The sequence below is a fragment of the Callithrix jacchus genome, chromosome 16, assembly GCF_049354715.1.
Source record: "Callithrix jacchus isolate 240 chromosome 16, calJac240_pri, whole genome shotgun sequence".
NCBI lineage: Eukaryota > Metazoa > Chordata > Mammalia > Primates > Cebidae > Callithrix > Callithrix jacchus.
This window is the reverse complement of record NC_133517.1, coordinates 79297433-79747872: the sequence shown is the minus strand read 5'-3', so window position 1 is coordinate 79747872 and position 450440 is coordinate 79297433. Positions and strand designations below refer to the sequence as shown.

Genomic DNA, 450440 nt, shown 5'->3' with positions numbered 1-450440 from the left:
GAGAAACTGAAAAGTGTCTCTCAAAATTCTATGGTTTTGGTTAGAAATCTAAAGACTAGAAATGCGTTTAGCCCTCTTTATTTCTTCTTCCAGCTATTTTTGAGACAGAAGAAAGGCAAGAAGACTTCAAAGTTTAACTTACGCAGGACCAAGACAGTATCCATTTTGCTCCTCACCTTAAGCCCGGAGCCTAGTATAGAACCTGAAAAATAAGTGCTTCTCTGATTGAATGATGGCAGACAGTGAATAAATGGCTACTTAGATTACATAAAAGAGGATGAGTTTGTTTACCAGTTTAACTATGGTTTAAGTTTTTAAAGTAGAAAGGCAGAACACAAATGGGGTAAAAACTGCAACTCCAGATTTCAGTGAAGACAGAGTTTAAAGAGTACCTCAGTCATTTGATAAGTTTTAATCAATAATACAAAGAGAATTGTATTCTGGCATACTAAAGAAACTCACAGCCAGGCATGGTGGCTCATGCCTGTAATTCCAGCACTTTGGGAGGCTGAGGCAGGTGGATCATGAGGACAGAAGTTTGAGACCAGCCTGGCCAGCATGGTGAAACCCCATCTGTACTAAAAATACAAAAAAATTAGCTGGCCACAGTGGTGCACACCTGTAATCTCAGCTACTTGGAAGGCTGAGGCAGGAGAATTGTTTGAACCCAGGAAGGAGAGGTTTCAGTGAGCTGAGCTTATGCTATTGCCCTCCAGCCTGGGTGACAGAGCAAGACTCCATCTCAAAAAAAAAAACAAAAAGAAAAATTAAAAAGAAACTCACAGATATAATATCAGCACAACTGCTAACATTCAAGGAATTCTGAAAAATGAAAGAGGCTTCAACAGTATAGAGATAGAAAAATATTACTCAGAATATTAGAAGTGGGGAAAGTAAGTTGGATATTAGAAATGACAAATAGATACGTTTGATGTTCAACCATACCAAATTAACAATTAGCTGTTTTCTGAACATTTAGAAAAGATAGTGATGATTATAAGGAACCAAGAGTAAAGACCCCCAAAGAATTCTGACATTAGCTTGAAAGTATATGTGTAGCATTATTAATGAATATTCTTAAAATAACTATAAGGAGAAATTAAATATATGAGATCTGTTTTAAAACGTGTTTTAAGCAATAATAATGAAACCCATATGGTAAAATTTCAGAATTAAGAAACTCAATTCAGGGAACAGGATAATTTAATATATGATTTAAATGGAAGAAGGAAACACCATACGATATATGGGGTTAAGATAACAGTAACAAGGGAAACTTACATACATACATTTTAGTAAATTCCAAGAATCTTAAATTTAATTAGTCAGATAAATCTGGAAGATGCAGATTAAACATTTATGCCATTAAGAAGAGAAGGTCACTTTGGAGAGTTCGAGTAATTAAATATACATTTCATATAATAAATATTTATTAAACAACTACTCTGTGGCAGGTACTATTCTAGGTATTAGGGAATCACTGGTGAATAGGATATCCAGGGTTTGTGCTGCCAAGAAGCCTATATTCTAGAAGGAAAAGACAGGCAATAACAGGTAAATGGATAAGGAAAGAAAATAATTCTGGAAAGTGATAACATGTTAGAGAAGCCATCATAAAATGTACATAAAATAAAAAAGAAATATAACCAAATAAGAAAGTATTCGCATCAAAAATGACAGAACAGAAAAATTCCTTAATAACCTCAGAAACATACCTATATTTTTAGAAACTACCCTTAGGATTCCAATAACTATGTGATCAACTCTCAAACAAACAAAATTTACACAAGAGAAAATACAAATAGGAAACAAATGTCTGGAAAAATGTTCCAACTAACATGTAATCAAGAAATGCAAATTTAAGCAACTTTTTAACATCTGCTAAGTTTAAAAAAAAAGTTTGAAAAAATAAAAACCAGACTTACAGGAAGAATGACAACATAAACATAATCTCCACTCTCCCCCAGGAAAATGACTGAAATTACCAAAGTCGGGGGAAGATGGGGTGGGAATAGGACATCTGCAGTGAACCAGGAATGGTGCCAACCACATGTGAAGCACAAAATGAGGAATTTCTGCCAGCTTCAGTAACAACTGTGAAAAGAAATAACTACCTTTCCTCCACGGCAGTTGCAGGAAGGGAGAGATGGAAACTGGCAAAACTCAAAAGCGGGTCACAAGCAGATGGGAGACAGCCATATGCGAAGTCCCTTTCCCCATGCTTGGGGACAATCCACAGCTCTGACAGCAAAGAGAAGATAAAGCACTGAGCCACCCCTAGCCATTTTTCCCGTATTTGGCAACTTACTAGTGGGTCTAGTCAGTTGAATATGGGCTTAGTATGGGGTGTGAGGTGGAATTTCTGTAAGGTCTAGGTATCCTGTGGGAGAGATGAGGATTGATCAAATATAAATAACAGAAGGAAAGGAAGGTGTTTGGGAGAATACACTTGTAGCTACATCAATCAGGAAGCCCATAGGCCAAAGGGTTTTTTCTCATAAATGAATTACTTCTCACAGTGTTTCTTTGCCCTAAGCCTAAGGCTCAATACAGGTCTGGAGAGACCTTTCCCCAAGGGACTGGATATACCCCCAGCTCAGTGAGGCTACCCCTTCTGCAGAAGTTTCAACAGAGGAAAATTATGCCAACTACCCAGGTTTTCAATGCCCATGGCTCAAGAAGCATTTCTATCACTTTTTTAGGTTTGATAAAGACATATTTGCTCATATGATGTTGCCTCATCCAACCCTCCACTTACTTTCTATGGGGAGGAGCCCAGTTGCACCGAAATAACTAGAGAAGAAAGTTTACTTACTTGGATTATTTAGGAACAAGCAGCAAGCTTGAATAGAACTTCCCACATTCAGAAATGAATAAGGAGAAAAGTATCAGTATGGATCTAAAAAGGCAACACAAAGTAAGAGGGGACCGTTTAAGCATGCAGGCTCTAGAATCAGAATCCCAGCTCTACCATTTACCAGCCATGCAACTTTAGGCAAGATAATTAACCTTTCTATGCCTCATTTACAAAATAAGGGTCATCATCACCAAGACTAAATCAGTATGTAAAATACTTTCCTAAATATCCAGCACATGGTAAATGTTAGGTATTGCTATCATTGTCCCTATTTTATTATGTCTAAGCAAAAAAAAAAAAAATGCAATTAATAAAAACAATAAACTGTGGATACATCATTAATGCTTTTTTTTAAATGAAGTATTTCTGGCTCTGCTTCCAGATAGATATACTTTCTGCCTCCTTAGCATTTAGGCAGGAGATTAACTTGTTTTGATCACTCAAATGGGAATAGAAGTCATATGTATCACTTCTGGGAGCCAAATCACCTGAGGTCAGGAGTTGAAGACCAGCCTGACCAACGTGGTGAAACTGTCTTTACTAAAAATCCAGAAACTAAAATTAGCTGGGTGTGGTGGAGTGCACCTGTGGTTCCAGCTACCCAGGAGGCTGAGGCAGGAGAATTGCTTGAATCCAGGAGGCAGAGGTTGTAGTGAGCCAAGATCACACCATTACACTCCAGCCTGGGCAACAAAAGTAAAGCTCTGTCTCAAAAAAAAAAAACTGTTGTGAATTCATTATGTGATTTCTTTCTCAATCATAGCAACCCTCTGCATGGTGGCAGCCCCATCAGCTTGTACACTGAAGTAAAGATAACTTGGAGCAGAGCCCCAAACAAAAGCTATAGCATGTATAAGGAAAAAAAGCTTTCTTATACTAAGCCACTAAGAAGTCAAGATTAGGGCCGGGCGCAGTGGCTCATGCCTGTAATCCCAGCACTTTGGGAGGCCAACGTGGGTGGATCACGAGGTCAAGAGATCGAGACCATTCTGGTCAACATGGTGAAACCCCGTCTCTACTAAAAATACAAAAAATTAGCTGGGCATGGTGGTGTGTGCCTGTAATCCCAGCTACTCAGGAGGCTGAGGCAGGAGAATTGCCTGAACCCAGGAGGCGGAGGTTGCGGTGAGCCGAGATCGCGCCATTGCACTCCAGCCTGGGTAACAAGAGTGAAACTCCATCTCAATAAATAAATAAATAAATAAGTAAGTAAGTCAAGATTACTTGCTACTGCAGCACACTGTAGCCTATACTGACCAATACTGAAATGAAAGTTAAAAAAAAACTTTTTGAAAATGATAAAATAGGTAGATAAAACAACAGTTGAAACATGACAAGTTGAGAAATCCAAATGATATTAACAGTGAGGCTGCAAAGTCAAAGCAAAACAATCAGGAAATAATTGTGGCAAAAGCCTGGGCAGAACGAAGGATCAGGTACCACCATGTTGAAGTTAGGACCCACCTCAGAGTTTAGAAAGAATCATAGAGTTGTGTAGCCCAAAAATTGCTACAAAAATGTTTATTGTAGTATTTCTTTGAGTAATTAAAAAAAGAAACTGAAGGAAACCTAACATCTAAGAATAGAGAATTTGTTCAATAAATCTGCACAAATCTTTGTACCTTTATAGCATTGCTGTCCGGCAGATCTTTCCACACTAATGGAAATGTTCTATGCCTGTGTTGTGTTATACAGTACAGTAGCCACTAATCCCATATGGCTGTTGAGCATTTGAAATGTGGCTGGCATGACTGAGGAAACGGAATTTTTAATGGTATTTAATTTGATTTAATTTTAATTAATTTTAATAATAGCCACATTGGTTGGTCACTTCCAAATTGAACAGCCCATATGTATTTTTTTTTTTCTTCAACTTTTGTTTTAAGTTCTGGGGTACATGTGCAGGACGTGCAGGTTTGTTACACAGGTAAACGTGTACCATGGTGGTTTGCTGCATAGATCAACCCATGACATAGGTAGATACTAACCCTAGCAACCATTAGATATTTTTCCTGATGCTCTCCCTCCCTTGCACCGCCCTGACAGGCCCCAGTGTGTTTTGTTACCCACAATGTGTCCATGTGTTCTCATTGTTCTGCTGCCACTTATAAGTGAGAACATGCGGTGTTTGGCTTTCTGCTCCTGCATTGCTTTGCAGAGGATAACAGAACAGCCCATATTTAAAATGATGGCATAGATCTGTATTTGTTAGTGATAAAAATGTTCATAATTTATTGCTAAAATAGTTTAGAGAGCAGTTAAAATTAACTTCTTTGTGTGTGTATTTGTCCACACACATATTAACTGAGAACTCCACACCAAAATGTCATCATTGGGTACTGGATAATGGCAATGTGAATGATTCTTGCTTTCCTCTTTAAATCTTTCTGTACTGTCTATGGTTTTTGAATAAGATTGTAATACTCTTACCTACAAAAAGGTAAAGCTACTTTCCTTTCTTTTTTTCTTTTTGAGACAGAGTATCCCTCTGTCACCCAGACTGGAGGGCAGGGGTATGAGCATAGCTCACTGTAACCTCAAACTCCTGGGTTCAAGTGATCCTCCCACATCAGCCTCCCAAACAGCTGGGACTACAGGCACATGCCACCATGCCTGGCTCATTTTTTTACTTTTTATTTTTTGATTCCCTATGTTGCCCAGGATGGTCTCAAACTCCTGAGCTCAAGTGATCCTCTCAGCTTGGCCTCCCAAAGCACTGGGATTACAGGCCTGAGACACTGAGCCTGTCCCCCTATTTTCGTTTAAAAAAATAAAATTATTAAAAGCTAATGCTTGTGATGCTGCAGGAAAACTGCTGATGTTATTGCAACTTGATATGATTATTTTGAAAAATATTAAAGAGATTTCCACCTCAAGAATGCATTTTAAAATAACTGTCAAAAGACGGAAAAAGATTTACTCAAAAATCCTGTCCCTAGGGAATAATTATTTCAAATTATTTCAGAACAAATTAATTACTATCTTAAAATTTGTCTGCAGATTATAACAGAAAGTGAAAAGGGAAAAATGTTAAAAGCTGATTTAAGATGGTAGAAAGTTATCTGTTTTCATTTTCCTTTAATATTTTAATACTATTCTCAATAAATTAATCTCTGTACAAGAGCCAGTCAGTACGTCAGAAGAATAAGCAGCACTAAACACCAAAACATAATTCCCTGGCTCTCAGTGACTCAGCACAATTGAGGTTTAGCTGTTTTCACAACATATTCTGATGCAGGGAAGCCAATGCCCTGAACAGTCATCTTCTGAATGGTAACTCTTTTCATCCCTTGGCCTCCAGAGTCATCATGAAAGAGAGGAGAGAGCATGGAGGATTGTGTAGGGAGTTTGATGACCAGGTCTCAAACTGGCTTCTGTCAGGTCTGTTCACATTTCATAAACCAGCCCAGACTAAACTGCAAGGAATGTTGCAAAACATAATCTTTCTCTATGCCCAAGAAGAAGAATGGTATCTGGGAGCATTCTAGACAGTCTCTGCAAAATTTGTCATATCAAACCAAATTCATTTGCTTTCTTGATAAGTTTATTAAGGAGGTTGATGGATGCTGCTATTGGAAGGCCCAATAGTATGTTTTGGAATTTAAAAAATACAAATGGCCAACAGGTATATGAAAGCATGTTCGACATCACTTGCCATCAGGGAAATGCAAATCAAACCACTATGAGATATTATCTCATCCTTGTTAGGATGGCCATTATTTAAAACTAAAAGACAACAAGAGTTGTCAAGGGTGTGGGTAAACTGGAATCTTTGTGTACTGTTGGTGGGAATGTAAAATGGTGTAGCCATTCGGAACTCAGTATAGAAGTTCTTCAAAAAATTAAAAATAGAATGATCTTAAGATCCAGCAATTCTACGTCTGCATATTTGTCTAAAGGAATTGAAATCCGGATCTTACAGAGATATTTGCACCCCCATGTTCATTGCAACATTACTCACAATAGCCAAGACGTGAAAACAACCTAATTATTAATCAAACAGCTGAACAGATAAAGAAAATGTGACATGATATCCACATGTATTCTTCAGCCTTAGAAAAAGAAGGAAATCCTGTCATTTGTGCAATACGGATGAAACTTGTCAGCATTGTGTTAAGTGAAATAAGCTAGTCATGGAACAGCAAACATGACATGATTCCACTTACATGAGGTACCCAAAATAGTAAGACATACAGAAGGAGAAAATGGAATGGTGGGTTCTAGGGTCTTCAAGAAGAGGGAAATGGGGAATTGCTCAATAGGTATAAAGTTTCAGTTACGTAAAGTTCTAAAGATCTGCTGTATAACATTATGCTTATAGTTAACAATATTGTACTACATGCTTCAAAAATTGCTGTGTTCTTATCACAATAAAATTTTTAAAAATTCCTTCATATCACTCTTATTCAGCATTGTACTGGAAGTCCTAGCTAGTGCAATGAGACACTAAAAACCACAGATAATCACAAGCAAAACACAATAATGACGTAAGTTCCTACCACTCAGAATCAACCGCTTTTAACATTTTGTCATGTAACATTTTTGCTATAATATCTTATTGCATTGTACATATCACTCTGCACATTGCTTTTGTCATCCATGTGTTTTAAGAGCCAGTGTTCCTACTTAGCATTCCAGTTCATTTCTTTTACTTACAGTGATATAGTTTGACATATAAGTATACCACATGTATCTATTTACCTGTTACTGTATATTGTGGTTATTCCCTTTTTTCTCTATAACCATCTTGCAAGAAACATCCTTCAGCATGTCTTTTTATACAGATGTGAAATAATATATGCCTAGAAGGGAAATTGCAAGATCAAAAACACTCATTTTTTGAATACTGTAAACATGTATAACTTGTATACATGAATGAAAATATAAAACACATGTATATCAAATTTGTGGATGACACAAACTCAGAAGGGAGAGATGATACGATAGATGACAAAAATCAGTGTTTAAACTTTTCGTAAGTGAGAATACTGGCCCATAACTAAGAAGATAGAATTTAAGAAAGATAAAAATGAAATCTTGCATTTAGTTGAAAGAATTAAATGCCCATTGGAAAAAGGCAGAGATACTACTTGACAGCAATTTATTTGAAAAATGTCTGAGATGTTAGTTGGCCTATTCTTTGCTGTGAGCTAACAGTGTGACACTATTTAGACCCCAAAAGTGTAGAGACAGTCCCTGATTTATGATAGTTCTACTTAATTTTTCAACTTTATGATGGTGCAAATGCAAGACACATTCAGAGGAAAGCATACTTTGAGTGCCCATAGAACCACTGTCTTTCCTTTCCAGTAAAATATTCAATAATTTACATAAGATATTCAACATGTTATTAAAAATAGACTTTGTTAGATGATTTTGCCCAGGTGTATGCTAATATAAGTGTTCTAAGAATGTTAGGTTAGGCTAAGCCAAGATGTTTGGAAGGTCAGCTGTGTTAAATACATATTCTCCTTACAATACTTTCAACTTATAATAGGTTTATCAGGACATAACCCCTCCATAAGTTGAGAAGCATCTGCATTTATACAGCTATATTCATAGAATAAAGTTTTGGAGGGTCTCAACTTTAACCTTAATTTCATTCTACCAAGTCATAACTCTATAGTGTTCAAATGAAGCCAACTCATACTAACATAAGGAAAAAGAGACAGCAGTCATTTCACATACTACACTGCAGAGAAGATGGGCTTGGAGTAAGTCTAGAACTAAAACCAGAGCCCCAACTGCTACTGCAGCTCATCCCTTTTACTGCCTTTCATCAATGTACCTCTCTGCCTACTGTATTTATTCTCTAAGCCACCACCCACATGAAGCTGGCCATGGCCTAAAGAAGATCTAGATCAGGGGTGCAATCTTTTGGCCTCCCTAGGCCACACTAGAAGAAAGATTGCCTTTGGCCACACATAAAATACAATAACACTCATGATAGCTGATGAGCTAAAAATAAAGAAAAAAATCACCAAAAGATCTCATAATATGTTAAGAAAGTTTACAAATTTGTGTTGGGCCACATTCCAAGCTGTCCTGGGCTGTGGATTGGACAAGCTTGACCTAGATAATGCTTGTCTGCAGCTTTGATTCAGGAACTCCCAGGAGGGGTCTCTGCTTGGCCCAGCATGGGTCTTGTGTCAACTTTGACAAATCAGGATGGCAGCCCACTTCAGAATCAATGGTTGGAACAGGAGAGGCACAACCTATAGATAGCCTCAGGAGGATTCTAGTTGACCAGGAAGCCCAGTTTGAATCTTCCAAAGCTACTGTCCTTCATCTTGTAGTCATTGGGTATGCGGTCTCTGCAGACATGCTAAACACTTAACTTGCTTTTCTCAGAACCTTCTCCTGATTCTGTTACTTGTAGGCTGTGTGGTCAACGCCACATAAACAGTGAGTCCTTGATATTTAAGAGACAAACCCCAATACATACTTTATTCAGTATGTGACTTTTTTTCCTCCTGGGTTTTATATTTTTAAGATTCAAATAGTTACTTACTAATCACAGCAGGTATCAATAAATGTACTCCCATCAGCTGAATGGGGCCCTTGTAATGACTGCAGCAGGTATAATCAGTATGCCTGCCTAAACTGTGAGTCTGGATCATCACCAAACTTGACAGTTCCTGAGCTCTGACTGTGTGCAACACTAACCATATGGATGTACACTAAGGGATTTAAAACCTCACAGAGCCAACAAACTACAAACAACTGGAGAAGATGGATCACATGCAGGGGAAAGACTTAAACAGCTGTGGTTTCTGAGTAGTAGGCCCTGATTACTCTCACATCTTAAGAGGGGGCCACAATAGAATCCAGACAAGAAAAAGATCTTTAAAAGAAGTGAGAGTTACAATAGGACATAAAGGAGGAAAAGGAATTTGGCTAAAAAGAAAAAGAAAAAGAGACCAAGGACACAGACTCACACGGACTCACATTTGGAGTATTTTGCTGGACACTTTATATCAGGGGTCTGAAACCAGATCCAGAGGCAGAATCACACGGAAAACTGAAAAGATCAGGATCTTGGGTCCCAACTTCAGAGATTTTCATCCAATTCATCTGAATGGAGTTTTGTGATTTATACTTTTAATAATAATTGTAGCTGATAATCTATAGCACTTACTATGTGGCAGACCCTTCATCTGAGTGTTTCATGGATAATATTAACTCTCTAAATCCACATTTTTAACTGATGAGTTAGGAATTGTTATTATCATCCTTAATCATGTGAAAACTGAAACCCAAAGAAGCAAAGAAACTTGACTAAGATCATGCGGTGCTGGGAATGGAACCCATGTAGTCAGGCTTCAGAATCTGCTAATCACTTGTTCTGCAAATTATTTAAAAAAAATAAAATAATGACTATGAAACTTGTGGGCAATTGTGATAAATTCAGCGTTGAAACCACTGCATTATAAAATATTAGAAAATTATCATGTACTGAGCAGTACTTCAGGATAGAGACTCTTATTCAAAGCCTGGCACATAGTAGATACAGAATATTGCTGGATATCTTCCAAGCAGAAGGAGTCCTTAGAAGCAAGATTTTGTTTAGGGAAATCTGTTGGGCCTCTACAGCAGAAAGAAAGTAAGGCAAACTGAATGACTCATATAATGTTTTCTGTTCCCATTATAAGAAAGTGCCAAGAATCAGAGCAAGAGATGCATCATTCTGACCCTACCCCTAATGCTCTGCTCGGCCCCTTAAATCTGTGCCTACTTATGCCCACACACTACCTTAGATATTTGGAGAAATAAGACTCTCAACTCTTTCAGCTCATCCTTTTCCTCAGTTCCATTCTTTTTTTTTTTTTTTTTTTTTCCTGAGACAGAGTCTCACTCCATTGCCCCAGTTGGAGTGCAGTGGCATGATTTAGCTCACTGCAATCTCTGCCTTCCGGGTTCAAGTGATTCTCCTGCCTCAGCCTCCTGAGTAGCTGGGATTACAGGCACATGCCATCAGGCCTGGCTAATTTTGTATTTTTAGTAGAGATGGTGTTTCACCATGTTGGTCAGGCCGGTCTCGAACTCACCTCAAGTGATCCACCTGCCTCGGCTTCCCAAAGTGCTGGGATTACAGGCATGAGCCACTGCACCTGGCCAGTTCCATCCTCTTTAGAAACATCATGGATTATTAAAAGGATATCAAACTCCAAGCACTTGATTTCTCTGCATATTTAAAGTGAAAATAAATGGCTTGTACATAAAAAATACTTTTGGATGGATGGATGGGAGAATGAAATAAAAAGATTGAATAGATATCCAATGGTAGACTACTATCCTTGTCTCCTATGGGTCTGTCAGGACTAGCTCTCCTGCTGGTAACATGCAATATAATTAAGTGCACTGTCTTTGGATTAGGAGGCTTAGGTTCAGTCATCCTTCTACCACTTACTAGCTGTGTGATCTTGGACAAGTGACTTGTCCTCTCCAAACTTCTGTGCATTCTTTTATAAACTATAAATAATAATAGCACTTAAACTAGGGGTAATAACAGCATCTACCTACAAGGTGTTGAGAAATAATGTACATGCTAAATACAATGTTCAACACATAAAAATGCTCAATTAATGGCAATTATTTCACAGGAAATGATATCAATTTTGGTGGCTTGAAACTTTCTTTCTAATATCTTTTGGGGTAAAACTTGACAGGCATTTTTTTTTTCAAAAGGCAAGGCTTTGATGAACATGAGAGGCAAATGGCAGATTTTATTTAGATGGCAAGGAAGAAAGGAAGTGAGAGAGGGAGGAAATATAAAGATAAGCTTTCTTCTTCTGAAAAGCACATGCCATTTTTTTTTTTTTTTAACAAAATAGGGTCTTTCTCTATCATCCAGGGTGGAGTGCAGTGGTGTGATCATAGCTCAGTATAACCTCAAGATCCTGGGCTCAAGTGAGCCTCCTGCTTTGGCCTCCCAAAGTGCTGGAATTACAAGTATGAGTCACCACACTGGGTCATAACATTTCTTTATACTCACGTGACTCCAAAGTTTTAGCTAACTGTGATTAAGTTATCCCAATTATAATTCTTAGACTGGAAAGGAAACACAGTCAACTTCTGAGAAAATGGTTTGACTCTCTGGAGAGTCTGGGTGGTGTAAATGGCTCATGTTCTGAAGAGGGAACATTTCAAGCTTGTGAGTTAAGGTCACCTCAGCCAAAGAGCTCAGATAATATGATGTAGCCTCAGAGCTTAGTTTATTTCTGGACATTCAGATTGTTTATTTATTTAAGTATTTATTTCAGTGCATCAGAATCCCTGTAGTACATCAGAATCAATGAATTGAGCTAAAATGAAAATAAAAAAATTTTAGTGCATTGGAATATGTATAGCACTTTGAAGTTAGACAGACCCTAATTTGAATCCCAGCTCTAACATTTAATAGTTGCATACCCTAGGCAAATTGTTGACACCTGAACACTTCAGTATCTTTTTGTGTAAAGGGGAGATGATGCTGTGACCTTTAACATCCACATATTGGGCTGGTTAAAGAAGGTCATGTATATAAAGCACTCTATTCAGACCTGGCATGTAGTAAGCATTCTGTAAATATTGGCTATCCTTATGTGTCACTGATATTATTATTATTTCATAATATTTCTTGTTCACTTAATGAAGTACACGATTCTCTTGGGCATGAATACAAGCTCCACCTGGCCTATGACTGGAATGGGGAGAGCCCTAGGTTCTGCTTTGTTTTGCACAGAGCCCACCCAAGTAAACATAAGCTTCACATCTTTCTCTCCTTTTTAATTTTTCTTTTATTCCACGCCCTATGAATAGATTATTTTCTTTCTCTTTGCCAAAATGCCTTCAGGCCTCCTCTCCTCCCTTCATGCAAAAGTCCTTAAAACCTCCACTTTTCCCCAGTAATATTTTTCTCCAACTAACTGGAAGTGGAGAAAGATTTTCCTCTTAGCCTAGCACTGATTTTTGACTTGTAATTCCATTTCAACAAAACCACTTGCACTAAAGCTTACACAAAATGTAAATAATTCATTAGAAGTATATATTTCCTTAATGCTTATATACTTGCAATGTATCTGCAGAGTCTATATCAATCAAGGAAATAACAGGACTCCCAGTCACCAAGGTGAATGGAAAATTTTCCTCTTTAAATAGGTAAAAGTTTAAGGTGCATGCAAATTAATCTTGGAAATACAGAATGCTAACACAGCAGGGGAATTTAACATGTATATATTCTAACACTCTCTATAAATGTGGAAAATAAGTCCCAGAGCATTGTAACATGGCCATAGCAGGCCTTGCAGCATTCCAGAATTTAAAAGGCTAAATGCATAGAAGGGAAAAAAAATAGAAATTGTAAAGGCAGGTACATAGTGGTTAAAACCTACGGTGCAGTTACCATAATCATCATCATCATCATCATAATGACAATCAATGGTAATGGCAACAATTTGGAAACTATGATCTTGGCACTAAGCAGAGGCCTTTTATCTTTATCTAGAAAGATGAGCATGAGTAAGAACACTACATAAGACTGACTAATTCAGACTTTGAGAATTGTGCCAGTGTTGGATGGCTGTGAGGTGTCTTGTCTGACCATAGGGCTAGACCATACTGCTACGAGAGAAGGTGGAATTTCTTCAGAAGGGAGCAGACATTGCCACTGTGGAGCATCCCGGGCATTGTTTGAAAGGAAATATCTGCACTCCAGTTAGAGTTCCTAAGCCAAGGCAAAGGAGAATCTCCTGTTCTACTCTAGCACCAAAAACCAATTTTGTTTTTACTCCAAGAATGGATCTAAATTCCTCCCTGTGTGGTAGGAACCTACCCTGGACTCCCTGGGAGCAGGGCAGGTATACGGCTCATTGAGGGATGCCAAATAAAAAATCTTGTGCCATGTGTAAGTTGTCCTCTGTGTTGTATTTCAGTTCCATGCCCCTGGACCTTCAAGATGCCGATCTGCAATTGTGCCAGAGGATGTTAGGGAGGCAAATATGCCCCCGCTTGGGAGAAAACCACCTGAGCAGAGTATGTCTTTTCATTCAAGGCCAAAGGAGAGGAAGCAGAAGACACATTTCCCAGTATCTCATTGTTCCTTCTGCCAGGAAGGAACAATCTGAGTATCACATAGAAGTGGTACTCAAATGTTTGTCATCTCTCCCTCAAAGCCAGTCTAGTCCTCAAATAGAGTAAAGCCATCACCATCTCACTGCTTTCTCCATCAAGACCAAGAAGGAAGATACAAGCTGGGAACCGGATTTGAATATTTCTTGACACTGGAGATGGGCAGGGTGATGTGATCTCTGGTGCGTTTCTTCACCAAGCAAGGGTGCTGGTAGCCTGGGCTTCCCAGGCCCAGATTTCAAACCTGTGTCAGCTGTGGCTACAGACAGAGTGCCCAGAGCTGTTGGGTACAACTTAGGTATGGAAACATCAGTTATTGCCACACCTGCTGCAGAAGGGCTCGGAAGAGCACTGTGAGTGGGGCTGAGGAATCTGGAGAAGAAAGTCTATAAGCATAATACAGTTTAGTTTACAGAGAGCTTGCCACCACATAAGGATTTGGGCATAACCCATGAAAAGAGCCCTGTGTGAGTAGAAGGGGTATGTCCATGTCTCTCTAGGAGACAAACAAGCAATATCCATTAGAATCCAGAGGCTAAAAATTGTGATGTTCTAGGCCGAAGCTAGACAGAGTGGAGAATTGGCTGGACTTGCCAATGAAGTACAGGCAGTTGAAGAAGAAGAAAGAAGAAAAGAAGAAAAGAAAGGAAACTCTAGGCCCAAATTGATTTACTGATGAAGTCTACCAAATATTTAGGGAAGAATTTAAACCAACTCTACATTGCTCACCAACTCCTTCTAGGGGGACAGCATTATTCTGATAAAGCCTGACAAAGACATTTCAAGGAAAACAAACAAAAAACTATAGATCCATATTCCTCCTGAAAATAGATCCAAAAATGCTTTAGAATGTTTAGCAACAAAATGTTATGGTCCAACAGGGCTTTGATCCAAAGAAGCCCAGGAGAAGGAGAAAATTCAGGAAAGAGGCATCAAAAGGACATGTGGGGAACTCAGCCCAAAGAATGTTTGAAGTAGATAATGGATGGCATTGCCTGGAAAAATTGCCTGAGTGTCTGATCCTAGGGGCCAGTGTTTCCCCTAAGGGTTCCTACAGCTGAGTTGATGAAGAATCTTAGGTTGGGACACCTAGCAGCAAAAGCTGAGACAGAGATTCCAGTGTGTATAATTTATGGAGGGACCACTGTCCAGAAAAAAACAGCTAAGGGAATGAGGAAAGAATAAGGAAGGAAGAGAAACACGGCAAGGATATGGACCCAAACAAAGTCTGCTGTTGAGCTGACACACAGGGTGCTCTGGAGTATAAATTGCGCTACAAAATCATCTCACCTGGAGCATCATTTGCACCCCGCATCAGTTCGTCATTGGATACCTCTGGGGAATAGGTGTCAGCTCCTAGGATCCCTGAATGAGGCAGATCCAAGTTAGCAGTCAGCCAAGGATGCAGAAGTCTGCAGGTGGATGCTGTTGGCCGCAGCACTCACTGCACCTGGAGCAATGGGAGTAGCAGTTGTTAAGGGGTTTAGAGTGTGGCACCAACAGCATCTACCACAGAGGACTTCATAACAGCCACTCTCCTCCCCCAGGACAGTTGGGGTCTGAAGTAGGCAATGATCGTGGAGGTAGTTAGGGGAGGAAGTACTCAGGAACTATTTAGATGGTAGAATTGGGAGGGACACAGCTAATTGCATGTGGGAGGCAGTGGGGAGGGACAGTGTTTAGTTGATGGACATAAGAAGTATAGGATCAGCTGGGCAGGGTGGCTCAAGCCTGTAATCCCAGCACTTTGGGAGGCCGAGGCGGGTGGATCATGAGGTCAAGAGATTGAGACCATCCTGGTCAAAATGGTGAAACCCCATCTCTACTAAAGATACAAAAAATTAGCCAGGCATGGTGGCGTGTGCCTGTAATCCCAGCTACTCAGGAGACTGAGGCAGGAGAATTGCCTGAACCCAGGAGGCGGAGGTTGCGGTGAGCCAAGATCACATCATTGCACTCCAGCCTGCGTAACAAGAGCAAAACTCCATCTCAAAAAAAAAAAAAAAAGAAGTATAGGATCATGCTCATGCCCTGGGGAACTGGAGGAATGGTGGGGCCTTGTCAAAGGTAAGAAATGAGGAAAAGAGCAGGATGTGGAAAGGAACGTAAATTCAGTCTCAGGTGTTTTCATTTTGGAAAGGGAATCAACAGCTTATAATTAGCATAGCTAGAGCTCCATAGCGCCAGAGAGAGGGGAAGAAAGCAAGCCAAGTAGTCTAGTCTTGGCCTTCCCCCTTCCTACTCTGGAGCACTTGTGCAGTCTTGATTTGATTTTTACAAATGCAGACTGAGGCAAGGACAAATGCATACTGAAAGATGATTTCAGGGACCAGGTGCGGTGGCTCATGCCTGCAATCCCAAAACTTTGGAAGGCTAAGGCAGGGGGGATCACTTAAGGTCAGGAGTTCAAGACCAGCCTGACCAACATGGTGAAATCCCATCTCCACTAAAAATATATAAATTAGGTTGGCTTTGTGGCAGGCACTTGCAAATTCCAACTACTTGGGAGGATGAGGCAGGAGAATTGCTTGAAACCCGGGTTTTAGTGACCCAATATTTTGCCGCTGCACTCCAGCCTGGGCAACAGAGCAAGGCTCTGTCTCAAAAAAAAAATGTTCTCAGGAAGGGCAGCTGGGGATAGTGAAAATGAAAGAAAGAGCCACCAAGGGTATATTCATGAATAGAGGATCTCTGAAGACCACAGGGGCATGATCTGTTGGAAACCCTCTGACTGTCCACGTATCTCACATGTTTCCCACTGAGGGATAAGAAGCTATTTTTCCACCATGACTGGAAGCTCACTGGTTGAAGGTATAAGAAACCCCTCAATGCCATGCTACCTTGAAGACCGGCTGAGAGCCTGCATAGAGGCTGCAGAAGAAAACCAGTGGGTAGCGAAGCACTCGCACCTCAGCTGAGCCACACAACCTAGAGCAAGGTATGCATGGCTTCTACCTCACTTGCTTCACTCTGTTTCAGACTGAATTTCCACATAGGATTTTTTTTCCACATTGTTTTTAAGAGAAAATCTCCTGTCTAGTAAAACAGGCTGGTCAGTAGTCCTAAAATCCAGAGTCCTCCGCAGAAGGCACCTTTGAACGAGCAGCTACTGCCTCCTCTGGTCTCACCTCCAGTTCTCCATGTCAAATTAACAGTGTACTCTGGGGACATCCCTTCCATTATCTAGTCTTGGTGAAAAGGGACAATGGTAGAAGCAGGGTAATCTCTGCCATATCGATTTTCTGTGTGAGTTTCTTTGTGCCTCCAGGGAGACACCACTGCTTTCAGTGCCTATTAGCAGTTGTGTCTTTTAACCTCCCGGTCAGGCTGGCAGTGTGAGTCCAACAGAGGCTCCGGCTCCAATTACTTCGCCGGTACATGGCCTGGCTGAACTGGAGGTTGCAGCTTCACATGCTGGAAATTGCACTTTCCACCTACACAGAGACAAGCAAAGAGGGGCATTCAATAAAGCCCCAGCTACAGCTTGGCATGACAGGGAGGCAGAAAGAACCTATACACCAATTAGCCAGGCAGCTGTGGCCATCAATCATGGGTGACCTGGGCACCCAGCATGTGTGTCCATCCTGGACTCTACCATAGAAATCACACTGAAAACTTGTATCCAGAGGAGGATTGAGACAGCCAATGCTACCTGTGGCAAAAACTGTCATTCCAGAATGTACTTCAATCCCATAATCTGGAGAGGAAGGCCCACACGACCCGCATAATATGAAAAGAGTGCAGTTATTTCTTATAAGATTATAATTTCTTATAAGAAATAACTCACATTTCTTATAAGTGTACAATTATTTCTTATATGAAATAATTCTATGCTTGCATGCATTTCTCAGAAGTTTTTTGCAAAGACTGCTACCTTCTGAGCAAAATTAGACATAGAAATGACAATAACACATATTGGGTATTTATCACCTTCTTAAGAGATGCATGCATAGCCATTTTACTGTGGTTGAGACAGGGGTCTCTTTCAATATTTAACATTTCCTTTAGGTCGGCCTAATGCCCAAAGGGAAGCTGTAATAATCTGCCACTTTTGTGTTTGGTAAAAAAATTTTACAATGACAATTTAGTTCAGTACTTACTGTCGTCCTTATTACATTCTTTGTACAACAGGTAATATCCCTGTTAATTTGAGAATTACTGTTAACCTGAACCTTTCCCACTGTTTTCAGTGCTTTCTCTTGAACGCCAGGAACACACCCAAACACACATTTTCTAGACCAGTATTTTAGCCCTTCTACTGTGAATACTCATTAAGGGTGGTGTGACATAGTGCTTCAGGGCACAGCTCTGGAGCCAGCCTGCCTAGGTTTGATTCCTGCTCTGCCATTTATTGGCGGTGCAACATTGAGCAATTTATTTAACCTGTCTGAACCTCAGTTTCACCATCTCTTAGATAAGGACAATAGTGTCTACTGAATAGGGTGTCACAAGAGCACTTAGAACCATGCTTGGCACAAATGCTGAGGCTGCATAATGCTCAGCTGTTTATTTCCTGCTTCTCTGGTCATAGCTGTTATTGTAAAAGTGCCCTTCCAGGAGTTTGAGACCAGCCGGGGCAACATAGACAGACCCCACCTCTACAAAAACATTTTTTTTTTTTTTAATTAGCCCAGTGCAGTGGTGTGTGCCTGCAGTCCTAGCTACTTAGGAGACTGAGGCAGGAGGATTGTTTGAGTCCAGGAATGTGAAGTTACAATGAGCTAAGATCATTCCAGTGCACTCCAGCCTGCGCAACAGAGCAAGATTCTGTCTCTTAAATTGCTTTTAAGTGCCCTTGCGTTTTGTTAAGACCTCAGAAGCTGTTCCATGTGTGGGTGGTACCGTGTTGTTGGAGCATGGGGGGCAGTGAGGAGAGTTAAGATTTCTGGGAGACCAGAAGAAGGGCTGGAATGTGCTTCAAAGTTCAGTTGAGCATGGTGGCACACACCTGTAGTTTCAGCTACTTGGGAGGCTGAGGTGGGATCAAGGAGGATCACTTGAGCCCAGGAGTTTGAAGCTGCAGTGAGCTATGATTGTGCCACTCCACACCAGCCTGGTGTCATACTGAGACCTCAACTCTAAAAAGTACAGGTTTATAGCAATCCATAATAACGGAGGCTCAAAACACATGCCAACGAAGCAAATGAACCGTCACTCTGGGGAGAGAAGTGCAGTGTCAGCAGGTGGCTGCAAAGGTGGTGAGCATGATCCTGAACCAGGGAGGTTAGGCAGGGTCCTGGCCCAGCTAAGACTTCTTTTTGGAAAAGAACATGGAGTCTGACAAGTTGTCTCATTAAGAAGAGTCTGCACTTTCCTCATTCTCCCCTAGCCAGATGGAGTCACACCCATTTAGCCCAGCTGCTCTGAGGCCCTGTTCTCCAAGAAGGGCTTGGTCAAACATTGGCTCTTGGATCCAGGGAAGACAAACCAGTTATTTCAGTGCCTGGACACTTCTCCTTTTCTGACTCCACATCTCCAAAAGGAAGTCCACTGTTAAGCCTTGAAAATAGCTGATTGTGAGAAGGAGCTTATCACAGACCTGCAGACTAAGAAAACACTTTAGAGAAAGAACATTTGGAAGGTTCATAAAATGCTGAAAAAAGAGCCCCCATTTTGGGGTACCTTCAGGGCTTTCGCATTTTTTTGGCCAGTGAGTTGTTTTTTTGCACATGAAACCTTACATGGGGGCCAAGGTATAAAACCAAGTGCAGGGCAGCCCTGTTGAATGGGAGTCTATAAGACGCTTCCACCTCCAAGGAGCAGGCTTTGGAGGAAACCAGTCTAGAGCACGTGGGACAAACAGAGGAAGCAGGGGTGACCCTCCCCGGAGCCCTCTCTTGGATGCATGCCCTGCATTTTTGCAAGCTCTCTTTCCCTTTTCTGACACTTTCCTGTCATTTCACCTGAAAAGCCACTACAAGTACTGAAGCTGGACCAGAGGATAAAGATCTTGAAGAAAACTGAGCCTGATGCCTAATATGGGATTGAGGAATAGAATAGAAAGGGGGAAAATACAGTGAGGAAGCGAAAATAACATCGTTAGCTGAGAAATGACAGGATAAACATATCAAGGCAGCCACAACACTTTAAACGTTTCCGAAGAAGAGAGTAAGCAGTGGCTCTTGCTAAAGGAAGCAAACGCTGTCACAGCTGAGCTCTCTGCACCGTAGTGCACCTAGGAAGCCTGGCTCTTGAAAAGCTCCTGCCTGCATGTGCCAGATAGCCCCTGGTTAAGGAGGCTTGTGCCTCCATATACCCTTCACAAACTGGCCACCCCATCCTAATAGGCTACAAGATTCCTCAGACCACAGATTCTACACTGCTTTGGAGTCCCGCTACTTTAGCCAGCCAGGTAAGGAGCAGTTTCATTGTCCTGCCCTTATTGTGAAGAAGCATGAGACCAAGGAAAATCTGCATATATGAAAACTGAGGAATCCAGAAAGATGCCACAGGATTCTCTCCACATGGGGTAAAAGAAAAAAACCTCTCTGTCATTTTACAGAAAGTCTCCCCTAGGAGAAGAGATAAAGGTCATTATCAGGACTCGCTTTGAAAAACTCTGATGCAGGTTATACTCAAACCACTTAGGGGCATTATCTAGGTACCAGTGCCAGTGTACTGCCAAGCTGCAGAGTCACTGCTTTAGAAGTTGTTATGGAGGCGAAGAGAGAGAGAGAGAGAGAGAGAGAGAGAGAGAGAGAGAGAGAGAGAGAGAGAGAGTCCAAAACTTGGAAAGAAGAAAGAGGACTGCATGTTATTTTTAGTGTAATATTGTCACATCATTTTCCAGGCCCACCCAAAGATTATTTAACTACCTAGAGGAATATAATGCCTCTGTTTGACTTTTTTCTTTCTATTGATTAGAACTTGGACACTGTTCAAAGTTAACCTGTACATTTGTCTCCAGTATACATGCAAATGATTTCTGTCTAGTAATAAAAGCCCCTAAGGTTATAGTTATATCCCCCTATATGACATTATGCCGCTTTGTATCTTATCTGGAAGTCTATCTCTAATTTGGCAAAGCTCAGCTAACATTCTTTTTTATTGTCTGTCAATACCTGGTTCCTGTATTTTTCTTTAAATTAGCTTTACCATAAAGAAAATGTGGCATATATACACCATGGAATACTATGCAACCATAAAAAAGAATGAGTTCATATCCTCTGCAGGACATGGATGAAACTAGAAATCATCATTTTCAGCAAACTGACACAAGAACAGAAAACCAAACACCACATGTTCTCACTCATAAGTGAGTGTTGAACAATGAGAACACATGGACACAGGGAGGGGAACATCACACACTGGGGCCTGGCGGGTGGGGGACTAGGGGAGGAATAGCAGCGGGTGGGGGGATTGGGGAGGGATAGCATTAGGAGAAACACCTAATGTAGATGACGGGGTGATAGATGCAGCAAACCACCACCATGGCACGTGTATACCTATGTAACAAACATGCACGATCTGTACATGTACCCCAGTACTTAAAGTATAACAAATTTAAAAAAAATAAAAAATAAACTGAATACATTTTGACAAGAATTCACTGTATTATATATGAAAGTGTTTTTTTTTCAACTTTTTGAAAATTTTCCTTTGAAAGTAGGCAACCACTTTTATATTCTCCATCAATGCTTTTAACTTGCTCCAATGCCTGCGTTTTGTAAAAAACTTATCCAACCAGCTCCCCAATGCTGGAAATTCCCATATTGGTAACTCATTGCTGAGTTAATTCTGCCATATCATCATGCCTTACATGAGAGGTGAACCAGATCATCCAGCCAGTCACTCATCTCTGACTGTGTGGGAATAGAACCATGGTGAGATATGTTTTGAAGAAATAGCAAGAGTTGAGTAAAGCAATACTATGTATGGTAGGATGGCGAGGAGAATAATCTAGGAAGGGCGAGAGCAAATATGACAGCTCTGCGGATAGAGGGGGAGAAGCAGAGTGCCCAACTGGAAAGGAGGTGATGGACACAAAGAAAATTAACTGTCTTCTTCAAAATGTTGAACAGGGGTTAGCCTGTTCCTGTTATATAAAGATGAATGAATGAGGGAGTAAGATAGGTTTAATTGGTTAGAGACTGGATCAAATATGCTCTATTGGTCTCATCTTTCAAACGTGCCTAACCTATTGAAGCTGCATTACAGGCAGCTTCGGGAGGAGTGACTGCCACCCAGAGTCCCGCTACTTTAGCCACCATGTTCAGGGTCCAAAGCTGGACCTCATGATCACTGACCATGTCTTTTCCTTTGACCATGACTTTTCCCTTGACCATGACCTTGACAAAGTCATTTGCAGCCTGGTTCAAAGGAATCACTTCATCCACTTGAAAATTCACTGGCTTCCCTGATCATTATCCTACTTAATGACCATATGCTGTAATTTACTGTGGAAAGTCACCCTACTTTCTTCTTTGCTATAGTCAGGAGACCATATTTCCTGTTACATTAGCTTCTGAGAGACTCGAGTGAGCAAGCACATTACAGATCTGAAGTCAGAGATGCATCCCATTCCCATCCCTGGCATGGGTCACACACCAGGCTAAAGTCAGCATTTTTCAGATAGTTCATCAGCAATACTAGGAGACCTCTCCAGCAAGGTCACTATACCGCAAAAGCAATCATGTGTGTGAGTGCCCCCAGCCAGACTGAGCTAATTCAACATGAAGTCATCAGAGATAAGAAAAAGCCACCAGAGTAATGAAAATATACACATCAGGTACTTTACCCAAGAGGAAGAGGAAGTTTACTGGGAAGTGAAGGGAGTGTTCCAAAATGATAAGAAAAGTGAACTACAGAATAAAATGAAGTTTTTATTAGAAGTTAAGACAGATAATAGAACAACTTTTTTCTACTATAAAAGGAATGAGAGGGCATGAATCCTAAGGACTCATCGGGATTTTGCCAAGATAGGAAGAGTAGTCACTTGCCAGGAGTTGGACATTACAGAAAAGATGGAAGAATGTGTGTTTTCAGTGCTCACCAGGGAGGAAGATGCACTATATGCCAAGGCAGAAGTGCTTTCCTTGAAGAAAACACAGTCATGACAATCACTGGGGCAAAAACATCTCCAGGAGGAAGAGGATTTGGAAGTCCATTTGAAAATACTCAAGCCAGGAATTTCCAGCATTCCTGAAAAGAAGAGAAGTGCTGAGCATATGGGGCAATGAGAACAACTTCCATTTTTTAGAGTCTCAATTCTTAAAAGTCAGGGACCAGGCACTGTCCCTGGGAACAAACCTTCTCATAATGACGGTAGTGTTTCATTGGCAGAGCTGAATGTCAACGCAGGGTATAAGTTCTCTTTCTTACTGCCAACTTCCATCATTTCTCTCCCTATTACCTGCTCCTTATGGGAGTCAAGTTGGGTTGAACATTTGTTCTTAGACCAAGGAGAACTAGTCAGAAAGCTGGGAATAAAAGCTCCTGCCAAAAGCCCATGTTCTAAACTGCTATACCCAGCTTAGCACCAAGCAGAAATTTCCTGTTTAGTCTGACCCTATTAGGCCCTAAAACTCTATTTTAGTGATTGATGTTGAGAAAACTCATTTGCCATTGGGAAAATATCATATTATATCTCTACCTGACACCATATAGAAAAATATTACAAGTAGATTTTTTAACCATAAAAATATTAGAAGAAAATATGATCAAACATTGGAGACTATTCTTCTACCTATGGACTAAGTCTCAGCAAGAATGATGCAAAAAGTGAAGCTGTAGATCCTGTGTATGCCTGCCTGGTTCAGGTACCCTGGGTCTTTTTTTCTCCGGGGAGTGTGATATGCCAGTTTCTGCAGGTACTGCCACAAAAGGCTCTCTGGAGGTCTATCCTTTGGCAACTTATGCATCCTTGGCTGGAAGTCTCTGTGAGCTCTTTCCCCTAGCCTCGTGAAGTTAAAGATAGACCTAATCGAAAACCACATCCTTGCTTCTTCCCCTTTCATCCTAATTGTCTCACTTATAGTTTTCTTGAAACTGAATCCCAATTCTCTTATTTCCTGTGCAGTTTTCAAGAAAAACTAATAAATCTCTTGGCAGGCAGATTACTTGAGCACAGGAGTTTGAGACTAGCCTGGGCAACATGGCAAAACCCCATGTCTATATAAAAAGAAAAAAATACAAGAAATTAGCCAGGCATGGTGGTACGTACCAGTAGTATCAGCTACTTGGGAGGCTGAGGTGGGAAAATCACCTGAGCCTGAGAAGTCAAGGCTGCAGTGAGCCATGATCATGCCACCGCATTCCAGCCTGGGTGACAGAGTGAGTCCTTGTCTCAAAACAAAACAAAATCAACAAGCAAACAAACAGACATCTCTGCTTCAGTGTCTGTGTCCAGGAAACTCAACTCTGATACCTAACTAAATAAAAATGTAAATAATTATTATGTGGAAATATAAATACATGAAAAAAGTTATTTCTATATGTATGCAGGTATATATGTATAAATATATTTCGATGTTGTGAATTATGTCTTCCCCAAAATTCATATGTTGAAGTCTTAGTCCCAGTACCTGGTTTTGTGACTATATTTGGAGATAGGGCCTTTAAAAAATAATTAAGTTAAAATAATGTCCTTCATGTAGGCCCTAATCCCATTTGAGTGGCTGATGTCCTTATAAGAAGGGGAAATTAGAGAGAGATATCAGGCACCAGAACACAGAGGGAAGAGCAATGATCACAGTGAGAAGGGGACCATTTACACACCAACAAGAGGGACTCTAGGAGAAACCAAAGTTGTTGACACAGTGATCTTGGACTTCTAGCATCCAAAACTGTGAGAAGATAAATTTCTGATGTATGAAATTCTGAGGCCAGGTGTGGTGGCTCAAGCCTGTCATTCTAGGACTTTGGGAAGCCGAATGAGTGGATCACTTGAGGTCAGGAGTTCCAGACCAACCTGACCAACGTGGTGAAACCCCATCTCTACTAAAAATACAAACATTAGCTGAGCATGGTGGCGGGTGCCTGTAATCCCAGCTACTCCAGAGGCTGAGGCAGGAGAATTGCTTGAATTCAGGAGGCAGAAGTTAAAGTGAGCTGTGAAGGCGCCACTGTACTCCAGCCTGGGCAACAGAGTGAGACTCCATCTTAAAAAAGTAAAATAGAATAAAATGCCCATTCTATGGAACTTTGTTATGATAGCCTGAGCAAACTAATACAATTCATATAGAAATCTATAGATATCATTATCTCTCTCTCTCCCTCTTTGACACACACACACACACACACACACACACACACACATGACAACACATTCAAAACATTATCAAGATATGCAAAGAGCAACCATAAATCTTCAAAAAATAAAATAGAAAAAATGAACAAGTGATTCGACTGGATAATTCAGAAAAAAATAAATCAAATGCCAATAAATACCTGAGAAGATGTTCAGTTTCACTGTGTTCTTCTTTTAGGTGGCATCTGCTCGAGTGGCCAAGCCCTATCTCCCTATCACTCCTCTGTGTGGTATTGTCCAATCCAGCTCTCCTGCATCAGCAAGCCCACACCAAGTGCCTGGACAGTTCTGCGTACAAGGTAAGCACTAAATAACCACCGGTGACAATGTAATAGTGTTCTGAGGTACACAGAAAACCATTTTTAGGGTAATTCAATTCAAGAAGCTAACATAATGGTTTTGAAAAATCATAAAAGAGGAAGAACAACTAGCTCTAGTAAGTAAGAGAGAAAACTGTTCATCACAAGTAATGAAAGAAATGCAAATCGAAAGGCAATGGGGTTACTTTTTGCAAGTTTGCATAATATATATAACCAAATGCTAGAAAGCTTTGCTACTTCGGATGCAATAAAATATATTTTTGGTTTGCTGATGGCATTGTCAGTTGGCAAATACAATTTGGCAATGCATCGCTGGCCATAAACCCTAAAGAGAAAGTAAAAATATAAACAACACCATGTGAAAGACATGCTACAAGATTGTAGAAAGAAAGTCTACAATCATACTACTTATGATAACAAAAAATTAGAAATACCCCAAATGTCCAACAATAAAGGAATCTCACAGAAATTTCAGGACATTCACTCAAGGGAATAATAAGCAGACACCAAAAATGGCAAATATAAAGACCAAATACAAATATAAAAGTTAGCATAAATGCAAAAATGAAGATATAAAATTACATATGCACAATCATTATAGCTATACAAACACATGCAAATAAAGAAAGACAAGAATGAATACAGGAAAAATTGTGTTGTTAGGACTTTTATTCCTTTTCCTCTATTTCAAACTTTCTAAATTTTTATACTGTGCATTTCTTGAAAAACTAAAGTTTTGTTCAGGAAAACAAGACATTCACATGCATCTGGATAAATGAAGTACAAACAATGCTGGCTCCTTTTAAAAAGTAAATTGTAATATCAGAATCCCAAAATAAAGACTTAAATATTAATAATAGCCATTGACACTTCCTGAAATCTTACTAAGTGCCAATCATGTGCTCTGTGCATTCTATGAACCATCCCATTTAGTCTTCTAATAAGCCAATGAGGTAGATATGATTATCTTTCCTGACTTAACTTATGAGAAGACGAGACCTAGAGAAGAGGTGTAATCTAAGTGCATACAAGCTCTGCAGTTAGCCAACAGTTGTCAAAAGGTGGCTAGCTATCCCCAAAATCATGCACACCTCCTCTTTTACCATGCAGAATTATTGCTGAGAAAGCTGCTGAGCCAGAGACATTTCCCATGCTGCCCACTCCTTCCGTCCCCATCTTCTCTTTTGCATCCAGATGGAGCCGCCTTCTTGCAGCCTGTCCTTAGCAGGGCACACACTGCTCTATGGAGGAGACTCAGGTCTATAAATCAGTCAGAAGCCTGAAATTAACATCATTATCAGAAATAATTACCCTTTTTAAAAAAATGTGTTGAAACATGGCAATACCATTCTTTACCAATTCAACTGCCAGCATTGAAAATATGTTACTTTGGAGAATTGAAGAGAGTGCCAGGAAATGGGTGATTTTCTAACTTGCTGGTGAAGAGTAAGTTGATGATTCTACCTTTCTTTGGGACAATTTATTAATATGTATCAAGACTTCAAGAACTTTAGGATTCTGTAAGACTTTTGAGCCAGGAGTTCTTTTGGAAATGATCTTAATGAAATAATAAGTGATATGAGTAAAGATATATAGCAATTGTATTGTTTCATCTCAGAAATTTGCATGATAGAGATTGGATAAACCACTTAAATATCTAGTATAGGGAAGTAGAAAAATTATACTTTGACTACACAATGAGTTACTACATAGCTATTTTAAATTATGTTGCAAGAGAATATTTAATACCAGGGAATGATTATGATGCATTATACAGTGTGATTCCATTCTTATTGCGTTTATAAAAGCACAGCTATATCAGGCATGAATGTGCTCTTTCTGTGCAGGTGCAAGAACTATCACATTTCTTTTTCCTAATTCAAATGAAATCTGACTTAGAACCCCCATTCTATGTGGCTGAAAGAGGCTTATTAAAGACAGTTGGGGCTCTTTCTCCCCACACCACACCCCGCACACACACACATCTTCCTGTAGATCTTCTGACTATCCCAGTGCTTCTGTGGTACCAAGAAATAAAAGAGATGCATGCCATCAGGCCATGGTTTTTGCCTCTGCTGCCATAATGCCTCAAAATATACCCGGTGTTGACAAGGGCTACAGTTCTGGAAGGGAGTTGGGAAGAGAAACGCCTTTCATAGCACTGGGCTTGTCATGGGCTTGACTACAGGAGGCTTCTGCCATTGTTCTCAAAGCAGTTGGGTTGGTGTTCTGTCCTCAAGGATGCATCAGAGGTTTTGCCACTGTTGCGGTGTGGGGAGGGGGTGCAGGTCTTACTCTTAGGGGACCTGCCATCATTCTCTCTTCTCAACCTCCCTGGATACTTCACCTCTTTTCTAGGATCACTTTACTTTTTTTTTTTTTTAGTATTTTTGGAGATGGAGTCATGCTCTGTCCCCCAGGCTAGAGTACAATGGCACAATCTCAGCTCACTGCAACCTCTGCCTCCCAGGTTCAAGCGATTCTCCTGCTTCAGCCTCCCAAGTAGCTGGAATTACAGGCATGTGCCACCAAGCCTGGATACTTTTTGTATTTTTAGTAGAGACGGGGTTTCACCATGTTGGCCAGGCTCCTGACCCCAGGTGATCCGCCTGTCTTGGCCTCTTAAAGTGCTGGAATTACAGGCGTGAGCCACTGTGCCCAGCCCACTTTACTTTTATATTTAAACGCCAGTTAATCTCTCTCCTCTTCTTGTAGGACAATTCTGCCTTAATTCTGTGACTAATCTAATTTTCCAGACTAAGGCCTTGGCTGATTATTTCTTTGATGACCCCAAGACCCAAATAAACTGTCAGTCTCCATCCTTCAAATCCAATCCACATACATTTGCCCACTTCCACTCAGAGGCACAAACATACACACTTACAGATAAGCTTAAACCTTAGAATTTAAAGGCATGAGTGGCTTTTTAATTTTTTTTCCCAGAGGTATGTGCCTGTGTTGAGAGAAGAGGCTAGAAATGGAAAGGGTGAAATGAGAGAAGTAGGGAAATTAATCATCGTTTTATTCTCTCTCACCTAAGCAGTGAAAACAAGTCAACAAACCTGCCACATATGTCTCATTTCAAACCTCTTTCCATCTGGGCACCTATCCAGACATTAAAATTCATATCTTCCTTTAAGAAATCTCCATCACAAAGCCATCATTACCCTTGGCTCCAGCATATAGACAAGTCTTACATGTGTGATCAGCGGTACCCTGGAGGGAGATAGGAAGTGGGGGAGAAACTAAAAGGGGAATAAACAGAAAGTGTTCAGCAACATTTTCCCCCATGCTGAGTTCAACTGATTCAGGAACACCTCGTGTACATTACCAAATCCAGAAATTATTTAACACAGATGCATTGAAGGAGTTCTTACCTTTTTGTCTGTTTCGCAAGTTGCCCTTCATCACCCTGAAATCATGACCAGGTTTTTTCATAGAAAAAGGCAACACCTGCAGCCGCTTGGCCAAGGTCTCAGCTCATCTTCTAGTCATTGGCTCCAGGTTCAGGTGCTGCTTCCTCCCTCGCTTCTGCATGTCCTTAGTTTACAAAGCAGATTCTACCCACAGGGAGCTCAAGGAGGAACATTTCCTTCATATTCCGCTCATCCAAAAACAGCCTTTGGATTGGTGGCTGTAACCAATATAGCACAGTATTCAAGCCATTCTATACCAAATTCACATTGTTCTGGTCCCACCACTAATAGGTTGTGGTGTTCCTAAGGGCTATGTTTTTAATTAACTCAATATTTATTGATTTCTACTATATGCCAATCTTTACACTTTTCTTTGTCTTTGTAATACCAGGTCTTGGTCATTAAAAGCATACAATAAGTGTTTCTTTTTCAATAAATGAATATTTCCCCACCTAGAAAGTGAGCTCTATGAGGTCAGGAACTTGTGCCTGACACCTCCTGAGTGCTTAAAAATTCTTTGTTGAAATGTATTCATTGATTAATGAATAAATAAAATAATCAACACTTATCCAAAAACTTTGTAGCTAACAGTAGTTGGAAGTAATACATCTGTACAATGAAAATGTTTTGACTTTTGCAGTTAGACCTGGATTCAAATTCTAGGTTTATCGTTCCAGTTTTGGTGTCCCCATATACAGAAGTAAACAGCATTTATCTGATTGAATAATGAGGATTTAATGAGTTATTAAACATCAAATACTTGGCATATTTAATAAATATGAAGTGCCTGGCTTTTCTAATGGGTCAAAAAAATGCTAGTTCCTCACCTTTATCTCCTGTTTCTGAATCTTGGCTCATTAAAATGAAAATGATAATGGCTATTTCATCATGATGCTGTGAAAAATAAATTGCTGTGGACAGTTTCTGAAACAGTGCTTGCAAAGATTATCTCTATTTTTCTTATATTTCCCCTAATTTCATCATGTAGCTACTGTGTAAAGCTGGAAGAAAGAAGTGGATTAGCCATTCTTGAGAGTCTCAGGGCAGGTGTTTCTTAGTTTAACCCTTCAACAGCTCCCTGGGAGAAGAGGTTGTAACTACACTGGTTGTGTCCTGTAATGTGTACCTTTCTTTTTCTCCAGTCTAGAAATCCCTGGGATTTAATACAAGGATGCTCAAAATAAGACTGCATTCCCTAGCCCCTCTTGCCATTAGCTTTGGCTGTGTGACAGTTCTAGCTGATGGATTATGAACAGTAGTGATGGATGCACTTCTAAGTCCTGCCTTTATAGAGGAGGAATGTGTGTCTCTTTCCCACTTCCTGAATCTGAAACTCAGACATGGTGGTTAATCATCTTAGACAATGTGGACAAGGGCACTAACCTCTGGAAAGCAGACAAGATAATAGTAGCTTAGTTCTTCCTGCTGCCATAACAATGTCTCAGGAATTTGACAGGAATTGGAGCAGGAATGTCTCAGTCTATTACTATTAGTAATATTTGGTATTGCTGCTTTACCCCAGACAAGGTAATTAATAAACAACAAAAATGTATTTCTCATGGTTCTGGAGGCAGGGAAGTCCAATATCAAGGTGCAAACAGGTCCAGTGTCTGGTGAAATCTCTCTATTTGCTTCATGGGTGACATCTTCATCTTGCAGCCTCACGTGGTAAAAGAGGTAAGGGAAGCTCATTCTAGCCTCTTTTATAAAAGCACTAATTCATGAGGATGGAGCCCTCAGGACTTAATCATTTCCCAAAGTCCTGACCATTTAATACTATCACCTGGAGTACTGGGTTCCAACATATGAATTTTGGTGGAATTTTGGCAGTATACCAACATTCAGATCATAGCAGTAACCTAACTCCCTGAACCATGGAGAAATCATGTGAGCCCCAGAATGCTTATGTTCAGCTATCTGAGAGAGAAAGAAATGTTTCTCTTGCTTAAACTACAGCTATTTGAGTCTTTGCTGTTTCAGATGAAACTAAGTCTGATCTAATACAGAGGTATTAGGAGATCTTTAGATATCCCGGCACCATTAATGACAAATCCTTACCTTAGGCACTTTTTTAGCCTCCCGCATAGGGCTCCCAACCACCAGACAAGGCTGATCTGCTTGGTGGGTGCTGCCTGCTCACTCTCTTACTGGCTCGTCTACCCAGAGATTTAAAGTTCCTACCGAGGCAACCAACCAGAATCCAATCTAGCCTTGAAAGCCCCTTCCACAGCCAACCTTGTCAATGAAGCTTTCCCTGCTGAATGATAGCTCTCTGGGATCTCTCCCTTGTCTGAGCTCCATAGCAGCTGACTACACCATCTGTCATTTGGTTCCAACCCCATTCTGTTTTCTAGCCTGTGGGTTTTCATCCTGTGTGTTCTATGTCCTTCCTCTTTATATTAACAACAACTTCATTAAGAACAAGATCCATGTTTTAGGCATTTTTATCAGATGTTTGTATCTTTATCTGATTTTGGAAGTCATTTCTTAACCATGAAGCATCATACTCTATACTCTTAATGTAGACTTTAGGGATTGGTTTCTACATCTTCCTAAATTGTGATGTCCTCAAAAGCAAAAAACTGTGTCACAATAATCTCTGTGTTCACAGCACCTGATTGATGCAAGTAACGCAATTCATGCTTATAGATTGATGGATACGTGAATCTTAGCAGCCCCTAACATCTAGAATAATGTCTTGTATTAATGCCTAGATGCCTGTATAAACTAATTACTTAATTGGTAATTGTAGGTGTTGCTAAGGAAAGAAGCTGTGAAAGGAAAATAAATCCTGGGCCCTCCCAAATCACTAAGCTCAAGGGAAAAGTCATGCTGGGAACCGTTCAGGACAAACCTGCCTTCCATTCTATTCAAAGTCACCCCTCGGCTCCCTGAAATAAATATGTATCTATCTGATTGCCTCCTTTGGAGAGGCAAATCAGAAACTCAAAGGAATGCAGCCATTTGTCTCTTACCTACCTATGACTTCCCACCTTTGCTGCGAGTTGTCCCGCCTTTTATGGAATTAACCAATATTCATCTTACATCTGTTGATTGATGTCTCATGTCTTCCTAAAATGTATAAAACCAAATTATGCTCTGACCACCCTGGACACATGTTCTCTTGAGGCTGTGTCATGGGCGTGCATCCTTAGCTTTGGCAAAATAAACTTTCTAAATTAACTGACACCTGCCTCAGATATTCAGGGTTCACAGAGCTTTTTGATCTTTGGATTTGGTACTTACATTACCTAAAACATTTTCATCTGTAGGCAATAGAGGCTTGACAAACTGACCTAGGCAAAAAGGAATTTTAGTTTCATATAATAGGAAAGTCAAATGAGTACCTTCAGGTATTACTGGATATGGACATTCAAAAAAAGTCATCAGGGTCCTGTTTCTTTCTCTCTCCATATCTTAGACATGTCTCTCTATAGTTCCTCTCTGTGATAGCTGCCACTAGCCCAAGACTTAGCATAGCAAACTCAGTAGCCCAACAAAAAACATGTTCCCTAATATTTGTGTAAGAAGTGTATCAGGAAGTATTTTGATTGCTTGACCCAGCCTGGACATGTGTCTATCCTGAATCACTATGGCCAAGAATTTGGGGTATTTTACTAGACACATCTAGATCACATGGTCACCTGTGAGGCTACAGGAGAGGGTTAGCTGGGATAGCCCCAGAATAGAGAAGGGTTATGTTCCAGATGAAGTGGGACAAACCAACCTATGCCCATCACTGTTCTGTAGCTGATACCTCTCTCTAGACTCAGTCAGTTCAAGGGTATTGCTTGGGATCCACACAATTCTAGATTTCTTCTTGGCCTGGTGTGGTGGCTCATGCCTGTAATCCTAGCACTTTGGGAGGCTGAGGCAGGCAGATTGCCTGAGCTCAGGAGTTCAAGACCACCCTGGGCAACATGGTGAAAACCCCATCTGCACTAAAATGCAAAAATTTAGCCAGGCGTGGTGGTGGGCACCTGTAATCCCAGCTACTTGGAAGGCTGAGGCAGGAGAATCGCTTGAACCCAGAAGGCAGAGGTTGCAGTGAGCCAATATCATGCCATTGCACATCAGCCTGGGTGACAGAGCGAGACTCCATCTCCAAATAAACAAACTAATTAATTAATTAATTAGATTTTTTCTTACTGTTTTCTTGCCACTGTTTTTATCCTACAGTCACCTCAATGCATTTCTTCAGTGTCTCCCCTTGGCTCCACCTCTTCCAGCACTGCCAAAGTATAATTGATAGTTTAGCAGGCAGAAAGGGAGTGGGCATCCCAGGATTAGGGAAGCTGCTTTACCTTCTGCCTAATTCAAACCTAGGGTCAGAGGTAACTGGAGCAAGTCCCTGGTGATACTACACAAGAGGATTCTGCTTATAGGCCTTCCTTTTTGACGGGAAAGAAATTCATGCTGACCTTATTAATTGGCTCCACCAGCCTGTGAAGAAAACACTTGGGTAGTTACTCTAATCAAGTCTTTGTTTTTTTTTAATTGAGATCAGAGTTATTCTCCAAAGTCTTCAAAAGGCACTGGATTCCTCTAGCCACTGAAAAGATGGGTTCCTTGAACAATACAAAAATCTAAAAGTCTCTGTTTGCCAAATTTGCCAGTACTTGATGAATGTAGTTTTTTTTTCCCAGTAGGAGAAAAGCTTCTCAAGGTTGTACACTGAGAGGTTCAAAATAAATTCTAGACATAATGCAGCCCTAGAGTCACCTACCCCTTTCCAGATCCTTGCCTCCTCCTACCAAGCTACACAAGAGCTTCTCTGAAGTCTCAACCCAGGCCAGACTTTGTGCAAGACTTCCTAAAGCACTTTGGCCTGCCCGAGCATTCGTGAGGTCAGTGTCTTCTTCTGCTTTTCTTTCTAGCACTTACTAGTATATATTTAACACTCCCACGATCTCATTTGTTAATAATATGGACTTAGAACTTTACAGTTTGCGAATAACTTTTTTCAAGCATTATTGTGGATAAATTTCACCACAGCATGGAGAGTCGAAGAGTATTATGTAATAGCTTAAAGTCACATGGCTAGTTAAGTGGTAGGGCCACGTCTCAAATTTATATCCTCTCATTGCAAATTTCCTAACTTTTTGTCCCATAACATACTATCTCTAATTATATCCTGTTGGATGGTCTTGACACCCAATAAGTCTGCAACCTTGAAGAGAGGAGGCAGGTTTTTGTTTTGTTTTGTTTGCCTCTGACTTCTACCTGTAGAAAGCCTAGCATAGCTCTGTGTATGGGAGTCGTATTCCAAAATACTTTGTTGACTGAAGGAAAAAGCCCTTGGCTGCTGTGTTCCTGTGAACTGAGTTGTCTTGGGAATTCAGCTTTGCAGGCAGGGTCTTATTATCAACTCTAAGAAAGGGAGGCCATGCCTTCACTAGCATCTGGAGGATGTGCAAAGTGAAGCCTTCCTGTGATAGTAGTGAGAACTGATCATTCACATATCCATTCATTCAACCAATACTATTTTCTGTCTTCTATGTACCAGAGTGATAAGTGCTGACTGTACATTGGTAGACACCCAACCCAGAAAAGCTTTCACCTCTTGGAGGGTCTCGGACTCTAATAGGAATCATCTAATGATGATGTCTTTATTTTTCTCACCTGTATTCATTTTCTGTTGATGAATAACACATGACTACAAATTTTGCAGCCTAAAACAATACCAACTTATTAACTCACTGTGAAGACGTACCTGGGTTATCTGCTAAAGTTCTCACAAAGCCGAAATAAAAGGTCAGCCAGGTGGAGTCTGTATCTGAAGTTTCTGAGGGAGAATGTCCCTCATGGCTCATTCTGATTGGAGACAGTCCTGTTCCTTGTGGTTCTAAGATAAAGGTCCCTGTTTCCTGCTGGCTGTCAGTTGGGGCTTTCTCACAGACTACCCTTAGGTCTTTTCCATGGGGTCATCTCCATCTTTAAGTCTCAGACTTCCCCTTTTCCTATTAGCTGGAGAAAGCTCTGCTCTTAAAGGATTCATGTCATTAGCCCAGGCCCACACAGATAGTCTCCCTTGCTTAGTCAGTCTCACCATATAACATCACCTACTCACTGAGTAATAGGTCATGATACCACAGGTTCCACCCACACTCAGAGGGGAGAAGATTATACAAGACATGGATCACTGGGGTCACCTTAGAATCTACCTGCACACCACCTCTGCCCAATTTCAGTCATTCATCACTTCACATGGGCATTTGCCACAATCAAACAAGTGTTTTCTTCCCTGTCCTGTCTCATCCATGTTGAATCAGAGGCTGCAACACTATACCTTTGCATATGCCAGTTTCTCTTCTTGGAATGTTTTCCCTGACACTTATCCTCCAACAAAAATCCGCCTTAAACTTAATCCTCCTTAGGGCTCAAAGTTTACACCCTCTCACGGGCTTCTCAGGACCCAGCCACCCATCAGAGTTAAATAATCTCTTCCCTGTGTTTTTAATGAGACTATCCATCTCATCACACCAGAATCTAATCCAGACTATTATTCTCTTAGACACCACACTGTGAGGTCTCTGACATCAGAGTTTGTGTTTCATTCATCTGTGGTTTCCCAGGGCCTCCTACAGATCTTGGCACAGAGTAAGTGCTTGGAAAGTGTTTGTTAAATTGAATTGACCTCAACTTTCTAGCCTCTATTCTGCGGATTCACAATGGGAAGAGCAGCACAGATCTGAAGTCTAGTTTGGGGCATAGCATAAAGTAGAACATCTGTAATTTTTACCTCTCAGCATGAATTATTTGGTGATGGATTATTGAATCCTAATATGCCATTATGAAACCACCACACCCCACTTTCCGTCCAAGTAATCAACATGGGATTTCCTGACTATCCCATCAAAGAATAGACTCACCTATGACTCAGGCTTTGCTAATAGGAGGCACCGTGATTGATTCCAAGATGGGCACCTGATGCAATTCAGCTGATGGCATGCCTTTCAGGCTCTTATGCCCTTTGGAAAAGCAGTGTTCTCTTTCCATTGGGCTTGTGGACTGGTAGAATAATAGCTTGGAGCAACTAGTGGCTTTCTCTGCCACCCTCTAAAGGGAACCTCATAATGAACCAACACAGAAAAATACAGAACTAAGGGATAACAATAGAGAAACACTGAGTCCTGAAGACATCATGAGCCACTGGACTGAGCCGGGCCCAAAGCTTGTCATCTTTTAAACCAGCCAATAAATGAAATCTCTTTTTACTTACATTTCCACTGACACACTTTCCCATTTATTGATTAGAGTTGGGTTTTTGTTACTTGCAACCAAAAACAAAAAGATAAACAAAACAAAAAACACAAGACAGGAATCTCTGATTATGGGGAAAAATCCAGAAATAACTCCTTCTTATCTCATTATTAGTCTTCATGAAAACTGAAAAAATTAGGTCATTGGAAGCACCATTGCTTCCAACCTTTTCAATGTTAACTTGCAGAATCCTTTTTACTTTGCACTGAAACGCAGAGACCAAGGATTTGGGGACTGATACTGTAATGAGTAATAGGACAGAGAGTAACTATTGTTCATTACCTCCAGAAGCAGCAACCTAAGTCTTGCAGCCAAGTTTTTCTGTGGGACCCCAGGTGTGCAATTTGCAAGCAAATGACAATCAACATGACTATTGATTGCTTTGACCAGCTAATTATGAGTCTGTAATTTCCTGGGCCCTAGGATTTCTCTCCTATTTCCTATATTGGAACTTCCCCTTGGATCTCATTTGTTTGCCCTCATATCATCCCTAGAGAGGAACTTCTCTCATCAGCCTTCCCCACCTCCTTCTCCATTCTGCTGGCCTCCCAATAGCTGTGTCACCAGATTTCAAAGAGGCTTTCAGCTTATCGCATAATCAGCTCTTCCTCTGAGACGTCCCCCACCCTCATCATTACCTCAGGGTGTTGGAACTTTGCTGTAAGCTGCTGACAGATCATTAAAGATTCCAGCTGTTCCTGGTCCATAACAACCCTTTCAACTGGATATCCTTCCAGGAACAGCTGCAAAAGCTCCAGAAAGGAAGGGAGGAGACACATTTAGCATGATAACAAATCAGTAGGGAGTGACCAGTTTACCCAGAAAGGCTGTGATGCAGATGTGTCCTTCCAGCAAGTCTCCCCACCCTCCAGGACAGAGACAAATTCATGCTGCCTCTGTGTGAAAACTCTTCATAACCAAAAGAATGAAATCAAGAATGACAACCCACCCCTGCTCCCTGGAGAGAGGCCTGGACAGAATTCTTGCTTTCTCCATCATGATTCACAAAATGATCTGTCAGTGGTTGCAAGAAGAAATTTATCTTGCATACACATACATGTAAGAAGTCCTCACAGCAAATGAACAACATGGAAGAAGTAGCTGACATCGATCACATGCAGAGCACTTGGCAAAGGGTCCAACATATGTCTGCAGGCTGGGTGGGGTGGCTAATGCCTGTAATCCCAGCACTTTGGGAGGCCGAGGTGGGTAGATCACCTGAGGTCAAAAGTTCAAGACCAGCCTGGCCATCATGGTGAAATCATCTCTGCTATAAATACAAAAAAAAATTAGCTGAGTGTGGTAGCGCATGCCTGTAGTCCAAGCTACTCAGGAGGTTGAGGCAGAAGAATCACTTGAACCTGGGAGGTGGAGGTTTCAGTGAGTCAAGATTGTGCCACTACGCTCCAGCCTGGGCAGCAGAGCAAGACTCCAACTCAAAAACAAAAAACAAAAGCAAACCCCAAAAATCCAGTTATGTTTGCTTATCAATCTTCAAAAACAAATCATTTATTGATAAGGAAACCAAGGCACAAAAAGATTGAATAACTTGCCCAAGTTTGCACAACTCAGAAGTAGTGGAGCTGGGATTTGAACTTAAGTCTATCTGACTCAAGCCTATGCCATCAACTCTAACCCCATTCCCATATAAGTCCCATTCAATTACTTAATTGGTACAGAGTCTGGGATTTAGTGGGCACCAGTAAAGTTTGGTTTAATTAAGGCAAATTCATGCCACTATTCTTATATACATAATGCTTTCTTTTCTTTTTCTTTTTCTTTTTTTTTTTTTTTAATTTTTTATTGGATTTTAGGTTTTGGGGTACATGAGCAGAGCATGCAAGACAGTTGCGTAGGTACACACATGGCAGTGTGCTTTGCTTTTCTTCTCCCCTTCACCCACATTTGGCATTTCTCCCCAGGCTATCCCTCCCCACCTCCCCCTCCCACTGGCCTTCCCCTTTTCCCCCCAATAGACCCCAGTGTTTAGTACTCCCCTTTCTGTGTCCATGTGTTCTCATTTTTCATCACCCACCTATGAGTGAGAATATGCAGTGTTTCATTTTCTGTTCTTGTGTCAGTTTGCTGAGGATGATGTTCTCCAGATTCATCCATGTCCCTACAAACGACACAAACTCATCATTTCTGATTGCTGCATAATATTCCATGGTGTATATGTGCCACATTTTTCCAATCCAGTCTATTATCAATGGGCATTTGGGTTGATTCCAGGTCTTTGCTATTGTAAACAGTGCTGCAATGAACATTCGTGTACATGTGTCCTTATAGTAGAACGATTTATAGTCTTTTGGATATATACCCAGTAATGGGATTGCTGGGTCAAATGGAATTTCTATTTCTAAGGCCTTGAGGAATCGCCACACTGTCTTCCACAATGGTTGAACTAATTTACACTCCCACCAACAGTGTAGAAGTGTTCCTTTTTCTCCACATCCTCTCCAGCATCTGTTGTCTCCAGATTTTTTAATGATCGCCATTCTAACTGGCGTGAGATGGTATCTCAATGTGGTTTTGATTTGCATCTCTCTGATGACCAGTGACGATGAGCATTTTTTCATATGATTGTTGGCCTTATATATGTCTTCTTTCTTAAAGTATCTGTTCATATCCTTTCCCACTTTTGAATGGGCTTTTTGTTTTTTTCCTGTAAATCTGTTTGAGTTCTTTGTAAATTCTGGATATCAGCCCTTTGTCAGATGGGTAGACTGCAAAAATTTTTTCCCATTCTGTTGGTTGCCGATCCACTCTAGTGACTGTTTCTTTTGCCGTGCAGAAGCTGTGGAGTTCGATTAGGTCCCATTTGTCTATTTTGGCTTTTGTTGCCAATGCTTTTGGTGTTTTGTTCATGAAGTCCTTGCCTACTCCTATGTCCTGGATAGTTTTGCCTAGATTTCCTTCTAGGGTTTTTATGGTGCCAGGTCTTATGTTTAAGTCTTTAATCCATCTGGAGTTAATTTTAGTGTAAGGTGTCAGGAGGGGGTCCGGTTTCTGCTTTCTGCACATGGCTAGCCAGTTTTCCCAACACCATTTGTTAAACATGGAATCCTTTCCCCATTGCTTGTTTTTGTCAGGTTTATCAAAGATTGTATAGTTGTATGTATGTTGTGTTGCCTCCGGTGCCTCTGTTTTGTTCCATTGGTCTATATCTCTGTTTTGGTACCAGTACCATGCTGTTTTGATTACTGTAGCCTTGTAGTATAGTTTGAAATCCGGTAGTGTGATGCCGCCCGCTGTGTTCTTTTTGCTTAGAATTGACTTGGCTATGTGGGCTCTCTTTTGGTTCCATATGAAGTTCATGGTGGTTTTTTCCAGTTCTGTGAAGAAAGTCAAAGGTAGCTTGATGGGGATAGCGTTGATTCTGCAAATTACTTTGGGCAGTATAGCCATTTTCACAATATTAATTCTTCCTAACCATGAACATGGAATGTTTCTCCATCTGTTTGTGTCCTCTCTGATTTCATTGAGCAGTGGTTTGTAGGTTCTCCTTGAAGAGGTCCCTTACGTTCCTTGTGAGTTGTATTCCAAGGTATTTTATTCTTTTTGTAGCAATTGCGAATGGCAGTTCGTTCTTGATTTGGCTTTCTTTAAGTCTGTTATTGGTGTAGAGGAATGCTTGTGATTTTTGCACATTGATTTTATATCCTGAGACTTTGCTGAAGTTGCTTATCAGTTTCAGGAGTTTTTGGGCTGAGGCAATGGGGTCTTCTAGGTATACTATCATGTCGTCTGCAAATAGAGACAATTTGGCTTCCACCTTTCCTATTTGAAAGCCCTTTATTTCTTTTTCTTGCCTGATTGCTGTGGCTAGAACTTCCAGTACTATGTTGAATAGGACTGGTGAAAGAGGGCATCCTTGTCTAGTGCCAGATTTCAAAGGGAATGCTTCCAGTTTTTGCCCATTCAGTATGATATTGGCTGTTGGTTTGTCATAAATAGCTTTTATTACTTTGAGATACGTTCCATCGATACCGAGTTTATTGAGGGTTTTTAGCATAAAGGGCTGTTGAATTTTGTCAAATGTCTTCTCTGCGTCAATTGAGATAATCATGTGGTTTTTGTTTTTGGTTCTGTTTATGTGGTGAATTACGTTGATAGACTTGCGTATGTTGAACCAGCCTTGCATCCCTGGGATGAATCCTACTTGATCATGATGAATAAGTTTTTTGATTTGCTGTTGCAATCGGCTTGCCAATATTTTATTGAAGATTTTTGCATCTATGTTCATCATGAATATTGGCCTGAAGTTTTCTTTTCTCGTTGGGTCTCTGCCGGGTTTTGGTATCAGAATTATGTTGGTCTTATAAAATGATTTGGGAAGGATTCCCTCTTTTTGGATTGTTTGAAATAGTTTTAGAAGGAATGGTACCAGCTCCTCCTTGTGTGTCTGGTAGAATTCGGCTGTGAACCCGTCTGGACCTGGGCTTTTTTTGTGAGGTAGGCTCTTAATTGCTGCCTCAACTTCAGACCTTGTTATTGGTCTATTCATAGTTTCAGCTTCCTCCTGGTTTAGGCTTGGGAGGACACAGGAGTCCAGGAATTTATCCATTTCTTCCATGTTTACTAGTTTATGTGCATAGAGTTGTTTGTAATATTCTCTGATGATGGTCTGAATTTCTGTGGAATCTGTGGTGATTTCCCCTTTATCATTTTTTATTGCATCTATTTGGTTGTTCTCTCTTTTATTTTTAATCCATCTGGCTAGTGGTCTATTTTATTGATCTTTTCAAAAAACCAGCTCTTGGATTTATTGATTTTTTACAGGGTTTTTCGTGTCTCAATCTCCTTCAGCTCAGCTCTGATCTTAGTTATTTCTTGTCTTCTGCTGGGTTTTGAGTATTTTTGATCTTGCTCCTCTAGCTCTTTCAATTTTGATGATAGGGTGTCAATTTTGGATCTCTCCATTCTCCTCATATGGGCACTTATTGCTATATACTTTCCTCTAGAGACTGCTTTAAATGTGTCCCAGAGGTTCTGGCACGTTGTGTCTTCGTTCTCATTGGTTTTGAAGAACTTCTTTATTTCTGCCTTCATTTCATTGTTTACCCAGTCAACATTCAAGAGCCAGTTGTTCAGTTTCCATGAAGCTGTGCGGTTCTGGGTTGGTTTCTGAATTCTGAGTTCTAACTTGATTGCACTATGGTCTGAGAGGCTGTTTGTTATGATTTCAGTTGTTTTGCATTTGTTGAGCAGTGCTTTACTTCCAATTATGTGGTCAATTTTAGAGTAGGTGTGATGTGGTGCTGAGAAGAATGTGTATTCTGTGGATTTGGGGTGGAGAGTTCTGTAAATGTCTATCAGGTTTGCTTGCTCCAGGTCTGAGTTCAAGCCCTGGATATCCTTGTTGATTTTTTGTCTGGTAGATCTGTCTAGTATTGACAGTGGAGTGTTAAAGTCTCCCACTATTATTGTGTGGGAGTCTAAGTCCTTTTGTAAGTCGTTAAGAACTTGCCTTATGTATCTGGGTGCTCCTGCATTGGGTCCATATAGGTTTAGGATCATTAGCTCTTCTTGTTGTATTGATCCTTTTACCATTATGTAATGGCCTTCTTTGTCTCTTTTGATCTTTGTTGCTTTAAAGTCTATTTTATCAGAGATGAGAATTGCAACTCCTGCTTTTTTTTGCTTTCCGTTTGCTTGGTAAATCTTCCTCCATCCCTTTATTTTGAGCCTTTGTGTATCCTTGCATGTGAGTTGGGTTTCCTGGATACAGCACACTGATGGGTTTTGGATTTTTATCCAATTTGCCAGTCTGTGTCTTTTGATTGGTGCATTTAGTCCATTTACATTTAGGGTTAATATTGTTATGTGTGAATTTGATACTGCCATTTTGATGCTAAGTGGCTGTTTTGCCTGTTAGTTGTTGTAGATTCTTCATTATGTTGATGCTCTTTAGCATTCAGTGTGATTTTGGAATGGCTGGTACTGGTTGATCCTTTCTATGTGTAGTGCCTCTTTCAGGAGCTCTTGTAAAGCAGGCCTGGTGGTGACAAAATCTCTGAGTACTTGCTTGTTCGCAAAGGATTTTATTTTTCCTTCACTTCTGAAGCTCAGTTTGGCTGGATATGAAATTCTGGGTTGAAAGTTCTTTTCTTTAAGAATGTTGAATATTGGCCCCCACTCTCTTCTGGCTTGTAGTGTTTCTGCCGAGAGATCTGTTGTGAGTCTGATGGGCTTCCCTTTGTGGGTGACCCGACCTTTCTCTCTGGCTGCCCTTAGTATTCTCTCCTTTATTTCAACCCTGTTGAATCTAACGATTATGTGCCTTGGGGTTGCTCTTCTTGCGGAATATCTTTGTGGTGTTCTCTGTATTTCCTGCAATTGAGTGTTGGCCTGTCTTGCTAGGTGGGGGAAGTTTTCCTGGATGATGTCCTGAAGAGTATTTTCCAGCTTGGATTCATTCTCTTCGTCCCCTTCTGGTACACCTATCAAACGTAGATTAGGTCTTTTCACATAGTCCCACATTTCTTGGAGACTTTGTTCATTCCTTTTTGCACTTTTTTCTCTAATCTTGGTTTCTCATTTTATTTCATTGAGTTGGTCTTTGACTTCAGATATTCTTTCTTCTGCTTGGTCAATTCGGCTATTGAAACTTGTGCATGCTTCGCGAAGTTCTCGTATTGTGTTTTTCAGCTCCTTTAATTCATTCATATTCCTCTCTAAGTTATCCATTCTTGTTATCATTTCCTCAAATCTTTTTTCAAATCTTTTTTCAAGGTTCTTAGGTTCTTTGCATTGATTTAATACATGATCTTTTAGCTCACAAAAGTTTCTCATTATCCACCTTCTGAAGTCTAATTCCGTCATTTTGTCACAGTCATTCTCCGTCCAGCTTTGTTCCCTTGTTGGGGAGGAGTTTTGGTCCTTTCTAGGAGGTGAGGTGTTCTGGTTTCGGGTGTTTTCCTCCTTTTTGCGCTGGTTTCTTCTCATCTTTGTGGATTTGTCCGCTGGTTGTCTGCGTAGTTGCTGACTTTTCGATTGGGTCTCTGAGTGGACACCCAGAATGTTGATGATGAAGTATTTCTGTTGCTTGGTTTTCCTTCTACCCGTCTAGCCCCTTCGCTGTACGACTGCTGAGGTTCACTCCAGACCCTGCTTGTCTGGGGTGCACCTCTAGCTGCTGTGGCACAGCGAGGGATGCTACCAGTTTCTTTTTCTGCTATCTTTGTCCCAGGATGATGCCTGCCTAATGTCAGTCTTTTGGATATAGAGGGGTCAGGGAGCTGCTTGAGGAGACAGTTTGTACTTTATAGGGGCTTAATTGCTGAGCTGTGAGCTCTGTTGTTCATTCAGGGCTGTTAGGCTGCTATGTTTGATTCTGCTGCAACAGAGCTCATTTAAAAAACCCTTTTTTTTCTCAAATGCTCTGTGTTGAGGGGTTTGGGCTTTATTTTTGGATGTCCGTTGAGGTCCTGCCCAGCTAGGATGCAGACTAGCCACTGTTTGCCTGCCGAGGCTCCGTCCTGCTGTCCTGAGGCTCGCCCTGGCTCCGCTGTTCTGCCGTTCTCCTCCACGCCCTGCGGCAGAGTCTCTCTGTTGTAGCGGGTTGCCTTGGCAATGGCTGGCTGCATCAGCAATGGGCGTGTATCTCAGTTGGGGCGGGTTGCCTCGGTAATGGTGGACGCCCCTCCCCCACAGAGCGTCTCGGGCCGTCTGCACGGGGCTTGTTTGAAATCGCGGTTTTGTTCGTCCCACTGGGCCACCCCTAACGCTCTGTCCCTGCAATCCCCTGGGCTGGCCTACTGTCCAAGTCTCGCTCAGTCTCAAGTCCAGCCCTCTCACGTCTCCGGTTGCCGGTTCAACAGGGCACCCGGACAAGCACGCCCTGTGGGGAGCGCTGGGCAGGGCCGGTCGCCGCCACCCCGGCTGCCGGCTTCACCAGGCGGAGGTTCTGCTTGGCGTCCCGCTTCTCCTCTTCACTTGGGAATTTCCCCCTTCTGTGGGCAACAAAGATCAGTCTGGAAATGCAGCTCAGACTCACCTCTCCACAGACACGAGAGCTCCAATCCTGGGTTGTTCTCACAGCGCCATCATGAGTCCCCCCCATACTTTTTTTTCTGAAACGCACTTTATCCCAACCACTTTATCTACCTGGAAAACATTTAATGATTGTGCAAGATTTATCTTACTTCTCATGTACAGTATACAAAGACTTTACAAGAAAGCCCCCTTCTGTCATTCAGTGGACAGTCTTAGTCATTCCCTCCACATTGTCTCTATTATTATCTATGGGGCACAATTCTGTATGTATCAAAGACTTTGGCTATCTCCCTACCCCATGAGAGCTAAACATTACCTCGAATTCTCTCTTTTCATGGCTTCAGGAAATGCTCCCTCAGTATTTCTGCTAATTCCCAAGAGTTTTGCATCTCCTTCTCTGGTCTATCTCTCAAACCCCAGTTTCCTCTATTATTGCTTTTGTCTATCCCTACACCATTTTGAAATAAAATTTAACACCTTCTTTAATTTCTATAATACATCAATATCAATTTTTCATGAGCCTCATAATTTGGGAGGGAAGGCAGCAAAAGGAGTCAAGCAGTGTAGCACTCTGCTTTCTACCATCTTGCCTGCTCCTACCCTTACCCCCTCCCCACTCCTCTTATAAGCAATATAATTCCTCAAATTCTTCACACAGTGTATAAAGATTTTCCCCCAAATCCTGGTACCAGCTAACATCAAGGCCTTGAAAGGAAAGAACCACAAGGGATGAGAGTGTAGGAGAAGGGATGGGGACTCAAATCATACCCAAATCGCTCATGTATTTAACAATTATTTATTGAGTATCCTCTATCTTAGGACACAGAGATGACAAAAAACAAGATGTGTATTGTTATGAAGGTTACATCCTAGTAGAAGGAACACAAAGCCAGTGAATAAACATGGTGCTTTCCAACTGCGATCATGTGAAAGTAACCTGTGGGGTGGTGGATGGTGACTAATGGGGGTAGAGTGGCCAGGCATAGCCTGACCTTGGTGGTGATATTTCAGCTGAGAGTTGGAGAGGTGAAAAATCAGCCATGCCATGAGCTTGACAAGGGTTATAAACTGAGAACTATCAGGGCCAAAGCTCTGAGACAGCAACAAGTTTTTGGGCCTTCTAGAACAAACAAAAGTTGGAAAGTAGCCATAAAATATGAAGACAGAGACAGATAGTGGCAGAACACATAAAGGGTTTTTTCTTAACTTCACTGGAAATCTATGGGATATTTTTCATATGAGTGACCCAATCTAATCACCAAAGCACTGTTTTCCAAACAAAATAAGCAATTCTTCCTATCTATTCATATATGTATTTTCCTTACCAAACTATGAGTTCCTTGAAGCCAGGAACTATGCCTAAATGGATAGGCATTAAACAAGCTGTCTTATAAAAAATGATGAAATGACCTAGACGTAGTTTTATGTTTTGCATTTTTCTCATTTCACATTTTACAAATGAATAAAAAATGCTTGAACGAATGAATAACTTATTATTAAAAATATATGTGTAACATGCATTTTAATATTTAAATGTACATATACAGCAAAGTGGACAGAAATAAAAGAAGTAAACAGATATGCAATCATCATCTAAGGCTTAAAGAAAGGTCACAAGGAAAATTAAAAATTATTTAGACTGAATGGCAATGAGAATACTGCATGTCAAAACTTGCAATATAAAGCAAAAACAACACATATATTAAAACAAAAGGTTTAAAATTTATGTTCTAAACTTTCATTTTAAGAGGCCAAGAAGTAAAATTAAATCTAACATAAGTAGAAAAAAGGAAATAATAATAAAAGTAGTTATCAATGAGCTAGAAAACAGAAAAGCAATTAAAAGAATCAACAAAGGCAAAAATAAACCCCACGTTTTAAAAATAGTAACAAACCGTTAAACCCCAAACAACACTGATCAAGAAAAAAAAGGTAGAAGACATAATATCAGGGAGAAAAAAAGTGAGCCATGATTGCAACTTCTGTAGAAATTGTAAAGATAATGCAATAAATATATCCTACAAAATCCTCTTATCCAGGATATGGAACTATGTGAAGAATTACTACAAATTAACAAAAAGAAAAACAACTAATCCAACTTTTTTAAAAGGTGAAAATCTTAAAAGGTAATTCATTTAAGAGAATATACAAATTAAATTAACAAGTAAATGTATTAGTCACCAAGAAAAGGAAAAGTAAAGGCAAAAAACAGCAATTACTTTTGTACCAACCTAATACCACACCTTATAAGAATGACTAAAATTTTAAAAACTTAACAAAAAATCAAGTTTGGGTGAAGATGAAGAACAACTAGAATTGGCAAACTGCTTTCTAGCAGTGGGTTTTCTAACCCACGAATTCTTACCTGTTTAAAACTGTTTATTAGTATCTATTAAAGCAAATATAAGTGTCTCTGTAACTCGTCAATTCCAATCCTGTGTGCTCTCAATTCCAATCCTCCAAAGGTGTGCTTATGTATAACCATTGCAGGTATGAGAATTTTCACAGCAGCTCTATCAGCATCTCCCCAAACCAGAAATGCCAAGAACAGGATGGATGAATCTCACAGAGAGTATTAGACAAAAGAAGTAGACACAATCAGGCTCACGCTGTATGAGTCTGTTTCTCTGAAATTTAAAATCACAAAAATAACCCATAGTGCTAGAGATGTTCTTCCAGGTGGTGTGTATTGGTAGTAAGAGTCATGAACAAGCCTTCTGGGGCACTGGAAATGTTCTATGTCTTGATCTGCGTAATAATCCCATAGGTGTGCATAGATCTAAGAGTTTATTGAATTATAGGCCTAATATCTGTTTACTTCACTGTTTGTGAATTAGGCCTCAGTTAAAAGGTACAAAACAAAAGTTATGTATTATTTAAACATTCCTTAAATGAACAAAAACAAGTTATTCACTAAAGCAAAATCATGCTAAGCATGGTGGCTCATGCCTGCAATCCCAACACGTTGGGAGGCCAAGGAGGGTGGATCGCTTGAGCCCAGGAGTTCAAGACCAGCCTGAGCAACATGGTGAAATCCTATCTCTACCAAAAATACAAAAATTAGCCAGGTGTGGTGGCATGCATCTGTAGTCTCAGCTACTTGGGAGACCAAGACAGGAGAATGACTTGAGCTGTGGAGGTTGAGACTGCACTGAGCCATGATCATGCCACTGTACTCCAGCCTGGGCAGCAGAGTGAGACCCTGCCTCAAAAAAAAAAAAAAAAAAAAAAAAAGTCATGTAAGTCATATAATAATAACATGGCTGTTTTCTTCCCACAGGCAACGTGCTCCCCCAGCACAAAACTACCCAAAATTCATAATTATACTCTTACTTCTTGGAGCCTAATAGACATTCAGTATGTAATTGTTGACTTTACAGAATTATAGTAATGGAAGGGCATACGTGTATCCTGTTTCTCCTTTTAGAGAGCTCTCTCTACCTCATCTGATGGTGCAGTCCAGATGGTATATCTCTAGGAATTCATTGTTTCCACTGTGTTGGGCCAATAAATTATGCCAGCTACCACATAGAGATGTTCAAGCTTCTGAAAGTACCAACCTCACGTGCGCTTAGGAGCTGGCAGATACCTGGGAATGCTGAGATGTAACAATATCCAATAATGTAGGTGGCCTCAGTGAATGCTTGAGAAGTTACCAAATATAAATAGAATTCAAAACAGTAAGACAATAGTGGAGCAAGAGTGAGGTGACTTTAAGAACTTAAAAATGAGGTTAGTCTCTGAAGATAAAAATCTGTCCCTAAAATATGACCTGAGCCATCTACCAATGACCAATCGGTTCTTAGAGTTTGGGGAAATAATCAAAGTAGTTAGGGAATAGTCTCAAGGAGGCACTGATGATACTAACCTACCTCAAACTGCATACACATAGCATCAACTTGGCACATCAGGGTGAGCTAACTTATTAGAGAAAAACAAATTGATTTTTGGTAACTTGGCCAGAGCTGACACTTTATCAACTACATTGACTCTTATTGGAAGAAAAGATGTGTAAGCATGGCGGAAATGATGGGCATGCCATCCACAAAAGACCATTCTAAAGGGAAACAGTGTATCAGCATTTATCGACCCTATCTTGACTTTGGATCAGAAAGCAGAAATATTCTGGTTAATAGAAAAAGTTGACTGTTGAGGGATAAGTGGAGTTTTCTGTATCATTCTTGCCTAGCTACAATCGCTTTGGGTTAGAACTACCTCCCTTTGCTCTGATCTCTTTGCTCAGATATGTTCTGGGAAATGTACAGAGCCCTTATTTAATTTCCCGTGGGGAGCCAGATATGAGGAAGGAATGTGACCCTGAACATCAAGGTCTGGCTTCTCATAATGGTTATTAAGTAACATTTGTTAGTCATTCTGAGCAGTCACTTACTGATCTATATTACTCAGGCTAGGCCCAAAGTGCTGTTTCGAAAACCCTAAATCTCAGTGGCTTAACCCAATATAAGTTTAGTGTTTTCCCTCACTTATGGTCATGCACGAGTCTTGGGTGGGAATGAACAAGGAGACTCTAATCCACACATTCAGTGAGGAACCGAAGCCTCTCATATTCCTGATGCCATCATCCCCCAGGTCCTCAGAGATCTCTTACTTCAATTTGTAGATTAACAAAGAGAGCAAGAATTGCACATAGAAGGTTTGTTGGGCCAGTCTGAAAGTGACACAGAACGCATATTCACATTCCAATGGCGGGAACTCATCTAACTGCAAGGGAAACCGAGAAATACTTTCTGAGTACTCAGACAGGCAAGCATAGAAATTGTCATGGCCTAATAATCTCTGCCTCTTGTACTAAGTGTTTTATATTAATTATATTATGTATTCCTTATCATATTTCTTAACCAGTAGTAGAATCAGAGTATCGTTAATCTTTCAGGCGAGGAAACAGAAGCATAGCTGGGATAAGTAACTCACTTAAGAACAGGGAACTAATTGTATTGAGCCAAAGCCAGGTTAGAACACGTTTCTGGAGTTCCTGCTTTTAACCACTAAGATAAACTATATTTATGTGGCAAATTAATATGAATATATTAGCCTTCAGATTTATAAGTTTCAAACCATTTACAAAACTGAGAGATTGAACTGGAAGACTCGATTCTAGAGCACAATAACCCTCCAAGGCACTTCCTCCTCTGAGGCCATGACGAGTGTCCAGCCAAGCCCACTAAATAGCAGTACATCCTGTCTGGACAAACTAAACCAAATAAGGAGATGAGTTAAGAGTAAATGAGCACTTATCACCAAGCCAAGCGGAATTCTTCAAATCTTACATGAATTGATCTTTTAAATCCCTACCACAACTTGATGAAATAGGTACTTTTATGAAGATATTCCAATACAGAGAGATTAAGACACTTGCCCAAGACCACACAGTCAAAAAGGCCCAAGGGGAGCATTAGATCCAAGGCAACTTCAGTTCTAGAATATGTGCTCTGGGCCATTACGTTAAAGAAAAGTCCAACAAAGATGGCATCGACTCTGTTGGTACACTGTTTTCATCCACAGTGATTCCCATAATCACCCACATAGAATGAAAACTTGATGTAACTCATGTATCACTTCCTCTTCTGAGGAGGACATGGCACGTCTTCACACAAAAAGGCACACAGAAAGTAGTTATGAAACTGAAATGATTTAAATTGTGTTAAATTGAACATTGTGACACAGTACCCGTTTTCCTTTCATCTATATCCATAAAATTAAAGATAGCTAAGTACTTTATATAAATTATCTCATTTAACCCTCGTAAAACTCACCAAGGATGTAGTTTTACCTCCATTTAACAGGTCATAATACCAGGTTTTATCATAAAGAAACAAAGTCTGATAATATCTGACTTATATGTGAGAATAAACTTCCTGGTAACGCTTTTATAATGATTTCTGAACATCTCTCTAAATGATGAGAAATATCCTACTCTGGCATTCCAAGAATATAGGCAGTTGAAAATTCGGGACTTCACTTTCACATTTCTATCTTTTTTACTTCCAGGGAAGTCACTTCCGTGAAGCACTGGTGTGAACAACAGTCACAAGTGGGAAGAGCAATGGAACGAGGAGGAGGAGGAGGAGGAGGAGGAATGAAATGGTCCTATAATTTTAGAAAGAGTGTGAAAAAAAAAGAAGTTAGACTTCTAGGTTCTATTTCTGGCGCTGCTTCTGTTTTCAAGCCAGCCAGTCATCTTTCTACCATTTCCTCCATTAATTGCCAAAGTTAGGAAAGAATATAGACTGAGTATAAAGCACCTTGTCATGCTTGGATGAGAGATCCTGTATTATGACCAGTGCAAAACCAGAATTGATCATGTTGTGAAATCCACAGTGTTGTAATATATTGGTTTCAAGCTTTGCAGGAATACTTTTACTCTGAATTCATAAGGTCAGAGAAGGGAAAATTGCATTTTAAGGTGGGAACGCCAAAGATGGATGTAGCACATTGAAAACAGGCAATGGTTTTGGGCAAAGCCAGCCCTACAGCAGCTTGTAATGGTAATGAAGTTTGTGATCCATCACATGCTCTTTTCTTCCTGCCTTTTTTCTTCCTCATTAAATAACCCACTTTCCTAAGTACCAGTTTTTATATATTATCTTTATGATTATGATTATTTGTATGTGTGTAAGGAGCACAGTGCAATTTTATTACATGGATATATTGTGCAGTGGTGAAGTCTTAGTTGTTAGTATATCACCCAAATAATGTACATTGTACTCCATTAATTATTTATCACCCACCCTCTGCTTCCCCCACCCTTCTGAGTCTCCAATGTCTATCATTCCACACTCTATGTCCATGTGTACACATTATATAGCTCCCACTTATAAGTAAGACTATGTGGTATTTGTCTTTCTGTCTCAGTTGTTTTACTTAAGATAATGGCTTCCAGTTCCCTCCATGTTTCTGCAAAAGACATGATGATTTCATTTTTTATGGCCAAATGGTATTCTATTGTGTCTATATAACACATCCAATCATTCACTAATGAACACTTAGATTGATTGCATATCTTTGGTATTGTGAATAGTGCTGTGGTAAACAAATGACGACTGTAGGTTTCTTCTTGACATAACGATTTCTTGTCATTTGGGTATATAACTAGCAGTGAGATTGCAGGATAGAGGGGTAATTCTATTTGTGATTATTTGAGAAATCTCCATCCTGTCTCCATAGAGGTTGTGCAAATTTGCATTCTCAACAACAGTGTATAAGTGTTCTCTCTTCTCATCCTCCCCAATGTCTGTTATTTTTAGTCTTTTCAATAATAACCATTCTGACTGCTGTAAGGTGATATCTGATTGTGGTTTTAATTTGCATTTATCTGATGATTAGTGATGCTGAGCATTTTTTGATATGCTTGTTGGCCATTTTTATGTCTTCTTTTAAAAAGTGTCTATTCATGTTCTTCCCCACTTTTTAAGGGGATTATTTGGGGTTTTTCTTATTGTTGTTGAGATCTTTGTAAATTCTGAACATGACCCCCTATCAGATGCATGGTTTGCAAATATCTTTGCCCATTCTGTAGGTTGCCTACAGAATGTTGTTCACTCTGTAGATTATTTCTTTTGCTATGCAGAAGCTTTTCAGTTTAATCAAGTCCCATTTGTCATATTTGTTTTCATAGCATTTGCTTTTGAGGTCTTAGTCATTGAATTCTTTGCCTAGACTAATGTCCAGAAGAGCCTAGGTGTTCTAGTATTTTTGTAGTTTCAGGTCTTATGATTAAGTTTTTTATCTCTCTTGAGTTGATTCTTGTATATGGTGAGTGATAGGTTATCCCTCTTAAGAATATTGCGTATTTGAGGGAAAAAAATTCCAAAAAAGAAAGAAACTGTGTGTACAGCATTGTGGCCCATTAACTGTCCTTCCAATTTGATATTCACATAAATATCCTCCTGTTGGAGGAGGATGATGAAGGAGAAGCAGCATTGAAGAATGATGAGGTTCTTCTCAACATTGTGAAGTATTCTTAATCAATGTAGGACAGTTGTTGTTGCATTTAAATGACTAGTGCTTTCCCAATAGCCATTCTAAATTACTAGCAATACTCGTAATAGCCATCCTAAATTGCATAGGTTGTGGTAGCTTTCAACCTTAGCACTAAAATTTCATGAGACATATTGCAAGTTTTTGTGGAGAAGAGTATGATCATGGTAACATGCTTAATGTGAGCCTGGGTCCATATGGTCTTGATCCAGGGATGTAGTTTTGACTGTTGGCCATTTATTTGTCACAGAGTTCTAAGAATATCACATATCTCTTGAACTGCTCCTTTCTCCAACTTAAATGGTCCAGGGCCATGTCAATACTGATGTCAACGCCAAGCATAAATTACTTGTGATCCATAAACAAATCTTTACGATGCCAAAGCAGTATCCTTCAGAAGCAGGAAGATATCTCTTTTTCACAATCTCTGTCATATATTATCCCACATTTTCCCCAAACAGGACTTTCTTCTCATGTCTTACTGGTGGAAATGGGTCCTTCAACCTCTATGAGACTCTTTCCATAGGGCATTAGTATGAATTCGCTGATTTGTGTTCAGATACTCTGATGTTCTCCTCATGCCTTTCAGCCCTCTTCCCTTTCATGAACAGAGGCACATCAGTTCCTTTTCAAAAGAAGTCCTCTTGCTCTGACATAAAGCACCTCAGATAAATAGAAGGCTAAAGACTATTGTCTCTACCACTTCATAGATATGCCCAGGCATCCTGAATTTCTTTTATGCTCACATGAGACCTCCCTCCTTCATCCTATTCACAAAATTACAGATGACAGGCTCATATGGCTCAGCATCACAATGTCTTCCCAATCCTGTTTCATTAATTTCTAACTAATTACACTAAAATAACAATCTTCAAAAAGTGCCTATGGTTAAGAACCTCTTTTAAAGTAACTTAATGTTTCTTTCTCTCTTTCCTCCACATGCAATAAGTCTCTACTTTTAAAATGTATGTATGTGACTCTCTTAAGAGCTAAATCGCCTCTATTAGGAATTTTACTACTGTGCTACTACATCTCAAATCTCTTAATGGTCTCCTAGTGATTTTGAGAAGTATCATGCAGAAAACCTCTGCATTTTCACTCCACTTTGAAACTGGTCATGTCTTGGGAACGAACTCATTCTACTGATCACATAGCAAAGAGGAAAAACATAATTTTTAGTTTAAAACATGAGCAGTTGTGTCAAACATCTTTGTGTTTTGGTAAATTCATCATTAGAGATGGAGCTTAAACCCTTTGTCTTGTTAAGTCACAAAAAAATTCTTGGGCTAAATAAACCACCCAGTGTCAGGTTCATGCTGTTTCTATAATCTCATTATTTCTGGTTCCTCAATAAAACCAGGGTACCAGTTATTCTAATTTCAAAGTGCCTCCCCACACTCTCACACACAAAACCTTAGTTAAGAAATAAGAAGCATATTCTCATTCAGGCACACATGAGGAAGTTAGTTGTTTTGGTTCATTATTTATAAATAATGCAACAAGCCCCTGAAATTTTTGTGGGTTTCAAATGGTCCTGCAAATTGATTTCGACTCTGCATGTTAGAATCATCATTGCCTGTTGTATCTCTTTGATTATTTAGGGAAAAAAAGTGTTGAAATATATACTCACAGATTATTTAGGGAATTAGGTGTAATGAACGTGGGTTAACTTTAGTGCTTCATAGCAGTATGGGAGCTATACAGGTACCAGCAAAGGCTGGGAGCCTCCTAAAAGCTGGAATGCTGCAAATAGATCTCATCACCTTCAAATTCTGACCACTTTATTTTTCACATGTATTCATTAACAGATATTATTGAGTATTTAAAATGTGCCAAATTCTGCATACATCTAACAGTAACAACAATAAAAATAAAAAATTGTGGTCCTTCCTTCGAAGCTCAAAAGCTACTGGAGACACTGATTTATAAAGAGATCATAACATTAAAGATGTAAAGAATGCAGATACAAAGTACAATGGGAAGTTGCCATATTAATAGATTAAAGAGAAAATTCTTAGGATCCTCTTCATAGGTGGTAATAAGTGATGTGATGGCATTCAATCACCTGGCCATAAAGGAGAAACCTTACATCTCCTCACTAGCAGAAGAGCTTGTTTTCTTCCAGTAAGGCAGGCATAGGACAATGAGTGCTTATCCCCTTGTAACATCAACTACTGATTTACTCTCTTCCCGGGACAGAGGGAATAGCAAAGCTAATTGGTCAATTGCCATTCATTGAGCCTTGCCAAGGTAACTTCTTGCTCCTTTAGATATCTGAGTTCCCAGGCAGAAATGGTTCTTCGTTCTTCTCCACTTTTTGTTTCAGCATGGGAAAGGACTCACCACCATACAGAATCTCTCTCTACCTCTCTGTCTCTACATCTCTCATTTTCTCCCTTTTTCTCTCTCGTTTTTTTCTCCATCTCCCTCTCCATTTCTATCTCTATCTCAATCACTATATTGTAACAGATACTGAGTGTGTGAATCAGCCCCAAGATTCTAGGTGGATAAGTTTTTCCAAGAAGATTAATCACAAGTCCTGCAGCACTACCATTTGACCCAGAAATCCCATTACTGGGTATATACCCAAAGAAATATAAATTGTTCTACCATAAAGATACATGCACATGTTCATTGCAGCACTATTTACAATAACAAAGACATGGAATCAGCCTAAATGCACATCAATGGTAGACTGGATTTTTAAAATGTGGTACATATACACCATGGAATACTATGCAGCCATAAAAAAGAACAAAATTATATCCTTTTAAGCAACATGGATGGAGCTAGAGGCCATCATGCTTAGCAAACTAATATGAAACAGAAAACAAAATACTGCATGTGGGAACTAAATGATGAGAACACATGGACACAAAGAACTACAAACACTGGGGCTTACTTGAGGGTGGAGGATGAGAGAAGGGAAAGGATCAGAAAAAATAGCTTATAGGTACTAGGCTTGACAGCTGGGTGATAAAATAATCTGTACATTAACCTTCCAAGACACGAGTTTACCACAAACTTCCAGAAGTACCCCTGAACCTAAAATAAAAGTTTTTTGTTTTTTTTTAAAATCAGGAGTTCTGGATTGTGAGGGATGATCAACTCTTGTTCAGCAATATTAAGTGGACATTCTGGTCTTATTTGATTGGTTATCCACAGATTCCTTCTCCATGGTTTAGAACCCAGAGGAAAAGAGGGAAAAGTCTTTTGGTTGGAGCCCATCTGCCTCCAACCCCCCATGCTGGCTCACTATGCCAGGCGTCTCTCCTGAGTCTTTCTGGACACTAATTATCTGGCCACCTTTAACACCAGATTTTAACTATTGCTGGTGTCATTCACTCATTCACTCACTTTTTCATTCAACAAATACTAGAGCACTCACTTCAGGTCTAGCTCTCTAAAATGTCCTACCAATTTAGCAGGAAACAAAACAGATACGGTATCTGCCCTCGAGAACTTATAGCCTAGTTTGGGCAATAGATAGTAAGTAAATAATAACGTGTATGTTTATGACCGCACTTTTGATCCATGCTGTGAAAGAAAAGTTGAGTGATCAATAGATCATGAGCAGACAATTTCAAACCATGAGATTAGGGAAGGCCTTCTTTGAAAAAGTCACATGTACAGTGAGGTATGAATTACCCAGATTGGCACTAAGAAAAATAAAGACCTCGAATCAGGAAAGAATTTGAGTAAGAGAGAAAGAGGAAATGAACTGAAGAGCTGTATCATAGAGGGTCTTTCAGGTGTTTTGAACTTGATCTTAAAAGCAATAGAAAATTATTGAAGAACATTAAGTAGGAAAGAGACATGATCAGTTCTGTGATTTCCAAAGTTCACCCTAGTTGCCACATAGTGAATGGTTTGCAGAGGGGCTGCCAAGAGACCAGTTAAGAGGCCTCTGCTGGGCCTTTTGCAGGAGCAATGGATAGAGAAAAGAGACAGATTCAGGTTACAGTTTGGAGTTAGAATGCACAGCTCTAAGTAATTGAAGAGCTGCAGACGATAAGGGAAAGGAAACTGATGAGGATAATTTCTGAGTCTCTGGCTTGAGCAACTGCATATATGGAGGTGTCCCTTTTTTTGAGATGGGAAATTCTGCAGAAGAAACGCATTCAGGAACCTGGAGGAGGATCAGGAACTCCCTTCTAGACAAGTTGAGATTTAGGAGATATATACAGAAGCTGCTAGCCGTCCAGTTGGATTTTTGAGTCTGTAGCGCGTGCATGCATGCACACACACACACACACACACACGAGATGACTGAGATCAAAATATAAATTTAGAATTTGTCAACATACAGATGATATTTAAAGCCCTGAGTATGAGGTGATCCCCTAGGGAGAAGAATAAAATGAAAGGAGAGAAGAAAGAGATTGAGAGAACGTGATGTGGTTCCTGCTATAATTAGCTACTGTTAACTGTCACTAGGAAGAGCTTGTCTTTGAGCACACAAAGAATAATGGGCAGATTTACTTTCAATTAACATGATAGGATTAGGATGTCAGGAATGTTTCCCATGATTTTTCCAAGCTGCTCCAGTAGTTGGTATCTCCTCCCCTCTCCCAATCCCAAAATTCATTCGCAAAGGTATAGCACTTTGGGATATAAGAAGCCTTGTTAAGTGAAAGTAGAGGAATACTCTTTTGGATGTGTGTTATTTACTTCTAAGTATTAGGTTTTCTCCCCCCAAGAGTGTCATCTGCGAATTTGCAGTGTTCGTATTCTCACCAGCTCTGTTAGCCCTGTTAACCAAGTGAAATCTCCACATGAGAGGCCAGAGGGTAGCTATCAAATCCTAACATTCAGACACTTTACGGAAATTCATTGAGCAGATTACAAAAGGAAGAGCCAAATGCCAAAAAACATTCTCCCCACATCAGTCCCCAGGTTGACATTTAGGCAACAGCCTCTGGGTCTATGAAGTTTGCTGAGATTGTTCAGAAATCTAGCCAAGGTGACTAAAAACTTTAATTCAAGAGCCAGTGCGTCTTTGCCACGTAGTGCTTCATGCATACCGACTTTAGCATGTACCCCTTCCTGTTCTTTTTGTTCTCTTTTCTTTTCTCCATGATTTTGTGGTTTGTTTGTTTATTTTGTTTTTTGCTTTTTTTCAGACTGAGTTTTGCTCTTGTTGCCCAAACTGGAGTGCAATGGCACGAACTTGGCTTACCACAACCTCCACCTCTCAGGTTCAAGTGATTCTCCTGCCTCAGCCTCTTGAGTAGGTGGGATTATAGGCATGCACCACTATGCCCGGCATATTTTGTATTTTTAGCAGAGATGAGGTTTCTCCATGTTGGTCAGGCTGGGTCTCAAACTCTAGACCTCAGGTGATCCTCCCGCCTCGGCCTCCCAAAGTGCTGGGATTCCAGACATGAGCCACCGCATGCAGCTGTGATTTTTATACATGATGTCCAGCTCACCATGAAAAATGTCACATATTCGTCTCACACTTGAGACAGCTGGTGCCATAGAGCCCCCATCGAGGGGAAAAAAACAGAATAAGACCAATTTCAACTTTTCCTACAGTGCTTTGAAAATATTACCTCACTTTTAAGTCAAATTTGGATGTAATAATGAAAAGCATTTCATGGCACAGAATTGTTATTTAGCTAAATGTGCTAAGTCAATTCACTCAAGGTTATAGTATAACCATCCATTTCTTATTTGCTTTTTTCTTTTATATTTGATGACCCCTCTCAAGATAGGAGTTGGTAGAAAAATACAGCCAACTTTCTGCTGTTCATGGGGCTAGCATTCAGGGAGTGTTCTATGAACGTGGTTCTAAAACTTTAATAGCTGTGAGAATCACCTGGAGCATTTGTTAAGCTAGTTTTATGCTCCCCTTCTGATTCAGAAGATTCAGAGTAGGCCCATGAACTTGCATTTCTAACATGTCCACAGGTGATGCTGATGCTGCTGGCCCTACAGCCATATTTTGAGAACCAATTTGAACTTGATCTCCCAGAGGTGCCCGTGGAAATGAGCCCCAGTTGCTCACAGTGGTAACCTAACCAGTAACTCACTCTTTCTTCACTTCTTTCCCTTCCTTGTTTGATGTTCCTATTCCTCTAGCAAGTGTTTTCTGGGATCACCTCCCTAATAAACTATTTGCAGTCAAATCTCAGGCTCAGTGACCATTTCTGAGATTAATTCAAACCAAGATAAAGACAGGGCCACAGAGCAAATATGCTAAAAGGAAAGCAGTGGGAAACGTCTCAGCAGGAGGCTGCTTGTGCTGCTGTGCAGAGCACTGCGGCAGCCTCAGGGCTCCTGGAAGTTTCAGCGGTATGCTCTCTGCAAGCCTCACTCCAGACTCAGTCTCAGGCCAGAGCATAGGATGGACTAAGCCTTGGACTAATGCCTGCTTTTTTGGCTTGCCTAAATGCCCAAGTCCAAAATCTTGACATAGTCTTGGATTTCTCACTCTCTGTTTCCCTTTCTCATTCATCCCATTTTGCCACTTCAGCCTCTTTACTTCAAAGACATTTTCGCATCTACGTTTGCTATGTTCAGTTCAGGTCCTTCCACATGCTTTTTTCCTTGGCAAACAAGAGACAAGTGACTGATATCTTTGTCCTTAGTCTGGTCTCTTTTCTTTGTTTTTTGAACAGAGTCTCGCTCGCTCTGTCGCCCAAGCTGGAGAGCAGCGGTGCGATCTCCACTCACTGCAAGGTGCGTGCCACCACGTCCAGATAATTTTTGTATTTTTAGTAGAGACAGAGTTTCACAATGTTGGCCAGGCTGATCTCAAACTCCTTACCTCAGGTGATACACCCACCTTGGCCTCCCCAAATGCTGAGATTACAGGGATGAGCCACCACACCTGGTCCCCCTTCCAACACCCTTAATACTTATGCTAGTATAAACTTTCTAGAATGAAAACATAACCAGTCCCTGAAAACCGACTGGTGGTTCCTCAGATAAAGGCCAAGATCAAAGAAGCCTTCTATCACCAAATCCCTGCTTAGTTCTCCAGTCTAATCTCTCATTTCTTCCAAGCATACACTCTACACTTAAGCCACATCAATTTACTCTCATTTTCCTGTACAGATGCTCTCTTTCACCTCCATATTTCTGCCGACATGCCTGAAATTCACTTATTCAACAACTATTATATTGAACTCCGAATCTGTGCCAGATACTGTTCTACATGGTAGCTATATAGCTGAGAACAAGCATGATAAAAATTCTGCCCTCAGGGAACCTCCCTTCTCACAGGTTGAGATAGACCTATACAAAATCAATAAGAAGAATGTCAGATAGTGACATGTGCCAAGGAGAAAGAAGATACGGTGTGATAGAGCAAGAAGTTCAATTTTAAATAGTATGTGATGGGGGCCCTCAATTAAAAGGAAGACATTTGACCAAAATCCTCCTGGAGAGAGGCAGTGAGTCTTGCAGATATCTGAGAGAGGTTATTTCTGCAGAGGGGACAGCAAGGCTGAAAACCCATCCTTGGTCTCCTTTTCCTGCCTGGATTCCCTTATCTAATTCATTTTCCATATTGGGTCTCTCCTGCTACCTGGAGCCTTGCCTAACGCCCATTGTGCATTCTCAACTAAATATCCCATCTCAGTGCTCTAAGAACATCCAGCCATGTGCTTATTACTGCATTTAAAATATTGTTGGTAATAAATTGCAGTTAACATGTGTAACATACTCACTTAAAGCCAGGCATTGTGCTGGTGGTTCACTTGGATGACCTGCTTTCAACACTCATCGTCACTATAAGAAGTTGTGTATTTATATGATCTCATATTATTATCTCATCGGTCTCTCTCCTTTACAACAGAGAAGAAATTGACACACAGAGAAATTAAGTAACTTTTTAAAGATTACCAACAATTCTAGACTGGGCTTTTGGGTAACAGGAACAATGTATCTCTCATATGTGTGCACTTCACAGTGGTCTGGCTCTCAAAAAGGGTCACCACTAGCTCAATGCTTCTAATAGACCTTAGCATATCCATATAGTAAAATGGAACTTCTCTCTGTAAGTATCTTACTAAATCATGATCACATGAATTTATACATGTCTGATGAGTATGTTTGTGATGATATAACTTAAAAGTGAAATTTATTTGATGAGACTCTGAGATCACCACACAAAGAAAGACTGGCCTCTTTTAGAGAAGCTGGTATGAAAATGCAACCCAAAGCTGTTTAGCTGCCAATTGGGAGAGACCTGCTCTATAAATTAAGAACACATGGACTGAGGGAAACAATAGTAGTTTCGATTATAAGCTCCAAATGGAAAGTCATTTGGACAGATGTTCAGAATCACAGATGCTGATGTGTCATCAAGCCGCTTCCCACATGAGCAACTCCACGCTGCTCTCCAGGTGAGTGGCAAGTCTCCGGGTGAGTAGCTCCAGGGAGTGATCTATATAATAATGGTCAACAATTCTTCCAAGCAACTCCATGTGGGCCTGTAAGTGTCTAATATTTCTGAAGTTCTGCCAACTAATCTTACCATTCCTCAGCTCCAGAATTGTACTACCTGTTTTTCTAGCCTAGTGTTTCCCAAGGGGCAATGGTTTTGCCCTTTGGGGGACATTCAGCAATATCTGGAGATGTTTTCGGTTGTCACACCTGGTGGGGTAAGATGCTGCTGTTGTCTAGTGGGTAGAGGCCACGGATGCTACTAAACATCCTGAACTGTACGAGACAGTCTCCCACAACAGAGAGTTATCCAGTCCAAATGTCAACAGTGCCACAGGCCTGTCTTGTTGCCTTTTATAAACCATAGTTGCTCCCTTTGGTTCCCACCCAATGACGTGTCAAGAGTATAAGCACTGTCTTTGCTGTCGTTTATTGGGGAGAATCATTGTTGCATTACGCGCATTTCCTGATGTTGAATTGGGATGAATCATTGCAGCAAAAATGATTCTCAGGTTGCTGCTTCAGCCTGGCATGCCCTTCATATCCTATCCATGGGGTGAACACCAATTCCTCTTTAAAGCTCGGAAGTGCCACTTTCTTTTCTTTCTTTTTTTTTTTTTTTGAGACAGAGTTTTGCTCTTGTTACCCAGGCTGGAGTGCAATGGCGCGATCTTGGCTCACCGCAACCTCCGCCTCCTGGGTTCAAGCAATTCTCCTGCCTCAGTCTCCCGAGTAGCTGGAATTACAGGCACACGCCACCATGCCCAGCTAATTTTTTTGTATTTTTTAGTAGAGATGGGGTTTCACCATGTTGACCAGGATGGTCTCGATCTCTTGCCCTCGTGATACACCCGCCTCGGCCTCCCAAAGTGCTGGGATTACAGGCTTGAGCCACCACGCCCAGCCAAGTGCCACTTTCAATATGAAGACTTCTCTAACACCCCACGGGGAGAAATAATCACCTTTTTCTTTGCACCCCAACCATATCCCATACATAATTCCAGCATAGAAACCATAACACTTCATTGTCATTATTGTTACAAGCCTGTCTTCTTCACAACCTCCCCATTAGCCCTTCACTGGAGCTCAGGGACCATGTATGTCTTACTATTTTTAGTTTCCAATGCCCATAGCACAGTATCTAGCCCTTAGTAGACACTTAATGCATGTATTTGGAAAGAATGTATTTTCAGAGGAAAATCTGGTTCTAGCAGTTGTTCTACATTCAACTACTCTAATTTTTACCATAAATGTAACTTCCTTCTCCAGTTTCCAAATAGAATAAAAGTCAAACAAATTACATGGCCCATCCCTTTGCCCTCAGCCTCATGGCCCACATTACTAATATTCAAGTTCAGAAGACATTTTTCTAAAGCCCCAAAACAGCAATATGAAGTCCTAGTGATGGTGGGAAAGGATGATAAAAATAGGCTGCTTAAAAATCAAGCACTTTTGCACAGAAAAAAAAAGGAGTGGCAAACAGCCACTGGCACCTTCCTGTGAGTAACAGAAGTTTCTATTTTAAAAGAAAGGCAGTCAGATAACAAGCAACTTTATCACAATGCTGCTTTCCCAGATTTCTTGGCCAAGGCAACACATCAGTCTGGATCAGTCTCTTGGCGTTCCATGATGGACCGCTCTCCAATGATGATTCATAGCAGCCATGTGAGGAATGGAGACTTTCACACGAACTTACCCCTTAAGAAAAAAAAAACCAGCTATGGCTGATAACCGCAGATATCGGCCAGTAAATGCAGCTTTGTCAAGCCTGCCTGCAGCACTCAACTTCTTTCTTTGGTAAATGGCAAGGTAAGTGATGAGGTTGCAAAAGGCCTGGCCTCTCAGTGGCTCTCCATTGTTTTACTCTCAGGTAGCCAGGATGTACGTTTCTCTCTTGGTTCAGATGTTCAAGTCTCCAAAAAGTTTCTTGAACACAGTGGAGAAACTGGGTTTTTCACTCTACTCCTTGTCTTCTTTCTTCACTCTTAAACTTTCTTCAGTTTTGAGTGATCTATGTGGCATTTGGATGGCTTTCTTGTTGGGAATTTTAAAAAATAGCTCCCCTTACATCATTTTGACTTCCAGGTATTAAATAGTTGAAATGTCTAAGTGTGTTTGTGTTTTCATTCAGTTAACATTTCTATCACCATCTGCTCCTGATAGGCTTCAAGAAAACAATGCTGAACATTCAAGAGTAAAACAACCAGTTCATCGGAAGGAAACAGAAGGTATGAGTGCTCCCTGTAGCCTAAACTGAGTTGATTATCGTTCTTGGGCACAATATTGGCTTCAAGTTTTCCTGAAGGTAAGCCAGGAAAAAGAACAGATTGCAAGTGTGTGCATGTCAACACTGAGGAATTCGGATATTGAAAAGCGGTGGGGGGCAGGCCCCCACATCTCTTTCCTGAGAGAGGCTCAGGAGCAGGGAAAGCCACCTCCTGTCCCTCCTGAGAGTGGGCGGTCCCACCCTACACAGAGTCTTGGCAAGAGGAGGAAGTCACCGTGGGACTTCCCAATGATAATGGCAACATGTCTCTGGACTTCTGTGTGAGTGATATTCTCAAGGACACAGATCCGGGAGAGAAGGTCTAGGACCCAAAATGAGAGCCTCCTACATAGGACCTAAAAGCAGGGTGCTTTTTAGGTCTGTGATGCCTGACTTTTAAAAAGTAGTCCCACCATAGAATTTTTAAAATTCAGTTGGTTCTTTTAAAATAGTGAAGCCAGGCAGATCTCAAACTCCTGATCTCAAACCCTGTCTCTACTAAAAATACAAAAAAATAAGCTAGCCATGGTGACAGGCACCATTGCACTCCATCCTGAGTGACAAGAGTGAAACTCCGTCTCAAAATAAATAAATAAATAAAACAGGAACGCCTTAACAATCCATTGCTGTTACAAGTATCTGCCACTTTTATTAAGCACTTTTCATTCAATCCTCACAATAACACAGTAAGAATAATAAGGACACTTATTAAGAGCTTCCAGGTACCAGACACTGTTCCGTGCTCTTCACATACTTCACTTACATACTTTAATACATTAAATTAGCTCAACAGCTCCATGGAATATGTGCTGTGATCTCAGTTTTGCAGGTCAAAAAGTTGAGGCACAGAGTTATTTAATAATGTCACCATCACAGAAGTCCTGACTGGGGAGGTCCAGTATGAACCTAGAGTTCTGTCTCCTAGCTCATGCCTTTATTTTTTTAAATAACGGTTTTAAATTAATTAATTAATTATTTTTTTAGACAGAATCTTGCTCTGTTGCTAGGCTACAGTGTAGTGGTGTGATCTTGGCTCACTGCAACCTCTGCCTCCTGGGTTCAAGCAATTCCCATGCCTCAGCCTCCCAAGTAGCTGGGACTATAGGTGCACACCACCACACCCAGCTAAATTTTTTTGTATTTTAGCAAAGACGGGGTTTTACCATGTTGGGCAGGGTGGTCTCAATCTCCTGACCTCATGATCTGCCTGCCTCGGCCTCCCAAAGTGCTGGGATTATAGGCATGAGCCACTGTGCCCAGCCAGTAACAGCTTCATTGAGACATAATTCATATATGCTATAATTTATTTTTTGAAGTGTACAATTCTATGACTCTTTAGTATGTTCAGAGTTGTGCAGCGATCACCACTATGAATTTTAGAGCATTTTCATCACCCCCAAAAGAAACCCTCCACGCATTACCAATCACTCCCATACTCCTTCATTAGACCTAGGCAACCACTAACCTACTTTCTGTCTCTATAGATTTGCCTCTTCTGGACGTTTTCTCTAAACGGGGTCATATAATATGTGGTTTTTTTATGACTGACTTCTTTCACTTAGCATAATGTTTTCAAGGTTCACCTGTGTTGTAACATGTTTTAGTACTTCATTACTTTTTACTGTCAGATAGGTCACAGCTTAACTGCTACACCGTGCTCCTCTCTGAGACTGGTATTATTATTCTCATTTTACACATGAGAAAACAGAGGCTCTGTGAAATAAAATAAATGACCTAAAGTCACATGGATTGCCAAAGGTGGATCTGGCATCTGCTGACCCCAAAGTCATGCCTCAAAACCCTGCCCAGTTGCCTCCGCAGCATGTCCTTCCCGAGAGAAGTTATCTGTGCCAGGGAATTTAGTCTCATGTGTCCTGGTAATTTTCTTCTTTCTTCCACGACAGGTGATAAAGAAATGACTGAGAAAATGGACTTCAGAATTAAGCTCAGGCCCAAGCCTGTGTGACTTGAGACAAATCATTTAACCTTTCTATACCTCGATTTCCTCATTTGTAAAAGAAGAAGAATGACATCCACATACTAGAGTTTGGAGACACTGATTGTAAATAGTGTGGTCCAGTGCCAGGCACACAGCAAGGGCTCAGTGAATCCTAATTCAATCAATTAGAACACTGTTCTGTGGGAGCATAGGCACTGAAGCAAGTCTAGGACAAAGAAGGAGGTTCAGATGCAGGAGGAAGGAAACATGTCTCTGGACTTCTGTTCAAATGACATGCTCAAGGGCACAGATCCAAGAGAGAAGGTCCAAGAAGGAGGAAAGAGAGAGAGCAATAAAACTGTGTTGCAGGAGAATGTTGTGGTGTTTTCATGCCTGTATCGTTAAGAGAAATCAGTAACATGGAACATTTGCAAGCAGTTGATCCACAAGAAGACATCTGGAGAGGGCCCCAAGGGAGAGCTGCTTGATTCTCCCCTCCCTTCAGTTCAGCTGGGGGTGCCTCGCTTGTTTTCACCCCTAAATCATTTGATTCCAAAGAATTAAAAAACTTTTGAATTGGGGGTGGAGATTCAGTTTTTATTCTCTGGGAAGCCAAAATAAGCTAAAACAGTAACCTCAACACAAGCATGCCAATTACATATTCAACCAAATTTATTTCTGCATTCCACTTCATACTGTTAGAGAAGATAAGTACAAGGTTCAGGATACATGGTAGGTTTCTGAGTTTTTAAATGGAATCATTTATAATTAATTAAAATGTTCTTTCTCCAAAGTAATGCAAGCCTATTTTCAAGATCCTACTAGCAGGCCCTGTAGAAAATGCAGACATACAACAAGGGATGTGGAAAAGACAGCAATTAAAATATGCTTTTTTAAAAAAGAGAGAAGAAAGAGGCAGGCCAATTAATGTTACATGCTGTATAAAAGGGCAAGTTGTTTCAATCACCAAATGAATTTATTTATTTATTTTTTTGCCTGCAAATAAAGCCTTGTATTCACTTATTCAGGTAATGTGCACCTATTGGTAACATACTGATTCCACTGCAGGTTTCAGAGAATTCATTCTTTGGCAATAACATTTTTTAAAAAATAGTTGTTTATGCAAGGGGAACGGGGGAGAGGAGCTGATTTGAGGACATTTTTAGAAGGTTCTGTTCATGCTCAAGAAGACTGTATGTATTAGACCAAAAACATTGATCTACCCAGACCTGGACTCTGCACATTAATCTGAAAATGTTTGTATTTTGGAAAGTGGAGGGTGAGGGAAGAAGCACATTAGTGAAGGCTGCTTGGCACTAACCTGGGCTATTTAAAGATCATGCATGCACTGATTCAAAGAATAATTTATAAGCATCTATTACAATAAAGACTAGAAGCTGGAGAATTTTCATTGTAGTAGACCTCGCTTTGATGGCCACTAATAAACCATGCATGCCAGCATCCATGACTGGTATCATGCCTTCCCCCACAGCCTGCCCAATGGATGTGGGTTTGCCCATGGGACTGGCTTTGACCAATGGGACATTAGTAAATATGATGTAAAGAGAAGTTTGTCTTCTTGGAAAACTTGTTGTAGGAACAAACACTCTTAAATCCTGGACTCCATGCTATGAGAAGCCCAAATTAACCACATGGGGAAGATTGAGGCCCTGGCTGAGAGCCTCAGCTGAGTTCTCTACCAACAGCCAACGTCAACTTGCCTGCCATCTTAGAAGAATATCCTCCAGCCCTTTCGAGCCTCCCCTCATGGGCTATACTAGCCAATGCTACATTGAGAGAGATGAGCTGATTCTGCTAAACCCTGTTAAAATTCCAGAGCAATGAATAGAAGAATAAATGTTGTTTTGAGCCGTCATTTAGTTTTGCAGCTTTAGAGAGCCAAAATCGTGGTCTGAGCATAGCACCAAGCACAGATGTGAAGGTAAGTGCTCTTCCAGCCCAACATACACCTTCCTGAACCATCAAGAAGAAGAGAGCCTGCCTCTGACCTACACGGAGAGTTTGAGAAGGCTGGCTCATGCCTTGATACTTCTAACAATACTCTCTTTAATATCAACAGCAAAAGTATCATTTATTCTGCTCTCTCTAAGTGCCAGAGACTGCCAAGAGCTATCAATGTATACATATGGAGCATATCATTTTGTTCATATGTAAAGTCTCTGAGAAAAGAAATATCTCTAGATGAAGGATGAGGAAAATGAGACTTCATGAAGTTAAATAATTTGCCCAAGAGTTTCCAGGAGATGTTCCAGTAATAAAATTAAGATTCTAACCAGTCTTTTATTGCTAAAGCCAGCTTTCACTCAGAATACGCCTCCTTCACACTAGGAAGGCATTGCTGACCCACTTCCATAGCCTGGGTCTCGCATTCTTTTACCAGCAGAGGGGTAACTACTAAGGGATTCTACTAATCTGAACACACTCTTTAGCCATTATCTTCCCAAGCATACTTTTTCTTCGTAGATGTCAAACATCAGGCGACTTCTCCCTTCTAAGAGGGAAATAAAAAGGAACCCATTGTCAGCAACATCTCACACCTCATAGGAGTTCTCATCTCTGTTTCATCTCCAGTCACGAGCCACCAACCTCAGCTTCATTAAAGAGCTTAAATCACCAATGGGGAAACACCCACCCATGGGCTGATCTGTCACAGCCATACTCCTTGATATTCTCTTGGGAAATATGCACACAGGACATACACACACCGGGGACAGGGCCAGGAAAAGAAAGAGTTGTTACTGGTTTGAATTTTGTACCCCAGATGTTTGTACATGACCGTATTGTATAATAATAATTTTTATTTGCACTAAGAAACCAAAAAAAAAAAAAATGCTGTGACTTGCTTTATTTACTGCGGCTGTCTGGAACCAAACCTGCAATATCCATGAGGTTTGCCCGTATGTTTCAAATGTTAATAATCACAATTACAAAGGGAGAAAAGAGGGAAAGACAGGAAGAGGCAGGGAATGAAGATGAGTTTTATGGAGGAGAAAGACAGGAGTTCTGTGGTTGCAATCTACTGTTAACACTCCTTGTCAATACAGCATAGCTCCCACTAACAATAGTTATTCATTTTTAAGACTATTTGCCCTGCTAAATAGTGAGCTCATTGACAAAAAAGCTCCTGTCTTAGGTAAAGTTGCAACTCCATCTTACACAACACTGACATATACATTTTTAGAATGATGGAGACCGAATGAATTATTTTTCTCAATTTCTATGGTTTTCCCAGTTCCTGGCATCTTGGCCCTGTGTCCAAACTCCTTCTCCCACTGTTTCAGCTTCTGTGGGCCATAAATCATGATATGACAGGAAGATATTGAGAAAATTGTATTTGGCCAAGATGCAGAGTCCTAGAGTCTTGAATTATGCCCTCCCATGGACTCCCTTTTCAAGGATCCAAGAACATATATGCAGAGAAGAGCAGTAAAAAACATAGTTATTGCATGAGAATTTAGCTCCAGTGAACAAAGCTGGATGAGGTGAAGGCTCTGCCCAGGGTAAAAGCAGACCTAAGCAGGCCTTGCTTCTTTTCCTTCTGGATTCATAGCCATGACGAGGGAAAGTGAGTCCACAGAGAATCCCACCAAGGTCAAGCAAGCCAGAGAGCATTTGCCCCTTTAGCTGGTCTAGTGGGAACTGCAGGGCATCCTTAGAGCAGAGCAACTGTCAAGCAGGTGCAGCATGGAGCCTATTTCTGCACCTGTCATGAGGAAGAAAGAGAGGAGAAGAAAGAACACTCCAAGAGATGCTAAAGGACTCCAGAGAAAATGATGCCAATTGAGATCCAGGGTCGATGCCTCTTACTTGTTACCAAAGATGTTCAAACCTCTAGCATTGTGGCACAGTAAATGGCCTTGACCTTAATCCATTATAAGCATTTATCCTTGAGGATAAAATTTGGAGTTGGGCATAGAAGAGGAGCTTCCCTAAGAGGCCAGGATAGCTCTGAAGCCATGGATATTGATGATTTGCTTTTCCTGGGACCTGCTACCTTACTTTGAGCTGGCAGCACTTTTACCTTACTGTTTCTTGTTTTTCTACCACATGTTTCGTCCAGTCTCTCTTGACCTTGCACTCAGTGTACATGCCTGATCTCTCATGAGTTCTCTGTGTTCGATCTTGGGAAAAGATAACAGGAATTTTCTTCCAATGAATTCTGGAATCTTCTTTCTCTTCATGTTTTCCTTGCTGGAAGCTGCACACACATACACACACAACACACATACATCTCTTTGCCTTCAGAGGGTTAATACGATTTTGTATCTCAGAGCATGATGCTCTCTTGGGCTGTACCTTTTTGTGATATTTTTGAAATCAATTTCAAGTACCCTTGATATCCATTGAGAGTTTTATAAAATCTAAGCCCTTTGGGGAAGAGTCAGAGGGCCTCTCTTTACATCTCACACCCCTCACCCTTTCAATCCCTTGGGTAAGGAGAGATATCTAAAAGGTTGAGCTGCAGTCTTTACTGTGAGAACCTCCCTCCAAAACTGCTTCCACTGCTGACAGCTCACAAGACAGAGTTTGAGTTAATACCCAGTGTTAAACAAAGTCAAAACTCAAATACATCAATCGCCTCATTAAAAGTGCATTTCAAAGGAGGACATAGCCAACTGGATGGCAATTCTGAGCAACACTTGCCTTGGCAGGTATCTGATGAAGACATCGGGTATCTCCATCGCGCTTCCAAAGTCCTAAGCAGGCAGCTTGGAAAGCAGTCTTGGATGGAGAGAGATGACTCCAGTTTCAGGAGGCAGAGCTGAAGGAGGAGAAAGTAGACCACCTGCAGGTAGCACAACCCTACTTCATACTTCCCTCATGCCTCACTCACACTAGCACACTGATCTTGCCTATTATAGGGCGCAGCCCTACTGGGTGTTGTGGGTATTCTCTATGGGTGCAGAGATGAGAGACTGTAGAAATAAAGACATAAGACACGAGATCCAGAGAAAGAGAGCGTGGGCCCAGGGGTCCACTACCACCTACTACGTGGAGTCTGGTAGTGGTCCTGAATGCCTCGACAATCTGACTTTTATTGGGTACAAAACAGGGGAGAAGGGTCACATGTCTAAGAAACAAAGGGCCAGGGGCTTGCAAGTAGTTGAACAAGGGGCCCAGGACTTGCAAATAGCTAAAGCAGGGGGCAGTGAGATGCGTCAGCACTTTATGCTTGCCAAGTAAGAACAAAGGCTTCAAGAATTATGCTACTTCTTACTATCTTCAAAAGAGGAACCAGGTGCAGAAGTAAGGAGTGAAGGCAGATACACACTGTGGACAATATAGCACAGTACCACATAGAGACAGTTAAGTCCCCAGTGAGCTGCGGGTTGGGCTGACAGGTATCAGTCTTTTCACAAAAGCCACGGGGTAGTGGAGTGTTCTCCAGCTCGCTGTCCCTTTCCAAGGTCTGCTGAGTAGCGGTTGCTTCCCCAAGCACTGGCTCTATGGCAGAGATTTTAGACGCCCTCCAGCAACCCTTATGTGGGTGTGACAGAGGGCTGGGTTTCCGTGTTCAACAGGTTATCTCTGCTGATTGCCACCAGTCAATGGACAGGTATTAATGCTCTTGCCTCATGGCCACAGTCCATAGTGTCCTTATCAGTCCCTGGCCACAGCAACCTGAAGTTCCTAGATAATTATGCATAAAGTACAAGAAGGCTTTAATCAAGGTTTAATATTCAATAATACTAATATCTAATCACTCACGACACTCATTCCTAACTAGATTCTTCTTTCTACTTTCTATTTATTAGACAGGTACTGGCTGAGGCTTCTGTCTCCTCCTTCAGCACTTTTGAGACTTTCCTCCCACACCTACGACTTTCACTGAACTACATCAAGATCCTTATGCCGTGGTGAGAAAACAAATATCCATTGCATGCTCATGCTCACTGGGTCACCTTTGCTTTTGAATTTTGAAGTCTAGATTCCCTCTTGGTGTCCTTTAGGTTACCAGTACACTTATCCCTTCCAAATCAGGGCATAGTTGCAACTAAGCAATTAACAGAAGACTGGGGAGCAGTGGGACTAGAAGGTAATGGTGTCATTGGAGTGTCTAGGCTTCTGCCCATCCAGACCTCTCCAGTGTTTTGTCGTCCATCGATTCTCTTATCAGATCTTTTTTGGGAATGCCCACATCCTGGGTCACTAAGGAACACCTGAAGCAGAGGATAAGTGAATGCCTTTCTCAAGGCCCAGGGTAGGACATTGGTGGTCTTGATTTGCTCCATCAACCCCACCTCCCAGATTTACGTTTGAACTATTCAATCCTGGTGCTCACGTGAAGGAACAGGCTACTGGAGTGTGAAACAAGAAAATGCACCTTCTCTTTCCTAAAGCAAAGCAATCTAGCTTGATCACAAAGCTTGTCATGACACTGAAACACGTTGGAATAAACCAGGGCAGAGATGAGAATCATAATGAAGCTTCTGAGATATTGTAAAGTGCTCTTGAAAGGAAGTGGCGCCTCTTGAGAATTGTCCTATAAAGTATATACCTGTCACTATAGCATGCCCAAGTCGCTGACCTTAAGCCAATTACCACGTGTAGATCTGCTGCAACCAGAGAAGGTCACAGATATTCGATTCTGTAAAAAGCAGCTTTTAAAAATAAAATTCAATTCTTGGCATGTGTTGCAATACTTTCCCTGTTCCAAACATAATACTGAAGCCACCCACAGGACCGCTGTCTTAGCTGAATACGGTAAGGAAACAAGCCTTCTCGTGAAAGGCCCACATGAAGGGTATCCAAGCCAGGGTCAGGTAACAATGCAAACAGACTGCAAATGTTCCTCTTCTAGCACCACTGGACATACTGCAGCTGACTAAGCCAGAAAAGTCTGTCCAGCTTTCTCAAAGTGCTGCTCATAAAGACAATTTCATAGACTACGGGACAGATGTTCGCTGGTACTCAGAACTTCCAACTCTGGGGAAGGCCCTGCCCAGGTTTGCCTGTGAACCCAATCTCTATAAAACAGAGTGATGTCAACTGAGAAAAAGACCTCTCATACAATGTCCATGTAATCCAGAGTATCTGCTTTTTGAAATAATTTACTGATTTTTTTCCATATATAGTTTTTTTTTGTTTTTGTTTTTGTTTTTGTTTTTGTTTTTGTTTGAGACAGGGTTTTATTGTCTAGAATCTCAAGTTACTCAGGTTGGAATTCAGTGGCATGATCATGGTTCACTGCAGCTTCAACTTCCCAGGCCCACACAATCCTTCTACCTCAATCTCCCAAATAGCTGGGACCACAGGCATGCACCACCATGCTCAGCAAACTTTTTTTATTTTTTGTAAGGATGAGTTCTCACTACGTTGTACAGGCTCATCTCAAACTCCTAGGCTTAAACGATCCTCCCACCTCAGCCTCCCAAAGTGCTGGGACTATATTGAGGCACAATGTTCAGTCCTATAATTCTTCTTGTCATAGCTAGATCATTACTTACAGGAGGGCACAGACTATGCAGCTCTAGACAGCAACTTTGAGCCATTAGAACCGACTGCTTCCCTCCAAATTTACCACATACTTGGGTTCAAAAAAATGGAATCATATTTCAATGTTTTACATTATTCATGCCATAGTCCTGAACTAGTCACTCTAATTCATCTCATTTCTTGCTTTCTGCACTATTTTTCCTGGCTTTTAACCTTCTAATCTGTCTTCTGACAGATGATTTCTCCTTGCTTCTTGAATTAGGTCCTGAACCTGAGACCTTCTTCAGTAGCGGGTAAAAGAACTGGCTTTGAAGCCAGTTTTCCTAAATTCAAATCATGATACTGTCATTTATTCACAGTATGATACTGGACAAGTTTTTAAATTTTCTAAACCTTAATTTTCTTAACTGTAATGTGGTGCTCATAATAACACTTACCTCTTGGTCTGCAGTCCAATGTTCCTGGCCCGGCACAGTGGCTCATGCCTATAATCCCAGCGTTTTGGGAGGCTAAGGCGGGAGATCAACTGAGGGTAGGAGTTCAAGACCAGCCTGGCCAAAATGGTGAAACCCCGTCTCTACTAAAAATAAAAAAAAAAATTAGCTGGGCATGGTAGGGCACATCTGTAGTCCCAGCTACTGGGGAGGCTGAGGTAGGAGAGTAGCTTGAACCCAGGAGGTGGAGGTCGCAGTGAGCCGAGATTGTGCCACTGCACTTTAGCCTGACTGACAGAGCAAGACTCCCTCTCAATAAATAAATAAATAAATAAAAATAATAGCACCTGCCTCTTGCAATTGTTGAGAAGATCAAGTGGTTTATATCAAAACAATTAGAACAACAGCCCAGCACAGCTGAATTGCTTAATAAATGCTAGCAGCTGTGAGGTGTTTTTCTGCCACCTCCATAGCCATGTCGACCCTTTAGTCAACCTGGGAAAATACTCAATACAGCTCATCTCCCAGCTACTTTACACCTGATAACCCATGCCAAGTTCACTCCAGCACACAGAGAAGAAAGCATTTTCTGTTCGCTCTAACACAGACCAAAGCATTATGGTAAGAGCTAAGATTTTCTTATGCAGTGATCAATTTCATATTGGATCCAGCTTATTTATATGGAGCTCCACAGAGATTTAGTTAAATTAAACACAAAAGATTTTTTTTTTTTTGTCAAAGAAACACTTGCTTTGCTCTTCACTACATAGGTAAAACTCACTAATGAACCACAACATGTCTTACATATCTATTCCTAATCTCCATGCTTGAGTGGTCACCAAGAAAGTATTGTTCGTTCAATACATAGCATTTATTTGCCATGGGCCCTGCTTTTAACTGATTAATATCTGATTGTTAAGAGAAGACTAACACATAAGATATTATCAAAGAACAATTGAAGGTATGTAATTAAGCACTGAACCAAGTCAATGGTGCCAATTATTAATTCAGTAGTTCTGGAAGGGACATGTCAGGTAATGGGTCATAGTAACTTACTTATTCACTCAGCAAACACTACTGAGCTCTATCTAAGTGCCAGTTTCTGTGCTAGGCTCTGAACATAGGTGAAGGATATTGGGATCGTTCTTCTCTGCAATCTTCCATTCTTTCCTACAGTCCTGCATGGTATAACCATCATGCAGCTGGGTCATTCATTCTTTTGAACCAGCATGGTAAATTCATTCAACTTGCCAGTGAGTGGTTCCCAAATGGCCATTGAGGTTGAGAAGAGTTGGCTTGAAGCTTCTGGGAAAGTTCCCCTTGGTCTGGAGAAACTATCCCCGGAAGACATTATGCCTTCTCCCTTGGTTGATGCCAAGGATGGATGTGAAGTCCATAACTACTGCTTACATCTTGCCACCAGCTTGAAAATAGAGAAGCAAAGGCCAAAAGAACTATAGGAAAACAGAGTCAGTGCCATCAGATTACATCAAGTCATCCTACTTCTGGGCTTGCTGTTATAGAATCCAATACCTTTCCTTATTGTTCACATTAGCTTAGGTTTTCCTTTTTTTTTCCTGTTATTTGCTGTCATCCACACTCTAACTTATAGAACACATGAAGAAGACAAATGAAATATAATCAGCCCTCAAGATGTGCACAGACTAGTGTTGACAAACATGTAATCATGCAGCATTGCAATTTGTTAGTTAAGTACAACAGAGTAACAGTTCAGGAATAAAAGTACAGCAAAGGAAGGAGGAGTTGGCAAGATCTAAGAGAGGTAGCTTTACCAACTTTAATTAGTCCTTGAAGGGCCGTCAGTGAATAATGATAAAACAGCGATTAATTGGTAATACCCCAGCTCATTACTGCAAAAATTGGCTTAATTTCTATTTCCTTGTCAATTTCAGTTGTTATTAGTAATGTCTTAAGATAGAGAAAGGAGAATCTCATCCTAAATTATAAGCTAAAGAATATGCTCCTTTCGTTTGATTCCTGTTTCTGGATTCAGTCTGGAAGTGTCTGTCTTAAACGGTTTTTTTTGTTTTGTTTTTGTTTGCTTGTTTGAGAATCTCTCTCTGTTGTCCAGGCTGGAATATAGTATCACGATCACGGCTCACTGAAACCTCTGTCTCCTGGGCTCAAGCAATTCTTGTGCCTCAGCCTCCGAGAAGCTGGGATTATAGGTGCCTGCCACCACGCCCAGCTAATTTTTTTTTGTATTTTTAGTAGAGATGGGGTTACACCATGTTGCCCAGGCTGGTCTCGAACTCCTGATCTCAAGTGATCCACCTGCCTCAACCTCAGATTACAGGAGTGAGCCACTGCACCTAAAGGCTATTTTTTAATCTCTAAAGATGAAACTGGCTTCAGAATTATAGAAAATCAGAACACTTTACCCAGTGTGCATAAGTTTTGATAATTATGTGCAAGTAAGTTAAAAAAAAACATTTTTTTCTGTTTGATATCAGTAGATGATTGAAATTATATTTTTATCTATCTTTCTCTGCAGAAAGAGATTTTTTTCTGACAGCTAAAAAGATCCAGATATTAATTGATTAGACTTGTGATTATCTATTTTACATAAGACTTGGGCTTCATTGTATAACAATCATATTGAAGATTTTCAAATTAAATTTGGGAAACAATGTTAAAGCCTTGCTAAGATTGTGGTTAGAAGAAGCCATAGTATAGAAGCTTTATTTAGTTGAGCTTCAGATACTCAAATTAATTTCTAGCATTTTCAAATATTTATAAATAAAATCATTGCTCATGGCAATGTTTCTGTGGTGAGCCTGCCTGAGGAAGTTTCTCAGGAGACCACTCAGGTCCCCAGAGCTGGTTACCAGCTCCCTTCATGCTGGCTGGTGTGCTAGGAAATAAATTTACAGATATTAAAACCTAGATTTTAGAATCCGACTGACGTGTTCAAATCCTGGTTCTGTGCCTTATTAGCTGTGTTATTTTGAGCAAGTTACTTAATCTCCCTATGTCACTGTGTAAAATAAAGCCAACCTAAGATTATTTTGAGAATTAAATAAAATAATGTAGTCAAGTTTCTTAAAAGAGTGTCTGACGTTCATTGTCTTTTAACACATTTATTGAACTAGAGACATAGAGCAGACAAAAGTAACCCCCACAAGGCTTCTATAACAAATGCCAGACAAATAATATCCAAATAGCCAGTATTATTTTTAATAATATCTGTTTATTTCTCAGGACATAACCATTATGAAATGCTCAGAGAGAAAAATCAAAAAATGATCATAAATTCCTACGTTGCCTCCTGCCTCCCAGCCCATCTCCATTCCATCATGTCACGCTTTGGGAATGCATCTTCTTCTCCACTTCACCTGCTGCCATGCCAGTCCAGGACTATTATGCAAATCATAGTCCTTTTTTTGAACTTCTTATGCCTGTCTTGGTCATCCATTCTTCTAACATGCATTCTGCACATGCTGGTTGCTGATTTTATACATTAACATCATTGATTTTATTTGCCCCACACCATCAAATGGCAAATCATTCCACACAAAATTACTCTCAACTCTTCCCATGTTTCTTGAGCGGAGTGCTGCCTTACCTCTTCCTAGCATCATGCACCCTGCATAGCACTATATGCTACACACCCTGGCCTTCTTTATGCTTCCTCAGCAAACCAAAAGCATTGCTCTCACTCTTCTCCCTCCTCTATCTTCACAGAGCTGGCCCCTTGTCATGATTCAACAGTCAGCTCAAATGGACTCCTTTAGGTTGTTCTTGACTTCTGCCGTCAGTCTCAAAATAACACCCTATTTTGCTGTCTTCATATTATGAAATGAGTTTGTCTACTTATTTATCGTTCTACTACTTCTATAGCTTTCTAGAAAGTAAGCTGCTATAAAGGCACGTACCTCATCTACCCTGTCAGCTTCTAGATCCCTTGTACCTTAAACGAGCACGTGGCACATACTAAGTATACAATGAATATTTGTTGAGTAATATCATAGTGAGACTCCAAATGCTGCTTCAGTTTATTAACAAGTTCCCAAGTCATTTAATTCCTACTGAGGAGAGTTTAGGCCCTTACAGTTATGAGTTCAAAGAACCGAGACCCAGAAAGGTGATGACTCTTACAGAATTAGTTAGTGTTAGAGCCTACACACAATCCCGGGGCTTCTAAGATCTAGACAAGCACCTTGCCATAACATTGGTTTGCTAGGCATAACTCCTCTGACCCTCTAGATTCTCCAGAAGAAAGCAATGAAGTCTGAAATCACGTCAATCATTTTCAATGGAATTAAGACCTGGACTGGGCGGAGAAGGAGAACCATGCTACTGAAACCAAATAAAGATGGGACAAGGGCAAAGAAGGCACTAGAGTACAGAATACCACAAACATAAAAATTAATTCCTTATCACTGTGAAGGGAAGGACCTCAGATTCTGAGCTGCAAGTTGTCAACATTGAAAACATGTATAGAACACTGTTCTGATTAATAGAATTACAGAATCTCAGCATGGAAATATATCAACTCTTCTTGGATGCTTTACACCATTTACAGTATGTCTGCCTAGAAGTCATCCACCTCACATTAAGTATCTCCAGTTAGGAAGAATACATTGAATCCCAAGGAAGCTCATTCTGTCTTTCAACAGCTCTGATTATAATCCTAGTTTAATGAGACATTTAATTTATGTCTCATTAAACTGGGCTAAAAGCCACTCCTAGGTATTTTATTGATTCTAGTTTTGCCATGTTGGGTTATCTAAAGGCAGCTATCATGTCACCCCCAAGTTTTCCTTTGTTCAGGTTTTTCTAATACTTTTCCTATGGAATGATCTTTCATTGACAAAAGGTTCATTTTTGCTGATCTTTCCCTCTCTGCATGGTTAGATACATCAACATTCCTTATGAAGTTGGTCTTCAGGTATAGGGCGAGAGTTTAGAAGCCAAAACTTTCCTTGCACTGGAAGTTATATTTATATAATATAACTAAAGCTATTAGTCTATATGAGTGCTCACAACCACCCCCAACCCACCTCCAGCCCATTAAAAATAACCCTCCATGGACTTCCAGGCTCCCACTCCTTCCCAGTCCTACTAAGGAAGGATTTTTGTTTGCTAAGAGAGAAGCTAAGTTGACCTACATAATAAAGTGATAAGGGGGTAAAGAGAAGAGAGATCAAAAACATGTTGTAGCCTGGTTATCAAGGAAGAGTTTTTTTGGAGCTGAAGTTTATAAGAAGGAAACACTAGAGCAACTGCAGGGTGTAAGGGAATTGGAGAGAAAAAGAAAAGGAGGAATTATGCAGCACCAAGGTGGCTTAGTAATGGGATTCTCTTAGATGTTCTCCAAGAAATGCAAACAGGAATTTTCCGTTGCTTTTAACCACCTTTAGTTGTTAGACTATGTTCCCTTGAATGTGACAAACCACTTTGTGACCACAGGGATCACTGAATTTATAGTTATGTACATTAAAAATTAATTCCATAATAATAACGACTTGTGTTTACAATGATTTCACTCTGTACCACGAACTGTACTGAGGACTTTATATTTATTACCTCATTTAATTCTTAGAGCAACCCTTTGTGATACATGCTATCCCATTTTTCAGATGAGGAGACTCTAAAACATAGAGGTAAAAGAAATTGTTTACAGCTAAGTAATGGGATAGTGCTCAGACCCATGTCTGTCTAACTCTAAATCCCATACATTATGTCTTATGGTAACCCTTGAGCAGAATGGCCTTGGTGCTTGTCCAGAAAGAAAGAGAAACAGCCAGAGGTATGAGCCTGGAATCCAGGGAGACCATACTACCTAAAGCTTGTCTCAAGGCTGACAGTCCAGCACTGAGATCATTGAGATCAGAAACAAAATAAAAGTGATATTAAGGTTTCTGGAACATTCCTTAGAAAAAGATCCAACTTTCAAAAACTTCAATCTACGGTATTGATTGCACAGTTTTAGCCCATGGGTATTTTTTTTTCCTTCTTGAACACATCAATTCAGAAACCTTAAAGAACAAAACTGCTTTCACAAAAATGTAATTGATAAAACTATTTCCTAGCTGACTTTTTATGGTTTCAGCTAAAATGCAAGCTAAACTGAATTCCATAATGAACCATACTTCATAATAATTGTAGTCTATTTGTATGCAAATAACTGAACGACGTCTCTCAATTTCAGACTCTGGCTGTAAGCTTACATCAGTTTTGGGTAGATTCTAATTATGAATCTGATATAATAGGTATTGAATTAATGAGAATCTCTGATGCCAGTTTTGAGAGTTAACACTCATTATTCACTATTTGAACCTTTAAAATGGAGTATCTTTATGATAAAATGTATTGGGTGGTATCATTATTTAGTAACTATTTGATCTGAAATGGTTATTTAATTTCTCCCAAACCACAGTGCCAGAAAAATGAGAATAATAATGATTCCCTGATAGGATTATTGGATAATTAAGTAAGAAAATGTATACAAAGTACTTAGGAAAATATTTGGGGATCCATAAATTACAGTTTTTTCTATACTCTGTTGCTACATCACTCTGAAGGTCCCTCCAAGTGGCGAAAACTTAATAACTCCCTCATAAGGAATTGCCTTGCTACAGATGTCCTAGGAAAGGTTTTCTCCATGATTACAGCCCAACTTTAATGTGAAGACAGAGACAATCTCTAATAAGAACTGAGGAAGCAGGAATCAAACTCATAGAACAGGGCCAAGTAGACAAATACATAAGGTCTGCTCTGGGTCAACAACTCGTCCACCTAGAATCACATAACACCCTCTGGCATGAATGGTGCCCACCCTGCCTTGGATTTCTGAGGACAAGGGCCATAGGAGGAAGGCAACATTCCTTACAGGAGATGTTTATTTTCCCATTAATAAAGGGAAATTACTGTGTTGGTTGGAAGCCCAGATTTTAAAATTACTCCCATGGCTGTATCTAAGACCAATTCAATGTTTTAAAACTCAAATTTGTTTGGCATAATGAAGTTGAGGCTGTCAGATCTTGTGACATGGCCAGTCATAAAATGTTCCCTGGAAACAGAATAGGGCATACTGGGGGGAGTGGGAAGAGAAAAATCATAATCATTTATGTTCAGAGGGGCATAGTAAATGCCTGGGACAAACCCAGCTTCTGAGAACAGAAAAAAAATTCATCCAAATGGGTGGAAGATGTTTATCTTAGTTGTTGACAGTATAGTGTGATTAAAGGACACCAGGCTTTAGAATTGGACAAACAGATCTTGGCTCAAATCCGGGATCTGCCCTTTATTCTCTGCGCGACACTGGGTAAGTTACTGAACTTGCCAAGACTCAGTTTCTTCATCTGTGAAATGAGGATCATATTAATTTTGTTATGGGGGCTAGGATAATGCAAGTAAAGCACTTGGCTCAATGCCTCATGGGTTATAAATGCTCAAAAAATGCTAGCTGTTGTTATTGTCATTTTATTGTTGTTGTCTGTTAGTAGCTATTATATGCTAGTTGATCCACTTATTTTGTCCCTTATCCTCCAGGATACAACACCCTGTCATGTTACTATTAGCATCCCCATCTCATAGAGGAGAAAACGGACTCATATGTTCAATACCACATAGCTAAGAGAAAGCAGAGCTGAAATTAGAACTTAGGTCTGGCTGATTTCAAAGCCAGTGTTATCTCCATTGCTTCTATCACCACTGTGGAAATGAAAAGCTTCACTTGTAAGATGTGGGCTGTAATCTGAGAAAGGCTTTGATATGGGAAAGTATGCAATGACAGGACCTCCTGACAGGTGAGTATGTAGAATCCAGGGGAATACTCATTTCAGAGATCTGGATGAACAGGGGGTTCAGGGGCATCAGCAAGGTCAGTCCCAAGGGTGGATTCAAGGGCTCAAGGTTAACAAGGCCAGACTCAGAACAGAGTTGTCTCAGACACCAAGGCAGGTGGTTCCGGGTTACCCAGAAGCCCACTAGAGTTCTTAAAACCCCTGTTGGCAGAGGGAAGAACTAGGTTCAGGGTATAGGGTGGCACCAGCTGAGCTGTAGGTGGGTCTCAAGTAGATCCAGATGTGAGGAGGAACAGAGGGGAAGCAGAAAATCAGGCAAGTCCTGACATCAGCGACAACCAGTCGATTGGCACTTTTTTTTTTTAACTTTGCAAACAGTTTCCCTGAAATTGTGCAGACACAGTCTTAAACCTGTCAATTCTGGAGGCTCCAGATTTATATATGAACACTGCACTGTCATTCTCCAAGTGCAAAACTACAAAATGCAATGTTTCTTTCTCTTTATAGCTGTCCATTCTTCCATGACCTTGAGTTTAATGACAGCTGCTTCTCTAGCTTTTCCAATTATTAGGGACCTTCTACATGAGCACTGGCAATTCTGGAAATTAGGCAACCCTCCCTGGCCTATGACTTGCACCTGTGACCCATGACAGAGGCAGAGTTCATCTATTGCAGAGTCAGCACAGATGGAAAAATAGGTAAAGTCACTGCCTTATCTATGTCTGTGGCAGACATTGTTAATCAATCACAGCACTCTTTGTAATTTGGCCTAGAAAATCCTCACAATTATGTTCCAAATAATCACTATTAATGGATTAGATTTTGCACATGATAAAACTTACTGACCAGTGAAGCCTAGTGGTTTACCTTTCAATAAATCATTGAATTAAAAATAAAGCTAATAATGGCAGTTTTAAATTGACTTCCTGATTAATTGTACAAATAAATGCCTAAGTACATTGGAATCTGGACAGAATAAGAAAAGCAAAAACAAATTAAAAAACTCCTCATTATAGAAGGAATGAGGAACCCTGATTTCTCCTATTAGCTTTCTGATTTAATTCAGCTATGTGAGCTTCTAATATGTGCCAAGCTGTTTTCTAAGAACTTTATATGTTATCTTATTTAATACTCATAAAAGATTAAATAGATATTTTCATTGATTTTTTTAAAGGTGAATACAATATTAAAGAGGTCAAATAACTTCATAAAGATCATGCAAGGTCATCAGAGGTGGCAGTAAGATTTAAATCCAGTCCACCTAATTTTGCAACCAGTACCTTTAACCTCTACATTTTATACTGTCTAACCAGAATATAAAGGCCAAAAAGAAAAAGCAAAAGCTAAGTTGGCAAACAATGGGTATGCCCTAGATTCAGAATATGCTTAAGGTGGTGAGAGTTGCTAAGACAGCAGCAGTTCTTTCCAGGCTTCACATCAGTCTGCCCTTTTGGGGACCAAAGAGAATCAGAAACCACGGTGGTGCAGGACAATCATGCTCCACGATCCCAATGGATTGGGAAATCGAAAATTTCCCTTTGGGAAATTCTGTTACAGCAGTTAACTAGGACATGAAAAAAAGACTGCATGGACACATGCCCCATGATTCTCTCTACTCTATCAGGTTCACTGACTTCACAGAATCTGTCTTCTCTCTAAGGCCACATGCATATCCCCAACAGATGCCCTTGCCATGCACAGGAGGATGAACTATGAGAGTCAATGTCAACCCATCAATTACAATGTAGGAATCAATCCTAAAGACCTTGTCATTTCTGAAGTCTGTTGTAGCCACCACCTCTCGTTTTCTTGGCTTCTGAGTAGTCCAAGGGAGTTGGGAGCTGGAGGACCCCACTCCTGTTCAAATAGCAATTAAATGCCTCAAATCTTCTCTTGCAGAAAGAAAACTGTGGCCACTCTAGCATGAGCTTCCTCAACTCGTCTCCATTTCTGTTTTTCTCTATGATCACTTTTTCTTCCTTTTTTGTGCTTTCAGAAGAGAAGCACCTCCTTATTGACCAGTGCTGCTGCTGCTGTTGCTTCTGGTGTTGTCTTCTGCAGTTTCCCTGGGACATTGCTCCATTGATTCTCTCCTCTCTATCTTAAAGAAAAGACAGATAACCCAGGCAGTCAAAATTTTCCTCTAGCCTGTGAAACATTCCTTCCATTGAGCCTGCTACCCTACTAGTGCCTGATCTTTCTGTTCTCACTCTCCAGCAACATTCTTGCAAGAGTAATGTGCACCCCCCAGCCTCTACTTAATCACGACCCCTCACTCTATTACCCCCGGAGTAGCACATCTGTCACCACAACTCCAAGAGAAATGACTTCTTTTTGGTCAACCACATGGATTTTTTTTTTGATAGTGCAGTGAAGACTTTCATTTATAAATGGCAGAAACTAAGTCACCCTGTTCAGGACCAAAGGTGGAAGGGAGTGTTTGTTTACTGCTTCATGTTCCCAAACCTTGAAAAGGGCAGGAATGGACCTGGCCAGAACATCCTCAGGATGCTCTGTGATTGCCCATCTGTCTCTCATTTCTATTGTTGTGTGCCAACAGGGAAATGGAGCTATGGACCATTCTGGTCTCACATTTTTCATTGTGTTCTCCAGTTTGTTGGGAAAATCCAGAGAAAGAAATAAATTGGCCTGCCTTGATTCGTATGACCACTTCTTGACCCATTCACTGTGGCCACAGGAAAGCCATGGCAATTGGATCAGCCTAGGTCCTGCCTCTATAAGGCTGGCTAGAAATGGGCAGCATCTGGTACTAGAAGCAGCTGGGGAACCACATATATGCTTGCTGGGGAAATTATAAACTGTACAGCCACCATGATTTGTATCTACTAAACAGGCTTATGTGTACAGTTGAGGAGTGCAGAATAAAACAATAGATTGTGGAATGGTGGTCATCATCAAAATCACACAGTTATGAAGGCTGAGCAAAAATATTAAGATACGTTTGCAATTCTAGCAAGACATGCATTTAAGATCTTGTGTCAAGTAGCTCTAATGTGTCTATGGAGCCTGAGCTCTCTGACTTGAAGGGACACTCTAGTAGGACCAGATGTCCCAAAATATGAGCTCCACCTGCCTGCTGGTTTTTTGCCTCTGAAAAGCCCTTTTAGTTTCAAATGTTCACAATTCAAGTGTAAGCCCCCATGAGAAGGCTGCCATCATAGTTACAAATTAACAGTCCTGGAAAGAGTAGGTAACAAACAAATCTGAACAGAAAGACCCTGTAACAACAGAACAAGAAAACCCTGGGGAATTTTGGGACAGTGGAAAAAGGAAATAGAGCTGCAGGAACAAGAAGTCTTCCCCAGCGTGAATTTAGCAGACAGTAACATCATATGTCAGGAGAGTGCTTTGTCATCTTCTACACATTATTATCCCCCTCAACAGAAGAAAACAGTGAGGACAAGAAAGATTTGTTGAGGACTTGTCCTGTGTCAGGTGTACTAACTACTGCCCAAGATTTAGCTCAATCCCATCGTACAGATGAGAAAACTAAAGCTCTAAGAACCTGAAGAACCTGACCACATTTACACAGCTACATAGTGGCAGGTTTGGAATTCTCACTCAGGTCTATTTACCTGGCTCCAAAGGACTGCAGATGGGGGAGTGAATAAATAGGATAATTTGTTTCAGAAACTAGGTTTTTTGGTTTCCCAGACAGTGCTCTTTCTGAGAAGTACACCACCCTTCTTATTTATACCATAATGTTGAACAAAGCATTTCCTCAAGAGCAATGTCCTTTTCTCTTTTACATCTGGGAGGTGGGCAGGATATGGGTGATTTTCCTTACTCAACAGCTAAAGGGACCAAGTCTCTGATGATAAACTTAGCCCAGTCAGGATGTCATTCTAAACCCAGCAGGGCTGGGAGCCCTGCAGGCACTTTGCTTTTGGTGTCGGTAATCACCTTCCCCCCAGTTCAGCCAATCCTGCAACCAGAGCCAGGCTGGCTGTGTTTGAATGAGCTCATCTCTCCTGGTTTTTTAGCTTCAATTCCTCATGACCGTTTTACATTCTGAGCCTTGCTCTTGTTTTCAGTCTTTCATAAAGAAACGTTGTTACATTAGAATTGAGTGACTGCCTGCCTCATTCCTCAACTCGAATTGTATTTTTACATTATCAAGTAAATTAAAAGCCATACATTAGGGAAACTCATTTAAAATTCTGTTTAGCACACATTTGCAGAACTTTTGCTGATTCAATGATGCCTCACTAACCAATCAGGGTTAACTCAGCATTTTGCTGTGGGGAATACTTTAGGACCAGCTGAATTGACAGCATCCAATTGGTACTTTCTCAAGTTTCAAGGCTATCTCTAGCCCTCCTCACCTGAGCCTGGGAACAACGAGGAGCTGAGCCCAGGAAGACAAAGTGACCTGTGAAGCCCAGGAAGGCATGTGACCATGACTTCACACATCAAGGAGAAGAGAGAGATGGCCCATTCTCAGTAATGGCAACACCTCTGGCAGAATCACCACTATTATGGTAACTACCAATAGCCACAGCTGGCTTCCTGGGCACGCTACCTGTGCAGTCATGAAAGGCCCTGTGATGAAAAGGGCCCCGTGCTTAGTTTAATTCCCTGTTATTGCCATCTTGAAATACTTGATCATTTTTTAGCAAGAGTCTCTCATTTTCATTTTGTAGTACACATTACACAGTCAATTTTGTTGACAGCTGTCATTTAGTGAACATTTTTCTCTAAGTTACACCTGGAGCTTCTCTTGAATCAACTAATACTCATAATATGCAGTTATTCAACAAATATTGAGCCACTTATTAGGAAACAGGTAGTGTGCTAGGCCCCAGAGATACTAGAATAAATAAGAGAGGCGTGGTCTCTGACTTCATGGAACCTACATTCAAACAGTATAATTACAAATAAATCAAAATTGTAATAACTGCTCTCAAGGGAAAAAGAACAATAAAAGACCAAGGTAAATATATTAGAAAGGATTCATTTAAAATAAAGTGATAAAGAAGGGCCTTGCTGAGAGCCTAAGAGGGAACAATTCTTGTACCCATTGTACAGATAAAGAAACTGAATCTCGATAGGTCAGGTGACTTAGCCAAAGTCAGAGAGCCAGACAGTGGCAGTGGCAAGCTCTGAAATCAAGTCTTTCTGACCCACAGGCCAGTGTTTTAGAACAAATCTTTTCAAACTTCAAATAATAGCAATCATTGAGGACTGCATTAAACTATAGTTTCTGATTCTTGGATGGTGCTGATACTGCTGGGCCCAGAACCCCACTCTGAGTACAAGGCCCTAACCCTTGTGTTAGTGGACATGGTTGGGTGGCTGCAGACAGAAGTCCTGGGCACTAAACCCTGGAAAAGTGGTTCTTGCCATCAGAAGTGGTAGGACTCAGTCCCAGAGGAGCAGAGTGGGACCTCAAGTGCTGCAACTCCTCAGGGATTTCAGGAATCTGCAAAAAACCTGGTGAAAGGAATGAAAAGATCACCCTAACCATTTTGACCAAGAACTTGGAAGAGGGCTGACCTACAAGAGGAGGAGATTCCTCCCCCTCTACAGATCCAAAGGCCTAGGTATATCTCCTTGAGTGCTAAGAAATATTTCTTTCTTAAGTCCAACTACAATCTCCCTTATTGTATCTTAAGCTCATTTTCTTTCACGAATTTCTTTATAAAGAAAAAAGACAAGCAGTTAGTGTTTCCACATATTGAAGTTAGTCTCAAGCGATCTCTTACGTTTCTAAGTCCAAATCTAAATACCTCACTGCATTTTATTTTTGTCTTCATAAGAGTATGGGAGTCATTTTTTAAACTCTCTACAATATTTTTTTCTGATTCTTCTGCAGTTTTTATGAGCCAAATATGACATTATGAGATCTGACTAATTCATAGCAAAAATAACCACTTCCCAGCCCTCATAGAACACACTCCTTTTTCTCCCCACAATGTATTAAACTTATGGTCAACTATGAATGCCAGGTCTCTTTCTATTGTTTATGTATGTGTTGAGTCTCTGTTCTCTGTGTTTGTCTTTTCTATTAATTACTGAAACTGTGGTGATTAACACAGTAGCTGGCACATAGTAGATGATTAATAAATATCAGTGAAATAAATGTATAAATAATCTTGAACTAGTTTTTGCTGAAATATAACCTGTTTTTAAAGTGTATTCCTGTGCTCAAATCATTAGGAACCTCCCTGAAGGGGGAAGTGTCCTCACTTAGAGCAAAGACATGGGTGTAGAATTGCCTAGAGGCAACTAATAAATGTTTTTCATGAGTGATGGTGAACCAAAGAGCAGAATCTGTAATTTTTGGGATGATATAGGGAAAAGAAGAACTGGGAAAAACTACTGGACTGGAAATCAACCAGCCAAGCTTCTAGCATTGGCCATATCCCAAATTAGCTGTGTGACCTTGAGGAATTCATTAGACTTCTCTGGGCCTAAGGTATGATGGGTGGAATGAGACAGTCTCAAAGCTTCTCTTTAGCACTAACAATCTGTGGATCCATATGAACACTTGTATCAGGGTTTAGAAAATAGAAACCAGTTGCCAAAAGAAAAGATTTGTTTAGAAATGCAAGTATCTGGCAGAGAGGATCCCTTGGACAAAAACAGCTCTTGCTTTCTCCTTTGGAGTTGTACTTCCTACCTTGTGGTTTATTGCAATGGTCTTTAATGAATGCAGTTTTCTCTGAGACCCCTTTCTGTTTTTCATGCCTAGATCTGTGTGGTGTCTTATCACACCATTTGGCTCCGAGAATGCCCGTGTTTGATTGCGAAGTTCACGGCACTCCTAGTGGTGTGTTTGATCTGCCCTCGGAACTCCCATTGACTTTGTGTACTCATCGCCTGATTTAATCTGCACAACTGTTCAACACAAAGATGGATAATTAAACATTCTATGGATTTCAGTCTCATTCTCCAAGATGTAACGGGTTTCCTGGCAGCACTGTCTGCCTGCATCCCTTGGAGCTTCCTGATAGCTCTCCTTTCATAACCTACAGATAAATTACTCTTCTTCCCCAGAAACAGAGCCACTCTCTCTTTCCTAAGAGCATCTACTTCATTTGTACCTGGGCCCTGGTTGGAATATTTCAGGTAATTTCAGCTCCAGGAGGGCAACACTGCAATATCAGTTGGCCTCCATTTACCTCTGTTCCTTCCTGCCTGCCCTCTACTGAGGGGGTCTTTTTGCCAGGAAATTTTGTTTTTGTTTGTTTCCAATCCAATACACAAGCTTCCCACAGGTACCTAATGTGCCATCTGCATTTTAGCAAATATTATCTCCTCATTCAGCCTGAATCAAGGGCTTTTATCTTAGCATCTGGAATTTGTAGGTGTGCTGCATACATTGGCAGAGCTAACCATGAGTAGAAACAAAACAGCATCTGTGAAATGGGATAATATAGGGACAGAGGCCAAGGAATTTTGGAGTAAGCAAACAAGAAAACTCCAGCTGTACTAAAGAGAAAGTGAATCAAAGCAACATATATAGTGTATTTTAGACCTACTACGTGCCTAGTAATGTGCTGGATGCTTTTAATAATCCCAACTACTCATCTCAATAACTCCATGTAGTATTAGTTTCAACTTAAAGATAGAAAAAGTAAGGCTAGGAGAGGGAAAAATAAAACGTGCTCAAAGTGAAGCAACTAATAAGTGGGTTCAAATCTAGGCTTTCTTTTTTTCAATTTGTATAAATGTATGGGGTAGAACTGTAATTTTACCTTGATAGACCTTGAGTTCCATCCACGTTGCTGAAAAAGATATGATTTTAATTTCCCATGGCTGAATAGCATTCCACTGTGTGTATGTTACACATATTCTTCATCCAGTCTTTCACTGATGGGCTCTTAGGGGGATTCCATATTTTTGCTATTGTCAATAGTGCTGTGATAAACTTATGGGCGAAGGTATCTTTTTTATATAATGATTTATTTTCCTTTTAAACTGAGGCCTTCTTAACTTTAAAATTGATGTTCTTTTTCATCAAACTGCTATGAGAAGGAAGAGTAAATGAGAGGACAAGTGCAGGAGAGGAGAGGGAGATACAGGAATGGAAAGGATGCAGGGACATTCACAACTGTCTCAAGTGGCACTCAGAGTGTCTCATCAAAGCCAGTGATCTGTCATCAACACAAGAAACCATATACACATTACAATTTGGTCCCAGCACAATAGTCAATACATATAACTCTCTTCTGAGTCTTTCGTCATCAGGCTTTTTATTGGGGAATTCTCCAAGTGTGCACAAGTGTCCACATATCCACATGACCTACTTCATAGTCCATGTTTGGGGCGCAGACCACCCACTCTTAGTTTCTAGGCTTGCCGACCCATGTATACGCACTGTGACCTCTGACTGTAAACAAGCGTGCTAAAAATGGATAGCCTACAAAAACAACATCATCGTTTTATTATTACCTCTCATGGTTCAAAGGAATAACTAGGCTCAGCTGGACAGTTCTTGCTGAGGGTCTCACATGACCCACAGCCAGACAGTGGCCTATACTGAAGACATCCCCAAGGCTTCTTCATTTGCATGTGTGGTGGTTGGTTCTGTCATTTAATGGCTCACTCATGGCCTCTCCATGTGACTGTAGCTTTCTCATAGCACAAGGCTGGGTTCCTAGAGAAGCAGCTTGAGAGACCTTCTAGAAGCTGGGTCTACTTTTAGGACCTGGCTTTGGATGTCTCACAGCATCGCTTTGCCATACCCATAGTTCTCTCTAGTTTCAAGGGGAGGGAACATAGATCTCATTTCTTGATGAAAGGAGTGTCACTGTCACATAGTAAGAGGAGTGTGTGCAATGGATCTTATCCTGACTATCTTGGAAACTATTTTGCCAGAATCCTCCCATTTCATTTCTCTCCCATATGTGACATATAGTCATCTTTTCTCCCAAGACCACCATATCTCATACCACTACAGCATCATCTCAAAGTCAGGATCTCATGCACTAGGTAAGATTTGCTGTGAGTGAGGTTCCTGGGATACCTCTCCTTTATTACTATTTTTTTTATCGGAAGATGTATAAACTAAAGAGACAAGTTATACGCCCCCTAAAGACATGACTTTCTAAATATTCACTCTGTATTGGGCCCTGAATCTGGCATTTAGATGAGTTACTTAATTCTCAACAGTCCTGAGAAGTAAGTAATATTATCCCTAATTCCAGACATACCAAAGTAGGTACCCAAGATCTTGTAGCTACTGAGAGTCTTTGGCTCCCCCAATGAAGCAAGTTGAACACACATTATGCAAGACAAATTATAAACACCTTACCATGCAGTTAACTTGTATTCAGTAGTGTTAATTTATATTCAGTAGTAATTCTGAAACTGTCCACAGACCACAAGGAGTCCCCGAAGTATTCTCAGGAAACCCAAGAGGTTTAAATTGTTTTCATAATAATATTAGGACTTTACATGCCCTTTTCACTTGACATTTGCACTGATTGTGCAAAAATATGGGAGTTAAAAGGAACCAGACCTCCTCAAATAAGTAGCAGAGCCAGGGACTGGAGCAAAGTGGATACAAAGATGAGCCAACAACAATTTCTTAGGCCAGAAAGTAAGAAAGTGGTCAAGAAAAAAAATAATGATTGGGGCACATCACAGACATAGGAGACAGCTTGGAAGGCTCCTCCTGGCCAGCTCTGGGACAGTTTTAAGTCCAAAATAATTATGTACTGGGAAATATTATAAACAATTGAAAAAACAGAAATTCATGAGCTTAGACCAATAAAACATAGATAAATAGATAACAGATAAATCATAGAAGAAAAAAGTACTCTTGCTTATAGTAGAATGCTAAGGCTAATTGGCACATATGGAGAGGATGCTGAAACTGAAGAATCATCATTTTGCTATCTCCATAGTTGTGATCTCCAAAGATTGGATCAGACAAGAATCATCAATAAATGCTAAATCTAGAAGGAGATTTTTATGAGACGCTGAGTTTGCAGAGTCTTGAAGTGTCTCACCACACACGACTTATTGTAGCAAAAGAGAAAAATAAATTAAAAATTAAAAGTGTAGAAAATTAAAGAGTGGAAAACTCAAACCACGCCTTGACTAATAATCACAATTAACGTTACCAGTGAAAGGCATATGGTGATCATGTGCCTTCACATGTGGGTTCTGGGAAAGGCACTCATGCAGTATTCTGGCATCGGATGCATAATCTGAACCTAATCACAATGTAACATGAGAAAAACACAAAATGAAGGATGGTCTAATTTTTTCTAAGTGGATACATGGAGGAAGGTGGCCTCTACTCTTAAAAAAGTGTCATAAAATTAAAAAAAAGATTGTAGAAATGTTTTAGATTAAAGGAGACTAAAAAGACAAGAGAACTAAATGCAATACTACCTGATACTGGATCTTGTACCTGTAAATTATCACATTAGGTCAACAGACAAAACTGGAATACAGACAATAAAAATGTTATCAATGTAACTTTATGAAGCTGATGATTCTACTGTGGTTATTAAGGAGAGAATTCCTCCTCTTAGCAAACAAACATTGAAATATTTAAGGGTAAATGTCAATGATGTATGTAACTTAACCTCAAATGATTCAGGGGAAAAAAAGAGGTGGGGAAAGAGGGTAAATGATAAGGCAAAAGGAGAAAAATATTAAACTGGTAAATCAATATAAAGAGTATCTGAATGTTCCTTGAATTATTTTTATTTTTGAAAATTGTTAAGTTAAATTTGTCTTCAAATAGAAAAATTTAAATAACAAAAGTGATGGTGGAACAAAGAACTGGTGTTTTGCACAAATTGAGGCAGCGCCCTCAAATGGTAGTAGGTATTGTGGTGTGTTCTTCACCACCACATACTCACAAGTAAAAGGAAGGAAGGAAGGAAAGAAGGAAGGAAGGAAGGAAGAAAGGAAGGAAGGAAGGAAGGAAGGAGAGAAGGAAGGAGAGAAGGAAGGAGAGAAGGAAGGAAGGAAAGAAGGAAGGAAAGAAGGAAGGAAGGGGAGAGGGAGGGAGGGAAAGGAAAAGTCTGCTTTAATGTTTAAATGTTGTTGATGAAACAATAAGAATTATTAATTTTATTGTGCCCTGACTTCATGTCATTTTAATACTGGGAAGTCTCAAATATTGGGAAATGGGAAGTATACATACAGCACTCCTGCTGTGTGCTGAAGTGTGATGTTGTCTCAAGGAAAAGCAGGAAGGTATGAACGTGCTTGAGGGCTGAGCTGCAGTAGCTGCTTTTGTCCATGGAATTCCATTTTGAGTTGAAAGGGTAGTTGGCAGGAAAACTACGGTTATTCAGACAAATGATGGTTATCAAGCAGACATCCCCTCACATATGAAGGAAATGAGCCTGTCACTTCGAGGAAAACAACTGACAAGATTTTTTGCTAATAATAAATTTTGAGGTTTCATGTGAAAATTAGAAAACTTAGTATCTGCCACTATGAGTTTGATAGCTTCCTAATATTGAAATATGTTTCTGATGAGACTGGTGATGATATTAAGTACTATGATTTTGTATATTGTAAATGAAATGGGTTGACATTTGGAAGATCTGCATTACTCAGTGAACCAATATTTTCTGAATGACCAATGAGTTATGATATAAGATTGCACCTGTGAAAGCCCCATTCAAAGTGCAAGAAATACTAAGGGATTTTAATGTAACTGGGTATAAAAAGTTTATTAACAAGGTTTCACATTTTTAAGAAACTACTACTTATGGAATTTTGGTATAGCATCAGAAAAGAATCTCCACAATTACCTGAAAGGCTACTAAAATATTCCTTCCCTTTTCTACCACACATCTGTGTGAGTCAACCTTTTTTCATATACTTTAACCAAAATAAAATATCACAGCAAGTAAATGCAAGAGCAGATCTGAGAATTTCTGTTTTCTATTAAGCCAGACATTAAGAGATTTGCAAAAACATTAAACAACTTTGCTCTTTCCACTAATGTTTTTACTTTGGAAAATATAGTGATTTTCATTATTAAAATATGTCATTTATGTTCATATGAATGAGTAATACTGTTGTTACTTGTAGATGAATTAATAAATATATTCAAAACTGTTAATTTTTAGTATTTAACTTAGTATCTACAAAAGAAAAGCTCTTTAGGATCTTCAATAATTAAGAATATAAAGAGATCCTGAGATCATTCTGTGTTTCTAATGGAAAGGGTAGTAAAACCAGGTGCCTGTGCTCCCATTATGGCAGCTGAAGCTGTGCTGAAATGCTGCCTCCACAGGTGCTTGCATTAACCACACAGTACAGTCAAAGGCAGGCACATAACCTAAGCTTGGCAAATTGGACTTTCTCTTCTGGCATTTTAGTTATTGAATGAAATGAAACTACAGTAGAAGATATAGTATATGTTCATTTGTTCTAGTTTTAGAGACCATATGGAGATTCCTGGTTCCTCTCTGTTCCAAGCCCGGTTTCTTCAGCCTTCCTTTCATTCTAGCAAGACGATGCATTTCTCCATTCTCATCATCCATCTTACCTCCAGATTTTAGCCACTATAGAATTCTGTTGCTTACTATCAAAAAATATTAATAATACATTAATCTCTTGCCATACCCTAGAAATTACTTCTCCTTGAATTTCCTTCATGCAGCAATTCTGCTCTGTACCTTGAGTATCTCATGTCCTGATTCTGAAAGCTTTTTGTTCTGCCTGTGGGTGATGCCCAAGAGTTATAGTCTACTCATTCTAGTCAATCCATTAATGGCTGGAATTCAGGCTTAAAACAACTCACGTTGGGGAGAAACATTGCTTCTAAGACAATTTCTGTTTCTCATGGATAAATTCCACTTTGTCTGGAGGAGACTAGGACATTTCCTGTTTAGTCAATTAAAGTCCATTTTGTTTACTTGTTTTTAAGTAGGTGACAATATTTAGAGATCTAATAGGCCCTGTAGAAATAATTTTTTGTGTTTTCTTTTCATGATTATTGTTATACTATAAATGAAGAATCAAAGGGAACCCCTTGTGATAAAAATACCAGATTTGGAATCAGAAACCCAGAATTGTATTTTCTGCTTATGTATATAGCTGTAACTTCTTAACTCATCTAAAGATATGTCCTTGAGCAAGGACAAGATGACTAGATGATCTTGTCAGGCTCTTCCAGTTTTAGAGTTATATAATTTAAAGTTCAGCAAAGCTTCACCAACTATCACTTCCTACTCTATCCCTCCTTAGACAAGAATTGACGCCTACCTTTCCTGAGCAGTGCTGTTGGCAGGTAACAGCACAGGCTCTGGATGCAAGTAGACAGGTGCTCAAACCTGGGCTAAGTGACCTCACCTCTCAGAATGCTGTTTTTCTCATCTGAAAAATGGGAATGATCATATTAAGGTATTGCTCTGTGGATTAATGAGGTAATGTGGATAACACATTTAGCCCAAAGCCTGTAATAGAACAAATGCTTGGTGAAAGCAAGCCACAATGCTATTATAGCTATAGCTGAACACACTTTTCACAGATTATAGTCATCCCGCCACTAAATACATTTTTGCAGACAGCTTGCTATTTCTTCTTCTGTAATTCTAAATGTGTTTTACCTACAACTCAGTAGGAGTTAGGCTAAATTTATCACTTTGCATGGAATCAGCAAAAACAGTAATAGGGTATACTGTCAGTGAGTAATGGCATATATTTGTAAAGGATCAGTGTTTCCTGCAAAGGAGAGGTAGGATTCAGCAACCCATCTAGAAGAGCTCCTTTGCTGCTGAAATTGAATCTGTATGCTGCTCTTCGGTGCATTACTTCACTATGAGGTGACTCAGGAGATAAAACAACAGAGCACTGTGGGCAAATAGCTCACATTCAGAAGAAACTGCCTCTCAGGACTTGTTTTTCTGGTGCCCTGCTATTTCCCGATTATGGCCTGCATTGTGTTCACCCCAAACCCACATGTTAAAGGTCTTTAGTATGATTCCCTAATCCAATATGGTGTCCCTGGGAGAAGAAGAAATTTGGATACTGACATGCATGAGCAGAGGGAAATTATGTAAAATCACAGAAAAAAGATGATCATCAGAAGCCAAGGAGAGAAGCCTCAGAATAAACCAACGTGGCTGACACTTGGATTTGGGACTTCCACCCTGAAGAGCTGTAAGAAAATAAATTTCTGTTGTTTAAGCCACCCAGTTTGTGGTTTCTTTTATGGCAGCTTGGGCAAATTCATATATTCTCCAAGACCTAAAAAAGTGTCTGGCACACAGTAGGTATTCAGTAAATACTTGTTGGATAAATACAAGAAGAAATGGAGCAGCTGGTAGCTGACACCCAGTTTTAATGAAAGCAAGTCTCAGATCACATCCAGTACACAACAGTCATTTATTGACAGGTGGCTGAAGACAGTCACATGAGCATGTCTGGAAGCTCAGAGGACTCTCAGTTCTCTGTCCTTTTTGAAACTTGGAAGATGCTTTACACAAAAGGCCAGTGGGGCAAAGGCAAAAATATTCCAGCAGCAGAATTTGCCTAGCATCCATTGGAGTCAGGACTAGGGCCATTTAGGAATCAAGAACAAAAATAAAGAAGCAGCTGCTTCTCATCTCTGAAGCCGAAGATGCAAATTATATAGCTATGTCACTGAGTCCTGGCTAACACAGAAACCTCTCAACCTGTTTAGAAGAATCCATGACCATTAGTGGAAATATTAATACAATATCAGAGAGGTAATCTTCGATGATCCTCAAGCAGCACTGTTCAACTTATAAAATTCCATCTTTTACAAATTTCTCAATTCCTGTTCATTTTTCTCTGAGGTTATTGTGGTGAAGCAATCTGCTTAAGGTCTCAAATTAGTCAGTATCTGTAACAATTAAGCTGATTTCAGAGACAAATAATAGCAGTAACAATTCAAACAGCTGTAAACAATTAGGAAATTTACTGACTCACATAACTGCAAGTCCAGGAGTGGTACATAATTCAAGATTTTTTTTATCTAGAAGCTCCACAGTGTGCTCCAGAGCTCAGATTCCCTCTGACTCACATTCACAGTTTTAGTATTACCCTAAAAACAGCTCCTTTAATGGTCATAGAACGGAGCCTTTTTCTTTTACACTAAGTAAAGGAGATGGTTTGACTCTGTCCCCACCTAAATCTCATCTTGAATTGTAGCTCCTATAATTCCCAGGTGTCATGGGAGAGACCCAGTGAGAAGTAATTGAATCATGGGGGGTGGGTCTTTCCCATGCTGTTCTCGTGATAGTGAACAAGTCTCACGAGATCTGATGGTTTTATAAAGGGGAGTTCCCTAGCGCAGGCGCTCTTTCCTGCTACCATGCGAGGTGTGGCTTTTCTTTTCCTTCGCCCTCCATGGTGATTGTGAGGCCTCTCCAGCCATGTGAAACTGTGAGTCCATTAAACTTCTTTCTTTTGTTAATTACCCAGTCTCAGGTATGCCTTTATCAGCAGTGTGAGAACAGACTAATACAGTAGATAAAGAGGATAACTTAAAGAAGACGTCCCTGAAGGGTAAGCAAAAACTTTCTCAGAATTCCCCAGCCAGATCCCTTATCATTTGTCAGTCGTCCAGTTTGGATTCACATGTCCATCCATGAACCAGTCATTGCCAAAGCAGGGAGAAGATTCTCTTAAGTCAATCAGGCACACCAGTGAACCACAAAAAAATAAAAAGGCTCCCTTAAGGAGAAGGCAAAATGTATGTGAGACAGGAAATCAGCGTTGTCCACCTTGGTGGTTCAACTGAAACACGAACCAGGTCCTTCCCATCTACCATGTTACTTCTTTTCTGAAAAATCTTTACAACTTATAAGTAATTGAGGAAATAGTCACATTGTTAAATAGCTGTTTTTCTTACAAAAGGACGGTAAGTTTTCCTTAAATGGTGAACTTCTTACCAGTAATTAAAAGAGGCTACAATATGGAAAGTTCTGATTTTCCTATGACTTTCAATAATAAGACATTAAGCCATGCCTTCCTGTATGAAAATCGTCTCTTCCCTCCTTCCAAATTTCAGTGCATTAAATGTAATTGGGGCTACTCCAGGCAACTAAAAACTGCTGCTTTATTACAAACAGTATTTTGCTGCTCGTTAAAGTAGATACATTACACTTAATAAAATCTCAGTAAGTTATAAGCAAGTATTCTCAGGAGGAAGTCATCATCACTGCCAACCTGGTGCTTTCAGCGGTGGAGCATCCCCAGGGGTTAGGTGGAGGAGTGCTGGGGAAGCTGGAGCTCCTACCTACAGATGTCTTGGCACTAGAGGCTGCTTTATCTGAGCCTAGCCCTCCAGGCAATTGATCCTGATCCTTTGGCTCAGAGAATCATTATCGTTTTTAGCTTTTGCAGCAGGAGAGCAATCGAGACAAATGAAGAAATTAGAACCGTACTCAGGCTTCACCAAGTCTTGCGGCAGAGCCCAAAAGAGCCCACTGGGAACATTCCATAGAGACTCCCGCAGTGCTTTGGCATTGACTATGTCAGGTTACACTAGAAAGTGTGGGCTTCCATAGGGCAGAAGAATGTGGCCCTGAAGAAGGGGTGAAGCTTCCCCCAAAGATAAAGCGTGCTATAAGGGATCCCAAATCTAATCAAGAACCTAAATCCCAACTCCATCCTTTTAAGGAAGTTTCTCCCCCCAATCTTTTATTTTGTTAATGTTTTCACCATCTGTCAGTTACGTCTGACTTCTCCTTTATCCCCCATTTCTGATCAGCTGTCAAGACCTGTCAGTTCTATCTCCTTGACTCCTCTTCTTTCTGCCTCTTCCTCTCTATTTTATTTGCTGTTAGCCTAATTCAGACCCTCGTTGACTCTTGTTGGCTTATTAACATGGCTTCATCACTGGCCTACCCATCTCCCACCCCTCTGCTGTCCAATCACTCTATTGATTGCTGAATTGATTTTCATAAAGCACAGCTCCAATTCTGTCACTTCCCTGCTTACTGAAAAACTTAAAAGTCCACTTCGATTTCAAAATCTTCGGTGTTCTGATATACTCAGCCTTCTTCTAACTCTCCATTGAATATTCTCATTCACACAAGGCTTCTCAAGATTCCCCAAATATACCCCCACAATTCCCTCTCTGATTCCTAGCCAAGAATCACTCTGCACCTGGAATCCCTCAAATCTCCAGTTCCACCTACCATTTATCCTCTCAGATCAGGGCTTGGAGTACATACCAGTTGTGATCTATCCATCTTCTGAAAATCCAGTATTACCTTTCTGCTCTTGCACTAACATATCTATTTTTCAGGTATAAACCATAGTTTTCCCACTGTATTCAACTCATTTTATCCATGAATTACACAAATATTTATTGAGTGGGATATTATTGCTGCTACAGGTACTAGAGAAAACATAACGGATGTACAAAACAGACCAAAATCCCTGCTATCTTAGAGCTTACATTTTATTAGAGGAGAAAACAGTAAGATTAAGAAGAAAAATCTATATTAGGTAATGGTGAGTGTAAGCAAGGAAAGATAAAGCTAAGAAAAAGGAAGTGTTAGCACAAGGGGTTAGACATTTGAGATGCAGTGGTCATAAAATCACCCATTGAAAAGACGACTTCAAGTGAAACTCTGAAAGAAGTGAAGGAGCCAACCATACTGATATCTTGAGGTTCAAGAGTACTCAAGGCAAGGGAAACAAAATGTGAAGGCCTTGGAGCAGAAGCTTGCCTGGTGTGCTCAAAGAACAGGAATGGGACCAGCATGAAATGAACAAAGGATGAGTACAGAGTGTCCCTGGATGTAAAGGTTGTGATTAAGGACAATGATGGACATGGAGTAGAATATCCCCCAAAGCAGACATCTATTGAAATATCGAACATTTTAAATGTATTTCTGCACTTTTATGTTGATATGGTTTGGATTCATGTTCCTGCCCAAATCTCATTTCAAATTGTAATCCCCAGTGTTGGACAAGAGGCCTGGTGGAGGTAACTGGATCATGGAAGACCAACTTCCCCCTTGCTGTTCTTGTGATAGTGGGTGAGTTTTCATGAAATCTGGTTGTTTAAAAGTATGTAGCACCTGCCACATCTCTCTCTTAGGACTTTTGAGTTAATGCTGAAGTGAGTTAAAACTTTGGGAAACTGTGGAGAAGGGATGTTTGTAGTTTGTAAAACAATGTGAGAAGGACATGAGATCTGGGAGTATATGGGGCAAAATGATGTGGTTTGGATTTGTGTTCCTCCCCGAATCTCATGTCAAATTGTAATTCCCAGTGTTGGACGAGGGGCCTGTGGGAGGTCATTGAATCATGGGGGTAGACTTCCCCCTTTGCAGTTCTCAGGATAATGAGTTACCATGAGAACTGGTTGTTTAAAAGTATGTAGCACCTCCCCCTTGTTTCTCTTCCTCTTGCTCCAGAAATGTAAGATGTTACTCTTAACCTTCTGCCATGATTGTAAATTTCTAAAGCCTCCCTAGCCATGCTTCCTATACAGCCTGAGAAACTGTTAGCCAATTAAACCTCTATTCTTTATGAATTAGCCAGTCTCCGGTAGTTCTTTATAACAATGCAAGAATGGACTAATACATAGTTACAGAGTCATTTTTTTTCTCCTTAAGAATTATTTCTTCTTTTCATGTGAGCTTAATAGAAATTGGCTTTCACAGTGTTAAAACTGTCTACGTCATCTTCACTTGTGAAAGGTAATTTTTCAGGGTAAAGCATTCTATGTTGACATCATTTTGCTTTTAGAAATGTAAACATTCTTTCCATTGTTTTTTGTCTTCTATGTTTCCTGTTCAGAAATTAGCTGACTATCAACTAAAACAAAGTTTACAGTTTGATCCTTGTTGAGTTGGTTGTTTTTCAGATTTTCCTGTTCTTGATTTTTGGCAGGCTTATTTGGAAGCATTTACATGTGCTTTTCTTTGTATTTGTTTTGCTTGGGATTCATATTGATTTCTGTATGTATGGTTTGATACCATTAATCAATTTGGAGAAATTCTCCATAATTTTCTATTCATATATTATTTGTCCAATTTTCCTTTTTTCTTATAAATCTACAATTCTATATATGTTTAGTTTTTTTGCCTCATAAATTATGTTATGTGCTTTCTTTCTTTCCTTCCTTTCTTCTCTTTCTCTCTCTCCTTTCCTTCCTTCCATGTTTTCTTTCTTCCTTTCTTCTTTCTTTCCTTTTCTCTCTTCTTCTTTCCTTTTTTTTTTTTTTTTAAATTTCTCTCTATGCTTAATCTGGACTTTTCTACTGTTTTAGATTTTCCAGTTTACTAAGAATCTCTTCACCTATGCTTAATCTGTTGCAGTTTCCATTTAAGTCTTTTTTTTTCTTCTCTCTGTTTTATGTTTATTGACTTCCCTAGTTTTTTTTTCTTTTCTTTTTTTTACTTTAAGTTCTGGGGTATATGTGCAGATCTTGCAGGATTGTTACATAGGTATACAGTTGCCATAGTGGTTTGCTGCTTCCATTCCCCCATCACCTACATTAGATATTTCTCCTAATGTTATCCCTCCCCAATATCCCCACCCCCTGCTATCCCTCCCCTAGCCCCCACCCCGCAACAGACTCCAATGTGTGATGTTCCCCTCCCTGTGTCCATGTGTTCTCATTGTTAAACACCCACTTCTGAGTGAGAACATGCAGTGTTTGGTTTTCTGTTCTTGTGTCAGTTAGCTGAGAATAATCGTTTCCAGATTCATCCATGTCCCTGCAAAGGACATGAACTCATCGTTTTTTATGGCTGCAAACTATTCCATGGTGTATGCGTGCCACATTTATCCATTCTATCTTTGATGGGCATTTGGGTTGGTTCTAAGTCTTTGCTATTGTAAATAGTTCCACAATGAACATACATGTGCATGTGTCTTTATAATAAATCAATTTATAATCTTTGGATCAATTTATATACCCAGTAATACTATTTCTGCGTCAAATGGTATTTCTATTTATAGATCCTTGAGGAATTGCCACACTGTCTTCCACAATTGTTGAACTAATTTACACTCCCACCAACAGTGTAAAAACCTTCCTATTTCTCCACATCCTCTCCAACATCTGTCTCCAGATTTTTTTAAATATCTTTTTTTGAGACAGAGTTTCATTGTGTTGCCAGGTGCCAAGCTGGAGTGCCATGGCACAATCTCGGCTCACTGCAACCTCTGCCTCCCAGTTTCAAGCAATTCTCCTGCCTCAGCCTCCTGAGTAGCTGGGACTACAGGTGCACACCGCCACGCCCAGCTAATTTTTGTATTTTTTTTAGTAGAGACGGGGTTTCACCATAGTCTTGATCTCCTGACTTCGTGATCCACCCACCTCAGCCTCCCAAAGTACTGGGATTACAGGCGTTAGCCACCGTGCCTGGGTGATTGCCATTCTAACTGGCATGAGATGGTATCTCAATGTGGTTTTGATTTGCATTTCTCTAATGACAAGTGATGATGAGCACTTTTTCATATATTTTTTGGCCACATAAATGGCTTCTTTTGAAAAATGTCTGTTAATATCTTTCACTTTTTGATGTTTTTTTTTTTTCTTACATATCTGTTTTAGTTCTTTGTAGATTCTGGATATTAGCCCTTTGTCAGATGGGTAGCTTACAAAAAAAATTTTCCCATTCTGTTTATTGCTGGTGCACTCTAATGATTGTTCTTTTTGCTGTGCAGAAGCTCTTAAGTTTTATTAGATCCCATTTGTCTATTTTTGCTTTCATTGCCATTGCTTCTGGTGTTTTAATTATGAAGACCTTACCTACGCTTATGTCCTGAATAGTATTTCCTGGGTTTTCTTCTAGGGTTTTTATGGTGTTAGGTCTTATGTTTAAATCTTTAATACATCTGGAGTTGATTTTTGTGTAAGGTGTAAGGAAGGGGTCCTGTTTTAGCTTTCTGCACATGACTAGCCAGTTTTTCCAACACCATTTATTAAACAGGGAATCCTTTCCCTATTGCTTGTTTTTGTCTGGTTTGTCAAAGATCAGGTGGTTGTAGATGTGTGGCATTGCCTCTGAGGCCTCAGTTCTGTTCCATTGGTCTATATCTCTGTTTTGGTATCAGTACTATGCTGTTTTGATTACTGTAGCCTTATAGAATTGTGTGCAGTCAGGTAGCGTGATGCCTCCTGCTTTGTTCTTTTTGCTTAGGATTGTCTTGGCTATGTAGGCTCTTTTTTGGTTCCAAGTGACATTTAAAGTAGTTTTTTCTAATTCTGTGAAGAAAGTCAATTGATAGATAGCATTGAGTCTATAACTTACTTTGCGCAGTTTGGCCACTTTCATGATATTAGTTGTTCCTAACCATGAGTGTGGAATGTTTTTCCATCTGTTTGTGTCTTCTCTTATTTCCTTGAGCAGTGGTTTGTAGTTCTCCTTGAAGAGGTCCTTTGTGTTCTTTGTTAGTTGTATTCCTAGGTATTTTGTTCTCTTTGTAGCAATTGTGAATGGCAGTTCTTTCTTGATTTGGCTCTCTTTAAGTCTGTTGCTGATGTATAGGAATGCTTGTGATTTTTGCACATTGATTTTGCATCCTGAGACTTTGCTGAAGTTGCTTATCATCTTAAGGAGATTTTGGGTTGTGACAATGGGGTCTTCTAAATATACAATCATGTTGTCTGCACATAGAGACAACTTGACTTCCTCTTTTCCTAATTCAATACCCTTTATTTTTTTTTCTTGCCTTATTGCTCTGGCTAGAACTTCCAATACTATGTTGAATAGGAATGATGAGAAAGGGCACCCTTGTCTAGTGCCAGTTATCAAAAGGAATGCTTCCAGTTTTTGCCCATTCAGTACGATATTGGCTGTGGGTTTGTCATAAATAGCTTTTATTATTTTGAGATATGTTCCATTGATACCTAGTTTATTAAGAGTTTTAGCATATAGGGCTATTGAATTTTGTCAAAGGCCTTCTCTGCATCTGTTGAGATAATTGTGTGGTTTTTGTCTTTGGTTCTGTTTATATGATGGATTATATTTACAGATTTGCATATGTTGAACCAGGCTTGCATCTCCAGGACGAAGCCTACTTGATCATGATGGATAAGCTTTTTGATGTGCTGTTGCATTCAGTTTGCCAGTATTTTATTGAAGATTGTTGCGTCGATGTTCGTCATGGATATTGGCCTGAAATTTTCTTTTTTAGTTGTGTCTCTGTCAGGTTTGCTATCAGGATGATGTTGGTCTCATAAAATGAGTGAGGAAGGATTCCCTCTTTTTGTATTGTTTGGAATAATTTCAGAAGGAGTGATACCAGTTCCTCTTTGTACTTTTGGTAGAATTTGGCTGTGAGCCCATCTGGACCTGGACTTTGGTTGGTTGGTAGGCTATTAATTGCTACCTCTACTTCAGACCTTGTTATTGGTCTATTGAGGAATTCACCTTCTTCCTGGTTTAGTCTTGGGAGGGTGTAAGTGTCCAGGAATTTATCCGTTTCTTCTAGATTTACTGGTTTATGTGCATAGAGTTGTTTGTAGTAATCTCTGATAGTAGTTGGTATTTCTGTGGAATCAGTGGCAATATTCCCTTTATCATTACTTATTGCATCTATCTTTTCTTTGTTATTAGTCTGGCTAGTGGTCTATCTATTTTGTTGATCATTTCAAAAAAACCAGCTCCTAGATTTGTTAATTTTTATTTTATTTTTTAATTTTTTAAATATACATTTTATTGCACTTTAGGTTTTGGGGTACATGTGAAGAACCTGCAGGATTGTTGCATAGGTACATATGTGGCAATGTGGTTTACTGCCTTCCTCCCCATCACCTATATCTGGCATTTCTCCCCATGTTATCCCTCCCCAACTCTCCACCCTCCTGTAGTCCCTCCCCCACCCAGTGTGTGATGCTCCCCTCCCTGTGTCCATGTGTTCCCATTGTTCAACACCCGCCGATGAGTGAAAACATGCAGTGTTTGATTTTCTGTTCTTGTCAGTTTACTGAGAATGATGGTTTTCAGATGCATCCATGTCCCTACAAAGGACACAAACTCATCGTTTTTGATGGCTGCATAGTATTCCATGGTGTATATGTGCCACATTTTCCCTGTCCACTCTATCATCGGTGGGCATTTGGGTTGGTTCCAAGTCTTTGCTATTGTAAACAGTGCTGAAATGAACATTCATGTGTATGTGTCCTTATGAATGGTTTATAATCCTTTGGATATATGCCCAGTAAATGGATTGCTGGGTCAAATGGAATTTCTACTTCTAGATCCTTGAGGAATTGCCACACTGTCTTCCATAATGGTTGAACTAATTTACACTCCCACCAACAGTGTAAAATTGTTCCTATTTCTCCACATTCTGTCCAACATCTGTTCTCTCCAGATTTTTTAATGATCACCATTGTAACTGGCATGAGATGGTATCTCAATGTGGCTTTGATTTGCATTTCTCTAATGACCAATGATGAGCATTTTTTCATATGTTTGTTGGCCTCATGTATGTCCCCTTTGGTAAAGTGTCTGTTCATATCCTTCACCCACTTTTGAATGGGCTTGTTTTTTTGTTTTTTTCCCCCTTGTAAATCTGGTTTAGTTCTTTGTAGATTCTAGATATTAGCCCTTTGTCAGGGGGGTAGATTGCAAAAAATTTTTTCCCATTCTGTTGGTTGCTGATTTCACTCTAATGATTGTTTCTTTTGCTGTGCAGAAGGTCTAGAGTTTAATTAGGTCCCATTTGTCTATTTTGGCTTTTGTTGCCAATGCTTTGGTGTTTTAGTCATGAAGTCCTTGCCTAAGCCTATGTCCTGAATGGTTTTGCCTAGAGATTTTTTTGGAGGGTTTCTTGTGTCTATATCTCCTTCATTTCTGCTCTGATCTTAGTAATTTCTTGTCTTCTGCTAGCTTTTGAATTTGTTTATGTTCCTCTAGCTCTTTTAACTTTGAGTTAGTGTGTCGATATTAGATCTTCCCTCATTTCTCTTGTGGGTATTTACTGCTATAAATTTCCCTCTAGACACTGCTTTAAATGTGTCCCAGAGATTCTGGTACATTGTGTCTTTGTTCTCACTGGTTTTGAAGAACATCTTTATTTCTGCCTTCATTATTTATCCAATAGTCATTCAGGAACAGGTTGTTCACTTTCCATGTAGTTGTGCAGTTTTGACTGGGTTTCTTAATACTGAGTTCTAATTCGATTGCACTGTTGTCTGAGAGGCTGGTTATTAGGATTTCTGTTCTTTTGCATTTGCTGAGGATTTACTTCCAATTATGTTGTCAATTTTATAGTAAGTGTGATGTGCTGAGAAGAATGTGTATTCTGTGGATTTGGGGTGGAGAGTTCTGTAGATGTCTATTTGGTCCACTTGGTCCAGATCTGAGTTCAATTCCTGGATATCCTTGTTAATTTTCTGTCTTGTTGAACTGTCTAATATTGATAGTGGAGTGTTAAGTCTTCCACTATTATTGTGTGGGAGTTTAAGTCTCTTTATAGGTCGTTAAGAACTCGCTTTATGTATCTTGTTGCTCCTGTATGGGTGCATATATATTTAGGATAGTTAGCTCTTGTTGTTGCATTGATCCTTTTATCATTATGAAATACCCCTCTTTGTCTCTTCAGAGACTAGGATTTCAACTCCTGCTTTTTTTTTGTTCTCTATTTGCTTGGTAAATCTTCCTCCATTCCTTTATTTTGAGTCTATGTGTGTCTTTGCATGTGAAATGGATCTCCTGAATACAGTACACTGATGGGTCTTGACTTTTTATCCAATTTGCCAATCTGTGTCTTTTGATTGGGGCATTTAGCCCATTTACATTTAAAGTTAATATTGTTATGTGTAAATTTGATCCTTCCATTTTGATACCAGGTGGTTGTTTTGCCCATTAGTTGATGCAGTTTCTTCATTGTGTCAATGGTCTTTACCATTTGGTACGTTTTTGCAGTGGCTGATACTGGTTGTTCCTTTCCATGTTTAGTGCTTCCTTCAGGAGCTCTTGCAAAGCAGTCCCAATGATGATGAAATCTCTCAGAAATTGCTTGTCCATAAAGGATTTTATTTCTCCTTCACTTATGAAGCTTAGTTGGCTGGATATGAAATTCTGGGTTGAAAGTTCTTTTCTTTAAGAATGTTGAATATTGGCCCCCACTCTCTTTTGGCTTGTAGGGTTTCTGCTGAGAGATCTGCTGTGAGTCTGATGAGCTTCCCTTTGTGGGTAACCTGACCTTTCTCTCTGGCTGCCCTTAGCATTTTTTCCTTTATTTCAACCCTGGTGAATCTGACAATTACGTGCCTTGGGGTTGCTCTTCTTGAGGAATATCTATATTTCCTGAATTTGAATGTTGGCCTGGCTTGCTAAGTTAGGGAATTTCCCCTGGATGATATCCTGAAAAGTGTTTTTCAGCTTGGATTTATTCTGTCCATCACATTCAAGTACACCAATCAAATGTAGATTAGGTTTTTTCACATAATCCCATATTTCTTAAGGCTTTGTTCATTTCTTTTCACTCTTTTTTCTCTAATCTTGTCTTCTCATTTCATTGAGTTGAGTTGATCTTCAGTCTGTGATATCCTTTCTTCTGCCTGATCAATTTGGCTATTAAAAGTTGTGTATGCTTTACAAAGTTCTCCTGCTGTGTTTTTCAGCTCCATCAAGTAGTTTATATTCGTCTCTAAGCTGGTTGTTCTGGTTAGCATTTTGTCTAACCTTTTTCAACATTCTTAGTTTCTTTGCATTGGGTTCAAACATGTTCCTTTAACTCAGAGAAGTTCGTTATTACCCACCTTCTGAAGCTTGCTTCTGTCAATTCATCAAACTCATTCTCCATCCAGTTTTGTTCCCTTGCTAGTGAGGCGTTGCTTGGAGGAGGAAAGGAGTTCTGGTTTTTGGTGATTTCATCCTTTTTGTGCTGGTTTCTTCCCATCTTCGTGGATTTTTCTACCTTTGGTCTTTGAAGTTGGTGACTTTCAGATGGGGTCTCTGAGTGGACAACCTTTCTGTTGATGTTAAAGCTCTTTCTGTTTTTTAGTTGTCCTTCTAACAACCCTCTCTGCTGCAGGACTGCTGGAGGTCCACTCCAGACCTTGCTTGCCAAGGAATCACCCACAGAGGCTGCAGACAGTAAGGGTTTCTGCCTGTTCCTTCTTCTGCTATGTTTGTTCCAGAAGTGTACCTGCCAGATGTCAGCCAAGGCTCTCCTTTATGAGGTGCCACTTTGGATATACAGGGATCAGGGAGCTGCTTGAAGAGGCAGTCTGTCCCTTGTCAGAGCTCAAGTGCTATGCTGGGAGCTCTGTTGTTCCACTGAGAGCTGCTGGGCAGGGATGTTTAAGTCTGCTGCCGCAGAACTCACAATCGCCTGTTTTCCCAGGTGGTCTGTCCCAGGAAGGTAGGGCTTTATTTATAAAGCCCTGACGTGCTGCCACCTTTTTTCAGAGATGCCCTGTCCAGCAAGGAGGGAGCCTAGTCACAGTCTGCTTGCAGAGGCATTGCTGAGCTGCTGCAGTCTCTGTCCAGCTGCTGTGTGAACATCCTTGTGGTTTTGTTTACATGGGTAAGGTTAGAACTGCCTTGGTAGTGGTGGACTGCCTTGGTAATGGCAGATGCCCTTCCCCCTATGGAGCTGGACCATCCTGGGTCAAGCTCAAACTGCTGTGCTGGCTGCAAAACTCTCAAGCCAATGTGTTTCAGATTGCTGGTCTTTGAGGGGGTGGGACCTGCCAAGTCAGATCACCTGGCTCCCTGCCTTCAGCCCCTTCTTTTTTAGGGGAATGTGTGGCTCTGTCTTGCAGGGATTCCAGGCACCAGTTAAAATGGCCACCCAAATTTGTATAGGTTTTTGTGCTGGAAACCCACAGCACTTGTCAGCCAGTGGGAGTCTCCTGGTCTATGGGTCCATAAATACTACAGAAGCAGCACAATAACTGAACTGGAGTTCCAGAGTGGCCAGAAAATCCCCCGATGGCCTTCACTGGCTAGGAAGAGGGGTCCTCCGGTCCACTGTACTTCCTGGGTGAGGCAGCACCTCAACCTGCCTTGGCTCCCCCTCCTTGGGCTATACCCACTGTCCAAACTAGTCCCATTGAGATGCACCTGGTACCTCGGTTGGAAATGCAGCAATCACTCACACTCACATTCCCCTGAAAAAGAAGGGGCTGAAGGCAGGGAGCCAGGTGATCTGACTTGGCAGGTCCCACCCCCACAAAGACCAGCAATCTGAAACATATTGGCTTGATAGTTTTGCAGCTGTTGCTGGGAACTGTGCTCTGGAGCTGCTCCTATTTGGCCATCTTGGTGGAGCTCCCTAATTCTTTGTTTTTCAAAGAGATCTCAGGCTTTGTGAAAGTTCCCATATTGTCATCTCTTTTCTTAACATATTACTCAGTTACTTTAAAGTTTATATCTGACTAACTCCAATTTTGTATCAACTGTAGTTTTGCTCCTACTCTTTTTGTCTTATTTTTGATAGAAATTATAATTTTTGATTGAATGCTGGGTATTATATATGAAAAACTATAAGCACTTTTGCTGATGTTATTTTCCTCCAGAAAAGATTTACTCAACCATATGGCAGACAGTCAAAATAGGACATATTTCCATTAATTATTGCTGCCTAACAACACTATCCACAGTTAGTTGCATTAAAAAAATAATCTCAGAACTTTGGGAGGTTGAGATGGGAGGATTGATTGAGCTCAGGAGTTCAAGACCAGCCTGGGAAATATAGTGAAACCCCATCTCTACCAAAAAAAAAAAAAAAAAGCCACACAAAAATTAGCCATGATGGCACATGCCTGTAGTTTGTACTTGGGGTCTGAGGTGAGAGGCTCACTGAGCCCAGGCTGTCACGGCTGCAGTGAGCCAAGATCGCACCACTGCACTCCAGCCTGGGCAACAAGAGTGAAACTCTTTCAAAAACAAAACAAAACTAAGCACTTACTAACTTTGTGATTCTGTGGGTTAGGAATTCAGGCAGGATCCAGCAGGATACTTCCTCTCTGCTCCATACTGTCTCGGGTCACAGCTGGGGAGATTCAAATGGTGGAAGGTAACTGGAACTATTTAAGTAGAGCCATATGTATTGAGCCTGTTTTTGTTCACATGGTGTCTCCTCTGAAGCTATCTCCTTTACTCACATATTTATTCCCTGGGCTGTGATGGCTAGAGCAGGTAAGAGCTGGCTAGACTCACTTTTAACACATTGTGGTCTAAAGGTAGTATGACTTCTTCAAGGCAACTGGCTTCCCACAGAGTGGGCATGCCAATAGGGAACTTTCCAAACTGCCTAAGTGAAAGCGGGAAGGCTTTTTTTGGTCTCAGTCTCAGAAATCCCACAAGGTCACTTTCAGGGCATATTCATACATATGGCATATTCTGTGAATGGACATCAAAAGAGGAAAAAAACGTGGTGAATGATCATGTCATTCTAATGAACATATTCAAGGTGGCATTTCAGACTTTGAAAGTTCAGGTGATTTCCGTTTGCCTCCAGCCCTAGAGTTAGCCCTTCAGGGGCCACAACTGAGTGTAAGGTACTTAAAACTTTTCTTCCTTTGTGGGTCTTAGATTACTATTTGTGTCTCCTTACTACTGGAAAGCTGACAAAATGCTTCTTAATTTTTTTGCTATGACTTTTACTCAAAATCTCAGACATTTTTTCCCTTCTCCCCAAAATCTTCTTTCCAGAATCTTAATTTCTCAAGTCATGGTTGCCTTCATGGTTACAAGTCTAATTTTTGTCTCTTCAGCAGCATGAGATTCTCAAGGGCTCTACTGGATTCTCTGCCCCTTGTGGCATTTCTCTCTCCAGCTTCTCAGCCATTCATCTAACAAAGCTTATCAATAGGCAAATGCCCCATGTAGAAATTAGGGGACAGAACATTGTGCTTGCCTCATTAAGTTCCCCTTTCCTCTCAATATAAGTGCCTCCAGTCCTGCATACCTTGAAAGCTTCCCCACTTTTTTTGTCGTGCCTTTCTAGTTGTTCTTGGTGGTAGGTTTGTCTGCTAGAAGTAACACCACCATCGTCAGAAGTAGAAGTCCATAGCCTTTGATTTGAATGATTGTCCCTGGCTCACCACTCACAGTAGCTCATATACTGTTTCTGATTATCATATTCTCTAACCTTGTGACATACCTTCACCATATGGAATCTTCTTGGTTTTTGTTTTGTCTTGTTTTGTTTCCCAGCTTTCACAGGGACTATGATATGCCTGATCCCCCAGGACCATGATGTTTCTTGTCCTCAATATTGACACTGTCTATACTGCTTTTAGATTCCCCAGATCAATACCCTGTCAGCAGACATCTAGTCACAAGCCTTTGGTTAAGATAGAGCTAGACCTTTATAGTGTACCCTGATCTATGCAGCAGAACCAGGGTATAAGCCACATGAATGTCTTTCATATCCCACTTACGGTAGAAAACTACAGTGAAACATGTTTCAGACCTATTTACAAAACTGTTTTGTGTTCTCATACTCTGATTCATAATGCATTACTTGGTTTTAAGGTTCCTGCTTTGCATACCAATTACCAAAATAGAAAAAATCTAACTTAATAAATGGGCTTTTAAAAAATACCATCTATACTCATTTCTTCTTCCCTCCAGAGTACAGTAATTTTTATAGCAGGTTTCTAAATATATCAAGGGATAAACCACCACCCATCTGGTGGTATAAAGAGGAAAGTGAATATTAAAAAGAAAAATGGCAAAAAGGGCCTCAGTTTCCTGCTTCACCTGTTAGTGTTCTTTCCTAAGCACTGAGCTTGCCAAGATTGATGTAACATGCAGCCTCAGAACTCCTTTACATTAATAGAAAGCATTAGGGTCTCAGAAAGTTTTCCTTTAGTGACAGCTCTTGCAGACAAATCTTATTAATATGGATGTGTGTTTGTATACACATGCACATGCATGCATGTATACCAACAGCTTGATACATAAGAAATGGCTTTCTGATGATTTGTAAATTAGTTTTTGTAGTTTAAGGGCTTTTTTTCTAGAAGAGGAGAAAACTTGAGTTAGCTAGTCAAGTGTTTGACCTTGCTGACAGGCACTTCACAAATAATTTTTGAGTGAATGAATAAAGGGGAATAATTGAATGACTAGTGGGCCCTTGCATGCCTTCTTCAACAAAAACCAAAAGCAAATCAAAAGAAAACAAACACAGAAATCCAGTCCTCCTAAGACTAGCACAAAGGAGACCCTCCAGTTGGGGAGCATGATAGGGTAGAGTATCCAGTTTTAACCTTCTGCTCTAGATTTCTCACAGCACAGCAAAAACAAAAGCCTGTATGTTAAAAAGTTATTTTACATGTGGGTGAAGGGGAGAAGAAAAACAAAGCACACTGCCATGTGTGTACCTACGCAACTGTCTTGCATGCTCTGCTCATGTACCCCAAAACCTAAAATCCAATAAAAATTAAAAAAAAAAGTTATTTTACTAAAGTTGGGAGATAACAAAAAGAAAAACAAAAGAAGTGTGAGATCACCTATTCTGTTTAGAAAGACACAATGTTCTCTCTCTAGGTTCAAAAACTGAGTTCTTAAGAATCACAATAAGATGATAGAGGAGCTGACAGATTAGCCAGTATAAAAAAGGACTAAATAAAACTGACAGCTGAAAAACACACTACAAGAATTTCACAATGCAATCACAAGTATTAACATCTGAATAGATCAAGCTGAAGAAAGAATCTTGGAACTGGAAGACTGACTCTCTAAAATAGGGCAGTCAGATAAAAATTGAAAGAACATAAATGAATGAACAAAACCTCAAGAAAGATTGGATTATATAAAAATGTCAACTCAATAAATCATTGGCATCCCTGGAAGAAACGGGGAGAAGGCAAACAACTTGGAAAACATATTTCAGAATATCATCTATGCTAACTTCCCCAACCTCACTAGAGAGGCCAACAGTCAAATTCAGGAAATTCAGAGAACCCCTGCAATATTCTATACAAGAATGATCTATGCAAGAAGATTCTATACAAGAAGATCATCCACAAGATGCAAACTCATCAGATTTTCCAAGGTCAAAATGAAAGATAGAATGTTAAAGGCAGCCAGAGAGAATGCACAGGTATCCTACAAACAGAATTCCGTCAGGCTAACAGCAGACCTCTCAGCAGAGACCCTACAAGCCAGAAGAGATTGGGTGTCGATATTCAATATTCTTAAAGAAAAAAAATTTTCACCCAAGAATTTCATGTCTATCCAAATTAAGCTTCCTTAGCAAAGGTAGAATAAGATTATTTTCAGATAAGCAAATGCTGAGGGAGTTCATTAATCCCACACCCACCTTACAAGGGATGTTGAAAGGAGCAGTAGATATGGAAAGGAAAGATCATTACCAGCCAATGCAAAAATACACTTAAGTATACAGACCAGCTAACAACACAATGACAGAATAAAATCCCCACATATCAATGCTAACATTGCAAATGGGTTAAATGCCCCATTAAAAAGACACAGAATGGCAAGCTGGATAAAGAAGCAAGACCAAATGGTATGCTGTCTTCAGGAGACCCAGCTTACATGCAATGACAGCCAGAGGCTCAAAATAAATGGACGGAGGAAAATCTAAGCAAATGGAAATCAGAAAAAAAGCAAGGGTTGCAATACTAATTTCAGACAAAATAGACTTTAAACCAACAAAAATAATAATAATAAAAGAAGGGCATTAAATAATGGTAAAGGGTTCAATTCAATAAAAAGTCTTAACTATCCTAAATATTTATGCACCCAACAAAGTGCACCCAGATTCATAAAGCAAGTTCTTAGAGGACTACAGAGAGACTTAGACTCCCACACAATAGTAGTGAGAGACTTCAACACTCCACTGACAGTATTAGACAGCATTAGGCAGATCATCAAGGCAGAAAATTAAAGATATTCAGGACCTGAAGTCAACATTGGATTAAATGAATCTGATAGACATCTACCAAACTCTCCATCCCAAAACAACAAAATATACATTCTTTCCATTACCACATGTCACATACCTTAAAATTGACCACACAATCAAAGATAAAACAATCCTCAGAAAATGCAAAAGAATTGAAATTATACTAAACACACTCTGAGACCACAGCACAACAAAAATAGAAATTAAGCCTACAAAAATATCACTCAAAACCATGCAATTGCATGGAAATTAGACAACCTTCTCCTGGGTAACTTTTAGATCAATAATGAAATTAAGGCAGAAATCAAGAAGTTCTTTGAAACTACTGAGAACAAAGATAAAACATACCAGAATCTCTGGAACACAGTTAAGGCAGTGTTAAGAGAGAAATGTATAGCACTAAATGCCCACATCAAAAAGTTAGAAAGAGCTGAAATTAATGACCTAACATCATGACTAAAAGAACTAGTGAAGCAAGAGCAGACCAACTCCAAAGCTAGCAGAAGACAAGTAACAACCAAAATCAGAGCTGAATTGAAGGAGATTGAGACACACACACACACACACACACACACACACACACACACACACACAAGATCAATAAATCCAGGAGTTGATTTTTTGCAAAAAAAAAGACTAATGATAGGCCACTACCTAGACTAATAAAGAAGAAAAGAGAGAAGATCCATGTAAACTCAATTAGAAAAGGTCGAGAGCATGTTACCACTGACCCCACAGAAATACAACCATCAGAGACTACTACAAACAGTTATATACACATAAACTATTAATAGAAAACCTAGAAAAATAGATAAATTCTTGGGCTGGGCGCCGTGGCTCAAGCCTGTAATCTCAGCACTTTGGGAGGCTGAGGCGGGTGGATCACGAGGTCAAGAGATCAAGACCATCCTGGTCAACATGGTGAAACCCTGTCTCTACTAAAAATACAAAAAATTAGCTGGGCATGGTGGCACGTGCCTGTAATTCCAGCTACTCAGGAGGCTGAGGCAGGAGAATTGCCTGAACCCAGGAGGCGGAGGTTGCGGTGAGCCGAGATCGTGCCATTGCACTCCAGCCTGGGTAACAAGAGTGAAACTCCATCTCAAAAAAGAAAAGAAAAGAAAAATAGATAAATTCTTAGATCCATGCACCCTCCCAAAACTGAATCAGGGAGAAATTGATTCCCTGAACAGACCAATACGAGTTCTGAAATTGAATCCATAATAAATATCTTATCAATCAAAAAGAGTCCAGGGCCAAAAGCATTCACAGCTGAATTCTACCAGATTTACAAAGAAAAGCTGTTATCAGTCCTATTGAAACTCTTCCAAAAAAATTAAGAAGGACTCCTCCCCTACTCATTCTATGAAGCCAGCATCAGCCTGACACCAAAACCTGGCAGAGACACATGAGAAAATGAAATTCCAGGACGATACAATATCCTTGATGAACATTGATGCAAAAATCCTCAACAAAATACTTCAAATCCAGCAGCCTTTCAAAAAGTTAACCCACCATGATCAAGTAGGTTTTATTCCTGGGATGCAAGATTGGTTCAACACATACATATCAATAAATTGGATTCATAACATAAACAGAACTAAAGACAAAGACCACATGATTATCTCAATAGATGCAGAAAAGGCTTTTGATAAAATTAAACATCTCTTTATGTTAAAAACTCAGTAAATTGGGTATTAAGGGAACATACCTCAAAATCATAAGAACCATCTGTGACAAATCCAGGCTGGGCACAGTGGCTCATGCCTGTAATCCTAGCACTTTCGGAGGTCAAGACTGGAAGATCACTTGAAGTCAGGAGTTTGAGACCAGCCTAGCCAACATGGTGAAACTCCTTCTCTACTAAAAACACAAAAATTAGCCAGGTGTGGTGGTGCATGCCTGTAATCCCAGCTACTTGGGAGGCTGAGGGACAAGAGTCACTTGAACCCAGGAGGTGGAGATCATGGTGATCCAAGATCATGCCACTGCACTCCAGCTTGGGTGACAGAGTGAGATTATATCTCAAAAACAAAATCCAAAAACCAGATCCACAGCCAATATCTCACTGAATGGGCAAAAGATGGAAGCATTCCCCTTGAAAACAAGCACAAGACAAGGATGCCCTCTCTCACCACTCCTACTGAACATAGGATTGGAAGTCCAGGCCAGAACATTCAGACAAAAGAAATAAAGAGTATTCAAATAGGATGACAGAAAGTCAAGCTATTTTCATACAACTTGTTTCATACAAGTTGTTTTAATACAACTTAATTCTATATGTAGAAAACCCCATAGTCTCAGCCCAAAAGCTTGTTCAGCTGATAAACAACTGCAGCAAAGTTTGAGGACATAAAATCACTACAAAAATCACTAGCATTTGTGTACACCAGCAACAGCCAATTTGAGAGCCAAATCAGGCACACAATCCCATTCACAATTGCCACAAAAAGAATTAAATACCTAGGAATACAGATAACCAGGGAGGTGAAAGATCTCGATAAGGAGAACTACAAAACACTTCTCAGAGAAATCAGAGATGACACAAACAAATGGAAAAATATTTCATGCTCATGGATAAGAAGAATCAATAGCATTAAAATGACCATACTGCTCAAAGCAGTATACAGATTTCATGCTCTTCCTATCAAACTACCAGTGTCATTATTTACAGAACTTGAAGAAACTACTTAAAAATTCATATGGAACCAAAAAAGAGCCCAAATAGCCAAGAGAATTCTAAGCAAAAGGAACAAAGCTGAAGATATCAAGTTAACAGGCTTAAAACTATACTGCAGGGCTACAGTAACCAAAATCATGGTAATGGTACAAAAACAGACACATAGACCAATGGGACAAAATAGAGAATTTAGAAATAATGCCACACACCTACAACCATCTGATCTTCAGCTAAGCTGGCAAAGACAAGCAACAGGGAAAGGACTCTGTAGTCAGTAAGTGCTGCTGGAATAACAAGCTAGCCATGTATAGAAGAGTAGAACTAAAAACCCTACTTTCCACCATATACAAAAATCAACTCTAGGTGGATGAAGGGCTTAAATTTAAAACTCTGAACTATAAAAACCCTAGAAGAAAACCTAGGAAATAGCATTCTGGACATCAGCCCTGGAAAACACTTCATGATGAAGATTGCAAAAGCACTCACAGCAAAAGCAAAAATTGACAAATGGGATTGAATTAAACTAAAGAGCTTTTGCACAGCAAAATAAACTATCAATATAGTAACCTACAGAATGGGAGAAAATGTTTGCAGATTGTGTATCTGACAAAGATCTAATATCTACTATCTGTAAGTAATTTGACAAATTTTCAAGAAGGAAAAAAACAACCCCATTAAAAAGTGGGCAAAGGGCCAGGCATGGTGGCTCATACCTGTAATCCCAGCACTTTGGGAGGCCAAGGTAGGCGGGTCATCTGAGGTCAGGAGTATGAGACCATCCTGGCCAACATGGTGAAACCCCGTCTTTACTAAAAATACAAAAATTAGCCAGGCATCGTGGTGGGCACCTGTAATTCTAGCTACTGAGGCAGGAGAATCTCTTGAACCCAGGGAGGGGAGGTTGCAGTGAACCGAGTTCATGCCTCTTCACTCCAGCCTGGGCAAAAGAGTGAGATTCCACCTCAAAAAAAAAAAAAAAAAAAAAAAAGACAAAAAAAGTGGGCAAAGTACATGAACAGATACTTTTCAAAAGAAGACATATGGCCAAGAAGCATATGGAAAGAAGCTCAATATCACTGATTATTAGAAAAATGCAAATCAAACCACAATAAGATACCATCTCACGCTAATCAGAATGGCTATTACTAATAAGTCAAAAAATAACAGATGCTGGTAAGGTTTCAGAGAAAAGGGAATGCTTATACACTGTTAGTGGGGGTTTAAATTAGTTCAACCATTGTGGAAAGCAGTGTGGTGTTTCCTCAAACTATAAAAACAGAACTACCATTTGAGCCAGCAATATCCTATTACTGGGTATATACCCAAAGGAGCATAATCCTATTACTGAATATATACCCAAAGGAATATAAATTATTCTACCATAAACTCACATGCACACGTATGTTCACTGCATTACTATTCATAATAGCAAAGACATGAAATCAACTAAAAGCCTATCAATGACAGATTAGATAAAAATGTACATATACACCATGGAATATTATACAGCCTTAAAAAAGAATGAGATCATATATTTTGCAGGAACATGAATAGACTTGAAGGCCATTATTACTTAGCAAACTAACATAGAGACAGAAAACAAAATATTTCGTGTTCTCCCTTATAAGTGGGGGCTAAATGATGAGAGCACATGAACACATAGACAAGAACAGACACTGGGGCCTACTTGACGGTGAAGGGTGGGAGGAAAGAGAGGATAAGGAAAAATAACAATTGAGTACCAGACTTAGCACCTTCATGATGAAATAATCTGTACAACAAACTCCTCTGCATGAGTTTGTCTGTATTACAAACCTGCACATAGTACCCTTGAACCTAAAATAAACCTTTTAAAAATTCAGTTCTATCAACATGTAACCCTCCTAATAAAGTATTCCCAACTACCTATTCTGTTTATGAATATGTCTTAGAGGACATATTCAACCATCCCTATCTGAATGTCCCTCCCCATGCCTTCAAAACTCTTCTAAGTTATTCACTCAACAATCATGGAGTATTAACTCTGGATCAGGCACTATCAGATCACTGGTATATAAAAATGACTAACGTACTATCTTTGCCCTAATGTATCTCTCAATCTTGTGCTAGACAGGCACCTAAAGAGAATCCCCCACCATAATGTATATACTGTGAGAGAAAGAGGCAGAACAGGTAAAGTGGATCTGATCTAGTGTACCCTGAGATGCGTGCTGGGCTAAATGGATTAGAAATTCTGGAAGAGATATTGACTAAATTCACTCTTAAAGAGTTAGTGACAAATCACCTGGGATAGGTTTGGGAAAGGAAGAGAACAGAATTCTATGCAATAGGGACAACATTAGCAAATACATGAAGGTTAAAAACAATAAAATATGTGCAGGTAACAATAAATAATTCACTCTTGCTGAATAAAATGTGACACTTGGAATAACAGCAAGAGGCATCAGGGTTGGGATGTTGAGACATAGATAACCATGTAAAGGAGTTTGAACTCTTATCTCCTAGGCAATGCAGAATCATTGAGTGCTTATAAGTAGCAGAGGGATGTGGTTAGATCTGTTATTTAGATAAACCATTTCCTGCACTTTGTTTTCTATATGTGCATTTGCTATGGTCTGAATGTTGTTGTCTCCCCAGATTTCATATGTTGCAACTTAATCCCAATGTGAGAGGACTAAGAGGTAGGGTTTAAGGGAGATGGTTAGGTTATGAGGAGTCTGCCCTCATAAATGGGATTCATAAAAGCAGTTTGAAGATGTCTATTTGCCCCTTCCACCATATAAGGACACATAGAAGGTGCCATCTATGAGGAAGGCCCCCTCTCTGAGACATCAAATCTGCTGGAGCCTTGATCTTAGACTTTCCAGCCCCCAGAACTGTGAGCAATAAATTTCTGTTTTTTATAAATTACCCATTCTAAGGAATTTTATTGGAGCAATTTGAATGGACTAATACAGCATTCCTCTAAAAAATTGACCCATAGCTTTCATCAGATTCTAAAAGATATCCATGACCCGAAAAGATCATTGACCTTGGTATGGGCAATAATTTTTTTTTTTTTTTTTTTTTTTTTGAGTTGAAGTCTCACTCTATCACTCAGGCTGGAGTGCAGTGGTGCAATCTTGGCTCACTGCAACCTCCATCTCTCAGGTTTAGGCAGTTCTCCTGCCTCAGCCTCCCGAGTAGCTGGGACTACAGGTGTGTGCCACCATACCCTGCTAATTTGTTTTTCACATTTTTTAGTAGAGATGGGGTTTTACAGTGTTGACCAGGATGGTCTCAATCTCCTGACCTCATGATCCGCCCAACTCAGCCTCCCAAAGTGCTGAGATTACAGGTGTGAGCCACCACACTCTGCCAGTATGGGCAATAATTCTAAATATAACTATGTATCAGATGTATCCGTTCATATGTTAAAATATTCAAATGATAGGACACATCCCATGCCTATTGAATCAGACTTTGGATGTGGGCACAGAAATATATATGGTTTTTAAAGCTCCTTTTGTGGTGCCGATAATTCAGGAGCCATTGATCAGGACCAAGAGAGCTAGATCCCAACTCTTACCTTCCCAGGATTCATCCACATGGATTCTTTTTCTGTCTCTTTTTGTTTACTTGCTTTATCAATGACCTCGTCCCTTGAGTGAGGTCTTAACTTCACATAAGAATGTGGCCTTACTTTGGAAACTGCAGTAGGATAATCATTAAGCCGCTAGATAAGTTAACCCCAGTTTTCTTGCAAGAGCCATGGCCCTCCTTTAGTAATGAAGTTGGGTGATACTTTTAGATAATCTGTGATCCAGTCTAACTTAAAAAGGTAATTAGCTTTTGCGTAGCCATTTAAGGAGTGGTTTTGTCGCATTCATGTAGGATGTGTAAGAAATTCACCTAAATAACATGAGGACAGTTTCTGTAATTAAAGATTAAGTGATGTATTGCAGAGTTGTTGCCTTTAAGCAGTTTGAGGCTTTATTTTTATAGAAACTACAAGACGATGGGTGAGGAAAAAAGTGGGGGGCCTCAAAATAAAGTATTTAGAGAATGTTATGCAAAAAATAGCTGAAGGAATTTGTTCCTGCCAATTTCTACAAGCTATAAATAAAGACTTAGGGAGTGAAAAGGAATAAAGCAACATGTAATGCTTCTGAGATGTGCTTGGCTTAAAGATACCCCTTTCTTCAAAAAGGTGGGAAACAGATTGGCCATAGATGTAATATTCAGTGAAAAATCTGAATGTTCTCTTTCTCACCTAAAGAAGGGGGTGGAATATCATACCCATTTGCTGGAAAAACTAGGTCAGATTATATCCATTCATAGGTGCTCTAAGTCAGAGCTAGACCAAGGGTTTGGGACCATGAAGAATAACAAAACAAATTAGTCACCCAATAGAGATCATTTCCCATATCTGTCAAAAATACAAAATGTCCATCATCCTTAGCCCTGTCCTCCCCTCCCACCTTCAGAAGCAGTTTTACCAACCATGACCATGAGACAATTGTTTCTACATGGTTGAATTGTATTCCTGATGATGTCAACACATTGGTTGCTTCTTTGACTCACAGTGACGGTTTGGAGTGGGTTCATTTCCCCGTTGAAAATCTTCAGGCCAATGAATTCAATCTTATTTGGAAACCACAGATAATTAATTATTTTTTTGTTAACCTTGAGCACTCCCACAAGATTGAATAGCAAAAATTAAAAGATTTGGTGGGATTTCACATGCTATACTTAGTGGAAATGTCATATAAACTGGAGAATAAAATCTTCCTACAAAATCAAAATCCAATATATGGAAAGACTGCCTAAGAAATAGGACTGTCTTATTTAGTAAGAGATAGGCTCTCTCTGCTGTAACTTTCTATGATTTTAAGCATTTAGGAAGACATTCCTTACCCCAGTATTAGTAGAATCCTAGGAGTCCATGGATAACCTTTAGGGAGTCCATGAAACTCTTTAATAATGTCATATTATGAAATGTCAAATATTGTGTGCATGTGCTTATGTGTATCCTGGACTAGAAGTCATAACTTTAATTGAATCTCAAAGAAGTGTGAGACTCAACAAGTTTAAAACCAATTGCCCTAGCATTTCACAGTAGTGCAAAGCCTACTTTCCTAAGTCCTGAATGTTTCCCTATGGTGTACCCACCCTACTTTTAGGAAAGGGGCTGTGTTGGCATCTTATTGGCTAGTACTTGTTTTCAAAAATGCATTTCATTTATTGCCTATGAATTCGTATATTCATAACACATCTTAAATTGAAGTATAAATAACATATAGTAAAGTGCATAGAGAGAGGTGAAGGATACAATTCCTTGAGTTTTAACAGTTGTATGTACAGTTGTAACCACCTCCCAAATCAAGATATGGAAGATTCAAATTACCCTTGGCAGTTCTCTCATAATGCTTTGCGGTTATTTCTCACCTCCGTCCAACACTGAGACAACCACTATTATTATCATCATCATGAACTATTTTTGCAAATTTTAAAACTTCATAACAGTATTTTCTTAATGTCATCTTTTAATAAACTTTTCATTGAAAGAAACTTTTTGTTGAAATTGTTTTTATTTTCATTCCTTTATTTCATATTTTTTTATGATTACTTTTTGCTTTTCCTGAGAACCTGTAGGGTTAACAGGTTGAGAAAGTTAGGTTGGTAAAGTTCCCTTCTGTTTCTATTTTATTCAGAGTATTTATAATAAATAGTGGTTGAATTTTGTTAATGCTTTTTCTGTATTTTTTGAAATGGTCGTATTATTTTTCTCTTTGCTAACAGTGTGAGTTACATTGAATTGACTCTGTATAAATCAACCTTGCATCCCTGGGAAAAACTCCAATTGATTATAATGTGTTATCCTTTTTATACATTGCTGTATTCAATTTAGTAATATATTTAAAAGGGTTTTTGTATTTTATGAGGGCTATGAGTATATAATTGTTTTTTCTTGTTACATCTTGTTGGTTTTATTAATCAACATTATGCTAACTTCATACAATATACTGGAACATGTTCCCTCACCTTTTATTTTCTAAAAGGGTTTGTGTAATGCTGAAATTATTTCATTTTTAAACAGTTGATATAATTCAGTAAAGCAGCCAATTGCTCTTTGATATTTTCTAAAGAAAAGGTCATTGTTAGAAATTCAAAATCTTAATACATATAAGGCCATTCAAATTTTCTCTTTTTTGTGTGTGTGTTGGTTTTGGTATATTGGCATTTTTCAAAAAGGTTTTCACTTGAACTTGTTAAATTTATTGGTATTAATTTTTCATAATGTCTTTTAAAGGGTTAATTTAATGAGTATACATTATTTTTTAAAAGAAAAACTTGAAAATGCAAATTAACAACACCATCCCCATTTGCCCCACCCCATCCCCTAACACACTGTAGACCCACCACAAACACAATACAGATGAGTGAATCAACAGTAACACATGCTCAGAGCCGGAGCATGTGAGTGTTCTGACCGAGTTCAGTATTCTTGTCTACACTTCATGCAATGTGGTACTTTGCCATGGAAGGTTTTGGAGATCTTGTTGAATCAAGGATCAGTGGAATATAATAGAAAGCACAATAGGAAATAGGTTGGTTGATTCTTAGGTTTGCTAGTAACTAGTATGTGACCAGGGACAATTTCCTAACTTCCTTATGCCTCATGGTGCAGCATCTCACAAATCACTACTAAAGAACTTACTGATACAACCAAACACCACTTGTTCCCCAAAAAACTATGGAAGTAAAAATAAATAAACAAACCAAAAAACCTCCATATTGACTAGATAAGGAAACTGAGGGATAAGGAAGTTAAGAGATTGTCTCTTTTGGTCTTTTAATACCTGGAAAATATACTGATGTTCTCTCTTTTGTTCCTCATATTGGTAATTTGTGTAGTTAAGGTCTGCTTTGGCAGTGAAATTTCTTAGCCATTGTCCATCTGAAAATATTCTTGAACATTCTTGCCATTCTTTTGAAGGGTATTTTTAGAGGCCACTTTTTATCTTTGATTTTCAATAACGTGATTATTTTGTGCCCAGGCATATTTTTCTTTATATTTATCCTGCTTGGAATTGATTGAGTTTTTTGGATTTGTGAGTCAATCTCTTTCATCCATTTCTGAAAAATTCTCACCATTGTCTCTTCAAATATTTTTGTCTCCCCTATTCACTCTATCCTTTTTTGGAGGACTCGAATTACTTAAATGTTAGATTGTTAGATATTATCCTTTTCTTTTGGAAGCTCTGTTTGCATTTAAATGATTTTTTTCTTTTTATATTTTAGTTTGTTTTTATTGATATGTCTTTTAAGTTCACTGATTATTTAGTCTGTTATATTCAGTCTGTTGTTAAACCCATCAAACAAATTATTTCGGATATTTCCATTTTTAGTTATAGAATTTCCATTTAGTTTTTTTCCTATTTTTTCATGTTTCTGTTTAAATTTCCCAGCTCTTCAATAATTTTGCACATTGTTCTTACTAAATTATTTAACATATTTATAACAAATATATTAAAGTTATTTTCTGGTAATTCTAACAGTTGGATTACATGTGGATCTCTTCTATTATTTTTTCCTCTTTATCATAGATGTATTTTTCTGTTTCTTTGTATGTCTTGTAATTTTGTATTGTATGCTAGAAATTGGGTATAAAAATGATAGCTATGACTGAAGGAATATTGTACTCAAAATACCATGCCCCTTTTTGTGTTAGACTGCTGGTGAGAGATCTCAATCTGATTTGTAGTTGAGCAGGATCTGTGCTTCGTTGCAGCTTTAGTTAGACTCTGTTCACTACTGGCTTCAAATGTTTGAGGATGGAGCTGAGACTTTCCCTTCAATGGGCTTTGGATCTGAGCACTACCACCACCAGACTCTAAAGGTCTCTACAACTTACAGTTCAGCTTCTAGGATTTTAAGTACGATGAAAACACTCTATGCTTTGTAGTTCAACTTCCAGTTTTTTGGAACAGAGAAATTCCCTTTGCTTTTCATCTTTACCCCTAGGTCTCCTTACCTTGGGAGATCTATTTCTCCCAGGCTGTTACACACTGCTCCCAGCCTTCATTGAGAGACATTGCATTGCACTTGATGACAGCACCTCAGGTCATCTATCTCAGCAATCCTGCCCCTTCCCAGCTCTCATTAAGTCACTACTTTGCATTTGATGAAGGTCCTATGCACCTTGAAAAGAGACTTTCTCAGCCCTCATGCCTTGCTCCCAGGCTTTAGGGACTTGCTGACTTACACTTGGTGAAGGTCCTGTGAACCTCAAGGGTATTTTTCTTAACTTCCCTGTCCTTGCCCTCAGCCTTTGGTTGGCCAGTGCCATGTATTCAGTGGAAGTTCAATATACCTGGGTGGGGACATCTTTCCTGTGTGCTTCAGGTCAGTCTCTCTCAGCTTTCTTGCTCTTCCCCTGCTCTTTAGCGGGCCACTGCCTTGCACTGTTATGGTCCTCTGCATCTTGGAATGGAGGGGATCTTTTTCAATGTTTTTACGCTGCCCTCAGTCATTGGTGAGCCACTGCATTTTACCCAGTAAAGATCCAGTGTGCCTTGGGGATTTCTCTCAGACCTCCTATCCGGCTTCTAGCATTGAGTATCCCGGTACTTCCACTTGGGGAATGTCCCATGGGAAAAAAATGGCAGGTGGGTAAAGATCAATATTTGACTGGATCGCCTTGGAATTTGAATTTTCATGCCAACCCACTCATGGCCACCAAAAATTTATTAGCAATTCACTTGATTTCTCCTTACCCCACTCTATGATAGAGTAACATCCTGGAGTTACTAGAAATGAAAGCAGTCATAGGACACTTTTCTCCTGGGAATACATTGTGTCTTCCTAATATTTGGTTTATTTAAATTTCTTTGCATCTCCTGCTCTGTGCTAGACTTTAAGTGACCACAGTATTGTAGCCTGTCAAACTTGTACTCATTGTACTCACTATAAGGATGAGAGTGAAACTCCTGCAACTTTCTACATCGTAACCAAAAATGGAAGGCAATTATTTCATGCCCCAAATCTTCAGAGCCAGATCTTTTCTAAGGATTTTGAAAATAATATGCTTTCTACCAACCTCCACATGATTTCTCCGGTAAGTGTAATAGAATCAGATATGACCTACACTTCAGTGTTTTGCACTGAAACTTTTTCATTAGGGTGAAGGAAGATAAGATTCAAGAGAACTACTATTATTATTACTTACATTTTTCTGGGAGTACCTACTGTTAGCCAAGCAGTCATCCTGAGCCCTGTCAAACTGAACCTTCGTTATGATGATGTCTTTCACACACAGTTAGACCCTTGCTTTTCTCTCTACTATGTACTTCTGATGGAAGGTATCCATTATGTCCTTTTGCAAGAAAAGGCTTACTTCGTACCCTTTTTAGCTAGTTAAATCCCTACTCATTTTTTAAGATCTCAGTTAAATGCATATCTTCTATGAAGTTGGCCTCAGCACATCTTACAGCCTTGCTATACCGCTAGTGTAATTCTCACCACTTTCTATTGTGTACAAAATGCTAGGGGAAATATAGGACCTCCTTCTTAAAAGTGCCCACAAGGCTGGGCATGTGGCTCACGTCTGTAATCCCAGCACTTTGGAAGGCCAAGGCAGGCAGATCACATGAGGTCAGGAGTTCAAGACCAGCTTGGACACCATAGCAAACCCCCATCTCTACTAAAAATACAAAAATTAGTTGGGTGTGGTGGCATATGCCTGTAATCCCAGCTACTTGGGAGGCTGAGGCAGAACAATCACTTGAATCTGGGAGACAGAGGTTGTGGTGAGCCGAGATCATACCATTGCATTCCAGCCTGGGCAACAAGAGCAAAACTCTGTCTCAGAAAAAAAAAGTGCCCACAGATGATCTAGAATTGGGTTTCCTTGACCTGACAGGTTATAATCTCCCCTGGAGTCAGGATGAGGGGCTCGACCAGCATCTTAGGTCCTATGAGGGAAAGAGCGGTGGGTTCCCCTAAGAAAAAAACAGGCTGCTATTGGTAGGAAAGTGGCACTAGCTGCCAAGTGGGGTGATATTTAAGATGCTTTAATTAAAACTTAGTTGATGTGGATATTGCCAGAAGAAAAAGAAAAACATGTGAGAGGGACGCTTAATTTTTACTGTGTTTCAACCTAAAAATAAGACACAAGTGACATGGTACCCAGGAAAAGTTTTCCAACATTCAGTAAGAGGGCTAATACTAATAAATTGGTCTTTGCAAGGGCATAATAACCACCTTTTTTTCTTTCTTAGCCACCGAGGACCGCTTTGTTAATTCTGCCTACCTGGACCCCAATTTATTTAAACACTTTGGCTGCCAAACTGCAATTATCAAAAAATATTAAACCATAGACTCTTAGCAATTACAGCTCAGCATTATTTTCCCTTCTTTTTAACTACCTGTCAATTAACCTGGTGGCCAACCAAAAATAAATATACTCATTTCCTTATTTAAATTCTATATAGCTTTTTATTGGATAATTTAGGTTTTCTATCAGTAGACTTTATAATATATTCAAATATACTGTGGATATGCAGTGAAGACCTTTAAAATAGTTATAACATTTGACCTGCCGATTTCATGTTTATTATTTATCCTAAAACAGTGGTCACGGATGTGAACAAAGATTTATCTTGAGGAATATTTATCACAGCATTCATTACATTAAATTGTTGATTAAATAGTTACCACATAATTGTAAGAAATTATAAAACACCTAAATTTTCAAGATCAGAAGTTGAGTGAAAAAATTATGAAACATAGGAAGTGGCCAGACAATGGAACACTATGCAGGATTAAAATTTGATAAGATGAGATGATTTAATGACATGAAAATATGTTCTCTATATATTAAATTAAAAAAAAAAACATGTTCTAAAATAGCATCTTTGGGAGTAGCTAAAATAGCCTCCAAGTCTCCTTATTCATAGCTTAACATGTTTTCTACTCTAAGATGGGATATACGATCCTGTCTGATTATAGACATATTTTAGGCCTATAAGACATATTTTAGGACGTATTTTACCAGTGTATTTGATCAAGGAAACTGAGTTATCTGCAGTTTAGTTTGTAACAGAAATTCAAACTTGGCAAATAATTGGCATATTGACAGGAGCATGTTTTCTTTCTTTATCAAATGTAAGCCACCAAGAAAGAAACAATAATTGGCACCTAAACTTCATTTCAGTCCTGAGCTACCTCAATTACATTCCACTGAGTGAGAATAGAAAACATACTATCCCTCCAAGGCAGACCAAAAAAAAAAGTGACTTAGCACAATTTCTGCTGATGATCGCTGATTCCAGAATCTTATGATGATTTCATGTTAAGAGGCATTAAGACATGATTATAATTGAAAACAAGAGGTGCCTGTGACACGACGAGGACCACAGTTTAATTTAGGCCAGTATTAAGGTCCTGTACATTAAACTAAGATTATTTCCTCTTCAACAGGTTAAAATATTTTGGCAAAAAATTAACTATTCCTAATAGGTAAAAGTTACATACTGCTTGTATCAGGGGCTTTTTAAAGAACTTGATATTTATTAACTCATTTAATCCTTAGAAGAACTCCATAAGGTATAGACTACTACTTACCTGAAGAAACTGAGGCATAGAGAGATCAGGTAATTTCAGTAAGATTACAAAACTACCAAGACAAAGAATCAAGATTCAACCCCAGGTGGTTGGGCTCCAAAGACTGTAATTTTAACCTAGAAACTTGGAAAGTTTTATCTGCTTGAGGTCAAAGGCTAATAAAAACCTTGAATCCACTGTAGTAGGTGAGTACCTCCACTGTATCCTCTAAAGCATATTTGAGCCTAGAGGAGTACCCGACATAGTCTAATTTCTCCCCCAATATTTTGATTTTCTGGAAACCAGAGGCTGCACAATATCAGGGGAGGCTAATGTAGAATGACTCAGGTTTCTCCACATAAATTCTACTTCTCTCATCTCATGAGTGGATTCTGTGGAAATGCTAAGACCCTGAAGCAACACTATCTGTAACTGAGGTTTGTTCAAGGTATCTCTTACATGCTATAACATTCATTGAAACATCTGTGAGGTAGGCTGGAACCATACTTAAAAGTTACTTCTCCACCAAGACTTCTCATTTGTCCTCCAACTTGGGAATGATTCTGTCCTTAGGCACACCATGGGGCCAGATTATACAAGCAGCACTATCGGAACAGTGTGCCAGCTTGGGACCTGAGTTGGCCACATTCCTTTCTGAGCCTACTCTGATGACCTGCCTTAGACTGGCCTTGTCCCAGCTCACCTTGACATCTGCGTTGTTCAGTGCTCAGTAGGCAGTTGCGTTTCAGAAAGTCTTTGTAAATAACGATTTTAAAGTCACCAATTTACAGAGGGACAAAGTGAAATACAGAACACAAAATGTGATTGATGTCATAAAGCAAATCAATGCTCCTAAATGCAATTTGCCAATTGTTCTCCTGTAAATACGTGAAGTTGGTGACCGAATATTCTTACTGTAAAGATGCCCAAAGGAAGAGAGTAGAAGAAGGGTAACAGAGATGGGGGAGAGCTACCACTGGAATGGAAGGAGGGAGGGAGGAAAATGGGAAAGGAGGAGGATTGTGAGAAAGAGGTTAATTACTGCCTTAAAACCTTACTACAGTGGCCCTGAATCATGGAGCTGCAAAACACCTGGAACATTTATAAATTCTTTTGAGGAATGCCAGTGTGATCTATGCCTCGCCAGCCAGCAATTCACGAGCTCGATGCAGTAGTTGAAACCAAAGGGGTAATGGCCACAGCTGTCAGGATCCAGATGCTCTGGGGCTTGGCCCTGCCACTTTGTCCCAGCACTCATGTGAAGGAATGCTGCGAACTGGGCATATCACCACCATTCACCCTGGCCTGCTTCCAACAGCACCAGCTGCATCTGGCCTGGAAGGTGGCCGCGGCTGGCAGCCCGTGTTCCCCACAAGGCTGGGTGCTGGGCTGCAGCCAGGCTGCAAGTACTGGAGCTCCACCCAGCACACTCTCCGTCCAACCTCATCTGCCTGTCTCCCTGAGAATCCCCAGGGAAGCTTTGCTTTTCCTGGCACACAGCATCCTCCTGAGAACTGGTGTCTTTCTGCAGTCAACAGAAAAGATGGAATGAAAACCACACAGATGAAAAGTCATGTCATTTATTAATAATTTCTTTTTTTTTTTCTTCTATAAATTGGAAGGAAAAAGTCTTTGGTGACACTCTCTATAAAACAATCTATCTTGGATGGCGAAACCCAGACATAAAGTTACACAGGTCAGTGAAGTAAATCAAGGTCTATGGCTTTGTATTTTCTCACATGCGCTCTCATACATACTCGAGGGCTTAATTATGCTAAGTCATTAATACTCTATAACAAATGGGAAAAACACTTCAGAAAAGACCTGTGGTGACACTACAAAAACATTGGCAACATATTAGAAAACTCTGTCCCAAATGTACATTGTATACAAAATAAGGTATACTTTTGTTTTTTTGCGTTACAATTTGCCACCTAAAATAGTTCCATTTTTCAATGTCTTTCTTTCTGCCCCTCAACATATCCTATACATAGTCTTCTCTCAAAATAAGTACACAAGGTTCATTACATGGTAACCAGGTCATTTGCATGGCCCTAGTTTTAGGAGTAATTACAACCGAAAGGACAGGGATGTATTCCTGTAGGAGAAGAACAGAAAACTGTTGCAGAAATCAAATGACCTGAGACCTAAAAGGCAAATTATTACAAAACCAGAGTGACTGAAAGGCTAGCCTGACTTGATTTTAAGCAAGGGTGAGACTGGGCCATCCTGAGGACTCAGCTTTCTCAAGGGTTGCCTTCCTCTCCTAGTTACTGGGCCATCGAAGTTCCAGTTCTGGGTAGTTCATCAAGGTTCCTGATATAAAATGTACTGGAACTGTAGACCAGTGACAACTACTAGGTAAAACTCATGGAGACAAAAGCCTTTGAGTTTTAGAAAGGGGAAAAAAAAAAAGGGAGAGAAGGTTTCGAGGAGTCACTTTCATCATCACAATTATGGTATAAGTGACAGCTTTTCTATCCAGAGGTTCTGGAAAGCATTGCTGAATTGATGGGAGAGATGACTGTCTTAGGGTACTCAATCCCCCCTGGCTTAAAAAAAAAAAAAAAAAAAAAAAAAAAAAAAAAGACTTGGAGCTGGGCCTGGTGGCTTATGCCTGTAATCCTTGCACTTTGGGAGGTGGAGGTGGGTGGATCACCTGAGGTCAGGAGTTAGAGATCAGCCCAGCTAACATAGCAAAACTCTGTTTCTACTAAAAATACAAAAATTAGCCCAGTGTGATGGCACATGCCTGTAATCCCAAATACTAGGCAGGCTGAGGCAGAAGAATCACTTGAACCTGGGAGGTGGAGGTTGCAGTGAGCAGAGATCATGCCACTGCATTCCAGCCTGGGTGACAGAGCAAGACACTGTCTCCAAAAAAACACACACACACACACACACACACACAAAAAAAAGACTTGGAGTCAAAGGATAAACTAATCTCTATATGCTGAAGTTCTAATACCAAGTGAGACAAGTTTAGCACAATTTGATATTAATGCTTATTCAGTGAGAACTCAACTCGAAACAACTTTGTCCCTGTAAGCATGCCTGAGAAAATGAGGCTGGCAGTGAAAGAAATTTCTTGGTTAAATCTTACCAAGAATGACAAAACCATATGAAAGGTTCTTGCCCATAGTCGCTGTAAATGCGAACTAGGTAAATGAATTCAGCAACTGGGATCCTGATGTACTGGCTGCATTTTGATTATATTCACAATTAGAAGGCAGGGGTGTTTTTATTTGAGAGTTCATGGCAATAACTGGTACTTTTAAACACTGGAGCTCTCAGAGACCCAAGGGTACACAAGACACTTCCAGGTCTGGGAAGTTTGCTTGGCTTTTGCATCCATAATTTAGCCTTGTCCAGCAAGAATCTCATTCTGTTTCCAACCTAGTAAGGCTGTCTTCTCCCTGATCCTGCCCTCTGAACAGGTTTGTTCTTAAATCAAGTGCCCTGTTGTTTTTTTTTAATGAAAAAACAAAACAAAACAAAACAAAAAAACAGTACATAGGTCTATTCACATTCATTCATCTCACCCCTGATTAAAGTTCAGTAACCTTTATGAAAGGCCACCAGCATAATATTCTTTCAAGTCATCAGGTATTTGAGAACCACCAAAATAAAGGCTAACATAGCCTACTGTAATGAAAATCAAAAGTCATTCTAAAAGGGAAACTGAAGGATGCAACCAGGATTGATCCTTCTTTGAGCACCATTTGTAACAAGAAGAAATTAAACTGTAATGCACATAAAATTCCAGTAACGAGCTTTCCCTTTTTTCTGAAGAGTCTGTCTGAAAGAGTGCTGATACGACCAGGCAGGCCCACCTAGCTATGCTGTCTTTTGTGGTTTGACTATCGTGATTATTTCATGGATTTTTCTCTATAGTCTCAATTTTGAGCCACTTTGAGCTTTTTAAAGATTACTTTTAAGATCCTGCATCTTAATGTGGAGCTGGGAAAAGATGCTGTGTGGAAATCCTTAAGTGGCTGAGTTCTCTTTGGAGTTCTGTGTGTAATTTGTTACGCAGTTGGCACTGTACTCGGCCCTTGGCTTCTCTCCAACGCAGCACATGTTGGCCCACTTAGGGACCCCTCGTTATCATTAAAGTTGACCAGGAGATAACTCCTGACATCCTACAGAGATGGCTATGATTTGTCAACTTGTGGCAATGCAATACAGCTCTTTCCTAACTGAATTAAAATTATGTATCACTGTCGGTCTTCACTGATTTGTTAAGCATTGTTTTGTTCCCAGCTGTATATTTCAAATGGGAGAAGAACACTCTAGCTCACATCTCAAAGAGATTTGCTCAGAGAATGACATAAAATGAAACTGTGGAGATTTAAAGTAGATGAAAGCTGTGCCATATCCTGTTCTTACTTATAATTACTATTTTTCTTCATAAAACACATGTTTGTGACAGGGCATGTGTCCTATGAGGTTGGTGACAGGTCAGTCTGGCAAAGCAGGTCCTTAAATCCACTCATATGACTGACTGATACAATTAGGGACATTGCTTTGCAAGCCAATATGACCACCTAAGTTTCAAGTTGGTTTGGGGGTCATTGAACAAAATATTGCATTTATTCTTTGTAAAGGAGAAAGATACAAGAATAATTTGCCAATCCTGAAAAACTTAATTTAAATACAAATTTGCAAAGGCCAAATGAGTAAGGCTTAATTGCTAACCCTTTAACTTGCTGAGAAGTGCAGCTTCAATGACATAAAACCCATTATAGCAAACATTTTATAGAAAGACACAAGTGCAAGTACCATGGACTTAAGAATTACTTTTCAACAAATGAGTAAGAGATAATCACATTTACTTAGGGGAAAATGTCATGTTTGAGAATGGACTATGGATGGGTCCAATAAGATGACAGAGGTATTTAGGGAGCTGTTCTGAGTCATGAGGCTGCAGAGAGGAGCCTCTCTTCAATTGAACTTGACTGCCTATGCACCTCTCAACGTAGTATCTACTCCTTGTTCTGCAGCTAGGTAGCCTATTGAATCACCTCTCAGGATTTGTGCAAACACTTTCACTCCTGTTTACCACACCATCCCCGTTCTATCATTGCAAGTTCCTCTTCCTCTCCCAGATGTCTACAAAGGATGAGGTAAAGTCCACTGGACTTATGGTTTCCACTGACCTAAGACTTGAAGTTATCAGAACATAATTTGCTGATTAACTTTTCTTCTAAAAACTAAAAATAAATGGAAAAGAAATATGAAATGTATGAGAGTTTGAGGGCGGAACTCTAAAGTGCTTACTGGTTATTCTGTATAGTAAGTGGTAAAACTCAATAATGTCTTTCTCTTCCCTGTTTTCTCTGGCCTCTTCCAACTAGAAGAAAGCATTCAATATCAGAAGTCTTCATTTTTTCATAACAGGGAAATGGGTTTTTTTTCCAATTTAACAATAATCGTAAGCCCAAGATAGCATTTTCAGGGATAGAAATGTTCTTTTCTAGCAAGAAGTATAAGTAAACTTCTCCACAGATTTGAAAATTTAAAGTAAATAAACTGTATTCACATTTGTTTTTGATTACTTTGTTTGCCAGATTCTTGCTCAAAACCATGTTTGACCAAAAATGGCATTAGGGTCCCAGTGGAGAGACTTAAACTCAGTTACTTTGCAGCAATCCTCTTGTTCATTGGTGTGAATTTCCACCTTATTACCCCTTTTTCTTTCTCAATAGAGAAATGTCTGAAACTTGAGATTTTCCACAAACATCAAAGAGCTCATCTTGTAAATAATGTTCTCCCCAATATACTCATCCTTCCTTGGCTTCGAAACCAAAGCTTCTTCCCAGTACTATGCACTTAGGTCAGTGGTTGAAGCTATGACTGTGGCCATACCCCTGCAAGCACTGGGTTACTTTTGTGGGTATTTCCATCTCGCTAACATGCTGGTGGGTTATCCAGATGGTTCTTTGTGCAAACTGAACATTTCTTAATTATACTAGCGTTTTCTTGGTACTAATTCCCCCCACCCTCTCCAATGAAAAATGATTATCATACGTATCTATCTCAAACATAGAATTTTCAGTTAGAACTGCCTACCTGGAAGTTGTAATACTTGCTTTCATGCAGCGACATTTTAGAGTTAAAAGTTCAAGTGGATTTGAAGATTCAAAGTGGAAAACAATTTGCACTGGCAAAGTTGCATAATGAAGTTACAACTTATGCTCAGTTGTTTCTTGATAATGGGTAGAGTGACTTATTGTGTTTTCCATGAACTGCAGGACACCCTACGTGGCCATGACAATGATGTCTGTGGGCAGAGAAATAGCAGCTTTGAAATATTCACAACCAACACAATTTTGATTAAACAAAGAACTCTGGTTTTTAATAGTTTTGATCATTAAAAAAGTTTAAACCTGCATAGCAATCATTTCAAAAATAATTATTTAATGTTCCATAATTAAACTGTACACAACCTAGTCTTGGGACAGAAGCCAGTGAGGTGAGTTTGGAGCAGTCCAGTGCAGTCCCAGGAGCCAGGAGTCGAGTTCTCATTGGTCTTTTTTTGTTTTGTTTTGTCATTCTGTTCATCTAAGTTTTTGGATAGTTGGCACAATCTGGCTCTGCTGATGAGCGGATCTGCACTGGGAAGAGAGAGCAGCTTGACCCCAGTCCCTTCTCACTTCCCCTCCCCCACTTGGCTGTATTCCTCAAAGTCGCTCAATGTCTCGGTATTTCTTCCTCAAAATAGAGACCTGGTCTTTAAAAAGGACGGGGTCGAGCCTCATCTGAGAGTGGATCAGCGGCATGTAGCCAAACCAGCTGGCAAACGTATTCATGCAGCTCTGTCGCTGGGCAAAGTGGTCAGGGTCAGCCCAACGGGAAGCCCGAGAAGTCTAGGGAGAAGGAGAGAAACAAGGACGATGATGAGAGAAGTGCCAGGTGAGATGGAAACATTGCAGAAAATGGAGTCGGGCAAATGAGCGAGCAGCAGAGCTCGGGGTCTGGTCCGGCCACCGAGCCTCACCATCTATGAACCTGGTGACAGTGCAATCACTGATGCTGGTTTTTCAGAAGGTATGCTATGTTCCTCAGTGTTAAAAACACAAAAACAAAGATTCATGTTGACTTGAATTCTCTAAAATTTATTGACTAATTCTCTGGTCCATCCATGACTTAGCAACCGAACCTCAATTACGACAGTTACTCCATCTAAAACTTCTCTTTGTGCTTGGGACCAAGTACTAAGATAATGTATTGGTGGTTTCAACATTTGTTTTCCACACTCTTCTTGTTTACGTAGTTGATTTAGGAATATCAATAATCAACTTTTAGAAGTCTGTTTTTCTCACTATCCATCACTTCCTCCCTTCTACTATCTCTTTACCTTTATAAGGGTCCTACTGAATACTTTGTTAAAAATTCACATACATAGTTGAAGAAGAACAAAATAGCACCTTTTACACTTCATTCAAGGCTAGTGTTATGCAGCATCTAAAAATTCATTTTCTCTTCTGTAGCCTTCCCATTGAAGTGACTTCATGAGGATGAGAAGGGGAAATGCAGTGGCAGATAGGGCAGGTTGCTGTAACTCTAATTTATACTAAAATCTCAAAATTCTGTTCTTCTCTTAACCCAAGAATTGTTGGCTTTCCTACTCAACTAAAACCCCCAAAGGTTACTTTTTAAAGAGCAATCAGCCCTCCAAAGAATCACTGCTCACCCAGAATAGAAAAAAGGTTAACTCTTAATAATAGAAAAGATGGCTAACATCTTTTTAGCTCTCTGTGTGGCCCCTAAAGTTGGTTAAATATTTTTAGATTATGCAAATGATTGGCATTGATTTAAAAAGAATGCCTCAAATGACTGCAGTGCTGAAATTTAAACAGAATGACTAAGCACATTGTACTTAAATCCCTGCTTTTATGAAATATGGAAAAGATGGGCTGCCTAATTACGGGGAAAAAAAGCCCACAAACTCACTTATGTCAACAGGCAAGTCTTTAATGATGTATATGGATGCATGCATGTGGGGTCAGTGTGTTTGTTGTACTCATATTGTTAGAAAAATACTTCCATGGAAGATACATTTTAGTGTGAGAATCAGTAAGAGTCACTTTAAAACCACAGTGTCAACATGCTTGAAAATAACATTGAAGATAAACACAAATGTCAAGTTCTCTCTGAACAGCAGAATAACAAGCAAAACACTATTTGTAAAGTGTTTTCATGGAGTTCATTTGAATCTCACAACAATCTGGTGAAGTGTCTACCCAGGTAATAACATCCCTATTTTATAGCTGAGGAAGCAAGTTTAAGGAAGTTAGATTTTGTTTAAGGCTAGAGAGGGGCAGAACTCAAGCTTCGCTCTTTAGCATTTACATGAGGAGAACTCTACTTGATAAATCAGAGAAAGATATCAAGTGGAGCTGACCGGTTGAGTTCCTATCAGAGTAGACAGTCCCAAAGGTAACTTGTGTTGACCCTAAATGGATATGGGTTTGCGGATTTTTTTTTTTTTTTTTTTAAAGCAGAGTCTCACTCTGTCACCCAGGCTGGAGTGTGGTGGCGTGATCTCAGCTCACTGCAACCTCCACTACCTGGGTTCAAGCGATTCTTATGCCTCAGCCTCCCAAGCAGCTAGGATTACAGGCGGACACCACCGTGCATGGCTAATTTTTGTATTTTTAGTAGAAATGGGTTTTGCCATTTTTCCCAGGCTGGTTCCAAACTCCTGAGCTCAAGCAATCTGCCTGCCTTGGCCTCCCAAAATGCTGGGATTATAGCATGAGCCACTGTACCCAACCTTTGGACCATTTTTCATTGGCCCACTCATTCCCAAAGGGTGCTATACCCAGGCAAAGATACTCATATATGCAACTGAGAAATACTGGCTAAAGTTTAAGCTCATTCTTATTCACATTATTTTTAAGTTCAGTTGATTCATTCAGGTATTGTTTTGCTTCTAGATGTTAACATTTATTTTGAGTCAACCAACATCTATTAGAAAAGATGTCTTTCTTATGTAATAAAAGCCTAATCCTAGCGGATGATATCCATTTACCTTACCAGTCACACAAACATTCAATAAATTAATTGTATGATGGAAAGAAGGGGACAAATACAGTACCTGAATATACCTGGTTAGACCTAAGATTAAATTTAGATGTTTCTGTAGAGATGTGTGAAATTACTAGAAATACTGTTTTGTAGAATTAGGCCAATCTATTAAAAGAGGACAAATCTGACCCCTAAGAAGCATTGTATGATTAGAGTTCCCACTCAGTGAGTACTCTGAAGAACTCTGAGTAAAAAAATATTTTTTAAATGTCATGTCCTTAAATGAGTTAATATACAGTTATGCACCACATAATGACACTTCAATGTTGAACCACAAAGATGACTATGGTCCCATATGACTGTAATACTATATTTTTATTGTACCTTTTCCATATTTAGAAATATTTAGATACAGACTATTTATCACTGTGTTACAACTGCCTACAGTATTCAGTACAGCCACATGCTGTAGTCTAGGAGCAATAGGCTATTCCACACAGCCTAGGTGTATAGCAGGCTCTACCATCCAGGGCTGTGTAAGTACACTTAATAATGTTCGGATAATGACAAAATCACCAAATGATGCATTTCTCAGAATGCATCCTCATCCTTAAGAGATAAATAAAAATGTAAATACAAATGTTCGGGCACAAATAATAGACTAAATTAACTTTTTATAAACTTCAAATTATTTATAAACTTTAAATTTTTGCTTACTAAATTTACTGAATGAAAAACTTTCAGCTTAACATGAGGCCTAGCTAAGATTTCCTTTGCAAAAGCTAGTTTCGTATGTGTTTTCCAATACCTATTAGAATAAGGCACATGCAACCCCCCTCAAAATTAATCTGATATAAACATGTTAAAGTATGTTCATTCAGATTGACCTCAGTCCTGCTGGATGCTCCTAACATGGGTGAATCTTAATGCTCTTTCTTAAGGTTTTTTATTTCTTTTTTTGAGACAGAGCCTTGTTCCATTGCCCAGGCTAAGGTGCAGTGGCATGATCTCAACTCACTGCAACCTCTGCCTCCTAGGTTCAAGTGATTCTCGTGCCTCAGCCACCCAAGTAAGCTGGGATTACAGGCATGCGCCCCCACGCCCAGCTAATTTTTTGTAGTTTTAATAGAGTTGGGGTTTGGACATGTTGACAAGGATGGTCTCAAAATCCTGGCTTCAAGTGATCCACCCAACTCGGCCTCCCAAAGTATTGGGATTATAGGTAGGAGACACTGACTGTGCCTGGCCAAGGTTTTCAATTTCTTACATATAGTAGTGGCTCTGCTCAAGATGAATAAAGATAGATTAAATTCAGCACATCCAAACGGGCCTGATCCCAAGACACTGGGGTGTATAAGGATAAGCACTGGAATCCACAGACCCTGGGATTCAATTCCCAGTTCTGTCTCTAACTGACTGGGCAACTTGTGGCAATATGCTTAAATTCACTAGTTTTCCTGTAAAAAGAAAATGTTGGATTCCATTTCCTTGAAACTATCTTTAATATTAAAATTTTATAACTCAACACAGTATTTTACTTCACTTTTATAAAAGCTTTCACACATATTATCTCAACCCTGTGAGGTAGATTTCACAATTTCCATGTTAAAGATGAGCCAACTGAGTTTCAGAAGGTAACTGACTTGTCTGCAGCTTATAAGGGCTGATTTTAGAACTGAAAATTGAGTATTGTGACTCCTTCTACGTCACCAAGACACAATTCAATTCAACTGCAAGACCAGAAAACTGTTAGAGTATTGGTTGCTAGTCATTAAATACAGTACCTATAATCAACTTTCCTAAGTTATTTGTAGGGCTTTAATTCTGCTGAGGGTTGAATGTTTGTGCCCCCTAAAATTTTTATGTTGAAACTTACTTCTCAATGTGATGATATTTGCAGGTGAGGCCTTTGTGGGGCAATTAGGTCATGAGGGTGGAGTAGTCACAAATGGGAGCTATGCTTTTATAAAAGAGACCCCAGAGAATTCTCTTGCCCTTGTTTCTGCCATGTGAAGACACAATGAGCAGAGGTCTGTCTATGAATCAGGAAGCAGTCCCTTGCCAGACACCAAATCTGCTAGTGCCTTCATCTGTGAAAAATAAATCTGTTATTTAAGCCACCCAGTCAATGGTATTTTTGTTATAGCAGCCCAAATGGACTAAGACAAACTCTAAAGGTATGTCTTTCTCATGTCACCTTAAAGATTATAGGAGAGCTTTATTTCCTTGGCGTAAAGATACTCTTAACTTGTGTCTTCCTAATTATCCATGTGCCAGTCATACACTCTTTCCAAGCTTTCAGATGTGGTTCATTTCTCATTTCTCCTCATTATATGCTCCTAGGTGGAACGCCTAGAGGAACATGAGTCCTCATTACCTGGGGCTGACCCACCAGTGAGTGAAAGCAAGGGAAGAGGCTTCTATACTTACCTGTCCCATCATTGTCTCCTTATACTGCTTCTTCTGGGTCACTTTGATTGGAGGCAATTTTGTCACAGCAGACACCAGGAAGTTCATGAGAATGTCCTCACAATTGGCCAATTGGTCCACCATGTTCTTCAGGCTGGCTGGCAGGTAATGGGAGTACAGGTAGTGATAATATCTGTAAAAATCAAAGATGGGTTTCATAGGGGGCCATTATCACATGGTGACAAGTGAACTCTGGAGACAGAAAACACATACTCATTCTTTGAATTCCTTAATATGTATGTCATGAATGGTGATGACAATGATGATGGTGATGATTATAATAACTATCACTTCTATGGTACTTGTTATGTACCAGATAGTGTTCTAAAGTGTTTTACAAAAAATGCTTCATCTAGTCTTCATAAGGAACCTACAAGGCAGGTTCTATTATTACTCCCATTTTACAAATGAGGAAACAAGGCATAGAGATACAGATATACAGACACTGCTTGCCCAGTCTAACTCTAATATCAGACTGGTCAGTTAGAATGAAAAAGAAAACCTAATTACTTAGGTGGAAAGAGAAGTTACTTACACATAATCTATATATTACAAAGCTCATTAACAATTTTAATCATTGGCTTAATCAGAACTGTACTCAGTATTATCCCTTGATTCTGAGTCTAGCAACAGACTGTTTTATATTTGTGCACTATAAATCATATATATTTCAATCCTGTTAGAGCAAAATCTGAATTAATGGGGTGGCCAATCATTAATAGAAAACTCACAATTAATTTGAATTATTTCTCATCCTACTATTTTAAAAATGTATTTATATACATATAGCATATATTTCTAGGGAAAATCATTTGAGTGAATCAGATTCTTTGAGTGGTGGTGGCAGGAGCAATAGGAACAAATAACTTTCAAGAAGTGAAATCTTAAGATCAAGAATCAATCAGCCTAAATGTTTATGCCTTGGGCATTTCCAAGCTATCCCTGAGATAGCAAAGTTCCCTATTCATTATTTAAAAAGGCTAAGGCAAGATTGGTGTGTTTACCTTTACTATGACAGAAAAGCGGGAATTTTGTTACTGGTTGAGTGGGGAATGTTAGTTATCTACACTCACTAGTTTGGGAATCTTACTCCAGTCTCCTGGCTTTAAAGACCAAATCTATGCAAACAACTGCCAAATTTGTATCTCCATCTCTGAGCTTTTTCCATATATCCTTTTGGATGTCTTAACATGTCCAAGACTGAACTCCTATATTTTCCCTGATATTTGTTCCATCTGTAGCTTTCCTCATCTCTGTTGATCAGCATGCTAATCTTGCAGTGCCTTAGGTCAAAAGACCTGGAGTCATCAAACTCTACATCCAGACTGTCCAGGCACTATGTTAAAGCATCTTCAAAATATGTCCACAATCTGATCACTATTTACCACGGTCACCATTCACTTTCTGATCCCAGGGTCCCACCATCTCTTGCCTAGATAATGTCACTCACCTCCTAATAGGGCTTCCTCCTTCAACTCTGGGTCCCTTATAGCCTCTTCTCAACATAACATCCAAAGTGGATGCATAAAAGAAAAGCCAGATTTCTCCCTCCTGTTCCAACCCTGCCCTCCTCCCATGTCTCTTAGAGAAAAAGTCAAGTCCTCGTGATAGACATCAAGGTCCTGCATCCATGCCCCACAACTTTTCTGACTTGCTGTCATTCATTCTACCCAGTCACAGTGGTCTCCTCACTGTTTCCCCAGTATTCTTCCTCAGGGCATTTATTCTAGCTCTTCTCCTGTCAGAACACTCTTGCTGCACTTATCCTCTTAGCTAATTTCCTCTCCAAGTCTCTACTCAAATCTCACCCAATCAATCAGAATCACCCTGGACACCCCCAACCTGCCCCATCTCCACCTTCAGCACTCCTGATCCCTTTTCCTACTTTGAATTTTTGTTATATCACTTATCTCCTTAATAAACCACATAATTATTATGTAGACTGTGTCTTTGTTAGAGTATAAGAACGACATTGGCAAGGAATTTTTTCTGTTTTACTCAATGATGAATCTCAAGCACCTATAACAGTGCCCTTGGGTACTGACTTAGGTATTTACTTTTATTGTTGTTATTCTGCATATTCAGTTACCTAATATGCCCTGAGTATATTTTCACACTTCACAGCAAGTGAAAATGTTACTCTACCATAATTTCTGGAAATGAAATATGCCAAGGGGTTTCATTGGTTTCAAAAACACACATTTGACACATTAGCAAAACTTAAGCAGGGATGCAGACTACTTTTCATTAATGCCCTTAACAAGATTTGGAATAAGTTCCTACTTATGCAGCAACCAATATAAAAGGTTACGTAAAGTCTGTCAGAGAGATGTCCCGATTACTCACTTGTGGTAAATAGCAGCTCCTGTCAACACCATGGAGTAGTCGTTCGTCCACTTTGATGTGTATCCCCACCGCTCTTTAGAGTTATCCCAGAAGTGGCTACGCGCGGGGTACCCCACAATCCTCTCAGGGAAGCTCTGCCACACCGTGAAGGCAAAATCCACCTGCAGGCAGAACACAAGCCAAACAAGCAATCAACAGCGTTAACAAATGTCAACAAAAACATTACCTTCTCCCTGCTAATTCATAATGCAAAATCTCAAGACTGTGGCGAAACATTAATTCTATGTATTCATCAGCAAATTAAACTGACTGCTTGACATTTTGCCCCATAATTAATTATGCACATTTTAATGTTTTCTGTTAAAGAAACTTCAGATTAGTGTGGAAATGAAAGGAAGAAAAAACATTTGCTGATATGCCCTTTAAAAATTCAGTCTGTTCCAGGTAAGACATAAGTTGAAAAAGCACTTGCTTCTCTTCCCCCCGCCAAAGGTGCACGTGACTTGATTTACATAAGACACAAAGATATCTTTTTTACAACTGAGAAATTTCCCATGTTTATCCAAAAAATGAATATATAGCATATATCATATCCAGCATATATCAAAGCCACAATGTCTAAAATAAAAGCACTCACTCAAGAGTAAGAGAAATCACTTTTTAAAAAAACACAAGTTCTAACAGGAATACAGAGCAGATATCATAAAGGAAACGTAATTCAGGCCTCTTAGGTTTGAAGATGCACAGTTTAAGAGAAACTAGAAGAAAGTATCCACAGTGAAATTCACTAAGAATAAGTGGGGACAAGGCCAACTGAAGCCACAGGATTATTTTAAAGGAAATACAGCTAAATGTCTTTCCAGTGCTTATAACAGCCTAAAGCAAGTACTTCTGAACCTGCTATAAACCAGCATTTATAGTTAGCAAATGCTCTGTTTTCAAATGCAAAAATCACTTCTGATTTCTATGATCATTTTGATGGATGGTAAATCAAAATAATAAACAAAAAATACGCCGGGTGAGGTGGCTCATGTCTGTAATCCCAGCACTTTTGGAGGCTGAGGTGGGCAGATCACCTGACATCAGGAGTTCGAGACCAGCCTGACTAACACGGAGAAACCCTGTGTCTATTAAAAATACAAAAAAATTGGCCAGATGTGGTGGCGCATATCTGTAATCCCAGCTACTTGGGAGGCTGAGGCAGGAGAATCGCTTGAACCTGGGAGGCGGAGATTGCGGTGAGCCGAGATCGTGCCATTGTACTCCAGCCTGGGCAACAAGAGCGAAACTCCATCTCAAAATAAAAAAAATTTAAAAATAAATAAACAGAAAATAGTAACAGCAAACAATCATATAATGCTCATAATTGTGAAATTATGAGCACAATAATTTGTGCAATGGTGCAGTTATAGGTGCTTATGCATTTTAATTCCTTCCATCCTCACAATACCCCGGTGAGGTAGGGGCTTTTACATTCTTCACTTTACAGAAAGGGAAACTAAGATATATTAAAGTTCAAGTAATCTGCTGAGCTAGTAAGTGGCAGAGCCAAGATTCAAACTCTGGCAGTCTGGTTTCAAATGGATTATGTTTGGTATCATAACTTCTCTTTCGGCTCTGTTACTCCAGTGTTAAAAGAAATTTGTCTCTTATACAGGTTATGATTTGCCTTACAATCTTTCCCCTATCTCTTCTTGATAAGCAATACAAATTGGGAATTTCATCAGTTTTGCAAATACTTTGAGTCTTGGCACTGTGATGGTAGCTATGGGACTGAGTGATGCTGCTAAGTCCAAGTCCTGCCCTCTCAGAGATTCAAAAGCAGGACCTGCGATGGTTAATTGTGTCAATGTGACTACACCATGTGGTGCCCAGATTAAAGATGACTTCTGGGTATGTCTGTAAGGGTGTTTCTGGATGAAATTAACATTGGAATCTGTGAGTTCAGAAAAGCAGACTGACCTCACCAATGCAGATGGGCAATATTCAGTCAGCTCAGGGCCTGAATACAAAACAAACATGAAGGAAGGAGGAATTCACCCCCTTTTTCTTTTTGCCTGCTGGCTGAGCTGGGACATCAAACTTCTATTGCCCTTGGACCAGGATTTACACCATTAGCTCTCTGGTTCTCAGGCTGTAGGACTGTCTAGAATTACATCAGTAGCTTTCCTGGGTCTCCAGACTGCAGATGGCAGATCGTGGGATTTCCCAGCCTCCAGAATTGTTTGAGCCAATTACTCATAATAAATCTATCAGTGTATGTGTGTGTGTATGTATATACATATATATTCAATATATATATATATATATATATATATTGAATATATATGTATATACATACACACACACATATATATATATATATATATATATTCATCCCCTATTGATTGTTTCCCTGAAAAATCCTAATATACTGCCCTCTCTTAAGATAAGGAAGACTTAAAAATATGGCTTGTCCCCCAAAGTATAACATCCAGATGGGGCTGGGCACAGTGGCTCACACCTGTAATCCCAGCACTTTGGGAGGCTGAGGGGGGTGGATCACTTGAGGTCAGGAGTTTAAGTCCAGCTTAGCCAACATAGTGAAACCCTGTCTCTACTAAAAGTATATTGGCTGGATGTGGTGTTGCAGGCCTGTAATTCCATCTACTGGGGAGACTGAGGCACAAGAATTGCTTGAACCCAGGAGGTGGAGGTTGCAGTGAGCCAAGATGGTGCCACTGCCCTCTCTCCTGGGCGATAAAGCAAGACTCCATCTCGAAAAAAAAAAAAGAAAAGAAAAAACCCAAAAATCCAGAGTGGGTGGGGGTGGTGTGGAGTGGGGTCAGGGAATTCCAGAGGGGAGAAAAACAACCCAGGGTGGTGGAACTGACATTAAGAAAGCTTGGTAGGGAGCATGTCATCTCAAAGTAAAAAGATAGCAAGGGATGGAGAACATTCACCAGAAAATTGAAATTAGGTTGTGATAACCTACACCTTTTCACTGGCAGTCAATATTAATGGTGCCAAATGATGGGATACCATATTATGCAGCCTATTGTCAAAGAATCAGCCTGGCTGTCAGCACTCTTTGGGGTTTTCCATTATTCTTTGAGAAGGAAATACATGCACTAGCAACTACTACAGAACCCAATGGGTGTTCTCATCACATGAATTTCTTACTATCTTAAAGCTATTTCAAGTCATTTCAAAGGAACTCAAAAGTAAATTCAGAGGAAACTATGTTTCTTGTGATAGCTCTACTTTCATGCAGATTATTAACACATCAAAGAAGGCAAAGGTCAGGTTAAGGCCCTCTCTCTCAAAAACCAACATCTGTTTTCTTTTGAGCAGTGTTTGCAGCAATCCAGATCAATGTAAATAACTATAAACCATCTATAATGCCCTTTATAGGATGCTGTTTAAAAATCTATCCTTAATGCTGCAGGGAGACATTTAAACAATCTAAGATCCTTGGGAAAAAAAGTGAACCAAAATCTATTCACCTAAAAAAAGAGAAAAGAGAAATCCTTGCCCAGGACCATTTTAGGCAACACAACCACTCCACTGATCAGCAGGCAAAAGCAAACCAGACTGCCAGCCTCTTAAATTTACATATCATTTTCAACCCACGTTGACTTCTAATTACTTCACATACAACACATGTTCCTCCCAGCATGCAATGAGTGGTTGGAACTGCTATTCTTTGAAAAGAAATTCACCAGCATGAGGATCCATCATAGCAGTTGCAAGTTATTTCACCATGGGATAGGGAAAAACACAAATTCTAGAGTGAGACTAATTGTCTTGTGCCCAGGGGAAGAGAGAAGATGAATCAATACTGCAGGTCATAGGATGATGATTAAGGTAGCTGCTACAGGTGTCTTGACCATTTGTTGCCCCATGGCAGTGTGATGCTTTGCCTGTGTCTGCCCTCCAAAATCCACTGTCCACTCTTCTTGTCCTGCCCTGTGCCTCGGATGATGGACCCCAATGGGCTGCATCACCTGGTCAGGTTAGGTCAATGGGAGTCACCAGCAGGAAAATCGAGGCAGGACAGAGAGAGGGGTCAGCATATCTCTTCTCTGCTCCCTCTATCCTTTGCCAATAGAGTTCTGGCAGTAGCCAGGTCCTTCCATGATCACAGCACTTATAGAGCAGCCTCTTCTTCCTAGTGCCCTCTCTCAGGGCCTTTGGGAGAAGGAGTTCCTTCTCTCCTTCAGGCCAAGGGGAGGAGCTGCTTTCTGCTATCATTGCTCACCAGGTACTTCATCCTTTCTTATGGGTCTTTTAACCCCATCTGCACCTCCCTAAGTAATCCCAAGTTCCTTCATTTGAATCATCTGATTTAAATTCAGTTTGTTGCCAGGACTCAGATGGATGTAAGCTGGAAATGTGTAACTGAAGTATCTGGCATCGAGACTAGGACAAAGAAATCTCTCAATAAATACTTGATGAATGACTGTGTTCCAGCTTCCCCTGCAGAAAGAGCCAGAAAATATGCAAGCTGGAGTGATCTCTACCCTGTATTCCATAGCTGCCTTTCCCTTTAAATGTTAAACTTATCAATATCCTTTCCTCCTGCCAACCTACATATGTTACAATTGGCAGTGTATCCACCTTTAATCCTCAAAGCCCGCATCCCCCCACCCTGCCCAACCACTCATTCAACAAGTATTTATAGAGCTTCGGCTGCACAGAAAGCATTTTAACAAGGTGAGGCCCAGGACATTTTGTCCTGGGATAGGTTGCCCTGGCATCTAACATCTATGCAACTCCATCTGATGGCAATCAAAAGCAACTGTGGAATTTCAAGAAGGAGACACTGAGTTCACCAGCATAGGTCAACATCCAGTCCTGGCTCTGTGGGCAGCAGGCCATTAGGACCAGACTGGTGTCCAGGAAAGTGCAGGTTAGTAAGTGCCGATGTTGACATTAAAAGAAAAATGACTGCAAACACAAAGGAAAAAAGAAAGGGAGGGGAAAGGCATAAGTACTTGCGTCTCCATGCTTTTTAGTAGTTGCCATTAATAATGTATTTCTCGTATACTCCATTTTTATATAGCTGTCTTTGGTCCCCTGCATGGTTTAAAGGAAGGTTTCTGAGATCAATACTCATTCGAGTTGTAAAAATTGGTTTTCTACCATATCTATCTTTCCTCCTCTCTCTCTCCTCCGCATACATTCTCTGGGCAATCTTATTTTTGGCACAAATACCTGAACATCTGAAATAGGAATCTCCATCACAGCCTTAAAGTGAAACCATTTTCTCTTGTATAGGTGAAAGAAAATGAGCACTTTAAACCAAGATAGAAAAGCTGCCTTTAGAGCCCAAAATAGTGTTCCCTAACTGAGGCTATAGGATATGTGGGGAAGGATGGGATTGTTTCCTCTGGACAGCATGGTGTCAAGATAATGCAGAATAGGCACCCTTCCCCTTCCCCTGCCCCTCAGTTCTGTGCACCTGCCCACAACTGTGCTGTTTAAAAACAAAAAAGGAGGGCAGGCCTAGGAGGAGAGGTGAGGCCCAGTTATGCAAATGAGGAGCCAATTAGCAGAGGCAACGAAGGCGAGATGCCCTCCTCAGAGTGCCAGGTGGCAGCAAGGTGCTAACAGGACTCGGGCTGATTAAAACCAGTGCTGTAGGAAGTTGTGAAAAATGTTCTTGTCTGCTGCCAAGGCACGGCTAAGAGAAGCACTAGCATCGTGCAACTTGGGGCGACTGTCTGAAGAGCCCACCTGCCGCTCCTCAGGCATGAGGTCTTACCTCTGTGGTTGAAAGCACAGTGTCCTCGTCAAGGCTGAGCACAGCGTCTGTGATGATGTTGTCGTAGGGCAGAAAACGGCTGCTCATAACCTGGAAGGAAGTAGGAGGTAGGCAGTGGGGAGGGAAAGAGGTAACTTCAGTCTTGTTTTCAGGACAATTCTCCCATCCTCACCTGCATAAAGAATGTGCCACTGGCCAGGCATAGTAGCTCATGCCTGTAATCTCCGCACTTTGGGAGACCAAGGCAGGCAGATCACAAGGTCAAGAGATTGAGACTATCCTGGCCAACATGGTGAAACCTCGCTCTATTAAAAATACAAAAATTAGCTGGGTGTGGTGGTACACACTTGTAGTCCCAGCTACTTGGGAAGCTGAGGCAAGAGGATCACTTGAACCCGGGAGGCGGAGGTTGCAGTGAGCTGCGATCATGCCACTGCACTCCAGCCTGAGCAACAGAGCAAGACTCTGTCTCAAAAAAAAGGATGTGTTACTGTCATATCATGTCACCCCTCAACATTGAAGAAATGTTATCTCCTATCAATGTAGATTTATTTGTTCAACAATTATTGGGCACCTACTGTGTACCAGGCATCTTGCTGGTCAAAGAGGGTACAAAGATAAATCAGATATATTCCCTGTCTTTGAAGAGTTCATGGTCTGTAGAGGAGACCAAGAAGCAGATGACCAGTCTTTGTTTGAATCAAAAAGTGCCAGGAGACCACAGGATGGAGCAACCAGCTGTCTGGAAGAGCAGATGAAGGCCTTGTAGAAGAAGTGATATTTAAGCAGGACCCTGATGGGCAGAAATCATTCACCAGGTATAGGTAGAAATGAAGCCTTTATGACAGGACTCGGCAGATACAGAGGCAGTGAGGCGAGAATCCACATCCTGACACCCACTCTTCCTGACTGAAAGAGTGAATGGATGGAGCAGTGATTCCAAGTGTGGACGCAAACAATGGGGAAAGCAGATCATTGTAGAAGATGCTGCTTTTACAAATTAAAAACATTTTAAATTATAATATGTATTAGCACAGGTTAGAAAAAAATAAACACATATATTAGCAGCTACAGCAATCAAAGGTAATGTTAAAGTTACAAATAACTTCACTAAAATGAAAAGTATACTAATTTAAAGAAAGATATTAGGCTGGGCATAGTGGCTCATGCCAGTAATCCCAGCACTTTGGGAGGCTGAGGTGGGTGGGTCACTTGAGGCCAGGAGTTCAAGACCAGCCTGGCCAACATGGTGAAACCCTGTCTCTACTAAAAATACAAAAATTAGCTGGGCATGGTGCTCCCTGTGATCCCAGCTACTCAGGAGGCTGAGGCATGAGAATCACTTGAACCCAGAAGGCAGAGGTTGCCGTGAGCTGAGACTGTGCCACTGCACTCCAGCCTGGATGACAGAGCAAGCCTCTGTCTCAAAAAAAATATATATATATATATATATATATGTATATATATATAAAATAATAGCACACATGATTGATGGATTTAGAAAAATTGTGAAGGTGGTGTATGCATAAAGTTTAGGCAGTTATAGAATAATGAATGGTGCACTACGTGTGCACACACAGTGGGGTGTGTGTGTGTGTGGTGGGGGCTTTGAAGATTATGGCATCAGCTGGTAAAATTGAGGGTGCAGAGGTTACCCGGTAATAGTCACAACTTAAACCTTTGTGTTAAATGTACCACAGAAGAACTAACCATAAGAATGCTGATACCATAAGAATAACATTTTCTGAACATTTACCATGTGCCATGAAATGTTGCAAGTCCTTCATGTACATCATCTTGTTTCATCTTTATAACAACCTCATTTTACAGGGGAGGAAAAGGAGATACACAGGTTAAGTATCTTGCCCAAGATGGACTCAGAATAGCACCTTGGCCAAATGGAGCACCTGTAGCTAAATGGAAAGGACCTCAAAAGTGAATTCAGGAACACATATGCCAATCACATGCTCACCACCTTCTTCCAGAAGTTACAGTAATAAAGATGACACCCTCTCTGAATTCACATCTGCCATCAACTTTGAAGAGACAAAAGCCAGGGAAAGGAGCAATTTAACACTGGAGACAAAGGGAAAGAGGGAAAGGGAGATACCTAGCTAGCTACCAGAGCTGCAGTCTCCCCAAATCTGAATATCCCCAGAAGCCAGCTCATCCACAGGCCTCGTCTCAAACTCGGCTTATTTGCCCGTGAAGCTACCAGAGCACCTAGGACTTTAACGAATGGACAGTGCCCGCTCCAACTCATCTCTCAGAGCTCAAGGGACATATCTGTAGCATACTTAGCTTCAGGGGTTGCTCCTACACCATGTGTCAACTGGGTCAGGGTTTTTTCTTTTCTTTTACTTTCTCAGGCTTTTGAAATAAAACACAAAGTGATCAGCAACCCCATAGACACAGTACTCAGAATTCTCAGCCTGAAGCAATCTTCCTGATACTGTTTACATGTCCACTAACTAATGCAGAAACCATTAGCTGCCAGCTTAGCACCACCCTGACCTTTCCCTTGTTAAGACTACAGGGGAAAACTGCAAAGACAAGGCCTATAAATTCAAAACAGCCCAAGCAGCAAACACATTAACTTTAAATTCAAGGCTAGAGATGGAGATTTTTAAATGGAGAGTGAGGAAGATGTAGGACTTTTTCCTCCTCATCTGCCCAACCACAGGTCTTAAAGGGATCTGTTTCCTTTTCTTCTGAACCTGTTTCATCAACAGAGGTAAAAAGCCTGTAAGCCGTCTACTTTCAAATTCTCATGCAGAAATGAGAGGCTTTCTTTCAAATATGTTGCCTCCACGACCTTCTTAAATGGATTAGCATGAGAGGAACCAATGTACAATGTACTTACAAAGTCAATCCTAAGTGAACTGGGTTTTCCTTGTTCATTTAAGAAAGATTTAGCTACCATGTGAAAGCCCAACTCCTTTAAAATTAAAAAGCATGCTGGTCGGGCATGGTAGCTCACCCCTGTAAGCTGAGGCAGGTGAATCACCTGAGGTCAGGAGTTCCAGACCACCCTGACCAACATGAAGACACCATGTCTCTACTAAAAATCCAAAATTAGCTGGTGGTGGCACATGCCTATAATCCCAGCTACTCGGGAGGCTGAGGCAGGAGAAACGCCTGAACCCGGGAGGTAGAGGTTGCAGTGAGCCGAGAGATCGTGCCATTGCACTCCAGCCTCTGCGACAAGAGCGAAACTCCGTCTCAAAAAAAAAAAAAAAAAATTAAACATGCCTAGGAAATGACCAGGATTCAAGAAGTTTACTGTCTTGTGTGGTGTATGTGTGTGTGTGTTGTGGAGGTGGGGAGGAGGGTACATAAGTAAAGTACATAAATAATTATAGAAAACACAATAATAGTTACGATTTATTGAGCATCCATAGTGTGCCCACACTTCTCAGTACATTTATTTATGTAGTCTCATATAATCTGATCTTTTGGCTTCCTTATTAGTTACGTATTATGACTCCATTTATTGAAAAAGGGCATCAAGACACAGAGATTAAGTAACTTGCTTTAAGTCACACAAAAATAAGTTTGACTTTAGAGCCCATAATGCAAATCATAACATTATGATGCCTCCCAAAAGAGTAGCCAACATTGATTGAATCTTTGGTGCATATATAATAGGCACAGGACTAAGCACCTGATATGCAATGATCTCATTTAATCCTCAAAATGAGCCATGTCCTAGCCCAGGTTTCCTGCAATACTGAGCCTGAAGCAAGACTTACGTGCAAATGCTTCACTGTGAAGTGCAATCCCAGGGCACTGAGAGTCAGGGAAAAGACACAGGAAGCACCCAGCCCACTGGATTCAGTGCCCAAGGTGGAGGCAAGGACTGAACAAATGCCAGGAGCCTGAACATAGATGCAGCTCGGAGGATCTGAGGTATCTTGTAAGAGACATCTGATAAAGCCCACGAGAAAGGTACTATTATTATCACTACCATTTGATAAATAAAGAAATGGGGAGTTTCTTTTCACTGAGAATGAAAATATAAAATCAATCAGTGAGTCAGAGCATGAAAATGCTACACTACCTAAAGAAATCAGAATGGCCCCCAGACAGACTAAAGTATGTCTGAATATCCTGACATATCCAAAGAAAGACATTTCCACCAGAAGGAGAGCTGTTCTCCTTGACCCAACATACAAAACAAAGAATTCCAAAGTTGAAAGTTAACTGCCTGTATTGGAGCCTTCTCGTGGCTTCAGGCATTGGAATTGGGACACTGCCATTCCTATGATGGGCTATTTTATGGGGAGGGGGAGGATATAAGGAGTGGCATCAAACCATGCTTATGGTGAGATGGATTTGCGAGGGAGGCCTGTGATTATTCCAATATCCACCTTTTCTCATTAAATGCTTACCAAACAGCTCTCTAATTAACAGGTTGCTTGACTCCAGCCTTATGAGTGCCGTGGCTAAATGTGTCACATTCCCCACTGTGTTCCAAGCATGTTACACAGTACTCAGCACACAGGAGACACTCATAAATGGGAACTGAATAGATAATGCACTGATCATCTTGTCCGTGAGATGGTTACAATTCTCATTGTATTTTATCAAACCATATGAAATTGCCACATTTGGTGAGTCGATGATGATATCAAATGGTTCAGTCTAATAAATTGATTTTGTCATTCTGGCACAAAGGTGTGAGCCACTCTCTTATGACCTGACCCTTTGGGGACTGATGAGGAAAGTCTTTTAGATGACACCGCTTCTCCAATCTCAATTTCACTTAGTAGTGACTGTTTCCTTCACAATGGGTGAGATCTATAAGAAAGCAACAAACAAAAGCTAGAGAAAACAGAGCCGGCTGCTCTTTAGTACAAGAAATTTCAAGGATGAAGTAGCATCAAACGGAAGCTTTGAGAATATGTGGGAATGTTGACAATCAGAGATAGTGAAGTTAAGGAGGGGTGGTCAAGATTTACAAATGGCAAAGTCAAAATCAGAGGGAGGAAGAGACACGGTGCAATTCAGATAATTATAAATGACCAAATTTGGGAGGGGACAGGGTCTGTAAGGGAAAGCAATGAGAGAAAAAATTGGAAGGCTGTCTAGGGCCAGATTATAGACAGCCTCAAATGTCAATTAGAAGCATTAGCAAGTGAAGACCTTAAATGGCCAGGAGATGATCAGAAAGATAGTTCAGCTCTATGCAAAGTGAACTGGAGAACAGAAAAGGAGCCAGCCATACAGCACTTGTGAGAATTTTTACAGGGAGATGGCAAACAAAAGTAAGGTGAAAATGTCCTTTTTAAAATGAATGGGAGAAAGAACCACCATTCTGATTGACATAGCTCATTCAGATTAATCAGCCAAGCAAACCTCATGCATCAGCACCACCATCAGCTTTATCTTCATCCTTGTCATTTAGGAAAAGACAACTATTGCCAGCAGCGGGCTTGATTTAATCCCAACAGCAACCCTACAAGGTATGTATTATTACTTCTATTTTGTAGATGAGGACACTGAGGCTCATAGAGGTTAAGTATACACACAAGGTCACAGAGCTACAAAAGAGTTGGTAATTAAGACCCAGGTTTCCCTGATTTGAAAGCCTATTGCTGTCAAAGCTAAGAATATTCTGAAAAAAAGTACACTGTTAGAAAAATAATCCAAAAACAGGGAGAAAATATCTAGGGCCAAGTCCTAAAATGTCCCATGGAGAAACAGATTCCATAGTGGCTTCATACATGGGTCCCCTTCGAGTCTTACCTTGCTCTCTCCTTCAATGACGATGACAGGCACAGCAGTGGCAGGCCAGCGGTGTTTGGCTGGTAGAGGCTTGTCACAATTCCATAGAACTATGATCTGAAAAGGATGGGGTTTATTAGATGGCTGGGGTAGGCTGTATTTATGTAGATGTTCAACCGAAAGCCTCTTCTTAGAGACAAAGAGAAAGAGGAGCTAGAGATCTCAGCAAGACAGAAAGGCAGACATCAAAACTGAATTTTAAAGTGAGTCCATTTCCACACAACCTCAGAACCTTAACACCCCAACAACTGGAGAGAGGACAGAAAGGGTAACAAAAAGACAAAACCTGTGTCTGAGGATAGGGGAAAGCTGCAGAAAAAAGAATTTCAGGGTGGCTGGAGCTTAATAAAGTAGTTTCCTGAATTCTGGTATCTTATGATGGCGTGTGAGATAACAACTCTGATCAAATTAAATAAAAATGTACACTGAGCATCTGAACATCTGCTGTGAACTTGCACTACACCAGGCAATGTGGGAGAAATAAAAGAATTCAAGCTAGAACTAGGATGAGCTCATGTTTTACATTCTCTAGAATGGTTGCTGATTTTATAGACTTTATAATTTCCAATAAAGGCATTTAGTTCAAAAATGCATACTTCCTTATTGAATTCTTTCCTCATTTGTAAACCTTCTTGTATAAACTAATTCGCAAATCAGAAAAACCACTGTTCAAGTATGGGAGCAACACTGATTTGGAAAATATTGTTACCACAGACATAATCGTCTGCTCCCAATTTTATAATTAGTCATGGTTGCTATGAAAAGAAAAGTTGACGCTCCATGACACCACCAAGTCTGCTTCTTCATTGAAGCTTAGTTGTCTGGGTCCTCCAGAGGCTTCTGGGATGTTACTTTATTATTTTGACATTTAAAAACAAAATCATATGCTTATATCTTCTTTACAGAATGTGTTGCTGTGTGTGTATATATATTTTTAACCCTACACCAGTGCTAAGGTCTTTCTGTAACCTACCCCTCCCTGAGCCAGATTTCACTTCAAAGAATTTCTAAGTAGATGAAAAGGCTGTAAGGAGTCGGGAAGAATGAAAGGGAGCAGCAGGGTGATGTTAGAGTCCCGGGGAGTCTGGGGCATTACAGGTAAGGAGGGGTCTCTGGTCTGGAGCTGGAGCAGGCAGGGGCTACTCTGTCAACTTCTCACTCACCTGGGCACAGTACTGGGACTTGGCTGCAGCCACAAGAAGCTTCAACACTGGCTGGGACTGAGAGACCAGGGGGGTCACCGCATGGATGACTGCAGTGAATTTGGAGGGGGGCTTTAAACCTGAAATAGAAAGCAGAGCAGAGCCTAATGAAGCGCTGGAAAACAAGACTTAGAAAATTACTCCGCCTTGCTCCGCTGCCTCATGCTGGAGCAAATGTTCCCTCCTGGATGATTTCTCCTTTGCTTCTTATGTCCTGACAGGACAAAAACAAGATGAAAGCTGCTGGCTAGCTACTGCCTGAGTCTAGAGACCTCAAAAATTCCAGATCAATGTCCACCTCTGGGTTCTTGCTTTGACGTCTTTTGCCCCTCTTGGTGATGTTTCTGTGATGTTCTTTTGGCTTTTTAGGTACCCAGTGTCTAAATACACACACCACTCACCACCCTTCAGAGTGGTACTACTTCTGGTCACTTGCATCTTCTTATGTATTTAATTAAATGTGCTAGCTCTCCCATGGTATATGCATGTGTCTAATTTTTAATTATGTAATAAAAGGGTTCTGCCTAATAGCATTTCAAGTAACTAGCTAGTAGGAAAAAAGGGGAAAGGAGTAACATCCGGGGTCTGATTGTCGAGGTCTGAATCCCAGATCAGCCACTTAGTCATAGTAGGACCTTGGAAAGATTACTTAACCCTCTGTTTCCACAGTTGGGAAACCAACCTGACAGTAACAGTGCCAAACTTATGAGATTGCAAAAATTCAGTAAATTTGGATGGGTGCCGTGGCTCACGCCTGTGATCCCAGAACTTTGGGAGGCCGAAGTGGAAGGATCACTTGAGGCCAAGCAGTTTGAGACTGGCCTGGCCAACCTGGTGAAATCCCATCTCTACTAAAACGCAAAAATTAGCTGGGCATGGAGCTGTGTGCCTATAATCCCAGTTACTCGGGAGGCTGAGGCTGGAGAACTGCTTGAACTTGGGCCAAGATGGCACCACTGCACTCCAGCCTGGGCAACATAGCAAGACTCTTTGTCTTAGGGAAAAAAAAAGTTAATGCATACAAAGCACTTAGAACAGGCCTTAGGAAATAACAGTTACTCAGTATATGTCAGCTATCATTATCATCACCCTTACCATCATCATCATTATTTTGGAGAAGAAGCCTCCATACTCCCAGAATCTCCTCTTTGTATAGCAGTGACATAGCTAAGAAAAAAAGTATGTGATGCAGACTTTTGCCAATTCCGAGTTCTGAAGCACTGAATTAAAAAGGATCATAACTATGCAAAACAACCACTGTCACCAAAGAGAAGTGACATGGCTTCCCCCCAAGGAGTTTTCCCATAAGAACTCACTAAGAAATTAGAGACAGGTTAAGAGCTTTTTAAAACTTCATGGGTTTAGACCCACTAATTTGGCACGTTAGTGGCTTAATTGTGAACAACACAGCACAAGGGCATTCAAGTTAAGCTTTGATACAGATGGGATAAAGGTTAGAATCAGACTATATGTGTATTACAGGATTAAACAAAGGTTTTGTAGAGAAAATTATAACATCCAGCAGTAGCACTTTAATTGTATGTAAGAAGCAAGTTAATCTTCCCAATATCTAGATACGCATTCAAAGTTTTGCCAAGTAAGAATAAACGTGTCTGAGGGATTGCTTTTTCAACAGGAATGACAAGTCATTGCTTTTAGATTTTCCTGCTTTTAGATTTTAGATGGAGTTAGTTAGCTCTCCTAACTCCATCTTACATATGATGAGGCTTAAGAAGCATCATTTATATACCTCTAATGTGCTAATTCCAAATGAAGATCTAAATATTGTACAAGAAATATACAGAAATTCTTGTCAACCACTGCCTCAATCTGACAATTTCTAAATTCTAAATAATACGTTACTCAAATATCGACTATTCACTGAATTAGAGATGGTTCCTGGAACGGGTTGGGTTTGGATTAAAAGGTTCTTTGTCAATGGTTGATGCTCCTGGCCACGAATTTCTTTAGGTTTCATCTCCTCAGTTTCAAGCTAAATGTGTACAACTTAAAAGGATGAGGGTGTTAAGGAGAGCAACAGCACTGAGTGGAAAATCTTGTCCTTTTGCTGTATCAACTTGGAAGATGCTTTACTGTCTTAGGGTTTCTCAAGTATAGAATTACAAATGAGGGGAAATGTTCATGATGTTCATAACATGAGAGGGACTGCGGCTCCAAACACGTGAATGTCTAAGGCAATAACAGTAGCCAGTGTAGAGATTCATCCCTCTGCCATTCCCTTTTCCCTGTTGTGTTTAGACTAAAAACTGCTTTAAAGCAGAGATTGTATCTTATTTGACTTTTTCTTTCTAGTACCCAGCAGTACATTAGCATAGCACATAAGAGGAGCATAACAAACTTTGGAAAAGTGAATACATTTGTGCTTGTCATACATTCTTAGTTATTTCTCCTTTTTTCTTATTCAGTTTTTCTTTGGTATGGAATAGAGATGTTGGGATTGTGTAAGAAAAATTGGGGAGAGCTCTCCGAACTCCATCTTATATCTGATGAGGCTTAACATTATAGCTAACCCATTGCCATGTTCAAAATGATCCATAATTTGGGGAGGCTATTTTTCAAAAAGAAACAACTCTACTAAATATGAAGAATAGCTGCACAGATAAAAGTTTTTCTTTTTCTTTTTTTCATCTTGCAATGCTCTGCTCTGTTTTTGAACTTGTTATGTCACTTATAACAAGTCTTTAGAAAAAGCAATCTTCAATGCAGGGTGTTAGATGGGTCCCATTAGAATAGAAGAATAAAGGCCCTTAGTTCTGTATGACATCTTGTGGGTAAACAAGGGCAACTCCCTGGAGGAATCTCACTTACCTAAATTAGCATAGTAGTAAGGAAAATCTCCCAGGTAAGATGAATACTGTGGTAGTACGAACAATCCTCCCGGATGTTTGTTCCATATTAAACTGTTACGTGATATGTGCTTGAATATTCTGTCCTGAATAATCTAGAAAACAAAAGCGTAGCACACAGTGAGGATGAGATCCTGATGATATTTGGAAAGGATAATGTTCAATCCAAATTTGAAAGATGGTGGCACTCAGAGTCGTGACTCTACCCTTCCTCCCACTCTCATTCTCCAGATAAAAATGTCTTCGAGACAGAGAGAATAATGGAGCAATGAAAAAGAGTAAGAGAAAGATATGAATTATAGCCAATCAAGTTTCCTAATTAAACTTCAGTTAAACCATAAATTCTATCTTGTCTTTGTATAATAATGAGTCCATGCTCATTCCAACATAGACTGTGTGCAACAGTTAGTCTTTCCCTGATGGTTAAACATCTAAGAACTGGTCCCAGACTCCCATCAAGAAGATCTGTCCTCAGGGGACAGAGAGGTCAACGTAGACCATGTAGACACTGAACAGAAAGCATATTGAAGACATGACGTATTCTAGAAGCGATTGAGGTTTTGAGCTGTTCCTTTAATTCAAGAGTTAGATGTGTTTGCTTATCATATTTTATTTTCCTTTCAAAGTCAACTGGAGGACTCTGGGTGCTGGTTACTGAAGTTTTCTATATTTCATCTCGTAGTGAGTAACAATTGCTTAAAACATCCTACATAATAGGACAAGAACCATAGCATATGAAGACTAATAATAGCCAAGCTAGTTCATTAGTTTCTTTGGACCTTGGGACCTTGCAGATCATTAAATTCTACATTTAGAGTCAAACATTCTCCCATCCCAAATCATTTGTTAGTTGAATGTGATTAGTCTACTTTATAGCTTTCTCTCTGTGACTTTCAAACTCTTATAATTATACCATCCACTCATTAGAATATGATTTAGCAAATAATTAACTTGGTACGGAATTTTATGTTTTCAGCAAATTTTTTTTTTACATTAAAAAAAAAAAATCCTGCCATAAGTCTTAAGAGATTTAAGACCCGAATCACCACTTTCCAGGTCTCCATTTAATGCAATGTGATTTTAAGTACAGACTATTTTAAATGGAGTTTTATTATTTGCTAAGGTTATTAACAAGCACATCTCATTCCACATGGTGACTAGATAAGTAATAAAGTGGGCTACATTTATCTTTGTAAATCTTATGTTTATTTTCCTAATGACAGAGAAGGAAGGATGCAAAGAGAAAATTCAGAAGAACTCAAATATCTTAGTTCAATGATGTCTGCATTTTATCTTTCACCCAGATCAAAACTGCTAATTTTATATGGCTAGATAGAGGTTTCTAATTTGGCGGAGATTTTAGGGACCTAGTGAAAATATTTATTTTTCCTTTTTGTGGTACAAGAGGGATGTGTTAAAATGCTGTTGTCTTGGCATTAATTATGAGAAAATTGTCATGGTTGTGAAGGATTTTTTTAACATGGTTAGCAATTTCACTTTGTACAACATTTATTCTTGATTTTTATTATTTGTACTTTCTAAAGGTGCTGTCTATTTATTTCCCCATTATAGTTTCTTTTTAGAGCCTTTTTATTTATTTTTTTTCTTTTCAAATTTATGTACCTTTTAGCATGTGGTCACTTAAATACGTTTGGATATCAAGACTGAAAATAAATTGACAATAGACAGCATTATAAATTGAACCTACAGACAAATGGCATGGAACTCAGAGCTGTCACAAAATGGGTCATCATTCACATCAGGTCTTTGGGTGGTATGCTTGTCACTGTCATAGACTCTCTTTTTGGTTCTGTATCACCAAGGTTATGATAATAAGATATAGCACTCTTCTGAAATAACAACAAGCATTTTATACTGTCTTCCAATGGATCTTGACAGAAAGATACAGGACAGGTCAGAAAGCAACAGCAAATGTGGAATTTAACCTGGGCCAAGCAATTTGCCACCATTGTGTATTATTTTCCTCATTTGTAACAAAAACAATAAAATACCATATTAATTACAATAGCCCCTCAGAATTTAAGAATAGCTGCCTAAATTGTTATACTTAGGTCTTGATATTTGCCTTTAAAAAGAAGCTCATTCCTGTGTTCATTTTCTAGGCACTGGTTTTTCCATTTACTACATAGTTGTAATGGTACAGACATTATATATTACAGATATTTTTCCATTTAATAGTATTCATGATTTACTTATTCTTAATGACCAGTTTAGCAATTTTTCCATGCAAAGCAATGAATATTTTTATGAATAAAATTTTTCACATTTAGGATTTTTTTTTTTAAACAGGGTCTCAATCAGTCACCTAGGGTGGAGTGCAGTGGTGCGATAATAGATCCCTGCAGCCTCAAACTCCTGGACTCAAAAGGATACTCCTGCCTCAGCCTTCTGAGTAGCTAGAACCACAGAAGACGGTCACCAAATCCAGCTAATTGTTATATTTATTTTTTGTAGAGATGAGGTCTCACTACGTTGCCCAGGCTGGTCTCGAACTCTTGAGCTCAAGCAATCCTTTCTCCTCGGCATCCCAAAATGTTGGGACTATAGGTGTGAGCCACTGCGCCAGACCAGAATTGATTCTGTAGGACTTTGTTAAAGGGTAAAAATACTTTTAAGGTCATTCATAAGTATTGCCAAGTGTCTTTCTAAAAGGTATGTATCAACTTGCCTTCTCGAAAGCATGAAGGAATATGGATTTCATTTCACCATATAGAAAGATCATTTTTCCCCCCTCTCCAATTCATCCTATCACTATATTGGACAGCTCCCAGAATCTTTTCATGACAGTTAGTGCTTACTCTTTATTGTTGTGGAAGAATACATCAGATTTAGAGGTTGGATGTTTCTTTGGCTATAAAGAAAATCAATAAACACACACATACAGAAACACATAATACATGACTTTTTTTGTTATGGTCCCAGATGGCACTCTCGATAAGGATGATATTACTAATTGATGTGAATTCATAGGGAAGAATGACAGGCTCCTTATTTTTCTTTGTATGTATCCTCTGTTTTTCAAATAATGGACTACTGGTTACAGGTTACAGTCATTCTGTGTAGCCCTTCATCTTTTAACCAAAGCACTGTAGCCTAAGACACATAATGCCACCATATGCCACCTCAACTGAAGCCAAATCAATCTTCTATTTCCATTATCCCATCGATTTTACAGTATCATTGTATGATAACATCAGCAATGCCATGGTTTGGATGTGCATGGTTAGATAACTGAGGAGGAAAATGGAGCATACTTCATAAAACTCCACTAACTATTTACCTTCCTAGCTACCACTGGCTCTTTCCATATATTATTATAATCTCAAGCACTTTCTTTCGCTTGTCTTGATTATGACTAAGCTCCAGTGATTCAATCCCTAGTGCCAGGTTATTGTGCAATATTCTGACAAATAACGGAATCCATGAAGGAGCACTGTTTGTTTTCAGTGTCTTATCATTGTCCCCATTGTTACTTGTCAATTTGCACACATACAAAAAAACCCACTGAGCTCTACAGAGTCTAGCTTGATTAAATAGTTCCTTATTACCAAGATGCAGCATTACAAAATTTCAATCAAACTGGAAAACCTAACAGAATCCTAGACGGAGTTCTGTACAATGAAATGTACTAACAACTTGACCCTGGCATTGAAGAGAAAATGAGATGTCCTGTTTTCCATTGAGTCTAAGCACTCTACTTACAACTCTAGGGTTCATAACATCTGAAGACCCCATAATCCCATTCTCACGGCCTAGAATATAGCAAGCAAGAAGGACCTAAAGTTCTAGGGTCTGAGTACATAACATCCTGAGCCCAGGATCTTCAAATCTATGCTGCCTAAGGGTAACTGTGAATTATTCTCATGCCTTAGTAGCTCCAGCAATGACTAAATGAAGTATATTATCTAAGTTCTAAGCCAAGTTCACATTTTTGATATGTGATACTTATTGTTCTTATAAACACATTCACTGTGTTTATTTGTGTCTGTGGATGGCATTTTCTTCTATTGCCCCTGATTTTCTGATTATGTTGAATTCTGAGGTAATCTGAGTTATGAAGTATTTTGGAAAACTGGGTAGTACCTGTCATGCAATTTGGTTGAGAGGTCAAACTGTTACAATCCAATCTTGGAACTGTATAAAGAGATTTGACAGTTGCTATAAATTTGAATGAAGTATATGGTTTTTAGTGTTTAAAAATAAAATTGTGTTGCTAAAAAAAATCGCATGGTTTAAATACAAGGGGGAAAAGGCCTTTTTAGGTTCAGAGATGAAACAGCTTGATCTTACTTGGATCCTGTTCTGATGAATGTAAGACATCCAACTGTTACAATAGCAAAACTGAGCACTGCTAACTTAATAGGTGGGAGACAAGATCCATGCAACACACCATATGCAAAAGACATGTAATTAATGAGATATTATCTTTCATCTGGCAAATCAGCAAAGTGGTAGATGTGTATGTTTTAATTATGGATCTGTAAAGCTGACAAGAGCATAGCAAAAGAGAGTCATGCCCAGACAGCTTGTGAGACTCTAGGGGAATATAATTTTTTTGGATAATATTTTGGCAAAATAGAGTATAAGCTCTAGAAATGCCTAGAATCTTTGGTTCATTAAGGTCACTTCGGGGACTACATCCTAAAGAAATAGACAGAGATGTAGTTAAAGATACATGTAAAAAGTCATTGATTGGGTAAAGATACAGTTATCTATAAAAAATAAATAAAAATAATATTAATAGTAAATAATAGCGTATTGGTTTAAGTAAACAGAAGTTCACAAAAGGAATGCATATTAGGGTGAAAAAAATTAAAACACTGAAACATGGTCTGGACATATTAGAGGTAAACAACAATAGGACAGAATTAAAAGGCCAGAAACACCCCAAAAATACGTAAAAGTGGCATGAGAAAACACTGAAGAAAGAAACGTATTGGGGCTGGGCACGTTGGCTTATGCCTGTAATCCCAGCACTTTGGGAGGCTGAGGTGGGTGGATCACTTGAGGTCAGGAGTTTGAGAGCAGCTTGGCTAACACGGTGAAACCCCATCTCTGTGGCACACTCTTGTAATCCATAACTACTTGGGAGGCTGAGGCATAAGAAATGCTTGAACCCGGGAAGTGGAGGTTGCAGTGAGCTGAGATAATGCCACTGTACTCCAGCCTGGGGACAGAGTGAGACTCTGTCTCAAAAACAAAACAAAACAATCAGCATTTGGCATATTATTTGAGCCAGGACTTCAAATTCAAGGAATTTATCCTAAGGAAGTAATATTAAATCTGTACAATAATTTGATGACCTTGAGATGATTTACTGTAATGATGTACATAAAGATAAAAAGCCAGAAACAACCAGAATCTACCCAATCAGGTGATAACATAAATAGAATATTTTATAGTCATTAATTGTAGAAAAAAATCTAATAACATGAGAAAATATAAACATTGTTAAGCAGAAAAACAGGTTATAATAAAAGTATACAAAGACTCCTTTTTAAAACTAAAACTACAATAAATTTTGAATTTATATATAAAAATGAATATATATGTTTGTGTGGATATATATATCAACACTGGTTTTATATGAATGAATGATTTTGTATTTTACGCTGTTTTGTATAGTTTCTAAAATGAATGTATACTTCCTTAATAATCACTCCTGTAATCCCACCACTTTGGGTATTCAAAACCAGTCTGGGCAACATAATGAGACTTCGACTCCACAAAAAATTAAAAATTAGTCAGGCATAGTAGCTCATACCCATGGTCTCAGCTACTCAGAAGGCTGAGGTGGGAGGATTACTTGATGTCATTCCAGCCTGGTGACGGAGTGAGACCCTGTCTCAAAAAAAAAAAAAAAAAAAAAGGCCAGGCATGGTAGCTCATGCTTGTAATCCCAGCATTTTGGGAGGCCTAGGCAGGTGGATTGCCTGAGGTCAGGAGTTCGAGATTAGCCTGGCCAACATAGTGAAACCCTGTCTCTACTAAAAATAATTAGCTGGGTGTGGTGGTGGGTGCCTGTAATCCCAGCTACTTGGGAGGCTGAGGCAGGAGAATTGCTTGAACCTGGGAGGCGGAGTTTGCACTGAGCTGAGATGGTGCCATTGTATTCAAGCCCAGGGAACAAGAGCAAATTCCATCTCAAAAAAAAAAAAAAAAAAAAAGACACTCTGTACTCCAAAAAGGGAGAAAAAATAACATTCAACATTCTTTAAGAAGGGCCTATGAAGGATCTTAGATGGAGGTCAGGATTAAAAAAGCAAAGGATCACTCTTAAATATTCAAATCTGCTACAGTGTACAGAGGTGATGATGCTTGCAGGAAGGAAGCCCTTGGAAGTCATTATAATCCTGACCCCTCCATGGGGATGGGCCTGGGTCTAAACACCCTTTTCATCCAGTTCCTGAATGAAAAAATACATACACTGTACTTAAGAGGACACTGACCAGAGCTTTCCCTAAGGCGGGAGCAGGAGCCCAAGCTCAACGTGGGATGCATACATGCCCCAGTGTGCCTGGAGCATGAACAGCACTGGCTCTGATACTCAGAATGGCAAGAAAGCAGCCATGTGGACCAAGCAGGGCAACTTCAGTTTCTTGGTATTACTCAGACTTCTCAGTGTAGGTTCCACATTATATTAGCTTTCAGAGCACTCATCACTTTTCTAGAGTGAATTCTGCAAAGGGGAGGCCACAAATGCCCCCACGTCATTTTGGGAACACCTCAGATTCACCTCACCAAAGATCTCCGCTCTCCTTCCTGCAAACCTGTAATGCCTGAGTGTGCAGTTTCCTGAATCTTTTCCCAGCTCTTTATGCTTCTCTGGCATAGCCTCAGGCCAATGCTACCTGCTCTATTTCCAAAGGTTTTAATCCTCTCCATGCTTCCTTTTCCTTTTTCCATCCTGCCTTAATAAAAGCATCCTGAAGATGGACATCCATCTGCTTAAAATATTTTCTGCTTTCACAAATTTAACACCTTCTGTGCCACATGAGTACAATTCTCTCCTTAACACAACTTTGCCACAGTGATGCTGGTTGGCTGGCTTGCATAAGTCTTAAGAATTAATTTTGCTGTCCCCCAATGCCGTCAAACTGTAGTACCCAGAAAGCTACTTATGTTTTTAGAAGGGTAGAGGATTTGCCCTTACTTGGCCATTATATATTTTTATCTTTTTTTTGAGACAAAGTTTTTCTCTTGTTGCCCTGGCTGGAGTACAATGGCACAATCTCAGCTCACTACAACTTGCACCTCCCGGGTTCAAGCTATTCTCCTGCCTCAATCTCCCAAGTAGCTGGGATTATAAGCATGTGCCACTACGCCTGGCTAATTTTTTGTATTTTTAGTAGAGATGGGGTTTCACCATGTTGGCCAGGCTGGTCTCAAACTCCTGATCTCAGGTGATCCAACCTGCCTTGGCCTCCCAAAGTGCTGGGATTACAGGTGTGAGCCACTGTGTCCAGCCATTATATATTTTTTTCTAAATGAACTCCAGAAATATGTCTGCAAAGGATGCCATTGAATGTAAATGACAAGAAGACAGTCATGACCCACGTATCCCTGAAATGATGTAAGACAGAGTCAATCTCTGTGTGAACAAGTATAATTTCTCTCCACGTAGGTTTTCCTCTGCGGAGTTTGCCAGGGATGAGAGTATTTTCCTGGGCAAAGCAGGTGAAAGAGGTTAACCAATATGTTGTCCAAGTTAAGGAATCTGTTTTTGCCCCATTGGACAAATCACACATCCCAAATAGCAAAACAGAAGGCTCAGAGAAGTGTATAAAGGACTATTATTCAAGCCCAAGAGCCAAGCGGTCTCACTTACCTCTAGTGTAGTTAATACAATCTTCTCAACTGAAGAAAAATAAGCCTCCCACAAGAATTGTGTCTGCTGTCTAAGTGCTAGGATTTTATCCTGATGAATAGACCTGATTGTAGAAGGAATCTGTAACACAAAGTGAACACATAGGAATTATAACTGTAAAACAAAGGATGCACTTGATCAAAATAACTCAACTGGCTTAGGCTTTTATTCTTTATAGCATTTGGCTTCTAGCATGTAGATCTACTAAACATCAACTCCTAAGTTGAAATGACCCTAAGAACTGTGAGCTACAGACAGCACTTACTGGGAACTGCCCCATTGGCCTCTGATGTATGAAAGTTACAGCTGACCTCTAAGATTCAGTAGCAGCTTATCAGTTGCTTAGGGTATTCTATAGTCACAATGGCTGTTTCCAGAAATCTCGACCTTGCACAGGAACAACCAAATTTTACAGAGGAGTAACAATAGGTCTTGGGAAAGGCCAGAAGACTTTATCCCCCAAGCACTTCTATGATTTTTTTTTAACCCCAGAAAGCATAAAATATCTATAAAAATATCTTTTCAGAGAATGTCTATGAGCCTTCCCATCCAACCTGAAGCTAGGGTCCATCACTTTTATGTGCACGTACCTTCTACCTCACCTTTGAGCCTTTCTGCTCCCTATATCACTCTCTGCCTTCAGCCCTTACCCAAGTCTAACTGGATCTCTTAAATATTCATATATATTTAGCCATCACTGCTCTCTTCTAGGGTATACAATTTTAAAGAAAGGACCTGTATCTTGTTATCTTGCTACCCATTTTCAGGTTAGCAGAGTGGCTTTTACATAGTGGTTATTAAGATATAGGAGGTGAATATAACCATCTGAAGCCACCACAGGAATATTATTTTTTTAATGGTAGTACAGCTTAACGGTTAAGCATAGGCACATGGGAGTCAGAAAGATCAAGGTAGGATTCTTGTCTCTACCATTTACTAGCAGTGCTTTCTTGAAGGAGTTAGCTGATTTCTCAGACTCCACTTCCTTACTTATAAAGTGGGGATCAAGTACTCAGGTTTTAATGATTATATACGTGCTTAGCACAGTGCCTAAAACATAGAAAACTTAATTCATATAGCTTATTATCACTACTGCTATCACTATTGATATCAGAGTGATAGTATTAAAAGTTGGACCCCTTGTTTGATGTCTGCAAGGGAATCTGCTTGGGTCTGGAGCTCTGAAATGTACTTCCTGAGTCTGCTAAGTTTTCTGGGCTTGTTCCCTGTTTTCACCTACAGTTCAAGGTCTATTTCATTTACAGAGTCTATACTCCTAAGGAGAGATTCCTTGTGATTAGCAATTGCCCTTTTGTGCTCACCTCTTTCTGCATGCTTGCCTCCATAACGTATGACTAATCTGACAGATATGGGAGTCTCGGCTAAGAGGAGCAATGCTCCGTTAGCTGCTTTAATAAGAAAGTTACCCATGGCATTTGACTAAGACTATAACAGAGTTTCCATTGGAGGAGAAGGAAGTGGTAGCACATTTTTTCAATTCAACACTCCCCTTTGGAGGAGCCATAACACAGCTTCACAGTAAGAACAGAAGGAAAAGCTCACTTGGTTTGGCAATGTCCAAAACTAGATACTAAATCTGTGTCTCGAAGTGCATGCCTGGATTTGCAACATGGGATTGCAACAGAGGCAACAGTAAAGGAGAAATGCTGGCAGACAAACATTAGCCTGTAATCGGAGCTCAAGGTCAAATGGAAATAAAACATTATTTGAGAAGGTAGAGAAATTATTCATATCACAGAACCTTTGTAAGTCCAAGGAAACTTATTTTTATTTACTCACTGAGCAAGTTACCTAGATTACCAAAGAAAGATTAGAAAAAAATTATCCTGTTCAATATCCACAACCATAGCCTCTTCTAAATGTCAATGATAATTGCTAAGAGTTATATAGGTTGGCATCATTGTTTTATCATGGCCACGAGGAAACGGTCTATTAGAAAAATGCATAAGGCTGGGCGCTGTGGCTCATGCCTGTAATCCTAGCACTTTGGGAGGGCGAGGCGGGCAGATCATGAGGTCAGGAGTTCAAGACCAGCCTAGCCAATATGGTGAAACCCCATCTCTACTAAAAATACAAAAATTAGCCAGGCGTGGTGGCACATGCCTGTAGTCTCAGCTACTTGGGAGGCTGAGGCAGAAGAATCGCTTGAACCCGGGATGTGGAGGTTTCAGTGAGCCATGTCATGCCACTAAACTCCAGCCTGGGTGACAGAGCAAGACTCTGTCTCAAAAAAAGAAAAATGCCTAAAGCTATCATCATTGCTATGTAGTCTCCAGAAAACTGAGTCTGCTGTGGTTATGAAAGGAGAAAAGGAGTATCACAGACTCACCTACCAATACGGTTCCCCTCTCTTAAATAAGATGCACCTTCATCTTACTACATCAAGCGCAGTGGATTCTATGGGTTTGTGATAGGATTTAAGTGTCTGACAGCACTCTGCAAAGTGCTCCGGAAGACAACGCCAATTGATTGAAAAGACAGAGTTCCAAGTTTTAATGGCATTTGGCTATTGGTTATTAATCTGCTTGTCCTGAGAGACAGGTATGGGAAAGTGATAAATTAATTCCAATTTGGCTGGATTGTTTTGGAAGTTGCAGAGCTCAATGAAGTCTTAATGAAAGGTCGTGTACGGTACCCAAACAAATGGAATGCACCAGAATAGATACAAGAATGCCACATTAAGCTCTCTTGGTGACATGATGACAAGAATATATGCAAATAAAAACATCCGAGCTGTTCTAAAACAGGAAATGAAAAATTGTAACATAACAAAAAAACATTTCCCAAAGCAGACATTTGGGCTGGATGCCAACTCTTTAAAACTATTGTTAATGATAGTACACAGTTGCTGCTCAATATGGAGGCAGCTGTGCAAAGACAGACTGAATATGAGAGGGGAAAACCCCAGTAAGTCTGGGTGGGGGAGGGTGACAAAATCAAATCTTCAGAGTCAACCCAAAAAGTGGCTTCAGAAAGTGAAATGCCCATCAACATTGGTGAAATGGTATAAAATGGACAATCGGCCAGGTGCAGTGGCTCACACCTGTAATCCTAGCAATCCTAGCACTTTGGGAAGTCAAGTCCGGTGGATCACGAGGTCAGGAGTTCAAAACCAGCCTGACCACCATGGTGAAACCCCCATCTCTACCAAAAATTAGCTGGGTGTGGTAGAGGGCACCCGTAATCCCAGCTACTCAGGATGCTGATGCAGAAGAATTGCTTAAACCCGGGAGGCGGAGGTTGCAGTGAGCTGAGATCGCACCATTATACTCCAGCCTTGGTTACAGAGTGAGACTCCGTCTCAAAAAAAAAAAGAAGAAACTCGACAACCACAATTAAGTTTCCTAACATGTGCTCCTTTCTAAAGACAAACTCCCAACATGTTCACATCAAACTCATGGGATATAAAAGGAGAAATTATAGATGGCGTTTTTTAAAAATTCCATTTATTTCCAAAATTTCTTTTAATAATTATGCATTACTTTTAAAATAACTTTATTAAAATTACTTCCATTTTAATAAAGGAAGAAAAAGGCAACATGGACAAGCATGACATGCATCACTTTTGTTTGGCTTTTCATGAAAAAATGATTTTGGCATCCACTGTCTCTCTATGGGGAAAACTTTCTCGGTGTTTCTACAAGGACTTCCTTTCCTTAAGGAATCATAATGGGAAATCATTGGCATAAAGGTGGCCCTTTCACAAAAACTCCAGACTGCTTTCTCAATGAACACCTAAGAAATTAAGTTGTATTCAGGGCAGAATAACTTATTCTCCCAAAAAATGGATTCTGCCATATTCCTTTTTTGTTTCTGAGGCCCTAGGAACCATGGAGATCACAAACTGAGTACCAGACAGAAGTAATGTTTCAGGAGTTGTGGTCAGTTTAGTTTGCTGAACCCATAGGTCTCTCAGGTACAGTTAGTTCATCTGTCATTTTAGGGAAAGTGCTGCATTACTTCAATGTCAACTAGCAGACTGGCCAGCAGCACAGAAGTAGAATCAACAACAGACTTAGAGGCTGGGTGTGGTGGCTCATGCCTGTAATCCCCGCACTTTGGAAGTTCAAGGCGGGTAAATCCACCTGAGGTCAGGAGTCCAAGACCAGCCTGGCCAACACGGTGAAACCCCATCTCTACTAAAAACACAAAAATTAGCCAGGCATGGTGGTGGGCGCCTGTAATCCCAGATACTCGGGAGGCTGAGACAGGAGAATTGCTTGAACCTGGGAGGAGGAGGTTGCAGTGAGTTGAGATCACGCTACTGCACTCCACCCTGGGTGACAGAAAAAAACTCTGTCTCAAAAAAAAAAAAATAAAATAAAGACTTAGAAACTCAATTTAATGGATACCCAAAAAATAAAAAGGCAAAAACATTTTTTTAAAAATCTGCAAATATTTGTGGTAATTCAAAGATAAAATATATGGTGCAATGAAAGAAAAACACTAACATGTTCTATAATTTAGGAGAAAAGAACATGGCAACTTGTATTGATCCTAAAACAGAAATACACAAAGGGCTTTAGAAATCCTTAGTTAAAAAAAAAAAAAAACATGATCATTCCTGCCCTCAGATTTCTCTGTGAGTATTGTATCCCCCTCCCTAGGCAGCTCTTGAGCAGTTCAAACTTTTATTAGGGCCCGCTCATTTAAATATACATCCTAAAGATAACACTCGCTCAGACACCCAGACTGGATCATTTGAGAAATGATAACACTAATTACAAGAACAAGCCCTAGAGACCTCTCTCTTTCTGAAAATTAATCTGAAGGCAAGTGCAGAAACAGAGGAAAGGAATATGAAACAGCAGAGTAGGATAAAAGCTCTCTCATAATATTTCTAAAAATTCTGGTTATTGAAGGGGGTGGAGATCCACTTCTAGAAAATCAAAGCTTCCATTCTTTACCTGCAACTTCTTTTCAGAATATATTCTGGGGACCTGGGCAGATTTTGTTGGAAAGTGAACAATGTCATATTAAATGACTTCATATTCACCATGACACAGGTAATTTTCTCCTGATAAAATTTCTTTTATAGAGCTGACCTTTTGGATTCATCTTCTTTGAAAGTTTGGACGGGGGCAGCAATAATCTGCTGATGTGTTGAAGGCCACAGTCCCTTCCTTACCTGTAGTAACAATCTCTCATCGCCTATGACGGCAGCTTGGTTCCAATTAATCACTTCAGAGAATGGCAGCTCCCATCCATTGCTGAGCATCACAGGGACACAGGCAGCCTGAGCAAAAAAGGGAACTTTGTGAATGTGAGGAAAGCGACAGCAGAAACTGTTCCAATCAGAGGTGAAATCAGTACAATTTCAATGACTGGCATTTTTGACACTGCATGAATCCTGGACTGCCTAGGCCAGAAGGAAAGGAAGCTTTTATGAGTTATCAAGTCACATGAAGGTTGTATGTGCCTAGACTAGATTTTCATATTTGCAAGTCTTGCCCTAGAATGCTAAAACCCCATTTCTATTCTAGTATATGGTTTGGCTGACCTTACTTCCGTGGAGATGACTGGCCTTGCTGGAGAAGTTTTTATTGACATAACAAAAGCTTGCACCAACAAAATCTGAGCATAAAACAACCTTGAATATAAATGGTCTTGTCAATGTAACTGCCATAAGTCCATGGTGCAAGGTGGTTTACCCCAATGTCATGGGCAACAAAGAGCTGAATGGAGCTCAGCATTCCTATGCAGCGTTTTGTAGACTTAACCAGTATAGTGTTCACATTTCCCTTGCTCTGCAAACACCTAAACTAGAACCTTGTTCCCTTCAGTGAGGAGTGATCTAAACCACAGTCACACCAGTTTACTGTCTGTGCCAGGAAATAAACAGCCAAGAAACACTAGGTTAATGACAAAGTACTTATTCCAAATAACTCATAATCCAAACCAGAGAACTATTTTTTTATGCAACATCCCAGGAGGCTACAAGAACATTCGTGATGGCAATCTATGCAGAACACACAGAGAACACTTGGAAAAGACATTCCAGAGAAGGAAGCTCTTCTGTGGGAGGACATGGCAGAATGATTTGCAGTTGAGATGGCAGAGATAAGATGTTATGAAGCACTGTAGCAAAAGCATGGCATGGTATAGGGCATAGAGGAGGAAAGAACACAGTAGCAGGAGGTCGAGGAATGCAGGATGAGAGAAGGTGAGGGCATGCCTTCTTGTAGCAATAGAAGAAGGCTGGTTGTAACTTCCAGGTGGGAAATGTAGATGGCTGTCTCAAGAGAACATTTCTGCAGAGTGAGGTTGATGAGCTGAGAAACTCCCACCACAAAGGCTCCAGGGCTGGAGCCAAGACCTCTGAACTGCAGAGCCTTGGAAGAGCTGGGCCAAATGAGTGGCACCACCATGCCGGGAATCATTCTCAAAATTTAAAGGAACTGCGAGACAATGAGGATGCCGGCAGAACAGACAATTTTGCTTTTAGGGAGTACCACGAATAAAGGGAAAGAGCAGGGCTGCTTTCTAGATTCCAGCTAGGCTGCCTGGCAGGCCAAGTTGGCAATCAGATTTGCCTTCTGCAAACATGACCCATTTAATTTCTTACATCTAAAGTTACTGAGTAAGTCCCCCCTGCACCCCTCACTTTTCAAAAATGTTTTAGATTTTCTTGAAAATAATTTCAGATCCTCAAGGGAAACCACACTTTCTCTTTAGCTTATCCCAGGAGAGGTGACAATGTTAAACTCACTTAATCTGGCTTCAGTCCTCAGCGCTATTCTAGGAAGGTTCCAGGGCCTCTTACCTGCAAAGCCTCCAGGAATCTGAAGGACCCAAGCCTGCGACCACGAGGAACCAGACAGAAAGTGGCATTGTGCAGCATTTCCCGATAATCATACCTAGAAAGAGAGGAGGAATAATCAGCAAATAAAGACCCGTTGGGAATGTGGGGATGTTGACCATATGTGGGTGCCCACGTGCGTGAATTTACACAGAGCAACTAGGGAAAGCCACTAGCAGGCAGCTCTCACTTTTCTGTTTTGAAGAAGGAGGTTGGGTTACTGCATGAAGAACAATCATGATTCATCATGTTGGACAAAAAAATTAGGATCCCTTTTGCAAGCAGTATATATAAAGACAAGTCTGATTGTTCTGGCAACCCTTTGGTTTGCCCAGTCTATGCTTCCAAAATCAGATTTTAGAGTCTTGATAAAATACGTTGCCCCATAGGCTTAAAAAGGAAAAAAAAATACTGTTGCTTCTCCTTCTCCTTTAATAACATGGCGTTCAGCAAAACTAAGACTGTCTTGTTCCCCACTCCTTCAAAGCCATGCTGTTACAAACGATCCAGGAACCCTCTATCACAAGCACAAAACAATATTTGTTTTCTACTTCAAGATGGAGTTTCTACAGTTAACCAAGAACATTCAGTTACCCAGGAAAAATATTCCTGTTTAAGAATGGCTGACATAACTTACAGATAAAAGAGGAAGTGAGAGGGAAGGATGCTAGCCTAAGAAAGAGGAAAAAAAAAGAAAAAGAGAAAAGAAGAGAAAAAAAGAAAAACGAGAAAAGAAAGGAAAAAACAAACCCCGGAAATAGTAGGGGGTAAAGGAAACTGGTCTACAGAAGAGATGAGTTTATTTTTTTATTTTACTTAAATACCATTTAGCAGTATTACGTTGCTTTTGCATTTTGAAAAAAAAAAAAACAAAATACGAGTGTTACCTGTCTCTTTACACTAGTGAAGTTTAAAAAAGATAAAATGCATTTCATTTTGTTTACGACTGTTGCTTTTAAAGTGATTGCCATAAACACATTCCTACATAGGGAGTTTCAAGTATATGATGAGTTTAAGAGAATTTGAGAAAGTAGACATGGCTCATGTCCTGTAAGGGCCCTGATTCTTGGAGCCAAGATGAAATCACTCTCATTTTTCAAAAGCTTCCAATGCTGAGCAGACAGGTGTGACTTTGACAGTAGCATATGTCACCACCATTTTCTGACTCTAATAGTCTAATTTAATCATAGCCTAAAGGCACTGAATTCCTCCCTCTTCTTTTTGGGATATTGGTATATATCTTTATATTTTTAAAGTCCACATCTATTTTTATATTCTCATATAAACTAGGCATATGAGAGTAAGCCAATTTTCAATTATAAACCCGTCATTAAGAAGAGACGTCATGCAAGGTACCATTTGCTTAAACAAGCGTGTACAACTAATTTGCACAAGAAAAGGTCACCGTGAATAGATTAAGATTATCTCCATTGAGAGTAAAAATTTTCTAAAACCCTTCCTGCATTAATTAAATTGCAAAATAGACATCAAAGTAAAAAAGATTTTTAAAAAGGCTTGAATTTTGTTAAATAAAAAAATTATACATTAGATGGTAGTGATTTCTTCTTCCTCACCCAACATAGCTGACAAATATCTTCAAGTTCAAATGTTGATAATGTCTGAATCTCTGCGCCTAATAGATGGAGAAGAGAGAAATGTGTACACACACACACTCTCAGAAAAATATATGCATAAAGTTTAAGCTGATTTTTTTTTTAATACAGAAAGGTCAAATATACTTCAGACTGCAGCAAAGTTTAATAAGTGCCCAGAATAGAAACCCCTGAGGGACTAGCAACGAAGGTCCTACATCCTCATCATTAGCCTACTAAAAATGTAAAACCATATTAATGTTCTTCGTTGTAACAAGTTTCAAAGTTGTTAGTTGCAGAATTTACTTTAGGGAGTGCGTGGAAGAAGAGAAAGGGCAGAAAACTTACAGGAAAAATTCAAATGACAGTTATACCGGGTTGCTGACTTTTAAATGGTTATATAGAAGGACTCTGTGCTGATATAGCAAGTAAAGAAGTACATCGAAGCTTGTATTCCTGCATATAATAGGAAATATTAGATGTGAGAAGAATACCCTTGCAAGAGTAGCTGTGAGACTTAACAAAACCCATGAGCTTTCTGTTTCCTTATCTACAAAATGAACTCGTTGGGCTAGATGACTACAGATTCAGTTTTAATATTCGGTTATTCTTTATCTTATCGTTTTAGGTAAGAAAGAGAAGCATCCTTTGAAACTATTCCACTACTTAGAAGGTTTCCATACCGTATATATTTATGTATCTGTTCATATGTATGCAGTGCATGTCTAACATATGTGTGTATTCACATAAAGACACACAGGTACATACAGAACATATACACTCATACTTCAGAACAATGGTTTTCATTCAGATTTCTAAGCATACTGAGCCCATGAACCAGCCTCTCTTCTGCTCCCTGGACAGTGAATCTATGAATAACCATCATGTTCTACCTGAAGGAAGAATGGCAGGTAGAACCTCTCTGAAGTGGGCAGACAATGATTCTAGTTTGACCACGTGGTTGGTCCTCTCCCACTCAGTCCATTGTGATGCTTTTTCACACTCCACATCAATCTCCTTGCAGATGCTTAAATCTCATTTATTCATTCATTCTCTCAGGAAATACTGTTTCAGACACTATCCTATTTCAACTGATGGAGTACAGAGAAGGGATTCTCTAGTTGCTGGAGCTACCAAGGCAGCACCTGACAATGAGAAAATGCTGATGAGATGAAAATTTAAGATCTAAACATCTCCTGGGAGTACTTGCACTATAAGAGGAGATATGGAAGGCCGGCCTTCCAGAAGAAACATGAAGAACTCTGTGGACACTCTTCCCAGGAAAACAACAATTTAGTAACAATCATAAAAACATTTTAAGTCTCTGCAAATTGTCCTAAGGGCATAACGACAAATAGAGAAACAGTCATTCAAGAAAATCTACCAAATTTTGGCGAGTACCCTGAGAGTCTGTGGCATCTGGGCCCTGACCTGTTCCATGACCAACTCCTACTAGCTCTGCCTTACAGGAGCTTTACTCTGGGGGAGTGGAGTCGGGAAGACTGGGCTCCCCATCCCTCCAGCTTCCATCAAGAAAGTGAAAAAAAGGCTACAGACAGAAGGAATGGGCCAGGTGAGATGGCTCACACCTGTAATCCCAGAACTTTGGGAGGCCGAGGCGAGCACATCACCTGAAGTCAGGAGTTCAAGACCAGCCTGGCCAACATGGTAAAACCTCATCTCTACTAAAAATACGAAATTAGCCAGGCATGGTGGTGCATGCCTGTAATCCAGCTACTCAGAAGGCTGAGGCAGGAGAATCGCTTGAACCCAGGAGGCAGAGGTTGCAGTGACATTGCACTCCAGCCTGAGGAACAAGAGCGAAACTCTGTCTCCAAAAAAAAAAAAAAAGAATGTATTTGCCAATCATATATATGAAAAGGGACTTTCATCTAGAATACATAAAGAACTCTTCTGACTCAATAATAAAAAGACAAATAATCCAATTTTAAAAGAGGCTAAGAATTTGAATAAACGTTTTTCCAAAGAAGACACACAAAGTGCTGATAAACACATGAAAAGATATTCAACATCAATAGTCATTAGGGGAAAGCAAAGCAAAATTACAATGAGATACCACTTTACACCCACTGGGACGGCTGTAAGCAAAAAGACAGATGAGAGCAAGGGCTGATGAGGATGCAGAGAGATTAGAACCCTTCATACATTTCTAGCAGGAAGGTAAAATGCAGCCACTTTGGAGAGTAGTTTGGCAGTTCTTTTTCAAAGTAAAAATGGGTTTACCATATGACCCAGTAATTGCACTCTTGGGCATGTATCCCAGAGAAATGGAAACTTATTTTCACGTGGAAACTTGTCCACAAGTGTTCACAGCAGTTTGGTCTATAATAACCTCAAACTGGAAGCCTCTCAAATGTCCTTCAATGTGTGAATAATTCAACACATTGTGGTACATTCATAGCTTAGAATACTTCTCAGCAATCAAGTGGGACAAACTATTGATACACATGACAACTTCAAGGAAATTATGTTGCATGAAAAATTCACCCTCAAAAGCAAACATTCTGTAGTATTCCTTCTATATGACATTCATGAACTCACATAATTATAGGGGTAAGGAACACTTAGAAGTTGCCATTGGTTTGGGGTAGCGTAGAAAGACAGGGAGACTTGACAGGTCAAATGGGGGGACACAATGTTTTAAGATGGACTAATTCTCCTTTATTTTTTACATTTAGAAAAGTGAATTACATTATCACACACTACTTAAAAGAAACATACACGATCCTAAGCAAGAAGGTAAGTAGGTTAGAGAGACAACTAATCCCAGATAATTTGCTGCTCTAATCAATAAATGGTTTTGCTACCCTTTTCAGATGGGTGTTAAGTTCCCCACTGTGTAGGTAAAGGATGACAAAAGGTGGGGAGGGGCAGAAAAAAATATATATATAAAGGATGACAAAAGGTAGAAGAGTTTTCACAAACTTCTATAAAGAAAAATGCAACAAAAATGACATGACCTTGAATTTAACCTAGCAACTAGCACCACTCTATGGTCATAATACTTTTATCCTTAAAGCTGTATTGAACAATGTATAGGATACACGCCATTTAAAGAGGACTACTTTAATGCACAGTTGAAGTCCCATCCCTCTGTATGAAACACATGTTTGCTGGCAGCCATTCTGTGCAACTGGGAAAGATGGGGCAGTGTGGCATAGTGCAGGGGTTCTCAACGTGTGTCCTTCCAACCAGCGGCAACATCTGCATCATCTGGGAACTTGGTAGAAATGTAAATTCTCTGCCTCGCCCAAACCCGCTGAATCAGAAACTCTGGGGGAAGAGCCCAGAATTCTGTGTTTTAACAAGCCCTCCAGATAATTATGATGCACCCTAAATTTTGAGAACCACTGGCACCAAAGTTAAGAGCTTAGTAATTAAAAGCTTTGTGGTTAGGCAGCTTTAGACACAGCCACATCTGGGTTCGAATTCCAGCTTTTCAATTTACAAACTGCATAATCTTGAGAAAGTCATTTAATTTGTTTAATCTTAGTTTCTTGGTTGGCAAAATGGGGATAATACTTATAATGTAAGGATTAAGTGATACATTTTAACCAAAGCACGAGCATATTGTAAGCAAACCATAAAAGGTAGTTATTATCATTAGGACTGAAGGAAGATAACAGAGCATAATGGAAAACATAGCCAGCTTCAAGTTAGAAAATCTGGGCTGAGGAATTTGGGTTCTTGATCTACCACTTCCTGTGTAACCCCTGCAAATCATTCCACTTCTCCAAACCTCAAAGTTGTCTAGATCAAATGAAATCATGTACCTTGAATATAAATGGCAAAACACTATGCAATTGCAAGTTATTACGGTAAATTATATCGGAATAAGAGGGATATAAACATTTAAAGAAAAAAAAAACCTAGTAACAATTAAAAAAAATGAAAATTACACCAGATTCCCAAAGACAGAGCCAAGAGACAAATGTGGAATAGACCCTTTAAAGTAAAATGGAAACAGAAGCTGTGAATCACAGCAGAACAGCAGCTTCTAATTGAAGGCTTTTGCCTTATTATCAAAAGCTACATAGACAAGAATGTTGCTGATGCACTGTCTCACAGGTCCTCCTGTGGTTCCCACAATCTCTCTGTAGCATGCACATTTGCCAAGTGAACCTGCCTTTTGGTAACCTAAGATGATAGGGAAGAAACAAGTGATCCAGCCTCTCATCCTGTACTACATAATTCTAGTCTCCCCATGATGTTGTTCCAGTTTGTCTCAAGTATTTATTTATAAAGTAACTTAACATCTACAGCTGATCTATTCCCTCCAGTACCCATCCTCGTAAGTAATTAATCTTTGCTTATACTCAAGTTTGAGTCATATCCCTTAAGAAAAAAAATAGAGAAAGAAAATAAAAATAATTTATGGCTGTTGTAGTTCTCTAAAGTGCATGGGAGAGAAATAAAATCAACATCCTTTGAGCACCTCCTTGTGCTTTTTCATTCATTCACCAAGCATTAGTTGAATGTCTACCATATGTCAGGCACTCTTCAGGGAGCTCACTGTCCAGAAAAACAAAACCAAAAACCTGTGTTATCAAATGATGATTATTCAGTGAGGAGAGTGCTAGGATAGGACATGAGGTGGAGGTGGGGTTACACAGAGAAGAGAAGCAATGGCCATATGTAGGCAGGGAGGTCTCTTGGAGGAAGTGAGGCCCTGAGCTAAGTCTTAAAGGATGAACAAGAAGCAATCAGGCACTGGGATAAGAGGAGGTGATAGAAATTTCTGGGGGTTGAGATAGTATAGCAGGAACAAAGGCATCGAGGTGAGAGAAACCACCCAGTTTGGTGGGGAGAAGGTATGGAGGTTCAGGTTGCTGTTTCTGGTGGGTTCCCACTAGGAAGGCTTTGTTCCCACTAGGAAGAGCTCAGAGATGATCCCTTGCGGGTGATTGGGGGGAGTCACTGAAGGGCTTAAGCAGAAGAATGGCGGGTTACCAACAGTGTGCTCAGGACTTTACATAACTCAACTTCATAGAGAAGCAATTAAGTTCGGAGACCTCAAAAACCCTTCCAATGCAGGTCACAGCTAGGTTGAACCAGCCTCCGTGTTCCAACTCCCAGATTTCTGATTCTAAAGCCCATTTTCTTTTCATTACATCATATTGCCTCCTTGGTCAGCCCATACAACATGCAGTGTCTAAAACTGACATTTCTTATGAACCAGATCTTAAGCAGTTCACCTAGTTTCAAGCATGAGCAATTAGCTACTAATTTAAAAGGGCTCTTTCTCGCCCACTCAAAACTTCACCCCAGATCACCACCAGGAGTCATTTAAGAAGGTACTCTGTCATTTATTTACTAACCATGTTACCTTAGACCCTTCCCTGGCCTTTACAGCGTTAGTTTAAAATTTCAGTTACTATTACTATTATTACTTTGAAACAAGAGCTTGTTCTGTCACCCAGGCTGGAGCACAGTGGTGAGATCACAGTTCACTGCAGCCCTGACTTCTTGGGCTCAGGCAATCCTCCTTTCTCAGCCTCTTGAGTGGCTGGGACTACAGCACGCGCCACATGTCAAGCTAATTTTTAAAACTTTTTTATAGAGATAGGGTCTCACTTTATTATTCAGGCTGGTCTTGATCTCTTGGGCTCAAGTGATCCTCATGCCTCAGCCTGTCAAAGTGGTTAGATTACAGGAGTGAGCCACCACACCTGGCCTAAAATTTCAGTTATTTTTCAGAAAACTCTGTAGTTTATGGTATGCAATAGAATGAAATTGGCCCAAGCCAAAGATTTGAACTGAGAAACATATGTAAGTGGAAGCCAATCTTTTTGCTGGAAAATGGCTCCAACTGGCCACTGTTCCATCTCAATTAGGTGTCTTGAAAACATATAATACAGAAAAATACAGGTCCCTGGGGTCTTGGAGAATTCACCGGACTTAAGGAGCCACAGTTTCTCCATGACACTTACTCACCAGAGTCTTTGTGCACATAAATGAGCTGCTATACATGCCAATGTCAGGCAAGTACAAACGAGCTATGCAAATGTGCAGTGCTAGGCTCTGGGCCTGGCTGGCCAGGTTGGCCACACCTTCAGGAATGCTCAGGGTTCTGTAGCAGGAAGGCACTCGCTATTTGGAGGTAGTGCAGTTCCTTACCCAGATGGTTCTTTGCCTTGAGCACTGCCTGCTGCTAGAACTGCTGTACTGCTCCCCAACCCCACCCCAGTCATGCCAAGGAGTAGGAATTTATTTCCTTGTGACTCTCCTCAGTCTGAAGCTGCTGATCCCAAGCTGTCCACTCGCAGAGAACCAGTGCACAGCTAAAACCAGGGCCAAGAATTTATATTCACCCTTTCACACTTCTTGGCTTTCCACAGAAGACAGTTATCCTTTCATGTCCACTTAAAATCCATTTCAACATAGGGAAGAGAGGCAGGTAACATTTTGTGGTCTGAGGCTGAGGCGTGAAATCCCTATGGGAGGCATTCACTCTCATAGCCACAATCTCATGACAGCCTAAAAACCACTGGCGATGTGGGAAAAGATAAACCTGCCTATCACAGGGAAGAAGAGGGATTCAGAGGGTCCTTGGAGTCAAACTTCCTGCCTGAACACACTGGGCCATAATCTCTTATCAACTCTAAACTCCACCCCCTATCCTTAGGCTAAATGTCTACTACCAGTTCAGAAACTTAAACTTAGCCCAAGTGGTAATTGCTACCTGTGTATACTAACGAACCTCATGTATAATGAACATCATGTACCAGGTGTACCTCATACTTCAAAAGGGTTAAAAAATGACCATCTCAATTCTTGCTCATTAAATAACAGCTCAATGGCTAATACATAAAGGTAGGTATCATCTATCTATCTATATATGTGCGTGTGTATATGTATGTGTGTGTGTGTATGTGTGTGTGTGTGTCTGTATACATATATATACAGAAAAGAACAGGTCCCTGGGGTCTTGGAGAATTCACCGGACTTAAGGAGCCACAGTTTCTCCATGACACTTACTCACCAGAGTCTTTGTGCATTTAAAAAGTAGCTATTAATAACTACTTTTTAAAAACTTTTAAAAAATTTTTTGTAGAGACAGTCTTGCTATGTTGCCCAGGCTGGTTTTGAACTCCTGGCTACAAGTGATCCTCCCACATCCTTCCCAGTCCCCAGTCCCAAAGTACTGGGATGACAGGCATGAGCCACCATGCCTAGCCAGAGATCAGTTATAATAATACCCCCACTTACTAAGCATTTCCTGTGGGTGGGGTACTGAGCTGCACAGCCTGTATTCTTTATCGTGCCTTATCTTTACAACCATCATGGAGAATAGGTGCTATTGGCCCCAGTTTACAGGTGATGAAGTAAAGTGTCAAAGGTTTTGTTGGGTTTGTACAAGGAGGACAGGATCCACAACCAGTTCTGTCATCTCTCAACCTGCCTAGGAGGAAAGAGTAACAAGGTGCCAGCAGATGAAAATGAGAGATGTTTAATACTTCGTGCCCGTGACATTAATCTCAGGAAGCTTTCTTTTCTTTTCCTTTTTCCCCTTTGAGCAGAGTCTTGCTCTTCTGCCCAGGCTGGAGTACAGTGGCACGATTTCAACTCACTGTAACCTCTGCCTCCTGGGTTCAAGCGATTCTTATGCCTCAGCCTCCCAAGTAAATGGGACTATAGGTGTGTGTCACCACGCTCGCTAACTTTTGTATTTTTAGTACAGATGCAGTTTCGCCATGTTGGTCAGGCTGGTTTGAATTCCTTGCCTCATATGACACACCTGCCTCGGCCTCCCAAAGTGCTGGGATTATAGGCATGAGCCACCGTGCCTGGACAGCACCAGCTTTTATACTAGCAATATCCACTTCTAAAACTCTTCTCAGAGAAATGCAATTCCAAGACACATGGGCCTAAATTCTCTGGATAGAAACAAAACATTTTTGAAAATGCTAAATAAAGGGCTACCTGGGTACATGGCAGGGAGGGGGTAGAGGGAAGGGGGGGATTAACAATAAAAGAGCCAGCAGCAGCAGTGACCTCAGATGGATAAATGAGTCTGGAAAAGGCATGCACAGGCCCAATGGTGATGGGAAGCCTGAGGTCATTATCTTACCATTAACCTTTCATCAGGCTCTAGGTCAATGGAACTGGTTAAGTGGAACGGGGCCAGGAAGTATGGACCGCAGCCTGAGAAGACCAGGAAAAGGGTGGGCAGTGCAGTGTGTCTGTTCTAAGGGTGTCAGCTCCCCACCTAGGACAATCTGAGTCCCAGGAGGCTGGCTGTGGAGGTAGCCCTTCTTCCCTCCATGCCCCTCTTTCCTTCCTTCTCTTAACTTCCTCTCCTACTGCCTGGAGGAAGTCTTCCCTGATCCCTGGAGTCTGGGCACCCTCTGCTAACTCTCTCTTGCTTGCTCTGTATTAAGTTGCCCATTTTTCTCATCTTCCTTCCCCTGGATTCCAGGACACAGGAACAATCCTACTTCCTGCTGACCCAACAACTACCTCAAGGCCTAACCTACCGTAATTACTCAAAAAAAGAGCTGTTAAATGAATGTAAAGTGCTCAGTGTCCACTGATTTGCATTAAAATGTACAGGGGCTATGGAAGCAAGAAGAAGGCAAAGATAAGATGCACGTCCTTCAATACAGCAATCTCCACTTTAACAAACACATGCCCAACTCTTGATTATGCTGGGTTCTTCCAAGGATGAGTTCATTCTTATGCTCACACCAAGCCCAATTTACTTGGGGAATGAAAAATAATGTTATCTATTTAGTCTTCCTTTTGTTCATTTTAAAATCCCTTCTCTGTTTTCATTTCTGCAGGTCTGGCAGCTTGTTAAAAATGTCATCTTCTCCCTGCACACTGACAAGGGTGAGAAATTTGTGTTTCTCCAGCCCTGATAAATAGCATTATTTGTAAATCAAGTTAAATGCATGCACAGTGCTGTTCAAATGGAACCTTCTCCTGGCCTTCCTCCATGTCTGAACTGAAGAAAGAAAAAACTCTAGAACCTCCTCATGGCTTCTGCAATGATGGACCCTGCACTAGTCCAGAAAGCAATGACTCCCTCCCCCTGTACAGAAAACTGAGCTCCAACCAATGTTCTGTCCACTTCCTTTCTTGATCCAAGATATCCTTTTCAGCAAGGCCAGCCTGGATCAGGCCTGGGATTAGGGGGATGTTTGGCATTCCTACTGTTCTCACCCCCAGGGCAGCACTGTGCAGAGGCTGTCCAGTGTCCTGCATTCTTGTCAGTGCTTAATCCTTTTGTCTGGCCCCTGCACTTAAGTGATTATAAAATATCTTGAGAATCGAATGACAGGTTGTAGAACTTTGGCTGGTGCCACCAACCTCACCTTCCCATTTCCTCTCCCACTGTTGCATCACTAGGATTTGCCTTGTGACTCTGTCAGGGCCATCTCACTCCTGAGCCTTTGACTGAATAAACAAAACCTCAGAACTTTGTGGAAGCTGACATGGCACATCCTCAAAAAATTCTAGAATTTTTTGACTCAATATAATATGAACGCTGCATGAAGCTAGTTGCCTATGGAAAATTTAATCATTCCTATCTGGGTATGTGGATGCATAAATATATAGATGAATAGGTGTATCCATAGGACATGAAAAATGGGGTTATGGTTGAAGATTTGATGCCACATATTATTGATTTACAGGATTACTTCTGCATGAAGGTTGGGTCCTTAGAGACTGGAGAGGCCCACAAGGCCAGATTCCTTTGGCAGAAGTATAACAGTGCCCCGGGGAAGATGGTCTGTGGAGCTGAGTCACCTCTCCCTCCTCCTTCTCCTCCAGCTGGCCATGCTTCCCACAATTCCCTTGAGAAGCAGATAAAGCTAGCTAGCTCCCTGGCAGCCTCATGCTGGGAAGAGGCTGTAGGACAGAGAGAAAATTTAAGCACCAGATTGAGTAGAGGGGGACCAGATGGCCCAAAGGATGCCTTCCTGCCCTGATATTTACTCACTGGACAAAGCCCTTGCATGTCAGGTAGCACTGAGCACTGGGAAGCCATGATGCAAGAGGCCTCCAGGAGCTGCCCATTCACGGATTTTGCAATTCAGTAGCAACCAGAGTCTCCTCACACCCCTCTTCCTATACCTGCTTAATCCCATTCCTCCTTCAGCTCAAGTGGGCATGAACAGAGCAACGGAAACCATACTCTGGTTCTTACTAGTTTTTAAACAGAATGGGTTCAATCGTATCTTTCTACAGTCCATATTCTATAGAGCAGCCAAAGACACCTTTCAAATGTCACCCTCAGTCTGAACACCCTCCAATGGCTCCTCCTGACCCTTAGAATTTCTAACACTCACACTGAACAGCCTGGCTGACTGTGTCCCATGAGAACTGGCCTCCGCCCACATCTCTGACTGCCCCATCCTCAGTCACCATCCACAGCTACGAAGTCCTGCTCTCAATTTCTCGACAGAGCATATGAACTTCCATCTCTTGCACCTGTACTTGCTGCACCTCTGCCTGGAATTCTTCAGGATCTCTCTCAAGCTACCTATAAACATTCAAATGGCCCTTCTTCACAGAGGCCAGCACAGACCAGCCTGGGCTCTTGGCACTCACTTTCTTTCTCTTGCCTTGTTTCATCTCTGTCCTGGCATTTACCAAGTTCAGAACTCACGCATGCATTTGTTTTACTGGCTTACAGTCTTTCTTCCCAAATGTAATGTATACTCCATGAGAGAAAGAGCCTTCCTGTTCTTATTTAATATTGTGACTCCAGACCCTGTACGGTGCCTGGCCCACAGTAATCTTTTAGGAAATATTTGTTGAACCTATGTAAGATTATTCAACACTCACCCCATTCCTCATGGGTTTATAAAGCCCAGGTCATAAAGTGTTCAAGCTGCTGGCAATGTTTGCAAGGATAATCCATATGACAAGTTTCTAAAAGGATACAGAGAAGTTTTCTTTCATCTTTGTTTTATACAACGCTAGCCTTCTCTCTAGTTAATGGTATGAGTCGTCAACCTCTCCAAATGCCATCTACGATGAAAGCAAGAACCCATTAAAAATGTCTGGAGAAGAAATTTCTTGAAGAAAGAACATCTTTAGAGGTGTTTATGTAAAGTGATACAATGAAACCCTGCACAAACTAATAACTAAAGCATTTATGAATATTAGGAAGGATGGGGCCAGAATTTTCTTGGAACAGTTTTTGTACATATGAGGTAAAATGGAGAGGATGTCAAAGGCCTGGCATTGTTACGTTTCTTTTGCCTCTTCTTTGACTCCCAAATTGTTACAGCATATACCCAAAATCCATCTAGTGCCTCAGAAGTATAGATCATTTTCCAAAAGAGGCATCTGGAATAGCTAATTTGTTACCAAAGCTGGTGATTAAACACACATGATACCATGGGGCTGAACAGCCGGCCATGAGCCCGTTTTCCACTGTATTAGGTTTCAGCTATTAACCAATCAGTCTGTTTTCAGAGTATGAATTTGTAATGTAGATGGCTCAGAACTCTCGGCTACAGGGCCCTTAAAGGGAGAGCATTTCTGTCACATGGAATGTCTTGTTGCTTGGTTTCCATTAAGGTATCTTGGTTTTTAAATAAACTGTCAAGTAAAACTTGGCATCAAAACACAAAGTGAGTAACTTCCTTTGTCGAGTCGCTGACAGCTCCGCTGTGTCAGATAGATAGCTGCTAAGAGTCAGCTCCAAAGGCAATTGCAGCCTCTTTGGAAGGATGCCTGTATCACAAACTGCCTTCCATGGGATTAAGGCTAAGCAAAATTTAGGGATAATCTTCATGGAAAGTTAACCCAGCAACGGCCAATTGACCATATCCTTCTCCACAAGTGTTGGTTTTGGAATTATAAAAGTTTTGGAGGTGCAAAAACATAATTGGAAAACTTTCTTTCCCTGCTTAAAGGGCTAATTGATTTCACAGGTGTTTAATTATCATTTGCTGTGAGATAATACCTTGTAGTGCCATAAAAAATGGATTTAATTTTCGAGTGCTTGCAAAACCACTGCCAAAGCCAAGTCAGAGCTAAAGCTAGATAACTATTCTATAAATCAAACACACTGCCTCCTTTCTTTGAAATTTTTAATACTTGGGGTTAATAATATCTGACAACCTTGAAAACTAACATGAAAAGGATTTTTCTGCCAAGTGCCAAAAGTCAACCATTGGAGCATTTCAGGCAGTTTGGTTCATTAACAGTGACTCAGGCAGCCTCAGGACCCTACCTGCAGGCTTCCAAAACATCCCAAGGGTAAAAGCATTGGTGTGTGTCAAGACATAATATTACCTACCAAGATCAAATGGTCATATATCCAATAAGGTCTCCAGAAAAACAGAAATAAAACCCAAACCACCCTTAGCACAAAAAACTGCCTGGAAACAACTGTAACTCTCTAAGCTCAAACTAAGGGTCCTGGAACTTGGAAAGTAGAGATGTTTCAATTTGATCAAGAAATACTTTCCTAGCTTATGCTTAAGGCACAACACTTGTGCTTTCTCTAATAACAAGGGAGGGAATCATAAAATCAAACAAATGTTAACAGCTGGAAGCTACCACAAAGATCATCGAGTCCAAATATCCAGATGAAAAAAAGCAGCCAGGAGAGGCCAAGTAACTTACCCAAGATATCACCAGGGGCAGAACCAAGATAAAAAGAATAATTCTGAGTGAGCAGAGAAAGGAAAAGATAGCTTCAAAATAGATTTAGAGTCCCATTCTCACCCAAATTCTAAAAATATAAGGAGGAATTATTTAAAAGACAAAAAAAAAAAAAAGTGAGGTTTCATTCTGTAAGAGGAGTGGCTATTTCTTCAACGGAGCCCAGTTTCCACAGAAGTGCTCAAGCTGCTTTAAATAACTGCATGGAGGTTTTAGTTGGTGCCATGCTTCGAGTTTTTTTTTCTCTCCAACTTTTATTCAGAAGCTGCTGAAATTCTCACATGTTCCATTAGATTAAGTGTGCTTAAATGATTTAAGAAAGCAGTGTCATTTAGCTGGACACACACACACACACACACACACACACACACACACACTATTCAATTTATTTAATGCCTGTGTATAGAGGGTATACATACCCCAAACCACTGTATGACAAAGATTTTCTGGCAGTTCAGGTTGGCCTTTGCAGTGCTGGATAAGATATTACACAGCAAGATTCAGTATAATTGGTGCCATTCTTGGACACTGTATTTGGGTCCTGGTAGTAAAAGTCTGGGCCAAACCCATGTGGGCTGAAAGGACAGGGGACAATGTGGGCCCCAGTATGGTCTGAAAAGGGTTGGAATGGAAGGACATCCATAGGGACGGGCTTGGGATTGCCATAGAAACTCCTTCAATGAATAAAAATGGTGGTAATAATTCTAGCTAACATTTATTGAGAATTTATTACATGCCCAACTCTCTGCAAAGCACTTTATGTCCATTTGGCCATTTGCTCTTCCAACAAGCCTGTGAAGTAAGTAGTGTTATATCTCACATTTTGCAGAAGAGGAAACTGAGTTTTACACCTAATTTGTCTAAATTCACTTAATAAACAGGTGGGTGGGATTTGAACTGAGGTTCTCTGACTTCAGGGCCCAAGTTATTGTACACAATTGCACATTGCCTCCTTTCCATAATGCTTTTTTGGAGATGCCCCACTGGCTAGTGAAGTGAGCCCTGTTATGAGGGACATCATGAGAAACACCATGAAATGCATTGGCCTAATTTATGTCTTTTAACCAAAGATATGCCTGGCATTGGGAGAGAGCTTTTATGTGACTCTGGATCAGGGCTGATATCGCCCCCAGTGTCAGCCCCATCTCACACATTACTAACAGTTCCTGAGGACTACATAGAGCAAGTGAGAAATAAATATCTGTTCATTTGCTATATTTATTTCAGTCAGGAACATCAGTGAAACATAGAAACTTCAAGCCCTCTTCGTAAGACTTTATATGATTCTTAGTTTCCCAATCCACCATGAGGCTTTGGTACCAAGACCCACAATATGATTTTTAGTTCCCTAATAAGCTCATAAAGTCTCTACTATGTGTGCAGATCTTTCAACCATATGGAAAAAATTGGGAAGAGACATACAACAAATACTGTAGGAGACAATGACATTCCATCCATCCATCCATCCATCCATCCATCCATCCATCCATTCATTTACCAACAGTACTTAGCATGTACCTACTAAGCACCAGGCATTCTATTGTCAGGATACAATAGTCAGCAAGATAAAAAAACCCTTTTCCTTTACCTTTCAGAATTACGGAATCCACTGTCTTGTTGGGGGAGATGAATATAAATAATTAATCATATAATAATATCAACAGGTATGGTAGTTCCAAGGAGAGATTGATGGTTCTATGAGAGCACACGGGAGAGGAACTCGACCTAGTCAAGAGGTGGGGACTAAGCTGAAACCTAAGAGTTAAGTACCCAGCAGGACTGGGGTTTGGAATGCAGTGCTTTGAGGAGTGTTAAGAGGAGATGCAAAAGTCATCAAGAAATTTAAAGTACGTTTGGGAACACGAAGTGCACATGCCATAATTAGTCATCTCCAAAACTCCAAAACATTGTGCTGTGATGTAGACTAAATCCATAGGATGGTTTGCAAAACAAAGGTTAGGATTCCATGCTGCCTGGAAAAATGAGTGTGATTCAAGAGTGGATGTTTGAGGCTGGGCTCGGTGGCTCACACCTGTGATCCCAGCACTTGGGGAGGCTGAGGAGGGCAGGTCACTTGAGGTCAGGCGTTCAAGACTGGCCTGGCCAACATGGTGAAATCCCCTATCTACTAAAAATAGAAAAATTAGCTGGTCATGGTGGTGTGTACCTGTAATGCCAGCTACTTGGAAGGCTGAGGCAGGACAACTGCGTGTCTGGATCAATAAGCACTTTCATTCAGTTAAACACATCGGTCATATCAGAGCATTCCAGATTCCACATACCTGCTAATCAATAACTAAGGCAACAGACGTTAACCCATGATACAGATAGTAAAGCTGTGGCAGAAAAGAGCCTTAACAACTTGATTAGAGTTAATGAAAGATACTTAAAATTGTTCTAGTACATTTTATCTGCTCTTCCCCAGAGACCTGCCAACTCACCTATTTTAGCACTTATTTATAAGCCCCTTTCCTATTGCTGCAAAATTCTATGGGCTCTGCAGATATGGTGCTGAGTCCCTGAATAATCACATTTTCATGGTAATTAAAAGCTAAATTCCCTAACTCCCTAAATGCTATGAGCAGCTTGAATGCCTGTGTTTTGTCCTAACACTGAACGTCTCTAGGGTGAAGGAAAACCATGATAGAAAATACTAAAATGACTTAATTGCAGAAAGAGGCGGCCTTATGATGAAGTGGCAGTGAGCTTCTGCTGGGATGGCACACCCAGGGGAGGAAGCTGCTCATGGGAGGAATGCCCAGGAGCCCTCGCCTCTGCCCTTCCCCAGGTACTGACTACTGTGAGGCCTGAGTTTGCGTCCTGCAGGCCAGAAGAAGCCCTGTGATGGCATCTTTCTGCTATGGTGACAAGCCCTTCCTGCTGACTCTAATAGTTGTTAAGGTAAGAGAGGTAAATGAGGGAATTTCAATTATTAAGGCATTGGTTTTGATTGAAGCTGGGAACAAAGGAAAAGCCACAACTGGGCTTCATCCAGCAAAGACACTATTTTCATCCATCCGCCTCCTAGACTAATTTAGGGATTACAGGACCTACTCAAGAACCCTCTGAGGCAACAAAGTAAAGAGCATATTGTGAGGGTAGACCAGGCCAAACTATCACCACCTTTATCTTTTAAGGCTTCCTGTTTTTCTCTTAGGAAAAAAACAAGAAGAAAAAATTGGGGTGGGTAGTAGGAGGGGAAGAGATATATACACACACACACATTTAAAGACCACAAAATACATTTTTCAATCTTTTTTTTGTGTGTGTGTGTGTGACAGAGTTTCATTCTTATTGCCCAGGCTGGAGAGCAATGGCGCGATCTCGGCTCACCGTGATCTCAGCTCACCACAACCTCTGGTTCACCGTGATCTCAGCTCACCACAAGCCCCCCGGGTTCAAGCGATTCTCCTGCTTCAGCCTCCCAAGTAGCTGGAATTACAGGCATGCGCCACCATGCCCGGCTAATTTTTCTGTAGGGACAGGGTTTCTCCATGTTGGTTAGGCTGGCTCAAACTCCTGACCTCAGGTGATCTGCCTGTCTTGGCCTCCCAAAGTGCTGGGATTGCAGGCGTGAGCCAACACGCCTGGCCCATTTTTCATGTATTTAAATGAAAGTCCTGCATGAAGAAGAAAGCTGCTGGTAGGTGTTAAAGGAAAGGCTTGTTGCCAATAATACAAAATATGTTTATAAAATAATACCTTAACATGTAGAAGTAAAAATAACGATCATGATGATATAACAGCCACACTATTGAGAGCACGCTCATTTGCTGAGCATTATGCTAATTATATACAGTACCACATTCTAAGTGTCACAATCTGTAACATTAATACTATGGTCCCATTTCACAGCTGCACACCAAGGCTGACAGAAGTGTGATAGTTTTCCCAGAATTATATAGCCAGGGCAGCATAACTAGAACCTGAATATAGCCCTTGGAACCTGAAGTGCATGCTGCTGAACTTCACTTGCATTTTTTATCAGCAGTTTTGGTACCATAAGGAGAAATAGATATAAATGAAATCTTCCAAAGCAGTGAGCATGAAAAGATTCTGGTGCCCACTGCAATAAGTAACTCAAATAATGAACTACTAAACCTTAAAACATAGAACTTAAAATGTCAGCTATGCTGACATTAAAATGGCTTGTTTCTAGGTGTTCTGATTGCTGTATTCTGGATAAGGTAATGCACTCATATCCTCTCTCCTCTCTGCTTTGACAGGATGCTAAGCACATGTAAAGTTGTCAGAAATCATCCTGAACCTAAAAATCCAAACTAAGTGGCAGGCCAGCTCAGTTCAATTGCCACTATGAAATTCTCTGTTTGTAAATATGGGCATAGCTTCACTTTACTGCACTTTGCAAATCTTGAGTTTTTGTTTTCATTTTTTAACAGATTGCAGGTCTGTGGCAACCCTATGTTAAGCAAGCCTATCGGCACGATTTTTCCAACAGCATGTGCTCAGTTCCTGACTCTCTATCACATTTTGGTAACTCTTATAATATTTCAAAACTTTTCATTGTTATTGTATCTGTTAGGGTGATCTGTGATAACTGCTCTTTGATATGTTACTACTGTAATTGTTCTGGGATCTCATCAAACTCACCCATATTAAGACAGTGAACTTGAAAAATGTGCATGTTCTGACTACTCTACCAACCAGCCGTTTCCTCTCTCTCTCTCTCTCTCTCTCTCTCATTGGGCCTCCTTGTTCCCTGAGACACAGCAATATTGAAATTAGGCCGATTAATAACCCTACAATGATCTATAAGTGTGCAAGAGAAAGGAAGAGTTACACATCTCTCACTTTAAATCCAAGGCTAGAGATAATTAAACTTAGTGAAGAAGGCATGTTGAAAGGCACTGACAGGTTGAAAGCCAGGCCTCTCATGCCAAACAGCCAAGTCATGAATGCAAAGGAAAAGTTCTTGAAGGAAATTAAAAGGGCCATTCCAGCGAACACATGAATGATAAGAGGGAGAAACAGTTTTATTGCTGGTTTGGAAAAAGTTTTAGTGGTCTGCCTAGAAGAGCAACCATCCACAACATCACCTTAAGCCAAAGCATAATCCAGAGTAATGCTTCTTCAATTTAATGATGACTGAGAGAAGTGTGAAAATTGCAGAAGAAAAGTTTGAACCTAGTAGAGGTGGGTTCATGAAGCTTTAAAAAAAGAAGCCATTTCCATAACATAATAGTGCAAGGTGAAGCAGCAAGTACTGATCTAGAAGCTACAGCAAGTTATCCATAAGATCATTGATGAGGTGGCTATGTGAAACAACAGACACGCAATGTAAATGAAACAACCTTATACTGGAAGAAGATGCCGTCTACAACTTTCACAGTTAGAGAAGAGAAGTCAATGGCTGGTGTAAAAGCTTAAAAGGGCAGGTTGACTCTCTTGTAAGAGGCTAATGCAACTGGTGATTTGAGGTTGAAGCCAATGCTCATTTACCATTCCAAAAATCCTAGGACCCATCAGAATTAACTTAAAAACTGTATCTTTAGCTTTAAAACTAAATCTACTCTGCCTGTGATCTATAGATAAATGATAAAACAAAGCCTAGATGACAGCACATCTGTTTACAGCATGGTTAACTGAATATTTTAAGCCTACTGTTGAGACCTACTGCTTAGAAAGAAATTTCTTACAAAGTGTTGCTGTCTATTGACAAGGTACCTAGTTACCCAAGAGCTCTAATGGAGACATATAAGATTAATGTTGTTTTCATGCCTGCTAACACAACATCCATTCTGTAGCCCATAGATCAAGAAGTAATTTTGGGGCCAGGCACAGTAGCTCATGCTTGTAATCTTAGCAATTTGAGAGGCTAAAGTGGGAGGATTGCTTGAGGCCAGGAGTTCAAGACCAACCTGAGCAACATAGCAAGACCTCATGTCTACAATAAAAAAAAATTCAGCCAGACTTGGCACAGTGGCTCACACCTATAATCCAAGCACTTTGAAAGGCCATGGCACAAGGACTGCTTGAGCCCAGGAGTTTGAGACCAGTTTGGGCAACATGGCAAGACTCTCAAAAAAAAAAAAAAGTCCCACATGGTAGCATGTCCCTGTAGTCCCAGATACTCAGGAAGCTGAGGCAGGAGGGTCACTTGAGATGAGGAGTTTGTGGTTACAGTAAGCTATGACAGCACCACTACACTCCAGCTTGGGCAATAGAACAAAACTGATTGGAAAAAGAAAAGTAATTTTAACTTTCAAGTATTGTTAATTTAAAAATACATTTTGTAAGGCTATACTTGCCACAGATAGTGATTCCTCTGATGGATCTGGGCAAAGTCAGTTGAAAACCTTTTGGAAAGGATTCACCATTCTAGATGCCATAAAGAACATTCATGATTCATAAGAGGAGGTCAAAACATCAACATTAACAGGAGTTTGGAAGAAGTTGACTCCAACTTTCACAGATGACTTTGAGGGATTCGAGACTTCAGAAGAAGTCACTGCAGACACGGTAGAACTAGCAAGAGAGCTAGAATTAGAAGCGGGGCCTGAAGTTGTGACTGAATTGCAGCAATCTTATGCTATAACTTGAATGGATGAGGAATTGCTTCTTAGGGATGAGCAAACAGTGGTTTCTTGAGATGGAATCTACTCCTGATGAAGATGCTTTGAACATTGTTGGAATAACAAAGGACTTAGAATATTGCATAACCTTAGCTGACAAAGCAGTGGCAGGGGTTGAGAGGATTGACTCCAACTTTGAAAGAAGATCTACTGCATGTAAAATGCTATCAAACAGCATTGAATTCTACAGAGAAGTCTTTCATGAAAGGAAGAGTCAATCCTTGGAGCAAACTCCAGTGTTGTCTTATTTTAAGAAATTGCCACAGCTACCCCTACTTTCAGCAACCACCACCTGATCAGCCAGCAGCCAGCAACAAGGCAAGACCCTTCACCAGCAAAATGATTATGACTCACCAAAGGCTCAGATAATCACAAGTATTTTTTAGCAGTATTTTAAAATTAAGGTATATATATTGAGGGTTTTTTAGACATGTTATTTCATAGCTTATAGACTACAGTATAGTATAAACATAACTTTCATATGCACTAGAAACCAGAAAAAATCATGTGATTTGCTTTATTGTGCTCTTTGTTTTATTTTCATAGTCTGGAACCAAACACACAATATCTCTGAAGTGTGTCTTGTAACTCAGTGTTCAAACACACAGGCACAAAACCCAACCACTAGTTCAAAACCTTCCCTTTGAGAGGCTGAGTGGAGACTGTAGAATAAAAATGAGGAAGAATAAGTCAGCAACTACACAATATATATGTATTTTTAAAAGAAGAAAACAATAATTGAGAGATGGTTTCATGATCTTTGCACTACTCCTGATTTGGAACTCTGAAGAGTGTGGTATGGGTAGGAGGGGGATTCTTTTAGATGCATATGTTAGGTGAATCATTGGAGAGTAGTTAAAGATAACACACACAATGTGGCCCTGCGCGGTGGCTCACGCCTATAATCCCAGCACTTTGGGAGGCCGAGGTGGGTGGATCACGAGGTCAAGAGATCGAGACCATCTTGGTCAACATGGTGAAACCCCGTCTCTACTAAAAATACGAAAAATTAGCTGGGCATGGTGGTGCGTGCCTGTAATCCAAGCTACTTGGGAGGGTGAGGCAGGAGAATTGCTTGAACCCAGAAGGCGGAGGTTGCGGTGGGCCAAGATCGTGCCATTGCACTCCAGTCTGGGTAACAACAGCGAAACTCCATCTCAAAAAAAAAAACAAAACACACACACAACTGAATGCATGTTCATGGTGTATACAGCTATATTGCCTCTGGGTTGTTCTATCATAAGCAAGAGCCAGAAGAAAAATATTTAACAATGAAATGTGTCCAGTAAACTTATTATTCTGAGATATTACTGTCTATTGTGTTATTTTGGAAGCTTTTTGGTTTTACTAAACATATATTTGGATTATATGCATATACATACAATTCAACATGTTTTTGATTGATTAACATCAACAAAAAGTGTCCATCATTGAATGATTGGATTGAATAAATCGTGGTATGTATGTATATACCATGGGATACTAACTCAGCCACGCACACATAAAAAATGAAAATTAGGCTGGGTATAGTGGCTCACACCTGTAATCCCAGCACTCTGGGAGGTCGAGGTGGACAGATCATGTGAGGTCAGGAGTTTGAGACCAGCCTGGCCAACATGGTAAAACCCTGACTCTACTAAAAACACAAAAATTAGCCAGGCGTGTTGGCGGGTACCTGTAATCCCAGCTACCGGGGAGACTTGAGGCAGGAAAATCACTTCAACCCAGGAGGTGGAGGTTGCAATGAGCCAAGATCACACTACTGCACTCTAGACTGGGCAACAGAGCAAGACTATGTCTAAAATAAAATCAAATCATGGCTTTTGTAGCAACATGGCTGGAATTGGAGGCCATTATCCTAAGTGAAAGAACTCAGAAACAGAAAGCCAAAAACTACATATTCTCACTTAGAAGTGGGAGCTAAACAATGGGTATACATGGACCTACAGAGTGAAAGAAGAGACACTGGAGACTCCTCAAGATGGGAGGGTCAAAGGGGAGTAAGGGAAGAAATCTACCTATTGGGTACAATGTCCACTATTCAGATAATGGGCAAACTACAAGCCCAGGCTTTGCCACTATGCAATATGTTCATGTAAGACAACTGCACTTGTGCCCCCTAAATTTATTTCAACTAACTGGTGATTCAGTATGTCCTCTGTAAAGGAACTATGTCCTTTGCCTCTATCTGCAGCTGCAAATCGGAGAATCACAAGCAGTAGCCTACTTGCAGATATGTTTGGTTTAGTCCCTACTGAATCTAAACATTTTTCTTAAATTAATTGCCAACATTTTCAAATCATGAGATTTCATGCCAAAATCCAGATTTCAGGCATCTCATGAAAAATGGGAAGATCTGCCAGCACTGGCCCTGCTGTACTCCCTCATGGCAAATTAACAGAAGTGGAGATGGCTTGATTCATTCATTACATCACTTACCTGGCCCCTGTAGGCATCTGAGTTAGTAACCCCTGGTCTGAGGGTAAAGGGGCTAATGGTCAGATACAACTCATCTCAGATGCTGCAAGCAGCTGTCTTAGTCCAAATAAGCAGCTGTCATTAGTCCAAGTAAGGACTAATGATTTGCCTTTAATATGAAATGTTTTATGTGGGCTCTAAAATTATCCAAACTTGACACAGGACATTTTGAGCTCCAACTTGTCTGGCCTTCATTCACCTACTGGAACTATTACTCTGCTGAGTCCTCAATGGAGACATACCTTTCAATGAGACCACAGACATCTACATTCCCAGCACAACAACAGCTAAAAAGCAGCAGAATGTCAGAAAGGCTACCCGCTTAGCCCTGGGCTGACAGGCCCCACTGAACATCCTTTGCTAAGTCCGTTTACTAGCTAATTCATAATTTACACAAGGCATTCAGACATGGAGGCTAAGACATAAAACATTTATCAACACAGGGACCAGTTTGTCATTTTAAAATAATTATGTTTCTTTAAGTAAACCGATAAAGTCTATCTTCTCCAATTTACTTATTGAGACTTATAGGCAATTTATGGCCTGATTTTTGGGCGTATGTATGAAAGGAGAGCATGAAATGTGATTTGTTCCCTGAAGTTTTTATCTTTTTTTTTAGATGGAGTCTTGCTCTGTCACCCAGGCTGGAGGGCAGTGGCATGATCTTGGCTCACTGCAACCTCTGCCCCCCAGGTTCAAGTTTTTCTTGCACCTCAGCCTCCTGAGTAGCTGGGATTACAGACGCACACCACCACGCCTGGGTAATTTTTGTATTTTTTAGTAGAGATGGGGTTTCACCATGCTGGCTAGGCTGGTCTCAAACTCCTGACCTCAAGTGATCTACCGGCCTTGGCCTTCCAATGTGCTGGAATTAGAGATGTGAGCCACTGAACCTGGCCTTGAAGTTTTTGTCTTAAAAACCCATAATCCTTAAGAGAAGACCAAAGAAATGATTGTGGTGCTCATATGTCTAAGATATCTTGCAGAGAAGGTAATTCCTAAATGATGCAAATCTGGTGAACATAATGTACACAGGGGGACAAACCAAACGGTCAACAATGATGTTCAAGTATAAATTTTAAGCCCCTGACATTCATGTGAAACTTTACAGCTTTAAACTTTCAAAGCCCACAAAATAGAATTTGTGCAACACTGATAAAAATGTAGGTACTAGAGATGCTCAATCATGTGCTCTGTAGGCAAATCACACTTCATGGTTAATTTTGTTGCCAGCAGGATAATAAAGTATGATACAAACTCTAGCAGTCTCAGCTGCTGTTAAAGAGTTTGAATGGACAGTGTTAATTGCACAGGGCATTGCAATCATTAAGGATGCAGCCACGCAATTCAACCAGTAGATGGGGCACATCCACATGGCAAGTGTCCTCACTGAACCAGGCAGGTGGGAAGAACAGGCCCTGCTTCCTCCTCCACAGCCCCCTACCAGTTAAAGAGATATCAAATGCAGAAGGTGAGGCTGCATCTCATTTCTAAAATAGGTATTTGGTTATTTCCTTTACTTCTCTTTCATTCCTATGACAATGTAAATAAAAGGGGTGGAGACTGGTGGGATTAGGAGGGATCAGCGTTGACCACCTCAGAAGGGAGGAATATATTGGCCTTACCCCTTTGAATACACTCTATAAAAGCACATCCTTCAGTAGTCGGTCACTTATTGTTACTTTGGACCAATGTCTACTGAGTGTTCACTTCATTCTGGCTCTGCTGGCATTGAATGTTAGATCTACAATGGGGAATCAGACAGGAATGCGGTGTGGTTCCTGGAGACTGTGGCTTACTGACACTGAAGACATGCAAATCCAAGTTCCCTGTGGCTACAAATCATGATGGGAACATGAGAATGCTTATGGGTGGACGGTGGCATCTGAGTAAAGATGGGGTGGTCAGGAAAGTCCTCTCTGAAGAATTGTCATTGAAACTGAGGGCTGAGAAAAGAAGAGAAGCCAACTCCCTGAAGGGGGCTGCGGGAAGAATATGAGAAGTGGAAAGCATATCTGCAGAGCCCCAAGTCACAACATTCTTGACGCACACAAAGAACAATGAAAACTAAGCCAGTCCAAGTGGGAGTGCAGAGGAAGGAAGGGAAGTGATACGGTCAAGGGCATTTGTCTTACAGGGCATTGGGTGGCCTTAGCTTTGATGCATAATCATGTACTCCACAGAAAACAAAAACAGAAAATTATATGGTGCTTAATTTTCCAGATGCTATTCTAAACTTCTTACATATGTAATCTTCACTTATTTCTCACAATAACTCTCAAAGGCAAGTACTATTACAGTCATCCCCTTTTTACAGAGGAGAAAACAAGTACACAGAGAGGTTAAGTGACTTGCCCCAGACACGCAACTACTACGCGCTAGAGCCCAGATTGGAACCGTAGTGGTCTGACTCCAAAGTGCATGATCTTAACTTCTATATTCTCAGAAGATTGTTGTATTTCAAGGTGACTCTGTATCTCTGAATATCACTATGCTAAGTCTAGGCTACCGTTTATTTTATTTTTTTTGCATTTTTGTTGTTTGTTGTTGTTACATTTTTGTATTGTTTTGGTTTTGCTTGCAGACAGCTGATACGGCCCAAATAAGAAATCTACAATTTGGCACAGAGTACACAACTAGACAGACTTATCATATGTCCTGATAATCAAGCACAATTGTGTACCTCCACTTTTGCCAGACGCCAGCTTCCTCATGAGTCTGTGTTCTGTACATGGACTCCCCAAAGGCCGGTAAATCAGTGCACTAGATATCTCTGCAAAGTTTCCAGCAGCTGCTTGCCCTGTGCTTACCCTGCCTAGCTCCAGATGGCTCCACATCCTGCTCCTTCCTCTTGCGGGCACTTCAGATATGTCAGTAACACAGGCAGAGGAAGAAGGTGGAAGGAGCAGAGCTAATGTAGTTCTTTAAGAAGCCTCGCAGAGCCCGGGAGTATTTTATATATGCTTATGAGGAGCCCTAAGCCCGGTCAGCATAAATCACTGCCAGCGTTTTCTACCTGGACCCGATTTTCAAAAAGATTAAGTTGTTTACACGTTGCAGAAAAGGTTTCAGCTACCAGTTAACCCCTCACCTGCTACAATTCATTCCAACCTCTTCCACAGGCAACAGGTTGCATGGAATTTTTGCACACTGAAATATTAGCAAGACTACTCTATGCCTACTCCATCCTCTCCAAAGGGAGAGGAGCAATGCTGAGAAACAGGTCCCAGCCAAAAGATGTTAAGAAAAATTCTTAAAGTGCATATTGCAGTTCAACAACAAAAACACAAATATCGGAATTTTTTTTAAAAGACTTAACTCTTTCCCAGACTAAGGAACAGGTTTACATACTTTCTTTCTACCTAAATTAAACTTTTGTATTGCTTTGGTTTTGCTTGACCTTATCCAGTGATTTACACACAGAATGCTGTCACTAAGTCTTGCATGCTTTCTTTGGGACAGTCTAGACCAGGGGTGTCCAATCTTTTGGCTTTCCTGGACCACACTGGAAGAAGAACTGTCTTGGGACATACATAAAATACACTAGCACTAACAACAGCAACAGCTGATGAGCTTTAAAGACACACACACACACACACACACACACACACACACACTCTCTCTCTCTCTCTCTCATAATGCTTCAAGAAAGTTTATGAATTTGTGTTGGGCTGCATTCGAAGCTGTCCTGGGCTGCATGTGACACAACGGCTGTGGGTTGGACAAGCTTGATCTAAATAATCCCTGCTTCCTTCCTCTTCTCTAAAGATACACTGATTTTTCAAAAAGAAAAAAAAGTCGAAGCTTTTTTTTTTTTTAAGAGTTCATAACACTAGTATTCACTTATCTGCATCAAAGATTATTTAGGATGACAGAAGCCCAAACGAACATCTTAGAGCCAGAAAGCGTGCCAGAGATAAGCTGGCTGACTACATACAAACACTTGTTGATTTTGCTTGAATCGCCTGTAAATTTCACTTCCTACTTACTAGACTTTTCACGGAGGCCAGAAGGCCCAAATAAAACTTCCTTTACTTTTTTGAGACAGGGTCTTGCTTCGTCACCCAGGCTGGAGTACAGTGTTGTAACTGTGGCTCACTGTAGCCTTGACCTCTGGGCTCAAGCACACCTTAGCCTCCTGAGTAGCTGGGACTATAGGTGTGCACCATCAAATCTGGCTAATTGTTTTAAGTTGTTGTTTTTTTTTTTTTTTTTTTTGAAAAGATGAGTTATTGCTATGTTTCCCAGGCTAGTCTTCTTTATTTTAACCAGTAGTAAAGAAGATCCTATGAGATCATCCTCCATTCAGTGGTATCTATACTTTGTGATTATAGAGCAAGAAAAACATCCAATGGGTGTATTTAGAAATGACTTCCTTTTGTCTTACACTGACTGAGAACTTCATTTCCTTCATCCTTCTTGTAACCTGGAAGGCTGGAGAATTTTATACACATTGTTCCCTATCTTCCTCATTCTACAGACAAATGTAGTTATAGAAAAGATTATTTATTTCTGACTGTCAAGACTTACAGCAAAACTTGCTTGTATTACAATATTCATCCTCTCTGAAGATGACAGTGCTAATCATATAAATTGTGTAAATAACCAGGTGTCTTCACACACTGAAAGTCTAGAAATGCATCTGGGTTGACAAATATTTACACTGAGTTATATTGCTTTAATTTACCATTAGCTGAAGGGAGAAAGGGGTGAGCACTATCACATTAACAAAGCAGGAGGGTCTTTGAGCTTATAATTTCATGGACGCTTGTCTTTCTTATTTAAATTTTTAACACACAAGAAGTTAGGCCTGGAGTGGTGGCTCATGTCTGTAATCTCAGTACTTTGGAAGGCCAAGAAGGACAGATTACTGGAGGTCAGGAGTTTGAGACCAGCCTGGTCAACATGGTGAAACCCCATCTCTACTAAAATTATAAAATTTAGCCAGATGTGGTAGCACGCGCCTGTAATCCCAGCTACTCGGGAGGCTGAGGCAGGAGAATTGCTTGAACCCAGGAAGCAGAGATGGCAGTGAGCTGAGACTGTGGCACTGAACTCTAGTCGGGGTGACAGCGTGAGACTCCGTCTCAAACAAACAAACAACAAGAGAAGTTAAACTATTAAAATCTGAAAAACACGAAAAATATTTTTAATTACAAAAGATAATTAAGCAGAGACTTCATCTCAGGCATAACTGATCAAAATTGAGGCACAGAGAAGCAAAGTGGCTGACCAAGGTGACACAGCTGGTGAGAAGCACACCCAGGATTCCAACCAGCTCCACACCACAAACGTGTTGTAACGTGCTGCTGGCTGCCCCGCCAGCCAACTGAACAGATTGTTTATAAAATGGAGCGAATGCTATCAATCCCACTGGCCCCTTAGAAATGCCAAGAGAATTAACCAAGCTCAGGGACAGTGGGGATGGCACAGAACTGACTGTACAGGTGCAGAGTGTAATGATTTATGCAGGAACCAGCTATCAATCAAAGTTACAGAAACCTAGAATTTTATCCATTTTGAGGAATCTCCCAGTAGTGCATGATTAGCCCTTCTTAGAGATGATTCTGTGAGCTATTATAGGTTTTTGTGTGTTGGTAGATCTGTCCGAAACTATTTTCAGGTTGTATGAATCTTTGTTTAGGAATTTGCTTCCCTGGCCTTCCCAGAAAATGAAGTGCATTTGCTCTGTTCACAGATAGCTTTCTTGCTGCCCATGGCCAAAGACCAACTTTGGAAACAGTGGTGACCCTGGAAATGTCTCAAGTACATTTACCAGACACCAAGTCCATTTACTTTCCTTGCATCTAAGCCACTCTTTCGTCTAAAAAGAAAGCTTGGCCATGTGCAGTGGCTCACACCTGTAATTCCAGAACTCTGGGAGGCTGAGGCAGGCAGATCATCAGGTCAGGAGTTTGAGACAGGCCTGGCCAACATGGTGAAACCCTGTCTCTACTAAAAATATAAAAAGTAGCCGGGCATCGTGGTGCGCGTCTGTAATCCTGGCTACTCAGGAGGCTGAGCAGGAGAATCACTTGAACCTGGGAGGCAGAAGTGGCAGTAAGCCAAGATCATGCCACTTCGCTCCAGCCTGGGCAACAAGAGCAAAACTCCATCACATACACACACACACACACACACACACACACACACACACACACACACACACACACAAATAAGAATGCTTGAGAGGGCCAGGCTTGGTGGCTAACGCCTATAATTCCAGTACATTGGGAGGCCAAGGTGGGTGGATCAGGAGGTCAGGAGTTCAAGACCAGTCTGGTCAACATGGTGAAACCCTGCCTCTATTAAAAATAGACAAATTAGCCAGGTGTAGTGGTACATGCCTGTAATCCCAGCTACTTGTGAAGCTGAGGCAGGAGAACTGCTTGAACCCAGGAGGCAAAGGCTGCAGGGAGCCGAGATTGCGCCACTGCACTCCAGCCTGGTCGACAGAGTGAGACTGTCAAAAAAAAAAAAAAAAAAACCAAAAGAAAAGAGAAAGCTAGCTTGCTTGAGGAAATTTATAGTCCAGGAAAATGAGTGGGAAAAGGATACTATTTAAATGCAAAATCACTCCTGCTAGAGGTGGTGGTGAGAGTAGGGAGAGGAGAGATGAAGGAATAGGGTGGGCAGAAGAAAATTTCCAACCATGGGCAAAATTCCATTTTTGGCTGTTCCATGGAGACAAACCAATTAGTGTGGATTTTCAAGGTGGTTTGTGTGAACTGGCCACCTGCCCATTATGAATTGGACTGGGATTAATTAGCTCATTCCAAACACTCACCAAACAGCAAATGGTCACATGAAAATGATTTTTAATCACCAACAACCTGGCTGGACTGGAAACTTGGAGATGAAGGCCTTGATGACCCCCTACCAATATTCAAAGAGACTGTGACTCCCACTTCTACCCACTTCTATATATCCTTTCTCCCTGCCCTCTCCTTCCCTTGCTTTTGTTCCTTAAAAAGCTCTTTTGCAGTTCCAAGGCTGTTTGTTTTCCTGAACATAAACATCCCTATCAACCAGCCAACCTGGTAATGGTCAGTATGTTAATGTGCTTTATCATATAAGCCTGCATGACCACCTCATCTATAAGTTTAGTTCCACCCCCTAGTTCTAGAAACCAGTTTACTTTTAACAGAGAAACCCTGAGAAACTTGGACTCAATATCCAGGACTTCAGCACATGACTAATGCCATAAACCCTTCTAATTATTTGTCTCAGCTTCTTACAGCTGGAGTTTCCCTCGTTCCAGACACCAAGTCCGTACTTTATATCCCAGGCTCGGGAACTTGGCTCCAGGGATCACACCAGCCACCAGTATGTTCATTCATTCTTTTCTCCAAGTAAATGATCCCTCTACCAGGGTAAACAACCTCATGAAGACAGGCTAAGGTGGTTTCAGCTGCAACACTCCATGTGTGGCATCTCTGTGGCTTCCTTCGTTAGATAACTGCTGCCCTCCTTTCCCTCACCCATTCCCCTCTGGGGACCCACTCAGTCCCTTTGGCTTAGGTGGGACTGATCGCCACTCCTGGCTTTAGCGGCAGCATGTGATCTGAGTATAAAGCCCCAAGGACGTCATCATACTTCCCAGGTCACGGTTTTTCAGGGATGATATTGGGAATCATTGAAGGCAGGCAGTATGACTGGTCAACTGCTTTTTTAAATTTTAATTTAATTTTTATTTTCTAAGATGGAGTCTTGCTCTCGTCACCCAGGCTGGAGTGCAGTGGCGTGATCTTGGCTCACTGTAACCTCTGCCTCCCAGTTTCAAGCAATTCTCTTGCTTCCGTCTCCTGAATAATTGGGTTTATAGGCGCCCGCCACAATGCCTGGCTAATTTTTGTATTTTTAATAGAGACAGGGTTTCACCATGTTAGTCAGACTGGTCTTGTACTCCTCACCTTCTGATCTGCCCACCTCAGCCTCCCAAAGTGTTGGGATTACAGGTGTAAGCCAATGCACCCAGCCTTTTGTTTTTTTTTTGAGACAAGTTCTCATTCAGTCACCCAAGCTGAAGTGCAGTGGCATAATCATAGCTTACCACAGCCTCAACCTACTGGCCTCAAGAAATCCTCCCACCTCAGCCTCCTGAGTAGCTGGGACCACAGGACATGCCACCATGCCTGGCTAATGCTTTCATTTTTTGTAGAGATGGAGTCCCACCGTGTTGCCCAGCGTGGTCTTGAGTTCCTGGGCTCAAGCAATCCTCTCACCTTGGCCTCCCAAAGTGCTAGGATTAGAGGCAGAAGACAAGTCAGCGCTGGTAGTATCTGCAGTAGAGGTAGGAAAAAGCTATATTCTTCCAAACATCCTCACTACCAAGGAGTATGTTATGATGAAAGCATGTCTTGGAACAAATGTTGAAGTCTTGCCAAAATTCCAGCCCAGAGAGCAGGGCCTGATACCCACTGCCAGGCCACATGAATGCCGACACAAAGTAGCCAGCCCTCAACAGGCCACCTCCTGGACTTCCTCCACTCACCTGCCCTGGGGCCCTCCGGACCTCCCCAGAGACAAATGCCTGCCAAAAATCTCACATTTTGCCCAACTCTATGGTCCCTGCTGTGTGTGTTCTGCCTGGCGGGCTGGACTTCCTGCCAGCACCCACAGGCCCCCACCCGGTGTCTGCCCCTCTTCAGTGCATGAGGCTTCTCTCCAGACCCACGTCCTCCAGTTTGCTCTGCGAACCCCAGTGAGCCTGCCCAAGCCTGCCTCCACATCCACAATGAGGAAGAATTTAATGAAAGAAAACCAATGTGCCAATCTCTAATACTGGAAAAGAAATTCCAATAGGTGGTGAAGCTCGATCTTGCCCATAAATAGTGATTTGTTTCTTTGGCTCAGATGACTGGAAGGACAAACTGTAAGCTCAGCTCAGAGCTGGCTAAGGGGCTGGCAGACAGGTCAATGCTCTAAGTCCAAGATGCACAGGAATGTTCTGGTCTCAAGTGCATGACGAAGTCAATTACCAGAAGTTTTTTAAATTCTCCGACGTATCTACCTCCTTGTCCTAAACTATGCCTGGATATTCAAATAAAACACACACAGTAAATTTCCTTCTTTTTCTGGCAATACTGGCTTTTACTGAAGGATGATGTGGCAGGAACAAAGCCCATTTTCAATATAGCATGTCACTTAATAGTATCTACATCTTAATGTCAAACACAATAACCACTAGCATATAAATGCTATTCCTGATTTTAAAATAATCCTATTTAATTAAGCTACATTTTAATGGATTGTATTTGCAAAGGAAGGGTGGATTCATATTTTTTAGCCATAAACATTCATTTTTCCTCACATTTATATTCATGCACACACACCACACACACACACACACACACACACACATCTCCTTGAAATAAGGTAATATCAAGTGAGTAGTATTATTAATAATGCAGTTCTAAAAAAATCAAATAGTCTTTTGAATCATGAATTAATTTGTAAGATTCAGAAAAAAACTCTTTTTACTATGAGAGACAAAAGAAGAAAACAATGAAGTGATGTTGCCACCCCTGTTGAAGAAGCAATGTCCCCAACCTTGAAGTACTACTGCTTTCAAATGAAAATGTCATTTCTGTACTTGTAAGACTTTGCTCTTGCCATTGTATTCCAGTCCAGGTGACAAGAGCGCAACTCTGTCTCAAAGCAAAGCAAAACACTTAAAAAAAAAAAGACTTTGCTCCTTACTTAAAAAAGAAATTAGGAAAATGAAAAAATTTCATCTAAAGATGACCAAACTATTCATTAATTATTTCTGCAATGGCTCATTTCTCTTAACATAGAAACAAAACTAAAACTGAAGGAATTAAATGTGATAATGACATCTCTCTCAAATCTCATGGTAAAATTGGATGCTCACTGGCATTAAAACACATCTCCCACCAATAACTTTCCTCTGTGAGTGCCAAGGTGTGGGTCTCTCTTATTCAAACATCTGAGAATTGTTATGTCTGAGCATCTGCTCAATTCAACATTTGTTGCCAGTCTGTTATTTGCTAGGGACTTTCCTAGGCACAGGGGATAGAAAGGTGATCCTCTGAGAACTGAAAATCAGTGTAACAACGGGTATTAAGTAGCAGGAGCAAGGAGGGGTCTGATGTTGATCTTGAGTGCCCCATTTGTTTCCACATTCTAGCAAACTGTCCATCAGTCTGTACTATTTACCCTAGAGAGAACTGTGGACATGTGACTCATTCATCATCAGTCCTTAGCTCTACATTTATTCTACTGCCATACAACTTACTCCAGAGTAGTAGGCCTCTTCCTATTGCAAGTGTTAGAAAACACAGATGAACTTAACCATTCCACAAAGCATAAGAGATTGGGAGCCTGTTGAAAGCAGGGACAGTATCGCTCTACTTGGTGTCCTGTATCCACATCAGGAATCAGTGAGTATACCATAAATGCTTTGTCAAAAAAAAAAAAAAAAAAAATTGATTGAAGGAATAAAAGGAAAGATATTTTAATGATCCTGTTTGAAAAATCATCTTAGTATTATAGTTAGCATTCAGGAGAATACCAACGGAATTTCCATTCTGTAGAAGGGTAAAGCAATAGATATAACTGGGGAAGAAAATGTAAAAAGGGCTGATCTCTAACACCAAGGCCTGAGCACAACCTTTGGCTACTGCATAGAATTTTCCTATACATTGACTGCATCTTACACAAGTATTTAAAAGCATTCACTAATCTGCCCTTCCTTAGTTTTAGCTGTATTCTCACATAGTTTTCTGATATAATCAAGAAAAAAATCAACCCTCATAGTGCTTTGATTATTTTGCAGTATAATTATTTGGAGAGTATGGCATCTTCTGAGCATGTTCCTGTAATAACTTCAAGGCAAAAATGCAGTTCTATTGCTTTTGACATAAATGCATGTACCGGAATACTCTGGCACCAACAATAGGATCAAGGGATAGAACTCTTCCTTCAGAAAGGTTTGTAAGAAGCCTTCATCCTCACCCCTATGAGGGGCTTTTGCACACATCTGTTTCAGCGCAGTCCCCTAGAGATATCTAAAATCTAATTAACCAATTAATTTGCAAATATATTCTAATTTATTCGAGGCAGATCTTCTTGGGTGTTAAATTATCTGACACTGAACCATATACAGTATACAAGAGCAGGACCTCGTTGAAATACCACAGGTTACCCCCATGCAAGAACTGCTAGGTGGGCTCTGGTCTACAAGCATTTCTATCCCCTAATGAGAACATGAGTTACCACTGTCAGGTTAGGTTGTGTGTGCTTTGGTAAGTTACTGCTAAACACATTGGTGAGAGCTGAGAGGTCATTAGGCACTCTGGGGCTTGTCTTCTAAAACTGCTTCCACAGTATCCCCTAGGGTAGGGCTGGGATGGGCATAGTTGCTTGGGTCCGAGGTATTGAAGAAAAGATAAGCCAGCTCAGTGGCTCATGGATGTTATCCCAGCACTGTGGGAGGCTGAGGGAAGAGGATCACTGGAGTCCAGGAGTTTGAGACTAGCTTAGGCAACATAGTGAGACTTGTCTCTGCCAAAAAAAAGAAAATTAGCTGCTTGGGGTGGCGTGTACCTGTAGTCCCAGCGACTTGGGAAATTGGGGTGGAAGGATCTTTTGGGCTCAGTAGATAGAGGCTGCAGTGACCTACATCACACCAATACACTGCTACACTGCAGCCTAGGCAAAAAGAGTGACACCCGGTCTCAAAAGAAAGAAATGAAAGAAAGAAAGAAAAGAAGTAAAAAGAAGGAAGGGAGGGAGGGAAGGAGGGACGGAAGGAGGGAGGGAGGGAGGGAGGGAGGGAGGGAGGGACGAAGGAAGGAAGGAAGGAAGGAAGGAAGGAAGGAAGGAAGGAAGGAAGGAAGGAAAAGAGGGAGGGAGGGAGAGAGGGAGGAAGGAGAAAAAATAAGATGCTGATATGTACTCCTCTTAGTCTGTTTTCCTAGGGTGGAAGAAGGGAAGTTTCAGTTATGGGAAAAGTATACTCTGTCATACTGGGAATTACTAACTGCTATTAATTTGCATGCAGAACTCCATTCTTCAACAAAGCAGCCACAGCAGGTAACATTGTTTACTCAGACAATCAAGTTGTAATTTACTGAACTTGTGGATTTAAAAAAAAAAAAAAAAAGGCTGTTCTTAATTGCTACATTGCAACATTTTATCCAGCTCAATGACTGTATAGCTACAGATAAGAACTGAGAATAACACTATCAAATGTTAGGGGGATTACCTAATTTACAAAATGAAGAGTATCTCAATGCAGAGTGTGTTGTTACCTAAAATACAAAATGCGGATTTTAATATGTTTCTGATGACATATTTGGATAGCTGCTAATTGTGCAGCATTAAAGCAAAGCTGATTTTGTTATTTATCTTTTATTCAAAAGATAAATTATTATTTTTACTATTCACAAAATGGAAAAGCAAGGGCAATATTATACAATGTGTTTTGGTATCTTTCTTCCATAATATAAATTTTTCTACTATTCAGTCAATTTCAGAGATCTCCAAACACACATAAATCAAATACTGAAGCAGACAGGAAAAAAAAAAAAAGGGAAATGGATGTCCAGTTTAGGGTTTAGGAAGCCAAAATAGGATTTTACATAATAGATTCTAAATTTTTTCAAGGATTAGGGAGAATTTAAAGAGTGTTAGAATTTGCTACGGTCTGAATGTTTGTTTCCCACAAATTTCATATGTTGAAATCTCAACCCAAAGAGTGATGGGATGATGTCGAGCTTTTGGGAAATGATTATGTCATGAAAGTAGAAATCTTCTTGTTTATAAAAGAACCTGCAGAAAGCTTCCTTGCCCTCTCAGCCACATGAGAATACGATCACAAGCCCACAGTTTGCAACTGAAAGCAGGCCTGTACCAGAAGCTGACCCTGAACTGGCACCCTGAGCTCGGACTCTGAGTCTGCACAACTGTGGAAAATAAATTTCTGTTGTTTATTAGCTGCCCAAATAGACTGAGTTCTTACAGTTAAAACTTGGATGGGTCAATTCATAATAGTTTGCTAAAAGGATAATCTATACACGCAAACTTCTTTCTGACAACAAAACTACAATTTCCCATGAAGCTGAGACAGGTTAAGGAAATGGAGAAAATATGGTTAAGACCAATGTTGTCCTCTCACTTTTTTTTTTTTTTGAGACCGAGTATTGCTCTGACACCTGGCTGGAGTGCAGTGATGCGAGCTTGGCTCACTACAACCTCCACCTCCAGGGTTCAAGTGATTCTTGCAACTCAGCCTCCCGAGTAGCTGGGATTATAGGCACATGCCACCATCACACCCGGCTCATTTTTGTATGTTTAGTAGAGATGGGGCTTCCCCTTGTTGGCCAGGCTGGTTTTGAACTCTGGCCTCATGTGATCTTCCTGCCTTGGACTCCCAAAGTCCTAGGATTACAGGGATGAGCCATCGCACCAACCTCACTTTTAAGGGAGAACTAAAGTGGTATCTAAAGATAGGCATCATAACAGGATTGGGGTGATTTGAAACATTCATATAAAAATGAGTTTATCAACACTCAAGAAAGATTTATTTGGTATTTCTGGTTTGTTTGTTTAAAATGCCACCAAAACATAACATATTATGACTATCTTTCTCTATTTGAAAAGAAATGTGGTAAATATGCTACAAAGTGGCCTGGGAGAATTTCTTAAGTATCTCCTGTGACCAATATACTTTAATCTTTTCACCCTTGTTAGCCTCAGCATTAGTTTAGATGCAGAGCAGCTGGTGAGTAAATTTGGGTATAATAGGCTAGTCCAGTTCATTCTAACAATGAGAAATTCCTAATTTTAAATAGTCATTTCTTTTTAACATAGACATGAACAAAGAGGTTCAAAAAGACTTTGATAGATTATGTTATAATGCATAATTAGGGATATATGTTGTCAAGTTTGGATGACAATTTAGTTCTTTATTGTTTTTTCCATTGTATTTTTTAAAAAAGAACAATCCTGGCCAGGCACAGTGGCTTATGCCTGTAATCCCAGCACTTTGGGGAGGCTGAGGCAGGGATCACCTGAGGTCAGTTTGAGATCAACCTGGCCAACATGGCAAAATCCTGTCTCTAATAAAAATACAAAAATTAGCCAAGTATGGTAGAACATGCCTGTAATCCCAGCTACTGGGAAGACTGAGGCAGAAGATCACTTCAACCTGGGAGATGGAGGTTACAGTAAGCTAAGATTGTGCCACTGCACTCCAGTCTGAGCAAGAGAGACTTCGCCTCAAAAAAAAAAAAAAAAAAAAAAAAGGAACAATCCTTTCTTCTTTTCCTCAATTATCTTGGGTAATTTGCTAGATGAGCTATCATACAGTCCCCCCATTGATCTGTTCTGTTACTCATGTGCCCATAAAAATCTAGGCAGCTCATTACTGACAATATGAGCTTCAGAAAGTCTTTCATCCAAATGGATTCCAATACCAAAGATAGAAGAAACTAGTAAATACATTCCTTTTCCATCTTCTTTAGTGTCAAAGCACAGATACAGGTGACTGCATATTAAACACTGTCTAGTTTTCAGCACTATTTCCTGAATTCCTTTTTCCTAACTGTCCATTAGCAGTTTTGACAGTAGTGTTAGCCAGAGATAGTCTCCTTTCTATATATATAAGGTGTGAAAATAAAAGATTTTAAACTGGAGCTTGAAGGAGCAAAGTATTGTTTGTTGGTCAGGTTTTCTACGGATAAGACATTTAAAAAACACTGGCAAGAGAAATACTGGTACTCTCCTCTGTGAGTAGATATCAAGACTGGGAATCACCTGCCTAAGAAGATAATTTAAAGGTAGGGGATGGGGCCAGGCACAGTGGCTCACGTCTATAATCCCAGCACTTTGGGAGGCCGAGGCGGACAGATTAGTTGAGGTCAGGAGTTCAAGACCAGTCTGGCCAACATGGTGAAACCCCATCTCCACTAAAAATACAAAAAAAAAAAAAAAAAAAAAAAAAAAAAAGCCAGGTGTGGTGGTGTGTGCTTGTAATCCCAACTACTCAGGAGGCCAAGGCAGGAGAACAGCTAGAATCTGGGAGGTGGAGGTTGCAGTGAGCCAAGATCACACTACTGCACTCCAGCCTGGGTGACAGAGTGAGACTACATCAATGAATGAATGAATGAATGAATGAATGTAGGGGATGGCAAAGAAAGAAGGCTTAGTATCTACTCCTTCCAGCCTCTTGTTTCTAAAATAACAGGTGTAATTTCAGAGCCCCAACTGCTAATTCCACAAGCAAAATTGTTTTAAGCAATACTCTCAATGCGTTCTAGAAACTTTTCAGGATCACTCTTATTTGCTAGATTTACATGATATTCAAGTTTCTAAGCGAGCAAAAATCATCAGTTGCCAAGTACCATCTCTGGGGAGAGGAGTTGAGGGAAGGAGTAAAAAAGGACAGAAAATAATATAAAGAAACGCTGAAAAAACCTAGATCAGGACTCGAGATTCCAGGTTTCCAGATCAGCAAATGCCCATCTGGCCCTTCTCCTCATGCAAGCAGTGGGCGGTGACCATGGGTGCTACTGCAGTGGGTAGAACCAGGTTCTAAATTCAAACCTTCCCGGCAGGAAAGAGGGCAACAGGCTAGTGAAAAGAGAAATGCTGAAGACAAGGAAAGCTGACCTGAAGCTTTCTTTAGAACCTGAAGAACACAAGTAAATTCATGCAGCAATTATTCTGAGTACCTATTGATGCCAGCAACTACAAGAGATGGTCACTATGTAGAGATAAATAATATTCAGGTCTTGGCCTAGGGGCACTAAGAATCTAATAGTCTAAACATTAACCAAACAGCAACATTAAAGGGTGATAAATACTCTATGTGGAAGCGGACTCAGAGTGTATTGGCGTATACTGGGACAGAGAAGCATCTATCTCACAAGGAAAGTATCCAGAAGAAATGACACTTGAATTTTAAACAATAGGACTTAGAGACAGAGGAACAAAGAAAGACTACCTGTGTCAAAAGGGAGAATGCAAATCAGCATGCCATAATTGAGAACTAAGGCAGAAACACAGAGCAATTTATTTCAGAAACACCCAAATTTATTTTAAAACATACTAGACTCCAGATTCAGAGAGTAAGGATAGATGCTTTATAAAACGGCTTTTTAAAAATGTTCCACACATGTGGTCCAATGAAAATTTTAGGAAATACATTCCATTCTGTGTTGATAAAATAGAATTTGGGTTCTTTGCTATTTTTTTAAAGAAAGAATTTTCTACCTGCTAGAATTAAGGACACAGAATAAAATAAATAATAATAATAAAATGGGAGATGTGGGGACATGGCATAGCATCTAATTGTAAAGGATCTTAACACTTTATGTTTTCTGTCTCAGTCTTTTTTCCTGATCAGAGCCATGAGGCAGGAAAGTACTGAATATTGACACAAAATTAAACAATTACTAGTCCCTAGTGATTGGAAACTCATTTGTTTACCATTCATTCTTCCACACATATTTACGGAGCACATGTTAAGTCTGAGGCATTTTTCGAAGGTATTAGAACTACAACAGTAAACAACAACAAAATTGTAAAGGAATGTCACAAGTGAGCATCCATAGATATTTCAGCTCCCAGGCTCTGGGAAAAAGAATGATATTAAAACAAGAAAACAATATGGCCACCCAGGAACCTACTTTTCTATATAGAGAACCCCTGGATGTGTCTCAAAGCTAACTAAGGCTCTGGTCAGGTCACAGAGGCGCGATTAAAGCAGCCCTAATGACTGAGTACCTTCAAGACCCTGGATGTAAATGACAGAGTATCTTTTGCACGCTGCTGTCCTTTTAGTCAATTCACTTTTACCCAGTGCAGACTTGGATGTTTGCAAAGTCTGGAGGCCAGTGCTACTGAAATGGTCAGACCTTCCCTAGCCTCGTGAGAGAAGGTCCCCGAATTAATGAGGGACCAGATGTAGGCTCTTCATAGTTGGAGCCACCACCCCAAGAAAAGCTCCAAGGAGGGGAAGGGAAGTAAGCAACAGCCAACTCAATAGGAAACCTTCACAGGGTGTGCGGAGAGCACTTGTGGCCAAATTCTGTAACACTGAGACTTGTTTCCCCTGTAGCACAACTATAGCCAAGCTGAGGTGAGAAAAAATAATTAGGTCTCAAATCTGCATTAAAACATTTTTGCAGGGTTTTGTTCTTGAAGTGGAAAACTGTTCCCACAAGGTCTATTTTTAACCATTTTATTTTAAAGGGATCAGAAAACCACTTCATGTTGAAATTTCTCAGTGGGAAATTTTACAGTAATGCTACTTAAATCCAACCTAACGATGACAAAGCAGAGGAAATGAGTGAATGGGCTAAGTCTGTGGAAATACAGCTGCCCCTCCCGCTTAAATCAGTGTCATGGCTCAGAGAGGCTGTGCATACAGTATGGTGGTATATATTTTCTTTCTGACCCAATTCAAAAGTCAAGCAGAATCAGGAATTTAAAGTACAAGTACACGATCAACTTTTTCATTAAACAAGTTTTAATATTTCTTCTCCCTAAAATGAGGCAAAGATAATATTTCAAGTAATTGATGACACCCTGGTTATAATAAACGGAGGTTATGCCTCTTGGTGATTTAACTTGTGGTGTCAATTAATTTATTTAGAGAAATAAATATTCAGCTGGGTGTGGTGGCTCACACCTATAATCCTGGCACTTTGGGAGCCCAAGGTGGGCAAATTGCTTGAGGTCAGGAGTTCGAGACCAGCCTGGCTAACATGGTGGAAACCCTATCTCTACTAAAAGTACAAAAACTACCCAGGTGTGGTGGTGGGCACCTGTAGTCTCAGCTACTAGAAAGGCTGATGCATGAGAATCACTTGAGCCCAGGAAGTAGAGGTTGTAGTGAACAGAGATCATGCCACTGCACTCTAGCCTGGGCGACAGAGTGAGACTCAGTCTCTAAATAACATATATATATATTATTATAAATAAATAAGGTATGTATTCAATCTACTATCCAGAGTCAGGTTTTCTGTTAGAGGCAGAAAAAGGAACATGCGTATACATGTTCACTAAAATCAATGGGAAAACTCATTGAAAATAAATGAACATAGCACATTCGTTGACAAATATTTCAATGGTCATCTGCTGTGTGCCAGGCACTTGAGATACACCATTAGAAACAAACGTCTGCCTTCATGGAGCTCTTCTTTTATCATTAAACACACAAACCATGTTTTAGAAATTAGATGACCTGGCATAAAGATGGCCAAGTTGCTTGTGATTCAGCTTAAAATCTTTCAAAAGGCTAAAGTGAGGAGCATCAAAGAAGGAGAAAGATTTCTGGAACAACCAGTCTCTGCAGAAAAGAATATCCAGTGCTGTAAATGTAACCGGCGCAATGCCCTGTCTTATTCTCATAATCACACAAGTCCAGGTTTACAATCTTCCAATGATTCCATTCTAGAAACTGAGAACTATAAACAGGCACAAGAGTATGATGAGGATGTCATGCCGTGGGCTAAGCTCTGTTGCAGTAACAAATGACCTCAGCATTTCGATGGCTTTCAATAGCACATCCATCAAGGGTTGGCTGTGGGCTATGCTCCATATCTTCACAGTGAGACCCACGCTATAGAGTACCTGAGCCCTAAGACATTACGGCTTTCATGGCAGAAGGAACCACAAGAATGGTGAAGCCATAAAACGGCTCTTCAAGCTTTTTCTTGTAGGTGGCACAGGGGACTTGAGCTCTCATTTCATTGGCCCAAGCAGATAACATAGCTAGAGGTCAACAGCTCAAGAATATATTATCCTACAGGCAACAACAGCAAACACAACACTCAATGACGGATAGGTTGTAGCATTTATCAAAGTGCAGCTGACTACCAAAAAAGATGTAGAAAATATTTCTAACCCTTCCATTTTCCCAGACATATGATTACTATTAAATTGTGAGCGAATCTTCTGAAGGGAAATGACTCCCTTTCATGTCATAATTTCTCCCCAGACCAGTAGCACACAGGATGTAAAGTGAAACAAAAACAGAACCTGGAGAAGTTTGAGAAAACTAATTTTTCTTTCTCTGGTTAGATGTCAAACAATTCATTTTCCCCCCTCAATCATTCCTTTTCACAAGAAAAAACAGGAACTCGATAAATTACAGTGTAGAAGACTACAATCTATATTTTATTTTGTGGCTAGTAAATTCTTCCCGAGATCCACATGGTACTTTATGTGGGCACAAGGGAAGGAGACTGGCTATGGTAACACTAACCTCTTGAACTTTTGTTATGCATCAATTAAATGAAATTAGAATACAGGAAAGACACACCTTAGCAGTTGGAATGGGCATCACTGGCCTTTGTTCCAAAAGTGAGACCAAGCAGGTGCAAGAACGGGCACAATCTAGCAATAAGAAGTATTTTACGCATTCCCCCCCGCCCAACCACAAAAGAAAACCAGAAATTGTTCTGATCAGTCCCTGGTCACTCCTAAAAAGATGTGGTCCCAAAACAGATTTGAGTTGGTATTATTTCAGCCACTTTGGAAAAAGAGAGCCTATTACTTACAATTCAAGATCCATAAACCATATAAGGTATGCTTTGGATGAGTCTTTCAACTTTTCTACAGGTTTAAAAATTTATGTTAATTTCTAAATAAAATGTTAGGGGATAATAATGAGTAAGCCTGGACCTTCAATAAGCCTAAAAATAATGAGTTAGCCTTTGAACCCCAGAAGCAGTCATTCTCTATGCATAATCATGAATGAAATTCCCTTACCATGCAAAAACTTTTGACAACCTCCATAACCTAAACAATAAATACCATTCTACTAGCAAGTCTGGTCCCATGCATGCATTCAGTCATTCATCCCAAGAACATTTTAAATTACAACATGTATGTAGAACTCTGCTTGCCAGTTCTAGATTCATTTGCTTCAAGCAACACACCAAGCTACCAAATCGACAAATGGTCACTTCGCCAAAGATAGCCTGCCGAATGACCAATTTTCTGAATTCACCAGGTTTATGAACAACCTGTTCCTTTAAATCATTTGCGGAGTTTGCAGTAGTTTATGTATAATGGGATGGGGTGTTGGGAAAATGGTTAGGAGATTTCTGAAGTTTGTGACAGGTTTTCCTACTGCTTCCATAGTACTAAAAGAATGGTCAACTTATCAAAAGCTAAAGATGTTTTTGCTTTCTTATGAATGTTTAAGACCTACAAAAATGTATTCCATAATCAGTAACCAATGAGTCACCAGAAAGTTTTAAAATATATGTTGCTGTGTGTTGACTATTTTATGAGCTGTTTTGTTTGCTGGGTTTATTGACCTTTTAAGCTTCATACGATATTTTTGTTTGTTTGTTTGTTTGTTTTGAGACGGAGTTTTGCTCTTGCTACCCAGGCTGGAGTGCAATGGCGCGATCTCGGCTCACTGCAACCTCCGCCTCCTGGGTTGAGGCAATTCTCCTGCCTCAGCCTCCTGAGTAACTGGGATTACAGGCACGCGCCACCATGCCCAGCTAATTTTTTGTATTTTTAGTAGAAACGGAGTTTCACTAGGTTGACCAAGATGGCCTTGATCTTTTGACCTCGTGATCCACCCGCCTCGGCCTCCCAAAGTGCTGGGATTACGATATTTTTTATATTATGTATCTTTAATAGTTTTGCATTACTCTTGTTTTGGATTAGGTGTATTTAGGGACATATCTTCCTTATAAATTAAAGCCACCTAGTAGAAAGCAAGTGAAGGGAACTGGAATGTACGCTCAACAAGGGCAAGTTATGGTCTAGTTCAGAGGTGGTAAACTATGGTTCATGCATTGCCTGTTTTCATAAATCAAGTTTTTTAAAACACGGCTTGCACTTGTTTTATGTACTGCTGTGGCTGCTACTGCACAAAAAGAAAAAAATGTCAGAGTTAAATGGTCACAGTAGAAATGGTAAGGCCTTGAAAGCCTAACATACTTACCACCTGACACTTTGAAAAAAAGAATATTTGGGACTAGGGATCTAGTTTATTATGGTATCCATAGCTCCTGGAGCAATGCCTGACTCATTTATGAGGGCTACATAAATACTAGTTGAATGAATGAATGAATGAATGACTCCTGGTTTTTAACAAATGGCTGGTCCACATTCCTCACTCATTGCAGTTGTGTCTCACAACTTACGGGCTGGTGAGAGGTGTTGGTTCATCCTAGTGACACAGAAATTAGGCAACTTGAGTCAATGGGTAAAGCAAACCACCTGTGTGGTTCCAGGACCAACGCCAATTGTAACGCAGATGATTGGTTTGTAGCAAAGTAAAAACCAACTCACATTTCTGCAAGGACTATATTAGGAAACTCCAAACGCAACTAAGCTGTCTGGTCTCTAAAAATTCAAGTCGCTGTTTGTCCCTAAAAAGGAAAGAAAATGTAGGTTGGCCAATCCTTCTTCCCTCTTCCGAAGGTTGGCAGTGATTTTGTGGTCAAAGTGATGAGCTACCCTGAAAAGTCAGAAGGAAACCACAAAACCCACGCCCATTGCTCCTCCCAAGCTACAGTGGCTGCTGCACACAGCAGAAATATTTATCTTCCACCAGAGATTCCCCCAGGACTATCCTGGATAGAGTAGCTTCTGTAAACGTTATTCTGATGGGAAATACTATAAAAAAGTCAAGAGGTGTTCAATCTCGTGGGAATTTTCTGCCATTTAAGACCTGTTAAGGAACCTGTAACCAGACAAAGCCAGTGAGCTAGAATTTTGTTAATTTAATTTAATTAATTATTTAGACAGGCTTTCACTCTGTCACCCAGACTGGAGTGCAGTAGCATGATCTCAGCTCACTGCGGCCTTTGCCTACCAGGATCAGGTGATTCTCCCACTTTAGCCTCCTGAATAGCTGGGACTATAGGCAGCTAATTTTTGCTTTTTTTTTTTTTTTTCTGGTAGAGAAAGGGTTTCACTATGTTAGCCAGGCTGGTCTCGAACTCCTGATGTCAAGTGACCTGCATGCCTCAGCCTCCCGAAGTGTTAGGATTACAGGCATGAGCCACCACACCCGGCCTGTTAATTTTAAATGGCAAGTGGCAGGAGGGTTGACTGGTTAGTTGAGGGGTGTCCAGCAGTCCTGCTTTACTTTCTTCTTGCCTGTTAATGCCACTATGATGAAGGCTCCTCTCCTCCCCATCCCCATACACTCAGTTCAACCAATTCCTAGTCAGTCTTAGTAAAACTCCCCTGGGTAAACAAGGACACAGATCATTACTATGAAGCTGTAGGGGTACCCTAAGTCAACTCATTTTCTCCAAAGCAGGAACACTAAATCAGTGCTTGGTGCCTATCACTGTTTTAGGTATTCTGCATATAAAAATATGATATGGTAGCGAGGCATGGTGGCTCATGCCTGTAATCCCAGCACTTTGGGAGGCTGAGGCAGGTGGATCACTTGAGACCAGGAGTTTGAGACCAGCCCGGCCAATGTGGCGAAACTTTGTCTCTAACAAAAATACAAAAATTAGCCAGGAGTGGTGGTGGGAACTTGTAATCCAAGTGACTCGGGAGGCTAAGGCAGGATAATTGCTTGAATGGGGAAGACAGAGGTTGCAGTGATCTATGATCGTGCCATTGCACTCCAGCCTGGGTGACAGTGTGACTCTGTCTCAAAAAAAAAAAAAGATATGGCATCATACTTTTGTTCAAAGTGAATTTGTTGTCTGGGAGAAAGAAAGGCCTAAGCCCATGTAATATCAAGGTTGAGGGAAAAAAATGAAAAGAAAGAAATTAAGTTAGAATACTAATGCATACTCAATATTCAGTGAAGGGTTCCAACCCAGTTAGCACATCCCAGGGGTATAAGTTTTGTCTGACATCACCAATAACTAAGACGGTTCACTTATGTGAGTTCAATTTTTAAGTACTGGAACATTTTAAACTAGTCCTGGGCACCCAGCCTTTGAGGAGGAAAAAGTCAACTTTTAAGGTTCCATTTGTTTGACATGATTCCCTGGTCAACTTCTTGTAAAACTTTTCTTTGGCCTCTACACTGCAATTCTTGAGATTACAATTTATTTCCAAGTAATTCAGGAAGTCTTCTTCACCAGACAAGGCTTATCCTTACTGCCCCAGATGGTGCTGCTAGGAAAAGCAACAATAAAAGCTCATTAAAATAATCACAGCTATGAAACAGGCACGGACAATTCCGAAAGGCTGGGGCTAATCCTTGAGTCCACTCAGTCTCTCTCCTAAAGGCACAGAACTCATTACTTTCATAGCAGGCAAACAGACTCAAACTAGAGCTAATGTCAGCAAAGTCCACTAGCGAAGCAATCCTTGTAACGCAATGCACCTGGAGAGGCCTTTTGGAGGGGTAGGGTGCTATGCAAGCAGCTTTGCGTGGCTGTCTCTTCAGAGACCACAGATCAGCTGGAGCTTAAATGAGGCAGCCCTCTAACAGCATTAGCAGGTAAACTGCAGTTCGATTTGAATGTACATTTTACAAATTTGAATTATACCGTGTAGTTTCTCTCTAAGAAGACTTCAAAGTTTCCGTGCTAGAAAGGTGTAAAGTGACTTCTGCCTTCACATTTGTGAGCTTTTCACCCTTTCAACCAGCTTACGAGTGTCACTTGGGGATTTGGAGAGAGTCCGAGGGAGGAAGGAAATCTTTTCTCTCTGTCTTCAAAGAGACTCAGAAGATTCTGCTTATGTAAGTAGAGGTAAGTGACTTTAATTGAAAAATGACCGTACACTTGAAACAAGATTTTGTCCTGAATATTCCTTCAATCTGTTTAAGCATGAAAAGAAGAAAACTAAATATCATATTATCTTCCTCTCCTTTTTCCACCCCATTCCCTGGCATCTACTGCTCCATCCTAGATAGCAGGAAAACAAGGAAGAGTCTCCCATTCCCAAAAACCCCCAAAGAAAAATGAAGGGGGAAAGGGATTGGCAAATATCTTTTTGGTGTCACTGCCTGGTAGAGAGTAGAAATCTGCGACAAGTCAAGTCTACTTTCAGGTTGTCCAGCTGTTAAAAGTTTGCAGCCACTTGGAGGTGATGCAGGTAAGTGAGCTTTTTTTTTTTTTTTTTTTTTGAGACGGAGTCTCACTTTGTCTCCCAGGCTGGAATACAGTGGCACGATCTCAGCTCACTGCAACCACCACCTCCCACCTTCAAGCAATTCTCCTGCCTCAGCCTCCCAGGTAGCTGGGACTACAGACAGCACCTGCTGCCACGCCTGGCTAATATTTTGTATTTTTAGTAGAGACCGGGTTTCACTGTGTTATCCAGGATGGTATCGATCTCCTGACCTTGTGATCTGCCTGCCTTGGCCTCCCAAAGTGCTGGGATTACAAGAGTGAGCTTTTACTTTGGTGCAATCATTAGAGCCAAATGTAGAAGGTGGGCAGTCGGCTTCATACCACCCAAGGATAAACAGCCACTGATTATAATAAACACACACAGCAAATGCACATCAAACACATCCTGCTTCAAATTACGGTTGTAGCATTAGTGTGCAACAGTCTCTATACTTTTCTTAACAGCATGCTACAAAAAGACCCCCGCCCCTCAAATTCTCTTCTATTCCGTCCATTGCACTAAAATGAAACTATGTGAATACCACTAACATTAAATATTCACCTGCTGTGTTCTTTTATTAAACAAGCACTTAGGAGAGTGGTTTGCTGGGGAAGGGGTGGGCACGGCACCCCGCTACAGGCTGCATGATAAATAAAAAAGGAACTTGCCATCACATCCCTTCTTTTCTCCAGCTTCCTGTAGTAGCAACCTGGCTCAATTTCCCTTGATTAGCACAAGGATTTAGATTCACGTTTCAAAAAGTGCTAATCAGCTTTAGTTTAAATGGATCAAAATACAACATAAAAGTGGTTTTCTAGTGAATATAGCCCTGCTGATTTTTTCCTGAGTGCTGCATTAGAGATGAACCTGAAAACATAGCTACAAATAGCTGTTTATTTTGAAAACATCCAAAACATCCAGCTACCATACACCGTTGAAGGTGAGAAAATGGTGTCAAGGTACAGCCTACCTATCAATATACTCTTCAAGATAAATAATTACTTATGTAATAACTTCCTTCTAACTAATTTCAGGACAGAAGGTATTAGGTACTAAAGAATAAACCGAATCAACACTCATCTTAATGCTTTCCTACCAAGTGTCACGTATACATAAGAAAGTAAATATTTTAGGTAAATATTAAAACATGGGAACTTGCCTAGAAATTTACATGTAAATTTAATGGCAAAATCAAATTGTCATATTAAGCCAATATTTCTTAATATCTACAGTTGTTCTGGCAATTTTAACCATACTGGCAGGGGAGGAGAAGGAAAATAGATTTTCTTTTTCTGAAAATAGAAAGTATCAGACAAAAAAAATGTAGACTATCATGTTTGAGACACAGTGATGAAGACATGTGTCAGTGACTCCTACAGGTATAAAATGGCAACATACCAAGAGGAAGGGAAGCTATTTCTTGGCTTAAAATGTGGCACTGAAGTTCTTCAAGAGACTCCTACCAACTTGTTCCATCAAGACTTTTCTTCCTGTCCCGCCTCTGTATTTTTAATAGCCATTCACATATTCTGAGGAAATTTAGAGCTTCTCTTTAATAGACATCCTATGAAAGAATTCATTCATCTTTTTGCTTCTCTCATATGTCTACTCTAATCCACGTGTACACGTGGGGCCTTCCCAACTCCATTATCTCTGTAAAAGCCAGAATTTCTGTGGACTTCTCCAGCAGACATTGGCCCTTTGACCTTTAATTGAGGGCTGGTAGGAGATCCTAGAGTATGGTGGAATGTGCTTAGAATTTGGAGTCTATTGAACCTGGTTTCAAATATCAGTTAAAAGTTGCATGACTGTATCTAAGCCAATTGTGTGACCTCTCCCTGAATCTCAGTTTTAAAATTTATACGGTGGATCTAATAATATACACTTCACAAAAGATGAATATATTTACTAAATACCTGACATATAAAGGTTTAAAAAAATAGCAACTGCAGTATATATAAAATTATAGCTTGTAAATGAGCTAGCTTCAGAACGGAGGTTTTTTTTTTTGGTTTTTTTTTTTGTATTTCAGGAATTAAATCCTCTTTGATGTAGTACAGAATGAAAACCACCTTATACTGCACTGAATTCAGTCTCATGATGAATGCCATCCACTAGGGTTCCAGTGTTCTGTTAGTTTCTTTCCATTCAAGTAGCATGCCAGTGAATCTGATTCCACAAATACTTGGTGCTACCTGCTATGTCCCCCAAGTATAAATGAACATGAATGCTCCTACTCTCAAAGGCAAAGCAGCTAGGTTGCTGACTTAGTGAATAGTTACTAAAACAAATTGCCACTGCTCAGCTTATGTGACTGACGGTTCTCCTGCAAGTTGGCTAAGCACCAAAATGCCAAATTCCAAAGAAAAGCTACACTTTAGAGAGAAAAACTAGGTATTTATCCAGTCATCAGCCACCACTGGGCAAAACGGTGCAGAAACTCATAGATCTCTGCCATCTAGGAATTCGTCTTGTTCAATGCTCAGGGCAATTATGTTCATTTCCATTTGTCAATTTTAGAAGGGGGTGGTTCCTACCTGCTATGAAATGGTGCTTAAATGGCCAAAATTATTCAAGGACTTCAATCTTCCTAGCTGGAAAACCCAAATAATATAGGAGAGAGGTTAAAAGCTTAAGATTTAAAAAAAGAAAAAAACTTAGAATCTGAAGTCAGATTGTCAGAGTTTGAATCCCAGTTTTATGACTTCCTAGCTATGTGACTTTCAACAGGTTTATTCATCTCTCTGTGCCTCAACTATCCATCTATATAATAGGAATGAAACAAATCATGGTAAGCATGCCATTGACAATACAACCTCTGTTTAACAGTTCAACCAAGAAAGCTTTCTTTTCACCTTTGATTACCTTTGTCTTTTCTTTGTAATACATAACAAATACTGTTACGTTTATGTTCTAGACTATACCTTAATTTTCTAAGGTAGCTATTGGCCAATTAGTCTTTAGGTAGGTCTTTCAGAATAGTATTTATATGACTCTGAGATATTTCCTTCTCCTCAACTAAGGCAGGAGAAATTTTCCAAAAATGTTTTGTAAGGACTTCGCATCAAGCAAAACATGTTTCCAGGAACATTTCAATACCTTTTTTCTATTCAACAGTTTCTCTCTTTCTCATTGCTTATCTGACCTCTCTTTTTGATCAAGTATCTATAATTTAAAGGATTATCAATAAACTGATAAAATATAATAAAACGATTACATTTAAATATAATGCCTCTTCTCAGACTAATTATTTTTAAGAACATAGTAAAAGCAAAAAGTCTGCAGACTTGCAGAACCTAGATAAACATAGGCAGTTCACAGAAAATGCACATAAAGTCATTTTCACAGAGGTTACCATTCTATGCTGTAATGAACTGTCTCAAGATTATGGTGATAATAAAAATAATAGATGATATAATGATAGATTAAATAAAACAATTATATTCATATAGATTCATGGTCCTTGTGAATGGAGACAGCATGAGTTTCAGACCTTCAAAACTGGTTGCTTAACAGCTTGGGAAATCAGCTGAATAAAGTAATACAATATTTCTCATTCTGCAAAATCCCGAAGGCCATTGCCACACAGAGTCAAAGCAAAATATATATAATATCCTAGAAAGGGCAACATGGGTTAGTTAAGTGTCCTATGAACAGCCTAGAGAAAACTGAGTGCTTGCTGGACACCCAGGAACCCAATCATTCTCTGACCTCAGATTTTAGCTAAACACCCTTCAAACATGGCATCTAAGGAAGTCAGAAGGTGAGGTTTCTCTTTACAGTGGACTCTGTTGGGGTTCCCTATTTCTCTGCTTATCCAAGCTCTACCTTTCTATCAACATCTGTTCAAGTCCCACCTCTTCCCCATTTACCTTCCTTACTGACTCAGGCCCTCATATCATCTTTTGTCTAAATTCTGCTAATACATGTTGTCATTTAGTACTTACCTTCTGCTCCCTTAACTATTACAGTAATTAATGCTGCCTGTCTTCAAAGTTCAGCCTGCCCATGACTGTGCCCTTTCCACTATTAATCACCCAGGCTTTTTTCCCTGAGGCAAAAACCTAATCTGATGACATTCCTATGGTCAACCCAACACATTCCAACCCCGATGGTTCACCAAGAGCTCCTGCAGCCATGTAAGAGTGTATAGAAAGCATTATTTCCAAGTGAGAGGCCCTTCTCCATTCCTGTTCTATGAGATGGAATGCAGTTGTGATAGCTGGAGGTGGGGTAGCTATCTTGGGTTCCAGCGTGGAAGATACGTATTTAAAATGGTGTAGCAACAAAGCAGAAGGAGCCTGGGTCTCTGATGATCATGGAGCCTGCTTATCAGCCCTGAGCTACCTAAATTCAGGTTAGTGAAAAATAAACTTCTATCTTGTTTGAGCCACTGTTTCCTTGAGTTTTCTGTCACTCCCAGCAATTTATCACCCTAACCCACATTGTAACTAATTTGAGTTTTAAAAATATACACTGCCAGTTAAAGCACGTTCAACAGATTTAGCTCAGGGACTCTCCTGCACCGCTGTTAGCGTTTTTTATCCCTAAGCACTAGACCAGATTTTCCTTAAAGAGCTGGGGTTGTATCTCATGTGATTTCATATCCTAGAGGACTTGTATAGAACCTGGCTCAGGGGGGCCCAATAAATCTTTAATGACTTTAGAAGGATATGTGTTTTGCCTCCACAATGATGCACAAGTTCCTGAAGGTCAGCAATTTGTCATCACCATGGCTCTACATAGAAAAGGTGCTTCATATGCCTGTTTTGATATTGCTGGCAGATTAAATGTGTTCATCCTCCCTTTCTATCCTCAGAAAACAGTATCCAAAAATTACTTTGCATCCAGTGGTACTGTATTATGAAAGGAAAGCAATGTGCCAAAGTTACAACATCATCATGAGATCTAACTATATAGGAAAGTTCGAACATCTCTATGATTTCGCTTTATAGCATATAATAACCATGCTATTTAATTACTCTGCCAATTCTGAAAAATCTATACCTGGTTTCTGGCACACAATCTATAGTTTTTATATGAAAAAATAATAATTTCCCTGACAAACCACTTAGAATAGCTTTCAGAACATATCTGATCAAAATGCAAGAAAAATTTCTCCCCAAGATTTACTATAAAATTTGCAATGTATCTTTTACATCAACGTGTAATACATACTGTCTATGCTGGAGAAAACAGTAAGAACTATATATTTCAGTAGTTTCTGTGCTGACTTATATATAGTAGAGATTTCCTAAATATTTTTTAACATACACTAAAAGTCTGTATGGTTCAAAAAGGTTATTTCAATAACATCAAAAGTTGTTGACCAGTGGTAATGTCAAGTTTGGATCATTCAATAGTAGTGGTCCTCAACCAGGAGCAATTTTGCTTCCCAAGAAAGCTTTGGCCACTTATAGAGATATTTTCAGTGGTCACAACTGGGGGAAGGGTGGGTGCTTCTGGCATCTAGTGGGCAGAAGGCAGGGATGCTGCTTAATATCCTACAGTGCACAGAAGAGCCCCTATAACAAAGAATTTCCAGGCCCAATGTGTCAACAGTGGCAAGACTGAGAAACTCTGGTCTCGCACTGGCTTGAAGCCATGCTTCAGGTAGGCAGGGCAATGTTGACTTTCCAAATGTCATAGCACCCTGAGAGCTCAATAAAGATGAAGACAGTCTGTAGTTGTTGACAATGACAATATTCTTAGCTTCTTAGCATAGGGAAGCTAAGAATAAACTGGGTATTCCCAGGTTCCGGTCTCTTGATTATTCAATTAATAATAACAGTCCTTCATTTCTACCAGTGAAGGTAAAGGTGTGAGCAAGTTCAAGGTAGCAGGTCCTCCAATATCTCATCCCATCTTAAAAGATCTAAAGATTCTGTAAAAGCACTCAACTTTTCTTTTTAGAGGTTTTCTTTTCGTTTCAATGCAGCCGCTACTACAATAACTATCATCGTTAGCTTGAAAGAGAACCAGACATAATGGAGGGCAATTATTTTCTCCTCTTTTCACCCACAGCTCTTCTTCCTCCAAACTATTCCAAGTGCTGTGCTATACACTCCCACCCCGTAATCAGGCCTGCAGGTCCTTCTGTTCCCACAGACTCTACCAAGTTTCTCAGGGTATTTATGGTGACTTATTTAAATGCAATTTATTTGCCCACAAGGGCTAACCCACATAAAATAATTTCCATCAGTCCTCTCTTTGCTGAGCTTTGTACACAGAAACACCAAAAAGCCTTTCTTTCTTTGGAAAATAAGTTCCTTTTCCTAATTGGAGTCAGTTTTACTAATCAAGATTACAACCAGACTTAACAAGCAACGTTGAAGGGAGCATTTATGCAGGTCAGTAGGAGTTTTCCTAAACATTTTGATTACAACTTTAACTGCTCTCTAAAACACATGTAAAACTCCTATCATTAAATTTAAACAGCCTGATGATATGCCAAACAAGACAATGAGAATGGCAAATAAATTGCTGTAATCTGCCATACTGTCACTTACCCTGCTCTTGAGCAGCTGTAATTGACTAATAGGATAATAAGGTGGCAGTTTACAGATCTGAAAGTTATACTCCTTTGTTGAGAATGCCCTTGAGGGTAAGAAGGCTCTAAGTCAGGAAGACAGAGTGGATGTGATCAAAATCATGGCCCTGGATTCAATATATGTAAATATACTTTTCCTATGAACTCAAAAGAAGTCACTGAACACTGTTGCATGCAGGGGCAGCACCAGATGTCATGGTGTTTATTGGACCTTTTACCCCTCCTTACATAAAAAATATTCAGAAGAGCTTTTCCCACCCTAAGGACCAAGGTTAAAGGCAGCATCCTAAGCAGGAGTGAGGGCAAGCAAGGTTTTCTTAGCAGTTCACTGATGGCAGAGGTTGGCTTCATCTTTCAGCTGACAGTGTTTCTGTTTCCAGTTTAACCACCTCCCGAGCACTGGACATCCAGAGGACGATTCTAACCCCAGAACTACACAGGCCACGCTAAGTGTTGCTTAAGGACTTCTCAGTAAAGTCTCCAATGCATTCGCCTAGGACAATGCCCAAAGTAAAATGATCTCACAAGGAAACTTTTGACATGAGGAGTCTTGCCAGCAAAAGCCAGCTTGAATCTGGTAAGAAAACTGCTGCTGCGGCTGCTTCTACTTCTACTACTACTACTATTGTTTAGAGAATACTTGTCATCTGGGAGACTAGTGAGGAAGAAGAGGGGTGGGAGATGGCATCAAACTACAGAACTTCGTAGGTCACGGTGAAGGATATGGACATAAAGCCACAGAGGATTTTGAGCAGAGGGGAGATGTAGCTGACTTATCGTTTAAAATGATTCCCCTGGTGGCTGCTGTGTGGAAAGTTTGTAGTGGGGCCAAGGTGGGAAATGGAAGAGCGTGAGAGGCTGTGGCCAAGGTCAGGTGAGAGGTGACTGTGGCTTGCACCATAGAAGCAGCAGTGGAGGTGATAAGAACTGGTTGAATTCTGGATATATCTTAGAGATACAAAGAAAAGGATGTGTAGATGAGTGGGACGTACGGGAGAGAAAGAAGAGTCAAAGACAACTGCAAGGTGTTGGCCTGAGCAACTCGGAGAAAGGGCTCACTTTTTACTGAAAGGAAAACTGCAGAAGCAGCATGTTGCGGGAGGGTGAAGACAGAGAAATCAAGAACCTGGTTTTGGATGTTATTCCAAAATATCAGTACGATCTCCTACAGTTAAAATTGTGTTCACTGTTTCAATTCTAAACATTCCTGACAAAGTAGCGGACACATTACAGTACACGTGCATATCATACATGAATGTATTGGTATGTGCACATGTGTACCAAAGGTGAGAGTGGACTGACGCATGAATAAATGGTATACTCCTTTCTTTCAGAACAGAAATATCTATGACATACCATCATCTTCCTTTTCAGAGTGAACTCTCTGCTAAATAAATAAAAGATTCCAAGTACAATCAAGTTAAAGGAAAAACATGAGCATTTTCCAATCTATCAACAGATGAGGCACAGAGAAGCCATTTAAACAGAAGGCAAGGTCTCCAAGAACAACCAAAGCCACACTGTTAATATCACAGGATTGGATAAACCTGTTCCATGCCAAGGTCATATGGAAAGCTTATAGGGAGAATGGCACAAAGAAACAAAAGGCACTTGGAAACCTCTGAGGATTGCTGGGTGAAAATGGAATTTGGGCAGTGAGGCAAGAAGGATCCAGGCTGACCTCCATAGGGCTCAGTAACATCAATTCAAGATATTTACATTCAAGCAGGCTGCTAAACCCCCCACGATGACGAACATTTGAGCCTGCCCCAATCCCTGGTGCCTTCCACCTCTCACTGCAGCCTAGACTAAGCACGCTTTGAGTAAGCAAAACATTTACCACTGTTGCTGTACTTCTGAGTCACTGAGATGAGACAGTGACCAGGAACAAGACTCCCTTCTTGATTAAATGAAATCAGCCTCGATCTTCCAAGTCCATCCTTGCCAGACCCGTATCACCTAGTTTTAGTGAAAATCTTGTTACATCAGTTTAGAAAGAATCGCCACCCTGGTTATGTGACCAAATTCATCATTCTCACCATTCCCCAGGTGATACCCGATCCCCCTGGCCTGCCTTCAGCAACGCCTGTTAGGTCTGTTTAGCAAGAATCCTCCTTACTCCTGATGTTTCCTTTTAGGGGCTATCCACCCACTGACCCCCAACCCTGCCTTTTGGCTGTATATCCCTACTTGTTCAAGCGTGTTCAGAACTAGGCCCCTACTGCAACAGCTGCTGACTAAGATCTGTTTTTACCACTCTAATCACTGTCTGATTTGCTTTTTCTTTCTTTTCTTTTCTCTTTTACTTTTTTGTTGTTGTTGCTGTTGAGATGAGGTCTCACTATATTGTCCAGGCTCGTCTTGAACAACCGAGCTCAAGCGATCCTCCTACTGCAGCCTCCCGAGTGGCTGGGACTACAGGTGTGTTTTTTTCCTTGACACCAGCAGAATAAACACCCCTTGGAATATTGCCCTCCATGCTGGTTATGTTGGTGTTGTGTATGAGGCCAGTGTGTGGGCAGCAAGGGGGTTGATTACACACAAGGTTCCTGATCCACCTCTACTTCACAATGCTGTTAAAATGAACAGAAACAATGAAAAAGACAGTCTTACTTGTACCTATATTCCTAGTATTACCTGCTCCCCTCCACACCACCCCCATCATCTCCCTGCCTTTAATTCCTTTTTAAGTAATCCTGGAGAAATATGTCCCTTTGGGGACTATGAATTAGTTATGCCACATCCTTCCAACCGCGACCAGACCCTGTTTAAAAGCAGAGAATGGACAGTGTGAGTGCCTCTTCCCAAGGCAGCCACCTCTGCCATTTGTAGTTAGAGAGGCCGCAACTGATGCAGACTGTGGCAAATTAAATGTGTTATAGGCAACACACTCTAAATAATGCCACCTCCCTTCTTACAATGTCCAGTTTAATTCTGGAACCTCATTTGAGGAGGCGAGGGACAGCAAAAGGGAATGATAGGAAGTGATAAAGGAGCTAAAAATAAACATGGAAATGTGTAGATATGAGAATTTTACCGAATATAAAAAGGTTGATTAGATTAAGCATCAACTGGCAAGTACAACATCTATAAGCTTCTGGGTTTGCTGTATCAAATTGTCACAACCTCTGATGGGTGAACTAATAATCCACTGTCAACGAGATCATGATGTCATCTTCCATGACATGATCAAAATCATTGTAAACCAGGGAAGAATGTGAAGTACAGTGTGTGATTTGATAACATCTGGCTTGTTTGGGCTCAGCCCTAACAGCGTCTCTGTGGGGTTTACCTCTGATTTGGTAAAAAGCACTCTACAATCCCAAAACATCAGGCATTGTCTATGGACATAAAACAGTCAAGAGTTATAAACGGGGTTTCAATGTTTTAGTTGATAAATGCTGCAATAACTGCTACCCTTTATTGGGTGCCTGTTCTGGCCAGGCATTAGGCTAGGACAGAAAGAACGAAGACAATTTGACTGGCGTGGTCAATGCAATTATATTATAAAACATAGCAGGGCCAGCGGAGTCCACTCACAGCCAGAACCCAAGTAGTTTCAAGCACTCAAAAATCAAACAGTAAACAACTTCATGCAAGACTGAACGGAAGTCATTAAGACCCATCCAGGTCTGCGTGTTATAGGAAAATGTTACTGTTGTTAATTATCTTCCAATAATAATGCCAATTACAGAAAATAATGAGAATGTTTACCCACCAAACTAATAGGGACTGGCATTTCAAAGTCTATCAGAATAACCTAGGCAACAAGAAACGTTCTGATTCTCTGACATCTGGCTGCTTTGCTTTTTCTGCCTTTCCTGCTGACCCACTTCAAAGGTTTCACGCTGGAAACACTAATCATGTCCTCCTTTGCTGGAGAAAGTTACCCTCCTTTTGCTTCCTGCCTAGTGCTTCCGTTTGCATCCAAAGTACCGCTCATTACCAGCACACTCAAGCTTCCAGCAGCTCACATGTGGATCCCAGCACACAGATATATAATTCCACATTGGCCTACCTGCTTTACAGATCAAATGGGTTTCTGAAAGAGATATATATGGGCACTTGGAGAAAGCAATAATGTTGTAAAACATAAAGAAGATCATGCATATCTATTTTATCTGGAACCTCATAAGAATTGGTAACATTTGTTGGACTTAATTTCTACCTGTACAGAAAACACATATTCCAAGGGTTTAAACTTGAAAACTCACATTGAGGCACACATGCTTAGGCCTGTCTATGCATATGTGTGCATGTGTACACATGCATGCCCAAATCAAGGAGAGTTTTTATTTAAAGACAACTAATACCAAAAAACCCAGATTATTTTATAAGGCAAATCATCACCATTTGTATTTTAGTACAAGGCTTCCTTTAGTATATTAATTCCTAAGTATTCCTAAGCATCTTTCATACAAATCATCATATACATACAACTCTCTCTTTCACCTTACTTTGGTGCTAAAATTCAGATTCAGAGGAGGAGTTAAAAATCAGCCAAAAAAGAAAAGCAAAAAACAATGGAGATATGGGAGGGAGTGTATATACAGCAAACAGAGGAAGCCAGCTGGTTAGCTGGCCTTTTAAAAGGTACCAGGGAATTAGGCCCAAGGCCATTAATCCTACAGTTTTCACTCCTCTGCCAACTCTCACAGCTTACATTACTGAGCCATCATCCAGATTAAAAATGGGTTTCCATAAGCATTTCTGCTTCCCCAGGAACCCTCTTCTCTGCCCTCCCCACCTGCTGCCCCTTTACACAGCAGCAAAGTGAAATCCAAAAGAAAAATATTAAAATCAAACAAGGCTTTAGGGATTTGGGGAGGTGGATGGAGAGCCGGTTCTTATCTAGGCTTTAGCACAATATTCCTTCTTCAAAATCTTCTTAATTACATTGAGAGAAAGAACAAGTGACAGACAGAAGAGCAGCCTTTGAAATTCAGTGCCCTTCAATAAAGGGTTCAGGTTCACAGGTTCTAGCCCTAAGGGAGAATGACAACCTTTGCTTAGCTTCTTGCCACCCAGGGTCCCAGGCCCCCAGCTTCTGCCTCCATATTTCCCTTCACCCCAACTTGCTCAGCATCCTCCCTGCTCTAAGAGTGCCCCACTTGCCAGCTATTCTGTCCACGGAATTTCCCTGCTGGGCACCTACATGATCTTTTTCAAGTGGAAAGAATGCAAGGCCAAGGCTGTGTTTCTAAGATGCCAAAGCTGCAGACAGTTAAGAACCGAATAATTCAACCAGAACTAGTTGTTCTGTTCATACTAGCTGCATGTGGCTGCATTCCCTGTAACCTAGAGCTTGTAGAAATCAGAAAATTCATCTCCAGCAGGGCACAGAGTGTGCACATTGTACTTCCGAGTAGATTCAAAAGTAGCTGGTAGTCATGTGTCAGATGGTGTGGCACTCTTGCTGCTAAGGGACAAGCTAAGGGCTGACTGCTTTCCCCGATGAGCCGAAGTGCCAAAGGGGGTTTATCTTTACTGCAGGTCTTCCTGTGTGCCGGAATCTGTGCTAGGCACTGTTCCTGTGTTATGTCCATGAACACTTGGAGCAATCTGAAAGGTCACATTGGCTAAGGACTTGAGCTCTGGATCTAAAGCAGGCCTTGCTTTCAGTCTCAGATCTACCACTTTCCAAGAGTGTCTTTGTGGCCCATTGCTTGGCTTTCTTCCTTTCTTTTCCTTTTTTTTTTTTCAAGACAGAGTCTCACTCTGTCACCTAGGTTGGAGTCCAGTGGCCCGATCTTGGCTCACTGTGATCTCTGCCTCCCAGGTTCAAGAAATTATCCCTCCTCAGCCTCTTGAGTAGTCGGGATTATAGGAACGCACCACCACGCCCAGCTAATTTTTGTATTTTTAGTAGAGACAAGGTTTGGAGGTTTCACCATGTTGCCCAGGCTGGTCTTGAACTCCTGGGCTCAAGTAATCTGCCCTCTTCAGCCTCCCAAAGTGCTGGAATCACAGGTGTGAGCCACCACACCCAGCCACCTGGCATTTTTAAGCCTTAAGTTTGGTCCACTTTAAATGTAAAAACCTACCTCATAGGTAAGAATGTTATTGAACATAAGGCTCAGCACAAAATGCTTTCTAAGTATTTACTGTTCTTCTTGTTGGACCCATTTTCTAGATAAAAGATAAAGTCATTTGTCTAGAAGGCAAAGCCAGGAATGGTTTCTTAATTTTTCTTGACCCCAATAGTGACTCTTTCCACCACATCCTGGGTCTCCCATGGAGCCACAGTGAACTCAAAATCAGAGGTGTCACAGTGGTGTTGTAAGAATCAAAGCTTCAAATCAGCCACATACATTCTGGGGGCTTCCAAGATCCCATACTGGGCTCTCTATTCTTATTTCCTTGCTCTCAGAAGTAATGTGTGAAGATCCTGTTCTTTGGAGGAAGTTCCTTCCTGTGAGTTGGTGGGCACACTGTCCCAGGCAAGGCCAGCTGGGGGATGTTCTAGATGTTTGCCCTTTTTCCTAGTTTCAATCCTGCAAACTTGGTGGAAAGAAGGAGCCAGGGACTTGAAAGTCATGACTGCATTAGATTAGACGGAAAACTACAAATGCAGTCTGGGTAACAGAATCGTGGTATTTTCTCATTGTGAAGGCTCTTTTTTGATTCAGCCGTTGTTTAATTATACCTGTACAACAAGTTGAATTCTAACTTATTTTCCCACTGCCACTTTTCTAGGTTTGATAAAATGTGTGAATGACTGTGGATCCCATGAGGCTTTTTAAGTTAGGACACAAAACATCCGAAAAAGCACATGACTGGCCTTGCCAGGCAGAGCAGGATGTAAGGAAACACACACACACACACACACACACACACACACACACACACACAAACACACTCAGGCAAATGCAAGCAGAGATTCCAATTCTATTTGTTATCTTGCAGCAATTTATCTAGGGTACATGGTTTCCACATTATCTACTAAACCTAGACTGCAGGAAAAAATAAAAATAAAAATGAATGAATACAGTTCTTCCAAGCTAAGAAAATGACTCCAATCAGTTCAGTAAATAGTCAGGAAACTACAGTTTTACCAATTTCTGATTTGTTTTGATTCAAAACACTGACCCCCAAAGGCTTCCTTTTTCTATCCTCTAAATCTGATGCTCATGAAAATGAAGTGATTGATAATGAAGCTTTCACTATTTCCCAAAGGGAAAAAAAAGCAATTTGAATAAAAGGCCATTTACTCTCCTATTCTTTGAATACATTTATGCTATACTGATAAGCACATATTTACGCTGGAGAGAAGATGGTCTTCAGAATAAGCACTTACTAGGATTAAATTTACATTCTCTGTCTAAACACACACACATTTTAGACTGGCAGTAGTATATGTTATGCTCACATTTTGCAAACACTGGAAAGGTGAGTTTTTAAAAATATGTTTTTACAACTGTGGAAGCTGGGAGAAATGTAATTGTCTAATACTAGCTTAAGGAGTAAAACAGAAAACTGACCTATTTTAATGACAAAGCATTCATAATATATCTACCCCATACTTAAGAACCAGCTTCATCTCAGCCCATCACCAGAAAAGAGAGAAATCTGTGTGTATAAATAATTAGGCAATCTCAAAATGAGTCTGCAATGCTCTGAGATGAGCCTGCTGACAAAGTCACAATGACAGCTTGCTAACGTGTTCACAGGACATCAGCTTCTCCTAAAAGTTGCTTTTGAAAGGATCAGCTAGGTTCCTATTGAGTTAAAACACAAGCATTCTGAGGCAGCTTGTGTTCAACAGCTATATAAATCTATTAATCCAACTAGGGGGTGGGGGAAACTGAAGATTATGTCTCAAAGGCCCTCAAGGCCTGTGTTTCAAGGAGCAGCAAGATAAATGCAACCAAAAGCTTATCAGCTTTCAGGGTGTTTTAGATGATGCCACCTTTCAAGGCTGGGGAGTCAGGAAAGTACATGTCTGAGAAAAATGGCCATATGTGGCAACTTGACCACTGATTGCCACTGTGCGTCAAAATATCTTACTGTGTGCTCATAAGACTGGATCTAAACTCAAACTGTAGTTACATGAGCAAGAGAGCCCCCTGATGAGCTGGTGAGGTTCTCCATTCAACTACAGCAAAATCGACTGAGGTCCCGCCACATGCCAGGTGTTGGGCCAAGAGATGCATTCACTGAAGTGACTACGGGAAGGTCCCTGCCTTCACAGGACATGTGTCACAGTGGAGAATCCAATGTGTAAACAGTTCATGTCCCCATAATGTGGTGGGTACTTAAAGAGAAGTGTTGTGTGGGAGCCCAGAGCAGAAAAATCCTGCCAAGAGGTCAGGAAAGATGACTAGAAGTGACGCCTGAGCTGAATGCTGGTCTGGAAGCGCCCAGCGAAGCAGAGCAATGACAATTCAATATCAGCACTGTTTCTCCCGAAAGGCATGGGATTTTATATATACCACATGCTTTTCCTATAGAAAAATCATATGAGGAAGCGCCTCACATTATTTTTAAAAGCAAGTTCAAAACAATCTTATTGTATGATTATTGTCTGCCAGAGGACACCTGGGCATGAATGCTTCCTGAGTTCATTCCAATTCATGACTAAGAATGGTGGGAGACAGGGTGGAGCCTTAGGGGTGAGGTCACAAAATAAATTCATTGTTGGAGGCTGGTGACCACCCCAAGTCTAATTCTGGGGTAGGTCTCCATTCTACCCTGCAGTCAGTCCCCTCACTGACAAACAGGCTAATCTGCTACATTTGCCAAGTTGCAGCTGCCAAAGTGAGTGAATTCAATCCTCCAGCTTGGAGTCAGCAGAGGCCTGGGGCCAGCCAGAGACCCAGCTTCCATAGCACAGGTTGCTGTTCCTAAGCCCTCTGCTCTCACAAGCCTGAGTGCCACACACTCAGCAATAGTAAATTTGGTGGCTCCTGGGACTAAGGGTAAACAAAGGCCAAAGAAAAGGGAAAATTAGTATTAGCAAACTAGTAGCTACCATTTATTGGTACTTATTGACACTAAGTGTTTTACATTCTTTTCCTCAAGTAATCTTGACACATCTAGGGTTCAAGCCCAGGTCTGCCTGCCCCAAAAGCCTGCTATACAAAGAGCATTCGCCATTTCCTGCCAAGGTAGATATTGGGTAAACCCTGTACAAAGACTCAGTTTTACATGAAGCGGAGAGGACTCAGCAAAAAGTTCCAGTGAAGACAGCATTCTGGTCTGCAAGAAATGAGATCTAGAGTATCAAATCCAGCATTTTCCAGGGACCAGAGCACTCTTAGAATACAGTCATGCGTCATTTAATAATAGAGTTCGTTTCTGAGAAACGCGGCATTAGGAGATTTCGTTGTTGTGTGACCACCACAGAGTGTACTCATGCAGACCTAGGTGGCACAGCCTACTACACACCTAGGATTCACGGTGTAGCCTGTACATCCTAGACTACAAATCTGTACAGCATGTTACGGTACTGAATACTCTAGGCAGTTTTAACACCACGGTAAGTATTTGTGCATCAAAACATATCTAAACATTCAATAGGTACAGTAAAAATATGATATAAAAAATAAATAAAATAAAATAAATGACATACAACATAAAAAAAGGTATGCCTATATAGGGCACTTAAAATGAACAGAGCTTGCAAGGTGGACATTGCTCTGGGTGAGTGAATGGTGAGTATATGCAAAGGCATAGGGCATGACTGTACACTGTTATAAACACTGTACACTCAGGCTACACGAAATTTATTATTTTTTCCTTTTTTCATTAATAATTTACCTTACTATAACTTTTTTACCTTATAAACTTTTAAACTTTTTGACTCTTATAATAACACTGCACTTAAAACACAGACACATTATATAGCTGTACAAAAACATTATCTTTCAGTTTTACTTTTTTTTTTTTTTTAGAAAGAATATCACTCTGTCTCCCAGGCTGGAGTGCAGTAGTGCAATAACAACCCAGGTTCAGGTGATCCTCCCACCTCAGCCTCCCAGGGATCTGGGACTACAGGCATACACCACCACACCTGGCTAATCTTTTGCATTTTTGGCAAAGATGAGGTTTCACTATGTTATTCAGGTTGGTTTCAAACTCCTGGGCTCAAGAAATCCACCTGCTTTGGCCTCTCAAAGTGCTGGGATTATAGGTATGAGTCACTGCACCCAGCCTATAAACTTTTTCTCTCTATATATATTTTTTTACTTGTTCAACTTTTTTATTAAAAGCTAAAACACAAACACACACATTAGCCTACTGCCTGCACAGGGTCAGAATCATCAATATCACTGTCTTCCATTTCCACATCTTGTCCCACTGGAAGATCTTCAGGGACAAGAACATGCATGGAGCTGTCATCTCCCATGACAACAATGCCGTCTTCTGAAATAGGACCTGTCTGGGGCTGTTTTACAGGTAACTTTAAAAAAAAAAATAAGTAGAATGAGTGCACTCTAATATAAAAATAAAACACTATAGCATAGTAAATACGTAAACCAGTAACATGGTCATTTATTGTCGTTAACAACTATTATGTACTGTACATAATTGTATGTGCTATACTTTCATAAAACTGGCAATACAGTAGATTTGTTTAAACCAGTATCACCACAAATGTGTGAGCAATGCATTGTGCCAAGACAGTATAACAGCTATGATGCCACTAGGTGATAGGAATTTTTCAGTTCCATTAAGAGCCCAGCATCTTCTATGATGTCATTGTTGACTTGGCCATGCATTGTTACAATAATTAGCTCACGCTAGCACTTTTATGGCTTCCCAGGCAAACAAAATAAATGGCAAAACGTATTAGGAAAACAATATAATGACCTGCTACAACCTCCACTGGCCCTGTGCAAAGAGGAAAGAGGATTCAAGGGTGAAACATCAATATATTAGGCATCTTGTTCCATTCATTATTTTCCTTTCTCCTCCATTACCTCCAAGGAAAAACTCAGGTTCTTGATTTAGCACACATATCCTTAAATAAAATTCTTATCATTGTCAGGCAATGAGAGGAATGTTGCAAATACGCCCAACAATCTGGGTATAAGGAATTTCTTTCTTTAGCCGCGTAGATGTTCCTGATTTTCCCATCCAATCTCTAACCTTACGAAGAAAAGTTGTTTACTTTTTATTCCACAAACAGGCATGATTCTGAGATTTCTGTGTATTGCTACCAAGCTCCAAAACCTGTACTGTCATAAATCATTCATTCATTCATTCCATCTGTATTTAAGCTCTTAATATGCACACAACATTGTTTTTGCCTAGATCTGTGCCCAGCACAAAAGCAGCATGAAACCATGTATCTGGTCTTTCTGGTCCTCCCCCATTTGAGGAGTGTTTTATCACGTTCAGCTATTTTTGAAGGTTTAAACACAGGAGAAGACAAAATAGGAAGCTGGTAAGGTGAAACCCCCAATGCCTTTGAAGATTAAGGAAGACGGAAAGAGGAGGAGTGTTACCGACTCTAATGCCAGTTCAGCTATGTGGATTGTCCAGACATTTACAGAGCACACCTCCTTGGTGAGCCAAAACTCCCAGATAAATGAAGGGAGAAAAGAAAATACTCTCATTTTCCACTTAGAAACTCTCTGTTTATTATTAATGTATTAGAACATTTTATAAATTTCCCAAAGTGGTGATCAGCCCTGAGTTAGAATCAGCTATTAAAATCCAACACACGCACATTTAAAGATTTACCATGGATTCAACTAAACATGAATTAATATGGCATTCCAGAAAGGAGTCAGTGTTAAAAATTATTTTCAATCTCCAGTGACCTATACTTAAACCCTTATTTCCTCCTTTTTGTTCAGACTCTTTCTTTTCTAGAGAAATTAGTCCTATAACAACTTGCCATAGACAGTCTTTATCAAAATATCAAATTAAATGGTGTCTCTAATCAGGAATATAAGGACAGGCTCAATTCCAACATGTTAGTGTTCTTGGGCTTGCAAAAGCATGAGAAAGAACTAAAAATAATGAAGTAGGCCTTCAGCCAAAAATTTCAAACTGTAACAGTTGTTCTAATGGCAGAAGCTGGAAACAGTAAAATTCTTAGATGTACTTCTCTTGAACTTCATTTGTATCAGTTCTCAAAGAGTATGTAAAGTAGGGCTGAGCACGGTGGCTTAGGGCCAGCACGGTGGCTCATGCCTGTAATCCCAGCACTTTGGGAGGCCGAGGCAGGCAGCTCATGAGGTCAGGAGTTCGAGACCAGCCTGGCCAACACAGTGAAACCTCATCTCTACTAAAACTACAAAAAAATAGATGGGTGTGGTAGAGTGCATCCAGAATCCCAGCCTGAGGCAAGGAGAATCGCTTGAACCCGGGAGGCAGTGGGTGCAGTGAGCCAAAGTCACGCAACTACACTGTAGCCCAGCCAACAGTGCAAGACTCTGTCTCAAAAAAAAAAAAAAAAAAAAGAAAGGACATAAAGCATTTCTAAGAAACATGGGCATGGGTTACTCAAGGGACAGTAACTGATGTGAAGTTCTTAAAATTTGTCTGTAGTTAACTAGAACATAAAGAATGTGACTTATTGTTCAGTGTCTCTTCAAGAACTTCTGGTTCTGCTAAGAAAATCAGTTGCAACAGCTTCAAACTAAGTGATACTAAACATGGCTGCAAAGACCAGCTCTTAAGGATAACTGGGAACGTGAGAATAACTTCTCAAATATGAAACTTTGTCCTATTTCCAGGACTACAATTATCTGGAATCCAAGTTCTTTTTCTAAAAAAGAAAGGGAAGAAAAAAGCAGTTCCTATAACAAACCTGGTGTGCCTATGTCCTTCTCAGTTAATTTAGTTTTATTTTTAAGCATGCAACCTTATGTTTAACGAAGAATGAAGGTAAAAGCAGGCAGCTATGATGTATTTTAAGGAAAAGTGGATGAGTATAAGGAAGGCTACCATTTACTAGACTGTATATTACTTTAGGTAAGTCACTTTAACCCATAAACATACCCATTGCTTTATGTGTAAAATGGGAATATTTGTGAAGCTTGAAATGGGTATATTCTTTAAAATGTCATAGAAGCTGGTACATTCTCGTTATATAATAAATGTTGGAATGTTACTTAATATAGAATTAAATCAACACTCATGATTCATGTCACTCTTACATTTACTTTTTTTTTTCTTTTTCAGAAGGAGTTTCCTTCTGTCACCCAGGCTGGAGTGCAATGATGTGATCTCCACTCACTGCAACCTCAGCCTCCCAGGTTCAAGTGATTATCCTGCCTCAGCTTCGTCCTGAATAACTGGGATTACAGGCGCATGCCACCATGCTCCGCTAATTTTTTCTGTATTTTTAGTAGAGATGGGGTTTCACCATGTTGGCCAGGTTGGTCTCGAACTCCTGACCTTGTGATCTGCCCACCTTGGCCTCCCAAAGTGCTGGGATTACAGGCCTGAGCCACCACTCGAGGCACATTTACTCTCTTATAACTCAAGTACATCCCACAAGAGGGGCACCTCAGAGTATGACCCACCTTCCCAACACCAGGTGGCTTCATAAAAATCCTTGGGACTAAATTCTGTGATCAAGAAGTCCAAAAGAATGCTTCAGCTAGAAAAAATGGGGTGGTATGGAGAAGGTGGGAGAGAGGGAAATAGGAGAGAAAGAGAAAGGAGAGAGAAATAGGAAAAAAAGAAGTGTGAAGGAAAAAAAAGTATCCTGTGTTTAGCTTCTACTCTAGGAAGTGGTAACAAAAGATGTGTTCACTTTGTGGAAACTGGTCAAGCTGGACATTTAAGATTTGTGGACTTTTTTTGGATATACATTATGCTTCAATTAAAAAAGCTGACTTTAAATGTATCTTTCAAAAAAGAACTAAAAGAACATTCCATTTCTGGCTCTGAGCAAAGAAAAAAAAATTAAATAAAAAAGGCCTATAAATACACCAGTTGATCAAAGTGTACTTATAGGAACTCTGGTGAAAAGAAGCTAGAATTCCAAGTGGGAGAGACCTAGATTCAAATCTAGCTCTGTTGGCTTACCATGGGCAAACTGACATTTCTGAGCCTTGGTTTTTCTCTTCTGTATAATGGAGTTAAGAGTAACTTCTTTAAGAGGCACGTAGGTACCAACAAATATTATTCCCGTCTTCCCTTCCCTATTCCTGCTCTGCTCTGAAGAATCATCAAGACAGAGTCCAAACCAAGTCCTGTCATCTTAATATGGTGCCTGGCACATGAGGAGCAGCTGGATAAAACTTTGTGGAATGGGGAGGCAGAGGTTGTAGTGAGCCAAGATTGTGCCACTGCACTCCAGCCTGGCAATAGAGCAAGACTCCATCTCAAAAAAAAACAAAACAAAACAACAACAACAAACTTTGTAGAATGAAAAGGCAGATTTTTACCTTCTAGGGACCTATAATCTCAAACAGAGTCAGAAGAAAAAGACCATGAAAAAAATTCATCACTTCCAAGCCCACCACCACTTGCTGGTGGCTCCCATTTCTCCAAATCACAAATAATCTTTCCCAACAGGCTGTGGTACTGAGATTTATTAAAAAAGGCTACACTTCCTGCTATTTGCTTTTGCTTACATAAAACCAACTCTGCCTCATCATTGTTTAGTATCTCTGATCTGCAAGACTCTTGGCATGGTATTGTCTCCCTCGTAATTCTTAGAGCAGTTGTTTGACCAGTTCTCACCATTCGAGGTCTTATTCCATTTAACGCTTCCATTTAACTTTGAAAATGTGTTACTTTCACAGCATCTCTTACAAGGCAAGTGCTCAGATTTAATTTTGATTGATTTAATTCTTGGAACACAAATTTAGAACTCATCTAAATACTAGCTATGCTAAGTCTCTACTCAACTAGTTTCATGTAAGAAGAATAGACAAACCAGGAATAGCAATAATAGTAAGACTGATACCTGTGACAGACTAATGTAATAGATTTATTTCCCACTGAATTTAGGAGCGCTTAGAATCTTCTAACACAGCACTCCAGGAAGCCACTACCAATCAAAGTTGCCATCAGCTGAAATCTATGTCATTCCCAGGAATAAATATCCTCCAACTATGACAGCTCTCTTATACCTTATGACCTCAGAAAATATATCCAAAATCTGTCTTAACACATGCAATGTTTCCTGCAAAATTCCTTAAAGCACAGAATTCATACCTTGTATGTTAAACTTCTAACACACAACTAGTATACCTCAAAACCAAAAGATGATGTACATAACGGGTACTTGAAAAATTCATGAATTAAAAATGTCTTACAGGGAAAGCACTTGTCTCCTTGGGAAAGAACGGTGTGTGGTTTACATCTATTTTTTTTTTAGAACGTTTTTATCACTTCAAATTCCTTTTAAAAATATGGAACGCTTCACGAATCTGTATGTCATCCTTGCGCAGGTGCCATGATAATCTCCTCTGTATCGTTCCAATTTTAGTATATGTGCTGCCGAATGACGGTGGCCTGATCAGGTGTCAGATCTCAGAGCAGAAGGCAGAGGTCTTGTCATACAGGTTTTACTCTATCCCACAAACCCCATCCAATATTGCTTGACTAATTCGGAATGGCTATTATTCAACATTTGGAAAATCAGAATTCCAAGCACAGAAAGCAAAGAAGAAAAAGGAACGGCTTGCTGTAGCACACCTCCCTCACCCCACAGTATTAAGATGTCCCAGATCGTGGCTGACCATGCACATTCCTTCACAAACAGCCCTGAATGATCTGTAAAGGAGGTAGCATTCCTTAAAGAATCCCTTCTTCCTCTTCTCTATCCCCCAAACAATTCTCAGATCAAACAACAAAGCTGCCTCTGCAAGGTCTACCAATATCCAGATGCTTCTACAAACATAAAAAAAGTGAAAATGAATTGTTAGTCTTTTAATAACTAATGCAATCAGTCCATCTAAGAGTTTAGCAATTTCCCCTATCAACATACTTCTCTTCACCCTCACCCTTACTTTTCTGAGCTTTCAAACACTGTGAAACATTTTCTCTAGGTATCTAGCAACACAGCCTTGCACAAAGGGTTGGAGAGAACCATCCACAAAGTCTCTGTTTCATCATGACGCTTCCCCTTTCTAATAGGAAGTGTGCTTCCTGTCCATCCTTTGACTTTTGTTGTCAGTGGGAACCCTATCACCTTAAAATAACATTCTGAAATCACCTGCTTACTGCTGAGCATGTTAGCACTTTCAGTAGTGACACTTAAAAATAAAAAGCTCCATTAATTATTAAAAGTGTAAAATGAGATGGTCTGAATTAGGAATATGCTCTCACTTTGCTGTTTATAGTAGCCATCAGTTCTGCCATATTATATATGAATTCATAAATTATGCTGTGAGGTTCACTGTCATACCACATTGAACTTGGTAAGAATCTATTCTAGGTCTTCCTGATTAAATTCACATTTTTAAAAAAAAATTAATGGGTAAGTATTCATCTACTAGTAGGAAGCTCTCACTTTTTAAAGCAACCTATAAAGTCCAGTATCAGCCTGTGAGCAAGTTCAGGTATTTATAAGCCTATAAAATACACCTGCCACATGTAGGTTTTTACACTTGAACAGTAAGATGACATCAGCTCTGCAACATTTTTGAAAAAGCTAAATACCTACTTCTCCATCACTGGTGAAATCAAAGGGCAATCAAAAACGTAGGTTATTTCTATTTCTTAAATAGGATCTAAAGTTTAAAGAAACAGCTTTCTGTCTCATTTTAGCCAAACATTAAAGTTTTACTAATTTAGTGAATATTTATTTGGTATCCAAAAATGAGCATAAATACTACATGCTGGAAAAAAACTCTTTAAGCAAATAAATGCTATCAGGAATACAAGATTAAGGGGGATGATATATGTTCCCTTGAAAGAACTGTTTTCCAAAACTGGATTTACAAAGAATAAATAAACTTAAAACTATTCTGTATCTCCTACAAACCAGTCTCTTAAAAACTCATTTTACAATAGAGTCGGACAATAATAAAAACAGAACTGCTAGGCCCAGTGGCTCATGCCTGTAATCCTAGCACTTTGGGAGGCCAAGGCAGGCAGATCATCTGAAGTCAGGAGTTCAAGATCAGCCTGCTCAACATGGTGAAACCCCATCTCTACTAAAAATGCAAAAATTAGCTGGGCACGGTGGTGCATACCTGTAGTCCTAGCTACTCAGGAGGCTGAGGCAGGAGAATTGCTTGAATCTGGGAAGTGGCGGTTGCAGTGAGCCAAGATCGTGTCACTGCACTCCAGCCTGGGCAACAGAGCGAGAAAACAAAACAAATAACAACTTAAAACTAGTTGAGTAAAGAATATAGTGGCCTAAAGAAATAGTAATTAGCCCAAATTACAAATAATTAAGTTGATGACAGAAAGAGGAGCAGGTAATTCCCAGCTTTCAGATCCATATCTGGCCCTCTTTCTCAAGGAACCCTTGCTCAGCTTAAATTTGGCTGTACTATAAACTTGAAATAAATATAAAGCATGGGAACAAAAAATATGTATTTTTTGAATTTATTAATTATTCACACAGTTCACGAAATCAACCTAATATAAACCCTAATGGTCGACAAACAGGATCACATACATTTATAGTTTTTAAAGATGTTGGCTCTTCTTTCATTATCTACTATCTGATCTCTTTAAACTCCAGTGTTCTCATCTACAATGTGGCCTAATATGATGATAAAGGTAACATACTAGAAGTGAATTTTCTTTCTTGTAAATGAAAAGGATAGTTTTAAATTTCCAATTGCAACTGAATGGCCTGATTGGCATTTCTCAATGTCTTACTCTTGGTTTAGAACGGGTTACAATTACTATGTACATGTTCTTTTTTAGCCATGACACCAGGTTAGATTATCTATAGCAGCTTCAGGAAATCATGCCAAACGAGTAGGCTAAGTAAAATTCATAAAAAATATATCAAACAATAAAAGCCTGACCAAGTCTCAGATATAACAGGCTGTCATCCAAATCTAACAATACGAAGTATTGCCTGGGATGGGGCACATGCCTAAAAGGAAACTCGCTGCCTGATACTTCTTGTTGGTGGGTCCTCAGGAGCCCTTCTTCCTTTCTTTTAATCTGCTGGTAAAAGCCCTTTGACTGTCCCTCAATTGCCCTTCCTATGACAATGGACTAATAATGGGCCTGTCGAAACTACTAGAAATGTGTTTAAACCATGGCATTTTATTTATCTTTTAAAGAAACTTAGCCAGGCACGGTGGCGAGCGCCTGTAATTACAGCTACTCAGGAGGCTGAGGCAGGAGAATCACTCGAACCTGGGAGGAGGAGGTTGCAGGGAGCTGAGATCGCACCACTGCACTCTAGCTTGGGTGACAGAGCAAGATCCATCTTAAAAAAAAAAAAAAAAAAAGACTCTAATTCCATCCCAAACTTTTGGCCAAGAGGTGTCCTACCATAACACCTTTAAGAGAAAGTTAGGGGAGAATTTCTCAATGAACAAGACACACTAAAGGCTTAGTGGCAGAGCTGAAATTAATTTAGATGCCTTTGAAACACTCAACCTTTTTTTGCTACCTGTCCCTTATACTACTCATATTTGATATAGATGGCTATGTGTCCCCTCTAAACTCATGTTGAATTGCAATCCCCAATGTTGGAAGTGGGGTCTGAGGAAAGGTGACTGGATTATGGGGGCAGATTTCTCGTGAATTTTTAGCTCCATCCCATTGTGCTGTCCTCATGAAAGTGAGTGAGGTTTTGTAAGATCTGTACATTAAAGGGCATGTGGGCTGGGCATGGTGGCTCACTCCTGTAATCCCAACACTTTGGGAGGCTGAGACAGGAGGATCGTGGTATCAAGACCATCCTGGCCAATATAGTGAATCCCTGTCTCTACTAAAATACAAAAAGTTAGCCAGGTGTGGTAGCAAGCACCTGTAGTCCCAGCTACTCAGGAGGCTGAGGCAGGAGAATCATTTTAACCTGGGAGGTGGAGGTTACAGTGAGCTGAGATCTCACCATTGCACTCCAGCCTGAGCAACAAGAGGGAAACTCCTTCTCAAAACAAAAAAGAGTATGTGGCACCATCTCCTGCACCACTCTATCCCTCTTGCCCCTGCTTTTGTCCTGTGACATGCCTGCTCCCCCTTAGTCTTCAACCATGATTGGAAGCTTCCTGAGGCCTCCTCAGAAGCAGATGCCAGTGCTATGCTTCCTGTACAGCCTGCAGAACCATAATCCAATTAAACCTCTTTTCTTATGAATTATCCAGTCTAGGGTATTTCTTTATAGCAGTACAAGAACAGCCTAACACAAAGTTAGAAAGAGAAAAAAGGAGGGAGGATAACTAACAAAAGAGCTATTATGATGCCAAGCCCCAAAGGCACCTCCAATAAATTCTTGTTGAGTCGGTGTCGCAGGACAGATTTCTTCTCAAATGCTTTAGAAGAAGAAAGGTAAAGGAAGCTTTCCTTTCTCTCTCTAACAGGCTTTCTCAGAAAATAGTACTCACTCAGTCAACACATAATTATTGAGCTACTTCTCTGGGGTAAGGCATGGTTCTGGGCCTTTGGGATGCAACTATGAGCAAGAGGAGGTTCCTGCTCTCATGGAGCTCACATTCTATTAAGAGAGTAAGACAAGACGCAAGCAAGAAGTAATGAAGAAAACAAATCAGTGTGGCTAGCAAATACCCAGCCGATAACAAGAGAAATAGAAAATGGTGAAGACAGTGGTGGCAGGGCAGGGTCAGACTAAGCCTGGATCTCCAAAGGTCTTGTAGACCACACAAGATGAGATGAATGGATTTAATTTCAAGTGTGATGGGAACATTTTGAAGATTTTAATGAAGGCTTTTTAACCAAACCCTGAAATTTACTGCAGACTAAAATTCCAGCCATTTCATATAGCATACATTAAAAATTTCTTATGATGGGAGGCTAAGTGAAAAAATGTTACTACAGGCCGGGCACTGGCTGATGCCTGCAATCCCACACTTTGGAAGGCTGAAGCAGGTGGATCACCTGAGGTCAGGTGTTCAAGACCAGCCTGGACAACATGGTGAAACCCTGACTCTACTGAAAACATAAAAGGCTGGGTGCAGTGGCTCATACCTGTAATCCCAGCACTTTAGGAGGCCAAGGTTAGTGGATCATCTGAGGTCAGGAGTTCAAGACTAGCCTGACCAGCATGTAAAAACCCTGTCTCTACTAAAAATACAAAATTAGCTGGGCGTAGTGGCACATGACTGTAATCCCATCTACTCTGGAGGCAGAGGCAGAAGAATCGCTTGAACCCAGGAGGCAGAGGCTGCGATGAGCCGAGATTGTGCCATTGCACTCTAGCCTTGGCAACAAGAGCAAGAGCAAAATTCCATCTCAAAAAATAAAATAAAATAAAAATAAATAAATAAAAATAGCTGGGCAGGGTGGTGCGCACCTATATTCCCAGCTACTCGGGAGGCTGAGGCGTGGGAATCACTTGAACCCAGGAAGCAGAGGCTGTAGTGAGCTGAAATTGTACCACTGCACTCTAGCCTGGGTGACAGAGCAAGATTCTGTCTCAAAAAAAAAAAAAAAAAAAAAAAAAAAAAAAAAAATTAACTATAGTATAGTAATAATGACTATAAAACAAATATAAGAACTGAACAGAGCATCAAAATTAGTATTCAGTGTCAATATCATGAGCTAAGGAAAGACTGAAGACTGTCAAAAATTGGTGCATACTAAGGAGACATGAAGAGGAAATGCAATGTGGGATCCTGAGGTAGATCCTGGAACAGAAGAGTAGTAAAACAGCTGGTGGAGTCTCAATAAAGACTGTAGCTTAATCAATAGTATTCTACCAAGGCTAATGTCTTAGTTTGAATAATCATACTATGGTTATATAGTAATGTTAACTGTAGGGGAAGCTGAGTGAAGGGCATCAGAGAACTCTCTGTACTATTTTTGCAACTTTTCTATATGTATAAAGTTATTTCAAAATTTAAAAAATGAAAGACTGATTCGAAGTCATATAATTGCTGGTGATTTATGCCTCTTAAAAGCATATTTTTATTTCTGATTTTCCAACAAAATTACAGTTGGATGCTACATGCATTTGCCATCATTAATTCGTTCATTCATTGTCATCATTCATTGCCACCATTTCCCAGTTCATTTCCTGGAAATTCTGCTGCAGAAAAGGTTGTAAATCCATTCATTCGGTTTTTTGTTTGTTTGTTTGTTTGTTTGAGATAGAGTCTCATTCTGTCACCCATGCAGGAGTGCAGTGGTGTGATCTCAGATCACTGCAACCTCTGCATCCCAGGTTCAAGTGATTCTCCTGCCTCAGCCTCCCAAGTAGTTGGGGCTACAGTTGTACACAGCAATGCCCAGCTAATTTTTTTATGCAATAGAGACAGGGTTTCACCATGTTGGCCAAGCTGGCCTCGAACTCCTGACCCCAAGTGCTCCACCCGTGTCAGCCTTCCAAAGTGTTGGAATTACAGGCATAAGTAACTGCACCCGGCATTGATTCTTTTACAAGATGTCCAGAATGGGCCCTAATACGCTCTCTCCATGATAAGCATAACTTGCATTCCATTTCCTCTAATAAGGGTGTCTCCACAGTGGATTAAATGCCTCAGCCAGATGCACAATAGACTAGTCATCATTTTCACAAGCTCCAGTTAAACCACACACGTAAGGGCACAGGAGGTCAGACTGGGCTGCTGATGAAGAAGGCAGGCTCCCAGGAGAAAGGAAAATCAGAGCAAGAGTGTTTTCCACTCGTAGGTCACTTTACAGATACTGACACATCTGTGTCCTGGCTGGGCACTCCTTCCTCTCCACCACTCCAGGAAAGATGGTCCAGCCGGTATGGGATCCAATCACAGCTTACAGACAAAACAAAAGCTCGCCCTGAGAGCTTGAGATTGCCAAAAACACATCTAGTTTTGCTTTATTCTTCTTGGAACTACAGCCTGGGATCAGATACACTGAATTACTGTGACAGTGAGAAAGAAAATCAGGAAATAGGAGGAGGTAGGAAGAAGAGTCAACTGGGAAAAGGGAAAGGAAATTAAATGAACAGAGAATCAATTATACGTGAGCCTGTCTCTGCTTCAGATGTTATACAATTTAAGCACCAAGTGTCAATGTCCTCATTTCACATATGAGTTAACCGAAGCTTAGAAAAGCCTAGCATAGGACCAAATGCTTTGACTCAACTTTGAGAACTCTCTCCACACGATCGTGTCAGGATCTGCATGACCCTGAACTACTGAAACAATACAGTCAACTAATGCTCTGCGTGTGTCTGAAAAATAGCTTTGCTGCTTGTTGCCACTGGTACATGCAATGTAACCACAGCCAGGCCCATGAGGCCTAAATCTGTTAGATGTGGAGCTGCAGAGACGGATGATGCCAGAAGGATCAAGGTGAAGGGTGGAAACTCTAGAGTCAAGCTGTCCAAGGCCAATTTCCGACTGCAAGACTCATTGGCGAAGTCACCCTGGCAATCACAGGTGCTCTCCAACCTTCAGCAGCCTCAGCTGGAAAGGGACATCACAATAGCACCTGCCTCAGGTGCCAGTGAGTGTTTAGCCCACTGCCTGGCACACAGCAAGTTCTTGAGTGTTATCAAATAAGTTATTTTATAATTAAATTTCCCCCGTTGTGTAATTAAGCCAAGGGCAGGAAAGGATTATAAATACAGATGAGCTCCAAATAAACCTTAGCACAAGGAGAGGCCGCCTGTCTCCTGGTATACTATGGGGTAGCAGGAAGCATGTTCCTCTAATCACCACAAAACGCAGAGGTTCTGATAAGTCATTACTCCCACCACAATAACCCAAAAGATGAAACTCCCTCATTCTGAATGGCCTGTTCAAATTCCCTATCCAATGAGCAATTGAGTCTAAATCCCATCAATGAAGCTGATAGAAGAGATAGAAGTCTGCAACCAACATCACAGTCCACTCCAGCTCAAAGAGCTGCCATGGTCACCAAGGGAAACCAAGTCAGAGCTCAGGGCAAATGGGGAACCCTTTGGGACTGGTCTTGGAGAGAAGGCCAACAGTGGACCCAAATTTTACATTTCTCATACACTTATTCTGGGAGCTTGGAAAAAGCTTTCTCTTCAACACCTGGGTCCCTCTGAGCTCAGCAAAAAGCGCCAGGTTCCAGGATACACAGAACTCTCCCTCATCCTTCACTTTGAACTGAGCTGGCCTGCTGCATATATTATTTCAATGTCACATTATGATATTTTATTCTAGTAGTCAGCTTGATGCCTTCTACAGAGCAAGCACTCAGTAAATATTTGTTGATTTTTACCAACAGAATTATTTTATTTTTTAAGAACACTGACACAATCTGCAATATGAATCTTCTTTCTCACGGGGAGCTATGTTTAGTTATTTTTAGGATATCTCTGCAGAAATGCAGGAAAAGAGAGAAAAAGAAGAGAAGGAGGAAAAGGAAGAAGAGGAAGAGTAGAAAAAAAGAGAGAAGATAAGAGAGCAAACTTTTAGGCACCTGAAGAAGAAAAAACACTACTGAAGACAAGTTGTTAGAAACGAGGCATGATAGCTCCAAGGTCAACCATGGCACCATACTGCAAGAGGGAGACAGAGACCCAAACTAACATCCCTTCCCTGCAAATAGTTCTGTCCTACAGCAGAGTACACTAGAGAATACTGCTTAGAAAACCAAACAGGGCTAGATCTTGCCATCATGACAGATTGCCTCAACAATTTTCAAGCCCTGAGATTTACCCTTCACAATTTTACATTTTAGGACCTAAGGGGCAGGTAGGAGAACTTCTACTTTTTACTTTATCCCTTTCCTTATTCCTTTGATTATTTATTACAATGGGTAGGTACCAAATTTATATTTAAAAAATAATTACCTCCCTTCAGAACTAGAAGAGACCTTGAAAATAATTAATTTCAGTGGTCTTGTTTATTGGAGAGAAGATTGCAGGCTTACAAAAGATCAAGCTGAGTCTGGGATGCAGGCTTCCTAATTTAAGGGCCAGTGTTCATTCAGTTTCCTGCACCACATCAACACTCTCAGAGCACTGAGTGGCAGAGGCCAAGGAGGAGCCACAAAGTGTGATAAGTTTATTCTGGCTAGACTGGATCCTGACCCCCTCATCGTGAATCATCTATGATTTTACAGCATGACCACCAAAAAGCATATACATATAATATTCCAAAGTCAAGAGCAATCTGAAGAAAAATTTCTTCTCACAACTTATGAATTATTTCTCATCACAATGGACAGGCTATTGTGGAAACCATGAGCTAGGTTCCAGGTAATTGCTGCATAAGAAGTAAAGAAGACAAGAATAAATGTATGTGACAGAGCTAACAATGGGACAACTGAGCATTTGTTAAAAGGTGGACGGGCGCAGTGGCTCATGCTTGTAATCCCAGCAATTTGGGGGCCGAGATGGGTGGATTGCTGAAGGTCGGGAGTTCAAGACTAGCCTAGCTAACATGTAAAAACCCCATCTCTAATAAAAATACAAAAGTTAGCTTGGTGTGGTGGCGCGTGCCTGTAATCCCAGCACATTGAGAGGCCAAGGTGGGTGGATCACGAGGTCAAGAGAGTGAGATCATCCTGGCCAATATGGCTAAACCCTGTCTCTACTAAACATACAAAAATTAGCTGGGCGTGGTAGCATGTGCCTGTCCCAGCTACTCAGGAAGCTGAGGCAGGAGAATCGCTTGAACCCAGGAGGCAGAGGATACAGTGACAAGAACCTACCACTGCACTCCAGCCTGGGCAAGAGAGCAAAACTCTGTCTCAAAATAATAATAATAAACTCAAATGCCCATCAATGATAGACTGGACAAAGAAAATGTGGTACATACACACCATGGAATACTATGCAGCCATAAAAAATGATGAGTTCGTGTCCTTTGTAGGGACTTGGATGAATCTGGTAACCATCATTCTCAGCAAACTGACACAAGAACATAAAGCCAAACACTATGTTCTCACTCAGAGGTGGGTGTTGAACAACAAGACCATGTGGACTCAGGGAGAGGAGCATCACACACTGGAGACAGTTGGGGGGGTAGGGGAGAGACAGTGGGGGTGGGGAGGGAGGAGAGGGATAACATGGGGAGAAATGCCCAGATATAGTATGCACCTAAAGTTAAAAAAAAAAAAAAAAATTAGAAAATAAATAAATAAATAATGATGATAATAATAATACAAAATTAGCTAGGTGTGGTGGCAGGCACCTGTAATCTCAGCTACTTCGGAGGCTGAGGCAGGAGAATCACTTGAACCCAGGAGGTGAAGGTTGCAGTGAGCCAAGATTGTTTCACTGCCCCCCAGCCTGAGTGACAGAATGAAACTCCATTTTTAAAAAAAGGTGTCAGCTCAGGTGCAGTGGCTCACACCTGTAATTCCAGCACTTTGAAAGGCCGAGGTGGGCGGATCATGAGGTCAAGAGATCAAGACCATGGGGAAACCCTGTCTCTACTAAAACAGACAAAAATTAGCTGGGTGTGGTGGCGCGTGCCTGTGGTCCTAGCTACTTGGGAGGCTGAGGCAGGAGAATTGCTTGAACCCAGGAGGCGGAGGTCACAGTGAGCAGAGATTACGCCACTGCACTCCAGCCCGGCACCTGGTGACAGAGCAAGACCCTGTCTCAAAAAAAGAAAAAAGAAAAAAGTGTCAGACAGTCCAAGAGAACACAACCCATGCCAGAGTCCTGGTCCCCCTTGCTTGCTTGTCTCTTTCACAAGAAATTAACACTAAACCACAGAAAATGCCTCAGCAACTACTTCTTCAGCTCATCTCCAGTCTCCGGGCTGCAGTATCTAGTGGCAGCCAGGGCATCTCTCTTTTTCAGACACTTCAACTGTTCCAAGGGCTTGGGCAAAATCTCCCCTTTTTAAACCTTGTGGAGACTCTTCTTTCCTATGGTCATGAGTTCAGTATAAAATCAAAAGTGGAGACTCTCTTTACCCAGCACAACCTCTTTTCCAGAGGATGCCAAGGAGGCGCTAACCTCATCTGAGCCTGAGCTGCTTTCCATCTCCACGATTCATGCCACAAATGTCATCCTCAGCAAAGAGGGAATCAGGTGGCCTGTGATTCTCAGCATCTTACTCTGGGAGGGAAGTAGGCAGTGGTAAGAATAACTCTTTGGATTATTTCATCAATCAATAAGGAATATGGATAGAATATATTGTAATTCACAAGGTAATTCCATAAACATTATCTCATTTGCTTTTCACAACAATACTGGAAGAATGAAAAATTCAGTCCATTTTTTTTCCAGGGAGGAATTTAAGACTCAGGGGTTAAATAAAGCTGAGATGGGAGAGATTAGGCAGTTTGCCCACCTCAGGCTTAATCTTGGTCTGTAGACTATGATTCTAAAGTTCTTCTATACCAAAGCTGTGCCAATATTAAAGCTGGGAATGGACTTCCAGCCTAAGGACACAGAACAGTCAGCATATCCTAATTATCTTCTAAGGGTGGGGTAGGGGGTATAATTTCTTTGCTTTGAACTATAATTTATACACTGTGTCCTAGAAATTTATGGCCCATACAGGGATCTTCCATTAAGAAACTGAGACTATTTCAACATGGTTTTATTATGCTGACTAATTATTACAAGATGATCAGTCCTCTTCTACTGATATTGTTTGAATGGAATAATTCTAAAAATAATGTTCAAATTTGTTTTTGCTTAATAGATACGAACCGTTTTTATATAACTAAACAAACAGGCATTTATTTAGATCTCCCTCATTCTTCTAGAATCCTGCCTAATATTCTACCATACAGATGAACCACAAGGCTTTTAATCAATCTCCTACTGATAGAAATTTAGGTTATTTGAAATTTTTCATTCTTATAAAAAAAATCAAAATATTTCTTTCAACAACCAAATAAACAATGCATCAAATAACTATCTGAGGTTGGGAGTGGTGGCTCACTCCTGTAATCCCAGCACTTTGGGAGACCGAGGTGGGTAGATTGCCTGAGGTCAGGAGTTCGAGACCAGCCTGCCCATCACAGCAAACCTCTATGTCTACTAAGAAAACAGAAAATGAGGTGGGCATGATGGCATGTGCCTGTGGTCCCAGCTACTCAGGGGGCTGAGGCATGAGACTCTCTTGAACTCATGAGGCAGAGGCTGCAGTAAACCGAGATTGCGCCACTGCGCTCCATCATGGGCAACAGAGCGAAATTTCTGTCTCAGAAAACGAAACAAAACAAAAGTCACTTTTTGTGATAAAGTTTGAAATATTTTGTTTTGGCTGGATATAAAAATTGAAAGCTATAAAGCAGAGGTGCTGTGGGCTTTGTCAATGTCAGGTTTATCAGAGGAAAGCATTGTCTTTTGTGGATTTCTTTGATAGAAACTGATTTTTTGACATTTCCCTTTTTTTTTTTTTTCTTAGAAAAAACGCTATTCTGTTGGGACTGAATGATACTATGTCTTGACATAGAAAAGTTATTTATACATAAATTATGGTAACTTTACCCATGTTAACGAAGCTGCCATCCTCTTGTGTGATTTACTGCAATCTTGTAATAGAAAAGCTTCATTTCCTTGACACCTGGGTGGTAATGGGACCGATAATTCCATGCTGCAAATGTTTCCTCCTCTCTTCTGCTGGAGGTATGTTAAAATCTAGAGTACATTTTTAGGTCAGAGCAATTCTGATACCAGTCTCCAGGGCCCAGAGCGCCACGCAGACACACACAGGTGTGTGCACCCACACACAGTCACATCCATTACCCAGAAAACCCAGCAAGGCCTGCTCCTTCTGCAAGAGATTTATAGTTCTCAGGATATAGGCCTGTTCTTGTTCTGCAACTGAGTTTTGAAAATAGCAACATATACATGAGACAGTATAATAGAAAGGTATTAAAAACAACTGGGAATTAAAGTTGGAAAAGGCAGTTTAACAAAGAGTTCAGATTTCAATTTAAAGTTTAACAATACTGTTTAAGGATGGGTGCAGTGGCTCACGCCTGTAATCCCAGCACGTTGTGGGGCTGAGGTTGGGCAGATCACCTGAAGTGAGGAGTTCGAGACTGGCCAACATGGTGAAATCTCATCTCTACTAAAAATAGGAAAATTAGCTGGGTGTGGTGGCCTCCTCCTGTGGTGGCAGGAGAATCACTTGAATCTGGAAGGCAGAGGTTGCAGTGAGCTGAGATAGTGCCCCTGCATTCCAGTCTAGGTGATTGAGTAAGACTGTGTCTCAGAAAATAATAATAATAAAGTAAAAAATAAAGTTGAACAATACGGTTTAAGAAATAGCTACTTCAGAAGGTAATAGATAAGAAGAAATGTAAGCCAGAAAGCCTATCACAATCAGTTCTTCTCTCTGGGTCTTACCAAAATTGTAGTATCAGTAATAATACTGATAAAAAGAAAATTAAAGGAGATGAAAAACAGGATTTTCGTAAGCTACCACAAGGTAAAGATCTTTTCATAAATAGCTTCTTACAGCCATAGACTTTTTAAAAACCTTCATCCTGGCTGGGTGCTGAGGCTCACATCTGTAATCTCGGCACTTTGGGAGGTTGAAGCGGGTGGATCACTTGAGGTCAGGAGTTCGAGACTAACCTGGCCAACGTGGTGTAATCTCGTCTCTACTTAAAATACAAAAATTAGCCAGGTGTGATGGTGTGTGCCTATAATCCCAACTACTTGAGAGGCTAAGGGAGGAGAATCACTTGAACCAGGGAGGTGGAGGTTGCAGCGAGCCAAGATTGCACCACTGGACTCCAGCCTAGGTGACAGAGTAAGACGCCATCTCAAACAAAACAAAACGAAACAAAAAAACCCTTCATCTTAATACATCCTAATACATGTATGCTCTTTTAATATTTTCATTGATAATATGCTTTCATAAAATTCTCACCAATGTATTAAGGTGCAATATAAGGTTCATTTAACTAAGCTAGTGGTTTAGCCTCAAAGATGCAAAGCTCTAGCTGGACCTGGTGTGATTAGCACATTCACACTTTCTGATGTGTATGGTAACACCGCCTCTTCTGTCAGTAGAATGGTCTCTGCTGTACAGAAGAGAGAACAGCAGATGAAGGTGTATCTGGACAAGCAATCACAGGTTCCATCCCAGAGGTACCTGGCAGGCGATGCTGTTAGTACACAGGACCTACATTCCTTTTCTGCTTGTCACTCATTCAGGCACTGCTGACCACTACTCACTAACCTGGCATTCACTGAATGGCTAACATGCACCTTGGGCGGTAGGTCTTAGGTTCCAGAAATACAGAGACAACCAGACTTGGTCAGCATACTGTTAGGTGCCTGGCACAAAAATCCTGACACGATGAACACTAATGTGGGGAGTCCTGTACCTTTTCTAGTGATAAGCCTCCAGTTAGCACTGCTATCTGCCAAATGGCTTCCTTGCTGAGCTTCAAAGCCTCCTGTAATGCAGCTTTAAACAGCATGAGATGCTGTAACAAAAGAGACATCGCTACATTGAATGTGAAGCTGGTCTTTCCTATTTCCCAACAATGTTACTTAGTAGGATTTCTATTACATTCAACTTTCTAGAATATCACAGCATGTTCTTTCATTCAACAATAGTGAGCTTCTGCCCTGCACCCAACACAGTGCCAGGTCCTATTATTCCTATTAGGAATATTATAGATTCTCCTTCAAAGGAGCTCCACAGATCGCCACTAGTTGGAAATACGGCTCAATATAGACAGTAACAACCATGCTGCACAGATATTATGCATGTACTAGTCTCCCAAGACGAACTCATCAATTCCTCCCTTCTCTGATTGCATCCGCTGCTTCTTCCTTCTACAAGTAAGTCTAGGCCGGGCACAGTGTCTCATGCCTGTAATCCCAGCACTTTGGGAGGCTGAGGCAGGCAGATCAAGAGGTCAGGAGATTGAGACCATCCTGGCTAATACGGTGAAACCCCATCTTTACTAAAAATACAAAAAATTAGCCAGGCGTGGTGGCACACACCCATAATTCCCAGCTACTTGGGAGCCTGAGGCAGGAGAATCACTTGAACCCAGGAGGCGGAGGTTGCAGTGAGCCAAGATCACATCACTGCACTCCAGCCTAGGTGACAGAGCAAGACTCCATCTCAAAAAAACACTAAAAAAAAAAAAAAGAAAAGAAAAAAGAAATAAGTCTATTTGCCTCCTCTTAAATCTAGGCTGGCTTTGTGTCTTGTTCTGATCAGCAGAATGCTGCAGAGGTGACACTGTCTGTTTGGGCATGACCCATAAGTGGTCTGAAACTTCTTTTGCTCTTTAGGAATCTGCCTCTTGGGACCCAGCTGCCACACTGTAAGGAAGTCCAGAGCCCGCTTCCAGTGTGAGAGGCTGCATGGAGGTGAGCTGAGTGTCCTACTGAGCCGCCAGCCGAATGCAGCCACATGAATGACCCCAGCAGATGCCACGTGGAACAACCCAGGCAAGGCACTGGATCTTGAGGAACTATAGAAGTTGTTATTTTAAGGCACTATTTTGTGGGTGTCTTATTACAATGTGAATAACCACTGACGTGATGCGTTAGACACACTGTTGGAGGAGAATATGAGAAATATTCATGGATCAGTTCCCCTAAGTGAACCCTCTAAGATTCCTGAGAGGGAAGAAAAATCTACTGTTAGCAGAATTCAATACAGCTTACCTCTACTATGGAGACCTTTGTTTTGGCCTCAACACATCCTTGGAGAAAAAAGGAATGCAACTTTACAGAAAAATAGTAAAACACGAGAACTCTTCTTAACTTTCATGCTCATCAAAGTGAAAATTAATTAAAAAGACATCTGAGGTTTGTTTTTTTTTTTGTGTTTTGCTTTGGAGACAAGGTCTCATTTTGTTGCCCAGGCTGGAGTGGTGGTGTGATCACAGCTCACTCACTGCTGCCTCAAACCCCTGGGCTCACGCAGTCCTCCCACATCAGCCTGCAGAGTATCTGGGACTACAGGCATTGCATCTCCATACCAGGCTTTTTTTTTTTTTTTTTGGTAGAGATGGGGTCTCCCTATGTTGCCAGGCTGGTCTCAAACTATCCTCCTACCTTGGCCTCCCAAAGTACAGGAATTACAGGCATAAGCCACCACGCTTGGCCGGCATCTAAGTTAAGAGTTAAGTTTTTGTTTTTGTTTTGGAGACAAAGTTTTGTTCAGTTGCTGAGGCTGGAGTACAGCTAACTGCAGCTTCAAACTCTTGGGCTCAAGCAATCATCCCACCTCACTCTCCCAATTAGCTGGGACCAGAGTTGGGAGGGTGAGTTTTAAAATATCTGTAGAGATGGGATCTTGCCATGCTGCCCAAGCTGGTCTTAACTCCAGGGCAAGGGCAAGTGATCCTTCTGCTTCAGCCTCCCAAAGTGCTGCAACTACGGGCATGAGCTACCGTACCTGACCAAGAGCTAACCATTAAATAAATATTCCTGGTTTAAATTCCAGATTATATTAAATGAATCAACTATATGTTATTTAGAAGGTCAGATAATATATTACAAACAGTAAATGGAGGTTTTATGTATTTACTATGTGTTAAGAAGAGTTTTAAGTCCTGATTTCTTTATCTTGGGTTTAATAGGAAGCAAGAGCACTCCACATCATGTTGACAGTTGATACGGTGGAGCTGATGAGAAGGAGAATAGGAACCAAGGGTCGAGGTTAAAGAGAGAACAATGAATGAGAGAGAGAGAACAGAAAGGGGAAAAATCAATTTTAAAAAATTTTTTTTGAGGCAGAGTCTTGCTCTGTTGTCCAAGGTGGAGTGCAGTGGTGTAATCTCGGCTCATTGCAACCTCCACCTGCCAGGTTCAGGCAATTCTCCTGCCTTAGCCTCCTGAGTAGCTGGGATTACAGGCCCTTGCCACCACACTGGGTTGATTTTTGTATTTTTAGTAGAGATGGGGTTTCAAAATGTTGGCCAGGCTAGTCTTAAACTCCTGACCTCAGGTGATGCACCCGCCTTGGCCTCCAAGTGCTAGGATTTACAGGCGTGAGCCACCGTGCCTGGCCCCATTTTTACATTTTTTAACAGCATCTGTAATGTGACTTCAACAGCAAAATTATGTACCAATAAATAAGATATTCCTAAATCCCTCCTGTATTCTTTCCCTGCATTAGCTCTTAAGCACGGGCAACATTTTCATTTAACAAAGAAAACACCACAGAAAATAATCATTATGCAAAATCTCCTGGGAAGGAAGAGGGACTGCTGTTTTCTTATTAGTTATTTCAGTCAGTGTTTATAAGCATGCCTTTATACAACCAATATGCCTTACAATCATTCATTAGTTACTCTTTCCAAATTCCTAGACAATTAGGTCAGTATTATCACCTTCAGGATTATTTGAGGGAGGAGGAAGCTGACCATCCCTGTGAAGATAACTTAGCCACAGTTGTGCTGGGATAACAGAAGTGGCTACTGGCCAGCCGCAGTGACTCACGCTTGTAATCCTAGCACTTTGGGTGGACCACCTGAGCTCAGGAGTTCGAGACCAGCCTGGCCAACATGGTGAAACCCCGTCTCTACTAAATATATGAAATTAGCCGGTGGTGGCGCATGCCTGTAATCCTAGCTACTTGGGAGACTGAGGCAGGAGAATCGCTTGAACCTGGGAGGCGGAGGTTGCAGTGAGCGGAGATTGCGCCATTGCACTCCAGCCTGGACAACAAGAGCAAAACTCCACCTCGAAAAATAAATAAATAAACAAACAACAACAACAACAAACCAGGAGTGGCTGCTTCAGAACAGCCACTGGTGTTTGGGAACCACCAGTTTGCTCCTCCAACACATCATCAAGCATGACCCCACCACCAGCACGGATCTACAAGACTCCCCCCATCCCTTCCTAAACATACAGGATGTACATTTTGGAACCAGTTTGTATCTTCAAATTTGTAAAACATACCATCACAGTAACAGGTCATCCTTTAACGTTTTACATCAAAAAGGTGGTTTTTATTTTCCTTTCTCTGTTTTAAAAATGCATTACAGCTTACAAAGTAACATCCTGGTGGGGATGCATTTCCTGAGAGTAATGACTAATAAAGGCTTTGGGCAAAGTCCCGCCTGCAACTGCTCTAACCAGCATCATTAACAACAAGGGCACAGCTTTTCAAGAGGCCCCGCTACTTTCATAATAAAGGCTAACAGGTGCTCCTTTTATCTGCGGATCTTCAAGCACCTTACAAATACTCCTCATTAAGTCTCATGAGGGCTCTAGGAGACAGACCCAAGACACATAAAAGGGAATCCTGTCACTCACCAAAGAGAGAAAACAGCAACCAGCTCATATACTTGATAAGAGCAACAACAATTTTACAGACGGAAACATTAGAAACATCACCTAGAAATCTCTAACCTAGATGCTTTCTTCTGAGCCTCATTCATTCATTGGCAAAATGAGAATAATAACGCTAGTTCAGCCAACTTCATGAGGTTAGAGAGTGTAGATCAAATGAGGAGGGCAGACGGAAAGCGGCTGAGTAAACTCTCATGTCCATACAGATAAAAGGCATTATTTCCATGATCTAACTCCAACCAAGATTTGAGGCAGAAAATGCCATCTCTAAACCTTGTGCCCAATATGGGAGCCTTTTTTCCAAACAGCTTGGGCATTATTTATACAAATGCAAATTCTACTTCTGTGTCTGTGATCACATTCCTATAGGGTACAGGAGAAGATGAAGGAAGAGAAAGCAAAATGAGAGTCAAAGCACACAGACACAATTATCCTTGATTGTAATGTTTGCATATATTCAACATTCAGAAACATTTTTTCATCTGCCTGGAAAACATTCATGATAGATGAAATAGAACTGTACAGACTCTGCAATGGATTATGTTGCTTTATTCAGATTTGTTTTCTTCCTTTTTTTCTTTTTTTTTTTTAACTCCAGTTACAAAAATTACAGCTTTAAAAGTTTCACTGAAATTCCCATAAAACTGCAGGATTTCAACTGAGAACTGGATTTGTTGCTGCAGGCAATAATCCACTTCGGTTCAGAGGTGGCAGCTTTTGCTTGAAAGGAAAACAGGGTCTTCCTGAAACTGCTGTGTGCTATCTAAACCACACCCGCCCTTAGAACTCACACCCCCAATTGCTGAAATTCCTAAGTGTCTCCCTTCAAAAACAAGAAAAAGAGCAACTCCATGTATTTAAAGAGGTCAATTAATTTTATCTCCTGAGGTCTAAGGTGGGGGAAAAAAAAGAAAAAAAATCCCTGGCAATTTGCTTTAAAACAAACGGGCTACTTTCCCAAGAAGTTGACAATGTGGTGAGAAACAATCAGAAGTCAGCACTCAAAAGAACAGAGGGGCAAGTTGTGTTACCAGAGTTTGTTGGTAGTCAAGTTTTATTTTCATTTAGAAACTTTTATAAAGAGCTTTCCACGAACATCAAAGTTATGACAGTCATCTGTTATACTCAGTAACCAATCCACCTTTCTTAGGATTGAGGAATTTCACATTGTCAGGTCTGAGAGAGGCATAGTTTGCCTCCTACTGTGGAAGGAGAAAAAGGCCAGTTTCTCTCTCCCCTTGCACCCCTTGCCTCCTTAGGGCTATAAACGGACCCTAAGTTAGCCAATCAGATGCAGCATTTCAATGTCCAGCCAAAGCACTGCCCAACATCCAGTGTTATCTTGGCTGTCTGGACAAGATTCCAGGCAGCAGCTCCAGCTCAGTCCTAACCACTCTGTCTATACTGTGAGCTGTCCAATAGTCCTTAATAATTTCTTTTTCTGGTCAAGTGAACCAGTTTCCATTGTTGTCTGCAAAGAGCCCACACTGGAATAATCACCGGCTAAGGAGGCAATCCTTTCTAATGCTAATACTGGCTGGGCCCTGAGCAACTGTCCACAAGCAGTTCATTTTATAGATATAAGAAGCAGGAGGATGCAAGAGGGAAGTGATTTAGCAAAAGTCATTTAACAATAGTCATTTAGCCCAAAATTTAAAACTGCCGGGCACAGAGGCTCAGGCTGTAATCCCAGCACTTTAGGAGGCCAAGGTGGGCCGATCACTTGAGATCAGGAGTTCAAGATCAGCCTAACTAACATGGTGAAACCCTGTCTCTACTAAAAATACAAAAATTAGCCGGGTGTGGTGGTGGCTGTCTGCAAACCAGCTACTTGGGAGGCTGAAGCAGGAGAATCACTTTAACTCAGGAGGTGGAAGTTGCCGTGGGCTGAGATCGGGCCATTGCACTCCAGCCTGGGCAACAGAGACCCTGTTTCAAACAAAACAAAACGAACAGAAGGAAGAAGAAAGGACAGTTAGAAGGAGGGTGTGGGTGGCTTGAGAAGACTTCAGGAAGAAAAGGGCTTTGAAGTTTCAGCATGTTTACTTAACTTAAAGAAGCAACACAGAGGGCCAGGCGTGGTGGCTCACGCCTGTAATCCCAGCACTTTGGGAGGCCCAGGCGGGTGGATCATGAGCTCAAGAGATCGAGACTATCCTGGTCAACATGGTGAAACCCCGTTTCTACTAAAAATACAAAAAATTAGCTGGGCATGGTGGCGCGTGCCTGTAATCCCCCCTACTCGGGAGACTGAGGCAGGAGAATTGCCTGAACCCAGGAGGCGGAGGTTGCAGTGAGCCGAGATCGCGCCATTGCACTCCAGCCTGGGTAATGAGAGTGAAACTCTGTCTCAAAAAAAAGAAGCAACACAGAGTATAAAGATGACCCGACTTTCCACCCTTCCCCGAAGTGTGTTTTGGAATAACTCTCTGAATCGGCTCTTGCTGCATGGGGAGCACCACATTGAGAACAATTCCAAAGTTGCATCTTGGCTCAGTGGGAATGAGCTCACCAATCAATCAGTGTTATCTGTCTAGTAAGAGTGAGAAGGAAAACGAAGAGACATGTATTCACCATCGTTGATGTACTGGGAATAATCCCAGACTAAGAGTTAAAATAGGTGGGTTCTGGCCGTAGCTGTGTCTGGTTAATAGACTCTTGGATAAGAGAAATTTGTATTACATGGGAACATGCTAGAACTGGAGAATTTCCTTAGATCTACTGAATCACAATCTGCATTTTAAGAAAATAACTGGGTGATTCATATAGCCAACTCTAAAATTGCCTGATTTGGGGGAAATTCCCTTCTCTGTCCCCACTGTACAAGGGTAATATTTATTGAATGCCCACCATATGTATGGCACTGGGCTAGGACTATTAGAAATACACAAGGAACTGACCAATGTGGTCTAGAGTTCACATGCAATTAAGAGATTTACTTTATATGTCATCAGCTACCCTCCAGAGTAGTACTCGGGGGGGTTTATTTTTGGCTGCTCTCAAAGCCAAAGGGAGGAATGCTTAATAAGTGGGAATCCCTTTGGATTGCACTGCTAACAAAACCTAAAAGGAAATGATCTGTTTACACCTTTATGCTACATCTTTCCAAACCTTCTGAGCACAAAAGCAATCAGCAGTTGTCTGTAATTACCGTGTCATGTGGATACTGCTGACCTTACATTGGCCTCCTTGGTTACATCATTGTGCAATGTCAGAGAAAAATATTTATCACAGGCCAAAACAGGTATGTAGGAAGTCCAGAGGAACAGTGCTTTCTACACTACAGCAGATCTGGAGGGCAGAATAGCAGGAGGAAGGAGAAATCTGGTCCAGTATAGTATGGAAAGGCATAAAACCTAACCAAGTGTTATAAAGATTAGGCAAAACGAGCATCCCTTTATTCCCTATATTGCAGTCTGCCAGTTCAAAAAGAATTTTATATTTTAGATGAGTTATTAGTAGAGTATATAGGTAAATGGCTCTTGAAATGTACACATGAATGACACAATTTTGATATGTAATGGGCTCCTTGTAGAATGTCCCAAACCCTGCAGCCTATTTCTCTAACAACCTAAAGCTTACAAGTATGTGCTCTGTTAAGTTTGGCTCTAAAATGACTTTTATTAAGCTGGGTGCAGTGGCTCATGCCTGTAATCCCAGTACTTTGGGAGGCCGAGGCACATGGATCACCTGAGGTAGGGAGTTGGAGACCATCCTGACCAATATGGAGAAACCCCATCTCTATTAAAAATACAAAATTAAACTGCGTCTCAAAAATAACAACAACAATAAAATAAAATAAAGCAAAATGACTTTTATTATAAACTTAGAGACATGTTTCCACGGAGAAAAAAAATTCTAAAACATAGAACTATAATTTTTTAAGTAAGAAGAAACTATGATAATGCTACCCCAAGCCCACTGTGGGCATCTTTAGGATGGAAATGGGAATGCACTTGAAGTGCTTTCATAAATATAGTGTCACTCTCCTCACCTAGATTATATTCTGTGGCTTTCCTCAGATGACAGGAAAAGGAGCTGTGACAACAGCAGCTGTGTCTCTCTTATTCTTCTCTCTTTTTACAGCATTTAGTCTTTGGCACACACATAATTGTTGAAAGAATGAGTGAATCAATGCGACTACCTAAAAAAAAAAAAAAAAAAACCCTATAGCTATTACAGGAGGAGATTTGGCAGCATATTTCAAAGACGAAGCAGAAGTACATGGAGAAAATATCTTGCTCTCAAAAAGCCTACAGAGAAAGAGTCCCATCACCTCACAGCACTTGTAAGCCTTTTCCATTTATGGAAGCCATTTGACTCCAGGTTTATGAGAACAGATCTGAAGTAGTTTTGACATAAAAACAAGAAATTGGCCAGGTGTAGTGGCTCACACCTGCAATCTCAACACCTTGGGAGGCAAAGATGGGTGGATCACTTGAGCCCAGGAATTCAAGACCAACCTAGGCAACATAGGGAGACCTTGTCTCTACAAAAAAAAAAAAAAAAAAAAAGAGAGAGAGAGAGAGCGAGAGAGAAGAAAAAAATAGAAAAAAAAAAAAATTAGCCACGTGTGGTGGCACACACTGTAGTCCCAGCTACTCTGGAGGCTGAGGTGAGAGGATCACTCGAGCCCAGGAGGTTGAGGATGCATGAGCCAAAATCGTGCCACTATACTCCAGCCTGGGCAACAGAGGGAGGCCTTATATAAAAAACAAACAACAGCAAAAAAGAAACAAGAAATTGTTCTCATCCCTCTTGTCTTGCAGTAGCCATTTCATATGTTATCTCTTTTAGCTTCAATTTTAAATAAGGAAACCAAGACTCAAAGGGTTAAGCAATTTGCCTCTAGTCTAAAATCAAGCCCATAGAAGAGACTGCACTCTGTCTTCGATCTGCTAGCTGCTAGCATGGTGATATATTTGCTCTAGGAAGAATTGTGATCTTCGTAAAGAACGTAAGTCTATAATCAAAGTAAAATTCCAATGCAAGTGTCATGGGGAACTTTGATATTATTCTCTAGATCATTTGAGTGGTAAAACTTATTTGCTTCTCTATCCTTCATCTCCTCTTGTATTCAAAGTTTTTTAGACAAATTTATTGGCCCTGATATGGATCTAAGCTGATCATTGCACTACAGCTTATAATCCTAGGGATTACTAGAACTCAGGTGTGTTCCTTTTAAGACAGACCACGTAAAACCTCAGAGAGGGCCTCTTCTCCCATGTCCATCTAACTGACTGCTCTTCAGATAAATTTCTCTCACTTTTAAAATAAGCCATTTTTTTCATTCAGGCAGAATCACTAATGCAGGGAGTCATGGCTAGAAGCAGGATGCAGTGGAGGTGCCCAAGAACCGAATCCACAAAAAGTCATTAATTATCAAAATTACTGAGCAAATTCAAAGGACCCAAATGCATTAGCTCATAAGGACAATTTGCTTCTAGGAACCTGGGAAGAGGGAGGGGTCACTGAAGCCAAAGCCACACAGAGGAAGACAAACAGGATAAAGAAAAGCAAGAAGGCAGACAGTTCAACTCTGTCAGCGCAGAAGATTCGGACCCAACAAAAATGATCACAGAAAAGGCTTGGCCTATAAACATGTTTATTAACCTTCTATTTGAAGGGATTTTTAAATTTTCCTGGAGAGTCCAGATTATGGAAAATAAGTGCACTGCCAGTGTCTCTTGGTTTAAAGATCTGCTAACAATTCTGCAAGAAAACTAGCAATGAAAGCCTTGAATGTCTCAGCATATTTCATCCGTCTCATCTCAGAGGCTTCACCAACACCCAAACATCCAGCTGTTTACATGTGCAATTTATAACTCCTTCAGCATGTCGGCCTCTTTTGGCTTCTCTTTGGCTATGTGGGACAGTCACAGTAATAACTGTCCCCTACATAAGAAAACCGTTTATTTAAAATATCACACAGGATAAAGGCAGAGTTACACACACTGCAAGTCTGTCAACTCTACTCACTGATTTTCTTAGCTCTCCCTAGCCGGCTATCATCTTTCATGAAGTGCCAACTAGCAACAAAAATACTGGCTTGTGTTACATCAAAAAGGTTTTTGGAAACAAACAAACAAAAAGCAAAAACTCACTATCTTAGTCTTCCCTCTTACACTACACAGGCGTAGTTCTATTTCAGAGCATTTCACCCAATGGCCCATCTCTGTTTCCACAAACACCTTATTAAATATTACTCTGACTTCTTTTTTTTTTCTTTTGAGATGGAGTTTTGCCCTTGTTGCCCAGGTTGGAATGCAATGGCGATGTCTCCGCTCACTGCAACCTCCGCCTCCCGGGGTCAAGCGATTCTCCTGTCTCAGCCTGCCAACTAGCTGGGACTACAAGTGCCCACCACGACGCCCAGCTAATTCTTATATTTTTAATAGAGACAGGGTTTCACCACATTGGCCAGGCTGGTCTCGAACTCCTGACCTTGTGATCTGCCCACCTCGGCCTCCCAAAGTGCTGGGATTACGGCTGTGTGCCACTGTGCCCAGCCTATTTTGACTTTAAATAAGCTGGATTTTAAAAACTCATTTCCCTGGAAGTGGTCCTTCTGGGGGAAAAAGAATTACAATTTCTCCTCGTGATAAGTAATTATTACACTCATTGCATTTAACAAACACATCATACTAGGAGTCTAGCTGAGGGGAAAATCACAAATTAGGCAAGCTATAGTCCTTATCTCAAGGGATTCGGACTCTCAAAAGAGAAGATGGGCATGGGGTACTATCACTTAAAACAATAATCTTAGTCGTAACAGCAAAAGTAATAACACATTGTGAGATAGTAATATACCACTCAATCTGCTTACAAAATAAAAAGATACAACTGCCTTTAACCAGATCCATTTACAGCTGGGCCGACTTAGTTGGCCTGTGACCCATCAAGTGACGCTGGAGCCCTGTGTTCTCAGAAGGGTACCATGCTTGCTTTAATGCTCTGCTATGTCTTGAAATCCTGAACATTTTTTGAACAAAGGATCCACATTTTAATTTTGTGCTAGATCCTGTAAATTATGTAGTTGGTCTTGCTTGCAGGCAAAAACCTGCAAACCTTCAAGTCTCACTGGCTTAGAAACAGCTTCCTTTCATATTAGCTCCCACCGTTAAATGAGAAACCCTGGAGGCGGAATAGTTAATGTTATTTGTCCAGTACAGCCTCCAGTTGAGAAGGCAACTTCCCCGTTACTGAACAGGTCTGCTCTGAATGATACTGTTGATGGTCACTGGACAGCATATCCTTTATCATAAATATCTTAGCCCTTTCGAGTTGATAGAGAACATCTAGGCCAATGGACTCGTTTTGCAGGTGAAAAGCCTGGACATTTGGGTGACTCACCAGAGAATAAAGAGTTAGTTCCTGATAAAGAGGGTAAAACCAAGGCCAGTGCTCTTTCAGCCACTGGAAGTTCTATTCCAATGAGCCTGATGAACTAGGGCAGGAGTCCGTCTGCCTAGTTACCTAAAGTAAGCACTTGTCCTTAGTATGTATGTCCTGGCATGTAATAAACATTTGATTGAATGCAGGCATGTACACATGCATGAGCAAATAAAAAAGGTAATAACAAATAAAAGAATCTTAAGCTTTTTAGTTGTTAGTTTACTTAACAAGCTTCAAACTTTCTCAAAATCTTTAATTTTTTTAAACTTTCAAGGAAAGAATGCCACTCTGAAAAAATGCCAAGCAGAGAATGCAAAATTATAATAATCACAGCAATAACATTTACCTGGAAAACAGCAATTGAAGGAGGCTGAGAGATCAGGCTTGCAACTGGTTCAGATATCACATGCAATAATTTCCTTTGGATGTGGACTGGATGTGGATATCACATCCAATAATCTCCACTGGATGTGGACTGGATTTCCACTGGATGCGATATCTGAACCAATGACTGGAAAAGCATATGCTCAAAGCCTGCAGGGTCTCTTGACATGTCAGTCAATATTAAAAAAAAAAAAAAAAAGCTGGACATAGTGGCTCATGCCTGTAATCCCAGCACTTTCGGAGGCCAAGGCAGGCAGACCACAAGGTCAGGGGTTCAAGACCAGCCTAGCCAACATAGTGAAACCCCGTCTCTACTAAAAATACAAAAAAAAAAAAAAAATCCAGGCATGGTGGTGGGTGCCTGTAATCACAGCTACTCAGGAGGCTGAGGCAGGAGAATTGATTGAATCTGGGAGGCAGAGGTTGCAAAGAGCAAAGATCAACCCACTGTACTCCAGCCAAGGCAAGAGTAGGAGACTCCATCTCAAAAAAACAAGACAAAACAAAAGATTAAACCACTACATTACCGAGTAGGATTTTTTTACTTTTACAGAAAAGTAAAATTAAAACCATTTCCTTACGGAGCAAGTACTTGCGACACTGATGAAAAAGGGCATGAAAAGACCAAGGACCTTGAGTTCTGTGCCAACTAAAACAAACAACCAAAAAGCCCACGGCCAAATAGAAAACTGAAATAATTGAGCCCAGATTGATTAAACAGCATCTCAGATAGTGGATCATTTGCATTAAGTCTGAATCCTTCCTGATCTTTGGTTTCTTCAGTTAAGGTGATAATGAAGACACACATCTCCTAAGTTGCTGGAAAGAGGAAATAAGTTTATACATGTACAGTGCATGGAAGAGTGCTGGATATACAGTAAGTGCTCAATAAGTATTTTCTGTCTATGGGCTAAGCCTGAACAAGCAGTGCCTGCAATGCTGAGCTCAAGGAAGAAATACTACAAGGAAAGTAAAGAAACACACGTGTAGTAGAGAAACCAACAGGAGCTCAAGAAAGATGAAATGATGATTCACAGGAAGAAGGCTAAAGACTAAATCATAGGACTGTCACCTCTGAGTGCTTCCCTCCTCCTCATTCTGGCAGAAATATGATACGAGTACTTCCTCCATGCTCTTCAATGTGAAAGATATCAGAGACACAACAGAAAACAAAAGGTATCATCCGCCCATTGCCATGACCACAGACTAGCCAGAAAGGAAGTTGTCAGACATGGAGTAGTAGCTTAATATGTTTTGAATGAACGAAGCAATGAAAAATAGTGCCCTCCTCCTCCAAATCAAAGAATTATAAGCAGGCTCAATAGACTTTTCCAGTAAGTCATCACGCCAGATACCCCATTACCGCTCCTATTAGGAACATAGGGGATGAGACTGAAGGACTGTGCCAAAGGTGAAGATATTCCCAGAAATTCTTTACTGTAAAGCTTGCACAGCTGGATCAACATGCTTCTCTCAACATGCGTATCTACCTACACATGGGTATCTATCTGTAATGTGTTTTATAGAAAAGCGAACGAGTGGCTGGGCAGAGTGGCTCACGTCTGTAATACCAGCACTTTGGGAGGCCAAGGTAGGCAGATCACCTGAGGTCAGGAGTTTGAGACCACCCTGGTCAACATGGCAAAGCCCTGTCTCTACTAAAAATACAAAAATTAGCTGGGCATGATGGCAGGTGCAATTCCAGCTCTTCAGGAAGCTGAGGCAGGAGAATTGCTTGAACGCGGGAGGCAGAGGTTACAGTGAGCCAAGATCATGCCACTGCACTCAGCCTGAGCAACAGACGAGACTCCATCTCAAAAAAAAAAAAAAAAGAGGTGAAGAGCTTGCCAAAGGGTGATCTTGTCAATGATCAAGAAATGCAAGACTACCTATCACTCATTGTCATCCCAACCAGGGGGGCCAGTCAACATCTTTCTTGAGACGTTCACACCTCGAGAAGAAGAAATGAAGTACCAAATGGAGTGTGGGGTGTTGAGGGGTAGAGAATGACAAGTGACAGCCATCAGTTCTCCCCAGGCTATGAAGACAGGCTTAAGCAACTAAATGCAAATTAATTATTTGATTCATATATCAAAGAAAAACAGTAGCACATTTACACACAAGAAGCAAGATTCAAAGACATATAGGCTTCTATAGTTGGAAGACTGTAGACGTATCTCTAAATATCCACATCTGGTCAAACCCCACCCGAAAAAAATCATTTCTAAAAATGGATCAGCACTAGAGTGATGTGGGAGAGGAGAAGAGAGTGTGATGGTGGAGTATCCATCAAGCTTTAAACACATATTTCTATATTTATATAAGCAACATGACAAGTTGACAAAAGTCCTTTCCAACAGGCAGACAGATCTGTCAGAGGCATTTGAACCACAGCAACTCCATCTTGATTGAGTAGGGTCTGGGTAAAATAAGGCAGAGACCTAACTAGGCTGCATTCCCTGGAAGTAGCTGTGCTTAGTCATAGGGCGAGACAGGAGGTCAGCACAAGATACAGGTCACAAAGACCTTGCTGATAAAACAGCATTCAGCAAAGAAGCCAGCCAAATCCCACCAAAACCAAGATGGCTACAAGTGACCTCTGGTCATCCTCACTGCTCAAGTATAGCTAATCATATTGCATTAGCATGCTACAAGACACATCCACCAGGCCATGACAGTTTACAGATGCCATGGCAAGGCCCAGAAGTTGTCCTATATGGTTTAAAAATGGGAAGAAACTCAGTTCCAGGAATTGCTCACCCCTTTCCTGGAAAACTCATGAATAATCCACCCCTTGTTTAGCACATAATCAAGAAATAACCATAAAAATAGCCAACCAGGCTGGGCACAGTGGCTCACGCCTGTAATCCTAGCACTTTGGGAGGCCGAGGCAGGTGGATCATGAGGTGAAGAGATTGAGACCATCCTGGCCAACATGGTGAAACGCTGTCTCTACCAAAAATACAAAAAATTAGCTGGTTGTGGTGGCATGCGCCTGTAGTCCCAGCTACTCAGGGGGCTGAGACAGGAGAATTGCTTTAACCCGGGAGGCGGAGGTTGCCGTGAGCTGAGATTGTGCCACTATATTCCAGCCTGGCTCCTGGTGACAGAGCGCGACTCTATCTCAGAACAAAAAAAAAAAAAAAAAAAGCCAAACAGCAGCCTTCTGGGCTGCTCTTCCTACCTAAGGAGTAGCTATTCTTTATTCCTTTAATTTTCTAATATACTTGCTTTCACGTACTCTGTGGACTCACCCTGCATTCTTTCTCACACAAGACCCAAGAACCCTCACTTGGGGTCTGGATGGATACCCCATTCCAGTAACAGATACATGGATACATTTCCTGTATATACTCACACACACATATACATATGCCCTGCAAAGGAGGCATGATTAGAAAAGAAAAGCTGACATATTTAGTATTGATAAATCATTTTGAATTATAAACTACAATGATATATATGATGTGTGTGGGGCAAGGGGTGGGGTGTACAAGAAAAGGAGGAAAGGAGGAAGAGAAGGAGATAGAAAAGGGGAAGGTGGGAATGAGGGAGGGGAAAACCAAACACCTTGGGATAGTTATTGGCTACACATTGAGCTAGCTATTTTACCAAGGTTATCAGTCTTTCAGGGATCAATAATAAAATGATACGGAGAGAAGAAGGATACCTATTTTCTATTTTTTTTTTTTTTTTTGAGATGGAGTTTTGCTCTTATTGCCCAGGCTGGAGTGCAATGGCCTGATCTCAGCTCATTGTATCCTACGCCTCCCAGGTTCAAGCGATTCTCCTGCCTCAGCCTTCCAAGTAGCTGGGATTACAGGTGTTAGTCACCATGCCTGGTTAATTTTTGTATTTTTAGTAGAGACAGGGTTTCACCATGTTGGTCAGGCTGGTCTTGAACTTCTGACCTCACATGATCTGCCTGCCTCGGACTCCCAAAGTGTTGGGATTACAGGCGTGAGCCACCTCACCTGGCCTGAGGATACCTGTTTTCAAAAATATGCTTCCAAAGATGCCTGATGCTGGACATGCTGGCAGAGAATAGCTGCATGATGCAATATCCCATTCCTTTATCATATCATCTATCTTTTAGGTATATTCCTTTACTGGGACATCATAGTTAAATCTAGGTTTCAACTGCAGCTAAGGCCAGAATCCTAAAGTTGTGTATTTGATCACTTGAAATGTTCTGTTTGTAAGTCGAAATAGTGAATCTCAAACCTAAGTAATCATGGAACATATTTGAAGAAGAAAATGCCCACATGGAAAATAAGTTAAGTAAATGCATTTACTTTATTTTTATTGAAATGTAACTTATTATGCACAAATGCAAAATTTTAAAAACAAAATAAATTATTTCCATTTGAAATTATGTAGTTTCACTAAAACTCAATGGTCCATATTGTGTTTTGCAGTAGAAAAATAGAGTCTCTGGGACAAGTTATGTATGTGAGGTTTTTTGGGAGCTTTAACTTCAAAATGTTACAGTGTGTCTATTTACATAAGCATGAAAACTATTGAACACAAAAGTTATTAGGAACTTCAAAGCTTTGCTTGCAGGTTAAAGATCATCAGAATTCAGCTTAACCAAATGCTGGGAAGGGAGCAATCCCTTCATTCTGATTTTACAGATTTACTTGGTAAATCTAAAAAGATAATTTATTCACAGGAATTAAAAACTATATTAAATGGCATCTAATCCAATTACTGAGTCTGGGGGCAGGAAGGGAAATGCTATACCATACAACTGCTAAGACTGCTTCTCACAAATGTAGGAGGCTGTTATGTAAAAATGGGAATCCCACTCAAAACATAAACATAGTACTGGCTGCCCACCAGGGTTCTTCAGTCTGCCCACACCTCACTGTCCCACACTTACTTCCCTCCACCCCTCTTTTTTCTATTCAAATACTGCAAAAATCTTTTGGATTTCCTGAGCCTTCATTTTAGCACATGCCAATTATAGGAACATACATGCACAGAATTAAGAAATCCATGGCTTTTGCTTTTAGTGCTGGCTTCATCAAGATGACCCAGAAAATACTTTTATGACTGTTCTTAAGATAATAATCAAAATGAAAATGTAAAGTAAAAGAGAGTTTGGATTTACATCCATGAACAGCCAAATTCTGATCAGTGAAGCCTAGAGCTGGCAGCCAGGGCAGCACACAGAGTGGCTGAATAACCTGACCGAGGACACCCAGAGGGGACGAAAACCTGATGTGCTCCTAACATCTTCCCTGTGCTCACTCCATCCTAGCCATAGTGGCCTTCTTGTTCCTTGAACAAAGCTCTCACTTGCCTCAGGGCCTTTGTACTGGCTGTTCTCTCTCAATGGTATGTTCTCCAAACCTCCCAAAACTGGCTCTATGCTACTCACTTTTTGCCTTCAAAATCTCTCTTGAGGAGGCCTCCAGGTCTTTTAGAACCAGTGATTTTCTAGCATTCATGGAACTATCTTAAAACTCTGCCATAGCTCATATCACTCTCAGATGTTTTGTCATGTTTTTGTTTGTTGTTTTATTTGAGACAGAGTCTCGCTTTGTCGCCCAGGCTGGAGTGCAGTGGCACGATTTCAGCTCACTGCAACCTCCGCCTCCCGGGTTCAAGTGATTCTCCTGACTCAGCTTTCTGAGTAGGTGCGATTAAGGTGCATGCCATCGTGCCCAGCTGATTTTTGTATTTTTAGTAGAAATGGGGTTTCACCATGTTGGCCAGGCTGGTCTCCAAATCCTGACCTCAAGGATCCACCCATGTTGGCCTCCCAAAGTGCTGGGGTTACAGGCACTCTCGGATGTTTTAATCTACATCTGAAAGTGATGAGAGCTATGGCAGAGATTTTATTGGCAAGTTTATTTATGCTCTATCTACTAGAATATAAGCCCCATGAGTGCTGGGACCATCCTGGTCTTATTTCCCACTGTGTCTCATATCCCTAGGCCAGTCTGGCCCATTATAAATAATCAATAAACATTTGCTTAATGAACAAATGAAGGAAGAAACAGGAGGCACAGGACACAGAAAGATGATAGAACTGCCTCTCTCTTTGATCCAGTCCACTACCCCTACTCTGAATGCTTCACATCATGTTGCTCATCTTGCTTTGTTTTCAAACGAACAAGTTCAGATTCTTGTTCACGGGGTCCCTGGTGGGCTCCCACTGTCCAGTCTTGTTCCACGTGAAGACGCCCTCTTCACAGAGCAGTGGGTCCTCCCCTCCTGGCTCCAGCTCTAGGAGTGTCACCACAATGCCACCAGCAAAACCTCTATCTCCTGCCTCAAATTCTAGACACTGGTTATCTTTCCCATCAGGAACACTCCTGTGCCCTCTCGCTAAACACAAACTGCTTCAGCCAGTGTTTCAAAACCCTTTAGTCTGAGACACACCTGTAAATTTTCACAACTTCCCGTTCTCCCCACCCCGCAGACACGGGAAGAGCAGCGCCAGGCTTGTCAGGTTTTGCTCTCCTCCATGTGTTTCCCAGCAGTGCTTAGCAAAAAAGGTCTTAAAGGCCGGGCACAGTGGCTCATGCCTGTAATCCCAGCACTTTGGGAGCCCGAGGTGGGGGAATCACCTGAAGAAGTCAGGCGTTCAAGACCAGCCTGACCAACACAGAGAAACCCTGTCTCTACTAAAAATACAAAATTAGCCAGGTGTGGTGGTGCATGCCTGTAATCCCAGCTACTCAGGAGGCTGAGGCAAGAGAATCACTTGAACCCAGGAGGTAGAGGTTGCAGTGAACTGAGATCATGCCACTGCACTCCAGCCTGGGCAACAAGAGTGAAACTCCATCTCAAAAAAAAAAAAGAGCATTAAATGAAAAAAAAAAAAACCAGGTGTGGTGGCTCACACCTGTAATCCCAGCATTTTGGGATGCCAAGGCAGGCAGATCACAAGGTCAGGATTTTGAGACAAGCATGGCCAACATGGTAAAATCCCGTCTCTACTAAAAATACCAGAAAAATTAGCCGGGCATGGTGGTGGGCAGCTGTAATCCTAGCTACTCAGGAGGCTGAGGCAGGAGAATGGCTTGAACCCAGGAAGCGGAGGTTGTCATGAGCCGAGGTCACACCACTGCACTCCAGCCTGGGCGACAGAGCCAGACTCTGTCTCAAAAAAACAAACAACAAAAAAAATGCCCATACCTGGCTTTATAAGAGAAGAGGGAAGCAGGCGCAGTCCGTGGGCCTCTGGTAGAGAGAACTGACTCTGGGGAGCCTGCCTGGGTATTGCAACAGGCCCCCAGGGCTTCAGTGCAGACCAGGACATGATTTCCCATTGAACTGCCATATGGAAGCTCCTCCACTGGCAATACCCACTGGGGGAATTCCCACCAAGGAATTGTCATGCCCCCTTTCCCTTCCTTCTCATCTGGATAATGCTCTTTGCTTCCCTGTATCTCTTCAAAGGGCTCCTGCCTTTCAGCTTCTGGCTAGAGAATATCTGAAATATAGCCAGTTCACATGAAGCCAACCAGCTGGGTGCCTAAAGAACCCAGAACTGTTCCACACCTCAGGCTCCTTTCACAATGCAAATGGATACCTGACTTAGGCACTGTGGTTCAGGACAGTAACGTGCCACTTCTTTTATGTATGTATTTTTTTAAAGCACAGAATCTCTTCTTCCAATAAATGGTATGGGGAAACTCAGGATAGAAAACTGTTTAGGAGCAGAGGTTGGGAGTCTCAAAGCCACTCCAGTCCTTTCTCCCTGAATTGATCTCACACATGCGTCTATCCCAGAGAATCTTAGGAATTCAGCAGAACACAGCTTAAACAGTATCATAAGAAAGAAAGCATGTGAGCTTTCTTATCAAGCCAGACTTGGCTTGAAAATCCATTCTGTTACTTACTAAACTCTCTTGGTCTCAATGTCCTTATCTCTAAAATACACATCTCCTAGGATTATGGTGAGACTTAAGTGATAAGGGAGGTTAAAGAGGCCTAATAACCATCTTGGGCTCTCAAGAAACAACACAGCAGTTGTAGGGACAGGACCTAACAGTGTCATGTCCATTGTTCGGTTTGTCATTTCTAAACACACACACACAGACATTCCTCCATTTCCCAAACCCAAATCCAGAAAATCCTGTTTAGTCACCCATCACTCTTTTTTTTTTTCTTTTGAGACAGGGTCTCACTGTTGCCCAAGCTGGAGTGCAGTGACATCACCATGATTCATTGCAGCCTCAACCTCCCAGACTCAAGGGATCCTCCTGCCTCAGCCTCCCAAGTAGCTGGGAGGTATGCACCAACATGCCCAGCTAATTCTTTTTAAATTTACTTTATTTTTTGAGACAGAGTCACACTGTATTGCCCAGGCTGATGTGCAGTGGCACAATCTTGGCTCACCACAACCTCCGCCTCCTGGGTTCAAATGATTCCCCACGTTCAAACAATTCTCTTGCCTCAGCCTCCCAAGTAGCTGGGAACTATCTGCTCTATTTTTAGTAAGATAAGTTTTCCTTGTTTAAACTGTGTGGAAGGCCTGGGCACAGTGGCTCACGACTGTAATCCCAGCACTTTGGGAGGCCAGGAGGGCAGATCATGAGGTCAAGAGTTCGAGACCAGTCTGACCAACAAAGCGAAACCCTGTCTCTATTAAAAATGCAAAACGTAGCCTGGCATGGTGGCACAAACCTGTAATCCAGCTACTCGGGAGGCTGAGGCAGGAAAATCACTTGAACCCTGGAGGTGGAAGCTTCAGTGAGTCGAGATCACACCACTGTACTCTAGCCTGAACAACAGTGAGACTCCGTCTCAAAAAGTAAAAAAAAAACAAAAACAATAAATAATACTGTGTTGCATTGGAATGTCTTCTAGATGCGGCCCAGAGCATTCTGATTAACCCATTCGACCCAGCATCTGCCACACGTGACCGAAACACCATCATTGTACCTATTATGACTCTCCCATCTCTACATCCCTTCACTCCCTCCATTATAACTTCCCCTGCCCAATACCCCCTCGAAACACTCCATTTAGCTCATTCAAAAACCTTTTTTTAGATTTATGCTTGTTTGGCAATTTTTTCCCAGAGTGGCTGTATGTATTTAATATGATTAACAGCTTTAGTCATTAAACAGCGTTTCTTTAAGAGGATTGCATGAGATTACCCTTAGGGTCTTGGGCTGAGATCATTGCACTTGTACACAGCCAATGTAGGTAATGGAAGTTCATCATCATGTAACAAGTTCACTCAGTACTTAATATAATCGACGACACAACCCATAAAAATATTCTTCCTAAACTAATCAAATCATTAAAATGTCAGCTTCTACACAGACACTCCATGGCACTCCTGCCCCTGGCCCAGATGCAATTCAAATGGAATTTTGCTGAATCGCCCTGATTTATGAAGTCTGTGTTTCTTCATCCTGCCCCTCCCCGTTGCTCAACTCTGCTGCCTGAAAATAGTCATCCCAGCAAGCAAATAAACTGGCTGAAAGCCAGAAGCCATGATACAAAGCGAGCTCTTGTCAAACGGTTTCCTTATTAGCTGTTCACATACAATAAAGACTAAGGTTTTCTGTGTACTCAATGTGTTCAGAACATTTTCCCATTTGTTGGAAATCTGAGATCAGGAAGAAAAATAATTTTTATGCATTACATGCCAGAGAGAGCACTGGATTCAGCGAGAGAGAAAGAGGAAAAGAGTGTGTGAATGTGTGTGTGTGCACACATTGCAGCCCATAGTTTATTAACAGGGCCTAATTAGGACAATTGCTTCCTGTGGGTCTGTAATCAGCCTGGTATTTCTCAAGGCACTCGCTATTGAAGCACTGCTTACTCTACTCACAGATTGCCTGAATTTTCTCCAAAACAAAACTGATAAAAATAAACAGCTAGTTTTGAGGGTATTCAGTTTTGAAACTGCAGTACCAGACACCTCAATAGGAAATTTCTCATTTGTCCCACACTGTTCCAAACCCAATGCTTCACATTTGCACATTTCCTCTACAAAGATCCAAAATAGTTTCTAGACTGCTGTGCTATCCAGTATGGTAGCTCTTATCTAGCTCCATGGGGTGACTTCAATTTAAATTAATTAAAATTAAACAGGCCGGGCATGGTGGCTCATGCCTATAATTCCAGCACTTTGGGAGGCTGAAGCAGGCAGATCATTTGAGGTCAGGAGTTTGAAACTAGCCTGGACAACATGGTGAAACTCTGTCTCCACTAACAATACAAAAATTAGTTTGGTGCGGTGGTAGCCACCTGTAATCCCAGCTACTAGGGAGGCTGAGGCAGGAGAACTGCTTGCGCTAGGAGGCGGATGTTGCAGTGAGCAGAGATCACGCCACTGCGCTCCAGCCCACATGACAGTGCAAAACTTCATCTCAAAATAAATAAATACATAAATAAACAAAATATAAAATTCAAATTCTTAGTCAAACTAGCCACACTTTGAATGCTCCACAGTCTCATGTGGTTTATGGCTGGAGTACTGGACAATAAAGATAGAGAGTATTTCTGGCATCACAGAAAGTTCTACTGGACAGCTCTATAATCTATAGCATAAAACATCTTCAAACAAAAGGGTCAAAAAATAGCTGAGGATGATGTTTTCTTGACAATGGTGAAAAGGAGTGTGCCAATCCCTGTAACTGTTCAAGGAGGCATACTCATAATTATTTTTATTTTGCAGTAAGATACATTTGGACCCAATGCCCACTGGCATTTTTATCATAAATAAATGTGAACACATAAACATAAAATAATCAAAGAAATTCAGGAAATATTTATTGAATAATTACTATTTGCAAAGCACTCCATCCCAGCATAAACTTACTGCTTCAATTCCCACCGAAACCTGGCAAGCATCCATAGTACAGCCCAGCTAGTCCAGGTCATTTGCCATTCCCAAGTAAGTTATACGATCTCACGCCCATCCCTTTATTTTTCCCCATTGAAAGCCTCCCTTGCCTGTAGAAATTCAAAGCCCCACTCAAATGCTATCTATTCCAAGAACTGTTCCCAGCCCCGTAAGAACTGGCCCAACAATAATAGCATTCTTAACAACAGCAAACATCTGTAAATGTGTGTCGATGTGTACTTTACACAGACAGTATCTTATTTAATCCTCACAGACAACCCTATGAAGCAGGTACCACTGTTGTTTCCATTTGAAGATGAAAAACAGTGGCCAGATGCGGTGGCTCATGCCTGTAATCCCAGCACTTTGGGAGGCTGAGGCAGGTGGATCACCTGAGGTCAGGAATTTGAGACCGGCCTGACCAACATGGCCAAACCCCATCCCTACCAAAAATACAAAATTAGCCAGGTGTGGTGGCATGTGCCTATAATCCCAGCTACTCGGGCGTCGGAAGCAGAATTGCTTGAACTTGGGAAGCGGACGTTGCAGTAAGCCAAGATTGTGCCACTGCACTCCAGCATGGGCAACAGGAGTGAAATTTCACCTCGAAAAAAAGATAAAAGAAAAATAGGGCCAGGCACAGTGGTTCGCAAAATGTAATCCCAGCATTTTGCGAGGCTGAGGTGTGTGAGTCACGAGGTCAAGAGATCGAGACCATCCTGGCCAACATGGTGAAATCCCGTCTCTACTAAAAATACAAAAATTGGCTGGGTGTGGTGGCGTGCACCTGTAGTTTCAGTTACTAGGGAAGCTGAGGAAGGAGAATGGCTTGAACCTGGGAGGCGGAGGTTGCGGTGAGCCAAGAACACACAACTGCACTCCAGCCTGGTGACAGAGCGAGACTTCGTGAAAGAAAGAGAAAACAAAAGAAAAGAAGAAAAGAAAAGAAAAGAGCAAAGCAAAGCAGGAAGGAAGCAAGCAAAATAGGGAAGGTGAGAAAATTAAATTACTTGCCTAAAGTCCCACAACTGACAACTAATGGGGCTGGATTTTGACCTCAAGTCCCTCTAACTTCAGATACCACATTCTTAACCAATGTCCTCTGCACTTCCTTTCTTGTGGTGCATATCCTTTACTCCCTTCATTATTGTGAGTTGCACACATATCTGTCTCAATCTCATCTCCTTCCCTTGTCAATTCCTTGAACGCAAAAACCACAACTTACTCACTTCTGCCCTCATCCAGCACACAATAGATAGAAAACAAAAAACAGAAGATTGTTGAGAAAATGAATGAATGAATGAGTGCTTCTATTTGGTCATTGGATTGTGACTGTAACTTGCAGAATCTAATTCTAGACCAACTAGGACATGGTGGTCCTTTTTCTGTCCCCCAACATGATTCTTGGGTCCACCATTGATGTCCCAGTTTTCCTCTGGACAGTTTTCACCATTACACCAATAAGTCATGGCATTCAATGGCACAGGTCAGGATTTACCAACTATCAGATTCTGAGTGGCAGCCAGAACGTCATCCAGAAAGTAATAGTTGTTTCAAAGTCATCTACCCTAGGGCCCCACCCATGTGGGCAGCAGAATACAGCAGGCTACCTGCCCAAGCTGACTGGTGAGATGACATAGACTGACATCCAGGGGAGCAGGTGGAAGAAAATGCTGGCCCAGAGAAACTGTGGTATAATCTCAATGTCTACGAAATTCTAGGGGAGAAAGAGTGGCAAGCTGAGCCAGCATTCCTGGAAGAGTCTCCCATATCTGGAAGGTTTGAAGAAACATTCCCACAGGGCTAAATGCATTCCCACAGGGCATCATGTAAGGATGTTACAGCTCATTTCAATTCAAATGACCTTTACTAAATAGCTACACAGGGACAGCTCTGGGGTCTGGGGAGTAGCTATTTAAAGGTGAATTAAAACATACTGCACCCTCAAGAAACTCATTAGTCTAGCAGGAAGCCAGACATTAAGTCAATCCACAGTGACACAGTGATCTTGATGAGGTCTACAATGAGGCATAAGACTCAGAGATGACAATATCATTAGTTTGAAATGAGAATTTCTGGTCTGGGAAAAACTTTACAAAAGTGAAATCTGTCTGGGTCTTGAAGAATCAGCAGGAGTTTGATCTGTGGATACAATGGAAGCAGCTGGTGTCCCACCCATATTCCTTTTACTAGGTAGGTCAGTGCAGTCACCCCCAAGCTGCTAGGATCTTGCAGGGGAAATACCTGGGTAATCACCTACCTCCATCCAAAGGCAACCTACAGCCAATGACTGACTGATATAGGGGTCTCATGCTGCAGATTCCCCAGGGGTTAAGGCTGAGGCTGAACTTCAACTAGACCGACATCCTTCCCCAGCTTCCTGCCCTGCCCTATCCTGCTTCTCACATTCCTTTACTGGCTTCTACAAAGAAATCTCTCTCAATAAGTCTCTTGCATGAGAATTTCTGTCTCAGGACTCCTCTAGGGAACCCCTACCTAAGTCAGAAGGCAAGTAGGGGAGCAGCAACAAAGCAGAGAGATGGTCATGTGCAAGAGATCCAGGCATGGATAGCATGGATAGCTTCAAGTATCACGTGAAGAAGTTCAGATCTTTATTATGCAGGCAATACGCAGCCACTGAACAGTTTAGAGGAAGATGAGAAAATCAGAGTTCCTAAATTGCAAAATTTTAAAGCAGGGACTTTCCGACTATAACATACGGAGGACAGAATAGTCTAGGCCCATAGTTTAGAAAACTGGTGATCTGTGCAGCCTCCAGTAAGGCTGGATCTAGGGTGGTGAGAGTGGAACCTGGAAAGAGGGTAAATTCAACAGGGGCAGAAAAAGCAACACACTTTGCAAACTAGTCAGGAGGGCAAACCCAGGCATTCACCACACACAGTACAGAAAGGGTTGATCGTGAATGAACGTTTTTTTCAGCCCAAACCACATCCAGGGTTCTTAAGAGACCTGGCACAAGAAGAGCTCTGTTCACATACGTTTCACACCCTCATGTTAAATCCTTGTTTCATCCAGAATGGATCCTTCAAAAAGTTTCAAATATAAAACTCACTGCCACTTTTCTTCAAGTGACCATTCATTTTATAATGAAAACATGAGGCAGAAATCACAACTTCAAACCTCCTGCCACCCAATTTAAGACCTACAGGCAAAACGTATGAACGGCTGGGCAGCTTCACCCCTCTTGCTGTGTCACTCCACACTGTGAATGCCATCACTGTCACTGCCTGTGCTAATGCTACAATGCTAGCTCTACAAGTGGAATGCGCAGTATCATCCTATTGTCAGATGGGACAATTGAGGATCAAAGCAACCTGTTGAGGGAGTTACAGATCTAACGGGCCCCAACGACTATGACCGTCCCATCGCCTGCTGCTGTCTTCTTAGCCTCAGTAATGTATAACCTCATTAATTTTAACATGGAGGTCCCATCCATATACTAAAATCCAATTCTCTTTTTTTTTTTTTTCTGTCACTCTTAGGATATGCTTAAGTTACTCAATTCTTCGACTCTTTAAACTCCGTTCATTCCTTCTCTTAAGCCTGTACCCCAAATGAATCAGACCTTTTGCTGCATCCTCATTGTACCTGTGTACACAGACCACAACTGCACCACCTGTGTACTTAAGGCATACATTTATCATAACTCCTCTGGGTCTCTTCCTTATGAGACTATAATGACATGGAGGAAAGGCAGACCTGGCCCATCTTTATATCCCCAGAACTTAGCACACTGGCTGGAGGGAGTAAATGATAAGAAAATTACACTCAAATATCCAACAAGTTCTGCTGAATTTTTTTTTTAACATTCTTATGTAATAACAATTACACTTGGCCGGGCGAGGTGACTCACACCTATAATCCCAGCACTTTGGGAGGCTGAGGCTGGTGGATCACAAGGTCAGGAGTTCGAGACCAGCCTGGCCAACATGGTGAAACCCCATCTCTACTAAAAATACAAAAAATTAGCCAGGCATGGTGATGGGTGCCTGTAGTCCCAGCTGAGGCAGGAGAATCGCTTAAACCCAGGAGGCAGAGGTTGCGGGGAGCCAAGATTGCACCACTGCACTCCAGCCTGGGTGACAAAGCAAGAGTTCATCTCAAAATAAAAATAAAAATAAAAATTACACTTGATATATATTAACGCTACGATCCTAATTCTCTGAGTTGAATAAGTCGGATGGCCCAGGGTCTACTCCCAGTCCTGACATGTAGCAGCCAAGTGATCCTGGAAAATACAAAGCTTCTGGGACCCATAGATTACTGGCACATGAAGCCACCGCTGGGCTAGAAACTCTCAACAAATCTTTTTGAATACAAAGAATCTTGTTGCTACACACATTTATGCTAAAAAGTCATCCATTTTCAGTTTTCTAGCAGCTCTTTCAAATGAGTATTTGTGAAAACATTCATGTAGTAGCCCTAAGAAGTTTAGCCAGAAAGCCTAACCACTTTCTTCTTTATGACGTATTTGCTAAGAAAGCATTTATTTAGGCAATTCAAAAAAATGGTTGTAAGTCTTTAATGTAAACATTGCCTGATAATGGCAAGAGTAAGGGTAAACAGACACTACCACAAACTGCTAGTAAGAAAATAAATTGGGAGGTCTTTTGTGGGAAGCAATTTGACAATTTATCCTACGGAAATACCTGAGGAGGCTTGTAAAGAAATGCTATGATGATAATAATCACAGCACTGATCATCACAATGCATATTACAACTAAATGACATACAATGCTTTGATAAATTATAGTACATTTATTCAAAGGAATATTACACAGTCACATACAAAAAATGAATTTATAGAAATGTATTCAGGAGAATGGAAACTGCCTAAAGTAGACTGCTGGGTGAAAAAGGCACTTTGGGAGGCAGTGATGATACTCTTGCAAAAGAAAATGCATGTGTGTGTGTTTGCACATATGTGCTGTGATGTACACATCAGCATAAGAGCACACAGATCACAATCAACAGGAATATCTGAGAGGTAAAATTATGAGTGATTTAAAATTTTACCATTGTTATTACATGTGTAATAGTGTACATGCGTATTTTGTTTCTAGCTTGCTATATGAACTAACATTCAGATATTGGGCCAGGAAGTGGGTAGCTAAGATGTGATATCCCCACCTCCCATGACAGTGTGCTGGTTACTTCGGTCTCATTCTTCTAGTGTTATTCCTGCTTTGGTTGCAGGGTAACCTGTGCCAGGGCCCCAGCAGGTACTCCTAGCAAAGCTCACCAAGCTATATGGCTTCACCCTCCCATCCCCACTGTGTGCTCCATAGGCTGCTATCTGCTGTTTAATTCCAACTGCCTTTCTCAGAAACTCTCCTGATTTCTGTAGGAAAGACATAAGGGAGATCAAAAGGGTGTGGCAGATTTTATCTGTTGTCTCTCTCCCAATTCTACTTTTAACTACTGTAAAGTAAGTAGAATCTGGCTGGGCATGGTAGCTTATGACTGCATCCCAGCACTTTGGAGGCCTAGATGAGCAGATCCCTTGAAGTCAGAAGACCAGCCTGGCCAACATGGCAAAACTCTGTCTCTACAAAAAATACAAAAAAAACCTAGCAGCTGGGCGTGGTGATGGGCACCTGTAATTCCAGCTACTCGGGAGGGTGAGGCAGAAGAATCGCTTGAACCCAGGAGGTAAAGGTTGCAACGAGCAAGATTGTGCCACTACACTCCAGTTTGGGCAACAGAACACCTCCAATCATCATCATCATCATCATCATCATCATCATCATCATCATCAGGGACTTCATGCCCTGGAGGCAGTAGCTACTGTTCCCAGTGCCCCATTAATTTTAACTTAATTGTTCTTTTGCTACTCTTTAGAGCCATTGATTTAGTATTTGTTTCTCACTTGATGAATGTGAAAATTCAAATTAGATAACAGGTTTGCCCGGCTATGACCACACTCTGCACAGAAGACTCTACGTAGACATGACACACACAATAGGTTTTAAGACAGAACAATGCCATTAAAATTGGAAAAACTCAAATATGGTTGAAATGCTTGCCAAGGAAGAATACACATATTAAAAGAATAGGCAATTTTTATTACTGATGCTATTTCTATTTTTAAGCCTATCCCCCAAATTCAAAGTACAGCAATTATTATTGACATTGTTATACCAACAATAAAAATAATAGGGTAACCATTTCTGAGAATTTCTATGGACCAGGCCTACATGCAGCGCTAAAAAATAGATCATCTCATTTATTGTCCCCACTTTATTGATGAGGAAACTGAGGCCTGGAGAAGAATTAAGATCACACGGCAGGTTGGTAAAGCTGGGTGTTGATGCCCACGCTCCCAACCCCTGTACGTCACCTTTCCTCAATCAAATCATGAGGGTCCCCCTCTCTGAGGCTGCATTTTAGTCCTTTGAGACTCTAGCGATTTTTTAGTCTAGTTCTTTTCAAGCTGGACTCCACGGAGCCCCTGATGGCCAACTGGGCAAAGGGAGCCAAGTTTAAAGATGAGAGGACCCACCTTCCCCTTCCAACTGAAGTGCTCTGTGGTTTTTATTTTACTTTTTTGAGATGGAGTCTCACTCTGTTGCCCAGGCTGGAGGGCAGTGGTGTGATCTTGGCTCGCTGTAACCTCTGCCTCACAGGTTGAAACAATTCTCCCGGCTCAGCCTCCAGAGTAGCTGGGACTACAGGCGCCCGCCACCACGCCCAGCTAATTTTTCATATTTTTAGTAGAGATGGGGTTTCACCATGTTGGCCAGGCTGGTCTCAAACACCTGACCTCAAGTGATCCATCCATCTCAGCCTCCCAAAGTGCTGGGATTATAGATGGGAGCTACTGTACCCGGTCTGTGGTTATTTCAGATATTAGATTTGCCCATGAAATTCTACATCTACAGAATATGTGAAAAATGTCAGTGTATAAGATTACTGTATTATGTTTTTTGTTTTGTTTTAGAGACGGGAGTTTCACTCTTTCTGCCCAGGCTGGAGTGCAATGGCATGATCTCGGCTCGCTGCAACCTTCGCCTCCTGAGTTCAAGTGATTCTTCTGCCTCAGCCTCCTGGGCTGGGATTACAGGCACATGCCACCAAGCCCAGATAATTTTCTATTTTTAGTAGAGATAGGATTTCACCATGTCGGCCAGGCTGGTCTCGAACTTCTGACCTTGGGTGATCCACCTGCCTCAGCCACCCAACGTGCTGGGATTACAGGCATGAGCCACTGCACCCAGCCTAGATTACTGTATTATGGATGAGGAAACAGTAATCTAATATCAAAAGCATGACTGAGGTTTAGAGGGTCTCCATTTTCATCTGGATTTGTTTTCTTTTTTTTTTTTTTTTTTTTTTGAGACGGAGTTTCGGGTTCAGGCAATTCTCCCACCTCAGCCTCCTGAGTAGCTGGGATTACAGGCACGCGCCACCATGCCCAGCTAATTTTTTGTATTTTTAGTAGAGACGGGTTTCACCATGTTGACCAGGATGGTCTCAATCTCTTGAGCTCGTGATCCACCCGCCTCAGCCTCCCAAAGTGCTGGGATTACAGGTGTGAGCCACTGCACCTGGCCTGGATTTGTTAATGAGGCATATTTGACTGTGTCTAACTTAGTTTCCCCTTTGGCATAAAGACTTGAGTAACGGTTTCTTATTTTTGTTTTTCTTTATGTCAATGCTCTAAGGGAGAACGAATAAAAGGGATTGCAAAGCACTTAGCGCACAGTAAAGTCCTACATAAGCGTTTGTGGTGCCTAATCCCAGCACCCTCCGGGGACTGTTCCTGAAGCTGGTCACAGAGAAGGAAGGTACAGACAGGCCAGGGCCTGCCAAGACACAACCAGGGCGCTGAGCAACCCACAGGAGCCTACACGTAGCTTGGGCGAGCATGGAAAACAGACAAAAGCGTCATCCACAAACAGAGCCAATCCTGTACACGAGGACTAGTTGTGGGCTCCCAGCTTGCTTCAGCAAACAGCAGGCATTGATCCAGGGCAGGGTGGGAGAGCCCATGGCGTCTGAATTATTAACTTCACCTGTTACACGTGGACCTCACTATCAGTGCTTACCGCCACCTGGCACCGTTTGGAGGGATTTTCCACCTTCCTCTTTGGGGAAAGTGAAACTTAAATGGAGGAATGAAATATAACTGACTTCTGGCTTCTCCTTGAGAAGGCTTCCTTCTGCCACAATTGCTTCGTCAGCATTTTACAGAGGAAAACGTGGATGACTTTGAGGCCAGTTTTATGATATTTATGGCATGTATTTTTGAGAAGTATAGGGGCTACCTGAGCCAAGAATTAATATAAAGGAGCCTCCTAAGCCTGAGGCAGAGAGATCTGTTCTGTCTTGTTAAATGGGACCACAATAAGTTATTAATTCCACTTAGGATTTGAGGCAGAGGAAAGGGCAGACATAACTATACACAGATGTGTGTAATCCACATAAACTAGGAAATAAGCCACTCTTGTGGGTAAATACACTTGCTTCCCAACTACAGAAAGGTAAAATGTTCTGTCTCTCCAACCATGGCCAAACGCTCTAGCAGGAGCTCTCAAACACATACATTATATATACTTGACATTTATCCAAAGTCACTTTTTTCTTTCTTTTCTTAATTTCTTTTGAGGTAATGTTTACATGAAAAATATACAACTGCAACCTATAATTTTTAGGCATCAACTTGTATGCGTTAAACCTAATCAGCCCTATTTAAAGGGGGATATTTATCGCTTAAGTGCTGGCACAGCAAGTTGTCCTGAAAAAGCACAAATCATCACTAAGTTATGAAACTTTCCCAAAGTTGATGACACTTTCACCACAAACAATCTCCCGAGGCTCACTTTAGGGTCCTTCACAAGGAGGATAGTTTGGGGTTCCTAGAAAGGATGGTCAGAAGTTCCCTAACTTGCCACAATGGGAGATTAGTGTCTTAATCATCAACTTAAATGCATTCCTGACTACTCTGTAGAAAGCATTGCCTCAAGAACAAATGATGAATAGAAAGGAAGTGATAGCCTTCATTCTTAAGGAGCTCAAAGTCTAATGGAGGATGCAAGATAAACAAAAGCAAGGACACAACCCTGTTGGAAGTAAAAACACAGAGTGTAAGTAATTACAGCTGAGTAATTAGCCTAAAGCAATACTGGGAAGGCAGGCATTATCTTAGTTTCACTTTGGAGGTCAGCCAAAATCCCTATTCATCCCTTCCTGGGCCTCTCATTTAAGGAGGACTTTTCCCAAACGCTATCAGAGAACAAATATTTGGAAGTGATTTTTCTGCCTCCAGTGATGATTGAGGAAATACCTGCTCCCCGTCTCTGTAATCAGTCCATCAACACCCTGAGATCTTGGGGAGGTATATGTTTTATTTATATCCTATTTCTTTCTAAAAAATATTTAAGGTAGCTTACAGTAAATTCTCATATGCCTGGGGCAATTTAAAAAAAGAAAGAAATATCGCAATACATTATGGTAAAAAGAGAGAAGGGTGCTCTGAGGTAGCAGCAGATTGGTCTTGGAAGGAAGCACCAAATTTCGTTGGAAGTATCTGGTATGCACAGTAAAGTGAGAGGAAAAAGAAGTCATCCTGACCAAAAAAAAAAAAAAAAGTAGTAGTAACAATTTATGAGACGCTAACTTTACTTTATCTTAAATGACAGAGAACAAGGTCAACAAATGTTCACACTGCTCAAGCAGTAGGTTGTATTGTTATGTTTTAGGATCATGAATTCCATTCAGAATCTAAGAAAGTTCTGGACCTATTTCCCTCATAAACTCATAACCATACAATTTTACACATACTACCAGGGTTCCATGAACCTAGACTGATACTTGCTATGGGAGTTCTCTGTGAAGTTTAAAATTGTATGGGAAATCCTCAATATTCATTTTCACTGAAGGCATAAAAGCCACTAGTTGAAGCTAGACATCTCAAAGTGACCCTTTGAGTGTGGTTTCTTCCTCCTGCCATGTTTAGCCAACAATGGCTTGTAGCCATAAATCAGAATCATTCCACTTGAAAGGAACTTCAGCAAAACCCTAGTAATTTGTCTTGTTCTTCATATTTCCCCCACTTCTTCTTGGGACCTGCTTGCATTCTTATACTGAGATGTTTTTCCTGTTTATCTACTTATGTTTTCGAGTTGTTGGTTTTGAATTCTTGGCTTTCACATATTCTGCATCTTAAATTCTTCTAATTTACTGTGTAATTAAAACTCCCATGCACATTTGTTCTCAATTAATAGAGACAAATTATTCCCCAGTGGAAGACAACTCTATTCCAACTTGAAACTGGAAGGGCGGATAGGCCTGAATTTTAAATGTTGTCTAACGACTCTAATATTCTTTGTTGAGAGTATTTAAGAGATAGGTTAATGTATACTTGGGAGACAAATATTCCAAAAGTCTCATGCTCACCCTCAGAACCAGATGATTCTGCAAATTCCCAATCAATTTTCTAATCCTTATTATCTTAAGTATATTAGGAATTTGTTTATAAAATTATCCTCAGAAGGAAGATAAAATTAAGCTGGATAAAATAAAAGGCAGTTGAAACCAGTTAAATAACATTTAGTTTGAATATCAAATATATATATATATATATTTTTTTTTTTTTTTTTTGAGACGGAGTTTCGCTATTGTTACCCACGCTGGAGTGCAATGGCGCCATCTCGGCTCACCGCAACCTCCGCCTTCTGGATTCAAGCAATTCTCCTGCCTCAGCCTCCCGAGTAGCTGGGACTACAGGCGCGCGCTACCATGCCCAGCTAATTTTTGTATTTTTAGTAGAGGCGGAGTTTCACCTTGTTGACCAGGATGGTCTCGATCTCTTGACCTCGTGATCCACCTGCCTGGCCTCCCAAAGTGCTGGGAGTATAGGCGTGAGCCACCGCGCCCGGCCTCAAATATTCATTTAAAGTTGATCCATCCATTATAAGCCTATATACTTACAGCTTTAGAATTATTTGAGAGCATGACAAAATCACAGACCAGAGAGAAAGCTGACATATTTATAATCTACAGGTAAGTCTAATATCAATACCTAGTTTGTGTGTGTATATAGACACACACACACTCTCACACACACATACATATATATACATGTATATATTATATATATACTATATATACATATTATATATGCAAACATTTGGAAGTTATTTAGGCCTCATTATGAGTCATTTGCAAAAAATAAGAAATAAATAGATTGTAATTAGAGCTCAATTATTTTATATATAAGTAATAATATGATGGAAAATACTCAACAATGTAAAACCTGATAATAAAGAGAGATCTTATTAAGATTTCAAGAATCACTCATTTTTGAGAATCTGCTAATCTGAGAAACTATCCTAAGTACTTTTAAATACTTCTTTTAAGCCCAATATCAGTCTTATTTGACAAATGACATTATGCCCATTTTTTAGAAAAGATAACTGAGACTTAAGGAGAATTAGATGGCTTCGAAATATTCTTCTAAAATTACTAACAAGGAGGCCAGGCATGGTGACTGACACCTGTAATCCCAGCACTTTGCGAAGCTGAGGTGGACAGATCACTTGAGGTCACAAGTTTGAGACCAGTGTGGCTAACATAGTGAAATCCCGTCTCTACTATGAAATAAGAAAAAAAAAATTGCCGGGCGCGGTGGCTCATGCCTGTAATTCCAGCACTTTGGGAGGCCGAGGCAGGTGGATCACGAGGTCAAGAGATCGAGACCATCCTGGTCAACATGGTGAAACCCGTCTCTACTAAAAATACAAAAAAAATTAGCTGGGCATGGTGGCACGTGCCTGTAATCCCAGCTACTCAGGAGGCTGAAGCAGGAAAATTGCCTGAACCCAGGAGGCGCAGGTTGCGGTGAGCCGCGATCGCACCATGGCACTCCAGCCTGGGTAATAAGAGCGAAACTCCGTCTCAAAAAAAAAAAAAATTAGCTGGGCATGGTGGCATGAGCCTATAGTCCCAGCTACTGGGGAGGCTGAGGCATGAGAATTATTTGAACTTGGGAGGTAGAGGTTGCATTGGGAGACAGAGCAAGGCTCCATCACAAATAAAGTAAATAAAATAAAATAAAATAAAATAACTAACAAGGAAAGTTCTGGTAGGCTTGCCATAAAGTCTACAACACATCTCTGGAGAGGCCACAGACCTTTTGAGCAGCAGCTATTTCAGGTAACTGATTCTCAGCAGGCTAGTTGTAAGAGCCAAGTATGGATTTACACTGAGTACTTTGTTCAGGGTTCAACAGACTTTAACATCAGATAATGCCTGCTGTTTCCATTTTTCCTAGAAATGGGGTACAAGTCCAATTCCTGTTTATGTAAGCTCCTGCCACAATGAACCTTTACTTTGTCAAGATAGGATAACACAAGGGCTAAAGGAAAGCGGCCACAATAGGAGAAAAGCTATCTTCTGCCAATATCAAGGTCAAGTCCAAATTGTCCCTTTAGGGCTTACTCTGATAGAACCAGGGATGACCACATTGGGGTTAGAAATGTTAAAAAAACAGGCATAGAAAGAGACTAAAAAAAAAAAAGCAGGTATACTGGAACATTAGAATAGATGGACTATGAATTGTACACAAAGATGTTATTCAAGTTCACCTTGATTGTTTTACTGGGTACTAGCCAGGAGCTTTCTGTAACTAGACTGTGCATATCCCCCTATCATATGTCTAACAGGTGGATTATACTGGCTGTCTACATTGTACTCCATGGAGAAACAAAAATTTAAAAAGAAAAGTTGTAGATTTCTTATAACTAAAGAGGCAAATTATATTTTGGCGGGGAAAGCCTTAGTGCACTTTGGACCCCAAATGAGATAAGAATTAATTAAATCAATGTCAGAAATAATAATATAAAAACACATTAATTAAAAAACCTAATTGTATTTGAGATCATTTCCTTATGGAAACCTTTTCTGAGAGTTAATCAGTCCCTCTGTAAAAGCAGAAAGTGAGAGAAGAGGTAATGTTTTAGAGCATTATCATGACTGATTAAGGGAAGAAGAGAAATAACTTGCCAACCAGGAATCAGTAGGAATGGAAGTTCTTTCTTAAATGATTTGTGTATTTCCCTACCTAAGTTGGCCTCCTTTACTCATCTCTCTTTCACATGTTATACAAAACCTGTTTAGGAAAGCGAGAATATAGGTTAAGGGTCTCACAGCAAATGGAATAATGGCATAGGTGGACTCCTGGTTTTGTGTTTTTCTTAAAAGGCATTTCATATTTTGTAATTCAGTAACCACAGCACCAATTTCTGAGATGTAAACTTGATTGATTTATTCATTCTTACATCCATACAAACTAGAGACCCTTGGAATACAGGGAAGAATGAGTCATGCCTCTGCCTTCATGGAGGATACCTGCTGCCTATGGAAAAAGATGAATAACAAGAACCAAAGGAATTATGACTGTGATAGAGATATAGACAAATGACTACATACAAGCCACTCTTCTGGCTACTCTTGATTTAGAAATTATCCTCTTTATACAGACCACTTCCTCTGCTGATAGCACACTTAGTAGATGACGTGGACTACATCAGGTCTACAAGCTACAACCCATGGCCAAATCTGGCCTGCCATCTGTTTTGGTACAGCCTGCAAGCTAAGAATGACTTTTACGTTTTTAAAGCATTGGGGGGAAATCAACAGAAGAGTAACATGAAATTGAAATTTCAGTGTTCTTAAATAGTTGTATTGGAACACAGCCACGCTCATTCATTTATGTAAGATCTATGCTATTTTCAAGCTACCATTGCAGAATTAAGAGTCGTGACAGAGACCATATGGCACACAAGACCAAAAGTGTTTACTATTTTGCTGACCCCTGGTTCAGATGGTTTGGACCTTATCTAACATAAGAGTAAATTAAACCAATGTCAGAAATTATTAGTGTCAGAACACATAAAAACATGGCTCCTAGTGGCTTCCAAAAGAACTAATTCGGTGATTACCCTAGGACAATCACCCAGCACACATCAGTCATTAAGAATCCTTTTTTAAATACACATCACCACCTTCTGTCTTTATTAGGTAGCACACACATTAGTTGTATAGGTAATAAATTATGAAATACCAAAATGTTCTTTGAATACAAAATTAGTGTCAAATTACTTTTAAAATACAGTTGGTTCATACTTGGTTCATATTCGGCAAACATTTACAGAGGAGTACTGCCTTCCAGGTAGCCTGCTAAACAGCAGAAAAGGGAAGATGACAATAACAGTCATTTAAGGAATCTTATCAACCCTCCAAAAATGTGGGTGAGACACCAGGCGAGGTGGCTCATGACTGTAATCCCAGCACTTTGGGAGGCTGAGGTGGGCGGATCACTTGAGGTCAGGAGTTGAAGACCAGCCTGGCCAACATGATGAAATCCCATCTCTACTAAAAACACAAAAATTAGCCAGGTATCGTAGTGCACGCTTGTAATCCCAGCCACTTGGGTGGCTGAGGCATGAGAATCATTTGAACCCAGGTGGCGGAGATTACAGTAAGCCAAGATCACACCAATGCACTCTAGCCTGGGCAACAGAGTGAGACTGAAAAAGAAAAAAAGTCGGTGAGAACGTGTTTCATAATAAAGCCTCAATATTATTTTCCCCACTTTCAGTTTCACATTGGCTTAAATGAGGTAAGCCAAAAGAAATGGAAGATGAATTTGTGTAGACCAAAGAAGTTCATTAATTCTGAAGTAAAATAAAAGGTTATTCATTGACTGACATATTAAAAGCCATATTTTGTAAATGACTGAATAGTAGAGTTAGGAAGCCAAATATGAGATAGCTTTTAATATTGCCAAGGGTGTCTGTGTTTTAATTATCTTAATTAATTTGCCTTTCTTCTTTTCACTCACTTTCCCCACTGTGCCTAAATAATGATTCCCTGTTTCATTGCAAGTCTTCCAGGGATTTGTAGACTATTAGCTTATTTTGAACTCTGACCCAGCTGGCTCTGCAGCTGTCACTCAGCCAACTATACAAATTATATAGAGAGAGATATATAGTTAGATATATAAATATACAGATATATACATATATCTGCTATAATCTTTCCCTATAAAACCATTCAGCTGCCATAATTATGCTAGGCTGCCATTCATTGAATACAACCTAGTGTTTGACACAGACTAGGGATACAACCTAAAGGCTGGGACCTCAGATTATAGGAGAAATGGTCATTCTGCTCCCATGATTCTGTGAATGGTTTTTCTCAATACTGTGAGCCACAATAAAGGAAACAGCTTAATCAAATTCTCTCTCAGCTACTCTGCCTTCTCCATTCCACCTATCTCGTATCTCATCTGTGGGTCACACTTATGGTAACAGTGCCACCCTGGAGGCCTCAAATGCTTGTGACTCAGTGTGCCAAATGACCAGCCCCAAGCCATCAAGAATGAATGATGCCTCTGCTCCCACTTCAGATTAAAGTGTGTTATGCAGCCATGTAGTTAGGTTGTCCCTGCAACTGTTTTATCACCTCTCCCATTATTTAATTTAACGTTTCTTATAAAACCAATAGATTATAATGCCTTCAATACTGTCATAAGAATAAAACCTATGATGTATTAATAAATAAACTGTTATTTACTGAAAGTTTATTATGTGCCTGGCACTGTCTTGCCTGCTTTATGTGTATTAACTCATCTGGTTCTCACAATAATCTTATTAAGTGCCATTATTATCTCCACCTTACAAGTAAGAAAACAGGCTGCAATAATCCATTTCTGGTCTTGTTCTTCCTTTCTAGAAGAATCTCCCCTGTGTAACTCCTCTCCTCCCAGGGGCTGCTTGCTTGAGGTGACTAACAGAAGCCCAGCTCTGACTGCCCCTCAGAGGATGGCTCCTGACTGCCCCAGCCACCCAAGGTACTGCTCTTCTGCCAGTGAATGATTTAAGCAGAGAGACGGAGAGGAAGTCTGCTAAAGGGTTCCAGGAAAGTCTTCTTGCTCCTAAGAGGAGACCCAAGGAGAAGACTAGAAGTTGCCATGTTCTGATGTGACACCTACAGCTGTCTTGCCCCCCTCAGAAGTCCATTTGTGACTCAAACTGGCGTGCTGAGATGGCAAAGTGAAGCAAGGTAAAGTGCCTAAAACTCTAGGGATATGATTGAGCCATGCACTGAGCCAACTCTGAAGCTCCCCTCCCACTCTCTTTCTTCTCATACAGATTTTTTGTGTCCTTGCTAAATGATACAAACAATGAATACAACGAGGTTCAAACCAGGCCTGTATTTGGAGTCTTATTTTTAATCCCACCTATGCAAGGGTATAATTCAAAACTCCATCACGGTTCTGCAAACACTCTGAATCTGTGAATTATTTAAAACAAATGCCCTACCAACAGCATACCACCATCCAACTCACATGGGGCGGGGCGGAGAGAACCTGTTTCTCCACTGGCAACACTCTGACACCAAGTTTGTGGGTTTCTTCCCCTCACACCAATAACCAGGTCTCCAAATCCCTGGATACCAACTTGATGTCCAATGACTGAATTCAATTCTGACAGTAGCTACCCAGAGTTAGTGCAGATCCCACAGGTTAGGGGCAGTCAAACAAGACTGCCCCCGCTCCTCCTTCAAATGCCCATCACAAGTCTGGGTCTCCTATACTTAACAATTGCCTATAAGTCAGGGGATCCTGATGACTCCCTCCTTAAGTTCAATATTTTGCTAGAAGTGGGTCACAGAATTCAAGAAAACAGTTTACTTACTGTTACTGATTTATTTTAAAGGACATAATGGATACACATGGACAGCCGGATGAAGATGTACACTGTGTGATATCCAGAAAAGTCCCAAACACGGAGGCTTCTATCCCCATGGAGTCAGGGTGCGCCATCCTCCCGGCATGTGGATGTGATTACCAACCTGGAAGCTCTGCCAACCTCATAGTTTATGAATTTTGAGGGGGTTTCATCACACCAGCATGATATATTATTAAAGTTTCCAGTCCCTCTCTTCTCCCTGGAGAACAGGGGTAGGGTAGATTAGAAGTTCTAAGCTTCTAATCACAGCTTGGTCTTTCTGATATCATCACCACCTTGAAGCTATCCAGAAACGCACTAATAATCACCTCATTAGGACAAAAGATGGTCTATCACCCAGGAAATTCCAAGGGATTTGGAACTCTGCCTAAGACATTCTTATCACATCTACCACTCAGGAAATTACAAGGGTTTTAGCAGTTGGGTGTCAAGATCTGGGGGCAGAGATCAAATATATTTCTTTTGCAAGAAAGAGTCTCACTAGTCGCCCAGGCTGGCGTACACTGCAACCTCCACCTCCCGGGTTCAAGCGATTCTCATGTCTCAGCCTCCCGAGTAGCTGGGACTACAGGCACGAGCCACCACGCCCAGCTAATTTTTGTATTTTTAGTTGAGCAGGAGTTTCACCATGTTGGCTGTGCTGATCTTGAACTCCTGGCCCCAAGCGATTTGCCCACCTCAGCCTCCCAAAGTGCTAGGATTACAGGTGTGAGCCAATGCACCTGGCCCAAATATATATTTCTTATCATGTCACATTTACCATGAGCGTACCACCATTCACCCCAGCCTGCCCATATGGCAAGGATCCAGCTCGAGTGTACTGCAGGCACAACTAGTTCTTACATTACAATAAACAATACTCAAAAAGATGTAACATTAACATAACGACAAAACAGCAGCAGATTTAAAAGGGAAGTCAAAATGATTTTAGAATATTTGCTGTTTACAGATAATCTGAGCCTCTGGCATCTATTTTAAGCGTTATTAATGAATAGCAACAACACACACAGGAAGAGGAGTGAAAGTGATAACTATAGATTTTTTTTAAAACAGCAAAATAGGAAGTAAAAATTGAATTTCCTGACTATTGGTGGAAGACTCTGACTGCCATTTTATGAGCAGGCACAAATGATTCCAAGGAAGTATTTTAACACAGACGAAAAGGCTCCCTTTGCTTTCTCACCTTAAAACTTAAACAAAATTTGTTTTTCAGACACATTCTCACTCTGTTGCCCAGGCTGAAGTGATACGATCTCGACTTACTGGAACCTCCACCTCTGGGGTTCAAGCAATTCTCGTGTCTCAGCCTCCCGAATAGCTGGGACTACAGGTACGTGCCACCATGCCCAGCTAAATATTTTTGTATTTTTAGCAGAGATGGGGTTTCACCATATTAGCCAGGCTCCTTTTGAACTCGTGACCTCAGGTGATCTGCCTGCCTCAACCTCCCAAAGTGCTGGGATTACAGGCATGAGCCACCATACCCAGCCTTAAAACTCTAAATTAAATAGGCATATATTCCAAGGAAATCCAAGCTAGGTTTTCTTAATGATGGGCCTATATTCCTGATGGGGGAAGAGGAGAAAGAAAGAAGTAAGTTCCGGGAACGTAAATACACCAGAGTCGGCACAAGATACCCGCCTTCATGAAGGAGGAACTACCAGCTGGGGCCTAGAAAATGTTCTGCCCAATTCAATCCCATGACCATGAAGTGGCAAGTTTGAAACATGTTGTTTCACTTTTCCCAGGCTGTAACAACAGAGTCATCATTTCCCTCTTAACTGGAACCATCTGATAGTTCTGGGGAAGCAGTTCAGGGCACGTTCTCTTTGCTTTGTGTCTTGGCGACAACACCGTGTTAACAGTCACCAAGAGCCATACAAACATCGAGGGGAAGAGACTCAAAAGTGCAAAGAAACCGCAGCAAATATTAAAAGCAGAAGATCTCATGTGTGTGTATTAAGAGGTGTTTACATCACCTCCTTATTGCTGATATTTTTAGAAGACTGCTATAACAAGCTGAAAGCTGAGGACTGGTTAAATTCATTGCTTTTTTACTAAGTTACAAACGATGCAACCAGCAAAACAGTGCTACTAAACTAAAGCCTCTAAGGAGATGCCGGGGCCTCTAATAAGCATCCAATAACTGCCTGGTTGGCAATGAGTTCATGATGTCCCTTTACCTGGCCTCCCAGGCCCAGAACAAACAGGCTGCAGGTCTTATGGAGGGGGCCTCAACAGGAGACAAAATGGAAAGCCCTTGGCCCAGGCCTGGCTCTGTCCAGAAGTAATCACTTCCATTCACTGGACCTCAGTTTCCTCACCTAGAAGATTAGAGGGGTTTATAAAAAGGCAAACTCCTCAAGGTTCCCCCCCAAGTGCATTTTTAAAACAGTAAAACCCTGTGTACACACCTAGCATAATCATTTGAGATGTTTTCATGGGGCATTCAAACTTTTTGTACTTTATGAAAAATTTTTAATGGAGGGTTTAGGGTGGAGGGACTGCACAAAGTTTATTCTTTTCCTTCTCTAGGTCCAGTTCCCAAAAAAGATAAAAATGCTAATTCCAGCTCAAAGTTGAAAGCATATCTGTGCAGTTCAAGATACTGAACCAGTTTCAGTTGAAACGGACTTCCTTAAAGACACACTTGAGATAAACTGATCACCAGTAGATGTTGAGGTGATTTTATCTTAACCACCTCAATCAGCTCATTCTAAAAGTTAATAAGACTGGTAAAGGTGGAAACTAATGGTTATTTTGGATAATGGGGAAAGAGAACAGTGTTTAACACCTTTAACAAACTGAATACCTACCCCAAGAGTTCCTGTTAACAAGTCTTTTTTTTTTTTTTTTTTTTTTTTAAATAAGAGCACTTTCTCTTCAAAGGTTTAGAGACTTATTTAAGTGGAAACTATCTCAAAGTAGGGAAGAATCCCTCAAGACTTCTCAAGCATAAATTTCTTTGTGAACCACTTCATCTCGTAGGAAAGCATCCAGATGTTGAAAGTTCACAGGAGAAAGAGAAATAGTATGTATGGATAGAGCCCAGAAAATGAAGTCTATAGAGCTACATCATCACACTTCCATATATGACCCTAAACCTTCGAAAATGACCTGGACTTTCCAAAAGAGCCAAACAGGTGTCTTGTCTTACAATTGAAATAAACTCAAGTCACTTCTTCCCTCCAACACCAAAAACAACTGGATAATGAAGAAATTTTGACACTGAATCCAAGAACAACTGGGTAGTAAAGAAATATTGACACTAAATCCACATAGAAATAAAAATAAGACTAGGTCATCGAAATATTTATCTGAATCACATCTAAACTAAAAATAATCTTTCTATTTAAATCATTCTACTATAATAATTAGGTTGCTTACTAGCTTTCCAAATTAAAGAAATGATAGTGAACTAGAGTCTAAAATTTTCATATCAGAGATACACAATAATCAAGTCTATTAAGTATTTATTGAGCATTTACTATATACCCATAGGCACTAATTTTAATACCCGCACATAGAACTAGACCATTTTTTTCAACCAGCTTAGGCAAAAGTATGTCATTTACTAAAGCTACATTATTCCATTGAAAACAGATTCAAAGGCTTTTTTCTTTCCTAAATATGCCATTTTCCCCAGAGATCATCTCCGGCTCCTCCACTAAACATTCCCATTTTATTCCACATGTAAAATCTCCTTTCTGAGGCTACTAAGAACAAGCAATAGTTTCGGTTTTTCTGCACTGATTCCCAGTTAACTTCCCTTGACCAGACAGTCTAGGTTCTAACTGCAATCACTAAGGGGCCCCTGTTTGAATTCTGAGGAGGTCCAACTCCACACTTCCTCAAATTAGCATCACACTGGACCTGAGAAATTGCAACAGGTTGTGCACAAAGTGAGGGAAAGAGAAAATGGCTTAAGAATGGCTAGTGCCTGTGAAAGCTGCATGTATTAGGGAAAGCTGGCCAGCAGGCAGGCAGCCTTTTCCTGAAGGACACAGAACTCACCTGCCTATCACACAAGGCCGGCCCTGATGAAGCTCTAGCCTGCTCCCCAGGCTTTGCCTTGGTCCATTGCTCCCTTCTGCTTCATGTTTCTCATAAACAAAGCTGTTTCATTCTTCTGTGCCCTTGCTAGCTAGCACTACATTTGAAGGCCAGAAGTGCCTTCAAATTCTAACCATGGGAGGCATACCACCAAAAGAGAGATGTAACCGAGGCAGTTCTCGGCACAGTCCTTACCACTGTCATCATGATCACCTGCTTGAGGTAGAGGCTGGATACGTATCTCCCATTATCTTATTTAACCTCCCAAGTTCACAGATGAGGACGCTGGAAATCACAGACAGTTAGGGAGATAATTATATTGGACACATGGTTGTATGATTACACAGCCCAAGCTCCTATTAAATGCATTGTAATGTTTCTTCATAATACAGTCGCTGAAACAACAGTGAATCAGGTACTTGAGCCCGGTGTCGGCATCTCAGAAAGCAAGCTAAAGTAGATGTCTAAGTTCATAACCCACTTCAGCCACTACTTTCTCTAAAATAAAGTGAAGTTACTTATCATCTCAAAGCTTTATTGTGACTTCACAGAGTTGTCACGAACATCAGATGGAACAACAAATTAGACACGATAAATACCCGATAAAATATAGAAACTAAGTTTTGTATTTTATCTTCAAATTTAGTGCAATTTGCACTTTTCATGGTAAAACTTGAAACTATTTTGTACCAGTAATCTAAATGCAACCCTCCCCAACATTTTAACTCCACTCGACTTTGCTTTCTTTAAAAGCCTATAAAAAGCTCCAACCTTAATGGACTCTTCCAGTTTTTATTTCTCTAAACCAAACGCAATTCACCACCACCATCACCCTGTCTTAGAGGAACTCAACCAAGACTGGAGAAAGAAGTCAGGTAAGTGAATAGTTTGGAAAACAGTTTCACTTCTTTTGTTCATAATTATAAGTACCTGGATCAGTGTAGTAAGGAACTTTCACCATGCATAATAAATAGAGAAGAAAAACCTTGTAATCAGTGCATAAAATTAAAACAGTTTAATTACAATTTGGTTCTAACGGAATCGACTGCCTAAGGCGGCCATCTTGAGGAAGTGATAAGAGCATCCTGGACACAGCGCAAACAAAGGATGTTTAAGCAGCAAAATTAGGCATTTAATTTTGGAACTTCCTACTTATGAGAAGCCTGGGGCAATTTGTGTGAGTGTTAGTGCACTAAAGAGCTACAAGAAATCCTTTGTGTTTCAAATAATAATGGGGAAAAACAAAACAGCAATGAAATATGCCTGAGATGGTCTACACTATACCCTTATCCCGGTGATTCTAGTATCAAAAAGAGAAGAAAAACGTGCAATACTCTGTCCAAAGGTCATAAACTTTTTTTGCGGGGGAGTAGAGGGTAAATGTGCAAACGGTTGTTTATTTTGGCATTGAGGAGACTCCAACTTTGACCAAATTTCAGGGCATTTTCTTGTCCAAATCCTGCCTGCCTGCCTTTCTTTCTTTCTCTCTTTTTCTCTCTCTCTTTTTCTTTCTTTAACAGGCAAGGTCTTGCTAAGCTGCCCAGTCTAAACTTGAACTTCTGAGCTCAAGGAGTGATCCTCCTGCCTCAGTCTCCAGAGCAGCTGAGACTACAGGTGCACGTGACTACACCCAGCTTGCAATCATTTCCTGATTTTGAAGCAGATGTGAGGAAGAAGCATAAAGAACTGGAGGACAGGGGGATTTTGGCATTTAGGCCTTAGGATGAAAAAAATAGTTATCTTTGACATTAATCATTGACTTAAATATGTTTTGCAATTAAGATTTATAGTGAATTTAAGCAAAACCAGCACCTAGAAATCTAAATGTACCAAAAGGAATATTAGGGGATAAGGTGACATTTTAGGAGTCTATACTTCTGAATCCTCTAAAAGAGCTTTAAAATAAGCTATTCTAATTAGATGCAATTTGCAAGCATGCAACTTACATGCACTTATTTCAAGAATTCACATATAAAATGAGATTCAGCTATCTGCTGTTGAGGATAAATATTCTTGCAGCAAATAAGCATTGCTCTTGCACCCTAACAATGGATCTTTCTAAAGAGAACATTCAAGAGAAACTTCAGGTGCTTACAAGATGCACACGGAACAAACGACTAATGGCAGACTAAGCTGCTTCTGTTGGCTTGAAACATGGGGTCTAAACAACTCCTTCTTTCATAGTTGCCTTGCATAGAACCACAGATCTCATAGTGAAAAGGGGTCTTAGATCTCCCAGCTCCCTGCCAGAACTATGAACTCCCCACTTACTGTCCTCCATAAGTGAGTGTTGAAAAATCTGTTTGGGTAAATGACACTTCATATATTAGTTAAGAATGGTCAGTGCAGGGGAAAAAAATTAGCAAGGCAATCAATTCCTTCTTTCCACTTTCTCAGATTTTGTTCATTTAAACAATGTCACCTCAGCAGGTTCATCTGTCAGTTTAGGTCACTGATTTCTTCCTCATTCAATTACCAGGTAACTGCAAAACTACCACTTCCTAGTAGAAGAATATGCTTCATATTACCCAGTGGCTATAGTAAATAAAACACTGTCTACTAGGAATACTCTTCTTTCTATGAATTTATGCTATGAAAAGCAGAAACTGCTTATGTTGCTTCTGTAAAGTGTGGCAAATCAAATTTAGCCAAGGGGGCCTGGTGCTGTGCATCACACCTGTAATCCTAGCACTTCGGGAGGCTAATGTGGAAGAATCCTAGCATTTTGAGGCCAGGAGTTTGAGACCAGCCTGGGCAACATAGCAAGACCTTATCTCAAACAGAAACAAAAACAAAAACACAACCTAAACTAAATTAGTCAAGAATCAGTCACAGTGGCTCATTCCTGTAATCCCAGAACTTTTGGAGGCTGAAGTGGGCAGATCACTTGAGGTCAGTTCTAGACCAGCCTGGCCAACATGGTGAAACCTCTGTCTCTACTAAAAAAGCAAAAATCAGCTGGGCTTGGTGCTACACACCTGTAATTCCAGCTGCTCAGGAGGCTGAGGCAGGAGGATTGCTTGGGGCTGGGAGACAGAGGTTACAGTCAGCCCAGATCATGCCACTGCACTCCAGTAGCCTGGGCAATGGGGCAAGACTCCATCTCAAAAGAAAAAAAAAAGGGAATAGTGGCACACACCTGAACTCCTATCTGATCTAGAAGTTGTGACAGGAGCTTCAAAGTTCAACTTCTGAGCCAGAAGTTCAAGGCTGCAGTGAGCCATAATTGCACTGCTGTAATCCAGCCTAGGTGACTGTACACACCCCTTGATAGCAATTTCAGCATACTCTTAAAATGAACTTCTAAGGCAGATGCACCTGAATGTGTGTTCCAAGGTACAAAACCGGACATGGCCAATCTGCAGAATCCTTCCTTATCTATGAGGAACATCTGAGCTGCTCTCCCCACCACCCCCTTCCATCCCATCCAGTACAGTCTCATTCCTTCCCTTCCCATTCCCTGGAACATGGGCTGCATAGGCATTTGAGGTGCTGAGTTTCTGGTTAAATGAAGGATACCAGGTGGAGGCCGTTAGGGGAGGTGTTAAGTGAAATGTCAATATAAACTGCATGATGTCTGCAGGCAGCTGTGGTTTTCCTGACCAGCTTGCTGCCACTAAGCCTGTGGTTACCTTGTCCAGATCACTGCTACTGGATCATTTCTGTACATAAGGTGGTTCTCCTGTCCAGCCAACCGCCACTGGACTCTCTCCCTTGTATTAAACCCTTAATCAAATCCCATCTGTCATTTGGTGGTTCTGTATCTCTTCTTAGGCCTTTTGAGCCCGGTGCCTTCTCTGTTGGAGTTTTGTGGTGGTGGTTGGTAGGTAGTTACTTATTGAGATGGAGTCTGTCTGTCTGTCTGTCTATCTATCTATCTATCTATCTATCTATCTATCATCTATCTATCATCTATCTATCATCTATCTATCTATCTATCTATCTATCTATCTATCTATCTATCTATCTATCTATCTAGACGGAGTCTCCATCACCCAGGCTGGAGGGCGGTAGCACGATCTCAGTGCACTGCAACCTCCACCTCCATGTTCAAACAATTCTCCTGCCTCAGCCTCCTGAATAGCTGGGATTACAGGCATACACCAACACACCTGGCTAATTTTTGTATTTTTAGTGGAGAAGGGATTTCACCACGTTGGCAAGGCTGGTCTCAAACTTCTGACCTCAGGTGATCTGCCCACCTCTGCCTGCCAAATTACAGACATGAGCCACCAAGCCCGGCCCTTATTGAGGTTAATTGGGGTTTGGCACAACAGTGAAAGAGTAAGACCCTATTTCTAAAAAAGCTCCTACTAACTATTTTATTCCCACGATGATGGCGTGTGTGGCTGTTTATGCCAAACATACAGAGATTTTATTACATGCAACCCACATTCCCTCCCAACCCTCTCATCATGAGGTTCATTTGATGAAAGTTGCCATAATTTTGGTTAAATGGTTATGCTGATTAAAGTTAGTGAAAACTATAAAATATGCTACATTAATTTTAAGTAAAAACCATTGTGCATTGTCAAAGAAATTGCTTTGAGGAATTCCAGTGCTTTTTATCATTTGTTTACTTATATACTTTGCATATTTCCCCTCCATCCTTTTAATTTACATTATCTTTAAAGACAACATTGTAAAGCTTCAGTCTAGACAACCCTCACAGCTGATCTGAAATCTGGAATTAGTGGAATTCCAATGAAGTGCATATAAATCTTGTCTGCTAAGTTTTTATAAGGATCCCCTAAGATCAACTCCACATTGGCTTCTAGAATACAGCACGTACAACAAATTCTGACTTGTCTTTCTTTCCTTCTCCCCTAGAGGTATGTGTGGAAGTCTGGTATTTATTGATGGTAGCAGTGAAGGGCCAGGGAGTGAGGATGGTGGACAGAGGTTAATTAAATCACCCAAATATGATTTGTAGAATATCTCCTCTTCTGGTTTAATTCTTCTTTCTTAGTACAACCAAAGCAGTCAAAAGAACACCTTAAAGACTTTCCAACAACCTACATTTAGGAGGAATGTGAATTTCACAAAAAAAGGAATCTTTGTGGGTTTTTTGTTTTGTTTTGTTTTGTTGAGATGGGCAGGCAGCTGGTATGTAGTGGTGTAATTTTGGCTCACTGCAACCTCTGTCTCCTGGGTTCAAGCGATTCTCCTGTCTCAGCCTCCCAAGCAGCTAGGATTACAAGCGTGTGCCACCATGCCTGGCTAATTTTTGTATTTTTAGTAGAGACAGGGTTTCGCTATATTGGTCTTGAACTCCTGACCTCAGGTGATCTGCCTGCCTTGGCCTATTAAAGTGCTGGGATTATAGGCATGAGCCACTACGGTCCGCCAGAAGTCTTTATTTTACTCACTGTTACAGTTCCGGTGTCTAATAGGATGTCTCCCGACACATAGTAGGCATTCAATAAACATTTGTTGAAAAAATGAGTACATAAGACTGAAGAGTCAGAAATAAATGTTTTCACTATAATTTACTCTAAATACCCCTTCATGTTGGGCTTGAGATATATAGTGTTTTGGGTTTTTTTGTCTGTTTAAGTTAATCATAGAAAAATACAACTGGCATATCCTCTGGAACTTGAAGATAAAGATAAAACATAGTATAAATTATGTGTTGTTTTTCTTCAGTCTTAGGCACAGAGCAATTTTGTATTAGATTATAAAATGTCTGATGGCTGGGCATCAGTCAGCAGCAATAGAATATTAAAGATCAGATGGGCTGATTGCTACTATTTAATTAATACGCTGGAGTGGAATCAGTAGTGCCAGTTGGAATACTCCCTAAGCATAAGGCAACTAATATCTCTATTTAATGTTTCAATGGACACATTAAAAACAAGGGGGAATTACCTCGAAAGACCACCAAAAGTAAAGTTGGCATTTTGGGATCAGAGGTCTCTGATTAAATAGTTTGAGGGTCCTGCAGATAAATATGGTGGAATTCAGGAGATCATTAGCCAACTTTAGAACTTAAAGGATAGCTTCCTAACACATATGGAATAGAATAGTTTTCTTCCTCTTTTAGTTATTTTTTTAAGTTAGATAGAAACTGAAAACACTAGCACACTGTCAGCTATATAATAGACTCAATACATATTAATCATAATCTCTTGAGCTTTTCTCTAATACCCAAAATGAAGCTACTTTTTTAGAATTAGAAAAAAATAATGAGTTTTCTGTAACTAGTTACTTTTTAACTCTAGGTATGTGCTAATTATTCAGGTAGATAATTCTGGTATGTGGAGTAACTTACAATCTTCCCCACCATGAACAAAGGGTAATGTCCAAATTTCCTGTTGCAGGAATAACCAAGCAAAGTACTTCTTTTTCATCAAGGGCATGTCCACGGTAAACACACACACACACACACACACACACACACACACACACACACACTCACAGAAATTATCTGTTCTGTTACTCAAATCATCATGAAATGATTCAAAGTGTAATTCTTTCCAAAAAGTAAAAATATACTAATCCAATGAGTGACAGAGAAAGTCTCCACATATTCTTCAAAGGACCAGTATCACAGTTGTAACTACATATCCTTATCACTGCAGTTCCTCAAGGCAGCATCCCATTCCAAAAGTGAAGATACTTTCACACAGAATGAGATCTCTGCGTGTATTACGACAGGATTCCAAAGTTTAGAACTTTTTCCCCTTGCTATTCAGCCCGTTGATGGTATAATAACATCTAACTTAATTTAGCACAGCTTTGTGACAGACATGTGTGTGTGTGTTTGTTGTTGTTGTTTGAGATGGTGCACTCTGTCACTCAGGTGGCTGGAGTGCAGTGGTGCAATCTCAGCTCACTGCAACATCTGCCTCCCAGGTTCAAGCAATTCTCCTGCCTCAGCCTCCTGATTAGCTGGGATTACAGAAGCGCGCCACCACACCTGGCTAATTTCTGCATTTTTAGTGGACAGGGTTTCATTCACCATGTTGGTCAGGCTGGTCTCAAACTCCTAAACTCGTGATCCACCTGCCGTGGCCCCACAAAGTGCTGGGATTACAGGCATGAGCTACCATGCCTGGCATACAGACATGTCTTCTTAAAGTGCTTTACATACATTGTCTTATTTCATCTTTAAGACAAGGTCTGTTACATTAATAATAACATCTCCATTTTGCTGATAAAGAAATGGAGGGGTCAGAAAGGTTAAGTAACGTGGAGGAGGTCACATAGCTAGTTAGCATAGGGACTGGGTTTCAACTTTAGGGTTTCTTTGACTTTTGAAGCCAGGTTTCTGACTACTCTCATATACTACTGCTAACATATCCACTTCCCTTCCTTTCTTTCCTGAGGGATTTATTCTGTTCTGTATTTCATTAAATCTGAAACATGCCAACTCCACCACTATCTAAATGCAAACAAATAATTCTCCATTTTGATCAAGGGAAAGACTAAATATAATTCTTTAAGACTGAGAATAATAACCACTGACAACTTTGATGATAAAATCTATTTTTCTTTTCTCTCTTTTTCATTTTTCAACCCAATGCAGTTCACTTTGTCCCTTAAACAAGGTGTTCTACTGCTATTGAAAAACCAATTTTCTCTCAATACTTTATTGCAATATTATCAGGAAACTGGCTACTTAAACAGCAGGTAATCTTTTATTTCATGCATAATTACCATGCACTATATTTTGATGTGATCCTAATGGCCCTAAGTACCTTTTAAACAAACCCTCAACCTGCCCAAATGAAAAACATTTTGCTTCCTCTGTTGCAGTTGTATGGCAATGATAATTAACACATCTTGGGAAATTTGGGCTACATCTGATTAAATCATAACACACCATAAAGGTCTTTACAAATAATCCTTTGAAGAATCCAGCTGAGAAAATCATGAAAAGAATTATGAGAAAGGAAGCTCATTATAGTTTTGCGCCTGGCACTTGAAGGTGAGCATTTTGAAATCAGTCAACTTACCCAGAATGCACCTGAATGTCCGAGGAAGGAGGGCTGTCTGTATAACTAACTCTTCACTCACAAACCCCGTATTTCTGTTCAGTTTCCAGTCCCTGTATTATGTCTTTATTTTAGTCAATGGCCAAGGTAATGCTGCCCTTTCCTCAGACCAAAAACTTAAGAAGCAGTCAATAAATATTTTAAAAAGTTCCCTTCAAAAGAAGAGATATCTTCAGACATCCATGCTTAAAATTTCAGCTTGGGAGAATGTGTTTAAGATGGAAACATTATAAAATATGGTTTGAGGCTGGGCATGGTGGCTCACTTTGGGAGGCCGAGGCAGGTGGATCATGAGGTCAAGAGATAAGAGACCATCCTGGCCAGCATGGTGAAACCCCATCTCTACTAAAAATACAAAAATTAACCAGGCGTGGTGGCACATGCCTGTAGTCCCAGCTACTTGGGAGGCTGAGGCAGGAGAATCGCTTGAATCCAAGAGGCAGAGGTACAATGAGCCCAGATCATGCCACTGCACTCCAACCTGGCCACAGGGTGAGACTCTGTCTCCAATTTTAAAAAAATAAGGTTTGAACTAAACAAACCAAATTTGGGGCATAGTGGTGGGGGAGAAAGAAAACCAAACTCAGGAACTAAGCCTACTTAATTAACTTCCAAGACTCAAAGTCAAACGAGATGAGCACTTGGATGACAAGGACAATCATCCCCTTTAATAATGGAACTGTGGCTATTACTATGGTTGTTGCTAATAATAACAATTGTCCTTGCCATTTATTGAGTACTTACTCATGGATTCTGTGACTGAATCTTCACAACAGTGCTAGGAGTTACTTTTAACTCATAGAACAGATACCTAAAGGTGGAGTGGTGATTAAGCCACTTGCCTAAGATCACACAAGGGAGTAAGAACAAAGTAGCAGATATGTAAATAAACAAGTCTAAAGATCTGATGTACATGAGGACAACAGTTAATAATATTGTCTTCCGTATTTCTGCCAAATGAATAGATTTTAGCTGCTGTTGCCATACATACAAATAAATGGGTGACCACGCAAGGTGATACATGCTAACTTGCTTCACTATCGTAACCATTTTACTATCTACGTATATCTATCTCCTAACAACATCATGTTGTATGTCTTAAATATACATAAAATTTACTTTTTTTCTGAACCAATCTGTCACTCAGGCTGGGGTGCAGTGGCATGATCATAGCTGACTGTAGCCTCCATTTTGGGGGCCCAAGCAATCCTCCCACCTCAGCCTCCCCAGTAGCTGTGACTACAGGCACACGACACCATGCCCAGCTAATTTTTTTGAAAGTTTTAGTAGAGATGAGGATTTGTTATATTGCACAGGCCGGTCTTGAAGTCCTGGGCTCAAGCAATCCTCCCTCTTCGGCTATCCTAAAGTACTGGAATTATAGGCGTGAGTCACCATGCCCGGCCAAAATTTACTTTCTTCAAATGGGGTGATAAGAATCACGGCTGAGGTTCAACTCAGGCCTGCTTTACCCCAAAGTCTGTGCTATAATTAAACACTACTTACTCTACCTTATTTAAAGCAGTAAATATTTGACTGTAAACTACCTACTGAATACGGCTCTGTTTCTTCCTGATGTCCAAAACTATTTATGAAGTAAAAGTAAGTTCTATACCATGGTGGTACATAAAAGAAGGGAAGTGCGAAAAGCAGACAAGTCCAGAGGAGTTACCATCTTTATTGGAAAGATAAGACTTTTACAAATGAAATAATTAGGGAACAAAACCAAGGGGCCACATTTATTACCAAAAGCCTGGGGGCAGGGTCCAAGTCTTTTATGAGAAGCCCGGTTACGTGGAATCCAAACAAAGTAAAAATGTGAACAAGTAAGATTTTGTCTCTTCCTTGTCACTCCCATATTCCCATCCAACAAGCTCCTTTTATGCTAGTTTAAGAGAAATTGTAAATAATAAACAAGTAAATTGCCCTCAGGAATTTAATATTTCTTAACTGAATTAAAGAGAGTTTTCCAGGGCAATCTCTTCCACCATTCATTTCCACAGTATTGTATAGCAATCCACTGGTTGCTGAGCCCTACAAACTGAAAATGTCAGCCACAGACCAAGACCCTCTATATTCTATAAAGTGAAATGTTTCACTTTGAAATATGCACATCCATCCCAGAGATGCAGTCTCTTACTTCTGAGGCTACTGTGAAACTAACTCTAGCTTCATCTTTATGGAGGTGTTTCAATGTATCATTTAAGAAATCACTTCCAAATACTGAAAAATCCATGAAAATCCTGCATAAATTAGGCATGTTTGCTAGTCCCCTCCCTTATGTTGTGACATATCTAGTCTACATGGTAGTGGTGTGTGTATATGTGTCTGTACATGTGTGCGTGTGTGTGCATGTACACGCGCACACGGTGTGGGTGAGATGGAAACCTTTCTTGCAACCTTATTGAATCTTTCCACCTCCTACAGAGAACTCTAAAGAAATGCACTGGTTTTCTTTCAACATTCAAATGAATGTGAATCAGAATGGCAGTTCTCCCAGGACTCATCTTTTATATTAAGTGTAGGGTCACTGACAGGATTGAAATGGATCCAAGTTGCCTTGATTAGCTGATTTTTAAAAGACTAGAAGCAGCCAGCTATGGAGCCGAGCAAGAAAAACTGTTTCTGGTGTCTGCTCTACCACAAAAAAGCCATGAGAATTTTAACGTGTTACTTCAACCCCGTAAACCACAGTTTCCTTTTGTGTAAAATGAAGGATAAACCAGATAGTCTTTAGGCAGAATTCATGAACTGACAGCCTGCAGACATATCTGTTTAGCCTAGCTTAACCCCGTGATCTTTTTTATATTGGAGCACTATAAAGAGGTTTTGTAGCATGACTCTCAAATTTTAATGCATGATAGAATCTCCCAGAGAGGCTACACCTGGGCTCTACCCCCAGAATTTCTGACCTACTTGGTTCGAGACAGGGCTCAGAAATCTGCATTTTCAACAAAGGCTTTCAAGGGACTCCAGGGTACTTGGTCCATGGGCCACACTTTGAGAATAGCGATTTAGTTGTAATTCTTGGTGATCTAAGTGCTCACATCACAACTTAGCAATTACAAACTTCATTGGATGAAATCCAAAATGTGACGTAAATGAACTGGAATCACACACTAGAGGGGAGCCCGTGTGGGGGATGTATCCATGGAGGGCAGCGGTTCCAATGCTGCCACTTTCTGCCACTCCTAAGTGGTGAAATCCTGGATAATCTATTTTTCCATCTTGAAAAATAAGGGCAGTAGGATCATCTCACAGGATTCTCAAGAGGATGAAAAATCTCAGGGGTTATCTAGCATGATTCTTGGTGCAGAGAAAGTTCTCTTGCCCTGTTATGTCTTCTCCTGGCCCCATTCCCTTCAAGGGCACTGCACTGCATAGAGCTGGCCTGCCCAAGAAGCACCAGGACACCAGGTGTGCACATGGCTTTCCTATCATGCCCTCATCTGTGCAGACTTGCCCTCAGCTTCCCAAAATAACAAATGATCTTAAATTGTCCTATTTGGGAAGGCAGTGGACTGCAACCACCTGTACCCATTTCAAACCAGACCACTCACGATAGAAACTGAAAAGAAAATACATTTATTACTCTTCTCCCACAATACTACTTCACCTCCTCTGCCCTCAAAGCCTCACTAACTGGGGCAAATTCCTAAAGTAAAAATTATATGATAAGCGTTGGCCAGGTCATAAAACATAGCTGGGACTAAGGTCACAAAACAGTTACTGATGTATGTTCCCTGATCAAAGTCACTCCATGGCACTCACTTTTAGGAGTTAGCAGCCTACAGAAACTTACAGGAAGTAAAAAAAACAACTTTGAGGATAAATTAGAGACGCAGCCTACTCATGGTCAAAAGACATTACTCTTTGAGCTTCACATATTAATGAAGATTAAATTTGAAGTGTATAAGCTCTTTGTGATTATTAATAATTCAATTACAAGGAGGTACAGAAGCCATTCAGATTAATATTGGTGATGAAAAGCTACAGAATGCTCAGCACCCCTGCTCTTCACCAAAAAACCCACTCCATGAATTAATTGTGCTCGTGTAAATTATAGATGCCTAATTATCATCTGGGTTGAACTATTTGCAAATGGTATTTCCTTTCTTGACATTCTTCCAAAAGGATATTTTTTAGTTATATGCCAATGTGTTCAGGATCACCAAAAGCACCATTAATAACACACAGAAAAATGAACAACAGAAAAATGAAATGGAATTGGGATTAGAATAGGTTTTGAGATTTCCAGAGTGCAGTCAAAGGATCCATTGTGTAGCATACAAAATTTTATGACTTCTGCCTATGTATTTTTCAGTGCAATAAATATTGTTGAGGTATATTTGCTGTTTTCTACTTGAAAAGCAAATTTGTGGCAAGGGTGCTAGACACAAATAAAATTAGTAAATGATAGATAGACACGGGAAAGGTCAATTGCTAGATGACAGTATATGAAACCACTCTTGCTCAGATGGGAGAAGAGGTGAAGAGGTGTCAGGAGAGCAATTTCATTATCCTCTCAGTGCCTTTTTCCATCCTAGCGGGAAAAAAATGCACACACTCACACATCGTATGCATGCACACATACTATGGTGGCAAATGCAAAATCTAATACCAATTGCTTTCTTTTGATAGTTTTGATATGTGTAATAGTCTGTTCTCACATTGCTAATAAAGATGGGTAATTTGTGAAGAAAAAAGGTTTAATTGACTCACACTTCTGCAGGGTTAGGGAGATCTCAGGAAACTTAAAATCATAGCAGAAAGGGAAGCAAACACTTCTCACTGGGCAGCAGCAAGAAGTACAGAGCAAAGAGGGGGAAGCACCTCTTATAAAACCATCAGATCTCATGAGAACTCAGTCACTATCATGATAACAGCATGGTAACCACCCCGGTGATTCAATTACCTCCTACCAGGTCCCTCCCATGACCTATGGGGATTATGGGAATTAATTTTTTTTTTTTTGAATGGAGTCTTGCTCTGTCGCCCAGGCTGGAGTGCAGGGGCACAATCTCGGCTCGCTGCAACCTTTGCCTCATGGGTTCAAGTGATTCTCCTGCCTCAGCCTCCCAAGTAGCTGGGATTACAGGTGCATGCCACCACACCTGACTAATTTTTTGTATTTTTAGTAGAGACAGGATTTCACCATGTTAGTTAGGATGGTCTCAATCTCCTGACCTTGTGATCGGCCCACTTCTGCCCCCCTAAGTGCTGGGATTACAGGCATGAGCCACCACGCCCAGCAGGCACTACAATTCAAGATGAGACTTGGGTGGGGACAGTCAAATCATACCAATATGTTTCACAAGAAACCCAGGAAAGGCTCAGAAAACCAAGAACAGACACATATTGACCTTACCATAAGCCTGAATAATTTTCAAACACAGACCATGTACTGGTTTTAGAACCATCGCAAAATATTTGATTTTGTGAGAAATTAAGTGCCGGTGCTTCTGTGCGGAAGTGTGAAATCTCTCTGGATACCCCTCCTTTATTCAACGTGGGCATCCTCATGGAACAACAAACCGATGGTAGCACATGATACAAGAAAAACTGATAGGAGAGTGAGAACTGCAGTAAGTCCCTCCTCTTGCACTGCAACTGCTAGTGGAAACCCTCTTGGCTTGAAGGCACTGGTTGATCCCCAGTGTGCGTCTAACCAGTGCTGTATGGGAATATATAACCTGTGTGAACGAACGGATGAAAACTCTGGCAACCTTCAGGATCTCCATCCCCAAAGGTATTGATGGCTATTTGCAAATTAACAGCTTGTTATACTAGTTTAATAAAGGGCCTATATGCCTTTTTTAAAAAAGTCACTTTGGGAGGCTGAAACAGAGGATCACATGAGCCTAGGAGTTCAAGTTCAGCCTGGGCAACATAATGAGGCCCTGACTCCAAAATAATTTAAAAATTAGCTGGGCATGGTAGTGTGTGCCTGTAGCCCTAGGTACTCAGGAGATTGAGGTGGGGGGATTGCTGGGTCAAGACTGCTGTAAGCCACAATCATGCCACTGCACTCCATCCAGCCTGAGTGACAGAGCAAGATCCTATATCAAAAGAAAAGAGAGATGAAAAAAGAAAGAAAGAAAGAAAGAAAGAAAGAAAGAAAGAAAGAAAGAAAGAAAGAAAGAAGAAAAGAAAAGAAAGAGGGGGAGGGGGAGGGGAGGGGGAGGAGGGGGGGAGGGGGGTGAGGAGGAAAATGTCTTTTACACCAGTGTAGACCAGCCCAGTGGTTTAGTGCCTCATCAGGAAAATCTTAAGGTGAAAAGGTTATCATTCTTCTCATTCCCTGCCACCCAGCTAGGTCATGAAACTATTCTCATCTTCAAAAATAACTAGGTTTGATTAATTAAATACATGGAACATAACAGGTAAGATCTCTACTGGTCTTAGGAGATTGTAGGAGAGCTTTCGGGTTATTTTTGTTTAAAAATCATAGTAGTGAATTAACTAAGAGATCAATTCAAAATATACAGCTGGAGGCAAAAGAATTAACTGATTGTTGCCTGAGCTGGCCCAGCTTCTCTGACTCTCTGGGATGCCCCTCCTGCCTTCCCCAGCCCTCTTCCCTGCTGCAGTAGCTCCTCCATGCTTCCCCATCTGCTCCATGGCTTCACAAAGCTGCTTTACAGATAGGTCACATCAGGCTGACACCACAGATTCTCACCACCTGGAATTTTTGTTTGTTTGAGACAGGGTCTTGCTTTGTTGCCCAGGCTACAATGCAGTGGTGAGATCACAGCTCACTGCAGCCTGGACCTCCCAGGCTCAATCAATCCTCTCACTTCAAGCCTCCTAAGTAGCTGGGACCACAGCACATGTCACCACGCCCAGCTAATTTTTGTAGAGACAGGGTTTCACTGCGTTGCCCAGACTCGTCTCAAACTCCTGGCCTCAAGTGATTCACCTGTCTCAGCTTCCCAAAGTATTGGGATTACAGGCATGAACCACCCCGCCTGGCTCTCACTACCTGGATTTGGCTTTTTGTTGCCACCTGTCAGATGACCCTTGTTTCCATGATCTATGAGCCAATTTAACCAAACACAGAGTTAGTTATCATCTCCTAAGACAACTAACAAAAAGCACAGGACTTAGTATGAAGCACACCTATTCACTCTCCACCATCTCCTTCCCCTGGCCCCCACCATTTCCTTCCCCAGGCCCCCACCATGTAAAACGATCCACTTTTGACATAAAATTTCTAAAATAAAAACTTGGTTGAAAGCCGAGTCTTTGGGAAACTGAACCTTCATGTTAGGAGGTTATAGACTTATTCCAATGGTAAGTGCTTTTTGCACACAAGTGGCCTTTTGGAATTGATTTCTGAGTTCTGGGACACACACAGGCTTTTGAATGTTCTCAATAGTGGTAAGCCTTAAACCTTCTGAAGATAGATTGTATTTCTTTGGAATGAGCCAAAAGTGTTTAGGAGACAAATCTGGTGAGTGTCCAGCTGGGAAATACCATTTGGGTCAAAGCTATAAAGTATCAAGAGTGATTTTCTGGTGTGGTTTGAAAATTAGCTCTGAAAGTAATTCCAAAAGAGGCATTCCAGAAATGTATATAGCAATAACACCATCAATGGAATAAAAAATGTTTTATCCCCTAAATTGACTACTAGATGGATAATGCTATTTCATGCCTCCATTCCTTTTAAATATGCTATTTGGTCCCTTTCCCTAGAGTGCAAAGCCCCCACCCTTACTCTGTCTCCCCAAATATCTAATTTGTTTTCTTCCATCAAAATATATTTTTCTAGGAAGCCTTCTTTGGGTCTTCAGTCTGATTCAGATGCCTCATTCATGCTCTCTCATCACCTCTACCCTACTCCCCTCCTCCCCTCCAACATGCAGGGCAATACTTGCTTAAAGGACGTTGCAAAGAATGGTTTCCATTTTCTGCCCCCACCACCAAACTGTCAGCTACTTGAAAATAATGGCTATATTTTACTCTACTTGACAGAGCAATGGCTTCGTACAGTGCTTCATAAATGCTTGTTGCTCAAATAAATCCATTTGAAAAATTAACCTCCTTGCTTGGCTGTTTTACTTCACACGATCTGACACACATGTCATCTGCAGTTCAATGTCAATCCAGGAGTAATTTTTACAAGACAGACTCTGACAGTGTTGACCCTGGACCCTCACATTATTTTTTCAACAATAATCTAAATGCTGGTAGAGAAAGAAAGCTAATACAGGAAACAGTAACATGAGCTACGGAAGAGGGCTTTAAGAAAATATACCTGAATTAGTGTTCAAAATGGCATTGGTAATTAAAGAAATCATTTATCTCAGACTAAAGAACTTAAGCAATACCTATATATGAGCTATTTCAGCCCATATTGGAGCTATTTCTCAATCAATGAAAAATACAACCAACAGAGCTTACTATGGAGCATAATTCTCAGTATGTAAACCTATTATCTCACATTACAAATATCACACAAATAGCCCACTGCCCAGCAATTCCTTTGAGGCTACATAGCCAACAGAAATAAGTGTGTGTTTCCATCAAAATGCATACATATAAGAATGTTCATAGAAGCTGTATTCATAAACAGTCCCAAACTGGAGATACGCATAACGTTCATCCACAGTAGAATGTGTAAACACACTATGGCATGTTCACAAAATGAATACTGCTAGCAAGAGAAAAGCATGAGCCACAGATAACCACAACCCTGTGAATCCTCACAGACATAATGGCAAGCTACACAAGTTAGAGAAAAATGACTATATACAGTACGTTTCCATTTGCATGAAATCAAAATACATGCAAAAGAAATCACTGACTGAGAGAAAGCATGAGGGGTATTACTGGGTGCTAGAAATGTTCCATATTTTGAATGAATCTGGCAGTAATCACACAGGTATAGACATACACAACAATTTATAAGGTTGCACATTTAAGAGCTGGCATTTTATGTAAGTTTATACTTTACTAAAATTTTAAATAAATATAAATTTGTTTCGATATCTCAGTCTCATAGGAGATTTAACCCTAAAATAGTAGCAGAGGAGCGTGGAGGTGAACAAGGAGTTAATGAGCAATCCTGTTGGGGTAAGGAGAGAGAGGTAGAGACCCTTTAGATAAGCTGAGTAACTACAGGAAAAAGATGATGTCAGGGTGTTGGAATCCCAAGTTTGACACCTGAAAGGAGAGTGGCCCTGAATACTGAGATTCTAGTGTTTGCATCCTGGGATACAGAAGCAAAATCTTTGGAACTGGTCATTCAAGGAATCAGTTATTACATCATATGTTAAGGCTTACATGAGGACACTTAATTCTGATTTCTTTTTTAAGATGACCATATATCTGGTCAGGCTCAGTGGCTCACACCTGTAATCCCAGCACTTCGGGATGCCAAGGCGGGTGGATCACCTGAGGTCAAGAGATCGAGACCAGTCTGGTTAACATGGTGAAATCCCATTTCTACTAAAAATACAAAAAAAATTGCTGGGCATGGTGGCGGATGCCAGTAATCCCAGCTACTTGGGAGGCTGAGGCAGAAGAATCGCTTAAACCCGGGAGGTGGAGGCTACAGTGAGCCAAGATTGTGCCACTGCACTCCAGCCTGGGCAACAGAGCAGGACTCAGTCTCAAAAAAATAAAAACCAAATATCCAATTGCCCATTCAGTAGGGACATCAGGTATATCACAAAGTAGTAAAAGAAAGTGTTAGTAGGAAAATAAGTTGCCAGATGTAAGATGAAGTTAGGAAGAGTTAGTAACTTTAGAGGTAAAGATGATGTGGGGCTCACAGTGGACCACAAGCAATTTTAAATGTCAGCTGGATATAAACAACATATCTAAAAGGGGAGAATAACACAGACACTAGATAGGGCAAATTAATTCCGGCATGAAAGAGAATAAGGTTTGTCTCTCAGTTGGATTTTGGGGTCCTCCCAATCGTCGCCTGGCTTGGCCATCTAATCCATGGAGGGTCAGATGAGACAGAGTGAGAGCCATGTAAATATCTCCATATCCACTACCCAAGACCAGCGGCCTGGTGGGTACATAATAAAGAATTTAAATTTAAGGACCAAACACTGAAGTTAGCTGCTAGCATTTCTTTCTCCACCAAAGTTAGAAAGGTCTGTAAGGGGAGCTATGTATTATCCAGAAATTTAACATAAAGTAAATAAGGAAACACACAGGGATAATGAAAGTTTCATTTCAAAGAAAATAATTCCTAACCACAATAATTAAGAGTGAGGTTGCCTTAACTCAGGGTCTAAAATCTTTAAAAAACTATCTGTTTGAATGAAGGCAATGGAATTCATGTCTTCTGTCTGCTCTGTCCCCATGATGTATAGGTGTCCCTTTGCTGATGAAAGGTGTAGGTGGCATGCAATAAATGGAAATGCGATATACCTTGCTTCCTGGGTAGGGTGGCCAGATTTCGTATCCAGCAATGCAAGGTGTCCAGTGAAATGTGAATGTCTGGCAAAGTTGCTCCATTATTTCTGAACAACCACATTCTGTTTTTGATTAAAACAACATTGTTACACTCATATTTTACACAAATACTTATTCCACACGGTTACAAAATAGAAGAAACTGAGTAATGAGTTCACAACTTTCTCCCCATCTTCCATCTGTAGGCTTTCTTCAGCCAGTAAGACATTCATCTCTTTGGAATATAGAGGTCACATTCAACTATGTAAAAATACTTCTTATCTCAACTTTTCTCCCTAAAATTCACAACTTACCTAAATTAATGAAAAAAAGAAAAGACTGGGTTATATTTCTGTATGAGGATTATGAGGTGGAGTAGGGAAGAGATTTCCTTCTCTGGATGACATATATAGGAATAAGAAACTAAACATCCCCGGGAAAGCCCAGAAAGGCTTCTTTACAAAGTTTCACAGCTGCATGACTCACACTTTCAGTTTTGACTTGTTGGTACTTGCTTGAAAGTAGTGATTCTCACCAGAACATAGGCTCTGCAAAGGCTAGCTTTGGTTTGAGGTATACCCATTCGCTCTCATGAACAGTCCAGAGACGATGCTAACAACCACCCATGGCAACAGCATGCTGTACCGCTGACAATGCCAACTGATGCTGAATTTTCCCTCTGGCCTTGTAATGGAGCTAGGACAGGTGTTGTTTTTACCACCTTAAACATGAAGAAACAGAAGACCAGAGCTGGAAAGCAGCAGAGCTCAGAGTTGACCCCTAGAAGTGGCTCCAAGTGATATGCCTGTCCCACCAAACCATGCTACAGTTTCCAGGCTGTGGCCCCAAGAAGAGGATATTACCATGTTGAGTTAAAAAACAAATAATCTTTATCTGTTACTTATTTCTGTCTTCATTACTGATTACAGGGGCATATTTTAATTATGATTTGGCAGAGGGTGATCAAGTAGCAAAAGTTCTGGAACTGAGTCAGATACCTGACTCAAAACCAAACATCGAAAATGAGAAAAACATCTGAGACAGTGGAGGAACCAGGAGTATGGCCAACAGCTACTAAAGAAAAGGGCAACGACAACATGAAAAAAGTCAGTTCCCCTCCACATTTTAGTAACTAGACTGGGTAAAACACCATTTATCCTCGATGCACAATCTCCACAATAAAATGTTCTACAGTTTGTCCCTAATCTCTGCCCTTGAATGGGTAGACTGACTCTTCGTCTTTCCAAAGCACTGCGATAGAGCAGAACGCCAGGGGAAACATCCATACAAGACAGCATTTATTTGGACCATTGTACCTTTAGTGAGTGACACAAAAAAGCTAGAAAATCAATTCCCACTTAAATAGTTTCATTTATATGTCTGCTTCCCAATATTTCTCCCAGAGCCCCATGGATTACTGTACATTTTATCAATGATGAGCAGGTACAGAAGTCTTTAATGTGACCATGGACAAGGTAGCAAAGCTGTAATGAAGAGACCTCCATGGTGTAATGATGTGTCTAAGATAGCTAGAGGTGTGTTACTAATTCAGAGAGGGTCAACACCCAACATCAATGCCCAGAGGCTTCAGGACATCTGGCAAAGAATTCCAGATTGCCGGATGCCAGCGCTGACTAAGCAAAGCAACTATCTCACAAGTCCATTCCCATTTTCCCTGAGTGATAATATGAGAAAAGAATAAAGGAGAAAAGGGAAAAGAAATGACCTGAGAGTCATTCTCGTCCTTCCCCCTCCCTTCTGCCCTTTTGTACCCCTCAGGATGCAATCCATCCCCAACCCCAGCAGAGACTTCCTCCAAAGTATTGCTCTAATCCATACCCATCTGCCATCACCACCGTCACCTCCCAATTCAAATCAGCATGAGCACCCATTTCACTTGAAGGAGACCTTCAGAGATGGGCATCCTTTTTCCAACACACACAATTAATCTCACTGCTAAAATCTTCACGGCAAACTAGAGGTAACAGCCCTTCCATTAGTTTCCTGTTTTTCTACACTGGGCTCTCTTCCAACTTAATATATGGAAATCCGACTCGGAAAGTTTGCTAAACAACGACTATTCTCATTACCATCTGGATTCTAACCCAGTGGTCTGTAGTTTAACCCAGATGGTCTTTTATGAGGGAAGGTTTGTTTGTTCGGGTGGTTTTCCAGGGTGAGTTCTTCAGTGAAAACTTCCCTCCGGTTTTTCAACACTGTTTTCACAACAGCTGGAGGGCAGAGGCTGCTGTCCTCTCTCTTGTAAACAAAAAGGCCAAGCTGCAGTCCTGGCCACCAGGACAAACACACGCTCCTGCTGTGAGGGCGGCCCCATGCAGCAAGCGCACAGCAGGGCGGTGGTGGAGGAGGAGCCCTTGTCTACTTTCTTATTACTGCGCTGTCATTCATGCAAAAGTCAGCCCACAAATGTATCAGTGGCTTCCTTTCAAAAGGGCAATTTTCTTACATTTATTGACTGTGCTTACAAGCTTCTTGTGTAAAGATGCTTTGCTCAAGCTTCAAGAAAGAGAACTTATGTATGCAAACCCATTTAAATATTGCCTCTATAGAAAAATGTGTACGGACATCAAAATATTTAAAAATGACTGTTTACATGAAGTCAGCAACACAAGGGGGCTTTTAAATGCTTTATTTACTATTTTTATTTTTAAGGTTATCAATGCCAACCCTACTAATTCAGAAAGTACAGTAATTCAGACAGGAGGAGGGCTGTAACTGATCTTTGCATGGCCTATGAAGAAAGAATTGCTAAGCAAATTAGAATGCATGAGTAAGGTTGTTCCAAAAATAGATAAATACTTTGCAAGAACTGTTTTAGGTCTCTTCTGGTACTTTGGAGCTACCCGCTAATTTTTTCATCTAAGAATTACAAAACTTCTTATCTATTCATTTAACCAGGTCTCAAAGGGGCAAGGCAAGCAGCATGGAGCTTGATCCCACTGATGATGTATATTGGTCATTTGTTCTCAAAAAAGTCCTTTCTGCTGGGCACAGTGGCTCATGGCTATGATCCCAGTACTTTGGGAGGCTGAGGTGGGCAGATCACTTGAGGTCTGGAGTTCAAGACCAGTCTGCTCAACATGGTGAAACCTCATGTCTACTTAAAAAAAAAAAAAAATTAGCCAGGCATGGTGGCAGGCACCTATAATCCCAACTACTCAGAAGACTGTGGCACGAGAATCGCTTGAATCCAGGAAGCGGAGTTTGCAGTGAGCCGATATCGTGCCACTGTACTCCAGCGTGGGCATCAGAGTTAGACTCTGTCTCAAAAAAAAAAAAAAAAGAAGAAGAGAAAATGTACTTTTTTCCAGAAAGTAAACTAAAATTTCATTTTTTAGAAAGTTTAGATTTCATTTTTTAGAAAGTTTCCCAGATTTTGTCAACATAAGATTTCCCTCAATGATTACTTTTCTATTGCTGCTATAATAAATTTCCAAAAACACAGCAACTTAAAACAACACCCATGTTTCAGCTCACAGTTCAGTAGGTCTCAAGTCTGAGGGCAAGTCTGCTCAGGGTCTCACAAGGTATAAGTCGGCCATGTCCTCACCTACAGCCCCAGGTCTTCTTAGGAGCACATGTTTGTGGTAGAATTCAGTTCCTTGAGGGTACAGGACTGGCATGTCTGTTTCCTTACTGCCCATCAGTCAGGGTCACTCACAGCTACCAGAGGACACCTGCACTCCTTACCTATGCTCCCCTCCCCCAATCTTCAAAGCCATCAAACAAGATGCTTCTTCATGGACTGACTTTAGCTGGAGAAAGAAGTGTCTAGCCCCTTTTTTTTTTTTTTTTTTTTGAGACGGAGTTTCGCTTTTGTTACCCAGGCTGGAGTGCAATGGCGCAGTCTCGGCTCACCGCAACCTCCGCCTCCTGGGTTCAGGCAATTCTCCTGCCTCAGCCTCCTGAGTAGCTGGGATTATAGGTGTGTGTGACCAAACCCAGTTAATTTTTTAAAAATATTTTTGGTAGAGATGGGGTTTCACCACGTTGACCAGGCTGGTCTTGAACTCCTGACTTCAAGTGATCTGCCCACCTTGGCCTCCCAAAGTGCTGGGATTACAGGCATGAGCCACCATGCCCAGCTAGGGCTTTAATTACATCTGCAAAAATATTTTCAGAGCAACACCTACATTAATGTTTGTTTAGATCAGCAGATGTATATATACCATGATATAAAAATCTTAGGGACCATATTAGAGTTCTTCCTCCCATTTCTTCCCATTATTCAAAATTAAGACTTTTAAAAGATAAAAAACAAATTTAAATTTGTTCCCCAGCACCATTCTCCGGCTCTTGACTTTTCTTGACACTTCATCAAGGACAATAAAATCATTTCATTTTAAGACTTTTCCTCTCTCCCAAACAAGATGTTTAGTCTTCCTGAAGGCAGCTAACAAGGCTTGTCTTCCTTTTCTACATAATTAACACCAGCCAGAGAAGGTTAGAAGGAGTCATGAATAACAGCCTTAAATATTAGAATAAAAACTATGCAGCCAGGCATCACGACTCACACCTGTAATTCCAACACTTTGGGAGGCTGAGGTGGGAGGATCGTTGGAGCCCAGGAGTTTGAGACCAGCCTGGGCAACATGGAGAGACTCTGCCTCTATAAAAAGTATTAAAGTTAGGGGTGTGGTGGCATGCGTCTGTGGTCCCAGCTACTCAAGAGGCTCAGGTGAGAAGACTGCTTGAGCCCAGGAGGTTGATGCTACTGTAAGTAGTGGTCACACCATTGTACTCCAACCTGGGCGACAGAGAGAGATCTTTTCAGAAAATAAAATAGAATAGAAAATCCAAATGTCACCATGGATGTTCAGTAGTAACAGCCCCACTGTCACATGTATGTTCAAAACATCATCCAATACTTACAATACCCTCCCTGACCTTCAACAACAGCAAAAAAAAAAAATAGAGGCAGTCCTACAAAGATCTTACATTTTCAGCATTAAAAAGTTAAACACCATTTTAACAGAATCTTCTAGGGGAATCTAAGGAACCAATGTATATGTGTTTGTTGCAAAGGGCTACACAAATAGATATGTCTTTGTTTCCAGAGCTAACAATAATTTTTAAGCAGCAGCAGTGTTCTTAGGTATGATGACACATCCTACCTGGTCCTCCATACTGTATATTATCTATATTGGCTGACTTTGCTTAAGATCTTTCTGACTACCCTGGTTCTCCCTCCTGTTGGAATCTTTAGAGAGTTGTAGTTGAGAAATGAAAGACTCACAACCTCACTATTCAATGCAACAAATATTGACTGAGCCCCATGATATGTCAGGCACTGTTCTGGGTGCTAAGGCTAGATAAATTAACAAGATAGAGAACTATCCTGCTTTCATGAAGCCCATATTCTAGAGGGAAAGATATATGACAAGCCAGTGGCAATGTGGGCTAGAGATGTGGCAAGTGGCCGGGCATGGTGGCTCATGCCTGTAATCCCAGCACTTTGGAAGACTGAGGCAGGTGGATCACCTGAGGTAACGAGTTCGGGAGGAGCCTGGCCAACATGGCAAAACCTCATCTCTACTTAAATACAAAAATTAGCTGAGTGTGGTGGCAGGTGCCTATAATCCCAGCTATTTGGGAGGTTGAGGCAGGAGAATTGCTCTAATCCAGCGTGTTGGGGGAGGTGGAGGTTGCAGTAAGCTGAGATCCTGCCACTGCATTCCAGCCTGGGTGACAGAGAGAAACTCTGTTTTGAGAGGGACGGAGGGAGAGGAGGGGAGGGGAGGGGAGGAGAGGGGAGGGAGGGAAGGGAAAGAAGGAAGGAAAGAAGAGAGGGAGGGAGGGAGTTAGGGAGGGAGGGAGGGAGGGAGGGAGGAAGGAAGGAAGGAAGGAAGGAAGGAAGGAAGGAAGGAAGGAAGGAAGGAAGGGAAGGAAAAGAGAGAAAACAAAAGAGATGTGGCATTTAACGAGTGCTTCTCTCCTGACTGACTGAGCAAAAGGGGAAGATATCTTGGGAAGAGTGATCCAGACGAAAGCCCTGAGGCCAGAGTGTTGGGAGTGGGTGGGAAGGCAGCAGGAAGCCTGGGGGATGGGGAGCTGAAGTGGGTTAAACAAGCATGTAGTGAACATGGTGTGGATTTTTTCCTTGCATAGACAGAAAGCCAAGTGCCATGATCTGACTGGACATATCAAAAAGAACATTCTGAAGGCATGATGGAGAATAGACTAGAGGAAGGAGTGGAGAGAGAGGCCAGGCAGGATTTGAAAGTCTCTGATTAGAAGCTGGCTGGGCATATCTCTCCTGAACTCAACATAAGAAGAGGGCATTAACGATTTCCACCACCTCAAAAATGATCAACACCCTGAAAAGCCTGGAACCAGGTGCAGACAAGCTACGAGAGAAGCTGTAACACAGTCAGGAACGCTGGGGATGGATGGGCATCTCACAGCTCTGACTCTCCACGTGAAAGATCCTGAGGTAGGTTCTTTCAAATGGCTGCTTAAGAGAAAGAGTTGCCCACCTGCCTGGTTTCCCAAGAATGATGAAGAAACTCTCTAACAACTCTTCAAAACTTTTGAACATTGAACCACTAACAAAGAAAATAAGTAATAAAAAGAACCATGCATACCAAATCAAATCTGAGGGGACAGAGAGGGATCTGTGAATAAATCTGGAACACTAAGCAAGGCTGTGCTGTTCACTCATTCTGCCAGCTCTCAAAGGCATGAGCGAAAGACCTCTTTCCATGACTTCCCTTTGCTATGAATACATTTACCCTTTGAGTTTGTTTTCCCTGATGATTTCAGAGAAAACCTCTAGCAAGGCACTGATCCTGCCTGTTAATGCCTTGTAGTTCAGTCTCTAACAGAGGACTTCACAGCACCGAGCATAGACAGTAGAATATTTGCATATTGGGATCTCTGGAATTGGCCCCCTGGAATCTAAAGAATTCCTGGTATGGCAAAACAGCCTCAAGGAAAGGTGCATTACCACTGCATCTGCACATTCAGGTGCTCTAAGTATAAGGAGATGCTACGCCTGTGAGATGAGGAATGGGGGAATAATGAAGAGATTCTTAAAAGACACATATAGAAACACCTCAGAAAAAAAGCTTAAAAACAAAACTCTGTTCATTTGAGCTACTTTTTCTGAGCTTTATAAACTGTACAAAGATGAAGCAATGGGAAGGGAGTAACTAGATTGATTTTATTTGCTTCAGTTAAATCAACATTTATGCGAACTTTAGATAATGTCAATTGTTAGCACTTTGGCTAATTTATCATTTCTACGGTTTAAAGAAATCTGAAATGTTAAAGTGACTCGCAAATCGCTTTTCTATAGCATTGAATTAAGTTATCGCTTTGAGTGTTTACTCCTTATGTACTGTTCTTCAACTTCAATAATAGAATTGGATGCTGTATTCTTTTTTTTTTTTTTTTTTTTGAGACGGAGTTTCGCTCTTGTTACCCAGGCTGGAGTGCAATGGCGCTATCTCGGCTCACCTCAACCTCCGCCTCCCGGATTCAGGCAATTCTCCTGCCTCAGCCTCCTGAGTAGCTGGGATTACAGGCATGCGCCACCATGGCCAGCTAATTTTTTGTATTTTTAGTAGAGACGGGGTTTCACCATGTTGACCAGGATGGTCTCGATCTCTTAACCTCGTGATCCACCCGCCTCGGCCTCCCAAAGTGCTGAGATTACAGGCTTGAGCCACCGCGCCTGGCCCTGGATGCTGTATTCTTATGTCACTGATTTTGGACTGGAGATTCCTTCTTTTATAAAACCCCTACTGTATTCTTGATTTTTTTATTAAGGAAAGTGGTGCCTCCTGAATGCCAGGTAATTCCTTTAACAGAGTTACTAAAAGTTTTATTACCATATGTAGCCCTAAGTATTCTGAGTGAAAATAAAAAGCACCTTTCTTAACTATTCTTTTTTTTTTCTTTTGAGACAGGGTCTCACTCTGTCGCCCTGGCTGGAGTGCAGTGGCGTGATCTCAGCTCACTGCAACCTCTGCCTCCTGGATTCAAGTGCTTCTCATGCCTCAGCCTCCCAAGTAGCTGGCATTGCAGGCATACACCATCACGCCTAGCTAACTTTTTGCATTTTTAGTAGAGATGGGTTTTGCCACATTGGCCAGGCTGGTCTCAAACTCCTAATCTTGAGTGATCTGCCTGCCTCAGCCTTCCAAAGTGCTGGGATTACAGGTGTGAGCCACAGCGCCCGCGTTTTTACTCTTCTTTTAATGGAGAATCAATTTAGGCCTCAAATATATAAGACCAAAACCCATTAATCCAGACTATCTCTATGTATAAATAAAGAGAGGAACTTCAAGTTAACGATGAGATTTAAATTCTAGAGAAAGCTGTACACTGGTGATAGGCTCATTTTTAAAAACCTTACCTGACCACTTCATGGGTTCTTACTTAACAGCCTGCAAAATGCATACCCACCGCATGGAAACCTTTGGCAAGGGCTGACAGGACAGTCAGTCATGAATCTTGAGGTTGCCACCACCAAATAGAACCTGCTCATGCCGAGTGCAGAACACCATTACATCTCAAATGACTTTTTTTTTTTTAATAACAATTAGGAATTAGGCTTTGCATTTTCGATGTGATCACAACTCCAGCAACATGCATGCAAACCTAACTAGTTCAGAAATGTAAGTTTGAGCCAATGTAGAACATAAGCAGCACTTTCTGGAAGATTCAGGACCTGCCTGAGATGCAAGGAGAAAACGTCAATAGAAACCTCTTTCCACCCACCCTACTCAAATTCACATTCTCAAAGGAACTTACAGTCGAAAATCTCTCTCCACCTTAAGCTATCTGTGAGGTTGTATCTTTAGCAAATTCCTTATGGGAGGTGGAAGCAATAGGAACATGAAATAAGAAAGTACTATGAATGGAATGATTGATTTTTATCTTCAAACCTGCTTGGGCTGGTCCTGTTTTGATGGCCAACTCTTCTCATACACTAACCTGGAGTCACTAAAAAGAAAAAAATCTTGCAGTGACCTCCAGACACTGGGAAAACTCCAGATCCTCCATCTCCCTGCACAGCCTCCCAAGATGCAGAGCAATGGCAAGGGTTGGAGAGAAATGGCATTCTACCCGCATTCTACCTGTGCAAGCACTGGCCGTTACTTGGAGAACGTTCCAGGCGCTGGCAGTGCAAGCACTTCGTGGCTCACCGCTTAGCACAGCAGGTAAAAGTTTACAAGAAGAGCATGGTTGCACAACTCATTTACCAAAGTGAATGAAGGAGAACAATGCTTATGTTTACTCAGGGTATACACAAGTCAAAATCAGAGTCAAATCTTAGGCTTTGATATAAGGTAAACCTCAATTTTAAAATGCTCTATGTTTAAATTGCTACCTCTTACATAATAAGAAGTCATCAGTACTCAGTTTAAACTAAGAAGGCTCATTCATGTAATATCACCACATAAGGGACGTTGGGAGAGGATAGGTGAAGGATAAGGCTGGGGACCTGGGTTTAAATACTAGCTGTTGGTCGGATGTGGTGTCTCATGCCTGTAATCTTAGCACTTTGAGAAGCCTAGGCGGAAGGATAGCTTGGGCCCAGGAGTTTGAGACCAGCCTGGGCAACATAGCAAAATCTCATCTTTACAAATAATACTAAAATTAGCTGGGCATGGTGGTAGGTGCCTGTAGTTCCAGCTACTCAGGAGACTGAGGTGGGAGGACCACCTGAGACCAGGAAGTTGAGGCTGTGGTGAGCCTTAATGGTGCCACTGCACTCCAGCCTGGGCAACAGAGTGAGGCCCTGACTTAAATCCATACATACATACATACATACATACTAGCTCTTCAACCAACATTTGATTTGCTTCAGTTTTTCCACCAGAAAAACAAGGATAATATTAGTTTCTATTTCACACTGTTATTTTAGGATTAATTTGGTTGTTGCCACCTGAACACATATATACTCATATAAAACACTGAGTAGCATCACGTAACTAACCTTTAACAAATATTACTTGTTATTATTACTCCAAAAGCAAAATCAAATTTTCTAAATAAGAGATTCTCATAATTTAGAGCACACAAGGCTCACTAAATTAGGGAACTCATTAAAAAGTATAGGTTCCTGGACCCAGTCCCAGTGATTCTGAGTAGGTCTAGAGTAAGGCCCAGAGCCTGAAGTTTTAATAATTATCTCAGGTGATTCTGAAGCAAAAGATGCTCAGACCACACTTTGAGAACCACGGCTGTAAAGGAAACCACAGCATCAGGGAAGACGGTGATAGCCCCTAGGAACAGAGAAGAGTGAGGATCGTCCAGGCAGAGAGAAAAACAGCACAGGCCTAAGGTTCCCACCTCCCTACCCTCAGCCCCTCCACTTCCAGCGTGCTCCCCACCCCAACGTCAAGAGAGGCCTGCCGGGTGGCAGCAGGAACCTCTTCCCATGCTGCTCCCAGGGATGTCTACTCCAATGTGAAGAAGGGTAGAAGAGGCAATGGGTGTAACTGCGGCCTCATAATGCCAAACACACAGGTGGTCCCTGTGGACAGATGAGCACAGACTCCTGTTAATCCAACCCCGAATCGGACAAGTGGCAACACAGAGTCTAGAGGGCTCTCCTCTAAAAACCAGTTTGAGGTGCTCATTCTTATATAATTACTTAAATAACAACTAAAAATAAAAAATCTGCCAGGCATAGTGGCTGGTGCCTGTCATCCCAGCTATTCAGGAAGCTGAGGCAGGAGGATCAGTGGGGCCAGGATTCTGAGACCAGCCTGGGCCACACAGCTAGACCCCTCCTCTCAAAATAAATAAATAAATAACCAAACTAATTTTTAAAAAAGCTATTTGAACCACAACTTTGTGAAGTTTCCTAGTATCTCCCTTTTTCAGAGGAAAACAAATGAAGGTTTTAAAGAGAAGTTAAGTAACATACCTAAGCCACAGCAGAGGCAAGACCCAGCAAGTCCCATTGGCTCTACCTCTAAAATACAAAAGGAATTCCTCCCCCCACCCCCAGCCCCATCTTGCCTGGCTCCTGCCTCCTCTGCTAAGCCACATCACTATGATATGGAATACATCAAAAGCCAGTTAAGGGGTCTCCTTGCTTCCACTCCACCGCCGCCGCCCCCCCATTATTTATGTTTATTTCTGCTTCCACGTTTGCTGTCTTTCTGCCTCCACTATTACATGCTGCTTTAGAACAAAGACCCCTACATGTTCAGTTCATTCCTGTGGCCCCAGACCTCATAATGGAGCCTGCAGTACTCAATAGCTCTTTTAAACTGACCAACTCCAACATCCATTCTGTTGGCTACATGTTCCTCTCATGGGGAAGAACAATTTGGGGTAGGCCCTATTGAGCATCATTTGCAACCTGCCAAGTCATACTGGTGTCTTAGGACAGTCATCCTCTCAACCACTCAAATGAGAAAATTTCAGCACAGGACATCAGCGTTCAGCATCAACATTTATACAAAAGAGATCCATCTGGGCAAGATGTTAGCTGCTCACATTTGCTGTCCATGCATTAAGGACAAGAGGTGCCACGCCCTTCCAGAAGAGGCCCACTGCTTTCTCATCTACACGCTCATATGACAGTAACTATGCCAAAAATCAAATGTACTTCTTTATGTGAAAAATGAGAAAAAGCAAATGATCCCTTAGAACCCAGACTTGGGGCAGGCAAAGTGGCTCATGCCTATAATTTCGGCATTTTGGGAGACCAAGGAGGGGGATCACTGGAGGCCAGGAGTTTGAGACCAGCCTGACCAACAGGGTGAAACACTGTGTCTACTAAAAATACACAAAATTAGCTGGCTGTGGTGGTGTGAGCCTGTAATCCCAGCCACTTGGGAGGCTGAGGCATGAGAATCACTTGATACCAGGAGGCGGAGGTTGTTGTGAGCAGAGATTGCAGTGGCACTCCAGCCCGGGTGACAGACGGAGACTGTCTCAAAACAAAACAAAATAAAACAAAAAAGAACCCAGATTGGGTCTCCCTCTCTTCCTATAGAGAAAGTTATCTCTTTCTGCCCTTGAAGACAGAAGCAGTTAAGAAAAGGAGAGTAGTTCTGTGTCTAGAATTGTCTACAGTAGACAAGGAAAAATTGACTTCATTTTAAACTAATTCCAGAGAACTGAAACAATCTGAGAACTGGGCACAGCATCCATAGAAAGAGATTTCACCAAAAAAAGTTGAAGAAGGAGGAAAAGCCGACTCCTCAGCTGAAGCAACATCTCGACACCTTCCAGTCACAGATATCCACCTGAACCTCTGCCTTCCCTGACAGCAAACTGCTCAGGAGCCACTTGTGCCTGTTTGGTAGCTGGTGCCATAATGCTGAGGCCAGCGAGCCTGAGAGTTAGACCCACAGATCCGGTGCTGGGGAATGCAGTTCCCATTTGTGTAAACGCTGCCCACAACCTGACTTCCTTACAATCTTGAGCATGTTCATATGCTTCCTCACCTTGCTTGCATTTCGCAGAATCTCTCCTTTTTCATCTTTAATTTTGTGCAAAGATGCAACCCTCAAGTAACTGCCCAGTGTGTATCATTTTGGGCACTGTGCATGGAAGAAAAACTCTAGAAATCACTACAGAGGCCCCTTCTATCCAACTTGCAAAACTAAGGTGGCTTTCAAGTGTCAACAGGCTCTACAGATGATGACAGAACTAATAACCCCTGCTGCTATAACACAAGAGTGTATGCAGCCAGATTCTGGACTTGCACTCTTTCTAATCTTCATGCCAACCATGTGAAAATGGTGTTTATTATACCTACCTTACAGATGAGAAAAACAAGGCACCAGGAGATTACACAGCCTTCCCAGGGGCCATACATGGAATGGAAGGTTTCAACCTCATTTTTCAGACCTCAGTGTCTTTTTTTTTGTTTCTTTTTTTTTTTTTTCAGATGGAGCCTCACTTTGTCACCCAGGCAGGAGCACAGTGGTGCAATCTTTGCTCACTACAACCTCCTCTTCCCAGGTTCAAGCAATTCTTGTGTCTCAGGCTTCTAAGTAGCCAGGACTATAGGTACATACCACCACACACCCAGCTAATTTTTGTATTTGTGAAATGCCATATAAACGGTATGATGTCTGCAAGCAGCTGTGGTTTTCCCAACCAGCTTGCTGCCACTGAGCCTGTGGTCACCTTGTCCAACTCACTGCCACTGGACCATTTCTGTACATAAGGTAGTTCTCCTGTCCAGCCAATCACCACTGGACTCTCTCCCCTGTATTAAGCCTTAATAAAACCTCATGTATCGTTTGCTGGATCTGAGTCTCTTTGGCCTTTTGAACCCGGCACCTTTGTTACTGGAGTTTTTTCCTTTTTTTCTTGAGATGGAGTGAGACTCTGTCACCTAGGCTAGAATACAAGTGGCGCCATCTCAGCTCACTGCAACCTGCACCTCCTGAGTTCAAGTGATTCTCCTGCCTCGGCCTCCTGAGTAGCTGGGATTAGAAGCACATACCACCACACCCAGCTAATTTTTGTATTTTTAGTGAAGACAAGGTTATACCATGTTGCCCATGCTGGTCTCGAACTCCTGACCTCAAGTGGTCCACCCACCTTGGCTTTCCAAAGTTCTGGGATTACAGGCATGAGCCCCCATGCCCAGCCTCCAAATATCTTTTTAAGATTCATTAAATCTTGGGTCTAATAAGGGAACTGGTCAGGCTTGCCATATAGCAGGGCATCGAGTGAGAAGTCCACCACCACCAGGGTCAACGACCCAGCATAGCACCCCGGGACACTCTCTGCATTCATATCAGAAGGCAATTGTAAGCATAGGCTTGCATGTTATACCTGATCAGAAAGAAAGGTTTGTGGCTAGCACACAACTTTTGGCAAAGACGAGCGTCTCACCTATAAAACATGTTGCCAGCTGTCCACAGGGACTCCTTTCTGTGGAGTTTTCTGCGGAGTTTTTATCGCCTTCGCTTCACTTGATCTCAATGTGAACAGTGGCTAAGGTAAATACAGCTCAGGTCTCTTAGAAAGAAAAGTCTTACATAAGTGCAAAGAATGATTATTGCCCCAACTTCAGAAGCCTCCCAAACACATTATAAACTGTTCCTTATGCTATTGTAAATATTAAGGTTTGCATTAAATATTCAGCAGAGCAGCTCTGGGTATATAATTAGGGAGAGCAAATATTTGTTCAAATAAGCCTCAATGGGACCTCCTCTTTTCAACTAGTCAAAAAAAAAAAAAAAAAAGCCTGTTCAAGCAGATGGATATAGGATATGAAGGCTTGGCCCAACATCTTCTAGCCCTGATTTCTCCGCTCCTCAGAGACCCATGAATCTTCTTAACAAAGAAGAGTCTTCCAGACCTCATACATTAGCCAGGCATTTTCTCCCAAGCCTTCCAAGTGTCCAGCTCCCTGCAGCACCTCAGCTGACACTCTTCACAGGCACCTACTTTGCAAGACCCTTTGTCTCCTGACAAGGTGATCACACAAGCCAGATAACCACTGAAAGGGAGGCAGTGGAGATGGCTCTCACTCCTTGCCAACAGGACCGCCATAACAAGGTAGCTTGGACAGCCCACAATGGCATGGAAACAGACACCTGGTGACCCTGTATCTATGTCTCTTCTTCCCGGAATTCTTTCTTATTCCACAGAGGTGACAGTGTCAAGCAGAAAACTATCACTTTTCACTACTTGACTGTCATCTCATAAAACTCAATATTTCAGCTTCACAGGCAGCATCTTAGCTAATTTCACTTCGTGTGCAAAAAAAAAAAAAAAAAAAACTCTTCCTTCCAACCAGAGAGGGACATATGAATTTAGAACCCAAATTACATTTATTCTTTGAGAGGCAGATGTTCTCTGGAGATAACTTGTTGAACAATTTTTAAAAAGAAAAGAGAGTTAAAAAAAAGGGAAAGAAACATTTCTCCATTTTTACATTTCTTTCTTTTTCCTTCGTTTGGTAACTCATTTGATTAAATGAACACGGAGCAGTGATCTGCTCTATTTCGTCTCCTGCTGGGTGATCAAGTTTATAAAAAAAAAAAAGGAGAAATAAGTATGTATGTATTCATACTCACAGCTGCATGGGGATCAACAGAGAGAAAACTTACAGATGAAGGAAACATTTCTCCAACTATAAGAACTAAACTTGACACAAGTCTCTGGCCTTGCAGGATACAGCCAGGCCAGCCTGGATATTTATGTACTTGAAGAGTTAACTAAAAATGCAAACATAGTGAAGGATGAACAGAGTCAAGCTATAAATGCAGATTTCAAATTCCACCAAAGTCTAGAAAAGGGATATGTTAATTGCCTATATTATACCTTAAGTTTATCATCTATTGTAGCAGAAAGTCTCATTGCTTAAACCAGCATTTCCCAAAGCATATTATTTCACAGACCAACACCAGAAAGAGCAAAGGGGTTCTGTTCAGATCAAACATGTTTGGCACTGCTACCACAGCCTCATCTGGAGACTCACAGTCCGTGAGTATATTCAAGTCTGAGAAAATCTTCGGAAGGAAACTCGCATAACTTTAATTAACCGGGCCTTCCCAAACACCTTTTGGTTAGTCTCTGGAACCTACTAACAATGTCCTGGTTACCTTGCAAAGACTACTTCAGGAAAATGAGTAAAGAAGCCAGAGTGACAGGTTTTATGGCTGGCCTAGTGGCCGCCCCAGCCCTTAGTTGGCCAATGTCATCCCCAAACATTGCTTGTTTTCCTAGATTGTTGTTAGAGGAAAGAAATGACTCAGATTAAGATATTACTAAAAAGTTACAGAGCAAGCAAAGTTCTTACTCTCCTCTAAGCAAACACCATCTCTAAAAGCAGATACTAGAATTGTGCTACCCACGGACACAGCCACTAGCCACATACAGCTATTTAAATTTAATTAAATTTAAAACAGCTCCCCATTTGCCCTAACCACATTTCAAGTACTCAATATCTACATGTGGTTAATGGTTACCACGCACATTTAGAATACGTCATCATCATAAGAAGTTCTGTTGGAGTGGGCTGCTCTAGAAAGACAAACACATCTCAGGTTGAAAAGTAAAGGCAACAAATTTGGAAAATCTTCATTAAAAGGACATAGGTCAGGCTGGGCACAGTGGCTCACACCTATAATCCCAGCACTTTGGGAGGCCAAGGCAGATGGATGGTTTGAGTCTAAGAGTTCAAGATCAGCCTGAGCAACATGGTGAAACATATCTCTACAAAAAAACACAAAAATTAGCTGGTAATGGTGGCTCATGTCTATAGTCCCAGCTACTAAGGAGACGGAGTTGGGAGGATCACTTGAGCCTGGGAGGTTGAGACTACAATGAGCCATGATCATGCCACTGTACCCCAGCCTGGGCAACAGAGCAAGATCTTGTTTCAAAAAAAAAAGGTCAGATTTCTGAAGTCTTGTATTTAAAAGAAATGGTCAAGCCAAATCCAGCTACATCCCTGGGGCAACAAGCTGTTTCAGTCCATCTAGATTCATGGAGCTAGCAAGTCCAATTTGCTAGAGAAAATGCTCCTTTTACAGTATCTTGTACATCTGGCAGTGACAGAAATATTTCTGTCGGATGCAATCAGATACAGCCAGAGCATTTATCTACTAGTGTAATAAGAACACCCAGCAGACAGTCTGAATCCTAAATCTGAACACCACAGAACATCAGCTATTTGGACGTTAATTTGCAATTGAGTAAATTTTGTGCAGCGTTAATAAACAGTCACAGGTCCAGAAAATGCTATATAGAACAGAAGACAGGGAGACAAATGGCCTAAGACCTGTGTCCAGAGTCATGAAGACAGACTGAGAGTGTTTTTGCCTAACTATGGGTTCTCACCATCAATTTTGCCCTTCCACCCACTTAAAGATTTCACCCTCATTTTTTTAAGATCGTAAAAACAGATGGAGCTTTTATTCTGGTCAATCAGCAGAGTTAATGGTTTTCCACACCCCAGCACTTTTTGACATCAGATTCTAACCCACTCTAGCTCAGCAACCCAGCAGGGGCCAATCAATATTTGTTTTCAATGCAGACCATGTGTTCAGGCATCTTTGTTCCTCTCTGGGAGCCAGATCTTCTTTAGAAAAGCCAGCATGGTATGAAGATTCTCTAATCCAATCCAGGATTCCTGCTGACAGGTAACTTGTCTGTAATTCATCAATGATATCCCCTTGGGCTATGGATTTTTCTGGATTGGTGACCTGCTGGGTATGCAGCTGATTTTCAATATGCATGGCGTGGGTGGGGACACACACTGAAAATGAAGGACTTGGTTAGCAGGGTAGCTGGTACAATGCTCTTTTCTAAACAAGCAATGTAGAGTTGAGGTGTTCCCAGAAAAAGCTTACCATTTTGCCTCTCCGTCTTTGTATAGGCTTAACTTTTTGCCTAGATGACCTCTCTCTCTCTCTCTCTCTCTCTCTCTCTCTCTCTCTGGCAAACTCCTAGTCAGTTTAGTCTAAATTTAAGATCCAGTTTTCATGTTGCTTCTTCAAAATGCCTTTATGTGTCTGAACTAATCATCCATTATCTGCTTACTATGGATTATCACGGCATATACCATACCGCCTTGGAGATACCTATGCATGCCTTCCCAACTACCTCCTCCACACTTTTAAAACCTTCACTGTCACCAGCGGCCATACTCTAAGTAACCTGATGCCAGGTAGCAGAGTAGGGACTCACGGTCTGCTGAATGAATAATAAATAAAAGAATGGACTGGGTACCTGGAACAACAGTGGCAGATTATTTCCAGATATGATTACAGCAGCATTTCTGGTTCTAGCGCTCTCCCAGGACCTTGTCACTTCTCATGAAGAAAAAGGGTCTACTGCTCTTGCCTTTGAATCTAAACAGGATAAATGTAATATGGTGGAAGCAGGACTGCTGGCTCCAAGGCTATTTCCGTTGGTTCCTTTTCTCTTAAGATGCTTGCCCTCGGAACCCAGCACATATGATGAGGAACAGCACACTACAGGAAGAGGTCACGAAGGTGTTCCAATGGAGAGAGCTCCAACTCAAGTCTACTGTCACCTAGGACCAACTGCTAGATATGGGTGAGCAAGCCTTCAGATCTGTGCTGTCCAAGATGGTAACCACTCAACGGCTATTGATATCTAAATTAATTAAATAAAACATTCAATTCTATAATGGCACTAATTATATTGCAGTTGCTCTATGCCATGTGTGGCTAGTGGCTGCCATATTGGTCAGTATAGATATATTACATTTTCATCACCACAGAAAATTCTACCAGACAGCACTGCTTCAGGTGATTTCAGCCACAGCCTTTGAGCTGTTCAGCAGAGGCTCCTTGCATCATGGAACAAAGACAAGTCATCTGTGCTCCATCCTATCTTAATGCTTGGCCCCAGAATCCATCAACTTAATAAATGGCTGTTTATGCCAGCAAATTTTAGAGTAATTTGTAATGCAGACTCTGTAACTAGAAAAATCATCTTTCATATTAGCATTGCTGAGATCCTTTGCAAAACTGTTATTCTTACATTTCTTAAAGCAAGATTGGAAAGGAAAGAGAAAAGTAACAGGCAAAGGACAAACAGGAATTATTCAAATGGCTCACTGTAACACACCTGAACGCTCAATCTCTGCCATTGAACCCCTTTGCCCATTCTGGGCCAAGCAGCTAACATTTTTATAGGAGAAACAACTAAAATTTCCATCACTGCCTCTTGTAGGTGCAGGCCAGCAGAGCACCACTTTAATTCTGGAACACTTCTCTATGTGACCCTGCTCTTGCACACACTGAGAGGTAAAGTGCTAAACGTCTTGGGTTCCTTCTCCATGTTACACCTGCACTACCTTTAGCAGTAGCAGTCGTTAAGAAGAGAATACCATTGAGGAAAGTGGCATCCCTCTCAAAATCCTCAACTGCAATGATGCTCATTAGCTAGGGAAGAAGGAAAGTCTTCTTCTGCTTGTCTGTACAATTTAAAGTGTCTATATATAGAGACACACACACACACACACACACACACACTTACTTAACAAATTGTCATCACACACCAAAAAGGGGTAATTTCCAACTTTCAGTCTGACCAACTTGGATATATTGATAGATGTATATTTAGAGTTCTACCTCCACCTACTTTCAGAAATAATTTGTATTTATTTACAGTAAGTACATAAGGCACACTAAACCCCCAAAATCATGAATATAGATCAGGGTTGACAAACTCTGTGTCTAAGGGGCCAAATTTGGCTGATGGGCCATAGTTTACCAATCCTGATATATAACCAGGGATAAGTGGTTAATGCCACTAACTCAAACAGAAATTGCTTTGAAGAAGAAACCAACACAGATAAAAACAAACTGGCTAAATCAAAAAATACAATTTCCATTCTTCAGTAGAGGAACAGAATAGTAAATAGCCTACTCTGTCCTTGGTCTGAAACATTAGCTCGGTGCGCTCATTTCATGATTTTTTATAAATTATATAAGTAGTGTGCACCCCTATGGTTTTAAGACAAAGCTGTCTTTCATTGGGGCTCACCTCTGCTCTCCAAGGAACCCCCAAGATGCCTCATCCCCTGTGAATCACCCTGAATGAACAGCTTTTCTTTCCCTGTAACATCCTCTATGGTTGGCAGTTTTATGCTTTTGCAAAGGATCTTCTTTAAGAGCGGAAACCCACTATCATTCACGCATATGGGGAAATTTTGCATTTTATTTTATTTTATTTTATTAAGGGACAGGGTCTCACTCTGTTACCCAGGCTGTTCACTGCAGCCTCGAATTCCTGGGCTCAAGTGACTTTCCCACCTAGGCTCCTGAGTAGCTAGGACAACAGGCATGTGCTACTGTGCCTGGTTAATTTTTTAAATTTCTTGTAGAGACAAGGTCTAGAATTCTTGACCTCAGGTGATGGTCCCTCCTCGCCTCCTAAAGCGCTGGGATTACAGGCATGAACCATCGTTCCCAGCCTAAAATTCTGCATTTTTAAGGAGGGAATTTGCCTCTGTTGGTAGATTCATACCTCTGTTGGCTGATTATGAGGACAAGAAAGCATAAATATGAAAGTGTTCTGTGCCCATCACACAAATACAAAAGAGCTGAATACAGGTGAGGCTGCTGGGCACTTGTTACCAAAGGCTAACTTTGTAAAACCCTCAAATGAGTCGGAATGAGAAAGCTGAAACAGCAAGATTACAGAAGTCAGCCTACATTCCAACTCCAGCCCAATTACTTCCTAACTGAGCAACTTTGCCCAAATTAGCTAACCTTTCTTCACCTGTAAAAGCAAGGTAATACCACTAACATGCAAGAATTCTGAGAAGGGAGAGAACATAAGGCGGAGGCCCCTTTTCTTCTTCCTTTCAGAAATTCCAGAATGAGAGGCTGGCACATAAAACACCAGCAGTGCCATCGTTTCCCAAGTTCGTTGTTTTAATTTTTTTAATTTAGTGCTTTATAGGATTATTTAGAAATAATGCAGTGCTTTACTTTAGGGCTGAAAACAAAACATCTCACTGCCTAAACCAATAAAATTTTAATCAAATAACACCCAACTAATATTTCAATATTTGATTTAGATTTTAAAAGGGGATGATTCGGGTTAAATTTATGAGATGCTCCACAACCTAACTCCCACACTTCAATCATTCTAGAAACTAGAATTGCAGAAAGGGCAAATCGTCTCAAAGATGGCCCCCAGACCGCACACCTAACTCAGATACAAACCATTTATTACCTTTGTAGATGCATTCAATGTGATTATGCAGTATGATCCAAAATATAGCTGTGCTTTAGTTTTAGATATTCCTTTGAACTCCTAGTGCCATTCTGATCAATAGCTCCCACAAAAACATATCCTCTAATATGCTTAAAATTTCCACTATAAGACAACTGGTCAGAAAAGCACAAGAATTTTGAATTTTGTGGGGCTTACACAAATTTAATCCTCAATGCTATTTCAATTCAAAGAGCTAAAATGAAAGGACTATCTCGCTGCAGGGGAGGGGGTGTTAGTTTTTAATCTGCAACCCTTTCAGCCTGATTCTGCATTTTTAAGGAGGGAATTCCTGGGCTCAAGTGACTTTCCTCACTTGAAAACAATCCCTATTGTTTTCTTCCCCCTGCCTCTCCTGCCTCACCTCTTCACTCAATAGTTCACAAAAAAGTTCTTTTTATACCTAGAAGGAAAAGGGAGAAGAAATATTCTTTTAAAACTTAGGAAAATCATTTTATTTTTCACAGTCAGAACATAAATCTCAGAGCTGAGCTCAGAAAACCTCATAAAGCTAAAAGGAGATTTTTCACTACATATATATATATGTATAAAGTACAAATATATATATATATATATGTATAAAGTACAAATATATATATATATGTATAAAGTACAAATATATATATATATATATATATATATATTTGTACTTTATACACCCACACAATTTGATTCCTGAATAATGCTCCTTTTGGATTCCTTATTCATCCAAGCACATGCAAAGTAAAGTGTTGTTTGCATTTCATCAAATATTATCTTGCCCCTCATTTATCCAAAGCTGGGAGGGAGGGGCATCAGCAATAGAAAACATCAGCCAGTACATCTCACCTAGACAAAACCTTTGCAGCAAATATGCACATATCTACAGAGTTTTCAAAATGAACAATCCCTGACCACCTTGACAAAGGCTGAGTTTAAAAAAATGCATAGCATCATGGGCACGTCTCAAAGCCTTCCAACCACCCCAAATAAGCCAAAATTCGGACAAACACAAGGGATGCCTAGAGCTCCAAGCCTTGGTTCCACTTTACACACTTCTCTGTGCAAATCTCTTGTCTTCCTGCCTAAGAGGCAATGTCTTAGCTGTAGCTAGGAACTATTTAACTTCTTATTGGTCAATAACATGCCCCAGCAAGCAATAAATAAGCCCTCACCTCACAGCCTGCCCTTTAGCACTGCATGCATCATTGATCCTGTGGGTCCTCGAGAAACAAGCCAATCTGAATAAAGCTAAGTGGAGGCCAAGTGCCATTTCCCAATGACTTCTTGCAATTCCCTAGTAACTGTAACTAGAAATAGAGCACTTGGCAAATCATCACACCATGGATGTCAGAGTTAAATTATTATCTCCATGAAATAAGAAAAGAGAAAGAGAGACTGAGATTCTATCTACACAAAGAAAGTGATGTGACCCATAAGGGAGCATAATCTCCCAGTCTGCACAATTAAAACTGGAAGCCCAACATATGCTAGATGAGGAAATCTGAAAAGATAGACTGGGAGAAAAATCACTCCCCATTGCCCTATATGCTTGCTTCATTCAATAATAAAAATGCATTTCATTCATAAAACATGTACAATAAAATATAGGATCAACCCATTCCTGGGAAGTTCCTGCCAGGTGAGTAACGTGAACACAGCAGAGTATTATTAACCCTTCAGTACCAATAGAATATCATCTTATTTGGCGATTTTCTCAGTTCTCTACTGTACACCACCTGTCATTTTTTTGTATGTTTTGTTTTTTTAGACAGTCTCACTCTGTCACTCAGGCTGGAGCGTAATCTTGGTGATCTTTGAGCTGAGGCATGAGAATCACTTGAACCCGGGAGGCCATAGAAGTGAAGATAGTGAATATTAGAACAGAATAGTTCTACACTTAGAATAGTGAAGAACCTGGGAGGTGTTCACGTGATTCTTGTGCCTCAGCCTCCTGTGCAGCTGGGATTACAGGCATGCACCACCATGCCTGGCTAATTTTTGTATTTTTAGTAGAGATGGGTTTTAACCATGTTGGCCAGGCTAGTCTTGGACTCTTGACCTGAAGTGAGCTGCCTGCCTCAGTTTCCCAAAGTGCTGGGATTACAGGCATGAGCCACTGCACCCGGCCTCCATCATTTTTTTTTTTTAATTGAGCATGTAGTAACTACTAGTTTATTTTTAGGTAATATACATGTTCTGCTTTACTGACATAAAATGTATATTATGAAATGTACAAAAATAAAAAGCATTAAGATATAATATTTTAAAATATTTTTGTCTTATTTATTAATTGTAAGAAAAAATGTAGTAAAACCAACAAAATAGGTAATCCTTCATTATTTTTCACCCCAGTCGATATTTTGCAATCCAATGATTCCAAGATCAGGTTTGAAATTCAGAATTTTTTTTCTCCCAACACTTGGAATTAATGAGAATAACAACTGCGTAAGAAAGCTAACAGAGCAATGTAAATCCAAATAGAAGAACTGTATTTGGGGCTACAGTTAGAAAACCATGACCAACCTTTTAAATCCCATTGGTCAATTTCATAAGGAAAGGTTTTATTACAATTTACTAGTGCGTTGCAGCTATTGTAATGTCTATCAGTTGTTCTTGTAAACTTATCAAAAGAAAGATTTTTTTAGACAAAGTAAAATAGTCATTTTTAAATGCTGTTTTAAGCTGAGAAGACTGAAAAGCTTTTATGATGAGTATATACTATTTTTAGCAACAAAATCCAACAATGGAAATATTTCCAAATAAATTATTTTCAAATTTATTCTTCCTCGGCATGAACTCCATTAAAAAAACATATTTTTGATATATTAGTTGTCATCTTTACACTGAGAAGATTTAAGTTAAAAATGGTCTGCCTGTTTCCTCATGTCTCTTTACCCACAAGCCATTAAGAAATGAAGTTTTTCATCCAAAAATAATAGATGATGGTGTGGATGCAGTGAAAAAGGAACACCTTACACTGTTGGTGGGAATGTAAACTAGCACAACTACTATGGAGATTCCTTGAAGAACTAAAAGTAGAACTACCATTGGATCCAGCAATCCCACTCCTGGGTATCTACCCAGAGGAAAAGAAGACATATGAAAAAGATAGATGCACACACATTTATAGATGCCCAACTCACAACTGCAAAAATATGGAAACAGCACAAATGCCCATCAATCAACAAGTGGATAAAGAAAATGTGTACACACACACACACACACACACACGCACACCCCCATGGAATACTACTCAGACATAAAAGAAATGAAATAATGGCATTCACAGCAACCTGGATGAAATTGGAGGCCATTATTCTAAATGAAGAAGCTCAGGAATGGAAAGCCAAACATCGTATGTCCTCACTCCTAAGTGGAAGCAAAGCTATGAGGTTGCAATGGCATAGGAATGAGAAAATGGACTTTGGGGAATCGGGAAAGAGTGGAAGGAGGTGAGTGATAAAAGACGACACACTGGGTACACTTACACTGCTTGGCTGATGGCTGCACCAAAATCTCAGAGATCACCTAAAGAACTTATTCATGTAACCAAACACCACCTGTTCCCCAAAAAAACTACTGAAATTAAAAAATTAAAAATAAAAAAAAACGAGATTTTTAAAATTCCTGACACCATTAGAACTTTCTGTATAATATTTATGGGAATCTGGACTCTTTAAGTCAAGATCCAAAATCAAAGAAGGAAAATTTTAAAAATCAGTTTCCCTTAAAAGCCAACTAGATGTATACCAAGCTCAGATTCTGCCAACTGTATTTCAAACTCAAAAAACATTCATAGGTTTTTAAAATTAATTTAATTGCTATAAAATTTTACTTGCCCCATAACAAGATATACCTGTTTTAGTCAAAATATATATTTACTCTACTTTGGTTTCAATTTAAATATTGCTTAACATAAAACATAGCAACCCACTAGTTACTAAGTTTTCTTTTTAAGGCCACAGAAAAACAGAATTCATTTAAAATTGACCTCCAGCATAGTTAAATAATATACTTCATTTTCATGTTTATTTACTTCAAACAATGTATATTTTCACAGTTTCTGTACTTTTCTACACTTTTGCTTTCAGCGCAATAAACAGAAAAGCTGTATTAACCCCACATTCTAATATGTCTATATATTTTTCATAAAATTATGGACCAAACCTTATCCAATAACTAGAGCCCCTTAAGAAATAGTTTGAAGAGATTTTGTGAAGCTTAAGCTAGAAGTTCTTCAAAGAATAGAAATCATTGAACATACAACCTCCCAAATAGCAGAGGCAGAAAAAAAAAAAATTGGGGGAAACCTACAACAATTGTGAAGTGAAACAAACTTACTACTATTTTTTAAATTTTCTGCCCCCCTCAACTAGAACATCAAGTCCAAGAGGAGAGGGATTCACATGGCCATGTGTGCATCCATGTTATATAGGGAGGTGTGTATGTGCACGTATGTGTGCAAATTGTATATGTACATGCATATTGTGGAGCTAAATGAATTTTTATTGAATGAATGGACAAATGCAGGCAAGAAAAGAGAAGGTGGGCAGAATATAGAAAAATTGAAACTGTTTCTGGTTGAGGAGGAAGCAGCACTGATACTCCAAACCTCTCAGTCGTGAAAGGGAGGAAACCAAAGAAGGAGCAGAGTACAGATGTCCCAGTCCCACTGACCAATCTATCACCTTTTCTACCACTTGAGTCATTACTTTCAGACCTTGTATCTGGGATTTAGCTTCCTGATATTCCAGACAGTCTCTCGAGCTTCCCTTACATCACAAACTCAGGAAATTCTTTTTGATTTAATCTCAAGCAAGTCACCCCATGCCTGGATACAATTAGTCCACCCACATTCTCCATGTAATAGCAAACTGTGTTATTGGTCCTCAAATATGCTGATGATTCTAGGCAACAATATTGCTTAAGGAGTTAAGGTGAAGTATTTTAATTTACCGGATATGAGGCCAGAATTTTTCATTCACAATAATACTGAGAGCTGCAGCTAATTTCTAAGCACCTACCTGGCCACCATGCTCTGTAGGGCATTTACTAAACATGGTCTATTTGTTCCCTATGCTGATCCTGGAAAATGATATTATTATCCTACTTTTACATGAGGGTGAGGGAGATAGAGCCCCGAGACAAAAGAGGTTTGTTTGCATGAGATCACAGAGCTGGAGAGTGGCAGTCAGGACTTGCCTAACTTTTGTCAGCTGGGGTTTTTCATACAAGTTGAAGGGCCCAGCCTCAGAGAACATCATGTGCTTAATGATGCCTCTCATGACTGACAGATATCCCAGACTTGTTTGCAGCTAGACAGACTATTAGGGATTAGTCTAAACCCTTCACATTAGAGCTCAGCCCAAAGGGTACACATTTACAACTTCTATGCCTAGGTTTCTACCAGTTTCTTAGCTTAAGGTACAAAGCTCCATTTGCTACAGACAGAAAGTCAGGAATAGGCACCTCAACAATGATTAAAACACAAAACAAAACAGCAGCAGCAGCTAACACCTATGCATTATTTAGTATATGTCAGGCTCTGTCCTAAGAACGTTTCACATGCAATTTGCTGACCTTCACAGCAGCTCTACGGGATATGAATTGGCCTAATCCTTCCATTTTACAGAGGAAAAAATGGAGGCAACAAAGGATCACATAAATTAATGATGGAAGGTCACAACAACTGTTTAGTGATAGAGCCAGGATTTAAACCTGGGAGACTGGCTGCAAGTCCAGGATTTCACCACTATGCAAAGTGTCATTTATGATAATTGGCCCTCTCTGTACTTTTTCTTCTACATCACATGTAAGTGAAAATCACAGAATGACTGCAAACTCTGCAATGGGAAAAGGACTAGCCAGGAAAATAACACACCCTATGCATGCTTCTTTGTTCATGGCAGAGAATCCCTGCTTTACAAATTTTGTCATCAATACACAACCCTAATAAATATGCATCAAATATACTACAGCTTACAAGAGGTGTCCATCAAAGCAGCCATCTCTATTGTTATACAACAGGACATCTCTAATGCTATATAATGGGATAATTCTTGTTACTCTACAGGTAAGAACACAGGTAAAATAATGTTAACATGAACTTGAGGTGTGGCCTTTATGAAGGTGTTAAGTCCTCTCAGGTATACTCAGCTAGGTTTCCCATCTAAGTTTATTGCACTTTAGAAAGCAATTCTTTATTCCTCTTAACATCTCGCCCACTTTGCAGCCCCTGCTCCCAGACCAGTCACTGCTTTGCCAGGAGTGAGTCTACTACAGGTTGTTGTCTGATTGATCCCAGGAGCTTTCTTCCAGTTCCTAGACAACATCAACAATGGGGGTCCCTCCACCTTTCCTGCTTCTGTTTGGAGTCAAATATGTTAGAATCATTAATGTCTCCACTGCAAAACAATGTCAGAATTAAATGGACCACTGAGGTTTTTGAGTACCACTAAAGGGGTATAGCGTTTGAGTCAAAAAACTGGGACCAAATATGAACTCTGCCCTTTTAGTATGGAACTTTTCTTTTTTCAGAGCTGAACCAAGTTTCAACTTGCTCATCTGTAAAATGCATATAATACTCTATCCCTAGAAATGCCTTGAAGGTCAAAAATCCTCATAACAACGGGGACAACTGTGGTTCAGTGGAAAGAATATTAGAATAGGCTGGGCACGGTGGCTCACATCTGTAATCCCAGCACTTTGGGAGGCCGAGGCAGGCAGATCACCTGAGGTCAGGAGTTGGAGACCAGCATGGCCAACATGGTGAAACCCTGTCTCTACTAAAAATACAAAAATTAACTGGGTATGGTGGGGCATGCCTATAATCCCAGCTACTCAGGAGGCTGAGGCAGGAGAACTGTTAGAATCCAGGAAGCGGAGGTTGCAGTGAGCCAAGATTGCACCATTGCACTCCAGCCTGGATGACAGAGGCAAGACTCCAGCTTAAAAAAAAAGAATATTAGGATACAGTTAGATAATCTGAGTTCAGGTTTCACATTATCCTAATCTACTTCAATGAACAACTCAGGTTGATTCCATCTCAACTGTCTGAATCCCATTTTTATCATCTGAAAAATTATGTACATTTTTAAAGAATTGCTTTAGGAAGAAAAGAGAATAGGACCCACTTCTTATCAAGCCAAGCCAATGTCATTTAGACTAAAATAGGTTTTAAGAGTGACCTGAGACAAAAAAGAGAACACTTTCTCCATGAAAGGGGAATCCCCTACCTAGCTCTGGAAACCTGTTGCCATGTGGAAATGCAAGCCTAGGGCTGCCAAGTCCTCTATTTCCCCACCGGAGCACTGAGGTGCAACCCAGGGGTGTGTGATGTTCCCCTCCCTGGGTCCATGTGTTCTCATTGCCCAGTTCCCACTGTGAGTGAGAACATAGAGTGTTTGGTTTTCTGTTCCTGTGTTAGTTTGCTGAGGATGTTGGCCACACTGTCTTCCACAATGGTTGAACTAATTTATGCATATTATACTTTTTGTTTTTTTTTTGGAGATAGACTTTTGCTCTTGTTGTCCAGGCTGGAGTGCAGTGGGGTGATCTTGGCTCCCTGAACCTCTGCCTCCCTGGTTCAGCGATTCTCCCATTTCAGATTTCTATTTATTTTTATTTATTTATTTATTTTATGGATTGGAGGTTTCAGTGGGACAGGAGAATCACAAGGAATCAGGTGTTCAGAGGAATGTATTGAGTAGAGGTGAGGAACTAGGATGTTGAAAAGTAAAAAAAGGAGAGAAGGAGAGGAAGAAAGAGGAAGAAAAAGAGGGAGAGAGAACAGGAATATTGCTTCATTCTAAAAATGGGTATTAGTAATGGCCGATCAATATTTTGTGTATTTAAAATGGAGAACTCTATAAATATTTATTGAATTTACTTGTTCTGGATCTGAGTTTAAGTCCTGTATATCCTTATTAATTTTCTGTCTTGTTGATTCTAAATCTCGTTACGGGTCTTATGTATCTGGGTATTAAGATCTCTTATTGTTGCATTGATCCTTTTGCCACTGTATCTTTGTTGCTTTGAAATCTATTTTATCAAATGTGAGAATTGCAACTCCTGTTTTTATTTATTTATTTATTTTTGCTCTCCATTTGGTTGGTAAATTTTTCTCCAACCCTTTGTTTTGAGTCTTTGTGTATCTTTGGATATACCGTTAGGTTTTGGCTGTATCTTTTGATTGGGGGATTTAGTCGATTTAAATTTAGGGTTACTGCCATTTGATGTTAACTGGCTATTTTATCCATTCGTTGATGTAAATTCTTCTTTATGTTGATGCTCTTTACTTTTGGTATATTTTTAGAAAGGCTCATACTGGTTGAGATATACCAATTTGGTATATTTTTAGAAAGGCTCATAACCATTTCAGATTTCTAAATAGCTGAGATTATAGATGCCCCCACCATGCCTGGCTAATTTCTTTTTGTATTTTTAGTAGAGATGGGGTTTCAGCAGGTTGGCCAGGCTGGTCTCGATCTCCTGACTTCGTGATCCACCCGCCTCAGCCTCCCAAAGTGCTGGGAGTACAGGCCTGAGCCACCGCACCCAGCCTGCATATTACACTTTACATATATATACAGACTTACTTGTTTTCACTTCATGTATTATGAAGGGATTTCCACGTTAATATATGAAGATATGCAATACAACTTTTCTGTGGCTGCACGGTATCCCATGGTATTGGCAATAAAGCATTACGTATTTAATTAGACACACACTGACTACATTGTTTCCAATATGGTCTTACTAAAACCACAGCTGCAATTAATAAAAAATACACCTTTGGTTACATTTTACTTTCTTCCTGCTTAAATTGCCTTATCTGAAAATGAAGATACTATCAGTCCTACCTCACAGAGTTTTTTAAAGAATGCAATGTGCCAGGTGCAGTGGCTCACACCTGTAATCCCAGCACTTTGGGAAGCCAAGGTGGGCGGATCACGAAGTCAGGAGATCGAGACCATCCTGATCAACATGGTGGAACCCTGTCTCTCCTAAAAGTACAAAAATTAGCTGAGCGTGATTGTATATGCCTCTAATCCCAGCTACTCAGGAGGCTGAGGCAAGAGAATCGCTTGAACCAAGGAGTCAGAGGCTGCAGTGAGCCAAGATCATGTCACTGCACTCCAGCCTGGCAACAGAACAAGACTCTGTCTAAAAAAAAAATAAAAACCCCACAATGAAATGCATGGAAAATATATAAAATTCTTAGTTCCAGAAACCAGGTAAATACTCAACAAGTGTTAGATGTGATTGCTATTAATGACATGGGTCATCTCTTACCTACACAAGAAATGTATCTGCAGTTTACATTCCAAGCAGTAGAACTGCCAGGAGATTTAAAAGGAGACAGGAAAGTAGGTATTAATGTGGAGGTCCCAGAAAATCAGGGGAAACTAACATGTGAAATGAAGCAGCCATTGGCTTACCAGGGACAGAGGCTGAAGTTGTCCAAGAAGCCACATGGCAATAGTGACTCGAGAAGTCTGTGAGTCCTTTCCGGTGAAAGGATCCCTACACTGCACTAGGCATGTGACCACACCTTCCAGACTAACATTCTCCTCTGTTGTTCTAATCAACCAGCAATGTGTTTAGGAAAAGGCCAAATTCTTGGCAGCCAATCTACGTTTCCCAGATTCAACAAAAACTATGCCAGGTCCCATGTCCCCATTTTCAGGACTGGAAAATGAGGGCAAAGATTTGTGGCTCCAGCCCACAGAGGGAAAGTTGAGAAAAGGACATGCAGAAAGAGTGAGTCAAAGCAAGTGAATGGCCAGACAGTGGCCAACATTTTCAGACACCAAAAGGGCAAGCAATATTTGCATATACCAACACTGGGTCTGCACCAGGGGTCCCCAACCCTCAGGCAGCAGACTGGTGCTTGTCCATGGCCTGTTAGGAGCCAGGCTGCAAACTAGGAGTTGAGTGACAGGCAAGCAAGCACTGCCACCTGAGCTCTGCCTCCAGTCAGATTAGTGGTGGCATCAGAATCCCACAGGAGAGTGAACTCCATTGTGAACTGTGCACGCAAGGGATCTGGGTTGCACGCTCCTTATGAGAGCCTTACTAGTGCCTGATGATGTGAGGTGGAAAAATTTCAACCCGAAACCATTCCCACACCACCCTCCTGGTCCGCGAAAAAATTATCTTTCCCGAAACCGGTCCCTGGTGCCAGGTTGGGAACCGCTGGTCTACATTCACCCGAACCAAAAGCATATTTAGTGCAAAACAAGGAGGTCTTCAACTGCTGACGGAACTGGGCTCTAGGAAGTGGCTAAGAGCTAACAGGTAGGCTAAAGAGCTAATGAAACCAAATCCATGCACTCAGATGAAAAGTTAGAATTACCTTTGTCCATCAGTGTCTTCATTTGCCTATTGCAAGATGAATGTTAGGACTTAGAGTTGGCAAGATATAAGTATATTTTCCATTTTTTTGGTCTATTTTCATCCCCCACCTCTATTTCACCTCTACCCAAATTTCACCAAAACAAGCAAAAAAGAACATTTTGACCACCCACTGGGAAGAATTACAACTGCAGCTGTTTACAAAGAAAACCAACATAAATTTCACTTAATGTGTTACACTGACCTCCCAAAATCCATCTTAGCTACTTAAAAGGAGAAGCTGCAGAGGAGTTCCTATGGATGTTAGCATTCGGGTCCTTCAGGAGCATGTTTACATGGCACATCACCTTGCTGGGAGGCTCCCATCACCCGGGGCTGAAGGCATCAATTCTCACTGGCAACGGAGCTGCTGCAAGAGTGTGATCACAGGCTCTGTGGAAACTCATGAAATGTTTAAGGAATCTCTTGGCTCACATCTCACTCTTCCTCACTGTAGCCCATCTCAGGCTTCAGCTTCTCCTCTTGCTAGAAGCTGCTTCTGTGGCAGACACTCTGGGTGCCAAGGTTTACAGTAACACCCCAATGTGACAGCAAGATTAATGAAAGCTTTCTGTGGGGTAATTCAACTCTGTCCAGTCATACGACACTGAGAGGACAACAGGAGCTTGCAGAAAAGAAGAGGGGTAAGGAAACAGGAGAGCCATCAAGATGCACACAAGAAAATGTGTTTGCCAAGCGGGAAGGACTTATCTGCTCAGCTATGGCTGTTTGTCAGCAAAGCACAGCAGCCACTTCACCATGAGAAAGTGTAATGCTCAAACACCTCTGCAAAGAGGCCCTCACAGACTACCACAGCCAAGTCCTCTCAGATCTCTTTTCCCTGGCTGACTGTTCTTCAGCACCATGCCTGACATTAAAAGTGTACTCTCAGCTAGGTGCAGTGGCTCACATCTGTAATCCCAGCAGTTTGGGAGGCCGAGGTAGACTGATCATGAGGTCAAGAGTTCAAGACCAGCCTGACCAACATGGTGAAACTCCATCTCTACTAAAAACACAAAATTTAGCTGGGCATGGTGGTAAGTGCCTGTAATCCCAGCTACTCAGGAGGCTGACGCAGGAGAATCACTTGAACCCGGGAAGCGAAGGTTACAGTGAGCCAAGATCATGCCACCGCACTCCACCGTGGGTGACAGAGTGAGACTCCGTCTCAAAAAAAAAAAAAAATGTACCCTTCTGCTGCTCTGTCTGTCACCTACCTCCCTGTCTAGAATGGAAGCTGCAAAGAGGCAGGACTCATGTCTATCTCATAACACTCCATTCCCAAGTAGCTTGAAGTGAGACTGGAATGTAGTAGGCACCTGCTTACCATTTTTATTATGAATACCAGTGAGTGACTAGCTGGAATTCTGCAATACCTATGTTTTAATTTTAAAATGTGCCTATAAAATCAATTTTCCATTACCATATTAGGGTATGAAGAGGGATAAAAGTATTAAGTAAATACAGGGTCCAAGTCATGGTGCCTGCCATTTTATACATTACAGTCGCTTCATTTCTGGAACTTTCTGAGGTCAGCATGACTAATGATATTTCACATTGAGAAAATCAAGGTTCACAGATACTAACACAACTCACCCAAAGCCACACATGTGGAAGTGATCATTCCTGGTCTGTCTGATACAAAATTCCCTGCATCTGTCACTCCCTGCCCTGCTCTCTCTCTGGCTCTTCAGGCTTTCATTTGGTTTTCCCAAGATCTGGCTCCCCTGTGACATGCCTCCATGACAAGTAGCTAGTATTCACTCAGAGACAGATTCCAAACTGCATCTTTGATCTCACTACTTCAAGGAATGCCTTCAGTCACTTAGAAATGGAAACAGTTTGTTCTTATAAATGGCTCAGGATAGGAGGACAGTCATCGCAGGCCGAGTCCCACAGAGAGCAGGAGAGAACATGGGAAGCAGCTGACCCTGGCTGCAAGGAAGGGGCTCCCGGCAGCAGCAGCAGGAGCCCCAGGGACCAACTTGGAGAGGTTTGCTCTCAGATCCAGCACTCCCTTTTTTCACACAGCAAGAAATACCACCACGGACATGTTTCCCTTCTTTAAAATGCTTTGTTATCATTCACTAATAAAGGAAAACTCACAGAAGCAGGCCCTCAAAAGCTCTCACCAAAAGTAGGGAACCTTCAATGAAGTGCAGGTCAGATGCCAGTTTTAAGTGCAAAGCGATCCTGTGATCATCAAGAATTTAGAAGGCTTGCTGAAAGTTTCCACTCCACACAGAAGACCACACAGGCCAGTGTTTCTTCTACTGGGCTAAGACCTAATTCCCGAAGAAGCCACTGTGGCCTCCCAGTTTGACACAGGTGTCAAAAGGCACTTTTGGACTGACCCTTTTTGCCCAGGAAGGTGAAGCTTCCTAAGCCTAAATGGAATAAGCTGCTGGTGCAATGTCTGCCTCCCAAACCAAAGAGCAGATTTCCACCAGGCCACCCGACCAGGCAATCTCTAGGACAGGGACCATGCCCAGACAGAAGGCTTCAGCCTGGGCAGCACAGGGCTCTAAGGACAGGCCTCCAGGGTGGAGACACCTGGCTGAAATTCCAGCTCTGCATGTCAATGCTGTTGGACCTGGGGCTATGCACATCACGTCTCTATCAGTTTCCACATCTTTAAAATGGAGCTCAGAAAAATAACTCCCTCTCACGGCAGCCTCCAACAATGATGCATGTAATTGCCTTGCACATAATGGGCATTCAATCTAACATTAACCAAAACATTATTATTTTTCTCCCCCAAAAAAAGCTGACTCCAGGGGGTTCTGTTGTTCCATTTGCTAACTCACTGTTATTGCTCTGACTGTAATCATAACCAAAATAAAAGCCTTTTCCTAAATTTGTTGTAGCAGAATGGTGGCCTGATTCTTTCTATTGCTAGTAAGGCAACTAAATGGCTCTCACTCCTTCATCTCTAAAATTAAGCAAATGAAAACATTCATTCTGTGGGTGAAGAAAGAGTGAACTACCATGTGTTCACTGATTTTTTCTCTTTTTGCTTTGAGACAGAATCTCTTTCTCTGTTGCCCAGGCTGGAGTATAGTGGCACAATCACAGCTCACTGTAGCCTCAATATCCCAGGCTCAGGCGATCCTCCCACCTCAACCTGTTCAGTAGCTGGGACTACAAGCATGTGCCACCACACCTGGCTACTTTTTTGTTTGTGTTGTTTTGTTTTTTGAGACAGAGTCTCACTCTGTCACCCAGACTGGAATGTAGTGACACGATGTTGACTCGCTGCAACTTGCGTCTCCTGGAGCAAGCAACTATCCTGCCTCAGCCTCCCAAGTGACTGAGATTACAGGCATCTGCCACCATGCCAGGTAATTTTTGCATTTTTAGTAGAGACGGGGTTTCACCATGTTCGCCAGGCTGGTCTCAGACTCCTGATCTCAAGTGATCCGCCAGCCTCGGCCTCCAAAAGTGCTGGGATTACAGTCGTCAACCACCGCACCCAGACTGTTTTGTATTTTTTTTATAGTTTTTTACAGAGTTTCACCATGTTGCCCAGGCTGGTCTTGAACTCTTGGGCTCAAGCGATCCACCCACTTCGGCTTCCCAAAGTGTTGGGATTACAGACATGCGCCACTGTGCCGGGCCTCTGTTCACTGATTTGAGACAGACTCTATTCTTACCTGAGCAACATTGTATCTACCTAAGTACAGGGCTAGAGTACATAAGCCATTCACTCTCTTCCCCGAGGAGAACAGACGTCCAAGAATAAGACAGAGTAGAACGTGGCACTTAGAATGGAGGAATGGACTTGGAGTCAGAAGTCAGAAAGTGTGGTCCTACAACCTCAAAACCCACTACCCACAGATAGGGTTGCTTGATTTTAGCAAAAGAAAATACAGGATACCTGGGTAACCCTGTATGTCAGATAAACAATGAATGTTCTAGTATAATATGGACCCCTACCCCCCTTTTTCTTAGAGACCATGTCTTGCTCTGTTTCCCAACTGGAGTGCAGTGGTGCGATCTTGGCTTAATGCAACCTCTCCACCTCCTGGGTTCAAGCGGTTCTCCTGTCTCAGCCTGCCGAGTAGCTGGGACTACAGGCGCACACCACCATGCCCAGCGTTAAGTTTTGTATTTTTAGTAGAGACAGGGTTCCACCGTGTTGGCCAGGATGGTCTCCATCTCTTGACTTTTCTGCCTCCCAAAGTGCTGGGATTATAGGCGTGAGCCACCACACCTGGCTAGTCCACTATTTTTAAATGTAAGTATGTTCAAATATTTCATGGGATATACTTATACTAGCCAGTATTTATATGACAATCAAATTTAACTGGGCTTTCTATATTTTACCTGGCAACTCTCGTCATGTAAATATGTTAAATCTACCTTGATGTATAAAAAGAATATGGATTTTGGAGTTAAGTTGAAGTGTGTTTGAACCCTGGCTCGCTACAAGCTCAATGTGTCATCCTAGCAAGTTACCTGAACTGTCTAAATCTCCCTTCACATATCTGTAAATGGCAATGAGAACACCTCACAGGGCTGTTCTGTGGTTAAAGATAAAGACAATGGCGATAAAATTACTAATATTGACACTTTCATTAAGTGTTCAACAAATGTTAGCCTTCTTTGCTCTTTGAGCCTCAAAGATTTCCCATCTGTAAAATGGGGTTAAAGATACTGGTAATAAAACTTAGATCAGTTTTCTGATAAGAATAAGGATACTTAAGCCTTCCTCCCATGGGTCTCTGGAAAATATCTCAAGCATTTATTTTCTTTGGGTCTGCAAAATACCCACTTTATCCCAACCAAAAAAGTCATTTTTGGTTTGCCTGGTTGTGATAAAGGTATTTTAAGGAAAATAGTCTTGAATTTTTCTCTCAAGAGCTCACATACTCTCCTTCACCTCAACCAGTTATTTCTTTAAAATGTGGTCTGAGAACAGCAGTTTTAGAGAACCTCCTGCAATGCCAAAGGGTTTCCCTGAACCCAAATACAAAACAGCCAAATTAGAATTTCTGAAGTTGGACCCAGAAAGCATCCTTCCTTTTTTTTTTTTTTTTTTGCTTTTTAATTTATTTTAAATTTAAATAGACACAGAGTCTTCCTATATTGCCCAGGCTGGTCTTAAACTCCTAGGCTCAAGTGATTCCCTCTCCTCAGCCCCACAGAGTGCTGGGATTATAGGTGGGAACTACCGGGCCCAGCCAAGAATCCTTCTTAACAGACTCCTTGGGTAGTTCTTAAACCCACTCAAGTTTGAGTACCACTACCTTGAAACCTGAACCCCAGGCCAAGAGTTACACAGGCAGACTCACCTTCCTGAAAGTTAACATTCATATTCTGCTAGGGCTGGGAATGGTAAATTCTAGAGTGCTACAGGAATGGAAGTTTCAAAGCTTTTATATGAGGAACAGATCAGCTCATCTAACACTCTGTTTTGGAGCATTTGTGTCAAATTGACATTCCAATTTCAAGACCATACATAAAACCCCATTCAATTATTTAGCACTGTACAGATTTTACCTAACTCTTGAAGGTACTGACTCAATTCATTTTCCTTCGAACTGCAAGACAGATTAATCTAAAATGAATTAAGACAGGCAACCAGAAGTAATGTTGCCACCGCCAGTAAACAGTCTTTAAACTGCTGGATCAGTAAGCTGCTTACAACCCTCGTGAGCGCTGACGCCACATCTGTTTGGCAATTCGTGTGCTCTCAAGCCAAGGATTTAGAATCCATGTTTGTCATGATCACAGAAACTCAGGAGAGGGAGTAATGTTTAACCCAAACCTTTTCTTTTACCAAGAGGTATCACTTCTTCCCTGCAAAAGGAACATGATGACCATGACTCAGTTACAAATATTTCAAGTTACATCAAAATGCATGAATGTGTCCAAAATTTCATAATGTAAGATTTCTAAAAATTCTAAAATACCCTAAATTATTCCTGACATCAAATTGCTCAGGGTCCGGCAGAGAAGAAAAACAAAAAAACAATTATGAGAGATTCTAGAAAGTATGACAACAAAGTTCCAGTGTCAAGAGCAACATCAAAGCCAGATGCTGGGGGAGGGAACATCGCAGAGGAATTCCCAGAAAAGATGACATCTAAACCAAGAAGGGGGTAACACAGATGTTATGAGTGAACTGTGTCTCCCAAAGAGATATGCAAAATTCTAACTCCCAGCACCCCAGCATATGACCCTATTTGATAAAGGGGTTGACACAGCTGTCACCCCAGCCTGGAGCAGGAAGAGCCTTTAATCCAATATGACTGCCGTCCTTATAAAAAGAAGAAAGAGACACAAAGAGAATGCCACGTGAAGACAGACAGACACACAGACACAGAGGGAAGACAGCCCAGTGAAGGTGGCGGCTCAGACCGGGGTTACACTGTGCCACAAACCAAGGAATGCCTGGGGCTACCAGAAGCTGCGAGAGGCAAGGAAGGAAACCTAGAGGCTTCCGAGGGAGCAGGGCTCTGCTAACACCTTGATTCAGGACTTCTAGCCTTCACAGCTGTGAGAAAATAAATTTCTTTTGTTTAAAGACACTCCAGGCTGGGCGTAGTGACTCACACCTGTAATCCCAGTACTTTGGGAAGCCAAGATGGGCAGGTAACTGGAGGCCAGGAGTTTCAGGCCAGCCTGGCCAATATGGAGAAACTCCATCTCTACCAAAAATAGAAAAATTAGCCGAGCGTGGTGGCACACACCTGTAATCCCAGCTACTGGGGTGGAAGAGACATGAGGATCACTCGAACCTGGGAGGCGGAGGTTGCTGTGAGCCGAGATTGCACAACTACACTCCAGCCTGTGTGACTGAGAGAGACTCTGCTTCATAAATAAATAAATAAAGCCACTCTGTCTGTCGTACTTTGGGATCCTGATGTAGGTAAACCACAGGACCAAGACCTGGAGGTAAAGGAGAAGCCACCTTCATTTCAAGGAGCCACAAAGAACTCAATCTGGTGGGAAGAGAGGAAGGCAGGCAGCACCTGGAAGACTGATCCGGCTGCAGTCAAGGCCATCTTCTGCTCTGCATTGTGCTTACCAAAAGTCTCAACTCTAAGGAGCTAACCCCAATCTCCAGCAGAATGAACAAGAAGCACAAAAATGCTCCCAGTAAAAACTAACCTTCAACTGAAAATGCACTGAGTGGAAATGTGTCACCAAAATCATCAATACTCACTGCTGGCAGAAAACAAGACAAAGTTTCCATTCCATCACAAAATTCTGAGTTAGTGACTAGAACAGACAAAAGCAGACTTCTGGAGTTCTGGTGACACTTCGTTGCTTGATCTGGGTACTGGTTATGAAAGTATTCACTTTGTGAAAAACTACTGAGTTGAACTTTCGTGGTAGGTGAACTTCTGTGGAAGGTGAACTTCCCTGTATGCACAGTACATTTATAAAATTTCCAATGAAAGAAGGAAGGAATATGTAACATTTAGCATCTTGTTCTCCCAGATGGATTGGTATCATCATTTATAAGGATAAGATGTCCATCATCTTGAACAGAAAATACTGCTATTTGTTAGTCTGCTTGAATCTGAATCTGATCTCCACAGGATAAGTTTTAAAATCTCTAAGATATTGCTAAGTAAAACCTACCTCATTCTCCTATATATTATACTCTCTTTTTAGGGTAATTAAAATGCTTGTCTCAGCTGGTCAGGGTTAATAATAGAACACTATTTCTTATTTAAACAACAAATCTCGCTTTCGAGAGGTTTTGTCTCTTGCAAAACATCAGGTTTTATATGAAACAAAAGAGTTACCTGATGCACGTTTTTACCTGAGTTGCTAAAGTAAATAGTAACAAAGTCAGTACTGGGTCCTCAAGAAAGCTAAAGTCAAGGCCAAATATTCAGGAGTCGGCCACTGTATCTCCCCTCACCCGGCAGGCATGCAGACATTCTTGGCATTGGTTTAGAAAGCACATGATAAATATTTAAAATGGGCCCACAGTCCAATGAACAAAACAGGTATCAGATAGAAAATCTCCTAATTGGCAGATTACACTTTTAGTTATAACCCCAAAATGGCTTTTGCAAATTATAAAAGTAACACAAATCTAAACAATCTTAATTTAAAGCAACATAATTCAAGACTGTGCGGAATCTAATTGCCAGCTAAACAACTGTTTCCAACTGTAATTGGCTTCCCACAACCCTGCACACTATCATGTACACACATGCTTAAACCACCTGATGTGGAAGGCATCTGGACTGAGCCCAGTGCTGCCAAAAGCATCTTTGAAAAAATGCAACAAAAGGAATGAGGTCTTGCACAGAATTTTCCACACATTGGCTCAGAGCAATTTCGCTTTCCAGAATGATTCCCTAAACTGTCAAGAAGGGGATTATAGTTTTATTCATTGCACAAGTAATTTTTTCTTACAATTAATTTTCACACGTCTCCACAACCTATAGCAGAGCACTGTGATATAAACATATACCAATAAAGACAAATCTATAGGTATGTTACTAGTTGAGCTGTGTCCTCTGCAAAATTCATAAGTTGAAGACCCGACCTCCAAGTGCCTCCAAATATGACCTATTTGAAACAGGGTCATTGCAGATGTAATCAGTTAAGTTAGGATGAGGTCATACCAGAGCAGGGTGGACACCTAAGTCAACATGAATGGTGTCATAAGAAGGGGAACATTGGAAACACACACACGCGCACACACACACACACACACACACGTATGTACATACACACATGGGGGGAAAAAAACGTGAAGATGAAAGCAGGGATCAAGGCAAGGTTTCTATAAACCCAAAAACACCAGATTGCCAGAAAACCCCCAGAAAGCTGGGCGGGAGATAGGAACAGATTCCCTCTAACAGCCTACAGAAGGAAAACAGCCCTGGCAACACCTTGATCTTGACTTCTAGCCTCCAGAACTGTGGTTTGGGTTATTTAATCCACCAAGTTTATAGACTTTGTTACAGTAGCCCCAGGAAACTAATATAGTGTATAACACACAATATTTAACTAAAAAACCTGTGTGTGCCACTCTGTCTTATTTGTATATGCATGTACATTGAGAGTTATCTTCCAGGAAATAATAAATTTCTTTATTACTAAGCCCTTGGTTGTTTGATTTGAAACTGTTTTGGGTACATGAGGTTAATCACAGGACTGGGGAAATTCTGACTCACAATCCCCGAAGGCTGAAGTTCCAAATTTTGTCATGCAACCCTGAATTCACTCCAGCTCTGGGAAACCTCAAATCCCAAAGAAAACACAACCTGGCTTTCTCTCTCTTTTTTCCAATACAGACATAGGTATAATTTAATAAAAGTATCCTGCTTCCCAAGTGCAATTAAAAATGGCCTTCAATACTCCTCTGAATGAGTGTGTTTTATAATGCTGCAATCTATGGTTCAATAAAAAAGCAACTACTGCACCTATCATGGAAAAGCTGTAAAAAGTGATCAATATGCTTTTGGTAGCTCCAGAGGCAGAGGAAAAAAGGAAAAAAAAAAAGAAAGAAAAACTTAAAGAAACAGGCACAAAATAGCTTGGTACAATGTGAGTGCGTTAGAAATCCAGTTTTTCATTTCTGAAACCTTTGATTTCCCCAACTTTAATGGATTCTTTTCCCCATTCACTTAGGAAGTAGTAAGACATAGCAGTACAATTTTTTTTTAAAGAAAAAAAGGAAGTGGAAATGGGAGAAATAGATTTGGACTTTTATACAGAAGGAGACAAGTCTTGAGCACGTGTATCTCTAAATCATATTCTGAGCTGTTGTATTCAAAAAGTGTGTGTGTGTAAAGAGAGAGAAAAACAGAGAGAGAGAGAACTGATTCAGAGCCATGCTTGTCAGAGCAGGAAAAATCATTAATATTAGCAACTCAGTACTAAAGAGTGAGCAGAACCAAGGTAAATGGTGGGTCCAGATTCTATCACAGGGAAGAGTCACTTCCTGTGACTATTCATCATACATCATCTTGGGCCAGAAAAGGAACCTTGAATTCATCTCCAGGGTCATCCCCAACCATCATCCCCAAAAATTTTCACAGGGTGATCTGAACAGCATGAAGTCTTTTGTGTGTTACACACAACTTTAAACTCTCAGTATGCATTAAATATTGTCAGCATCCTCTTTTTATAGTTAGAGGAACTGAGACAAAACTTAAATAACTCTGACCAAAGTTACCCACTTGGTAAGTGGTGGTAGCAGATTCCAGACTCTGCCCCTCTTAGCCACCAGAAACACTGCCTTTCAACAAATGGTGCTTGGTGAATAACTAAGCAATAAATCCATTGTATGAGAAATGTTTCTTTCATAGTCTCATGTTTCAGACCCCTAAGCAGTACAATGTAGAAAAGGTACCCAGCAACGTAGCTCAGCCCTGGTTATTTTGGGGTTGCTCAAAGTCTCTGCTCTTGCATTTTTATTGACATTTATTATGTTACTGCTCTTCCAATAACTTCAGAAGCAACTTGCATTGTTTTTATAGAATAAGAGAACCTAAAATTTGTGTTTGGAGTTTTAGTAGGCATTCTTATAAAAATGCTTGTCTGGAAAGGATTTTAAGAAAACTTCATTTGGAAATTATTGGAGGATGCAATCGACCCACCTGGCCTCAGTTCCTACAGACACATAAAATGTAAACAGTTCACTCTAACACTACTAACAATTTTATTTACAAGTTTTCAGGCCTGATAGAATTAGAAGGAATTACTAATTCTAGTAGTCTAGAGAAAAGACCTTCACTTTGAGCTGTGGCACTACATTTTGATCTTGTCCAACCATGTTAAATCAGAACTATTTTAACTGTGTTATCTAAAACATGTTATAGATGCTATGATAATCCTCTATAAATCAATGTTTAGTGCATAATCTGCTCAAAGACACAAATATTGAGCTCTTTCAAATATTCAGCTACCCGGCATCTGACAAAGGGGCTAGTGCAGCTAATTCTTGCTGTCGTAGTCTTCCTTGATTAAAACACAGAATATGCCCTTCAGCATTAAGCACTCTGAGGTTATTTCAGGACTGTGCCTGATCGAATAGTATTATATTATGGGTTAGCACGGCTGAAGGAGAGAGATCTGAATTTGTGAGTCACAGAGTACGTGTGTTCTTCAGCCCTCACTCTGCTCTCAGTGACCTTCCAACAAGGCACTTAGCCTCCTTTGACCATAGCTTCCTTGGATATAAAACCAGAAAAATAACCCCTACCCTCCTTCTGCCTTTATTGGGTAGGTACACAGATCAAATAATACAATATATATAGAAAGTACTTTGCCAATTGTTCAGCATCATGTGGGGAAAATGGAGTTAAAACAAATATACATTCTTTAATGTAGCTTAACTTTTCAGTGATAAACTGCTTTACATTTTACAGCTTTCGATGTATCCGTGTATTCTGTATGTTAGAACAATATTTATGAGTTCATTTCAAAGCTTTCTAATTTCAGTTAGAGTCAGTGGAAAGCTTACACATTAAAATTTCTCAATAAATCATTTATTGTGCAAATACGAGCTCTTATTTAAAAATTTTTCAAAGGGGGAGGCTTTAATTGGTAAGGACTACCTAACTGTGCACTGTGAGTTGCTTCTCTATATATGCTTTTCATATGGCAGACAGGTGATCATGTATTACCAAGGTTTCGTTCTGAGCACTAATACATCAGATCTTCAGTTATCTCTCCCCAAAGTCTTATGAAACTACTTCCAACATGAAAATTCTTTCTGCGTTAACTCATTGGGTAGCTAGGTTATAAGATATATGTTTTTAATCTCTCTTTTGGGCTAAACACTTAGCTAATAATTGTCAGGAAGGTTTTGACATTAGAAATTTATGACTCAAATAAAACTTCTCTGCGGAAGTTCAGGTACTGAGATACAAGCACTGTAAAATGAACACTTCTGGAAGATGGCCAATTTTGAAAACATAAAAATTGTCACCCTGGGTCAGAGCAGAAGTCCAGTTCCCACCAGACTTTGTGTCTCACAGTGGCATCAAAACATATTCTGTACAACGGAATTGTTTCCCTGTGTTGCGGTTCACCCCAGGGTTAGGGATATTGTCAGAATGTTTCAAACTTTTACCCTTCAGAAGTTATCAATGAGTTTTGCCTAAATTTTTCTTGAACACACAGCCCTGGCACCCAGACTATACAGGTACTTGGGAAAATGAGTTCTATTTGCTTGTTATCCTCTGGGCAAAGACATTTCATTTCCCTTTATTTAAAGTAAAACCACCTCCTTCTAGCATAAAGAAGTGCCCTTTTGTTACAGCATTCTGGGATTTTGTGAGCAAGTCCAAATTCCACCTGACTATATCCTACATGTCTCCTTCAAGTTTCAAATCCTAATCTTTTTGCTCTTTATTTTATCCAAATCTGCACCATCCTCTTAATCATTTTAGTTGCTCTAATCAACCTATTCTAGTCAATGCATACAGAGAGAGCCGGGTTATACATAAGCATTTTCCTTCTTGGTAGAAGCCAAGAATTTCAGTAAGCCTTCCAACTCATAAAATTCCAGGTAAACCAATGATCAGTGAAACCTCAGTTGCAGCCTTTATATCAGGTACAAATAATATTACTACTATGAGCAATAACCTGTTTGGTATCTGTGAAGTTTATATATATGTATATATAATTGGGAAAGCAAGAAGAAAAAATAATGCAGGGGGAGGCGATATATTTAAAAAGACATATTAGGCCAGGCGTGGTGGATCATGCCTGTAATTCCAGCACTTTGGGAGGCTGAGGCAGGCAGATCACGAGATCAGGAGTTCGAGACCAGCCTGACTAACATGGTGCAACTCCGTCTCTACTAAAAATACAAAAATTAGCCTAGTGTGGTGGCACACATCTGTCATCCTAGCTGCTCAGGAAGCTGAGGCAGGAGAATCACTTGAACCCGGGAGATGGAGGTTGCAGTGAGAGGAGATCATGCCACTATACTCCAGGCTGGGCGACAGAGCAAGACTCCATCTCAAATTAAAAAAAAAAAAAAGATATATTTTTAATTCCTCTTAGGATGAGCTTTGGACTCCCAAAATTAACCCAATAATGTCTATAATTGTTGCTCATTATTTTAATAATTTTAAAGCCTTATTATTTTTCTGGAATGCAACTGGACAGATTAAAAGAAACAACCAATTACTTCTCATGACAAAAAGAAAGCATGCTGCATCATTTATGGAGGTAAACGCTTGGGAAAGGCAGTAAAAATAAAACATTTTGAACCCTGGAACATTCACAGTATAATGCTTAGCACCCAGGTATATTTTAATATGTGATAACCTTATCAAAAGTCAAATGAATGAAGGGTAGGAAAATAGGAACAGGTGGTTAGAGGATTCAAATCTGTACCTTCTGTCTGTTGTCATTAACCAAGTCATAAACCACACTGAATTTCAAGGCAAGGTATCACTATTTCCCGGAAAATAACCAGTTGTAATTATTCAGAATGTTTCATAAATGGGCAAAATAGTTTCATCACTTATGATGAAATAGAATAAAGTTTACTTTTGTATTATAAGGGAAAAGGAAGTTTGCTTGGAATAACGTAAACAAGGAGAAATCATTCACTTAAGACATTAAGCTATTTTCAAACACTTCAAACACAATAACCTTACTAGGATATAAACAATGGGCTAATTATAAATAACTCAGGAATTCTTATTAAGAAAGACTGTTCCTGACCATTGGCAATTAGCACACTCAAAACAATGGGTAATAGCAAATACTTCTTCTTGGCTCTGGCTCAGAAGAAAGCTGTCAGCAGAAGGGGAGCTTTAAAATAGAAATGGCTTCAGTCTCTGAGCCATTTTAAGTGCAAGAAGTGGACCAACAGAAATATACACAGAGAGCCTTCCTAGCAGGCTCTCCAGCTACTAGGAAAATGTAGTCATCATAAATTAAACCCTCAGCCTTCAAAAATAAATGAGGACCTCGTCCAGATGCAGAGCTATACCTAGAAATTAATCTTTATGTCCCTGCTCCAAACTCTTGGTTTTTTTTTTCTAGACACAAAGATTAACACTAAAGAAGTAGATGAAAAAACTAAAAAGGGGAAAAGCAATAGTAAATTTGAAAGAAATAGCAGCTGCAACAGCAGGTAATACATATCTCCAGCAGCTTATTAGGAGCAAGACTCGAGCACAGATACAGAGCCACTCATTAACAATAATGCCAGTTCCAGAAATAGCAGTGCCATTTCTTCCTTTCTTCGTGCATACTTGTTCATCCTCACATTTGGCTCCATGCTGCATACAAAGCTCCTACCTTGTGCCACATGCTGGGAATACAAAAAGATATGGGACCCTAATCTTGCCTTCAGAGGATTGTTTAAGTCTAGAGTTGACTTTGCTCACTTTCTCCTTCCCTCTCTTTCCTATCCGCCCCTTATTATGTCCTGGATGCCCCATTAATCTATGAAAATGTGAGAGAAATTTTAGAAGAAAAACAGGGGCTACTTATGTTTCCAAAAAAACAGAGTAGAAACAAAAGAGATCAAGAAAGGTGAGAAAGCATAAACACTATAAGCTTACCCTCAATAACTGCCAAGATTTTCCTTGATGATGCCTATGATCAGTCTTTCTAGAATGGCTGACTTCTTAGAAATTGGTTAGAAACAACAGAAAGAAAATGCCTAATGTCTACAGAGAAAAAAACATGCTTGGAGACTAAAACACAACTGTTTTCCAAAAGGTAGCGCTTCCTCCCACCCAATGGAAGCTTCTACATCACACATTCATTCATTCAGCCAGCCAGCCATTTGTTTTTCTTCACTCAGCTATGATCTACGGAGATCCTATTATGTTCCAGGCAATGCACAGACTCTAGGGATAAAATGGCTTTAAAAACAACAACAACAACAAATGAAAACCACACAATGTTTCTGTCTTCATGGAACTTGCAGTTCAGTAGAGGTGGAAAGATGCTATTTAAATAATCACGCAAATATGGAACCTACCAATTGTGCTAAATGCCCTAAATGAACAGTTGAGAAACTACACAATGTAGCAGAGTAACAGCTAATTAAGGAACAAGGGAAGGCTTGTTTGAGGAATTAACAGAAGAACAGGAAGTGGGCCTGGAGGTCCAAGAAAGAGGAGAAAAGTAGTGCTGGATGAGGCTGGAGAGCTGGAGGGAAATCAGATCACAGGAGGCATGATCCTTGTAGGGCATGATAAGGTGGTCATCTTTCATCTAATCAGCAGCAGGGAGATATTAAATATTGATGTGCTTTAAACACTAGAGTGAAAGTCCAGAATTGTGAGTTCAAGCTATATCTTGATATTCGCACATCTGTGTCTGTATGTGTGTTTCTATGTATGTGTGTGTGTGAATCCTTACCTATACATGAAGTATATCTAGAAAGATACAGAAGGCACTACTGATAGTGGTTGCCTCTGAGGAAAGAAACTGAGCAACCAGAAGCTAGGAGAAGAAGGAATTCCTTGTCACTGTCCTGGGGATCAGAGCAGGAAGAGATGGGAGTCATTTCTTACAAGAAGTTTTCTCTGACCTAGAAAGATACACAGGACGAAGGTAAAGAAACAAAAACAAAGCTCTTTGGATGAAGGAACCGGATCCATTCCTGGCTCATCGCTGTGGGCTTCACCATGAGGAGAACTCCAAAGTACAGGAGCAGATTTCTAGGTTTTGAAATCAGCCAAAGACCTAGAGAGCCAACATTCCAGCCAAAGAATGTTGGCTCATGGAATAAAAAAAAAACAAAACAAACTGCACCAGGGCTAAGATAACAAAATAAACAAAGAACTTCTACTATCTATTCACAGCCCCCTGGATATACCTTGAAAGACAGCTGAAGGGAAAAGCTTAGAAACTTTCTCCAAAGTGCTACTTTCAACAGCTTTTACCATCTGGACTAGAAAAGCCCCAAACTAGCAAAAGACAAGCCCCAGTAAATACAGGCAGAAGACTGTAAGAGAGTGAGGAGACTGAGTTGCCCGGCCAGCAAGTCACTGAGTGGCTAAATGATGGAGCTGTGAACCTCAGGAAAGCAGTTTCAGGCATGGGGGGAAAAATGTGGTGAAGGAGCCTTGGTTTTCTTTTTTTCTCTTTCATTTTTTTTTTTTTTTTTCAGAAATACCACTTCAATCAAAGTTTTGACAATTATGAAACATGTCAGCTGATAGTGAGAATTCATCAAATGTGCCATAAATGACAAGAAATGAGAACCTGAATCCTGAAATTGGATGGGCTTCAAAAGTCTCTGACAATCACTGCCATAAATCATCCAGGCACATCAATCTCTGGCTGGAGGAGGCTTTGCAAATGGTAAAAACGCAGACAAAGGCTCATGAAGAAAAGGAGTGCCACACTTTGGTTGGGAAAAGAGTGCACCCTGTTGTGGGGACTGTTTCTTGAGTTATAGAGGTTGGGGACCAGTTACCCCATGGTCACCATAATGAAATCACACAGAGGTTTCCACCTGTACAGTAAGAGGCACAAGATGCAAAGACAAGACCTACAATTTTCTTAGGAACCACATGGGAGCTACTGAGCCAATCATCCAGTTCGCAAGTAATGACATCACTCCTCTGTCCACCATGTCGGTGCTGGCTAACGTGAGGACTAGGGAAGAAAACAGTGAAACCACCACATTTATTTCATTAGATTCCCAAGATGAAAGGCTCAGGTTATTTTTTTTATTTATGCAGAGTTTGTGGCATGCTTTTGCTTGATAAAAAGGTAACAATCTCTAGGCTCTTTTCCCTTTCAATTTCTCTGCTTCTTTTTTCTTTTAATGTAATTAAACATAATGAACCTGCCTCTTGATTATAGGTTAATATACACTGTGAAATTTCCAAAAGGACAAAACAAAACCTTTGAGATTTCTCCCTGAGATAGCAATCAACATATTCATCATCAACATCTAGGTATGACCTATGCTAAGCCACTAGAGAAAAGAATATCTTGAAGAGTAGTACTAAGTTGATTTTCATTTGATTCCCAGCTCTGTTACAAATGCTGCTATAGTCAAATCAAGCCACTTAATTGTTTTTTGCTTCTTTCATCTTTGTGGGGAGAAAAAAAACAGCATTAACTACTACAAACAACAGTAACTCACAAGACTGCCTGGGCCACGGCCAGCGCCTTCAACAATTCATTAGCCACACATTCTGGATAGTGCCTTTTCCAAGCCAAAATGGTTCATTTGGAAACATAAAACAGAGTCTTCTCAGACATCAGGTTGTCCAAGGTAATGACCCAATGCACAGCTATAGGAATCTGGGTTACCAAAAATGGTACTTCCAGCTAGGCGCATTGGCATGTGCCTGTAGTCTCAGTTACTAGGGAGGCTGAGGCAGGATTACTTGGCTCTAGGAGTTTGAGTCCAGCCTGGGCAACAGTGAGATCCCATCCCCAGCAAGAAACTTGCTTTCCATTAGAGAAACTGCAAGCACTTCTCAGAGAGGGTGTTTTGAAAGAAACTCAGGTACACAGAATAGTTTTACAATGATATATCTATTTGTATTGCCAGAAAACTAAGAAAGGGCAAACAGGCTTCCAGGTTCCTGTTTAGAGGGAATTTTGAGTTTCCAAATCAGTTTCTTTTACACACATACACACACACAATCTTATTTAATGCTATCAACAGCTTTAGAGGAATAACTACATTCCACAAGTGTGTTAGAAAATGAGGCTCAATGAATTTAACAGATCTGGCTCAAGGGCATTCCCCTAAATGGCGGAGCCAGACTCAAGCTCAAGTCATCAGGCTACACCACCTTTCCCTCTCTCTACAAGTGCTTGCTCTCAGTATCAGCTTACCTAAAATGTGGGTCCAAAAAAGCAAGCAGATTATTTTGACCACAGAAGCTCATGCTAAGCTGCAACTTTCAAGGGCGCATTCTTAGCAACTGTCTAAAGAAACCATCTGCCCCAGCATCAGCCACATCCCACGCCCCCATATCAACACATCAGTCTCCAATCACTCTTATATAGTCCAGAAAAAAATCTTCCCGTGCATTATCAGCACTAGAATTCCTACCAATTTAAATGACGCTAAACAACTAGCAAAATGGCAAAGGTTAAATTTGCAGCTGCTCCCCAGTTCCCTTCCTGGTTGTCCTGGGAATTATTACCTTTTATTAGTGCAATCTCAGAGTTTACAGTTATCAACACATATTAGTCACACTGCTTAATGCTTGAGCTTACTTTCCCATTAATAGAAATACTGCAGTTACTATATTAATTACAGTGGGAATAAATGGTTGCCAAAATTAGTTTTCACCTATAAGTGAAAGTTCTACAACTAATTATGCAGCTGTAATGGTAGACTAGGAGACAGAGTTGTGGTCCCAGCCCCTAAAGGTCCTTGTGTTGAGGATGACAACTAAAGCAATGAAAATCTACAACGTGAGACAGATGGCGAAAGTGCCCATGCTTGGGCATCTGCAGCAGCCACCCTCTTCCCAGAGATACCGACACTCCACTTGTGGCCAAGGGCCATGTTGGGGAAACAGCAAGGACACATCTGGCCTCTAGGAAAAATGAATTTTTTTACAAACGTATTTACAGGTTAATGGGAACACACCAGATACCCTAGAAAATTCATGCATGAGAGAATTCTTGGAAATTCCAACATGTTCCATTCACCAGATGCTGTGTTTTTTTATGGAATATAAGAATCTGCCTGCTTTATTTAGGGGGATGTCTGAGAACTTAGTGTTTTCTAATTTTTCCAAGTGAAATAAGACATATATATATTTATTTAAGTGAAATAAGATATATATACATATTTATTATACATATAATAGATATATATACATATCTATTATATATATAAGATATATATACATATTTATTATACATATAATAGATATATATACATATCTATTATATATATAATAAGATATATATACATATTTTTTATATATGTAAGATATATATATCTTATTATATATATAATTGAGAGATACAGTTGTACATTCAACATTGATGAATATAAAAAATAATGTGTCAAACTCATGCCTGTAATCCCAGCACTTTGGGAGGCTATAGCAGGAGGATCACTTGAAGCCAGAAGTTCAAGACCAGCATGGGCAACATAGCAAGACCCAGTCTCTACAAAAAACAAAAACACCCAGACATGGTGGTGTGCACCTGTAGTCCTAGCTGATTGGGAGGCTGAGGTGGGAGAATCACTTAAGCCAAGGAGTTCGAGGCTGCCATGAGGTACCATGCCACTGCACTCCAGCCTGGGTGACAGTGAGACCTCAACTCTTAAATAAATAATAATAATTAAATGAAAAATTACAAGTAATCCTCTTTTAAGGGCCATGGCATACACAGATAATATGTTATCCAAAATGAGGGGTTAGGTAGAGCTGGACCTAAATTACAGCCTCCCTTGAGCTGTGAGACCCCCACAAAGTAACTAACTTCTCCAAGAGTCAATTTCTTCATCTCACAGGTCAGGGTCTTATACTGCTAAACTTCTGTGTTGTACTATGTGGCACAAAGTAAATGCTTAACAAATCTTAGTTATTATTCATCTGAAAATGAACTTGATCTGAGCGCTGCAAGCCAAGCAGGCAATTGCGGCATTCCTTAAGCAAGTCAATGTGCCCATCCAAGAGTGTCAAAGTCTTGCCACCCATCGCTTTGCTCTTTTTACTTATTGTTGATAAACACCACCTGGTACTAGCTTCAGCTCCAAACTGCAGCTCTCAGAATGCAGGCATTCTACTTTCACATTCCTTATTGATTTTGAGCACAAATATTTTCCCACAAGTATTTGCTTTCCTCAAGGTTAAATTACAAGTTCAACCAAACTCTTGCAACACATTATTTGAACTTCACTAAACAGTTTCTGCCCCAGACAATGTGGGTGGCCTAAATTCCACACACTGCCAAAACTTAAGAATGATATTTATCCAGAAAATTCCCAGGGATATCTCCTCATGAAACTTGCAAAAGTATTTAGCTCTCAATCTGATAATGATTAGATTTAAAACCATGCTTTTCTCTCTGAGGCTCTTCAAACACCTCCCTCCTTCCACCACCCTCAAATAAAATAACCACAGAGTGGTTGGGAGAGGTGATTTTGTGAGAAGGGATTTCTTCTAAACTATGTTTTCCCATACTTTAAAAAAAAAAAATGGCTAAGGATATAAAAGCCAACCTGGGCAGGGCTGACTGACACAAGATACTGAGAGAAGAGCAATGGGAAAAGAAACACTCAAGTGACAAATAAGTCACAGTATTCTGAAAAGAAAAGTGTATACACCATATAAACAGTAATTAAACCTCCTAGGAGCATGTATGCTTTTATCAGGAATATCCTCATCTAGATCCCAGGTGTGCAGTTTAGAAAGAGAAATTAGAGGCTTCTTGAGGTCTTGGCTACTGTTTCTAAAAAACGTAATTCCTCTTTCCTGCTTTCCCCCTTCCAAAGGAAAGAGGAAGAGGAATGAAAACACTGAGGAAGAAACAAAAAGGGTAAAAAACATTAAAAAAAAAAAAAAATATATATATATATATATATATATATATATATATATACTTAAATTAAATGAAAGTTGCCAGGAAAATAAAAAATATTTCCAAAAAAAAGGTGGGGGGGGGCTATCTGGTTCACTTTCATGCTTACGTTTCCAAAAGTCCTTTAAGGTGATCAAATGCTTCCCTTAAAGCATTTTCCCCCTTCTGAAACATGCATCTAAGAAGGAGCATACAAATTCTCAGCAGGCATGAGTATCGATGAAGAAGCAGGTCGTATGTGTATCCTAGTTGAGAGCCTGGAGTGCGGATGGGCTAGAAATGGCCCATCCAGTCTAAACAAAGTACCGAAGGGGTACGGGGGAACGGCTGCTCCTCAGGTCCAGCTAAGTGCTGTTGAGTAAGAATCTGAGCAAGAGTTGCTGCAATTTCTGATTTTTCATTCAATAAAAAATAGAAATTCAAATATTTTGGCTAGGCATGGTGGCTCACACCTGTCATCTCAGCACTTTGGGATGCCAAGGCAGGTGGATCACCTAAGGTCAGGAGTTTGTTCGAGACCAGCGTGGCCAACACAGCAAAACCCCATCTCTACTAAAACTACAAAAATTAGCCGGGTGTGCTGGTGTATACCTGTAATCCCAGCCACTAGGGAGGCTGAGGCAGGAGAATTGCTTGAACCCAGGAGGCAGAGGTTGCAGTGAGCTGAGACTGAGCCATTGCACTCTAGCCAGGGCGACAAAGTCTCCATCTCAAAAAAAAGAAAAGAAAAGAAAGAAGAACTAACGAACTTCAAATATTTTTTTCAAGTGAAAAATCTCTGTTAACATCAGCGACTCATTTAAAGTTAAAAGGCTTTGGAGCCATTAAAACCCTCTGTGAATAGCCAGACTTTGACTTTTGAACTATAGTGTCTCCTTCCCTTTGAAGACAAACATCTCGAAATGCCACTGCCCTGGGAGTAAACAAGGGTTTCTTTTTCACCTCCTCCATACCTTCCCCTTAAGGAGATAGTAAGGGTCCATTCCACCTGAGATTAAATTTCAACCTGACCTTTAAAGCTACCTTATGACTCAGTGGTATCCTTAAGATAACTGTTAAATTTTCAGAAATTTTAAAAGCTGATGTCAGATTGATAGCTTTTAATTGGCTATGATGAGAGTGTTCCTATCCCAGAAACTGGCAACACTACAAATCAAGGCTGCTCCTCAACAATTGGCTAAAGCCAATTGTCAAGCATTCACCAGCAAACCACTGATTATAATGTGCTGCCTGAAGTGCCACAGCCTTGCAGTGACTGGCTGAACAACTGGGTTGAGAACGAAATAAAAAATGCGAAGTTATTAAGGTTGGTGCAAAAGTAATTGCGGTTTTGGACATTACTTTCAGTGGCAAAAACCGCGATTACTTTTGCACCAACCTAATAGCTGCAATACTTGTATAAATTAGGCAAATAGTTGGGTTTCATTTAATGCAGTGACCTCAATCTGTAGTCCCTGGAGCAGCAACAGCAGCAGCAACTCCTGGGAAATTGTTAGAAATGCAAAGTATCAGGTTCCCTCCTAGACCCAGGGAACCAGAATTTTAGAGTGAGGCCCAGCAATCTGTGCTCTACAGAGTCCCCCAGGGGATTCTGAGGCATCTGAGAACCACTGCTTTAGGACAGCAAAGATTTTTTTGAGGGCCTGTGATAATTTTCATGACTCTTTAATAATCTGGTATCTATAAAATCCCAAAATCCCATCAAAGCTTCATGGTGTCTTTCACAGAGGGTAGCAATTTAACTTTTTTTCTTTTTCTTTTCTTTTTTTTGAGACAGAGTTTCACTCTTGTTGCCCAGGCTGGAGATCAATGGCGTGATCTCGGCTCACCGCAACCTCCACATCCCAGGTTCAAGCGATTCTCCTGCCGCAGCCTCCTGAATAGCTGGGATTACAGGCATGTGCCACCAGGCCGGGCTAATTTTGTATTTTTATTAGAGACAGGGTTTCTCCATATTGGTCAGCTTGGTCTCAAACTCCCAATCTCAGATGATCCGCTAGTCTCAGCCTCCCAAAGTTCTGGGATTACAGGCATGAGCCACCATACCCAGCCAACAATAATTTAATAGATAACCAAGAATCAGGAATAAAATTTTCTCGTGGGTGAAAATTCTAGGTACATTCTTTTCACTTCAACCTCTTTTTCTTTTCTTTTTGAGACGGAGTTTGCTCATTACCCAGGCTGGAGTGCAATGGCATGATCTCGGCTCACCGCAACCTCCGCCTCCTGGGTTCAGGCAATTCTCCTGCCTCAGCCTCATGAGTAGCTGGGATTACAGGCACATGCCACCGTGCCCAGCTAATTTTTTGTATTTTTAGTAGAGACGGGGTTTTACCATGTCAACCAGGATGGTCTCGATCTCTTGACCTCGTGATCCACCTACCTCAGCCTCCCAAAGTGCTGGGATTACAGGCGTGAGCCACCGTGCCCGGCCTTCAACCTCTTACAATATGTATCACTTAAAAAAAAGCAGCACAATTTCAGTTTACAGCGTATGACGATAAATACTAAAACAGTGGTTGCTGCCTATCTGGCTGTCAAGGGCTCTTCCAGAGATCAAGTAACTTCAGGTATTTACGCCCATTGCAATGCACCAAATACGTGCCCACTCCCTGTTCTCTTATACTAGGCCAGTCTACATATTTGCTAAGGCTGTCTGGCCATTGTCACATTTGACGTTGAGACCCTTGCTTTAAGAAGGACTGTCCTATTCCTTTCGTTGTTTGTGAGCTCAGTACTGTATTTCCTTCCTGTTGTCCAGCATGCAGAAGTCTTCTGTAACATGAATGTTAAAATGGTGTTGGTAATAATGCCACACAATCTGTATCAATGCTCAGGTCTCTGTGTCAAGAACATTAATAAAATGTATATACTGTGTTCAGATTTAAGCTAGAGCTTCTCTGCCTCTAAGTAACTATTCCTAAAGGTTCAGTTTCTTATTTATGCATTCATTCATTTGAGACAGGGTCTTACTCTGTTACCCAGGCTGGAGTGCAGTGGCATAATCATAGCTCACTGTAGCCTTGATCTCCTGGGCTCAAGCAAACCACCCAACTCAGCCTCTCAAGTAGCTGGGACGACAGGTGTACACCACCACACCTGGCTAATTTTTTGGTGTTTGTAGAGATGGGGGTCTCACTGTTTTGCCCGGATTTGTCTCAAACTCCTGGGCTCAAGCAATCCTTCTGTTTCAGCCTCTGAAAGTGCTGGGATTACAAGTGTGACCACACCTATCGGCAGTTTCTCATTTACTGAATGAAAAGTTTGTATATAATTATCTTCTAAGTCAACTCCAGTTTCTATGATTCTACATATGACAGATGTATTAGCAAAATCTGTCTGCAAAGTATAGGTAATGGCTGCTTTAACCATCACTATATAATTTTAATAACAAACTGTTAGAAAAGAGAAGCTACAGATTAATTTGGAATAGGAAGCAAACTAAGTATAAAATAATATAAATAATAAGGTAGAAACAGAGGGAAATTTAATCCAGGTAAGATTTATTAAACATCAATTATAAGCAAGACTCAGATTATTCAGATGGTAGTATACTGTATTCACAATGTATTGGGTTCCTCTTCTAAACAGGACATTTTTAAAAAGGTGATTCTTCATGTGCTCTGTTAACTCTTGATACAGTTGCTGGAAGTGACCTAGTTTAATTTTAAATCCCTTTGGAATCTTGCTGTGGGTGATTCTGAGGCAATCCCAGAAGGGTACCATCATTTTTTAAAGGAAGCTTTGTATCAGAGATGGGTTGCCTTGGTTACCAAAATCACAAGCACATATGTTATTTCAAACACTTCCTTCCAGCCACCTTAAGACAATGTTTCTGCAACCTGTACAGAATCTAAAGTCTTCTCAAAGAGAAAACTGTTAAAGGCTGATAACATCTCTCAGAGCTCTGGAATGTGAGCTGCTTGTTTGAAGTTCCACTTTTAGGCACAGAGAGCACAGCAGCCCTGACAATGATGGAAAAGCACAATGCCACTGAGATCACATGGATATTAATGTGACAGTGCCTTGGCCTCACTTGCACATCTGAAGTCACAGAGCTTCTGATGACCTGCACCATCTCAGAGCGGAGTAGCACATGACAGAATTCTTGCTACTACTTTCCTGATATGCTCTACAAGTCTAGGCTGCTGGGACATTCAAGATGACTATCAATTCAAAAGGGGGACGATGGCTAGGAACCACTCTGATCCTACCCTCACCACAGTCTGCAGAGGTAGCAGAAATAATTATACTAATAGTCAAAGCATGGCAGTCATGACGTTCCTACTTGTACACAGAGGGTTAAACTCATCGCTGGGAGAACAGAGATTCAGTTACCACCAGAAAAGTGGAATTGGAAACCAACCCCTATAGGTATTAGCAGCAAAAGGTGAGTTTTTAATTAAAAAGCTAAATTAGAAATTATAAACTGCACCATATGCATTGGAAAATGTGGTTTCTGACAATATATTAAGCACCATGTTAAAACAGTGTTGCAAAGGGGTCTTAGCAGAAACAGAGCACTAGAAACCTAGTGCTTCCATGAAAAAGGAATGGACATTTTCTGAATACCAAGCCTGGGCAGGTTAGAACCCTGCTTCAGCTTTTCATCTATGGTGTAACTTCACCCTCAAGCTATCCTGCTCAGTGGGGGTTGCTAGCTCGCTCAGGCACAGGAAGCTTGAAATTTGGAGGCCCCAAGTCACTTTCCTGAGTCGGTGTGCAGTAGGCCTGGGATTCAAAACCAAGGTCTAACTAAAGTCACCAGAAGTCACTGTGCTTTCCAAAACCACCCTCTTGGAATCTGCCACAAATCCAATTACCAATAACAGTTATTTAAAATCTGAAAAATAAAACTGCCTTTTCACCAGTTCAGCATTTTAAAACTAGGATGCAATCCCTGTCATTTTCTTCTAACTTACAATAATTAAAGGAATACAGAGAAAAAAAAAGTATTTCAAAAACAAACTTTTCCCCATAAGTCAGATGAGTAACTTTACATGTAACTTCTATAACTGAATTCAAAACACACACACACACCCATCCAATGCCAAAACTCCAAAACTCATAATAGTCATGGTTTCCCAGTGGTATCTTTAAAAATATAGCCTCTTCAGAAACACAATTTTCAGAAACACGATTTCTTTCATCACATAGCTATGAGAATGACCACACTTGAAATCTAAACTGAAAGCTTTCTTCAATCTGTTAAGTATTCCGTATTTGGACTTCTTCCAAGTAAAAAAAAAAAAAAAAAAAGTTTACATGATAGCTCCTTTATGAGTTGTCTACTTTTCAGTGTGAGAAGTTAAATTTGGTTAATTCATATGAGAACAGATTCTATAACCTCTTTGACCTGTGGAGATAATTTACTCATCTTACTTCCACTATTATAACCTAAGAGTGAGCCCTCATCTGATTAAGCCTCACAAACAAAAACACTTAGGCAGTAATGACCATCTTACTACTGTGTCTCTTGCCTCCCTTTCTCTGTATCTGAGTCTTTTGCTTTTTTTTTTTTTTTCGTGTGTCTGTGGCTTCCAAAACTATATTCCTAAATTCCAACTCACTCCCAGATTCACTTTTACATTTCCAGCAGCCTTAGACATTTTCACACAGGTATCTCCCTTGGCATTCTCAAGCTGACATGTCCCTAACCATATGATCTTCCCACCAAATTCCTACATGCTTACTGACACCAATATTTAGCCTGTTAGCCATTCCAGAAACCTCAGAGCCCCTTAGAATCTGCCTCTTTCCCTCTACCACACCCTGATCCATTCTATAGTCTCAATATCTCCCAATGGCCATCCCTTTTCAGTAACCTCCTAAGACTCATTCAAAGCCCCATTCATCTCTTGCCTGGGACAGTAAATTGCTTGGTAACTTATCTGTAGGTCTCAGCTTCTCAGGCCATCTTATCCACTGCTTTACAATAGTAATTGCAGTTGAGTCACAAACACTTGAGGACAGTAATTTCAATTGAGTTGAGCAGAGTAGAATTATGAAAGAATTTCCCTTTGGGGGTCATTTATTCTAGCAATCTTTCCATTTTTAATAGAAAATATTACTTCTGTGATTGTCAATAAAGATAAAAAATGTACACATTTGGTGATGCCACAGCACTGGGTCCACAATGGAGCTGAAACCTTTAGCCTTGAATAGGAATCCTTAAACCAGGTATCTCCTAACCACTGTCCAGGCTTTATCCTCCCCACTCCCACCATAAACCCCTTTCTCCACTGTTCTTTTAAATCATTGTTCTATGACCTTACACACTCTGCTCCCCATTCTTGGAATATCCTTTCAGGTGAGTTTTATCTTATTCCCTTTTTTTTTATCTTCCCCAGTGCCCCAAATTTGCTTCGTCCTAAGAATCTCCAGGGTCCAGGGGCACAGGGCAAACCAAATCCATCAGAATTTCTAGGGCAGAAACCTTGGAATCTAGATTTGGTTCTCCAGGTATATTCGAGCAAGAGTAAGAAACACTGGCCTCAGAAACACTCAAGAGACAATGGCAGAGAAAATGTCAATACCTGTCTCTGTTGTTATAAACATCAACTCTTCTAACTTTATGATCAATGCTTGTGATTCTCTTCAGAATCTTTTCCAGAATAATCTTAGTAAAATGTCTGTGTGAAACAAAACAGCTCCCACTGACCCTCAACATTTATCTGTATGCATTATGTCAAGGCAGGGGAGGGGGATGGATGTGTGCACAGAAATTCACACACGAACACACATGGTCACATGTATCTGAAGACACCAATGTCTGCCCTCAAGTACCTTCCAATTTGCAAGTAAAGAGATTCCTTTTTTTTTTTTTTTTTGAGACAGGGTCTTGCTCTGCCATTCAGGTTATAGTGCAGTGGTGCAATCACAGTGCCTTGCAGCCTCGGTCTCCCAAAGTGCTGGGATTATAGGCTTGAGCACCATGCCCAGCCAGAAGATTCTTTACAGCACTCCCCTCTTATGACAAACTAAGAAAGAAAAATTAATGTGTTTTCTCTTGAGCACACACACTTTGATGATGTGACTGCCTTCCAGGCAGCAGGAACCTATATTATCAAGTATGCTTTATACAGTTTCACACATCAGGCAAAATCAAAGTTCTCCATTGCAAACTGAAAGACTCAAAATCTATTCTCTTATTTATAATCAAATTGCTAAATATTTTGGGTTAGTTTCCAAGCCTTTCCACTTTCCTCCTATAAACCAATTCTAAATCTCTCACTGTATCAAGAAGACTTTTTTTTTTTTTTTAGTGAAAGTAAGTTAGAAAGTAAGGATTCAAATTCTGAGTTCCAAAAGTATTTTGTTTTAACGTGGGAGAGGAAGTATATACCCTAATGGTATTCAAAACATAAATATATGCAAAGGCAAAAGTGTTCAATAATGGGCAAATGAAACGACTAGCACTGGAGGCATATCTGTTTCCTCAATGGATAAAATATAAATTCGACTGAAGTCAAAGGATATTTGCCTATTTGTGGAGTACTTCTGCTGAGCCAGTGACATGCAGGATCCCTGCAGAGTCCATCGACCCCCGAGCATTTGACTCGATTCAGCACGGTCCGTTGGACTTCCTCTCTGCTAGCAGATTAAGGAAACCTGGTGGTTTTAATTTTAATTTGAATCAGCTGTATCTTCCGACCTGTGACTAAAAGACCTGAACTCTACTAACAGCACTTACCATTTACCAAGCACTTGGACCCAGTGTGTATCTTGTCTTCTTGTAATGACTCCGAAGAGCAGATAGTACTTCTCCCACTTGCAGAGAGAAAATCCAAGGAGAGAAGCTGAGATTTGAAGTTAATACTGTCTCATTTGAAGCCATAAACTCGTCATTAAACTGCATCTAAGAGATCCTAATACAGCTGGACACTCACTGTCCGCACTGATTCCAGAAAAAGGTCTTTTGTACATGCACCATGGCCTGAACATGACGTTGGTTCCTCTTTTCATATGGACCCAATGTCTGTGCCTCTTATCACATGGACTATTCATTTCTGACACAGAACTCACTATGGTCTGAAAGAATCTTGTGTATTTCCTAAAGTGTCTACCTTATCCCAAACAGATGCACTCCAACAAGCAGAATGTAAACCCCTTCAGGGCAATAATTTCAAATTTCTAATTCACTCCACTGTATCCCATCACCTGGAACACTCAGCATAACAGACATTTGTAAAGATGAATGAAGACCTTGAAAAGTTTTGTGCCATCATCTAACTCCGAGCAGTGGAAGTATACTTTCAAAAAACTGTATGTAGGCACAGATAATTTATTTGCTGATTCTTTTACTCCAAGGTGAAGCTTCTATTCTGTTTCAACATTAATACTAGGCATGGTGGCTCACACCTATAATCCCAGCACTTTGGGAGGCCAAGGTGGGCGGATCACCTGAGGTTGAAAGTTCGAGAGCAGCCTGGCCCACATGGTGAAACCTTTTCTCTACTAAAAAATACAAAAATTAGCTGGGCCTGAGGCACACGCCTGTAATCCCAGCTACTTGGGGAGCTGAATCAGAAGAATTGCTTGAACCCAGGAGGTGGAGATTGCAGTGAGCCGAGAGAGTGCCACTGCACTCCAGCCTGGATGACAAGAATGAGAACTTGTCTCAAAAAAAAATAATAATAAGATCCAGAAGGTACAATGAAAAGACCACTGACTGGTACTATCAAAATGCTAGAAGAGTGAAAATTTTTGAAGAAAACGCTGATGAATTATTTTTACTGATCACCCAAGCAGGCACCAATAATTCATGAATTCATAATTTATGAAACATGAATTATGAGTGAAGGTGAAAGAGTTTAAAACTCCCTTCGAGTTGAACTGGTGGGATGAACTACTGACTGAGCAGGCCTGGTGGTTTCTTCCAAAAATAAAAAAACAAACAAGCATACAAACAAAGTAAAGCCACTACAGTAGAAAGGCAGAGAACAGCCCTTCTCCTAAGTCCATGTAAGCATTGTGACTTTGAATTTTCATTCTGAAGTGTGGCTACAATTCAAAAATTCTGTGAAAGCGTAACAGCCCAAAAAACATACAGTCCTGCAATGCTGAAACTGCTGCTTAATGAAGAAGCCTTCCGGCCCATAACAATCTCAAATGAGAAGTAGAAAGACCCAATGTTTGACCTCTGGAACTTTCCTTCTCATTATGGTGAGAAACCTGATTTTGGTGTATTTTTTTAAGATTATTTTTAACAAATTGCTCTATAGTTCAAAAAAGCCTGCTGGCCTAATTACCAACCCTCAAACCACAGATTCATACTAACCCCTTTTGCAATTCTCTCTTCCTCTGTCTTTGTTCCTCAGAAATGGGAATCCCAAGTGTATTTAAAGGACGAAAGGTTGTGAAAAACTAGGCAGCTACTTTGGCTACCTGGGAGATGGGGTGGGAAGAAATTCCAGGTATTTGTCTGGGTTCTTGATAATTTTGAACATCTTTCCCTTCATTATCTCCTTCACTTTGTGTTTTTGCCTTGCTTCCATAAATTGGATAGCAAACCTACAGGGCCAGCATCATGGTCAGCTTTATCAGTGGACATTTCCTTTGTGCTTCCTTCAGGAATGCCCATGCTACAACTAAAACAAGGCAGAGAACTGTGGGGTTCTTCCGGAAATCAACCACAAAGGAGCTCAATCAGGGAGCTTATAAGTCTTTCCCAACCCATCTTGGTATTTTTTTTTTTTTTTTTTTTTTTTTTTGATAGACTCTTGCTCTGTCAGCCGGTGCTAGAGTGTAGTAGTGCCACCTCAGCTCACAGTAACCTCCGCCTCCTGGGTTCAAGTGATTGTCTTGCCTCAACCTCCCGAGTAGCTGCGATTATAGGCATGCGCTACCACCCCTGGCTAGTTTTCATATTTTTAGTAGAAATGGAGTTTCCCCATGTTGGCCAGGCTGGTCTCGAACTCCTGACCACAAGTGATCCATCCACCTCAGCCTCCCAAAATGCTGGGATTACAGGCATGAGTCACCTCACCTGGCCCCCACCTTGTTTTTTTTAATCCTGGTATGCCTTTGCTCTGCCGTTCCTATTATTAGGCATGCTCTCCTCTGTTCTCTTTGTCCTAAAATACCTGATAAATTTCCATTCAACTTCTGTCTCCCATTCATACTTCTTAAGGATGAACTTAAAATCCAAGTTCATACAATACCACGTCCAAAACCCTCTTGATCTCCAAGACGGACAGGGGGTCTCCCTCACCTCTGCCCACCTATGCATTCAACACAGCCTTATCTGTTTAACCATCCTCACTTGTTTTATGTTCATTCTGTCATTACACTATCCTGCTTGTATGCCTAACACCAAATAAAGAGCAGAAGGCATAGCTCAGTTAGTATCTCACTCCCTTACTCAGAAACTTTTGAGCCCCGACTCTATGGTGCATTCTGTTTAGTATGCTAACATCTGGCAATGAACTCAGCAGTCCCAAACACCTGCTCTGTAGGACTTCCATTCTAGGGAGGAAATGCTCCTCTCCTCTTTCCACCACTGTTCTCACCAGATCAGCCTGCCTACCCACAACAAGAATTCCAGACACAAGAAGCAGTTGTGCCAAAGTACTTCAGTGTGAAGTACTTTGGCACCTTTACACAGCCGGCGTCCCACGAGCCCTCACTTATTTATATGCTGCCTTAGCATCACGTCCACTAAGGGAAACCTCATTAGAACAAAAGATAGTTTATCACCCAGGAAATTCCAAGGGATTTGGGAGCTCTGTGTAAGATACTCTCCTCCAACTCCACTGCAGACACCATGATTATGGAAAACTCATTCTGCAGTCGTAACATCTCACACAATGTGAATACACACCAGGCCCTCAGTAAGTGCTGGTTATGTTGCATTTCTAGGCAAAACTTTTACTCCTTACACCTCCACTACTGGGAGGAAGAGAGCCCAGATCTATGCCAAAAAATAGGTAAAAATCCAACTCATTTCCAGAAAGGCAACAAAAACAAAATTTCAGAGATATACCATCTACAGAATAATAAACGCTATTGGCCACATGGAAGATTTCCATGATCTCATCAGGTCTTTTTAAGTCCATTAAAAGTCAATATATAACTTGTTTACATCAGTTCATTGTGTAGAGTGGTGATCTTAATTGGCCCTTCAAAACTTCTGCTTTGCCAGTCTCTCCTTCTTACCTTAAAACGATTGCAGCTAAACATCAGGCTTAGTATATAACGCAACTGAAATGGATTTTTTGTTCCTCTTTAGCTAACATTTTCTGTGCCTTACTATGTTCTAGCAACTATAAAAAATGACTTTTGTGATCTCTTTCAGTGTCCAAATAACACCATGTACTTGTTCTTCTACTGATCCCATTTTACAGCTGATAAAATGGAGAGTTGGAGAAGGCAAGTCACACAGTTAATCGTTATCAAACAGAGAACTGTTGCTCCCAGAGCTCATCCACGGAACCATGGGTCAGAAAACCTAGACCTGTGGGCCAAATCCAGCCTGTAATGTTTTTGGTTTTCTCTGCAATTTTGATTTCTATACAGAGTCTCAATATATTACCCAGGCTAGTTGAAAACTCCTGGGCTCAAGCCATTCTCCAGTCTCAGTCTTCCGAGTAGTTGGGACTACGGGCGCCCCACCCCGTGCTTTTGTAAACAAAGTTTTATTGAAATGTAGTTCATTTATTTACATATTGTCTACAGCTGCTATCCTGTTACAAGAGTTGACTAGCTGTGACAGAAAACGTATGTGCAAACCCTAAAACATTCACTATCTGGCACTTCGCAGAAAAAGTTTGCCAACCCCTAGTCCATACTATATAAGCAAAAATAAAATGTAAGTGTTAGCAACCTTCTAAAAGCCTCAATCATACTGTACACAAAGCACAGTGCTTTCAACAAAAACAAAAGCTTTCTAATGACCTTAAAACTCCAGAGTGGGAACAGCCATCTACCTTCTGTTTCTGAATTCTGAGTTGAGCCCAGCATTGGTAAATGCCTCATTACTCTAACTCCCACTTAGAAATAAATATACTCAGGATATTAGAAGTATTTTATTGCTCGCAGAACTGTCTGGTAACAAAGAAATTACCCATCAGTCAAATAGCAATAGATTTATCGACTTCCTATGCAAAGTATTCTACTTAGACCTAAACGAACTAGAAGAAGAAAGCACAAGTTCAACATAAAAGACAGATGGAATGGTAACAGTGGTGTGAACCTTCCTTCATTCATGCTCTCAAACCAGTAAAAGTTAGATACAGAGAGGTTCCTCATTATCCCCAAATGTACAATCTAGAGCATGTGCATAATAACACAGAATGTGGCACTGCATTGTTTGCAGTGAAAGCTGCAGCATAACTTTACCCAAAACCTAATTCACCATCCTTTTCCCTTTAACACTCATCCTCTCCTCCTGTGTCATCCATCTGTGAATGTCACCACCAAGACTAGAAGCTTCCATCACAACCCTCCTCCCACCTGCCACCACATATACATAATATGTATCTAAGTCCTTATACCAAATGCCTTCCTTTCCTTCTACTGCAGCTGCCTACTTACTAAGGGTCCCATGCTCTATGGATGGATTGGATGTCTTTTTTTCCTCCTCCTCTTCTTTTCTTTTGTGAGACAGAGTCTCACTCTGTCACACAGGCTGGAGTGCAGTGGCACAATCTCGGCTCACTGCAACCTCCACCTCCCAGGTTCAAGCCATTCTTGTGCCTCAGTCTCCGGAGTAGCTGAAATTAGAGGTACATGGCACCACGCCAAGCTAATTTTTGTATTTTTAGTAGGTCGGGGTTTCATCATATTGGCCAGGCTGGTCTGAAGCTCCTGGCCTCTAGTGATCTGCCCGCCTCAGCCTCTCAAACTGCTGGGATTATGGGCATGAGCCACCTGTGCCCAGCCTAGATGTCTTTTTTTTTTTTTTTTTTTAAGTGTAACTAGGGTCTTGGGGTATCAATATCTCCTACTCCATTTCCTGCTGGTCATCTTCCAAGACTATGTCTAGTTTCCCATTCACACACCTCTGTGGCCCCTCCCTGGTTACCAAATTAAGGATAATTCTTGCCTCTGTGAATTTAAGGAGCAGCAGATAAGGCTTTGATGCTTTGGGCCCATCAACATCAGCTGAGGCCTGCTGGAAAAGCTTCAAGTGAGGCACAGAGCACTGCAGCTTACCAGGACTGCCCCTCACCCTGGTGCTCACCAGCACTAACTCGTCATGTCTCTCATCAAAAAATTTGGCATGTCCACTGTGCCAATAAGGTCCTGGAGACCAGGAGGGCTCAAGCACTGGCCAGAGTTCTGTGGGGAGGAAGCGGTGGGGCAGGACTCAAACCAAGGCAGTGTCTGCAGAGGTCACACTTCACACCACTTCCCTCTGCTTCTGCTGCCTCTGAATTCCTTAATACTTTGTATTCCTCTGAAGTGACTTTTAGAAAATTAAACCTAGAATTACATTTATATGCTTCCCTTCTAAAACTGAAAACTCCTGGAGGGTAGTGGTCTAGTTTTATTAATCTGTAAACCTCCCCAAATACCCAACCTGGTACCCAGCTGGAACTAAATGAAGAACAAAGGGATAGTCCCTCCTCCAGGAAGTATAATGGAAGAATGAAAAAGAAAAGATCACTCAGAAAATCCATCAACAGAATACCCCCATGAGGTCTTTATTTGTGGCCTGTTTATACCCCAACATATATTCACCAAGACTTCCTGAAAATAATTTTGAAGGAACAAAGACCATGAAAAATTAGCTGCCAGACTTGGAATGGTGTGTTTCTGTGGAGGAGGGGTAGGAAGTAAAGGAATGGCCACATAGAGCGACCAGATTTCCTAAGGAGGGTAATTCATTTTACTCCAAAAATGGGAAAAGCAGTACTTCTCAATCTGGCTGCACATTAAAATCGCCTGGGGAAGTTTTAAAAATTGCCATGCCCAGGCCAACGAAATCCAACTCCAGGGGAGAGCCCAGCATGTGTGTTTTTCAAGGTAAGAAGAGCTGGAGTGAAGGGACCTGCATTGGAGTTCTGACTCCACTAATTACTAATAATATGACCTGGGGCAAGATATTCCCCCTGCCATGCATCCTTTTTCTTCGGCCCAAAACAATTCCTTACTAGCTATGTGACCTTGCAGCTCAGTTTCCTCCCGAGTAAAATGAAAATCATAACAGTACTTAACCCTCTTAGGGTTATTTTAAGCACTGAATAAGGATATATCGAAGTTCTTAGAACAGTGCCCAAGACACAGAAAGCACTCAATCAACGTTAGCTACTTTTATCATCAAAGGTACAGTGCGTTTACAATACCTGCCTCATAAGCTGAGGACTAAATACAAAGGACTTGATATAAAAAGTGTCTAATAAATGGTGCTCTCTTTTCCCATCCATACATCTCACTCAGTTATCTCTGAATAAGTGATCTAACCTGAGGGCCCTCAGGATAGAGAAACCTAATTCCCCAACATCACTTGGAGTTGCCAGACAAAATACAGAGCATATTTAATACTAAAAATATCTGCCATTTATCTGAAATTGAAATTTAACTGAATGCCCTATAGTTCTCTTTACTAAATCTGGCAACCCTGCATTCACCTGTCACTTACATTCAGGCCAAAATTGAAGTGGGAGGCAGAGTCTAGTCCATGGAGGCACCACAAAAAAATAAATAAATAAATAGCATGATGGTGCATGCCTGTAATCTTCGCTATTCAGGAGGCTGGAGAATTGCTTGAACTGGGAAGGCAGAGGTTGCAGTGAGCAGAGATCACACCATTGCACTCTGGCCTGGGCAAAAGAGCAAGAATTACATATGTACATATATATATACACACACACATATATGTATATATGTGTATACATATACATACATATATATGTATGTGTGTGTGTATATATATATATAATTTACATCAGTGCATTGTGTAGAGTTGTGATCTTAATTGGCCCTTCAATTTATATGTGTGTGTGTGTATGTATATTTATATATATATATGTAAATCAGTACCTGGGACCTCCCTAGCTTTGCTCCCTGTAAGCCATGAGACATATTACTACAATTCATAAGCAGCTCTCCAGCTTCTCCACATAGGGCAAGTCAATGCATTGTTCCTATGAACGAAACACAGAAGTAAACTACTCAAACGCAAAGGAGGGCAAGAAGAGAGAAAGCTTTCCCAAAGTGACCTCTCCATTTTACAGTCACTTATCAAATACCTAAATCAAGTGAAAAGGAAAATTTGAACAGGAACTCTTGCCTCCTGGTGGAACACACTCCCACCATCCCACAAGGCAAAAGCTTGGCTATAAATTATTTAGTCCTATAAATGGTGAATACCAAAACCCAAAGTCAAGCTATAGGCTTCAAGAGTCCTATCCCAGATAGGTCTCTAAGGTGTCACCTGTTTATTTGTGGTGGTTGTTGCTATAATTTTATTTTAACCCTCCCTTTCTTAAAAAGCTAAGTTTATTTTACCCTTTCAAAATAATTTTTTTTTTCCCATTAGAAGAAAGGCAGAAATAACAGACCCATTAGAAAAGCAACGTTCTGGAAACCCATTTTACAGGGTATTTGTTTTGAATTCCTAGAACAAGATCCCTGGAGAAATGTTAAGTTCTGAATTATGTCTACTATAATATTGGTATATGTGTAAAAAACGAAAGATTAAAAACATAGAAAAAGTTAAGAAGCATTAAGAGCCAATGAGTCAGCCAACTCTATAAAAGTGGAATTAAATTAGCGCTAGATTGTTCATTGATTATCACACACAGGGAAAGCTCTCCTGCAAAGACATGTTTTCCAGTTCACTTGGTTAATCCCTTCTGAACAAGGATCCAAGGAATGAATATTATTTATCCAATGGCAAGCTACACAAATTAATCACACCCAAGCACCATGCTGACAGCCAAACACAATCTATAAAATTCCAGACTATCGTCATAAGCCAATAACAAGAACTAAAGCTCTGACACCCACTCCCCCCAGAAGAAATCCCAAATTATAAAAGGTTTGAAATGACACTCCCACATCCACTTGCAGCCAACTAATTCAGACTGGTAGATCACATGAAAATATTCTTAAAAGAAAAAAAAAAAGAGGTAGAAGCTAATTTTTTTCTTTATAAATATTTCAATGGCTACAAAATAAGCTAATTTTTTAACAGCAAGAAAAGTAAAAAGGCAAATGGGCATATCATTCATGGATCTGTGCATAATTCACATTAAAACCCACACTGTAATAATAAGCACACAGCATCCGCATAATCTCCAGTTTACTTAGGTGTGCTACCATCTATATTAGTAACCTAAATGTAACCTATAAGTGGGTTTGTTGTTCTTTTCTACAAACAGTAGGAATTAATTCGTTTTCCTGAATAAGCAGCAGACTCAGACAGCAACCCACAGAACCCAGAATTTGTTGGCAAAGCTCCGACTTTGCAAGGTGGCTAATAACATATGGAAAAGAGGCAGCACAAAGGGAAAGGGGGCCAGGAGGACAAGAAATGTCCCATTCATGATGCCCTGCATCCCTGGCGTGGTCTATTTGAATGCTGGTCTTATGAGCCTGCCAGTTTTGAAAATAAAAAGAGAAAAAAAATATGTGTAACTTAAGTCAGAAAGAAGGGAGTTCTCTGTGTGCTGTTCTTGCTAAGAGACTAAAGAAGACATTGCCAATGAACCTTCATCTTCATGCAGGGAAGCTTTTTCTTTCTTTCTGGCCAGGGAAGCTGCAGTTTAGAAAGCAAGCAGATCAATTTCACAAGAAGTGTGTTAATGGGGGGAAAAACACAGTTCTGAAGCTGGTGAAGGCAGCCCCATGACTACCATGGCTCCCTCGCTGACTTGTCTCGGAGGCACAGGCTACACAGGGCTCAGAATGTCACCTGTGAAGCCCTCCAGCAGAAGTCACTGCTCTACGTTACCCTCACGGAGCACTTCTCTGAAGTTCCCCCAAATGATGATTGCCTGATGTATCTTTCATTCAAGGTCAAGACCAATTCTATATATCCATTCACGTTAAGATAAAATGACATTTCACAGGACTACACACCACCAATTATGGAGAAAAGGACACTAAATAAAGGAAGGGGGAGAGGGAGATGTGGGTTTCTGTCTCTCCAGCTACTGTCAGATTTGCAAAGGATATTTTTTGCTCCAGTTCTGTGTAAACAGAGGACCTGAGGTAAGACAATGAAACATTGGTAACATGGAGAGGGAAGGATACCAGCACTGGCTGAATATCTGTGAGGTGTTTGGCAGCATGCTGTATACATACATATGCTTTACATTCTTTATCTCATTTCATCCTCATCCAAACCTTCTAAGGTAGAATAGTGTGTAATAAATGTAGCTTTGTGGAAACCAAGACATAACATGGACTCTGTACTGCCTGATTCTAAAGGCTGTCCTCTTTCTATTACTGATGGTTATTCATTTTCAATCTGCCTCCCACCAGGGGTCGGCAAACTTTTCTGTGTAGAGTCAGAGAGTAAACATTTTGGACTCTACAAGCCATATGGTCTCTCTTTCAAGTACTCAATTCTGCCATTGTAGTAGGAGAGCGGCCTGAGACAGAAAGTAAATGAATGAGTGTGGCTGGGTTCCAATAAAACTTTATGAACATTTGATTTTCATATAATTTTCACATGTCATAGACTACTATTCTTTTGATTTTTTTTAAACCATATAAAAATGTGAAAGCCATTCTTAGCCCACAGGCTCTAATTTGCCACACCAGGTCTACACCATTCATCAATAATATCTTGATTAATCTTGGAGGGAAATAAGAAGAAAGATGATATTACTATAAGAATTAGAAGGGAAAATGGTGGGGGGTGGGTTGGAGGGAAGTGTTCTATACTATTTAATGTTGTTTAAATCCTTATTCCTACTTCATTATAGGACATAAGTTTTCTCCATCACACCTCACAGAAAGAATGGGAAAAAAAAGAATCCCTGCTATTAACATCAGCAGAGAAAGTATAATCCATACACACAAATACAGTGATGCTTTGGCCGGACGCTGTGGCTCATGCCTATGTTCCCAGCACTTTGGGAAACCAAGGTGGGTGGATCATTTGAGCCCTGGAGTTTGAAACCAGCCTGGCCAACATAGCAAAACTCATCTCTACCCAAAATACAAAAAATTAATAAGGCCTGGTGGCGCACGCCTGTAGTCCCAGCTAATCAGGAGGCTAAGAGGTAGGAGGTGCCCACTGCACACCAGCCTGGGCAACAGAATAAGATCTTGTCTCCAAAAAAAAAACAGAAAAAGGAATGTTTTCATTTGAATAAATTCAGTTTGCATATTAGCATACGATTTTGAAATTTATCCTTTTTTTCTACCTAAGAAAATTCTATATATTCAGTTTATATCCTGTGCCTTTCAGTTAAACAAAAACTGAATAAAGTCAGTTTAAAAAAAAAAAAAAAGCAAAAAGAATCACAAAAGTTGGGGAAGAATTGATGGGCCAGAGAAAACACAAAGAAAAGAGAAGATCCTGGCAACCCTGGCCAGGGATCGGTGAGACACACGAACATCCTTCCAAGCTGTCAGTGACAGGCTGATTTACTAACTTTAGAGCATGGAAGTACAGAGTTAACTCACCAGCTAATCAATGTGTTTTCTCCTATGATTGTTTCCAAACAGAGCTCTGGCCAGTTGCTTCAGGTAAACCCAGTCAGCTATAAACACTACACTAACTCTAACAGTAAGAGCAATCATGCACTAAATTGCTCCTGAAAATATACTGTCTCTTCTGGCTTTATTTCCCCACCTGGCCAGCCTACTGTTTTCTGCTATACATCCCCAGCATAAAGCATAACCTCATTTTGAAGTCAGGAGTGGCCTTGCCATTGGCCTTTGGAAAGGGGGCTATCATACTGGATGCTTCCTAAAAAGTAAAAGCAGGTAAGGGGGTGGGGGCATTTCTAAGTGTCAAAGACAGATTTGAGGGTAACAGATGAACTAGACTTAGAAGCTGGGAATCTTTGCCCTTGTCATGTCCTTCTATACTAAGGTCATCATGTCAGCTAAACCTTACCGTTTAATAAGTGGGATAAGGAGTTGTACCCAAACATAATTAAAACCACCTCCTAGAACTCAGAGGTGAAGGTATCATAAAACGCTGGCCGGTAGGAAATATGATAGAGTTTGCTCTTGTCAATCAACTTGAAATAGTTAGGAAAGATTCTCAAAAAATTCCTCAGACATTTCCTCATAATATTTATGGTTGGATTTTTAAAATCTTTGTACTTTTTTTTTTTAATCAATAAGCCTGGATGACAAAATATAGATAAACATTTTGCTTTTATTTCAGTGTCTGCTACTCTATTCTAGTTTTGTTTTATGGTTACTTGTATTTCCATCATTCTTCTCATTCCAGTCCTAACACCAGTACATTTAACCAACCTGAATAGCTGGAAGCATTGTACATACTTGTAAGACAACTGGGCTAATGTTGGCATCACAGTCACAGAATGATATGTGCAACACCATAGAAGCAGCTCCAAATCTTATAGGTTAAACGCCATTTAATAGTCACTTCTCCAAAAGAAGTACTGGTCCAAATGATTCTTGCTTTGTTTTCAAACATCTCCAGTCATGTTCCAAAGCACCATAGGTTCATTAAACCAGGTGAGTAAGGAAAGTTATTAATAAGAAGCAAATGTTATTAAATAGCCTCTCTTTAGGATAGAGGAGGCCCATCTGCCTGCAGGGAAGGCAACACAAGAGCTTACAAATAATCTGCCTTCCCTAAAGTACCTGGCTCTAGGACACCTCTTTTGTGTGTTTGGAATCTGAGGAATTTAGGAGACAATCCTAGACTGCTGCAGTGCTGGGGATCCTTGTTTGAATTGGGCACACAATGCAGCAAGCTGCCACTCATGACCTTGATAAGCCAATGCATCCATCACTCCGCCAGTCTGCATACCGGTCTCCCCATCGTCACAATACTGGCGGGGGAATCCCAATTTGTTAAGCCTGACACATCCAAGCAGCACCTCTTAAGCAGCCTCTAAAATAGTCCGTTGTAAAAGTAGCAGAAAGCTTGGGCTGGAGAAGGGTCACAATCTATGACATGAGGTCTCAAGTGTCACTGAAAAGTCCCATTGAAATGGAGGTCAGTTCTAAGCCCTTTTGTGGTCTGTGGTGGTCGTTCAGTGTCAAGAAGAGGGAGATGACCCTTTGGCCAATGTCACTCTAAGAAGTTCCATTACAGCACACCGCCACTCCCTTCAGTAACAGCCACTTCGTGCCCTTGGTATCCTTACCTTCTGCTCTGCTCAAGGAGACTTCACTTTTACATAATAACTTTCAGTGGGCCCAGAGAAAAAGAATCAACTTGGGGACAAAGTACCATTTTCCACAATGATCTTTCGATAGCCTCTCGTCAAACTATTAACAGGTGTTTTCAAAAGATGGGCCCTTTAAAAATCAACTCAAGAGAGCTAGAGACAGAAAAGTCCCCGTTTCTTCAAAGTCTTTCCAATAAAGGAAGAGTAATGCTGTTTTCTTTAAATAATCACTGGCTTCAGTTACAATTTAACTTACTGATTTAAGGTTAGGTGCAATTATTGTCCCCATTTTACAGATAAGGGAGCTGAAGTACAATAGGTTACTTGCCAAAGACCATGCAGTTTATAAGTGGCCTTGCTGTCAATGCTCCAAACCATGTTACTTCTGCTAAACCTCTATAATTAGAGCGGTTCATTCATCATTTTAAATGAACTCCACTCCTTTCTCCTTTCCAACATTGAGATGAGATAATCTCATCTTTACTGATGCTTAGTCTAATTACTAACGCGGTGGTCTTCAGTGACTCCCCCGCAAGGCACATCTGGCAGTCAGGAGATTTTCTGATTGTCGTGTATATGGGAGCAAAGAATGCTACCTACTGGGATCCAGTGGATAGAGGCCAGGGATGCTGCTAGACATCCTATAATGTACAAGGCAAGCCCCCACAACACAGAATCATGCAGACCACAATATCAATAATGCTGAGCAGTCAGATTAAGTATTTTCATGACACAGGTCTTCCTTCCTCCATTGCTTTTCTGATTTATGGTCTGTTGAATATTTGCGCTCCAAACTAGCTAGGAAACCATCTTTCCTGGTAAGCAGGACTCCTTGCCCTTCCCCCACCTCATCTCCCCCACTCCCCCCAGGAAATATAACAGATTTATGCAGCCTCATTTCTGCACTTTGACTCAGACCCTACCACTTCACGTAACTCCCATATAGTCTCCCAAGCCTATTTCAAGTGAAGTTTTGCCTGAGAAGGCCAGCTCACAGCAACTACATCCTCCTCCTGGAATCTGAACTTCCAGTTTTGCAGTTAAAGTGATGATAATAATCGCTGTCACTGCATTCCTACCATGTGCCCCACACTTTGGCCAAGCATTTGATACATATTATTGCTAATCCTTCAAACGACCCTAAAATTAAAGATACTGCCATCTCTATTTCCCTAGGATTAAAGAGAAGCTAAGAGAAAGTAAAGGAGTTCAAAAGATTTAACCCAAGGAGTGGGACAGCCAGGTTTGAAACCCACATCAGACTAACTCCAGAGCCCAGCTCTTTCCAAATAGGTCCCACTACCAGGCACAGTTAACCTCATATACATCTCTCATTCTCTCAAAGTACCTGGAAGAATTTCAGTAAATACCTGTTGACTGACTGATCAAACAATAATAACCTCTCTGGGGTTCCCAGGTGAGCCTTCCATCGTACAATTTCTCTTTTGTTATCCCCACGCATTAACATGGGGTCATTCTATTGCCTTCCCTTACTGCGTGCGCGCGCGTGTTTGTGTGTGTGTGTATGAGAGAGAGAGAGAGAGAAAATATATATATATGCAGCTTTATGGAGGTATAATTGATATGCAATAAATTGCACATTGGTAAACTATCTTTTGAGAAGTTTGACATGCATATGCACTCATGCATCCACTTCCAAAATTAAGTTAATAAAATATCCATCACTCTTTAAAGTTTTTGCACTCTTTCAGCCATACCACCCACTCCAACCATTGTACCACAATCACTAATCTGTCTCCTGTCACTGTACATTGATTTGCATCTCCTAGAAGTTTGTATAAATGGCATCCTATAACATACACATTCTTTCTTCCCTGTCTTCTTCGCTCAGCAGATTTTGGGATCATCCATGTCAGCATGTATCAATAGTTTGTCCTTTTTTATTGCTGAATATTATTCTGTTGTGTGGATATACCACAGTCTAGTCTTCCATTCACCTTTGACAGATGTCTGCATTGTTTCCAGTTTGTGGCTATTAAAAATAAAGCTGCTGTGAATATGTGTGGACAAATCACCATTCTCTTTAAAATCTACCTCTATCCGAAGAATTTTGCCAGATCATATAACTGTATTAAATTTTGAACTCTTTTTCCAGTATAAAGCAATGGAGATGAGAAATAAAACCTTGTTCTCTTGCTGAATGCATACTGGAGCATGGTTTTCCAGATAGATAGCTGGTCTTGTCATTTGGACCCATCGCTTCATGATAACCTAGTCTAATGTCAGTTTCCTTATGCATAAAATTCAATATAATAGGGCCCCCTTCATAGGGCTATTGGGAAGATTAAATGATGATTATTATTCTCACAAAATCTTAACCTCATACCAGCGTGTATGAGTGATTAATAAATATGGGCTTTGATTACTATTAATCTTAACATCTATTATAAAAAATGATTAGCCCCCATTATGCCTTCAAATAGAAATCTATATAACTTCTGCCAAATTTCTCACTATAGATTTTATCTTAAGTGACCATTCTACCACTTTGGAATCACAAAGCAGACAAATGATGATCTAACACAGGGGTGTTCAATCTTTTGGCCTTCCTTGGTCACAATGGAAGAAGAATTAACTTAGGCTACACATAAAACACACTAACACTAGTGATAGCTGATGAGGGAAAAAAAAATCACAAAAAATCTCACAATGTTTTTAAAAAGTTTACAAATCTGTGTTGGGCTTCATTCAAAGCCATCCTGTGCCATATATGGCCCACGGGTCATGGGTTGAACAAACTTGGTCTAACACAATGCTTCTCAAACCTTTTTAAACCCTGCCCCGTTCAGAAAAACAAAAAAATATATACAAATCTTGGAAGAATTGACACATGGTACCTAAAAACACATCAATATAACCTTTCCCCTGGGTCTAACAGGACAGCACTAGTGAGAACATGCTGCAGTCTTTAACTAGCAGCTCCCTGTGAGTCATTTGATTACTCATTCATCAGAGAGAAGGAAATGAATGGACACAGTGAAACTCAACTAGTTTCCAGGAAGCCTGTGATAAATATCCCTCCTATACCGGCTTACTTACCATATTACCACTATCAGTTCCCCAAGATCTACCCCTTGTATTTTCACATATGCAGGCAAATCTGAAAAGGGACTATTTGAAAGAGAAGTACTTGGCCCCGGATGAAGGAGAGACAGGTCTGTAATTCGAGCCTGGGTGACCACCCATGAGGAAGGCTGGGAAGGTGTCCAGTGCTGGGGGGCGGTCTGGCTTAGACAGTAAGCTTCCCACAAAAAGATGGCAGGCATGATAACTAGACACAGACATAAACAGAAGAACCCTCCGTCAAGGCAAATTGTCAAGGAGTTCTACCAGAGAAGAGAACCTGGAGGAGGGCTTTATGTATGTTTCTAACCATGGCTAGGAATGAAGTGTCTGGTGGGCTTGGCAAGCATACTTTAAGAGCACAGGAGGATGACTCAGTCAGACTTCAGGAGAAAAACTCCTCACAGCCAACTATGCCTTTACCAAATAGCCATGGAGGTGTGACTTTGTTTCCCAAAAATAGGCCCTGGGATGTGGCACAGGAACATCCTCCAGGATGCTCTTCTTTCTGAATATCAAGGTGAACGCAGACACAGAGGACAGGGCTGCTGTCCTCCTCCACCTCACATCACTGCCCTCTCTAAAGAACCTTTCCTATCCCCATCATATAACAGATATTCAATAGTTGTGCTGAATTGATGAATGTGATTGGTTAATTCGTGAATGTTCAACTTCCATTCTTATATTCTACACCTGGGCCATAACAACTCTCCTAAGAGCCTTGAAAAGGCAGTCTTGGCCAGGCACAGTGGCTCACACTCCCCAGCAATTTGGGAGGCCAAGGCAGGTGGATCACTTGACCAGGAGTTCAAGACTAGCCTGGCCAACATGATGAAACTCCATCTCTGCTAAAAATGCAAAAATTTAGCCAGCACCTGTAATCCCAGTGACTCAGGAGTCTGAGGCAGAAGAATCACTTGAACCTGGGAGGCAGAGATTGCAGTGAGCCAAGATCCCACTACTGCATTCCAGTCTGTGCAACAAGAGTGAAACTCTGTCTTAATTAAAAAGAGGAGGGGGAGGGGGAGAAGGAGGAGGAGGAGGAGGAGGAGGAGGAGGAGGAAGAGGAGGAGGAGAAAGAAGAAGAAGAAGAAGAAAAGAAGAAAGAAGAAGAGGAAGAAGAAAGAGGAAGAAGAAAGAAGAAGAAGGTAGAAGGTAGAAGGAAGAAGGAAGAAGGAAGAAGGAAGAAGAAGAAGAAGAAGAAGAAGAAGAAGAAGAAGAAGAGGAGGCAGTCTTCTCACTGAGTAGCCAGTATTGTTAAGCACCCCGGTCAGTGCCTAGCATATTGAGGGGTTCAAAAAATGTCTGGTCTCTTTAAAAAACTCAAAAGTAGTCTATACCAGAGCAAACCACTATCTCCACCTGGAATGTTTAGTGGCTTCAAGAGAATATCCACAAATGACAATGTATCTCCCAACACTTCTAAACCAAATAACTTCCCCACCCACAGACAGACAGACATAAACACACAACAGACACATACAACCTAAGAAAGGAAAACATTTGGTAATTTTCATGGCAAAGAAAACTTACTAAAATATATCTATCAAATTAGGAATAGGTCACAAGAAAGACATTAGTTTTAGCAGCAGGAATAACCTGTTTCTGTGTTTTAGGACTTCCAGATTGATTTTCTAAGGTTTGAAAGTAAAATATTTTATATTGTTTAGTAGCCACACTACCAACAAGAAGAAGTAGCCAATATCTCAACAAAAAATTGAAGTATCACTTAAATAGCAGCTCACACTTTGGCAAAGACTACAAAATTACAAACATGTTTCCTTTTACTATAACCACTGAACTCTAATAACTCTGTAGTCAAGTCAACTCTGTAAGTAGACAAGTTATGTAGCCGGATTTCTTACTTATTCTAACACGTCCTTGTATGGAGAGAAACCAATTATTTCACTAAATGATTAAAACAGGCAGATATCTAAGACTGCTTAGAGTGTATTTTGTTAGAAAGCTTAGACATATCTTTCACAATTGAGAAGAACTAGAATTTTTTTCAAAGGAGGATTACTAATCCACCTTATAAAGAGTACTTTCCCCATAAAATTTTCCATTCAAAAATTTTTCATGTATGTGTGTAGCATAATATAGATTAAACAGATTAGATAAATACGATAAGTACATGGATAGATATGATATAGATCTATAAAAAATATCAAATAGAGATATACATAACTGATTAATGAATAAATGGATTGATTGATTGACTGGTAGACAGGCAGGCAGACCCAATTAAAAGTAGAGGATTTACATAAATTGGCCTCAAGTTAAAATTGAATTCAGCTTCCCTCAACCCAACCTCCAAAATTTCTCTTCCTTCAAAACTTCTTTGTTCTCCGCCCCTGCTTCTCTGCATGATGGTCTTGAGTACCTCCCTTTCCTCCAACCCACCTGACCAAAATTTTCCAGGAAGAAAGATCAGATAAAATCATTAATCCAAATGTGAATGTAAATGACTGGTACTATGCTGGGAGGATCCCAAACAGAAATACACCTACTTTGGCCTGGCCAAGACTGAGGTTCCAAATCCTGTTATCTCAACGCTATGTTTCAGAGCGGGTAGAAACCTTCTAGGGCAACAGGGAAGCATATCCAGTAGTATAGTTCTAAGGGTGTTGTCCTTATTCACAGAGTACGCTGAATCCTTGATAAGCCAAGAACTCTCATTTAACAGAATACCCTTCCCGCTATGGTCCTGGGATACAGCTAGCCACATGGGGAGCTTGATGAGACTTGGAAAGTGAACGTGCAACAGACCATCGCTCTCATAAGGTTGATGGACAATGGAAGGTGCCCAATGGGGTCCAACTTGTCTTTGCTTTCTTCTGTTCTCATCCCTGTTTCTTCCAAACAACTGGCCCTGTTGAACAGCAAGGGCCCCACCCAGCACCAGACATCTGGCTGCAGGGTTTGGAACTCCACAGGCACAGAGGCAGCAGCAGCTTTTAGAACCTTTCATCCATTCCCTGCTCTGGTCCCTCATCAGCATCCTCCAGTTCTGAGCTGCCCAGCCCTACACAAGAACATCTGGTGAAACTTTCCCTAATCCTCTCACTTTCCTTCAAGACCTTTACTTCCTCCAGCTCCTCTACTATTTGAGGAAAAACTAATTTCTATAATAAATCCCTTAATCCCATAATACTCACCGGGTTTGTGTCTTTGACTGACACCTGGTTCATAAATAGGATAATACAGAGAAAAGACCTCAATGCATAGCCTCTGTGTATACTGGCGATCCATTTAAGAAACAACTTGCAATCCTATGCAGGTGAACACAGGGATGGAAAAAATGGTTCATCAAAGAACATATTTCTATACTGCCACACATGGGACCCATACACACACACGTAGAACCACACTGAACCTCTGAAGATCTCCAAAAATACTACTATCATCATAAATCACTTGCTACCAAGTGCAGAGTGCTCAATGAGTGCTAAGGTTTGAGAATTTTGCAAGACAAACAACACTTGGGTAACAATGAATAAGTGACTTCTTTCTTGTGTGTTATATTCTTACTCCCCAAAAATCAAACAAATCTTTCCTAGATTCCCTTCAGTCAAGGACCAGTAGATCCATTTATCAACATGTTTTAAGCCAATGGTCACAGACTGGGTTCTTGCAACCTAATTCTAGCCCATAAACATGTTTGATTTCGACCTCAGACATTTTCAAATGTTTGAACTAATCCCAATTTGGGGGATTTTTCCTAAAATTCCATGTTTTTTTTCCAAAAACTCCATATGTTTCCTAAAATTGGGAGATTTCCCCTAAAATTCCACATTTCCAACTTCTGAAAGAACTGAAGGTCTAGTTCCCCCGGCCCTACTTCCTTGCACGACAACCATCTCAATTGTCACTCTGCATTCCACTCACAACATCTACCTGGGCCCTGAAAACAACTAAGATGGCAACCACCAACTTGTACAGTCTCAGGAAGCCAGTCCCCAGGGGCTTCAGAGGATCCACGAGGTTCTCTTCATGTGACGTCTGCATTGTCTCAGCTGGTGACTTGCTGGTAAGGGCCATTTACATTTGGGGTTGCTTTAAATGCCTACATTTTCCAAGTCATAATGTAGCACAGCTCTCCAGTTAAAGGATAGATGATTAAGAAGAGGCACATACCTTAAGCAATTAGAGCTGTATCAACATGTCCAGGAACAAGCTGAAACACCACCTGGCTCAGCTGCTTCATGTAAAAATCACATCACCAAAGCCTTTGGAGCACAACTATTATTCTTCACCAAGGAGAGCAATTTGAGGAAGACTTACATGCCTTTTATTATTAAAAAGATACTGCCTGGTATCATTTTCCCTTTCTTTATATCATGAGAAGGTGAAACTAAAAAACAGAAGTGGCTGCACAATGGGTGTTCTCAAGTGAAAGTGATTTGCAGGCGAAATGCCTGAGATTGAAATGGGGAAGCATCACAGAGACAAAAACTTCACGAAGTTTGTTTCTGCAAACTGTGGCTAAGGCACTTAAGGTAAGTTACTTCCCTTCTCTCTCTACTGGTTTTCTCATCCAAAATCCATCCTTAGTGGGGCACTGTAGTGAAATGAACTAAACACTACACACAAAACACTTGGCTCAGTGGCTGGCACACCCATTCAATAAAGGCTAAAATTACTGTTATCATTTTATTATTATCAACAAAGACAGCTCATGCAGAATTAAAGACACATTCAACCAAATCAGGAAAGAGGACTCCTTTGGCAGGCTCTTCAGTCACGGAGAGACATTTGTAAATCAAGAGTCTCCAAGTTGAGGGGTTGTACGTGTTATGATTTGGAGATTGTATTTGGTTTGGTTCAAGGACAACCAGCAAACACATTCAATAGAAAATGTGCTAATAAAATTGTCTGTGTGAAATGATGGGATGGCTTGTTACATCCCTAAAACCATTTCATAACCCTTTGATTCAACACCACAAGCTTTTTACAAAAATGTCCAAACATGAAAAGGTAAATTCTCCCATGATGGCCTCCACACATCTGGAGGTAAATGGTAAAACTGGTGAGGTCCTGCAGTAAATTGAGAAGTAGTTTGTTCAACTTGCACCTCATTATTCTGCAGCAAGTCATCTGAAAGGGGCTATGCTAAGCAAAATATGAACATGTTTAGTTGGTCAGCCAAATAACATGCCAAGATTTTAAAAGCACAGGCTGACTTCTAGTAAAATGCTCCTTAAAGAGAGTTATTCATCTTTGCAAAAGATTTGTAGATCAAATAGTATTTGCATTCTGTCTCCCTTAAGGAAAATTAATAGCAAAGACACCATCTCTGTTTTATAGGTTAAGAAGCTGAGCAACTGCATAAAATGACAAAATGCTCTAACTGAATCTCTTAAAAACTTCAAAACCCCAAAGTATTATTACCTTGATAAGGAAAGAAATTCCACAAGAAACTTACAGAGAGAAAATGGCTTGCAATGGTAGAGATTCATTAAAAAACAAGAAACACCAATAGTCAGGTGACATTTACTCAATTCTAAAAATAACTGAAGAAACATGGGCACGTGTTCCATGACGTCCAGCTTCCTGGTGATTATGGTCTCTGCCTCTCAACAATCCTTCCCAGTTGACACAAACTCCATGAAACAATCATCGGAATGTCTGCTAAACTACATAGACAACTCATTGACTTGCTCAATAAATGCTTAGGTAGAGGTCAAATAAGTTTCCATTTCTGGTTATCCTAGAGGTCCAAAGATGAAAAAGCTGTATTCTAGTGAAGCTGCAGGCTTGCAGACCCAGACTTCCCAATGCTATGTGCTTCCTGCTATACACAAAGACCATTCAAGGACTCAGGAAGCAGAGGAGAAACTAACCAGGCCAGTCTTACATCGACCGACACTATCTCAAGACTCCACAAAGTGAGAGTATTCGGTCTAAGTCTACATGACTGAAAAGATTATCCCCGACTTGTGAAAAGGATGGGATTGTCAGGCCATTCAAAGCAGAAGGAATCATATGTTAACAGCCCAGAGAGGTGAGACATTCACGAGGAACAGCAGTGGCAGTAAAGATGACCTGGGAAGAATAATTAGGGCCAGTTTAGAAAGAACTATGTCTCAAAGCTTGGGTTTTTGCCAACAGGAAAATGGAAGGTCCAGAAAGCTTTTAAACAGGAAACTAGCCTAATTGGATCACTGTTTCAGACAGAATAGTTCTATATGTGGACTGAAGAAAACAAGGAAACTGTATGCTAACTAGTTGCCAAAAACAAAACATAGAATTTATTCTGCTTAACGTGTCTTTGTTACTCATTCTTCCCTTCATTTCCCTGAAACACCTCCTAACTATGACTAGGTCACTATAAAATCCTAAACTCAAAATAATATGGATGCCCAGCTTTCTGAAACATTAAGGGTGCAATTCTAGAAAACAGAAGGAGAAAATGTCTCATTTCTATATGAAGGAGAAAACTAAATGCAAACTTTTGACAGATGATGGTTCCTGGAGAATTTTTTTTAACTTGAGTTACTTTTAAAACTTGTCATCACTGACAAGTACAGATTAGGTAAAAATTCTTAAAAAAAAAAAATTGACTAAAAGTGGTAGAAATTAAGCAACTGGCAGTTACAGTAAAAAAAAATTCAAGCTCTCTTTTAAAACAAAGAAGCGCATATCAACTTAGTAACTATAGTGCTAATCAAGGCAATCACACATCATTCAAAGTTATCCCAAACCCGTATTTTCCACTGCCATTCATCTAGGAGTTTTGTATGAAAGGTGTACACTTGAACAAGGCTTGCAGTGTTCACTGAAAGCAGCTACTTAGTTATTTTTCCACCTCCCACAAAAGCAGATGAGGCATTTTCCTAAGATTTGGTGAAGTGCCAACTTCTCATCACACAATCCTAGTCTGGAAAGTTGAAGCACAACAATTGATGGGACCACCAATTTCACAACATTCACCAACATGCCTGTCACATGCATGCAGATGCTCTCATTAGTCTTGAAAATCAATTGCTTTAGTTCTCTGTGAGAATATTGAGGGTTCTGTTTAAGTGTGACAAACTAAAAATCCTCTTACAAACATCACTGTGATATTAGCTACATGTCCTGGAGTTCAGTTTATGACTAGACTCTCCTGTGAGATCACAGACAAATTCAGGAAACTGTTTTGCTGTTGGTTTTACTTGAAGTGTTAACATTTCAGATCTTACATTATTATTATTGCATGGAGACAAACATTTTATACTTAGTAAGACCAGAGCTACATACTTTTGTTTGTTTGTTCATTTATTTAATTTATTTATTGAGAAGGAGTCTCACTCTGTGGCCCAGACTGGAGTGCAGTGATGCAACTTGAGCTTGCTGTAAATTCAATCTCCCAGGTTCAAGCGATTCTCCTGCCTCAGCCTCCTGACTAGCTGGGATTACAGGCATGTGCCACCACGCCCAGCTAATCTTTGTATTTTTAGTAGAGATGGTGTTTTGCTGTTGGCCAGACTGGTCTCAAACTCCTGACCTCAGGGGATCCATTCGCCTCGGCCTCCCAAATTACACGTGAACCACAGCGCCAGGCTCCCCTATTGTAAGAATACAGCATATAATATATGTAACAAACAAATATGTGTTAGTTGACCGTTTATGTCATCAGCAACGTTTCCAGTGAACGATAGGCTATTCATAGTTAAATTTTTGGGGAGTCAAAAATTATACATGGATTTTCAGCTTCACAAAGGTCAGCACCCCCAATGTCCACATTGTTGAAGGGTCAACTGTACTCGCAGATAAAGCTAACTTTTCTGGAAATAAAAGTTTTTTAAAAAATTGAAACCTAATATTATAGATGTTTTGCTTCCCAATATGTGCTTGACAAATGTCTGTTCATGAACGATGAAGTCAAATGGGGAAAAGACAGCTGCTGTCTCTAAGTCTCCGGTAGATTGTTTGCAATATGGCCACAATTCTCTCCCTAAACGCACACTGTTGACTGTGTCACTGGCTGACTGCCTGGGAGAGCCACTGTTTAGTTCCTTGTCCAATGAACTTCCTAGAATAGTCACAGTACATAACAGAGCCTAGCTTTAAACTAGACGATACACACCATAGCTGAGGAAATCAGACCAACACAAACGGGTTGCATCCTAGATCAAAGCAGTGGTCAAGTCAATACTAATTGGAAGTTCCAAGAATTATCCTCCCCAATTATTCTCTCTCATTGACTCCAGGTTTAGCTAGGTAACTTGATTTAACCAAAATAATGTAGTAGAAATGACACTGGGAGACTCTCAAGTCTAAACTTCAACAAGCCTGGCATTTTTTAATATTGTCATCTTGGGGTTCTGCTGCCATTTGAACACGCCTGAGCTAACCGGATGGAGACGCCTTCCCCCTGGAGTACCAACACCACGTCCAACACTGTTTCCGGCTCATAGCCAGTGTTCATTAAACTACAGTTCTTACTTACACAGACATAGCTTGGACTAGCTGAAGGAAGAATGTGGTATGAAATAACAGAAGAATGAGGGGAAGGAACACAGGGCTGGATGGAAGATGGTGTTCACTGGCTGACTGACTGCTTGAGAGTGCCACTGTTCTGTTCCTTGTCCAATGAACTTTCCAGAATGGGCACAGTACATATCAGAGCCTAGCTTTAAATTAGACTACACACACCATAGCTGAGGAAGTCAGACCAACACAAAGGGGTTTCATTCTAGATCAAAGCAGCGGTCAAGTCAATACTAAATGGAAGTTCCAAGAATTATCCTCCCCCAATTATGAAAGCAACTATCTGGAGATGTTATCGGAGGAAGGATAAGACCAGTCACATGCTATTTGGCTTTTAGAAACTGTGCATTAAATCGGAAACCTAATCTTAACATAGGCTACTTCTGCTAACTCTCTTTTAGCTTGGTGACATTTGTGTTGATTCATGATCCATAAGCCCCATACTGTAAGCTTTGCAGGGCTGGACCAACAGAGTGACATTTAACAGTGACAGCTATTAAAGGGAAATAAATCATTTATTTTCCCAATGCGGAAGATAAGTTTAAGTCACTATCTACAAGAAGTAACCATAGTGGCATGTTTTCAGAGCATTTGCAATATTGGTAACGGTAACAACAACTGCAACTCCAACTTTCTGATTACCTGAGACGGGGTCCCGCTACATATCGAGAGCTTGAGAAAAACACTTTCAATTTAATCTTCATTGCACTTTTCAATGGAAAATGTTATTACTCTCATTTTTGCTAATAAGCACGTTGGTTCGGTGAGGTTGTGTGTCCACAGAGCTTACAGTGCCAGAGCTGAGCCTGGAATTCAAGTCTGGCAGACTCCAAAGTTCAAGTCCTTAACAATTATTCAAACAATGTGGTCAGCCTCTTCTTGGCACCTTGAAAGAAAACTCAGAAATGTAGACAGGCTTTTAAAATCCTGTCTCACAGAAAGATCACACCAGTGATCTTTTTTTAAGTTCTGGGGCGCATGTGCAGGAGGCACAGGTTTGTTACATAGGTAAACATGCGCCACGGTGGTTTGCTGCACCTATCAACCCATCACCTAGGTATTAAGGCCACATGCATTAGCTCTTTTCCCTAGCGCTCTCCCCTGAACAGGCCCCAGTGTGTGTGTTGTTCCCCTCCCTATGTCTATGAATTCTCATTGTTCAGCTCCCACTTGTAAATGAGAACATGTACACCATTTTTTTTAAATCCCCATGCTAAATAGTGTGGATAAGGCAGTAACATTCAAGACAAATAGAAACCAGGAGTGAAAAACTTGCCTAACACCTAAATCTGGATATATACTTCCTATTTTTAGGCGGCAGAATATATTACAAAAAAAAAAACATATTCCAAGTGCACATGCCTGATAGACAACACTCAAAACAAATTTTAAAACAATCTTTAATGGCAAATATTTTTTATATTTAATATACAAGAGACTTTCCTCAAATTTCCTAGAAGGGTTGTTTTCATTGTTACTATTACCGTTGCTGTTGTGTTACTATTGTTATTTATTCAGTTCAAGCCTAAGAGCTTCCACTGTTGACCTTTAGGGACACTACTATTACATGAACAAGCTAAGCTGCTAGAGAGGCCTTTCCCCTGGAGTACCTATAGCCCCTTCTAGCACAGTGTCTGGTTCATAGGAAGTGTTCATTAAATGGCAGTTCTTATTTATACAAACAAAGCTTGGACTAGCTAGAGGAAGCAAGTCATATGAAATAACAAGAAAGACTGAGAAGGGACATACTAGTGTATGGAAGTAAACCACTTAGCTCTTTGCACTTACCCATGACTTGTCTTGATCAGTATTTTGCAGCACAGGTTAACTCTCCACGTGTAACATTTTACACAAAGAGAGGCAACAACCTGTCACTTTTAGCTTAAAGTTTCTACAAACAGAATCAAAGAGTGGTCTCGCTCTAGCAGCATGAGTTGCTAATATCACCCTCCCACAATGCACATCAGTCCAGTACCCCCTCTATTCCTGTCTGGTTATTCTGATTCCATTTCCTCCTCCCTGGGCTGGTGACCTCAGAACTCCTGCTAAGCACCCTTCCACTTACAAATCATGAAACTAAAAGCATTCTCTTACAAAGCAGATAAGGGAGCAAAAACTAAACTTTGACAAAGTGTAAGTGGTAGGTAGCATGTTTAGAGGGACTACAGATCTAGGTGTTAGTGGAGACAGAAAAAGAGGTATTTGAATGGCAAACTTCACCTTCAGAAATAACTTCACACCACAGGTTAAAAGACACCTGTAGCAACATCATAGGCATTGGCTTGGGTTTTTGTTGTTGTTGTTGTTGTTGTTGTTTTTAAATCTACTATTGGACATCATGGACAGTACAATCAGAGGATTCATGTAACGCCCAGGGTGAAAGCCTACCTGTAGTAATAATTGAATAACAAAATGATCTTTTCATTAAGATTAGCTGTGATCGAGGTCACTGATCCAGGCCGTAAGAAGTTCATTATCGAAATATGTAATAGACTTTCTACAACAATCCTGTGAACTAGTTAATATCCTCACATACACATTTTACTTCTGAGAATGAGGCTTCAAGGAAAAAAGGTGATCATTTTTATACTGAGAGCCATGTTGTCAACAGCAGATATATCTGATTATGTCCAAGTTTAAAGTAGTCATAAAAATGTTTATAAACTTCAGCAAATTTGATTAATTCAGTAATGTAACACCGATAGTGTATTTTTACTACAAAAATATATTTTTGAAAATTATTATTTCACTTTACTTTTTTTCTGATAGTCCCAAGATTCTTAAAGGACATCATAAATTTCTGCGTGCATGTGCATATCACAAGTGAATGCATGCATATACATTCCTACTTAGAGTAAATAAACATACCATTATTTTAAAAAATAATCTCCCAAAATATTGAAACTTCCCTATCTCTGCTATGATTTATTTCGATCCCCTCAAAATAACTAGTGTATGGCATAAAAATATTTTAAAGTTAATGTAAATAAAATTACTTCTCTTAAAAATATCAGAAGGTGAGATAAATTGGATTTCACCCGAATTTAATTAATCAAAACTAAAAATAACTGATTTAGGGAAAATTGAAACTGATTTCTAAAGAAAGCCATATTTTTTGAACTCCAGTATTAATATAAATGTAAATAATCTTGTAAACTTTAGGAGTTAAGACCAAACATATTCTTTTATGACTGCTAAGTGTGAATTAATGGGAATTGTATTTTATCATGTACAAATAATATACTGGAATCACAAGAATAGCACCTATCAATACAATTAAGTTGAGAAGAAAGAGACAGGAGCGGAAACCTTCTGGAAATCTCCCCAGACATAAATTAAGTTGCAATTACTTACTGCAAATGGAAGTTATGTGTGACTATTCCCTCCATCCTGGTTAGAAAAGGGATATCAAGAGGTCTGAGAACTAAAAGGGAAAAAGACTTTACATAAAATAGCCAATCTAAATACAAAATCATATGAAATATTAAGGATGCAATTGGAATGTTCCCGAGGCCGTTTTAAAGCCTCCATTTGTGATCTGACCCTTTCAGAATAAATATTAATTTATTTGTTTTGAAGTAGCTTTTATGAACAAAACAGCCTCTCATTTCTATCATGTAAGTGCATGTAGTAAACATAGTTACGCTGTGAAAGTGAGAATTTAAATAAATCAAAATAGGGTCAATAAAAAGCTACTTCAGTCCACAAATGATTCCGTCATTCAATTTCTGTAAATTGGTAGGTAGAGCATTTTGCAGTGTCTGTCAGCATTTCCATCCTTAGGACTGAATAAATAATTGAAGAATAAATAATTGTGCCAGTGCTCGGTCTCAGGGGCCATTTTTATAGATTGCCATCTAATGATAATACCTTCTGCGCAACACTGTATTAATATAGGATAAAATTACATAGTTCTTTGTTTGCGCTGACACAGTGATGTTACAATGTCCTTTACTACTGTCTGGAATACAAGGCAGAGGTAATGATGCAGTGGGTTTTTACTGTTAAAATCTCTGTGATGGGAAGAGACAGCTCTGTTTGTGTATTCCAAACAAAATAAGTTGGCAATGACTATTACCATAGCAAAAATAGTAGTGGGGCAGGGGTTGGGGAGGAGTAAGGCTAACAAAATGATTGTTTTGATTACGAATGATGAGTAAGGCTAAAAATAGCTCAATTGGAAGAGGCTGGAACCTCTTCAACTTGCTACAGGAATTCTTCAGATCCCTCTCCTCTCCCATCCTTCTATCCACCCATTCTACAAATATCTCACAACTAATACTGCCCTTGATACTGGGTTTTAAGCCTTATCAAGACAGAAATGTTTCTTTTCTGTCCAATTCCAACAGGTCTCTTTGGGTAAAGAATATGACAATGATATTCGTATCATTATTTTTAATAAACAGCAGCTCCCATTCTCTGAGCTCCTATTGCATAAGAAGCACTTAAATCTTACTTAAAACACTATCCTGCCCCATTTTACAAAGCAGACGCTCTAAAAGATAAAAGAGAATGTGCCTTGTCCAAGGTCTAGTTACACAGGTAAGTAGGTTAAAAGAAGCCAGGATGAAAATCAAGGTTCACTTTCCAGAATACCTCTCCTAGTCTACCCTCACCACAGACCCACCAAATTAAAAAGAGGAAGGAATTTAACAGAGCTCACTTTGGGCAAGTATTAGACTCCCCGCCTTGGTTCCCTCATTTGCAAAGTGGAAAAAAGAAGAATATCTATCTCAGAGGTATGCAGTGAGCATGAAATTAGTTGATATCTGTTAAGTTCTTAGACCAGTTCCCTAACCTATAGTAGGTACTTAGAAAATGTTTACTTTGATCATTGCTACAAAAAAGCAGGAAAGGGTCAATGATACTGAGCATGCGTGAAGTACATATAGATGTATGAAACCATTTGGAAACTGATTTAGGACATTAGAAATGTTGTGAGAGCCATTTCCTCAATTCCATAGGACATAATCTTCTCTACATAATTTAGCATTTAATTATACACTGTCTTACATTGTTGCCTAATTATCTGACACACTAACACTCTAGCTTACTCTAAGGGAGAGAACCTTTTTGCTTCTCTCATTTGTCCCTAAGCCTCTGTGACTAGACCTTCAGTACTTTTGATTTAACATCAATTAATATTTGCAGTGGAAGTTTTACTTACAGAAAACATAATGGGATGAGACTGAAAGCAATGTGGAAATTGGTTGATTCTGGAGATGGATCTGGCTGTACATTCTTTCTGTTCATCCAACTTAATCATACCAACATCTTATCATGGCTGTGCCTTTTTTTCTGCTCCTCTATCATATCAACATCTGTTCACAAGTGTCTTGGGATTTTAGCAAGGCATTTAACAAAATGTTTAAAGTCAGTTTCAAGGTATAATAAAGAAATCAAGAGAAAAACATTATTAGTGGGAACTCTTACCCAAAGGGACCTACTAATGGGTGTGGCAACCCAAGGCAGGCAAGTCTACAGAGATGAATTGAAGGGTTCAGACTTGCTGACACAGCCATCCAAGACATGAGGAGCATGATCACCAAATTTGAGAGGAGCCTGAAGTGGAGCAAGAATTACCTGATATTGAACTTCAGTGGCAGATGCTTATATTATCTTATCAGGCTGGAATTTGAAGCCAAATCTATTAAGAAGAATTTCAATATCAAAGTATGTAAAAGTCGCAGTGAAGTACTCACAGGATAGAGGAAGATGTATTCACTTAGTAGCCCATCTAGAAGTCTTTATGAGTTTATAGTTGATTACAACTATGCTATACATTAGTGACATATACTAACTGATTCAATTTTAGGTTACTCAAAGAGAAATGAAATGACACCTCCATCAGTTAAGCATGCTATTGTAGATATTCACCACAAACATATGAGCAGGGTGTGGTGGTTCACGCCTGTAATCCCAACACTTTGGGAGGCCAAGGTGGACAGATCGCTTGAAGCCAGGAGTTCCAGACTAGCCTAGCCAACATGGCAAAACCCCATCTCGACGAAAAATACAAAAATTAACCATGCATGGTGGTGCACGTCTGTTATCCCAGCTACTCAGGAGGCTGAGGCACAAGAATTGTTTGACCCTGGGAAGCAGACCTTGCAGTGAGCTGGGATTGTGGGGGGAGAGAGACAGAGACAGGGAGGGAGGGAGGAAGGGGGGGAGGGAAATAGATGACCTCTTAAGAAGGATCCAGCACAAATAATTCCTTATGCAGAGAGGGAAGCATAAGGAAGCACACTCATTTCAGAAGAATGAGTGTGTATCATAATAATAACATATAGCTATGACTTATTGAACAATCACTAAAGCCAAACACTGTTAAGCTTTTTATATGGATTTCCTTCTCTCATCTTTCCAACAGTCCCTTGGGGCAGACACACTCTAGCAGGTTTGACTTCATTAGAGAGGGGAGGAGGGTTCCCCTGGAACCTTCCTTCTCAGTTAACACTTAAACTTCTCAGACCCCCTCCCGGCATCACCTTTCAGACCCTTCCACTCCCGCAGCACAAGAGTGGACAAAGAATTAAGGAAAAGGCAAAACCGGAATGGGGGTGGGGCAGGGGCGGGGATGAGGGTGAGGTACGACAGAAATGGAGAAATTAGATAAACAACTGCGGGACAGGGAAAGGGAGGGAAGAAGGATGGGAGATGATCTAAGCAACCAATAGCAAAAAACTGCATTTTTCTGAGATCACCACCATAAAAGTTCAGAGGTTGCTCTAGACACGGTAAATCTTTTCGTGTCTTCAGAAGTCATTTTCTGTCCCAGACATTAGCCCCTTTTCCTGTCGCAAAGAGAAAGAGGCCAGCGACCCGTGAAGTGCCAGGAATGCCTCCGAGGGAGCTCCAGCTAAGTTGCAGGGAAGCTTTTGTGTTCCCGTGAAGTTCAAAGCAAAGGACCGTCTGTTCCGGCTGCGGAGCTGCGGTGCAGGGAGAGGGCGCAGGGCCCAGGACAGGCAAAGCCCCACGGGTGCCCGGCCCCGCGCGCCGTGGTCACCACCCTGGCTGCCTGGAGAGGAGGCTACGAGAGAGGAAGGAGGGGAAAAAAAAGTCCCCACCAGACGGGTGAGAACATTGTATTGAGGAAGCCCGGTGCTTTGGGATCTAGCCAGTGGGTGAGGGGCACGATATTTACATTTCTCCAGGCAAGAGAAGGGAGGGCTGGGGGTAGGGAAGGCTGGGAAAGAGTAAAAGAAAACAAACTGCTCTAGCCATTAAATATTCATGACAGCAGTTTTGCTAAGGCTAATGGAAAGCATATAAATCCCTTTACAACTTTGTTAAATGCAAAAGAAAAAAAAAGATGGATGAGGGTCAGAGCTTGCTCTGGGCAAATTGGAAGGAATATGAAAATCTGGTCCACAGAAGGCTGGAAGCTCAGAGAGACCCATTCCAGTAGATGTGGATACCAGTCCCATTCATTTCCCATCTCTACAATAAAACACCAGTCAAAAAGCCGGTTTGCAGTTACCCCACACTCCTAACAGGCATTTTTCCTCCTAAAACTTTTTGTCCCAGATATAATGCATGGTTATGTCTGACAGATGTTACTGCTTTAACTCATGCTTAAACACTGGTCTGATTTCCAGGAACGCCTGCAAAGGAAGCTTTCAGAAAGTGCCCAAATTCCTGGGCTCAGAAAGACCAAGCTGTGCACAATGCTGGAGTCTGACAAAGGACAGTATCGGGGAGGATCACGGTGAGACTCACCCCAGGCCACTCTGGTTTTAGGCACCTTGGCCGTTTTGTGTCTCCATTCCCCCATACTGCAGCTGGACAAAAGGAAGAGAGGCTGATCTATGTGTTCCTCCTAAGGATACGTATCAGGAGGGGTGTCCTCTGAGGCACAGAAATGTTTGTAATGAGAGGATGCTGCGCCCTACACAGTGTTTCTAAAAACACAAGTTTCTCATTATTTAAACAATGAAAGAAGTTCCTTTGGATGAAAGAGTTGTTATTTTTACTGCAGAGGGTAATTGCTCTGGGTTTTTTGTTTTATATTTTATATATGGTGTGTTAAGCCCCATTCTTCTGTTGCTATAAAGAAATTCTGGAGACTCAGTAATTTATAAAGAAAAGAGGTTTAACTGGCTCACAGTTCTGCACGCTGTGCAAAAAGCATGGCAGTGGCCTCTGCTCGGGTTCTCCTGAGGCCTCAGGAAACTTACAATCAAGGCAGGCAGAAAGGGAACAGGCAACTCCCACAGCAAGGGAAGGAGCAAGAGAGAGTTGAGGAGAGGTGTCACACAGTTTTAAACAATGAGATCTCATGAGAACTCAGTGCCCTAAGGACAGCACCAAGCCATGAGAGATCAGCCCACAGGACCCACACACCTCCCAGCAGACCCCACCTCCAACATTGGGGATTACATCTCAACATGAGATTTAAGGGGGACAAATATCCAAACTATATCACATGATAAAGAGGAAACAGACATATATACAAGGTTATACTTTGAGTAGAGGGAATATGTATATATCCCCTCTGTGATAATTCAGGGAAGAGGGAAGTATATTCCTGAAACATAACATAAAGCAATTTTCCAAAAGAACCTCCCAGAAAATTCACAAGTTGCTTTATAAGAGTTATATGATCCCAAAGATCACAAAACACAAAGTTGGCTGCTTTTACATTTTTAGGTAAGGTATCATTGCGGATAAAGTTTTGGAAGAGAATTTAACTTTCCCCATTAGATTTCCATTCCAGTAGGAAAAGGGTATTGTGTCAAGTCATGTTTAAAATGTCTACTATAATCATTTTGTACTTTCATTCCAGAGAATGTAGATATAATTGGCTGGTTTGGATGAATTTCAACAACAGCTGTCAACGTTAATAAGTTTTCAGTGGGCCCCTCCATCACTGTTACTCCAAAGTCTTTGTATATATTTCCACTATCACTCAATAATTATTCCTTTAAGGAATATGTCTGTCTCTGCCCCTCTCCTCATAGAGCACCTCCTTAAATTCCTTGAAAGCCAAGGGCTGTGTTACTCACCTTCCTGCCCAAAAGCCACACACGTATCTTATGGATTCCCCAAGAAACCCAATCCCTGCCACAAGTGCTCACACAGTCATAGTGCTCCCAAGAGTAAGTGAGCCCCTTATATGAAGAAGGGTCTGCTGAGTGAATATTTGATGAAATTTTTAGGAGGTCAAGATGCCTTTCTTAAGTAAATCAATTATTTTATTTTTTATCTTGTTTTTAGTTACAGAATTAACTGTAGAACTGGATGAAAATCATATAGTAATTTTTATTTCATATAGACAGAAAATCAAGAATTATTAATGGGTAAATAAGAGTAATAATAATTAAATATTTCATATATATTTTTTTAAATGCTTGTAAAGCAACATTCCAATTTAAAACTAAAACTAGAGGGAAAGGAAGGGGGATGAAAAGGTCTCCAGACAGGGTTTTCAATTAAAGAAACAACACACAGAAAAGTCCAAAAACAAGTTTGTTTTTTTTCCAAAAAGTACACTTCAGATTTTTTTCTTTTTAAAATAACATAAACAAATGATTCCTACCAAGTCCAGAATTTCTGGAAGGCAAGATATTATCCTTTCAAGGTAGTATGCCTGGAATGTCAAGAGCTCTGCTATATATGAAAAAGATCACCAACGGGCAAGAAGCTTCCAGCTCCAGGCATTCTCAAGCCTTCCAGGACCACCACCAGGCTTTCCACCATCCCCTAGAATCCAGCTCCACGATCTCCTTCCTTACTGAGTAATATGCAAGCCAGGATTCAACTGAGACTGCCCTGCTCGAATTCCCGCCAAAGAAGGACTTAATGCACATGGGAACCAAATAGAATAAAAACTGTATTTTTTCCAGTAATTGCGCCATAGATAGCTCTTCATGCACTTCTACAGCAAAAATACTAAGTCCTTACTCCTAGACAAGATTCTATCCTGAAGGATCCTTAAAAGCAGCATTACCTTATCGCATTTATCATCAAAGCAGCAGCACAAGGCTTGGTCCACTGAAAGCGCACAGTAACATTTGTGGCATGAAAGAACAAGGCAAAAGAACGAAATGAAACAGCATTCAGTGGAAGATTTAGGTCTTAATTATTCTGAAAAGCAATAGAAACAGAATTAACCTAAGGACTCTAGTAATCATTATCAAACAAAGTGACAATAAATTTACTTCACAATTAAAAAAAAAAGTTTTTTAAGAGCTACCTACCTTTTCTACTTAGTATTCCTGGATAGGTCCACACTTTAGAAAATATTCTTTATATTTTCATTGACAACACTTTCACATTCATTACAGTTAAAGTCCGTACTTACAGCCTATAATTTCAGTTGTGTTCATTTTTTTAAAAGAACATTTATGAATACCAAAAGTTCTCAAAGTGCTTCTGTTATAATTTGAGTGCTCATTCTATATGCTTCTGGCAACAGACTATTCTTAGTAGTGCTCATATTTTGTATTTCTTTATATTTTTATTTTTCAGATGTTCCTCCCTAAATACTATGATTTAGTCTTGCCCATTTTTTAAAACAAAATTTGTTCTATTCTTTAAGTCACTTTGAATATACAGATTCCTTTTCCAACTCCTTTTTTTTACACAACTCACTATGTATCTATTGAGGAAGAACAAGGGGCATTTGGCCACATTTTTCCTTTTGATTTTATTATTTTTTTTTAGATGAAGTCTTGCTCTGTCACCCAGGCTGGCGTGCAGTAGCGTGATCTCCACTGACTGCAACCTCCACCTCTTGGGTTCAAGCAATTTTCATGCCTCAGTCTCCCAAGTAGCTGGGATTATAGGTACATGCCACCATGCCTAGCTAATTTTTATATTTTTAGTAGAGGCAGAGTTCAACCATGTTGGCCAGGCTGGTCTCGAACTCCTGACATCAAGTGATACACCCACCTCAATCTCCCAAAGTGCTGGGATTACAGGCATGAGTCACCATGCCTGGCCAACTTTTTTTTTCTTTTTTTTTTCAACTTTTTCTTTTTAAATTTTACTAATAAGGCTTCCTAGGTCATGACCATTTTCAGGGGAAAAAAAAAAAAGTTTAGTCCCAAAGGTCATTGTAAAGGCATTTTACATCATAAATACGTAAGTCATCTTTCTGCAAATGTAAGGTGAATAAAGGAGGATAAACATGTAGTTTTTGGTGATGTTACACCACGTGCCACCATGTTGTGCAATTTTAAACTGTTCCTATTTGTAAACAGGAAAATATGAGTTATAGATGTGTTTAGTTTTTTAAAAAGTCAAAGAAAACCAATCATCATACATGTACATATGCACAGAAAAAAAAAGTCTCAAACGAAAGACAAACTGTAACAAAGATCAGACTTTTGAGAACATAAAGAACAGTCACACTAAATTCCATTCAAATCTAAGAACCTACCATGCACAAAAAATGTGCTATAAAAACATGAGTTAAGATTTTAAGTTCCATTAAAAGAGAAGTTTGATAAAGGCATACACACTTAATGATTCCTGTTTTTGCTATAAAAGTTCTCATGCTATAAAAATGTTACTAAAAATGTGTCCTTCATAGACAAGATTTTTCATGAGTAAAATGAACACCATTAGATATACTGATGAATCAGAAAAATAGTCATCAAAACATTTTTTAATCAAAGTCAATTCTGCATAGGGAAAAATAACTTTAAGGGTACAAAAAGCAACATACTGAAATACTAAGAAAATTTCACCTCCTTATCTTTAAAAATAATCAACTGTAGTTCAATCAAACCGAGCAACTGGAAAGATACTAATTTTTCACCATGTCCGTAAGCTGGATGTGAATTTCCCTCTGTGCACAAAGAGTATTAATTACTTGAATAAAATCCTTTTGGGAAAGCTCAGAATTCTTTTCGATGTCAAAAACATGGAAAGTTCAAAGGTTAGACAGCCACTCAACAATAAAACCTGAAGAGGAAACTCATTTCTAAACTTACTCGGACAAGGTACTGCAATCCTAAGGCCAGACTGGCGAGGCATTGTTCAGCCGGCTGGTGTTTTTGTACATTGCCTAAAGATTTATTCAGACAAGTGACAATGCCTACCTCATCACCAAGGAGAAACATTCTTTTGGATACAAAGAATCCCAGCCATTTCTTCTAACACTACCCCCACCCACTAATTACTTTCTCAACATTCTGGAAGGCTAAAGACCCTAGTAAGTTGAATAGCCCCGGATTTAGCTCACATTATGTTTCATCTTGTATTTCACAACCCTCTCAAAATTAAAAAGAAAAGAAGAACATTAACCACCTTGGATGTAGTCAAGAGGAGGATGGCTGCAACAAGATTTACTTTGAAATAAGAAATAACTTCAATAGAAAGAATAGAAGTGGCTAATCATATAGAAAAAGTGTCATTTACAAAAGGTTACCAGAGGCATATAAATTCGTGGAAGCCAGATTTTGGCATTGTCATTGCCTTATTCAATAAGCATTCCCTGATGCCTCCAGTCATCCTGCTAGGCACTGGATGGAAAGCAAAAGTGGTCCCTGTTCCCAAAGAGCTCACAGCGTAACACGGAAGAGAAACCACTAAACACATGATTGTAGTACACACATTTGAGCCTTGAAAGAGATAAAGGAGAGTCAAAAATTAGGTGAGGGTGAGGCTAGCGGCAGATGATACAATGGGCCATGGAAATAGCAGTGCTATGATTTGACCTGGAAATACAAATATCGGTATCCGTTTGGAGACCTCAGATAATCACCAAAGCAATGGTGGAAACGGTATGGAGGACGCCTCCACAAATTCAAATCATCTCTGTTTCCTGAGTTGTTCAGCTGATAAATGCGACTTGCCTTTTATCAGCAAGAACTTCATACCACCCTGAAATCTAATCAAATACTGTTTCCTTGAAATATGAGATGTCATCCATTTTTTAAGCACTCAAACTTCTATTAATTTCACCATTCTTTAGATTCATTATATGAAGTTTGGAAACAAATAGATGAATTAAGTAAAAAACTGCATTTTCTTTTACCTCTCATAAATTGGATCCAGTTATCAGCAAAACCCTGAAGTTCCCTGAAGAAGTTCTGGTGGAGACTGAAACATTTGTTTTTAAAGGAGATTACTTTTAATCAAATACTTACCTTTCATATCACTTGTAGTTTAAATGGTACTCTGCGGGCCTCCGGCATAATCGAAATGAAATGTGTTTTTCTCTGAAGGTGGTTCTTTTAAAACTCACCCAATAATAATGCCTTCTAAAGTGCAAGGATTTTTGCCACCAAAAGAACCTGAGCAATGAACTTAAAATTACATTTTTTTTTTTTTTTAGATGGAGTCTCGCTCTGCCACCCAGGCTGGAGTGCAGTGGCATGATCTTGGCTCACTGCAACCTCAACCTCCCGGGTTCAAGCAATTCTCCTGCCTCAGCCTCCTGAGTAGCTGGGACTACAGGGGCTAATTTTTTGTATTTTTAGAAGAGACAGAGTTTCACCATGTTAGCAAGGATGGTCTCGATCTCCTGACCTTGTGCTCCACCTGCCTCAGCCTCTTAAAGCACTGGGATTATAGATGTGAGCCACCGCACCCAACCTCTATTTTTAAGTATATATATTAAAAAAGCATACCTCATCTATTATAATAGGTGGAAGAAATGTTGGTCCTCCTTGACTAAATACAGAAGTCTCATATTATAAGAAGCATTTCAATTCAGTGGGAAGTCATAAAATGTGGTTCCAATGCTGGCTCCTTCGCTAATTAACACATCATCTCTCCACATCTCAGCTTCCTCAGAATCCTACTCTTTAGCAGACAGATTAAGACCATTAAGTCTTTTTTTGAGGTGGGGGGGGCACAGGGTGGAGTCCTAGAATTCAATTGATAATAAAACTAGTTAATATTTAGGGAGCACTTATCTTATGCCAGGCACTGTGCAAAATGCTTTTTATTTAGTATTTCATTTAATTTCACACAGCAACACTATAAAGACAGAGACCAGAATCACCATTTTACCGGTGAGGAAATTCGGGCTTAGATAATTAAATGACACATAAAAGGATATCAAACACTCCTAACTACTAACCTCAACCATTTCCCCAAGCCTTGACGTTCTCACTAGGTCATGCAGGTAACCAGATTCCAAGTGATTTTTAAAATATACTGTTTTCCAGAAAAAGAAACATTTTGCAGTATTTTTACACAAGATCACTGAATGTCAATTCTGCATACTTTTGCAACAAGGTTTCAATCAAACAATTTCCACAGACTCTCTTTGTTTTACCTCCAAGCAGATTTATTATGCATAGGTATCTGCTTCTAAAGTCAGAGCAGTGTTCTGGAAGGCAGAACCAGATCATCTGCTAGGATGCACATTTTCATCCCCAATGTCTACAGAACAGGTATTTGGGGGTCTTACCTTTCATAAAGTGTTTTCATCACAGAAGCTGCCCCCAAAGAGGAAGATGGGGAAGCAGATATCTAAATAACTGTGCCTCTTTCTCAGTAGTCTTTCTCATCTTTGACCGTCTGCCTTTCATCCCTCCATAGACTGAGTCCCAGGAGGAGAAGGAGAAAAGGGGATTACAAAGAAATTGCCACTGTCATTAATGAATTGATGCTGGCATGCTTTTAATAGCCCCATTTAATTGGACAGTCATATTTTCTGCAGAAGCCCTCCTACCACTAATGTATTAACAGTCTCTTACCCTGCCCCGGGGAATAACAACTGCTCCATTTTCTCTTCTTTCAACCCAGCCTGTATATTACTTGTCTATCTCTTAAAATTGTCACAAAAAGCAAGAGCAAAACAAAGAATTGCAAGGTTTTAGCCAGGTATAAGGTAAGTACATTGCTGGAGGAAACAGGAGTCAGGGAGTTCTTGTAAAAGAGGAGTGTGATTAACAGTATAAAAATGATAAAGTTCTACGGCCATAATCATGCGAACAAGAAATGTTAATTTCCCGTTATTTTAAAACCATAACATCATCAAGTCCATTATAGAGAACTGATGGCAACATATGACCTCAGACTAAGGGAAGGGGATGGATTTTCTCATCCTAAGGTACTATGCCAGGCCAAAAATAGCAAAACGCATTAAAAATAGCAGATGTCTTAACTGAGGCCTGTTGTATCCAGGGATATGTTTATTTCTAAACCTTTGCATCATGCACCACAACACAATGCAAAACAATTCTCATGTAAGTCTCACTATTGTCCTAAAAGGCATTGTTCTTCACCTCTGGGGGGGAAAAGTTTCTAAAACTAGACATCATGAAAAGATAACTTAAGATTACAGCTGGAAATGTTTTTATTTTATTATTTGGAAAATTCTAAATTTATTTTCCAATAAGACCTTTCTGTTCTTTCCCAATCATACTAATATAAATAAATCTCCCTGAAAATAAAACCATTATAAGGTAACAGTAAGATTGAGTACTCTAAAACAAGGATATTTTAGCAGATGTCCAGTTTCTTTCAACAAGAAACAGATGGACAAAATTTAAGTAAACAATATTTACTTAAATATTGTTTAAGGGGTATCAATACTCTATACATCAGATAAGTTCCAAACTTACAGAGATAATGCAGCCCAAAACACCAGGTCAAGCTAACTATAATTATATAGTGAACTGAACACATTTTATTTTAACTCAGTTTCAGATGGTTTCCTCACAAGTCATTCCTATCCACATGCCCAGTGAAATACCTGCTAGTCTTCTGGATTTCATTTTAATTTCCCTCACTCATTCTAAACTTCTTCTGAAATTGAAAACAGAGAAGAAAGAATTAAGTTTGGGGTGAGAGAAAGAAACCTGAAATTTCAGAACAGTAAGGCCAACACTGGTGATTACACATCTCTTCCAATCAGTTTCTCAATCTCTGTGACCAGGATACACCATGGAGTATGTACCTATAGCCCAAGACATTTTTATACTCTGATAGGTGATTGACATGACCAATTGACAGTTAAACCGATGGGGCTTACAAGATAGAGAAACAGACTTTTCTCCTCATTTTAAGCATGTAATTTGATAAAATTCCATCTCAGGATATAATGATGCTTTTTGCTAAACTCTGATATTGAGGAATTTAAGAACCAAATTTGAAATTAACACTTGTGTATAAGCCTAGTATACAAAAAGCACTTAATAAATGCATATTCAATGCCTGAATGAATAATCTACAGAACAGCAATCTCCATAATTCAAGAACATTTATGGAAAACACTATTGTATTGAATACTCTCCATAGAGTCCCCATTGCTCCTATTATATCAGTTATGAATTAATCTTCTTATTATGTGGCTAATCACCCACCAGTCACCATAAGTGTTTAATGATTGAGGTTGTCAAGGCCAGCCTGGCCCTAATCTGTATTCTGAATATAAAGAATTCAAGAGCTAAACCTGGTATCGTTAGGCAGACAGGTTCTCTGTCTATGCCCTAGGTGATACCACAACACCTCTCTTCCTAACCTAGTTTAATTGGCTCCTAAGAAGTCACATCCTTTCTGGTGTTCTTATTGCCCAGCACAGTACCCAGGACACAGTAAGAAGCTCAACGGAAGTTTTCTAAACTCAAGAATTGGGCACTACTGACCATGCTATTGGTCAATGGGTGTCAATAAGAAAAGAGGGAGGTGGGGTACAGTGGCTCACATCTGTAATTCTAGAACTTTGGGAGGCCTAGGTGAGCGGATCACTTGGGGTCAGAGTTTGAGACCAGTCTGGCTAACATGGTGAGACCCCATCTCTATCAAAAACATAAAAAATTAGCTGGGCATGGTGGTGAGTGCCTGGAATCCCAGGTACTTGGAAGGCTGAGGCAGAATTGCTTGAACATGGGAGGTGTAGTCTGCAGTGAGCCAAGATCATGCCACAGCACTCCAGCCTGGGTGACACCATCAACCAGTCTGGTAATGATTTATCCTTGACCTAGTAATCCCACTGGCATGGATCCTGAGGAACATATCCATTCATTTGGAAGACAATTGAGGAAATATACAAACCACTGATCTCATCACCAACCTCTCTCAGACAAACTGAATGAGAGTGATTCAAGATCCTCAACTGGGACTTTTATAAGAACCTAGACCAGGACTGTCTGGTAATCACAGATTATACAGAGTAAAGATGCAAGGAACTCGTCCCAGCTGGAATAAACATGACTTGCTGAAGTGACTGTGTCCCAGATGCTACCTCCTGGGATCCACTGCAAGTCCAGTCGTGAGAATAACCACAGAGCATAAAGTCTGTACTGCCATAGTATTTGTCATGACGCACCTTGCTCATGCTTGGTTGCTTGTACATCCGTCTCTTTCACTGAGCTGCAGGCTCAAAGACTGCGGGGATCAGATTTTCATGCAGCAATCAACAACCAAGCAAGTAGCTAAGCTGGGCATGTCATATAATTCAGTCGTCATTAAGCCTGCCTGACACAGCATCAGGGTCACTTGTAAAACCTTCAACACCCAAATGCTCAGAGCCCAGCTCCTCAAGATGCAGGGTCCACATACATCAGTGTTTTGAAAAGTCCTCAGGTGACTCTGGAAGCACAGCCCAGGCTGAGACCTAGGGCATGGAATTAGGGAAGCATTTGATTCCAGAGCCCAGTTCATGCTGGGTTCAAATCCTAACTCTGCCCTTGATGCTTTGCATGATTCTAAGCAAGTCACTGAACAAGTCTCAGCCTCACTTTCTTCATCTGTATTAATAAGAGATTGGCCTAATGTACTCAATGAGCTTTTGCAAAAATTAGATGAAATAGTGCGTGTTAAGTATAGTGCCTTCTTTATCCACAGTAAGTACTTAATAGATGACAGATACTTGGGCTGGAGGCCTAAAGCCCAGTGCCTTACACAATCCATATTGTATCACAATAGATGTTTATGGAAAGGAAATGGGATGAGCCTTTATGGCTAACAAGGTACGGATGTTCCGTTTGTTAAGCATCATCAGCTAGCATTCTTCATCCAAAGATGGTGTGACAAATGGACAAAGGGTTAGGAAAAAATGTTTAGAGAGAGGTAGGTAAATTCAACTTGGATATCAAATGTATATCATAGGGAAAAGGGATGATGAGGTTATTAAAATAACCTGTTTGCTGCAGTCTTGCTGTCTGTTCTCTCCCCCATGGGAACAATGGGAGGAAGTATGAGAAGAAAGAGTAACACCCTCCAGGTTGTGGTACCAACAAAATGGCATATGTTGTTGGTATATTGCCATTTTATTATTAAAGCCATATATTATAGCTTAGGGGTGGCGGACAACAATGAGCGGCATTGGTGGCTTCCTCAGAAAGTTGGTATTTCCTAGAGATTCATGGTGGTTAAAGGGTTGTTTGTTTGTTTGTTATCGGGGCTGGCTTTTGGTTGGTTGGTTGGTCATCTTACCAAAGAATAAGGGAACATATATTCAGAGCCTACTGAAAGACAGTGCCATTTTTACAGTAGAAGTCACTAGGGAAAAACGATCTGCTTGATAAACATTCACTTTACTGCAAACTTTAATGGAATGGATCCATTACAAAATTGGGAACCAGAGCTGCATGTTCACGTACACGCATCTATCCTATGTTAATTGTGTGTGTGATAGAGGCAAAAAAGCAGCGTGTTTACTGAAATAAACATGTACCTGTTTTGTTGCAGAGCCTTGAAAAAGAAAAGCTTAATCCATTCTGCATTTTCCCAAGCAACAAATTTTGTGTCACTGTGTATCCTCTCTGATAATCTATTTTAAAGGAACATTTCAAGCACCAGAAAAATAAAAGAAAAATATCCCTTAGATGAATCTGACTTGTAAATAAGGAAAGCTATTAAGTGCTTACTGTTTTTGGTCTCTCTATCATAAACACTATAAATAATCTCAGAATATACAGCTCATCTGGCTTTACTCAGTGAAGCTTCATTTTTTAGTAAAGAAAAGCACACAATACTGGCTAATTTTCTGGGTACCCAATCCTCATCTTTTAAAAATAAATAAATGAATAAAAAGGTAGGAAGAAGAAGATTGTCAATCAGATAAAATTGAAAGTCTAAGAATATAAGCAATTCTTGTGTACTGCCTATCACTTACATAGCTAGTTATATTTATCGACTACCTAACATTTGTGAAAGGCCACCTCCAAAATTTCTTGACACCACCAGTATTTTTATGGACTTGGGAACCTCTTTAGGTAAACCATTTTCAGAGCAAGAGTACAGAAATACTCTATCTTGAAAATGCCTTTTATTCTAAGCACCTGGCATAAAGCTATTGTGACCAGTGATTTCATATTATGGCCTTCCACACATAAAGGAAATGCTCTGAATCCTAAGGACTAATTGCACATCCACTGACTTCCTCTTTCAACAGAGCTTTTAATTGGGCTCTTTAAGTTGCCAAGTATATTCAAAAATGGTATTTCCAGTAAGCACGCAAAGTGACTGCTGATCTAGAATTGGAATATTCAGCTTTCCTTTGGATGAGGAACTGATGCACTTATTTTAAGCTATTCATTCTCTAGTAGATGACAACATGAAGGAAGAAACCGAGAATCTTTGTCTATTTAATTCAGCTTGCATTCATAATAATATGAATGTTTCAGTGTAATTTCAATGCAAAAAGATAATGTAAAAAGGGGTTAGAAATCTAAAATTAGAAACCACTACTCAAACAGGATATAAATATTAGATATGTGCACTTCCACTTCCTGTAAGCAATTAGTTTGGTAGTAGACAGAATGGCATAACTATTTAGGAGCTTAATTTTGTATTAGACTAGGTTGTTTTTGAAACTTCTCTCCTCCAGTAAAACCCTGTGTTTTGATTCAAAAGAAAAGGGTAGATATCACATACACGACTCTGCAACATCACACAACCACATGAAACTGTCACCATGAAATACTGCGCTGCATGATTCTGTTACTGCTTCTTTTATTCTTGCAGCAATGGACACACAATTTCAGAGGATGAATTCACCACTTCAAGGCTCCTGCCTAGCAGTGGATAGAAACAATGAAAACAGTCTTGGAAACAGGAGCCCCTAGGGATGTAAGCACTGCCATCCAATCTGACAGCAAATATACCTTTGAATTAATAATTTTTGTTCTTCCCACACTCTGAATTTTTTTTCCTAGATAAGAATATTCCTCCATTCCTAGAAAGGAGCGCAACCCTGAAATTAAATCCAATGCTACAAAACCACTGAATGATTTCATCACATATTCACATACTAAAACTAAAACTAAAACCTTAGCTTCAGATTGGAAGTACAGCTTTCAAAATGGTTATTAGGCATTGTTAGGGGTCTTTAACCAAGGATCAGAGGTCTACAAAACCTATAAAAACGTATGTAAAAGTTTGATGTGCACTTTTCTGAAAGGAGGTTTTAGAATCCACAGAATGTTCTCTGACCAAAAAAGCCAATAACCAACCATAAAGTTGTTGCTTTAATTATGCTGGGGAGAAAAAAACCATAAAGTTATACCAGTTGAACAGAATACTGAAGGAAAACATTTTCCTTCAATCTAATGTGTTTACACAGAAGGAATTTAATGACAAACTTTTATCATGTACATTATAACATAAAAAATTGTTTAATAAAAGATAAGTTTGATTCAGGCAGGTAACTGGGAGACATTTGTTCTTATTGTTGTTACATATTAATGTACAAAGAAATTCTTTATCCTGTGAGTAGAATATAAAAACCTGGTAGAAACAAGCCCATTCTCAGGCTTATAAAACAAGCCTTTACAGACAATTATGTTTTATTACTCTTCATTTTATGGGGATTGTGTTATACAAAACAAATACCAGATGCCTATTTGTTTTATTCATTTCAGGACAAAAAAAAAAAAAAAATCCTACAAGTGCCTCTGCGAATAGAAGTGCTTTTAATTAAACACAATGCACAACGAGCACATAAAGTTAATACTGTTTGAAGCCAGCAGGTAGAGAGCACATGCATTGAACAGCAACTGCTGAATTCCCCTTCTTCTCCCTGCTGGTGCACTTAAAACATTCCCAAGCTTATTACTTGGGAACTCAAATCAGCAAAGGATACTTAAACAAGGTCGTTTATGAACTCATCTTGAGGAAACAAAGGCCAATGTTCATGGAAATATTAAACTTGGAGGTGAGAAAAAAAAATGCATTTTAAGGGCACCTGTATTAAACCAGACTGCACATTAACCCTTCTTTATGAAACTGGGTAGATCCCTTCTGAGCCATTTGGCTAAAGATGTAGAGATGGAATAAACCAGGTTCATTTCTGCTACATCAAAAAATGCAAAGAGACTTCTGGCATGGTTCAGACTTAATCTGCAAACACCACAGAAGGACGTGTCACACAGTGGCTGCTATCTGATTAATACAGTTATGCTTTAAAAAAAAGTGGAGGAAAAAGGGGAGAGAGCTAGAGAAAAGAACAGTCAAACTAAAATTTGACAGTTTCTTCCTGACCGCCCCCCAAATAAATCCTATCTGTTCAACTGTCAGTTCTAATCAGAAAGTGAAAATTCAACATTGCAGCATTTTAGCCCCACAATGAGAAAAATGTTATTTCTTCTCTTACCTTTTGTTTCCTCTGGATTTGTTTTCTTGTTTACTTTTGATCAAATCATGGTAAAACCCACTCACTGCCCTAGTCCTAAACTTAGATATTATCTGGCCACTTATGAGTTGTACTCACTAGCGCCAAGAGAGAAAAAAAACAGTTTGAAAGCGCCGTGTGAAGTAATGTGAAACAGCCTGCAATTGTGTCTGGCAGCCCACTTCCCACAAAAAATATCCATACACCTTTAACTAGTCAAGCTTACTTAAGGGGTCACAGCCCACCTTCCATTATCAGCATTTCTGAATCTCAGAGTAGTCTTGATTCAAGGAGAATGTATACTTACTCTTTTATATGAGACTGATCATTTCTTGGCTAGTATAATTTGGCCTTTTGGTTAAATGAAAAAAATAAATTGTCTGTTATTTTTATACTAAAAAAAAAAAAGCCTTATCATCATAAGGTTTTTTTTGGCCTCAAAACTGATTTTTGAGGTAGGCACCTGAGAAAGTAAGCATTTCACCCCCAAAGCTCTCCAAAATTTTAAAAAATTAGGGTACCCCTCAGTCTGAAAGAATTTGGGGTGAATATACAGAAAAAGACTAGAATCAAGAGTCAAATGCCAAATTTTACAATCAGTTGTAAACTAATTAAAGGAGTATTTTCACAGCAGACTCTCTTGTAGCTGTAAAAACAGAATGAGGGAGAGAGCTATATGGACTGACATGGAATAGTGCTTGATATATGATTAATCTTCTTTTCTAATAAAAGAAATTGCAAAAGAGTATATATATGCAATGGTCCTGTTTTCAAGAAGATAAACAGCATGTGCTTAGAATAAAATATATTCACTAAACTATTCAAGGTGGTTATGGGAAACATACAATAGGGAACTTCCACTTTCTATAAGGTTTGAATTCAACAATGCTAAAGTATTACCTCTGCAATCTGGATTTTAAAAAATATTTCCTTTTTTAAAACATTCACCAGATTATTAAAACACTTGGGGGTCTCTATCTGAAAAGTGAAAGGTAAAATTGAGCTTCTGAGATGAAAACTCTTAGAAGAGTTTCACTTAAGTAGCAGCAGGAGGTTTTAAATAGGATACGCGAGAGCCAGAGGACAGGAAGCATGTGTGGTGTGGGTCTGCATGAGTATGTGTGCATGTGTGTACAAGCATAACCCTTCAGCGGAAAGAGGGAGGGTTACTTTAAAAAAAGAGTAGCTAAAAGGGAGTAGCAGAGAGAGTAGGGTGAGATGACTCAGACTGGAGGGAAGGCTTTTATAAACAGCAACAATAAGTACCTCCGATGGTCCCTTGGTAACTGCTAGAGAGAACCTAGGAAAAAGAGGTGTATAGAATTCCATCCTTTTCAGTGGTGGTGAAAGATGCCAGGTGCTATTCTGCAGAGAAGTGTCAACCAAAAATTTGTAAACAAGAGCAAAGTAGGCCAGGTGTGTTGGCTCATGCCTGTAATACCAACACTTTGGCAGGCCAAGGCATCACTTAAGACCAGGAGTTTCAGACCAGCTTCGGCAACCTAGGGAGATCCCATCTCTAAAAACATAAAAATAAAAAAAATTAGCAGGGTGTGGTGGGACACGCCCTGGAGGTACTCCAGAGGCTGAGTTGGGAGAATTGCTGGAACCTGGGAAGTCGTGACTGTAGTGAGCCATGATAGTGCCACTGTCTTCCAGCCTGGGCAACAGAGCAAGACCCTGTCTCAAAAAAAAAAAAAAAAAAAGCAAAATGGCATAGAGATGAACCGTGGAAGCTGAAGCCACTTGGTAGAAAACCATGCACGTCCCTGCTGATGGATGACACCACACAATTATATCCTTGTACCTCCTGTGTATGGTTTATACTAAGGGATCAGAGTCTAGTAAAGCTGTTTTGTAACACAGGTGGTTGGCTGAGCATGGCAAGCTGGTGCCTCATTCATCAGCAGACAGGACAAAGGCTCCAGTCCCAAGGGCATAGTCTGTCCCCTCCTTCAATGGGGCAGCTGAAATGCCAAAGAAGTCAATGGGGGGATATCTTCTATTAGGAAGTTGCTAGAGAGTTCGGCCACAGTTCTCTTCAATAAGTTCACTATCTCTCAGCCTGCTCCTCACAAAAGGAGAGTTTCAAAGAACATAAACTGCACCTGGCCAAGACCTGAGCCCTATCTTAGACAACATGATGCCGTCGGAGTTCCGTAAAGCAGGCTTGTAGGGATATTACAGTTATAATTAGGAACCTACTTGTGGCTAAAATGACAATCAAAGAGATGAGTTATTTCAAAGGTGCAAATCATCGTTGGATTCTGGTTAATCACATTTCACTCTATTTCAAAACTCAAGGAGGGTAAAATATATAGAGACTTAGATATATATCTTCTAAACCTACTTTTTCTATTCAGCATTCTCTGCGTTATTACAAAAAAAAATTAAATGTCTAACAATTCAGACCCAAAAGATTTTCTGCACTAAAAGGCCACCATGACCAAAAGACACTCATTCAACAAGTATTTCTTGGAGATCCACTGTAAACTTAGCACTATGTGAAGTGTTGGGAAACAGATTAAAAATACATAGATACCATCCCTGTTCTCATGAACCTAACTGATATTCAAGGTTATAACTAACACAAGACTTAATCTGAGCCCAAGCTGAATATAGTATGAAATATCCAAATAACTGCGATTAAAATATATTTGGAGGAAAATAATGCAGAGAAAACGTTTATTGGGCACATTTTCCACTATGAAAGGAAATGTTATATACTTTGATCACAATAATTTTTTTTTGTCTGGCACTCTGGCTCTATATTTGAAAAGGAATATATACTACAGAAAAGTAAAAATCCAGAATATACCATATTCTTACCTTCTGTTTGAGATCTAGAATTTCTAGACTACAGACAAGACCACAAAAAGCTAATCAAATATGATGACATTTACTAAGCAACTACCAAGCAACATACTACCTTGAAGGTGGACTCTGGGATACAGAGGAGAATGAATCAACTTTACCCCTGAAAGTATAAAAACCTAGAGAGATTAAAAACTAAATAATTATAATGCAAGGTGGAATGAGCTAAGGTCCCAAATGGGATTCAAGGGCTACAGCCATTCACTCACAGCCCCTGTCTAAATTCCAGGATTTTCCCCGAGGCCCTGAAACACATAAGGAGGACCATCAAAGCCTGCATGCCTGAACCCCTAAAATTATACAGGGCAAGAGAATACTAGGGCTGGAGGGACTTTTGAACGTTCCCTCCATACATGTTAGAAACCAACTCTTAGATTACCATCTCACCTGCTGGTGTGGACAGAGAAATGTGTAATACAAGCTTCTGATGATGAGGCTGGTGATAACCAGGGAATGCCCTAGGCTGAAGGGCAGGCCAAACAGCTGCTGATTTATGCTGTGCTATCTGAAAAATCACCAGGCCATTTTTAACCCCCAAGGGGGACTAAAATGACAGGCTTCAAATGACAGTTCTTACACATGTTCTGAACAGGAGCAAACTGAGAAAGCTCCCAGGCCACCATGCCTGGGAGTTCCAAAACCGAGTATCTTATACTTTCAGAGACATGTCCAACAAATCCAATTAATTCATCTCATCTAATTAAAGGAGTTCATTGGAAATGCAATATGATATTTTTATCGCACTGCTGCTTTGAATCTCCATGTCAGTGAACTAGAAGAAAGAAATTTTTATTTTGTGGAGAAGATAAAAGAAAACTTTGGGAAAAGGAAAGAGAAGACCTACTCCCTCCACATTCCAAAAAAGGAGTCCTTTATAAAACAGCCTCTTGATTCTTGGCAGAAAACAATATCCACCACATGCTCCAGAAAAATTCCCAGGGGGAAAAAAAAAAAAGATTTGAAATTTGAATACATGCTCCCCATACAAATACAGGCCTATACTCATCATGTGCATAAAATACACACCCCACTTCTTGTCTTGAGCCAAGCAGTATCAAATTTGGGATGAGACATTCCATCTTGCTTTACTTAGTGAACCATTCACCAGACTCTCTTTTTGAACAGTGGATGTTAAAGAACCCTCTATATAATTCTGTAATGTATAAAAATTTAATCCTGTTCTAAAATGCTTTTATTTGGATATGGTGAAGTTTCAAGGAACACAGATGACCCAGTGACGACAGCAAAGCCTGCTACAGTGTGGAACTGGACAGGAATCAGATCACATCTGGATTTGGTGGCCAACACGGTATACCACAGAAAAGCTCTTGCAATGTGTGTATTCATAATTGCAGCTTTGTCTCCTGGGAGAAAGAATAAAAATGTAAGTTCCAATGTGTCTGAATGCTCCCAGATCTTCCAATCACAGGCTAGAATTTCTTCCCTAACTTTTACCTTGACCCCTGTTATAAGTGTATCCTCAGAGGTAGGCATACACTGTTTAAACTTAACATTGCAGAAACAGTACAGAGGTCTGGGTCCTGCTGCTGCCAATCATGCCATACTCAAGGAAAAGCCGTCAATTGCTAAGGGCCCTGCAAACTCTTGAAAGCAGAAAGTTATTCACTGTTATTGTGCTTCCTGATTCACTAAGTGCCCCCGCAGGGTGGGATCACTCGCTTGGCTACTTGGATTGCTAGAAAAGAAAAAATAGTTTTCCCTTCCCTATCTCACACAGGTTTATCTCTGAAAGTCATCTCAGGTGACTGACCCCCAGCACATTTGCTACTCATTTTAATGTTTCTTCAAGAGGCAGGAACAAGACCTCTGTGACTGCTCAGCTTCACAGAACTAGTGGGAAATATAATACTTTTGTAATAAGAGAAATATTTTTTTAAAGACACAAAGTAATATTAATGATTTGCACTCTCAGTTGAACAACTTCTGGGAAATCAAAATCTACTGTTTTTGGCAACAGTTCCAACAGGTGGTTGGAATTCTGGGCACTTGCCAAACCACCAGGAGCTTCTATATGACTGGCAAGCTACTGTATAGTATTGTACACTACAGTTATAATGAGCTGTAAACAGATAGGTCAAATGAAAGAAATGAAATTAAAACCATGATAAACACACACAAACAGTAAGCCTGAAGTTATAGGCATCTGATATGGTTTAGTGGAACAGACAGTAACAATGGTTTCTTATTAAGTGCTTACTATGTTCCATGCACTATTCTAAGCATATTACATGTATTATTACTCATTTAATCCCTATAATAGCAATCCTAGGAGGTTGAAATTGTTATCTCCATTTTACAAGTGAAGAACGGAAACAGAGAAGCTGACCAAGGTCTCGTAGCTAGTGACAGAGTCACTATCTGAATTCAAACCAGAACCTTTATGTGTAACCGCTAAGCAATCCTCAGCTGAAAGTCAAGAGATGTGTGTTCCATCTCCAGTGCAGTCACAACTACACGACCTTGGGCAAATTGCTCAATCTACTTTTTGTCTACACTGCAAGAGTTAAACCAGATTTTAAGATCACTCCCATAATCTTATTGCTCTTCTCTCCAGACAAAACTATCAGGTCCTAAATATCTGGAGTAAGTTGAACACCATGTTCTCCTCCCTGAACATACAACACACATGCAGACACATATGTGCAAAGACAGACGTGAGAACCCCAATCAGGTCTCTGTGCAGGAAAATCAGATAAGAAAACTGAGGCCCAAAGAGGCTCAAACCTCACCAACACTCTCTAGATTCTCACTTCATATCTTCTGTCTAAGGGTGCTCATTTCTTAGCTTATTTTTATAGAAATCTAAGATTTGTTTTGACATCTAATCCTTTTTGCTCTCTGTTATTCCTACTTGAGTTACTCCTCAGACACAGCTAAGTCTAAAATAACTGCAGGAAAATACTACTCCACCTTCTAACTATACTAAGCATTGAGGTACTTAAATTTTATCTTAACATAAAATACTGTTCTTTTTTTTAAAACATGTAACTCAATAACCTGAATACAAAAAATATTGTACATTTCCACTCTGAATCAATAAAAGACTGACTGCCCTACATTTCCACGTTTGTAACATTACACTTGTATACTTAAAAATGCAGTTATCATAAAAAGTGTTGCTTAAAGGTAGCTTTTTTAATGCAGGTGTGAATTTTAAACACATATAGCATATAAGAAACGGTGTTTTCAAGAAAAATTTATTCTCTTTCAGTAAAGCAAAAGCATCTCAGTGTTAGATTCCCTCTGATTGGATTTTCAGATTGCTTCAGATATACAGACATAAGAATAATTGTTAAGTGGCCTTCCCAACCTTTGTAAAAACATAAAACATAATTTTGACTTAATCAAGTGTCATATGATTGTCACCAAATCTGAATCAATTTTTAAGACCCACTAAGAAGTCAAGTCATTGCAGCACAGCACACCCTCTATTTGAACTATACATCTTGAGTACTTCTATGCAATATCTTGCAGGAGTCTACAAACTAAACAAACAAGCCAGGATTTTAAATGAAGGAAATGAAGGCCAGTGGAAGGAACAATTGTACACATTCCCTTTGCTCTTCCCCTCTTTGCTTTTTAATTAAATGATAAATCTCAATATGAATTCGTTAGAAGCCTGATAGTTCAATTAAGCCCTATGTTACTACATACTCTGGGGCAATGCTTCGATATCAGTTAGCAGAGTTTGAATGTAACCTGAGCAAAAAATGTAAGCCAAAAGTTTTATTCTATCAATCCTTTGGGAGACTAACTACAATTAAAGGGGGGGAATGTCCCTATATCTATGGACTGTTGAATGATAGAAAGATCATGTTTTTTTCCTATACCAATAAATTATTTGGATTTGTATTATGCACCAAAACCCTTAGGTTCATTTTCATTTGGTTTCAGTGATACTCATATCAAACACAATAGTAAAAGCAGAAAAAGAAAGAAAAAAAAATACCTTGGGAAAAAAAAGTTCATTGGAAGAAACTTCCCATTTGAACATGACAAGGAACTCTGGGTGAATCAGCAAAAGAACACAATGAACGAGGAGTAGGAACAGGAATGCCTGAGCTATAAATCAGAGAGTAGACTCCATACTTTGAATATACCACATCAACAGTAGTAACATTCCCTTCGGTTAAATAAATGTAAATTTTTTTCATTTATGCAACAAACACTGAGTGCTTCCTATGAGTCAGTCAGGCATGGGGCTGAGGCTCTGAAGGTACAGTGGTACTAGAGCTCAATATCATTTTCCCAAGGAGGACGTTCTTCCCCTCCACATTTAAAGCTGCAAAACTCTTCCTCATCCCCACTCGCATTGTGCATGTAAACCACCTGGTGAGCTTTTTAAAATCCTGGAACTTCAGCCAGCTGGATGTGGTGGCTCATGCCTGTAATCTCAACATTTTGGGAGGCTGAGGTGAGCAGATCACTTCAGGTCAGGAGTTCAAGACCAGCCTGACCAACATGGCGAAACCTTGTCTCTATCAAAAATACAAACAATTAGCCAGGCATGGTGGTGCAAGCCTGTAATTCCACCTACTCCAGAGTCTGAGGCAGGAAAACTGTTTGAACCAGGGAGGTGGAGGTGGCAGTGAGCTGAGATCGTGTCACTGCACTCCAGTCTGGGCAACAGAGTGAGACTCCTTCTCAAAAAATAAAAATAAAATTAATTAGTTAATTAAAACCTGGAATGTCATCCCTAATTGGCCTGGACTGGGGCCTGGCCCTAATTTCAGAAGCTCCCCAGCAGAGTCTACTGTACAGTCAAGGTTGAGACTCACTACCTTAACCCCCTTCCATATATTGCTTTACTTCACAGCATGCAACACCTTCTAATATATGCCAAAATTTGTATGCCATCAGCCTCAGCCTCCAACCACTAGGCTGTGAGCATCTAAAGTCCAGGTACGTGCACCTTTTTATTGACTATTGACTCCTCAGTGCCTGCATGACATCGCCACTCAATAAGTATCTGTTGAGTAAATTAATGAAAAACCAACATGAATCCTCCCCTCAGGTTCTGTGCAATCTACTAGAAAGAAAAAAACAGCAAACTGAATGGAAAACCACAGCTGGCTGTTAAATGTTCTATATGAGCACATACCAGGAGAATCTGGCCTTGTTTGAGGCATCAAGGAAGTGACTCTGGAAGAAGTAAGATCCAGCTGGGTAGTGGCTTTCCAGAAAGTGGAAAGGAGGAAGGAGGAGTGTGGCTTTGCCCTGGGGCTGGGGATGAGGAGGCAGGCAGAGCTTGCCTGCCTTGGTAACATGTGAATTAACTATGAGACGCCTCCAAGGTTCATTCAAGTAGGGTGGTGAGGCTTTCTAGCAGTAGCACTGCGGATGATTTTTATCAATCTGCCAGGATACTGGATTGTGTGCAGGAAGTGTGCCTGTACATCTCCAAGCTGGGCCCTTGCTAGGAGTGTAAAATGCCCAATATCCAGGGTAACCCCAGGACAAGATAGAAGATGTCCCTTGTCCCCTCGTGGGTCTCTCCAGTCTCCAAACCCTAACATCCATATGCCACACCTTAGGCAGGCAGGGCCAGCCCTAGCCCTAGGCTACTCTCTTCACCTGAACCCACAGACCAAGTCATTCTAGATACCGATCCATCAAGAATAGCTAGCACTACAGGCCCACACCACAGAATCAGAAAACTTACCATTTCATCTAGGTTTAAACTGACAGGCATCATGAAAATGCACTAGAAATCACAATTAGCAACAAATAACAGAAATCAAATGCTAACCTAAAGGAGATCCTGTCTCTCTGGAGCCCTGGAGGAAATTGCTGAAGATAGTAGACAAGTTTTCAAATGGAGATCTTACTCTGAAGACCACCAATCTATTTTATTAACCACATGGTTTTCAAAAAAGTTATAAAACACATTACTTCTTTTTCTATGTTCTTTTTTGCTTTTTTTGAGACGGAGTTTCGCTCTTGTTACCCAGGCTGGGGTGCAATGACGCGATCTTGGCTCACCGCAAGCTCCGCCCCCTGGGTTCAAGCAATTCTCCTGCCTCAGCCTCCTGAGTAGCTGGGATTACAGGCACGTGCCACCGTGCCCAGCTAATTTTTTGTAATTTTTAGTAGAGACGGGGTTTCACCATGTTGACCAGGATGGTCTTGATCTGCCGACCTCGTGATCCACCCGCCTCGGCCTCCCAAAGTGCTGGGATTACAGGCTTGAGCCACCGCGCCCGGCCTCTATGTTCTTAAACAATGGACAGTGAACACAAATGATGTCTCAGAGTCAATACTGTACCGTGCTCTAGTTCATCAAATATCCAGAGGCTGTGCTTGGTGACCGGCAGGGCAGTAGGTGCTGGACCTGGAAGCACATTCATTCCTGAGGAGCGTGTACAACACATTCTTGGCATTCAGCCAGCTGTTCTTAAACTGCCTTGCTTCTTTACTTCTTCTGGGCATTACATTTTATAATTTCCTAGCCCACTTCCTTATATTTGGGTTACCAGCTATCATTTCCTCCCAGAACTATCTGCAAGAATCCCTCTCTCATTTTTAAATTTACTGCTTCTTATCTACTGTAGGCTAGAAACCAGATTACCTAACAGGTGAGAATTGTCTCTCTAAAGTAATATTAAATCAATTCTAGGTGAGAAACCCAAGTGATACTCTATAAATAAATCAATCATCCTATTGTTTGTGAGTGTGTGGTCTTTAGGACATCAGTTCCAGCTGTTCAAAAGCAGTAAGGTACTGTGGTGAAGAACGCAGGTTCAAAAGTCAGAGGGCCTCAGTTTCTCTGCTATGTGTGTGCTCTTAGGCAAACCACTTTTAAAGACTGCTTCGGTTTCTTCATCTGTAAAATGGAGACAAAATGGGTATCCTCCTGCTATGTGGACATAAAGATTGAAGAAGATACTTCCCACTTTCCTGCACATAGGATGCCCTCAAATATGAGTTGCTCTTGCTGTTATCAGCTGGGGTCAAATATGTACATGCCAACAGGATATCGCTTCAACAGCTCATGCCACAGCCAACTTCCCCTAACCACAGTCCTCTGTTCCAGGAAGCGACTTTGGGCTGTTTCTTCCAAAAGGATGACCACCAATTAAATCAAGAGTGGCAATGTTTTACTGACCAGGTCACCACCATACCCAAGACGTGGCCTCATATGAATGGCTCTCCCCAGAAGGAACAATGCTCACTAGAAAAGTCGATCTAACTAGTCTCCCCCAGGCCCTGGATCAGGAAAAACTCGCCAGTGGTTGGCAGACACACACAGGGCCAGAGGTGCTGGCCAAGCAAGACATGAAGGTATAGAGCAGGAACAAAGGCGCCTGTCCCAGGTATTGTGGTGGGTCCTGAGAACTTACTAGAGCAGTTTTGGTTCAGTTTCTGTTCCATGTCCCCTCACAATAAATCCCAAAACTTAAGGCAGCCCAAGTGATTTTCTGTTCTTTGCAAGCTAAGGGCCTGCTGAATCAGCCAAGGGAGGCTACCCAGTAGCTGAGTTCCACTTACACAAGGTATTCCTCCAAATGTCACCCTTGACTGGTAAGGACTTAAAAGTCAACTGGAAAAGAGATCACCTGCATTATTAGAGCAGTCAACCAGGGAACCTGTCAGGGGAGTGTCTGACTGTCCCAGAAACCCCTCTCAACTGCTTCCACTCCTACCCCATGACACATGCAAGCCCCAGTTTGAAGACCCCTGTAGGTCTTTATAGAAACAATGGCTGGACTTCCAGGGTGCCTACCACAATTTCCTGAGGACTTAAGTATCAGAGTATAGGTAAGTTATTGCTGTGGCTTAGATAAGAAGAGCTAAGTTTCAAAACTAAATGAACCTCTATTGTTGATTAGAAAATGGCAGGAAGATTAGTTTAATAACACCACCACCCTGTAAAGCAGATTAACGTTTACAAGGTACAGCCTCACATATGTCACCTCATTTGATCCTCTTAACAACCCTATGAGACCAGTATTATGATCTCCATTTCCAGATGTGGAAACTGAGGCTGGGAAGTTAAAAACCTGGTCCAGGAATTTTTGGGGATCAGCTACTTTTGTGGTGCAGGGTCACAGGCTCTCCCTTCTAAATGGCTTCACAGACGACAAAAGGATGCACAAAAAGAGGCTGTGTAGCCCCACAAAGGCCTTGGTTTGCTGTCTCTTTTTAAATCACTTAGAATAGTGCCTCCTGTACACTTAGAATCCCAGGCCTTACTTAAATGCCCAGGGGTCAAAGCGACCTGTCCAAATTTACCTCCTATGGTCAATGGAGTCAACAGCCAAACAGAAAATAGAAACAAATGTCTTGATAAATAATACAATGACCTAGAAGGGTAGTAACATCTACCTAGGTAAGGCCTGCAGATTCTGAAGTCCCAGGCAAGGGTATGTGCACAGTGCATGGAGAGAAGTCTAGGGACATCTGCTCAGTTAGAGACCAGGGAGGATTTCGGCTGGAGCAAAAACAAAACTTCAAAGGGAACAAACAGTGGAGCTTCAAAGGCCCCCTGGCAGGACCAATTAACACCTACTAATGTTTATCTAGGCAGTCATTTAATGATGGCTACTTCACTAAATGGATGTTCACCTTAAAAACAGCTACAGCCCTGAATGGGATTGGAGTCGGGAGTAGGGAAGACAGGACAGAAGTTCTGTATTGTTTTGAGAGAGAGAGAGAGAGACCCTAAAAACATGCAACAAGGTGAAACTCATCACAGACTACTTCTAATGGGGGAAAAAAACACAAGATAAATATATAAGAAAGCTGGGTGTGGTAGCTCATGCCTATTGTAATCCCAGCACTTTGGGAGGCCAAAGCAGGCAGATTACCTGAAGTCAGAAGTTCGAGACCAGCCTGGCCAACATGGTGGAACCCCCATCTCTACTAAAAATACAAAAATTAGCTGGGCATGGTGGCACACACCTGTGATCCCACCTATTGAGAGGCTGAGGCAGGAGAATCCCTTGAACCCAGGAAGTGGAGGTTGCAGTGAGCTGGGATCACTCCACTGCACTCCAGCCTGGGTAACAGAGTGAGACTCTGTCTCAAAAAAAGTAATACTAACAATAAAGAAATAAAAAATATGTAAGAAAATATAAATGGTTAAACAAATTCTGGTCCAGCCATGGTTCAGGGAAAAAAAAAAATCACACATTAAAAATCCTATTTTCAAAACTATTTAGAACAGAAAAATGCTGTTGGATGTTAGGGAAGAAAAAAACATCCAAAAATATATTTAAAGGCTGACTTCAACTTTACAAAACCGACAGACTAGAATGGTAAGATGAACAGGCAGAAGTTTGTTGTTTGTAAAAGTAGCCCCAGCTCCAACACATACGTGCCTGGCACAAACAAGGAAATGTGTTGAATTCATTATTTACTCACCATTCATTAAATTACTATTTAATTTATCTATCCAAGGTACTTGGATATGCAGAGACAGAGCCATATAAGCATATATATGTGCTAGAACAGACTACCTCAAGGTTTACCAATAGTGGCTAGCACTTGTAACTGAACTAGGAGGGCCAGGCGCAGTGGCTTACACCTGTAATCCCAGCATTTGGGAGGCCAAGGCAGGCAAATCACAAACTCAGGAGATTGAAATCATCTTGGCGAACACGGTGAAACCCCAGCTCTACTAAAAGTACAAAAAATTAGCCAGTTGTGGTGGCATGCACCTGCAGTCCCAGCTACTGGAAGGCTGAGGCAGGAGAATTGCTTGAACCTGGGAGGCAGAAGGTGCAGTGAGCTGAGAGCATGCCATTGCACTCCAGCCTGAACTACAGAGCAAGACTCTATCACAAAAAAAAAAAAAAAAAAATGAATTAGGAAAGAAATTTAATTAAATATTCCGGTCTTCTGTATTTTCCCAATCTTCCACAAAGGCTATGTACACCTTCTTTTCTCTCTCTCTCTTCTTTTTTTTTTCCTCTGGAAGCCAAGGTCTTGCTTGGTCATCCAGGGTGGAGTGCAGTGGTACCATCATTGGTCACTGCAGCCTCAGTGTCCTGGACTCATGTAATCCTTGCACCTCAGTCTCCCAAGCAGCTGGGACTACAGGTGTGCACAATCATGCACAGCTAATTTTTTTTATCTTTAGTAAAGATAAGATCCTGCTATGTTACCTAGGCTAGTATGATCTAGAACTCCTGGGCTCAAGCAGTCTTCCACCTTGGCCTCCCAAAGTGCTAGAATTACAGGCATGAACTGTGCTCAGCCTGTATATAACGTTTATAATTTTTTAAGCACTGTTTTTCTTTAAAAGAGCCTTAGGCCCTGGAGGCACTGAGTGTGATATGTTCCAGAAACAGAATATTCCCATAGCCCTTTGATTTCTATTCTATTGGATCACGTCTACCTGGGGCAGCAGCATTCACTCTGAGCCCCATCCACCTGCAGCGACATCTCCAGGGTTCACTTTCACTTACAATCAAAGAGGGACACCCTGCCGGATGCTATCAGTAGGGGAAAGGTCATGCAGGTAGATTACTAATCAGCTTCGTCATCTTTCTTAGAAGAACCCTAAGAGAGAATTACAAGCAGAATCTACGTAGAAAAAATTGCAATGCCCCTTGAACAGAAGAGTTCAAGAAGTTAAGTGCTTAAAGGTCAGAATTAGGGGCCATCTTTATAACATCTCTGAGCTGAACTTTTTCCTCAGGAAACATGTTCATAAAGTAAAGCAATGTAAAAAAAAGGCCGATATACAAACACGCAACTCGGGCTTCACTTGTTAAAAATGAATATGTAACAGGTAGAAACTCTGTTTGATTCTTTAAGGGTGGTAACATTCTGTAGAAGTGAAGGGACTTTGGAATCTAAGTACCCTGGTAGGAACTCTGCCATTCACTCACTAGATGTGACACTGAGCTTGTTCCTTTACTGTCTTAGGGACCTACATTCTAATGTGTAATATAAGGATATAATCTAACTCACACTGTTGTTGAAACGTTATATGAACTAATGAGAGTAAATTCAAATAACAGGCACTCAACAAATCTTCTAGTTTGGAGGGAATCCCTGTCTATTACTGGAACTTGGTCAAGGTGGAAGAGCTTTTAAATAAAAACAATTACAGGTTGAATATCCATTATCTGAAATGAATCCTAGCTATCCCTTATCTAAAGAAAGTTAATTTAGCACAACCTGAAGCACATACAAGTTCCATGTAGGGGGCTGGCACACCTGTTCTGATGACGCAGCCACTGTGTACGACATTCACATCATGACCCCGAGAGAAAAAAATCCCACTATTTTTTCTTCCAGAGAGTGAAGGAAAGGCTAGGTAATTATTACATGGCAACAGCTACTTCTCAAACACCTTGTTCAGAAAATACCTTGTTTCAAATACACAACTTTAGGCTGAGAAGGACTTGACCTAAGATGCTTGAAATGCTTGAAATTAAAAGTGTTTCAAATTTTGGGTTATTTTCAGAGTTTGAGATATCCGCATTGTATACTTAGAGTTGGACATTCTTAATTCAAAAATCCAAAATCCAAAATGCTCATGTTGGTGGTCAAAAGTTTCAGATTTTGGAGCATTTCAAACCTTTGGATTAGGGAGGATCAGCCTGTAGTTATTAGGCTCATGGAAACATAAGCTTTCATGTTAATGTTTGAACGTGAAACAGGTCCAGGAGCCTGCAGAAGCCAATGACCACTTTGCCTCACCTGGTTCATTCTGAATGAATGAACGCAGTGCTGGAAAGTGAATGCAGTGAGGTAGCAATGAATATTCTTTTTTCGGTGAAAAGAACAGAGACCCTGGAGTCAGAAAAGCTGGGTTTTAGCTTCAGTTCAGCCATTTACAGGCTGCATAGCCTCAGGCAAGCCACCTTACCACTTTTTCCTCCGTTTACACACCAGCAACATAGCTGGAGAAGATACCTTCAAGACAGTTGTGAGCAAAGCGGCCAGGCCCTCTACCAAGCACAACTTCTGCTATCAAACTGGCATATTAAAGGTTACTATTGGCAGGTATTTCCAGCACTGTGTTCTGGGAAGGCAGATTGCCAGGCCTTCTGACAGAATGAACCATCACCACCTGCAGGTGTGGCATCACCCCTTTTGCCATCCAAAGCTGCTGTCACAGTCAGGGGGACCAAAGGTGGCCTCCTATCGGCAGGACCTGCCCAAACCTTAGTAGCAAGCCATTTTTTGTAGCGTAAACTCCTGAAGGCCCGTAGCTTAGGTCACAGGCTCCACTGGAAACCCTCATTTGTTACGCTGAATCCAGTAATAATACAAATGTCCCTAAAAGTAGCAAATAACACCCCAACCCTTATTCAGGGATTCCTTGTGATTGAGGTTCTCAGGCGCTCTCCAGAAAGCAGGTTTAGAAAAGGGTGAGAAAGGAAAGACAGAACAAGCATCTCAGTGTCAGAAGACAAACGAGCCAACTTCATAATTTTCCACAGGGCTGGCCCTACCTTATTTTTTAACTTTGTTAATTTGGTTTATTTTAGAAATGCTTTTGTACAACTGTGGGGAGAAAGGCACTAATATTTTACATTTAAAACCTGAGAATCTCAATTTCCACCTTTCATTTTGGAGAAGGAAAACATCTAAGGTCCACTGCTGGATCAGGAACTTGATCAAGGTGTCTGCTAATACAGTTTGAGATAATGAGGAAGAAAAGATAAAAGCATTTAGCATTATGACTTGTCTTGTGCATGTTTTCTTTTTCCTATAAGTGCACAGAATTCAACTTATTGTTCAGTGAATGCACAGCCTACTCCCTAAACCCCTTAGGGCCAAATTGAAAGGTTCAAAAAAAATTGCTTAGACTAAACAGCTCCACAGACCTACCCAACTAAGCAAACAGGCAAAATGTAAACTCCCAGAGCAACTGTTTGTAAGTCTGAGGATGCCCTCAGCAGGAGGTGTGCATCAGCCCCTGAAACCAAATAACAAATTGTGAATACGCTTTTATTTATTTACTTATCATTTATTTTTACAAAGGTGTCCTCCAAGTTTTTATCAGATTACTGAAGAATTCTACGAGAAATCCCATAGTAAACACCATTAATGAGAATCTCCTCGTGGCTGGTGAATTTTGAAGGGTGCCTGAGAGTAAAAATGAAAGGCAGCAGATCAAGGCAAAATTCAGGAGGCCTGCATTCTAGGGCTAGTCTTGTCACTAAACAGTTTTCTGGCCTTAGGCAAATCCCTGAAACATTCTGTCCCTCAGTTCTACATCTGTAAAAATCAGAATGTTGGAAGCCAAATGATCTCTTACCTTCAAGACCCTTAAAGATACCAGAATTGTGAGGTACAGTGTTAGCAAACAAGAACAAGGAAAATGTCAAAAAGATTTGCACACTATCTTCCCTGTTCCCAGAAAAGCTCTAAATATTCACTCTTGCTTTCCTTAAAGGGGGCCGAAGATAGAAGCCACCTCTTCTTTCCCTCTCTTTCTCCTATTTCAAATATCTGAACCTAAAGTTTCACAATAATGCCCTTTGTAGGGACATAAACTATGAAGTTCGTGGAAAAATAAAATAATCCTGTAAGGATGCATAAGCAGCTGAAAGAACATAAAATAGAATTTCTCTAAAGCATCATTACAAATCATCTAATTACTGCAGTGATTTTAGCTGGCATTATCCACGTGCGTTAAAATACATAATTGATTAAAAAATATGGGTATCATAAAAATTGATATTTTAATACATTCCTAGACATCTGGGTCAAAAAAATGACAAAATAAATTTATTTCCTATTAGAAAAGTCATTTTCCTTCATTCTATGTAGCTCTCCCATACCTTTGTAATCAATGTCTAATTTTCACAAAGGCACAGGTGAGACAGAAGTCCTTGCTCATTTAGCACTAAATCTTTGCCGACACATAATGTTCTATTTCACCAAAAGCAACAATTTCTTTGATACATTTGTATATACTCTATAGTATCCTAACTTGATCACTATACCATAAATTTTTAATATAATCATCAGACCCCATAAAGTCTGCTCCAGAGGAAACTTACAGGTAATTGCTTGAGGGAGCAAATTAAATTGAAGCTTTTTTTTCCCCCACATACACTTGCTAATAAATTAGATGAAAATTGATTGTGTTTTTACAAGCTATTACGAAGTAAGTGCTTAGAGCACCCCTGAAGCAGTCTAAAACCCACTCGACAAAACCCAAACTAATGCTCAAGGTGACTGACTAATCAGAAGTCACACCATGAGTCACTATGAGAAGCCAAACTTACATAGATCACGTCTACAGACCTAACTTCAATATTGCCTCCTCCTAAGGGGCTAGAGAGGCTGGCATATCTTGACTTGAGTAGTTCCACATCTCACGTTATCTAAGGCTGTCTTCCAGAAAGCATCTGTATAAGTAGCACAGTAGTTGCTCTTTCGCCAGAGCACAACACACATTGCTTGCTCTGCTAGCGTATCTCCAAATTTAAGAGTTCTTGCTTCATCTTCATGTGTTACAAAGGCAATAAAGTTTGTAAGCACCATTTCTCAAAGACAATTCTGCTAACCCCAGAGAAATGAGTCAAAACTCAGGTGTACCAGGTGAGTGAATGTAAACCTTTTGCAGCACCATCCCGGGCTATCATGCAAGTTTAGGGCTGGAAGGTATGCAACAGAGGAACATAATGAAAATCCAGAAGTGCCCCTCCTAAAGAGATCCCTGTTTGGGAGACAGAACAAACTTGCTTTTCTACTAAATGCCACTTTTCTGATCAGACCCAGTCTTGAGGTCTTGACCCCTAAACATAAACCAAAGTGTGGGTGTCATATTTCTTGGCCTGATCACAAAGAGCTAAAAAATTAGTTAAATTTAATTGGTAAACACTAAAGTTTTAAAGAAACCAACCCCTCCCTTCCTTCATTGCTGATCTCTAGAAAAGAGATGTTTCCATTCCACAGAAAACATAGAAACTTTATTTTGGGAATAAAAGGGTAAGAAATACTGTTCCCTAGGATGGAGAGTATTTTCCAAATAAATGTATAATTCAAATTTCCTTAGCTGAAATCTCAGCTTTAGCCCTTTAGAAGGATGAAGAATATCGTGATCCTTCCACAGCATTCCGTGAGACTGCTTTAGAAGACACTGAAAGGTTAGACTTCAACTCGAGTTACTCCACCATAAACCAAACAAAGAAATTCCTGAAAGGCTATAAGCATTTTTTTCTTAAAAGCACCCACAGAAATAGGTCAATGTAAATGTCGTATAAACAAAGCAGTTCATTACTAACCATAGTTTAGATGTCTTTTATGAGAAAATTGTAATCCATTGTAACTGCACATTCACACATAACTGCCCCTGAATGAGAGGAAAATATGGATTCATAATTGATCCTAGTCTCTGGCTTTTCTTATGCCTGAAAAACAAAAGGTATCCAGGGTTGGAAAGCAGAATCTGAGTGCCTGATACTTTCTCATTCACTCTCTATGATCAAGTCTTGGAGGACTTTAATTTCCCTTCCAATCACTCCTATAGAGGCCCTAGTGTCTGAGAAAATGCACAGACAACAATCAAACCTTTCATTTCAAGGCCAGTTTCCCACCATACCCCTTCCTGTTCCAATCAGGTTTGTGAAGCATTTCCCCTATTCTGCATTTCATGAATCAATTGCAAAATCTGCCAACCTCTGCCAGTTCCTCTTGTACTCAGCTGAGAGGTTCCCCTTCCTTCCCTGGGTAGCACAAGGCTGCTCTGGCTTTAAACTGGCGTAATGTGGAAATGCACTGTAGGAACTCACTAACTCTTTCACACTCTGATGTAAGTGAGAGTCTGGGCGGCAACCCCATCTACTAGGAAACTGGGCCACCGAGCTCAGGGTAAAGCAGACTTGTGGAATCTAGCTTTGACTCCAAATCCCCTGTGTCAGTTACTGTCACTGGGAAGGAAAAAGGAAGAGTGAAAAGGGCTACAAAGTAACCAATTCAGTCACTTAGCAACTGGACAAAACTTGCCTCACTACAGAGGGTAAGGAGGCATCTCACACCCATTCAAAGAGTAACAGTCTACAATTTATATGCAAATAGATAAAGACAAAAGAGAATGGGAAATCTAAATTAGCAACTGGAGTTTAGACAGTGGGACTGAAGCCCAGATTAAAAAAAAAGTTTCTCCTAGGAAAGAGACAGGACATGTACAGAAATGAATGAATGAATAAATGAATGAATGAATGAGTGCATGCATGCATGCAAAGCCACAGGCCCAACAAGTTTACAATCTCCCTTTATAAAAGTCAATGCCATGGGGGAGAGAGGAAAGGGCCACACAGATAAAATTTAAACACTTCCACAGCTAACATGAATTACAGGCTTACAGAAAATGTGAACTTGGGAAAACTCCTGGGAAAGTAGGTACCCCCACTCACCAGAAAAGCAAACAAAAGCATCACTCTTGGTGGAAAGTCTCTGGACTTTTGATAGATCACAGCCTCTTTGGGTCTCTAAACACCTTCAGAAACACCCTCCAATACCCATGCCTGAAATGCACTTACTAAACTTGGATCAAACCCCGACTTTTAGCAGGAGACACTCCGCCCTGAAGGTTTTCTAAGCAAGAGGGAGACATTGTCATCTACTTGGCTCGGGAAGGTGCTCCAGGCTTTTCAGTTTGCCCGAGGAGCTCCAACTCTCCCAGCCTCTAGCTGCACACCTGAACCGGATTTGCTCAATTCCAGGCTCAAAGTGGGAAGAGGATTGAGGGCTCATCCGCCCCCACCCCATTCCCCAACTTCACACCTGGACCAAGGCCGGCAGGGCCCAAGGCTGACTCGCAAAGACACGCCAGCCCAGACACTTACTTCTCATACTCGGTGTTGTCTCTGTCACAGCGAGAATCCTTGTGCTTTTGCCAGTCTTTGCCATGCTTGCAGGTGGTGAGGAGAACAACGTCCTCCCCGTTATGGACGTGATATAAGGCATTCCTGGTGTCTGACCCTATCCCTGTCAGGTACCTCTTCCCCTTGAATACCAGCATATACTTCCTGAGAGGAGGGATAGTGTTGAACTTCAAAAACCCCCTCTCCCCTCCTGTCCTGGGGTGATCCTTAGAAAAGAGGGGAATAGAAACATCAAAGTTGGGTCGGAAGTTTTCAGTACTGATGCTGGCTTTGGCCAGCATCGCCTGGCCGATGTCAAACCCCACGTCCTCGGTGTAGTCAGGCCAAGTGCCGGAATATAAATTAAAAATTAAATGATTCCTACCATTGTTCCACAAGTGGAGACTCTGCACTTTGGATCTCAAATTGTGCACATACTGAGGTGACAACTGGTCTCTGTCTAAAGTATCCAGACTCAGGACAAAGAGGCACGCCTGGCTGGGGTCCGAGGTGTAGAACCTGGAGCCCTCGATGGCCGCTAGAATGTTTTGGTAACTTTCGGCGATTTTCTCCCCTTTTTGCTGCGGGTATACGTAGACTTTGAAGCCGTTTTTCTTGCAAAGGGCGAAATCGAAGCAGGACTCCATGCGGCACTTCTTGCCTTTGTAGATGCTCGAGTTGGCATCTCGCTTCTGCCGGGGGGACATGTGCACGCTGGAATCCTCGTTTTCCAATTGATCCCAAGGAACGAAGGGGCGCAGAGCGTCCGGGAAGCGGGGCCAGAAACGATCCGGACTGGGGTGGTGCAAGCCATTCCGACCGCTGTGCTCTTCTCTCCGGCTGTGGCTCCTCGATGCCCTAAACTGCAAGCCTCCGAAATAAAACAAAAGGGCGAGACAAGAGCCAGCTGAGAGCAGGATGAAATAGCGTTTTTTGGCCTGCATGTGTCCTGCCTGGGTCAAGAGGATTGTAAATAAACACAAGAATCACCCAAGTTTCCCAATCAACACTTTCAGCTCCAGTCCGCCATCTTCCCGCCTGTAAAGACTTCAAACTCTCCGCTTCCACCTTCTCTGGATGCCTTTCCCCAAGCCGTGGACTGATCCAGCGCATGTGGGCGATTTCTTTAACTTTCTCCCCTTCGGTCTTTCATCTTCGGGTTGCACGATGCACGGGAGAGAGCGGGGCTGAATATTTCGCACCCAGGGCGGGCGAGCAGCGGACTATAATTTTCTTGCATGCAACAAGACGGAGGAAAAGAAAGAGAGAGGGGAGGAAAAAAAAAAAAAAAAAGCTCCCGATACCCAATCAATGGCAAGGCGAAGTGATTGCCTTGCCTCTCGGATTCCTCTCGGCAGCGTGGAAAACGAGCCCCGGGAAGGCAACTTCAACTCATCCACCACTCTCCGTGCAGAGCACTCCGGTTCCCACGAGTCGGCCGATCCCGGGTTCAGCCGGCTAGTGCATCCTGCAGCTGGGGCGCCGTAACCTCACAAATCCCTGCATCTCTCTTTATTCCCTTCTGCAGCGGCTCCAAGACTCCGGCGGTGTTTACTCCTGCGCTCGCGGGGCCGGCCCCCGGGACGCGCGGCGGCCGGGGCTGGAGGTGGCAGCGGCGGCGGCGGCGCTGGGTGGCGGCAGCGGCGGCGCGTCCTCCCCGCGGGCAGTGCCGGCCCCGAGCGGCGCTTCGCAGGCCCCCGCGCGATCGCTGCCGACCGCCGCGTTCGGTCGCCGACTGTTACCCGGTTCTGAATGTTACACTTACACATTCCATTCCCGACACGACAGCGCTGACCTCATCCATCCACGCAGCCCGCGCTGCCATTGGCCGAGCGTCACGTCCGGGGGGGGCGGTGCTTCCGCTGCGCCCATTCATAACCCCCGGCCGCGGGCTGAGGCGCCGGCGCGGCGTCGGGGGAGCGGGGGACACGGGGAGCCGGGACTTCCCGGGCTGCGCGCGGCCGGCGGGTGGGCAGGTGGAGCGCGGGGCGGCCCGGGGCGAGTCCCGTGGCCCCGCGGCGAGTCCAGGCCAAAATCTCGGCCTGCGCCGCGCCGGGGACCGGAGGCGCCTGCGGAAACGAGGCGGCCCGGGAAGGAGGAACCGGCGGGGGCCCTGTGCTTCGCAGCCCCGGGCGCCTTGGAGAATCCGGTCTCCTGGGCTGTCGGAACGCCTAGAGAAGGATGCTTTGAAAGTGGGAAGCAGGGAGGAAAGAAAGACTTCATAGAAAGCGACTGCCGATCCGAAAGCTGCCTCTCCCAACCCTCTTCCACTCTCCGAGACCCAATATTTCAATTTTCTGCTAAGCATTAAAACAGTCTCCCCTTACCCCTCCCTTACAAAGCACATCTTTTTCTTAAACCAAGGAGACACCCCAATCCCCAACAATAAAGAGTAATTATTACAATCAAGAGGAATTGTTGCAATTCTTCATGCCTGCCTCTGTGTGCTAAGAGTATAAGACAGCTATCCTAAATCCTCATTATCTACTTAGGCAGCCTTGCCTGAACCCCCTCTTGTCTATTGTGAAGAAAGCTTCCAAGAGATCCAATCAGAGAAAAAAGATTTTCTAATGGCTGCAGAGAAATCGGTTAACTTAAGCTTGCCCCAGTCCTCAGAATGATGTTACTCTCTTGGTGGTGCTGGTGCTGGTGCTGGTGAAGGAAGGATGACTGGTAGAATTGCAAACTGTCCCAGCATTAGAAGGGAAACTTACATCAGGAAAGTGACCTTATTTACAGTTAGTGCCAAAAGGTTGGACCTTCCCTCATTGACCTCCCAACTTCCTGACCCCAAGCTCCTGCCAACCCCAGTGGAAGAACTTCATTGGATAACTCAGGTAACTGACCAGCAGTCCCGCTAAAGATCCTCCAGGGCCACAAAGATGTGCTAAGTTCCCAAACCGAATCTCTGGTCAAAGCCAAACTCCCTGGCCTCAGAGCCTGAACACTGCTTTACAGAGAACACCTCCCACCGTCTGGCCTAGCTGAAGTCTCAGGGTTAGGGTAAGCTGGACAGTTGCCTAGGGCAGCCCGTTGTTTAGTGATTGTTTATTATGGGAGTGACTGAGCGGTAGAAGCAGACATTTCCCAGCTTCCCTTAGGCTGCAAAAACCCCAGTGGGGTGTGGATGAAGGGCAGGGTTATAACAAGGCAATGTGAAATGATACAGTGGAAAGTTTTAGACCTCTGTTGTTTCAGATTTGTTTTAATAAAGCGGGGAAGGGGCAGGGGTGGAACATTACTGTACATTCCTGAAGCCTCTCCCTATTGCTGACCTGCCAAAGATGAGACACCTTTTCCAGTTTTGACTTGTACCCCCTGCACAATGTAGAGAGGCCTGAGACAGAAATGAAGATTCAGTCATCTTCCAAATACAGTTACAATGATGCAGATAAAGGCAATGATTGAAACTACATGTGATCCAAAGCTTCCCCCAGCCCAAGTTGCTAAGAACAGCGTTCAAGGCAGGAGGCCTTCTCTTCTGATTATCTCAGCCCTGTGGAAGTGGGGCTGTGGGACTGGAGGTCCTCTATATCTTTTTTTTTTAAGAAGGAGTCTTACTCTGTCACCCAGGCTGGAGTGCCTTGGTGGCAGGATCTCAGCTCACTACAACCTCCACCTCCTGAGTTCCAGCGATTCTCCTCTCTCAGCCTCCTGAGTAGCTGGGATTACAGGCGTACACCACCATCACCTGGCTAATTTTTTGTAGAGACAGGGTTTTGCAGTCTTGGCCAGACTGGTCTCAAACTCCTGACCTCAAGTGATCTGCCTGCCTTGGCCTCTCAAAGTGCCAGCATTACAGTGTGAGCCACCTTGTCCAGTCCCTCTATATCTGACCGGTTGTTTTGCATGACCTGAGGGGGCGCTAGCTACCCTTCTTGCTCTTTTGTGTTCTGTTTATGTTTTGGCATGTGCTTCATGCCTTTCTTGCCTAATTATGGCTAATTTCCTTATCCCAGGCCCCAGTGTTACCCATCTTTACCTGTACTTCCCAAAGTACTGCATACTGTGCGAAAAACTTTGGTACTGAAAATTAGAGAAAACTTGGGTTCAGCCCCCAGGTCTGCCATTTATTAGTGCCTTGGGCATGTTGCTTAATTTCAGTGGACCTCCAGTTTCTCATTTGAAAAGTCAAGATAATAATACCTTTCTTGCCAGCCATTTATTTATTTTTTTTATTTTTTAAGCAGTCTTGCTCTGTCACCCAGGCTGGAATTCAGTGGTGTGGTCTCAGCTTACTACATCCTCCACCTCCCAGGTTCAAGTGATTATCCCGCTTCCGCCTTCTGAGTTGCTGGGATTACAGGCACCCGCCACCATGCCCGGCTAATTTTTGTATTTTTAGTAGAGCTGGGGTTTTTCCATGTTGTTAGTCAGACTGATCTCGAACTACTAACCTTAAGTGGTCTGCCCACCTCGGCCTCCCAGAGTGCTGAGATTACAGGCATGAGCCACTGTGCCTGGCCTCAATTTGTAAACTGTAAATTGATCTACATGTGTAACACCATTAGCCTAAGTTCCACATTTGAAAATCCAACTGGAATCTTAAAAGTAGCCCTTCTAATGGCATCATCATTTCATCTCCTCTGTTTTATTTTTTCCCAACCCTTCTCATCAGCTGAAATCTCTTCTATTTGTTTACTTGTTAACTGTTTCTTCATGGTAAGGAAGAAACAGTTCAACAATCACTTGAACCTGGGAGGAAGCTCCTGCAAGCAGAACTGTTCGTCCTATTTACTCCTTTATCCCAAATGCCAGGAGCAACTCCTGGCACTTAGGTTATGCTCAGTCACTGATTCAAATGAATGAATGAATGACTTCCTAAAATTTAGCTCCACCGTAGCACTTTTACACACATGAAAAGAAAGACCTCATACGTAGAAGCAACAAAAGCAAAAATAAACAAGTGGAATACATCAAACTAACAATCTTCTGCACAGTTAGTAAAGGAAACAATCAACAAATAAAAAGGCAGCCAACAAAAGGAAGGGAAATATTTGCAAACCAAACATCTGATATGGGGTTAATATCCAAAATATACAAGAAACTCACACAACTCAATAGCAAAAAACAAAACAAAACAAAAAATTTTAAATGGACAAAGGACCTAAACAGACATTTTTCAAGAAAGACATTCAAATGGCCAATGGGTATATGAAAAGGTATTCAACAATGTTAATCATCAGGGAAATGCAAATTAAAACCACAGTGAGATACCACCTCACACCTATTAGAATGGCTATTATCAGAAAGGCAAACGATAACAAGCATTTGGGACAATATGAAGAAAAGAGAATGCTTGCACACTGTTGGTGGGACTGTAAATTCATACGGCCATTGTAGAAAATGATAGGGAAATTCTCAAAAACTTAAAAGCATAACTACCATATCATCCAGCCATCTTACTTCTGGGTATATATCAGAAGGAAATGAAATCAACATGTCAATGAGATGCCTGCACTCTCATGTTCACTACAGTGTTATTCACAATAACCCAGACATGGCAACAACCTAAATGTTACATTAATTGATGAATGAATAAAGAAAACATGCTATATACATACAATGGAATATTATTCAGCCATAAGTAGCAGGAAATCCTACCGTTTGAGACAACAGGGATGAACCACCTTATGCTGGGTGAAAGCAGCCAGATAGCCAGGTACAGAAAGACAAATACTGCACTTCTGTGTGCATCTGACCTACATTGTAGAACCTACATGTAGAGTCAAATTCACAGAAGCAGAGAGTATAATGGTGCTTGCCATGGTCTGAGAGCTTGGAGCAATCGGGATATGTTAGTCAAACGATATATAACATTCGGTTGTAAGATGAGAAAGTTCTGGGAATCTAATCTACAGCACTGGTTAATAATGCTGTATTGCATACTCGGGATTTGCTAAGACAGTAGATCTTAAGTAGATCTTTCAACACACACACACACACACACACACACACGCACACACACACACGATAACTATGTACCATGACAGATGGGTTAATTAGCTTGATAATAGCAATCATTCTGCAATGTATACATATATCAAATCATGTTGTACATCGTAAATGTACATGCAATTTTTATTTGCCATTCACATCCCAATAAATCTGAGGAAGTTTTTTTTTTTTTCAAAGGCCCCTTGGTAGTCCTCAAAGCAAGACTCAGTCTGTGGTTTGAAGTGGAAATATTACTAACCAGGATTATCTTAACAGAGAGCAAGTTGGTCCATTGTTAACTTTTTAACAATGATGTGTTTGAGCCAGGCATGGTAGCTTATGCTTGTAATTCCAGCACTTTGGGAGGCCGACACAGGTGGATCACCTGAGGTCAGGAGTTCGAGACCAGCCTGGCCAACACAGTGAAACCCCAGCTCTACTAAAAATACAAAACTTAGCTGGGCATGGTGGCACACTCCTGTAGTCCCAGTTAGTTGGGAGGCTGAGGCAGGACAATCGTTGAACCTGGGAGGCGGAGGTTGTAGTGAGCCAAGATCACGCCACTGCACTCCAGCCTGGGCGACAGAGCAAGACTCCATCTCAAAAACAAAAACAAAAACAAAAACAAAACACACTGATGTGTTACAAATCATGTAACTCCTCTGGTCAAAGCCCTCAAGGGATCCCTGTCTCTCTACTAAGAGACAAAGCCTTTTCAATTACCTACAAGGTCCTGCAGGATTTTTCTTAACTGTCCCCCACCTCCCCTCACCACATCCTCTCACCCCTAAGCTTTGGTTTCTCATTGGTAAAATCAAGAGTAACTGTAATATATAGCATGCTTAGCTATAAGCATGTAAGTTACTGTAAGCATGTGAGTTACTGTAAGAATCAAATGAAAACAAACTAATACAAGAAAAATTTTGCAGTCCTCAATGTGCATGGCAGGTGCAAGATTTGATCATCACACTCCTGGACAGATGTGGACCCAAGTACATGAGATGAGACCATGTTTGCAAGTTGACAGCATTAAATACATGGAATATCACCCATCAAGCACACATTGGTTTCCAGATTCTTTGCAGACCCTGGAATGGCCATTGACTATTATAAACCAACAGAAAAAGGGAAAACAGAAAAATAGCTGATGGCAGCAGAGCAAAGGAGTCTATTTTTCTTTTTAACGTAGAAAGCACTGCAGGAGCATATGTATATCAATGGTTTACAATACTATTTGCTATAAAAAAAAGAATTGATTGGCTCTAAAATATGAAAACAAGCTGAAATATTGGAATTAGCAGAAGCTTAAATTCCCTAATATGTAACCCTAGGTCAACAGTCAAGGCAACCCAATCTTCATAAATGTATGCAAACTTTGTATTTGATGTGGGCACATTGTGAGGTTTTGGTGATGTCTGATGGAACCTCTAGCAGTAAGCATTTCCAGTTTCTAGAAAGAACAGGGAACTCTGCTGGGTTTTTACTGATTGGGTATAGGAGATAGGAAAAGACAATCAGATCAACAAAAGCTGGGGCATCATGGAGTTGTAATGATGAATCTAGAGATTCCCAGCCAGAAAATAGGAGCCTAGTTTCTATTTCCTTCTCTGCCAAGAATCTGAGGAAGGCTGCAGCATTGTTTCTGAATGCTAGGACTTGAGAGCTTCATCCAAAAAAACGCAGGCTAAGATGTGGTGATATCTTTCCAGCTGAAATAGTCAAGGAGGCCCTGTGTAGACCAAGTGAGCCCAGGAGGGGAAGAGCTTGGGAAAGAGGAAGATGGAACTCCACTGAGAAGGAAGCAAACAAGTGGAAGAAAAACAAGTAGAAGTAGGAGGCCCCAGCAGGCCTCCCAAGATAGCCAAGCAGGAAGCTAACCAAGAACAAAACAAGGGAAATTCAACCATGTATGTGTCAAAGCCTGCACCAGGTGCTTTACCAGCATTCCCTCTTTGATCCTTGCAAGGTTCCTAAGATGCAGGTATTCTCCTCATCCGTTGTCACAAACGAGGAAACTGAAATTCAATCCTAAGAGGGGGCTCTTGGCAATTCATTCACATAGTCCTGAAACAAATATTCATTGAGCAGATATGCTATACCAGGAGGTATCCATCTACAGTCTTTTGTCGTTTACAAAACACTTACAGAAGAATTTTTGCTTGAGTATCACTGGAACCCTGTGAAGTAGAAAAAGAATATTATCCCTGTTTTAAAAATAGTAAGACTCTGGTTCGGGGTTTCTTTTCTTCCTTTTTTTTCTTTTCTTCCTGAGATGGAGTCTGGCTCTGTCGCCCAGGCTGAAGTACAGCTGCATAATCTCAGCTCACTGCAACCTCCACCTCATGGATTCAAGCGATTCACCTGCCTCGGCCTCCTGAGTAGCTGGGACTACAGATGCACGCCACCCATGCCCAGCTAATTTTTATATTTTTAGTAGAGATGGGGTTTCCCCATTTGGCCGGCTGGTGTCATCCTGACCTCGTGATTCACCCACCTCAGCCTCCCAAACTGCTATTACAGGAGTGAGCCACTACACCCAGCCTGGTTTAGGGTTTCTAACCTAGGCACTGTGGATATTTTGCTCCACATAACTCTCTGTTGGAAGAGGCTGCCCTGTGCATTGTGGGATGCTTAATCACATTTCTTGCCTCTACCCACTGGGTGCCCAACAACAACCTCTACTCCTACCTGCATCCCAAGTTGGGGTGTCAAAAATGTCTCCAGACTGTCAAATGTCTGGAATCAAAATAACCTCTAGTTGAGACCCACTAATCCAGTTAAATAACTTGCTTAAGGTCACCTGATTTCAATGTTGAGAATTGAGAATTTGACCCTCATTTTCTGGCTTCATGCTAGGGCTGTGCCACAAGACTGCAGCTTCCTTTAGATAATCTAAATTTATCTTCCTTCTTCAAGGCAGGCTGATCAGAACAATCTCATAGACATCAATTTGAGAAACTTTTACTGAGAACCTATTATGTGCCTGTGTTCTAGGAACTCAGGGTATGTGGTATAAAAGACAAACAAGGTGTCTACTCACATTCTAATTGCGGAGATAGATAATAAAATAATAAGTAGCCCAGGCTGGGTGGTTGACGCCTGTAACCCCAGCACTCTGGGAGACTCAGGCAGGCAGATCACTTGAGGTCAGGAGTTTGAGACCAGCCTGGCCAACATAGTGAAACCCCATCTCTACTAAAAATAAGAAAATTAACCGGGTGTGTTGGCATGCAGCTGTAGTCCCAGCTACTTGGGAGGTTGAGGCAGGAGAGTCGCTTGAATGTAAAGGTGGAGATTGCACTGAGTTGAAATCGTGCCACTGACCTCTGGCTGAGGTGACAGAACAACACTTCATCTCAAAAATAAAACAAATTAAAAAAATAAAATAATAAGTAAATAAATTAGCAAGATCATTTCAGATAGTTCTAAGGAGAAATGAAAAGGATAATGGCATAGATTGGGATAAGGAGAGTACAGAGGCTTACTTTAAACAGGATAGTCAATGAAGGTCTCTGTGATAAGCTAACATTTCAGCAGCTGCCATGTGACTGATGAAAAAGGAACCTTGCTTGGGAAGAGTGTACCAGGCCCAAGATCTGGCCAGTGCAAAGATCTTAAGGCAGAAAGGAGTTTGAAGAATTAGAATAGAGTTTTTCAAATTTTAGAATCACCTGATGGGCTGAATCCCACCCTTAGAATTTCTGATTCAATAGATCTGGGGTATGACCCAAGAATTTGCATTCTAACAACTCTCCAGGCAAGGCTGATGCTGCAGATCCCCCAGTTTGATAACCACTGAGTTAAAGCATCAGCAGATAAGGTAACTGTGGCAGGAATATAATGAATGCAGGAACAAGAGGTAGGAGATGAGATCTGAGAAGTTGCAGGAACCTTGGCATGCCCTGGCATCATGGGCAGGATGATGTGTTGGATTTGATTTTAGGAGTGGGAAGGCCTTGGAGGATTTCAAGTAGGGGAATGATATGATCTGATTTCAATTTTTAACAGCTCACCCTAGCTGTTTGTAGGGCAGGGAGTCAAGTTTATTTATCTAGTACGTATTTTCAAGTCTTTTTTTCTAATAAATTCCATCTACATTCCTGTATAATGTTACAATAAGCACTATTGCAAACCAGGATAGCAAGTCATAAGGAGAAGGGAAACTTCAAATCTTATTTTTATGATACAGACACTACGATAACCAGAGTCAAGATAATTAGCACTATTCACTGGACAGTTAGCCAGTGATTGCTTATTAGGCAAGATAG

General features: G+C 40.7%; 1 protein-coding gene, 1 long non-coding RNA gene and 1 other non-coding gene across 3 annotated transcripts; 1 reads left to right on the top strand and 2 right to left on the bottom strand.

Moving 5' to 3' along the window:
- Positions 1-132853: 132853 nt before the first annotated feature.
- On the bottom strand, positions 132854-441992 carry EXT1 (exostosin glycosyltransferase 1). The gene is made up of 11 exons (XM_035276628.3): positions 440218-441992; positions 170646-170739; positions 169011-169118; positions 163823-163942; positions 155936-156068; positions 153068-153186; positions 151866-151961; positions 146118-146207; positions 140372-140532; positions 137987-138158; positions 132854-133392 (listed from the first exon to the last, which is right to left on the bottom strand). Exons 1-11 carry the CDS (start codon positions 441177-441179, stop codon positions 133207-133209), a joined length of 2241 nt encoding a protein of 746 aa, XP_035132519.1. The 5' UTR covers positions 441180-441992; the 3' UTR covers positions 132854-133206.
- Positions 239893-239995, bottom strand: LOC118148651 (U6 spliceosomal RNA). The gene has a single exon (XR_004735572.1). It is a non-coding gene; the product is annotated as a U6 spliceosomal RNA (small nuclear RNA).
- On the top strand, positions 405616-410497 carry LOC144579772 (uncharacterized). The gene is made up of 2 exons (XR_013528144.1): positions 405616-406116; positions 406641-410497. It is a non-coding gene; the product is annotated as an uncharacterized LOC144579772 (long non-coding RNA).
- Positions 441993-450440: the final 8448 nt, after the last annotated feature.

Bases quoted from the DNA above. Each gene is read 5' to 3' on its own strand.
- EXT1 (XM_035276628.3), bottom strand. From the start codon at position 441,179: ATGCAGGCCAAAAAACGCTATTTCATCCTGCTCTCAGCTGGCTCTTGT. The intron at 170,740-440,217 runs GTAAGTGTCTGG...CTCTCTTTCTAG, and splicing joins GACAACACCGAGTATGAGAA to GTATGATTATCGGGAAATGC. The intron at 151,962-153,067 runs GTGAGTGAGAAG...CATCCTTTTCAG, and splicing joins AGTCCCAGTACTGTGCCCAG to ATCATAGTTCTATGGAATTG.